The 414,744-nt window shown below is 44.3% G+C and overlaps 2 protein-coding genes across 2 annotated transcripts; both read right to left on the bottom strand.

Moving 5' to 3' along the window:
• Positions 1-41,689: 41,689 nt before the first annotated feature.
• LOC141134383 (NACHT, LRR and PYD domains-containing protein 3-like) lies at positions 41,690-278,844 on the bottom strand. Its single transcript, XM_073623948.1, has 7 exons — positions 278,745-278,844; positions 263,994-264,296; positions 193,257-193,292; positions 190,541-192,305; positions 189,624-189,782; positions 44,055-44,225; positions 41,690-41,867 (listed from the first exon to the last, which is right to left on the bottom strand). The coding sequence occupies exons 1-7, from the start codon at positions 278,842-278,844 to the stop codon at positions 41,690-41,692; spliced, it is 2,712 nt and encodes a 903-aa protein (XP_073480049.1).
• A 61,254-nt stretch (positions 278,845-340,098) lies between these two features.
• Positions 340,099-341,733, bottom strand: LOC141133747 (E3 ubiquitin-protein ligase TRIM11-like). Its single transcript, XM_073623280.1, has one exon. The coding sequence runs from the start codon at positions 341,731-341,733 to the stop codon at positions 340,099-340,101; it is 1,635 nt and encodes a 544-aa protein (XP_073479381.1).
• Positions 341,734-414,744: the final 73,011 nt, after the last annotated feature.

The following is a 414,744-nucleotide window of genomic DNA, read 5'->3' as shown; positions in this document are numbered from 1 at the left end:
CCTTCCATCTGTCTTTCTTTCTCTTTCTTTCCTTCCATCTTTCTTTTTTCTCTTTCTTTTTTTCTCTTTCTTTTTTTCTCTTTCTTTCTTTCTTTCATTCTTTCTTTCCTTCTTTCTTTCCTTCCATCTGTTTTTCTTTCTTTCGTTCTTTCTTTCTTTCCATCTGTCTTTCTTTCTTTCTTTCTTCTTTTCTTTCTTTCTTTCTTTCTTTCTTTCTTTCTTTCTTTCTTTCTTTCTTTCTTTCTTTCTTTCTTTCCTTCCATCTGTCTTTCTTTCTCTTTCTTTCCTGTCCATCTTTCTTTTTTTTTTCTTTCTCTTTCTTTCCCGTCCATCTTTCTTTTTTTTTCTTTCTCTTTCTTTCCTGTCCATCTTTCTTTTTTTTTTCTTTCTCTTTCTTTCCTGTCCATCTTTCTTTCTTTCTTTCTTTCTTTCTTTCTTTCTGTCTGTCTGTCTGTCTGTCTGTCTGTCTTTCTTTCTTTCTCCACCCATCCCCCTTTATTTCTCTCATTGTGACAGCCTACCAGAATAGGTAGGATCTGTGAGAGCAGTTTCCCTGTGCAGCTCTGCTTGAGGAAAATATATCTTTATTATGCCCATTCTTTTTGTCATGTTTTCTTTTTCTCTTTCCTTCTTCTTCCTCCATCCCCTCTCTTTCTTTCTTTCTTTCTTTCTCTTTCTTTCCTTCCATCTGTCTTTCTTTCCTTCCATCTTTCTTTTTTTCTCTTTCTTTCTTTCTTTTTTTCTTTCTTTCCTTCCATCTGTCTTTCTTTCTCTTTCTTTCCTGTCCATCTTTCTTTCTTTCTTTCTTTCTTCTTTCTTTCTTTCTTTCTTTCTTTCTTTCTTTCTTTCTTTCTTTCTTTCTTTCTTTCTTTCTTTCTCCATCCCCCTCTCTTTCTTTCTTTCTTTCTTTCTTTCTTTCTTTCTTTCTTTCTTTCTTTCTTTCTTTCTTTCTTTCTTCCTTTATTTCCATTCTTTTTGTCATTCTTTCTTTTTCTCTTTCCTTCCTTCTTCCTCCATCCCCCTCTCTTTCTTTCTTTCTTTCTTTCTTTCTTTCTTTCTTTCTTTCTTTCTTTCTTTCTTTCTTTCTTTCTTTCTTTCTTTCTTTCTTTCTTTCCTTCCATCTGTCTTTCTTTCTCTTTCTTTCCTGTCCATCTTTCTTTCTCTTTCTTTCCTGTCCATCTTTCTTTCTTTCTTTCTTTCTTTCTTTCTTTCTTTCTTTCTTTCTTTCTTTCTTTCCATTCTTTTTGTCATGCTTTCTTTTTCTCTTTCCTTCCTTCTTCCTCCATCCCCTCTCTTTCTTCTTTCTTTCTTTCTTTCTTTCTTTCTTTCTTTCTCTTTCTTTCCTTCCATCTGTCTTTCTTTCCTTCCATCTTTCTTTTTTTCTCTTTCTTTCTTTCTTTTTTTCTTTCTTTCCTTCCATCTGTCTTTCTTTCTCTTCTTTCCTGTCCATCTTTCTTTCTCTTTCTTTCTTTCTTTCTTTCTTCTTTCTTTCTTTCTTTCTTTCTTTCTTTCTTTCTTTCTTTCTTTCTTTCTTTTTTTCTTTCTTTCTTTCTTTCTTTCTTTCTTTCTTTCTTTCTTTCGTTTCTTTCTTTCTTTCTTTCTTTCTTTCTTTCTTTTCCTTCTTTCTTTCCTTCCATCTGTCTTTCTTTCTTTCCTTCTTTCCTTCCTTCCATCTGTCTTTCTTTCTTTCCTTCTTTCTTTCCTTCCATCTGTCTTTCTTTCTCTTTCCTTCCATTTGTCTTTCTTTCTTTCTTTTTTTTTTTCTTTCTTTCCTTCTTTCTTTCCTTCCATCTGTCTTTCTTTCTTTCCTTCCATCTGTCTTTCTTTCTCTTTCTTTCCTGTCCATCTTTCTTTCTCTTTCTTTCCTTCTTTCTTTCCTTCCATCTGTCTTTCTTTCTTTCCTTCTTTCTTTCCTTCCATCTGTCTTTCTTTCCTTCCATCTGTCTTTTCTTTCTTTCCTTCTTTCTTTCCTTCCATCTGTCTTTCTTTCTTTCCTTCTTTCTTTCCTTCCATCTATCTTTCTTTCCTGTCCATCTGTCTTTCTTTCTCTTTCTTTCCTGTCCATCTTTCTTTTTTTTCTTTCTCTTTCTTTCCTGTCCATCTTTCTTTCTTTCTTTCTTTCTTTCTTTCTTTCTTTCTTTCTTTCTTTCTTTCTTTCTTTCTTTCTTTCTTTCTTTCTTTCTTTCTTTCTTTCTTTCTTTCTTTCTTTCTTTCTTTCTTTCTTTCTTTCTTTCTCTTTTTCTCTTTCTTTCCTTCCATCTGTCTTTCTTTCTCTTTCCTGTCCATCTGTCTTTCTTTCTCTTTCCTGTCCATCTGTCTTTCTTTCTCTTTCTTTCCTGTCCATCTCTTTCCTTCTTCTTCCTCCATCCCCCTCTCTTTCTTTCTCTTTCTTTCTTTCTTTCTTTCTTCTTTCTTCTTTCTTTCTTTCTTTCTTTCTTTCTCTCTTTCTTTCTTTCTTTCTTTCTTTCTTTCTTTCTTTCTTTCTTTCTTTCTTTCTTTCTTTCTTTCTTTCTTTCTTTCTTTCTTTCTCTTTCTTCCTTCCATCTGTCTATCTTTCTCTTTCCTTCCATCTGTCTTTCTTTCTCTTTCTTTCCTTCCATCTTTCTTTTTTTCTCTTTCTTTTTTCTCTTTCTTTCTTTCTTTCCTTCTTTCTTTCCTTCTTTCTTTCCTTCCATCTGTTTTTCTTTCTTTCGTTCTTTCTTTCTTTCCATCTGTCTTTCTTTCTTTCTTTCCTTCCGTCTTTCTTTCTTTCTTCTTTCTTTCTTTCTTTCTTTCTTTCTTTCTTTCTTTCTTTCTTTCTTTCTTTCCTTCCATCTGTCTTTCTTTCTCTTTCTTTCCTGTCCATCTTTCTTTTTTTTTCTTTCTCTTTCTTTCCCGTCCATCTTTCTTTTTTTTTCTTTCTCTTTCTTTCCTGTCCATCTTTCTTTTTTTTTTCTTTCTCTTTCTTTCCTGTCCATCTTTCTTTCTTTCTTTCTTTCTTTCTGTCTGTCTGTCTGTCTGTCTTTCTTTCTTTCTCCACCCATCCCCCTTTATTTCTCTCATTGTGACAGCCTACCAGAATAGGTAGGATCTGTGAGAGCAGTTTCCCTGTGCAGCTCTGCTTGAGGAAAATATATCTTTATTATGCCCACTTACCTACCCCCTGTACTGTCCACTCCCCTATACTGTACCCTCCTAATACAGTTCATAATTAGGGATGAGCTTCGAGTTCGAGTCGAACTCATGTTCGACTCGAACATTGGCTGTTCGCAAGTTCGCCGAACAGCGAACAATTTGGGGTGTTCGCGGCAAATTCGAATGCCGCGGAAAACCCTTTAAAAGTCTATGGGAGAAATCAAAAGTGCTCATTTTAAAGGCTAATATGCATGGTATTGTCATAAAAAGTGTTTGAGGACCCGGGTCCTGCCCCAGGGGACATGTATTATGAATAGGGATGAGCCGAACACCCCCCTGTTCGGTTCGCACCAGAACATGCGAACAGGAAAAAAGTTCGTTCGAACACGGCGAACAGCCGTTAAAGTCTATGGGACACGAACATGAATAATCAAAAGTGCTAATTTTAAAGGCTAATATGCAAGTTATTGTCATAAAAAGTGTTTGGGGACCTGGGTCCTGCCCCAGGGGACATGGATCAATGCAAAAAAAAGTTTTAAAAACGGCCGTTTTTTCAGGAGCAGTGATTTTAATAATGCTTAAAGTCAAACAATAAAAGTGTAATATCCCTTTAAATTTCGTACCTGGGGGGTGTCTATAGTATGCCTGTAAAGGGGCGCATGTTTCCTGTGTTTAGAACAGTCTGACAGCAAAATGACATTTTGAAGGAAAAAACTCATTTAAAACTACCCGCGGCTATTGCATTGCCGACAATACACATAGAAGTTCATTGATAAAAACGGCATGGGAATTCCCCAAAGGGGAACCCCGAACCAAAATTAAAAAAAAAAAATGACGTGGGGAGTCCCCCTAAATTCCATACCAGGCCCTTCAGGTCTGATATGGATATTAAGGGGAACCCCGGCCAAAATTTAAAAAAAAAAATGACGTGGGGTTCCCCCTAAATTCCATACCAGACCCTTCAGGTCTGGTATGGATTTTAAGGGGAACCCCGCGCCAAAAAAAAAAAAAAAAAAAAACGGCGTGGGGTCCCCCCAAAAATCCATACCAGACCCTTATCCGAGCACGCAACCTGGCAGGCCGCAGGAAAAGAGGGGGGACGAAAGTGCGCCCCCCCCCCCTCCTGAACCGTACCAGGCCACATGCCCTCAACATTGGAGGGTGCTTTGGGGTAAGCCCCCCAAAACACCTTGTCCCCATGTTGATGAGGACAAGGGCCTCATCCCCACAACCCTGGCCGGTGGTTTTGGGGGTCTGCGGGCGGGGGGCTTATCGGAATCTGGAAGCCCCCTTTAACAAGGGGACCCCCAGATCCCGCCCCCCCTGTGTGAAATGGTAAGGGGGTACAAAAGTACCCCTACCATTTCACTAAAAAACTGTCAAAAATGTTAAAAATGACAAGAGACAGTTTTTGACAATTCCTTTATTTAAATACTTCTTCTTTCTCTATCTTCCTTCATCTTCTGGTTCTTCTGGTTCTTCTGGCTCTTCTTCCGGTGTTCTCGTCCAGCATCTCCTCCGCGGCGTCTTCTATCTTCTTCTCCTCGGGCCGCTCCGCACCCCATGGCATGGGGGGGAGGCTCCCGCTCTTCTTCTTTTCTTCTCTTCTTCATTTTCTTCTCCGGGCCGCTCCTCACACATGCTAGCATGGAGGGAGGCTCCCGCTGTGTGATGGCGCTCCTCGTCTGACAGTTCTTAAATAACGGGGGGCGGGCCACCCGGTGACCCCGCCCCCCTCTGACGCACGGTGACTTGACGGGACCTCCCTGTGACGTCACGGGGAATGCCACAGGGAAGTCCCGTCATGTCCCGTGCGTCAGAGGGGGGGCGGGGTCACCGGGTGGCCCCGCCCCCGTTATTTAAGAACTGTCAGACGAGGAGCGCCGTCACACAGCGGGAGCCTCCCTCCATGCCAGCATGGATGCGGAGCGGCCCGGAGAAGAAATGAAGAAGAGAAGAAGAAAAGAAGGAAGAAGAGAAGAGGATGAAGAAGAAGAGAAGAGCGGGAGCCTCCCCCCATGCCGTGGGTGCGGAGCGGCCCGAGGAGAAGAAGATAGAAGACGCCGCGGAGGAGATGCTGGACGAGAACGCCGGAGGAAGAACCAGAAGAACCAGAAGATGAAGGAAGATAGAAGAAAGAAGAAGTATTTAAATAAAGGAATTGTCAAAAACTGTCTCTTGTCATTTTTAACATTTTTTGACAGTTTTTTAGTGAAATGGTAGGGGTACCCCTTACCATTTCACACAGGGGGGGGGCGGGATCTGGGGGTCCCCTTGTTAAAGGGGGCTTCCAGATTCCGATAAGCCCCCCGCCCGCAGACCCCCACAACCACCGGCCAGGGTTGTGTGGATGAGGCCCTTGTCCTCATCAACATGGAGGACAAGGTGTTTTTGGGGGGCTACCCCAAAGCACCCTCCCAATGTTGAGGGCATGTGGCCTGGTACGGTTCAGGAGGGAGGGGGGGCCGCACTCTTGTCCCCCCCTCTTTTCCTGCGGCCTGCCAGGTTGCGTGCTCGGATAAGGGTCTGGTATGGATTTTTGGGGGGACCCCACGCCGTTTTTTTTTTTTTTTTTGCGCGGGGTTCCCCTTAGGTCTGGTATGGAATTTAGGGGAACCCCACGTCATTTTTTTTTTTTAAATTTGGCCGGGGTTCCCCTTAATATCCGTACCAGACCTGAAGGGCCTGGTATGGAATTTAGGGGGACTCCCACGTCATTTTTTTTTTAAAATTTTGGTTCGGGGTTCCCCTTTGGGGAATTCCCATGCCGTTTTTATCAATGAACTTCTATGTGTATTGTTGGCAATGCAATAGCCGCGGGTAGTTTTAAATGAGTTTTTTCCTTCAAAATGTCATTTTGCTGTCAGACTGTTCTAAACACAGGAAACATGCGCCCCTTTACAGGCATACTATAGACACCCCCAGGTACGAAATTTAAAGGGATATTACACTTTTATTGTTTGACTTTAAGCATTATTTAAAATCACTGCTCCTGAAAAAAACGGCCGTTTTTAAAACTTTTTTTTGCATTGATCCATGTCCCCTGGGGCAGGACCCAGGTCCCCAAACACTTTTTATGACAATAACTTGCATATTAGCCTTTAAAATTAGCACTTTTGATTATTCATGTTCGTGTCCCATAGACTTTAACGGTGTTCGCTGTGTTCGAACGAACTTTTTTCCTGTTCGCATGTTCTGGTGCGAACCGAACAGGGGGGTGTTCGGCTCATCCCTATTCATAATACAGTGGGGCCTCATGTCTAAGTTTTGCCTAAGGCCTCACAAAGTCTAGAGCCGCCTCTGTCTGGAAGAGTGATCAAACATTCCCATAGGCACACTAAACCTTGTGGACAGCCTTCCAGAAGCTGTTCTAGCTGCAAAGGGTGGGCCAAATCAAATTTTAACCCTACGGACTAATGCCCCGTACACACGGTCGGATTTTCCGATGGAAAATGTCCGATCGGCAGCATGTTGTTGGAAATTCCGACCGTGTGTGGGCCTCCATCGGACATTTTCCATCAGATTTTCCGACACACAAAGTTGGAGAGCAGGAGATAAAATTTTCCAATAACAAAATCCGATCGGCGTCAATTCCGACGTGTGTGGCCTGTTCCGACGCACAAAGTGCCACGCATGCTCAGAAGAAATTCCGACACGGGACAGCTCGTTCTGGTAAACTTAGCGTTTGCAATGGATACAGCACTTTCATCGCGCTGCAATGTTAAAAATGGTTTAATACAGCGCACTCTCTTCTTCTTTATAATGTGACAAGAATTAAGTCGTTTTGCTGCTCATATTCACACACACTTCTCACAAACTTTTATTTGTGTTTTTTTATTGGGATTCCCTCAATATATTGCTATTAGTTGTCACATCTGACCTATTTTTTTTTTTTATTGAAATTTTTTGGGGATTTGAAGCCTTTTTTTTTTTTTTAATGTTTGTATTTTTTCAAAGGCTGATCTTTGTTCAATGTTATTTTTATTTTTAATACAGAATATTTTTGTGTGTGTTTTGTGTGTCAAGTTACCACAACACTATTGATATCTTTTATTATTTAATCTCAAGGAGATTGTTTGTTGTTGGTGTCCCTTGTTAATTTCACATTGTATATTTGAAATGTACCTGAATCCTCACAAACAAACTATCATTTTTGAAGTAAAACACATAGGAGAGTATAATTCAAAACAAAAATCCTTTATTAAGAGCTCAGAACCAAACAAAAGAGGAAGGCAACACTGGATCAACAAGAGAGAAATTAAAAAAGAGAAAAAAAAAAAAAAACAAGAGAAATTAGCGAAGCCTGGGACCCCCACGGCAGACATCAATTCTTCAACATCAAAATTGGTGGCCTGAGGAGTCCATATCTAAGGGAGGGCAGTCTGGTCCAGAATTCTCAGAGATCCGGATAGCAGCAGATGACATGTGTGTCCCCAGGCTGTGGTACCACAAGAGGCTGCATCTTTTGGCTGACCAGACTGGATCCAGGGTCCTCACTTTCTGGTCTTCCTTTCACGCTTCCTTCCCGGCTGTGGCTGTGCAGTTGGAGATGTGGCAGGAGGAGGAGTAGGACCTGGAGGAGGAGGAGGACTGGGAGGACCTGGAGGAGAAGGAGGAGGAGGACCTGCAGGAGGAGGAGGAGGACCATCGCAAAGGTGTGTCTGAGCTGTAATTTGGCCCCTCATACCTTTCTTAAGAGCCTCCGATATGAGCGCCTCACACATGACTTGTTGGCCCTCCTCCATCCTCTGCATTTTATATGCAATGATGGTAGCAATGTCCTCCTCCACGGTCTGTCATGCTCCCAGGACCTCTGTAAGCCCTCCAAAAGAGTCCTCGGTAGCCTCCTCTAGGGCACTCCTCCTACTGCCACTTTCTCTTTCAGGGGGGGTGGAGGGACCTGCAGATCAGCCAGCCGGCTCGGCCCGGCCACCTCCTGGCTGAGACTTCCCTGTGTATGAAAAAGGGACATGGTTTTATGTTTTGCATCATCAATCACAATCCTAAATTAGTACTCCCAACTAACATCTAGTTAACATCATTGATTGGACAAGCAGAAATATTTAGAGGAATGCTATACCTGGCTCAATCTGGGCTTCTCCACATGTGGCCTGGAAGGCCCAGGTTGGGCGTCAGAAGCCTCAGCCAGGGGGGGAAGGAAGCATGGAAGGAAGACTGGAGAGGGATGGCCTGGGTTCAGTCTGGCCTGCCAGAAAGTGCAGCCTGTCGTAGTACAACATCCTGGGGACATAGATGTCATCTGCTGCTCCGGATCTCTGTGAATCCAGGACTTTCTTGCGCTCCCTCAGATATGTACTCCTCAGGCCACCAATTAATATCTTTAAATAGGTGATGTCTGCCGTGGGGATCACCTGCTTCACAATTTCACACAATTGCTCCAGTGCTGCCTTCCTCTTTGCTTGGTTCTTGTAATGGGGGTGTTTAATCTCCCACAGACAGGGCAGCTCCCTTAACATATCTACGAATACTGACATGAAGTCATTATCTTTCAGTAGCATATCCATGTTCACTGCAAGACACAACACAAGACAAAGCCTAATGTCAGACAAAACTCTCCTAATCTTGTTACAATATAGGCCACAATGTAGAAGCAGTATAGGCACAAGTTTGTCTCTTACCTTCGTTCTTACGATCGGCGCGTCCAATGTTCCTTCCTCCGCTCACAGATCGTATGTACTACGCACGCGTGTTACGCTTTATATACACTGCGCATGCGTGTAACTCCGCCCGCCCCTGACGTTCTTTCTATTCTATTCCCCGCCCCTTTTCGTTCAGCGCAGTGGGGGAGAGCACATGGCGGAGTCACAGCAGGTGCGTGCTAATTACAGGAACAAGGAGGAGGAGGAGGAAAGCCCGGATCCGGACACGTCCCGATCCAGAAGGAGACGTTTTAAGGCCACAAATATGTCCTTTGGGGAGATGTTGGAGATGGTCGACATCATGAAGAAGGCTGACTATGACGGGAAGTATGGGCCTTACCCCAACCCCAATATCAGAAAGGCCAAGATCATGTGATCAAAAGTCTTCACAGGAATTTTGGGGTGCGACGATCGAAAGATCAGCTCAGGAAGCGGTGGTAGGACCTGAAATTGAGAGAGCCAGAGCAGTACCGAAAGATCCGGAGAGTGCTGCAAAAAAGTATGTAGTTGTGCTGTGTTCCTATTCTTTCTGTCTTTATTCCGTTCATGCTGCTACATATGCTTTTATTAATTGTACAGTTTAAAAGGGCAACTTTAATGTTCATGGGCCCATTATTCGTTCGTATCAAACATTTTTCTTTCGGCCTCTAAAACACCATTATTTAGGCCATATGCATTTTCCCACATTTTTTTGGGCCTACTTGGATGCCAAATATTTGTTTGTGTAGATGGGTTTGATACTAGAATGAAATGCAAACTGGCGGCCAGGCAGCGCATGTAGCAGGATGCACTTCTCCTTAGCTCCGCCGAAAATCCTGACAATAATCCTGTGGATTACCCATCCAGTCCGCTGACACCCCCAATCAGAACCGCACATTATCTGGGCCTCAGCCGACCCGTCCAGCCGTTCGATTTGCGGCGGAATAATATGCCAAAACGGGGCAAGGATGGTGGCGGCCCGCCCGCGGCTCAGGCCCAAGATGGCGCTTTACCACAGCGATCACAGAAGGAGAAGTATAAGGAGGCTGCCCAGAAGCTCCTGTTTGGCAATAAAACCTCAAAGGAACTACCATCACCCACATCTGACCTCAGTGAAGAGGAAGGAAGCCAGCTGGAGATGGATAACACCATTCCACTGGAGGATGGCACTGGATCCCCTGCTGACTGGGCCGCAGTGAGTACAGTTCCACATTCATATCAGGGCACTCAGACACCAACCCTGCCCCTAGATAATGCTGAACCCACTCTCAGAGACATACTCTCAGCAGTGACTATATGTAACAGATCCATCTCAACCCTGACAGATGAAGTTAAAGGTGTTAAAGCTGAGATATCCTTTGTGAGACAGGACATGCAAAAGCTAAGAGAGCGCACAGCTGCAATAGAGAGCAGGGTCAGTGTGATTGAAGATGATTTAGTACCCATGCAAAGAGACTTAAAGTATAACTGCCATCTCGCAGATCAGCATGCAGCACGCTTGGATGATTTGGAAAATCGCATGCGTCGCAGCGGTGTCTGCGCCTTGGGATTTCCGGAAAGGATAGTGGGTAAAGACCCGGTCACCTTCATCGAACAATGGCTTCTCACTACATTTGGAAAAGAAGCTTTCTCTCCGCTATTTGCGGTGGAAGGGGCGCATAGAGTGCCATCTCGCCCACTACCCCCTGGCAGTCACCCTCGTGCTTTTCTGTTTGGGCTCCTAAACTATAAAGATAGAGATGCCATTCTTGCTAAATCCAGAACCATGGGAGGTAAGCTGGTTGCTAAAAACTCCAAGATATCCCTGTTTCCGGATTTCTCGGCTGAGCTCCGGAAGCAGCGAGCAAAGTTTATGGATGTCGAAGGAAGATTAAGAGACCTTAATCTGCCATATGCGATGTTGTATCCTGCCCACCTCCGTGTGGTCGCACTCGGGGAAACTCGTTTTTTTGGTCACCTGGATATGGCGGCTCAGTGGCTGGATCGTGAGGAGAGGGCCCTTGAAGCTGCCAGACCACAAAGAGATGTCCCTGCTTGAGTGTTAAACCCTGGATATGCAATAGTCTGACGAGCCCCGGCTTGTTTTTTTTCTGGGGTGGATGCATGGGCCGTGGGGGGCCTTATGATTTAAGTTTGCTGATTGATGTGGACAGTTCCTACACTCACATCCGATGTTCAGGCGGCCGAGGAGTACTGTTTGTTCGTTTCACCCTCCCCCTTTTTGCTTTTTTCCCCCCATTTTGATTGCAACCAAGGAAGAAATACGTGCCTGCCATAGCTGTAAAACCCCTATAAGAACTAACCTGCTGGTTAACTGGGAGTTTTCAAGGCTTCCCCCCCCCCCCACACCTGTTGTGTGGGTATAGTTAACACTACAGCCATTGGTGGTTGTGTGAACTTTTGACTCTTAGAGCTATGCCATACAGAGCATTATACATTAAGATAAAAATTTACTGCCTTTTGTACTTATACGCTAACCTGCTAGAATATTTTTCTTTGCCTTGGAATCTGATTTTATGTCTACAGATACCCAAATATTTTCTGAAAGGAGAAATTAAATATAATATAGGGAGAGGGGGTTTTTCTCCTCTTCCAGATGTTATGTTGATGTGCAACCTGGGAAACCTAATGAGAGATATGCTGGCCTGGTCAATGCTTCTAAAACGGGATGGAGATGGCTAAATTGACCATTGTGACTTGGAATGTCAGGGGACTGGGAAATCCAGTGAAACGACTGGCAGTTCTTAGACATCTCAAGTCGCTGAATGCGGGGATAGTCTGCTTACAGGAGACTCATTTCTCTGCAGATCCTCCTCCCAGTCTTAGCCCGCGAATATATATGAACCAGTTTCATGCAACCTACTCCACCTATTCAAGGGGAGCAAGTATACTGATCCAGAGGGATGTTCAATTTAATTGCATTAGAAAACGCATGGACCCGGCTGGCAGATATGTATTTCTTTTATGTACAATTTCAGGCCTAAGATGTATTCTCGCTAGCATTTATATACCCCCACCGTATAACTCGGAGATTATTAGACACCTGGCGAGTTTTATGGCCCAATACCCAGAGGTACCCTTACTGGCAATGGGAGACTATAATAATTTTTTGGACTTCCTCAAGGACAAATTACCTGTACCTGCTGCTAGAGCATGTCAAACGAAAAGTAGCACCCCCTTCGCTAGAATATTGGAAGAAATGGGGCTGATAGATGTGTGGAGGTCTAAGCATCCTGACAACAAAAAAATACTCCTGTCATTCAGCCTCATATAATGGGTTATCTAGAATAGATTTGGGCATTGGGAATGACAAGATGTTCCATCTAATAGAGGACTCAGGATATGCAGATAGACATATATCTGACCATTCTGCCTTCTGGGTGACCATTTCACTACCAAGTAGGATCAGACGCCCATTCAAGGGGAGCAAGTAATCCCTTCTGGCTCTGTTTACTGAACCAGACCCCATACGAGGTGCACTCAAACTGTTTTTACAGGATAATATTGGTACGGCTAGACTGGGGGTGGTCTGGGATGCAGCGAAGGCCTTTTTGAGAGGACAGCTTATCAAAACAATAACACAGATCAAAACTGATACCAAGGCCTGGGAATTATTGGTACGGAATAGGGTCACCGAGACTGAGAACAATTACATTAACGACCCCACAGGAGACACTAAGAGAGCATGGTTGAGTGCACAGACAATGTCCGGGCAGCTGGCATTGCAGCTGGCAGAGAACAAACTTTTTTTCTGCAACAATCACATTTTGAGGAGGGGGAGACGACTGGCCATATGCTTGCTGTAATGGCTAGATCTCAGCAATCATCCTCTCTCATCTCCCCCATCTGCGATGCACAGGGAACTCTGAAATGCTCTACTCCCGATATCCTGACAGTTTTTGGCGATTTTTATGCTGATCTTTATACTTCTAAAGTTACACCCACTGACAGTGCAATAGAAGATTTCTTAGGAAGCTGTGAGCTCCCCAGTCTGCCAATAGAAGATAGGACCATGCTTAATGCCCCTTTAACAGCAGAGGAACTAGACATCGCCTTATCTCAAACTAAAAACAACAAATCACCAGGTGTAGATGGTCTCCCGTCAGAGATATACAAACGCTATGCTGACTCCATGCTTCCTACATTACTGAAAGTTTACAATGAGGCACTAGAAGAGGGCTCATTGCCAAATTCAATGAACGAGGCGATCATTATTGTTATATTAAAACCGGGTAAGGATGAGAAATCCCCTGGATCTTATAGGCCCATTTCACTGCTCACATCCGATATTAAGCTGCTGGCTCGGATGTTAGCAAATAGATTAGCCAAAGTAATTCATAAAATAGTACATAGAGACCAATCCGGGTTCATCCCCACGAGATCCACGGCCCAAAATATAAGACGATTATTCCTGAACCTACAACTCCCAGTGGACAATACGGGCAATAGGGCAATTTTTTCACTTGACGCAGCTAAGGCCTTCGACAGTGTCGAGTGGCCTTATCTGTGGAAAACGTTACAGAACATGGGACTAGGGGACACTTTTATTCGCTGGATACAGCTTCTGTATGCCGCGCCCACTGCCAGGATACGGATTAATGGGGAACTTTCAGAACCTTTTCCATTATTTAGAGGCACCAGGCAGGGGTGCCCATTGTCGCCCCTGCTATTTGCCTTGGCCCTGGAACCCTTAGGAGCAAAAATTAGAGGAGACTCAAGAATAGTAGGCTTCCAAAGGGGTATGAATAAGGATGTAGTGTCCATGTACGCAGATGATACCTTGCTTTATTTAGGGGACACAAAAGATACATTACAAACAGTTATGTCCCTCATTAAGGATTTTGGAGAATTATCGGGCTTTTCCATTAAGTCGGTGTTAATGCCGCTTGATCCTCTGAATTCTCCACTGCCCCTAGGTGCAGAGATGATACAACAAGTAAGCTCGTTTCGCTATCTGGGGATTCAGGTGACCCCTAACCCAGCCACTTATATTGACCAGAACCTAACACCTCTATTAACTAAATTCCGTGAAAAGTGCAGGGCTTGGTGTAAACTCCCCCTATCTGTAGTTGGTAGAATTAATCTTATTAAAATGGTCTGGGCACCACGACTGCTATATATTTTTAATAACTCCCCGGTATGGATACCTAAAAGATGGTTTGATAGGATAGAGACCCAATTTAGAGAGCTAGTGTGGAGGAAAAAAACAGCGAGGATAAAACTATCAACATTACAGCACGGCAAGGAGGAAGGGGGACTTGCAGTCCCTCATCCCAGAATGTACTATTTGGCATCCCAATTGCAACAACTAGGAGGATGGGGCTTGCTGGATCCGAGGGACCCGATTCGTAGACTTATAACACTAGAAGAAAACAATTATTCAGCACTGGCAAACTTGGAGGCGGGATTCTTGCATCTATACCCGGAAGCTCCTACGATTAAATTGTTGATCTTAATTTGGTCCTATGTCAAGAAACTGCTAGGAATTACGGGTTTTTTATCCAGCACGCCTCTCTGGCGAAACAGACAACTTAAAGAAATACAAAAACTAAAAGGCTTTAAGAACTGGGATGACGCAGGCATCAAATATATCTCACAATTATACCAAGATAACACCCTTAAATCATTTCAGCAGATTCAAACAGAGTTTGGGATCCCACATAGTAATTTCTATAAATATCTCCAACTGCGTCATGCCTTACAAACCCAGAATAGAACTGTTAGGATCCAACAGACAGAACACCCGATTGTACAGGATGTTTTTCTGGAGGAAGTTTAAAAGGGTATGATATCTAGATGTTATAACGCTCTTCTTGCACGAATACACGACCCCTTTAGACTACCATGCAGACAGCGTTGGGAGGAGGATATTGGAACGATAGACGGAGACAGTTGGGATGTATGCCTTGTAAACGCCCCTCTGGTATCAATATCTGTGTCCCAGAAACTCTCACACCTCTATTTACTACATAGGGCATACAGAACCCCCCTTCAACTTTATAAGTGGGGAATTAGAGATTCACCCCTGTGCCCAAAATGTGAACGCGACCATGGGGACCTGCTCCACATGGTCTGGAAATGCCCCAAGCTGTTCAGATACTGGAAGAAAGTACTGGATACGATCTTGGAAGTATATATGATACCTCTTGAGAGAACTCCAGTGGTCTGTCTACTGGGGGGAATAGACGAAGAGTTAGCACCCCCACCCACTCGCATAGCGCTTATTCGCTTATTATACACAGCGAGGAGACTAATTGCCCAGTGGTGGATTACTCCGCGAGTGCCCACCAGGAGGCAATGGATAGACAGTGTTAACAGGCTCCTAATAAGAGAAAAAGTTGCTTACCAGCATAGGAAGGTCCCACAAAAGTTCCTATCAATATGGCAGGCGTGGTTAGACGTGCCTAGTTTGGCCCCACACCAATTAATTAAAGATAGGTTATTCTTGGGTTGATGTAGACCATACTATTGTATGGAAATTGAGCACATGCAAAGGAGAGGGAATTATAAGACGAGACATTCCCTGTGGGGTATATGGCAGTATATGTGATATTGTAATGTATGGCAAGTTTTTGCTTTGGTTGCCTCTATTTTTCCTTTTCTCTTTCTCTTTTCCTTTTTTTTTTTTTCTTCTTCTTTCTTTTCTACTTTATCTTCTCCTTTACTGAGGAACATTATACTGAGTTAAATATAACAAACTTAAACAAGGTCGATAAAATCATAATGTAGCGGAGTTGATCTCAATGTTATTGTCAAATGTTTGATGTGTTCTCTATATTTATACCCTAAGGATATCATAGATCACTGGAACTCTCAACATACAAGGGTAACATTATTGTAGTTGGTATTTGCTTATATTACATTTCATTTGGATATATACTCCTTGCGAGCTATATTATATATTAGATCTATTATTAATAAAAGATAACGGTATGCTAGGTGATATTCCTGATAGAATGTAGATAGAACCGTCTTAAAATAACTGTAGGTAACTGATAATTGTATCCATAAAATGATGTGAGAGAACTCCGAGATATGTATACGTTATGTACTTTTACCTGTATGTTATATATATTTGTTTCCTATGCAAAATAAAAACCCTTTTGATTAAAAAAAAAAAGAATGAAATGCGAACTAGATTGTGTGTAAGGAGAGGACACTGAGCAGCTGTTTTCACATCTGGACACTGGAGCACTAGTGTGGGACCCCAGAACACCATTTTTATTAGGGGGGCCACACAGGTGCTCCAGTGTATACTATAGGGGGGTCTCCATCTGTGAAGCTTGTACCAAACAGGTAAAGTATTGCAGCTTGACAAAGGGCAATAAAAAATATACATCTTGGAACTCGGCTAAAATAGACAATTGTACCCCACTTCCAAGCAATGTTTCCTATTTATAGTTCTGCCATCAAATATCTGTGTGCTTAGTATACCATTTTTGTTTTACATAGGGGAGAAAAGACTCGGAGGACACCCCTCATCCGAGGAGACCACAGACCCCCCACCTCTGGAAGAAGGGGAAATAACACCAACCCAAGAAGAGCAGGAGGAAGAAGACGTGGTGGAAATTGGCACCACAACAGGTGAGTGTCTGCGACCACAGGCTCAGGTAAGAGATGGATGCTGGCAGATTTTTGATACCTGTTTTTGTTTTGTTTGTCTCTTTTTAGGTGATCATGATCCAGATCTTTTCACATCAGAAAGTGCCCAAATCCTGATCGGGGAGATCATGGGGTGTAATCTCGAATTGCACAACATACAGCAAAAAATCAATGATGTGATTAAAAAAAATAATAACATCATTGATGTTTTGGGGCGAATTTAAACCCCACAAAATCACTTTTTGGATTGTGGTCCAATCTTTTAAATATTTTTGCAATGTTTTGAAAAGCCAAATTTGGAGGATGCACACAGTGTGCCAACATGTGCTATCTGCCATCATGGGAGATCAATGGACGCGTTTTGGGGGTGCAACCCCTTCCTCAATTATAAAGTAGCGGTGAGGAAGGGCTTGCTCCCCCAAAACACGTCCCTTGATCCCCCGTGATGGCAGGTTGCACATGTTGACATTCGTAAATTGGTGTGCATCTTCCAAATTTGGCTTTTCCAGGGGTGATTTCCCCCCATCTGAACGCAATATCAAACACAGTTCCTAAATACTGATGTCTGATATTGCCTTCAGGTTTTACCTAATGTGAACTTTGTAAGTTCAAGTTTTTTGGCTTTCTTGTTGGTTTTACACAGGCCTGTTTTATCTTAAATGGACATTTCGATTTTTGATAATGCTACTCCTAAAATTGTTATACAACAAACATGTTGGTTTGTTTGAAAAACCTTTGGTAAATGCACATGTGATTGTGCAGGTATAAAAAAGTTGGTTAATCAAGAATGTGTGGATTATTGTCTCAACACTACAATACAACACTTTTGGGGTGATGTAATTGCTGTTTTCTGCAAAAATGGGGGTTATTTCCTAAGGGCAAATCCACTTTGCACTACAAGTGCAGGTTCAGTGCAGTTGCAAGTGCACTTGTAGTGAAATGTGTTTTTGCATTTAGTAAATAACAGCCAACAGTGCTTTGTATAATAATAAGGTTACCCAATCAGGACATTTTAGGGACTCAACACATTTCTGTCAGGGTCAGCTAAAACAAACACAAGCAGTAAATGTCCACAAAGATTTTCTGGCATATTGATGGCCCCCCTACCCGCAAAGAACTCCAGGTAGCGTAACCGTACATCACGGGCACTCAGGGAGGGCAAGCCAGGACGTCCGCTTTCAAGCGCCGTCAGTGTGGTTTGATGTATCATTCCGGCCTCAGGCCCAACTGAGCCAGCATAGTTGGCCGAATGTTTTCTTAAAAAGTTATGGAGAACACAGCACGCAAGTATTATATGGTTCAGTTTATACTCCGCCATATGGATGGGTGTCATAAATAGGCGGAACCGGCTGGCCAGGATTCCAAATGTGTTCTCCACCACTCTTCGGGCTCTGGCCAGCCGGTAATTAAAAACCCTCTGTTCCGGGGTGAGGGTCCTCATCGGGAATGGCCGCGCAAACGCTTCATCAGCAACGAACACAAATGGGAGTCCTTCAACATTGTCCTCTGGAGCTGGCAAGTCCAAGCTGCCATTCTGGAGACGCCTGTAAAACTCCATCTGGGCGATGACTCCACTATTGGACATCCGGCCATTCTTCCCCACGTCCACATACAGGAAGTCGTAATTAGCCGACACCACCGCCAACATCACTATACTATTAAACCCCTTGTAATTATAATAGTACGACCCCGAGTTGGGTGGTGGGACGATGTGGACGTGTTTCCCATCAATTGCCCCGCTGCAGTTAGGAAAGTCCCACCGCTGGGCAAAGTGGGAGGCCACAGTCTGCCATTCCTGTGGCGTGGAAGGAAACTGTTGAGGAAAAAACAATAAACATTACTATTTTTTCACAGAAACATGGCAAGCAGATTAGGCACAAACATTATGTGGCAACATCCAGATAGCATTTAGTAAGCTGAATTTAACAAGGCCAAAGTATAAGGTACACCTATCATATTCCCCCTCCCCCCCTCTCATGGGCCATTTCTAACATTATAGGGGGGGGGATCTTGGACAGGTAACCCTCTTCACTTCATTGAGAGCTGAATGCCTAAATAATGGGTATTACTTGGAACAGCCCCTCCTTAGTTACGCTATTGGCAGACCACTGGACAGGTAAGAAATGTCATAATACAAAGATATAAATACACATTGTACACATTTGAGGACATTTGGACATTCTGCTATTACCTATCAAGATAATAATAGAATACAAAAACTTTAAACAGTACCATTTCAAAGTATACAGGCAGGCTCTTGTACTACATGCTTTGGGGAATTCATCCATAAATCTGACCAGTAAAGAGATGGGTATAGTGTGTATGGGTTTGGCAAAGTCAGCAGATAGATGATTGAGGATAGAGAATTGGGATCAGCTGACTTAGCAGTTGGGGGAGGGAGGGTTACTAAAAATTATTTGGGGACACCACAAAAAAAAGCCTCTGGCACTCTGCCTGAATTTAAATAAAAAATAACATTTCCAAACATTTTAGGGGGTGTTTGGGGTAAAGCACTACTATGGAGCTGATAAAATACATTGTTAAGTGACTACATGAGGTGAATATAGGGCCTGGAGACACCATGCTGGGGAGGTTATTGAAGGGCAAATATGTATGAAGGACCTAAAATAAAAATTACATAAAATTCCAGCATGCATGAGGACAAAGGGGACATTCACAGCATATTACAATTATGGTAATTAGGAAAGAAATACAAGATATTAGCAAACATTCAATACAATAAAATGTGATATAAAAGGATAAAAATCTTACCTTCATATACTCCTTCTGCAGGACCTGGATGATGGCAGAACAGGTCTCTGGGATAATGATCCCCATAGCCTGGGGGGAGATGCCTGTCGAGAACTTCAAGTCCTGCAGGCTTCTCCCTTTGGCCAAATACCGCAGGGTAGCGACCAACCTCTGCTCCGGAGTGATGGCTTGCCTCATGCAGGTATCCTGCCTGCTGATATAGGGGGTCAGCGAAGCCAACAAACGGTGAAACACGGGGTCCGTCATCCTGAGAAAGTTCCTGAAATCATCAGGATTATTCTCACGGATCTCACGGAGCAAAGGCATATGACAGAACTGGTCACGCTGAAGCAACCGATTCTTGGTCCATGAACTCCTCCCCACCCTGTTCATGGACTGGGCTTGTGTCAAGGTCAGGACCCCAACACCAAGCCCCCGCACAGCACGAACTCTACGAGGAGTACGCATACGAAACATGGCTAGAAAACGGTCGGCTGCTCAGAATGAAGTAACAGAACGCACTGAAGAACAGCAAGGCCTGTGAAAAGCGACCTGAAAACCAGTAACGAACGAACAAGAATACAATGACTACTTAAAGTCACGCGGAACTTGCTGCACGCACTGAAGAGCATATACAAACCCACAAGCACAAACTGAACGGCAGAAAATGATCTGAAAGCCACGAGTCTGAAAAAGCGCGAATCGTCTCTCACCAAACTTTTACTAACACGAGATTAGCAAAAAGAGCAGAAAGGGTGCCGCGCTTGGTTCTGAACCGGCCTTTTCTAGTCTCGTCGTACGTGGTGTACGTGACCGCGTGGTTGGCGATCGGAAATTCCGACAACTTTGTGTGACCCTGTGTAGACAAAAAATTTGAGCCAACATCCGTCGGAAAAAATCCTAGAATTTTGTTGTTGGAATGTCCGAACAAAGTCCGACCGTGTGTACGCCCTATAAGACTGGGCTGCCATTAAAGTTCATGTGTGTGTGAAGGCAGGCGTCCCAATACTTTTGGCTATATAATGTATCTGGAAAAGACTTACAATGGTGGTAGAACCCTCCTACACAACTACTACATTTAGACATAGTTAAAGGACCTGGGAGATAGAGACAACTTCTCTACATGAAGTAACATGGTTGGGATTTGAACCCAGACCCTCAAAGATACTAAGCAGAAGTTCTAACCTCTAAGCCACAGAGCTGCCATGTGTGAGACCCTCCTACACATAACTACACATAACTACACATAAATACACATAAATACTGCATTTCTATGGACATACAGGTGATGGAATTACATTATTTAAGAGTTATTCTTCTTGATTTATTCTGTGATATTTGGTGTTTTTTGTGGGTGAGAGTAGAATATTAACCTCACATTTTTGGGAATTACATTTTGATTTCTGATGTTGGTACACATATCACATTTTTTGTGCTCAAATTATGAATATTTGGAAATAATAAAAAGCACAAAAAATTGTGATTCATTTTAAATTTGCATCAGCAATGGTATTGTTTGTGGATTGTAAAGACACCTGTGTGAGTTTGGGGTAAAGATTGTTGTGAGATGAAGAGTAACAAGTGAAAGTGACAGAGAAAAATATATTTTACTAAAACATCAAAACATTCCACATTGTAGCAAAGGAAAATTTATTTCACAGAAAGATACATTTCATCTCAACATTAAAATGTTTTTTTTTTGTGAATGTTAGAATTGTTCCATTAGAATCAATGACTGAAACTTGATTTGGACTAAATTAGAGCAGATTTTAACTTCCAAAAAATGTTCTCTAATTAGCTCTCATTTTGGTATTTACTATAGCTCCAGGTAAAAAAGACACGAGTTAAAATGAGAGTTATTTTCAGGTCTGAGCATGCTCAGTTGTGCTGGCACCTAGTTGTCCAAAACGGGGAATTTTTCACTTTTCAGACTTTTAAAGATATTTCAGTGTAGAAATCACTTTTTCACACAGTTTAAAAGCAGATAATCTTTAAATAATATACCGCATATTTTAGTACCATTTAGGCAATTATATCATGCTCCAAACATTATTTCCATGTGCAATTCTCTAGGTTTTAGCAGAGTAAGGGTTTGGGTGCTATTTAGTTTCAGGGAGCTATAGTAAATTCGATTTTGGGAGTATTTTTTCACCAGCGATACAGTGAATACCGTTTTAGCACGAATTAGCGCTAATTCACGCTAAATTGCCGCCAATTAGCGCTAATTTGCGGCAATTTGCGCGAATTAGCGCCATAGCGCTATAGTAAATGACCCCCAAACAGTTGGCGCTACAAGGCGTATAATCAATATTATTCATCACACCAATCATCAAAAAATGCCTTCTCTGCTTCTAGCTCTGGATGCAGAGAAGGCATTTGATAGAATACACTGGTCATATCTCCAGCAGACTTTACAAAAATTTGGATTCCAAGGTCACATCTTATCCGCTATAATGGCTCTTTACTCCAAACCCTCAGCTCAGGTTTATTGTTCGGCAATGCTCTCCTCCACTTTCCTTATATCAAATGGGACCCGCCAAGGCTGTCCCCTATCCCCGCTGATTTTCAACCTCCTTATGGAACCATTAGCCCACAAGATTCGCTCCCAACCAAACATTGTAGGAATTAAAATAGGCTCTGAACAACATAAAATTAATCTATTTGCAGATGACGTAATTCTTATGTTGTCAAACCCACAATCCTCTCTAGATGCTGTGTACCCAACACTGCAGGAATTTAGCTCCATTTCCTATTATAAGGTCAATGAGTCCAAATCCCACATCCTAGGGCTTAACATCCCCCCAACTACCCAATCGATCCTCTCTGACCGTTTCCCATTTCTCTGGGCGGACAAATCTATAAAATACCTCGGAATACAGATCACAGCCAATCCTAAATCCTTATTCCAAGAAAACTTAATTCCCTACCTCCAATCCCTACAATTCGAATTAGCGCACCTTGCCAAATTCACACTCTCATGGATAGGAAGACTGGCATCTTTCAAGATGCTTAAGCTCCCACAACTATTATACCTCTTCCACAACCTACCTATTCCGATATCCGCATCATATTTCCGTAAGCTACAGACAGTGTTAAACCACTTTATCTGGCAGGTTAAAAAAGCGAGATGCTCACACGCTAAACTCATCAAACATAAAGCAGCTGGAGGCATGGGACTACCCGACCTCAGTGACTATTATCTAGCCACACTATTAGCACAATTAAAGGTATGGTTTACGCCACACACACAGTGTCTTTGGAGGAACTTAGAAACTCTACAAGTTCCAGGTAAGAACCTCCACAGCTGGATAATCAATACACTTCACAAACACAAGAAAGATACACTCCTATCCCCTACCGTATTAGCGTCTATGTCAGCCTTCCAACATCTGATCCTCAAATCTCCACATAGAGGCTCCCTATCCCCAATCCCCATCCCACTAAATACGATCTCTCTTCTAACACCGGGCATCAGTATTTCAACATGGACAATGAAAGGCATCACCCTAGCTTCGGACCTATACACATCTGGGGCACTTAAATCCTTCCCGACACTTCAAAAGGAGCTCAATCTCCCTAACAAAGAGTATTATCAATACCTCAGAATCACCCACTGCCTAATTCATTCATCTGCAATATTCCAAAACGTTCCTAGCCAACTATTGAAATTTTGGCTTGAGGAGAGCCCTCACATTAAAGGTATATCTCTTTTCTACCAAACGTTAAAAAATAAATCATTCTTCACTTAAACTCAACCCCCGAACAAATGGGAAATAGAACTAGGAACACAATTCTCAGAAGAGCAATGGAGAGTGGCCCTAAATGCGCCATATAAAGCAACCAAATCAGCCAATTTATGGGAATTATCATATAAGATTGCCTTCAGATGGTATCGAACCCCACATATCCTACACACAATAGACTCCTCCAGATCTCCATTGTGTTGGAGTGAGTGTGGCTCCCACGGTTCACTCTTACACATTCTGTGGTCTTGCAGATTCCTCACTCAATATTGGTCTGATGTTTTCACACTCATATAAAGTGTCACCCACATCCAGATAAATCCCTCTCCAGAACTTGCCATTTTAAATTTAGGAATTGAGAAATTCCCCTACTCACTCAGATGTATAATTACACACATACTATTAGCGGCTAAATTGATCATCACATGTAACTGGTGCTCTAAACTAAGTCCTTCTTGCTCAGAAGTCATAACCACTACTCAACTACACAGTACTTATGAATGTTTGTTTGCATCAAGCAAAGGCCGTCTACGCTCCACACAAGCAGAGTGGTCTCACTGGTCCATCTGGTACAAAGAAGTGTTTAACAAGCCTAAACAATAAGGTTAATGTATGTTATATAGTTGCTCACGCTGTTCTGATCACTTATTCTGTGCACCTCTGTTACATCAATATAGTGTACATGCTGATATATGTAGACAGCCGACATTGTTACAGGAATGACGGCAACATCTATTACCCCTGTCCTCCGTTCATTGTTGTTCGTGTTAGAATATCACCCACATACGGCAATCTGAACCTTTCCTATTTTTTTTTTTGGTATATATATATATACGAGGGGATATGTCTCTCTCTCCCCCGCCACAGCTTGCACCCACTTGGGGTGGCGAGGGAAGCGGAGGAACACTCCTCATTCCTAGCCATGTTTTGATACTATTCATATACATGATTTAAGACTGTTAACTAACTTAGTACAAGTTGTTAGTATTATGATCACTTTACAATGCCTAATGTATGACACATTTTACATATCTGTTTGCTCTTATGTTCTTTATGAAAACCTCAATAAAAACATTGGAAAAGAAAAAGAATGTGTATGCCTAGCATTAGGTTTGAGGGGTGGTCAGTGGGTGGATCACTCCTATGCTTTGGCATATACTTTTTTTAACTATTATCTGGCAGAGATTTCTTTATCCACATAAATCACTGTGAAGGGAGGAATCTGTTGGTTTTTTTTTTATTTAGCCCACAGGCTGAACGAAAAAACATCATTACCTCTATGCACAACATTAGAAGATTGGGTGGATGTGTGGCTTCTAACGGTGGGCATGCCATACACTTTTTCTGACAGATATTTCTTCATTCACATCAATCAATGTGAGTGCAGGAATCTATTCTTTTTTGATTCAGCCTATGGGTTGTATGAAAAAAAGAAAATTTCACATATGCCTACCATTAGGAGTGTGACAGAAACCCTTAATGCTGCCCATACACGTAATGTTTTAGAGGCCCTAAAATGCTCAGGCAGTTCACCCCTTTCCCCCAAATGATCCCTATTTAAATAGTAGACACCCCAAGGTCTTTGCTGAGAGGCATGGAAGATTTTATTTTTTGCCACAAAAAAATACACAAAGATGTCACTTTAATGAGATATTTCTCACATATCTTTTTTGTTAAATAAAGAAAGACAATTAAAATGTATTTTCTATTTTCAAAACCTTGTGATAAAAATGTAGAACTGCAAAATACTCACCGTGCCTCTTAGCAAATACCTTGGAATGTCTATGTTCCAAAAAGCAGTCATTTTGGGGGTGTTTGTACTATCCTGGCATTTTAGGGCCTCCAAAATTGTGATAGGTAGTCAGGAAATGAAACGTAGGTGTTACGCTGTCAGGAAGTGCATTCCAGCAGGCAAAATGGTTCTTCTTCTAGACGGCTTCCTGTGCCTCATCCAGAATTTGTAGTGTTAACGCGTGGTCACATCCCTTTAGCACCTGATAGATTATATGCATGTACAAACGATTGGGATTTGAGCACAGGTATAACTTGTTTCTGCTGCATTTCAGGTCCGTGACCAGACCTAAACGTAGTAGCTCTCCCTACCTTGTGTCTCTATGCCCCATGTTGGCATGGTGCCCACCGTAACATCTGCAGTGGCAGGGCAGTGTAGGACTGGCCAGAAGAGGGAATACTTTGACACAGTCGGCTGGCTTAAACATGCATTGCAATATACTGTATATGAACTAAATATCCCTGTTTTTCATTGCATAGTTTGGTAGAAATGGTGTACAGCAGTGTGCAGAGGGTCCATCCAGAATTTATAGTGATACGCAATAGTGACACCCTGAGGCTCACAATGCACAAAGATTTTCCAGCTTGTGGGACCACAATCTAAGTGCAAACAGACAGAGTGATTGTCACTGGGTTTAGTTAACTAAGCAATTAACTCTTTACTGCCACCAACTACTTTTTACCGAGAAGTAGTAAACAAAATTAGCAATAGCAATTGAGACTTTACAATGAATGTCTGTACACATGCTGTCACCACAGACCGGTATATCCAGAGGTTTACCATGTAGAAGCGCTCTTCAAAAGACAGGAGTTCATGAAGTATTGCATTAGTTTATTAGATAATGTAAACACTTTTCAAAATAGGGTTTATTAATGAAAATGTAAAATAGGTGCAAATAAAATATTTACAGAAAAAGGATATTACAAAGAGACAACAATGCAGTAGCACAACAAAAGGGTTGAAAAATGAAAATACTTGCAAGTCCTGGTTCAGCAGAGTCCAAATCAACAAACAAGATGGTACAGTGGCACTCCTATGACTTGACAGGTGTTCCCAGGTTTGATGTTAAAACAAGAGCTGTCAACTGCAAGGACAACCCACTTTTCTTGAGAGGGGTGTTAACAGAAATGGTCTGGCCAATTAAGAGCCCAAGGAGTGGCCATGGGATGTCTATGATCATGTCACATATCCAGTTTTCTATAGGTATTAATATCTTTGCATACCTCCAAGCTACAGTCTGTTAACTAGCATATTATTGCCCAACATTGAATTACCTTCGGAATGGATGTAAATTTGACAGGTTTTGGAAGTTTACTTGACCTAGGAGGTGTATTGTGTCCAAGTCGGCTCCCTATATCATCTAATATAGGGGTATTTGGACTTGCTCATTTACAGATATAAGTAAATATGTCTTTGTTCCCTATTAATGTTATTATTCCATGAGTTATGAAATATACTGAAGTTATTGCTTCTACCAGGGAAGAGAGACACCAATCAATGTGTATTGCTAAAGACTCCAGCTAAGGAACTGGTAGAATGCCTGGTTGATTTTCTGACTGCTCATGCCTGCAAGTCTGATGGTTTTACGACGGTCCCTAGACTAAAGTGTGGACAGCCTAAAGCTTGTAGAGCATATGAACTGAAGGAGGAGGGAGGGTAAAGATCACTACAGCTATGTCTTTTCTTATGACAAAATGGTCTGGGGGACTTGGAACCTAAACAACATGACTGCCCCATACAGGTTTTCATGTGCCCCATGCGTGATACCATTACAAGGTTCTGAATATACCACCTTGTGTGTTCTACTCATCAAGTACTGATTGTACCCCTCCAGGTCCTGAAGTGTGTTTTTTATTGGCAGGTTATAAATACTCCTATGTATCCAGAGAAAGGGAAGGGAGAAGACACACAGAAGGCCATGAGGAAAGATGGAAGATACAAAATCCATTATCTCCCTTCATTAGACAGAAGACAACACAAAGCTTCATATCATTACCAAAAATCCAATTTTTATTTTGTAGGAAACAATACATAAGCATTAACAATAAATTGTAAAATGGAGGAATCTGAGGAATGATGAATTTATCACGCACATCTTTCCAGAATAATGTTCAGTACATACCCGTCAGCAGAACTACTCATTGTCTGAAGAAGAGGAAAAAGCTGATAAATAAATTCCATTAACAGGTCAATCTGACAGAACAACATTCTGGACATTCTCTTCATTTCTGGAGGATTCATGTTGACATGAAGAAGCGGAGACAGAATTCTTTACAGAGACCCTCAACAAAGCTTCTTATGTATGTAATTTGAATCTGGTGTCCAGTCCTTCATAAAAAACAAAATTAGATTCTAACTGAATTATTTAGCCTAGGGCAAGACTAACCATATACAACCACCCTGGAATAAATAATTTCAACAAAAACTATATTCTGCACTCCAATTAATGAAACATCATTTTGATGTCTTTTGACATAGCACTTCTCTCCTGTAAGCAGAAGATCCGTGTACCCCCATTAGCCCTCCTCATTCTCCCAACCATATTATGTGGGAGTGTGACGAAGCCACTTATTCCCCTGAGAGAGATATTTATTCTCTTTCACGGGTAAATTGTGATTACTTGCAAAAAATAATTTATACAATGTATCATCTAATCTCATATGTTTTTTGTTTACTCTTTACTCCAGAATTCACTGGTTTCTTTTCTATCTTTTCATCTCTTCAGTCCACACAGGTTGATCTGCGCAGTCAGCTCTGCATAACAAAAAGTAAGTCAAAGCTATTTGATCTGTTGCCATGGCACCACTGAATATACTCTCCCTGAATGTTCAGGGAATAAATGTCCCTCAAAAAAGGACCAAAGCCTTCCGTACTTTCCATAACAAGAAGGCTCACATAGTATGCCTCCAAGAAACACACTTCACCAAAGATTCTACTCCAAAATATATTTCTCCTTTTTATCAACAAATTTACACGGCTTCTGCCTGTACCAAGCAAAGGGGAACTCTAATTGCATTTCACCGATCCACACCATTCACCTTATCATCAGAAATTAAAGACCCAGAAGGTAGATACCTGATACTCATGGGTTATATAATGGATACAGCAATCACGGTGATTTCCTACTACGCTCCTAACAAACAACCTACACCATTCCTCTCACATATATTACAAGTGATTAATACACACAAAATAGGAACAGTGATAATGTGTGGGGATTTGAACCAGGTCCTCCTCCCATTTCTAGATAAATCACCTTTTACACCATCCAAAATAACCTCTAGATTACCTTTTTCTCAACTTCTTTCCAAATACAATCTGGTAGATTCATGGAGAGAAAGTAACCCAATGAAAAAGAAATTCACTTATTTCTCGCACCCTCATCAAACCTTCACCAGAATAGATCATATTTTTCTAACAATAGGAATGATACCAGAAATTATTGCATCAGATATAATTCCGATTCCGTGGTCTGACCATAATGCAGTATACACTACTATAGCCTCAGCCATACCAAAAGCGCATGACCCAACGTGGTACTTACCGGACATAATGCTCAAACACCCACTACATCAGATGGCCATTGAACAAGCTTTAAAGGAATACATATCAATTAATAATACAACAGACATCTCCCCAATAACACTGTGGGAAGCTCATAAGCCTGTCTTGCGTGGTACAATACAAAGACAAATGGCACTATTTAAACGGGAACGCAAAAATCTAGCAAAAAAACTAGAACTCAATTTTAATGCAGCCTACGTATCATTTCAAGATAATCCATCTCAGAGTACAAAATCTCATCTGGAAAAATCTAGATTGGAATACAATCTATTTCTCACTGAGTCAGTTGATAAATCTCTCAAACGCTCCAAACACAATTTCTACATGAATACAAACAAACCAGGTACATATTTGGCTCGGGCATTAAATTCAACTAACAAATCTTTCAAACCAATACGTTTGAAATTATCAAAAAATGTTTACACTTGTAATCCAGTTAAAATAGTCCATAAATTCCACTCACATCTCGCAACTTTATACAAGACAAACAATGAATTTAATCCTACAGAGGCTGAATCCTTCTTCTCAAAAATAACCTTACCTGAGTTATCTCAGAATCAAAAAAGCAGTTTGGATGAGCCTATAACTATAGATGAAGTTGCTAACGCCATAAAAGACCTAAAACTTAACAAAAGACCAGGCCCAGACGGCTATTCGGCTTTATACTATAAAACATTCTCAGAAATACTCTCTCCCATTCTCACTGAAACTTTTAACAAACTTCTAGATGGACATTCTTTTCGGCAAGAAACACTAATGGCAATTGTTTGTATGATCCCAAAACCCCTTTCTGATGATACTTCCTGTGTGAATTATCGGCCTATCTCTCTGTTAAACCTCGATATTAAATTATTAGCAAAAATAATAGCAAAACGCCTCAATAGCATTATAGGAAAATTAATACATGGAGATCAAGTAGGCTTCATGCCAAATAGACAGGCAGGCGATAATATACGCAGGGCAGTGTTATTGGCACATATTGCTAAAAAACGGAAAATCCCTTTATGTTTTCTATCTCTCGATATTAAGAGGGCATTTGACACAGTATCCTGGCAATATATGCAATATTCATTACAAAAATGGGGTTTTGGACCCCACTTTTTAACATGGATCAAAGCATTATATAATAAACCCAAAGCCTATATAAAATATGCTGGATACAAATCTGATGCCTTTAATATCGAAAGAGGTACCCGACAGGGTTGCCCATTATCTCCCTTATTATTTGCCCTTATACTCGAACCCATGGCCCAATACATCAGAACAAACCAAACTATAACTGGCATTGAAGTAGGAGCTATTACACACAAATTATGTATATTTGCAGACGATATATTACTTTTTCTATCATCACCACAGGTCTCTGGTCCTAACTTAATACCAGCTCTTGATGGATTTGCAGCCCTATCCGGTCTTATGATTAATCCCAAGAAATGCCTAGTGCTTAATATTTCACTCACAAACATGGAGTTGATCCCAGCTAGGGCTGCACTCCCATTCACATGGGCAGAAAAATCAATCCCATATCTTGGAATTCATTTAACAGCATCTCATTCTGACTTATTCTCAACCAATTATCCTCCTGTATTAAGACAGATCACAAATCTAATAAAACAATGGTCGCAACTTCCTTTATCCTGGATAGGGAAGATTAATGCAATCAAAATGACTATTCTACCCAAATTGCTTTATCTATTCAGAGTCCTCCCTATTCCAATTCCTTCCTATTTTTTGAGAATAGTACAAAAAAGAGCAACTTTGTTTATATGGGGCTCTTCTAAACCACGTATACCTATACACACACTACATCTTCCCAAAAATAAAGGAGGCCTGGGATACCCTAATTTTACTAACTACTACAGAGCAGCACATTTGGCCAGTCTGTCCAAATACCATGCAAAACAGGAAATCCCATTATGGGTATTTATAGAGGCTTCAGAAAATGACCCTCTATTAATATCAAACTTATTATGGCTTGATCCTAAAGACCGCTTTAAAATTCATAATCCCATAACTAAACACTTCTTATCTCTCTGGGATAAACTAAAAACCAAATATCAGTTACAATCTCCACACAATCCTCTCCTTTCTTTTATCAGAAATCCGGCCTTTTATCCGGCATGGATCTACCCAAATTCTTTTAAAGCTTGGACAACATCAGGCATTCAGACACTAAATGACTTCATAGCATCTAAATCATTCCTTTCATTCCCATCGCTTAGAGAAAAATATGATCTACCAAACTCTGAGATATTTAGATATCTCCAAATCAAAAATTTCTATACACCATTCCTAAAGGGGGACACACCATTATCCCAATTATCCATTTTTGAATCAATCTGTACAAAAGATCCATTTGCTAAAGGTACAATTTCATCACTTTATAATCAATTATATGGAGTACCAAATCTTAATAGACCCTCTTACGTTCAGAGGTGGAAGGAGGACCTGGGACGAACTTTAGAAGACACGGACTGGTCTAACATATGGCTCACATCTAAGTCATCTTCACCCAACATCTTAGCACTGGAGACAAATTATAAAGTCCTAACTCGCTGGTACCTTGTACCCGCTAGAGTGGCAAAATATTCACCTAATACCTCAGCTCTTTGTTTTCGAGGATGCCCAGAAATAGGCACACATTTACACATATGGTGGACGTGCCCAGTAATCCAAACCTTCTGGAAGGAAGTCTTCGTGATTGCATCTAAAATATTTAAAAAAATAATACAACCAGATCCTTATATAACTTTACTTAATCTAAAACCGGAATGGTTAACACTCTCTCAATTCAAACTTATGATCCAACTAACAACGGCTGCAAAACAAACAGTGGCCAAGGCATGGAAATCTCCTACATTGGTACTAGCAGAAACAATTCACAGAATGAATAATACAATGTCCCATGCTAAGATGGTAGCCATCGATCAAAATCAAATTCCAAAATTTGAAAAACTTTGGCATCCTTGGATAAAACAACAGTTCCTGTCAAATTTCAATGACTCTGTCCTGTTGCCATGGTAGCAGATTAAATGACTTACAGAGACACCCATTCTAAGGCTTCAAAGAGAACTAAAAAGAATAATAAACTGACGAGCGGGACAACCTTGTGGACCATACCTCTACCTTTCAACCCTTTTTCTTCTTTCTCTTTCCTTTTCTCCACCTTACGATTAAAGCTCATTATCAGAATTTATTTAACCTATATACACTCTACCTGTAAACAATATGTATAGTAGGTATAAATCATTTAAATACCTACAAAAGTAACTAAGGAAATGATATATATCTTAATTTAGGTTTACGTGAACCCAATGTTTAATATTTGAAATTTCATGATATTTACCTATATAAACCCTACTGTAAAACAATGAGCTTACTTTATAGATCCTTGTAAACTTACTTTATGTATCTTTATAATATTGTATACTTAATAAACTTCTTTTGACAAGGAAAAAAAAAAAAAAACAAAATTAGAAGGAGAGTGTTAGATGAGAAAGTGTGCCTGTGAAGGACTGGAAAAAGGGCAATTCAACAAACAATCGGTGAGTAATCCCTAATTCAAATAAGCCCAAAATGTGCAATACTATAAACATATCGTAAGTGCATGAATAACAAAAACCAAAAGGTTCAAAACCAACTAATATATAATATGTGCAGCTTCTAATTCACACGTGTCCAGTGCACCTCCAACAATCTTACCTTATATAAAGATTTATTGTAGTGAGTACATATACAGTCCCCAATCTCAATCCTTCACTCAAAGGTTAAAGCTTCCATGTGGGACCATATACAATTTGTGAGACACCACTGCACCACTTCACCATCTTTAACTGTGTAGGAAATGTTATATGCTCACTGACATGGAGACCTCTTAATCACAGGTGGTTTTACACAGCATAATATAGGGCCCCTTTTTATGCACTCATAATTGTCCCAGCCGGCTGGCAACTCTCCCAATTGCCCCAGTGCTTTCCCGTTCCTGCAATTCCTCAGCAAGAAATTAAAACAGACACCTAATTTTCTCCATTTTTGTTCTACTTTATTTACCACTTCAGCCCCGGATGAATTGGCTGCCCAATGACTGGGCCATTTTTTGCGATACGGCACTGCGTCACTTTACTGACAATTGCGCGGTCGTGCGACGCTGTACCCAAACAAAATTGACGTCCTTTTTTTTACCACAAATAGAGCTTTCTTTTGGTGGTATTTGATCATCTCTGCGATTTTTATTTTTTGTGCTATAAACAAGAAAAGAGTGACAATTTTGAAAAAAACACAATATCTTTTACTTTTTGCTATAATAAATATCCCCAGTTTTTTTTCCCTCAGTTTAGGCCGATATGTATTCTTCTACATATTTTTGGTAACAAAGATCACAATAAGCGTATATTGATTGGCTTACGCAAAAGTTATAGCGTCTACAAAATAGGGGATAGTTTTATGGCTTTTTTATTATTATTTTTTCTTTACTAGAAATGGCAGCGTTCTGAGATTTTTATCGGGACTGCGACATTATGGCGGACATATTGGACAATTTTGACACCATTTTGGGAGCATTGTCATTTGTACAGCGATCAGTGCTATAAAAATGCACTGATTACTGTGCAAATGACACTGAAAGGAAGGGGTTAAACACTAGAGGACGATCAAGGGGTTAACTGTGTCCTAGGGAGTGATTCCAACTGTGGGGGGGGATGGGCTACCACTGACATGACAGCAATCACTGCTCCCGATGACAGGGAGCAGCAGATCCCTGTCATGTCACTAGGCAGAACAGGGAAATGCCTTGTTTACATCTCCCCGTTCTGCCTCTCCTTACCACAATTGCGGGCTGCTGGCAAACATCGAGTTCGTGGGACAAGGTGAGCAGCGGGCGCACGCGCCCACTAGGCGCCAAATTCAAAGGGACGTATACACACTTCCCTTTGCCTGCCCGTGCCATTCTGCTGATGTACAGTATATATTCGTGCGGCGGTCGGGAAGTGGTTAATAAAAACAGCATATACTCATATCATGTCAGGACAACTACAGCATATAAACATTTAAAAATGTGATTGCTGGTAACCAGTCCTATGCTGCTCAGCCCCTTGCAGCTTGTATCCGACTCGGCACAGCGGCTCAACATGATGATGTCACAAGGATGACACACCTTATGCGTTACGCCCTTAAGGATCAGGACTTTATCAGAGGATCTCATCAGATCATCAGAGTCATCCCTGCGCAGCACATTCAATGATATCACTTATATCTTATGCATATGGAATTTTCTTATATATGTCTTATGTATTTTGTTTTTTATCACTAATTTATTTGTATATTTGATCACTGAGGAATTTTTTTAGAATTTATTCATAAAATACATAGTATGTTTATTTTAGGATAATATTGGTTTATTTGCACTGGATTTGCTTATTTGCACAGCTTCTGGTCCTAATTTATTGTATTTCACGCCAGTATTTTTTCGTTTGCATATGTATTGGAGTTTTTGCATATTCCCATGGCATATGGCAATATTTTATCTTTATTTGTTACTTAATTATACAACATTTATTCTACGTCATTAGCAGCACCACACCCACTCCTAATATTTGCTTTATACTTTTTATTACTGAAATCTTCTTTGGCAGTTGGTTCCAGTGGGGGCAGCAGCTTGTTATTCCCTTAAAGGGGTTGTAAACCCCCATGCTTTTTCACCTTTATGCATCCTATGCATTAAGGTAAAAAAACTTCTGACACTGACCGGCCCCCCAGCCCCCCATTCTACTCACCTGAACCCTTTGTTCCCTCAGCGGAGATGCGCTGTCTCTCTGCCCAGGGTGCTCGGCTCTAGATTGGATAGATTGATAGCTGCGCAGCCATTGGCTCCCGCTACTGTCAATTAAATCCAATGATGTGGGCTCTGGGAGGCGGGGCTGAGTCCGAGTCCGGCATTCTGTGTCTATAGATGCAAATGCTGGACTCGGGAGCGCACCTGCAAGGCAACCCCCCGGGAGAGCGCTTCTCCCAGGGGGTTTACCGATGCGAGGAGGAGCCGCGAGAGCTGCCGAGGGACCCCAAAAAATGATGATCGGGGACCACTCTGTGCAAAACGAACTGCACAGTGGAGGTAAGTATGACATGTTTGTTATTTAAAAAAAAAACAAAAAAATTAGGGTTTACGACATGATTCATGATGGATTAACACTAAATTTTTTTTTCAAATACTTTGTGTGTTTACATTGTATATACAGTACATATAATGTATACTGTATATACTATATATATATATATATATATATATATATATATATACACACACACATACATACATACATACAGGGGCGGACTGACAACTCATGGGGCCCCCGGGCAACAGGAGATCATGGGGCCCCCTGTGTCCCCGCCCACACTCAAGCCACACCCACACAAAGCCCCACCCCCAGCTTGCACTGCGTGGACGCCTCAATTCTGGGTTGAACCTGAGATAAACAGTGCACAGGGGGCAGCAGGGCAGAGCATTGGATGTCAAGCAAGCACAGTACACAGGGGGCAGCAGGGCAGAGCATGGGGGAACCATGGCAAAGTATAGAAGTCAGCAGGTCATAGCACAGGGGGTCAGGAGGGCACAATATGTGTGTGTGTGTGTGTGGAGGGCAGGAGGGCACACTACATGGATAGCAGCAGGGCACATTATGGGGCACACCAGGGAGCATTACAGGTTGGGGGGGGCACAGTAGGGCACATTACATGGGGGGGCAGCAGGGAACATTACATGGGGGGAGGCAGAGGGGCACAGCATGGAACATTACATGGGGCATGAGGGCACATTATGGGGAACAACAGAGCACATTATGGGGCATATTACATGCGACAAGAGGGCACTTAATGGGACACGGCAGGGTATATTACATGAGGGCATGAGGGCACATTAGGGGCACAGCAAAGCACATTAGGAGGGATAAAATCTCATATTATGGGGCACAGCAGGGCACTTTATGAGGCATAGCAGGGCATATTACGTGGGGGCAAGAGGATACATTATGGGGTACAGCAGGGTATATTACATGAAGCAAGAGGGCACATATAAGGCACTGTATGGTGCACACAGAAGAGCACACTATGGGGCACTGAATGATGCATCAAGGGGCACACAGCAGGGCACATCATATGGCACACAGCAGGGTACAGGGCACATCATGGGGCATACAGTAGGGCTCAGGGCACATCACAAGGCCCACAGGAGGGAATTGGGCACACAGCGGAGCACATAGTAGGGAATGGGGCACACAGGACACAACATGGGGCACACAGTAGAGAACATCATGGGGCACACAGTAGGGCATATCACAGGGCACACAGTAGGTCATGGGACACATCACAGGGCACATCATGGGGGCAGGCAGCAGCTCATCGGGGCAGGCAGCAGGGAATGGGGGCAGGCAGCAGGGCATGGGGCACAGAGCAGGGTGTGGGGCAGACATCAGGGCATGGGGGCACAGACCAGGGCATGGAGGCACAGACCAGGACATGGGGGCACACACATCAGTGCATGGGGGCACACACATCAGAGCATGGGGGCACAGAGCAGGGCATGGGGGCACAGAGCAGGGCATGGGGACACAGAGCATGGCATGGGGGCACAGAGCAGGGCATGGGGGCAGGCAGCAGGGCATGGGGGCATGGAGCAGGGCATAGGGTAGACAGCAGGGCATGGGGACACAGGGCAAGGGGGCACAGAGCATGGGCCTATTGAAGGAGCAGTGGCTCCGAGCGCGTAGCCTTCTCTCAACCTCTCTGCTAGCCCTCCTCCCTGGACGATCCCTCCCCTGGATACCGAACCCGGAAGCAGACGGACAACCTGTGACGTCATGCACGCTTCACGTGCGCTCCACACCGGCCCCTAGTCTCTTCCTGATGGCCACAGAAGGAGCTCCCGGCTGGTAATCCACCTTCTGCAGCCCAACATCCCTGCAGCGTCACCACCACAGGATCAGAGGGAACACCGAGGACCACATACCCATACAGATGAGCCTTTTATATGTTTTTATCCTGTAAGTGTGTTTTTACCTGGTGTCATTAAACATCATTTGTTAATACTACACTCAGGTGGCGCTTCCTTCTCTACCCATCTCTCATCCATCACAGAGCCAGCTCTCTGAGGAAACAGCAGCCGCCTAGCCTACCAGCCTACTTTAACCATTACATTACCGGTTACCACTTAACCCTTGAACTTCCAGCCTGTCCCCTATGGACTAAGTTGCTCAGCCCTTTATATCTCCTGTTATATATGGACTTGTGTGTTTGCGCTTACAGTTACCAATACTCTGTTTGGGCACAGAGCATGGCATGGGGTAGACATCAGAGCATGGGGCAGACATCAGGGCATGGGGGCAGACATCAGGGCATGGGGCAGACATCAGGGCATGGGGGCACAGAGCGGGGCATGGGGCACAAAGCAGGGCATGGGGTCAGACAGCGGGGCATGGAGGCAGACAGCAGGGCATGGAGGCACAGAGCAGGGCATAGGGTAGACAACAGGGAAAGGGGGCACAGAGCATGGCATGGGGTAGACATCAGAGCATGGGGCAGACATCAGGGAATGGGGGCACAGAGCAGGGCATGGGGCAGACAGCAGGGCATGGGGCAAAGAGCAAGGCATGGGGGAAGACAGCAGGGCATGGGGGCACAGAGCAGGGCATGGGCAGACATCAGGGCATGGGGCAGATAGCAGGGTATGGGTAGACTATAGGGCAGACATCAGGGCATGGGGGCACAGAGCAGGGCATGGGGACACAGAGTGGGGCATGGGGGCAGACAGCAGGGCATGGGGGCATGGAGCAGGGCAAGGAGGCACAGAGTGGGGCATGGGGGAAGACATCAGGGCATGGGGCAGACATCAGAGAATGGGGTTACAGAGCAGGGCATGGGGCAAAGAGCAAGGCATGGTGGCACAGAGCAGGGCATGGCCAAACATCAGGGCATGGGGCAGATAGCAGGGTATGGGCAGACTATAGGGCATGGGGCAGACATCAGGGCATGGGGGCACAGACCAAGGTATGGGGGCACAGAGCAGAGCATGGGGACAGACAGCGCGGCATGGGGGCACGGAGCAGGGCATAGGGTAGACAGCAGGCCATGGGGGCACAGAGCAGGGCAAGGGGGCAGACATCAGAGCATGGGGCAGACATCAGGGAATGGGGCCACAGAGCAGGGCATGGGCAGACAGCAGGGCATGGGGCAAAGAGCAAGGCATGGGGGCACAGAGCAGGGCATGGGCAGACATCAGGTCATGGGGCAGATAGCACAGTATTGGCAGACTATAGTGTATGGGGCAGACAGCAGGGCATGGGGGCGCAGAGCAGGGCATGGGCAGACATCAGGGCATGGGGCAGATAGCAGGGTAATGGCAGACATCAGGGCATGGGGCAGCATTCAGGGCTTTTGGGCACAGAGCAGGATGCTGGGCGCATAGAGGGACACAGGGCAGCAGCTGCTGCACTTTCCTTCCTAGATGCAGAGTAGCGCAGGAAGCGGCTGTAAACATACCTCTCATGATGCACTCCTCCCCACCGGCTGCTTCTCTCCTCTTGTCCGTCTGAGGTGGTACAAATACAAGCACCTGGGTTGGACGGGAGGGAAGGAGGGGCCGGCAGGGAGGAGCGCATCACAAGATCTGTTTACACTGCAGGCAGCAGGGCATGGGGGCACACATCAGAGCATGGGCATGGGGCAGAGAGCAGGCCATGGGGCACAGAGCAGGGTGTGGGGCAGACATCAGGGCATGGGGGCACAGACCAGGGCATGGGGGCACAGACCCGGACATGGGGGCACACACACATCAGTACATGGGGGCACACACATCAGAGCATGGGGGCACAGAGCAGGGCATGGGGGCACAGAGCATGGCATGGGGGCACAGAGCAGGGCATGGGGGCAGACAGCAGGGCATGGGGGCATGGAGCAGGGCATAGGGTAGACAGCAGGGCATGGGGACACAGGGCAAGGGAGCACAGAGCATGGCATGGGGTAGACATCAGAGCATGGGGCAGACATCAGGGCATGGGGGCACAGAGCAGGGCATGTGGCAAAGAGCAGGGCATGGGGGCACAGAGTGTGGCATGGGGGCACAGAGCGGGCATGGGGGCAGACAGCGGAGCATGGAGGCAGACAGCAGGGCATGGAGGCACAGAGCAGGGCATAGGGTAGACAGCAGGGAAAGGGGGCACAGAGCATGGCATGGGGTAGACATCAGAGCATGGGGCAGACATCAGGGAATGGGGGCACAGAGCAGGGCATGGGGCAGACAGCAGGGCACGGGGCAAAGAGCAAGGCATGGGGGCACAGAGCAGTGCATGGGCAGACATCAGGGCATGGGGCAGATAGCAGGGTATGGGTAGACTATAGGGCATGGGGCAGACATTAGGGCATGGGGGCACAGAGCAGAGCATGGGGACACAGAGTGGGGCATAGGGGCAGACAGCAGGGCATGGGGGCAGACAGAAGGGCATGGGGGCACGGAGCAGGGCAAGGGGGCACAGAGTGGGGCATGGGGGAAGACATCAGGGCATGGGGCAGACATCGGGGAATGGGGTTACAGAGCAGGGCATGGGGCAAAGAGCAAGGCATGGTGGCACAGAGCAGGGCATGGGCAGACATCAGGGCATGGGCAAACATCAGGGCATGGGGCAGATAGCAGGGTATGGGCAGACTATAGGGCATGGGGCAGACATCAGGGCATGGGGGCACAGACCAAGGTATGGGGGCACAGAGCAGGGCGTGGGGGCACAGAGCAGGGCATGGGGACAGACAGCGGGGCATAGGGGCACGGAGCAGGGCATAGGGTAGACAGCAGGGCATGGGGGCACAGAGCAGGGCAAGGGGGCACAGAGCATGGCATGGGATAGACATCAGAGCATGGGGCAGACATCAGGGATTGGGGCCACAGAGCAGGGCATGGGCAGACAGCAGGGCAAGGGGCAAAGAGCATAGCATGGGGGCACAGAGCAGGGCATGGGCAGACATCAGGCCATGGGACAGATAGCATGGTATTGGCAGACTATAGTGTATGGGGCAGACAGCGCGGCGTGGGGCACAGAGCAGGGCATGGGCAGACATCAGGGCATGGGGCAGATAGCAGGGTATGGGCAGACATCAGGGCATGGAGCAGCATTCAGGGCTTTGGGGCACAGAGCAGGATGCTGGGCACATAGAGGGACACAGGGCAGCAGCTGCTGCACTTTCCTTCCTAGATGCAGAGTAGCACAGGAAGCAGCTGTAAACATACCTCTCATGATGCACTCCTCCCCGTCAGCCCCTTCTCTCCTCTTGTCCATCTGAGGTGGTACAAATACAAGCACCTGGGTTGGACGGGAGGGATGGAAGGGCCGGCGGGGAGAAGCGCATCACAAGATCTGTTTATACTGCAGCAGTCTCTTAGCAGGGTGCAGTGATTCGGGACCCGATCTACCCATCAGCTAGCTGTGATTGACGGGTAGAACGAAGTGGAAGCTGTCATGGGGCCCCCTACTGGCCACGGGCCCTCGGTCCATGCCCGAATTGCCCGATGGTCAGTCCGCCCCTGTGTGTATATGTATATATATATATATTTTTTTTTTTTAATGATCACCCCTTACTCCTTTAAGTAAGTGGATGGGGAATTTCTGGTGGCTCCCTCATTCTAAAAGGGCTTCCTGATTCTGATAAGTTCTTAATCCTTCTTCAGGCCCTCACATCCACCAATTCAGGGATGTGGGAAAGAAAGGTCCTTGTCTCTATCTACATGGGGACATGGTGCTTTGCCAGTGGGCCTCCCTCGGCAAGGTACCCTCACCATGTCAAGGGCAGGTGTACTGGAATGAATAGGAGGGAGATCACATGCTTGCTGCCCCTCCCTTTCCTTGCCAGCCAGGCTGTATGCTCAAATAAAGGTCAGGTATAGATTTTTTTCCAAAAGCTGGCAAAAAATAGCAAGATTTGGCTCATGTAGGCTATGTTTGGTTTTCACAATGTTAGGCTCGCACACAAGTTGCACCTAGGCTGATTCACCTATCTATATTTGTCAATTTACAAGATATAGGGGGCCTCAACTACGGCCTCTGTCATCACTGAAGGGCCTCTTATATTGTTCAGTATATGTAATGCTAGAGTGGACTGTCAGAGACTGCATACTTATTCTAATAACTATAGAGTCTCTGACAGTACACTCCTGCATTACATATACTGAACAATCTGTGCAGATATGCCACAGGTGTGCTTGGAAAACTGGAAAACTTCGAAACTGGAGACTAGGAGATAGTTAGAGACTAGAAACACGAGACTGCTAAACATCACTGCTATTATATGACATTTACAAAATGACAACTCCAACTGCTGACTACAACTGCCATATTACAGGCAACAAAGGGCTGGGCTGGAGGGTGGCTAACAGGGGTATGGAATATTTGTCACCACACCCATCAATTTTTCTTTAAGAGTACAGCTCAGGTGCTTGAGGGCCTCCCACAACTTTCCTCTTCCAACCTTTCCTCATCATTCAATAGTATTCTAATGTATGGAAACATTATTTCATATACAGTGGAACCTTGGTTAATGAGTAAAGTGGTTAACGAGCGTTTTGAAAGACAAACAACTTTTTTTTTTTAAATCCTGACTCGGTTTGTGAGTGTTGCCTCGCAAAACGAGAAGGATTCAAGCCAATAGGGTGTGCAGTACAACATTTGGCCAGAGGTGCGTGAGCGCCGGTGACACTCGGAAAGGTTCGGAGCCGTTCAGAAATACTCGGAATCACTCTGGAATACTCTGTTGCTCTTCGGCGCCCCCCCCCACCTCTGGCCACATGCAGTATTGCATGCAATAAAAGTCAATGCAGAACAAATTATCTTTGTTTCCATTAACTTCTATGGGGAAACTCGCTTTGATATGCGAGTGCTTTGGATTACAAGCACTTGGAACGGATTATGCTCGTAATCCAAGGTTCCACTGTGTTATATTTCATATAAGATGCTGTTATGCTAAGGCTAAGTATTGTATGTGCGTTACCATAGGCGTGCACAGCCTATTGCATTAGGGTGTGCACCCCAGAGCTCAAACACACATGCACGTGTATGTATGAATGTATGTATGTATGTGTATATGTATATTACACACACACACACACACTCTTATGGCAGAGCCGATGCAGTGAAAGAGAGGTATGGTAGCACTTTATTAATGGCAGAACTGGTCAGAGGCAGATATTTCCCATAATGCTAATGATAATGCTAATGCGCTTGGGGTGATTAGGGTGTGCCCAGGCACACCTGGCACACCCCCTGCGCACGCCTATGTGCGTTACCCTAAATAAAATAGATACCACTTTGCAAAGAGCAACCCACAAAAAATAAAAAGAAAAAGAGCAGGTATATATGGTATGTATGGCTATTTTTTTTATTCTCATTTGCCTAATTTTACGACATGGTGGCTGCTATACATATCTGCTGTTTGTAACATATAAATATACAAACTTACAAAGAAAGAAAGCAACCCAAATTCCTGAAGACCTCAGACTCCTGCTTAACTTCTGACTCTGACATCTTCTCATCAGCATTGAGTTCTACCTCCAGTCTGGCCAGACTTTGGTTTTTAGTGATAACGGATCGGAGATCATCACAGCACGATAATGTCACTTTACACTGCCAAACTCTGGTGGATAAAAACAGGAAACAGACTTGTGAGCATATTCCAGTGATTGGCAGAAGTAGACACATTCCCATAATTAATCAGTGGACGGGGTCTTAGAGGATTAAATGTTTGGAAATTTGGATGGATTACTTCATGAAATATAGGTTGCACCTTCCTTGTGAAATGTTGGTGAATTATCAGCCATCCGAGAAGACTTTAAAGTGAGCATGTTCTTTGTCCATGTATGGTAAAGCAGGTCAGTGGTTCTCAAACTCGATCCTCAAGCACCCCTAATCCACAAGTACCCCCAACAGGACATGTTTTGAGAATTTCTCTCAAATAAAATAGCTGTCCAAAATACCAAGCCATTGACTCTGATTTAAAGCAACTGTGCAAGATAAGGGAAAACCTGAAAACATGGTCTGTTGGGGGTACTTGATGACCACTGAAATAGGTGGTTCACATTAACTTCCCCCTCACCAGGCACATATCTTTACTTATACTGTTCCCCCCTCCCCCGGGCCCCTCTCTTCAGCTGCCAGAAACAGAAAGCCATGTGTCAGTTGTGAGTCCCTACTCCCTGCAGTCTCTACTTTACACAGGGTCATGGACTCCCTATGGGACAATTCTGATTGGCCCAACTCTGCCACATGATTCTCCTTACCAGAGATGTTTTCTTTGCTTACTGGTGTTAAATAGGAGGTGAATAAAAAAAGCTAAGCATGTTCTGCCCAGGAAGGGTGGGTGATCAAAAAAAGCTCATTCCTTTGCCGTGATTGGGTAAACCATAGGTCTTACTTAACTACCTCAATACCGGGCACTTTCACCCCCTTCCTGCCCAGGCCATTTTTTAGCTTTCAGCACTGTAACACTTTGAATGACAATTTTGTGGTCATGCAACACTGTATCCATATGACATTTTTATAATTTTCTTCACACAAATACAGCTTTCTTTGGGTGATATTTAATCACTGCTGGGTTTTTTATTTTTTACAAGAAAAATAAAAGACTGAAAATTTTGAAAAAAAAAAAAATTTCTTAGTTTGTCAGAAAAATTTGTAAATAAGTAATTTTTCTCTCTCACTGATGAGGTGGTACTTTTGGGCACTGATTATATGGCACTGATGAAGAGGCACTAATATGCTGCACTTATGGGCACTGGTAGGTGGCACTGATATGTGGCACTGATGAGCACTGATAGGTGGCACTGATGGGTGGCACTGGTGGGTACTGATATGTGGCACTGGTGGGCACTGATTAATGGCATGGATAGGCAACACTGATGGGCATAGATGCTTGGCACTGATGGGTGGCACTGAAAGCCAGCACTGACTGGCATCACTAATGGGCACTGATTGCTGGCACTGATAGGCACTGATTGCACTTTATTGTAATTAGTGCCATGGTTACCTGTCCTGATGTCCCCTGCAAGGAGATGCCGCTGATCGGCTCTCCTAACCACACACTCTGTCAGTGTGAGGCAGTGAGAGCCGATTACTGGCACTTCCTGTATTTACATGTGACTGGCTGTGATTGGGCACAGCCGATCACATGGCTAAAGAGCCACGTTGGAGATCGGGGTCGCACCGGGTTGCTAGGACATGACAGCGATGGCTGCGCTGCGAGCCCCCACGGGCGTGGGAGCGGCCATTCAGAAGCGCCGTCACATGACGTCCACGCAGAACGAGAGCCGCACCGTCTCTCCGTCATTAAAGGAGTTATAAAGTCTCAGGGTTTTTCACCTTAATGCATTCTATGCATTAAGGTGAAAAACCCTCTGTGCTAAAGCTGCCCCCCAGAGCCCTCCTTTTTGTTACCTGTCACTTCTAGTCCATAAACATCTGCAATTACAAGCTAAAAATATAAAAAAGAAATTAAATGTAAAATAAAAGGAATGGTAAATGGATACATATGGACCCTGTTTCCCTGCCTCAGTCAGGGAAAAAGTGGTTCAAAATTATGTTCTGAATTCTACAAGAAATTTACCTTCACATTGTGGATATTTATCTTCTCTTTATTATACAAATAATATAATGCTCACCTCTGCTCATGCAGAGTCCCTCATACAGAAGGTTAATTCCAGATTCCTTCAGATTATTCTGTAATTTATAATATAATCCTCACCTCAGCTCCTGCAGAGTCCCTCATACAGAAGGTTAATTCCAGATTCCTTCAGATTATTCTATAATTTTATAATATAATCCTCACCTCAGCTCCTGCAGGGTACAGTGTGGATGTTGAAGCCCCCCGCACAGAAGTTTAAATCCAGAGTCCTGTAAATTGTTTTGTGATAAATCCAGTTTGACGAGGGATCGGTTTGTGATAAGAAGGGAGCAGAGATCATCACAGCAAAAATAAGGCAGATCACAACTACGGAGGCTGCAGGGACAGAATAGACAATCAAATGTAGGCTAAAAGTAAATTACAAAGATTTAAGGAAATATTTATTAAAGATGCAATAGGCAATCCACCCCTCAATCACCAAAAATTCCTATATATGAAGGCAAAATTCACCCAGTGAAAATTACATTCCCTAATATTTTACAAGGTATGCTCTTAAATAAGAAAGACTTTACTGTAACATTCACATTTTTTAAAAAAAGGATGAAGGTAGCCTTCCCAGCCCAGTCACCCAACATTCAGTCAATTTTTTTTTTTTTCCAACATTAAGTTTTTATTAAGTTATGTTGTTATACATGTTGCACATACAGTGAGGGACACAGAGCAACAAGGATATCACTGAACCAAGCAGTCAAGCTTACGATAAATCACATCATTAACAATAACATGAAGAAAGAATAACAATCGGTAAGCACCAACTAATAAGTGCATCAAACAATGATAGGATATGTCATTGAGATCCAAGGACTCCAATATCCGATTAAATTCATGCATAGAACCTGAGAGCTATGCCATTTTCATGGTTATTTATGGGTTAGGCTTATGTGAGCAACTAGCTCGGACATATTGGATGCTTGAGCAGACTTTCAGAGTCTGGTAATGAGCATCTTGGCGGATATGAGAATGATTACTGCAATGTCACGGAGTTGAATAGGAAAGTTGCCAATGTTTAAGTAAAGTAAGGCCAACGCTGGGTCAGGTTTGGTGAGGATCCCAGTGATTCTATATATAAGTTGGAAGACTTTATTCCAATAACTTGTTAAGCCTTTACAATTCCAAAGTATGTGTGGATGGGTACCTGTGTGTCCACAGCAGAGAGACAAATTTTCAGAAGAAAACGCAGTGAGACTTTGGGAATAACAAATAGCCATTTTCCATTGGTCATCAGAGAAATCATGATGAAGGTCAGATTCCCACTTAGCCATAGTGGGGGGGGGGTGTCTTGGAGAAGGTCCCTTTATTCTGGAGAATAGAGTAGAACAATGAGGTACCTTAGTTTTGGGATTGGGATATGTAAGAAACTTCCAGGCTAAAGAATGTATACTTAAGGAAGGCTTGGGGTTAGCTTTAAAAAATGTGAATATGCGTATATAGGAGGTCTTTAGGGGAGATATGGAACATTTTCACTAGGTCTTCCATAGGTTTGATGTGTGGCCCTTGATAGAGATCTTCCACCCATTTAAATACCCGCCTCCTGCCTTTTTTTTGTGGAAAGGTAGGGGATTAGAGATTCCAGGGTAGATAGAGGGATCGGGACTGTGGAATTTTGTGGAACATCAGTGCTATATCAGGTAGGGGTCCACCAATTATCGGAGCGACCGATATTTTAAAATTTTCAAAGAATCGGTATCGGTCAGAAACTTACCGATATTCTCCCCCTGCCACGGTGACCATCTTTTTGGGACCCATATGTCATCGGCCTGGGTAGGTGAAGCCAGGACTCAGAAGGTTTACAGTGTACTGACTGCAGGCCCTGTGCATGGAGGCGTGTGGCACACACAAGCAACGTCATTACGTATAAAGTGTGCTTTAGCGAACATAAATTCAAGATGGCAGAGTGTTTAGGATGGTATTAACGTCTGCTATTGTAGGTGGGTGGGGACATTTCCACTTTCTGGCAACAGCTAAGCGTGCTTAATATTAGTATTTAATGGCTTTATTTGAGAGTAGATGTTTTCAATATTGGTGTCAATTTCATCCAGGCGTTTCTGGTATTCCTCTATTAAAAGACACATCATTTTATTGTTTGTTCTCCCAAGCCATTTTAAAATTAGGGTCAATATTTTCAAAAGAATGAAAAATCTGTACACGAAGCCCCGGTGGATTGAGGCCCTCCCTAATATACTCTTCAAATGTCTTAATATGCCAATACATAAGTGATTTATTTTCCAGCCATTTAGTAAGGCCAGAAAACAAGAAATATAGTTCAGACTCATGGGATTCTTTTTTGGCCATACTCCTTTTGGAAATTGGACACAAAATCATGCCACGCCTGGCCTCAATGCTCTGCGATGCTGGGAAAATCCTACTGTGTATGATCCAATGGGTGGCTGGGGGTGAACTTGGGGGTATCTGTCTGCCTATTTAAACCGGTAATACTCTTAGTTAGCTGCTACACAGCCAGAAGTACATAACTCCTTTGGAAAAGTGATACCCCATGTTATTGGCAGTCTAAAGCAAGTACCTTTACCCATATTCCGCTGACCTGCGCTTTATTGCTCAGATCACTGTTAGAATGCCTTGCTGCACAGGTAACTGACCAGTTAAGAGTATAAGGTTTAGAACTTTGGACTGTATAACTGTAATCCTATATATATATATATATATATATATATATATATATATATATATATATATATATATATATATATATATTTATATATATATATTTCTTGTCAGGTCCGTCCCCATTTACGGTCCTTACTAAAGATAGTCACTCCGTGAGTATTATCAGATCCAAAATGCCTGCCCTATTTTTCTATCATGCTGTCACCTATCGCATTTAAAATATTTATATACTTATGCACACTGTACTTACTTGATCCTTTTGCTGTTGTACCACCAGATATTACAGCTTGTTCTAAATCAGCCCCTGAAGAAGGAATTAAATATCTAAACTTATATTCCAAAACATGTTATGACTTCTGTATACATGCACCTCATTTGGCCTCTCATCATGAGATCAATCATGTGTTTCAGAACCTAGCTGTAATGTATCGATATAGTGTGATCATCTAATTTTTTTTCTAGGATACTTCAATGTTGTGTAAATAAATTAACACCCATATGTTTTCTGTACTTAATAAATTGTGTATATACGTTTTTTACATACGCTTGTTACTCTCATATCTGGTCTTTCCCCTCAGCCCATATAATCCCAGGGGCAACCCCTTTTTGTGTTCATTCTCTGCCTTCAGTCATTATGACAGATAGGGGACTCAAGCTGCAAACTGCAGTGCAAAGCAGCATGCAGTTCACAGCCCAGGGCTGTTGATAATGGTGCTATGGGCTGTTTTGAGATATTTTGGAGGTGCTAAAACATACCCAAGTACCCTCCTGGTACGGCCCCTGCCCCCTGACTAATGCACAATATCTATATTTGAGCCAAGTCTAAATAAGGGTGATGATGTCACTGGGACTCACTTTCACAGCCAAGACACTCCCCGCTGCTCCCACAAATTCTACTCTCATATATTTCTAGCATCTGTCCTTTGAGCTCAAGCAATCCATTTGAGACCCAGAAGATCGCTTCATCATCTTCTTATTGTGCCTTCTCAATTCCAAGCCCTATATCTTGGTGAATGTCTATGCCCCTACTTCCCAACAACTCCGCTTTATCAAGAAACTTTTCAAGAGGATACAGTCTCTACATGTCGGCAGCCTGATTGTTGGCGGGAACTTTAACCTTGTAGTTAATTCTACCTTGGATACCTCATCTACGAGCGTCAATAACCATCATTCGCCACTGGTAAGAATGATCAAGTGGCTGCCGCTATGATTATTCTTACGGTTCACAGAATCGCCAGCAAAAAAATATGATATCTGAATGATGCCTGCAGCTGCACCCATCATTCAGATATCCCCACTGAAAGTCAATGTCATGTGACGTCCTTGGGCTGGAGGTGGTTAAGGAGTGAGTGAAGGGCTGTGGATCTTTTTCTCTGTGGAATTGGAGGAATCCAGGGAGTGGTCAACAATATCATTAAAATCTAGACAAATAATGAGATTGGATTTTTGATATGTTGTTGGTGTGTTGATTATAGCCTTGTAAAACTGTCTTTGATGGAAGTTGGGGGGTGTGTAAATATTGAGAAGGGTCAGAGGCTGGTTGTTAAAGGATGCTGATAGAATAATATATCTTCCGTCAATGTCAGTTTCAACATGCGATAGTTGGAAGGACAGAGAGTCCTTAATGGCAATCATTATGGCAGCATTTTTCTTAGTGGCATTGGCATAGAAATAATGAGAAAAAAATTTTTGTGGGAACATTGAGGGAGTATCAGGAACCATGAATCAGACCGAGACGGTGCAGGCAGGCGTCCGCAGTCAGCATGGAGTCTGTACATATCGTTAGCATGTTGCAAAGCCTCCTAAAATTGTGCCCAAGTGGAACGAAAACCACAGAGATGCTCATCTAACACAGGAATACTCTGTGGAACAAACAAGTCAGGCAACATGGAAGGTTGGAAACCATAATTCACCATAAATGGGAACAATCAGGAAGCAGAATTCAAGGCACTGTTGTGAGCAAACTCTGCCCATGGTAATAGGTCTGACCAGTTTTTATGATGGTCAGAAATATAGAAATGTAAGAATTGCTCCAAGGACTGATTGGCTCGTTCTGCGGCCCCATTAGACTGCGGGTTATACACAGAGGAGAAAGCAAGCTGAATTCCAAACTGTGCACAAACGGCTCGCCAGAACCGAGAGACAAACTGACTACCCTTGTCCGAGACAATCACCTTGCGTAGCCCATGTAAGCTAAAGATCTCCCAAGCAAAAATGGAAGCCAGTTCCTTAGAAGTGGGCAACTTCTTAAGTGGAATACAATGACACATCTTTGAGAACCGGTCAATCACCATAAGGATAACAGTGTTGCCTTGGGAGTTGGGTAACTCCACAATGAAATCCATAGACAGGTGGGTCCAGGGCCTCTCTCCATTGGGTATGGTTGTAGGAGGCCCACTGGAACATGTCGTGGAGTCTTACTCTGAGCACACATGGAACAGGCAGCTACGAAGGCAGTTACATCAGCCCATAGACTAGGCCACCAGAATTGTTGGAAAATGGCCCAAATGAGTTGATTCTTCCCAGGGTGGCCAACTGCCTTGGCAGAATGGTAAATCTGGAGCATGGCACTACGGAGACTCTCTGGGACAAAGCAGCGGTCACAAGGTTTCTCAGGAGGAGCATGGACCTGAGCAGCAAGAATTTTGTCACCCAAAGGAGAAGACAGACTGGTGAGAACCGTAGCCAGAATACGAATAGGAGGACTCACACGACCTGGAACCGACTCCAACTTGGAAGTGGAGGAAAATTGTCGTGACAAGGCGTCAGCCCTTACATTCTTAGTACCGGGTAAGAATGAGACAATGTAATTAAAAAATGTAAATGTAATTAAAACTCGACAAGAAAAGAGCCCTTCTGGGAGAGAGGCGCTTAGCCTCAGACAAGAATGTGAGATTTTTATGGTCAGTAAGAATGAGAACCGGCACAGTGGTACCTTCAAGGAGTTGTCTCCATTCTTTCAGGGCTAAAATGATCTCCAACAGCTCTCTGTCACCAATCTTGTAATTGCACTCTGCAGGTGACAATTTCTTGGAAAAGTAGCCACACGGATGCATAGCGCTCTCAAAGTTAGGACGTTGAGACAGAAGGGCGCCAACTCCAGTCTCAGAAGCATCAACTTCTAGGATAAAAGGCTTATGGTGTCTGTCGAATGTTCTAAGAAGATTCGACGGAACAGCTAAACTGTACGATGCACATTTCCGGTCGAATGTTCTGCCTGCAAGCTATAGTAGAATTCTAATGTTGTATGACACTAGTAATAATTATATTTATTAATTATTATTACTAGTCAACCAACATTAGAATTCTTCTATAGCCTATGGGTGGAGCATTTGACCATAAATGTCCACTCACAGCGACTGCTTCGTTGAATCTTCATGTTGAATCTTTTCTCTCTATGTCGAATAATCTTGGACTAATATAGTTAGGTTAGTCACATTTGACCTTTTTTGCTATTGTCTCTAAAATGTTGAATCTTTTCTCTCTATGTCAAATCTTTTCTCTTTATGTAGAATAGGGATGAGCCGAACACCCCCCTGTTCGGTTCGCACCAGAACATGCGAACAGGAAAAAAGTTCGTTCGAACACGCGAACACCGTTAAAGTCTATGGGACACGAACATGAATAATCAAAAGTGCTAATTTTAAAGGCTAATATGCAAGTTATTGTCATAAAAAGTGTTTGGGGACCTGGGTCCTGCCCCAGGGGACATGGATCAATGCAAAAAAATTTTTTAAAAACGGCCGTTTTTTCAGGAGCAGTGATTTTAATAATGCTTAAAGTCAAACAATAAAAGTGTAATATCCCTTTAAATTTCGTACCTGGGGGGTGTCTATAGTATGCCTGTAAAGGGGCGCATGTTTCCTGTGTTTAGAACAGTCTGACAGCAAAATGACATTTTGAAGGAAAAAACTCATTTAAAACTACCGCGGCTATTGCATTGCCGACAATACACATAGAAGTTCATTGATAAAAACGGCATGGGAATTCCCCAAAGGGGAACCCCGAACCAAAAAAAAAAAAAAGACGTAGGAGTCCCCCTAAATTCCATACCAGGCCCTTCAGGTCTGATATGGATATTAAGGGGAACCCCGGCCAAAATTTAAAAAAAAAATGACGTGGGGTTCCCCCTAAAGACCCTTCAGGTCTGGTATGGATTTTAAGGGGAACCCCGCGCCAAAAAAAAAAAAAAAAAAACGGCGTGGGGTCCCCCCAAAAATCCATACCAGACCCTTATCCGAGCACGCAACCTGGCAGGCCACAGGAAAAGAGGGGGGGACGAGAGTGCGCCCCCCTCCTGAACCGTACCAGGCCACATGCCCTCAACATTGGGAGGGTGCTTTGGGGTAGCCCCCCAAAACACCTTGTCCCCATGTTGATGAGGACAAGGGCCTCATCCCCACAACCCTGGCCGGTGGTTGTGGGGGTCTGCGGGCGGGGGGCTTATCGGAATCTGGAAGCCCCCTTTAACAAGGGGACCCCCAGATCCCGCCCCCCCCCTGTGTGAAATGGTAAGGGGGTACAAAAGTACCCTTACCATTTCACTAAAAAACTGTCAAAAATGTTAAAAATGACAAGAGACAGTTTTTGACAATTCCTTTATTTAAATACTTCTTCTTTCTTCTATCTTCCTTCATCTTCTGGTTCTTCTGGTTCTTCTGGCTCTTCTGGTTCTTCCTCCGGCGCTCTCGTCCAGCATCTCCTCCGCGGCGTCTTCTATCTTCTTCTCCTCGGGCCGCTCCGCACCCATGGCATGGGGGGAGGCTCCCGCTCTTCTCTTCATCTTCTTCATCTTCTTCTCTTCTTCTCTTCTTCTCTTCTTCTCTTCTTCTCTTCTTCTCTTCTTCTCTTCTTCATTTTCTTCTCCGGGCCGCTCCGCACCCATGCTGGCATGGAGGGAGGCTCCCGCTGTGTGACGGCGCTCCTCGTCTGACAGTTCTTAAATAACGGGGGCGGGGCCACCCGGTGACCCTGCCCCCCTCTGACGCACAGGACATGACGGGACTTCCCTGTGGCATTCCCCGTGACGTCACAGGGAAGTCCCGTCAAGTCACCGTGCGTCAGAGGGGGGCGGGGTCACCGGGTGGCCCCGCCCCCCGTTATTTAAGAACTGTCAGACGAGGAGCGCCGTCACACAGCGAGAGCCTCCCTCCATGCCAGCATGGGTGCGGAGCGGCCCGGAGAAGAAAATGAAGAAGAGAAGAAGAGAAGAAGAGAAGAATAGAAGAAGAGAAGAAGATGAAGAAGATGAAGAGAAGAGCGGGAGCCTCCCCCCATGCCATGGGTGCGGAGCGGCCCGAGGAGAAGAAGATAGAAGACGCCGCGGAGGAGATGCTGGACGAGAACGCCGGAGGAAGAACCAGAAGAACCAGAAGAATCAGAAGAACCAGAAGATGAAGGAAGATAGAAGAAAGAAAAAGTATTTAAATAAAGGAATTGTCAAAAACTGTCTCTTGTCATTTTTAACATTTTTGACAGTTTTTTAGTGAAATGGTAGGGGTACTTTTGTACCCCCTTACCATTTCACACAGGGGGGGGCCGGGATCTGGGGGTCCCCTTGTTAAAGGGGGCTTCCAGATTCCGATAAGCCCCCCGCCCGCAGACCCCCACAACCACCGGCCAGGGTTGTGGGGATGAGGCCCTTGTTCTCATCAACATGGGGACAAGGTGTTTTGGGGGGCTACCCCAAAGCACCCTCCCAATGTTGAGGGCATGTGGCCTGGTACGGTTCAGGAGGGGGGGGCGCACTCTCGTCCCCCCCTCTTTTCCTGCGGCCTGCCAGGTTGCGTGCTCGGATAAGGGTCTGGTATGGATTTTTGGGGGGACCCCACGCCGTTTTTTTTTTTTTTTTGGCGCGGGGTTCCCCTTAAAATCCATACCAGACCTGAAGGGTCTGGTATGGAATTTAGGGGGAACCTGACGTCATTTTTTTTTTTAAATTTTGTCCGGGGTTCCCTTTAATATCCATATCAGACCTGAAGGGCCTGGTATGGAATTTAGGGGGACTCCTACGTCTTTTTTTTTTTTTAATTTTGGTTCGGGGTTCCCCTTTGGGGAATTCCCATGCCGTTTTTATCAATGAACTTCTATGTGTATTGTCGGCAATGCAATAGCCGCGGTAGTTTTAAATGAGTTTTTTCCTATAAAATGTCATTTTGCTGTCAGACTGTTCTAAACACAGGAAACATGCGCTCCTTTACAGGCATACTATAGACACCCCCCAGGTACGAAATTTAAAGGGATATTACACTTTTATTGTTTGACTTTAAGCATTATTAAAATCACTGCTCCTGAAAAAACGGCCGTTTTTAAAAAAATTTTTTGCATTTATCCATGTCCCCTGGGGCAGGACCCAGGTCCCCAAACACTTTTTATGACAATAACTTGCATATTAGCCTTTAAAATTAGCACTTTTGATTTCTCCCATAGACTTTTAAAGGGTGTTCCGCCGGCATTCGAATTTGCCGCGAACACCCCAAATTGTTCGCTGTTCGGCGAACTTGCGAACAGCCAATGTTCGAGTCGAACTCATGTTCAACTCGAACTCGAAGCTCATCCCTAATGTAGAATAATCTTGAACTAATAGAGCTAAGGTTAGGCACATTCGACCACAGGTTCGATGGACACAGATCGCTATTGTTAGCGTCATGTCGGATCTCCTATCTATATCGAACTGTTGTCACAACGAAAATGAAAATAAAGCATTTGTTTATGTTGGATCTTTCGGTTTTCAGATTCTGCACGTTCATTATTGTTTGTTAAAACGATAACAAAAATACCCAAAATTTGGACGAAAATGCATTCGGACGAAAATGAATGCACATGTCTAGTTTACAATAGAGATCGTTTTCTCTTAGTTTCTGTAGCACACAACAGACATCTGTGTGGTGGCTCTCCAGGGACTTGGAAAATATGAGGATATCATCGAGATAAACCACCACACATAACTGCAACAAATCTCGGAGGACATCGTTAATAAATTCCTGGAAAACTGCCGGGGCATTACAGAGGCCAAAAGGCATTACGAGGTACTCATAATGGCCTGTTCTGGTATTAAACGCAGTTTTCCAGTCATCGCCCTCCTTAATCCACACAAGATTTATGCCCCTCTTAAATCAAGCTTCGTGAAAACCGTTGCTCCCTTGAGGTGGTCAAATAACTCTGTAATCAACGGGATCGGGTAGGCATTCTTAATCGTGAAACGATTGAGACCCCTATAATCAATACAAGGTCTCAGTTCACCGCTCTTCTTCTTCACAAAGAAGAAACCAGCACCAGCAGGAGACGAGGATTTGCGGATGAAACCTCGAGAAAGTTTGTCTGCAACATACTCCTCCATGGCCTTAACCTCCAAGACTGACAAAGGGTAAACCCGGCCACGAGGGGGTATGGCACCAGGTTGAAGGTCAATTGCGCAATCATAAGGCCAGTGTGGTGGCAAACTACCGGCTTGACCTTTGTCAAAGACATCTCTAAAATCGCAGTACTCCTCCCGCAGGGAGGAGAGTGAAGAGGTGCACAGGACCTTGGCTACCTTCTGGAAGCATTAAAAACTAAAAAAGAGAGCAGATGTGGGACTTTGAGTGAGGCACACGGGAGCAAAAGTCAAACTAGAATAAAGTTTCAATTTTTTAATATAGAGTAATACACAAATTCATAAGTTTACATTTATAGGCACGTAGCTCAATAAATCATTTGTATTCAATCATAAAATACATTCCAACAAGGACTTCTATGTAAACATATGAGGATATGAATAAAAAATACATAACAATAGATATGTGGCACACAGTGTCACTAGAAAAAAGTGGCAAAGATAAAATGCAATAACAATGGAATGTCCATACATAGCAAATAATGGTGTATAAATAACGGTAGTTGTAAGCTCTATGCCGTTTCGGGACCTTATAGCCACTCATCAGGAGCAAAACTGTATTATTCACCTATAAATAGGGGAAATTAGCAATATTTAGAGTAGTTTAAAGGACGAGTGGGCAAATGTAAAACATAAAATTCCACTTTCTTCCACAAAGACCATGAACTTACAATTGCGTCCGTGCAAAGGCGGCGCAGCCCTGAATGCAAAGCCCACCCGCAATGCCAGGGTCCGAAGCTGAGGGAGCGTGTCAAGGCAGCAGACTCGGGAACAAGAAACCCTCAGATTGGGTCAGAGTGTAACGGGGTGACCTCAGTGGAAGGAGGAAAAGAAAAAACCTGAAAAGCAAAAACACGAAGTGAATAGGTAAGAATAGTGTGAAAAAATGAAAGGAGAATGTGAAGCAGTGAAAATGAAAATGAGTTGGAAAAAAACAAGTGAAAAAAGAGAGAGAAGGAGAAAAATAAAAGAAAAAAAGTTTCAAGAAAGAGAATAGAATATGAGAGAAATGACCAAGGTAGTACAGAAAAAGACCAGGGAAGGGGAATGGTACAACAAAGGGGAAAACTGAGTGAAAGAAAAGGGGGGTGAAGAAAGACCATAGCTGTGAGGAAAGAGACCTGAAAAACAAAGACACGAAGTGAATAGGTGAGAATAGTGTGAAAAAAATGGGGAACGGACGTTCCATTGTTATTGCATTTTATCTTTGCCACTTTTTTCTAGTGACACTGTGTGCCACATATCTATTGTTATGTATTTTTTATTCATATCCTCATATGTTTACATAGAAGTCCTTGTTGGAATGTATTTTATGATTGAATACAAATTATTTATTGAGCTATGTGCATATAAATGTAAACTTATGAATTTATGTATTACTCTATATTAAAAAATTGAAACTTTATTCTAGTTTGACTTTTGCTCCCGTGTGCCTCATTCAAAGTCCCACATCTGCTCTCTTTTTTAGTTTTTATTACTGAACCGGGATGGAGGAGGGGTATGAACGGCCCCACTATCCTCATTTAAAGTCCCAATCCTTCTGGAAGCATGTCTCACTGCACTGTGGTGACCAGGAGAGAACCTCAGCATGGAGCCAATCAAAAGAGAGGTTGTGCCTCTGTAACCAAGGATAACCAATAACCAGCGGAAACCTAGGTGAGGAAATAACTTGGATTATCTCATGGTGAAGAGCCCCTACAGCCATAGACAACAGAACCGTCTCATGAGTCACATGGGCAGGCTGTAGAGGTCTCCTGTCAAGAGCCTCAATGGCAAGTGGAGTGTTACGTAGCTGCAGCAGAATCGAGTGCTGCGATACAAAGGCCGCATCAATGAACAGGCCTGCAGCCCCAGAGTCAATTAGTGCCTGTATGTCGATGGACGACTCAGCCCAAGAAAGGGTGCTTATCCTTCTGGATAACTGGGGACAAAACAACGCCACCTAAGGTCTGTCCATGACAGGACCTCAAGGTTCGGGCGTTCCCTGGACGGGTAGGACAAGACTTCAAAAAGTTACCTGCCTGGCCACAATAAAAGCACAATCTCTCCCTCCTCCTAACGGCTCTCTCATCCACAGAGAGACGCGAGAAGCCCAAGTGCATGGGTTTATCTTCACTGACGGCAAAGCTCGGAGGCAAACATACAGGAAGCTTCCACAAGTGCTCCTTAAAAGAGTCTTTCTCTGAGTCTGGATTAAATGAGGATGGCAAACGTGATCAACCTCTCCAGCTCAGTGGGTATATCTCAGGCTGCTATCTCATCCCTGATGGAATCCAAGAGACCATGAGAAAAAGCAGCTAGGAGGGCCTCATTGTTCCAAGCAACCTCTGCTGCCAGAGTCGGCAACAGTTCTCGTACGCTGTTTGATGGACATGAGGCATTTGGCAGCAGAAGCGGAGCGTGCGGGGACATCAAATACCCTTTTAAAGGAGGTCACAAAGTCAGGGTAACTCAAGACAACAGGTTTTTGTGTCTCCCATAGAGGGTTTGTCCAGGCCAAAGATATCACAAAACCTACTTTGCTTCTGTCCATGGGAAACGCCTGGGGCAGCATCTCAAAGTAAATCTCAACCTGGTTGAGAAACCCTCTGCCTTGAACTGGATCGCCCCTAAATCACTGGGGAAGCGGGACAGAACCAGACATACCTCTTATAGAGGTAATACTCAAGGCGGGTGCCTGCACAGAGACTGGCGCAGCAGCAGGGACGGCCTGCAACTCAGGTTGTATCGGAGCGGCCACAGTGGGAGTTTCCAGGCGACTCAGGAGCGTTTGTAACGCTATGGCAAACTCATCCATGTGGTGATCTTGCTCATCCAATCCGGAAAAAATATTACCAACAAGTGGATTGACTGTATCTTCTGAATTCATGGCCTTTGCCTATTATCGAGAACATCATTAATCAGACCAAGACAAAAGTATAGTTAAATCACACTTGTTTAAAAATAATAATAATAAGGTAAACAGAGTAAGCATAGTCAAAAGAAGCCAGAGTTCAGTAACCAGATCGGGTAGTCAGCCAAACAAATGTCAGAGAGGCAGAGATAAACGTAGTAGTACAGCAAGCAGGATCAGGAGCCAGAAGGAACGTCAGCTGAGCAAATCTTGAACAGGAATGCAGGAGAAAGTCTCTGTGATGTTGACAAAGGCGAAGGCAGAGATCACGTGAGCTGGACGGATTTAAGTAGGCAGGACTGACGAGCAGAATCAACAACAGCTGGGTAACTGTGGAGAGAGATGGGAGTTGGCAATTAGCCGACAGCTGAGTGGCCAGCTCAGAGAAGGAAGGGCTGAGCCCAGCCCTGACAAGGGGATTATGAGACGAGAAATGTGTCTCTTGCACACAGAGTATATCTGACTGTTGGGACAGGGACTCCTGCCATAAAAAATTACATTTAAAAGGGGAGTTTAGCCCATTGGCATTGATTGAGGTCATAGTAATTGCCATGGTGGGATTGGAGAAGGGAGCATAGCAATGTGAGTAGAGACCATACCTATTCTACCGACATTTGGTGTGCAATCAACACAGAACATAGCAATACTTTCCAATATCCTATCTGGTGATCAGTAGAAGCTGAGAAGTTTACAGTAACAAAACAAAAATAGCAAAATGGAACCAAAGAGCTAATAGGTGTGCTTAGCACCCTGTGTATCTTGGGAGTGGGAATCATAAAGAAAAACCCCTGCCTACCACAGACATTTTTTTTTTTTAATTGAAAAATTTCATTAAAAACACACAAGCAAGGGCTAACACAGCTATCATCTATACAGTCCTTATATTTATCTCATCTATACATCAATTCAAAACATCTATAAACCATACTATTTCATCAAAGAAGTATAAAAGAATTTTCTCCTTTTTCTTTTTCCCTTTACCCTTTAGTTAAACCCCTCCCCTACTCCCCCTCCCCCCCAGCCCTCCTATTCCACATTCACCCTACACAGCATTTATTCTACGCTCCTCCCAGATCACCCATAACTTCCATATTTTTTCAAATTTCTTATAGTTACTTTTCTTATATACGGTATATACTTCTCTCTACTAATCGTCTCCCTTACTTCTTTCATCCATTCTTCGACCGTTGGGGGTTCTTTTCTCTGCCAGTTCTTAGCGATAATTTTTTTTCCCCTGAAACAGGCACCTAACTATTGCGGTCTGTGTGTCCCTTACGATCTCTTGTTCCTCCATCAGGCATAATAGACAGGTCTTGACTTCCATGCCCGGCGATGTCCCAAATACAGAGTTTATTTTATCCACTATACCTTTCCAATACCTGTACAACTTGGGGCATCGTCAGAACATGTGCATCAGATCTCTTCTCTCTCCTCCACACCTTTGGCACTTCGCATCTGCCCTCTTACCAATCCTAAACAGCTTTAATGGCGTTAATTATGTCCTATATATCAAATATAGATGAGAAACTGTCTGTGATGGAGAGAGGGAAACCCTGGGTCCGGAAGACAAAACATACTCCCATTGCCCATCTGACAATGGCCCAACATCATCCTCCCATTTGACTCTGTTTTTATCTTCCACCCTGCCTTCCTGGCCCGATACTCTCAGGTTTCTATATATATCAGAAATTAAACCTTTCGTAGATTCGGCATTAACCAGTTTTCTCAGAGAGGACATATCACTCCATAGTGGCTCCTTTCCGCTAAATTGCGCATCTAAAGCGTGCCTTATTTGCAGATATCTATAAAATGATCGGTTGGGGATCGCATATTCTTTCACTAGCTCCTGGAATGTTCTCAGTCTCCCTGTCTTATATAGTTGCGGCAAACAATGGATGCCCTGACGGTCCCACTCCTCGATCTTCCCCATTGTTTTAAGTTCATCATGATTATTATTTTCCAATATTGGAGAGAACTCTGAAAAGTCCACATAACCCATTATTTTTTTTACCTTAACCCAACTCTTGACCATCATCCGAGTAGTGGGACATCTAGTGTCAAAGGAATCCGCTTCCAACACTTCCACTATGGTATCGTGATTGGTGTCATTTAATAATAGATTATTCCCTGCTACCCAATTCCCCGGCCTATTACTACCTCCCACATGCTGCATTTGGGATGCCAGGAAATAGCAACCCGGGTCCGGTACTCCCATCCCACCCTTCTCTCCTGGCCGCCGAAGCACCTGCAAACCAATCCTCGCCACCCCGCCCTTCCAAACTAACTCTCTAAATACGCTATCCATTTTATTGAACCAGTGTTTAGGGATCCAAACTGGTGAGTTATGTAAGATGTATAGAATTTGCGGCAGCCAAACCATTTTTATCAAATTGCAGCGCCCGGCGAACGAGAGAGGCAACCATCCCCAAACCCGACATTTCTGTTTAAGTTTTTTCATAAGTGGGACTAGGTTTTCTGTAATATATTGCTCCGGATCCCTTGAACTGTTAATACCCAGATATTTAATTTTACTTACTATCTTAATTTGGGGAATTTGATATGGGAGTGGCTCCTTGAGAGGGTCTATTGGCAATATTGCTGACTTTTCCCAGTTAATTTTTAGCCCAGAAAAATGGCCAAAATCCTCAATTATACCCATAGCCGTCCTCAATGAGTCCTGTGTATCCCCCAGGAATATCGAAATATCGTCCGCATACATTGCTATTTTCTCCTCTCCCCACCTTCTTCTAAAACCCTGTACCCCCTGAGATGTCCTTAGAGCAGCAGCCAACGGCTCCATTGCTAGGGCAAAAAGCAGGGGCGATAAAGGACACCCCTGCCTAGTGCCCCTTCTTAAGTGAAACCACTCTGAGCACTCACCGTTGACTCTGATCTTAGTTCTTGGATTGTCATATAATAGGCTCAGCCAATGGACAAAACTGGGGCCAAATTGATATTCTGCTGATATCTTCCAGATATAATGCCATTCCAGGCAATCAAATGCCTTGACTGCATCTAATGAGAGGAGAACTCTCTTACCACTGTTTACTATGGGTATCTGCATGTTTAAATATGCCCGTCTTATGTTCGTACTTGTCGATTTGTCCGGGATAAACCCGGTTTGGTCTATATAGATTAGTTTAGAGATTATGTTCTTTAGCCTTGTTGCCAAAGACTTTGCCAGAATCTTCACATCCGAACATAACAATGATATAGGCCTATATGATGTCACATCTAACAGGTTTTTCCCCTCCTTCAACAGGATTATTATAATGGCTTCTGTGATAGATGCAGGTAGTCTACTATCCTTCGTAGTTCCATTAAGCACCTCCAGAAGCATGAGAAGTAAAACCTTCCCATATTTTTTAAATATTTCTATAGGTAGGCCATCGGGACCTGGAGCTTTCTGATTTGCCATATCTGCCACAACCCTTTGTAACTCTTTAAGTGTTAATGGAGCCTCTAGCATTTCCCAATCTTCTTTCGAGAGGGGGGTTAACTTCAGCGTCCCAGAAAAGTCCCCCATTTCCCACTCCACATTTCTTTGTGCCGAACTGTATAGGTTTTTTAAGTAGTCTCTAAATTCTTCTAATATTTCCGGGTTAGTTTTTTTTAGTTATTGCCTCTCTCCCTACAATCGCTGGTACAGTGCTTGGGGAGCCATTGGCCTAATAATCAAGGCCAAAGTCCTCCCGACGCACTCCCCCTCACAAAAAAAACTCAGTCTCTGAAATAGTTTTTTCCTTTCCATCTTTTCCAAAATCATTCTACCATACTTATTTTGCCTCTCCACCCACACCTCATATCTAGGTGGGGTTGGTGACTCAACGTACTGTTCTTCCGCTCGTCTTACCCTATCCTTCCATTTGTGATTGTTTCTTAGTGTAGGAAATTTTTTGTATTAAGATTCCCCGAAGAAAGGCCTTCAGGGAATCCCAAACTATCACTAATGGAGCAGTTCCTAGATTTAAATTTATGAATTCTGCCAACCTTTTCATAACGGTACCTGTATCCTCAATAATCTCGAGCCAAAAGGGATTAACTTTCCAGTCACCCCTATTAAAGCACCTCTCTCCCTTTATATCGATTATCACTGGTGAGTGGTCTGAAATCCCCCTTGGCTCATAGACTATTTCCTCCACTGCATTCAAGGCTTCCTCGTTACCCAGCTCTAGATCTATTCTGGACAGGGTGGCATGTGTCCTGGAGTGACATGAATATTTTCTCACCTCAGGATGCCTCCTTCTTCAGATATCCACCAAAACCACCTCATCACAATATTGTGAATGAGGGCTCTTGGGAGCTCCTCTACCGATGTTTTTTGGTGGAAACCTATCTATTCCATTATTCATAGCCATGTTGAAATCACTGACCGCTATTACCGGGACCCCTGAAAAACCCGCCATAAATCCAGTCAACTCATCTAACACCTCCATCCCAAATGGGGGGGGGATGTAGATGTTAGCTATTACAAATTTACTATTTTCAATTAAACAGTAGAGAAAAATATACCGTCCATATATGTCTACCTTACTCTGGCTGCAGGAGAAAGCCAACCCTGAATTTATCAAAATACTCACACCCCTTGAATAAGAGGAGTGGGTAGAGTGATAGTGTATCTGAAATTTCTTATGATCCATTATCTTAATTGTTTCTTTTTCTAAGTGTGTCTCCTGCAGACAAAGTATTTTAACTTTCCATTTATCTGCCATAGAGAGAATAGCCTGCCTTTTAGAGTTATCTTTTACTCCCCGAACATTTCAAGAGCATATTGTAATCTGCTTTTTTAAATTCCGGGGTCTGTTACAGCCACCTCCAACATTCGTCATACTGTAAACCCTGTATCCTTATATCTCTTAACAAAATTAAACCACCTCTTTTTGTGACTCTTGTGACTTAACCTTCCACCTACCACTCGTACCCTTTCCTCAAAACATTCATTCCAACCCCCCACCACCCACCCATCCACCCCACCCCTCCCAATCACCTATACTTTACCCCTTTTGGGCCTACCCCTATGGCTTCTATTGTGACCGGCCCTATTACTTGAGATGAGAGAAAAAAACTACAACCCCCAGACCCAATAAGAGGGGAACTATCCCCATTATCAACATTGTGCATATAAACATTTAAAAATACATATTCCCCCCATCTCCACTCCCCTATTCATTTATATATATGTGCCTATTGCTTAACCCATCATTACAACAAAGGAGAGGGAAAAAAAAAAAAGGGTCCACTGTTGACTGCTGATCTACTCGCTTTTCTACATTTCTTCTCCTCGCTGTACTCTTCCTTCGTTCTTCTCTAACCAGGTTGCAACTTCTGTAGGAATTTCAAATTATTGAGTTTCCCCCAGAGCTTATATGCGCAAGTGTGCGGGATATAATAATGCATAGTTAATTCTTAACTGTTGAAGCTTACGCTTACACTCCATGAATTTTGCTCTCTGTCTCTGAAGCTCAGGGGAAAAGTCAGGGTATATTGAGATCCTTGCGCCCCTATACTGTATATTCTTTAACTCTCTTGCCTTCCGAAGAATGGTGATTTTATACTTAAAACATAGCAGCTTAAAAATCAGGGGTCTTGGGTATCCCCCTGGGGACCGAGTCCTGGAAGCCACTCTATGCGCACGCTCAATGGAGAAAAATTCTGAAAAAGATTCTTTCCCAAATCCCTCCTTTAGCCAACCTTCCATAAATTTTACAGGATTATTTCCTTCACAGCCCTCAGGAAGGCCCAATACCCCTAAATTCTCTCTACGCAGTCTATTTTCCATACTGTCCATTTTTTGCATGCATTCATTTAGTTGCTTTTTCATAACGGAGACTTCTTGTCTTAATGGAAACACATCATCCTCCATCTAACTAATCCTGTCTTCCAGGGCTGCTGTCTAGGTACAGACCACCTGCATTTCATTTTTAACCGCCAGTAATTCATCTCTGATGCTTTTCATTTGTACAGATAGATCAGTGATTGATAATTTACAGCTATTGACTGCTAGGAGAATGTCTTTCAATGATGGCTCCTTCTCAGCTACTGGTGCTAATACGCTATCTCCTGATTCCATACCCGGACCAGATCCCCCTTCCAAGATCCCGCTCGCCTCTGGATCTAGCGGCGGATTTGCAACTGTACCCCCAGTGGGGAGTAAGCTTCTCCTCCCAGGCTGGCCGGCTTGATGCTGCATCCCCCCTACGTGGCTGCTCTTTTTAGATATCAGATTTGCAGTCTGATTTGGTATATGAGCAAAACGTTCTAATTTGGCGGCCACCTGGCTTCCTTTTTCCTTGAGGTTTCGCGGTGTGGGGGCCCCTGTGCCCTCCTGTTCTGATACCTCCTCCTGCCCCTTCTTTCTGGTCATATTGGCCCTATCGCTTCAGCATGTACCACCAGGCAGAAATTCCTCAGCCTCACTCCCCCTAAAACTGCTCTCTCTCTCCTCAGGCTCAGCTGCTGTTGATGTCCTGTCCGTGAGGGGGGGTTCAAGTTGCCATACAGAGTAACTCCAATATACACTATATATCTCCCAGGTGGAGGTCGCTCACCTCTCCAACCCAGGGCTGGTGATTCTCAGGGCTGCACGGCACACACAGCTGTTACTGCCGCTCTCGCTCAATCCCGGGCAAGCGCACCCCCCATCTCTAACATGAGCTGCGTGCAGCTGCCAGTCCACCCGGGAGAGCTTCAAGAGTGAGTACCTTTCTGACGCTGAGACCGGCTCTCCTCCTTCCATGGCGTCGATCACACTGGCTGCATCTGGGTCTGAGTGATCTGGGCATTCGGCGTCTCCCTCTCCGCTCTATCCTACGGTATCCAGCATGGGAGTGGGGATTGAGCAGGGACTGGGTCCGGCTGCGCAGCTCTCCCTCACCTCAACATCCAGTCACGCCCCCCCGCCTACTACAGACATTAAGTTTAAGCACTACAGTATTAACTGTTATTTAACCGGTAGGATTCCTGGGCCAGGAGAAGGGAGAACAGTAGATGTTTTCCAAGTACGTTTATGATTTTCTGTTTGTGGACCAAGGCTCATGGTGACATTGCCGTGCCTCTTGCTGCTTGGGAGGAGGGGGAGGAGTGTTTATAAGGCCCCAATCAAGCAGGCATTTGATGCCATCTTTGGTGAGGTGATAGTGGCTGGTTGGTTTTGGTAGGTAACAATTGACTTGACTGGGAAGCCCCATTTGTAGGGAATGTGGCGTTCCTGCAAGATGGTAGTGACTTGTTGGAATTCTTTGCATCTCCGAGCCATAGCGGCTGAGATGTCAGCAAAAAGTGATACCCTCGTGTATGGTTCAGGGAAGTATGGTGAGGATCTGTATGCTCTAAGGATCTGGTCCTTAATGTGATAAAAATGAATCCGAGCCAACATATCCCTTGGGACATATTGGGGTTTAGGGATCCTGTGCGCTCGGTCTATGGTTAAATCCATAGTGGTAAGGTGAGGCAAAAGCTTAAGGAACAGGTGTTGTAAATAGGTGGTTCGTTCGGCGGGGTTTGATTTATTCTGGTATGCTGCAAAACTTTATAATGTTCCACCTTGACCTATCTTCTAGGTCATTAATCTTAGTGGTCATGTGACAGAGATCCTCCGTTTGGAGTTCAAAGGCATCAAGGAATTCATTATAGGCTTTGGAGTAATCACTCACCTGTCATTCTATAGTACCAGTGTGCTCTTCCCCCTGGTCCACTCTGATAGTAAGGTTGGATATGGAGGAGCGCATTTCTTTCTGAAGTTTCTTTTCTAGGGAGAGCAGCATTCCCTTTAATGTGGCCTCTGATGCTGGATGATCACTAGCAGGGAAGGAAGCTAGCAAAGGTCAGAGTCAGGTACATTTTCCTCAGTGTTATGTAGCCCAGTCTGTGCCCAGCTATACTGCCTCTTGCTCAATGGTGCCCTGTCAGGGGAATGAGCTGGTGAGTGCGCAGTACATTTGGGAGAGGCTGTGGTGAGGAGCTGGGAGCTGGCGCAGAGCTGTCCATAGTGTCAGGTTCAGAGTCGCTGTGCAGATCGCTGGAGCCTTGTGATGGCGGGTCCGCAGCGCTGTCAGCGCCATGTTGACTGGAATGCATGGTGGGGAAGAAATCCGTGAGACAGTGAAGGGCTGAGGAGTTTACCCTTCTCCTGGTTATACCGGGTGTCGCAGGGGTAGTGAGCTCCTCTCTGGTGTCTGAGAGAGGAGCAGGGAGTCGCGGTGAGCCGGTTATTGTCTGTAATAGGACAGAGCTCTGAAATGAAAGGCAAAACATTTTTGTATGGATTATAAATACCTTTTTTTCCCTTTTTTGATAAATGATAAAATTCCCACTTTTCTTAGCTGCATAAGAGATAGGGGGAGGAGAAGCAGCAGCACACTGAGCTTCCTGCTAAATGGCTTTACAGTGGGAGCTGATCATCAGAGAGAAGTAAAATGAGTTCTCAGCATAGCTAGAGAACTCAGCATAGCTAGAGAACTGACCAGGTTGAGTTATCCTGCTTAGTGTGGTCAGTTTTTAATAGGAAAGCAGAGGGACTGGCAGGAAAACCAAGGATTTTAAATAAAGGAAGCGATACAAAGAGAACAGGTAGACTTCATACAAGTACATGGTACAGCAGACACATATCAGAAATATGAAGTGTTGGGGATAACAAATGCTTTGACGTTAGGGTCTAAATTAACCTAACAAGAGGGTTAAAGCCTTCAAGACTTATGTCTCCCTCAAAGTGGATGTGGTCTGCTGGCAGGAAACCTCACTTCTCAACTGCCTCTAATTCAATATATTTTAGTCCCCAATACCTGCAGGTTTATTGTTCTTCAGTCCCTACTAAGCGAAGAGATGTGTTAATTGCCTTTCATCGCAACGTGCCTTTTTCTCCCCTAGTGGAAATCTGAGACCCAGAGGGATGCTATATTCTTCTCAGGGGCTTCCTCCAAGAAGTTAGTGTAATGTCCTACTATGCTCCAAACCCACCAATAGGGATAGACGAATGGATCAACCCGAGCATGAGTTCAGCTGAACATTGGCTGTTCGCCCGTTCAATGAACATCCTAATTATTGGGGCATTTGACCGTTTGTTTGGCCCGCCGAACAACCACAATGCATCGGAAGCCCTGATTGGCTGAAGCAGGGCACGTAGCACTGTCAGAGCCATGATTGGATGCTATCATGATAACTCTATGCAATCATGGCTCATTGATCTTAGTCCCACCCAACACTATAAAGGTATTCTTTCAATAGTGACCATTTGTAGTGTGATAGCGACGTGGATAGAGATAGAACAGGGCTCTGTTCAGTGCAATTAGACAATTAGTGTGCTATAGTGTGCTATTGCGATTCTATTGTCAGTATAATATCAGTTTAGTGTGAATCTAGTGATAGTTCAGTGTGAGTGTAGTGCAACCATTCATCTTTACATTAGTGTGAATGTAGAGATAGTTCAGTTAGTGTGAGCGTAGTGACCGTTCATTTTTACATTTGTGTCAGACTATTTTCTCAGGACAGGTATACTGCAGTATAGTTCAGTACGTTACTGCACATTTAACACCGTATATTTCAGTAATTTAGTGCACGTTTAACGCAGTACATTTCTATGTGTTATTGTACATTTAATGCAGTATTATTCAGTGCGTTACGTGTCATTTAACGCAGTATATTTCAGTGTGATAGTGCACGCTCTTTCCAAAAGGCCTCTGTCATGATCGAACAGGATTTGGCCCCGGTTGATTTACTCGCCCTCCTATGGGGGTACAAGGGGACTTTCTCTTGCTTGACCTCCTCCTCGCCGCTAACTATTGCTGTTCTCACAGTGTGGTACCGAAGAGGGCTGTGATTGATCCTTTCCTCAGACCCCTCTCCCCTATCTTCCCTATTCAACAATCCTGCTTTCCCTCAGGGATCAGGGGTTCCCAAGTTGAGTTAATTTCATCGCTCCTCTTTTCCCCAGGCCCATACATTCATTCGACCCGTTCTTGGGACTTGGGACCCCGATCGTTCCTGAGGATACACATGATTGGCTAACCTCCCTACACCTATCTTCCTTTACAAAACAATTGTTTCTTTCCTCCCACATACACCGTCCTTTCTCTGAACTTGAGCGTTTAAGCTCTCTCCAAGATATGCCCAGACATCTACTCTCCTCCCGTTATGGTTTAGTTCAGGTTCTCACTCATGATAACTTACCCCCCTATACCTCACTATATGATGTGGTCGGCAGATTTGGGAAAGGACCTCTCGAGAGCGGAGTGGCAGACCGCATTCCACTTCACCCATAAGTCCTCTATTTCCTGCTACTCACAGGAAAATAATTTTAAGATCCTATCCCGATGGTACAGGGACCCCTCCACATTACACAACATTTTCCCATCTACTCCTGCCTCCTGTTGGTGCTGTGGAATGTCTTCAGGTACTTACCTCCATGTCTGGTGGGAGTGTGAAAGGATATGACCCTTCTGGACTATTTATGACAAATCTTTACAACCGACCCCGGAGATTGCCCTTCTCTCCATGTTACTGGGCTCTGTGGCCTCACAGAAACAATGCCTTCTCCGTTTTTTTTTTGTCTGCAGCTCGGCAACTTATTCCACTTTATTAAAAGACCACCACTACTCCCCCATTATCATTGTGGGTCTCTACAGTGAATGACATCATGAGAATGGAGGAGATGCTGGCACTTGACAATAACACTTTTGACAAATATAAGGTTTTGTGGTCCATTTGGCTCCGCTTCTTCTCCTCCGATACTCTGGCAGACATGCTCCCTACCCTCTCAATATCTTCCCCGCATTAGCTCCGATCCATAACGTATAAAGACGGTTCCCATACGATCCGTTTCATATACCTCACCTCACATACTCTCCCAGCAGAATCTTTCTTTTAATCCTCTCTTCTTTCTTACTTGTTTCTCCACTTTTCTATCTCTGCTCACCTTTTTCTTTTTAATATTGTTTGGTGCTATTTTTTTTTAGTTTATATTTTCTTTCTCTCCCCCATTTTATGTGACCTGCAGAACACATTTCAGTTCCTGATTTACTATGACACCTCATAATCTTCTGTGTTATTTTACTGTTTACTGGCGCGAGTACGGCTGTACGCTGCCCTTATCTTCCATTTGATGTCTTATTTCTGTATCTGATATGTGCTTCTTAATAAAAACATTTTCAACCCTAAAAAAGAAAACTATATTTTTTACTTTCTGCTGTAAAACACATAAACACATACAATAAAAAAATGTAAAAAAAATAATTTCTCTATCAATTTAGGCCAATATGTATTCTGCTTCATATTTTTAGTTAAAAAGTTATCGCGTCTACAAAATTAACTTTCACTGTATAAATGACACTGGCAGGGAAGGGGTTAACATCAGGGGTGATCAAAGGGTTAAGTGTGCTCCTAGGGAGTGCTTTCTAACTGTGGGAGGGGGGTTTACTTAGAGGAAGAGAAACATTTTTGTTCCTGATTACAGGTACGTTGTTTCACGCAGCCGGGCCACCCTACCGCAGTAAATGTGCGGTGAGCGGTCTGGAAGCAGTTAAAAAATAAAAAAATAGAATCCCTCAATGTAAATCCATTGTCAATCATGACGCCCTTCGACCAAAAAAAATAGAAAAAAAAACAACTCTCCAGCTCCTGGGAGGCCTCCCATCGTCTGCCCACTCTGCGCTTTGACAGTTTTTATATAGGCAAGGTGCGGCGCCACCCGGCTACATCACCCGGTGGCACCGCCCCCTTCTGAAGTCACGTGGCCTGCGGGCGTCGTGATTGCCAATGGATATACATCAAGGGACACTATCTTTTATTTGTTAATAAAGTACTTGTCAAAAACTGTTTCTTGTGGTTATTACTTTTTGACATTTTTTTGGTGAATGGGTAGGGGTACGATGTACCAGATAATAATTCACATGGGGGGTGGGATCTGGGAGTCCGATAAGCCCCCCGCCCGCAGACTCTGACAACCACAGCCCAGGGTTTCTGGGAAGAGGCTCTTGTCCTCATTAACATGGGGACAAGGTGCTTTGGGGTGGGGAGGGGAGATAGCAGAGCCCCCGTGCCCAAAAGCACCCACTCCCCCATGTTGAGGGCATGTGGTCTTGTATGGTTCAGGAGAGGAGGTGGGCGTTTGCTCCCCTTTCCTGACCCACTGGGCTGCATGCTCGGATAAGGGTCTGGTATGGATTTTTGGTGGGCATCACGCCAGGTTTTTTTTTAAATTTTGGCATAGGGTTCCCCTTAAAATCCATACAGACCCAAAGGGCCTGGTTATGGATTGGGGGAGGGGGGACGCCACACCGTTTTGTTCTTTATTTTTTCAAAAGCTGGTTGCCAGTAATTGTAACCGTAAGTCATTTTATATGGGATTTGACTCATGTTTTTTTTCTTTAGAAATGTAATTTTTGCTGTAGCATGCTTTTTGCATGCTACAAATGCACCACTTTACAGGCACATTAGGGGACCCCCCCAGGCACTATATTTGAAAGGAATTTCAGAATAATTAAAATCACTGCTTCTTTAAAAACAATATTTTTTTAAAGTTTTCTTTGCATTGATACATATCCCCCAGGGCAGTACCCAAACCCCCATACCCCTTTTATGGCCAATTTCTTGCGAATAAGCCTTTAAAATGGGCACTTTTGGGTTCGGCTCCCATAGATTGCAATAGGGATTGCCATTCGGGTTACAAAATTTCCCTGTTCGGGAGGGGTGTTCGGCCCATCCCTAACCTCTAGAGAGGGGTGTTCGGCCCATCCCTAAACCTCTAGGGATGGGCTGAAGGCACCATGGACACCCAAAGATGGTACCTGTTTGACAGGTGCATATCATTAAAATTTTTGACAGCAAGGCCAATTCCTGCTTTCATCAAGAGTACCTCTAAAGCAGTGATTCTCAACCTGGGGGTCAAATAATTATTTGCCAGGGGTCACAATCCTGGGCTGTTCCTGAAGCCCGCATCACTTTCCCAGCCTTTTTGTGGCCGCCCAGCAGGGCTGTCCTTGAAGCCCGCGGCCACCCATTTAGCCTCTTAGCAGATGCCCTTGATCAAGAGCACCTAAGCTGGCTGATCAGAACTCCCCCCAGCATTGCCACTCATCCCAACTCTCCGCCAGCACTGCCACTCATCCCATTCCCCCCACCCCCCAACCAAGGAGTAAGATAAAGAAAAAAAAAATAGAGAATACATGGAAGGGAGAGGAACAAAGAAAAAGGGAGAGAAAGAATAAGAGAAAAAACAAGAAAGATGGCTAGAGAGAGGGATGGGTAAAACAAAACAAGAAATTAGGATATAGAGAGATAAAAGGGAAAGAAAGGAGAACAAAGAGAAAGAGTGGTACATCCTAAAATGCACCATAAGGGCTTTTAATACTGTACTAGTGGAAGGGACTCAGAGAGTGCTAAATGTCCATGGGTTAGGAGCGCAAATTACTTGTCTTGCCTTGGGTGCTGACAAACCTCGCTACAAAAATAATTTTACTGTTAGGGGTCCCCACAACTTGGGAAATTTTATTAAGGGGTCACGCCACTAGAAGGGTTGAGAACCACTGCTCTAAAAGGTTACTGTATGAAGGCACCAGTTTTTCCGCACCTGTTACTGCTAAGTCCATGGAAGACACACCAGAATTTATCGAAAAAATCTCTAATCTTGTTCTCAGTGCACTACATTATGGCCTCATCGTACAGACTGGCTCCTCAAGCTGTTGTTTACAAAATAAAGAAAGCCTACAGGGAAAATGTCCTTTTTTTGGCTTTATAAATATACCCTACAGATGTGCCACTTTACAGGCAGAATAAGGGGACCCCCCAGGCACTATATTGAAAGGAATTTTTCCTTTTTTTGTTATTCCTCTTTTTTATTCTTTCACTTTAAGCATCAATAAATCACTACTAATTAAAGAATTACGTTTTTTCAATCTTTTCATTGATATGTGTCCCCCAGGGCAGTACCCGGACCCCCATAATCATTGTATGCCCAATTACTTGCATATAAGCCTTCAAAATTGGCACAGCTTTATAGTTCTGGTCCCATAGACTTCAATGGGGTTTGTTATTTGGTTTCAAACTTTCGCAATGTTCGAAAGTCCTGGTGCAAACCTAACAGGGGGTTGTTCGGCCCATCCCTAACCACCAACCCACCTCCATTTTTTTACTCACCTGCTTTGGGTTGTTGACTCCCATAAAGGTGGCACATTACTGCTCTATGGTGATTTCAACCAGGATCTTTATCCTTTTCTGGACAAATCCCCACCCCTGGCCTCCTCTAGCCTCACTAAGGCTCTGTTCACATATGCTGTGGCCACAGCTCACAACATGGCGTCCGGTGTGTCCCTGTTCACTGATTCAGGTATGAATCTGTTCCGAATTTTTGCCTGAGGCGGGGATGAGGATCGGACGTGTAATGTGAGAGCTAATGCACATCCCCCGGCCATACACAGCTGCGTGCACTCACAGCATCTACAGCTGATTGCAGAGAGACACTTGCTGGTTAGCTGCTGACACCAACGCTGACCTCAGACTCTAGCAGACACTAACAGCGGTGTTCTCAGAGACACTAGCAGCGGAGATGACGAACCACAGGCGGGCAGCACTTCAGCATGAAGGGGGGGAAGTAGGAACTCGGCTGGCGGGCCGAGGGCATACCTGACGCCGCAGAGAGGCGACCGTACTGCGGGGACTGGAGACAGGAGGAAGAGGAGGAGAGGTTTAGGAGTCCGGAAGCAGGTGGAAGCCATCTGAAGAGGGGATGGGGGTTGCCAACCCTTAATCGGGGAGCATCTGCACAAAATAGAGGCCCCTCAGCACATGGATGCGGCCTCCAGTCAGCAGGCAGAGGAATGCTGAGAGCAGGTGGAGCACCCCCGGGCGTGGAACAGAGGGACAGTCCGCAGATTGCCAGAGGTATGGGCAGAATCGGGGGGTGGCAGCTCCAAGGGAGAGAAGGACGACTTACCAATTTTGGGAAATACCCCCACAGAGCATAGCCAGGACCCCTCGAAACCCCTAATGGCCAGAGAAAGCTTGGTGGAATATAATCGCAAATATCAGACTGACAATAAGGAAGGGGAGATGTTGGGAGATGATCAAAACCATGTGAGAAACAGTGAGAGCTCCCCAGAGATGGAATCTACTTCAAAGGTACAGTGTATAAGCACTAATACAATGCCAGCATTAAGAACAACTGTATTGCCCGCAGTATTGCTTACTGTGTTGCCTGTTAAAGGACAATGCATACCTAGCACACCTGGTACATCTGGTACATCTGGTACAGGCGGGACAGAGACAGAGACTGGGGCAATTATTATGGACTGGGACATTAAAGAACATATAAGAGCACTCCCTACAAAAGCAGATATACAGCAATTAATAGCCACAGTAGAGCGGTCATCTAAGCAGGCAGTGGAAGAGCTCAGAGAGGAGCTGGTAGCGGTGGGAAATAGAGTGGAGGCAATTGAAAGTGGCCAGGAGGAGATCACACAGGCTATATTGGATGTTCAAGATACTACCAAATCCCATGAAGAAACCTTGAATACATATAGGTACCAACTGGATGACTATTACAACAGGGACCGTCGTCAGACCATACGTATATGAGGTTTACCTGAGAAATATCATAATACTGATCTCTTAGTAACAATACAAAGGTTATTCTGCCAAATTATGGGGGAATCCACACCAGAGTCTGTGGAAATGGACAGAGTCCACCGCATTACACCTATCTCCTATCAGAACAAGGATAGGCCAAGAGGCGTGATTTGCAAAATGCATAAGTACTCGCTTAAAGAGGCTATTATGTTCGGGACATACCTATGATTGAATTTGAAGGGGCTCAAATTTCCCTATTCCCTGACATATCACACCACACTTTAATGCAGTGACGAGCTGTGAGACCATTGCTGGAGATCTTACGCTGGGTGGATGTTAGATATCACTGGGGGTTCCCCAGAAAGGTAAAACGGCAGTACTCCGAACTAAGGATGACTTAACAATGTTTTTGGAAATTTTAGATCTCCCTCTAACTGACTTTCTGGACTGGAGAACATCCAATGTAAAATTTCCTATACAACAGCCCAGATCCATGGCATAGGGTTCCAGCAAAAAGCACACAAAGGACTTAAGCAGGGAGGGGAGGGGAGAAAGGAAAGAGGGAAGGAAGGGGGAAGGGAAGAGAAAAAGAAATTAGAAAAAAAAAATTGGCTGTTTTGTGAAACAATTAAAGAAAGCAAAATGATGATGAAATTAGGGGGGGGGGGGGGGACAGGGGGAGAGAAAGGGCGGGGAAAAAAAATAGGAGATTATGAAATGAATTGTGTGCGTAGCAGTATAAAGGGAATAAAATATGATATAGTTATGCCCGGGGAATAGTAGACATCAAATTTTTACTTTAGGATCGGTACCTAGGCTACCTCTATCATTATACAATCAGTGGTTCCATGCAGTGTCCCCCATTGCAAGGGCAAAGAGGATAACAATAATCTTTGGGAAGACGTGCCCCCTGATCCCTATGTCAGTGCAGACGGATCCGGAGGGACGGTTTCTCTTCCGCAAGGTGGTGCTGCAGGGACAGTGCTATACGTTAGCTTCTATATATGCACCTAATAGTTGTACAGTTTGTTTTTTAGTTAAGACTTTAAGGCTGTTAGAAAAATTTAGGGAGGGGGTTGTGATTTTGGGAGGAGATTTTAACATCACCTTGGACCCCAAACTAGACACTACAACAGGTAAAACCCCACTATCCTTTAGAGCCCTCAAACATATTGAAAAACTCCTCCGATCTCTCCACCTACTAGATAGTTGGCAGGTACTAAATAAGGAGAAGAAAGATTATAGCTACTACTCAAAAACCCATAAGGTATATTCCCCGTTGGATTTAATTCTAGTGGACCAATATTATTTGGACTGTGTGAGATCCACCACTATTGAACCAATAACGATTTCTGACCTGGCTCCTGCTGTGTTGGTGTTTCTTCCGGTGGCTGCAGGCTGTCAGGAATGGACATGGCATCTAAATGAGTCATTGTTGGACGACTGGCAGATATCGGAGGAGATACGCCACAAATTAGAAGAATACTTTCAAATAAACACAGTTGGGGAAATATCTGATCAAACAGTATGGGAACATAAGAACATAAGGCGGTCATTGGAGGGGAATTAATAGCACATGGCTCTCGAGTCAAAAGAGAAAAGAGGAAGGAGATAGAAGACCTACTGGGAAAAATACATGATCTGGAGATTAAGCAATAAGCATAAGACTAATCTCGATCCAGGGGAAGCCAGACAGCTGGATACACTAAGAACAGTGCTCTTTGGATGCTTGGATATACAGATTCTTTGCACATCAATTTTATGAACAAGAGAATACATGTAGCAGACTATTAGCCAGACAACTAAAAAAGCAACAAGAACTCTGTCATGTTCATAATATATTAGCGAACGATAAAAAGGTAGTAGACACCAAAGCGATAGCCGCTGAATTCCATCGTTTTTATACAGACCTATATGATATTCAACCATCCTCCTTGAGGGTCAAAGACGGGGGGCAGGTGGAAGAGATGGAGAAATATATTAAGGATTCTGCATTACCAGCCCTCTCCCTGACGATTATACAGAAATTAGAAGGACCAATTACCATAGAGGAAATAAGTAAAGCAATAAAAAAGCTGCCAAAAGGTATATCAATACTCTTACAACACCCTTATGCAAATATTTTAATAAGATAAGAGCTAGTAATCCTCTGCCCCCGGAAGCTTTGCTGGCATATGTGACAGTTTTACCAAAACCCACAATTCTGCGCAAATTACAGACCTATCTCACTCCTAAATTCAGACACCAAATTACTAGCAAAGATCTTAGCTACTAGATTACAGGACCATTTAACACAGCTAGTCCACTTTGACCAGACGGGCTTCATGAAGGGCCATGAAACTAAAGATAACACTATCCGAGCCCTTCACGTACTTCACTGGATGCAGAATGGACCTGATAAGAGACCGAGAGTAGTATTATCAATGGACACCGAAAAGGCATTTGATAGAGTGAATTGGGTCTTTATGACAGAAGTATTGAAGGAGATAGGTCTGGGGAAATGGATGATGGGATGGATATTAGCATTATATGCGGGCCCAAGAGCTAGGGTTAAGGTTAATGGTACTTTGTCAGATTACTTTGATATACGGAATGGTACTAGGCAGGGGTGTCCCCAATATTGTTCGCTATGGTTTTAGAACCCTTTCTCTGTAGAGTAAAGGAAAACAAGGGAATAGTTGGGGTTGGTATTGGCTTAGGAGAACATAAAGTCTCAGCATACGCGGATGACTTATTATTTTATCTTTCCAAACCCCAGGAATCCATATCAGCATTGATGTTGGAAGTGCAGAAATATGGAATGCTTTCTAACTTAAAATAAACTTTGAGAAATCTGTAGTGTTACCTAGTCATGTACCATCGACAATGGCCACATCTCTGAAGAATAACTTCCCGTTTGTTTGGAAAGTGGAATCTTTATATTATCTGGAAGTAAATATCACTGCAGATGCAAAAGTCTTGTATGAGCTAATTTATGGCTCTCTAATGATGGCGATAATAAAGGACTTGCAGAGATGGAAAGGCCATTCCCTGACATGGTTTGGAAGGATCAATGCTATTAAAATGAACATAATACCTAGAATAATTTACTTTCTATATACTGTACCTATACTACGTCCACAGATCTTTTTTAAACGGATACGTAAAGCCTTTATATCCTTTATATGGAATGATGGAAATTCTAGAATAGCCTATGAGACTCTCAGTAGAGGTAAACAGGAGGGGGGGATTAGGCTACCAGACATTGCCTTGTATTATAGGGCAATGTCCTTGGTACGCATTCTAAATTGGTGTCATGATTCTTCAACTAAGGTGTGGGCCTCGGTTGAGAAAGGTATGGTGGGGAGAAACCTAGCGGGAGCACCATGGATACCGGCTAAGCTGATGGGATTGTCAAATTGGACATCCCCACTAATCCGGAATACCTTAGCGATATGGGACAGATTAAATAAAGATGGGAAATATGCTCCTCGTACATCTCCAATAGCCCCATTAGGAGGGTATCCATGGTTCCCTCCAGGAGAGGAAAATGGGGCAATGGTCCCACAGGGATCCAATTGGAATACAATGTGTTCAAGATATGCCCACCAAGGAACCTGAATCTCCCTACCAGAATTAGTATCATCCCAAGGGGACATGATTATGGCTAAGTGGAGACATCAAATGACTGATTTTTTTTAATAGGCTAAAACCTCAAATGAGGACATTGAGCTCGCTTACAACATTTGAGAGGGGGAGGAGAGATATTAGTAAAGGGGATACACAATGCACTAATACAACATACAAAGCATAAATACATGATTGGGTTTAATCTGGAGAAGCAATCAAGTCCCCCCAAATATTGCTAAAAATTAGGGATGAGTTTTATGTTCGGGTCGAACATGAGTTCGACTCGAACATCGGGTGTTTGCCCATTCGTCGAAAAACGAACATTATGGGGCGTTTGCGGCAAATTCGAGCACCGCATAACGCCCCATAATGCACTGCGAGATTGCAGTGCATTGCTGTATGATGATTGGCCAAAACATGCACCATGACCTGCATGCTTTGGCCAATCCCAGCGTCCTCAGCTAAGAGAGACATAATTGGCCAAAGGCAGGGTGCCTTTGGCCAATTATGGCTCAGGGGGACTGAGTCCATGGCCCACACTATATGAGGCTGCCTGCACGTCGGACCTGTGTAGTGTGTTGTTGGCATGGATGGAGAGAGAGTGTGATTTAGATTGAGCAGGCAGGCAGGTTATTCAGTTAGCTGCAGTGTATTTTATATATTTTATATATTTTATATATATATATATATATATATATATATATATATATATATATATATATATATTATTATTTATTATATATATATATATATATATATATATATATATATATATATATATTTATTATTAAATATATTATTATATATTTATTATATATATATTTATATATACACATACATATACAGTCAGTCTCATATATATATATATATATATATATATATATATATATATATATATATATAAATGCTTAGCAATCAAGCCCTCCCACAGGCTTCGACATAGAAAAAATCCAAACAAGGGATTACTGCACAAACCGTATTTATTTTGAAATTTTCAAAAGGACATCACCACGACATCCATAAAATTAGGCATCCATATTAAACGTTTTCGGGCTATTGTAGATAACGCCCTTCATCAGAAGGTCATGCCTGATCAGGCATGATCAGGCATGATGCCTGTTACTCTGTCCTGCCCGCATTCCAGGACCACTTGTAAAGTTCGGGGAACCAGCTAGATCGCAGGACACAGGCTTTTCACTCAAAAGGAGGTTTATTGAACTTAAATCGCTTTACAGCAGCAAAAACAAAAGAAAGAGATTTCAGTCCAGAACTGCTATCGCAGTTAAACAGTCCTTGGTTTCTGTTGCAGGTAGCTTCCCCTGCCAGGAGGCTTCCAGGCAGGACACTGCTGTTCACTTTTGTTGCTGCACACAAAAACACCATCCACCATCCACATTCTCCTCTACACTCCTCCACCCTCATCTACAACTTCTTGTCTTGTTTTAAACCCACTTATATATTATATATTTATATATATACTCTGCATCCAGTGTAGCTATATCTGACTGCAGGCCATTCCTGCAAGTTATTTAAGGTGTCGCAATTGCGAACCTCGGTGTACCATCCTCAAACGGATGGCTTGGTGGAACGCTTCAATAAGACATTAAAGAGCATGTTAAAAAAGGTTGTTGACAAGGATGGGAAAAACTGGGACTTCCTGATACCATACTTGATGTTTGCCATCAGGGAGGTTCCCCAGTCCTCCACGGGGTACCATTTGAGTTACTTTATGGGAGACACCCTCTGGGACTCTTAGACATAGCCAAAGAAACTTGGGAGGGGGAGCAGACACCCCATAAAAGTGTCATTGAGCATATCGCTCAAATGCAGGACAGGATTGCAGCAATCATGCCAATGGTAAAAGAACACTTACTGCAGGCACAAGCAGCCCAACAGAGGATATACAACAGGGGGGCCCAACTCCGTGTTTTCTCACCTGGTGACAGGGTCCTGGTGTTAGTTCCCACTGTTGAGAGTAAGTTCCTGGCTAAGTGGCAGGGTCCCTTTGAAGTAATTAAAAGAGTTGGGGAGGTCCATTACAAGGTATATCAACCAGGGAAAAGGAAGCCCGAACAGATTTACCACATAAACCTGTTAAAGCCCTGGAAGGATAGACTGGCGTTAACTGCGAGGTCCCTCCCGGTAACGCCTAAGGGTGCTGAGTCCCTTCTGATCCCCGAGGTCACTATTCCAGACACCCTGTCATATTCCCAAAAGCAGGAAACTAGAGAATTCCTGATAAGAAATAGAGAGAAATTTTCAGAGTTACCTGATACGACTTCAGCAGTTCAGCATGATATTGTTACTGAACCTGGGGTCCGTGTTAGGCTCAAACCATACCGAATTCCTGAAGCGAGGAGAAAGGACATCAGCGAGGTAGTTAAAAGAATGTTGGAGCTAGATGTCATTGAGGAATCCAATAGTGACTGGTCTAGCCCCATCGTGTTAGTCCCAAAACCAGATGGCACTTGGAGGTTCTGTAATGACTTCAGGAAGCTTAATGCAGTGACAAAGTTTGACACGTACCCAATGCCCAGAGTGAACAAACTTATAGACCGACTTGGCAAGGCTCGCTAGCTGACCACTTTGGACTTGACAAAAGGTTATTGGCAAATACCCCTGACTGGTAGCGCCAAAGAGAAGACTGCATTTGTGACCCCGGAGGGTTCCTTTCAATATAAAAAAATGCCTTTTGGGTTGCAAAATGCCCCCGCCACATTTCAGAGGGCCATGGACAGGACTCTAAGACCCCACCGACAATATGCAGCAGCATATCTAGATGACATAGTGGTACATAGCACTGACTGGGAGTCTCACTTGCCCCGTGTCCAGGCTGTCCTTGATTCCCTCTTCAAAGAAGGTTTTACGGCAAATCCAAAAAAATGTGCCATTGGTCTAGAGGAAGCCAAGTATTTGGGCTACACTATTGGGCGTGGTGTCATAAAACCTCAAGTGAATAAAATAGAAGCCATCCAGGAATGGCCACGTCCTGCAAACAAAAAGCAGGTTAGGGCCTTTCTTGGCATTGCGGGCTATTATAGAAGATTTATCCCAAATTTTGCAACTATAGCTGCCCCACTGACAGACCTTATGAAAGGGAAAGACTCTGTAATGGTGAAATGGTCCTCAGTAGGAGGAATCTTTCCAAGTCCTGAAGAAGGCTCTTTGTGCACAGCCAGTACTGTACTCCCCCGATTTCTCCAAAGATTTTTTGGTTCAGACGGATGCGTCTGATGTTGGTATCGGGGCAGTACTATCACAGGTACACAATGGGGAAGAACACCCTGTGGTGTACCTAAGCAGAAAGCTCAATGACTATGAGAAAAGGTATGCAGTCATTGAAAAGGAGTGTTTAACCATAAAGTGGGCCGTGGACGCACTCAGGTACTATTTGTTAGGGCGCCAGTTTGAGTTAATAACTGACCATGCTCCCCTGAAATGGATGGCCCAAAAGGAGACTAATAGACGGGTGAACCGGTGGTTTTTGGCTCTACAGGATTACTCATTCACTGTAAAACACAGGCCAGGTGTTGAGATGGGGAATGTAGATGCCCTGTCCCGTGTTCACTCCTGTTGGGCTACAGGTGTTCCAACCCTGGGGTTGAAACAAGGGGGGAGAATATGTAGCAGAGCATCCCAGAGAGAGCCAGGAAAGGTCCTGTTCGGGGTTTATACATCTCCCAGGCTCCTCTCATACACGTTCAGGGATCTCTGATCCATGGTCCAGTTCAGGTCTTGGTCCTCTCCCCCAGGCTAATTTAAGCTCACCTGAGCAAGACAGCCTTTGCTCTTGGCCTGGGATACTCAGACAACTTCTGTGTAGGAGAGCAAAAAGGTATGTGGAAGCTGACAAGCTGTAGGTTTGCTCAGCCTGGTAGTTAGGATCTGTAAATATTGTTTAGTTAGTGCCGAGACACGGCTAGCTTTTGTTTTGGCTATTTTTGTTCCTATTTGTTTTTTTTGGAACACTGTACAGCACCTATATATAGACTTGTATATATCACAAATAAACACCGCACTGTTTGTCACTATTTCACTGGATTTGGTATCTGTGCCTGAAAGACTGCTCATCCCAGGGAGCTTTGTACCTGCCACCTGTCCCCCAGGTTACAACGCCTATTGTGATTTTTATTACCAAAAATATGTACAATACATATCGGCCTAAACTGAGAAAAAAAACGCTTTAAAAAAAAATAAAAAATTGGGGATATGTATTATAGCAAAAGGTACAAAATATAGTTTTTTTCAAAATTGTCGCTTTTTTTGTTTATAGCGAAAAAAAAAATCGCAGAGGTGATTAAATATTACCAAAATAAAGCTCTATTTGTGGGGAAAAAAGGAGATTCATTTTGTTTGTGTACAACGTCGCACGACCGTGCATAGGTCAGTTAAAGCGATGCAGTGCCGACTCGCAAAAAATGGCCTGGTCATTAAAGTGGGGTTTCGGTTGGGAAAAAAAAATTAAAAGTCAGCAGCTACAAACACTGTAGCTGCTGACTTTTAATAAGCACACTTACCTGTCCTGGGTGCCCGCGATGTCGGCCACCCGAGGCCGACCCGTCCCTCGGCTATCGGGTCCCGGCACCGCCATCCTAAATAAGGGAAACAGGCAGTGGAGCCTTGCGGCTTCACTGCCCGTTTCCTACTGCGCATGCGTGAGTCGCGCAGCGCTTTGTGAATGGGACGCGATGTGTTGTGGGACAAGCACAGTTCCCATAAGGAAGATTGCCTAGCAACAGCCATTTCAGGTGAGTTAAAATTTTTCAATTTGTTAGGAATTTTTTTTATGCATATTTTTTTTTTTTTTAGGGTGGACCTCCACCTTAAGCAACCAAATCTTCTTATTTTTCACTTGTCACTTTATGTAAAATTATAAAATAAAGAATAAGGCGCTATACATGTTCATGTAAAAAACTGGTACAAGGAAAACACTGCATCAAACTTAAATGTGAACATTAATGAGAAAATAAGCAAGCATAAAGTCCATAAGTGAATAAATCCCAACACCAAAACGGAATGCTCTGAGACAAAACTTCTAGATCTTCCACCACGAATGCTCAGTATGAAGATGACCACTCACCAGAGCTGTTTGACCCCTTTTTACAGAATGGTCAAAAAATGCTTTGGGAACACCAGATTGGTTCTGCTAATAGCATTAATCCACTCCAATGGCCACTCAGGAAGGAGCTAGAATGTAAAAAATGACTCCACAGGAGACACGGATAAAAGTCTCATAGTGTAGCAATTTTTAATAAAGTAAAAAACCGTAGCAATGATAGCAGTTACACTCTCACATGTTGTAGTGCCTGGCCTGGCACTAGGTGTAAACAGCGTGTGTCAGCTGATCCCTGGGGGTGGCGTGTGTTCCACATCTCGCTCTGAAGGGCAAAGCCTGGTGTGGGGTATCAAATATGGACCTGGAAATGACGGATCCTCTGCTCTGACATATGTTTCACTGTAATTGGCTCTTCAAATATGGACCTGGAAATGACGGATCCTCTGCTCTGACATATGTTTCACTGTGATTGGCTCTTCAAATATGGACCTGGAAATGACGGATCCTCCGCTCCGACATATGTTTCGCTGTGATTGGTTCTTCAAATATGGACCTGGAAATGACGGATCCTCCGCTCCTACATATGTTTCGCTGTGATTGGCTCTTCAAATATGGACCTGGAAATGACGGATCCTCCCCTCCGACATATGTTTCGCTTTGATTGGCTCTTCAAATATGGACCTGGAAATGACCGATCCTCCGCTCCGACATATGTTTCGCTGTGATTGGCTCTTCAGGAAGATTTTCGTGATTTTAGTAAACTCATCAGATTTGATGTGAGATTAGTATGCAAAAAAAAAAATGGACGATCATTTGTCCGATAATCAGGTCGTGTGTACGGGGCATTAGTAAATCAATCCCACTGTGTCAAATACTCACAGATATATTTTATATTAACATTATTTGCATACTTCCCAACATTTTGAGATGGGAATGAGGGACACCTACTAGCAAACGTATGTAGGCATAGGACACGCCCCCTTTCACACCCTCCCCTAAAGGAGAATTAACCAAAAAAAGGTTAATTAAATACACAAGGGACCACTACTATTCCTTTATGTTGGCTTTTAAAGAGGATGTAAACCTTGATGGGTTTTACTTCCTCTTTGTTTCCCTGCAAAGATAAAGCATAATGAGCTAATATGCATCGCATAGTAGTCCATTTTGTGTCACTTACCTGAAACCGAAGCCTGCGATGTCCCCAATTTCCTCGCCTCCACAAAGCGTCACCCTCTTCCTTCCGGGTATCGTGGCTCCGGCCAATCACAGTGCCGAGCAGGAGCTGCCAGTCACGGCACGATCTCCTTTAGAAACGGCACAATCGCCATTTCTACAGTGCGCCTGCGCCGTTGTCTACGGCGCATGCGCCGTAGACAACAGTGCCTGTCTCTTTTGCAAATATCTCCTAAACCGTGGAGGTTTAGGAGATATTTCGAGCACCTACAGGTAAGCCTTAACCACTTCCCGCCCGGCCTATAGCAGAATGACGGCCGGGCGGTGGTTCAGTTATCCTGACTGGGCGTCATATGACGTCCTTCAAGAAAACAGCTGCCGCGCGCCGGAGGGGGCGCGCATCTCTGTGATCGGTGGAGCAGTGTGTCGGTCTGACACACTGCTACACTGATCTTGGTAAAGAGCCTCCAATGGAGGCTCTTTACCACGTGATCAGCCATGTCCAATCACGGCTGATCACAGTTTAAACAGGAAGAGCCAGTGGTCGGCTTTTCCTTACTCGCGTCTGACAGATGCGAGTAGAGGAGAGCCAATCGGCGGCTCTCCTGACAGGGGGGGTCTGCGCCGTTTATCAGCGCAGCCCCCCTCGGATGCCCACCCAGGACCACCATCATGCCGCCCAGGACCACCAGGGCAGGGGGCAACATGTGGATGGCCAGGTATGTACCCCATGGCCATCCACATATTAAAAAAATATGCACAATAGATGCCAATCAGTGCTCATAAATAGGCACTGACTGGCAACATTATGGTCCAGATAAAACAAGTGATGCCCAGCAATGCCACCCATCAGTGCCGTCCATCAGTGCCCACTTATCAGTGACCATCTGTGCCACCCATAAGTACCCATCAGTGCCGCCTATCAGTGCCCATCATCAGTGCCCATCAGTGCAGGCATATAAGTGCCTGTCATTGAAGAAGAAAACTTACTTATTTACAAAAAAATGTAACAGAAACAAAAACTTTATTTTTTTCGAAATTTTCGGTCTTTTTTTATTTGTTGCGCAAAAAGTAAAAATCGTAGAGGTAATCGAATACCACAAAAAGAAAGCTCTATGTGGGAAAACAAAATGATAAAAAATTTGTTTGGGTACAGTGTAGCATGACCGCACAATTGTCAATGAAATTGCGACAGTGCTGAAAGCTGAAAATTGGCTTGAGTGCGAAAGTGCCTGGTATTGAAGTGGTTAATCTAGGCTTACCTGTAGGTAAAAGTGGTTGTAAAGGGTTTACAACCACTTTAAAATGGACAAATGCGGCAATTTAGAATTTGGATGAAAGGTTTAGCACTGGGAAACACTTTTTGAAAGATAAAAAGTGCATTTTATATACAACTATGAGGATCAGACCAAAATGAGGAACAGAAAGACATTGCTCCAAATCAGGGACAGTCCCTTGAAATCTGGGACAGTTTTTTGTTTAACATATAGTTTATTTAGATTTTCACAAAACAAACATTTATGTCAAGTTACAAAAGCTTACAGACAGTAATCAGTTTTTCTTACATAGCAAATCAGGTAAAACCTTAGCAGCACAGATATCCATCAGTTAACAGGTTCCATACATCAGATAACTCAAAAATATTACATAGTTATAAAAAAAAAAATTCCCTTGAGAGGGGGGGGTCTCGTTAAGTACCCTCCGTACCACATTATTCACCTCTAAAATAAGAAAGTAGGGTTAGGGGACAACCGGTGGAAGGAACTTATGACAGGTACAGTGGGTAATGGTCCACAGATCTTATTCAATAGTTAGATGTTTCACCTTCACCCATGCTGCCCAAATTTTTTGGGACAATTTCTACCCAAGTATGTTAATTTATATAACGGTAATATTATAATAATAGAATGAATTTGCGCTTAAAAATCTATCACCCCAAGATATAATGCATACAATTAAGAAATAAAAGAGAGATTTTTATAGGTGCGACATCATAAAATCTAGAAATCTCTCTTTTATTTCTTAATTGTATGCATTATATCTTGGGGTGATAGATTTTTAAGCGCGAAATCATTCTATTATTATAATATTGCTGAGTGTAAGTGAACACTTTAGATTTTGCTGCAGTCCACAGAGACATCATCACCACCCACATATATTCAACATTATTACCATTTTCTATTATATATATCTCTATCACTCGTTATTTTAGTCAATCACAGAGATATCTACACAACCTATTAACTCAATTTAGCGCGAGGGACCACATCACACAATTATATAACGGTAATGCTGCATTCACTAATAATTGCCAGAGTTGTTTAGTGAGCGCTTGGGGTTGATTCCATTGCATTAGTATTGCTTTTCTAGCATACAGTGTAGTATAAAAGATAAACAATTTCTTCCCCCAGGAGACCTCAAGGAAATCACTAATACCCAGTAGGAGAGGGATTGGGCTGTATGGGATCATCAGATTCCCTACTGAGTTAATCTCGGTTAGAATACTTTTCCAGAACTCCACCACATGAGGACAGGACCAGGCCACATGAAAGAAATCGGCTCCATTCAAGTTACATCTAGGGCAGTTTGCTGTTCTATCAGGGTATATTTTCGCTAAGTGTATTGGAGAGTAGTAAGCGCAATGAATAAACTTCAACTGCATGAATCTATCTCTCGCTGAAATTACCAGGGGTAAATATTGCTTGAATGCCTTCCTCCCAATCGTCATCCGCTAATTCCGGAACGTCCCTCTTCCAGAGCTCATACAGCAGGAAGACATTAGAAGTGTTGCAGGATATCAATATATTGTACACTGTAGATAATGTTCTCCCACTGTCAGGTGACCTGAGCGCACTCTCCACCGAGGACATTTCCAGAACCAGCGGACCAGGGAACTGAGAGCGAAAAGCATGACGCAATTGAAGGAACCTAAAGAACATGTGGTTCGGCAGATCTCTATTTCTTTTTAGAGCGTTAAAGGCGATTAGTTGTCCTTGAAATACTATATCACCCAAGGTTGTGATACCAAGCCTAGCCCATAGGACTGGATCTGGGATGGAGCGGAAATGGGGCAGACGAGGATTGCCCCAAAGGGGAGTTGCTGGGGACCAAACTTTGGGTCCTGTTAGCTTCTTGTTAACCGTATCCCACACTTTAAGGGTTGCACCCATAGGGGAGGTAACCTGTGAGTTAGACCTAGGACCCCTGTGAACCAGATTCCTCAGCTCTGTGTATGAACCAAGGAGTGCTGCCTCTTGGGTGGATGCTGGGTTGGCCGGGTTCTCTGAGAGCCACCACTTAACAGTTACCAGGACCGCTGCCTAGTAGTACTTCAGAAAACAGGGTAAGGCTAGACCTCCTAGTGTAACCGGCAGTTGTAGAGTTGTTTTTGCTATTCTAGGGACCTTCCCCTTCCAAATAAAGGAAGTTACTATACTATCCAGATGTCTGAAGAAGGTAACCGGTATAGAAGGCGGGGTTTGGCAAAATAAATAAGTATAATTGGACAATACCGACATTTTAATTAAATTAACCCTACCCACAGGGGTTAGGGGCAGGGATTATCCATGTGTGGCATTTTTGAGACAATTGATTGACCACTGGATTCAAATTTAGGGCAACATATTGTTTTAAATCTCGGTGGATCTCCACTCCCAAATATTTAAACTGGAGGACCCTTTGAAGTTGCCCATCCATCTGCAATGGGCTGATTCTAGAGTGGAGAGGGAATAGGACTGACTTTCCCCAATTTATGCATATACCAGAGTATTGTCCAAATCTATTAATTACTGAGAGGGCCACCTGCAGCGAAGTTCCATCATCCCTAAGATATAACAAGGTGTCGTCAGCGTATAACAACACCTTTTCTTGGAGGGGTCCCCGTACAATCCCCCGTACCTCAGATGTGGCCCTAAGGGGAGCGGCCACAGGTTCAATCGTCAGGGCAAAAAGCCCTGGCGAGAGGGGGCATCCCTGTCTGGTACCCCTACGCAAGGGAAAGGTTGGAGAGAGTGCCCTTGCGTACTCTAGCCGTTGGGGCCCTGTACACTGCCCTGACCCAGGAGACAAAGACCGGACCAAACCCGAACCTGCGGAGCACCTCCCAGAGATAGCCCCACTCCACTGAATCAAAGGCCTTCTCCGCATCGAGAGAGGCCACTATTTCATCTGCAGCATCCCCATCTCCAGAGGCCAGGACAGCATACAACCTACGAATGTTTATATCTGTTCCCTTGCCCGACATAAAGCCTGATTGGTCCTCATGTATAAGGGTGAGTATTACCTCGTTTAAGCGCCTAGCGAGAATTTTAGTCAGTACTTTTGCATCCGAGTTGAGCAGGGAGATGGGCCGGTAGGAGGAACATAACTGGGGATCCTTCCCTGGTTTGGGAATCACCACTATATCGCCTTCTGCCATAGACAGTGGAAGCTTGCCATCCTGTAGGGTCTTAGTAAACATGACATGCACTTTAGTTGCTACCTCCTCCTATGTATTGTTTATAAAATTCAGGTGGTAGTCCGTCTGTTCCCGGGGACTTTCCCGTTTTCAGGGAGCCCACCGCTAGTTGGACCTCCTCAAGAGTAATCGGGGCATCTAAGCTCTCCCTTGCTGCAGTTGCTAGCATCGGGAGTTGTATCTTGTCCAGGAATTCGCAAAGCTCTTCAGGAGAGTATCGCGCCCTGAAGGAGTAGTCTTCAGCCAAACAGACATTTATGTGCATAGGGTCAGACACTAGGGTCCCATCTCCCTTACAGATACGGGCTATGGTGGAGATCGGAGATTGTTCCTTGGCCAGCCAGGCTAGAAGCCTTCCTGTTTTGTCCCCTTGCTCGAAGATCCTCTGCGTTTGGGCCAATTAGCGTTTATTCACCTTGGTCACCCTAAGGAGCATTACCTCTCGGTATGCTACTTTCATGTCTTGGGCTGTAATAGAGTTAGAAGTAAGGGCGAAGCAGATTTCTAAATCATGAGCTTTAGCCTCTGCCTCCTCCAATGTGCTCCTATCGTTTCTACGTTCCCGAGCTATGGCTGACAAATAGCAGCCTCTAATGTAGGCTTTAAAAGCATCCCAGAAAGCCCCATGGGTAGAGGTGTTGGCATTAATCAACCAGAATTGTTTAATCCCCTTGAGCATTTATACTTCTATAGTTTGGTGTTCTATCCAAAACCTAGATAAACGCCAAAATCTATCAGCCTGTGAGGTGTTAGTTTGCACCGTACACATCAATGGGGAATGATCAGAGATTCCCCGAGGAAGAATCTCAATTCCAATAATTTTAGGGAGCATGGGTAAACTGGCATACTTGAGATCAATACGAGATAGTGTGTTATAGGAAGCAGAGTGGCATGTAAACATTCGATCCAATGGGTGTTTCCAACGCCACACATCCTCCAATCCAAACACCTGAGCCCAGCGGGACAGCGCTGAGTCCGTAGCCAAGTCTGGGGACAATCTATCTAAAGATGGGTTGGGTGGAATATTGAAATCCCCCGTGAGGATTACATTATCTGTGTGGAACTTGGAAATATTAGCTGGGGGCGGCAGATACACACCCACCAATACCATTTCTATTGTGTCTATATTAGCGTGTAGCAGTACATAACGACCCTCCGGGTCTATAACAACATTAAGCGGTTCAAAATTAAGCGATCTGTGAACCAAGATACTAACCCCCCGGGCATACCTGGAGTGTGTGGCATGATAATGGTGGGCCACCCAAGGTCTTTTTAGGCCCATTATTCTACCTCCCACCAAGTGCGTTTCTTGAAGGATGCAAATATGAGGTGTATATTTTCTAAGATAGTCAAAGACCAGAGAGCGACCATTTTGTGGTTGCGTCCTCTGACATTCCAAGACAAGACTCTTATCGGAGCCATAGCTCGGGAAGGCAAATGAATCCACCGGAGAACCTGATATATCTGAGACCCGAAGGGGGCGGTAGCTTAACCCACACATAGCCTGCCGTGATCCCATTCAAGCACCGGCAGGTAAAGAGCAAAGCAGGAATCATCAAGATACAGTCTGGTCTTATGCTGTCTTAACACTGTCTGTAGTATAAGGCACTTAAACATACAATGAGAAAAAAAAACAAAAAAACAGAAAAGGAACACAAAAAAACAACAGAACACCCATCCCATCCCACCCCACACCCCGCAAAATAAACCTTGAGGTGCATAAGTACCCAAACCAAACTTAAACCAACTCATAAGTAGGAAAAAAACCTCCTAGGGGGGCAGTGCGTAACAATTGGCACACCTAGGACGCCGGGTTCCTCTCTGGAGTTCAGGGACTCCAGTATACGTTATACCTGCAGGCAAGTTATACTTACATATTTTGTGAGGGATAACACATCTCATCAGCCTCCAAGTAGAGACTTACACTTAGAATACTCTAAGGGTTTAAAGCTTAATTACCAGAACTTCTAAACACAACCTGTATTAGGAAAGGCAGGGTTAGTAATGTAAATTTCAAACAGTCATGTTCAAACTAAACTGAGGAAGGAGACATTTCACCCCCAACCCCTCTCACGGTCCAAGATCCCCAGAGGTTACACAAGATGTAGGCCTGGTCCTGTTTGTGGTCTTTATAGGAATCCATGACCTTGGCATTATCACAATCCCGACAGCATGGTCGTTATACGGAGCATAGAATGGCCACCACGTCCCCACACCCCACCACCCACCGCCCCCCATCCAAGCAGCCCATACATGAGTCCTGCCTCCCCCCCACGTCAATCCAGGAAAATAATATGAGTCATGAGTTCTACTGATTCCAACACACAGGGGGGAGAAGCGGGGGGGGGGGGAGAGGCAGCAGCAGCAGCCGCCACATCACTCCAGACAACTGAAATGTATTCAGACCCCCGAGCTCCATAACGCAGAGTATCTGGCAAGTTAGTGCCTAGGAACCCACCTCGCCAAAGGCCAGGGCCACATTTCAACAAAATAAAATGCATCACGGGGGGGGCCTGGAGTTGGCCCAGATCATCAGACCTCCCAATCCCATATTTGTGGATAAGATGAAATCCGGGACAGTTAACCAGGAACTATGCATTTGGAGTCAGTTGGTGTATAATATTTGCACAGATACCTATTTTTCACTTGGAATCATTTCACGAGCAGCTATATAGTGCTATTTATTCTCTAGTATTTTAGTATACAATCATGTTTGTTCCTTTGTTATGTACTAAAAAGGATAATAATATAGCAGCAGTAAGGTGGGCTTTCCACATCTCACTTTTATGAAATTTCTGCATGTCGTTTTTTTATTTTTTTGCTTTTTATTTTAGCACAGAGTGTTTTTGATTAATATAATATAATCCTCACCTCAGATTCTGCAGAGTGCAGTCTGGATGTCGAAGTCCCTCACATAGAAGTTTTATTCCAGAACATTGTAGCTTGTTATTTGACAAATCCAGTTTGATGAGGGATTGGTTAGTGATAAGAACAGATTGGAGATCATCGCAGGACAAATGAGTCAGATCACATCCACAGATGCTGCAGAGACAAAACAGACAAGTTAACTAAAAAAAAACTTATGGGGTTATTTGATAAAGATTCAATAGGCATTTTGCCAACATTCCTTGACATTTGCTTACATTTGTTCTTTAACCACCTAAGGACAGGCCTATTTTTCAAACTTGTTGTTTACAAGTTAAAATCATTTTTTTTTCTAGAAAATTACTTAGAACCTCCAAACATTATATATTTGTTTGTGCAGCGGTCTTGCAAGCACACTTTTTTTGTAAAAAAAATTCACTTTTTTGAATTAAAAAATAAGACAACAGTAAAGTTAGCCCAATTTTTTTTATACTGTGAAAGATAATGTTACGCCGAGTAAATTGATACCCAACATGTCACCCTTCAAAGTTGCGCCCCCTCGTGGAATGGCGACAAACTTTTACCCTTAAAGATCTCCATAGGCAATGTTTAAATAATTCTACAGGTTGCATGTTTTGAGTTACAGAGGTGGTCTAGGGCTAGAATTATTGCTCTTACTCTGATTGCGGTGATACCTCACATGTGTGGTTTGAACACAGTTTTCATATGCGGGCACTACTCACGTATGCGTTCGCTTTTGCACACGAACTCGTCGGGACGGGGCACGTTTACAACTTTTTTTTTTTTCTTATTTATTTTACCATTTATTATTAATTTTTACACTGTTCTTTTAGAAAAAAAAAATTGTGCCACTTTTATTCCTATTACAAGGAATGTAAACATCACTTGTAATATAAAAAAAGCATGACAGGACCTCTTAAATATGAGATATGAGGTCAAAAAGATCTCACATATCATATTTACACTAAAATGCAATAAAAAATATTAATAATTAAATGTCATTTGAAAAAAAAAATGGCCCTTTAATAGCTATGGGCGGAAGTGACGTTTTGACGCCGCTTCCACCCTGCCATGGTCTGGAGACGGGTGGCGGCCATCTTTACCTCACTCATCTCCATACCAAGCCAGGGAGAGGACGCGAGCACCTCTGCCACTGCCGGTGGCTCTGGTAAGCGGTGGAGGGCATCAGAGAGTGGCGGGGGGGCCCTCTCCCGCCGCAGTTAAAAGTGATCTCATGGCGAATCTGCTGCAGAGACCTCTTTTATCTGAAAGCAGACCGCCCACTGAAGAAGAAGATACTGGGGTTATGGTAGCTAGCTGCTGCCATAACAACTATATCCCGCTTTAAACAGCCAACGTATAACGACGGAGGGCTGTAGGGAAGTGGTTAAAGTAGAACTATAGGCAAAACTTTTTTTTTTTTTTTTTTTTTTTTGCATTTTGGATAGAGTAAGGGAGGCTTATAACCATTGTAAGGTTTATTTTTCACCATCTGTGTCCCCTTGGGGAGATTTACCTTCACTGCCTGTCTCGTAACCAAACAGGAAGTGAGAGGACATCCCTGCAGTGTACTGCCCTACATACTACTGACCTCCTATACACTGATCCAAATACTACTGACCTCTGTACATTGCCCTACATACTACTGACCTCTGTACACTGCTCTACATCCTACTGACCTCTGTACACTGCCCTACATACTACTGACCTCTGTACACTGCCCTACATACTACTGACCTCTGTACACTGCCCTACATACTACTGACCTCTGTACACTGCCCTACATACTACTGACCTCTGTACACTGCCCTACATACTACTGACCTCTGTACACTGCCCTACATACTACTGACCTCTGTACACTGCCCTACATACTACTGACCTCTGTACACTGCCCTACATACTACTGACCTCTGTACACTGCTCTACATCCTACTGACCTCTGTACACTGCCCTACATACTACTGACCTCTGTACACTGCTCTACATCCTACTGACCTCTGTACACTGCCCTACATACTACTGACCTCTGTACACTGCCCTACATACTACTGACCTCTGTACACTGCCCTACATACTACTGACCTCTGTACACTGCTCTACATACTACTGACCTCTGTACACTGCTCTACATACTACTGACCTCTGTACACTGCTCTACATCCTACTGACCTCTGTACACTGCTCTACATACTACTGACCTCTGTACACTGCCCTACATACTACTGACCTCTGTACACTGCTCTACATCCTACTGACCTCTGTACACTGCCCTACATACTACTGACCTCTGTACACTGCCCTACATACTACTGACCTCTGTACACTGCTCTACATACTACTGACCTCTGTACACTGCTCTACATACTACTGACCTCTGTACACTGCCCTACATACTACTGACCTTTTGTACACTGCTCTACATACTACTGACCTCTGTACACTGCCCTACATACTACTGACCTCTGTACACTGCTCTACATCCTACTGACCTCTGTACACTGCCCTACATACTACTGACCTCTGTACACTGCCCTACATACTACTGACCTCTGTACACTGCTCTACATCCTACTGACCTCTGTACACTGCTCTACATACTACTGACCTCTGTACACTGCCCTACATACAACTCACCTCTGTACACCGCCCTACATACTACTGACCTCTGTACACTGCTCTACATACTACTGACCTCTGTACACTGCCCTACATACTACTGACCTTTTGTACACTGCTCTACATACTACTGACCTCTGTACACTGCTCTACATCCTACTGACCTCTGTACACTGCTCTACATACTACTGACCTCTGTACACTGCCCTACATACAACTCACCTCTGTACACCGCCCTACATACTACTGACCTCTGTACACTGCTCTACATACTACTGACCTCTGTACACTGCTCTACATACTACTGACCTCTGTACACTGCCCTACATACTACTGACCTCTGTACACTGCTCTACATCCTACTGACCTCTGTACACTGCCCTACATACTACTGACCTCTGTACACTGCTCTACATACTACTGACCTCTGTACACTGCTCTACATACTACTGACCTCTGTACACTGCCCTACATACTACTGACCTCGGTACACTGCCCTACATACTACTGACCTCGGTACACTGCCCTACATACTACTGACCTCGGTACACTGCCCTACATACTACTGACCTCTGTACACTGCCCTACATACTACTGACCTCTGTACACTGCCCTACATACTACTGACCTCTGTACACTGCCCTACATACTACTGACCTCTGTACACTGCTCTACTACTACAGCAATAATACCCCATAATAAGATATGAAGCAATGATCATACAGAAGTACAAAGCACTTAGGAATGTACATGGTCTATGATTTCTGCATATAAAATTCTTCTATTAAAAATATCAGCAGTTCATTTGTTTAACAATGGTTTATAATTTGCTTTGCCCAAGCATCAGATATAGAAGTCACACACCGCTACACCGATCTTGGTAAATAGCCTCTGATGGAGGCTCTTTACCATGTGATCAGTCATGTCCAATCACAGCTGATCACAATGTAAACAAGAAGAGTCATTTATCGGCTTTACCTCACTTGTGTCTGACAGACGCGAGTAGAGGAGAGACGATTGGCGGCTCTCTTGACAGGGGGGGGTCTGCTCTGATTGTTTATCAGCACAGACCCCCTCAGAAGCCCGCCCAGGACCACCAGGATGCCATCAGGACTACCAGGGATGGCCACCACACAGGACCACCAGGTATGCCACCCTAGACCACCAGGGATATGCTAATCAGTGCCCAGGCAGCTGCCAATCAGTGCCCATTAAAAATGCCTGCCAGTGCCACCAGTGATGCCTATCGGTGCAATCTATCAGTGCCAGCCATCAGTGCCCATCAGTGCCACCTTTCAGTGCCCAGTAGTGCAGCCTATCAGTGCCACCGATAAGTACACATCAGTGCAGCCTTTCACTTCCCATCAGTGTCATCTATCAGTGCCCACCAGTGCCACCTATGAGTGCCTATCAGTGCCGCCTATCAATGCTCATCAGTGCCACCTAAGTGCCACCTTATCAGTGCCATCTCATTGGTGCCACCTCACCGATGACACCTTATCAGTGCCCATCCATGCAGCTTATCAGTGCCCATCAGTGAAGGAAAAAACTTACTTATTTACAAAATTTTATTACAGAAAATATTTTAATTTTTCAAAATTTTCTGTTTTTTTTTTTATTCGTTTAGCAAAAAATAAAAACCGCAGAGGTGATCAAATACCACTGAAAGAAAGCCCTATTTATAAATTATCAAAATGTAGTTTGTGTACAGTGTAGCACGACTGCGCAATTGTCATTTAAAAAGTGATAGCACTGAAAGCTGAAAATTGGCTTGGACAGAAAGGTGCGAAAGTGCCCAGGATTGAAGTGGTTAATATCACATTTTGAATATTGAAGGGGATAGTGGGCATCATTTTTGGGTCCTGTTGATCATCAGAAACGGTTTGGATAGTAGGCTGCACATGGAATAGAATACAAAGCCATGACAGCAGGTACTATTTTACCAGAAAACAATTAATTTCAACAATACTTGATACATGTACCCCCAATGAACTTGATCAAATGCCTACTATGAATAGAAGCAGAAAAGGCGTATTCGTCTTTTCCGCAAAACTTGCAAGATTTAATAATCACCTAGTGGCATCAGAAGCCTGTCTACCTTTGACAAAGCCATTTTGGTCTTGAATCAAAGATGGGATAATTTCATACAAACATCTAGCAAGGGGTTTGGCAACAATTGTAACATCAGTATTGAGTAGAGATGGGCCAAATGACCCCCTGTTCGGTTCACAACAGAACTTTCAAACATTGGAAAAGTTCCGAACCGAATAATGAACCCCATTGAAGTCTTTGGGACCCAAACTGGAGAAAATCAAAAGTGCCCATTTTGAAGGCTTATATGCAAGTAATTGGGCATACAATGGTTATGGGGGTCCGGGTACTGCCCTGGGGGACATGTGTAAATGAAAAAAAGTTTGTTAAAAAAAACTCATTTTTAAATGGGCTGTGATTTACTGATGCTTAAAGTGATACCATAAAAGTGAGAAATAACAATAAAAATGAAAAATGTATTTAACCACTTCAATACAGGGCACTTATACACCTTCCTGCCCAGACCAATTTTCAGCTTTCAGCGCTGTTGCAGTTTGAATGACAATTGCGTGGTCATGCTACACTGTACCCAAACTAAATTTTTATCATTTTGTTCCCACAAATAGAGTTTTCTTTTGGTGGTATTTGATCACCTCTGCGTTTTTTATTGTTTGCTAAACAAATAAATAAAGAGCAAAAATTTTGAAAAAAATAAAAGTTTTGCTTTTGTTTCTGTTAAAAAAATTGTAAATAAGTAAGTTTTCTCTTTCACTGATGGGCGCTGATAAGGCGGCACTGACAGGCACTGATAAGGCGGCAGGGTGTCTATAGTATGCCTGTAAAGGGGTGCATGTTTCCAGTGTTTAGAACAGTCTGACAGCAAAACATTCCAAAGGAAAAAAGTCATTTAAAACTACTTGCGGCTATTAATGAATTGTCAGTCCGACAATACACATAAAAGTTCATTGATAAAAACGGCATGGGAATTCCCCACAGAGGAACCCCGAACCAAAATTAAAAAAAAAAAGACGTGGGGGTCCGCCTAAATTCTATACCAGGCCCTTCAGGTCTGGTATGGATATTAAGGGGAACCCCGGCCAAAATAAAAAAAAACAGTGTGGGGTCCCCCCAAAAACCCATACCAGACCCTTATCTGAGCACGCAACCTGGCAGGCCACAGGAAAAGAGGGGGGGATGAGAGAGCGCCCCCCCCCCTCCTGAACCGTACCAGGCCACATGCCCTCAAATTGGGAGGGTGCTTTGGGGTAGCCCCCCAAAACACCTTGTCCCCATGTTGATGAGGACAAGGGCCTCATCCCCACAACCCTGGCCGGTGGTTGTGGGGGGTCTGCGGGCGGGGGGCTTATCGGAATCTGGAAGCCCCCTTTAACAAGGGTACCCTCAGATTCCGACCCTCCCCCCTGTGTGAAATGGTAAGGGGGTACTACCATTTCACTAAAAAACTGTCAAAAATGTTAAAAATGAAAAGAGACAGTTTTTGACAATTCCTTTATTTAAATGCTTCTTCTTTCTTCTATCTTCCTTCATCTTCTTCTTCTTCTGGTTCTTCCTCCGGTGTTCTCGTCCAGCATCTCCTCCGCGGCGTCTTCTTCCCTTCTTCTCCTCGGGCCGCTCCGCATCCATGGCATGGAGGGAGGCTCCCGCTCTTCTCCATCTTCTTCTCTTCATCTTCTTCTCTTCATCTTCTTTTCTTTTCGGGCCGCTCCGTATCCATGCATGGAGGGAGGCTCCCGCTGTGTGATGCTTCTCCTCTTCTGACGGTTCTTAAATAACGGGGGGCGGGGTCACCTGGTGACTCCGCCCCCTCTGATGCACGGTGACTTGATGGGACTTCCCTGTGGCATTCCCCGTGACGCCACAGGGAAGTCCCGTCAAGTCACCGTGCGTTAAATGCTGTTGTCTATTTTGCAGACTTTAGATAGAAGTAACGGGTGCAGAAAAATTGGGCTTTGGGTGTTGGTGGCACCTTCACACTGTAACCCCATAGAGGTACTCTTGATTAATCGAGTAAGGGCTGTGCATCGTCAAGTAAGTGGCTGATGCTGTGTTCAAATAACTCCGCTGACTCCTTCATGCCTGATGCTGGAGCTATGGCAGGAACAAGGAGGCAGGTTTTGCCACTCTGGCAGCTGCAAGGGACTGCACACTTGTCTCTGCTTGAGTGACAGAGGATGAGGAGGATGGGGATGGTTTAGTAAGCCAGTCCACCACCTCCTCTGCATGTTGTGGCTGGATAGCATGGGCAACATCACTAAACAGAGGAAATGATGCCCTGACTGAGGACTGACCATGTCCACCTTTGCCTGTGGACACATACACTGCTGGCCCCCTTATAGCGCCATGGGAACATCTGCCTCTCCTTTTTTTTGGGGGGGGGGGCTATAAATAAAATGTATTAAAGATGTGGAAATATGTTATTTACTAAAACTGCAACATGCACAATCTGCATAGAAACAAGCTTCCAAGTTTTATTGTCAAAGCCTAATTGAACAAGCTGAACTTAGAATCTGGCTACCATGCACAGCTACACCAGATTCTGAGTGCTCCAGTTTTAGTATTCCCCCATTTTTTTCTATTTTCTGTGCACATAGTAAATGGGACACCTGGTGTGATGTATACGGTATATGAATTGGTTTCAGAGTGGGTAAGGATGTAGATAATATATTTTGTAGTACATACATACACACAGCTTCAGCACCACGGAGAGCTCCTGCCACCAAAATCTCCTGCAGGCTTAAAGTGGATATAAACCCTCCACATACCAAATGAAGTGAACAGCCTTAATGATACACAGAGATGAAACAAATCTCCCCACATAAGTTTTACGTCTATATGTGCCATCTTCTTCTGTATATATCCTTTAGAAAGTGGAGATTGTGTTAACGGTTTTCTCTTCCTGGTTACCTCTGGGAGTGGATCATTGGCATACAGCCAAGACAGCTGATTGGAGGAAAGGCCAACACCCCCTCTTCTTATAGGAGGAGGCAGAAAGCAATTTGCAGAGCTTTGCTCTTAGACGACAGGCTGACTGCTCATCTATTTATAGCAACCTCCCCCAACACGCACCTCTATCTCCTGTCTCAGAGAAAGTGTAAGAAGTTATCAGGCTGATAACAGAGCTACTGAGCAAGAGACAGCTACCAGACTAAATGCTTTGGAGAGAGATAAGAAAATACTGCAGATATATGTGCCCAGGTCAAATTTCATGAATTGGGTTTACATCCGCTTTTAAGGTTGTATTTTTTTGTTGAGTTTTCAAAGTATAACAAATATTGAAAGTCACTGTTACAGTAGCTAGAGTTTCATAATAAATTGGTAATCAGCAATGCAAATGTTTAAAGACACAACGATGCTCCAAAATATATATTATTATTCATTAGAGCAGACGTTCACTGAGGAAGTAAGGTTTTGTTGTAAAGAAGAAGGCTCCATGCACACTGGAGCTCAAAAACAGCCGTTTTGAACGTCGGATTGCTGGCAGGAAAACGCTGCTTTATTTGATCAGAGTTTTGCATTGCCGTCAATGCACGTTTAGCGGCGCTAGCTTTCAGCCGCGTTTCTCTGGCTCTATTCAAAATCATTGGTTCCCTATGGGAGTCCATTGATTTAAATAGAATTCGCACCGCAAATCGGATCATCATGATCCGACTTGTGGTGCGACTTGTATGCTGAAGATGAAGGGGAACCCCGCCAAAAAATGAAAAAAAAAAATGGCGGTGGGGTTCCCCCTCAGACGATACCAGGCCCTTCGGTCTGGTATGGATTATAAGGGGAACCCCCTACACTGAAAAAAACGGTGTGGGGGGCCCCCCAAAATTCATCCCAGACCCTTATCCGAGCACGCAGCCCAGTCGATCAGATAAGGGGGTGGGGATGAGGGGCGTGTCCGGCCGGTGGAGAAGATGGCCACATAGCTGAGAGCTCCTGCTACCTCACGCTTCAGCAACAGCACAGCGACGACTAGGAGAGGTTCTCCGAGCTCTGACACCACTCAACGATCCGGCAGTTACCCCGAGTAGCTATGTCTAAAAGGAGCAAAGCCAACAAACTCCCCCAGCGCCTCACGGACTTCTATCCCACGGTAGCACCGCATGATAGACAAGATGGCGCCGGCACCTGCTCCAGCACTGCGACCCGCTCTCATCCCGGCAGGCAGAATGTGGTTAGTCATGTCTCCTCTTCTCAGGCGGACCTGGGAGAGCGGTCACCCCCCTCTACCCCCACTATGCGCAGCCCAGCTAAAACCAGGCAGCGTAGGGAGGGAGAAGAGTTCTCCTCTGGGCTGCAGCATGTCACCTCACAGATTTCCACACAGAGCACACACTCGGAGCCCTTGATTGATGGATTCCCAGCCACAGATCAAGCAATATCAGAGAACACTATGAAAAATATGCTGTTATCCCCCAGGAACACCCTGTTTCATTACTTCTCAGATATGCTTGCATCGTTAAACGACACAGTTCACAATCACACTACGACTCCAGCACCTAGAATCTAAAATGGCCAATCTCTATACTGCTCACAATGACCTAGTTGACGCATATGCTGATCAGGAATCCGAGATGCAATGCCTTCAAAATAAAATGGCGGATTTAGATGACCGTTCGAGGCAGAACAATATTAAGTTCAGAGGGATTCCTGAATCTGTTCCACCGAATGAACTTACTAAATTAATTCAACGCCTCATGAAAGCCCTCATACCGTCTCTGAACGATATTGAATTATGCGTTGACAGAGCTCACCGCATACCCAAACCAAAATTTTTACCTGACACAGCACCTAGAGATACCCTGGCACGTATTCACTATTATCATGTGAAAGAGCGAGTCATGGCGGCGGCCAAACAAAACTCGGCAGTCCCAGGCGACTTTACTGGTATTTCTTTATACACGGATATCTCACAACAAACCGCATTGAACAGAAAGAAGCTTGCCCCACTCACAAAGATTCTACGCAACAATAGCATTGTGTACCGTTGGGGATTTCCCACAAAGCTACTCGTCACTTGGGAACGGCAAATTATTCCCTATATACAGTGTGGAAAAAGGCATTCTACTGTTCAAACAATGGCAGCTGCTCCCTCCAGATGCACAACCTCCTGCTCAACTCGTCCCGGAACATCTGGACACAGAGTGGACCTAAACTGTGCTCCGTACACAATAATGAACCTCTGCCTATCACTACTACTCCTTTGTAGTGTGAGGCATGGAGACTAACGTTTGGTTTGTCCTATACCAGTACCTAGTGCATTGCACTATTGGTCTGCATACTCTCCAAGTTACTACAGCAGCTTGAGCTGCCCATTGTACCTGTGTTTCACAGGTGTTTTTTTTTTCTCCAGCCACAAATGGTCATGGATTATTGACTGTACTACCTACGTGGATCTCGGACATCAAGAACTTGCCACCCATCAAGATGAATATGAACTACTCCAATACTGTTTCCATAAACAGAACTACTTTCTGGATTCCCAAGCTCTCATTGCACAGGTACTCTGTTCCTTGCCTTCAGGGTTATAATATACTCATGCATTGCATCACCCCAGCATATTACCAACCTTTACCATGCCTCTGAGGTTTCTGTCTATAAACTCTAAGGGCCTCAATAGCCCCTTTAAGCGTGCTGCGCTGTTAAAGGAAGCCCGCTCTTTTAAAACGGATGTCATTTTTGCCCAGGAAACTCATTTTGCTGCCCACAAATGCCCTCGATTGAACTTCCAATGCTACTCCCATCTTTACATGGCTAACAGCCCTAAAAAAGCATGTGGAGTCTTCATTGCTATTAAGGACTCAGTCATGTTTCGCCACATTTGCACTATTCCAGACCCCCAAGGCAGGTATATAATTCTTATCTGTGAACTGAATCATGCAACCTTTACTCTTGTCAACCTGTACGCTCCTAACACTAAACAAAGGAAATTCCTTGCCCCCTTGTTTACCAAAGTCTCGGAAGTAGTACAGGGCACCCTCATTCTGGGTGGAGACTTCAACATTATCTTAGATCCCTCTATGGATTCCACTACACAGACCAGGAGGCCCATACATTCTATTGTCCCCCTGCTTGAGAAGTACGAACTGTACGATGTGTGGAGGTGTTTCCACGGCTCCGAAAAGGACTATACGTTACTGTCAGCTGTACATTCTTGTTCCCGCATTGATTTTTTCTTTATTGGGAAAAGATCCCTCCAAAATGTTCTGAACTCGGAGATTGGCACAATATCTTGGTCAGACCACGCTCCGATTACTCTAGAATTTGATGACAAACTCAGTAAATCACCCCCTCCAATCTGTAGATTAAACACCTCCTTCTTGGAGGACAAGCTACTGTGCCAAATGATCGCACAAGAACATAAAAACTTCTTTAATTACAATGATACTCCTGAAATTAATAGATTTACGTTGTGGAATACTTATAAGGTCTATATGAGAGGGGTACTGATCAAAATGGCTTCATGTGTCAAAAAACGGAGGACGAAGCAGATTTCAGACTTGCTTAATTCCATAAATTTAAATGAAGAAAACAACAAAATTAAACCAGACCCCCAGCTTACACAAAATATTCTCTAGGAAAGACAGCAGTTGAGATCTCTACTTCTTTATAAGCATGAAAACCACCTTTTAAATTCCTCAAAGCCAATTATTATGGTTTACACAACAAGGCGGAAGCCTGGTTGGCTAGGAAAGTAAAAGCAAAACAGATCAAACAAAAAAATAGCTACCCTCACCCGCCCACTGAATGATAATACCTTTTTAAACTCTAAAGACATAGCGAATACATTTGCGAATTACTATCAGTCCCTCTATGACCTCCGCAATGACGTATCTACCCCTCAACCATCACCAGCACTTATTAATGCATTTTTAAATAAAGTACAACTCCCTAACCTTACTAGAGATCAACTCAACTCTATCTCCCAACCATTTACAACCCAAGAAATTTGCTTAGCTGTTAACAAACTACCCATCCGTAAATCTCCGGGTGATGACGGTTTCTCCAATGAGTACTATGAACACCTTTCCAAGGAAATTGCCCCATATCTCCAATCAGTCTTTCCACCTGAAATGCTGAGAGCAGTAATAGTGATGATACCGAAACCTAACAAAGACCCTACTAGTCCTGCAAACTATAGACCCATATCCCTTCTCAACACAGATGTAAAATTATTTGCTAAACTTCTAGCTCTTAGACTACAGACGATTTTACCTCACCTCATACACCCGGACCAAGTGGGATTTGTACCCAGACGCCAAGCCTCTGATGGCACTAGACGCCTTATTAACCTGATTTCACAGATCGGACCTTCTCGAACGCCTTCTCTGCTTCTCTCCTTGGATGCGGAGAAGGCGCTCAATAGGGTCCACTGGGGATATCTTAAGACAGTACTTAATACCTTTGGAATTACGGGATGGATACAGAAAGCCATTTTATCCCTCTACTCCACTCCCTCGGCTATTGTACTTACTTCAGGGATTACCTCCAAACCGATACACATAACCAATGGGACCAGGCAAGGATGTCCCTTTATCACCACTAATTTTTACACTTCTCATGGAACCGTTAGCAGAGCGTATCAGATCCCACCATGATATCACAGACATCTCCATAGCTGATACAGAACATAAAATAAGCCTGTTCGCTGACGATGTCATGCTCATACTATCTAATCCCAAGACTTCCCTGACAGAGACACAGAAACTATTACATGAATTTAGTGCCGTATCATACTATAAACTGAATGCCACCAAATCCCAAATACTAGGTATCAACATCCATACCCCCATGTGCACCTATTTAACCAGAGAATTCCCCTTTATTTGGTCTCCCCACTCTCTGCCCTTTTAGGGAACTCAACTGACCCAATACACTTCACAACTTTACAGATACAATTTTAAGCCCTTCATGGAAAGTTTCCCCCAACAACTGTCCCACTTAAACACCCAAGATATGTCCACAGTAGGGATGAGCCGAACACCCCCCTGTTCGGTTCGCACCAGAACATGCGAACAGGAAAAAAGTTAGTTCGAACATGCGAACACCGTTAAAGTCTATGGGACACGAACATGAATAATCAAAAGTGCTAATTTTAAAGGCTTATATGCAAGTTATTGTCATAAAAAGTGTTTGGGGACCTGGGTCCTGCCCCAGGGGACATGGATCAATGCAAAAAAAAGTTTTAAAAACGGCCGTTTTTTCAGGAGCAGTGATTTTAATAATGCTTAAAGTCAAACAATAAAAGTGTAATATCCCTTTAAATTTCGTACCTGGGGGGTGTCTATAGTATGCCTGTAAAGGGGCGCATGTTTCCTGTGTTTAGAACAGTCTGACAGCAAAATTACATTTTGAAGGAAAAAACTCATTTAAAACTACCCGCGGCTATTGCATTGCCGACAATACACATAGAAGTTCATTGATAAAAACGGCATGGGAATTCCCCAAAGGGGAACCCCGAACCAAAATTAAAAAAAAAAAATGACGTGGGAGTCCTCCTAAATTCCATACCAGGCCCTTCAGGTCTGGTATGGATATTAAGGGGAACCCCGCGCCAAAAAAAAAAAAAAAAACAGCGTGGGGTCCCCCAAAATATCCATACCAGACCCTTATCCGAGCACGCAACCTGGCAGGCCGCAGGAAAAGAGGGGGGGACGAGAGTGCGGCCCCCCCTCCCTCCTGAACCGTACCAGGCCACATGCCCTCAACATTGGGAGGGTGCTTTGGGGTAGCCCCCCAAAACACCTTGTCCCCATGTTGATGAGGACAAGGGCCTCATCCCCACAACCCTGGCCGGTGGTTGTGGGGGTCTGCGGGTGGGGGGCTTATCGGAATCTGGAAGCCCCCTTTAACAAGGTGACCCCCAGATCCCGCCCCCCCCTGTGTGAAATGGTAAGGGGGTACATAAGTACCCCTACCATTTCACGAAAAAAGTGTCAAAAATGTTAAAAATGACAAGAGACAGTTTTTGACAATTCCTTTATTTAAATGCTTCTTCTTTCTTCTATCTTCCTTCATCTTCTGGTTCTTCTGGCTCTTCTGGTTCTTCTGGTTCTTCCTCCGGCGTTCTCGTCCAGCATCTCCTCCGCGGCGTCTTCTGTCTTCTTCTCCTCGGGCCGCTCCGCACCCATGGCATGGGGGGGAGGCTCCCGCTCTTCTCTTCTTCTCTTCTTCTCTTCTTCTCTTCTTCTCTTCTTCATTTTCTTCTCCGGGCCGCTCCGCAATCCATGCTGGCATGGAGGGAGGCTCCCGCTGTGTGACGGCGCTCCTCGTCTGACAGTTCTTAAATAACGGGGGGGCGGGGCCACCCGGTGACCCCGCCCCCCTCTGACGCACGGTGACTTGACGGGACTTCCCTGTGGCATTCCCCGTGACGTCACAGAGAAGTCCCGTCAAGTCACCGTGCGTCAGAGGGGGGCAGGGTCACCGGGTGGCCCCGCCCCCCCGTTATTTAGGAACTGTCAGACGAGGAGCGCCGTCACACAGCGGGAGCCTCCCTCCATGCCAGCATGGATTGCGGAGCGGCCCGGAGAAGTAAATGAAGAAGAAGAGAAGAAAAGAAGAAAAGAAGAAAAGAAGAAGAGAAGAGCGGGAGCCTCCCCCCCATGCCATGGGTGCGGAGCGGCCCGAGGAGAAGAAGATAGAAGACGCCGCGGAGGAGATGCTGGACGAGAACGCCGGAGGAAGAACCAGAAGAGCCAGAAGAGCCAGAAGAACCAGAAGATGAAGGAAGATAGAAGAAGCATTTAAATAAAGGAATTGTCAAAAACTGTCTCTTGTCATTTTTAACATTTTTGACACTTTTTTCGTGAAATGGTAGGGGTACTTATGTACCCCCTTACCATTTCACACAGGGGGGGGGCCGGGATCTGGGGGTCACCTTGTTAAAGGGGGCTTCCAGATTCCGATAAGCCCCCCACCCGCAGACCCCCACAACCACCGGCCAGGGTTGTGGGGATGAGGCCCTTGTCCTCATCAACATGGGGACAAGGTGTTTTGGGGGGCTACCCCAAAGCACCCTCCCAATGTTGAGGGCATGTGGCCTGGTACGGTTCAGGAGGGAGGGGGGGCCGCACTCTCGTCCCCCCCTCTTTTCCTGCGGCCTGCCAGGTTGCGTGCTCGGATAAGGGTCTGGTATGGATTTTTGGGGGGACCCCACGCCGTTTTTTTTTTATTTTTTTGGCGCGGGGTTCCCCTTAAAATCCATACCAGACCTGAAGGGTCTGGTATGGAATTTAGGGGGAACCCCACGTCATTTTTTTTTTTTTAATTTTGGCCGGGGTTCCCCTTAATATCCATACCAGACCTGAAGGGCCTGGTATGGAATTTAGGGGGACCCCCACGTCATTTTTTTTTTTTTAATTTTGGTTCGGGGTTCCCCTTTGGGGAATTCCCATGCCGTTTTTATCAATGAACTTCTATGTGTAGTTTTAAATGAGTTTTTTCCTTCAAAATGTCATTTTGCTGTCAGACTGTTCTAAACACAGGAAACATGCGCCCCTTTACAGGCACACTATAGACACCCCCCAGGTACGAAATTTAAAGGGATATTACACTTTTATTGATTGACTTTAAGCATTATTAAAATCACTGCTCCTGAAAAAACGGCCGTTTTTAAAACTTTTTTTTGCATTGATCCATGTCCCCTGGGGCAGGACCCAGGTCCCCAAACACTTTTTATGACAATAACTTGCATATTAGCCTTTAAAATTAGCACTTTTGATTTCTCCCATAGACTTTTAAAGGGTGTTCCGCGGCATTCGAATTTGCCGCGAACACCCCAAATTGTTCGCTGTTCGGTGAACTTGCAAACAGCCAATGTTCGAGTCGAACATGAGTTCGACTCAAACTCGAAGCTCATCCCTAGTCCACAGCAGGGAAAATAGCGGCTTTAAAAATGCTGATCCTCCACAAGCTCCTCTATTTATTCCGAACAATAATAATCCCCCTACCACGCACCTTCCTTTCCTCGGTCCAAAAAATTTTCAACCAGTACATATGGAACCGCAAACCGCCCAGATGCTCTCTCTTTATTATGTTAAAACATAGAAAACATGGCGGCATGGGAGTCCCCAATGTTACAGCATATTACAAAGCCTGTGTCATGGACCAGCTTAAATATTGGTGGACCCCCTCCGCACACAAATCCTGGACACCCATGGAGGCTAGTAGTACTCTACACAAAGACCTCAAAACGACCCTTATCGTCATCAAATTAGGAGCCTCTATCCCAATTTCTTCTATCCCAACAGTACAGATATCCAAAAAACTGTGGTCAGAACTCCCTGCTTTCTCTTCAACTCATGGATCATTCTGTAAAGTTTCTACCCCAATCTCGGTGCTCGAACACTTCATACCTTGCCTGGACTTGAAAATCTTGAGATCAAATGGCCTTAACCTTCTAAAAGATCTATATCTAAATTCATCCCTCCAGGATTTTGATTGTTTGGTCTCTCGATTTAACCTCCCCCCATGCACTTTCCCTATTTACAAATTCGAACCTTTCTAAAGAAACACCCCCTACCTCTCCACTTGGAATTACCAGCCTCAATATACAAGTTCTTTCAAGACCTTACCATTCCGATCAAAGGAATTTCCCTATTTTACCACATCTATAAGGCCCAAGAATCTTTTTCCAAAACTACCACTATGATTAAATGGGGAAAAAACCCTGGGTAAGACCTTTCCAGATAACTACTGGAAAATAGCATTCTCCACCACATACTCTTCTTCCAGATGTGTTAACCACTGGGAATATTTTCAAAAAGTAGTACACTCCTGGTACCTTACCCCCTACAAACTCTTTAAGTACTACCCTGACCACACAGACCTGTGCTGGAGGAACTGCGGAGAATTAGGCACATTGTACCATATCCTATGGTCATGCAAATCTGTACGATCCTTCTGGAACAAGACCTTCTCAATACTATCTGACATATGTGACCGACACATAGATCCCAATCCTGAACTTGCCTTACTACATCTAACGATACACAAATTCTCACCCATCTTAAGAGTAGTGGTTACACAACTTTTGTTAGCAGCAAAACTAACTATCACAATGCTGTGGAACACAGCCAAATCCCCATCTCCCACTGATGCTATATTTACTCTAAACCACCAATGCGAGATGGAGAAACTGCTAGCAATCAACGACCTCAAGAGCAAATCATTTAGAGCTACATGGGATTGCTGGCTATCCAACCCAAGATGTACTGTCAAAAGGATGATAAATCGTCCATCAAGACCTATTAACCCAGTCCATACTTTATATATACCTTGATCCCTTATATATAACGTCTAACGTAAGGTGACTACTCTTTCACACTTCCTCCCCCCTCCTCTCACCTTCCAGCTGAACCGTAACAGGCCGCATGCCCCCCTGCGCCCCCCTGCCCCAAAGCACCTTGTCCCCATGTTGATGAGGACAAGGGCCTCTTCCCAACAACCCTGGTCATTGTTTGTCGGGGTCTGCAGGCAGGGGGCTTATCGGAATCTGGGAGCCCCCTTTTATAAGGGGGCCCCCAGATCCCGGCCCCCACCCTATGTAAATGAGTATGGGGTACATCTTACCCCTACTTATTCAACTGGGGGAAAAGTGTCAATAAAAAACACACTAGACAGGTTTTTATAGCAATTTATTAGGTAGCTTTGGGGGTCTCTTCCAACTTCTCCCGGTCTCCAGTTCTTCTGCCAAGCTCCTCCGCTATCTTCTGCTCTTTTGCCCGCTCTTTTGCTAGCGGTTGCCCGGTCTTCTCCGTCGTCTTCCTCCCTCCGGTCTTCTTCCGATGTTGACTCAGCGCTCTCTCCCGCTGTAATGCAGTGTGTACGGTGTGCAACGACTTATATAGGCATGGGACGTGGTCACTGGGTGATGTCATCCGGTGATCCCGTCCCCTTGGGGCATGACGGGGTGGTGACGTCATGTGCCCCATACTCATTCATATAGGGTGGGGGGTCGGGATCTGCGGGCCTCCTTATTAAAGGGGGCTCCCAGATTCTGATAAGAAAAAAATTGGCATGGGGTTCCCCCTCGGACGATACCAGACGCTTCGGTCTGGTATGGATTTTAAGGGAAACCCCATGCCAAAAAAACGGCGTGGGGGTCCCCCCAAAATCCATACCAGAGCCTTATCCGAGCACGCATCCCCAGGAAGGGGCCTTTGTCCTCATCATCATGGGGACAAGGTGCTTTGGGGTAGGGGGGCGCAGGGCCCACCTGCCCCAAAGCACCTACCCCCATGTTGAGGGCATGCGCCTGGTACAGTTCAGGAGGGGGGCGCTCGCTCATCCCCATGCCCTTTCCTGACCGACCAGGCTGCGTGCTCGGATAAGGGACTGGTATGGATTTTGGGGGGACCATTTTTTTGGCGTAGGGGGTTTCCCTTAAAATCCATACCAGACCGAAGGGTCTGGTATCGTCCGAGGGGGAACCCCATGCCAATTTTTTTTTGGCGGGGTACCCCTTCATCCTCAGCACACAATATACACCGCAAGTCGGATCATGATGATCCGACTTGCGGTGCGACTTCTATTCAAATCAATGGGCTCCCATAGGAAACCATTGATTTTGAATAGAATCAGAGAAACGCCTAACGGGGCTTAACGCTCTTTTTACAGCGTTAACCCTCATTTAACACCTTTTACCAGCATCTGGCGTTTCCAGGACTGCTCTTGAACGCAATTTTATGGCTTTCAGAAAACAGCCCATAAACTCCACTGCTGATAAACATCCAAAAACATCCATGTGTGCATGGACACATAGGATAACATAGAGTGGAGTTTATGGGCTTTTAAAAAAAACCGCCGAAACTCAAAAAAACGGCAGTTTTTGAGCTCCAGTGTGCATGGAGCCGAAAAGAAGAATGAATAAATGTATCTGGAGGTGGCAGTGTATATGTGATCACGCTCTTAGTTTTGTTAAATTTGTAGCCACGGTTCCCATGAGAGGTTACATTTCTTAAGTGAGTTGGATTGAATGACTACGTTATGTTCATATTCCTTAATCATGTTGAGATGTGCTTTTACATCAGTTATGTTTGGAATAATGGATTGCCTCCATTTTCTCATGATCATTAGCCTGGCAGCGAAAAGAATGTGTAGAACTATGCAGCTGAGCTGGGATGGGAATGAGGTGATGCCTAGGCTGAGGATCACCAGTGGTAAAGATGATTTAGTTAGTATACCTGTAATCTCAGATATGCATATAAATATATTCTCATTTTGGAAAAAAGTATGTGGACATTCCCATAAAATGTGTGTTAACAAACCTTTTTGCAAACAGCCTTGCCAGCATTTATTGTCGTCCAGATTCGCAAATTTGTGCATTTGGACAGGGGTTAGATACCATCTAAGTCTGAGTTTTTGAGATAACTCCCAGTAGTTAACGCTTTTGGAGGCTGTTTTGTTATGATGGATGGCTTGTTGCCATTTTGTCTCAGAGAAGGATTCTTTAATGTTTCTGAGTCTTTAACAAATGTATCATCATGAAAAAAAGAGGAAAGAAATAAAACTAGGCTCACTTATCTCCTTCCAACACAGCGCAATGAGTTTCCAAACAGATTAAAACATGCTGGCACTGTGATTAATCACAATAAGAGAGAAATATATAATCTGGCTGCCACTTAAACTAAAAAATGAATGAATATGAGATACAACAGTCTGTCACATTAAACAAACAAATGTGAAAAGACACATAATATCAAAGCGGCGCTCCTGTCAAATTGCTGAGAATTGATGTGTGCTGTCCAAGTTGTGTATGTAAAAAAAGCCTTGCTGTTTCACATAACTGCCATCAATATCCTCTCATCCAGTGACTTAGTGTCAGGTTTCCAAGCTGACAGTGTTCAGCCAAAGGAACAGAAATGGATCGGAAATGCCAAAAAGCCATGCAGGAGACACTGTGAAACAGTGAGCCGCTCAGTACAAATCCTTCCCAAAGACTATGCTGGACATTAGAGCGCAGTATATGTAGATCTATTCAATACGCCATGAGATCGTTCCCTGATCAATTTCGTCTTTCCGACTTTATCAAAGGGGTTTGACCTCATGGCATGACGTGTCAGAATAAATAGTGTTGTGTGAAGGCAATTAGTGTTAACTCCTTGCATCCCTCTCAGTTGACATGTTAAACAGGTGCACTCCACAACCTGAGAGTTCCAAAGGAAACAAGGAGGTCAAATAGATTACTAATTTGAACCGGCATTAAGTCAGAGGATCACAGAATCTACAAAAATCATGTACATCATTATTAACACCTCTCTCACACAGCACTCTATACACATAAAACAAATTCATTAAAATGCATTAAAATAGGTGGTACGCTTTACTCTTAATATTCCTAGACTAAAATATAGTATATATTCACAAGGATCATTCACAGTGCAACTTATATAAAAAATAGAAAATAAAAACCTCCTCGTTATTTCTGAATAACTGAAACAGAGGATTTACTCAGAATATAAATTACAGTGTCCAAAGCATTAAACAAAGCCAGCCCCGTGTCAAGAAAAAAGGAATAAATAAAAAATTAAAGTCTAAAAAAATTAATAATCACTAATAAAACAGTTCAAATCGAGATCCACATTTAACCCTCTAGGAGCAAGGCTATCTGTTAAATAGATCCACTCCGTCTCCTTTTTGGATAATTCTCTCACCAAATTGGTACCCCTCCAAGAGGGTTTAATGTGGTCTATACCCCAAAATTTAAGACCAGCAGGGTTCTGATTATGGTAGATTTTAAAATATATAAAGATGACTTATGATCTTTACAACCAATGCGTATATTGTGAATGTGCTCTGCTACACATATTCTCAAAAGGCGTTTGGTTCTTCAAATATATAATAAGCCACAAGGGCAACTTAGGGCATACACAACATGTGTCGTATTGCATGTCATAAACTGTTTAATCATGAACTCTTTGTTATTGGAAGGGGAAACAAAGGTCTTGACCCCTCAAAGTGGTCTGCTAACTTCCCTGCAGGCTTTACATCTCCTGCAGGCAAAGAACCCCTCCTGGTCCCAAAAAGTGGGAAAATGGCTGGCGGGGTCAAGGACCTTTTTTACTACAGCATCTCCATAACTACGACCTCTATGGTATACAAACTTTGGTTTATCTGGAAGGACCGTAGCCAGAGATCTGTCCAAGAACAAGACATGCCAGTGTGTATTAAAAATATTTTCAACTTCTCTAAACTGAGAGTGAAACGAAATGATAAACGCCCATTCATGTTCCATATTTTTAAGAGTTGAGGTATCTTCCTTCAAACACTCATCCCTAGGGATCAGCCCAATTTCTTCTACCACTGCTTCTAAATGTTGTTTTGTGTATCCTTTCTCCAGAAATCTATTTTTTATCACTGTAGACTGCGTTAGATAATCTTCAGATGTTGAGCAGTTCCTCCTCTCCCTCATCATCTGGCCCTTAGGAATATTCCTGAGCCATAGGGGGTGATGCCCACTGTGTGTGGGGAGGAAACTGTTCCTGTCAGTGGGTTTGAAAAAAACTCTAGTTTGTAATTTATCCCTGGCACGGTAAATGGTCACATCGAGGAAGTTAATTTCTTCCTTACTCCACTGGCTCGTAAGTTTTATATTGTTTACATTCTTGTTCAGATAATCCAAAAACGCACATAATGAAGGTTCAGGGCCAGACCATATCAGTAGGAGGTCATCGATATACCGTCTGTAGAAAAGGAGTTCACTCCTTCTATTATGAAAGACGGTTTTGTGCTCCCATTCCCTCATAAAGAGGTTGGCAAGACTGGGCGCAAATTTTGCGCCCATAGCCACACCTCTTTCCTGGGTATAAAACTTACTATCGAACCAAAAATAGTTGTGACTTTAACAAAAGTCCAACGCATTTCTCAAAAAAAACTTTTTGGGAGTGTGGAAGATCGTCCCTCTTACTAAGGGCCCAATTCAGAGCCAAGAGGGCATCCTCGTGTTGGATAATTGTGTACAGACTTGTCACGTCAGCTGTTACTAAATACACTTCCTCCTGTCCTGTTAGTGTTATCTCCTGTAATGACTGGGGCATATTTTTTGTATCCTTAAGATAAGCCCTAGTCTCCACCACGCTTTTCTGTAAGAATATATCTAAATATTCACCCAACCTCGAAGTAACAGACCCTATCCCACTCACAATGGGTCTGGGGGGGGGATTTTGGGGGTCTTTATGAATTTTGGGAAGGGTATAGATGTGTGTTAACAAACATTTTTGCAAACAGCCTTGCCAGCATTTATTGTTGTCCAGATTCGCAAATTTGTGCATTTGGATAGGGGTTAGATACGATCTAAGTCTGAGTTTTTGAGATAACTCCAAGTAGTTAACGCTTTTGGAGGCTTTTTTGTTATGATGGATGGCTTGTTGCCATTCTGTCTCAGAGAAGGATTCTTTAATGTTTCTTTCCTTTCTGAGTGTTGCTGAGTCTTTAACAAATGTATCGTCATGTAGGTAGCTATAGATTAATGATATACCTTCTAGTTTTAGCAAGTCAAAGGATTAGAATGCCCACACTTTCCCCGGTAGATGAATGATCGGGGTGGGTTTTTCTCCAGGTATGAGGCCAGTTGCCTATAAGTAAAGAGGCTTTGTGGGGGTAAATTATGGCCGGTTTGCATCAATTGGTAAGGAATAAGCTTACCAGCTGCAAGCACAGTAGATATTGGTTTGTGTTTGAGGGAGGACCAGTGGTTCAGTGAAGTTTCCAGGAGAAGAAATTGAAAATTTTCCAGTTTCATAGGGATACATGTGTCTAAGGTTGTGACATTAATATTTGAGACAAAGAACGTCCATGCCCTGAGGGTTGCTGTTATTGTTGGGTGTTTTGTTTGATTTTTGACCTGGGCAAACCCACTTGCTAGAAGTAATGAGCCTAGATCCCCTTTGGGTATGAACATTTTTTCTATACGTCTCCATTGTTTACCCATTGTGGGTGGTGAGACAGTGTCTAGATTGGCCAAGCAGTACCGCTATATAGTAGTCTTTTATGTCTGGAAGACCCATTCCGCCCGCTTTCTTTAGTCTTATAGTAACAGAACATGGGCATCGTGTACCAAATATATGTTCTTAGTATTTGTTGTATGGAGTTAAAAAAAGTGTCAGGGATGTCTATCGGCAGTGCTCTATATAGGTACAGCAGTTTCGGGAGAGTGAACATCTTGAATGCTGCTAGCCTACCTGCCCATGATAGGTGTTGTTTGCTTATCTGTTGGAGATCTTGTTTACAAATTTTCAGAAAGGGAGTCAAATTGTGTGAGAATAATGTGTTAGACGGTGTGGTTAGTGATATTTCCAGATATTTCATTGATGATGTTACCTACGTGAATGGAATTTGGGATTATAGAGCCTTTTTTACAGATTTGGTCACCCCCACATTCAATATATTCAATCTTGAGTCATTGACTTTGTAGAAATAGCATGCATTAAATCTATCAAGTACTTCACAAACTGCTGGTAGGGAAGAAGCCGGTTCAGTTAACACGAGTATGATATCATCTGCAAAAAGGGTGATTTTGTAGTTCTGATATGCTATTTGTATACCAGGAATCACTGTGTTGTTACGGATCATTTGCGCAACGGGTTCCATCATTTAAAGTAAATATTAGCAGGGATAGAGGGCACCCCTGTCTCATACCATTCGAGATGTTAAAGAGCTCGGAAAGGATTCATCAATGAATACTCGGGTTCAGGGTTTCGAATATAAGGCTAATATGGCTGACAAAATATTACCCTGAAAGACAAATCAGTGCCATCTGTCATCAGTGTCATGAGTGCCACGTATCAGTGCCATCAGTCATCAGTGCCACGTATTAGTGCCATCAGTCATCAGTGCCATGTATTAGTGCCATCTGTCATCAGTGCCACGTATTAGTGCCACCTTTCATCAGTGCCACATATTAGTGCCATCTGTCATCAGTGCCATTTGTCATCATCGCCACGTGTCATCAGTGCCACATATTAGTGCCGTCTGTCATCAGTGTCACGTATTAGTGCCATCTGTCAGTGCCATGTATTAGTGCCATCTGTCATCAGTGCTATGTATTAGTGCCATCTGTCATAAGTGCCACGTATTAGTGCCGTCTGTCATCAGTGCCATGTATTAGTGCCATCTGTCATCAGTGCCATGTATTAGTGCCATCTGTCATCAGTGCCACATCAGTGTCAGTGGCACGTATCAGTGCCATCTGTCATCAGTGCCACGTATCAGTGCCATTTGTCATCAGTGCCACGTCAGTGTCACATGTCATTGTCCTGGTGCTCCAGGGCCTTCAAAAGTGTAATAGGTAGTCAACAAATTAGATGTGTAATTTTTGCTCCTAGAACACGTGATGGCGCTCCATGCATGTTGGGCCTCTCTATGTGGCCAGGCTGTGAAAAAGTCCCACACATGTGGTATCGTAATACTCAGGAGGAGTAGCAGAATGTATTTTGGGGTGTCATTTGTGGTATATACATGCCATGTGAGAGAAATAACTATTACAATGACAATTTTGCGGGGGGGAAAAAAAAAAAAAAAAAATCTTCATTTTGCAAAGAATTGTGGGAAAAAATGACAACATCAAAAACCTCACCATGCATCTTACTAAATACCTTGGAATGTCTACTTTCAAAAAAGGGGTCATTTGGGGGGTATTTGTACTTTTCTGACTTGTTCGGGTCACAAGAAATGAGATAGGCCACCAGTACATCAGGTGTGATCAATTTTTTATGATTTGCACCATAACTTGTAGACTCTCTAACTTTCACAAAGACCAAATAATATCCACTAATTTGGGTTATTTTTACCAAAGATATGTAGCAGTATAAATTGTGGCCAAAATTTATGAAGAAAAATTACTAATTTGCAAAATTTTATCACAAAAACAAAGAAAAATGCGTTTTTTTTCAAAATTTTCGGTCTTTTTTCATTTATAGCGCAAAAAATAAAAAACCCAGAGGTGATCAAATACCACCAAAAGAAATCTCTATTTGTATGAAAAAAAGGACAAAAAATTCATTTGGGTACAGTATTACATGACTGAGTAATTGTCATTCAAAGTGTGAGAGCGCTGAAAGCTGAAAATTGGTCTGGTCACGAGGGGGGTTTAAGTGCCCAGTTGTCAAGTGGTTAATAAGGAATTTTTTTAAGTAGCCCCAGTGTATCCTATCGAATGCCTTTTCGGCTACAAAGTTTGCTGGGTTGGTTTTGGACTCTGCGTGGTGTAGGTTTATAATTTTTTTGTGTAGTGTCGGGTGCCTGTCTGCCCAGGGTAAAGCCTACTTGGTTGTGTGGATCTCTGACTCAAGGACATCTTGGAGTAGTTGTTTATCTCCTAGGAATAGGTCAATTCTTGTATATCTATGGTGCGGTTTTGAAAAAAAAGTTGAAACCCCTCTCCGTGGAATGCTGGCATCTCCAAATTTTGTAAAGGTCATTTGTATGAGAGAAGGGAAGGGGCGTCAATGGTCAGGGTTTTTTCGGGATAGGGCCTTTCACATGAATGGAGGGGTCCAGGGCAAGATTAAAGTCACCACAGAAAACTACCTGGCCTTGTTTTAATTTTAGACAATTTTTTCCACAGTTTCTTCAGAAATGATAGTTGGGGGTGTATAGAGTTATTAGGTTTATATATGTTATTGTTTATGTAACAAACCAGTATTATCTATCTTCCCTGAGCGTCTGTGTTGATAGTTAAAATTTTGAAGGCCACTGTGCTTTTAATTGCTATCAGCACTTCTTTGGATTTATTGGAAGCATTTGCTGTGAATATATGTGGAAAGTTCTTGGGCGACATTGTAGGCGCTTGAGTATGACTGAAGTGTGTCTCTTGGAGACATAGGACATCGCACTTGAGGTTGCGAATTTCGGCCCATAGTGAGTATGTTTTCCCCCGGTGATTCATGTCATCTGGAGGTTCCAGGTCTTCCCAGTTAACGTTGCGATTGTGATGTTGTCGGTAGGGATGGGCTTTATGTTCGTGTCGAACATGAGTTTGACTCGAACATTGGCTGTTTGGCGAATTGGCGAATTGGCTGTTCGCCGAACAGCGAACAATTTGGGGTGTTCGCGGCAAATTCAAAAGCCACGGAACACCCTTTAAAAGTCTATGGGAGAAATCAAAAGTGCCAATTTTAAAGGCTCAAATGCATGGTATTGTCATAAAAAGTGTTTGGGGACCTGGGCCCTGCCCCAGGGGACATGTATTAATGCAAAAAAAAAAGTTTTAAAAACATCATTTTTTTCGGGAGCAGTGATTTTAATAAAGTTTAAAGTGAAACAATAAAAGTGTAATATTCCTTTAAATTTCGTACCTGGGGGGTGTCTATAGTATGCCTGTAAAGGAACGCATGTTTCCCGTGTTTAGAACAGTCTGACAGCAAAATTACATTTCAAAGGAAAAAAGTCATTTAAAACTACTTGCGGCTATTAATGAATTGTCAGTCCGACAATACACATAAAAGTTCATTGATAAAAACAGCATGAGATTTCCCCACAAGGGAACCCCGAACCAAAATAAAAAAAAAAAATGGTCCCCCTAAATTCCATACCAGGCCCTTCAAGTCTGGTATAGATATTAAGGGGAACCCCGTGCCAATTTAAAAAAAAAATATATGGCGTGGGGGTCCCCCTCAAAATCCATACCAGACCCTTCAGGTCTGGTATGGATTTTTAGAGGAACCCCGCACCAAAATTTAAACAAAAATGCCATGAGGTCCCCCCCAAAAATACATACCAGACCCTTATCCGAGCACGCAACCTGGCAGGCCGCAGGAAAAGAGGGGGGGACAAGAGCGCGTCCCCCTCCTGAACTGTACCAGGCCACATGCCCTCAACATTGGGAGGGTGCTTTGAGGTAGCCCCCCAAAGCACCTTGTCCCCATGTTGATGGGGAGAAGGGCCCCATCCCCACAACCCTTGGCCGGTGGTTGTGGGGGTCTGCGGGCGGGGGGCTTATCGGAATCTGGAAGCCCCCTTTAACAAGAGGACCCCCAGATCCTGCCCCCCTGTGTGAATTGGTCATGGGGTACAAATTTACCCCTACCATTTCACAAAAAAAGTGTCAAAAGGGTTAAAAAACACGAGACGGTTTTTGACAAGTCCTTTGTTAATTTTTTTTCTTCTTTCATCTTCTTTCTTCTGGTCTTCCTTCGGTGTTCTTCTTCTTCCTCCATCTTCTTCCTCCATCATCTTCTTCATCTTCTTCTTCTCCATCTTCTTCTTCCTCCGCTCTTTTCGTCCCACATCTTCCTCCAGGCTTCTTCTCCACTCCGTCCGCACGATCCGCCTCAGTGGGAGTCTTCCACCGTGTGACGCTTTGGTTATTCTGACATTTTTTATATAACGGAGGGTGGGGCCACCCGAGTGACCCTGCCCTCCTCTGACGCACGGGGAACTTCCCTGTGGCTTTCCCCGTGTTGTCAGAGGGGATGGGGTCACTCATTTACGTACCCCTGTGCTCATCAACATAAAGATAAGGTGCTTTGGGGTGGGGGGCACAGAGCCCCCCTGCTCCAAAGCATCCAACCCCCCATGTTGAGGGCATGTGGCCTGGTATGGTTCAGGAGAGGGGCACTTGCTTTTCCCCCCACACCTTTTTCTGACCTGCCAGGCTGCATGCCTGGATAAGGGTCTGATATAGATTCTGAGGGGGACCCCACGCTGTTTTTATTTTTTTTATTTTGGCATGGGGTTTTTTCTTTATTTTTTAATAGCAATCATAACCGCAAGTCATTTTAAATGGGATTTTTTTCTTTTGAAATTTCAGTTTTGCTGTAGCATGTTCTGTACATGCTACAAATGTGCCACTTTACAGGCACATTAAGGGGATCCCCCAGGCACAATATTTAAAGGAATTTTTCATTTTCCTTGTTGCACTTTAAGCATCATTAAAATCACTGTATCTGGAAAAAAACTATTGTTTAAAAAAAAAATATATTGATACATGTCCCCCAGGGCAGTACCTAGACCCCCATACCCATTTTATACACAATTGTTTGCATATAATGCCATTTTTTCTTAATTATTTTTACCTACAGTATTGACAGCTGACGGCTCATTGGTTGTTAAAGACGTGGTGGCAGGCTTCCCGGCTCCGTTCCTTAACAACCAGCTTACACGGCACCCTAATTGGGCAAAGATATGCCCAATCAGAGCACAGAATGCACTGTGCGGGGCTCAGTGCATTGCAGGGAGTTCGTCGGGGCGAACACCCTGCAAATTCGGGAGTTCAGCGAATGGCCGAACAGGCAAATGTTCGGCCTGAACTCATGCTCGGGCTGAAGCATTCGCCCATCCCTAGTTGCTGGTACTCTTTTGCCACCAGTTCATCTGACCTATACCAGACCTTGTGTAATACTCACCTAGTACCTTTGGATCTCACTTTCTCCAACACTAAATATGGGACTTAATATTCAATGCCTTAACACTATTATACTTAACCATCCAGCCAAGCAGAGATCTATGTGGAAGGAAGCCTTAACCCACTTGCTATTCAAGAAACGCATTTCCAAAAGGATAAGCCCCCACTTTGCCACCATCAGAACTTCCCACATATCTTTTTCTCTGATGCCCCCGTCAAAAAGAGAGAGGTCCTAATAGTGATTAGAGACACGGTTTTCTTTACTCTACATGACGCAATTATTAATTTGGAGGGCAGATTTATTATTCTGATCTGTACTATTGATGCTAAGTTATTTACACTTGTATCCATTTACATATTCACGCTTGTATCCATTTACGCTTCCAATTCACATCAACTGAGGTTCCAACGTAAGCTCTTTAAGCAAATCTCTAGGGTGCAAAAAGGCAGCATATTAATCTGTGGTGATTTTATCATTGTGCAAGACCCTTCTGTTGATTCTTCCTCATTGGGTAGGGGCCGAGCACAATCTCTGAATGGCTTACTGAACAGTGAAGAACTATATGATGTATGGTGTTGCCTGCATGCCAATGAAAGAGTTTACCTTTTTTTTCCTCCAGACATAACTCCTTTTCCAGGATAGATCTGTTTGTAGTGGATAAGTGGTTACTTCAACAGACATCTGTCTCTGCCATTCATGACATCACTTGGTCTGATCACTCAGCAATAGGGATGAGCCGAACACCCCCCGGTTCGGTTCGCACCAGAACCCGCGAACGGACCGAAAGTTCGCACGAACGTTAGAACCCCATTGACGTCTATGGGACTCGAACGTTCGAAATCAAAAGTGCTCATTTTAAAGGCTAATTTGCATGGTATTGTCCTAAAAAGGGTTTGGGGACCCGGGTCCTACCCCAGGGGACATGTATCAATGCAAAAAAAACTTTTAAAAACGGCCGTTTTTTCGGGAGCAGTGATTTTAATGATGCTTAAAGTAAAAAAAAAAAGTGAAATATTCCTTTAAATATCGTACCTGGGGGGTGTCTATAGTATGCCTGTAAAGTGACGCGTGTTTCCCATGTTTAGAACAGTCCCTGCACCAAATGTCATTTTTAAAGGAAAAAATCTCATTTAAAACTGCTTGCGGGTTTAATGTCATGTCGGGTCATGGCAATATGGATGAAAATCAGTGAGACAAACGGCATGGGTACCCCCCAGTCCATTACCAGGCCCTTTGGGTCTTGTATGGATATTAAGGGGAACCCCGCACCCAAATTAAAATAAGGAAAGGTGTGGGGCCACCAGGCCCTATATACTCTGAACAGCAGTGCAAACAAGACAGGGACTGTAGGTTTGTTGTTAAGTAGAATCTGTTTGTAATTTTGAACATTTTTAACGTGTTTAGCTCCAGTCAAAAAATCTTTTCTAAGCTTTTTGGAAAACATAGGGAAGGGTTATCACCCCTGTGACATTTGTTTTGCTGTCTTTCCTCCTCTTCAGAAGATTTCACCTCACTTTTTTGTCCCAATGAAAAATGTTTTTTGAAAATTTGGGTTTTTTTGTGGAACAAGGATTGGAAAGCATCAGTGGAAAGGAGAAATTGTTTTCCCATATTAACTCTTACAGGAGAGAATTTCCCTTCCTAGGGGTAGATTTCATCTCACTTCCTGTTGTCTCCTTCCGTTTGCAAGTAGGAGTCATTTGTAAGTTAGATGTTTGAAAGTAGGGTCCTGCCCTATATACTCAGCAGAAATTTGGGCCTTAGGTATTGCTGTGGCCACAACACTGTAAGCCCTCACAGGGCCCTGCTGTGAAATATTAGATCAAGAATTGTAATTACATGCCCCTGTTGAACAGGAGCTGAAAAATTAGGCCTTAGGCACTGGTGCTGGTGCCACAACACTGCAACCCCTCACAGACACTCTAGTTGGAACGCAGGAATGAGCCCTGCTGCAAAGTATTGCTTCAAAAATTGTAATTACACGCCCCTGTTAGACAGGGGCAGAAAAATTGGGCCTTAGGCACTGGTGCTGGTGCCACAACACTGCAACCCCTCACAGACACTCTAGTTGGAACGCAGGAACGAGCCCTGCTGCAAAGTATTGCTTCAAAAATTGTAATTACACGCCCCTGTTAGACAGGGGCAGAAAAATTGGGCCTTAGGCACTGGTGCTGGTGCCACAACACTGCAACCCCTCACAGACACTCTAGTTGGAACGCAGGAACGAGCCCTGCTGCAAAGTATTGCATCAAAAATTGTAATTACACGCCCCTGTTAGACAGGGGCAGAAAAATTGGGCCTTAGGCACTGGTGCTGGTGCCACAACACTGCAACCCCTCACAGACACTCTAGTTGGAATGCAGGAACGAGCCCTGCTGCAAAGTATTACATCAAAAATTGTAATTACACGCCCCTGTTAAACAGGGGCTGAAAAATTGGGCCTTAGGCACTGGTGGTGGCGCCCAGAACCAAAAATGTTCTTACAAGCTATCAGCGTGATGATTGAGGAGGAAGAGGATAATTACTCAGGGATAGTCACTCAGCATCAGCATAGGCAGTCTTTGAAGGGATCTGAGATTTCAAAAAAAATTATTCGGTTACATCAGCATCAGGTGCTTGGTAGCTGGTGGTGATCCAAGACTCATTCATTTTTATGAAGGTCAGCCGATCGACCGAGTCGGTGGACAGACGCACCCTGTGATCGGTTACCACGCCTCCAGCAGCACTGAATGTGCGTTCCGAAAGAACGCTGGATGCAGGACAGGCCAGTAGCTCAATTGCATACTGTGCAAGCTCTGGCCAGTGATCCATCCTCAAGACCCAGTAACCCAGAGGATTTTCGGTGGGAAAGGTGTCCAAGACTGATCTTGCCCCTAGGTATTCCTGCACCATATAAAACAGACGCTGGCGATGGTTGCTGGAACCGATCATACCTTGGGGCTGCGGACCAAAAAATTGTCTGAACGCATCGGTCAGACGGCCACCTTCTCCACCGCTCCTTCTTTGACTGACCGAAGCCTCAGCAACACGTTGTCCAGAAACAGGAGTTTGTAACCTCCCAGTCTCTGGGAACGCGTTGCACAGACCTTTCTGCAAGGCCTCCCGAAGATGTTTCATCCTCTGCTCCCTCTGCGATGGCAAGATAAGGTCCGCAACCTTACCCTTGTAACGTGGATCAAGGAGGGTTGCCAGCCAGTATTGGTCCTTCTCCTTGATACCACGAATACGAGGATCCTTACGCAGGCTTTGCAGGATCAGGGAGGCCATGCAGCGTAGGTTTGCTGAGGCATTCGGTCCGGAGTCCTCTGGGTCACTAAGAACGACATGGTCCGCAGCCACCTCCTCCCAGCCACGTACAAGTCCATGTGTTTCTTGGGACTGATCCCTTAAAGACTGCTGCTGATGCTGAGTGCCAGGCTCCACCTCCATACTGACACAATCTTCCTCCTCTTCCTCCTCGTCCTCTTCCTGTGTGATCGGCGGGCACGCAGGAACACTGTCTGGATAAAGGGGGCCTTGAGAGCTAAGGAAGTCCTCCTCTTCCTGCCTCTGTTCTGCCTCAAGTGCCCTGTCCATTATTCCACGCAGCGTGTGCTCCAACAGGTGGACAAGGGGGACAGTGTCACTGATGCATGCACTGTCACTGCTCACCATCCTCGTGGCCTCCTCGAATGGTGACAGGACAGTGCATGCATCCCTGATCATGGCCCACTGGCGTGGGGAAAAAAAAACAAGCTCCCCTGACCCTGTCCTGGTGCCATAGTCGCACAGGTACTCATTGATGGCCCTCTGCTGCGTGTGCAGCCGCTGCAGCATGGCCAACGTTGAGTTCCACCTGGTGGGCATGTCACAGATTAGGCGGTTCTTGGGCAGGTTAAACTCCTTTTGGAGGTCCGTCAGCCGAGCACTGGCATTATATGACCGGCGGAAATGCACACAGACTTTCCTGGCCTGCCTCAGGACATCCTGTAAGCCCGGGTACCTGCCCAAGAACCGCTGCACCACCAAGTTAAGGACGTGAGCCAAACAGGGCACATGGGTCATTTGTCCCTGTCGGAGGGCAGAGAGGAGGTTGGTGCCATTGTCGCAAACCACCATTCCTGCCTTAAGTTGGCGTGGCGTCAACCACCTCTGAACCTGCCCCTGCAGAGCTGACAAAACCTCTGCCCCAGTGTGGCTCCTGTCCCCCAAGCACACCAGCTCAAGCACCGCATGGCATCTTTTGGCCTGCGTACTTGCGTAGCCCCTTGAACGCCTACGGAGCACCGCTGGTTCCGAGGAAGAGGCCATAGAGGAAGAAGAAGAGGAGGGGGTGGAGGAGAGAGGTGTGTCACAATCAGCATTTTGGAGGCGTGGTGGCGGAACAACCTCCAACACTACTGCACCTTGTCCTGCATCCTTCCCAGCTGCCAGCAGAGTCACCCAATGCGCCGTGAAACTTAGGTAACGTCCCTGTCCATGCCTGCTGGACCATGAGTCAGCGGTAATATGCACCTTACCGCTGACCGCCCTGTCCAGCGAGGCATGGACATTGCCTTCCACATGCCGGTAGAGAGCCGGAATCGCCTTCCGTGAGAAAAAGTGGCGTTTGGGTACCTGCCACTGAGGAACCGCACATTCCACAAACTCACGGAAGGGGGCAGAGTCTACCAACTGAAAAGGCAGCAGTTGAAGTGCTAGCAATTTTGCCAAGCTAGCATTCAACCGCTGGGCATGTGGATGGCTGGGAGCAAACTTCTTTCGGCGGTGCAGCAGCTGGGGCAAGGAAATTTGCCTGGTACAATCTGACGTCGGTGTACCAAAAGCAGATTGCCCACAAGTACTTGGCTGTGACACACCTAATTCTACACCTTCATTCCTCTCACTGCAGGTCTCAGAGAGGACTGAAGGTCTAGTGGGGTTGGAAATCTCAGCTGATGAGGAGCAAGGAGAGATCCTCTTTGTTCTTTGGTGTGGGTCTTTTAGATACGCTTGCCAACGAACTGCATGGCAGGTCAACATATGTCTGGTCAAGCATGTGGTACCCAAGCGGGAGATGTTTTGGCCACGCGAGATACGCTTGAGACATATGTTGCAAATAGCAGCGGTGCGATCTGATGCACTCGTCTCAAAAAAGGCCCACACCAAAGAACTTTTTGAATAACGCGCAGAGACTGCAGCGCCCTGCACATGTGGAGCTTTGGGGTGTGATGCAGTCAATGTGCTGCCCTTAGGCTGGCCCCTGGAGGGCATCCTGCCTCGTTGGTGATGTGCCGCCGCCTCCTCCTCCTCCTCCTCCTCCTCCTCCTCCTCCTCCTCCTCTCTCCTATCAGGCACCCACGTTGAGTCAGTGACCTCATCATCCCCTCCCTCCTCATCACTGGAGCAAACCTGGCAGTATGCTGCAGCAGGGGGAGCATGACTGCCAGATTGCTGTCCTTCTTGGGCACCCCCTCTGTCCGTGCTCATGTTACTGCCTTCATCGAGCTCAGTATCGTCATCAGAGCCTTCCAAACGCTGGGCATCCTCCTGGAGCATGTACCCAACACTGTGGTCAAACAGTTCGAGGGAATCCTCATGAGGACATGGTGGAGCTAGGGAAGGAGTCACTGATGACATTGAGCTGAGGGAAGAGGCCGCTGCTTTGCCAGACAAAGCACCCTGGGCATGGGTGAGAGAGGATGAGGAGGATGAGGACGGCTTGGTCATCCACTCGACCAAGTCTTCCGCATGTTGCGGCTCAACACGGCCAGCTGCCGAAAAAAAGGCCAAGCGTGTCCCATGGCCACGTGCTGATGAGGATGCACCGTCTCCACGACCAGCACTAGACACAGAGCCTGCTTGCCCTCTCTTATTGGCTTGTGACTGTCTGCCTCTCCTTCTTGGCCTTCCAGACATACTAATGGCCTGTAGCTGCACTAAGCTGGGATAGAACACCTGTAATTTTCTTCAAGTAGCTTTATATACTGTAACCAGACAAGCCTGCCTGTCAGTAGGAAGATAACAGGAACGGATCTAGCTGTACACTGTGAGCAGGACGCACTGTACTAAATGTAAATAGTCTAGCTGCCTGACCGTGGTACTAATAGGATCAAATAGAACACCTGTAATTTTCTTCAGGTAGCTTTATATACTGTAACCAGACAAGCCTGCCTGTCAGTAGGAAGATAACAGGAACGGATCTAGCTGAACACTGTGAGCAGGACGCACTGTACTAAATGTAAATAGTCTAGCTGCCTGACCGTGGTACTAATAGGATCAAATAGAACACCTGTAATTTTCTTCAGGTAGCTTTATATACTGTAACCAGACAAGCCTGCCTGTCAGTAGGAAGATAACAGGAACGGATCTAGCTGAACACTGTGAGCAGGACGCACTGCACTAAATGTAAATAGTCTAGAAGATAACAGGAACGGATCTAGCTGAACACTGTGAGCAGGACGCACTGCACTAAATGTAAATAGCAGGAACGGATCTAGCTGAACACTGTGAGCAGGACGCACTGCACTAAATGTAAATAGCAGGAACGGATCTAGCTGAACACTGTGAGCAGGACGCACTGCACTAAATGTAAATAGCAGGAACGGATCTAGCTGAACACTGTGAGCAGGACGCACTGCACTAAATGTAAATAACAGGAACGGATCTAGCTGAACACTGTGAGCAGGACGCACTGCACTAAATGTAAATAGCAGGAACGGATCTAGCTGAACACTGTGAGCAGGACGCACTGCACTAAATGTAAATAGCAGGAACGGATCTAGCTGAACACTGTGAGCAGGACGCACTGCACTAAATGTAAATTGCAGGAACGGATCTAGCTGAACACTGTGAGCAGGACGCACTGCACTAAATGTAAATAGTCTAGAAGATAACAGGAACGGATCTAGCTGAACACTGTGAGCAGGACGCACTGCACTAAATGTAAATAGCAGGAACGGATCTAGCTGAACACTGTGAGCAGGACGCACTGCATTAAATGTAAATAGTCTAGATAGAAGATAACAGGAACGGATCTAGCTAAACTGAATACAGTGTATATATATATATGCAACACCTGGGATGCATATATATACACAATACACTGTAAGTGCAGCTAACTGACTGACTGTTCTGCCTAATCTATCTAACTCAAATCAAATGACACTGTCTCTCTCTCTCTCTATCTCTCAGCACACCGGAACACACACTACACAGGGCCGCCGTGCAGGCGGCCTTATATAGTGTGGGGTGTGTACTAAATCCCCTGAGCCATAATTGGCCAAAGCCACCCTGGCTTTGGCCAATTACAGCTCTCTCTACTGACGGCGCTGTGATTGGCCAAGCATGCGGGTCATAGTGCATGCTTGGCCAATCATCAGCCAGCAATGCACTGCGATGCCGCAGTGAATTATGGGCCGTGACGCGCCACACGAATTTAGCGCGAACGGCCCATAACGTTCGCAATTCGGCGAACGATCAAACAGCCGATGTTCGAGTCGAACATGGGTTCGACTCGAACACAAAGCTCATCCCTACTCAGCAATCACCATTACCTTGAAATTGGACAACTTTTCACCTAGGGCCTCTACTTGGTGCTGCAATAATTCTGTAGTGCATTCTTCCACCAATATGAGCCTACTGACTCAACATCTACAGACCTTCTTTTCGAATAATGACACCCCAAATGTCTCTGCCACTACACTATGGAATGCCCAGAAAGCCTACATGAGGGGTATATTAATGCAACTGGGAGCTAAAACTAGAAAAACTGTATCAGGCTTCCCTTACTAAAATCCTGCAAGAAATTAATCTTCTAGAAACCAAAAATAAAGCCTACCCTACGCCCCAAATATCTGACGCACGTCTTAAACGACGCACAGAGTTATAGACTCCTATAGTCCATGACCATGAGAAGTATATGCGATCCCTTAAACTGAAATATTACTCGTAACATAATAAAGTAGGAAAATGTCTAACGGCCAGACTGAAAGTCAATAAGAACAAATCTAAAATCCCACATATTACTCATCCCTTTTCCAAAACTAGACTCCTCAATCCTCAGGACATTGCAGATGCCTTTGCAGATTATTATGGGTCGTTGTACAATTTAAAAGATTACTCTGCCACCCCATAACCCACTGACCAAGACATTAGCTTTTTTCTAGACAAGATAATCCTGCCCACCTTATCAGCTTTGCAACTATCATTCCTCAACTTTCCGTTTACATTTCAGTCTAAATCATCAAAACAATAGATTCTCTACTAAATCACCTGGCCCAGATGGGTTTACTAACGAGTATTTTAAAACATTCAAGTCTATTTTGTCCCCCTTTCTCCTGAGACTGTTCCAGGAATCATCCTCCTCTGCATCCCTCCCAACAGATATGCTACGGGCGCACATAATCACCCTCCCTAAGCCTGGAAAATCGCCTGATATATATACCGATATGGAAAAGAGAAAAAACTGCGCTAATCAACTTTATCAGTAGGGTGGACAAATCCCCAAGCTGCAATTAAGTGGGATAAGCACAAAAATAAACAAACAAGAAAAAATCGCTCTATTTAAAGTCCAAAAAATAAATAAACACATGTGCAGGTGAAACTTCAGATGCTTCAGCAATCAAGATGAATTATGTGGTCTTCACAGAAGAATAATGAAAAGTGCATGCTTACCAAACAGTAAGCCAAAGTAGACAGTTGGCTAATACCCCAGCCTGGGTTGATGGTCAGTACTGTATGAAGTGTAGACCTTGCCGCCTCCTCAGCATGGGTTAGCAAAAATATCCATTGAGTGTAAAAAACAAACAAAAACATACATAGCGTGATACCGTCAGGGTTAAAAATAAAAATAAACCAAGAATAGTGACATTCACTATAGAAACAGCCAAGGTGAAAAAAAGTGAAATTAAACACCCAGTGGAAATGATGAAACTAAATTCCCCATCACCAGACAAAGGGTCTCCTTACCAGATTTGGGCAAAAAATCATTGGAGTAGTAAGAAACAAAAATCCACCCAGTGGGAAAACGATTCAAGTTGGGCCGTCACCATACAGAGAGCCTCCTTACCAGATATCGGGTTAGACTATGCAAGTAACAACACCAACAGGATGCCAGGTCACGATAGAAGACTTGTATGAGATGCAAATCAATCACTCAGCAGATAGGGGAAGGATCCCACGGAGCCATAGTTAACATCAGATGGTATCCGAAAAAAGATATATGTAGACCAATAGTGTAATACCATCAACACTGATTTATTAGGTTAAAAAGAGTTACACTTGCATACAAACGATAAAAACTCGCATGAAATTTAGAAGCCGGCCAGCATAAGCAAACACGTCCCGTCCTCCTCAACAGGACAGCGTGGTGACATCAGCACGTACCTCCCTCAGACGCGTTTCGTCACAGCTAACATTGTCAATGGTAAAGGCACAACATCTCTCAATTTTACTTATGGCTGACTGTTGAAAACCACTTCAATTGAAAAATTTACCAGTTACAACTCAAACCTCTATTAAGGCATGGAGGGCCCTATTAGCCTTTGCAGGGGATTCCTCTAAGGCTCAGCAGTTGCGTATGCTTTTTAAGGCGTTAGAAGTCCTCATCCCCCACATGTCTGTACAAAAGTGGTGTGATCATAATATCCAGTGGGTTGATGATATCCTTGACAATGATTTACCTAAGCCCTTTGTTGAATTGAAAATCCTATGTAGCGGGCACCTACTTTTATGTAGGTGACCTTTTTGTTAGCTTACAATTTCAGGTAAATTTAGGCAGGCTTGTACCATCTAGCAGGCCTATTTGTTTATTTGGGATCTGAGTGACAGGTAGTTTGTATGTGAGTTCTGGCAGGAGGCGGGACTCTCATATAAAAGCCGGGTCACATGGTGAGTCAGGAGTTCGAGTTGGAGAGGAGCCCAGCTTGGTTCCCGGAGGGAAGAGGTTCCCCCTCCGGGGAGCCAACGGAGCCCCCCCTTGCGAGGAGGGTGGGGAACCGGCACCCGTAGAGGAGTATATGACACTGTACAGCATGTAGTCGCTGGTGTCGTTGGCCTCCCCTGCGAGGAAGGGAGCATGCCATAAAGGAGGAAAGGGATGAGAGAATCATTGCGGAAGAAGTAGCAACTAAGCAGAAGGAAACTGGGCGATCGATCGTTTGAGTGGCACATGGACTATTGATCGCGTGAGTGACAGTCCAAGGGAAGGGTACTGCCAGAGGCTGAGGGATGTTGGTACGCAAGTCAGTGAGACAGGTGGTGATGGCCTGTGACTTTGGGTTCAACAATGCCCCGGGATTCCAATCAGTCAAGCGGGAGGAGTTATTCAGAGTGACTTTTCTTTAGCTCAACTTGGAAGTACCATGCAGATGGGAAGTAGTGGTAAAGAGGTGGCGGTAAAGCTACTAGTACACATATAGAGATACAGACTGTTCTTGAAAAGTTCTGCAGATGAAGAAGTTATTCAGAGTGACTCTTTATCAATTATTCTCTATCAAATCTACTTCCATCTTTCCTGATGAAGAAATCACATAGTGTGATTTTCCTATTACCCGCAATGATTCTAGGTCTTTGCGTGCAAGGCAAAGAAAAGATTACAAAGCTATAAACGAGCATCTCAAAAGAACCCTTCTCCTATCCCAGTTCAAGTTACTTAAATAAAAGCAAGAGAAAATGCAATATGGACTGTTATGCCGCGTACACACGGTCGGACTTTTCGTCTACAAAAGTCCAACGGACGCTGACGGACTAAAGCTGGCTGGTAATCCGATCGTGTGTGGGCTTCTCCGGACTTTCAACGGACTTTTTTAGCCTCAAATCCGACGGACTTTAGATTTGAAACATGCTTCAAATCTTTAAGTCGTAACTACGACGGACCCCGAAGTCCGCTCGTCTGTATGCTAGTCCGACGGACAAAAAAACGACGCATGCTCATAAGCAAAAACTAAACGGAAGCACTCGGTCTAGTAAAACTAGTGTTCGTATTGTAGGTAGCACATTCCTCACGCTGCAAAATCTGTGATCGTTGAATGCAGCGCATTTAATGTCTTCTTTACGAATGCTATAAAGAACGAAGATGTTTTGCTGTTCATATTCAAACAGAGTTCTCCCAAACAGATTTCTGGATTCTTTTTCTCTTTGATCTCATGAATGACATGGTATGCTTTTTCAAAACAATGTTTCCATACTAATAATACTTTTTAAACTTTTTTTTTTTTTGGTGGAGTCATCTTTTCTTGTAATTTTTATCCAGATATTTATTTTATGATTGTTGTGGAACTTTTTTTCTGTTTATCTCTAAATTTTTTTGTAAAGTTACCACAGGGAACCCATTTTTATATATATTTTTTAAATTTTTTTTAATGTTTGTAAAGTTACCACAAAGAACCCTTTATAATTTTTGTTTTTATAGTGATTTGTTATTTTTTTTATATAAAGTTAACCCAAAGAACCGTTTTTGGTTATGTATCTTTTTTTTTTTAAATACTTACCACTCGAACATTATTAACATTATTTTAATCTATTTTTGTTGTGTTTTTGCAAAATCAATGAGATTGTTGTCCCTTGTTAATTTAAAACATTGTGTCTAAAATCTATGATTTAAAATAAAAAAACCTAAACTCAAAAAATATCCATTTATTTATGGTCTAAATAAAATAAAGAGGAAGTCAACGCTGGAAAAAGTATGTGTACAAGAAAATGGGGATCTTGAGGAGTCCATATAAGAGGGAGCACAATCTGGTCCAAGAATCCCAGAGATCAACAGCACCAGCAGATGATATAGATGTCCCCAGACTGTGGTACTACAACAGCCTGCGTCTTCTGTCAGACCAGACTGAACCCAAGTCATCACTTTCTTCTCTTCCCTGCAGCCTTTCCTCCACGCTGCCCTGCAGCCTTCCCTGCAGCCTTCCCTGTAGCCTTCTTTGGAGGCTGTGGCTCTGGTGTTTCAGTTGTGGCAGGAGGAGGAGGAGGGGGGGCTGCCTCATGTAGTTGGGTGTTTCGTGTTAGCGTGCCCTGCAGCCCCTTCTGGATTGTTTCCCCAAATAGTCGCTCACAAATGAGGCGCTGCTCCCAATCCATTTGAAGAAGCCTGCTGGCTAAGTAGCAGCCATAGGACTCTTCCGCTTCGGGGGGGCTCTTCAAAAAACGGGTGGCCTCTTGCATGAGGCGCAGGGATGCCTCCTGTGTGACCGTCCCCTTCCTGGCCCTTTTTTTGGGAAGGTGGAGGGGAAGCACTTGTGATTGGGTCATGCTCCTACTGGGCCCAGCCACCTCACTTGGCCCAGCCACCTCACTTGGCCCAGCCACCTCACTGGGACCAGCCACCTCACTGAGAGCAGCCACCTCCTGCCTGACACTGGGCCCAGCCTCCTCCAGGATGATGGAGAATCCACCCTCCTCCAGGCTGTCCATGGGCCCGGTCTCCTCCTGCCTGCCACTTTCCACACATTCCTCCTGGATGGACTCATCCTGTGTATAAAAAAAGGACATAGTTTTATTTATTTATTTGGGGTTCATCAATGCCACACAATTTGCTTCTCATGACTAGAAAATTCAATGTGAATACATATCTTTAATAAAAGAGTCTAATCAGACACCCTAATTTTTTATAGCAGGTGCCAAACATATTTAGCCACTCCTGTCAATTGATATGTATACACAATTTTGAGGCCAAAATTATTTTAGACAATTATAACATCCAGTTAACATCATTAATATTAGTACAGTAAATATTTGTTAATATAATTTACCTGACTCCAGATGGTCATATCCGCTTCATCCAGGATGGAAGACCCAGCTTGCTCCTCATCAGCCTCTGCTGGGGTGGAGGGAAGGGTGGAGGGAAGGGTGGAGGGAAGGGTTGAAAGTGATGCCCTAGCTTCATTCTGGTCATCAAGAAAACGGAGTTGATTGTAGTACCACAGCCTGGGTACATAAACATCATCTGCTGATGCTCCTGATCTCATTGATTCCTGGATCTTCTTATGCTCCCTCTTATACATATTCCTCAAGACCCCAATTTTCTTGAGCAATGTCTCCATTGTTGCTTCCGGGATGGTCGCCTGGACAAAGGACAGAAGTCTCTCCAGCGTTGACTTCCTCACATGCTTTGCATAATACTGAGGGTGTTTCACCTCCCACAAATTCCTCATCTCTCGATATTTAGCTATGAAAGCTGTAAGGAACTCTGGATCCTTAAATAGGGGATTCATTATATCTGGAAAAGATAAAGTCACAAGACAAAAAACACTTATTATTAGGTTTCTGCTAACCCCTCATCATCTTCTCCCTATGTAGGCCTCATCAATCTATCAAGCCATATAGGCCGCTTGCTACAAAGTCATGACCTAAAACCAAAAAAAAAAAATTATTTAAAATTACCTTCGTTTTGTAACGTCCTGGTCCACTATCACCTACGCACAGAACGTACGTACGACACGTGCGCAAGGGCCCTCTTTATACACTACGCATGTGTGAAACTCCGCCTGCGTCGCCCGCCCCTGACGTTCAAAATTAACTCATGTTCTCCGCCCCCTAATTCGACGCACAGAACATACGTACGACACGTGCGCAAGGCCCCTCTTTATACACTACGCATGTGTGAAACTCCGCCTGCGTCGCCCGCCCCTGACGTTCGAAATTAACTCATGTTCTCCGCCCCCTAATTCGACGCACAGAACGTACGTACGACACGTGCGCAAGGCCCCTCTTTATACACTACGCATGTGTGAAACTCCGCCTGCGTCGCCCGCCCCTGACGTTCGATTTTAACTCATGTTCTCCGCCCATTTTTAGTTACGGCGCGTAGTGGGGTAAATAATGGCGGAGACACCTGACATGTTATCTACCTCAGGTAGCGAAAAAAGCCCGGAGGCTGGAACGTCAACCAGATCTGTGAGGCCTAGATTTAAGGCCTCCAATATGAGTTTTGAAGAGATGGTGGAGATGGTGGCCATTCTTCAAAAAAAGGACTATGATGGGAAGTATGGGCCGTACGCATGGCCAAATTTGCGCAAGGCCAAAATAATGGCGAAGGTGGTGGACACTTTGCAGGCTTCTTTTGGGGTCCAGCGCTCCAAGGATCAACTTCGCAAAAGATGGTCTGACCTCAAGCTCAGGGAGCCGGATCAATACAGATGGATCCTTAAAGTGCTGAAAAAAAGTAAGTACTTGTCGTGTTTTTCTCTTGTGTTTATTACCTTGTATACTGCTCCATGTGCTTTTCCTTCCTATACGATTTTTTTGCTCATCAAACGATCTTTTAATAAACCTCGTTACATATCTATAGATATATCTATATATATATGTGTGTGTGTGTGTATGTGTATATATATATATATATATATATATATATCTCTATCGATATCTAGATAGATAGATAGATATAGATATATATAGAGATAGGTAGATAGATATAGAAATGTAAAACATTCTTTTGTAATATTTTAAGTTATCTTTTTTTTTTTCTTTACATTTAGTTATATATTTAGATTTTGTTCCAGATATAGAGAGAGAGAGAGAGAGAGAGAGAGAGAGAGAGAGAGAGAGATCAAAAGATTATTAACTATATTTTGAGATATTGATATCTATCTATCCGATATGTCTTTATAATTTTTAATATTGAGGTAAAATAGGAACTCTACACAAACCACTTCACTCCAAATGTTTGAAAATTACTATGTACTAAAATATCTGTGTGCTAAGTAGATTACTAATTTTTTGTTTCACATAGGGGAAAAATCACTCAGCCAACAAGAAGACAGTCCACCCCAAGCCAAACAACATGATTGGGAAATCAGCCCAAGTCCCACTGAGGATGTGGAGGAAGGAGAGGTGGGCGACATGGGCACCCCACCAGGTGAGTGTCTGACACACCAGCTTACGGTAATCTATGCATGGCTGTCTTTTCTTTAATGTAATTTTTCTACTCTATTTTAGGGGATCTGGTTGTGCTTGATTCAAGCAACAGTGCCACCCCCGAGGATGTGGAGGAATTATGCTACATGGGCACCCCACCAGGTCAGTGTCTGAGACAACAGCTTTATTATGGTAAGGTAAACTATGTATGTGTGCATATTTCTAAACACATTTTTTGGTTTCATTCCACTTTAGGTACAAGAAGTGACTATTTCACCTCAGACAGTGCCCAACGGCTAATTGGTCAAATAATGGCCTGGAACAGGGAGATCGATGAAATGCGTAATCGGCTGGATCGTATGCAGCAGGAAATGAAGGACATGATTGATGTTTTGGGTAGAATCTAAATGCCCTTTTTGAAAGCCCAAAACATCGATCATGTCCTTCATTTCCTGTTTTGCTGACCCCATTCTGGGCCTTCTCTTTTTTTTTTTGGCTGAACATATATGGCTGTTTAACATAATTTAAAAAAGGAGGGCTGTTTCTAGAAAATACATACAAAATCCACAAAAAAATAAAACTTGATTTTAAAAAAACCAAAAAAAAGATAAAACTTGATTTTAAAAAAAACCAAAAAAAAGATAAAACTTGATTTTAAAAAAAACCAAAAAAAAGATAAAACTTGATTTTAAAAAAAAAAAAAAAAAAAAAAAAAATTGATTTTAAAAAAACCAAAAAAAAGATAAAACTTGATTTAAAAAAAAAAAAAAAAAAGATAAAACTTGATTTTAAAAAAACCAAAAAAAAAAAAACTTGATTTTAAAAAAAATAAAAAAATGAAAAAAAGCCTGTTTGCGAAAATCAAAAAGGCAAAAAATTTTTTTTGTGGATTATGTAGAAATATTTAAATATAATAATATTTTTGCTAATTATTAAGATATCAATATATTTTTGTCTATGAACATTTTCTACTAAATGCATAACTGAATGCATAACAACGATTAATAAAAACATCTCCTTATAGGAATTAAATAAATGTGTGGTTTGTTATTTCAATGCTCAGTATCAGTTTGGTTATAATTGTAAAAAAGTTGTTTACAGTGGCAATGGAGCTTATTTAGACATTTAAAAGGAAAATACAGTTGGCACTACAACTGCTCGACCATAACCTAGGAGAAAGCCCAAAAGAAAGGCAAGCAATAAATATAATTCCAGATTTCATCAATTTTTTTTTATTTTATAAAATTAAATATCCTGGCCCATTGCAATGGCCCCCCTACCCATAAAATAATTAACATATTGCTGTCTAACTTGACGGGCACTTTAGGGGGCCAAGCCAGTACGGACAGTATCCAGGCCCGTAAGGTTGTCATCTATAAGTCCGGCCTCAGGCCCAACTGTTCCTATATAATTTACAGAATGTTTGTGTAAAAAGTTGTGCAGAATGCAGCACGATAAAATGATAAAATTAAGTTTGTATTCCGCCAAATTAATGGATGTTTGAAACAGGCGGAACCGGCTGGCCAGAATTCCAAACGCATTCTCAACCACTCTTCTAGCTCTGGCCAGCCGGAAATTAAAAACCCTCCTCTCCGGGGTGAGGGTTCTTTGGGGGAATGGCCTCATGAGGTGCTTGCTCAGAGCGAAGGCTTCATCGGCAATGAAGACAAAGGGGAGTCCTTCCACGTTATCCGCATCAGGTGGCAATCCCAGGCCACCACTCTGGAGACGCTGGCAGAACTCCGTCTGGGCAAATACTCCTCCATCCGACATCCGGCCATTCTTCCCCACGTCCACATTTAAAAATTCATAGTGTGCCGACACCACCGCCATTAAAACAATACTGTGGAACCCCTTATAATTAAAATAGTATGACCCCGAATGGGGTGGTGGCACGATGTGGACATGTTTCCCATCTATAGCCCCTCCACAATTGGGAAAGTCCCAACGGCTGGCAAAATGGGATGCCACAGTCTGCCATTCCTGTGGCGTTGAAGGAAACTGGGGAATCAAACAAAAAAACCAAAATCATTAATTTTGAAGCTAACATTGCAAGAAAATTATACAATTAAAAACATTATTCCCCAGCATCAGTATAACATTAAATAATTTAATTCTTCTGGAATAACTAATATGGAAAGGCACACTTATCAGATTGCTCACCCCCTCTGATGGAACATTGATTACATTTTAGGGGGTTGTGAAATCCCTAAAAAAGATTACTTTTAGGACACGCAGGAATTTAGGGACTAAAAAGGCTACAAGACTGCAGTTGTCGCACTCTGCAGGTGCAGTTGCTAACCAGCTTACAGTAAATGAGGTAAGGTAAAAAGGCATTCATGTTGCAAGGAGTACACAATCACATGCAAGGGCAATTAATGAAAACACTTTGTGGCTTGCATATGATTTGATGATGGAAATCAGCAGAGCTTCTGCTCATTTACTAAAGCACTGGAACAAATGCACTTGTAGAGTGCACATGCATTTTGCAAAGTGCAACATATATTTGCTTTAGACAAATCAACACCACAGAACATTCAAGCAAATTTTTACGAGGGTGGGGGGGTTGGGAAATCAAGCTAATTGCTAATTATCAGCACACTATTTGGAGTGAGTTTAGGGGGGGGGGGGGGGGGGGTTGGTAAATCTAGCTAATTGCTAATTATAAGCACACTAAATACACTCAAACAAAATACATTCAAAATGAGTAGACTAAGTGGATATGTTCCCATCATTGCATGCTGGGGAGGTTATTGAAGGAAAATATACATGCATGACAAAAAATAACAGGAAAAAAATCCAGCATGTGTGAGGATAAAAAGGGGACATTCACACTATATTGCAATGATGGTAAGTAGTGTTTGAAGCAAGAAATACATTACATTATCAAAGATTACATAAAAGAACATGTGATGCTAATAAAAGAAAAATATCTTACCTTAATATAGTCCTTCTGCAGGACCTGGATGATGGCAGAACAGGTCTCTGGGATAATGATCCCCAGAGCCTGGGGGGAGATGCCTGTTGAGAACTTGAGGTCCTGCAGGCTTCTCCCTGTCGCCAAGTACCGCAACGTGGCAACTAGCCTCTGCTCCGGAGTGATGGCTTGCCTCATGCAGGTATCCTGCCTGCTGATATAGGGGGTCAGCAAAGCCAACAAACGGTCAAAAACGGGGTCCGTCATCCGGAGAAAGTTCCTGAAATTCTCACGGAGCAATGGCATGTGACAGAACTGGTCACGCTGGAGCAACCAATTCTTGGTCCATGAACTCCTCCTCGCCCTGTTCATGGACTGGTCTTGGTCTGAAGAATAAACTACAGCACCAAGCACATACAATGCACGAGCTCGACGACGAGTATGTACAGGTAACATGGCTTCAAAACGGTCGGCTGGTCAGAACGCACTTAACAGAACGCACTGAAGAACAGCAAGGCCTGTGAAGAACGACCTGAAAATCAGGAACGAGCGGACAATAAAACAAAGATTTCTCAATGCCAACTGACCAAACGCACTGAAAAGCAGATACAAACCTCACAAGCACAGACTGAACAACAGTTAAAACGAACTGAAAAATACGAGTCTCACAAGCGCGAATCGTCTCTCACCAAACTTCTACTAACACGAGATAAACACGAGATTAGCAGAAGGAGCCCAAAGGGTGTCGTACGGGCTATTGAACTTCCGTTTTATAGTCTCGTCGGACTTGGTGTACGTCACCGCGTACTAGGCTGTCGTACTTTTGTGTGGTCGTGTGTAGGCAAGTCCGTTCGTTAGAAAGTCTGCCGCAAGTCCGCCGAAGGTACGCCGGAAGTATGTCGGACAGGCTGTCGGACTTTTGTAGCTGAAAAGACCGACCGTGTGTACGCGGCATTACTGATTTTATGGGCTGCGATGGGTCGAGTGGTAAACGTGAATTATGGATATAATAATTAATCAGCCACTCCTTCGAGGGTAAGCGCTACAGCTATATAATATCCCGTCTTTCAAATTGTACTCTTATCGCCATTATCAAGTTTCTGAGGAATAATCTTATTCCAACAATAAAACGTCCTCATTGATAATCTGCTATTATGAGTACCCGCTACCTGGCCCCAGAGGCACATCTCTCTTTTATAATGCCCTACACTGCAAAAACAACATTATGTAAATGTAGCCCTATCCTATCCTATGATGGGCAGTACATACCAAAAGCCTACACACCAGAACAATGGGTACAGTCATTCAAATTTACGTATGGTATTTCAAGATGTACTAACCATTGGGAACTCTCTCAGTGGTGCCTTACACCCTATAGAGTGGCACAATTTTATCCCTTCCATTCACCTCTATGTTGGCATAATTGTGGCCAAGTAGGCAACCTGTATCATATCCTCTAGTCATGCAAGAGCCTTAAGAGTTTCTGGAACCAGGTATTTGGTCTAATCTCTTCTAGAACAAGCATTCTGACCCCACTTAATCCTGCTCTGGCCCTACTAAATCTAGAGATTTAGAATTTTCCACCCCCATTTTGCTTAGTAGTAGCTCACATACTGCTAGCATCTAGAATGGTGACCAGGTATTGGAAATCAGATAAAGCTCCAAACTGAGCTGAAGTAGTTATGTCTGTAAACCTAACTTATGAGTATGAAACAATGCTAGCAGTGCGTGGCGGTACATTGGGCAAATTTGAGAAAGCATGGCAACTGTGGTTACCCTGGGCTAAGACCTAAATTGTATTGTAAATTCTGATATTGTATATCCTTAAGCTTCCTATGATTGAGATATTTATATATATATATATATATATATATATATATATATATATATATATATATAAATATATATATATACACTTTCTTTTTGATCTGTTACCATTTATGATGTATTATGTGCATTGCTTATACAGATGTTGTCACATCTGGTTTGTGCTTCTGAATTTACGTCAGTACTATATTTGTATTTAAGTATAACCCAATAAAAATCCATTTAATAGAAGAAATAAACAAGCAAGCAACTATCTAAAAACTAGCTTGAAATAAAAAAAAAAAAAAAAGAAGAAAGGGGAATGATATTTTTTTAGAACTGAATAAAAATAAAACTTGATACTTCTGAAACATTTCAGAAAACACATGATTATGACCCAAATTAGCATATTATCTAAAACAGTCATAATGTTATTGTATGCTTGTTTATTGGTAGTGTGTTGGATTTTTATCATTATTATTAGAAATATTGTATGTGTATAAGTAGTTGGAATGCAAATTATAGTTATTTTCTTTCCTCTATGTGTATAACTAATATTAATCTTTGTATATAAAACTACACCACTTTATAGTTAAGGTGTTATATTTAAAATATCGCTACACCAGAAAGGTGTACATGGGTGTCATATATTGACAGTTACCACACCTCCTAAACATTCTATATATTTGAAATAACATCACATGGTCACAGTTGTTGTGTTATAGTGTGAAATTAATCAATCCTATAACAGATTATTTTATATGTTTCATTTAGAATAGTAATTCCTTATCTGCGAGTGACAACCAGTGTCCAAAGGAGATAATCCATAAGCAAATACAAATTTGATGGCCAAACAAATTCAATCAGAAGAGCGTCCCACCTTCTGGGCTAGGCTTCGTAAAATTTGTATATTGTTTGCAACTGAATATATGGCAAGTCAGGTAGACAGAGAGGATACATTTTCACAAACATCATCTAAACATCATCTGAACAGATTGATAAGCCAACTACTATAATTCTTTTAGCAACGCCATAGAGGTGTACCATTATGAGTAGTTTGATGCTTGTTTCTTCTGCAGGGGAATAACAGTTGAATTCCGTAAAACAGACTATAGTCTGATAATTCATTATCAGTGGTTATTTTGTCTATGGGAAGAAATTAGTTATTGAATTTACTCTATTCTAAATATATATATGTGTGTGTATATATTCTATTGTTACAGACAATTTTGGAATATTAATGCAACATTGTATTATCTGTGTCTGTCTATTAATTCAACTATTTATGGTGTATATGTGACTTATTGAATAAATATGAATTTATTGTCAATATCCTATTCCATATTCACATTGATCTCATTGTGTTCTTAAATTAATTAATCGTTCAGGCATTCCCTGACACAACCCATTACAAAATGTAGCTCCTAGATAGGTGCTAGGTTAGGTAAATTTAGTTTTCGGCTCAGTGAAATCAGTTAAGCTGCACGTAATTAGTTTGGTCTGTCCTGTATTCCCCTCACTGCAGGGTTGACTGCTTCCCCCTGTCTGTCTGAAAAAGTTCTAGAAGACATGTGCACAACAGAAAAATTAGTTTAGTTTTGTTTTGTTTCTGTTCATTTCCGTTGATTGGTAACTATTAGTACTTTCGTAAGACGTGGGTTTTCGTATTTGGATTTGTTTGTATTTTCGTAAGAGTTATTTTTTTCGTTGATTTGAAATGATTCGTATTTCCGTTGATTCGAAATTCGGATTTTCATTATATTTCATATTCGGATGCGTTTGTACTTTCGTAAGAGCTATATTTTCATTGATTTGAAATGATTTGTATTTCCATGAGTCTAATTTCCGTTGATTAGAAAATCATACTTTTGTAGATTTAATTACATTCATACTTTTGTGAGATTGACTGCCTCATTTATTTGTACTTTCGTAACATTGTTTTCGTAGATTCGTAATCGGAGCATAATTCGTTATTTTACGTAATGTGTATGCTATTATATGTTTAAGAATTTTTCTCTCTCACAAGTCACAACTTAACTCACAAATCCACCAAAACCGTGCCACCGACCCAACCACACCCTATCTGGACTCTGGATGAAATGCACTGCAGTCTAACACAGAAAAACACACAAGGGAATAAGAAACAAGCTCATTGGGGGAATGGACAACCTCTTTAGGGGAAGGGACAAGCTTCTTGGCCAACGTCCATAAATATTTCAGAACTAACTAATTTGTTCTTTCGAATTCTCGATCAGCAGAATTTTCGTTATTTCGAATTTTCGTTGTTTTGATTTTTCGTTCATTTTGATTTTTGTTTTTTTGAATCTTTGTTCGGTATTTTCGTTGTTTCTACGTTTTAGTTTTTATGGATTTTCGTTCTTTCGTATTTTCGCTGTTTATAATTTAATTATTTCGTATTTTCGTTGTATTCCATATTCGTTCTATTTGATAATTGGTTGTTCGTTCGAATTTTTAGTAAAACATTAGTTCATTCGTATGTTTACGAATTAACGAATATAATGAATTTTGACGAATAACAAATTCAAAACTAAACTAATTGCACATGTCTATAGAAGATAGTAGACTAGGAGAGTCAAAAAGATGGGCACCAGTTGCTGCATTTGTTTGGTGCATGTTCATCCTATTATTAGTGGGAATGCTTTAGCAGTCCCACTATTGTTATTCGATTTTATTTATTTTTAAACTTAATTTTAATTTTGGGGCGTGGCCTGGACATGGCGGAGTGAGGACGCTTAGTGCTTGAGCTCCTGACTCCAGACCCACTACAACGGCAGTTATGCTATCATTTCAACACCGTATTTTTCGGCCATGAGCTTTCGGAAGAAAGGCAAGCACAGGGGATCTTCCAGAACAAATCCGGCTTCACAGATAGACCGTTTTCTCAGAGAAAAGCTTAAAGAAAGCCCGGAGGCCTACACGGTTTCAACGCGTGGCAGGACCCGTCCATCTTCCTCCACAGGCGGAATGGCTTCCCCTCAGCAGGCAAGCTCGCAGCCCCTGACAGGGATCCCAGCCTTATTAAACCCGTCCATGGGCAGTCAGATGGGAACCAGCCCCTCTGCACGGAGCTCCGGGGATGACTCGGACATTCGAGCCCTGCTGAAGGCACTCCCGACCAAAGCAGACATGGAGGCCCTCCCCACCAAGGCGGACATGGAGGCGCTGGTGATGAGAATGGAGGAGCAGCACCGCAGAGATCTACAGGAGATCCGTACGGAGGTACAAGTGATTGATGACAGACTGACAAGAGAAGAGGCTTCGGTGGGCTCACTAGAACTACGTGTGACACAGCTGGAGAAAGCCCAGCAGAGACACCAAGAACAACTGGCAGAAGTACAATTGCACGCCGAAGACTTGGAAAACCGTAGCCGCAGGCAGAATCTAAGGTTCCGAGGGATCCCAGAAGCCACCGGTCAGGAGGACCTGTTAGCAACCGTGAGAGCCATCATACACACCATACTTGATGGAGATTTACCAGCGTCCCTGGAATTCGATAGAGTTCACAGGGCGCTCGGTCCTAGACTGGCAGATGCAGACAGACCACGCGACGTGTTGTGCCGCCTACATCGTTATAGCCACAAGGAGCAGATTATGCGGGCGGCACGCCTCAAAGGAACGGTGGACTTTGATGGAGCGCAAATAGCTATTTTCCCTGATATCTCCAGAGCCACACTGTGGAGAAGATCTATGCTCAAACCCCTGCTGGAGAGACTAAACAGAGCGGAGCTAACATATCGGTGGGGTTTCCCGGTGCAACTGACCATCCGAAAAGGCGCAGATTATTTCACCCTCCGGCGCCATTCAGAGCTTCCCGAGCTCTTTACTTTCCTCAATATGGAGCCGATCCCGCTGAGGAATTGGAATCTGCAAGACGTCGTCAGAGGGAACCCACTCCCCTGGGAAGGGGGGACCTGGAACCCTGAGACCCCTTACTATTCTCAAGTAAGTTACAGGTCGACCCTCTTAAACGGCTGCATGGAACTGAGTCTTTATTAATATGCCTGAAGTGTATGGTTTCGTTCGATGAGCCGTCTCTCCCGCTCCCCCCCCTCTTTTTTTTTTTACTATATTTTTATACTTTTGTTTTTTTTTCTCTCATTGCTGAGATCTGTTTGATGCTCTCCGAGTGATTCCCTCTACCGGTTTGCTATGACCTCTTGGCCCCCCTCCCAGCGGCATGCCCATGTTTTGCAGACTGTGTGTATGGCTTCTCGCCTCCCGGAACGTTTGAGGCTGGAGACTATGCGAGACTTAGCGAGAAGTCATGCAGGTGAAAACACTGCCAGACATGGTGAAAACGAGGCCAGAGAAGATCAACCTGACGCCTGCTAAGATATGAGTTACTTTGACCGAATGCATACAGAGAAATAATTAGTCATTAACATTGCACACTGCAGGTATACCTTCCAGGACCTTTATTTAATTAAGCACAACCCCTCTGTGTTTTACTTCAGGCGCAAAGGTTTTCTTTTCGCCCAGGTATTTGTGTAGACGCAGCTCGGTATATGTTACAGGATATAGGTTGCAATGCATGATTAGATTTAAAGCGAGTTGTGGGTGGTGGCAGGGAGGGGGTGGGAGGGAGTCATGGAGGAGGCTGACCAGCTATGGGGGAGCGGCAATAAGGGACCCGAAGGACGATGGTCTATCTCGGCTTATTGCCTCCTGGGCAACAGGGGAGGGTCACGTGGAGCCCAAAACTGACTGGGTCGGGATCGTGACCCCCACTGACGCACAGGGAGAGAACACTCCTCCTTCGGAGCAGGGGTCTCGGTCCTTGCGGGTTAAGCGGGCTTTGTTGGTTAGGATTCTGAGCCCCTGAGGTTAAATTATACTTTGAGCTAAGCCAATTGTTTAAATGTATGTTCTAACATGAGTAGTTATATGTAAATAAGGCGTATGATGTTACACATGCGCCCTCAAGATAGCTACTAGGGTCGTTTTTAGAGAACAACAGGGTGCTATATATCCGTGCAGTGGAGGGGAGGAGGGTCGGAAGTGGTGGATCCTGTCAGGAGCGGGCTCTTCTTGGACACAGTTAGCCCTGTTATATAAGTTAGATTGTTCACTGTATTTGCTGCCTTAATGCTTGTTTGATATTTTTTAGTGTGTTCTTACAATATGATATCTTGGTGGTGGGTCTGGAGAGGGAGCTCTCGGTCCCGTCTAGTGCAGCCACAACCCCACATAGGTTGACACCCCTCTGGAGCCCTGTTAGGTAGTTCCACGGGTGTATTTGAGACTTAGTCTCTTCTGCGCTCAGAGCGCATTAGTCACCCAAGTTCACTGACAATTAAGTAACTCGTCCATTTTTCTTTCTGCTTTTTCTTCCTTCATCTTCCACTAACACTTTCTCTTCTTCCCTACTTTTTCCTCCCCTGTCTATTCCGCCTGCCCCTACCCCCCCCCCTCCCCCCCTTTTTTTTTTTTTTTTCTCTCCCTCCCTGCTTGCCCTTCCGGCCCGCCCTGGTCCTCGCCCTGACCTAGACGGTTGAATAAGTATAATGGAGTCCATTAAGTTGATGTCCATAAACACAAAGGGGCTTAACACCCCCGAGAAAAGATCCGTGGTGTTATCTAACATACGTCATGCGAAAGCCCACATATGCTTCCTCCAAGAAACTCATTTTCGTGCCAATAGTATCCCGAAATTAAATGACCGTTATTTCCCGATTGTCTATCACGGGTGTTCCGTTGACTCCAAGTCCAGGGGAGTCAGCATGTTGATACGTTCCACAGTGCCGTGGACGTTCCACGATGCTTGGAATGATGAGGAGGGCCGGGCTCTGTTTGTGAAGGGGGTTTTGGGTGGCTCCCTGGTAACCCTGGTGAACCTGTATCTCCCCAACACGGGCCAGGTAGAATTCCTGGAACCCGTTTTGACCAAACTATTTGACTTCGCTGAAGGTGAGGTGATCTTGGGGGGCGACCTTAATTTTGCCATGGACCCTTTGTTAGACACCTCTAGGCAATCTTCCCAACTCTCATACGCAGCACTCAAACGCCTGAAAAAGAACTTCTATGCTTTTCATCTGGTAGATGTCTGGAGGATATTGCATCCGACCCAGAAGGACTTTACCTTTTACTCAAATCCCCACGATTCATATACCAGAATCGATATTTTCCTGTTACCCCAATCTCTCCTATCCAAAGTACGATCCGCATCCATAGGTTCAATCACCTTTTCGGATCACGCCCCGGTGTTTGTAGACATAGATTTACTACCCCTTAGACCCAAGCAATGGCAGTGGAAGCTCAATGACTCACTGATCCAGTCACCGGAGGTGATAGAGGAAGTGGCAAGAGAAATGAGGAATTTTTTCTCAACAAATGCAGAAGGGGATTGCGCCCCCTTGCTGGTGTGGGAAGCCCACAAATGCACCATTAGAGGGATCCTGATAAAAATAGGTACCCGTCTCAAAAAGGCGAGAGCTCAGCAAACTCTAGACCTATTGGGGAAAATCAGGAGTCTGGAATCTACCCACAAACAATCACAAGCTACGCAGACGTTACGGGAGCTTACGTCCCTTAGGGGTCAATTGAGATCCCTGGCATTAGATAGGGCTAAGGCAGTCTTAGCAAAGTGTAAACGCACTTTTTATGAACACAGTAACAAGTGTGGCAGGCTGTTAGCGAGGGCCCTGAAAACCCAGCGGGCACAAGCTTTCATCCCAGAACTGAAGGCAGATGATGGATCCAAAGTACACACCACAGAGGGAATACTGGAACAGTTTCGTAACTACTATACCGCATTATACAATATTGCACGCCCCTCCTCGGGACTCGAGAAATCCCGTGAACGGGAAGCAATAAGGGCTTATATTCAGAAATCCGGCCTGTCTCGGTTACCTGACGAGGTCTTACAGACCTTGGAGGAGCCGTTGACGGGAGAAGAGGTATTGAAAGCCATAGCACGTATGCAATCGGGTAAGGCCCCAGGCCCTGATGGATACACGCTAACGTATTTTAAGACTTTTAGCAACATTCTGACACCACACTTTCTAGCGGCTTACAATGACGCCGGGGAGGGGGCACTTCCCCCGGAGGATACCCTACGGGCCTTCATCTCAGTAATCCCCAAGGAGGGCAAGGACCCTTTTATTATGTCAAAACTATAGACCAATTTCACTCCTTAACATCGATCTAAAGATATTCACTAAAGTACTCTCCATGAGGATGTCAGACTTAATCCCCTCGCTGGTCCATTTGGACCAGGTAGGTTTCGTACCCTCTAGAGAGGCGAGGGACAACACCACAAAGGCGATCAATCTGATTCACGCAGCCAGAATACGGAAAATCCCGTTGATACTTCTCTCTACCGACGCCGAAAAGGCGTTCGATAGAGTGAATTGGCCCTTCATATTTGAGACACTACGCCAGATAGGTTTGGGGACACGGATGATGAATTGGATACACGCCATCTACTCCAAGCCCACAGCAAAAGTGAAAGTCAATGGCCAGCTTTCCGCCCCCTTTGCTATCTCCAATGGGACAAGACAGGGGTGCCCCCTGTCCCCACTAATTTTTATATTATCCCTAGAACCCTTCCTCCGTACAGTTAGAGATAATCCTAATATATCGGGAGTTCGTCTAAGTGAATCCCTAGCCCCTAAATCGGCAGCCTTTGCCGATGACTTACTTTTTTTCATAACGAACCCCTTGGTCTCTATTCCTAACTTAATGTCAGAGTTAAAGACCTATGGCACATTATCAGCTTTCAAAGTTAACATCCAAAAGTCGGAAGCATTAAATATTTCCTTGTCAGACTCCTTGTTTAACCTTCTAAAACTAGACTTCCCCTTTAAGTGGGCGAGGTCATACATTACATATTTAGGCATCCGCCTACCGTGTAAGGTGGAGGACACGTTCGCAATTAATTTTCCCCCACTACTATCAGACATTAAAAAGGATCTTCTGAAATGGCAATCAGGCATGTTCTCCTGGTTTGGTAGGTGTAGCATAATAAAAATGAACATCATGCCACGTTTATTATATCACCTCCAGACCCTTCCCGTCAAGGTTCCAAATGCCTTCTTACGTACTGTAAACAGTACTATAGGTAGGTTCATCTGGGCCCAGAAACGTCCAAGGTTGGCACAGGCAATTCTAAGACTACCTAAAACATCAGGTGGCATTGGCCTACCGGATGTGAGATTGTACCACGCCGCGTGCCACTGGTCGAGAATTCTGGATTGGTGCAAACACGAAAAACTTAAACAATGGATTCAAATAGAGCAAATTCTCTCAGGGTTAGAGTTAAAGGGGTTACCCTGGTGTCAGAAAAGCATACCAGCTCAAGTAGCTAACCATCCTACGGTAGGAGAGACTTGGCGTATTACTCAGAAGACTAATCGAGAATACCGGATTGCACCGGCCCCTTCCCCACTTACCCCGGTAATAGGGAACCCGGACTTTAGGCCGGGGTGTCAAGACGACAGTTTTCAGGAGCTGAAAGGCAGTGACAGGAGCCAACTCCGACACTTCATACTGAATGGACAGTGGTTGACCAGGAAAGCTATTATGGAAGACCCGCTTTTAGCCTGCCTTTCCTTCTGGCAAAAAATACAATTAGCTCACTTTATTAAAGCACAAATCCCACCGCCACCGTATCTGAGACCCCTGACACCTTTCGAGCAGATAAGTCTAGACCAAGAACCAATGCGACACACCATCTCGCTCACATACCAACTCTTGATCGCTACTCCCACAGGCTATAAGCCCCCTTACATAATCAGATGGGAACGGGATCTGGGCATACAGCTTACCGAGAAGCAAGTGGAGAGAATGCTTTTTTTCACTTTTAAAACCTCAATTTGCTTGAACCAGCAAGAAGCGGGATTTAAAATACTGTCCCAATGGTATCACACACCAGTTAGGCTACACCGGATGTTCCCCCAGAGCTCGGATCTCTGCTGGAGGTGCGGAGAGGAGGTGGGCACCCTTCTCCACATCTTCTGGTCCTGCAAACACTTATCATCCTTTTGGTCCGAGGTACATAGAATTGTTCAAAAGTTCACGGACAGGGAGCTACCCAGGAGCCCAGAATTCTTTTTACTGCATCACCATGACATCCCGAGCAAAGCTTACAGGAAGTCGATTTTGCCCCTGTTGAGCACTGCAGCAAAAAGTTGTATCCCATTGCTCTGGAAGCAAACGGAACCCCCGACAGTCGCGATGTGGCTAAAGAAAATTGCCGACATTTACGAAATGGAAGACCTGATAGCAACAGACAAAGGAAACAGTGAAAAATTTCTTAAGAAATGGTACTATTGGCGTGAATTTTTCTACTCGGAGGAGCACACGGGGCTGTTAGTGTAAACACAGGAAAACAATTGACGAAACAGGACGAGGAGGCACAGTCAGGTAACAGTGGTGCCTGGTGGTTGACCGGGGGGGGCCGGGGGGTGAGGAGAGGAGACCGGGTCGACCCCCCCGGGTCGCCCCTCACCCTTCCCTTTCCCCTTCCTACTCTTTCCCTTCCCCCCCCCCTTCTTAATTTTACTTTAATTTATTTATGTTTTGTTTTCGCCCCCTCTCTTTCCACTTCACTTTCATCTATTGTTTTTTCTTTACCCCTTTTTAGCATTCTCAGGACCACTAAGGTCATATTATTAATAATAGAAACTAATGACCCCGTGGTCATACCTTGTAAGTTACTGGTTTCATACTTATAAGAGATTAAGCACACAGGGGACTCAGCGGGCTCCCATACCTTGAGATAGCTTACCGAGCAAAGTTGGTTTAGTCCTTTTTTCCAAGAAGGCGTTCAAGGTGGGAGGGATGCGACCAGAATAACAGAGATTCATCGGTTTTGAACTAATATAAAGCTGTAACCTCTGTGTTATTACATTTGATTGACTATATTTGTATGATTTGCAATATAACGTGTATTTCACAAATAAAGAATTTAAAAAAAAAAATGTAAATTAATTTTAATTTTAATTTTATTCCGTACGTTTTTTGGTTCTGCGTAACTTCTGCATACTTTCAGCTATTAAAACCATTCAACTATCAAAATGTTCGTCTCTTTTAGCTGAGGTGTGCTCTTTTTCAACTTTTTATCTACCATTTATACTTTTTAAAATATTAAGCTTTTTAACACTTTTTTTTAACATTGAAGTCAATGGGAGCATGCTTGAAATCCTTAAATTTTTCTTCCGCTCCCAAAAGTTTCAGCTCCTTCATACTTTCACCTAGAGACACCAAACAAACTTTAAAATGTTCACAAAATATTCAGCTATCTGGCTATATCTTTTCAGTTTGATATCTTTTACAGTTTTTGAGAAAAAGCTTTTTGTTTAGAGGTCATTTCAGGAAATTTTAGCCATTAATCAGAGTGTCCTGTGTTTGTTTTGTTGCCATGGTTACCAAAGCTTCTGTTATACACAGGGGGGGAGGTGGCTGGAGCATCTCAGCTCTGATTACAGAGCCCGGGGGAGGGGACAGACACACCATGTACTGATTTATAATAGAGGAATATGATGGGGCAGTTTTGATGGGGACAATTTTTATGGAGCAGTTTTAAAGGGGACAATTTTGATGGGGCAGTTTTGATGGGGGCAGTTTTGATGGCAGTATGATGGGGCAAAAAAAAATATATTTTTGAAAAAAAAAAATTATTTTTGAAAAAAAAAATTTTTTTGAAAAAAAAGAATTATTTTTGAAAAAAAAGAATTATTTTTGAAAAAAAAGAATTATTTTTGAAAAAAAAAAATAATTTTTGAAAAAAAAAAATTACTTTTGAAAAAAAAAAATTACTTTTAGTTTTGATGGGGCAATTCTGATGGGGCAGTTTTGATGGGGACAATTTTGATGGGGCAATTCTAATGGGGCAGTTTTGATGGCAATATGATGGGGGCAGTTTTGATGGTGGCAATATGATGGGGCAGTTTTAATGGTGGTAATATGATGGGGCAATTCTGATGGGGCAGTTTTGATGGTGGCAATATGATGGGGCAGTTTTGATGGGGCAATTCTGATGGTGGCAATATGATGGGACAATTTTGATGGAGCAATTCTGATGGGGCAGTTTTGATGGTGGCAATATGATGGGGCAGTTTTGATGGGGACAATTTTGATGGGGCAATTCTGATGGGGCAGTTTTGATGGCGGCCGTTTTAGCAATTTAGCTATTCAGCATTCCCACGCATTTTCCCCAGGAAATGCATTTTCTAGTTTGTAAATAGACCCCATAATTTTCTTTACAAGCAAATCAGTACAAATTATATCTCAGGTTCAGCTTGAATTTCTGAGGCCATCAAACAGAAGTTTTATTAAAGGGTCCTGAAGATTATTATATCACTGATAGTAAAATCCTCACCTTAGCTCCTGCAGGGCACAGCGGGGATCACGGAGTCCCTCACACAGACGTTTTATTCCGGAGTCCTTCAGATAATTATAGGATACATCCAGTGTGGTGAGGGATGGCTTTGTGATAAGAGAATGAAGATCATCACAGCACAAAGGAGACAGATTACAATTACTGAGGCTGCAGGAACAAGAAAACAACTTTAAAAGATAATTACAAAGGTGTAATGCCATTCATTACACAAAAGAGAATATCATTCTCACTGTAACTCCTGCAAGGTATAGCCTGGTTCTCCGAGTGCCTCACACAGACGTTTCAGTCCAGAGTCTTGCAGGTTATTATGTAGTAACCTCAGTCTGGTGAGGGACCGGTTTGTGATAAGGATGGTATGGAGATCCTCACAGCAGGATGAAGTCAAACCACATTCAACCAGCCTGTAGAGACAAAATACAGACACATGATATTTTACCTCAAGATGAACATAAGGACTTTCTATATTTTGCCATAAAGTCTTATTAGAATGTTTTCTATCTACGAGATGTTACAAGAAATCACATAGCAAATACTGAACCAGAACCCCAATCCATGGACAGCACTGCTTCAGTTTAACGGGTCTGAAAATATAAAGTTAAAATGAAAAAAGATGTATGAATGGAGGGGGCAGACCTTTCATTCATCTGCTCATCCTCCATTCATAGATTGTGTTTCAATTATAGAAGCTATAGTGCAGGTTCTATGAATAGAGGAGAGGGGCCCCTAGTGTTAACCCCTTGCCTGCCAGTGACATTAATGACTAATCGCTGTATAAATGCCAATGGTCCCAAAAATGCATCAAAATTGTCTGACGTGTCCGCCATAATATTGCAGTGCCAATAAAAAAATTGCAGATCGCCGACATTACTAAAAAAAAAAAATAAAAAAATGTTTTTTTTTAAGATGGTCGCTCTTTTTTTTGTTTTATAGCGCAAAAAATAAAAACCGCAGAGGTGATCAAATATCACCAAAAGAAAGCTCTATTTGTGGGGAAAAAAGGATGTCAATTTTGTTTGGGTACAACATTGCACGACCGCGCAATTGTCAGTTAAAGCAACGCAGTGCCGTATCGCAAATAATGACCTGTTCATTGGGCAGCCAAATCTTCCGGGGGTTAAGGTGGTTAAGTAATGTACCTTGTGCTGATTTTTTTTAAGTAAACTTAGGCTTTAATATAACATCATTTTGAAAGAAGTCCTTGTGCTAATACAAAATGTGGCCTATCTGGAAGGCTTTGGTATTATATTGCATGCAAAACCTAACAGCATTACCACCTGACTGTTAAGGTTTGGCAGAAAAAAAAATACATTTCATTATGCCTCCAACAATTCCTAAGAAGTCCACAACACTGACTATAGGAAATATTAATGATGAAAAAAGATCAATGTATGGAGGAGGTGGACTTTCTATTTATATGCCCCTCCTCCATTCATAGATCTGGTTTCATTGTACATTTTATATATCAACCTAATCATTAATCATTTGTGAATTTATTGGTGTTATGGCCTAATGGGTTGTGATTGCATAAAATTGTCTTGATGCACATTTATTAGTTACCGGTATTTATTGTTGTTGTTTGTCTCTGACCATGAAAGTAGATAAACCCACTCCCTTTCTTATTATAATTTTTTTTATATTATTATCTTTATTAAGTTTTACAATATGGACAGTAAAGAATTAAACGAGATAAAGAAGACATTATGAGAAAACAGTACATCTGTCTAAAAAACAGAAAAGACGTGGTACTTTTCTCAAGTGCCAGTCCAGGGATCAAGTTGGGTTGCCAACCACCAGTAAATTTACTGACAGTTTGTAAAAATCAGTGCTTTTTTTTTACAACTGACAGTAAATATTAGAGGCTGATAATTTCATACTGTGTTGACTTTTTAAGTGTAAATCAAGCAAATTTCTTTGTTATAGGTATTGTCAGTGTTTCCATATCATGTTTATACTCTTCAAATATTCACTGTGTTAGTTTGCAATAGGAATTCTGTAATTTCTCGGGTTGCCAGTAAAAAATGTGCCCTGCCAGTAAATTGTCCATGTTTTGTCAGTAAAAAATGCTGCAGGAGGTTGGCAATCCTGGTCAGGAGAAGCTCACTTGAGAGAACCAGGAGGAAGTTGGTGAAAAAGAGCCCAGTTGTCTTACGATGGATTGAGTCGGCATTTCCCTCACTGGGAAAAATCTGGTGGATATCGGCAGGAGGCAACCAATGATCCTGTGGTGTGAGTATATGACCCCAGTGATAACATGTGAGTAGTGACTGTGTTTACCTTTTAACCACTTTTAACCACTTCAGCTCCAGAAGGTTCTACCCCTTAAATACCAGACCATTTTTTGCAATATGGCACTGCAATACTTTAACTGACAATTGTACTGCGTGCGATGTTGTACCCAAATAAAATGGATTTTTTTTTTCTCCACAAATAGAGGTTTCTTTTGGTGGTATTTGATCAGCTCTGCGGTTTTCATTTTTAGCGCTATAAACAAAAAAAGTCCGACAATTTTGAAAAATAAATAAATATTATTTTTTACTTTCTGTTATAAAACATTCAATTAAAAAAAAATGTAAAAAATCTAATTTCTTCATCAATTTCGACCAATATATATTCTTCTACATATTTTTGGTAAAAAAAATCTCAATAAGTGTATATTGATTGGTTTGCGTAAAAGTTATAGCATCTACAAACTATGGGATAGATTTATGTCATTATTATTATTATTTTTTTTTTTTTTTTACTAGTAATGGCGGCGATCAGCAAGTTTTTAGTGGGACTGGGACATTGCAGCGGACAAATCAGACACTAAGTGAAACTTTTGACTGTTTTTTGGGAACCAGTGACATTATTACAGTGATCACACTGGCAGGGAGGGGATTAACATCAGGGGTGGTCAAAGGGTTAGGTGTGTTCCTAGGGTGTGCTTGCTAACTGTGTGGGGGATTGTCTAATTGGATGAAGACAGAGATCTGTGTGCCTGCTTAGTAGGCACACAAGATCTCTATGTTCTCCCCTGTTAGAAGGGCGATCTGCCTTGTTTACCCGCTGTTTGGCTCCCCCTCTGTCCAATCAGCACACGTGTGTGCGTCCGGTGGTACGTGCATGCGTACGGTGGCATGTGCGCCCCCCCAAAGTGTCTATTGCACACAATTACATAAGGTTCTTTGTTTCGCGCAGTAGAGCTGACCTGCCGCAGTACATCTGTGGTAGGTGGTCAGGAAGAGGTAACTCTGGAAGGAGTACAGGTCACCATCAGCATAGAGATCCAGTTGGACATTCATTTTTGTGCAGCGCAGGCAGAAGTTGTGTACAGAGCAGACAGAAGTTGAGGAGTCCTCAAGTTTTTCAGTTTAACAGTTTATTGGGGTATCCCATGCTCCCTATCCCTATCCAGGTTCATTGTTTACAATAAAAACCCAAAGAGAAACCCCAAGACTGTTCTTTGAAGCCAGTGGAAGAGTGCCAAAAACGATGTGTGCCTGGCTGTGTGTGTGCTCCAAGGGGGAAGTAGAACTAAATTCAACAGCGGCTCTTTAGGGGGTGTACTACATAAGTATGAGAATGTCAGGTAGGGATTCACTCTCCTGTGTTATGATTGGAAGGGCAAAGCCCCAAAATGGAACCAGTGTGTTGCCAGCAAAAGCCTCCATTCAATAAAAAGGTGCTTCCAAGTGGACTCTTTATGAAGGTCAGAACTTATAGATAATATAAACAGGTTGAGACACCATCAATGCCTTTTTTGGCTCTTTAGTGGCCACTTCATCAGGAAAAGGTCTATAGTACACCTTATTGGATGGGATCTGTGTGCATTCCCTTAGCCCAGAGTAAAGCCTCATACACACGATACGATTGTTGGCAGGGGATTGCCTGATGACAGACTGTTGTCCTAAAATCTTACTGTTAGTACGCTCCTTTTGACAATTGTTGTCCAACTTTCGGCCGACAAATATTGGATGACAGGCTAGTAAATTTTTGGCGGACAACGGCTCCACGTCTGATTTTCGTATGGTCAGTACACAGATATGTCACACAAAAGTCGAAAGTATAAACACGCATGCTCGGAATCAATGCTCACCAAACACAAAATTAGCAGAAGGGCCCAAAGGGTGGCGCTCAAGAGCTGAAATTCCTCGTAGTACGTCACTACGTTCGTGTTTGTGGCACGACAATTGTGTAACATTGGTATGCAAGACAAGATCCTGGCACACGACCTTTTGACAAAAATCAGACGCTCTGTTGGCCAACAATCACACCGTTTGTATGAGGCTTTAGAATAAATTCCGACCTGCTTGAAAAATCCACTTTTTATTTAATGGGCACCTCTGCTGGCCACACACAGGTAAAATTTTGGTGCCTTATCTTCTCTACCATTGTTCACCTAATCCTATTGCAACCAAGAATTTCCTCATTTCCAGTGTCATATTCTCTACATTTGCTAAAACAGGTTGCTTGCCACTAAGACAGATATCCAGCAACCTTATGAATGGTTATGTTTACTTCATATTTTGCCATAGTTTTCCCATATGTACAACTGAATATTATCCTTAGAAGGATCTCTCTCATGGCTTTTTATTCCTCTTTTTCTCCTTGTCTCTGCTAATCTGGTACACCACCGACTCATCTCCTGTGTCATGTGCATGCATTGTGGCACTCTACAGTTTATTGACATATTAAATTGGGTTCTGGTCCCATCATGAAAAAGGACTATCGCTACTCTGAGGGAGAGGAATATCTCCCTCAGAGAGGAGTCAGACAAGCCAGTATTGAAAAAAAAAAAAAAGAGGACATTTTGATGACACCAGACATCTCAAGAGACATTGCCATGCTCTTCAAGGACGGTGGCGTTAAACAAAATATCACAATAAATTTCAATCCTTCACTCTAACCGTAAAGCTTCAAAACGTGTATATTTTCTCCTTGTATCCTGCCAGGGCTGGGCCAGTGATGTCATTGCATGGTGGGATGTCAGGACACATTAGTAGTGAGATCAAGGGTTCGTGCTCCTTAAGGGGCTAGTGTTTGTTTGCTGGCTATTACATCTAAGTGGACTAGACATTATGCAAATGTACACGTGAGTGCTTTTAAATACATTTATCTTAAAAATACATTTAACGTTTTATATGTTGTACGAAGATGGTTCCTTTTAATGTTCTTTTGAGTACTCAATCTCCTATGTCAGAGGAGTGAAGGTATGGAGAGTCATGAGCTTTGAGGTGTAATCTTTAAGAGTCTATCTACATTACAACCTGCGGCCATTCCATATGTTGGTTCCAACATAAAAAAGGGAAAAGCACTAATGACCTATGAGTTATATAGGTCTGTGAATGAAGGTGAGCTGCTAGAGTTACTGGTGGAGGAGTCACTAAGGTGTCTGCACCTAATTTATTTGTTTGCACCTTAAAAGAAGATTGCACAGTTGGGGACAGTCATAACATTTGCATGCACCAGGATACAAGGAGAAAATAATAGGATTTTTATAACAGCTTACCTGTAAAATCCTTTTCTTGGAGTACATCATGGAACACAGAGCCCTAAATAATTAATGGGTTATGGGCCACCTTCAGGTGTTGACACTGGTATACCCAATACAGGAAGTTGACTCCCCTATATAACCTCTCATCCTTCCAGGAGTACCTCAGTTTTCGTAGCCAAGCAATATACTTAAACCCCATAAAAGAGGGGTGAGACCTCTGCGTCCCATGATGTACTCCAAGAAAAGGATTTTACAGGTAAGCTGTTATAAAAATCCTAATTTTCTTTATCGTACATCATGGGACACAGAGCCCTAAGTAATTACCTAATAGGACGTCCCATAGCAATACTACTTGAGGGGAGGGAGACACAACCCGTAGGGCACCCCCAGACCTTAAGAATTATACCGTTGCCTGAAGCACACTGCACCTGAAGGCGATATCCTCATTGATAACATTTTCTGAATGTATGCACTGAAGACCAAGTTGCGGTCTTGCAGATCTGAACCATGGAGGCCTGGTGACACACTGCCGAAGAAGCACTAAGCGCCCTGCTAGAGCCCTAACTTGAAAAGTGGGGAATCTTACCCCTTAAATCATCAGTTTGAATTATAACTTGCTGAATCCACTTAGCGACAGTGGATTTCAAGGCTGCCTGTCCTTTCTTAAGACCCTCTGGCAGAATAAATAAGACACCAGTCTTACAAATCTGAGCAGTTGCCTTTAAATAGATTTTCACTGCTCTCACCACAATGCAGTGACTTTTTTTCCTGGAACATGGTTTTGGAAAAAACGATGGCAGGACAATATCTTGATTCAGGTGGAAACCTGAGACCACTTTTGGTAAAAAACCTGGACGAGGGCACAACACCACCCTGTCCTCATGAATAATCAAGAATGGCTCTTTACAAGAAAGAGCAGCCAATTCCAAAACCCTCCTTGCCGAGGATATAGCAACCAAAAATACCAGCTTCCTTGTCAAAAGGACTAAGGGAATATGCTGTATCGGTTCTAATGGCTGTTTTTGTAACACTGACAAAACTAAATTCAAGTCCCAAGGGCTCAAGGGTGATTTAACTGGCAGATTAATCCACATCACCCCTTGCATAAAACCCTGGACTAAAGAATGTGAAGCAAGCGGTCTTTGAAATAAAATCCATAAGGCTGAGACTTGGCCCTAAATAGTACTCAGGGCCAACTTCATCTCTATGCCTAATTGTAGAAAGGCAAGAATTCTGCCTATGATATATTTCTGAGGGTAGCAACCCTTGGATTCACACCAGGAAACGTAAGCCTTCCCAACTCTATAATATATAGTTCTGGAAGCTGGTTTCCTTGTATTAATCAAAGTAGAGATAACTGATCTGGAAAGCCCACGTTTCTTCAGAATGTGGGTCTCAATACCCAGGCCGTTAAATTTAACGTTCGTAAAGTAGGATGGGATATCGGCCCCTGTGAGAGCAGGTCTGGCCTTAGTGGGAGGTGCCATGGACCCTCCACTGCCATCTTTACAATTTCTGTGTGCCATGACCTTCCAGGCCATGCTGGTGCTACCAGAATTACCAGCTTTCTTTCCAGCTTGATCCTGGAAAGAAGTCTTGGCAGCAACTGAATAGGGGGGATGCAAAGATCAGTGAGAACTGATCCCACAGGGTCACCAACGCATCTGTTCCACATGAGGGTGGATCCCTTGTCCTGGACACAAAGTTGACTAACTTCATGTTGAATCTGGATGCTAGAAGATCTACGTCTGGAATTCCCCATCTTTGGCAAACAGCCAGAACAACGTCGGGGTGAAGAGACCATTCCCCCGGGAATAACTGCTGGCGACTTCAGTAGTCTGCCTGCCAATTCTCTACTCCCAGAACGAAGACTGCCAACAGGCACGGAACATTTTTTTCTGCCCAAGTTAGAATATGGTTCACCTCTCTCTGAGCTGAGAGACTCTTGGTGCCCCCTTGGTGATTGATATAAGCCAGAGCCGTGGCATTGTCGGATTGGATCCTGACAGGACAATTCTTTAACCTGAAAGTCCAGGTTTCAAGAGTCAGATGCACTGCCTGAATCTCTAGGATGTTGATGGGCAAGGCTCCTTCGGTTCTTGACCCCTGTCCCTGAACAGTCGGCTTCTCTAGTACTGCTCCCCAGCCTGAAAGGCTGGTATCTGTCGTTACTACTTTCCAGATAATTGGTCTGAAGGACTTACCTTTCAGCATATTCTGGGTTAGTTACCACCAACTGAGGCTTTGGTACACTCTTGGGGACAGCCGCATTGGTAAGTCCAAAGCTTGGATCATTTTGTTCCAAGCAGACAGGTTACTGTTACCATCTTTCATAACAACCTCATGCAAAGGCGAATTAAGGGATTTCTCTTTTGACCTAACCATCCGCACCAGCTCTTGTATGGAGCTGATCTTTGCTGGAGGCTGGGCTGTGTCTATGATCAGGCCCAAATACTCCAGCCTTCTTAGCGGTTTTAAGGAGGACTTCTCTAGGTTGAAAATCCAACCCAGACTTTCCAGGTAACTGGTTGTAATGCATACACTTTGCTCCAAGCGAGCCACTGACTGGTCTATTAACAATAGATCGTCTAGGTATGCCAAGACTGTTATGCCCTGTGCCCTTAACCTGGCTAGAGGTGGGGCCAGTACTTTTGTGAACACCCGGGGTGCAGTGTCTAGCCCGAAGTGCAAGGCTACAAACTGAAAGTGCTGTTGTTCTACTTCGCACCGCAGAAACCTCTGGTGAGCAGGAACAGGGACATGCAGATATGCATCTCTGATGTTGATGGATGCCAGAAGTTCTCCTCCTTGTAGGATGGAGACTACTGACTTGATAGACTCCATGTGAAAGGAGCGGATCTTCAGGAACTGATTTAGATTCCTTAGATCCATTTGGCTTTGGTACTGTACACAGGTTTGAATAAAACCCCAAACCTTGCTCTTCTGTGGGGATCTGTATGATCACCCCCGGAGCCAATAATCGGTCTAATGCTTGAAACAGGGATTGCCTTTACCCTGGATCCTTGGGAACATTTGATCTTAGAAAACGAGACGGTGGAAACTCCCAAAATTCTAGTTTGTATCCTAGAGACATCGTGGAGGGAACCGATCTGTCCTGAATTTTCCTTTGCCAGTAGGGATGAGCCGAACACCCCCCTGTTCGGTTCGCACCAGAACATGCGAACAGGAAAAAAGTTTGTTCGAACACCGTTAAAGTCTATGGGACACGAACATGAATAATCAAAAGTGCTAATTTTAAAGGCTTATATGAAAGTTATTGTCATAAAAAGTGTTTGGGGACCCTGGTCCTGCCCCAGGGGACATGGATCAATGCAAAAAAATTTTTTAAAAATGGCCGTTTTTTCAGGAGCAGTGATTTTAATAATGCTTAAAGTCAAACAATAAAAGTGTAATATCCCTTTAAATTTCGTACCTGGGGGGTCTATAGTATGCCTGTAAAGGGGCGCATGTTTCCTGTGTTTAGAACAGTCTGACAGCAAAATGACATTTCGAAGGAAAAAACCCATTTAAAACTACTCGCGGCTATTGCATTGCCGCTCCGACAATAAACATAGAAGTTCATTGATAAAAACAGCATGGGAATTCCCCAAAGCCGAACCCCGAACCAAAATTTAAAAAAATGACGTGGGGGTCCCCTTAAATTCCATACCAGGCCCTTCAGGTCTGGTACGGATTTTAAGGGGAACCCCGCGCCAAAAAAAAACAAAAAACGGTGTGTTGTCCTCCCAAAAATCCATACCAGACCCTTATCCGAGCACGCAACCTGGCAGGCTGCAGGAAAAGAGGGGGGGACAAGAGCGCTCCCCCCTCCTGAACTGTACCAGGCCACATGCCCTCAACATTGGGAGGGTGCTTTGGGGTAGCCCCCCAAAATACCTTGTCCCCATGTTGATGAGGACAAGGGCCTCATCCCCACAACCCTGGCCGGTGGTTGTGGGGGTCTGCGGGCCGGGGGGCTTATCGGAATCTGGAAGCCCCCTTTAACAAGGGGACCCCCAGATCCCGGCCCTCCCCCCTGTGTGAAATGGTAAGGGGGTACTTACCCCTACCATTTCACTAAAAAAACTATCAAAAATGTCAGAAAGAAAAAGAAGATATCCCCCCGTGGGGTTTTAAAGCAGCAAAAAATTATGAAAATAATAAGTTGTTACTTGAAAGGGTTTTTTAATTAGTGAGACTTAACCGTGATGGTTAAAATAAGAGCTGTGTTACAGGAGATAACACAAATGAAGCTGGCACAAGTTTATACAATGATCAAGCGCTATAATAGGGTGATAATCCTGATGCGTTTCGACCCCGTTGGGTCATCTTCAGAGGATTGAGGCGCTGTGACAAAATTTGCGTATTAGAGTTCATGGATGTGACCATAAAAATATAATATAATATAAAATATATATATATATATATATATATATATATATATATGTATATGTATATGTATGTGTTTAACAGTATAATTACCAATCACATTGTGTTTGAGCAGTTTCTCCTGAGCTTATAATTCTCCGACGTCTCCCCCACCGGGTCCCGACAGGGGTCCCCGGCCCTTCCACTCACATGCATCACTCCACCTGCACTATCCTCACACTTCACCAATCTGTCTCCTTTTTTCCCCTGGATCTTTTCCTCTTAAGCTTTTTTCCTTCACTCCCTAATCTTTTTTCCCATTCTCCCCTTAACCATCCCCCCCTCCTTCCCGTTCTTTCTTTCCCATCCCCTTCCTTTCCCCTGTTTGTTTTTTTTTTTTGTTTTTTTCCCCTTCCCTTTTATCCCTACTAGTCTGCCCGTCCCCTTCTTTCCTCACATGTTCTCCCCACACTCGCCTTTTTCTTCACATTCCTATATCCTCACCCTACTTTTTTGATTTCAAAGTATTTTATTATTTTGTAAGAAATTACAAAGTACAATTCAAGACATTGTACGTCGTGCAACGACGTTTTTCTTAAGTAAAAGACAGAAAAACAACTTAATTGATCCAAATGTGATTAAATGTAAGTAAATGTAATAGACAGTAGCCTGACATTGGGCCTCGTGTATTCAGATGAGCCTAGGTAGAGAAACAAACTGTACACTGGCTATGAGTTTATAACAATATATATGTATATCTAGGTACCCTCTCCCATCGCAGCACCCCAAATGGGATCTCTTTGTGCCGCGAGGGGAGAACGCCCCCCAGGATTAGCAGGTGTGTACAGTCCACGTCATTTCTATTGAGGTGTGGAACCTCTGGTGAGGTCGGATTGTAAGTATAGGGGCACATATATGATGCACAGGTTGCTCGGTCAAGAAGGTTTAAGGTCGTCATTGATTTTCTGGGTATGGACTGCAGCATTGGTCCAGTTTATCCAGGGTAACCATTGTTTTTTGGCTTTGGATGGACGACCATTACTGGAAGCCATCATTGTTTCATAGCTGAAGTGGAGTGAGACCAGGTCTTTTGTTTGTAATATGGAAGGTGGAATGTCTGATTTCCAATTCCTTGTTATGTTGAGTCTGGAAGCTAATAAGATGTGGGACGTTGTGTGTCTGAGTGGGCCTGGTATAGCCTCTATGTTTAGGTTTAGAAGTGCCATTTCGGGCGAAGGTGGGATTGTAGTTTTGTTGATGTTGGTAAGCAGATTAAACGTGTCTACCCAGTATTTTCGGATGGAGGGGCATGACCAAAAGATGTGGAACATGTCTCCTTTAGATGATTTGCAACGCCAGCAAATGTTGGGGGCGTTAGTGTTGAATTTGGCTAGTTTATCTGGGGTTAAGTACCAACGGAGTGAGATTTTCTGTGTAAGCTCCCAAAGTGCTGAACATTGGGTTGCATTGTATATGGACTTTAGAGCTAGTTGCCATTGTGTGTCAGTGAATGTTTTTGTGAGATCTTTTTCCCATTGATAGTGGGGGGTCATCTTGGTGAAGGATCTTTTACCCTGTAGGAGGTTATAGAAGTAGGATATGCCTTTGGGCCTTGGTGTGGGGTTTATGAGGAAGTCCCATGACTTCTGGGGGATGTTGTAGAGAGGAAGAGGTATTTTATTGAAACAGTGTTGGATGCGGAGGTATGTGAAGCTTTCAGAGGCGGGGAGAGCAAATTCCCTCTGTAGTTGGGAAAAGGGTTTAATTTGATTACCTCGTAAAAGTTGTTGTAGTGCATGAATTCCACTATGGGACCATTTGGAAAGTCCTAGGTCAGGTGTTAAGTGATGAAGCGTCTCTAGGGGTATGTTGTGGAGCGTGTTGGGGGGATTGTATTCTGAGGGGGATATCAATTGCTTCCAGGCGTAGACTGAAGCTTTCATGGTCGGGGAGATGGAGGGGGATATATAAGATCCCAGAGGAATGCTCATCAGCCATATTTTTAGGTTTGGGCGTAGCAACGATGAATTTTCTATCTGTGCCCAAAGAGATTGAGTGGTGGATTGGAACCACTGAGGGAGTTGTGCAAGTATTGCTGCGAGGTAGTAATCTCTAAAATCTATGGAGCCTGTGCCTCCCGCTAGTCTGTGTTTAATTAATTTTGTGTGTGCACATCTGGGTTTTTTCCCATTCCAAAGGCACTTGTTGAAGATTGATTGGAGGGTTTTGAAAAAGGAGGCTGGGACTGGGATTGGGAGTGTGCGAAAGAAGTATAATATTTGGGGAAGACATGTCATTTTGAAGGCTGCCAATCTCCCCGACCAGGAGAGCTCGTGTTTAACTATATGTTGTGTATCAGATTTGATTTTTTGTAGGAGTGGGAGGAAGTTAGAGGAATAGATATGTCTAGTGGTTTTTGGGAGTTGTATTCCCAGGTATGTGATTTCCTTGTCTGCCCAGTCAAAGGAATATTGTGTCTGGAGTAAATTCTTGGTGGTGGAATCGATATTAATAGCTAGAATTGAAGATTTGGTTGTGTTTAGTTTGTAATATGATATCTTACTGAACCAATTTAGAGTTTCTTGTGCTGCTGCCAGGGAAGATGGAGGGTTGGTGAGTATTAGAATGACGTCGTCCGCGAAAAGGCTAATTTTGTGGCAGACGTTACCAATTTGGATTCCGGATATTGTAGTATTGGTTCTGATATGTTGTGCTAGTGGTTCCATTAGTAGGTTAAAGATAAGTGGGGACAGGGGACACCCTTGACGCGTGCCATTGGTAATGGGGAATGGTTTGGAGATCATACCCTGTGTAAAGACCTGGGCTGAAGGGGTAGTGTACATAGCCAAGATGGCTTTAAGGATGTGGTCCCTGAACCCGAATCTCTGTAGGACCATTTTGAGGTAGGTCCAATGAACCCTGTCGAACGCCTTCTCTGCGTCCAATGAGAGGAGCAGAGAAGGCGTTCCGGTGGATTCCGCATGATGTAACAAGTTGAGCATTCTTCTAGTGGCATCTGGTGCCTGTCGTCCCTTAGTGAATCCCGTCTGGTCTCTGTGTATGAGGGTAGGTATAATGTCTAATAGGCGTGAGGCGATGGTTTTAGCATAGATTTTCAGATCAAGGTTGAGTAGGGAGATTGGTCTAAAATTTTTGGGGGAGTTTGGTTCTTTCCCTGGCTTTGGTATCGTAACTATTAGTGCATTTAAATAATCATTCGGAAGTTTAGAGGAGGAGGCAGCGTTGTTGTATAGTTCAGTAAGTTGTGGGACGATTTGGGGGGAGTATTGTTTGTAGTATTCAGCTGTTAGGCCGTCTGGACCTGGAGCTTTGCCATTAGGTAGGGAGTTTATTGAGGAGAGAATTTCCTGTTCTGTAAAGGGCTTATTGAGTTTCTCTAGCTGGTTCTCATTCAGGGTAGGTAGCTGGATGGATTGGAGGAAGAGGTTAATCTCTTCTGGAGAGGGCTGTGGAGTATTAGTGTCGTGTTTCAGGTTGTAAAGGTCGCTATAGTAATCGCTGAATGCGTTGGCTATGTCTTGAGGGTTGGTCTGGGGAATGTTAGTATGGGGGTGAATGATCTGGGCGATTTTAGTTTTAAGTCTTATACCCCTAAGTTTCGTTGCCAGAGATTTTCCTGCTTTATTGGAGGTGGCATAAGAGGTGGCTTTAATTCTACGTTGGAGGTATTCAAATGATTGAAGGAGTAAGGTTTTCAGTTCTTGTCTTAGGTTGAATAGTTGGTGGGTTATTGGATTTTGGGGTTTAGACTTATGTTGTTGTTCTAGGGAGGCAATTTGAGTGGTTAACTCATCTATACGCTGCGTCCTCCTCTTTTTGTGAAGGGAACTTAGTTTGATTAACAGACCTCTAATATAGGCCTTATGGGCGTTCCACACCACCCCATGGTCAGACGCTGTGCCTTTGTTTATAGAGAAAAATTCTGAGAGATGGTGGGAGATTTCTGTTGTGTATTTTTCATTTTGTAGTATGTAGTTGTTTGCGCGCCACAGGAATGTGTTGCATTGTGGAGTGAAATCTGAGATAGAGATCGATATTGGGGCGTGGTCTGACCATGTTGTGGTGTGGATTTCAGACTTGCAAATTTTCTGGAGTAGCCATTTATCTGTAGCAAAAAGATCAATTCGTGAATATGAATTGTGCATGGGAGAATAAAAGGTAAAGTCCTTTTCAGAACCGTGGTGGCAGCGCCACACATCGAATAAGTCCTGTGTAGATAAAAATTTCTTCAATGGCGGCGATCGCCTCTTCGCAGGAGCTGTTGTGTCCATGGTAGCGTCCGGAACACTGTTGAAGTCCCCGCATAGAATTACATGGCCTTTTTTTATCTGTTTGATTAACCTCTGTACTTTATGCATGAACTTCATCTGTTGGGTGTTTGGTGCATAGATGTTGGTTAAAGTGTAGCATATTTTGTTGATGGTACACACTAAAATTAAGTAGCGACCGTCGGGGTCGATTAGTAGATTGGATAGGTGGAAGTCCACCGAGTCCTTGATTGCTATCATGACTCCTTTGGATTTGGTAGAATGGCAAGCATGAAAAATGTGTGGGAACTGGCGGTTGTTGCATAATGATAAGTCTGAGTTTATCAGATGTGTCTCTTGGATACAGAGAATGTCGCTCTGGAGAGCTCTGGCGGTTTTCCATAAAGAGTGGCGTTTAGCCGGGTGGTTCAATCCTTTGGCATTAAGTGAGAGGACGTTTAGTGGCATTGTGGTGTGGGATGGAAGTAGATCTGAGTGAGAGTCACTTACAGTTAGTTGTCCTGGTCAAGGATATGGAGGATCCTGCGATCTGTGGCTGATGACAGAAGGAGTTCGGTCCCCTGGGAGGGAGATGGTTGACTAAAGGAGCTGCGGATAGAGCAAAATGTTAATCACACTTTATATTAGTAGCCCAATGGTCAATCTGCCGATAAAGCAACAGTGCTTAGTTGAAAGGAGCAACGTAGAGGAGGTGTAAACACCGCTTCAGCCTCTATTTGGGGGTTAAACAGTTTGTAACGAAGGGAGCTGAACAAACAGTGGAAGGTTGCGTGGTCTCCAGGGGAGGAGTGAAGTAGTAGTTAGGCCTACTATGGCAATATCTGTGGGGTCACTTCAGCTGGGGTGGTGATCCCTGCGGTTGCGGGCATTAGAGGGGCCACTGCGGGTTGGTGGGGTCTTGGGAGATTCTGTGATTATTCCCCAGTTGTGGAGGAGGTGCAGGCCTTTGTTTAGGTCATGTATGGTGTGAGACTGACCATTCCTAGTGACCAGAATGGTCGCAGGGTGGCGCCATTTGTAAGGAATTTTGTTGTTTTGCAGCCCCTTTGTGATCGGGTTCAGGTTTCTTCTTAGCTGGAGCGTGTATTTAGAGAGATCCGGAAAAAACTGGATTCCCGTGTACGGAGCTGGTAGTGGAGATTTGTTTTTGACCCCTAGCAGGAGTTTCTCCTTAATGTGAAAGAAGTGGACTCTCATTAAAACATCTCTGGGAACAGAAGCAGCGAGGTGGGATGGCTTGGCTATCCTGTGTATTCTGTCTATGATTATGTCCCTGGGAGATGCTTCTGGAACAATGACGTGCATTAGTTCCTTCGCGTATCTTGGTAGATCAGCAGGCATTATGGATTCGGGGACTCCACGCAGTTTGACATTGTTCCTGCGTGATCTGTCCTCTAAATCGGCCAGCTTGGCGCGGATCCATGTTTGTTCCTCCCTCACATCTTCACACACATCTATGACTTCATTAACTGTGGTTGTGCAGTCACTCATATTTTTTTCAATGCATGTCACTCTCTCATCTATAGTGTGTATGTCTGAAGAGATTTTAGCAAATAATGAGGAGAGATCTGTCATGAGGGAGGTCTGCAGGGACAGTAGCATGTCCTTTAAGGTGGTGTCCATCACAGGCTGCCCCGATGTGGGGAATGATGCCATAGATGAATGCAGGGCCTGGTTGCTGAGAAGGGGATTGAAAGCCTGGGCCTCAATTTGTGAAGAGGGCGGGCGCTGCGGCGGCGCATCGAGCCTCATCTTAGCTTTCGCTGGGCTATTTAGGAGGTGGTCGCCTTCCAGGGGGTGTGTGGGTAAAGCTGGGGGGTCAGATGAAGCGGATTCTACCGGGAATTCATCCGGTAGGTCCGTGTAGGATTCGTTCGGCGCGGCCTGGCCGGCGCCATCTTGGCTTTCACTGACCTGCTCCGCCGGCTTGTAGGAGAACTCTGTGAGTTTCTTGGGCTTGTATTCCGGGTTTCTCTTTCTGGATACGCTGGCCATGATCCCAAGTGTCTCAGGAGCAAGGATGGCGCTGGATTTTGTTAGCTGTGCGGCCTGAGTAGCTATAGTATCTCCCCTGTGAGACGAGCTGAGGATTCAGGCGTCCATCTTCAGCTCCGGTCGGCCACGCCCCATCCTCACCCTACTTTGTCACTTATTTCACGGCCAACACATAGATATCACCATTTACTTATTACATTACATTACATACTCTGACATACTGATATCTACATGCAGTCATATCTACCCTTGTTAACCCCCCCCCCCCGTTTTGTTACTATCACCACTATGGGAATATCCATACATCGCTGACCCCAATAAGTACAGACAACATCAAACAAATATTAAATAAATTATAAACAGAGTTATCCTTTTTTTTCAAAAAGTGACACATGATACATATATCTCTATCCGTGCTAAACTGAACGCACTGATGGTACAGTTGTCTGTTATTTGATGCTTTGGCTGCAGGTCTCGCTCGCTTGCCCCCACGCTCCTCCCCAGTTTTGGGAAATATCCACTTGGTGTGACTCCTTGTAAGACAGGCATGGACGAGTAACCCCCCTTTTTCCCCTGCTGACGTGGTGGACGGCCGGGGACCCCTGTCGGGACCCGGTGGGGGAGACGTCGGAGAATTATAAGCTCAGGAGAAACTGCTCAAACACAATGTGATTGGTAATTATACTGTTAAACATATATATATATTATATTATATTTTTATGGTCACATCCATGAACTCTAATACGCAAATTTTGTCACAGCGCCTCAATCCTCTGAAGATGACCCAACGGGGTCGAAACGCGTCAGGATTATCACCCTATTATAGCGCTTGATCATTGTATAAACTTGTGCCAGCTTCATTTGTGTTATCTCCTGTAGCACAGCTCTTATTTTAACCATCACGGTTAAGTCCCGCTAATTAAAAAAACCCTTTCAAGTAACAACGTATTATTTTCATAATTTTTTGCTGCTTTAAAACCCCACGGGGGATATCTTCTTTTTCTTTTTGACATTAATCGGGGTGTGCAGCACTCTATATCTTCTCAGTATGTGTCTCTCCCCTTTTCTCGAATATTGGGTGGTTAAACACCCCTCCCCCTACTTTTTGACACTCGAGTTAAGATATGAGCTGTGGGATGATTCTGGTTGAATTGTGCATTTCTTGTAATACTCTTATTGTGACTGTCTCTACTGAATAAGTATTGTGTTACATTGTTTACAGGATGAGCCTATGTATAGGTGATGATTGGACTATCCCCATGTAATTACACGCTAATATTTTAGAACAGGCGAGATCGGATAAAATTATCTGTCATTCTCCCCTGTTTTCACTAATCTATCATAATACTGGACACTTTAGTGTGCCCCCTCAGGCGCACTTAACATGTTTATAATACATTGGCTAGTATTTTCATTCTGCTGTAATGACAACCCCTACCATCTGGAGCATCACATGTACGTTTTTTGTTAAATCCAATGGAGGTAGCCCATGGCTGCCTTGAATGCATTCCAACCACCCACAGCTTTCTAGATCTTTGTACACTAGAATGCAATTTATAGGTTTCTTATAATCCCTTTACATATTGTCTGCATTGTGTTGTTCCCCCGCCTCTCCCCCTTCCGGAGCCCGATGTGGGTTCCATGGACCGTGGACCCGTCCTGGGGATGGGGGCTTCGTCGTTGCGTCTCTTCCTGGCAGGAAAAGAGGGGGGGCACAATTAAAGGGTCTGTGCCTCCTTTCTGCACCCTCGGGTGTATCATTTCCTGCCAGCGGTGTTCCGGATCACATCTGGACGCCTTGGCGTTGCGGGCACGCGATGCTGCGTGCGTGCGCGTGACATCACGACATCACGCTATTACGGCGGATGTGACGGCTGTGCCGGGATATCCATCTTCCTGAACGCCGGGGGGAGCCACATGTGGAGTGCTTATCCCTGCTGGAGGAGGAGGTGGGGTGGGGACAGCCTGCATGCACCTGCAGCCCAATTAGGCATCCAATCAGCGGCCAGCACTCTATTTATAATGACCAAGCAGATTGGGGGATCTGCATTTAGTTCCTACTGTTTCATCAGACTGACCAACTGACCTATACTCTGGAGACAGGTAATCACCAGTATCTGAACACATTGATGAGTTGGACCTGACGTGACATACCCTGTATTGTGGGTCTCTTTCACGTCATTCCTTCCCACTGTGACTAGTTACACCATTTTGTACAATTTACATCTGATTCTACCCACCTTCAATACACGTTCACCTTTATGGCACTTCACTTTGTGTGTTTCTTTGTCTCACCTCTGTCCCATTTTCTTCCTATCTTGACACCTCATCACCCCTTTTCCAGCACCTATGCATTTTTCAGTACACTATCACACACACCCATCTCTCACATATACACGGTTGGATTGTGTTCTTTGCTGATGTTTTTGCTTTCACTGCTTTTTGATTGTTTTATTTGGCCCCTTGCACTGCACCTTCCCATTTCCCCACCTTCATGCTTCCCCTCCACTCACATGCATCACTCCACCTGCACTATCCTCACACTTCACCAATCTGTCTCCTTTTTTCCCCTGGTTCTTCTCCTCTTAAGCTTTTTTCCTTCACTTCCTAATCTTTTTTCCCATTCTCCCCTTAACCATCCCCCCCTCCTTCCCGTTCTTTCTTTCCCATCCAGTTCCTTTTCCCCTGTTTTTTTTTTTTTTTTTCCCCTTCCCTTTTAATCCCTACTAGTCTGCCCGTCCCCTTCTTTCCTCACATGTTCTCCCCACACTCGCCTTTTTCTTCACATTCCTATATCCTCACCCTACTTTGTCACTTATTTCACGGCCAACACATAGATATCACCATTTACTTATTACATTACATTACATACTCTGACATACTGATATCTACATGCAGTCATATCTACCCTTGTTAACCCCCCCCCTTTTGTTACTATCACCACTATGGGAATATCCATACATCGCTGACCCCAATAAGTACAGACAACATCAAACAAATATTAAATAAATTATAAACAGAGTTATCCTTTTTTTCAAAAAGTGACACATGATACATATATATGATGGTACAGTTGTCTGTTATTTGATGCTTTGGCTGCAGGTCTCGCTCGCTTGCCCCCACGCTCCTGCCAAGTTTTGGGAAATATCCACTTGGTGTGACTCCTTGTAAGACACGCATGGACGAGTAACCCCCCTTTTTCCCCTGCTGACGTGGTGGATGGCCGGGGACCCCTGTCGGGACCCGGTGGGGGAGACGTCGGAGAATTATAAGCTCAGGAGAAACTGCTCAAACACAATGTGATTGGTAATTATACTGTTAAACATATATATATTATATTATATTATATTTTTATGGTCACATCCATGAACTCTAATATGCAAATTTTGTCACAGCGCCTCAATCCTCTGAAGATGACCCAACGGGGTCGAAACGCGTCAGTATTATCACCCTATTATAGCGCTTGATCATTGTATAAACTTGTGCCAGCTTCATTTGTGTTATCTCCTGTAGCACAGCTCATATTTTAACCATCACGGTTAAGTCCCACTAATTAAAAAACCCTTTCAAGTAACAACTTATTATTTTCATAATTTTTTGCTGCTTTAAAACCCCACGGGGGATATCTTTTTTTTCTTTTTGACATTAATCGGGGTGTACAGCACTCTATATCTTCTCAGTATGTGTCTCTCCCCTTTTCTCAACTATCAAAAATGTTAAAAATGACGAGACAGTTTTTGACAATTCCTTTATTTAAATGCTTCTTCTTTCTTCTATCTTCCTTCATCTTCTTCTTCTGGCTCTTCCTCCGGCGTTCTCGTCCAGCATCTCCTCCGCAGCGTCTTCTATCTTCTTCTCGGGCTGCTCCGCACCCATCGCATGGGGGGAGGCTCCCGTTCTTCTCTTCTTCTCCGGGCCGCTCCGCATCCATGCTGGCATGGAGGGAGGCTCCCGCTGTGTGACAGCGTCTCCTTATCTGACGGTTCTTAAATAATGGGGGGCGGGGCCACCCGGTGACCCCGCCCCCCTCTGACACACGGTGATTTGACGGGACTTCCCTGTGACATCATGGGGAATGCCACAGGGAAGTCCCGTCATGTCCCGTGCATCAGAGGGGGCGGGGTCACCGGGTGGCCCCGCCCCCCCGTTATTTAAGAGCTGTCAGACGAGGAGACGCTGTCACACAGCGGGAGCCTCCCTCCATGCCAGCATGGATGTGGAGTGGCCCGGAAAACAAGAGGAAGAAGATGAAGAAGATGAAGAGAAGAGCGAGAGCCTCCCCCCATGCCATGGGTGCGGAGCGGCCCAAGGAGAAGAAGATAGAAGAAGACGCCGCGGAGGAGATGCTGGATGAGAATGCCGGAGGAAGAACCAGAAGATGAAGATGAAGGAAGATAGAAGAAAGAAGAAGCATTTAAATAAAGGAATTGTCAAAAACTGTCTCTTGTCATTTTTAACATTTTTGACAGTTTTTTAGTGAAATGGTAGGGGTAAGTACCCCCTTACCATTTCACACAGGGGGGTCCAGATTCCGATAAGCCCCCCGCCCACAGACCCCCACAACCACCAGCCAGGGTTGTGGGGATGAGGCCCTTGTCCTCATCAACATGGGGACAAGGTGTTTTGGGGGGCTACCCCAAAGCACCCTCCCAATGTTGAGGGCATGTGGCCTGGTACGGTTCAGGAGGGGGGGCCGCACTCTCGTCCCCCCCTCTTTTCCTGCGGCCTGCCAGTTTGCGTGCTCGGATAAGGGTCTGGTATGGATTTTTTGGGGGACCCCACGCCGTTTTTTTTTTTTTTTTAATTTTGGCCGGGGTTCCCCTTAATATCCATACCAGACCTGATTGGCCTGGTATGGAATTTAGGGGGACCCCCACGCCGTTTTTTTTTTTTTCATTTTGGCCGGGGTTCCCCTTAATATCCATACCAGACCTGATTGGCCTGGTATGGAATTTAGGGGGACCCCCACGTCTTTTTTTTTTTTTTTTTTTTTTTTAATTTTGGCTCGGGGTTCCCCTGTGGGGAATTCCCATGCTGTTTTTATCAATTAACTTCTATGTGTATTGTCGGAGCGGCAATGCAATAGCCGCAAGTAGTTTTAAATGGGTTTTTTCCTTCGAAATGTCATTTTGCGGTCAGACTGTTCTAAACACAGGAAACATGCGCCCCTTTACAGGCATACTATAGACACCCCCCAGCTACGAAATTTTAAAGGGATATTACACTTTTATTGTTTCACTTTAAGCATTATTAAAATCACTGCTCCTGAAAAAACGGCCGTTTTTAAAACTTTTTTTTGCATTGATCCATGTCCCCTGGTCCCCAAACACTTTTTATGACAATAACTTGCATATAAGCCTTTAAAATTAGCACTTTTGATTTCTCCCATAGACTTTTAAAGGGTGTTCCGCGGCATTCGAATTTGTCGCGAACACCCCAAATTGTTCGCTGTTCGGCAAACTTGCGAACAGCCAATGTTCGACTCGAACTCGAAGCTCATCCCTATTTGCCAGACTTCTAAGTATTTCAAAAGTCTTCCCCCCACTCTGGTGAGGGGGGACGCCTCTTCATGATGAGGCTTTAGTATTCTGCTTTGCAGATTTGCGGCCCCAGGTCTTCTTTTGTGCCTGGGTCTGACCCTGAGGTTTTCCTCTGAAGTCTGATGGCGGAGGCTGTCGCCATTGCCTAGAGGCGGATGCCCCTGGCGCAGTAGAAAAAGTCAGTTTAAACGAAGAACGTTTATACTTTCTTTTGACTGGAAAAAAGAGTACTCTTCCCACTAGAAATCGCCTGGATGTATTTATCCAAATCATCACCAAATAGTCGCTCCCCATGAAAAGGGAAACTAGTCAGAAGCTTTTTGCAAGGTGCTTCGGCAGACCAATTTTTTAACCAAAGGGTTCTATGCATGTGTATTAGCACAAGCACAAGGCGGGACACCTGGTGAATAGAATCTTTCATAGCATCTATAGCAAAACATAATGCCTTTGGTAGTTCAGCCAACTCACAGGCCTGTTGTGCAGGGATCTCTTTAAGAGCCTCTGTGAACTGGTCCTTTAAGGACTGACAGATGCCTATTGCAGCGACTGCAGGTTGAGTAACGATCCCTGCCAAGGAAAAAGATGATTTTAACAAGAATTCCAACTTTTTATCTGTTGGATCTTTAAGCATTTGCACATTGTCTACTGGACAAGTTAAACTTTTTTATTCACACTGGAAATCGCAGCGTCAACTGCTGGAACCTTCCTTTTTTTGGTGAATTTTTCCTCCGTGGGATAGAGAACTGAGAATCTCTTTGGAGGGAGAAAATACTTATCTGGATGATCCCATTCAGCATAAATAAGCCTTTCAAGTAATTCATGGACAGGAAATGCATGCAAAGGCTGTGAAGGTTTCAAGGAACCCAAGAAAGAAACCAGACTTTCAGCTAACTGTGAAAGGGGAAGCATGAAAGTGGAGCGATACATTTCCATAAGGATTTGTACCTCAGATTGTAAAGCTGAATCATCCTCTGCGGAGGAAACAGTTGAATAATCGGCTTGTTTTTCCTCTTGATCGTCTGAGGGTAATACCTCATCCTGTCCCCACTGTTCCCTTGGCAAAGGGTTTGGAGTGGGAGAGAGGGCTCTAGCATGCTTCCTATCCCCTTGGATGGAGGATGCAATTAAAGCCACTAATCTTCCTTCTAAGCCCCGCAGGGCAGAGGAAAATGCATCGTCAGTCACGTATACAGGGGCTGAAGTGTAAAAAGCAGTTGCACCACTAATCGGTTCCAAAGACTCACCCTGGCTTGCCATATCTGGTATCTCTGGAGAGGAAGACAGTGTGGAGGCATGACTGGAGTTCCGAGCACCTGGGGGTGGAACTTTTGGTGCCTTAGTAGTAACCCTGGAAGCCATAGTGCTAAGCACAAAAGCAGAGGCACTCTAAGAAATGTTCTATTTGCTGAGCAATAGTAAGAAAACAATGGCAGCATAGATTAATCTGATGCTAAACAAAAATGTCTTTTCCTGTACTGGAAATGCCTGTATACACCCCTCACGTGCTCCAGCGCTCCTGTGTCCTGTGGCAGCTCTTGCTTCAGCTGATCTGGTGGACACATTTAGTTATAAGAGCATCAGCTTTTAAGTCCTCTCAGGTGTAACCTGATTGCCTGTGCGCCGTGTGCTTTCACAAGGACGCTGAGTCAGCACACGGCGCCGACCGCTTTAGCCACGCCCCCTATATCGACCCGCCCTCCTCCTCTTTTCAAGTAAAAACTTCTGGCCACGCGCACGGATGGCACAGCATTCGGTTCTGAGACACAGACCAAAAGGAGGAGAGGAGTCTGCAGCCGCCATGTGGCGTTTCTGTCTTCCCTTTTGAGAGAGGCTGGTTTCTTTACATAGGCAAGTAAACATAAAAATGTTTATCTAAGAAAGCGGCACTTAACAGTTTGTGAATCCGCCTTTAGTGCTTGTCACACTGCAATGGCAGTATCGATTTCCCAAAACTGCTTACATTAAGTAATGTACTGTACCCCCAGCCACTCAGTTTCCCCAATTGGGGGGATAGAAAATAAGAACCCCCTCCAGCTGCTAGGACATACGCTGTTGTAGCACAGATTGAAAGGGTATATGTATTCTTACTCCCTCTAGAGGAGACTTTAAAGGCATTACAATGTTACATAAGGAAGAAAAGGCATAGGTGGACTTTGCAGTTCCTAAGCTTTGCTCTTACCTTTTCCTCGCTGCAGGATACTGCTGAAAACAGACAGATCCAAACTTCACCCATCACGGCAGGCAGCGTTAGTTAAACCTTCAAAGACCGGGTCCCTTAATAGGGGTTCCACTCCTTTTGGACCTGTATAACACCCCTCAGGACAACTTTAGGTAATGTAGCAAGACCAAAAAGAGTCCTGGTTCCTAGGGTCCAGCCCTCAAAGAGAAGCATTTACAGGCAAAACCTTGTTCTTCTATGCGAGGCCCGGGTACCATCCTGTGGCCGCAGTGGCGTGGATGGATCCGGTTGTGGAGGTTTTTTAAATCCAGCATGGATCCCTCCTGGAGCTCCTCAGAGCACATCTTCACTCGTGACCAACACCTTAGACACTGGTGAAAAAACAGAGGTACTCCTGGAAGGAAGAGGGGTTATATAGGGGAGTCAACTTCCTGTATTGGGTATACCAGTGTCAACACCTGAAGGTGGCCCATAACCAATTAAGTAATTACTTAGGGCTCTGTGTCCCATGATGTACAAAAAAGAAATGCATGTTTTAAGCTTTATATGGACTGAAGGATTTCAATTTACTGTGATGTCGGTTTAATATATACACATTACGTGTACATGGAGGTTGCACCATCCCTGTATATTGCATATATATTATTATGTTATCTTGAGTATATTGCATCACTTGAATATAATAGGAGGTTCTACACCCCAATAGGAAATTATGCAACAAGTGTAAATATAGTATAACCCCCACTGAATTTTGAGGCAGAAAATGGTATGAAGGTAAGTTTCTTTAACCGCTTGCCGACCGGCTTATGCCAATATGCGTCGGCAGAAGGGCACGTACAGGCATATTAACGTCGCAGGTTCCGTAAGTGTGATTGCGCGTCCTGTGGACTCGATACCCGCGATCCTCTCACGGAGAGGAAGAACGGGGAAATGCTGATGTAAACAAGCATTTCTGTGTTCTGCCTAGTGACACTGTCACTGATCATAGCTCCCTTTAATCAGGAGCGGTGATCAGTGTTGTGTCACACATAGCCCCCCCCCCACAGTTAGAATCACTCCCTAGGACACACTTAACCCCTTTCTCCCCCCTAGTGGTTAACCCCCTTCCCTGCCAGTGTCATTTACACAGTAATTTTTATAGCACTGATCGCTGTATAAATGTGAATGGTCCCAAAATAGTGTCAAAAGTGTCCGATGTGTCCACCATAATGTCGCAGTCGTGATAAAAATAGCAGATCGCCGCCATTACTAGCAAAAAAATATATATTAATAAAAATGCCATAAAACTATCCCCTATTTTGTAGACGCTATAACTTTTGCGCAAACCAATCAATAAACACTTATTGTGATTTTTTTAACCAAAAATATGTAAAAAAATACATATTGGCTTAAACTGAGGAAAAAAAAAGTTTTTTTATATATTTTTTGGGGATATTTATTATAGCAAAAAAGTAAAAAATGTGTTTTTTTTCAAAATTGTTGCTCTTTTTTGTTTATAGCGCAAAAAATAAAAACCACAGAGGTGATAAAATACCACCAAAAGAAAGCTCTGTTTGTGGGGAAAAAAGGACATCAATTTTGTTTGGGAGCCACATCGCACGACCGCGCAATTGTCAGTTAAAGAGACACAGTGCCAAATCGCAAAAAGTGCTCTGGTCTTTTGCCAGCCAAATGGTCCAGGGCTGAAGTGGTTAAAAAGGCAATAACGCCACTTTTATTAAAACAGTCATAAAAAATCCAAGTTTAATTCCTCAATAAAACAACAAAAACAAAGCTGATGGACTCATTGTCATTGTCTGGAGAGTAACTGGAAATGAATACCAGGCTGAGAAGGGTGATGACTACACTCAGCGACCCCACGTAGGCACCGCTACATTTGGAGGCCCCACCAAGATCCACCTAGTTACAGGTAGCCTGCTAGTCGTTGCCCCTGGAAATGGAAAGACGGGGACTCTGCTATGTTCTGCTATCATTGAGGATTCAACCTGGGGGAAGGACTTGTGTGCTGGCCTAAATTTAGTGCTTAACAAGGGCTGTTGTCCATAGCAACCAACAGGGCCATTGTGGGGAGCCACTCACCCGGCTGGGACCCGTCCAGCAGGAGCAGTGGTATTTCAGCATGAATCTGCTTTCAGGAATGTGTGTACCGCAGCTGCAGAAAAGACCCGAAAGGCAGGAGAGGGCCAAAGATCACCCCCTAAGACATCAGGGATGTTGCAGCCTGGCGACTCCTCTGCAAACACCGAGGAGATAGGAACAGAGGAAGTGACTGGTATGGCCCTTGGCCTAGTCGAGGACTCAGCAACTGTAAGTACTATTGTGCAGGATCTAGAGGTCCCTGAAATGCCGGCCCCCATTGTGTCATTAGCTATCCCGGTCCAGAAGGAGCCAGTTCTGGTGAGGTGTGCTGCCCCAGGTGAGCTGTAGGAGGAATGCGAGGACAGGGCTATAGATTGGGGCTCCCCCAGACTATTGGCGGAGCTCGGTTCCATAAAGAAGCTTGTGAAGGTATCATCCCTTGATGAGAGTTCAGATGAGGTTAAATGGGAAACAGGAGATTCTCGTCACTTGGAGACTCAATCTTAGAGTGGGGAGGGATCAGTGCCAGTGTCTGAGCCAAAAGAGGCCACAGGAACCCTCAACCAAAGTAGTCAGCTTTTTTTAAACAAGCCAACCACCACCCAGACCAGGGCTCTCACCTATCGCCAGTGGGTCATGGGGTGTCCAGATACCCATGTCCTGCCAGGGGAAGGAAAATTTAAAGAGTTACCCAGGTTTTCCCGCTTCCAGCCATCACAGGAATAGCTACATTGACTGCAGGGAAGTTGCAGAGTTGTGTGTTCTTTTTCCCTGACTCAGCAGGAACAAACTAAGCCTGCCGCCCTGTGTGCCTGACAGAGGAACTGTCTGTTACATGGACACTTTGGGGGAAATTGTTTCTGCCTACCCCCTTTGGAGCCTGTTTGTTTGGGGAGGGGCCCCTCCCATAAGGAGCAAAAGAGGACTGTTCACCGTATGGTGTATGTTTTTAGGTATAACCCCCTACTGACCGAACAGGATAAGGAAAATGTGTGTGCTTTGATATTTCTGTTTAGCAGGATGCTAACCCCCTCCTGACATAAACTATGTACAGTGTAAAGATAGATTTGAATAGTAGGATGCTGAGTTATGTTCTGTTCTTTTTCAGGAATCCATGGGATGGGACAGCTGGAGTCAAGTCTCCTTGTTCTCTTCCACGAGCAGAGCATCTTTTCCAAGGAAGAGATGCTCTGGCCAAAAATGTGTATATGTTCTTAGCTGCAGGGACCTGTAGTTAGGAGTGTCTTAGTCATTCTGTATAGATGTAAATACTCATCGAAAATGTATACAGCCATTTTTGTACGTAATTTATTTGTACAGTTCCCCCTTCCAACTTAATTTATGGGATGCCCTTGCTCCTGGAGTCATTTTTTTAAAAATTTCCTCAGCTGATTTGTGTGTGTGTGTGTGTGTGTGTGTGTGTGTGTGTGTGGGGGGGGGGGGGGGTGAGTGTAGCACCCTCTACCTTAGGTCGGTGCTAGAGTTATGCTGGCCATACACTATACAGAAAATCGTCCCAACCCATTTTCGAAAAACGAACGTTCGACCGTGACCGCAAACGATCGTGCCATCATATAATGACCGATAAATTGTTCAGTGGACATGAATAAATAATTTTTTGTTAGTTTTTTTACATATACCTAGTGCAGACAGTTCGGACGGGAAACACATTAACCTTGCAATTTATCGTACGTTCGGCAGAAATTTTCCAAACTTCCCGTTCGTTTTTTTTCCCACAAAAACGTCACAAACGATTATCGATTTGTGCCCATTAACTTGCCGAAAAATGAACGAAGTGTCTATACGAACGATTTTTCGGCCGATTTTTCGTATAGTGTATGGCCAGCATTAGATTGTTGGCCAGTGCAGGTACATTTAGTCAGGCTGTTTGTTTTGATTTGTGGGGCTGGGAGTGGTTTAGTGTAGGCTGGTGACTCACAGGCAGTGTCACTTCTTGATTACCTCCCTCTGACTCTCAGAAGATTCTGGAAGCAGAGGAAGGGAAGAGAGGTGGAGCTGTCTGGGGTGTGATAAGGAGCCCTGACCAATCCCCAACTAGGATTGGCAGGGGGCAGGCCTCCTTAAATACCTTGGGTATTTAAATTTTAATGTGATTGGAAAAGATTAGAATAGAAAATAAGAGAATAGATCAGAAAATAATACAATAGAAAATAATACAATAAAATAGAAAGAATATAACATATAACCATCTTCTGAAATTCAAATTTCGAATACAACAAATTAGAATTTGAATAGAAAACATTAAAATAGAAAATATTAGAATATAATAGAAAAGAATAGAAAAGAATAAAGCAGAAATGAAGAGAATATAATAGAAAATAATACATTAGAAAATAATAGAATACATTAGAAAGAATAAAATATATAACCATCTTCTGAAATTCAAAATTTGAATTTTAATAGAAGAGATTAGAATAGAATAGAAAAACAATAGAAAAGAATAGAAAAGAACAGAATAAAATAGAAAGAATAATAAATATAACCTTCTTCTGAAATTTGAATTTCAAATTAAATGAATTAAAATTTGAATAGAAAAGATGAGAATAGAATAGAAAATGAGAATAGAATAGAAAATGAGAATAGAATAGAAAATAAGTGAATAGAATAGAAAATAAGTGAATAGAATAGAAAATAAGTGAATAGAATAGAAAATAATACAATAGAAAAACAATAGTGAAGAATATAATAAAATAGAAAGAATATAGTATATAACCATCTTCCCAAAATTCAAATAGAATGAATTTGAATAAAAAAGATTAGAAAAGAAAATATTAGAATATAATAGAAAAGAATAGAATAAAAAAAATAGAAAAAATATTAAAAAGAACAGAATAAAATAGAAATTTTGAGTAGAATCAATTTTAATAGAAAAGATTATAATAGAAAAGATAAGAGTAGAGTAAAAAATAATAGAATAGAAAATAGTAGATTAAAATAGAAAAAATATAATATATATTCATCTTCCAAAATTCAAATTTCTAATAGAACAATTTAGAATATGAATAGAAAAGAATAGAATAGAATAGAAAATAATAGAATAATTAATAAGAGAATAGAATAGAAAAACAATAGAAAAGAACAGAATAATATAGAAAGAATATTAAATATAACCATCTTCCGAAATTCAATTTTTGAATTGAATGAATTCAAATTTGAATAGGAAAGATTAGAATAGAATAGAATAGAAAAGAATAGAGTAGAAAATAAAAGAATAGAAAAACAATAGAAAAGAATAGCATAAAATAAGCAGAATATAATATCTAACCATCTTCAGGTATTCCAATGTTGAATAGAATGAATTAGAATAAAAAAGAATAGAATAGAAAATAATAGAATAGAATAGAAAAACATTAGAAAAAAATAGAAAAAAACAGAATAAAATATTAAATATAACTATCTTCCAAAATTCTAATTTTGAATAGAATGAATTCAAATTTGAATAGAAAAGATTAGAATAGGAATAGAATAGAAAATAATTGAATAGGAATAGAATAGAAAATAATTGAATAGAAAATAATATAATGGAAAATAATAGAAATAATATAAAACCATCTTCTGAAATTCAAATTTTGAATATAATGAATTAGAATAGAAAATATTAGAGTAGAAAAGATTGAAACAGAATAGAAAAACAATAGAAAAAAATTGAAAAAAGACAGAATAGATTATTTAAATATAACTATCTTTCAAAATTCAAATTTTGAATAGAATGAATTTGAATAGAAAAGATTAGAATAGAATAGAAAAGAATAGAATCGAAAATAATATAATGGAAAAACAACTAAAACAATTTAAAAAATGGAATAAAATAGAAAGAATATAACATATAACCATCTGTGCCCCATCAACATCTATCACAGTGTACCATTGTCCCATCAACATCTGTCACAGGATACCACCAGTGCCCCATGCACATCTGTCACAGTGCAGAATAGAATCCAAAACAATGGAATTCAAAATGATAAAAAAAAGGATAGAATAGAAAATAAGAGAATAAGATAGAAAATAATAGAATAGAAAAATAGAATAGAAAGGATATAACCATCTTCAGAAATTCTAATTTTGAATAGAATGAATTTAAATAGAAAAGATTAGACTATAATAGAAAATAATAGAACATAATAGAATAGAAAATAATAGAATAGAAAAACCATATCGAATAGAATACAACCATTATATTCTTTCTATTTTATTTTATTCTTTTGTATTGTTTTTCTATTCTATTCTCTCATTTTCTATTTTCTGTTATTTTCTATTCTAATCTTTTCTAATCTTTTCTATTCACATTCATTCTATCTGAAATTCAGATTTTGAAAGATGGTTATATTTTATATTCTTTCTATTGTAATCTATTTTTTTCTTTTCTATTCTATTATACTTTTTTCTATTCTAATCTTTTCTATTCAAATTCCTTCTATTTGAAATTCAAATTTCGGAAGATGGTAATATGGTATATTCTTTTTATTTTCATCTATTCTTTTCTTTTTTTTTTTCTACTGTATTCTTTTCCATTCTATTCTCTTATTTTCTATTCTATTATTTTCTATCATATTCTAATCTTTTCAATTCTAATATTTTCTGTTCGAATTTGTTTTATTTGAAATTTGAATTTTGGAAGATGGCTATATATTCTATTCATTCCATTTTAATTCTTTTCTTTTCTATTGTTTTTCTATTGTATTCTTTTCTATTGTATTCTCTTCTATTCCATGTACTTTGTTTCTATTTTTTTTTCTTTTATATTCTAATATTATCTAATATAATCCTTTCTATTCAAATTCATTCTATTCAAAATTCAAATTTCGGAGGATGGTTATATTCTTTCTATTGTATTCTATGTTTTTCTATTGAATTATTTTCTATTCTCATATTTTCTATTCTATTATTTTCTACTCTATTGTAATCTTTTCTATTCAAATTCATTCTATTTGAATTTCGAATTTTGGAAGATGTTTCTATATTATATTCTTTTTATTTTAATCGATTATTTTCTATTGTATTATTTGCTTATCTATTCTATTTTAATCTTTTCTTTTCTATTTTAATCCTGTCCTATTTTAATCCTGTTCTATTTTAATCTGTTCTATTTTAATCTGTTCTATTTTAATCTGTTCTATTTTAATCTGTTCTATTCAAAATTAGAAATTTGGACGATGGTTATTTAATATATTCTTTTTATTTTAATCTATTCTTTTTCATTGTTTTTCTGTTGTATTTTTTTCTTCTCTATTCTGTTCTATTTTTTTATAACCTAACCCTGCTTTAAACTTCTCCACAACTTTATCCCTGACCTGTCTGGTGTGTTCCTTGGCCTTCATGATGCTGTTTGTTCACTAAGGTTCTCTAACAAACCTGAGGGCTTCACAGAACAGCTGTATTTATACTGAGATTAAATAACACACAGGTGGACTCTATTTATGAATTTGGTGACTTCCGAAGGAAATTGGTTCAACTTTTAGATTTTAGTTAGGGGTATCAGAGTAAAGGGGGCTGAATACAAATGCACGCCACACTTTTCACATATTTATTTGTATCATTTTCCTTCCACTTCACAATTATGTGCCACTTTGTGTTGGTCTATCAGATAAAATCCCAATAAAATACATTTAAGTCTTTGGTTGTAACATGACAAAATGTGGGAAATTTCAAGGGGTATGAATACATTTTCAAGGCACTGTATATGCACTCACTTATGCTGGCCATACACTATACGAAAAATCGGCCGAAAAATCGTATAGACACTTCGTTCGTTTTTCGGCAAGTTAATGGGCACAAATCGATAATCGTTTGTGACGTTTTTGTGGGAAAAAAACGAACGGGAAGTTTGGAAAATTTCTGCCGAACGTACGATAAATTGCAAGGTTAATGTGTTTCCCGTCCAAACTGTCTGCACTAGGTATATGTAAAAAAACGAACAAAAAATTATTTATTCATGTCCACTGAACAATTTATCGGTCATTATATGATGGCACGATCGTTTGCGGTCACGGTCGAACGTTCGTTTTTCGAAAATGGGTTCGGACGATTTTCTGTATAGTGTATGGCCAGCATTAGACTTAAATACTACTCACAACATAACAAAGCAGGGAAAATTTTAGCGGCCAGATTGAAAGCCCGCAAAGCCAAATCCAGAATTCCCTACGTTTTCCACCCCTTTTACTAAACAGAGACTCCGTCACCCCCAAGACATTGCAGACGCTTTTTCGGACTATTATTTGGCTCTGTACAACTTACAGGGTGACACCTAGACTCCACACTCCTCTGAACAAGACATAGGCTTATTCTTAAGCAAAATATGCCTTCCAAACCTCTCAGACTCACAATTGACGTTCCTCAACTCCCTGTTTACTATGGATGAAATCACTAAAACCATAGGCACTTTGCCTGTTGATAAATCACCTGGCCCAGATGGCTTTACTAATAAGCATTTTAAAACATTCAAAACTAGAGGTCATTTTTGATAATTCAGCATCGGCCGATTATTATCCAAATTAGGCCTATATCAAACACCGTGCCCACAAGTGTTCCTCTCTTCTCCACACTCCGTTGGCAGAGCAGTGCGGCACTTGATGCTTGCCAGAGCCGATGAGCGTTTGAAACTGACACCTAACTGAATGCAGAGAGAGAAAGAGAGAAGAGCAGTCAAAATTGAGCGTTGATGTTGGGGTGGGCGTGACCCTGCAGCTATCAAGCACCAGCAAATGGAATGGGAGCTGGGCGGGCTGCACGTGTATGTGGTCCCGCTCCCTTTCTTAAGCAGCCCAATCATTGACAGGTGTTTGATAGCTGCTGGGTCCCACCCACCCCAACATCACTGCTGAATTTTGACAGCTCCTCTCTCTGCATTCAGTTAAATGTCAGTTTCACACAGTTATGCCCCGTACACACGGTCGGACTTTGTTTGGACATTCCGACAACAAAATCCTAGGATTTTTTCCGACGGATGTTGGCTCAAACTTGTCTTGCATACACACGGTCACACAAAGTTGTCGGAAAATCCGATCGTTCTAAACACGGTGACGTAAAACACGTACGTCGGGACTATAAACGGGGCAGTGGCCAATAGCTTTCATCTCTTTATTTATTCTGAGCATGCGTGGCACTTAGTCCGTCGGATTTGTGTACACACGATCGGAATTTCCGACAACGGATTTTGTTGTCAGAAAATTTTATATCCTGCTCTCAAACTTTGTGTGTCGGAAAATGTCCGATGGAGCCCACACACGGTCAGAATTTCCGACAACACGCTCCGATCGGGGCATTACACTATTGGCTCAGTGTGAAACCTGCCAGTGTTAACCAGTGCCATCTGCCAGTGCCAACCAGTGTAATCTGCCAGTGTCAATCAGTGCCACCTGCCAGTGCCATCTGCCAGTGTCACCTGCCAGTGCCAATCAGTGCCTGCCAGTGCCACCTGCCAGTGCCAATCAGTGCCTGCCAGTGCCACCTGCCAGTGCCAATCAGTGCCAACCACTGCCACCTGCCAATGCCAATCAGTGCCACTTGCCAGTGCCACCGCCAATCAGTGCTATCTGCCAGTGTCAATCAGTGCCACATGCAAGTGCCATCTGTACTGAGGACATCAAGTGAGTGGTAGAGTGACAGGAGCAAGAAGGGGGGGAGTGGAGTGGAAGAGTTTAAAAAAAATGGCCAAAAAGCGGCATCATATCTCGGCCATTGGCGGCCCCGATTTCTAAATATCGGCATCTGCCAGGGAAAAAAACCTTATCAGTCAACCTCTATTCAACTATCTTAACCCCCTACTTCCTGAGAATGTTTTAAGATGCTTTATCCTCTGCATCCCTACCAACAGAAATGCTATGGGCACACATAGCTACCCTCCCTAAACTGGGCAAATCACCTGACTCCCCGGTAATTTTCGCTCAATCTCCTTAAGCCATACATGGGTAGAATTTCTAAAGAATTCTCTTTCGAAAATCTTATCCAAGAATTTTTGTTCGTATTTCGCACCATTATTTGGCTGCATCAACAGCCGATTTTCGTGCGGCCATCGAATTTGAGTAATCGGACATGTTGGAAATTTTTAGAAAAATTAACGATTTTCTAATCAATGATGGGAGAATCATGCGAGAAATGTAATCAAAAAAGAAAAGCGCATGTGCAAGAAAATAAATTTCCTGGAAAGAAAAGAAGATTCTCAGCTATGAAAATTCTTTTCTGTATCAACAGGAGGTGAAATTGAAGGCTTGGTTGGTCGGTCAATCAATGGTGGTATCATTGGATCACAAAATGCATGAAATTTCAGATTTTCAAAAGAAAATTCTTTCGAAATTCGACAATGTATAGCCAGCCTTACTCAATGCCGACATCGAAATATATGCTAAATTGCTTGCTAGATGCTTATCTAATTACTGTATAAATGCCATCCTTGATCAAGCCTGACCAAACCGGACTCATGAGCAGCAGACAGGCATCAGACTCCACCAGAAGGATTTTTAATTCGATTCACTATGCTTCTCTCTAGTGTTGCAGAGAAGGTGTTTGACAGAGTACATTGGCGTTACATGTCGATAGTCCTAGAGAAATTTGGACTCCGAGGGTCCATCTTATCAGCAATTTTAGTGCTGTACTCCAACCCGTCAGCCCAAGTGTTCACTTCCGGTCTGTTTTCTGAACCAGTGGAACTTTCAGGGTCCAAGCAGTCACACTTGCAACTGGGCTTTTCTGTTCTGCCATTGTGGGGGGGGGGGCAAGACTGGGCATCTCCCCCTGCACCTCTGGCTTTCAGTTTAATATGCAGTGGGAGGTGGCGATCGGCAGCTCTATGCTGCCCGTGGGATCTCCCAGGGCTTGTAGTTCTCTTCCCGAGTGTATACAGAAGAGAGGGGAGGGGAGCCTCTGACCCAGACATGTATCAGTTTCACTCTTCAGCGTACAAGTGAGTCGCTCAGCTTGTACACTGCTGATAGCTACCCAGGTCAGAGGCCCCTCCCCTCTCCACTGTATACACTTGGGAGGAGAACCACAAGCCCCAGGAAGATTGTGTGGTCCACAGGCACCATAGAGCTGCCGATCGTCCCCTCCCAACTCCCCCTGTGCTGGGGGTTGGAGGTACACAGACAGCGGAGACCAGCCAGATACACAGGGAACCTCTGGAAGGGGGGGCTGTCTAAGGACCCTAATGTAAGGGGGGCCCTCTGGGGACTCTGATGTAAGAGGGTCTCTCTGGGGACTCTGATGTAATGAGGGGGCTCTCTGGGAACCCTGATGTAAGGGGGGCTCTCGGGGACCCTGATGTAAGGGGTGGGCTCTCCGGGGACCCTATTGTAAGGGGAGGCTTACAACACATATACATACTACACACACACACACACACACACACACACACACACACACACACACGTATATTGTATACATGTGTATGCCCGCCCAAGCGTATGACTTTCTTAACTTGCTACACTGCTATGGGCTCTAGCCCAAGATCTTTTGTAGACCTAGCAATGCCCCTGGTGGGGGCCCTTCATAGTTTCTTGTAATGGGGCCCTGAAGATTCTAGTTACGCCTCTGTTCTAAACTCTTCTCTATCACTAGCTGTGATGCCCCCTACAGTATCTCCCTCTATCTTTAACCTTGTGATAGAGCCTCTGGCAGAAGCTATCCACATATCTCAGGCTTCCGGCTTCAGGGTACATCCCATACGGTGAGCTTTTTTGCAGGATGATGTTATTCTATCCCTAAGAAATCCATTCATATGACTTCCCTTTGTTCACCAGGTACTGACCACGTTTAGCAGTTTGTCCTATTACAAAGTACATTTTACAAAATGTATAAGAGAATACCATCCAAGCTTAAGGAAATGCACTCACATTTATTCAGTTAAACACAAGCAATATGACAAAACAGAGTAACAGGGTATCATACCATCCAGATCGAGTAATGATACACGCCGCCTGGCTCCCCCTTTACGCGTGGTCATTAACCACTTCAGCCCCGGAAGGATTTACCCGCTTCCTGACTAGGCGATTTTTTGCGATGTGGCACTGCGTCGCTTTAACTGACAATTGCGCGGTTGTGCGACGTTGTACCCAAACAAAATTTATGTCCTTTTTTTCCCACAAATAGAGCTTTCTTTTAGTGATATTTTATCACCTCTGCATTTTTAATTTTTTTGCACTATAAACAAAAAAAAGCGACAATTTTGAAAAAAAAAACACAATAGTTTTTACTTTTTGCTATATTAAATATCCCAAAAATAAAATGAAAAATGTCTTCATCAGTTTAGGCCAATTTGTATTATTCTACATATTTTTGGTAAAAAAAAAATTGCAATAAGCGTATATTGATTGGTTTGCGCAACAGTTATAGCACCTACAAAATAGGGGATAGATTTATGGCATTTTTTTTTTCTACTAGTAATGGAGGTGATCAGCAATTTTTAGCAGGACTGCGACATTGCGGTGGACAGATCTGACACTTTTTTGGGACCTTTAACATTTATACAGCGATCAGAGCTAAAAATGGTATAAGAAAAAAGGTTTTGGATTATGGACTTTTTAGGCATAACACATTCTTTATAAGAAATTGGTATTTATTACAAATTTAAAATCAAGACAGTTACATAGCCACAGCTGTCTTTGCTATCTGTGTGGTGCGGTTGCCAAGAGGAAACTCTGCCAGAACGTAGTGCTTAAGGGACCAGTGTTTATGGGACAATAGGCATGGATACAATGGGAGGATTCCTTACATTGAACAAGCCAGCATTTTAATAGCAGTCCTGTCTACCTTCTTTTACCTTAAAGACCACTCTCTAATTGCTGACAGTGGCATAGAATTACCCTATTAAACCTATACAGTTCCTGAAGTGTTACCCGCCTCTGATTTGTTGTGAATTTCTACCATCATTGAGGATATTACTCTCTTCTTTTTCTCTTTTTTACCTATGATTAAATAATTTGCCATAGTTCCTGAAGAAGCGTTTCCTTACGCGTAACATGTAGAGCAGAGTTGAGCATTGTGTGACACGCTACCTCATCAAGCCCCATCATTCCAAGAGTGATCAGTCCGGCCCTTTGGGGGTCTGACCCTATTGTTTATAGGTGGTGTGCTTTTCATGCTCATAGGCTATTTTAAGTGAATTAAATATATGAAAAATCTATGTAACTATCTTGATTTTAAATTTTGTAATAAATACCAATTTCTTATAAAGAATGTGTTATGCCTAAAAAGTCCATCATCCAAAACCTTTTTTCTTATACTCTAAATATCGGGACGTAGCAAAATAATTTTAACTTAGTACCGTATCCACAATACCACTCTGTGGAGATGCGGTGAGGAAAATAATATTTTTTTAACAGAGCTAAAAATAGCCACTGATTACTGTATAAATGTCACTGGCAGGAAAGGGGTTAACACTAGGGGGCAATCAAGGGGTTAACTGTGTTCCCTTGGAGGTGTTTCTAACTGTGGGAGGAGTGTACTGGCTGGGAGTACAAAGAGATCGATGTTCCTGATCACTAGAAACAGCAGATCTCTCTATACTCCCCTGTCAGAACGGGGAGCTGTTTGTTTACATACACAGATCCCCATTCTGGCTCTATATGGAGTGATTGCGGGTGGCCCCTATACCTCTTAAAGCGTCTGATGTTCACCTACGTGTCAGGCCCTGTGCGCCACTTTGAACTTCAGGTGGCCAGACCATTTTTTTTACTGCTTGCATTGCACTGTTTTGCAATTCCCCCAACCAATCATTTTCTGTAAGCACCGGACTGGTAGAATAAAAAGAAGGTTCTACTAATTTTGTAGGTCACATGACAGTTGCGCAAATGTTTATCAAACTGATATCGACTACAGATATACAGAAATATGTCTCTTGCAGCACTGGGGTGCCAGACTTACTGCAAGTAATAGCAACTGGTCTCTTGTAGCCCTGGGGTTCTGGACTCACTTTGAGTAACAGTAACTGGTTTCTTTTAGCAGTGGGATTTTGTATATATTTTAAGTGGGACTCCATACACAAAAGAGAGACTTTTCCCTAAAAATCTATACCACGTCCTGTATCAGAGCATGGCCAGAAAAGGGGGATCCCCCCAGAAAAGCATCTGTCCCCATGTTGATTAGGACAAGGGCCTCTTCCTCACAACCCTGGACAGTGTTTGCCCCCTTTAATAATAAGGAACCCCTAGATACTACTCCACCATGTGAATGAATATGGGGTATATAGTACCTTTACTTATTCACAAAAAAAGATGTCACCTAGAAATAAAGACATCCAAATGTTTGACAAGTCCTTTAAAAAAAATAATCCTCCAAAAAGATACCCCATTGTAAATCACATTGCCCTCCACCCACCGACTCACCAAAAAAAAAAAAAGACCCCTGCACATCACCAATCTCAACATTACACATAGCCAAATGGTAGCTCAGAACTTGTAGATCACTAGTATAGAGATGGTGAAACCCCCTAAGTGATTACTAATATGGATATTCACTATAAGGTCTTTTGTCTGTATTATACAGTGGGGGTCCTCCCTTTGTTTTATATGTAGAACTTAATAAAAGTTGTACATTTTATACAAACATTGGGATCCTTGGGGTGCCTATAAAGTTCATGAATTTTTGTTTCTAGTTGATATTTTAGTTAAAGTGATATGGCACCTTTACCCCTATTTTCTATGACATTGGATCTGTATGGTGCCACCCAGTAGGGATCCACTCTTAAGTTTCACTGATGGCAGATTACAATAACACAGAGGGGAGAACTCCTGCATCCACCTTGATTGTGCGGATGGGAAAATCTGTTCAATTTTTTCAATCAGTCCGCTGACTGATCAAAAAATACACTGATCCATATATGGCCAATAGGGATGAGCTTCGAGTTTGAGTCGCACTCATGTTCGACTCGAACATCGGCTGTTCTCCAGTTCGCCGAACAGTAAACAATTTGGGGTGTTCGCGGCAAATTCGAAAGCCGCGGAACACCCTTTAAAAGTCTATGGGAGAAATCAAAAGTGCTAATTTTAAAGGGTTATATGCATGGTATTGTCATAAAAAGTGTTTGGGGACCTGGGTCCTGCCCCAGGGGACATGGATGCAAAAAAAAGTTTTAAAAATGGCCGTTTTTCCGAGACCAGTGATTTTAATAATGACATTTCAAAGGAAAAAAGTAATTTAAAACTACTCGCGGCTATTAATGAATTGCCGGTCCGACAATACACATAACAGCTCATTGATAAAAACGGCATGGGAATTCCCCACAGGGGAACCCCGAACCAAAAAAAAAAAGACGTGGGGGGTCCCCCTAAATTCCATACCAGGCCCTTCAGGTCTGGTATGGATATTAAGGGGAACCCCGGCCAAAATTAAAAAAAAAAAAAAAAATGGCGTGGGGTCCCCCTCAAAATCTATACCGGACCCTAATCCGAGCATGCAACCTGGCAGGCCGCAGGAAAAGAGGGGGGACAAGAGAGCACCCCCCCTGAACCATACTAGGCCACATGCCCTCAACATTGGGAGGGTGCTTTGGGGTAGCCCCCCAAAACACCCTGTCCCCATGTTGATGGGGACAAGGGCCTCATCCCCACATCCCTTGCCCGGTGGTTGTTGGGGTCTGCGGGCTTATCGGAATCTGGAAGCCCCCTTTAACAAGGGGACCCCCAGATACCGGCCCTCCCCCCTGTGTGAAATGGTAAAGGAGTACCCCTACCATTTCACAAAAAAACTCAAAAATGTTAAAAATGACAAGAGACAGTTTTTGACAATTCCTTTATTTAAATGCTTCTTCTTTCTTCTATCTTTTGTCTTCTTTCTTCTATCTTCCTTTGGTTTCTTCCTCCATCTTCTTCTTCTGGTTCGTCAGGTTCGTCAGAGGGGGGCGGGGTCACCGGGTGGCCCCGCCCTTCATTATTTAAGAACCGTCAGAAGAGGAGAAGCGTCACACAGCGGGAGCCTCCCACCCAATCATGGATCCGGAGCGGCCCAAGAAAAGAAGATGAAGAGAAGAAGGCGCCGCTGAGGAAGATGCCTGATGAGAACACCGGAGGAAGAACCAGAACAACCAGAAGAACTAGAAGAAGAAGAAGATGGAGGAAGAAACCAAAGGAAGATAGAAGATAGAAGAAAGAAGATAGAAGAAGCATTTAAATAAATGAATTGTCAAAAACTGTCTCTTGTCATTTTTAACATTTTTGACAGTTTTTTTGTGAAATGGTAGGGGTACTTTTGTACCCCCTTACCATTTCACACAGGGGAGAGGGCCAGGATCTGGGGGTCCCCTTGTTAAAGGGGGCTTCCAGATTCCGATAAGCCCCCCACCCGCAGACCCTCACAACCACCGGGCAAGGGTTGTGGGGATGAGGCCCTTGTCCCCATCAACATGGGGACAAGGTGTTTTGGCGGGCTACCCCAAAACATCCTCCCAATGTTGAGGGCATGTGGCCTGGTACGGCTCAGGAGGGGGGGGCGCTCTCTCAAACCCCCCCTCTTTTCCTGCGGCCTGCCAGGTTGCGTGCTCGGATAAGGGTCTGGTATGGATTTTTGGGGGTACCCCACGCCATTTTTTAAAAAAAATTGGCGCGGGGTTCCCCTTAATATCCATACCAGACCTGAAGGGCCTTAATTTAGGGGGACCCCCACATTTTTTTTTTTTTTTTTATTTTGGTTCTGGGTTCCCATGTGGGGAATTCCCATGCCGTTTTTATCAATTAACTGTTATGTGTATTGTCGGACCGGCAATTCATTAATAGCCGCAAGTATTTTTAAATGACTTTTTTTCCTTTGAAATGTCATTTTGCTGTCAGACTGTTCTAAACATGGGAAACATGCACCCCTTTACAGGAATACTATAGACACCCCCCAAATACAAAATTTAAAGGAATATTACACTTTTATTGTTTCACTTTAAGCATTATTAAAATCACTGCTCCCGAAAAAACAGCCGTTTTTAAAACTTTTTTTGCATTGATCCATGTCCCCTGGGGCAGGACCCAGGTCCCCAAACCCTTTTTAGGACAATACCATGCAAATTAGCCTTTAAAATGAGCACTTTTGATTTCGAACATTCGAGTCCCATAGACTTCAATGGGGTTCAACGTTCGTGTGTTCGGCTCATCCCTAATGGCCAGCCTTGGAGAGGGGGAAACACATGAAAAGAGGACAGATGATGGAAGATTTTACTGGATAGAAGATACTCAGAGCTACAAGGAAGGGTGAGGGACGGGAACAATCAAAGACATCACATTTCCCCATCACTGCAGGATCACAAAGAATCTCTTACCCTAAACTCTTAATTTTACTCTTTGGATTAATCAACCAGGAAAGATTAGCAGGCTCCGTTTTATCCTTTGAAGAGGAGGACTCCTTGATTTCATCTCTCGCTTTACTTTTTCTTAGATGGAATTTACCATAACATCTCTGAAATGTGCATTTTTCAAACCTACAAGAAAATAATGACATAACAATTACCACCAAGAATATACAGTATTACCTCTGACAAAAGGAAGAACAATGTAACAATCAACATTTTAGGTGGATGTGAGATTCAACATATCATGTTATATACCATCACGGCCACACAGGGCAGCCTGACACCAGTCTCCCTTGCACAGACTCCAGGCTCATCTTGCTCCCCACCACAGCCGGCTTTCTTCTCCATTAAGGACAACCACCCAGCTCCCAGCTTGATACAGTCCACTGCAGACTGTTATCCTCTCTCTCCCCCCTCACCCACTTGTGAGTTCCATTTTCTTTTGGGGTACTTTACTTAATAAATTGTGATACACTATGCCGGTTTGGTGTTTTCTTCCCTTCCCTTCCTATTTTACAGATTGTGGATTTCCAGCCCACATATGAAAGCAGCCTATACCTCCAGGAATAAGTATCTTTCAATACTTCTTTTTAACCTGGTATATGACATTTTATCACTATAGGATGGGCACAGTGTCAGTGCTATAGTGTTTTTTGATCGTGTCTCATTTTTTCTACCTTACCCAAAGTACAGGATATGGGTGAGTAACCACAATTTAGGGCTGAGAAAGGCACAAGCTTTCAGGGCTCTGACAAGTTTGGTACATGTAGAACATTTCTAAATATCAGTTACACTGCATGCAGGTTCCTGCTTATTACAGCCTATGAGGTTCTGAATCATTGGTGATTTTTTCTGAATTCAGTTAGGAAATAATCAGGAAGACTTACTGAACTGTCTGACACCGGTGTAGTAAAGGAGATACATTTCTCTGGCACTCGGGATCCACTGTGAGATGCTGAAAACATAGATTCTGAAAACTTTCACTCTTCAAAGTCTTCAAGCAATAGCTCAGCTGCTTAGAACAATTACTTTCTCCCCACAAGAAATATGACAGAGAGCCCTCCACTACTAAATCTGAATGCTGAGACAATCTTAATCTTATGAAGTCCTCATCCTGGGTCTCATACAGACAGAGAATAGCATGAATAGGGAAACTCCCATCATATACCTTCATGGCCCATTCTTTTATTTCGGATTTCACTGGGAGGGAAATGTTTATGCCTGTGCTCTCTGAGAATGTCTTTACCTCCTTTTCATTTAGGAGACCAAACAGGAATTGCACAGCTAGTGCTAAATGAGGGTATTTTGAATTTATAACTGTGAGCGATTCCTCTGTACAGATCCGTGGGAGGTATTTTACTTCTTTCACTCCAGAAGTCCTTTCCTCTTTTCCAGGAATGTCATGCAGCCCATAACACAGAGCAGCAAGGAACTCCTGTACACTCAGGTGGATGAAGCTGTAGCAGGTCTGGGTGCGGACGTCCCAATGAAAGATGTTCTCATTCATAAATACAGACTCCACCTCAGACAGAGAAAGTCCATGTCTATCTAGATCTTTTTTCTCAAATAAGATTTGTTGGTCCAAAACTCCCTGATTGGCCAGAGCACACAGCTTCTTCAGACAGGTGTGTAAGTCCACATCCACAGGTGGGTATTTTTTTGTATGATGGTTTAATAAAACTTCCAGGTAGAGAAGGTATATTGAAGTCAGTGTTTTACATCGAATTAAACCCAAATCTTTTTTTATTTCTTGTTTCATTACAGTGCAAACAATCCAGCATGTGACGGGGACGGCACACATGGTGTACAGAACTTCATTGGCTTTTATTATACTGAGAACCTTGTCTGCATCTTCTTTATTTCCAAAGAATTTATGGACATATTCCTCTCGATCGTCACTTGTAAATCCCTGGATTTCCACATTGCGAGAATCATCGATGAATGTGTTAAGTTTCTTTAGGGCCATTGACCTTGTGGTGATGATCAGAGAAGATTGTTTGAGAACCTGTTTCCTGAACAATCTTTGGAGAATTATTTCCTTGTGGTTTTTATTTAAAAGGTCCCGACAAACCTCAGATTTCTCTTCCTGAGTCCACCTTAATTCATCAAACCCATCAACTATAAAGAGAAGTTTTCCATGACTTGAAGGATCCTCCAGAACAGACAACAGGTCATCTGAACTCTCTATTCTGCAGGCTCTGGATAAAAGTTCCACAAGACTTATGTTTTCAGTGATGGTGTTGATTTCTCTACAGCTCAGATAAAACACAAAGTCAAACTTGTCTTGGTAGAGATCCCCAGAGGCCCAGTCCAGCATGATCATCTTGGAGGTCATTGTTTTTCCAATCCCAGCAGGTCCTTCTAACACCACAATCTTTGGAATGAAACCATCTTTCTCAGGGTCAAAGAGGGCCTGGATTGTGGTTGGGGAGTGTTCATCATTAGAAGCTGTTTTCCCCATGATCTGTACATGTCTTCTGCCCGAACTCCTTATTTCTTGTTCTTTGTCCTTTTTATTCTGGAGTCCCCCCTTTCTCATTAATGTTTTGGTGAATCTTTTCTTTAGATTAATTGCCTCCCCCATACGGGAATTATAGTCTTTAATCCTCAGGAACATCTCTTTCGCAGACTCTTTGCATATTTTTCTGAAGTCTTAATTAGAAAAAGAAAACTATTTTATTCTTCTTGCACCCATAAAAAAATAATTTAAACAGTATTGAAATATTGGGTGTACTCAGAAACTGGTGCAGCTGTGCATGGTAGCCAATCAGTTTCTAACTGCAGCATGTTCATTTAGTCTTTGACAATTGTAGCTGAGTGACTGTCTCCTGGAATCCCCCTTCCCTGCTCAACTCCCCCCATTGACAGTACCAGAGTTGCTCTACAATCTGCAGCGCTGGCTTAGTGTGTGCCTGCCCAACCTGCACTTTCTTGCTCCTGCTTTCCCCCTCCCTTCTGCAACCACTGCTAGGACTAATTGGCAGCAGGGGAGGATACCAGAACATCCAAAAATGCACACTGTGACATTTAGTTTGCCTGGGGGGAACTGCTGCACTGTGTGAGACATTAAAAAGATTACACTTCCCACTGGACTAGGGGATTCAGGAGGAGTGGAGAAGAGGTTTTTACTTTTTTGCCCAGGAAAGTTTGGGGCTTTTGCACCCAGGTCTAGAATAAAAAGGAGGACCTCTGCACGTATGCTTAGTACCCATGGGGGAAAGTGGTCTGGACAGAGGTGTACTAGATCCTGTGATGGAGAGTGAGAACATCTGTTACAATGCACAGTGCCAGCCACATCAGCAGCACCTGCACCATTGTCACAGAGTAGCTGGAGCTTTCATTCACTATTTGCTTACACTACTGTACAGCGGCTCCTTCATGAGTAGTACTACACAATAAAACCTGGAATCAGATACAGAGTCACACCTGATTTTACACCATGCTGTTTTAGTAAATCAGCCACAGTGCAATGTAGCTATAAGCACTCCAAGAAATACAGGAATATTGTGGAAGACATTTTCACACAGAAGACTCACTAAAACAGACCTAAATATTTAGCCAAAGAACACAAAATTTTATTTCAAATGTGGATGACCCACTAACCTGATGATCTGTTGTCATGTGTAATCTTCTGTTTAGCTAAAAAAATAGAAAAAACATTTAATTACTGCAGGTTATGTGTAGAAAAATATATTGCTTAGAAAATCTGATAATATTTAGTCCTAACAATCCTCTGAAGTTTCTGGTATTCCAGTCAACCCTTTGGAGATTGGAGCCTCTCTGTCTCCTATTTCTGACTACAAGTGATAGGTAGCGTTTCCGGCTGTCCGGTGACATCTCATATTGCAATAACATGTCAACATGTTGGGGGGGACCAGAACTTCCACAATTTTCCTTGCTGGCTTTTAACATGTATTCTGGGCATAGTCTAAGATCCGGAGACTTCTTTATTAAAGAGGTTTATGTGTATTCACAGAACACAAGGCTCAGAACATTGAACAACACTCATGAGGGTCTCCTATAAATACAGCCATAGATGAGGAGGCTCTGTGAGATTGTGTCAGGAAGGTCTTGCCAGTATGCAGAATGGCATATCAGGACTAGGGATGAGCTTCGCCGAACAGCGAACAATTTGGGGTGTTCGCGGCAAATTTGAAAGCCGCGGAACACCCTTAAAAGTCTATGGGAGAAATCAAAAGTGCTCATTTTAAAGGCTTATATGCATGGTATTGTCATAAAAAATGTTTGAGGACCTGGGTCCTGCCCCTGGGGACATGGATCAATGCAAAAAAAGTTTTAAAAACCGCTGTTTTTTCGGGAGCAGTGATTTTAATAATGCTTAAAGTGAAACAATAAAAGTGTAATATTCCTTTAAATTTTGTACCTGGGGGGTGTCTATAGTATGCCTGTAAAGGGGCGCATGTTTCCCATGTTTAGAACAGTCTGACAGCAAAATGACATTTCAAAGGAAAAAAAGTAATTTAAAACTACTCGCGGCTATTAATGAATTGCCGGTCTGACAATACACATAAAAGTTCATTGATAAAAACGGCATGGGAATTCCCCACAGGGGAACCCCAAACCAAAGTTAAAAAAAAAAATGACGTGGGGGTCCCCCTAAATTCCATACCAGGCCCTTCAGGTCTGGTATGGATATTAAGGGGAACCCCGTCCAAAATAAAAAAAATGGCGTGGGGTCACCCTCAAAATCTATACCAGACCCTTATTCGAGCGCGCAACCTGGCAGGCCGCAGGAAAAGAGGGGGGATGAGAGAGCGCCCCCCCTCCTGAACCGTACCAGGCCACATGCCCTCAACATTAGGAGGGTGCTTTGGGTAGCCCCCCAAAACACCTTGTCCCCATGTTGATGGGGACAAGGGCCTCATCCCCACAACCCTTGCCCGGTGGTTGTGGGGGTCTGCGGGTGGGGGGCTTATCAGAATCTGGAAGCCCCCTTTAACAAGGGGACCCCCAGATCCCGGCCCTCCCCCCTGTGTGAAATGGTACCCCTACCATTTCACAAAAAAACTGTCAAAAATGTTAAAAATGACAAGAGACAGTTTGACAATTTATTTATTTAAATGCTTCTTTCTTCTTTCGTCTATCTTCTATCTTCCTTCGGTTTCTTACTCTATCTTCTTCTTCTTCTGGCATCTTCCTCCACGGTGCCTTCTTCTCTTCATCTTCTTTTCGGGCCGCTGAGCATCCATGGGAGGCTACCGCTGTGTGACGCTTCTCGTCTTCTGACGGTTCTTAAATAACGGAGGACGGGGCCACCCGGTGACCCCGCCCCCTCTGACGCACAGGGACTTGACGGGGACTTCCCTGTGGCATTCCCTGTGATGTCAGAGAGGGCGGGGTCACCCGTTATGTAACGGGTGACTTGGCTACAATCATGGAGAATAGTTACACTGCTTTCCTGATTCCCTGTTCCTGAAGTCTGTAACCTTTCCTTGACCCACAAATTTGTTACCAACTTTATTTTGTTCTGAAAACAACCTCCGTAAAGATTGCCTTAGGCCAGGGTTTTCCAGCTTAACCACTTCAGCCCTGGAGGATTTGGCTGCCCAATGACCAGGCCATTTTTTGTGTTGCTTTAACTGACAATTGCGTGGTCATGCAACGTGGCTCCTAAACAAAATTGACGTCCTTTTTTTCCCACAAATAGAGCTTTCTTTTGGTGGTATTTGATCACCTCTGCGGTTTTTATTTTTTGCGCTATAAACAAAAAAAGAGCGACAATTTTGAAGAAAAAGCAATATTTTTTACTTTTTGCTATAATAAATATCCCCAAAAAATATATAAAAAAAACAAATTTCTTTCTCAGTTTAGGCTGATATGTATTCTTCTACATATTTTTGTTAAAAAAAAAAAAAAAATTGCAATAAGCGTATATTGATTGGTTTGTGCAAAAGTTATAGTGTCTACAAAATAGGGAATAGATTTATGAAATTTTTATTAATTTTTTTTTTTTTACTAATAATGGCCGTGATCTGCGATTTTTATCATGACTGCGACATTATGGCGGACACATTGGACACTTTTGACACTATTTTGGGACCATTCACATTTATACAGTGATCAGTGCTATAAAAATGCACTAATTACTGTGTAAATGACACTGGCAGGGAAGGGGTTAACCACTGGGTGGGGGGGGGGGGGTAAGTGTGTCCTAGGGAGTGATTCTAACTGTGGGGGGGCTGGGTTACCAGTGACATGACATTGATCACTGCTCCCGATGACAGGGAGCAGTAGATCAGTGTCTTGTCACTAGGCAAAACAGGGAAATGCCTTGTTTACACAGGCATCTCCCTGTTCTGCAGCTCCGTGACACGATCACAGGACACTGGTGGACATCGAGTCCGCGAGTCTCACAGTCACAGAGCTCACGGCAGGGGCACCCGCGCACCCACATGGTGGCAAATTCAAAGGGTCGTACAGGTATGTCCCTTTGCGCAGCCGTGACATTCTGCCAACGTAAATAGTCGTGCGGCGGTCGGCAAGTGGTTATTGTCTGTGACAGACCCAACCGGGACTGTGGCTTTTGGGTAGCCTCTTGCCTACTGACTATGGGCCTTAGCATTTGAGGGAGCTATAAGCATTTAGTAATATGTTCTGTTATATAATGCAAGATGATTTTACTACATTTAACAGTCAAGAAAGCCATGATGGTCTCTGCTGAAGAAAAGACAAAAAGTGTCCTGAAGCTCTGCAAAAAAATTAAGAGTCATGTGAGATTGAATATAACTGTAATATGTAACAATCTGTGGCTGATAAAGGATCGAGCTCAGTGCAGCTGACACAACACTGGAACAATGTGAAACAAACACGGAAACTATGTGCAGCTCTCTATGAGTAGGATCCAAGCTGTAATAGTTATGAAAACAAGCAGTTCTAACCATTTGATGATGATGAAAAATGTTTATTCCATCATGGATATGATAAGCTTAAAATAAAGTTTAAAATGTAAGTTAAAATATGAAGCAGTAATGGAAACAATATAGCCAATGATATATGCAGATAATATCGGTGAATTAACGTTACCATAGGTGACCTCAGAATGGGAAGAGGGGTTAACAGACTTCCGGAGGGCTTGCTGGTGTTGCATGGGGGGTGCCAGTAGCCATGCTAGAAAGGATGGAGATCCGATCCCAAGGAAAGGAGCCCATAGACTACTTGCTGGTGGTGGTAATGCAGCCGGGTCCAAGGTGGATGGTGCAGCTGCGGGCAGGAGAGGAGGCCTTCAGTGTCTGGACCAGAGAGGGTGTGATAATGCCAGGATTTGGCCAGAAGCTTGGGCTCAGTGGATGGAGCCACCGGAAAGTAACACGTAATAATGGTCTCTGCTAACTTGAAACTCAGTGAGAAGATGGATGTGAAAAGAAAGCTGGTTAATGAGATTCGGACAGCCTCTTCTTCAATATTGGTGCAGAACTGTCAGGGTGAGCACTGACACCTAGGCTTGTCTAGGTGACTAGTTGTTAATCTACTGTTTAATTAGCTTACTGTTTATGTTTATGTTAGTTGTTCATTAGGTGTACCGACATTACTGTTTACAGTTTGCATTATTTAGGATAATGTGATCAAGCTCTTACCTGATTTTGTGTGGTATATGTTCTGTGTGAGTTTACAATAAACTGAGTTCCAGTTTGCACTTAAGCTAGTGTCGTCTAGTTCTTAGATGTAATTCTCAGCTATAATACTTCCAGAGTGGAGGAAGCTGTATTTTGATGGAAGCACCCAAGCTGGGTGCCAGGTGGTCTATCGTACTGTCCTTCAGACTTTGGGGGGCCAGACTGTGGCCTGTGTGGGTAGAAATTGTCCTGGAATCAGTGTTTGATACCAGAGGTAAGAAGAGTGCCAGATTTTTGGTATCAGTGGTAGGAATTATGTTGATGTCAGTGAGAGGAGAGGGACACGAATGTGAAAAATCAAAAGTGCTAATTTTAAAGGCTAATATGCAAGTTATTGCCATAAAAAGTGTTTGGGAACCCAGGTCCTGCCCCAGGGGACATGTATCAATGCAAAAAAAGTTTTAAAAACGGCCGTTTTTTCGGGAGCAGTGATTTTAACAATGCTTAAAGTGAAACAATAAAAATGAAATATTCCTTTAAATATCATGCCGGGGGTTGTCTATGGTATGCCTGTAAAGTGGCACATTTTTCCCATGTTTAGAACAGTCCCGCAGCAAAATGACATTTACAAAGGAAAAAAAGTCATTCAAAACTGCTAGCGTACCCAACTTCTCAATTGAAAAAACCACTTGCGCCCTTACCCCGTATCCGTTTTAACTCCTGACTTTACACACATGTAGATGGAAACGAGACCATAACACATAAAAGAAAACTTAATATTATGAAACGTTATCACACCTGGATTCCAAGACCTAAGAACTTCCCATTAGACGCTATCCAGATTGCCCACTATTAGGCTAGGAAATAGAAGATCTCATACCCTCAGGGCCGGTGCTACCACTAGGCAAACTAGGCAGCCGCCTAGGGCGCACTGCTGCCTAGGGCGCCCGGCCACTGGTGTTCCTTCTCTCTGGGCACTGGTAGGCTGTATTGATGAGCACTGGTAGGCTGCATTTGATGGGCGCTGGTGAGGCTGGATTTGATAGGTGCTGGTGAGGCTGCATTTGATGGGCGCATGATTAAAAAGGGGTATACATGGGCAGGGCAAAGGAGGTGGGGTCAGGGGTGAAGCCAAGGGGGGGCGGCAAAATTAGGTTTCGCCTAGGGTGTCAAAAATCCTTCCACCAGCCCTGCATACCCTACCTTTCTACACACTTATAAATGCTAAAATCCTCGACTCCTTAATGACCATATGCAATGAGATATGGAAAACTTTTCTAAGTAATATTGAATTAACACAAAATATATCATTAGGATACATGTATCAGATAATCTTAAAAATTTTGACTCTAATACATGGGTCCATATCCGACAATAAAGGGAAAACTTAACCTCCCATGTTTTCCAACCCTATTATATGTAAAAAAATTCTTACCGTACTATAACCATTCTAGGAATATTAATGGTTAGACTCGACACACAAGTGGAGAACCACACTTTCAATATAATTTGCTATGTATCCACAAAAATTGCTTTTTTTTTTATATACAGTCAGGTCCATAAATATTGGGACATCGACACAATTCTAATCTTTTTGGCGCTATACACCACCACAATGGATTTGAAATGAAACAAACAAGATGTGCTTTAACTGCAGAATTTCAGCTTTAATTTGAGGGTATTTACATCTAAATCAGGTGAACGGTGTAGGAATTACAACAGTTTATATATGTGCCTCCCACTTTTTAAGGGACCAAAAGTAATGGGACAATTGGCTGCTCAGCTGTTCCATGGCCAGGTGTGTGTTATTCCCTCATTACCCCATTTACAAGGAGCAGATAAAAGGTCTAGAGTTCATTTCAAGTGTGCTATTTGCATTTGGAATCTGTTGTTGTCAACTCTCAATATGAGATCCAAAGAGCTGTCACTATCAGTGAAGCAATTCATCATTAGGCTGGAAAAACAAAAAACAAACCCATCAGAGAGATAGAAAAAACATTAGGTGTGGCCAAATCAACTGTTTGGACCATCCTTTAAAAGAAAGAACGCATCGGTGAGCTCAGTAACACCAAAAGACCCGGAAGACCATGGAAAACAACTGTGGTGGATGACTGAAGAATTCTTTCCCTGGTGAAGAAAACACCCTTCACAACAGTTGGCCAGATCAAGAACACTCTCCAGGAGGTAGGTGTATGTGTGTCAAAGTCAACAATCCAGAGAAGACTTCCCCAGAGTGAATACAGAGGGTTCACCACAAGATGTAAATCATTGGTGAGCCTCAAAAACAGGAAGGCCAGATTAGAGTTTGCCAAACGACATCTAAAAAAGCCTTTACAGTTCTGGAACAACATCCTATGGACAGATGAAACCAAGATCAACTTGTACCAGAGTGATGGGAAGAGAAGAGTATGGAGAAGGAAAGGAACTGCTCATGATCCAAAGCATACCACCTCATCAGTGAAGCATGGTTGTGTTAGTGTCATGGCGTGGGCATGTATGGCTGCCAATGGAACTGGTTCTCTTGTATTTATTGATTATGTGACTGCTGACAAAAGCAGCAGGATGAATTTTGAAGTGTTTCGGGCAATATTATCTGCTCATATTCAGCAAAATGCTTCAGAACTCATTGGACGGCGCTTCACAGTGCAGCTGGACAATGACCCAAAGCATACTGTGAAAGCAACCAAAGAGTTTTTTAAGGAAAAGAAGTGGAATGTTATGCAATGGCCAAGTCAATCACCTGACCTGAATCCGATTGAGCATGCATTTCACTTGCTGAAGACAAATCTGAAGGGAAAATGCCCCAAGAACAAGCAGGAACTGAAGACAGTTGCAGTAGAGGCCTGGCAGAGCATCACCAGGGATGAAACCCAGCGTCTGGTGATGTCTATGCGTTCCAGACTTCAGGCTGTAAATGACTGCAAAGGATTTGCAACCAAATATTAAAAAGTGAAAGTTTGATGGATGATTGTTAATCTGTCCCATTACTTTTGGTCCCTTAAAAAGTGGGAGGCACATATACAAACTGTTGTAATTCCTACACCGTTCACTTGATTTGGATGTAAATACCCTCAAATTAAAGCTGCAAGTCTGCAGTTAAAGCACATCTTGTTTGTTTCATTTCAAATCCATTGTGGTGGTGTATAGAGCCAAAAAGATTAGAATTGTGTTGATGTCCCAATATTTATGGACCTGACTGTATCTCATCTAGTTTTGATTGTACCAAACATTTTATTTATGACATTATTTGCTGATTATTACTTATTGTAATTGCTGATTATACACTGTAACTTATGCCGCGTACACACGAGCAGACTTTACGGCAGACTTGGTCTGGCGGACTGGAGTCTGTCGGATAATTTGACCGTGTGTGGGCTCCAGCTGACTTTTTTCCCCAAAAGTTTAACGGACCTAGAAAGGAAACATGTTTCAAATCTGTCTGACGGACTCGAGTCCGGTCGAATAGTCCTCTCGTCTGTATGCTAGTCCGACGGACAAAAAACGACGCTAGGGCAGCTATTGGCTACTAACTTCCTTGTTTTAGTCCGGTTGAACGTCATCATGTACGAATCCGTCGGACTTTGGTTGATCGTGTGTAGGCAAGTCCGTTCATTCGGAAAGTCCATCAGAAAGTCCGTCAAAAAGTCCGCCCGTGTGTACGCGGCATTACTTGCATTGGTGATATAAATGTATTCCTGCGTATAATCTTAATAAACTTTACCTTGAAGAAAATAAATAAATAAATAAATAAAACTGCTTGCGGCTGTAATGTATTGTCAGGTCCTGGCAATATAGATGAAAATCATTGAGAAAAACGGCATGGGTTCCCCCCTCCCCAGTCCATTATCAGGCTCTTTGGGTCTGGTATGGATATTAAGGGGAACCCCACACCCAAATGAAAAAAAAAGGCGTGTTGGTCCCCCAGGCCCCATATACTCTGAACAGCAGTACATATATGATACGGCCTGCCCTATATATTCTGCAGAAAATTGGGCCTTAGATGTTGGTGGTACCAGAACACTGTAAGTCCTCACAGTTACTCTTGTTGGGCACAGGAATGGGCCCTGCTGTGAAATATTAGATCAAAAATTGTAATTACATGCCCCTGTTAAACAGGGGCAGAAAAATTGGGCCTTAGGCAGTGGTGGTGGTGCCCTAAACCAAACATATTCTTAAAAGCTAGCATCATCAAGATTGAGGAGGAATAGGATAGTCACTCAACATAATAGGATAGCCACTCAGCATAGGCAGTCTTCAAGGGATCCCACATCCATAGGAAATTCCATGGGTTACATCAGCATCAGGAGCTTGATAGCTGCTGATCCAAGACTGATTCATTTTTATAATTGTGAGCCTATCATTGAAGTCTGTGGACAGGTGCACTCTATGATCCATTACAAACTCTCCAGCAGCACTGAACGTGCGTTCAGAATGAACGCTGGATGCAGGACAGACCAGTAGCTCAATTGCATATTGAGCAAGCTCTGGCCAGTGGTCAATCCTCAAGACCCAGTAACCCAGTGGATGCTCTGTTGGAAAGATCTCCAGTTCTGCCCCTAGATATTCCTGCACCATGTAATGCAGATGCTGGCGATGGTTGCTTGAACCGATTAGACCTTGGCGCTGAGGACTGAAAAACTGTCTGAAAGCATCGGTCAGCCGGCCACCTTCTCCACCACTCTTTCTCACCTCAGCAACACGTTGTCCAGCACCAGGAAATTGTAACCTCCCAGGGGCTGGAAAAGCATTGCACAAACCTTTCTTCAAGGCCTCCTGAAGATGTTTCATCCTCTGCTCCCTCTGCGAAGGCAGGATGAGTTCTGCAACCTTACCCTTGTAGCATGGAGCAAGAAGGGTTGCCAGCTAGTAATGATCCCTCTCCTTGATACCATGAATCCTAGGGTCCTTTCGCAGGCTTTGCAGAATCAGGGAGGTCATGCAGCATAAGTTTGCAGAGGCATTCGATTCTGAGTCCTCTGGGTCACTAAGGATCACATGATCCGCAACTACCTCCTCCCACCTACGTACAACTTCTTGGGTTTCTGGGGACTGAAAACGATCCCTTGAAGACTGCTGCTAAGTGTTATCCTCCACATCCATGCTGACACAATCCTCCTCCTCCCCCTCTTCTTCCTCTGTGTTTAGTGGGCCCGCAGGAATACTATCTGGATAAAGGGGGCCTTGAGAGGTAAGGAAGTCCTCCTCTTCCTCCCACTGTTCTGCCTCAAGTGCCCTGTCCATTATTCCACAAAGCGTGTGCTCCAACAGGAAGACAAGAGGGACAGTATCACTGATGAATGCATTGTCGCTGCTCACCATCCTTGTGGCCTCCTCAAATGGTGACAGGACAGTGCATGCATCCTTGATCAGTAGCCACTGGCATGGCATAAAAAAAGCCAAGCTCCCCTGACCATGTCCTGGTGCCATACTCACACAGGTATTCATTGATGGCCCTCTGCTGTGTGTGCAGCCGCTGCAGCATTGCCAACGTTGAGTTCCAACTGGTGGGCATGTCCCAAATTAGGCGGTTGGTGCGCGGGTTGCATTCCCTTTAAATGTCAGCCAGCCTAGCATTAGCATTATATGACCAGCGTAAATGATTATAGACTTTTCTGGCCTGCCTCAGGAGATCCTGTAAGCCTGGGTACCTGCTCAAGAATCAATGCACCACCAAATTCAGGACATGAGCCAAACATGGAACATGGGTCAAGTGTCCCTGTCGGAGGGCGGAGAGGAGGTTTGTGCCATTGTCACATGCAAGCATTCCTGGCTGAAGCTGGTGTGGCATCAATCACCTCTGAGCCTGCCCCTGCAGAGCTGACAGAATCTCTGCCCCAGTGTGGCTCCTGTCCCCTAAACAGACCAACTCAAGCACCACATGGCATCTTTTTGCTGAGTGCTTGCGTAGGCCCTTGAACGCCTATGGAGCACCGCTGGTTCAGAGGACAAATTTGCAGAGGAAGAGGCCATAGAGGTGGAAAAAGAGGAGGGGGTGGAGGAGAGAGCTGTTGCAGAATCACCACTAGCATTTTGGAGGCGTGGTGGCGGAACAAGCTCCAACAATACTGAACCCTGTCCTGCATCCTTCCCAGCTGCCAGCAGAGTTACTTAGTGCACCGTGAATGAAAGGTAATGTCCCTGTCCATGCCCGCTGGACCATGGGTCAGCAGTAATATGCACCCTCCTGCTGACCACTGACTGAGTCTTTGAGAAGACTGGAGGTATAGTGGGGTTGGAGATCCCAGGTGAGGAGCAAGGAGAAGTCCATCTTGTTATTTGATGTGGGTTTTTCAAGTGCTGTTGCCAACGGACTGCATGGGAGGTCGTCATATGTCTGGTCAAGCATGTGGTGCCCAAGCGGCTGCTCTTTTGGCCACGCTTGATCCGCTTCAGACATAGGTTGCAAACAGCAATGTTGTGATCTGCTGCACACGTGTCAAAAAAGGCCAACACCAAAAAACTTTTAAAAATCAGCAGGGAGTCAGCAGCGCCCTGCACCTGCGGAGCTCTGCGGTGTGATGCAATAGGGTGGCTGCCCTTAAGCTGCCCCCTAGAGGGCATCTTGACTCATTGGAGATGTGCCTCCTCCTCCTTCTCCTCTCTTCTATCAGGCACCCAAGTAGAGTCAGTGACCTCATCATCCCCTCCCTGGTCATCACTGGAGCAAACTTGGCAGTATGCTGCAGCTGGGGGAACATGACTGCCGCTTTTTTGTCCTTCTGCACCCCCTCTCTCTAAACAGACAGTATAGGGTGCATCAATAGTGCAATATAATTAAATGTGAACTTGTTGATTCTATCATATATTGAAGTGCTCCAGTGCATATACAATAAATAATCCTATATTACCAATAAAGTGAATATAGTGCAACAAAATCAAATGTCCTCAAATAATTATGAAACAAAACACAATCTTCTTAGTAGATCCAATCACCACGTGATAATAAAGTGCACATGCTTTCTTGTTCGTGCTTCACCCGAAGTGGTATATCAAAGCGCTCACCAGACAGTAGTGGCCACAGAGTGACCCTCAGGCATGGAAAAAATTGGATAATATATATCATCAAAGGTAACTTTCCGGATATCCTGGCAGAAAGACTCCAATCACCGGTCAGCAGGAGTGTATTATTTATAACTTCTTATACCTGAGCTTCGGTGCATCAATGCATCAACCAAATCTGCAAAGAGAGGCTCCCCATGAAAGCCACAAAAGCTTGGATAGTGTAAAAACGTCTTTATTACAGATTAAAACTGTGCAGCCAAACAAATGTGCAAGGTACAGGATGAAAAGCAGACTGGGCTACAGCTGAGGAGAAGCAGAGACCGAGCAGTACCTTATATTCTGTGGGTACTCGATAGCGTCTCACCATGCGTTCCAACTGATCCAGGAACGGAGGACTCGTTAGTGTGTGTCGAGCCTCCCTTTCAATATATCTCACGCGGTGCGCGTCTTCAGGAAATGGGCTCGGCGCCATTTTACTGGAGCCTAAATAGTATTGCCTTTAATGTGATTGGTCAGAAAAACAAAACAACAACAGCCTAAGAGGAAAAACGTTTCTGTAGAACAACGTACATAGTTAACAGAGGAAACCTCCTTAGCTGCAACCTTACAATACATCATATTAATTCATAAAGATGAATAGTTATAAATATGAACTAATAAAAAGGACATATATACAAGTAGGGATGAGCTTCGTGTTCGAGTCAAACCCATGTTCGACTTGAACATCGGCTGTTCAATCGTTTGTCGAATTGCGAACGATATGGGCCGTTCGCGCTAAATTTGTGTGGCGTGTCACGGCCCATAACTCACTGCGGCATCGCAGTGCATTGCTGACTGATGATTGGCCAAGCATGCACTATGACCCGCATGCTTGGCCAATCACAGCGTCGTCGGTAGAGAGAGCTGTAATTTGCCAAAGCCAGGGTGGATTTGGCCAATTATGGCTCAGGGGGTTTAGAAAACGCCCCACACTATATAAGGCCGCCTGCACGGCGGCCCTGTGTAGTGTGTTCTGGCGTGCTTAGAGAGAGAGAGAGAGACAGTGTCATTTCATTTGAGTTAGCTAGATTAGGCAGGACAGTCAGTGAGTTAGCTGCACTTAAAGTGTATTGTGTATATATATGCATCCCGGGTGTTGTGTATATATATATATACACTGTATTCAGTTTAGATAGATCCATTCCTGTTATCTTCCTACTGACAGGCAGGCTTGTCTTGTTACAGTATTTACAGCTACCTGAAGAAATATGCTGGTGTTCTTTTGATCCTATTAGTACCACAGTCAGGCAGCTAGACTATTTACAGTTATGCCCCGTACACACGGTCGGACTTTGTTCGGACATTCCGACAACAAAATCCTAGGATTTTTTCCGACGGATGTTGGCTCAAACTTGTCTTGCATACACACGGTCACACAAAGTTGTCGGAAAATCCGATCGTTTTAAACGCGGTGACGTAAAACATGTACGTCGGGACTATAAACGGGGCAGTGGCCAATAGCTTTCATCTCTTTATTTATTCTGAGCATGCGTGGCACTTTGTCCGTCGGATTTGTGTACACACGATCGGAATTTCCGACAACGGATTTTGTTGTCGGAAAATGTTATCTCCTGCTCTCCAACTTTGTGTGTCGGAAAATCCGATGGAAAATGTCCGATGGAGCCCACACACGGTCGGAATTTCCGACAACACGCTCCGATCGGACATTTTACATCGGAAAATCCGACCGTGTGTACGGGGCATTAGTGTAGTGCGTCCTCCTCACAGTGTTCAGTTAAAGCTACAAGTTAGTTTAGTGTGACCTCTGCACAGTGTTCAGCTAAAACTACAAGTTAGAGTAGTGAGACCTCTGCACAGTGTTCAGCTAAAGCTACAAGTTAGTGTAGTGCGTCCTCCTCACAGTGTTCAGCTAAAGCTACAAGTTGGGGTAGTGCGTCCTCCTCACAGTGTTCAGCTAAAACTACAAGTTAGTGTAGTGTGACCTCTGCACAGTGTTCAGCTAAAGCTACAAGTTAGGGTAGTGCACCCTTCTCACAGTGTTCAGCTAAAGCTACAAGTTGGTGTAGTGTGTCCTCCTCACAGTGTTCAGCTAAAACTACAAGTTAGTGTAGTGTGACCTCTGCACAGTGTTCAGCTAAAGCTACAAGTTAGGGTAGTGCATCCTTCTCACAGTGTTCAGCTAAAGCTACAAGTGAGTGTAGTGCGTCCTCCTCACAGTGTTCAGCTAAAACTACAAGTTAGTGTAGTGTGACCTCTGCACAGTGTTCAGCTAAAGCTACAAGTTAGGGTAGTGCATCCTTCTCACAGTGTTCAGCTAAAGCTACAAGTTGGTGTAGTGTGTCCTCCTCACAGTGTTCAGCGAAAACTACAAGTTAGTGTAGTGCGACCTCTGCACAGTGGTCAGCTAAAGCTACAAGTTAGTGTAGTGTGTCCTCCTCACAGTGTTCAGTTAAAACTACAAGTTAGTAAAGTGCGACCTCTGCACAGTGTTCAGCTAAAGCTACAAGTTAGTGTAGTGCGTCCTCCTCACAGTCTTTAGCTAAAGCTACAAGTTAGTTTAGTGTGACCTCTGCACAGTGTTCAGCTAAAGCTACAAGTTAGGGTAGTGCGTCCTCCTCACAGTGTTCAGCTAAAGCTACAAGTTGGTGTAGTGTGTCCTCCTCACAGTGTTCAGCGAAAACTAGAAGTTAGTGTAGTGCGTCCTCCTCACAGTGTTCAGCTAAAACTACAAGTTAGTATAGTGCGACCTCTGCACAGTGTTCAGCCAAAGCTACAAGTTAGTGTAGTGCGTCCTCCTCACAGTGTTTTGCTAAACATACAAGTTAATTTTTTGTGAGCTCTGCACAGTGTTCAGCTAAAGCTACCTGTAGAAGGTTGGTGGTGTTTTCCTGATCCTATCACTACCGCAGGCAGCTAAATAAGCTACAAGTTAGTGTAGTGCGAGCTCTGCACAGTGTTTACCTAAAGCTACAAGTTAGTGTAGTGCGTCCTCCTCACAGTGTTCAGCTAAAACTACAAGTTAGTGTAGTGAGACCTCTGCACAGTGTTCAGCTAAAGCTACAAGTTAGTGTAGTGCGTCCTCCTCACAGTGTTTAGCTAAAACTACAAGTTAGTGTAGTGCGACCTCTGCACAGTGTTCAGCTAAAGCTACAAGTTAGTTTAGTGTGACCTCTGCACAGTGTTCAGCTAAAGCTACAAGTTAGGGTAGTGCATCCTTCTCACAGTGTTCAGCTAAAGCTACAAGTTGGTGTAGTGTGTCCTCCTCACAGTGTTCAGCGAAAACTACAAGTTAGTGTAGTGCGACCTCTGCACAGTGGTCAGCTAAAGCTACAAGTTAGTGTAGTGCGTCCTCCTCACAGTGTTCAGCTAAAACTACAAGTTAGTATAGTGCGACCTCTGCACAGTGTTCAGCTAAAGCTACAAGTTAGTGTAGTGCGTCCTCCTCACAGTCTTTAGCTAAAGCTACAAGTTAGTTTAGTGTGACCTCTGCACAGTGTTCATCTAAAGCTACAAGTTAGGGTAGTGCGTCCTCCTCACAGTTTTCAGCTAAAGCTACAAGTTGGTGTAGTGCGTCCTCCTCACAGTGTTCAGCGAAAACTACAAGTTAGTGTAGTGCGACCTCTGCACAGTGTTCAGCTAAAGCTACAAGTTAGTGTAGTGTGTCCTCCTCACAGTGTTCAGCTAAAACTACAAGTTAGTGTAGTGCGACCTCTGCACAGTGTTCAGCTAAAGCTACAAGTTAGTGTAGTGCGTCCTCCTCACAGTGTTTCGTTAAACATACAAGTTAATTTTTTGCGAGCTCTGCACAGTGTTCAGCTAAAGCTACCTGTAGAAGGTTGGTGGTGTTTTCCTGATCCTATCACTACCGCAGGCAGCTAAATAAGCTACAAATTATTTTTTTTGCGAGCTATGCACAGTGTTCAGCTAAAGCTACCTGTAGAAGGTTGGTGGTGTTCTCATACTACAGGCAGGCAGTTGATTTTGCTAGCTGCAGTATCAGTATATATATATATATATATATCCCAGCTTAGTGCAGCTACAGGCCATTAGTATGTCTGGAAGGCCAACAAGGACAGGCAGACAGTCACAAGCCAATAAAAGAGGGCAAGCAGGCTCTGTGTCTAGAGGTAACAGTGCTGGTCGTGGAGACGGTGCATCCTCATCAGCATGTGGCCTTTTTTTCAGCAGCTGGCCGTGTTGAGCCGCAACATGCGGAAGACTTGGTCGAGTGGATGACCAGTGTTTGGAAGGCTCTGATGATGATATTGAGCTAGATGAAGGCAGTAACGTGAGCACGGACAGAGGGGGTGCCCAAGAAGGACAGCAATCTGGCAGTCATGCTCCCCCTGCTGCAGCATACTGCCAGGTTTGCTCCAGTGATGAGGAGGGAGGGGATGATGAGGTCACTGACTCAACGTGGGTGCCTGATAGGAGAGAGGAGGAGGAGGAGGCACATCACCAATGAGGCAGGATGCCCTCCAGGGGCCAGCCTAAGGGCAGCACACTGAATGCATCACACCCCAAAGCTCCGCATGTGCAGGGCACTGCAGTCTCTGTGCATTATTTAAAAAGTTCTTTGGTGTGAGCCTTTTTTGAGACGAGTGCATCAGATCGCACCGCTGCTATTTGCAACATATGTCTCAAGCGTATCTTGCGTGGCCAAAACATCTCCCACTTGGGCACCACATGCTTGACCAGACATATGTTGACCTGCCATGCAGTTAGTTGGCAAGCGTATCTAAAAGACCCACACCAAAGAACAAAGAGGACCTCTCCTTGCTCCTCATCAGCTGAGATCTCCAACCCCACTATACCTTCAGTCCTCTCTGAGACCTGCACTGAGAGGAATGAAGGTGTAGAACAGTGGTTCTCAACTCCGGTCCTCAGGACTCACTAACAGGCCAGAATTTAAGTGTTACCTTGGGGAGATGCAGACTAGAATACTGCAATCACTGAGCAGCAAATGATATCACCTGTGATGTATTTCAGTTATCCTGCAAACCTGGCCTATTAGTGGGTCCCGAGGACAGGAGTTGAGAACCACTGGTGTAGAATTAGGTGTGTCACAGCCAAGTACTTGTGGGCAATCTGCTTTCAGTACACCGACGTCAGATTGTACCAGGTAAATTTCCCTGCCCCAGCTGCTGCACCACCGAAAGAAGTTCGCTCCCAGCCATCCACATGCCCAGCGGTTGAATGCTAGCTTGGCAAAATTGCTAGCACTTCAACTGCTGCCTTTTCAGTTGGTAGACTCTGCCCCCTTCCGTGAGTTTGTGGAATGTGCGGTTCCTCAGTGGCAGGTACCCAAATGCCACTTTTTCTCACGGAAGGCAATTCCAGCTCTCTACCGGCATGTGGAAGGCAATGTCCATGCCTCGCTGGACAGGGCGGTCAGCGGTAAGGTGCATATTACCGCTGACTCATGGTCCAGCAGGCATGGACAGGGATGTGACCTAAGTTTCACGAAGCATTGGGTGACTCTGCTGGCAGCTGGGAAGGATGCAGGACAAGGTGCAGTAGTGTTAGAGGTTGTTCCGCCACCATGCCTACAAAATGCCACTACTAAGATTGTGACACACCTCTCTCCTCCACCCCCTCCTCTTCTTCTTCCTCCATGGCCTCTTCCTGTGCTTTGTCCTCAGAACCAGTGGTGCTCCGTAGGCGTTCAAGGGGCTACGCAAGTACGCAGGCCAAAAGATGCCATGCAGTGCTTGAGCTGGTGTGCTTGGGGGACAGGAGCCACACTGGGGCAGAGGTTCTGTCAGCTCTGCAGGGGCAGGTTCAGAGGTGGTTGACACCACGCCAACTTAAGGCAGGAATGGTGGTTTGTGACAGTGGCACCAACCTCCTCTCTGCCCTCCGACAGGAACAAATGACCCATGTGCCCTGTTTGGCTCACGTCCTTAACTTGGTGGTGCAGCGGTTCTTGGGCAGGTACCCGGGCTTACAGGATGTCCTGAGGCAGGCCAGGAAAGTCTGTGTGCATTTCTGCCGGTCATATAATGCCAGTGCTCGGCTGGCGGACCTCCAAAAGGAGTTTAACCTGCCCAAGAACCGCCTAATCTGTGACATGCCCACCAGGTGGAACTCAACATTGGCCATGATGCAGCAGCTGCACACGCAGCAGAGGGCCATCAATGAATACCTGTGCGACTATGGCACCAGGACAGTGTCAGGGGAGCTTTTTTTTTTCCCCACGCCAGTGGGCCATGATCAGGGATGCATGCACTGTCCTGTCACCATTTGAGGAGGCCACGAGGATGGTGAGCAGTGACAGTGCATGCATCAGTGACACTGTCCCCCTTGTCCACCTGTTGGAGCACACGCTGTGAGGAATAATGGACAGGGCACTTGAGGCAGAACAGAGGCAGGAAGAAGAGGACTTCCTTAGCTCTCAAGGCCCCCTTTATCCAGACAGTGTTCCTGCATGCCCGCCGATCACACAGGAAGAGGACGAGGAGGAGGAGGAGGATTGTGTCAGTATGGAAGTGGAGCCTGGCACTCAGCATCAGCAGTAGTCTTTAAGGGATCAGTCCCAAGAAACACATGGACTTGTACGTGGCTGGGAGGAGGTGGCTGCGAACCATGTCATCCTTAGTGACCCAGAGGACTCCGGGCCGAATGCCTCAGCAAACCTACGCTGCATCGCCTCCCTGATCCTGCAAAACCTGCGTAAGGATCCTCGTATTCGTGGTATCAAGGAGAAGGACCAATACTGGCTGGCAACACTCCTTGATCCACGTTACAAAGGTAAGGTTGCGGACCTTATCTTGCCACCGCAGAGGGAGCAGAGGATGAAACATCTTCGGGAGGCCTTGCAGAAAGGTCTGTGCAACGCGTTCCCAGAGACTGGGAGGTTACAAACTCCTGTTTCTGGACAATGTGTTGCTGAGGCTTCGGTCAGTCAAAGAAGGAGCGGTGGAGAAGGTGGCCGTCTGACCGATGCGTTCAGACAATTTTTTAGTCCGCAACACCAAGGTATGATCGGTTCCAGCAACCATCGCCAGCGTCTGTTTTACATGGTGCAGGAATACCTAGGGGCAAGATCTGACTTGGACACCTTTTCCACCGAAAATCCTCTGGGTTACTGGGTCTTGAGGATGGATCACTGGCCAGAGCTTGCACAGTATGCAATTGAGCTACTGGCCTGTCCTGCATCCAGCGTTCTTTCGGAACGCACATTTAGTGCTGCTGGAGGCTTTGTAACCGATCACAAGCTGCGTCTGTCCACCGACTTGGTCGATCGACTGACCTTCATAAAAATGAATCAGTCTTGGATTACCACCAGCTACCAAGCACCTGATGCTGATGTAACCGAATAATTTTTTTTGAAATCTCAGATCCCTTCAAAGACTGCCTATGCTGATGGTGAGTGACTATCCTGAGTAATTATCCTCTTCCTCCTCCATGATCAAGCTGATAGCTTGTAAGAACATTTTTGGTTCTTGGCGCCGCCACCAGTGCCTAAGGCCCAATTTTTCAGCCCCTGTTTAACAGGGGCGTGTAATTACAATTTTTGATGCAATACTTTGCAGCAGGGCTCGTTCCTGCGTTCCAACTAGAGTTTCTGTGAGAAGTTGCAGTGTTGTGGCACCAGCACCAGTGCCTAAGGCCCAATTTTTCAGCCCCTGTTTAACAGGAGCGTGTAATTACAATTTTTGATCCAATATTTCACAGCAGGGTCTGTTTCTGCACCCACCAAGAGCGAGTGAGGACTTACAGTGTGGTGGCACCAGCACCACCACCAAAGGCCCAATTTTTCTGCCCCTGTTCAACAGGGGCATGTAATTTCAATTCTTGATCTAATATTTCACAGCAGGGCCCTGTGAGGGCTTACAGTGTTGTGGCCACAACAACACCTAAGGCCCAAATTTCTGCTGAGTATATAGGGCAGGCCCCTACTTTCAAACATCCAACTTACAAACGACTCCTACTTGCAAACGAAAGGAGACAACAGGAAGTGAGATGAAATCTACCCCTAGGAAGGGAAATTCTCTCCTGTAAGAGTTAATATGGGAAAAACATTTCTCCTTTCCACTGATGCTTTATCACCAATCCTTGTTTCACAAAAAACCCCAAATTTTCAAAAAACATTTGTCATTGGGACAAAAAGTGAGGTGAAATCTTCTGAAGAGGAGCACAGACAGCAAAACAAATGTCATAGGGGTGATAACCCTTCCCTATGTTTTCCAAAAAGCTTAAAAAAGATTTTTTGGCTGGAGCTAAACATGTTAAAAATGTACCCGTTCAAAATTACAAACAGATTCTACTTAACAACAAACCTACAGTCCCTGTCTTGTTTGCACCGCCTGTATACTTCTGTTCAGAGTATATAGGGCCTGGTGGCCCCACACCTTTCCTTTTTTTAATTTGGTTGCGGGGTTCCCCTTAATATCCATACCAGACCCAAAGGGACTGGGGGGGGGAGCCATGCCGTTTGTCTCACTGATTTTCATCCATATTGCCAGGACCCGACATTACATTAAAGCCGCAAGCAGTTTTACAGTAAATGACTTTTTTTCCTTTAAAAATTACATTTTGTGCAGGGACTGTTCTAAGCACGGGAAACACACGCCACTTTACAGGCATACTATAGACACCCCCCAGGTACGATATTTAAAGGAATATTTCACTTTACATGTCCCCTGGGGCAGGACCCCAAACCCTTTTTAGGATAATACCATGCAAATTAGCCTTTAAAATTAGCACTTTTGATTTCAAACGTTCGAGTCCCATAGACATCAATGGGGTTCTAACGCTCGTGCGAATTTTCGGTCCGTTTGCAGGTTCTGGTGCGAACCGAACCGGGGGGTGTTCGGCTCATCCCTATATACAAGCATTTCCATATAGCTGGTGTTCGATATCAGTGGATAATTAACTGTATATGCCCCTACATTTTTCCTGCTAAATTGCATAACATAAAAACTAATATCCATATGCATAAAATGTACTATGAAAAATACAAAACGGTTACCATATCTTATATATATAATATATCACAGTACACCACACACACATAGGACATTAATAGACTTATATATATAAAAAATACTATTTAATAAATCCCCAAGAATATATATATACAAAAATAAATAAATATGTATACTAAAATAAAAAATATAAAATATATAAAATTAGCACCCCCTACAGTGAGAAAATGGTAGTACCTCCCCACTGTAACAGACAAAGGATTCTTAAACTAAAAAACACATGCACAAAATGTATATACATATATGTACATGAATGACATCTTTCCAATAAACAAGGGGGAAAAACCTAATAGTTAGCTTTCTAGACATGACTATCTGCCTCATTACAGGACAGACAATGATATCCAAAAAAGTGGGTAAAAACACGAAACCCTCAAAATAAGGAAGGGGGGCAACTTCAGACTAATAGGTCAGATCCATTGGATAAATTAAACAAAAAAAAAAACACAAAAAGGGGATGAAAACGCATTTAATAATTGGTCACAAAACAATTCAGGTCTATATTGATGTTCATACCAGCAGGCATGAGACATCCCAGCTCAAAGATCCACCAGGTTTCTGCCTGTGAAACCCTAGTGATCATATCACTCCCTCTCCAGTGTGGTACAACCTTGTCTATACCATAAAATTTTAAAAAAGCTGGATTTTGTCGGTGATGGGTTCTAAAATGGTTGGAAACACTGTTTTTTATAACCATTTTTGATGTTGGTTACATGTTCATTTATCCTCTTATACAGACACCTTGTGGTTCTACCCACTTATAATAACCCACAAGGGCACGTGAGGAGATACACAACATATGTGGAATTGCAGGATATGAATTTGTCAATTTTATATTCTTTGGCATTAGCACTCACAAACATCTCAGTTTTTCTTTTTTTTGTCTGCAGTCTCACGTTACTCCCTTCCTCAACCTGGGTACCAACATCGGAGCCTTTGAATCGTTGCACATCCTCCTGCAGCATGTACCCAACACTGTGGTTGAATAGTTCGGGGGACTCCTTGTGCATGATGGTGGGGCTACAGAAGGAGTGACTGAACAAGGAGCCAGTGGAATAGGCCGCTTTGGCAACTGCATTGGAAGGCAAACTACTCTGAGCCTGGGTGACAGAGGATGAGGAGGATGAGGACGGCTTTTTTATCTACTCCACCAACTCTTGTGCATGTTGTGGCTCAATAACACAGCCAGCAGCAGAAAAAAGGGACAAGCGTGCCCCACGGCCACGTGCAGAGGATGCACCATGTCCATGACCAGCACTGTTGACTGTAGAGACAGAGCCTGCTTGCCCTCTTTTAGTGGCCTGTGAGTGTCTGCCTCTCCTTGGTGGCCTTCCGGACATAATGTATATTTTGTTTTGCAACACGACACTACACTGTACACTGTATTAGATACTGTGTACACCACCAGAAAAGTAGTAGCAAGTGCACTACGGCTGCACTGTATTGTGTACACCACTAGAAAAGTAGTAGTAGCAAGTGCACTATGGCTGCACTGTATTGTGTACTGTGTACACCACCAGAAAAGTAGTAGCAACTGCTCTACGGCTGCACTGTATTGTGTACTGTGTACACTACCAGAAAAGTAGTAGCAAAAAAAATCATGGAAAAAAAACAGCGTGGGTTCCCCCCAGGTCCATACCAGGTCCTTGGGTCTAGTATGGATTCAGAGGGGACCCCCCATGCCAAAATTTAAAAAAAAATGGCTTGGGGGTCCCCCAAAATCCGTACCAGACTGAAGGGTCTGGTATGGATTTTAAGGGGAACCCTGCGCCAAAATTGAAAAAAAAATGGCATAGGGGTTCCCCTAAAAATCCATACCAGATCCTTATCTGAGCACGCAACCTGGCAGGCCGCAGGAAAAGAGGGGGGGATGAGAGAGCGCCCCCCCTGAACCGTACCAGGCCACATGCCCTCAACATGGGAGGATGGGTGCTTTGGGGCAGGGGGGCTTGGCACCCCCCCACCGCAAAGCACCTTGTCCCCATGTTGATGGGGACAAGGGCCTCATCCCCACAACCCTTGCCTGTTGGTTGTGGGGGTCTGCGGGCAGGGGGCTTATCAGAATCTAAAATCCCCCTTAACAAGGGGGCCCCCAGATTCCAGCCCCCCTATGTGAATGAGTATGGGGTACATTGTACCCCTACCCATTCACCAAAAAAAGTAGTGTAGTGTTAAAAAATACAGTAGACAGTTTGTGACAAGTCTTTTATTAAAAATACCTTCTTCTTCCTCCTCCTCCGGTCTTCCTCCATTTCCTCCCACATCTTCATCATCCGGTCTTCTCCTTCTCCCCCTGCTTCTTCTTCCACTGTTAAAGAAGAGAGAGACCTCCACCATGTTAAATATAGAGTGTGGTGGTCCCATCCCTGGTGTAATAGAACAGAGAAAAATGCCCCCATCAATGGGACTTTAATAGACCACAAACTCTTATGATAAAAAATAGGTTTTTAATGATATACAATAAAAAGACATAAAAGCGTCTACATAATACAAAAATACATTCCATAAAGAAACAGAACAAAAGGTATACAAATATAAATCATCATATCATATCTACTCTCCTAATAGTGATGTACCCTGATACCCGACGCGTTTCCAGTATTCTGATACCTTCATCATATGTACTCTCCTAAGGGTGATGTACCCTGATACCCGACGCGTTTCCAGTATTCTGATACCTTCATCAGTTTTTCTGATACCTTTAGTGCTGACACACAGAAGGCACCCACACTTTGGACTTGGACATCCATAGGACACATCTACTTTGGGACGTTTGAATTTTTATCCACCCGTTATGCAGCCCATATTAAAAAAGCTCTAATGATTACCTGTCCCAAGTAGCCTCGCCTAATACACACTGATGCTGGAAACACAGTACATTTACAGCTTTTCCACTATTTTGGTCTGGCGTCCATGGAATACTGTACTTAATCCTGCCGCTTTTAGTGCTGCTTGAACATAGAATCATTCCATTGGAATTTATACATTTGGAAAACATCCTCAACTCTCAAATCCCTGATGAAGGTATCAGAATACTGGAAACGCGTCGGGTATCAGGGTACATCACCCTTAGGAGAGTACATATGATATGATGATTTATATTTGTATACCTTTTGTTCTGTTTCTTTATGGAATGTATTTTTGTATTATGTAGACACTTTTACGTCTTTTTATTATATATCATTAAAAACATATTTTTTATCATAAGAGTTGGTGGTCTATTAAAGTCCCATTGAGGGGGGGGCATTTTTCTCTGTTCTTCTTCCGCTGTTCTTCTTTCTTCTATCTTCTTTGTCCAGTGTACTTCTTCCTCTGCTGCCACTCCCACTGATGACCCTCCTTCGATGCTGCGTCCCACTGATCTGGCCGCGCCAATGGCAAGCATTGCTTAAATAATGATGGGGACGTGGCAATCGGATTACGTCATCCTTCGGCCATGCCCCTTGTGCAGTATTGGAGTCGTCAGCGGGAGCGGTGGCAGAGGAAGAAGAACACCGGACAAAGAAGACAGAAGAAAGAAGAACCGCGGAAGAAGAAGCAGGGGAAGAAGGAGAAAGACCGGAGGATGATGATTTGGGAGAAGATGGAGGAAGACCGGAGGAAGAAGAAGGTATTTTTAATAAAAGATTTGTCAAAAACTGTCTACTGTATTTTTTAACACTACACTACTTTTTTTGGTGAATGAGTAGGGGTACAATGTACCCCTACTCATTCACATAGGGGGGCCAGGATCTGGGGGCCCCCTTGTTAAAGGGGGTTTCCAGATTCCGATAAGCCCCCCATCCGCAGACCCCCACAACCACTGGGCAAAGGTTGTGGGGATGAGGCCCTTGTCTCCATCAACATGGGGACATGGTGCTGTGGGAGGTGCAGAGCCCCCCTGCCCCGAAGCAGAGCCCCCCTGCCCCATGTAGAGGGCATGTGGCCTGGTACAGTTCAGGAGCGGGGGCGCTCTCTCATCCCCCTCTTTTCCTGCGGCCTGCCAGGTTGCGTGCTCGGATAAGGGTCTGGTATGGATTATTGGGGGGACACCTACGCCATTTTTAAAAAATTTTGGCACAGGGTTCCCCTTAAAATCCATACCAGACCTGAAGGGTCCCAAGGGCCTGGTATGAACCCGGGGTGGGACCCCACACTGTTTTTTTTCACAATTTTTTTTTTTTAGCCGGCAATTCTTTCTTTTTACATTCAGCGGGAAGCCCGTTGACAGCTGATAACTCATCAGTTGTTAAGGACGCAGCGGCTGGATTCCCGTCCCCCTCCTTAGCAACCAGCTATATACAGTGTTAAAAAAGACGCAAAATGCAAATCTCAGCAAAATCGCTGTAAAAATGCATGTCCAAAAACATGACAAGCACCGCAAAAAGCACTGAAGAAACGCTCAAAAGCAACATGCATAGATGTGAATCAAGCCTTAGTCCCCCTGAGCAGAGGGTGCTGGGATTGGCCAAAGCATGCAGGTCACGGTGCATGCTTTAGCCAATCATCATACAGCAATGCACTGCGATCTCGCAGTGCATTATGGGGTGTTCCATGGCGTTAAAATTTGCCGCAAACGCCCCATAATGTTCATTTTTCGACGAACGGGTGAACACCCGATGTTTGGGTTGAACTTATGTCCGACCTGAACATCGAACCCAGTGCTGGCTTTCCCTGGGGATATACTAAAACATTTAATGTGAAAATGGCTTAATGTAGCTTAACGTGTAATAAAGTGCCTAAATCTCAATCAATTGCCCTGAAACTTTGCACACCCTAAGATCTCAACTTCCCAAACCTATCCTATAAGTTTCATGTGATTCGGTATTCCACAAGGCAGACTAGGGACATTAACCGTTTCAGCCCCGGAAGATTCTACCCCCTTCCTGACCAGAGCACTTTTTGTGATTTGGCACTGCTTCACTTTAACTGACAATTGCGCGGTCATGTGACGTTGTACCCAAACAAAATTGACGTCCTTTTTTTAGCGCTTTCTTTTGGTGGCATTTGATCACCTCTGCAGTTTTTATTTTTTGCGCTATAAACAAAAAAAGAGCATCAATTTTACAAAAGAAAACACATTATTTTTTACTTTTTGCTATCATAAATATCCCCCAAAAATATATATAAAAAAAACTATTTTTTTCCTCAGTTTAGGCCAAAATGTATTCTTCTACATATTTTTGGTAAGAAAAAAAAAATCGCAATAAGCGTTTATTGATTGGTTTGCGCAAAAGTTACAGCGTCTACAAAATAGGGGATAGATTTATAGCATTTTTATTATTATTATTATTATTTTTTTACTAGTAATGGCGGCAATCTGCAATTTTTATCATGACTTCGACATTATGGTGGACACGTCGGACAATTTTGAAACATTTTTGGGACCATTGGCATTTATACAGCGATCAGTGCAATTAAAAATGCACTGATTACTGTAAAAACGTCACTGGCAGTTAAGGGGTTAACACTAGGGGGCAGTGAAGGGGTTAAGCATGTCCTAGTTTGTGTTCTAACTGAAGGGGGATGGGGGCTGTGCAGGGAAGCTAACAGATCGCTGTTCATACTCTGTATGAACAGGCGATCTGTCAGTTCTCCCCTCAGAGAACCGGAAACTGTATTTACACACACAGTCCCAGGTTCTCTGTCTTTCAGCGGCTATCTCGGGAGCCCGGCGGTGATCGAGAATGCCAGGCACTCGCATCAGCTCAGGGGTTGAGCGGGGGGTGCGCGCGTGCCCCCTAGTGGACACAGGGCAAAGCGACGTTACATAATGTCTTTTCGCCCAGCCGTGCCATTCTGCCGCAGTACAATTGCGGCGGCTGGTCGGCATGTGGTTAAGCTTGTTTTTTGGGGAGCTTAATGTGGCTTAACATACAAAAAAGACCTTAAATGTTAACCAATTTCCCCTAAACTTCCCACAATAGAAGACTCTATCCATGCCAACATATTCTAAAAATTTCAGCTCATTTGATTAATCACACCAAAAGTTATTCACTTTAAAGCGTAGCTCCCCTGATTTTTTTTTTTTTAAAGTCAGCAGCTACAAATACTGCAGCTGCTGACTTTTAAAATATGGACACTTACCTGTCCAGCATGCCTGCGATGTCCTTCATCCAAAGCCGATCTGTCCCTTGGCTCTCGGGTGCTGCCGCTGCCATCTTCGGTAAGGGAATCTGGAAGTGAAGCCTTGCTGCTTCACTTCCTGGTTCCTTACTGCGCATGCGTGACTCGCGCTGTGTATTGCCACTGGTCCTTGCTGTCTTCTGGGACCTGTGTGTCTCCCAGAAGACAGCAGGGAGGGGACAGAAAAGGCACCGAAAGTGGTGTAGATACCCGCAGGTGGCTCGGGTATCTATGCCTGGAAGTGGAAGGAAAGTTCCTGTAATATACAGTTATCTGCTCCCCTTCCCCCCTGAAAGGTGCCAAATGTGACACCGGAAGGGAGAGGGTTCCAAAAAGCAGAAGTTCCATTATTGGGTGGAACTCTGCTTTAACCACTTCAGCCCCGGAGGATTTGGCTGCCAAATGACCGGGCCACTTTTTGCGATTCGGCACTATGTCGCTTTAACTGACATATGTGCGGTCGCGCGACGCTGAACCCAAACAAAATTTATGTCCATTTTTCCCACAAATAGAGATTTCTTTTGGTGGTATTTGATCCCCTCTGCGGTTTTTATTTTTTACGCTATAAACAAAAAAAGAGCGTCAATTATGAAAAAAAAAACCAATATTTTTTACTTTTTGCTATAATAAAAATCCCCAAAAAAACAATTTTTTTCCTCAATTCAGGCCGATACGTATTTTTACATATTTTTGGTAAAAAAAAAAAAAAATAAAAAAAAATCACAATAATAGGGCGTACACACAGTCGGACTTTGTTCGGACATTCCGACAACAAAATCCTAGGATTTTTTCCGACGGATGTTGGCTCAAACTTGTTTTGTCTACACACGGTCGCACAAAGTTGTCGGAAAATCCGATCATTCTGAACGCGGTGACGTAAAACACGTCGGGACTATAAACGGGGCAGTGGCCAATAGCTTTCATCTCTTTATTTATTCTGAGCATGCGTGGCATTTTGTCCGTCGGATTTGTGTACACACGATCGGAATTTCCGACAACGGATTTTGTTGTCGGAAAATTTTATCTCCTGCTCTCAAACTTTGTGTGTCGGAAAATCCGATGGAAAATCTCCGATGGAGCCCACACACGGTCGGAATTTCCGACAACATGCTCTGATCGGACATTTTCCATCGGAAAATCCGACCGTGTGTACGGGGCATAAGCGTTTATTGATTGGTTTGCGCAAAAGTTATAGTCTCTACAAAACGGGATAGTTTTATGGCATTTTTATTAATTTTTTTTTACTAGTAATGGCGGCAATTTTTATTGTGACTGCGACGTTATGGCGGACACATCGGACACTTTTGACGCTATTTTGAGACCATTGTCATTTATATAGTGAACAGTGCTATAAAAATGCACTGATTACTGTGTAAATGAAACTGGCAGGGAAGGGGTTAACCACTAGGGGGGAGGAAGGGGTTAAAGCGGAGGTTCACATTTGGCACCTTTCAGGGGGGAGGGGGTGTAGATACCTGTCTAAGACAGGTATTTGCACCCACTTCCAAGCATAGACTCCCACGGGAGTCTACGCCTCTTCCCGTCCCCCCCGCGCTGTGACACTGGAGGAGGGGAGGGTTCCGAAAAGTGGAAGTTCCATTTTTGGGTGGAACTCCTCTTTAAGTTATATTTTACAATGCTAAAATATTTAATGTAAAGAGCTTAACGCACCATATTGTGCCTTAACCTCAATCAATTGTCTTAAAACTTTGCACAGCCTAAGATCTCAACTTCCCAAACCTATCCTATAAGTTTCATGCGATTTTGTGTTCCACAAGGCAGACTAGGGACATTAAGCTTGTTTTTTGGGGAGCTTAATGTGGCTTAACATACAAAAAAGACCTTAAATTTTAACCAATTTCCCCCAAGCTTCACACAATAGAAGACTCTATCCATGCCAACATATTCTGAAAAATTCAGCACTCATTGGAGCGATGAGCAGTGGATGGGTGGGAAGCGGCCATCTCAGCGGCTTGCTGAGACTGACATCAATCAGGGCAGCTGGTGGATCCAGATTTGGAAGTCGGGATGACGCTCTGCCCCAACTGATGGCATTGATGTCAGCGGAGAGTGGACTTCAGACTGCTCTCCGCTGAAAACGGATCACAGGAGTGCAAAACGAATTGCACTCCTGTGACCCAGAGGAGAAATCCAACCTAAAAAGCTCAGGCTGGACTTCTCCTTTAATGTAAAAATGGCTTAATTTAGCTTAACATGTAATAAAGTGACTAAACCTCAATCAATTGCCATGAAACTTTGCACAGCCCAATATCTCAACTTTCCAAACCTATCCTTTAAGTTTCATGTGATTCGGTGTTCTACAAGGCAAACTAGGAACATTAAGCTTGTTTTTTTGTGGAGCTTAATGTGGCTTAACGTACAAAAAAGACCTTAAATGATAACCAATTTCCCCCAATCTTCACACAATAGAAGACTCTATCTATGCCAACAAATTCAGAAAATTTCAGCTCATTTGCTAAATCACACCAAAAGTTATTCACATTAAGCTATATTTTACAATCCCAAAACATGTGGCTTAGTGTAAAAAGAGCCTAATGTACCATAATGTTCCTAAACTTTCATAAATTGTCTTGAAACTTTGTATAACCTAAGTTTTCAACTTCCCAAACCTATACTAGAAGAGTCATGCATTTTGATCCCCCACAAAAGAAAAGGAAGGTGTTAAGATTGTTTTTTTGGGGAGCTTAATGGGGCTTAACTTACAATAATATGCCTAAACCTTAATCAATTGCCTTGAAACTTTGCACAACCCAAGCTTTAAGCTTCCCCAAACCTATCCTAGATGTTTCATGGATTTTTGTTTTCCACAAAACAAGTGAGTGACAATAAGCTTGTGAAGCCCCTACCACCTTTTGTGTAGTGGCTGTAGTGTGGGACAGCCAATGGGGGAATATTATGCATGTGTGTGTGTGTGGCTCACCAGCCATTCACTAGGGGTTTCTTGGCCAGTGGTGCATGCTGGGGAAGTGCATATATACTTAGGAGAATTGCCATTTGCTCAGTTTTTATACAGTCTACATCCAGGCTTGTCCTGGAGATAGGAATGCTCAAGTGTGGGAAAGGTTTGACTGGGACTCAAGCCTAGAAGAGGTCTCACATGTTGATTGAGGAGGAGAACCAGAGATGCTGGATGGCTACTGGCAGAGGCGGCTCTCTAATTAGGCAAAATAGGCGGTGGCCTCAGGCCTCGCAGTCATAGGGGCCTCGCACAGCTGACTAGTTTACCTAATTAGAGAGCCGCCCCTTCCAGCAGCAGAGATCTCCGACTCCGCCATCACACAGTCCTGTATCCCCTCACTTTGCTACAGGGAGAGATACAGGCTGCGAGTGAGACGTGTGATCGGTGCTCCGGATCACAGACAGGGAGAGCCGCTCAGTAGAGCTCTGACAAATCTCCCCCCTCCCCCTGCTGCCCGCACAGCCAGACAGAAGAGGAGAGAGAGCTTCTGCTCCTCCTCCTCCCGCCCTCTCCTCCTGTGTCTGCCCCGCCCACTCTCCTAGGCAGTGTTCTCTGTTCTGCCTCACAGAAGGGGATGTGTGGGCGGGAAGATTCAAGCTGAAGCCCAGCAAACAGAAAAGGACAAGGGGAGTCTGATCCATCCATCCATCCATCCCTCCTGCCTCCCAGTGAGTACACTGATGTAGGGGATGCTCTTCCTTCCCTTCCGTCTCCACCCCCTTCTCTCTCTTTCCTTCCTTCCTTTCCTTTTCTCTCTTTCCTTCCTTCCTTTCCTTTTCTCTCTTTCCTTCCTTCCTTTCCTTTTCTCTCTTTCCTTCCTTCCTTTCCTTTTCTCTCTTTCCTTCCTTCCTTTCCTTTTCTTTCCTTCCTTCCTTCCTTTCCTTTTCTCTCTTTCCTTCCTTCCTTTCCTTTTCTTTCCTTCCTTCCTTCCTTTCCTTTTCTTTCCTTCCTTCCTTCCTTTCCTCTCTCTCCTTCCTTCCTTCCTTTCCTCTCTCTCCTTCCTTCCTTCCTTTCCTCTCTCTCCTTCCTTCCTTCCTTTCCTCTCTCTCCTTCCTTCCTTCCTTTCCTCTCTCTCCTTCCTTCCTTCCTTTCCTCTCTCTCCTTCCTTCCTTCCTTTCCTCTCTCTCCTTCCTTCCTTCCTTTCCTCTCTCTCCTTCCTTCCTTCCTTTCCTCTCTCTCCTTCCTTCCTTCCTTTCCTCTCTCTCCTTCCTTCCTTCCTTTCCTCTCTCTCCTTCCTTCCTTCCTTTCCTCTCTCTCCTTCCTTCCTTCCTTTCCTCTCTCTCCTTCCTTCCTTCCTTTCCTCTCTCTCCTTCCTTCCTTCCTTTCCTCTCTCTCCTTCCTTCCTTCCTTTCCTCTCTCTCCTTCCTTCCTTCCTTTCCTCTCTCTCCTTCCTTCCTTCCTTTCCTCTCTCTCCTTCCTTCCTTCCTTTCCTCTCTCTCCTTCCTTCCTTCCTTTCCTCTCTCTCCTTCCTTCCTTCCTTTCCTCTCTCTCCTTCCTTCCTTCCTTTCCTCTCTCTCCTTCCTTCCTTCCTTTCCTCTCTCTCCTTCCTTCCTTCCTTTCTTCCTTTCCTCTCTCTCCTTCCTTCCTTCCTTTCCTCTCTCTCCTTCCTTCCTTCCTTTCCTCTCTCTCCTTCCTTCCTTCCTTTCCTCTCTCTCCTTCCTTCCTTCCTTTCCTCTCTCTCCTTCCTTCCTTCCTTTCCTCTCTCTCCTTCCTTCCTTCCTTCCTTCCTTCCTTCCTTCCTTCCTTCCTTCCTTCCTTCCTTCCTTCCTTCCTTCCTTCCTTCCTTCCTTCCTTCCTTCCTTCCTTTCCCTTTCCTTCCTTCCTTTCCCTTTCCTTCCTTCCTTCCTTCCTTCCTTCCTTCCTTCCTTCCTTCCTTCCTTCCTTCCTTCCTTTTCTCCTTCCTTCCTTCCTTTTCTCCTTCCTTCCTTCCTTCCTTCCTTCCTTCCTTCCTTTTCTCCTTCCTTCCTTTTCTCCTTCCTTCCTTTTCTCCTTCCTTCCTTCCTTCCTTCCTTCCTTCCTTCCTTCCTTCCTTCCTTCCTTCCTTCCTTCCTTCCTTCCTTCCTTCCTTCCTTCCTTCCTTTTCTCTCTTTGTGACAGCCTACCAGAATAGGTAGGATCTGTGAGAGCAGTTTCCCTGTGCAGCTCTGCTTGAGGAAAATATATCTTTATTATGCCCACTTACCTACCCCCTGTACTGTCCACTCCCCTATACTGTACCCTCCTATTACAGTTCAATTTCATCCCTTTAATTTTTTTTTCCCATTATGGGAGTGAGTGGGGCCTCGTGTCTAAGTTTTGCCTAAGGCCTCACAAAGTCTAGAGCCGCCTCTGGCTACTGGAGGTATCTGTTACTGGAAAGGACCTAAGGAGCAAGTCTGGTGTACCTCCTACTGAAGATCTTATGTCTATTCCCTATACAGCTGTTTCTCTAACACCCAGTGCCAGCCTGTGCTCCTATTGATTCTTCACTGTGGAATACTGAAAGGGACTGGTGAGTCTGGAATTATGTTCTAATCTAGTTTTGCCACGGATGTTCTAAGCCCTATACCTTTTTGTCAGTTATTGAGTTCTCCAATAAAGCATTTAAAAATGTACTTAAAATGACTGGCGCCAAACCTTTCTTTGATTGCACAGCCCTTCACTGGCCTAGGATCTGCCTGAGATCAAAATGTCAGCCTTCCCTGCCTTTGGGTGTCCATGCTATGCCTCTGGGGGTCAGGGGGTGCTGTACTTGTTTTTTTGGGAATTTAAAAGAGAAGTATGGGTTTTGTTTTTGTTTTTTGATATTCATACTTACCTCGCTGGATGAAGCATCATCTGTCTCTCGGTGTCTCTGCACTGAGAACCGAGCCACCGAACACCGCCGATGGCTCGGTTCTCACTTCTCCCCGAGCAGAACCATGCTGACTGTCAGTCAGCATGGCTTCTGCTCTACTTATTAGCGCTCATTGGAGTGCTGAGCCGTGGAGGGGTGGGAAGAGGCTGTCTCAGCGGCTTGCTGAGACGCTGAGAGACTGCCATCAATCAGGGCAGCTGGTGGATCCAGACTTGGAAGTCGTGATGACACGCTACCCCGACTGATGGCAATGGCATCAGCGGAGAGTGGACTTCAGATCGCTCTCCGCTCAAAACGGGTCACAGGAGTGCAAAACTAATTGCACTCTTGTGACCCTTAGGAGAAGCCCAGCCTAAAAAGCCCAGGCTGGACTTCTCCTTTAATGTGGCTTAATGTATAAAAAAAAATCTTGGATGTTATCAATTTCCCCAAAATTCACACAATAGAAGACTGTATCTATGTCAGCATATTCTAAAAATCTCAGAACAGACCAAAGGTTATTCACTTTTAACAATTTTATTATAGTCCTGAAACATTTAATTGGAATAGCTTAAAGAGTAAGTTCATCTTTACAGAAAATCTGTAAGGTGAACTTACAATGGACCCCTTCCCCATCCCCTTCGACTGCACGAGTTCTCCTGAGGGAGAGCGGCTCTCCAATGGGTCACTCGAGACGAGAAGGAGCCAGGAGCACCACTGAGGGAGCCCAGAAGAGGAGGATCAGTGCTACTCTGTGCAAAACCAACTGCACAGAGGAGGTAAGTATAAAATGTTTGTTTAAAAAAAAAAAGAACCTTTACATATCCTTTAACCACTTGACGACCGCCTCACGCCGATGTATGTCGGCAAGGTGGCACGGACAGGCAAAATCACGTACATGTACGTGATTTGCCTTCCGCGGGTGGGGGGTCCGATCGGACCCCCCCCCGGTGCCCGAGGCGGTCGTCTTTTGTTCCCCGGTGATCGGAGGTGAGGGGGAGGCCATCCGTTCGTGGCCCCCCCTCGCGATCGCCGCCGGCCAATAGGAACATTCCTTTGCTGCTGTATCCTAAACCCAAGTGCAGTATCGATCGATCACTGTCACTTACAAAACACTAAACGCATAACTGCAGCGTTTGCAGAGTCAGGCCTGATCCCTGCGATCACTAACAGTTTTTTTGGTAGCATTTTGGTGAACTGGCAAGCACCAGCCCCAGGCAGCGTCAGGTTAGCGCCAGTAGCGCTAACACCCACGCACGCACCGTACACCTCCCTTAGTGGTATAGTATCTGATTAGATCAATATCTGATCCGATCAGATCTATACTAGCGTCCCCAGCAGTTTAGGGTTCCCAAAAACGCAGTGTTAGCGGGATCAGCCCAGATACCTGCTAGCACCTGCGTTTTGCCCCTCCGCCCGGCCCAGCCCAGCCCAGCCCACCCAAGTGCAGTATCGATCGATCACTGACACTTACAAAACACTAAATGCATAACTGCAGCGTTCGCAGAGTCAGGATGATCCCTGCGATCGCTAACAGTTTTTTTGGTAGTATTTTGGTGAACTGGCAAGCACCAGCCCCCAGCAGCGTCAGGTTAGCACTAGTACCGCTAACACCCACGCATGCATCGTACACCTCCCTTAGTGGTATAGTATCTGAACGGATCAATATCTGATCCGATCAGATCTATACTAGCGTCCCCAGCAGTTTAGGGTTCCCAAAAACGCAGTGTTAGCGGGATCAGCCCAGATACCTGCTAGCACCTGCGTTTTGCCCCTCCGCCCGGCCCAGCTCAGCCCACCCAAGTGCAGTATCGATCGATCACTGTCACTTACAAAACACTAAGCGCATAACTGCAGCGTTCGCAGAGTCAGGCCTGATCCCTGCGATCGCTAACAGTTTTTTTGGTAGCTTTTTATTGAACTGGCAAGCGCCAGCGGCCTAGTACACCCCGGTCGTAGTCAAACCAGCACTGCAGTAACACTTGGTGACGTGACGAGTCCCATAAGTGCAGTTCAAGCTGGTGAGGTGGCAAGCACAAGTAGTGTCCTGCTGCACCAAGAAGAAGACAAACACAGGCCCGTCGTGCCCATAGTGCCCTTCCTGCTGCATTCGCCAATCCTAATTGGGAACCCACCGCTTCTGCAGCGCCCGTACTTCCCCTATTCACATCCCCAACCAAATGCAGTCGGCTGCATGAGAGGCATTTTCTTTATGTCCTCCCGAGTACCCCTACCCAACGAACCCCCAAAAAAAGATGTTGTGTCTGCAGCAAGCGCGGATATAGGCGTGACACCCGCTATTATTGTCCCTCCTGTCCTGACAATCCTGGTCTTTGCATTGGTGAATGTTTTGAACGCTACCATTCACTAGTTGAGTATTAGCGTAGGGTACAGCATTGCACAGACTAGGCACACTTTCACAGGGTCTCCCAAGATGCCATCGCATTTTGAGAGACCCCAACCTGGAACCGGTTACAGTTATAAAAGTTACAGTTACAAAAAAAGTGTAAAAAAAAAATATATATATACAATTAAAAAAAATAGTTGTCGTTTCATTGTTCTCTCTCTCTCTATTCTCTCTATTGTTCTGCTCTTTTTTACTGTATTCTATTCTGCAATGTTTTATTGTTATTATATTTTATCATGTTTGTTTTTCAGGTATGCAATTTTTTATACTTTACCGATTACTGTGCTTTATTGTTAACCATTTTTTTGTCTTCAGGTAAGCCATTCACGACTTTGAGTGGTTATACCAGAATGATGCCTGCAGGTTTAGGTATCATCTTGGTATCATTCTTTTCAGCCAGCGGTCAGCTTTCATGTAAAAGCAATCCTAGCGGCTAATTAGCCTCTAGACTGCTTTTACAAGCCATGGGAGGGAATGCCCCCCCCCCACCATCTTCCGTGTTTTTCTCTGGCTCTCCTGTCTCAACAGGGAACCTGAGAATGCAGCCGGTGATTCAGCCAGCTGACCATAGAGCTGATCAGAGACCAGAGTGGCTCCAATCATCTCTATGGCCTAAGAAACCGGAAGCTACGAGCATTTTATGACTTAGATTTCGCCGAGTGTAAATAGCGCCATTGGGAAATTGGGGAAGCATTTTATCACACCGATCTTGGTGTGGTCAGATGCTTTGAGGGCAGAGGAGAGATCTAGGGTCTAATAGACCCCAATTTTTTCAAAAAAGAGTACCTGTCACTACCTATTGCTATCATAGGAGATATTTACATTCCCCGAGATAACAATAAAAATGATTAAAAAAAAAAAAAAAATGAAAGGAACAGTTTAAAAATAAGATAAAAAACCAAAAAAATAATAAAGAAAAAAAAAAAAAAAGCACCCCTGTCGCCCCCTGCTCTCGCGCTAAGGCGAACGCAAGCGGCGGTCTGTCGTCAAACGTAAACAGCAATTGCACCATGCATGTGAGGTATCGCCGCGAAGGTCAGATCGAGGGCAGTAATTTTTGCAGTAGACCTCCTCTGTAAATCTAAAGTGGGAACCTGTAAAGGCTTTTAAATGCTTTTAAAAAATGTATTTAATTTGTTGCCACTGCACGTTTGTGCGCAATTTTAAAGCATGTCATGTTTGGTATCCATGTACTTGGCCTAAGATCATCTTTTTTATTTCATCAAATATTTGGGCAATATAGTGTGTTTTAGTGCATTAAAATTTAAAAAAGTGTGTTTTTTCCCCAAAAAATGCGTTTGAAAAATCGCTGCGCAAATACTGTGTGAAAAAAAAAAATTAAACACCCACCATTTTAATCTGTAGGGCATTTGCTTTAAAAAGATATATAATGTTTGGGGGTTCAAAGTAATTTTTTTGCAAAAAAAAAAAAACTTTTTCATGTAAACAATAAGTGTCAGAAAGGGCTTTGTCTTCAAGTGGTTAGAAGAGTGGGTGATGTGTGACATAAGCTTCTAAATGTTGTGCATAAAATGCCAGGACAGTTCAAACCCCCCCCAAATGACCCCATTTTGGAAAGTAGACACCCCAAGCTATTTGCTGAGAGGCATGTCGAGTCCATGGAATATTTTATATTGCGACACAAGTTGCGGGAAAGAGACAAATTTTTTTTTTTTTTTTTTTGCACAAAGTTGTCACTAAATGATATATTGCTCAAACATGCCATGGGAATATGTGAAATTACACCCCAAAATACATTCTGCTGCTTCTCCTGAGTACGGGGATACCACATGTGTGGGACTTTTTGGGAGCCTAGCCGCGTACGGGACCCCGAAAACCAAGCACCACCTTCAGGCTTTCTAAGGGCGTGAATTTTTGATTTCACTCTTCACTGCCTATCACAGTTTCGGAGGCCATGGAAAGCCCAGGTGGCACAAAACCCCCCCAAATTACCCCATTTTGGAAAGTAGACACCCAAAGCTATTTGCTGAGCGGTATAGTGAGTATTTTGCAGACCTCACTTTTTGTCACAAAGTTTTGAAAATTGAAAAAAGAAAAAAAAAATGTTTTTTCTTGTCTTTCTTCATTTTCAAAAACAAATGAGAGCTGCAAAATACTCACCATGCCTCTCAGCAAATAGCTTGGGGTGTCTACTTTCCAAAATGGGGTCATTTGGGGGGGTTTTGTGCCACCTGGGCATTCCATTGCCTCCGAAACTGTGATAGGCAGTGAAGAGTGAAATCAAAAATTTACACCCTTAGAAATCCTGAAGGCGGTGATTGGTTTTCGGGGCCCCGTACGCGGCTAGGCTCCCAAAAAGTCCCACACATGTGGTATCACCATACTCAGGAGAAGCAGCTGAATGTATTTTGGGGTGCAATTCCACATGGCCTATGTGAGCAATATATCATTTAGTGACAACTTTTTGTAAATATTTTTTTTTTTTTTTTGTCATTATTCAATCACTTGGGACAAAAAAAATAAATATTCAATGGGTTCAACATGCCTCTCAGCAATTTCCTTGGGGTGTCTACTTTCCAAAATGGGGTCATTTGGGGGGGTTTTATACTGCCCTGCCATTTTAGCACCTCAAGAAATGACATAGGCAGTCATAAACTAAAAGCTGTGTAAATTACAGAAAATGTACCCTAGTTTGTAGACGCTATAACTTTTGCGCAAACCAATAAATATACGCTTATTGACATTTTTTTTACCAAAGACATGTGGCCGAATACATTTTGGCCTAAATGTATGACTAAAATTTAGTTTATTGGATTTTTTTTATAACAAAAAGTAGAAAATATCTTTTTTTTTCAAAATTTTCGGTCTTTTTCCGTTTATAGCGCAAAAAATAAAAACTGCAGAGGTGATCAAATACCATCAAAAGAAAGCTCTATTTGTAGGAAGAAAAGGACGCAAATTTCGTTTGGGTACATGACCGCGCAATTAGCAGTTAAAGCGACGCAGTGCCAAATTGGAAAAAGACCTCTGGTCCTTAGGCAGCATAATGGTCCGGGGCTCAAGTGGTTAAGCTAAATGTCACTCATTTGCCTTGTGGGAAACCAAATTCCATAAAAAACTTTCAGGATAGGCTTGGGAAGATAAAAAACTTTGGTTGTGCAAAGTTTCAAGGCTATTAATTAACCACTTCAGCCCCAGAAGGATGTGCCCCCTTATGCTGGATTCACATCTATGGCAGTTGTAGTGCTTTTTGCATTTTGCAGATTTGCACTACAATCCATTTAACATGGTTTCCTATGGAAGACGTTCTGTAGTGCAAATCTGCAAAATGCAAAAAGCACTGAAAATGCCATAGATGTGAATACAGCCTTAATGACCAGACCATTTTTTGTGATACTGGACTGTGTCGTTTAAACTGACAATTGCACTTGTCATGCGACGTTGTACTCAAACAAAATTGATGTCCTTTGTTCCCACAAATAGAGCTTTCTTTTGGTGGTATTTGCTCATCGCTACGGTTCTTATTTTTTGCAACATAAACAAAAAAAGAGCGACAATTTTGAAAAAAAACTATTTTTTTACTTTTTGCTATAATAAATATCCCAGAAAAATGTAAAAAAAAAATAATTTCTTCATCAGTTTATGCCAATATGTATTCTTCTACCTATTTTTGGTAAAAAGATAGCAATAAGCATATATTGATTGGTTTGGACAAAAGTTACAGCGTCTACAAAATAGGGAATAGATTTTTGGTATTTTTATGGAATTTTTATTATTTATTTATTTGTTACTAGTAATGGCGGCGATCTGCAATTTTTAGCGGGACTGCAACATTGTGGCGGACACATCAGACACTTTTGACACTTTTTTGGGACCATTGACATTTATACAGCAATCAGTGCTAGAAAAATGCACTAATTACTGTGTAAATGTCACTGGCAGGGAAGCAGTTAACACTGGGGGGCGATCAAGGGGTTAATGTTGTTCCCTAGGTCTCTTTCTAACTGAGGGGATCGGAATGACTAGAGGAGGAGCCAGATCTCTGTTCCTACATAGTAGGAACAGACAATCTTTCTCTCCTGCCCTGTCAGAACAGAGATTGTTTACACACTCAAATCCCCATTCTGGCTCTCGTGCACGCGCATTGGGTCCCCCACCGTGCAGCGGCATGTTCCTGCTTTGGTTACTAAAAGATATTTCCTCAGTGTTGTCACATGAAGATATAATACAATATTTACAAAAATGTGAGGGTGTACTCACTTTTGTGAGATACTGTACCTTCTATGTGCAATGGTTTTTCACAGAGCAGCCCTGATCCTCCTCTTCGCAGTTCCCTCCCTGGTGCTCCTGGCCGCTCCCTCCTGCCAAGTGCCCCCACAGCAAGCCGCTTGCTATGGGGCACTCGAGCCGAGCCGCAGCTTTGTGTGTCCATTAGGACACGGAGCCATGGTTGGCCCCACCCCCTCTCTCTCCTGATTGGCCACCTGACTTTGATTGACAGCAGTGGGAGTCAATGATGCCACTGCTGTGTCTCAGCCAATCAGGAGGTAGAGTTCCAGATGTCCGAGGCACTCATGCACATCGCTGGATAGAGAGGGGGCTCAGGTAAGTATTAGGGGAGCTGAGGGAAGTTGGTGCACACAGGTTTTTTTATATTTTTATCCTAATGCATAGAATGCACCTTCTGCCTTTACAATCACTTTAAACCACATTAAGCTCCCCAAAAAACAAGCTTAACCACTTCAACCCCGGAAGATTCTACCCCCTTCCTGACCAGAGCACTTTTTGCGATTCGGCACTCAGTCGCTTTAACTGACAATTGCACGGTCGTGCAAGGTTGCACCCAAACAAAATTAACATCCTTTTTTTACCACAAATAGAGCTTTCTTTTAGTGGTATTTGATCACCTCTGCGATTTTTATTTTTTGCGCTATAAACAAAAAAAGAGCGACCATTTTGAAAAAAAAGCAATATTTTTTTTACTTTTTGCTATAATAAATATCCCCAAAAAATATACAAAAAAACAAATTTCTTTCTCAGTTTAGGCCAATATGTATTCTTCTACATATTTTTGGTAAGAAAAATTAAAAATCGCAATAAGCGTATATTGATTGGTTTGCGCAAAAGTTATAGAGTCTACAAAATAGGGGATAGTTTTATGGCATTTTTATTATTAAATTTTTTTTATTAATAATGGCAGCGATCAGCGATTTTTAGAATCCCATAAATAAGTCAGTTGCGACTAAACATGTTGGGGCGTGGCTATACGGCAAGCATCTGAAGCGTGACTCAAGACGTTGTGACGTGACACGCTGCATCGAATGGTGGAGGCTTGAGACTAGGAGTGGGTGAGACTGCACAGCTGACACACTATTCTAGGTCCGCCGTGACCACTATAGATCGCTTTACCAGTGCATGGAGTTTATGTTACGATTTTCTTTGGAGTGTTTTTTTGGCCTGCTTTGGTTTTCACACATGTGAGTGCAATGGTGTGCGATGGTTTGAATTTTTAATAAATTTGCTGTACTTTAGCACACTATTTGGAGCATTTTTTCATTTTCATGTGGAGCAATCACTTCTTCAGTTAAAGGATTTGTTGCATTTACGCTCGCTATTTGGAGATCACGTTTGGAATCTGGAGATCACATTTTAACCCCCAATAAGTGTGGGTTGAGGCGAGGTATGCCAAACATGAGAGTGGGAGGCAATTGTAGCTGGTGAGTGCAAATCTTTAAAGTGGGATTCCGGCCAGGAAAAAAAAAATTAAGAGTCAGCAGCTACAAACACTGTAGCTGCTGACTTTAAATAAGCACACTTACCTGTCCTGGGTGCCTGCAATGTCAGCCACCTGAGGCCGACCCGTCCCTCGGCTCTTGGGTCCCGGCACCGCCATCCTAACTAAGGGAAACAGGCAGTGGAGCCTTGCGGCTTCGCTGCCCATTTCCCACTGCGCAGAGCTTTGTGAATGGGACGCGATGTGTTGTGGGACACACACAGTTCCCATAACACACTGCGCCCCATTCCCCAGAAGACAACGTGGGGAGGAGAAGACACAACATCACCGCGGTGTAGGAAGAGGCAGATTAGGAAGACTGCCTAGCAAAAGCCATTTCAGGTTAGTTAATTTTTTTTTTTTCCTCCAATTTTTTAGGTATTTTTTGGTCCAATTTTTTTTTTTTTTAGGTGGACCTCCACTTTAAGTGGGAGTGGAAGCACAAACACTGAGGTGTGGTGGAAGATCACAAAGAACAACCAAGAGTTTTCATTAATAGATTTTTTCAGACCATTAATCGGAATATTCATGATTTATGAACTTTATGTCAACACTTTATTCATTATTTTCACATCTGTCACAGGGTGTGTTGTTTTGATTATTATGTGATATGATGTGTTTTCTCACAGTGTTCACCAATAACTTTTTTTGTCAGATCACATTCATATTGTGACTGATTTTCAATGAGGGTATTATTGTCAATATTCACACATATATACTTTTACTGCTCATTTAGATTGATCATTGCTTTCATTAGCACATTTTTATTTTTATTTTTCATTTTTATTTTTATTTTTTCATTTTTTATTTATTTGAGCGCTACTATTTATTCCACTTATCTCTAGAGGTTTAAATTCAGTCACGATTTTTATTGTGAGTGCGACACATCAGAAACTTTTCACTAGGGATGAGCCCAATGTTCGAGTCAAACATAAGTTCGACTCGAACATCGGGTGTTCGCCTGTTCGCCGAATAGCGAACAATTTGGGGTGTTTGTGGCAAACTCGAAAGCCGCGGAACACCCTTTAAAAGTCTATGGGAGAAATCAAAAGTGCTAATTTTAAAGGCTTATATGCAAGTTATTGTCATAAAAAGTGTTTGGGGACCTGGGTCCTGCCCCAGGGGACATGGATCAATGCAAAAAAAGTTTTAAAAACAGCAGTTTTTTTGGGAACAGTGATTTTAATAATGCTTAAAGTGAAACATCAAAAGTGAAATATTCCTTTAAATTTCATACCTGGGGAGTGTCTATAGTATGCCTGTAAAGTGGTGCATTTTTCCCGTGTTTAGAACAGTCCCTGCACAAAATGACATTTCTAAAGGAAAAAAAGTCATTTAAAACTACTCGCGGCTATAATGAATTGTCAGTCCCGGCAATACAGATAAAAGAAGTCATTGAAAATAAATGGCATGTGATCCCCCAGTCCATTACCAGTCCCTTTGGGTCTGGTATGAATATTAAGGGGAACCCCGAACCAAAATTTAAAAAAAAAATTGCGTGGGGGTCCCCCCCAAATTCCATACCAGGCCCCTCAGGTCTAGTATGGATATTAAGGGGAACCCCGTGCCAAAATTAAAAAAAAATGGTGTGGGGGTCCCCCTTAAAAAATCCATACCAGACCCTTCAGGTCTAGTATGGGTTTTAAGGGGAACCCCGCACCAGAATTAAAAAAAATGGCTTGGGTGTCCCCCAAAAAATCCATACCAGACCCTTATCTGAGCACGCAACCAGGCAGGCTGCAGGAAAAGAGGGGGGTGAGAGAGCGCTCCCCCTCCTGAACCATACCAGGACACATGCCCTCAACATGGGGAGGGTGCTTTGGCATTGCCCCCCAAAGCACCTTGTCCCCATGTTGATGAGGACAAGGGCCTCATCCCCACAACCCTGGCCAGTAGTTGTGGGGGTCTGCGGGGAGGGGGCTTTTTTAAAATCTGGAAGCCCCCTTTAACAAGGAGACCCCCAGATCCCGCCCCCCCCTGTGTGAAATGGTAACGGGGTACAAATGTACCCCTACCATTTCACAAACAAAAGTGTCAAAATGGTACAAATGACAAGACACGGCTTGGGACAAGTCCTTTATTAAAAAATTAAAAAATAAAAATGTCCCATGAAGTCCATTCATCTTCTCTCGCTCTGCCGACAGACCGAAAAAGAAAAAAGAAAGCCATGACCGACCCATCACCATGGGAGGCACCCGCCGTGTGACGCATTTTCGCTTTGACAGTTCTTTTATAACTGAGGGCGGGGCCACACGGTGATGTTTCCGGGTGACCCCACCCTCCTCTGATGCACGGGGACTTCCCTATGGCTTTCCTGGGGTGTCAAAGGGGGCGGGGCCACCCGGTTACGTAAACGGGTGCCCCCCCTCTGACACCCCGGGTATCAGGTACGTTGCTTTGCACAGCCGTGCCATTCTGCCGACGTATATCGGCATTAGGCATTCGGCATTCGGCAAGCGGTTAAAGGGATAGTAAAGTCAGATGGTTTATTTATCTTAATGCATTCTATGCATTAAGATAAAAAGCCTTCTGTGTGCAGCAGCCCCCTAACACTACCCTAAGTCCCATCTAGATCCAGTGATGACATTGCAAGACCCTGACAATCACAGGCATGACTCCTATGGCATGATGGGATTTGTAGTTTTACCACAGCTGGAGTACTGAGCATGCCTAACCCTGACTTAAGATAAAAACATAATACATGTATTTTTTTTTCAGGACAAACAAGGCTTTCTTTTTGTGAATAGTGTCCTGCAACAATAATTTTTTTTTGCAATCCTTAGACAATTAAATGTAATAAAACTAAACAAAAGGCATTTTTTTTCTTTCTTTTAGTGTATGTATATGTAAAAAGGTGTAAAAAATATTAATAAGCAAAGCAAACAAAAATAGAAAAAAAGTTTAAATATTAGGCTGCTTTCACACTGGGGTGCGGGCAGCGTCGGTGGTAAAGCGGCGCTATTTTTAGCGGTGCTTTACCGTTGTTTTTGCGGAGATATTCGGCCGCTAGCAGAGCACTTTTAACCCCCGCTAGTGGCCGAAAAAAGGTTAATACCACCCGCAAAGTGTCGCTGCAGCTCTGATGCAGCGGGCGGTTTTGGCAACGCTGCCTATTAATTTCAATGGGCAAGAGCGGTGGAGGAGCAGTTTACATACCGCTCCTTCACCGCTCCAAAGATGCTGCTTGCAGGAGTTTAACGTTCTGCCAACACATCGCCTCAGTGTGAAAGCCCTCAGGCTTTCACACTGACACTGCATTGAAGCCGTTTTTCAGGCGCTTTACAGGCACAATTTTTAGCCTAAAAGCACCTGAAAAACACCCCAGTGTGAAAGGGGTCTTAGTTAATAAAATAGAAAAGAAAAAAATCACCAGGAAAATTACAATTGAATAGAGAAGGAGAATATAGAGTTAATCAGTGCTGATTAGAGAAAACTAAAAGGTTAAAGTGGATGTAAACCCAATGTCATCCTTTCTAAACTACTGCCATAGGGGTTATCTATAAGGATATACATGCCTCCTGCATGTATCTTTACCTGTCAAATGTCTCCCCTCTGTCTGTTATGAGAGCTGAAAAACTGCAGATTCTGTGGGCGGGGTCTGTTGTCTGGAGCTCGGTGGGTGGAGTCGTGATGTCAGTAGACTCCCCGCCCACCTCTACACTCCCCTTGTCAATATGCATTTCTCCTGTGTATTTCTTACCCTGAACTTCTGCTATGATCTCTAACATCCAGTGAAAAGACAGGAAAGTAACCACATGACTTAGGCATGCCCAATCATACTGAGGTGTGGAATAGCCAATCCTTGAGGAGCTGCTGAAGAAAGGAGTGGGGGAGGGAATTAAAAAATAATGCATGTGTCTTAGGCTGTCACTCACAGCAAGGGGGAGGATTTGACAAAGTTTTTCTCAGTTTGTCAAGATTTCTCTCACTGAACAATAAAAGAGGATTGCTCAGAGATGGATTAACTCTGTGTGGCAAGACTGGGCTCAAATGATAGGAAATTTTATAATCTACAGTATGATATAAAAAAAAATTCAGGTTTACATCAACAGAGGAACATTTAATTAGAAACATTTATATTTTTTACTTGTCAAGGTTGCTTTAACTCTTCACTTGCAAATTAAAATTCATCCCTTTGATCTGTAATTGCAAAACACAGAAAGTTACAATTGATACAATGTTTCAATGTAACTTTCTGTGATGTGGTTGTTGATAAACACTGCCGGCCTGCTTTTTTTTTTTACAGCTCCTGCTGAATTGTTGGGTACTGAGACAAGGAAGCGTCCCGGCAGCAGAGCAGAAGGACTAGATGTACTAGACATGATCTGTGTACACTCATGACATGTTTTTGGGCAGTACGCCCAAAGTCTGCAACTGGTTAAGGATTGTAAAAAAAATGGTTAAATGTGAATAACTTTTGGGGTGATTTACCAAACGATCTGGAATTCTTGGATAGGTTTGGGAAGTTGAGATCTTAGGTTGTGCAAAGTTTCAAAACAATTGATTGTGGTTAAAGTGGAGGGCCACCCTAAAATAAAAAATAGCATGAAACATCTTAAAAAGATAAAAAAAAACATTTGAAAAAAAAAAAAATTTAAACTTACATGAACCCTTGTTGCTAGGCAGTCCTCCTAATCTACCTCTTCCTATTCCGCGGCATGTCCTGCTCCTCGGTGAGCAACCCCGTTGCCTTCTGGGAACTGTGTGTGTTCCCAGAACACCACGGGGCCATTCACAGAGCGCCACGCCGCTCGCGCGTGCGCAGTAGGAAACTGGCAGTGAAGCCGCAAGGCTCCACTGCCTGTTTCCCTTACTCAGGATGGCAGTGGCGGTTCCCGAGAGTCGAGGGAAGGGTCAGCCTCGGGCGGACGACCAGGGCAGGTAAGTGTACTTATTTAAAGTCAGCAGCTACAGTGTTTGTAGCTGCTGACTTTAAAAAAAAAATTCTCGCCGGAATCCCGCTTTAAGGAACATTATGGTACGTTAAGCTCTTTACATTAAATGTTTTAGCATTGTAAAATGTAGCTTAATGTGAATAACTTTTGGTGTGATTAACCAAATGAGCTGAAATTTTCAGAATATGTTGGTATGGATAGAATCTTCTGTTGTAGGAAGTTTAGGGCAAATTGGTTAACATTTAAATGGAAAATTGTATACTTACCTGATGATAATTTTCCTTTCCTGATGCAAAGCATGACAGCATATACGAATGGGATAGACTCCGCCTCTCGCCCAATCAGGACTGTTTATACTATATTTAAATAAGTCGCCTCCCCCTAGGCGGCATTCTCGTAGCTATACTCAATTGCGAAACCCACAAGGGAGGGACCTGTATGCTGTCATGCTTTGCATCAGGAAAGGAAAATTACCGTCACGTAAGTATACAATTTTCCGTTTTCCTGACACAAAGCATGACAGCATACACGAATGGGATGTAGCAAACCCACAAAACCTAAACGGGAGGGCCATGCTGAAGTGTTTGAATCAACATATCATTAGATTCGTTTAGAACTGAAGTCAGTTCCCCTGCTTCCAATGTTGCCTGATTGACTTTGCAATAGGCAAAAAACAGTTTGTAGTATATGAACCTGGTTGGTATCTTGTAAAATTCTGGACCTCTGAATTTTGCCCATGAGCATACCACCCATCTGATAAATTCATCAATCTAGTGCAGAGCTCACTTTATCTTCCTTCTATAAGCCCCTTAGACTACTCTGACCTGAGATAATGCTATTGTCTTAGTGGACAGTGAAATGTCTTCTTCTGATACTGCCAGGCCTGAAGAGGCCACTGTCTGACCTTCTAGAGAAGCACCACTTCTATGTATTTCTTCCATGTAGAGTCCATTACTCCAGCTTGTGGTGACGCTGACATTTTAGTTTGGACATGCCAGAAGGGTGATGTCTTGACCCAGAAGCAAAGATGCAGACCCTCATCTTGTGCTGGTGAAGAAGAAACCAGAGCCATTTTGTTTGATTATGGTAGCAATAAGGTAGTTTACTGCTTGACGCTTGGATCTCTGAAATAATTTTCAAAGACGTGATATCCTTAAGAAATACTACTTTAGTGTCACTGAACCTATTGAGGTAGTCTTGTTCAGAAGAATGACCCTAGTTGCACTGCAAGTTCTAAGGGAAGAATCTGTACCGGTCTTTCGGAATTGGCTCCCCCAGATATGCAGCGGTCGCTGGATCTCAGGAAGCTGACTAAGGACCTGACCAAGACTTGACTACCGCTCAGCCCTATCTTGGATTACTTGCAGACATCTTAATCTTTGCAGAGGATTCATCCTGAAATCCTACGAGATTTTCCATGTTCTAATATACCTGGAGTTTGCCGCAGGTCCCCCCGACTTCCACAAGGTTTCAAATAATGAAGGTGAGATCCCACAATGAGCCTTCCTAACTTGGTCTCCCAGTTGCTAGATGTAACGTGGCTGAATTTGGATACACTTGGCTCTGCTGTGCAAGGTCTGAGATCTCAGGAAGAATAGATGAGGAGGTTCTTGGGCCAAAGACTGTACTTTGAGGACACCATGGCCTGTAAGGCCACCGGATCATTATTGCCCTTATCCCAGCTGTATGACTACGGATCCTGGTTGAACTAGATGGACTTGTGTCTTTTTTCAACCTGCCTAACTATGTACTATGACCATGATGAGCATAGGTGTGCACAGCCTATTGCATACTGTGTGTATATATATATATATATATATATTATATATATATATATATATATATATATACAGTGTCACATAGTTACATAGTAGGTGAGGTTGAAAAAGTACAACCTATGTGTGTAATTATGTGTCAGTATTACATTATATATCCCTGTATGTTGCGGTCATTCAGGTGATTATCTAATAGTTTCTTGAAGCTATCAATGCTCCCTGCTGAGTCCACCGCTTGTGGAAGGGAATTCCACATCCTTGCCGCTCTTACAGTAAAGAACCCTCTACGTAGTTTAAGGTTAAACCTCTTTTCTTCTAATTGTAATGAGTGGCCACGAGTCTTATTAAACTCTCTTCTGCGAAACAGTTTTATCCCTATTGTGGGGTCACCAGTACAGTATTTGTAAATTGAATTCATATCCCCTCTCAAGCGTCTCTTCTACAGAGAGAATAAGTTCAGTGCTTGCAACCTTTCCTCATAACTAAGATCCTCCAGACCCTTTATTAGCTTTGTTGCCCTTCTTTGTACTCGCTCCATTTCCAGTACATCCTTCCTGAGTACTGGTGCCCAGAACTGGACAGCATACTCCAGGTGCGGCCGGACCAGAGCCTTGTAGAGTGGGAGAATTATTGTTTTATCTCTTGCATTGATCCCCCTTTTAATGCATGCCAAAATTCTGTTTGCTTTATTAGCAGCAGCTTGGCATTGCATGCCATTGCTGAGCCTATCATCTACTAGGACCCCCAGGTCCTTTTCCATCCTAGATTCCCCCAGAGGTTCTCCCCCCAGTGTATAGATTGCATTCATATTTTTGCCACCCAAATGCATTATTTTACATTTTTCTACATTGAACCTCATTTGCCATGTAGTCGCCCACCCCATTCATTTGTTCAGGTCTTTTTGCAAGGTTTCCACATCCTGCGGAGAAGTTATTGCCCTGCTTAGCTTAGTATAGTCTGCAAATACAGAGATTGAACTGTTTATCCCATCCTCCAGGTCGTTTATAAACAAATTAAATAGGATTGGTCCCAGCACAGAACCCTGGGGAACCCCACTACCCACCCCTGACCATTCTGAGTACTCCCCATTTATCACCACCCTCTGAACTCGCCCTTGTAGCCAGTGTCAGTAGAGCAGTGGTTTGCTGGATGATGATTGGCCTAGCATGTACTATGACCCGCATGCTTTGGCCAATCACAGCGCCGTAAGCAAACAGAGCCATAATTGGCCAAAGGCAGGGTGCCCTTGGCCAATTATGGCTCAGGGGATTAAGTACATCCCCCACACTATATAAGGCCGCCTGCACGTTGGCTGTGTGTAGTGTGTTCCGACGTTCAGAGAGAGAGAGAGAGAGAGAGAGAGAGAGTCATTTAATTTCATTTAGATAGATTAAGTAGACAGTTGATTCAGTTAGCTCCAGTATATTTACTATATACATTATATATATATATATATATATATATATATATATATATATATATATATATATATATTGTGGTGGTGTGATACCCCACCAGTATTTGGACCAGGATTCTCAACCAGGCAGGTTGAGGGGCTCCAGTTTATTTGCTTATTTGGGAGGAAATTGGCTTTTCAGTTTCCTCATTGTTTACTAAAGTCCACTTTGGGACCTGGAGCCCGGGGATTTTGTAGCGATCCGGGTGGGATGAAATCCCCAGTCCTGGGTCCAGGTTTTGAGATCCACCAGCATACTGACTGGTCAGGTGTGTGTTGGGCTATTTGTAGACACCTGACAATAGTTCTGGGCTCCACCCTCCCGATGAGTCCAGGCAAGCAAGGTAGAAGTGTGCATGTCTGCACAGGTCTGTCTGTCAGAGTAAACAGAGGGTCCAAGGCTGTGGGCTGGAAAAGGAAGCTGAAAAAGAGTGCTGAGGTACTGGGTGTACAGGAACTCTGTTATAGAGCCGAGAGGGCTGAAGCATAAGTCTGAGCAGCAGTGCTGCTAAAGAGAGCCAGGTGGCTTGGTATTTTTGATTGAACTTACATTGTTGCTGTGGAAAGCTGAAACCCCTGTGTGGGCAACTCTTCTGTTATCGGACATTTTCTTTCTTTAATAAAAGTGGGCCTACAAGCCCTTAAAACTGCATATCTGGCGTGGACTCAGCTCACTGGTAAGCTCTACCTTTAAGCTAAACCAACCCCCGATGTTACAGTATATATAATGTTAACAAGACTCGTGGCCACTCATTAAAATTAGAAGAAAAGAGGTTTAACCTTAAACTACGTAGAGGGTTTTTTACTGTAAGAGCGGCAAGGATGTGGAATTCCCTTCCACAGGCAGTGGTCTCAGCGGGGAGCATTGATAGCTTCAAGAAACTATTAGATAAGCACCTGAATGACCACAACATACAGGGATATATAATGTAATACTGACACATAATCACACACATAGGTTGGACTTGATGGACTTGCGTCTTTTTTCAACCTCACCTACTATGTACTATGTAACTATGTAACTATGCTAGCTTGGCTAAATTGCTAGCACTCCAACTGCTGCCTTTTCAGCTGGTAGACTCTGCCCCCTTTCGTGAATTTGTGGAATGTGCGGTACCTCAGTGGCAGCTTCCCAAACACCACTTTTTTTCATGGAAGGCGATTCCGGCTCTCTACCGGCATGTGGAAGGGAATGTCTTAGCCTCACTGAACAGGGCGGTCAGTGGTAAGGTGCATATTACCACTGACTCATGGTCCAGCAGGCATGGACAGGGACTGTCAGGAAAGAGTCCGTCCACTGGTAAGATCTATCATTTGGTGTTTAGTACTAAGGCCCACCAGCAGGTGTCTCCTGGCAGTTTGGAACTGTCGGCAGAGTCTTTCCCTGCTGGTGTTATGACATCATTGGGCCGCAGTACTGACGTTCACCAGCAGATGGATCCTGGCAGTATGGAGCAGTCAACACTCCCTGCGCTCAAGTGTTACATGAGGACAATCACTGGCAGTCCCATAAATACCCGGCAAGCCCTCACATGCTTGCCTTGGTATCTTTCTTCCTTGTGCCCTGACCTGTACCTGCAACCTGTATCCTGAACCCTGTAACCTGTATCTGTATCTGAACCTGAGCCTGCGGCTGAGCCTGTACCCGATCCCATCCTGATCCTGTCCCTCCTGTGTTCCAGTTACCTTGTAAGCCTGATCCCATCCATTATCTCCCTCTCCTATCCTGCCCTTGTTCAGTTGCTGATCCCCTGTGTATGACCCTGGCCTGGCTAACGTGTTTGATTTCGGTACTTCCCTTTGGCTGTATATATTATCTGTTGTCTGTGGGTTTCTGTTGGTTGGTTGAGCACTATTTGTATTTGGGGTGTTTACTTATTTATATCACATATCTTAAATAAACATTATTCTTATTCACTTTAGGCGCCTTTCACACGGACGGCTATTCTGCCGCAGTTAAAAGCATGTTTTTTTCCTGTGAAATTCAAGAATCCAGGCACTGTGATCAGCTGCATTTGCACAGTGCGATTAGCTGCGGTTGCCAGTGCGATTAGCTGCGGTTGCATTTAGCTGCGGTTTGCCATTTCCATGGCAACCCGACAGGGTACCAACTCGCACTGCTTGGTATGAATCTTGAGGGGGAACTCCACCCTAATTTTAAATAAAAAAATGGCGTGGGTTCCCCCCCAGGGGCATACCATGGATGTTAAGGAGAACCCCCTACGCCGAAAAAAACGGCGTGGGGTCCCCCCAAAATCCATAACAAACCCCGATCCGAGCATGCAGCCCGGCCGGTCAGGAAAGGGGGTGGGGACGAGCGAGCCCCCCCCCCTCCTGAACCGTACCAGGCCGCATGCCCTCAACATGGGGGGTGGGTGCTTTGGGGGAGGGGGCGCCCTGCGGGGCCCCCTCACCACAAAGCACCTTGTCCCCATGTTGATGAGGACAAGGGCCTCTTCCCGACAACCCTGGCCATTGGTTGTCAGGGTCTGCGGGCAGGGGGCTTATCGGAATCCGGGAGCCCCCTTTAATCAGAGGGCCCCTGGATCCCGGCCCCCCACCCTATGTGAATGAGTATGGGGTACATGGTACCCCTACCCATTTACTTGGGGAAAAAGTGTCAATAATAAAACACACTACACAGGTTTTTAAAGTAATTTATTTGACAGCTGGGGGGGTCTTCTTCCGGCTTCGGGGGTCTTCTTCCGACTTCAGGGGTCCCTCCGGTTCCTCTTCTCCCAGCGTCCGGTTGGTTCTTCTCCGCTGACTCTGGCCTCTTCTCCCGGTGTTCCAGTTCTGCTGCCGGCTCCTCCGCTATCTTCATGCCGCTCTTTTGCTAGTGGAGGTCTGGACTTCTGGCTTCTTGGCTTCTTCCCTCTTCTCTTCTTCCGATGTTGACACGACGGTCTCTCCGGCTGGACTGCTCTCTGTGCACCGGGTGATGTTGACCACGCCCCCTAAAACGTCACAGTCCCAGCATGCCCAGGGACTGTTACGGCATAAGGGGGCGGGGTCTCCGCCTATATAAGTCAGAGCGGAGCGCACAGAGAGCATTGCAGCCGGAGAGACCATCGTGTCAACATCGGAAAAAGAGAAGAGGGAAGAAGGCAGAAGGCAGCAGACCGGGCTCCTCCGCTAGGAAAAAGAGCGGCAAAAGAGCAGAAGAGAGCGGAGGAGCCCGGCAGAAGACCCGGAAAGAGCGGAGAAGAAACGGAGAGACCCCCGAAGCTGGAAGAAGACCCCCGGAGCTGTCTAATAAATTACTTTAAAAACCTGTGTAGTGTTTTTTTTATTGACACTACCCCATAATCATCCACATAGGGTGGGGGGGCGGGATCTGGGGGCCCCCTTTTTAAAGGGGGCTCCCAGATTCCGATAAGCCCTCGGCCCGCAGACCCCGACAACCAACGGCCAGGGTTGTCGGGAAGAGGCCCTTGTCCTCATCAACATGGGGACAAGGTGCTTTGTGGTGGGGGGGCTGCAGGGTGCCCCCTCCCCCAAAGCACCAACCCCCCATGTTGAGGGTATGCGGCCTGGTACGGCTCAGGGGGGGCGCTTGCCCATCCCCACCCCCTTTCCTGACTGACCGGGCTGGTATGGATTTTGGGGGGGACCCCACGCCGTTTATTCGGCGTAGGGGGTTCCCCTTAACATCCGTACCAGACCGAAGGGCCTGGTATGCCTCTGGGGGGGAACCCATGCCCAAATTTCCCGATGAGCAGCTCGGCGCTGTTATCCGCAGCTGACACAGTGCACTGCGAATACCTGCGGTTATGTGTGGATAGCTGCGCTAAATCGCTCCTGGACGCAGTCAATTCTATTTTTTCTATCCGCACAGAACCGCATGTATCGAATTCACAGCTAAACGCAGTGTGTGAATGGGGCCATAGGAAAGCATTGTGTGCTTTTAGCTGCGGTAGAAAATTTGAAAATCCGCAGCTAAAAGCACCATTCTATCCATCGGTGTGAAAGGGGCCTTACATGTGTTTAGGTTTCCTCTTTGCAGTCCACACAATCTGGTCACACCTGTTTATGACAGGGAAGTTATCTATCTTTCACGGCACACTAGGTGACCTTGCTGACAGCTGGGAAGGATGCAGGACAGGGTGCAGTATTGTTGGAGCTTGTTCCACCACCACCCCTCCAAAATGCTACTAGTGGTGATTCTGACACACCTCTCTCCTCCACCCCCTCCTCTTCTTCTTCCTCCTCCATGGCCTCTTCTTCTATAGATTTGTCCTCGGAACCAGCGGTGCTCCGTAGGCTTTCAAGGGGCTATGCAAGCACCCAGGCAAGAAGATGCCATGCGGTGCTTAAGCTGGTGTGCTTATGGGACAGGAGCCACACTGGGGCAGAGATTCTGTCAGCTCTGAAGGAGCAGGCTCAGAGTTGGATGACGCCACGCCAGCTTCAGGCAGGAATGGTGGTTTGGGACAATGGCACCAACCTCCTCTCTGCCCTCCGACAGGGACACTTCACCCATGTTCCCTGTTTGGCTCACGTCCTTAATTTGGTGGTGCAGCGGTTCTTGTGCAGGCTTACAAGATCTCCTGAGGCAGGCCAGGAAAGTCTGTCTGAATTTCCACCGGTCATACAATGCCACTGGCTGACCTCCAAAAGGAATACAACCTGCCCAAGAACCGCCTAATCTGCGACATGCCCACCAGATGGAACTCAACGTTGGCCATGCTGCAGCAGCTGCACAAGCAGCAGAGGGCCATTAATGAGTACCTGTGCAACTATGGCACCAGGACAGGGTCAAGGGAGCTTGGTTTTCTTTTGCCACGCCAGTGGCTCATGATCAAGGATGCATGCACTGTCCTGTCACCATTTGAGGAGGCCACGAGGATGGTGAGCAGTGACAGTGCATGCATCAGTGATACTGTGCCTCTTGTCTACCAGTTGGAGCACACACTGCATGGAATAATGGACAGGGCACTTGAAGCAGAACAGAGGGAGGAAGAGGAGGACTTCCTTACCTCTCAAGGCCCCCTTTATCCAGACAGTGTTCCTGCCGATCACACAGGAAGAGGAGGAGGAGGATTGTGTCAGCATTAAGGTGGAGCCTAGCACTCAGCATCAGCAGCAGTCTTCAAGGGATCGTTTACAGTCCCTAGAAACCCATGGACTTGTACGTGGCTGGGAGGAGGTGGCTGTGGATCAGGTCATCCTTAGTGACCCAATGACCGAATGCCTTAGCAAACCTACGCTGCATGGCTTCCCTGATCCTGCAAAGCCTGTGAAAGGACCCTCGGATTAGTGGTATCAAGTTGAGGGATCAGTACTGGCTGGCAACCCACCTTGATCCACGTTACAAGGTTAAGGTTGCAGAACTTATCCAGCCGTCGCAGAGGGAGCAGAGGATGAAACATCTTCGGGAGGCCTTGCAGAAAGGTTTGTGCAATGCGTTTCCAGAGCCTGGGAGGTTACAAATTCCTGGTCCTCCTGGACAACGTGTTGCTGAGGCTTCGGTCAGTCAAAGAAGGAGAGGTGAAGGTGGTCGTCTGACAGATGCGTTCAGACAATATTTTAGTCCGCAGCCCCAAGGTATGATCGGTTCAAGCAACCATCGCCAGCATCTGATTTACATGGTGCAGGAATACCTAAGGGCAAGATCAGACTTGGAGACATTTCCAACCGAAAATCCTCTGGGTTACTGGGTCTTGAGGATGGATCACTGGCCAGAGCTTGCACAGTATGCAAGTGAGCTACTGGCCTGTCCTGCATCCAGCGTTCTTTCGGAATGCACATTTAGTGCTCCTGGAGGCTTTGTAACCGATCACAGAGTGCGCCTGTCCACCGACTCGGTTGATTGGCTCACCTTCATAAAAATGAATCAGTCTTGGATCACCAGCTACTAAGCACCTGATGCTGATGTAACCGACTAATTTTTTTATGAATGTGAGATCCCTTGAAGACTGCCTATGCTGATGCTGAGTGACTATCCTGGTATGCTGAATGACTATCCTATTCCTCCTCAATGTTCATGATGATAGCTTGTAAGATTATTTTTGGTTCTGGGCACCACCACCAGTGGCTAAGGCCCAATTTTTCTGCCCCTGTTCAACAGGGGCGTGTAATTACAATTTTTGATCTAATATTTCACAGCAGGGCCTGTCCCTGCGTCCACCAAGAGTAACTGTGAGGGCTTAGAGTGTTGTGGCAACACCACCACACCACCACCAAAGGACCAATTTTTCTGACCCTGTTCAACAGGGGCATGTAATTACAATTCTTGATATAATATTTCACAGCAGGGCCCGTTTCAGCGCCCACCAAGAGTAACTGTGAGGGCTTACAGTGTTCTGGTACCACCAACACCTAAGGCCCAAATTTCTGCAGAGTATATAGGTCAGGCCCCTACTTTCAAACACACGACTTACAAACGACTCCTACTTACAAACGGAGGGAGACAACAAAAAGTGAGAGGAAATCTACCCCTAGGAAGGGAAATTCTCTCCTGTAAGTGTTAATATGGGAAAAAGGTGTCTCCTCCACTGATGCTTTATCACCAATCCTTGTTTCCCTAAAAACCCCAAATTTTCAAAATCCAATTGGCATTGGGACAGAAAGTGAGGTGAAATCATCTGAACAGGGGCACAGGCAGCAAAACAAATGTCCCAGGGGTGATAACCCTTCCCTATGTTTTCCAAAAAGCTTAAAAATAGATTTTTTGGCTGGAGCTACACTTACAAAATGTACCTGTTCCAAATTACAAACAGATTCAACTTAAGAACAATCCTACAGTCCCTGCCTATCTTGGGACCGCCTGTATACTTGTGTTCAGAGTATATATTGCTTGGGGGTCCCACGCCTTTTCTTTTTTTAATTTGGGTGCAGGGTTCCCCTTAATATCCATACAAGACCCAAAGGGCCTGGTAATGGGCGGGCGGGGGGGGGGTACCCATGCCGTTTTTCTCAATAATTTTCATCCATATTTCCCGGACCCGACATTACATTACAGCCACAAGCAGTTTTAAATTACTTTTATTCCTTTAGAAATGTCATTTTGTGCAGGGACTGTTCTAAGCACGGGAAACACGCGCCACTTTACAGGCATACTATAGACACCCCTCAGGTACGATATTTAAAGGAATATTTCACTTTTATTTTTTCACTTGAAGCATCATTAAAATCACTGCTCCCGAAAAAACTGCAGTTTTTAAGACTTTTTTTTGCATTGATACATGTCCCCGGGTCCCCAAACCCTTTTTAGGACAATAACTTGCATATTAGCCTTCAAAATTTGCACTTTAGATTTCTCATGTTTGAGTCCCATAGACTTTAACGGTGTTCAAAAGTTTGCGCAAACTTTCGGTCCGTTCGTGCAAACTTTCGGTCCATTCACGTGTTCTGGATGCGAACTGAACTGGTGGGTGTTCAGCTCATCCCTACTCAAGATATGAGCTGCAGGTTTGTGGTCATAATAAATACCTGGAAGTACTGGCTAGAACATAGCCTTAACACAATATCAGTGGCCATCCACACATCCATTTGCAGATTTCTTTACGCTTGCATTCTGACATATTAGGTTAATGCATAGCAATCATTAAACACATTGCACTCAAATGCATACCTTACAACGCATAGCAGCAACTCAATGCATAGTGGTGGCATCCATACTGAAGCATCATTTTGTCATAAGCAGCACAATGAAGGGTTAATATACCTGGCAGGATCACGTACACTAGGCAACTGCCCTGTAAAGGTTAAAAACAGCAAATCCAAGCATTAGAGCATTGACACAGTGATCCCAAACCTGCAAAGCCAGGCATTGCTGAGTTAATAGGAAAGACTCAAATTTGCAGCATACACCTGATATTAAGGATGAGCTCCGGCGTGTTCGCACAGCCCACGTGCAGAGCCTGCCAGGAAGTCGGCACTGCGCTTCGCTAATCACAGGCATTGAGACATTTCTCGATCTCTGCAGCCGCGCATCGGGAAATGTCTCACTGCCTGTGATTAGCGCAGCGCAGTGCCCATTTCCTGGTGGGCTCTGCACGTGGGCTGTGCGAACACACCGGAGCTCATCCTTACCTGATATATCAGTTCATGCATTAGTAGTCCTACAGACAAACAAAACCTGTGAAGCAAATGAAACAGACAGAACATTACTTCCGGTTCCGGCGCCGCATGGAGTAGCTGTCTCTCCTCACAGCTCCCGCAAACAGGACAAAAACCAGCATAAAAAACCGGCCCAGAAGCCTGCATCCACCCTCAAGCACCCCGGGCTCCAGCACCCAATACATGGACCGCTTTGTAGAAGTCCGCGGTCCTCGTACCAACACGGCCCAGACGGCGCCGCCGGCCCAGCCGCAAATCGAGGCCCCGGCTTCGGCCTACACGGACCTGCACACAAGCGCCCAGCCAGCAGACATGGAAGTAAGTGGCAGTGCAGCCCCACACACATCTCCTCAGGCCTCCCAAGCTCAACCACAGCCACAATCCGCCTCTCCTCAGGCCCCTCTCCCTCAGGCCTTTCAACTACCAGCCCTCCCCCCACAGCTCGCAGGGGACCATGCTACAGAGCGCATAGCACAGGCAGTGGCAGCTCTCCTGTCCCCCATGATTTCAACATCTGTGGAAAACGCTGTAAATGCGGGGATGAAGCAAATTAAGGCCCAGCTAGGAGAACATAACACCAGGCTCCATGAACTAGAACATCGCCTTTCAAGTATGGAAGAAGAGATGTACCAAGCCCAAGCCACAGAACAAGCGCAGGACAAAACAAATCAATACATAATACAAAAACTTGATGATTTGGAAAATAGATCCAGAAGGAGCAACCTGCGATTCGTGGGGATACCCGAATCGCTACAATCATCTGCTTTATCAGACTTTTGCTCCCGACGTATCCCTGAGGCGCTAGGCATAACGGGCCCCTGCACGGTAGAACGCGCCCACAGAATGGGACCATATAATGAAGAGCACAAAAACCCTCGCCCCATCATTGCTAAATATCTAAACTACTCCGACAAAGCTCTCATACTCCAAAAATTTAGACAAACTCGCACACTCCAAATTGATGGTGTGAGGGTTCTGATCTTCGCTGACTACTCCATCGAGGTCTCCAAAAAACGCAAAGCCTTCCAACAGATATGCACAGAACTCTTCAAGCAACAATTAAAATTCACCCTAGCATTCCCAGCCACCCTACGCCTCAGGACACCCAGTGGTGAACAGCTATCCTTCCAGGACCCAACAGAAGCGGAAGCATACATGCGATTGCTACTCTCCAACACTCAACAGCAAACCCCCTCCAAGGGCACCTCACTCAACCGCTCCCTGGATCAACGGAGTCCACGCAAAGACTCCCCCAAACGCTTCAGATCCTCACACCCGGACCAGCATCGCTTCACTCCTCGCTGAAATGAAAAATTGCAACCGCCATCGCGGGCTACCCAATCTAATCTAATCTACGGACAGTATCCCAATCTGTCCCGCCCCAGGTCTTCTACCTTCCCCTTTACGGCATCACGTAATGTATGATGTTATTTGTTTTGACGGTTCTCAGTTCTCAAAATTGAAACAACACTTGTTTGAACACAGTTTTTTTTTTCTCTATACGGTTATGTTCCCCTGGTTACACTGTGTATGGCAACATTCACCCCCCCCCCCCCTAACTTCCAGGTATAAGCGCATTTACAAATACCTGTCACCCCTCCACGGGCCAATTGGACCCCAAACCATAACTCCATAACTGTCCTGTTATGGGAGTTGACCTACACAGTGATTCCATGCGGAAAAAAGTGAAGTTCTCAGAATTGTTATTTATGTTACTTTCTATGTTGTCTCCCCTTTATGACATACCCCCCCCTTCTTTTTCCCCCCTTTACAGGGCCCAATACATCTCCCCCACACATCAAATTTCCCCCTCGATCACTACAAAAATGGCATACATCTTACCATAGCTGGTACTACAATCCACCATCCACAAAACGATAAATTGTTATCATCTGCCCATACCCCTCACAAGCCTCCCCCAACATGAAAATAATCTCATGGAACGTGAAGGGCCTCAGATCCCCTCAAAAAAGAATGAAAATCCTTAGGCACCTTAAACGGCTCAAAACCGATATAGCCCTACTCCAGGAGACACACCTTTCAGCTCCAGATTTTCATCGCATGAAGAAACTCTGGGTAGGCACTGTTCTAGGCTCTGAGGCAGCAGGACGCAAAGCTGGCGTCCTCCTACTCATACATAAAAATCTCCCTTGCTCAATCATGTCGACAAAAACCGACAATCAGGGCCGTCTGCTCACCATACATGTCAAATTAGGCTCTAAAGAACTCATAATCACGAACGTATATGCCCCCAACAACCCAAGCAAGCAATTTTATTCAGAGCTCTCCGGTTGGCTCCTAGAAAACACTCACCTCCCACACCTAATCGGAGGGGACTTTAATGACACCCTCCATCAGATAGATGACAGATCCTCACCAAAAAATTCAAATCTACGCGTTAACCCTCCCGCCCCCTCCCTCTTCGCAAACACCATGGACTCTATTCACCTACAGGACCTTTGGCGCCTTTCCCACCCAACAGACAGGGAATTCACATTCTTCTCCAGCCCACACAAACTATTCACAAGAATAGATTACTTCTTTGGCTCTGACAACCTAATCCCTTTTCTCCAGAACACCGCAATACACGACATAATCATCTCCGACCACGCACCCATAGAGGTAACTCTCGATAATCTAAACTTACCCCCACATCCCAACATCTGGCGATTCCCTTCCTTCCTCCACAATAACACTGACTTCCAACAATATATGTCAGATGCATGGACGGAATACTCTCTGAACAATGCCCCCCACATTCAAGACCCCAACCTATTCTGGGACGCCGGCAAAGCTTTCCTAAGAGGCCGTATTATCTCTTATACAACCTCTTTTAAACGCAACACCCTGTCCAAATACAAAGCAGCCAGCTCACGCCTACACCAGGCACAACGAGCATTATACACCGCTGACTCTCCAGCCAATCGATTGGAATGGCAGGCAGCAAAAAGGGACTTCGATACATGGGTAAACACCCTTGAACACACCAAACAGGCTCACTTAGAAGCCACCTTTCACAAATTTGGAAACAAAGCGGGTAAACTCCTATCCCGACTATGCAAAGGCCCGTTCCGCCCTACCCACATTACATCACTTCGCGATAGTACAGGCACCCTTCACTCCACTCCACAAACAATCAACAAAGTCATGCAACAATTTTACTCTACACTCTACGCCCCAGACCCCATAAACACACAAAAAGCACGCGCTTTCCTAGAAAAAATAAACATGCCCAAGATTTCCACACTACAACTGGAAACCCTTAACGCTCCTATAACACCTACTGAAATATCAACAACCATTCGCCACCTGACCCTATCCAAGGCCCCAGGCCCAGACGGCTTCACTAGTGAATTTTACAAGACCCTACAACCCCTTCTGGAACCCACCCTCCTCCAAGTATACCGGAATATCTGGTCAGGGGGAACTTACATACAGTCGGGGAACCAGGCTCTTGTAAAATTACTATCCAAAAAGGGCAAAGACCCCCAAGAACCAGGCTCATACAGGCCCATATCACTTCTCAACCTAGATGTGAAAATCCTCTCAAAAATTATTGCCACCAGGCTGGCAGATATTATCCCTTCTTTAATTCACCCCGCTCAATCAGGTTTCGTAAAAGGCAGAACCGCCACCCTCAATATTAGAAAAGTCATGATGGCCCTAGAACATGCACTTCATCACCCAAACACCGACCACGCCATTATCACATTAGACGCAGAAAAGGCCTTCGACAACGTTAGTTTCGAATGGCTATCTATGACAATGTCAGAGATGGGATTTACTGGCCCCTTCCACCACCTCATCTCTGCTATGTACAAAGCCCCAACAGCAAAATTAGTGGTAGCAGGCCTCATGTCAGAAGAATTTCATCTTCATAAAGGCACTCGCCAAGGATGTCCCCTATCCCCGCTCCTTTTTAATATCGCCCTAGAACCCCTATCCAGATATCTAACATTAGCAGCCCCTTTACATGGCATAAAAATAGGCACACATGACATGCGCACATCCCTATTCGCTGACGATGTTCTCATATTTTCGGTTAACCCCCTCTCAGATATGCTAACTATTAAAAGGGTCTTTGATGAATTCCGCTTGTGCTCTGGCCTTCGCATCAATTACAGCAAAAGCGAAATTCTTCCCATTGGCACTCACTCTGTACCACAATGGACCCAACAATCTATCTTCCCGGTCGCGAAATCCCATATCACCTATCTAGGGATAAAAATAGGCAAACTTCCTTCATCACTGTACCACCTAAACTACCCTCCTTTACTGTCAAAAATTGCTCAAGAATTAAATGCCTGGATGGACCTGCCCCTTTCGCTCTTGGGAAGATGCCACCTAGTAAAAATGGTCAGTTTCGCAAGACTACTATACCCAATGCAAACTATTCCGCTACTGCTACTTCATAAAGACGTGTCTTTGCTCAACACCTCTTTAGCAAAATTCCTTTGGCGAAACAAAAGACCACGTATTGCTCTAAAAAAACTACATCTTCCCAGGCACGAAGGGGGCATCAGTTTACCTCACATCAGACTGTATAATGTAGCTTGCCTGCTAAGAACCAGCATAGACTGGATAACGCAATCCTCCCGCTACTCAAATTTCTCCCTGGAATCCGAAATGGCTCACCCTTACTCACTAGTGGGCCTCCTTCACTGCAGATGGAAGTCAGTTCCCCCCTCCCACCAACACAATCTATTATTAAGAGACACAGTGGTGGCTTGGAGAGAAGCAAGAAAAATACTTAAAATATCTCCTTTCATGTCATCCCATCTCCCAATCCAAGGTAATCCGGCCTTCCCTCAAGGACTAGACCACGAACCTTTCAAAATTTGGGAACAAAAAGGCCTAACAAAATTCTCTTCCCTTTGCAACACCCAAACGGGTCGACCACTGCCATTTACCAACATTGCGGATACCTTCGCTCTTCCTACTACTCATACCTTCTATTATGGGCAATGCATCAGCTTCCTAAAAGACACATGCAAACAAGCAGATAAAAGATTTCCAACAAACATCATAGACCAAATGATATCGAACAACTCATACAAAATCTCGGACATATACAAACCCCTCCTACTTAAATCATCCTCACCTCTTTCAGCTTCATCAATAAAAAACTGGAATAAAGATTTCCCAGACTCCAACTTAGTGGAAAAAATCCTGCAAGGCCTCAACTCCATACAAAAGCTAACACCCAATGAAATATGGAGAGAAACACAATTGAAAATAGCTCACAGAGCTTATATGCCCTTCTCATCGTCAAAATCAGACATAAGCAAAGCCATCTGCCCATTGTGCCACTCCCGGAAACCTTCCCTGGCCCACCGCTTCTGGGACTGCTCCTACATTTCAACCTTTTGGGACCAAGTTCTGGCCTACATATTCGAAGTGACTCTATTAAAATTACCCAAGGACCCGCTACTCCTCATCTTCGGCTATTGGGACCCAATACTTCTACCCTGGTCAAAATACACCGCCAGCGCCACAACCCCCTCAGGAAATTTAAAAACAAACGCCTCACACAAAGGGTGGTCCCTAACCTGTCTTCTAATCGCAAGAAGAATCATCCTGAAAAACTGGATCTCGCCATCGCACCCCAACATCACCCAAGTCAAACGAGAGCTCTTACACCTACTTACCAAAGACCGCATCAACACGGACTTCAAAAAGAAATCCTCCTCAGACTGCTTTCACTCTAAATGGCACACCTTCATGCTCTCAACTCTCTCCCAAGAGGAAATAGCAAATGTGAGCCAATCTACCTTCTCATACCACGATTCCTACCAGCCGATGCAAAACAAGAAAACATCCCCACAAGAGGCTTCCTCCTAAACTATCCTACAATCATCCCGGACTCGGCATACGCCTCTGAACTCACCAATCCAAGATCGCCAACAGTTTCTACATATATTCACATACTGCTAATTTTTCCTATTCCCAAAACTTTACTTACATTGGTAAAATGTCTTCGATTGATCAGTTACCATTTCCCCACCAACCGTCCCTCCCTCATACTCCATATGGCCCTCTCCCCCCCTTTTATTTTTTTCCCCACCAGTTTTGAGTTCTCCCCTCACCCACAGGTCTTCCTATTGTTCTAAACCAATCTAGTATTCACAGAGAATGTCTAATCGGATCCATCCAGGCATTTACCATATTAGTCAACTATCTACTCTGCTAGGATCTGTCAAATCTTTTCTTTCCTATCCAATCAACCTTCCCTTATAGACATATACTCCTGAAAATTTATGTTCTCCTTTCTTTAGACTTGAGATATCACCGAAATGTTTATCCTATCCGTGAATGTACAAACTATCAAAATATCTGTATACATCACTATATGTTATACCTTTTACTGTATGCTTAAAAACGAAATAAAAACTTTTTGAAAAAAAAAAAAAAAAAGAAACAGACAGAACTAAACACAGCAGTTTAACCTACTTTGGCAGCTTGTATATTAACAGCATAATGATTCAGACACACCATGGCAGCCCATGGAAAGATTACCTGCTCTGTGCAGGACCCTTCCCTGAATGGCTCTAAGGGGGGATGGGAGAGGCTCCATACCTGACAGGTGGCCACCAATCCATTCCCAGGCAGCCGCCTGGAGCTCCCGGCCACTGCTACAGTGGGCCAGAATTTACCCCAACATCATCTCACTGCTCCCTGCCGACTGAAAGCCACGTCCAGCCACAGGAAGCAGACAAGGAGCCATTTTGGAAGGCGACAGCCCTGACAAAAAAAAAAACTTCCAGCATCTTTGCAAGGGAAACCAACATACCCAAAGCCAAATTAATAAAACATGTGTGTGTGGGGCCACAACTCACCAGGGAGGAGAGACTGGCTCAGTCTCAACTAACCACAAGACAGAACTGTTTTACCTGCATCCAGAGACCAGTATCCCAGCCCCCCAGTATCTGAACCTGGGGAGGGTCTCCCTTGTATGGAAGTTTTACTACCGAACAGAGGGGCTTCGTCACAGGAAAGAGGCTGAACCTGTACGGGTGGCCAGATGAATCCGGCAAGGTGAGGGAAAAATAAAAATCCCCATTGATAGGGACGTGTCCTAGCCGCTGAGAGAGATGGCTGACTGAACTGACTGCTCTGCACTATCGAGGGTGATAACAGCAGCCAGGAGCATAAAATACTGCCAAAATCACCTCCATCTAGGAGGGGGAGACAGTGGGCACCTCACAGGCTATGTCCTGCAAGAAAAACAGAAATACAGCGCCGCGCCGTCTCACACATTACTACGCTATGCAGGCAGGGGAAGGAGGGAAAGATGGCGCTGAGGAGAACGGCACACACACCAGAGGATCACACAGAGCGGGAGCTCCCAGACGCGATGGAGGACACAGCACAGGATGCAGCTACCATCACCTCTGCTGACAGAAGTAAGAGAATGGCTCTGTCACTAGCTCATTCGCCTCATAAGCCTCCTCAGACCAAGAAATATCACTGGGCAGCCTCCTCACAATCACAAGCTGATACTGCAGCAGTACATACTACACCATTAGCTGCATTTCCTGCCTCTGATGCTCCAGCCTCAGAAACCTCACTGAAAGCAATGCTATTATCCTTGAAAATCAGCTTGCAACAAGAAATGCTCAATTCTATCTCTCACCTAACCAATCGCATTGACTCTATTGAAGATCGCACCAATACCTTAGACACGCAGATGTTCTGGTCAGAGTACACTTCTACCATATTAAAGAACGTCTGCTATGTGCAGCCAGATGAAACCATTTGCTACCTCCCCCCTATGCCAACATAGCGCTCTACCAGGATATCTCTCCAGCAACATCTCAAAGGAGGAAAGAATTTGCACCCATAACTGCAATCTTAAGGGAGCGTGAAATTCCTTATCGCTGGGGTTTTCCAACAAAACTTCTGGTAACCTACCAATCTCAACCATTGGTCATTACTGTAAGGAAAATGGCTGCACTTTGGTTCACCATATACTTTAGATAAGGGGCCTGAACTTTTGAACTTTTAATACAAGCTATATGAAATGCTATTGCAAGGCTTTTATAATGTCAAAATGGAAATTTACTAGCAAGGAAAATAGGGAAGTTAACCTTTTAATAGATATAAGGGAACTAGCCAGTAGCTAGCTAGCTCACCGCTCATCTGGCCTAAAGCCAATGGTACATGACCCGAGACTATCTTAAAAGCGTATTCCCATATTATTCATTTTCTCGGAATTCAAGCTAAAAAGGTATATTTAGACAAAGGACATTTTGGGTACTTTTAGGCGCGTCATTGAGCAGAATATTATGCAAATACACATATGTCATAAAATATAACTTGTGATAACTTGTGATATGTAACTTGTGATACCTGTACTCTTGTGATTGGATAAACTAAGGGACCGCCCCTTGATTTGCCCCTACTGATAATGATTGTTGCCCTATATAACATGTAAAATGGTATAATACATTTTTATTTCTGGATATCCAACTGTGTATGGTGTCTTGATTTACCCAATCGATTGAAAGATCTTCTTGATGTCCAAGTTCAGCTCGAGCAAGGAAAAGGTTTGAGGGTGCACTTGACCAGTTGACCCTTACCCTTACAATTACCTCCCCCAAAGATGGCCTCAAACAACTGCAAAATTGGGGTATGAATACCCAAACCCCCCAACAGGGGGCAGGAGACAACCGTACTCACAGTGGCGCTAAACACTCCCGCTCATTGGTGTTCGGTAACTATTTACTGCTGTAATTAATAATTTTCTTTTCTTCTTCCATGTTTATTGGCAGCAGGCCCTATAGGTGCCTAAGCAATATGTTATATATCACCCCCGGGGTGCAGTTATTATATTGTATTACCGCGCATTTGTACCTGTTCACACATACCCCGATACGTTATGTGCTGCGCACACCTTACTCTCTTTTACGTATATTTTATTCTATTTCTTTTCCCTCAAATAGTTTGTTTCAAGCGTTTCTGAACCTTAACATAAGGCTGTACAACTGATTTGTTAGTTTAGATTTAAACTCATTTGACCCGCACCTTCTGACCATTGGGGTCATAACTTTTCTTTTTTATCACAATGACGCTTCGTATAACCTCCATGAATGCGAGGGGGCTTAATAGCCCGTTTAAGAGATCAAGCCTATGGAAGGAAGCCCTGTCGCTGAAACAGATCTTTTATGTGTGCAGAAGATGCATTTTGCACAAGGGAAAGCCCCCTCCTGTACTCATCCCACATTTCCAACATTTTTTGCTAATAATACTAAGAAAACGAGAGGGATTATTATTGCTGTACGAGGATCCATAGCCTTTCAGCTCCAGCACACATAAAGTGACCCTATGGGCCGATATCTCATTCTATCCGCCCTCTTTGAAAATGTGCAATATGTGATAGTTAATCTATATGCTCCTAACACACATCAGAAATGGTTTTACCGTATGATCCAAAACAAATTATCTCACTACCCCAAAGATAGAATAGTGCTCTGTGGTGACTTAAATGATATAGTAGACCCGACTCTAGATTCCTCCTCCGCCAGCAGAAAGACACCAACAGCTCTTCACTCTTTCATGCTCCTAGAAGACTTCTATGATCGATGGCAGTGCTTTCACGGCACGGAAAGAGATTACTAGTTATTTTCTACTGCCCAGGGGTCCTATTCTAGAATTGATCTGTTTCTGTTTGCATAAAACCACTCTCCAGACAGTATCTCAAGCCAATATAGGTCTAATCACCTGATCGGATCACACGCCAGTATCCTTAACAATTTCTACTAACCCAACAACTCAGAGAGGCACAACCTGGCTTATGAACACCTCTCTACTCTCACACCCATTGTATCAGAGACAGATCAATACAGAACTGGAGTCTTTTTTTGCCTGATCAACGGATCTGTAACCAATGCCCCACTACTATGGAATGCCCACAAGGCGATTGTTAGAGGGGTTTTCATAAAGCTGGGCGCCCATAAGAGAAAACAAGCAGAGAGGCTTACTTCCCTTACTGACCAAATTCACAAGGCTGAACAGAGTAATAAAACCTGACCTAATACAACTGATGCGGCCCTTTTCCGCACCCTTAGAGAGGACCTCCATAACTACATGCACTCATCTTTTGATTACCACATAAAGAAATTACGGCTAAATTGGTATGCTTATGGCAAAAAACCTGGAGCCCTACTGGCCAAACAGGTTAAAAAGAAGGCAGCCCTTTATAAAATTCCCTACTTACACACCCCACAGGGTCACAGAATAGGCCATACCAAAGATATTGCGGACTGTTTTAGCGACTTCTACTCAAAATTATACAATCTGCTCACATCTAGCTCAGAGCCCAAACCAGAACCAGCCCAAATAGACACATTTTTGAAATCTTTACAACTCCCTGCTCTTACTCCAGATCAACTACAAACTATCAATCAACCAATCTCTGAATTTTAAAAGCCATTCAATCGCTTCCACTACATAAAGCACCTGGACCCGATGGGTTCTGCAGTGAATACTTTAAGACTTATGCTTCCATTCTGACCCCGTACCTGCGTCAAACCTTTGACCATTTTATTTTATCTGGAGAAATACCTGCAGAATCCCTGGAAGCGCTGATTGTCACTATCCCTTAATCAGGCAAGCCATCAGATAACCCGGCAAATTACATACCTATTTCGTTACTAAACACAGACATTAAACCATATGCCAAAATTCTAGCTTCCCGCATATTTCCCTATATCCCCACATTAATACATCCAGATCAAGTCGGATTCATCCCGCACAGACAAGCATCTGATGGAACCAGAAGGTTCATTGATATTATTCAGTGGGCCGAACATCATCACACGCCTTCTCTGCTCCTCTCTTTGGATGCAGAGAAGGCATTTGATAGGGTGCATTGGACCTATCTAAAAGCAGATTTGCAAAAATTTGGTCTTACAGGTCACATATCCGCGGCTATTCTAGCCCTATACTCATCTCCGTCTGCCAGAGTCCTGACCTCCAGTATGGTCTCTAAACCCTTTTACATTTCCAATGGTATGAGGCAGGGCTGCCCTTTATCGCCTCTTATCTTTGCTCTAATAATGGAACCATTGGCCGAAGCAATCAGAAGCAACCCACAGATTAAAGGCTTACAGATAGGTGAAACGGCCCACAAAATAGGGCTTTATGCAGACAATGTAATAGTCGTCATGACTAATCCAGAAAAATCCCCCCCTATTCTTCACGACCTACTTCTTCTGTTTGGACAACTTTCACTATATAAAATTAACTGTACCAAATCTACTATGCTTGGTGCAGGCCTTAGCAGCTCTCTGAAACAATCTCTATCATGCTCGTCCCCCTTCCCATGGCCCCCAGCTGCATCTATTACTTACTTAGGTGTTAAATTAACAGATCCATCCACAGGTACGCTACACCTTCATTTTGAGTGTTTACTTCAGAAATTAAACACCCTGTGCTCTGACCTATGCAAGCTGAGATCGTCCTGGGCTGGTAAGATCACCCTTACCAAGATGTTTTTGATGCCACACATATTATATCTTTTTCGGACACTTCCACTCGCCTTCCTCTCATCGCAACTTACCTCAATACAACAAATTCTCAACAACTTCATCTGGGGCAATAAACATCCTAGAGTACGGGCCTCCACTCTCTGCACAGCTAAAACACAGGCGGGTCTAGGAGCACCAGATGTCCGAACTTACTATAAAGCTATACTCCTCAACCAAGCCAAACAATGGTGGACATCCTTGTCTACAGCATCATGGGTGCAAATTGAAGACACAGCCCTTCAGGCTAAAGGCTCACAACTTCTTGCTGCACTTATTTTACATCACATGTATGTGGTATAACTGCGCTAACCTAATAAAATAAAATAAACAAGCAGCTACACAAGAATGTGACTAGAATTCGAATAGGGTAATGTGAAAAATGCAGTGCTAAAACTGTATATGTATATAAAACACATATATGTGAACAAACAGGATTCAGTGATAAATGGGTATTAACCCAGTGCAATATATATGTGAAAAAAATAATCAAGTCCAAACAATAAAATAAGTGACCAATCCAATGGAAGTAAGGAAATCTTCTGACATGCAATTCTTCTGATAATAACTCTTGAAGTGAGAAAGGTGTAAACACTCTTACCGGAACTGATGGATTTGAATGCCAGTGACACCGAATCAAACAAGCTTAGAAATGGTTCTCCCAGGTGATGGTATGAGCCCCAGATCTCCAAAGATATCTCCTCTAGACTGGAACGGTTGTACTGATATCCATTGGACTGAGAAAACGACACATCCAATAGGAACATCAAGATCTCCCGTGGGACCAAGAGGTATGGGAAAGAAAATATAGAATGCTGCGTGTTTCCTATATTTCCTATTTCCTATTTATTTTACATCACAGACCACAACGCTCTTTCCTCAACACAGTCAATGCAACTATTAAAGTATGGGAATCCACAATACAACAAACCAAGGGCCTGCCTCATAAAGCTTTAAGCCACATCCCAATCTCAGCCCTTGAATTTGTCTGCCCAAATCTTATCCTCTCAACCTGGCTCTCAGTAGGACTATGCAAAATAGGAGACCTTTATAAAGAGAAAACCCTGCAATCCTTTCAAGAACTGATTACTAAATACTCTATCCGGCAGCAGGACTTTTACAAATATTTACAAATACGCCACGCACTTCAAGAGGTACGGTGGTCGGAATCCATCCAGATTGTAGGGATACTACAATTTTATGAACAACCTAATCCCTCTCATAAGGGGATCTATATAAACTCCTAAACTCCCCTCCGACCATGCAAAAACTCCCAGGGATGTATAAATGGGAAAGAGCTTTCAACTTCTCAGCTCCTTCTAAAATATGGCAGCATGCAGCCTGCGCCACCCTATGGTTTTCCAGATGCCTTTCCCATTGGGAAACAACTCAGAAATTGCTATATTTCTGGTACTACACTCCGGAAAAATTATGTAAAATTTTCCCGTCTTCCCCCTCCACCTGCTGGAGAGCTTGGGGAAACCCAGGATCTTCTGCGCACATCTGGTGGACTTGTCCTGCAATCTCAGGATTCTGGAAGGACGTACAAACGTTGCTTGGATCAATCACTGGAGTAACTTGCAGGTTCACACCACAACTGGCCCTGTTGGGAGTAGGACTCGAGGACTGGCCACATCAACTCCACTCAATTGTCACTCACATTCTTATTGCGGCCCGGCTTTCCATTGCCCGAAAGTGGAAATCTGCCATCCCTCAGACCATAACCCAACTGATCACAATACTAAACCAGCACTTCCATCTGAAATACATGTTTGCCAAGGCACATCTCACCATCTCCAAGTTCCTCCATCAATGGGCGACCTGGATAGCCGATACAAGAAGCACCCCACTCATTTAAAGAAAAGTTATATCCTTCTCCACTGACATATGCAATTACAGTACTACATGTTGCTCCCCCAAACCCCAGCACTGACAAATTCAAGAGCATTACTCGACAGCCTACCTAATTATCTGTTACTTGTTCTGCATAGCCTATGGTCATTTAGCCACGACCACCTGTTGCAAATATCTTGCATCTTTCTGCATTTACTAACTCTAACGCACTGTATTTACATCTTGATTACAATCCTTGTAACCTTTCTGTTACCAATGTATACTTCTGAAACTGTTGTTTCTATACTTGTAAACTGGAAACCTGTAATAACTTAATAAACATTTTAAGTAAAAAAAAAAAAAAAATCTCCATTGATTCACAGTTATAACCAGTTAAGCATTTGAGGAAAAAAAAAGAATGCCGCCTAGGGGGAGACGACTTATTTAAATATAGTATAACCAGTCCTGATTGGGCGAGAGGTGGAGCCTATCCCATTCGTGTATGCTGTCATGCTTTGTGTCAGAAAGGTCTTTTTTGTACGTTAAGCCACATTAAGCTCCCCCAAAAAACAAGCTTAATGTCCCTAGTTTGCCTTGTGGAACACTGAATAACAAAAAACTTCTTGGATAGGTTTGGGAAGTTGAGATCTTATGCTGTGCGAAATTTCAGTGCAATGCAATGAGGTTTAGGCACTTTATTAAACGTTAAGCTTCATTAAGCCACATTAAGCCATTTTCACATTAAATGTTTTAGCATTGTAAAATATAGCTTAATGTGAATAACTTTTGGTGTGATTTACAAAATGAGCTGAAATTTTCAGAATATGTTGGCATGGATAGATTCTTCTATTGTGGGAAGTTTGGGGGAAATTGGTTAAAATTGAAGGTCTTATTTGTACATTAAGCCACATTAAGCTCCCCAAAAAACAAGCTTAATGTCCCTAGTTTGCCTTGTGAAACACCGAATCGCATGAAACTTCTTGGATAGGGTTGGGAAGTTGAGATCTTAGTCTCAGGGCAATTGATGGAGGTTCATGCACTTTATTACACGTTAAGCTACATTAAGCCATTTTCACATTAAATGTTTTAGTATATCCCATTTCCCTAGATGACATTCCTAGTTCTTCCTCACACAGATATTGATCAGGAATTGGCAGGAAATTGTCATTATAGACGGGAACTCACCATTTTGTGCTCTTCTCTCCTGGAGGTCATTTGCGGGTCCCATCAGACCAATCAGTGCAAAGACTTTAATCATAATATCCAGAGCCCCTTCTTCTCCATATTTGTTTATCAGGAGCTCCTTAGTGGTGATCCAGTCTGCATTTTCTAGTCTTCCTCGGGGGATGGGACATATATCTTCACAGGAGAAATCAGACAATTTGTTCTTAAATTTCTTAAAATCACATCCTTTCAGATCCTCCAGAGAATATATGATAAGATCCCCGGGGGTTTGTTTCCACTTTCCAAGAACACCAGGAGCCGACCCTGCAGAGAGGACAATAGGCAGCCATAAACATTAAACCTGATCAGATCGTTTCTAACATGTGACAGTAGACAGTTTCTAACATGCGTATTGGCAGCTGGTGGTCTTATAAGATCATATATAAGGGAAAGGAAAATATCTTATATTGGCCTATAGAGAGATTGGCTTCCCTGTGATAATCTACATGACTGTCTTCATGATGGTAACTTTCCTCTCAGGAGGACCTCTCATACAAGTATTCAACAGGTGAAAACAACTAGAAGTATATTTAAAAAACATTTATAGAAATAATGTCAAAAACATATGTTCATGCTGCAACAATTCTCCCCATATTTTCTCTCCTATGACTTCCTATGGTCGTCAGCTCCATCTAGTGGCCAAAATGTGGTAAATTTTTCTGAAACACCTCAATCAGAAAACATACTACGTTTTTACCACTGGACAGAGATGACGATCAGAGGAAATCATAGCATTTTATAAAATATAGTGGAAATCCGTGCAACCTGGACAAATTCTTGTGACATTTGTCCAACAAATGGTAGACCCCTAGTTTAGGGGTGACCATTTTCAAACATCATGATTACTGATTGTTTCCTAGGAAACATAAAGAAACTTTAACAGCTTTATGACCGCCTCATAGAAGGTTTACTGTTACAGGGTGGCCGCTCTTTGCAGAATCATGTGTGTGTGTATATATATATATATATATATATATATATATATATATATATATATATATATTCAGGTCCATAAATATTGGGACATTGACACAATTATAATCTTTCTGGCTCTATACACCACCACAATGGATTTGAAATGAAACAAACAAGATGTGCTTTAACTGCAGACTTTCAGCTTTAATTTGAGGGTATTTACATCCAAATCAGGTGAATGGTGTAGGAATTACAACAGTTTGTATATGTGCCTCCCACTTTTTAAGGGACCAAAAGTAATGGGACAATTGGCTGCTCAGCTGTTCCATGGCCAGGTGTGTGTTATTCCCTCATTATCCCATTTACAAGGAGCAGATAAAAGGTCCAGAGTTCATTTCAAGTGTGCTATTTGCATTTGGAATCTGTTGCTGTCAACTCTCAATATGAGATCCAAAGAGCTGTCACTATCAGTGAAGCAAGCCATCATTAGGCTGAAAAAACAAAACAAACCCATCAGAGAGATAGCAAAAACATTAGGTGTGGCCAAATCAACTGTTTGGAACATCCTTAAAAAGAAAGAATGCACCGGTGAGCTCAGCAACACCAAAAGACCGAGAAGGCCACGGAAAATAACTGTGGTGGATGACCGAAGAATTCTTTCCCTGGTGAAGAAAACACCCTTCACAACAGTTGGCCAGATCAAGAACACTCTCCAGGAGGTAGGTGTATGTGTGTCAAAGTCCACAATCAAGAGAAGACTTCACCAGAGTGAATACAGAGGGTTCACCACAAGATGTAAACCATTGGTGAGCCTCAGAAACAGGAAGGCCAGATTAGAGTTTGCCAAACAACATCTAACAAAGCCTTCACAGTTCTGGAACAACATCCTATGGACAGATGAGACCAAGATCAACTTGTACCAGAGTGATGAGAAGAGAAGAGTATGGAGAAGGAAAGGAACTGCTCATGATCCAAAGCATACCATCTCATCAGTGAAGCATGGTGGTGGTAGTGTCATGGCGTAGGCATGTATGGCTGCCAGTGGAACTGGTTCTCTTGTATTTATTGATGATGTGACTGCTGACAAAAGCAGCAGGATGAATTCTGAAGTGTTTCGGGCAATATTATCTGCTCATATTCAGCAAAATGCTTCAGAACTCATTGGACGGCGCTTCACAGTGCAGATGGACAATGACCCGAAGCATACTGCGAAAGCAACCAAAGAGTTTTTTAAGGGAAAGAAGTGGAATGTTATGCAATGGCCAAGTCAATCACCTGACCTGAATCCGATTGAGCATGCATTTCACTTGCTGAAGACAAAACTGAAGGGAAAATGCCCCAAGAACAAACAGGAACTGAAGACAGTTGCAGTAGAGGCCTGGCAGAGCATCACCAGGGATGTAACCCAGCGTCTGGTGATGTCTATGTGTTCCAGACTTCAGGCTGTAATTGACTGCAAAGGATTTGCAACCAAGTATTAAAAAGTGAAAGTTTGATGGAAGACTGTTAATCTTTCCCATTATTTTTGGTCCCTTAAAAAGTGGGAGGCACATATACAAAAGTATGTATGTAATTCCTACACCGTTCACCTGATTTGGATGTAAATATCCTCAAATTAAAGCCGAACGTCTGTAGTTAAAGCACATCTTGTTCGTTTCATTTCAAATCCATTGTATAGAGCCAAAAATATTAGAATTGTGTCGATGTCCCAATATTTATGGACCTGACTGCATATATATATATATATATATATATATATATATATATATATATATATATATATATATATATATATATACACACATGATTTGGCACTTCCAGTTATGGGCGCGAGTGCATGCTATCCCGGCTCGCTCCCACTGTAATTTTGCACAGCGGGAGCTGATTGTCATGTCCCACTGACCCAATGTCCACCGGGACCCGCTGATTGTTTATTACACTGACAGAATGCCAGTCTGTCTATGTAAACAAGGCAGATTATTATTCTGTTAGTACAGAAGACATGGATCCTCTGTTCCTGTGAAGCAGGAACACCGATCCATGTCTTCAAATAGTAAAAGCACCTTCCCCACAGTTAGTAAGCACTTCTTAGACACACATTTAACTCTTTGATTGCCCCTGATGTTAACCCCTTCCCAGCCAGTGTCATTAGTACAGTGACAGTGCATATTATTTAGCACTGATCACTGTATTCGTGTCCCTGGTCCAGAAAAAATATGTCAAGAGTGTTAAAAGTGTCATTTAGTATAAGATTTGTCCACCACAATATTGCAGTCCTGCTATAAGTCGCTGATCACCGTCATTACTAGTAAAAAATAAAAATAAATAAATATAAATATCCCATAGTTTGTAGACACGATAACTTTTACGCAAAACATTCAATTTACACGTATTGGGATTTTGTTTTACCAAAAACATGTAGTAGAATGAAGATTGGCCTAAACTGATAAAGCAATTACATTTTTAATTTTTTTTATTGGATATGTTTTAGAGCAAAAAGTAAAAAATATTGTTTTTTTTTCAAATTTGTCTGTTCTTTGTTCTTAGCGCAAAAAATAAAAACCGCAGAGGTCATCAAATACCATCAAAAGAAAGCTGTATTTGTGGGGGGAAAAAAAAAGGACATCAATTTTATTTGTGTACAGCGTTGCACGACCATGCAATTGTCAGGTAAAGCAACGCAGCGCGGTATCACAAAAAATGGCCTGTTCATGAAGGGAGGGTAAATCTTTCGGGGCTGAATGAAGTGGTTAGTGAACAATTACAGGTATGGATATTTTATACATAGTTACATTGGTCCATCTTGGATTAATGTAACTCTGCATATACCATGCGTGTGGGATCACCCCGAAAGCTGTAAATCACTGTAGTATACACCTTTATTACACCGCTAATGATCTCCACTAAGGTCCTGTGGCAAGCGGTTGCCATACTGTATTATGAGCACAGAAGGTCAGCCACTCTGCAAAAGCTCCATTCAGACACTTATTTGAATTTCTGAGTGAATGCAAAGCATTCTCTGATTGGACAAGGTGGAGAGCATGACATTAATGCCCCACCTCTCCACCCAGTCCAATCAGAGAACACTTTGCATTTATTCGGAAAATGTAAAGAATTATCTGGGTGGAGCTGGTGCAGAGCAGGCAACCTGTTCAGAATGCAGCAGGGCAGCTGCTCAGTATGGGACCCAGAGACTAGTGGAGATCACTGGAGTAGTGGTGTAGTAGCGGTGCCTACACAGTGATTTCCAGGGATATCACAGGTATGATATATTTCATTGTTACATGAAATCACTAAAAAAACACTCTGAAATCAGTTGAGGCCCGTGCATTGTGGGCGCACGGGCACCGCCCCCTCATCCCTGCTGCCGCTGCCCCCTATCAGGGTGCCATGTGCATAAATTCCTATGGGATGTTTTTTTTTTTTGTTAATGCACCTGATTAGAGCCAGAGGCTCTAATAGGCTTTAAAAGGGTGCAAAGATTACTCCACAATCCCACCCAATTGTGTGACCATAGCAAATTAATGTTCACTATTTTAACACTACAGTGCTTCCCTGCCAATCAGGAGGCAGGTCAGTGAGACCTTTTTCCCAATTGGCCAAAGCGCCAGGCGATCCTATTGGATGCCCAGTGCTTTGGCGGAAGAGGAGACACAGAAAGCGGAGGAAGCATAAGGAGTGGACACCTCTGCCGCTGCCTGCACTGGAGGAGACACAGGAGGAGAGTACACCACATCCCGGTAAGTGCTGGACCTCCGGGGGAGTGCTGTTAATGCCACGAGCCCCACGCTGGGGGTGTGTGTGTGTGTGTGTGTGGTGTCAGTTTTATGTACCGTATCTATAATGCTGACCTATATACCCTATCTGTAATGCTGGGCTATATACCATATTTGTCTGTCTATATACCAGTGATGGGAGTAAGTCACACATGTGCAAGTCACAAGCAAGTCGCAAGTTACTGTGGCGAAAAGCAAGCAAGTCAAGTCGAGTCCCTGTAAGAAGTCAAGCAAGTCAAGTCAAGTCATTTATTTTGGTCAAGTCACAAATTAAGTCAAAATACTGATCTACCCCGAAGCCGGGACTTGGGGGGAGCTTTCTTTTGTGGGGGGGGGGGGGGGGGGGGCGGCTTTTGCCTAGGCCAAGACACAGCACTGGTGGTGCCAAGTCATTGCAAGTCAAATAGCCCAAGTCAAAGTCAAGTCGCAAGTCATTAGTGACAAGTCAAAGTCAAGTCGAGTAATTTATTTAATTTTGTCAAGCAGGTTGCAAGTCCTCAAACAGGTGACTCGGGTCTGACTCGAGTCAAGTCATGTGACTCGAGTCCCCACCTCTGCTATATACCCTATCTGTAATGCTGACCTATATGCCTTATCTGTAATTCTGGGCTATATACCATATTTGTCTGTCTATATACCGTATCTGTAATGCTGACCTATATACTCTATCTGTAAAACTCACCTATATAGCCTAATCTGTGATGCTGGGGCTGTATACACTGTCCTGTGATGCTGGGGCTGTATACTCTGTCCTGTGATGCTGGGGCTGTATACTCTGTCCTGTGATGCTGGGGCTGTATACTCTGTCCTGTGATGCTGGGGCTGTATACTCTGTCCTGTGATGCTGGGGCTGTATACTCTGTCCTGTGATGCTGGGGCTGTATACTCTGTCCTGTGATGCTGGGGCTGTATACTCTGTCCTGTGATGCTGGGGCTGTATACTCTGTCCTGTGATGCTGGGGCTGTATACTCTGTCCTGTGATGCTGGGGCTGTATACTCTGTCCTGTGATGCTGGGGCTCCGTACTCTGTCCTGTGATTCTGGGGCTCCGTACTCTGTCCTGTGATTCTGGGGCTCCGTACTCTGTCCTGTGATTCTGGGGCTCCGTACTCTGTCCTGTGATTCTGGGGCTCCGTACTCTGTCCTGTGATTCTGGGGCTCCGTACTCTGTCCTGTGATTCTGGGGCTCCGTACTCTGTCCTGTGATTCTGGGGCTCCGTACTCTGTCCTGTGATTCTGGGGCTCCGTACTCTGTCCTGTGATTCTGGGGCTCCGTACTCTGTCCTGTGATTCTGGGGCTCCGTACTCTGTCCTGTGATTCTGGGGCTCCGTACTCTGTCCTGTGATTCTGGGGCTCCGTACTCTGTCCTGTGATTCTGGGGCTCCGTACTCTGTCCTGTGATTCTGGGGCTCCGTACTCTGTCCTGTGATTCTGGGGCTCCGTACTCTGTCCTGTGATTCTGGGGCTCTGTACTCTGTCCTGACGGGGGTTATGATTATAGACAAATGGATACCTTGGCCACTACATAAATAACCATACATTTTATTTACTTATGCATCACATAAAGTGGAGTTCCACCCAAAAATGGAACTTCCGCTTTTCCGGTTCCTCCCCCCCTCCGGTGTCACATTTGGCACATTTCAGGAGGAGGGGGGATCAGATACCTGTCTAATCCAGGTATTTGCTCCCACTTCCAGCGATAGATCGCCGCAGATTCCGTGGCGATCTGCTCCATGTCCAGCCCCTCCTCTGTCCCCCCGCTGTCTTCTGGGAGACATACAGGTCCCAGAAGACGCAGGGACCAGTGAGGATGCGCAGCGTGACTCGCACATGCTCAGTAGGGAACCAGGCTGATATTATTCCCTTACTAAAGATGCCAGCGCCTCCACCCGGAGCCAAGGGACAGATCGGCTTCAGATGAGGACATTGCGGGCACCCTGGACAGGTAAGTGTCCTAATATTAAAAGTCAGCAGCTGCAGTATTTGTTGCTGCTGACTTTTAATTTTTTTTTTTTTGGTGGAACTCCGCTTTAACCGTTTCTGAAGATTTTTTACATCAATGATAAATAAAATATGAAGATAGGGGAACGTGATTGTGAAATTGATGAAAGCTCTTGAACCCTTCTAATGGGTAGACTGACCAGATGTGTACAGGTAATGTCCAGGTTATAGATTTGCAAGACATGCTAGAAATACTAATTCCAGTCAATGGAGGAATGAAATGGAGGAAAACACTGGAAAGGATTGTCGGTATAAACAATCATACCTTGTAAGGAGGAGGATAAGGAGAAAGAAGTCGCCATGACATCAGGAGATGACTCGAGATCACATCACCTAGAAAGAGCACAAGCAAGAATAAACTTATTTGCAGTGTGATGAAGAGGATCAATAAGTAGGATTTTGTTCCCATACGTGGATAATGATTGGCTGCCTGGTTGTAAAATCAGATTGAATGAGAATGGGATGGACTCTATCATTTACACCCTATAACTATGAGGGTAGACCACTACCTTCATCTGGGTATTCACCTAAATTGTATATAGGGGGTCACAATGAATTTTTGCCTTGTTTAGGGCCACAATTTAAACAAACATGTGCTTGTAGGTGCCACCTTCAGAAATCTGTGCCATTCATAGCCAAGACTGGTACTGATCATCAATAATGTATCAGCCCATTAATGGTCTACAAAGATAAGTCAGGTAATACCTCAAGTTTGGGGTTACCAAGGGGTAAGGGTAGTTATGAATTAGGGAACAGATTATCATAGGGGGTTTTTATAAGAATTAGATTGGAAATAAATGTTAGAGGAAGGGACAGGATTAGTATTTGGCAGATAATAAGAGGCCCTGGACAATAACATGGAAAACATAAGGTCTGAATTCTGGTGCCTTAAAATTCCATATTGTAATTTAATGTGATGTTTCTATCATTTTGTGGATCTACTGAGGTTGTTGGATGTGTAAGGACAGCAGCAGAGCATTGTACCGTGTTAGTCATTAACCAAATCCATCAGTTTTGTTGTTAATAATAGAAAAATAATAGAAAATCTGTGTAGAGGATTTCCAGGAGAAGGTGCTCTTTGTATTCTATGTTGGTCCTGCATGCCTGGGATTGGTACAATCAGTGGTATACATGTATGCGAAGGTTACACACCTTTTCTGCTTCCATTAGGATGTGCTATTTTGCTTGAGCTATATCTAGTGAGCTTCTCATCAGTGGTGGCACGTCCATTAGGGGCACAGGGCCACCACCCCCCCAAATCCATGCGCCCGACTCTTAATATACATGCAGAGTGCAATTAGGCTCTAATTGTCTTCAAAAAGGGGTGGGCTCGGGGCGCAGAGCACTGCTCCCTGAGCCTACCCAGTTGTGTGACTTTAGAAAATTAGAAAAATAAATTAATATTCACTATTGTCTTCCTGATTCTCCTCCCGGCCAATCGGGTCTCAGGACCCACTTCCTGTTTGGCCAGGAGGAAAAGCAACAGCCCCAGCCGGGAAGAAAAGTCCCAGCTCTTCCCTCGGCTGGAGCAAGGAGCAGCAGCCCTACCCCTCGTCCTTGATCCTCGTCATCTCCTAAGGTAAGGATAAGGCTGCCTTGCCATCTGTCTCTCTGTCTCCCCCAGGGGGTGGGGCTGGGGGGTGCTGGCAGCAGTGAGAGTGATGGGGGAGGTTTGTTTGCCACCCCCCTCCAAAATATTAAGCACCAGCCACCACTGCTTTTCATAATAAGTTGTTTTAAGTTTGGTGGATCTCAGTATGCTAGGAGAGGGAGCTTGGGAAACATTTCTCATAGTCTATGAAGTTAGGGCTGTTCTTCCTTTGTTACTGGGCCTTTCTGTATTTCTGAAGTTTGGTTCTGGGGATACTGACTGCTCTTCTTATCTGTATTTCTGTAAGCAGGTGCTTACAGGGTGCCGGTGAATATTTTAGCCCTGTCTGCACTGTGTGGTAATCACAATGTAATTTTTATGTTGTAAGTTGCAAGCTGCCCAGAGCTAGGAAGGGGATTCTCTTCCTTCTCCTGGATATTCATGGTCCTGCCCATTGCTGTGGGTCCATAAATACAAGGCGAGGGGTCTAGGCCTAGCAATGTTCCACATGGGATTACAAGGGAAGGACTGCTAAATCAAAAGTGCTCATTTTAAAGGCTCATATGCAAGTTATTGTCATAAAAAGTGTTTGGGGACCCGGGTCCTGTCCCAGGGGACATGTATCAATGCAATTTTTTTTTTTTTAAAACGCACGTTTTTTTCGGGAGCAGTGATTTTAATAATGCTTAAAGTGAAACAATAAAAGTGAAATATTCCTTTAAATATCGTGCCTGGGGGGTGACTATAGTATGCCTGTAAAGTGGCACATTTTTCCCGTGTTTAGAGCAGTCCCTGAACAAAATGACATTTCTTAAGGAAAAGTCATTTAAAACTGCTTGCGGTTGTAATGTAATGTTGGGTCCCAGCAATATAGATCAAAATCATTGAGAAAAACGGCATGGGTACCCCCCGCAGCCCATTACCAGGCCTTTTGGGTCTTGTATGGATATTAAGGGGAACCCCGCCCTATATATTCTGAACAGCAGTATACAGGTGGTCCCAGGGTGGCAAACAGCAGCACTGAATGTGCGTTCAGAAAGAATGCTGGATGCAGGACATGCCAGTAGCTCAATTGCATATTGAGCAAGCTCTGGTCAGTGGTCCATCCTCAAGACCCAGTAACCCAGTGGATGTTCTGTTGGAAAGGTCTCCAAGTCTGATCTTGCCCTAGATATTCCTGCACCATGTAATTCAGACACTGGCGATGGTTGCTGGAACCAATCAGACCTTGGCGCTGAGGACTGAAGAATTGTCTGAAGGCATCAGTCAGCCGGCCACCTTCTCCACTGCTCTTTCTGTGACTGAACGAACCCTCAGCAACACGTTGTCCAGCACCAGGAAATTGTAACCTCCCAGCATCTGGAAACGCATTGCACAAACCTTTCTGCAAGGCCTCCCGAAGATGTTTCATCCTCTGCTCCCTCTGTGAAGGCTGGATAAGTTCCGCAACCTTGCCCTTGTAACTTGGATCAAGAAGGGTTGCCAGCCAGTAATGATCCCTCTCCTTGATACCACGAATCCTAGGGTCCTTTCGCAGGCTTTGCAGGATCAGGGAGGCCATACAGCATAAGTTTGCAGAGGCATTCGATCCTGAGTCCTCTCAGTCACAAAGGATCACATGATCTCGCAACCACCTCCTCCCAGCCACGTACAACTCCATGGGTTTCTAGGGACTGAAAATGATCCCTTGAAGACTACTGCTGATGCTGAGTGTTATCCTCCACCTCCATGCTGACACAATCCTCCTCCTCCTCCTCTTCTTCTTTCTGTGTGATTGGCAGGCCCACAGGAATACTCCCTGGATAAAGGGGGCCTTGATAGTTAAGGAAGTCCTCCTCTTCCTCCCGCTGTTCTGCCTTAAGTGCCCTGTCCATTATTCCACAAAGCGTGTGCTCCAACAGGAAGACAAGAGGGACAGTATCACTGATGCATGCACTATCACCTTTCACCATCCTAGTGGCCTCCTCAAATTGTGACAGGACAGTGCATGCATCCATGATCAGTAGACACTGGCGTGGTGAAAAAAAGCCAAGCTCCCCTGACCCTGTCCTTGTGCCATACTCACACAGGTACTCATTGATGGCCCTCTGCTGCATGTCCAGCCGCTGCAGCATTGCCAACATTGAGTTCCACCTGGTGGGCAAGTCACAAATGGGGCGGTTCTTGGGCAGGTTGCATTCCCTTTGAAGGTCAGCCAGCCGAGCACTGGCATTATATTACCGGTGGAAATTACCAAAGACTTTCCTGGCCTGCCTCAGGAGATCCTGTAAGCCCAGGTACCTACTCAAGAACTGCTGCACCACTAAATTCAGGATGTGAGCCAAACAGGGAACATGGGTCAAGTGTCCCTGTTGGAGGGCGGAGAGGAGGTTGGTGCAATTGTCACATACAACCACCATTCCTGGCTGAAGCTGGCATGGCATCAACCACCTCTGAGCCTGTCCCTGCAGAGCTGACAGAATTTCTGCCCCACTGTGGCTCCTGTCCCCTAAGCAGACCAACTCAAGCACCACATGGCATCTTTTTACCTGCGTGCTTGCGTAGCCCCTTGAATGCCTATGGAGCACCACTGGTTCAGAGGACAAATCTGCAGAGGAAGAGGCCATAGAGGATGACGAAGAGGGGATGGAGGAGAGAGCTATGGCAGAATCACCACTAGCATTTTGGAGGCATGGTGGCGGAACAAGCTCCAACAATACTGAACCCTGTCCTGCATCCTTCCCAGCTGCCAACAGAGTTACCCAGTGCACCATGAAAGAAAGGTAACGTCCCTGTCCATGCCTGCTGGACCATGAGTCAGCGTTAATATGGGGACCTGCCACTGAGGTACCGCACATTCCACAAATTCACAAAAGGGGGCAGAGTCTACCAGCTGAAAAGGAAGCAGATGCAGTGCTAGCAATTTGGCCAAGCTAGCATTCAGACGCTGAGCATGTGGATGGCTGGGACAGAATTTCTTTTGACGGTTTAGCAACTGGGGTTGGGAAATTTGCCTGCTAAAATTGGATGTTGGTGTACCGCTAGCAGGCCACAAGTACTTGGGACACCTATTTCTATACCTTCTTTCTTCTCAGGGCAGGTTTCTGAGAGGACTGGAGGTATACAGACAGTCCCCTGGTTACAAACAAGATAGGAACTGTAGGTTTGTTCTTAGGTTGAATCTGTTTGTAAGTTGGAACAGGTCCATTTTTTAAGTGTAGCTCCAGCCAAAAAATCTATTTTTAAGCTTTTTGGATAGCGTAGGGAAGGGTTATCACCCCTGTAACATTTGTTTTGCTGTCTGTGCCCCTGTTCAGAAGATTTCACCTCACTTTCTGTCCCAATGACAATTGGATTTTGAAAATTTTGGGCTGTTAGGGAAACATGGACTGGTGATAAAGCATCAGAGGAGACACCTGGAGTGAATTTCCCTTCCTAGGGGTAGATTTTCTCTCACTTCCTGTTGTCTCCCTCCGTTTGTAAGTAGGAGTCGTTTGTAAGTCGGATGTTTGTAAGTAGGGAACTGCCTGTAGTGGGGTTGGAGATCCCAGCTGATGAGGAGCAAGGAGAGATCCGCCTTGTTCTTTGATGTGGGTCTTTTATGTGCTGTTGCCAATGGACTGCATGGGAGGTTGTCATATGTCTGGTCAAGCACGTGGTGCCCAAGCGGCTGCAGTTTTGGCCACGCTTGATATGCTTCAGACATACAGTAGGTTGCAAACAGCAATGGTGCAATCTGCTGCACACGTGTCAAAAAAGGCCAACACCAAAGAACTTTTCAAAATATGCGGGGAGTCATCAGCGTCCTGCACCTGCTTATCTCTGAGGTGTGATGCAATAGGGTGGCTGCCCATAAGCTGCCCCCTGGAGGGCATCCTGCCTCTTTGGAGATGTGCCTCCTCCTCCTCCTCTCTTCTATCAGGTACCCAAGTAGAGTCAATGACCTCATCATCCCCTCCCTCCTCGTCACTGGAGCAAACTTGGCAGTATGTTACAGCTGGGGGAACATGACTGCCAGTTTCTTGTCCTTCTTGGGCACCCCCTCTCTCTTGGCTCACGGTACTCCCTTCCTCAACCTGGGTACCATCATCGGAGCCTTCAAATCGCTGCACATCCTCTTGCAGCATGTACCCGACACTGTGGTCAAATAGTTTGGGGGACTTCTCCGTGCATGATGGTGGGGCTAGGGAAGGAGTGACTGTTGACATGGAGCCGATGGACAAGGCTGCTTTGGCAGCTGCATTGGCAGGCAAACTACTCTGACCCTTGGTGACAGAGGATGAGGAGGATGAGGAAGGCTTTGTTATCCATTCCACCAACTCTTCTGCATGTTGTGGCTCAATAACACGACCAGCTGCAGAAAAAATGTACAAGCGTGCCCCACAGCCACCTGCTGAGGAGGCACCATGTCCACGACCAGCACTGTTGACTGTAGACACAGAGCCTGCTTGCCCTCTTTTAGTGGCCTGTGAGTGTCTGCCTCTCCTTGGTGGCCTTCCAGACATGCTGTAAATTTTGTTTAGCAAAACCACACTACACTGTATTGTGTACTGTGTACACCACCAGAAAAGTAGTAGCAACTGCATTAGGGGTGCACGGTATTGTGTACACCAACATAAGTGTAATAACAACTATGGATGCACTGTATGTATGTATATATATACATTCAAGACTGACTGTATATATATATTAAATACACTGCAGCTAACTGAATAACCTGCCTGCCTGAAGTATATTAGAAAAAGTACACCAGGAATGGCCTGCATTCAGATATAGCTATACTGGATGCAGTATATATATATATATATATATATATATATATATATATATATATATATATATATATATATATATATATATATATATATATATATATATTAAATACACTGCAGCTAACTGAATAACCTGCCTGCCTGCCTGCTTTAATTCACACTCTCTCTCCGTCCACACCAACAACACACTACACAGGGCCAACGTGCAGGCAGCCCTATATAGTGTGGGGCGTGGACTTAGTTCCCCTGAGCCATGATTGGCCAAAGGCACCAAACCTTTGGCCAATTATGGCTCTCTTAGCTGAGGGCTCTGGGATTGGCCAAAGCATGCACCATGACTTGCATGCTTTGGCCAATCATCATACAGTAATGCACTGCGCTGTCACAGTGCATTATGGGGACGTTACTCAAATTTGGTGCAAACTACCTATAATGTTTGTTTTTCGACGAACGGGCGAACACCCGATGTTCGAGTCAAACTCATGTTTGACCGGAACATAAAGCTCATCCCTAATGGTGATTATATCCCCCTTATGTATTTATACATGGAGATCATATCCCCCCTTATGTATTTATACATGGTGATCATATCCCCCTTATGTGCGCTTTGTGCATGCGCAGTAGGAAACTGGCTGTGAAGCCCTTAGCCAAGATGGTGGCACCAGAACCCGAGAGCTGACTTATGAATCAGCTTGGGTGAGGACACCGCTGGATGCCTGGACAGGTAAGCGCCCGAATAGTAATAGTCAGCAGCTACAGTATTTGTAGCTGACGACTTTAAAAAAATAATTTTTTTTGGGGGGGGGGGGGGCGGAACGGGGATTCCAATCAGGAATTCACTGGTCCCAGACAATTTAAAGAACTGTATTGTGTCGTCATCAATCACGTGGTGCTTGGCTGGATATAACATGGCATGGCATAGGAAACATGCAGAGCACAAAGTGGTCACTTGATATCCACATATTTCACTGTCTACTTTTGGACCTCCGCAGAGAAGGTCAGGAAGAAGGAGATTTTGGTGCCATTATATTCTTTGTTTCCTTTCTGGCAAGCCTTGGTCAGAATAAGACAGGCACCTCTGAAATTAAGCATTTTAAAGATTAAAGGCCTGGGCGGGTGCCTTGGTGGCCTGGTTGGTGTTCTGTGCACTAGTTCAATAGGAAATATGCTGTTTTTTGCTTTCAGCATGCTCAAGCAGGCCCAGGATACGGATATGGTTTCTTCCCCAGCCTACAATTCTGATTGATTACCTGAGCACAGGTATTCTGAAGGTTGCTCTTTATTGTGGGATGGTCATCCTCCATTGGAACTGAGTTGCCCCTCCAGAGCAGACTTTCTTTCATGAATGTTTTGCATATTTTGATGTACTAGGTCCCCTTTAATACCAATAATTTTCCTTTTAAAGAGAAAGAAGGGAGGCATTACTGGATTGCACAGCTCGGAAAGGGTATAGGCTCAGCACAGGATAAGGGTACCGGCTCTGGTGTGGTTTAATCAGAGAAATTGGCTGCCTTGTCTGTGAATTGTAAATTCCTGCCATTTGGCATCTCACAATGTGCTCATATAGCAGAGGAATCTAGTGTAACAGGCTGAGTCTCCACATCCCCTTGTGAGCTGACAGTGGTGGGAGGAGTGCTTCAGTGTGCGGGCATACCTCTCCAACCTACTGCTATATACCTTGAGCAGTCTCTGGAGAGGCACTGAGGTAGAGGGCAGCTGGGAATCCATCTTGAACGTCCCCCTCCGATCCTAGGTTTTCATCTCTATTCTGCTCCATAGCGGGAGTAGTGCTGATGCCAGTGGGTGGGTTTATGAATCTGTCCTCTGCCCACTTCCCCGCTGGATGGTGTGTGAGGGAGCCCTAGATCCCAAGGTTCCCCACTGTTGAGGAGAGGAAGAGCAAGAGCACTCTGGAGCATATCAAGCTACAACTGAGTCCTAACTACGCCTCTCAAAAATCGACTTTAAAAAAAGAATAGCCAAAGCTATATTAGCTGTATTTCTGTTTTCATTGCCAGCTTCTGTTTTAAAAAAGGGTCTGCTGTGTGTTCTGGGGCACCTTTGGAGGGGTCTGAATGCCAGTTCACAGCAATTTAAACTGTATGATTTGTCTTCGTAAATATCACTTTTTCTGCAGCACATCCTACAAGAATTGAAAAAAAAAATGCGTAGACCCCCTCCAAAATGCACACCAGACCCTTTGAGTCTGGTATGAGGGTAACTCATGCATTTTTTCTCTTTTGTGCGTGGTCACCTAGGGTCCCCCAGAAAATCCATACCAGACCCTTAATTTCGGCTGTGGATTTTAAGAGGAATTAAAATCCATACTCTATCCATACAGTCCATCCAGACCCTTAATCATACCATGCCACATGACCTCGACATGTCTTCAAAGCATCTTGTCCTCATGTTGATGTGGGAGAAAGACTTATTAAAAACCCTATCTGCCACTCTGTAGCAACCCAGCCAGGTAATTTCCACTCAGTTATATAAATTGCAAACAATTAGAACAAAGTGAGGCTTTGACTCCCAGACTAGAGAGTAGTTATAGTGGAGCTGTTTTTGCAGCTTCAAATAGCATCTGATGCCCACTGCCATCTGGAGCCACTGTAGAATATTTGTGGCTCTTCTAACTCACAAAATGCACTCTAATTTCTATTTTGAGATAAAACCTGCCTTGTCTCTCCCCTTTTATTGTGGGCTAACAAATCAGCTTACATACTGTCCAGCCACTTTATAATGTTTGTGGCTGTTGTCTCTAAAATAATACGCTCCAATTTCAAGATAAAATCTGCCTCATCTCTCCCTGTTATATTGAGGCCTAACCAAGCGACTTAAATACTGTCCATCTACTGTACAATATTTGTGACTTTATTTTACAAGGCCTTAATTTTCAGAAAATATTAGAGGTTTTGGTGGCTTCAAGAAATTCTATAGCCAAAAAAGCAGATTTTAATGTGAGAAAAACATGAAATCATTTTTCTAGAGGGGAACTTGTTAAACTGTTTTCCCAGTGGTCAATTACTACAATGTTAAGAGCTTTAGCTTTCATTATTTTTAAGAGTAAACTTTCCTATAACTTTTAGATCTGCTGTGGCTGTTCCACCATTCAATTTAGGCCCATTGCCACTGGGTAAAAAAAGGAGGTTTTCCAGCCAAAACTACCAAAAGAGCCCTTTTTTAAGTCAAAATAAAACAGAATTGGGGTACTGATGCTGTATATATGCTGAGAGAAATGTAAATGTTAAGAAATCTATTTACGTATCCAAAATATGTGATTCAATGGATAATGCTGTCTGTGAAAATCAAGCAGTTCTGTAATGTCCATGTAGTGCTCACTCATGCAGGAGCCCACAGTTTAAGGTCCCTGGGTTCTTTCCCCACGGTTGCCTTGCAGCGGCGGCCCGTCCATATTGGGCACAAGGGCGCTGCCCCCCCCCCCCAATCCATGCCCCCATCCTCTAATTTACATGCAAAGCGCCAGGTGCATGGATTTGAATCGGGTTTTAAAAAAAAAAATGTGATTAGAGCCTAAGGCTCTAATTGGCCTTTAAAAAAGGGTGGGCTCGGGGCGCAGAGCACTGCGCCCTGAGCCCACCAAGTTGTATGACAATAGCAAATTAATATTCGCTATTGTCTTCCTGCTTCTCCAATCCCAGCTCAGGAAACAGGTCCTGAGAGCTGACTGGCTGAGAGCAGAAGCAATCCTATTGGCCGCAGCGGAGGAGGAGGGAGGAGACGCATGGGTCACGCTGCCATGAAGCAAAGGATGGAGGAGACACAGAGGCCCGCTGCGCAGAGGAAGTCTGCGATCTAGATGGGGTAAGTGCAGGGACCAATCGATGGACGGGGGGTGTGGGAGACCCGACCGCCGGAAGGGGGGGTTGGTGGCAGATAGATTGTGCCCCCCCCAAATATATACCACCAGCCACTGTTGTTGCCCTGCAACCAAGCACACGGTCACAGTCAGTAAGACACCTTTGGGTGCCCCAAGTAGATTAGTATTGCAGCGCATGTAGCGTCCCATGACGAACAGTGGGTGTGGCCAAAATGGGAGAAGCTTAAGGAGCGTAGTTAAATCAAACAAGGTCAGTCTGTCTCCCAGCACAATCTACCCAGGTCAGTCTGTACCCCAGTACACCCCCCAGGTCAGTCTGTACCCCAGTACACCCCCCAGGTCAGTCTGTACCCCAGTACACCACCCCAGGTCAGTCTGTACCCCAGTACACCCCCCAGGTCAGTCTGTACCCCAGTACACCCCCCAGGTCAGTCTGTACCCCAGTACACCACCCCAGGTCAGTCTGTACCCCAGTACACCCCCCCAGGTCATTCTGTACCCCAGTACACCCCCCCAGGTCAGTCTGTACCCCAGTACACCACCCCAGGTCAGTCTGTACCCCAGTACACCACCCCAGGTCAGTCTGTACCCCAGTACACCCCCCCAGGTCAGTCTGTACCCCAGTACACCCCCCAGGTCAGTCTGTACCCCAGTACACCCCCCAGGTCAGTCTGTCCTCCAGTATAATCCCTCCTTTGTCAGTCTGTCTTCAGTACACCCTCCAGGTCAGTCTGTACCCCAGTACACCACCCCAGGTCAGTCTGTACCCCAGTACACCACCCCAGGTCAGTCTGTACCCCAGTACACCACCCCAGGTCAGTCTGTACCCCAGTACACCCCCCAGGTCAGTCTGTACCCCAGTACATCCCCCAGGTCAGTCTGTACCCCAGTACATCCCCCAGGTCAGTCTGTACCCCAGTACACCCCCCCAGGTCAGTCTGTCCTCCAGTATAATCCCTCCTTTGTCAGTCTATCTTCAGTACACCCCCCAGGTCAGTCTGTCCCCCAGTATAATTCCCCCAGGTCAGTCTGCCTCTCAATATAATTCTCCCAGGTCAGTCTGCCCCTCAGTATAATCCCTCAAGGTCAGTCTGTCCCCCCATACAATCCCCCCAGGTCAGTCTGTGCCCCAGTACATCCTCCCTAGGTCAGTCTGCCCTCCAGTATAATCCCCCAGGTCAGTATGTCCCCTAGTACAGTCCCCCCAGGTGCATCTGTCCCCAATATAATCCCCCCAGGTCAGTCTGTCCCCCTGTATAATCCCCCAGGTCAGTCTGTGCCCCTGTATGATCCCCCCAGGTCAGTCTGTCCCCCAGTATAATCTGGGACTTGTAGTACTCGTATGACTGGACACACAGGTGATATTAGTGAAGGGGATGCTGGGACTTGTAGTTCTCCTATGACTGGACACACAGGTGATATTAGTGAAGGGGATGTTGGGACTTGTAGTTCTCCTATGACTGGACACACAGGTGATATTAGTGAAGGGGATGCTGGGACTTGTAGTTCTCCTATGACTGGACACACAGGTGATATTAGTGAAGGGGATGCTGGGACTTGTAGTTCTTCTATGACTGGACACACAGGTGATATTAGTGAAGGGGATGCTGGGACTTGTAGTTCTCCTATGACTGGACACACAGGTGATATTAGTGAAGGGGATGCTGGGACTTGTAGTTCTCCTAAGACTGGACACACAGGTGATATTAGTGAAGGGGATGCAGGGACTTGTAGTTCTCCTAAGACTGGACACACAGGTGATATTAGTGAAGGGGATGCAGGGACTTGTAGTTCCCCATGACTGGACACACAGGTGATATTAGTGAAGGGGGTGCTGGGACTTGTAGTTCCCCCATGACTGGACACACAGGTGATATTAGTGAAGGGGGTGCTGGGACTTGTAGTTCCCCCATGACTGGACACACAGGTGATATTAGTGAAGGGGATGCTGGGACTTGTAGTTCCCCCCATGACTGGACACACAGGTGATATTAGTGAAGGGGATGCTGGGACTTGTAGTTCCCCCCATGACTGGACACACAGGTGATATTAGTGAAGGGGATGCTGGGACTTGTAGTTCCCCCCATGACTGGACACACAGGTGATATTAGTGAAGGGGATGCTGGGACTTGTAGTTCTCCTATGACTGGACACACAGGTGATATTAGTGAAGGGGATGCTGGGACTTGTAGTTCTCCTATGACTGGACACACAGGTGATATTAGTGAATGAGAATGCTGGGACTTGTAGTTCTCCTATGACTGGACACAGTTAATATTAGTGAAGGGGATGCTGGGACTTGTAGTTCTCCTATGACTGGACACACAGGTGATATTAGTGAAGGGAAGTTGTACACAGGGATATATAGAATGATACAGACTCTCCTCCTCTCTATATAGTAGACATCATCCATGTATACACTATATACATGGAGAGTACACAATATACAGACTTTGGATCTATGTGGAATTAGAGTGCAGTGAGTGCAGTTCCCTTTTTCTGCTCTCAGAATATGGGACTCGGCTCCATTTACAGCAATCAGAAGAATGATTAGTTAGAGGGTCTCACCTCGTTAGATCTTCCCATCCGTCCTCCATTCAGATTTTTTTTTTCTACTTTCCGACAATGACGAGAGCTGAAAATATTTATAGAAAAGTGAATCGTCCAATCACAGAAGACTTCCGGAAGAAAAGTGCGGGACTGAGAGTTTTCAAATGCAACTTCCAATACGAGGAACAAACTTTTTTCCCGCCTTCTGTCCGATAATATTCTCTTAGATTCCAAGAAGAGGAAGCGGAGGGGTGGGGGGGGGGGGGGGGGCGTATTTCCTCCTGGAGAGACTGTTTGGTTATCAGTCGCCTTTCACAGCAAACATGGTGGGTGTGTCCACATTCCGCCTCCTGTATAATGTATAACATGCTGTACAGGTTTAAAGCTCTTTGTGTGCAGAAAGAAAGCTGTAATAATATCTAACCACGAGGGAGGATTTCCTTCACAATGATCATCCTAGAATTAAAGTTGTTGCAAAGCTTTGACTTTTCTTTTTTGTTATAAATAACAAACATGTCATACTTACCTCCACTGTGCAGTACGTTTTGCACAGAGTGGCCCCGATCCTCCTCTTCTGGGGTCTGGGGCGCTGGTAGCTTCTCCCCACATCGTATAACCCCCTAGGAGAAGCGCTCTCCCGGGGGGTTACCTTGCGAGTCCAGCATTTGCATACATAGACGAAGAATGCCGGACACAGCCCCTGGATTTGATTGACAGCCAATGGCTGCGCTGCTATCAATCTATCCAATGAAGACCTGAGGCAGAGAGGAAGAGCGCGTCTCCGGCATGTGAATTGCAGGACTCAGGTGAGTAAAACTAGGGGGGGCTAGGGGGGCCGGTCACTAGAAGAAGTTTTTTTACCTTAATGCAAAGGATGCATTAAGGTAAAAAAACAAGAGGGTTTACAACCCCTTTAGTGTCAGATTGCAGCTTCTATAGACCGGGGGGGGGCGCACCATTCCCCACCACACACATTTCTCTTCGCCGTGCAGCACACACTAGAGTCAGGTCATGTCTTTATCTCCATGGACAAAGTGAGTAATACAGCTCCTGAATGTACAGGAGGTACGTGATCAGGGCTACTGAATGTACAGGAGGTAGATGATCAGGGCTACTGAATGTACAGGAGGTAGGTGATCAAGGCTACTGAATATACAGGAGGTAGGTGATCAGGGCTGCTGAATGTACAGGAGGTAGGTGATCAGGGCTGCTGAATGTACAGGAGCTAGGTGATCAGGGCTACTGAATGTACAGGAGGTAGGTGATCAGGGCTGCTGAATGTACAGGAGGTAGGTGATCAGGGCTACTGAATGTACAGGAGGTAGGTGATCAAGGCTACTGAATATACAGGAGGTAGGTGATCAGGGCTGCTGAATGTACAGGAGGTAGGTGATCAGGGCTGCTGAATGTACAGGAGCTAGGTGATCAGGGCTACTGAATGTACAGGAGGTAGGTGATCAGGGCTGCTGAATGTACAGGAGGTAGGTGATCAGGGCTACTGAATGTACAGGAGGTACGTGATCAGGGCTGCTGAATGTACAGGAGGTAGGTGATCAGAGCTGCTGAATGTACAGGAGGTAGGTGATCAGGGCTGCTGAATGTACAGGAGGTAGGCGATCAGGGATACTGAATGTACAGGAGGTAGGTGATCAGGGCTGCTGAATGTACAGGAGCTAGGTGATCAGGGCTACTGAATGTACAGGAGGTAGGTGATCAGGGCTGCTGAATGTACAGGAGGTAGGTGATCAGGGCTACTGAATGTACAGGAGGTAGGTGATCAAGGCTACTGAATATACAGGAGGTAGGTGATCAGGGCTGCTGAATGTACAGGAGGTAGGTGATCAGGGCTGCTGAATGTACAGGAGCTAGGTGATCAGGGCTACTGAATGTACAGGAGGTAGGTGATCAGGGCTGCTGAATGTACAGGAGGTAGGTGATCAGGGCTACTGAATGTACAGGAGGTACGTGATCAGGGCTGCTGAATGTACAGGAGGTAGGTGATCAGAGCTGCTGAATGTACAGGAGGTAGGTGATCAGGGCTGCTGAATGTACAGGAGGTAGGTGATCAGGGCTGCTGAATGTACAGGAGGTAGGTGATCAGAGCTGCTGAATGTAAAGGAGGTAGGTGATCAGGGCTGCTGAATGTACAGGAGGTAGGTGATCAGGGCTGCTGAATGTACAGGAGCTAGGTGATCAGGGCTGCTGAATGTACAGGAGGTAGGTGATCAGAGCTGCTGAATGTACAGGAGGTAGGTGATCAGGGCTGCTGAATGTACAGGAGGTAGGTGATCAGGGCTGCTGAATGTACAGGAGGTAGGTGATCAGGGCTGCTGAATGTACAGGAGGTAGGTGATCAGGGCTGCTGAATGTACAGGAGGTAGGTGATCAGAGCTGCTGAATGTACAGGAGGTAGGTGATCAAGGCTACTGAATGTACAGGAGGTAGGTGATCAGGGCTACTGAATGTACAGGAGGTAGGTGATCAGGGATACTGAATGTACAGGAGGTAGGTGATCAGGGCTGCTGAATGTACAGGAGGTAGGTGATCAGGGATACTGAATGTACAGTAGGTAGGTGATCAGGGCTGCTGAATGTACAGGAGGTAGGTGATCAGGGCTGCTGAATGTACAGGAGGTAGGTGATCAGAGCTGCTGAATGTACAGGAGGTAGGTGATCAGGGCTGCTGAATGTACAGGAGGTAGGCGATCAGGGATACTGAATGTACAGGAGGTAGGTGATCAGGGCTGCTGAATGTACAGGAGGTAGGCGATCAGGGATACTGAATGTACAGGAGGTAGGTGATCAGGGCTGCTGAATGTACAGGCGGTAGGTGATCAGGGATACTGAATGTACAGGAGGTAGGTCATCAGGGCTGCTGAATCTACAGGAAGTAGGCGATCAGGGCTGCTGAATGTACAGGAGGTAGATGATCAGGGCTGCTGAATGAACAGGAGGTAGGTGCAGGGTCGATCCTAGGGTCACAGACGCCTGGGTGCAGAAATATTTCTGGCGCCCCACATGGGCGTGGTCATCTTACCAACTCCTCCCCTTTACACATGTTTCTATGGCGACGACTCAAACGCAGAGGTGCTCCCCTTAGAAGTTTTTGTTACCTTGGGATCCTCCCACGATCTCCTAACAATAAAGAAAATACAGGAAGAGAGTACACTAATGAGACCTGGAGGGGAGTCTCTCTGATGCACACACAGAGGGCTTCTGTTAGAAAGAGCCCCCAGACATAATACGGTCTGCAGACATGATACAAGAGATGGTCAGAGACTGCAGACATGATACAAGAGATGGTCAGAGACTGCAGACATAATACAGGAGATGATCAGAGACTGCAGACATAATACAGGAGATGATCAGAGACTGCAGACATAATACAGGAGATGATCAGAGACTGCAGACATAGTACAGGAAATGGTCAGAGACTGCAGACATGTACAGGAGATGGTCAGAGACTGCAGACATAATACAGGAGATGGTCAGAGACTGCAGACATATTACAGGAAATGGTCAGGGACTGCAGACATGGTACAGGAGATGGTCAGAGACTGCAGACATGATACAAGAGACGATCAGAGACTGCAATCATAATACAGGAGATGGTCAGAGACTGCAGACATGATACAAGAGATGGTCGGAGACTGCAGACATGATACAAGAGATGGTCAGAGACTGCAGACATGATACAAGAGATGGTCAGAGACTGCAGACATGATACAAGAGATGGTCAGAGACTGCAGACATGATACAAGAGATGGTCAGAGACTGCAGACATGATACAAGAGATGGTCAGAGACTGCAGACATGATACAAAGGATGGTCAGAGACTGCAGACATTATACAAGAGATGGTCAGAGACTGCAGATATAATACAGGAGATGGTCAGAGACTGCAGTTCCTATGGACATTAGTAGATAATGGCCGATCGGCCCTCTCACCTGACCCAGCGATACAGCAATGGTTCCTCTGATCAGGAGTCAGCTCACTCTGAATTGCCCGTGGCAACTCCACTGTGTAGCACCCAGATCTGTATTCCTGCAATGACTCCACTCCTTTCTCCGCCAGGGATGGCGCTAGGCTGTGTGTCTTTCCCTCTGGTGGCGCAGGGCAGCAGGGTTCTCTCTCTGATGGTGTTCTCTCAGCACTGCCCTCTACCTCTGGAGTCCTGGGTGTACTTTCCTGGGTGTAGACCCCCCAAGACAAACCACCCCCCCACCATTAGTACAGACCCCCACCAGGACAAACCCCCCTCTATTAGTACAGACCCCCCAGGACAAACCCCCCCTCCGTTAGTACAGACCACCCCAGGACAAACCCCCCTCCATTAGTACAGACCCCCCAAGACAAACCCCCCTCCATTAGTACTGACCCCCCAGGACAAACCCCCCTCCATTAGTACAGACCCCCCATGACAACCCCCCCTCCATTAGTACAGACCCCCCAGGACAAACCCCCCCTCTCCATTAGTCCAGACCCCCCCAGGACAAACCCCCCTCCATTAGTACAGACCCCCCAGGACAAACACCCCCTCTCTATTAGTACAGCCCCCCCAGGACAAACCCCCCCTTTATTAGTACAGACCCCCCCAGGACAACCCCCCTCCATTAGTACAGACCCCCCCAGGACAACCCCCCCTCCATTAGTACAGACCCCCAGGACAAACCCCCCTCTCCATTAGTACAGACCCCCCCAGAACAAACCCCCCTCCATTAGTACAGACCCCCCAGGACAAATCCTCCTCTCCATTAGTACAGACCCCCCCAGGACAAACCCCCCTCCATTAGTACAGACCCCCTTAGGACAGACCCCCCTCTATTAGTAGAGACCCCCCTCAATTAGTGTACATAAAAACACCCGGGTGGCAGCTAGTGAGGAGAGGACAGTGTGCAGCTGCGCCGCCCGGGTGAAGAGCAGATGGAGACAGGCTTGGGCGGGAGTGAGAGACAGAGGAGGAGAACACGTCAGGCACGGACCGCCCCCCCCAGCGATGTCACTGCACGGCTGGTCTCTCTCCACACAGAGACCAGCCGCTCCGATCTCCGGTGGCTACTCACCTTCTCTGATAGGAGGAGGGAGGGGGCGGGCTTGAGCCTCAAAAAATACAGTGGTGGCGGTGACCTGCGGAGGAAGCCGCCTCTGGACACAGAGAGGAGGAGGAGGGAGGGGAGCACTCTGGCGCTTCAGCGCCCCCACCTCTCTGGCACCCGGGTGCACTGCACCCCATGCACCCCGCCTGGGATCAGCCCTGGGTAGGTGATGAGGGCACCCCTGCCGGGTTAGCCCCCCCATATCAAATTTTTTGAAAAAATCTTATGCAGTTTGTTAGATCTTTGTTAGATCAGGTTAGATCAACCGTTGTTTGCGTTAGATCTCACACAGAAGAAGCGATATTAACAGTTATTTGCTGGGAGGGCTAACCCATCATCAGCCCCCCCTTATCAAAAAATTGACCAAACAGTTAGCTATTTTGGAAGCAATTTGTTAGATCCGGTATGATCAAGTGTTTTTAACGTTAGATCTCACATAATTAGAGACTTATTAAGTGATTAATGAGGGGGGGCTGGCCCCCCCTTATCAAATTTTCGGCCCAAAAATCATTCAGGTTAATAGATATTCGTTAGATCCGGTAAGATCAAGTGGTTTTAACGTTAGATCTCACATCATTTCAGAGATATTGCACATCAAAATAGAGATATTAGGTGGTACATATGGACGGGTTAGCCCCCCCTTATCAAATTTTCGGCCCAAAAATCATTCAGGCTAATAGATATTCGTTAGATCCGGTAAGATCAAGTGGTTTTAACGTTAGATCTCACATCATTTCAGAGATATTGCACATCAAAATAGAGATATTAGGTGGTACATATGGACGGGTTAGCCCCCCCTTATCAAATTTTCGGCCCAAAAATCATTCAGACTAATAGATATTCGTCAGATCCGGTAAGATCAAGTGGTTTTAACGTTAGATCTCACATCATTTCAGAGATATTCCACATCAAAATAGAGATATTAGGTGGTACATATGGACGGGTTAGCCCCCCCTTATCAAATTTTCGGCCCAAAAATCATTCAGACTAATAGATATTCGTTAGATCCGGTAAGATCAAGTGGTATTAATGTTAGATCTCACATCATTTCAGAGATATTCCACATCAAAATAGAGATATTAGGTGGTACATATGGACGGGTTAGCCCCCCCTTATCAAATTTTCGGCCCAAAAATCATTCAGACTAATAGATATTCGTTAGATCCGGTAAGATCAAGTGGTTTTAACGTTAGATCTCACATCATTTCAGAGATATTCCACATCAAAATAGAGATATTAGGTGGTACATACTGTATGGACGGGTTGGCTCCCCCCTTATATTCAGCGCAATGAAAATCACACCCAACTTTTGCTGCGGTGCAAAAACTTTTCCTCAGCTGCGGGGGCCCAACTTATGATCCTGCACACAGGCCCACTGCTTTCAGAAAATGCCCCTGACCTGAGCTCATCATTGCACATCCATTCCAGATGCTCGTATGTGACATCACATACATCCCATACATCACATACATCCCATACATCACATACATGAACTTGGGTTGGATGCGAGAGGTGAATCAGCAGGATGAGTGTGCCAGGACAAGTAGATGTATCTCATCTCTACTTCTATTTACCACTCTGCATATCACACATATCATAGATGAGAAGAGGGTACATTGGTGGGAAAAATGAGCAGGAGGGGTTTAGATGTGGGACAGAAGAACTGGAGGGTACAGCCGTGGGGCAGATGTGCAGGGGGGGGTTCAGTTTTGGTGCAGATGAGAAGGAGGTTCAGTGGTGGGACAGAAAAGCAGGGGGGGGTAGAACAGTGGGGCAAATGTGAAAGGAGGTGTATTGGTGGGACAGATGAGCAGGAGGTTACAGTGGTGGGGCAGGAGAACAGGGGGAACATAGGTGGGCCAGAAGAGCAGGGGGTACAGAGGTGAAACAGATGTGCAGGAGGTACATTAGTAAGGCAGATGAAAAAGCGGGTTACAGTGGTAGGGCAGATGAGAAGGTGATTCAGTAGTAGACAGAAGAGCATGGGAATATGGCAGTGGAGCAAATGTGCAGAGAGGTTCAGTGGTGGGGCAGATGAGAAAAATGGTACATTGAAAGGGTAGATGAGCAGGGGGGTTACAGTGGTGGGGCAAAAGAGCAAGGGGGTACAGTGGTGGTGCAGATGTGCAGAAGGTGCAGTGGTGGGAGGGATGCGAAGGGGGTTCAGCAGTGGGACAGAAAAGCAGGGGGGTACAGTGATGGGGCAGATGAGCGGGGGGTGGGTTTAGTGTTGGGCCAGATGAGAAGGGGGTTACAGTGGTGGGAAAATGAGCAGGAGGGGTTCAGTGTTGGGGCAGATGAGAAGGGGGTTTAGCAGGGGGACAGAAGAGCAGGGGGGTACAGCGGTGGGGCAGATGTGAAAGGAGGTGCATTGGTGGACAGATGAGCAGGGGGTTACAGTGGTTGGGCAGAATAGCAGGGGGAACAGAGGTGGGGCAGATGTACAGGGGGTACAGTGGCGGGGCAGAGGAGAAAGGAGGTACATTAGTGGTACAGATGAGCAGGGGGTTACAGCGGTGGGGCAGAAGAGCAGGGGGAACAGAGGTGAGACAGATGTGCAGGAGGTACAGTGATGAGGCAGAAGAGAAAGGGGGTTACAGTGGTGGGGCAGATGAGAAAGGGGGTTACAGAGGTGGGGCAGATGAGAAAGGGGGTTACAGTGGTGGGGCAGATGAGAAAGGGGGTTACAGAGGTGGGGAAGATGAGCAGGGGGAACAGAGGTGGGACAGATGTGCGGGAGGTACAGTGGTGGGGCAGATGAGAAAGGGGTTTACAGTGGTGGGGCAGATGAGAAAGGGGGTTAGAGAGGTGGGACAGATGAGAAAGGGGGTTACAGTGGTGGGGCAGATGAGCAGATAAGTTCAGTGTTAGGACAGATGAGAAGATGGTTCAGCAGTGAGACAGAAAAGCATGGGGGTACGGTGGTGGGGCAGATGTGCAGGGGGTTACAGTGGCGGGGCAGTTGAGCAGGGGGTTACAGTGGTGGGGCAGATTTGCAGGTGATACAGTGATCTGAGGTGTGAAGGTGTATGAATTGGGGTTGATCTGAGGCGTGAGAGTGCAGGATGTTAATTTCTCACTACTAAAGTAGTTTACAGCATTTACTTTATAAAAAATCCTTTTCGTGATTGAGATTGTGAAGTTGACTTTTTTTGTTATAAAATCGGCATGCTCAATTTCTTTGAAAACATTTTTCGGCACACTGCTCAAAAGGCTGCTTACCTCCTGGCCTATCAGTTTTTATTAAAGATGGAAAATGGGCTGTGGAGCAAGACCCGCTTTCGCCCAAAACTATTTTCTCATTTTCAATAATCAAAGAAGGTAAGGAAAAAAGGATGGAAAAGGTAAAAGGAGAGAAGGGGGGGAGGTAAGGCTGGGGGGGGGGTGTGAAATGGCGTTGGTTCAGGATAACTATGGTGAACGGGCTCCGGAACTTATCTGTGACATTAAGTCCCAAGAAGGGCAGTACCCTCTGCGGAAACGACAAACTGGTTCCATAGTCCCCAAGTTTTAGAGTATTTTTCTTGTTGGTGTTGTGCAGTGAGTACTAGACCTTCCATCTCATTTGGAATGGAGTTTTTATAGAGTTTGGCTCAGATGGAGGAGACATGTAGCAGGAAAAAGCTGGATCACCAGGAACCTTGTATTCCGTAAATTTTTGCGTGGTTTATCTGTCTCCCAGAAGTGGATAAATTTAGGGCACGACCAAAATATGTGAAGTAGTGTTCCTCCATCCCCCTGGCATCTCCAACATTGGTCAGTAGTTGCAGGGTGAGGTACCACCTTGTTAACAGTTTATAGTTGGTCTCTTTAATTTTCGTACAAACCAATGATTTCAACGAAAATCTGAGGACATGTTGTATCTGAGCAGATGTAAATGTACGCCCCAGCTTACTTTCCCATTTTGTTCAAGAACGGTAAGTGTGGTTGTTCAGCCGGACAGTTCAAGAGGGCGTATGTTTTGGATAGAGCCTGTGGAAGGGAACCCTCGTTGGAACAGTATGCTTCAAAGGACGTCAGGGGACGATTAAATCCCTGTGGATTAGGCAAAGTATTAAGAAAGTGTTGTAATTGTAGCGCTGTCCACAAGGAAAGTTTGAAGGGCTCATTAGCACTACTGTGGAAGGCCATTGGCCTCCCGTTAGGAAGTGGGATGCCTGGACCTTACCTGTTTGGCTTAGGGTCCGAAACATTTGGGGTTCCAGACCAGGGAGGAACCACGGTTTTTCTATGATAGGGAGCAATGGGGAATCAGGGAAGAAAGCCGGTTCTGTGTGCTGACCTGGGAGTATATGCGGAGTGTCGTACCCATTATGGGGTGTGACTTCAGCACAGGCGGTAGTTGGTCATAGCACCACAGAGCCCCTGGCAGCAGAATGTCAGTCTGGGCCTGTTCCAGTTGTGCCCACAATTTAGAGCAGCCATGCCAAAATTTATTAATTTTAAGCTACTGCCACAGGGGCCTAACTTCTCATATAAAATAACGAACTGTTATGTATTTATCATAGATTAAATAAAACATCTCACTGATCAAACTGCAACAAGCTTTTATCCCTACTTACATTGCGATTATTACTGATTTCTGCCATGTGCATGCTAGGTTTAATGCAATAATAACTTCATCTAACAATTATCTACTAACTTGGATGTTGTTATTGGCAAAGAATATGAAATCTCTGAAATGATGTGAGATCCAACGTTAAAACCTCTTGATCTTACCGGATCTAACGAATATCTATTAGCCTGAATGATTTTTGACCAGAAAATTTGATAAGGGGGGGCCAGCCCGTCCATATGTACCACCTTACATCTCTATTTTGATGTGGAATATCTCTGAAATGATGTGAGATCTAACGTTAAAACCACTTGATCTTCCTGGATCTAACGAATATCTATTAGCCTGAATGATTTTTGGGCCAAAAATTTGATAAGGGGGGGCCAGCCCCCCCTCATTAATCACTTAATAAGTCTCTAATTATGTGAGATCTAACGTTAAAACCACTTGATCTTACCGGATCTAACGAATATCTATTAGCCTGAATGATTTTTGGGCCGAAAATTTGATAAGGGGGGGCTTACCCGTCCATATGTACCACCTGATATCTCTATTTTTATGTGGAATATCTCTGAAATGATGTGAGATCTAACGTTAAAACCACTTGATCTTACCGGATCTAACGAATATCTATTAGCCTGAATGATTTTTGGGCCGAAAATTTGATAAGGGGGGGGCTAACCCGTCCATATGTACCACCTAATATCTCTATTTTGATGTGGAATATCTCTGAAATGATGTGAGATCTAACGTTAAAACCACTTGATCTTACCGGATCTAATGAATATCTATTAGCCTGAATGATTTGGGGCCGAAAATTTGATAAGGGGGGGCCAGCCCCCCCTCATTAATCACTTAATAAGTCTCTAATTATGTGAGATCTAACGTTAAAAACACTTGATCATACCGGATCTAACAAATTGCTTCCAAAATAGCTAACTGTTTGGTCAATTTTTTGATAAGGGGGGGCTGATGACGGGTTAGCCCCCCCAGCAAATAACTGTTAATATCGCTTCTTCTGTGCGAGATCTAACGCAAACAACGGTTGATCTAACCTGATCTAACAAAGATCTAACAAACTGCATAAGATTTTTTCAAAAATTTTGATATGGGGGGGCTAACCCGGCAGGATGATGAGGGCTGCTGAATGTACAGGAGGTAGGTGATCAGAGCTGCTGAATGTACAGGAGGTAGGTGATCAGAGCTGCTGAATGTACAGGAGGTAGGTGATCAGGGCTGCTGAATGTACAGGAGGTAGGTGATAAGGGCTGCGGAATCTACAGGAGGTAGGTGATCAGGGCTGCCAAATGTACAGGAGGTAGGTGATCAGGGCTGCTGAATGTACAGGAGGTAGGTGATCAGAGCTGCTGAATGTACAGGAGGTAGGTGATCAGGACTGCTTTTAGAAATCATGGGTCCCATACAGCCTACCTGACAGGTCCACTCCCCCTGGGGTGACAACATTTCCAAACTGCCATTCAGGAACACCCCCCTCCCTCCTTCCCAAAAAAAGATGAGGGGAGGGTTGGGGAATGTAGTCTCAGGGTTGACTGGGAATTCGGTGGTGAGGTGATTTGTCGGGCGAATAGCTGGTGTTGTACTTCGTTGTAATATATAATGAAACAGTTCAACTCAACTCACCATGATGCAGAATCAGTGGGAACCCTGAGCTTGTCGCCTGCCCCCAAATGCAGCTTCTTACTTGCCACCATTGAATGCCGCCATATGCAGCTTGTCACTTGCCACCATTGCTTGAAGCCAGATGCAGCATGTCGCTTGCCATCATTGCCTGCCGCCAGATGTAGCACACCGCTTGCCACTGTTGCTTGTCGCCAGATGCAGTGTGTCACTTGCCACCATCTTCTGCCGCCAGATGCAGTGTGTCACTTGCCACCGTTGCCTGCCGCAAGATGCAACCCCTGATATCTAAGGATGTTACCCCCCCCAAAAAAAAAATATTTTTTTGAAGGACTACAAGACCCAGCATGAATCCCCGAGAATTAAGGATGTGACACCATAAATTTAATGAGCTCATGCTGGGACCTGTAGTTCTTCACTAATTTGGGGGGCATCACATCTTCAGCTCTAAGGGGTTCATGCTGGGACCTGTAGTCCTTCACTTTTGGGGGTCACATCCTCCAAAAGTGAAGGACCACAAGTCCCCTGTCCTGATATCTAAGAATGTGTCTTCCTTCCATCCCTCTGAGGGTATCGACTTATCTGTCAGTGACCTCTCCTCTTCTGCCAGCATACTTATTTGCTGGCCTTCCTCTCTGCACACTGCTCTTGATAGGCTTGCTAGCTCCAGGCTGACCCACTGAGCTGCTGTGAAGTGCTGACATTTCAGCACAGAACAGTGGCTTTTGGGGAGACCTGACTGATGATTTTAACCCCAATCTCTAATCTGTTGATGAGTGCTTTGGATTTACTTGCCTTTCTACCAAAACTTATCTCTCCCTTTGTGCACTGCAGCAATCAGTGTCTCCAATGTTTCTTCTGCATGCCTGGACTAGAGAAGATGCAGGGAGGAGGAGGGGGAGCTAAGTAGTAGGCACGGAGGAGGAAGTTAATTCCTCCTCCGCTCTGAATGCTGGGGCTTCTCTCCTCCTCATGATGTCACTGGTTGCTAGATGCAAGGCAGGCAGTGGCTAGCATCCAGTTTGGGCAGTGAGCCAGCAGCCATGGTGAACAACCTAAAAGTGGTCTCTGCCTGCCAGGGGTCTACCGAAGTGAGTGACAGGGCTATGCAAGGGCTATTTTAGGGGGCATCAGAATGACCCAAGGCCAAGGGGCAATTCTGGGACACTGTATTGTCCCGGAATGAAGGTGTCTGGGACCCAGGACAGAGCTGCCAATTGTGGGACTGTAACGGGCAATCTGGGACATGTGGTCTCCATTCCCACCCCCCCCCCAAATATCAAAATTATATTTGTGCTAAAAATACAGTAAAATCAATTTTAGCAGACACACATGTAGCACCCTCTACCTTTAGGTAGGTGCTAAAATAGGATTTTTCTGGGTTTAAGATATTAGTGTAGGCAAATTTAGACAGGCCTGTACTTTAGGTTAGGCCTGTTTGTTTTGATTTGAGGCTGGGAGTGTTTAGTATAGTAGTGGGTGTGATCACCTGTTCTCTGACTCAGAGGTGCCTCCCATGCTTTCAGGAAGTTGTTCTGGAACAGGGGTTGGACCTGAATTTTGAGTGGCAGGCAGCTCATGTGAGGAGCTCTGACAAATTCCCATTCGATATTAGCAGGGGGCAGGCCTCCCATATGAGCTGGGGTCACATGCTGCTAAGGGATTCTGACGGTGCAGGAAAAGGGAGAATGGAGTTTTAGGCAGTGTTTGCAGGGCATCCCGACGTTAGGGGCTTGCCGAGCATGGAGGAGGGATGGAAGAGCTGCTAGGATGTATTCCTGGATAAAGATCTTCACCATGGAGTAAGTGTCAAGCGGCTGTGCCCGGGGAACACAGGACTTGCACTTTGGAGAAGGTCAGTGAGGAGGAAGCAAAAGGAGGACTGTTGAGAGTAGAACAGTGCTGTGACCGGGGAACATAAGACTCGCACTTTGGAGAAGGTCAGTGAGGAAGAAGCAAAAGGAAAAGTGATGCGATTAGTCAAGAATATTGTGGCCAGGGAACGCAGCATTTGCAGTTATGGACTGGCTGGGAGCAGTAGTCCGCTTAGTACCGTGTGCTAGGCCATCGGGGAGAGGTACCGAGTATCTCTAGCCTGGTAAAGTACTCTGGCAATACCATCTAAAAGACTGTGTAGCTGCCAAATTCACTGAGCCGCCGGGGAGAGGTATTTTATGCCTCTGGCTTATTGATTTGCTGAAGCAACACCATTCAAGAGACTTTTTTACAGTAACAAAGTACAGCCAGCAAACTAGGGTTATTAAGAGTGATCCTTTTTGTCTTACTAGAAGTGATGAGACAGGAGTCTAATGCCGCGTACACACGGTTGGACTTTTCGTCTACAAAAGTCCGACAGCCTGTCCGACATACTTCCGACGTACCTTCGGCGGACTTGCGGCAGACTTTCTTACGAACGGACTTGCCTACACACGACCACACAAAAGTACGACAGCCTAGTACGCGGTGACGTACACCAAGTCCGACGAGACTATAAAACGGAAGTTCAATAGCCCGTACGACACCCTTTGGGCTCCTTCTGCTAATCTCGTGTTTATCTCGTGTTAGTAGAAGTTTGGTGAGAGACGATTCCCGCTTGTGAGACTCGTATTTTTCAGTTCGTTTTAACTGTTGTTCAGTCTGTGCTTGTGAGGTTTGTATCTGCTTTTCAGTGCGTTTGGTCAGTTGGCATTGAGAAATCTTTGTTTTATTGGCCGCTCGTTCCTGATTTTCAGGTCGCTCTTCACAGGCCTTGCTGTTCTTCAGTGCGTTCTGTTTAGTGCGTTCTGACCAGCCGACCGTTTTGAAACCATGTTACCTGTACGTACTCGTCGTAGAGCTCGTGCATTGTATGCGCTTGGTGCTGTAGTTTATTCTTCAGCCCAAGACCAGTCCATGAACAGGGCGAGGAGGAGTTCATGGACCAAGAATTGGTTGCTTCAGCGTGACCAGTTCTGTCACATGCCTTTGCTCCGTGAGATCCGTGAGAATAATCCTGAGGATTTCAGGAACTTTCTCCGGATGACGGACCCCGTTTTTGACCGTTTGTTGGCTTTGCTGACCCCCTATATCAGCAGGCAGGATACCTGCATGAGGCAAGCCATCACTCCGGAGCAGAGGCTGGTCGCTACCTTGCGGTATTTGGCCACAGGGAGAAGCCTGCAGGACCTTAAGTTCTCGACAGGCATCTCCCCCCAGGCTCTGGGGATCATTATCCCAGAGACCTGTTCTGCCATCATCCAGGTCCTGCAGAAGGACTATATTAAGGTAAGATATTTTTCTTTTATTAGCATCACATGTTCTTTTATGTAATCTTTGATAATGTAATGTATTTCTTGCTTCAAACACTACTTACCATCATTGCAATATAGTGTGAATGTCCCCTTTTTATCCTCACACATGCTGGATTTTTTTCCTGTTATTTTTTGTCATGCATGTATATTTTCCTTCAATAACCTCCCCAGCATGAAGTGATGGGAACATATCCACCTAGTCTACTCATTTTGAATGTATTTTGTTTGAGTGTATTTAGTGTGCTTATAATTAGCAATTAGCTAGATTTCCCACCCCCCCCCCCCCCCACACCTAAACTCACTCCAAATAGTGTGCTGCTAATTAGCAATTATCTAGATTTCACAACCCCCCCCCCCACCCTCGTAAAAATTAGCTTGAATGTTCTGTGGTGTTGATTTGTCTAAAGCAAATATATGTTGCAGTTTGCAAAATGCATGTGCACTCTACAAGTGCATTTGTTCCAGTGCTTTAGTAAATGAGCAGAAGCTCTGCTGATTTCCATCATCAAATCATATGCAAGCCTCAAAGTGTTTTCATTAATTGCCCTTGCATGTGATTGTGTACTCCTTGCAACATGAATGCCTTTTTACATTACCTCATTTACTGTAAGCTGGTTAGCAACTGCACCTGCAGAGTGCGACAACTGCAGTCTTGTAGCCTTTTTAGTCCCTAAATTCCTGCGTGTCCTAAAAGTAATCTTTTTTAGGGATTTCACAACCCCCTAAAATGTAATCAATGTTCCATCAGAGGGGGTGAGCAATCAGATAAGTGTGCCTTTCCATATTAGTTATTCCAGAAGAATTAAATTATTGAATGTTATACTGATGCTGGGGAATAATGTTTTTAATTGTCTAATTTTCTTGCAATGTTAGCTTCCAAATTAATTGATTTTGGTTTTCTTGTTTGATTCCCCAGTTTCCTTCAACGCCACAGGAATGGCAGACTGTGGCATCCCATTTTGCCAGCCGTTGGGAGTTTCCCAATTGTGGAGGGGCTATAGATGGGAAACATGTCCACATTGTGCCACCACCCCATTCGGGGTCATACTATTTCAATTATAAAGGGTTCCACAGTATTGTTTTAATGGCGGTGGTGTCGGCACACTATGATTTTTTATATGTGGACGTGGGGAAGAATGGCCGGATGTCGGATGGAGGAGTATTTGCCCAGACGGAGTTCTGCCAGCGTCTCCAGAGTGGTGGCCTGGGATTGCCACCTGATGCGGATAATGTGGAAGGACTCCCCTTTGTCTTCATTGCCGATGAAGCCTTCGCTCTCAGCAAGCACCTCATGAGGCCATTCCCCCAAAGAACCCTCACCCCGGAGAGGAGGGTTTTTAATTTCCGGCTGGCCAGAGCTAGAAGAGTGGTTGAGAATGCGTTTGGAATTCTGGCCAGCCGGTTCCGCCTGTTTCAAAGAGCCATTAATTTGGCGGAATACAAACTTAATTTTATAATTTTATCGTGCTGCATTCTGCACAACTTTTTAAACAAACATTCTCAGAATTATATAGGCACAGTTGGGCCTGAGGCCGGACTTATTATAGATGCCAACCTTACGGGCCTGGATACTGTCCGTACTGGCTTGGCCCCCCAAAGTGCCCGTCAAGTTAGACAGCAATATGTTAATTATTTTATGGGTAGGGGGGCCATTGCAATGGGCCAGGATATTTAATTTTTTACAATAAAAAAAATATTGATGAAATCTTGAATTATATTTATTGCTTGCCTTACTTTTGGGCTTTCTCCTAGGTTATGGTCGAGCAGTTGTAGTGCCAACTGTATTTGAATTTTAAATGTCTAAATAAGCTCCATTGCCACTGTAAACAACTTTTTGACAATTATAACCAAACTGATACTGAGCATTGAAATAACAAACCACACATTTATTTAATTCCTATAAGGAGATGTTTTTATTAATGGTTGTTATGCATTCAGTTCTGCATTTAGTATAAAATGTTCATAGACAAAAATATAATGATATCTTAATAATGTAGAAAAATATAATTATATTTAAATATTTCTACCTAATCCACAAAAAAATATTTTTGGCTTTTTGATTTTCGCAAACAGGCTTTTTTTTTTTTTTTTTGGTTTTTTGGTTTTTTAAAATCAAGTTTTTTACTTGTTTTGTTTTTTTGAAAATCAAGTTTTTTTATTTTTTTGGTTTTTTGAAAATCAAGTTTTTTATTTTTTTTGGTTTTTTGAAAATCAAGTTTTTTATTTTTTTTGGTTTTTTGAAAATCAAGTTTTATTTTTTTTTTTTGGTTTTTTTGAAAATCAAGTTTTATTTTATTTTTTTGGTTTTTTGAAAATCAAGTTTTGTTTTTTTTTTGGTTTTTTTAAAATCAAGTTTTGTTTTTTTTTGGTTTTTTAAAATCAAGTTTTGTTTTTTTTTTGTTTTTTTAAAATCAAGTTTTATTTTTTTTTTGGGTTTTTTTAAAATCAAGTTTTGTTTTTTTTTTGGTTTTTTGAAAATCAAGTTTTTTATTTTTTTTGGTTTTTTGGTTATTTAAAATCAAGTTTTTTTATTTTTTTTGTTTTTTTTTAAATCAAGTTTTGTTTTTTTTTTTTGGTTTTTTAAAATCAATTTTTATTTTTTTTTTTTGGGTTTTTGAGAAAATCAAGTTTTATTTTTTTGTGGATTTTTTATGTATTTTCGAGAAACAGCCCTCCTTTTTTAAATTAGGTTAAACAGCCATTTATGTTCAGCCAAAAAAATAAAGAGAAGGCCCAGAATGGGGTCAGCAAAACAGGAAATGAAGGACATGATTGATGTTTTGGGGTTTCAAAAAGGGCATTTAGATTCGACCCAAAACATCAATCATGTCCTTCATTTCCTGCTGCATACGATCCAGCCGATTACGCATTTCATCCATGTCCTTATTCCAGGCCATTATTTGACCAATTAGCCGTTGGGCACTTTCTGAGGTGAAATAGTCACTTCTTGTACCTAAAATGGAATGAAACCAAAAAATGTCTTTAGAAATATGCACACATACATAGTTTACCTTACCATAATAAAGCTGTTGTCTCAGACACTGACCTGGTGGGGTGCCCATGTAGCATAATTCCTCCACATCCTCGGGGGTGGCGCTGTTGCTTGAATCAAGCACAACAAGATCCCCTAAAATAGAGTAGAAAAATTACATTAAACAAAAGGCAGCCATGCATAGATTACCGTAAGCTGGTGTGTCAGACACTCACCTGGTGGGGTGCCCATGTCGCCCACCTCTCCTTCCTCCACATCCTCAGTGGGACTTGGGCTGATTTCCCAATCATGTTTGGCTTGGGGTGGACTGTCTTCTTTTTGGCTGAGTGATTTTTCCCCTATGTGAAACAAAAAATTATTAATCTACTTAGCACACAGATATTTTAGTACATAGTAATTTTCAAACATTTGTAGTGAAGTGGTTTGTGTAGAGTTCCTATTTTACCTCAATATTTAAAATTATAAAGACATAGCGGATAGATAGATATCTAGATATCAATATCTCAAAATATAGTTAATAATCTTTTGATCTCTCTCTTTCTCTCTCTCTCTCTCTCTCTCTCTCTCTCTATATCTGGAACAAAATCTATAAATATCTAACTAAATGTAAAGAAAAAAAAAAGATAACTTAAAATATTCAAAAAGAATGTTTTACATTTCTATATCTATCTATCTACCTATCTCTATATTTCTCTCTCTCTATATATTTCTCTCTCTCTCTCTCTCTCTCTCTCTCTCTCTCTCTCTATATCTATATATATATCTATATATATATCTATATATATCTATATATATATCTATATCTATATATCTATATCTATATCTATATATCAATATATCTATATCTATATATATATATATCTATATATCTATATCTATATATATATAATATATATATATATATATATCTTTATATATATAGATAGATAGATCTATCTATAGATATGTAACGAGGTTTATTAAAAGATCGTTTAAAACGATGAACAAAAAATCGTATAGGAAGGAAAAGCACATGGAGCAGTATACAAGGTAATAAACACAAGAGAAAAACACGACAAGTACTTACTTTTTTTAAGAACTTTCCGGATACGTCTGTATTGATCCGGCTCCCTGAGTTTCAGGTCAGACCATCTTTTTCGAAGTTGATCTCTGGAGCGCTGGACCCCAAAAGATGCCTGCAAAGTGTCCACGACCTTCGCCATTATTTTGGCCTTGCGCAAATTTGGCCGTGCGTACGGCCCATACTTCCCATCATAGTCGTCTTTGTGAAGAATGGCCACCATCTCCACCATCTCTTTAAAACTCATATTAGAGGCCTTAAATCTAGGCCTCACAGATTTTGTTGACGTTCCAGCCTCCGGGCTGTCTCCACTACCTGAGGTCGTCAACATGTCAGGTGTCTCCGCCATTATTTACTCCACTACGCGCCGTAACAAAAAATGGGCGGAGAACATGAGTTAAAATCGAACGTCAGGGGCGGGGGACGCAGGCGGAGTTTCACACATGCGTAGTGTGTAAAGAGGGGCCTTGCGCACGTGTCGTACGTACGTTCTGTGCGTCGAATTAGGGGGCGGAGAACATGAGTTAATTTCGAACGTCAGGGGCGGGCGACGCAGGCGGAGTTTCACACATGCGTAGTGTGTAAAGAGGGCCCTTGCGCACGTGTCGTACGTACGTTCTGTGGTAGGTGATAGTGGACCAGGACGTTACAAAACGAAGGTAATTTTAGATATATTTTTTTTGGGTTTTATGGTCATGACTTTGTAGCAAGTGGCCTATATGGCTTGATAGATTGATGAGGCCTACATAGGGAGAAGATGATGAGGGGTTAGCAGAAACCTATAATAAAAGTGTTTTTTGTCTTGTGACTTCATCTTTTCCAGATATAATGAATCCCCTATTTAAGGATCCAGAGTTCCTTACAGCTTTTATTTCTAAATATCGAGAGATGAGGAATTTGTGGGAGGTGAAACACCCTCAGTATTATGCAAAGCATGTGAGGAAGTCAACGCTGGAGAGACTTCTGGCCTTTGTCCAGGCGACCATCCCGGAAGCAACAATGGAGACATTGCTCAAGAAAATTGGGGGCTTGAGGAACATGTATAAGAGGGAGCATAAGAAGATCCAGGAATCAAGGAGATCAGGAGCATCAGCAGATGATGTTTATGTACCCAGGCTGTGGTACTACAATCAACTCCGTTTTCTTGATGACCAGAATGAAGCCAGGCCATCACTTTCAACCCTTCCCTCCACCCTTCCCTCCACCCTTCCCTCCACCCCAGCAGAGGCTGATGAGGAGCAAGCTGGGTCTTCCATCCTGGATGAACCAGATATGACCATCTGGAGTCAGGTAAATTATTTTAACAAATATTTACTGTACTAATATTAATGATGTTAACTGGATGTTATAATTGTCTAAAATAATTTTGCACTCAAAATTGTGTATACATATCAATTGACAGTAGTGGCTAAATATGTTTGGCACCTGCTTGAAATAATTAGGGTGTCTGATTAGACTCTTTTATTAAAGAGATGTATTCACATTGAATTTGCTATTCATGAGAAGCAAACTGTGTGTCATTGATGAACCCAAAAAAATATACTCAAACTATTGTCCTTTTTTTATACACAGGATGAGTCCATCCAGGAGGAATGTGGGGAAAGTGGCAGGCAGGAGGAGACCGGGCCCATGGACAGCCTGGAGGAGGCCGGATTCACCATCATCCTGGAGGAGGCTGGGCCCAGTGTCAGGCAGGAGGTGGCTGCTCCCAGTGAGGTGGCTGCTCCCAGTGAGGTGGCTGCTCCCAGTGAGGTGGCTGGGCCAAGTGAGGTGGCTGGGCCCAGTAGGAGCCTGACCGAATCCCAAGTGCCTCCCCTCCACCTTCCCAAAAAAAGGGCCAGGAAGGGGATGGTCACACAGGACGCATCCCTGCGCCTCATGCAAGAGGCCACCCGTTTTTTAAGGAGCCCCCCCGAAGCGGAAGAATCCTATGGCTGCTACTTAGCCAGCAGGCTTCTTCAGATGGATTGGGAGCAGCGCCTCATTTGTGAGCGCCTATTTGGGGAAACAATCCATAAGGGGCTGCAGGGCACGCTAACACAAAACACCCAACTACATGAGGCAGCCCCCCCTCCTCCTCCTCCTCCTCCTCCTGCCACAACTGAAACACCAGAGCCACAGCCTCAAAAGAAGGCTACAGGGAAGGCTGCAGGGCAGCGTGGAGGAAAGGCTGCAGGGAAGAGAAGAAAGTGATGACCTGGGTTCAGTCTGGTCTGACAGAAGACGCAGGCTGTTGTAGGACCACAGTCTGGGGACATCTATATCATCTGCTGGTGCTGTTGATCTCTGGGATTCTTGGACCAGATTGTGCTCCCTCTTATATGGACTCCGCAAGATCCCAATTTTCTTGTACACTGACTTTTTCCAGCGTTGACTTCCTCTTTATTTTATTTTGACCATGAATAAATGGATCTTTTTTGAGTTTAGCAAAAGACTTTATGTGTTTTCTTTTAAATCATTGATTTTACACACAATGTTAAATTAACAAGGGACAACAATCTCATTGAGTTTGGAAAAAACACACCAAAAATACATTACTAATGTTAATAATGTTCAAGTGGTAAGTCTTGAAAATAAAAAAATTTACATAACCAAAAACGGTGCTTTGGGTTAACTTTATCTAAAAACTAAAAAATAATCACTATAAAAAAAAAATAGAATAATGGGTTCTTTGTGGTAACTTTACAAACCTAAAAAAAATAAAAAAAGGGGAAAAAGTATTATTAGTATGGAAACATTGTTTTTAAAATGCATACTATATCATTCATGAGATCAAAGAGAAAAAGAATCCAGAAATCAGTTTGGGAGAACTCTGATTATGAACAGCAAAACACCTTCGTTCTTTAGAGCATTCGTAAAGAAGAAATAAAATGTGCTGCATTCAACGATCACAGATTTTGCAGCGTGATGAATGTGCTACCTACAATACGAACACTAGTTTTACTAGACCGAGTGCTTCCGTTTAGTTTTTGCTTATGAGCATGCGTCGTTTTTTTTGTCCGTCGGACTAGCATACAGACGAGCGGACTTCGGGGTCCGTCGTAGTTACGACGTAAAGATTTGAAGCATGTTTCAAATCTAAAGTCCGTCGGATTTGAGGCTAAAAAAGTCAGTTGAAAGTCCGGAGAAGCCCACACACGATCGGATTACCAGCCAGCTTTAGTCCGTCAGCGTCCGTTGGACTTTTGTAGACGAAAAGTCCGACCGTGTGTACGCGGCATAACAGTTTTGCAGCAAAAGATTTGTGCAAGAGGAGATCGAGGTAGTGATACTCTGGAGGAGTCAGTGCAGAGGAGGAAGAGGAGCAATAGAGCCACAAGGGGGTGTCGCTGACGGGGTCTGCACGGTCAGTCCCTTACGGTAGGACATTGCAATGGAGAGACTTTCCTGTGTTAACGGTGACCGCTGCAAAGTTTGCCTGCCATCAGTTCCAGTGCTGTGACGCAGTTTCCAAAACTTTTAAACTTGGACAGAGCCTGCCACCAGGTGTCACTCTGGCACACACTGAAAATGCATGCTTACAGTTCCTCGCACACTGAACCAACAAGTGAGTTGTGCCCCAGCGGAGAGCTAAAAGTATTCAGCGTGCAGGAAGATAGCAGAAAGTGGTCGGAAAACGCCCGATATGCAGTGGTCGCCTGATTTGCAGGATTGGATGCTGGTCGACACGGGCATCCATCTGGAAATTACTGGAGGACTTGCCCTAGGGGTGGTCAGAGGAGTGGAGCGGTTGTGCATGTTATGTCCCAGGTGCCACATACCTATGGCTGGAGTCAGCGCCTGGGCCCGGTGTGGACACTGTGGGGATTCAATGACCCACTTAGGGCCAGTGCAGCAAGAGACTAAGTATTATTCTACAAGCCTGCATGCCCCAACTGCAGGTGACCCGGAGGGCCGGAGATGGCCCAGCAGTGAAGGAACTTTCACCAGGCTCGTCCATCCCTGAGTTCTGGGACATAAAAGGGGAAGAGGATGTCAAGAAGACCTGTGGCCTGGCCAGGGGCCTGGAGGTTGCAAGTGCTAGTGTGCAGCCTCCGGTTGATCTCCCTGAAGAGCCGGCTCCAAGTAAGACCCTTGCTGTGCCCATCTGGAAGGAGCCCATGCTGCAGGAGGGGATCCCTCAGGTGAGCTGGATGAGGTGAGCGAGGGCTGGGTCATAGACTGGGGATCGCCTAGAGTGCTGGACGAATTTGGTTCTGTGGAGAAGTTGTTTGCTTGGTTCTCCCCGGAGAAGGTTTCTTCCAGTGATGAGGAGCCATTGTTTACAGAGGACTCTCCATCCACTGGAACCCCAGCTGAAGTAGTGGAGGAACCAAGACGCCCAGCACAACCCACGGATCAATCCCACAGACCCTTCAAAAGTCCGCCCTCTACTACTCAAACCAGAGCACCCACCTACTGTCAATAGGTCAGTAAGGCCTCTGATTCTTGTGTCCTGCCTGGCCAGGGGATGCCTAAGGAGCTGCACAGGTTTTCCCGGTTTCAGCGAGAGGTACAAAGGAGGGTTGCTTTGGAGTGGGGTCTGGACTACCCATATGTCTCATCCCAGATCATGGACATTGTTGAGGACTCCCGGGAGCAGTGGGAGAATGACCTGGTCTGGGACTATCTGCATGTACCCAAGCCAAAGGGGGTGCCCGAAAGTGAAGTTTGCGCCTGTTTCAAGGACATTCATCGGGAGTGGAAGCTTGGGCGTGCTATACACAGAGACAAGGTCCTAGTGGTTACAGAGGGTCAGCACACTAGGAGCTACTCTGTGTCAGAGGGGAGGGGGGTAGCCGGAGGAGGTTTCCGGACCCACATTACTACCTGTAGTTGGACTACTGTGCTGTGTAGCCTCAGGTAGGAGCACCCGCCAGGACTGCCGGATTGCAGCAGGGTTTGGGTGGGTTTCCCCAATGACAACAACTATTACAGGGTACAGCCAATGTCTGCCACCCAGGGTGCCTGATAAGAAGGACAATATCATGGACACTAGGGTATGCTGTCTCTGCAAAAAGCCCTTTGCTACTTACTTTTCAAGAAGGACTCCTTTGTTCAGGAGCCAAACAGAAAGTTTATCTGCCCAGGGGTATATGTGTTTGATTGTGCTTACCAAGAGGCACCTTTAAATCTCTTCGGCTGGAGTAAACAAGAGAAAATATGTCACTTTTGAAAATTCTGAAAAATGTGTTTTGTTCTGTCACCAGATAGAGGATTGTAACCCCCTTTACCTGATGAAGTGTTATGTACAGTTAGTGTGTACAGATAGTTTGTGTGTTTGTTTGTGTCTTCTTTTAAGAAACCTTGGGATGTGACGACTGGTCATCTTCACCATTGGAACAGATGAAGACCTGTGGTAGGCAGAGTATTCCTCCCAAGAGAGCAGTGCTCTGGTTCCACTTGTATTAACATTAGCTGCAGGGACCTGTAGTTAGGATGTATAAAGTGTGCAAATGTATGTATATGGTCACAGTGTACATGTTCCATTTGGTACTTTTATACAATGTTTCCCCATCCAAGTTTGTTTTTTTCCCCTTCCCCTTCCCCATCCAACTAATTGATATGGGATGCCTTTCCTCCTGGGTTCAGGAGGTATTTTGCAAATTTATTTCTCCACAGCTGAGGACAGTGGGGGGGGGGGGGGGGGGGGGGGAGTGAATGTAGCACCCTTTACCTTTTAGGTAGGTGCTAGAATAGGATTTTTATATCAGTGTAGGCAAATTTAGACAGGTGTGTGCTTTAGGTTGGGCCTGTTTGTTTTGATTTGAGGCTGGGAGTGTTTAGTGTAGTAGTGGGTGTATTCACCTGTGCTCTGACTCAGAGGCGCCTCCCCTGCTTTCAGGATGATTGTTCTGGAACAGAGGCTGGACCTGAAGTTTGAGTAGCAGGCAGCATATGTGAGGAGCTCTGACCAATTCCCATTCAGTATTGGCAGGGAGCAGGACTCCCATATAAGCTGGGGTCACATGCTGCTAGGGGGGAGTCTGACGGTGCAGGAAAAAGGAGAATGGTGTTTTAGGCAGCTGCTGCAGGGCGTCCCCACGTGGGAGGGGGGGCGCCAAGCACAGAGAGGGGCTGGAGGAGCTGCTAGGATGTATTCCTGGATAAAGATCTTCACCATGGAGTTAGTGTCAAGCTCCTGTGACCGGGGAACGCAGGACTTGCACTTTGGAGAAGGTCAGTGTGGAAGAAGCTAAAGGAGGATTGTTGAGAGTAGTGCAGAATGCTGTTGCCGGGGAATGCAGCGTTTGCAGTTATGGACTGGCTGGGAACAGTAGTCCGCTTATTGCCATGTGCTAGGCCACCGGGGAGAGGTACCCTGTATCTCTGGCCTGGTAAAGCACTCTGGTAATATCATCCAAGAGACTGTGTAGCTACCAAACTCACTGAGCCGCCGGGGAGAGGTATTGTAGGCCTCTGGCTTATTAATTTGCTGAAGAGACACCATTCAAGAGACTTTATTACAGTAACAAAGTACAGCCAGCAAACTGGGGTTATTCAGAGTGATCCCTTTTTGTCTTACTGGAAGTGATGAGACAGGAGTCTACAGTTTTGCAGCAAAGGATTTGTACAAGAGGAGTTCAAGGTAGTGATGCTCTGCAGGAGTCAGTGCAGAGGAGCGGGAGTAATAGTCTGCAGTGGCGATATGCAGGATAAGAGACTGTAAATGTTAGAAGGCCATCATTTTCAGGGCTACATCTACTAACTAATGTTCTACAAATGTGATGGAAATTCAATACCTGCTATGGGCATCCCATACCCTCCTTTACCCTAACATAATTGTATCCCGCAATAAACGCAACAAAACTATGCAAATGACTGCTCATTGTCTCAGAGGTGATATATGGGGGTCTGGCAGCAGGGTGATTTGGTGGATGTTTGAATTTCATAGCAACCTACAGCTACAAGTGCAAATAACAATGTATAAAAACCTTTAGCACTGAAAACAAAACAATATGACTGGTCTGAATACTGGTCTGGGGTTACTAGACATTACACTTACTACAACTTATACCATTAGTACAGAGGTGTATTTAGGTTTTGTGCTGCCCTAGGCTTGACTAAACTCGTGCACCCTCTAATTTAAATATGATCCACTCTTTCCTGTCAAGGCCACACCCCTTCTTGTTTAAGACCTGTCCTGAAATTTTCCAGTGGGAACACTATCTCTGAGGGCCTGGAGGGGGAGGGGCAATGGATTCCCTTAATTTTTAGATATTTCTTCTCACTCCCCGTTTGGCTATGGGGCAGGAAATTAATGTAAATCTCTGTAATGGGACAGGGATGGCAAAAACAGTACATTAACAGGGGCTATAACCCTCCCTTGCTCTATCTAAATGAAAAAAAAAGTGTTGCCTATAGTTCTACTTTAAGCAGAAATGTCTGCTAAATTTATGGTGAGGACTAAGAGGATATAATCATGCCAGTGGTTTAGCTGAATACATATAGCACAATTATGAAGGTATGTGGTCCAGGCATTGAGCAAAGAAAGGACTGTAGGATTTGTTAAAGGCAGACAAGCCCCTGACGGCACTAGAAGAATGGTGAATCTAATCAACCATATTGAAAATAACAAAACACCCGCTCTTCTGTTGCTGAAAAAGCATTCGATAGAATGCATTGGCAATATATCTCCAAAACATTAGAAAAATTTGTCATGAAAGGATTCATACACGCAGCTATTATGTCATTATATTCCCAACCCTCAGCAAAACTCTCCTCAGGATTAATCTCCAAAAGCTTCAATGTATCCAATGGCACTAGACAAGTATGCCCACTTTCCCCAATAATATTTTCCCTAGCAATAGAGCCATTAACTGAATATATACACGCTAATCCAGACATCAGTGGCATAAAAATAGGACAATATGATCACAAACTGGGCCTTTTTGAAGATGACATCATCTTAACCTTGACAAACCCCGACATATCTCTTTATAATGTTCAGAAATTATTAGACCAATATAGTAATGTGTCCTATTATAAAATTAATCAAAATACATGTTATATCCTACCCATGAACCTACACAAAGCCCAAACGGAAAAACTTTGTGAGAAATACAGATATAATTGGGACGAGACAACTATAACATATCTAGGTATAAAACTTACATATCCTTCTTCCAAACTATATGATCTAAATTTTCCAAAACTCCTAAAACAAACTAATAATGATCTGCACCAAATCCAAAAAACTCAACTTTCATGGGTCAGGAAAATAACAGCATTTAACCACTTGCCGACCGCCTCACGCATATATACGTGAGCAGAGCGGCACGGGCAGGCAAAATCACGTACCTGGTACGTGATTGCCTTCCCGCGGGCGGGGGGTCCGATCGGACCCCCCCCCGGTGCCATCGGCGGTCGGCGTTTGGCTGGGAGAGTTGAGAGACGAGGGGGAGACCATCCGATCGTGGCCCCCCCCTCGCGATCGCTCCCAGCCAATGAGAAACATCCCCTGCCTCTGTATAGTACACAGAGGCAGAGGATGTGATGTCATCTCTCCTCGGCTGGCCAGTTTCCGTTCCAGCACCGAGGAGAGAAGACATGTAAGTGCACCAACACACACACACACACAGTAGAACATGCCAGGCACACTAAACACCCCCGATCCCCCCCCGATCGCCCCCCGATCCCCCCCCAATCACCCCCCCCCCCTGTCACAAACTGACACCAAGCAGGTTTTTTTGTTTTGTTTTGTTTTTTTCCTGATTACTGCATAGTGTCAGTTTGTGACAGTTAGCAGTGGTAGGACAGTTAGTATTAGCCCCCTGTAGGTCTAGGGTACCCCCCTAACCCCCCCTAATAAAGTTTTAACCCCTTGATCACCCCCTGTCACCAGTGTCGCTAAGCGATCATTTTTCTGATCGCTGTATTAGTGTCGCTGGTGACGCTAGTTAGGAACGTAAATATTTAGGTTCGCTGTCAGCGTTTTATAGCGACAGGGACCCCCATATACTACCTAATAAATGTTTTAACCCCTTGATTGCCCCCTAGTTAACCCTTTCACCACTGATCACCGTATAACTGTTACGGGTGACGCTGGTTAGTTCGTTTATTTTTTTTAGTGTCAGGGCACCCGCCGTTTATTACCGAATAAAGGTTTAGCCCCCTGATCGCACGGCGGTGATATGCGTCGCCCCAGGCAGCGTCAGATTAGCGCCAGTACCGCGAACACCCACGCACGCACCGTACACGCACCGTACACCTCCCTTAGTGATATCGTATCTGAACACATCAATATCTGATCCGATCAGATCTATACTAGCGTCCCCAGCAGTTTAGGGTTCCCAAAAACGCAGTGTTAGCGGGATCAGCCCAGATACCTGCTAGCACCTGCGTTTTGCCCCTCCGCCCAGCCCACCCAAGTGCAGTATCGATCGATCACTGTCACTTACAAAACACTAAACGCATAACTGCAGCGTTCGCAGAGTCAGGCCTGATCCCTGCGATCGCTAACAGTTTTTTTGGTAGCATTTTGGTGAACTGGCAAGCACCAGCCCCAAGCAGCGTCAGATTAGCGCCAGTACCACTAACACCCACGCACGCACCGTACACCTCCCTTAGTGGTATAGTATCTGATCGGATCAATATCTGATCCGATCAGATCTATACTAGCGTCCCCAGCAGTTTAGGGTTCCCAAAAACGCAGTGTTAGTGGGATCGGCCCAGATACCTGCTAGCACCTGCGTTTTGCCCCTCCGCCCAGCCCACCCAAGTGCAGTATCGATCGATCACTGTCACTTACAAAACACTAAACGCATAACTGCAGCGTTCGCAGAGTCAGGCCTGATCCCTGCGATCGCTAACAGTTTTTTTGGTAGCATTTTGGTGAACTGGCAAGCACCAGCCCCAAGCAGCGTCAGATTAGCGCCAGTACCACTAACACCCACGCACGCACCGTACACCTCCCTTAGTGGTATAGTATCTGATCGGATCAATATCTGATCCGATCAGATCTATACTAGCGTCCCCAGCAGTTTAGGGTTCCCAAAAACGCAGTGTTAGTGGGATAAGCCCAGATACCTGCTAGCACCTGTGTTTTGCCCCTCCGCCCGGCCCAGCCCACCCAAGTGCAGTATCGATTGATCACTGTCACTTTTTTTTGTACCGGTCGTAGTCATACCAGCACTGCAGTAACACTTGGTGACGTGGCGAGTCCCATAAGTGCAGTTCAAGCTGGTGAGGTGGCAAGCACAAGTAGTGTCCCGCTGCCACCAAAAAGACAAACACAGGCCCGTCGTGCCCATAGTGCCCTTCCTGCTGCATTCGCCAATCCTAATTGGGAACCCACCACTTCTGCAGCGCCCGTATTTCCCCCATTCACATCCCCAACCAAATGCAGTCGGCTGCATGAGAGGCATTTATATGTCCTCCCGAGTACCCCTACCCAACGAACCCCCCCAAAAAAGATGTGTCTGCAGCAAGCGCGTATATAGACGTGACACCCGTTATTATTGTCCCTCCTGTCCTGATAATCCTGGTCTTTGCATTGGTGAATGTTTTGAACGCTACCATTCACTAGTTGAGTATTAGCGTAGGGTACAGCATTGCACAGACTAGGCACACTTTCACAGGGTCTCCCAAGATGCCATCACATTTTGAGAGACCCGAACCTGGAACCGGTTACAGTTATAAAAGTTACAGTTACAAAAAAAAAGTGTAAAAAAAAAAAAACACACAAACAAAAATAAAAAAAAATAGTTGTCGTTTTATTGTTCTCTCTCTCTCTATTCTCTCTCTGGTGTTCTGCTCTTTTTTACTGTATTCTATTCTGCAATGTTTTATTGTTATTATGTTTTATCATGTTTGCTTTTCAGGTATGCAATTTTTTATACTTTACCGTTTACTGTGCTTTATTGTTAACCATTTTTTTGTCTTCAGGTACGCCATTCACGACTTTGAGTGGTTATACCAGAATGATGCCTGCAGGTTTAGGTATCATCTTGGTATCATTCTTTTCAGCCAGCGGTCGGCTTTCATGTAAAAGCAATCCTAGTGGCTAATTAGCCTCTAGACTGCTTTTACAAGCAGTGGGAGGGAATGCCCCCCCCCCCCACTGTCTTCCGTGTTTTTCTCTGGCTCTCCTGTCTCAACAGGGAACCTGAGAATGCAGCCGGTGATTCAGCCAGCTGACCATAGAGCTGATCAGAGACCAGAGTGGCTCCAAACATCTCTATGGCCTAAGAAACCGGAAGCTACAAGCATTTTAGGACTTAGATTTCGCCGGATGTAAACAGCGCCATTGGGAAATTGGGAAAGCATTTTATCACGCCGATCTTGGTGTGGTCAGATGCTTTGAGGGCAGAGGAGAAATCTAGGGTCTAATAGACCCCAATTTTTTCAAAAAAGAGTACCTGTCACTACCTATTGCTATCATAGGGGATATTTACATTCCCTGAGATAACAATAAAAATGATTTAAAAAAAAATACGAAAGGAACAGTTTAAAAATAAGATAAAAAAGCAAAAAAATAATAAAGAAAAAAAAAAAAAAAAAAAAAAAAGCACCCCTGTCCCCCCTGCTCTCGCGCTAAGGCGAACGCAAGCGTCGGTCTGGCGTCAAATGTAAACAGCAATTGCACCATGCATGTGAGGTATCACCGCGAAGGTCAGATCGAGGGCAGTAATTTTAGCAGTAGACCTCCTCTGTAAATCTAAAGTGGTAACCTGTAAAGGCTTTTAAAGGCTTTTAAAAATGTATTAATTTTGTTGCCACTGCACGTTTGTGCGCAATTGTAAAGCATGTCATGTTTGGTATCCATGTACTCGGCCTAAGATCATCTTTTTTATTTCATCAAACATTTGGGCAATATAGTGTGTTTTAGTGCATTAAAATTTAAAAAAGTGTGTTTTTTCCACAAAAAATGCGTTTGAAAAATCGCTGCGCAATTACTGTGTGAAAAAAAAAATGAAACACCCACCATTTTAATCTGTAGGGCATTTGCTTTAAAATAATATATAATGTTTGGGGGTTCAAAGTAATTTTCTTGCAAAAAAAAATAATTTTTTCATGTAATCAAAAAGTGTCAGAAAGGGCTTTGTCTTCAAGTGGTTAGAAGAGTGGGTGATGTGTGACATAAGCTTCTAAATGTTGTGCATAAAATGCCAGGACAGTTCAAACCCCCCCAAATGACCCCATTTTGGAAAGTAGACACCCCAAGCTATTTGCTGAGAGGCATGTCGAGTCCATGGAATATTTTATATTGTGACACAAGTTGCGGGAAAGAGACAAATTTTTTTTTTTTTTTTTTTTTTTTGCACAAAGTTGTCACTAAATGTTATATTGCTCAAACATGCCATGGGGATTTGTGAAATTACACCCCAAAATAAATTCTGTTGCTTCTCCTGAGTACGGGGATACCACATGTGTGGGACTTTTTGGGAGCCTAGCCGCGTACGGGACCCCGAAAACCAAGAACCGCCTTCAGGCTTTCTAAGGCCGTAAATTTTTGATTTCACTCTTCACTGCCTATCACAGTTTCGGAGGCCATGGAAAGCCCAGGTGGCACAAAACACCCCCAAATGACCCAATTTTGGAAAGTAGACACCCCAAGCTATTTGCTGAGAGGTATAGTGAGTATTTTGCAGACCTCACTTTTTGTCACAAGGTTTTGAAAATTGAAAAAAGAAAAAAAAAAATTTTTTTTTCTGGTCTTTCTTCATTTTCAAAAACAAATGAGAGCTGCAAAATACTCACCATGCCTCTCAGCAAATAGCTTGGGGTGTCTACTTTCCAAAATGGGGTCATTTGGGGGGGGGTTGTGCCATCTTGGCATTTTATGGCCTTCAAAACTGTGATAGGTAGTGAGGAGTGAAATCAAAAATGTATGCCCTTAGAAATCCTGAAGGTGGTGCTGGGTTTTCGGGGCCCCGTACGCGGCTAGGCTCCCAAAAAGTGCCACACATGTGGTATCCCCGTACTCAGGAGAAGCAGCTGAATGTATTTTGGGGTGCAATTCCACATATGCCCATGGCCTATGTGAGCAATATATCATTTAGTGACAACTTTTTGTAAATTTTTTTTTTTTTTTTGTCATTATTCAATCACTTGGGACAAAAAAAATAAATATTCAATGGGCTCAACATGCCTCTCAGCAATTTCCTTGGGGTGTCTACTTTCCAAAATGGGGTCATTTGGGGGGGGTTTGTACTGCCCTGCCATTTTAGCACCTCAAGAAATGACATAGGCAGTCATAAACTAAAAGCTGTGTAAATTCCAGAAAATGTACCCTAGTTTGTAGACGCTATAACTTTTGCGCAAACCAATAAATATACGCTTATTGACATTTTTTTTACCAAAGACATGTGGCCGAATACATTTTGGCCTAAATGTATGACTAAAATTTAGTTTATTGGATTTTTTTTATAACAAAAAGTAGAAAATATCATTTTTTTTCAAAATTTTCAGTCTTTTTCCGTTTATAGCGCAAAAAATAAAAACGGCAGAGGTGATCAAATACCATCAAAAGAAAGCTCTATTTGTGGGAAGAAAAGGACGCAAATTTCGTTTGGGTAGAGCATTGCATGACCGCGCAATTAGCAGTTAAAGCGACGCAGTGCCGAATTGTAAAAAGTGCTCTGGTCAGGAAGGGGGTAAATCCTTCCGGGGCTGAAGTGGTTAAGATGAAAATATTACCCAAAATACTATATTATTTCCGCACTCTTAAAATTCCGTTACCCTCCAAATTCTTTAAACAAATGAACACTAAATTTAAAAAAATACATATGGAATGGAAAAAAACAAAGAGTAGCATTCTCAATACTAACTGCCAACAAAGACCTAGGAGGAATGGGACTGCCAGACATTAGAAACTATCATTATGCTTCTTTACTAGACCAAATTAAATATTGGTTTACCTCTTCTAATGATAAACTATGGTTTAATATCGAAAAAGAAATTACTTTAGGTCATGACCTATTTGCCCTTTCTATGGTGAAGTACATACAGTAATAACCCAAAAAATAATTGTTTCAAACCTCCTTTCTATTAAATCAACTTTAATAGCTTGGAGACATTCTATCTGAAACTAAAAAGAGAAACTTGTTCGCTAAAATAGCATTGCCCACAAGAATAATAGACTACTGTAAAATACGTCACTCAACAAAAGAATGGACCAAACAAGGCTCCCAAACTTATAGTTGGCTACCAACACACTTCAAGAACATAGTGGAAGGGAAATTCAGCAAATGTGCATATCTGAAAAATATAATCCTTTCTGACAAAATTGATATCCGAACAGAAATATGGCAATATTTCACACAACACAGATTTCAAAAAGCAAGAAGAATTATGCCCATACACACGTTCGGACTTTCCGGCATACTTGGTCCGGCGGACCAGAGTGTGCCGGACAATCCGCCCGTGTGTAGGCTCCGGCGGACTTTTACGGCGGACTTTTTCCCAAAAGCCCGCCGGACCTAGATTTGAAACAAGTTTTAAATCTTTCTGTCGGACTCAGTTTTGGGCGGAAAGTCCGCTCGTCTGTGTGCTGGTCCGACGGAAAGCCCGCTCGTGTGTATGCTGGTCCAACGGACCAGATACGACGCGAGGGCAGGGTATTGCATGTCGCGCTCGCTGCAATAGGAAAAATAAATTTTCCTATTGCGGCGAGCGCGGGGCATACCAGGCCCTTAGGCCTGGTATGGATTATAAAGGGAACCCCCTACGCCGAAAAAACGGCGTGGGGTCCCCCCTAAAATCCATACCAGACCCCGATCCGAGCACGCAGCCTAGCCGGTCAGGAAAGGGGGTGGGGACGAGCGAGCGCCCCCCCCCTCCTGAACCGTACCAGAACGCATGCCTTCAACATGGGGGGTGGGTGCTTTGGGGAGGGGGGTCGCCCTGCGGGCCCCCCCCACCCCAAAGCACCTTGTCCCCATGTTGATGAGGACAAGGGCCTCTTCCCGACAACCCTGGCCGTTGGTTGTCGGGGTCTGCGGGCGGGGGGCTTATCGGAATCCGGGAGCCCCCTTTAATAAGGGGGCCCCCAGATCCCGGCCCCCCACCCTATGTGAATGAGTATGGGGTACATGGTACCCCTACCCATTCACCTAGGGAAAAAGTGTAACTAATAAAACACTACACAGGCTTTTAAAATATTTTATTAAACAGCTCGGGGGGGGGGATCTTCCTCCGGCTTCGGGGGACTTCTTCCGGCTTCGGGGGGTCCCTCCGGTTCATCTTCTCCCGACATCCGGTTGGCTCTCTTCTTCTGGTGTTCCAGTTCTTCGGCCGGCTCCTCCGCTGTCTTCAGGTAGCTCTCTTGCCAGCAGAGGTCCTGGACTTCTGGGCTTCTTCTCTTCTCTTCTCTTCTCTTCTCTTCTCTTCTCTTCTCTTCTCCAGATGTTGACACGACGCTCTCTCCGGCTGGACTGCTCTCTGAGGGCTGCGTTGTGACTTATATAGGCGGAGACCCCGCCCCCTTTTGATGTCACAGTCCCTGGGCATGCTGGGACTGTGACGTTTTAGGGGGCGTGGTCACTGGGTGATGTTAACTACGCCCCCTAAAACGTCACAGTCCCAGCATGCCCAGGGACTGTGACATCAAAAGGGGGCGGGGTCTCTGCCTATATAAGTCACAACGCAGCCCTCAGAGAGCAGTCCAGCCGGAGAGAGCGTCGTGTCAACATCTGGAGAAGAGAAGAGAAGACAAGAAGCCCAGAAGCCCAGAAGACAAGAAGCCCAGAAGCCCAGAAGCACAGAAGTCCGGACCTCTGCTGGCAAGAGAGCTACCTGAAGACAGCGGAGGAGCCGGCCGAAGAACTGGAACACCGGGAGAAGAGAGCGGAGAAGAACAAACCGGACGCCAGGAGAAGATGAACCGGAGGGACCCCCCGAAGCCGGAAGAAGACCCCCGAAGCCGGAGGAAGATCCCCCCCCCAGCTGTTTAATAAAATACTTTAAAAGCCTGTGTAGTGTTTTATTATTTACACTTTTTCCCTAGGTGAATGGGTAGGGGTACCATGTACCCCATACTCATTCACATAGGGTGGGGGGCCAGGATCTGGGGGCCCCCTTATTAAACGGCCAGGGTTGTCGGGAAGAGGCCCTTGTCCTCATCAACATGGGGACAAGGTGCTTTGGGGTGGGGGGGCCCGCAGGGCGCCCCCCTCCCCCAAAGCACCCACCCCCCATGCTGAGGGCATGTGGCCTGGTACAGTTCAGGAGGGGGGGCACTCGCTCGTCCCCACCCCCTTTCCTGACCGTCCAGGCTGCGTGCTCGGATCGGGGTCTGGTATAGATTTTAGGGGGGCCCCAACGGCATTTTTTTCGGTGTAGGGGGTTCCCTTTATAATTCATACTAGACCTAAGGGCCTGGTATGACCCACGACGGGGCTCGCAAGGTGTCAATCTCGCCAATAAAAGCGGCAAGATTGACATCCTTTTCGTCGCACCTGAGTCACGTTCAAAATGAACGGACTTGTCCGTGTGTGGGCAAGTCCGTTCATTCTGAAAGTCCGCCGTAACTCCGGCGAAAGTCCGTCGGAAAGACGGGCCGACTTAGCCCGCCGCAATAGTCCGGGCGTGTGTGGGCAAGTCCGTCCGTTTTAAAGTCTGACGCACCTGGTGGACAAAGTCCGTCAAAAAGTGTGCCGGACCAAGTAGGACAGAAAGTCCGACCGTGTGTACGGGGCATTAGGCTTTTCTACAACCTTCTCTCCCCTTCTTCCCCAGAAGAAAAATATCCTAACATGTTCAAATGGGGAAAAGGACCTTTCACAAACCTTTACATGGGAACAATGGCACTAGTACAACATCCTCATGTATAGAACATTGGGATAATTCACAAAAAATTCTTAACAGATGGTACCTGACACCTTATAGATTATCCAAAATATTCCCTTCCACCTCTCCCATCTGCTGGAGGTGTGAGGAATTAGTAGCAAACCTATACCATATTCTTTGGTCATGCAAGAATCTTTCAAGTTTTTGGAACTCAGTTTCCTCCTTTATTGCAGAACTTACAGGTAATTTGACAGAACAGACACCGGCAACAGTATTAATAGGATTAAATCTAGATATATCCACATTGCTATGGAACAATAGTATAACATATCCTGATAGCAGCGAGACTTACCATTGCCAATATGTGGAAATCCACAGAAGCTCCTAACTTGTCAAATGTCATTATAAGACTAAACACTCAGGCCCAATATGAATTGATGTTAGCATTCAAAAATTTCTCTATCACTATCTTCAAAAAAATAAATGGCAAGTTTGGATAAACAACCCGAGAGCCTCCAATTACTTATAGAATAGCGATATATGATACACCAATATATTGAATTTCTTATAGACTCCTGTTCTTCTTTTCATTCCTAAAAATTTGAATATTTGGTGACCAGCTCCTGCCTACAGTATGAACCCACTCGGGGTGGGTGGTAGCGGGATATCAAACTTCAGATATTGTACCTTAAAGTTATTATTACTTCTTGTTATTCATTCCCCAATTTTTGTTATTATCTGTTCTATGCAATATGATAAGCAATGCCATAATTGTATTAATTTATATTGGAATGTATTTTGTCAAAAATAATAAAAAATTAAAGTTTAAAAAATAAAAATAATTCTCCCAACAGCAGGCGAAATACCACCTCCAAAATAAAAAATTGTTATCAAATACTTACCATAATTTTCCTTTCCTGGCCTATCCTCACGTCAGCACACAATGGGTTAACACCTTCTCTGGAGCCCCACAGGATCACCTCTTAGTAGCTATATAAAAGACAACCCCTCCCCCAACATAAGTGTTCAATAACCTAGCCTGCGACAGGCCACTAGGGAGGGAGTCCTGTGCTGATGTGGGGATGGCCCACCTCACGTCAGCACACACGTCAGCACACAACAATAGCTGAATACATGGGTGGGAGAGAACAAATGAAAAGAGACACTGACAATCAAAGAAAAGCTGCTAAAGCCAAAAATAATCTCTCTTGTCCCAAACTTGCTGACCACACATTTAGTTTGTAAGGCCATGCAAGACCTTCAAGCTAGCCATTTTACATATATTTTCCAAGCAATCCTGGCATAACCGCCAACAGTGGATGGCTCTTGAGGACCTGATGGCTAAATGAAAATATTTTCCACTTTCCTCTTTTGACCAAGTACACTGTTAGTAACTTGACCATGTGTAAGGAACTGAAGTCTTCCTGCTGTGCACTCAGTGACTCTTGTGTGAAAACTCGGAGGGACTACTACTAAGCTGGATACCTCTTAGCCACTTGCCGACCGCCTCATGTACATATACGTCGGCAGAATGGCACAGCTGGGCAAATGGGCGTACAGGTACGTCCCTTTGAATTTGCCGCCATGTGGTCACGTGCGCGACCCTGCCAGGAGCTCCATGAGTCGAATCGCGGGTCCCGCAGATTCGATCGCTGCGGGGATACCCGCGATCGTCTCACGGAGCTAAAGAATGGGGAGATGCTAATGTAAACAAGCATCTCCCCGTTCTGCCTAGTGACACTGTCACTGATCATAGCTCCCTGTGATCGGAAGCTATGATCAGTGAAGTGCCATTCGTAGCCCATCTCCCTAACCGTTAGAAACACTCCCCAGGACACACTTAACCCCTCCCTAGCCCCCTAGTGGTTAACCCCTTCACTGCCAGTGTGATAAGTAATCAAAGCAATTTTATAGCACTGATCGCTGTGAAAATGACAATGGTCCCAAAAATGTGTCAAAAGTGTCCGATGTGTCCGCCATAATATCGCAGTCATGATAAAAATCGCTGATCGCCGCCATTACTAGTAAAAAAAAAAATTATTAATTAAAATGCCATAAAATAACCCCTATTTTGTAGATGCTATAACTTTTGTGCAAACCAATCAATAAACGCTTATTGCGATTTTTTTTTTACCAAAAATATGTAGAAGAATACATATCGGCCTAAACTGAGGAAAGAATTTGTTTTTTTATATATTTTTGGGGGATATTTATTATAGCAAAAAGTAAAAAAAAAAAGTGCTTTTTTCAAAATTGTCGCTCTATTTTTGTTTATAGCGCAAAAAATAAAAACCGCAGAGGTGATCAAATACCACAAGAAAGCTCTATTTGTGGGAAAAAAAGGACGTTAATTTTGTTTGGGAGCTGTCAGTTTCAAACGACGCAGTGCCGAATCGCAAAAAGTGCTCTGGTCTTTGGCCAGCAAAATGGTCCGGGGCTTAAGTGGTTAAAAATTACATTTTGGAAATAGACATAGTATCACAATTTCTGGGAAAAAAAAAAAAGAAAAGACACCAAAGGGCCATTGCGGGAAAGTGTTGCAATCTTCAACCTCCTTCTGTCTGAAGCAGTTGCTGTCAGAAGAACTAGTTTTACTGTGAGGTAATTCAATGGAAATAAAAACATTGGAGCAAAAGGTTCTTTCAGATCCAAGCCTAATGGGGCATACACACGGTCGGACTTTTCGTCTACAAAAGTCCGACAGCCTGTCCGACAGACTTCCGGCGGACTTTCGGCGGACTTGCGGCGGACTTGTGGCAGACTTTCTAACGAACGGACTTGCCTACACACGACCACACAAAAGTCCGACGGATTCGTACGTGATGACGTACACCAGACTAAAATAAGGAAGTTCATAGCCAGTAGCCAATAGCTGCCCTAGCGTGGGTTTTTGTCCGTCGGACTAGCACACAGACGAGCGGATTTCGGGGTCCGTCATAGTTACGACGTAAAGATTTGAAGCATGTTTCAAATCTAAAGTCCGTTGGATTTGAGGCTGAAAAAGTCAGCTGAAAGTCCGGGGAAGCCCACACACGATCGGATTACCAGCCAGCTTTAGTCCGTCGGCGTCCGTTGGACTTTTGTAGACGAAAAGTCTGACCGTGTGTATGCCCCATAAGTCCCTCCGAGGGAACAAGGATTTCCTTCAAGGTCATCTATAGATTGTCGCCTCCAAGAAGCATCTGGTCTGGCTTTTCCACCCATCTGCAGCCTGTGAAAGATAAGATAATAAGATAACATCATTACTTTATTGTGATTGAAACAAAGCACAATGAAATGTCTTCATATAAAACACTCACATTATATATAAGGTAGAGATCTGTACCTTAAATGGAGTTGTACGTCAGACCAATCTCTACCTTTGACTGTAAAATGTCCAGGATATTGGCTAGAGCACATAAGACAGCAGAGAAAGCTTTTGCTGAGCAAACTAAACAAACTTCTTTCATATCAGCTCATATGTAGCGTTCATGGATGATCTTCTGGTCACCAAGGTCTGAACAAACGCAGATTAGAATTCCTGTATCTCTAGTTTAGCCTGTTTCATAGCCAGGCTATTAAAAGTAGTCTCATTGGATTGTGGTGCAGTCACTGACCTTGCCATAAAATATTTAATTTGACCAGAAACGTGTTTGGTGGTGCTGATGACATCTGGGGGAGCAGTGAAAGCCAAGGCCTTCTTAGTAGGTGGGAAGGACTTGTATGGCATTGACTTGCTCTGTCCATATTTTCATAAGCACCTTTATATTCAAGGACACCGGAGAGAGAGACGGAGATCAAACAAAAAATTCCATGACACTGTGAACCTATCTTGTATGACGGAGTCTTTGCATTGGTATCCTGTTGCAAATATCAGAAGTAGGGATGAGCTTCGAGTTCGAGTCAAACTCATATTCGACTCGAACATCGGCTGTTCGCAAGTTCGCCGAACAGCGAACAATTTGGGGTGTTCGCGGCAAATTCGAATGCCGCGGAACACCCTTTAAAAGTCTATGGGAGAAATCAAAAGTTCTAATTTTAAAGGCTTATATTCATGGTATTGTCATAAAAAGTGTTTGGGGACCTGGATCCTGCCCCAGGGGACATGGATCAATGCAAAAAAGTTTTAAAAACAGCCGTTTTTTCATGAGCAGTGATTTTAATAATGCTTAAAGTCAAACAATAAAAGTGTAATATCCCTTTAAATTTCGTACCTGGGGGGTCTCTATAGTATGCCTGTAAAGGGGCGCATGTTTCCCATGTTTAGAACAGTCTGACAGCAAAATGAGTCAAAAAAGTCATTTAAAAACTACTCGCGGCTATTAATGCATTGCCGGTCCGACAATACACATAGAAGTTCATTGATAAAAACAGCATGGGAATTCCCCACAGGGGAACCCCAAACCAAAATTAAAAAAATTAAAAAAAAAATGACGTGGGGGGTTCCCCTAAATTCCATACCAGGCCCTTCAGGTCTGGTATGGATTTTAAGGGGAACCCCGGCCAAATTAATAAAAAAAACGGCATGGGGTCCCCCTAAAAGTCCATACCAGACCCTTATCCGAGCACGCAACCTGGCAGGCCGCAGAAAAAGAGGGGGGGACGAGAGAGTGCCCCCCTTCCTGGACCATACCAGGCCACATGCCCTCAACATTGGGAGGGTGCTTTGGGGTAGCCCCCCAAAACACCTTGTCCCCATGTTGATGAACACAAGGGCCTCATCCTCACAACCCTGGCCGGTGGTTGTGGGGGTCTGCGGGCGGGGGGCTTATCGGAATCTGGAAGCCCCCTTTAACAAGGGGACCCCCAGATCCCGGCCCTCCCCCCTGTGTGAAATGGTAAGGGGTTTTGTACCCCTACCATTTCACTAAAAAACTGTCAAAAATTTTAAAAATGACAAGTAACAGTTTTTGACAATTCTTTTATTTAAATGCTTCTTCTTTCTTCTTTCTTCTATCTTCCTTTGGTTTCTTCCTCCATCTTCTTCTTCTTCTGGTTCTTCTGGTTCTTCTGGTTCTTCCTCCGGTGTTCTCGTCCGGCATCTCCTCCGCGGCATCTTCCCTTCTCTTCGGGCCGCTGCGCATCCATGATGGCATGGAGGGAGGTTCCCGCTCTTCTCTTTATCTTCTTCTCTTCATCTTCTTTTCGGGCCACTCCGCATCCATGCATGGAGGGAGGCTCCCGCTGTGAGACGATTCTCCTCTTCTGACGGTTCTTAAATAACGGGGGGGGGGGCCACCCAGTGACCCAAGCCCCCCTCTGACGCACGGTGACTTGACGGGACTTCCCTGTGGCATTCCCCGTGACGCCACAGGGAAGTCCCATCAAGTCACCATGCGTCAGAGGGGGGCGGGGTCACCGGGTGGCCTTGCCCCCGTTATTTAACCACTTCAGCCCCGGAAGGATTTACCCCCTTCCTGACCAGAGCACTTTTTACAATTTGGCACTGCGTCGCTTTAACTGCTAATTGCGCGGTCATGCAATGCTGTAACCAAACGAAATTTGCGTCCTTTTCTTCCCACAAATAGAGCTTTCTTTTGATGGTATTTGATCACCTCTGCCGTTTTTATTTTTTGCGCTATACACGGAAAAAGACCGAAAATTTTGAAAAAAAATGATATTTTCTACTTTTTGTTCTAAAAAAAATCCAATAAACTCAATTTTAGTCATACATTTAGGCCAAAATGTATTTGGCCACATGTCTTTGGTAAAAAAAATGTCAATAAGTGTATATTTATTGGTTTGCGCAAAAGTTATAGCGCCTACAATCTAGGGTACATTTTCTGGAATTTACACAGCCTTTAATTTATGACTGCCTATGTCGTTTCTTGAGGTGCTAAAATGGCAGGGCAGTACAAAACCCCCACAAATGACCCCATTTTGGAAAGTAGACACCCCAAGGAAATTGCTGAGAGGCATGTTGAGCCCATTGAATATTCATTTTTTTTGTCCCAAGTGATTGAATAATGACAAAAAAAAAAAAAAATTACAAAAAGTTGTCACTAAATGATATATTGCTCACACAGGCCATGGGCATATGTGGAATTGCACCCCAAAATACATTTAGCTGCTTCTCCTGAGTATGGGGATACCACATGTGTGGGACTTTTTGGGAGCCTAGCCGCATACGGGGCCCCGAAAACCAATCACTGCCTTCAGGATTTCTAAGGGCGTACATTTTTGATTTTACTCCTCACTACCTATCACAGTTTTAAAGGCCATAAAATGCCCAGATGGCATAAACCCCCCCAAATGACCCCATTTTGGAAAGTAGACACCCCAAGCTATTTGCTGAGAGGCATGTTGAGTCCATGGAATATTTTATATTTTGACACAAGTTGCGGGAAAGTGACAATTTATTATTTATTTATTATTTTTTTTTGCACAAAGTTGTCACTAAATGATATATTGCTCACACAGGTCATGGGCATATGTGGAATTGCACCCCAAAATACATTCTGCTGCTTCTCTTGAGTACGGGGATACCACATGTGTGGGACTTTTTAGGAGCCTAGCCGCGTACGGGACCCCGAAAACCAATCACCGCCTTCAGGATTTCTAAGGGTGTACATTTTTGATTTCACTCTTCACTGCCTATCACAGTTTCGGAGGTCATGGAATGCCCAGGTGGCACAAACCCCCCCCAAATGACCCCATTTTGGAAAGTAGACACCCCAAGCTATTTGCTGAGAGGCATGGTGAGTATTTTGCAGCTCTCATTTGTTTTTGAAAATGAAGAAAGACAAAAAAAAAAATTTTTTTTTTCTTTTTTTAATTTTCAAAACTTTGTGACAAAAAGTGAGGTCTGCAAAATACTCACTATACCGCTCAGCAAATAGCTTTGGGTGTCTACTTTCCAAAATGGGGTTATTTGGGGGGGTTTTGTGCCACCTGGGCATTCCATGGCCTCAGAGACTGTGATAGGCAGTGAAGAGTGAAATCAAAAATTTACGCCCTTAGAAAGCCTGAAGGCGGTGCTTGGTTTTCGGGGTCCCATACGCGGCTAGGCTCCCAAAAAGTCTCACACATGTGGTATCCCCGTACTCAGGAGAAGCAACAGAATGTATTTTGGGGTGTAATTTCACATATTCCCATGGCATGTTTGAGCAATATATAATTTAGTGACAACTTTGTGCAAAAAAAAAAAAAAAAAAAAAAAAAAAATTTGTCTCTTTCCCGCAACTTGTGTCACAATATAAAATATTCCATGGACTCGACATGCCTCTCAGCAAATAGCTTGGGGTGTCTACTTTCCAAAATGGGGTCATTTGGGGGGGTTTGAACTGTCCTGGCATTTTATGCACAACATTTAGAAGCTTATGTCACACATCACCCACTCTTCTAACCACTTGAAGACAAAGCCCTTTCTGACACTTTTTGATTACATGAAAAAATTATTTTTTTTTGCAAGAAAATTACTTTGAACCCCCACACATTATATATTTTTTTAAAGCAAATGCCCTACAGATTAAAATGGTGGGTGTTTAATTTTTTTTTTTCACACAGTATTTGCGCAGCGATTTTTCAAACACATTTTTTGGGGAAAAAACACACTTTTTTACATTTTAATGCACTAAAACACACTATATTGCCCAAATGTTTGATGAAATAAAAAAGATGATCTTAGGCCGAGTACATGGATACCAAACATGACATGCTTTACAATTGCGCACAAACGTGCAGTGGCAACAAAATAAATACATTTTTAAAAGCCTTTAAAAGCCTTTACAGGTTACCACTTTAGATTTACAGAGGAGGTCTACTGCTAAAATTACTGCCCTCGATCTGACCTTCGCGGTGATACCTCACATGCATGGTGCAATTGCTGTTTACATTTGACGCCAGACCGACGCTTGCGTTCGCCTTAGCGCGAGAGCAGGGGGGACAGGGGTGCTTTTTTTTTTTTTTTTTTTTTTTTTTTTTTCTTTATTATTTTTTTGCTTTTTTATCTTATTTTAAAACTGTTCCTTTCATTTTTTTTTTTAAATCATTTTTACTGTTATCTCAGGGAATGTAAATATCCCCTATGATAGCAATAGGTAGTGACAGGTACTCTTTTTTGAAAAAATTGGGGTCTATTAGACCCTAGATTTCTCCTCTGCCCTCAAAGCATCTGACCACACCAAGATCGGTGTGATAAAATGCTTCCCCAATTTCCCAATGGCGCTGTTTACATCCGGCGAAATCTAAGTCATAAAATGCTTGTAGCTTCCGGTTTCTTAGGCCATAGAGATGTTTGGAGCCACTCTGGTCTCTGATCAGCTCTATGGTCAGCTGGCTGAATTACCGGCTGCATTCTCAGGTTCCCTGTTGAGACAGGAGAGCCAGAGAAAAACACGGAAGACGATGGGGGGGGGGGGGCATTCTCTCCCACTGCTTGTAAAAGCAGTCTAGAGGCTAATTAGCCGCTAGGATTGCTTTTACATGAAAGCCGACCGCTGGCTGAAAAGAATGATACCAAGATGATACCTAAACCTGCAGGCATCATTCTGGTATAACCATTCAAAGTCGTGAATGGCGTACCTGAAGACAAAAAAAATGGTTAACAATAAAGCACAGTAAACGGTAAAGTATAAAAAATTGCATACCTGAAAAGCAAACATGATAAAACATAATAACAATAAAACATTGCAGAATAGAATACAGTAAAAAAGAGCAGAACAATAGAGAGAATAGAGAGAGAGAGAATAGAGAGAGAACAATAAAACGACAACTATTATTTTTTATTTTATATTTTTGTTTGTGTTTTTTTTTTTTTTTTTTTACACTTTTTTTGTAACTGTAACTTTTATAACTGTAACCGGTTCCAGGTTCGGGTCTCTCAAAATGCGATGGCATCTTGGGAGACCCTGTGAAAGTGTGTCCTAGTCTGGGCAATGCTGTACCCTACGCTAATACTCAGCTAGTGAATGGTAGCGTTCAAAACATTCCCCAATGCAAAGACCAGGATTGTCAGGACAGGAGGGACAATAATAGCGGGTGTCACGCCTATATCCGCGCTTGCTGCAGACACAACATCTTTTTTGGGGGGGGTTCGTTGGGTAGGGGTACTCGGGAGGACATAAAAATGCCTCTCATGCAGCCGACTGCATTTGGTTGGGGATGTGAATGGGGGAAGTACGGGCGCTGCAGAAGTGGTGGGTTCCCAATTAGGATTGGTGAATGCAGCAGGAAGGGCATTATGGGCACGACGGGCCTGTGTTTGTCTTCTTGGTGGCAGCGGGACACTACTTGTGCTTGCCACCTCACCAGCTTGAACTGCACTTATGGGACTCGCCACGTCACCAAGTGTTACTGCAGTGCTGGTTTGACTACGACCGGGGTGTACTAGGCCGCTGGCGCTTGCCAGTTCACCAAAACGCTACCAAAAAAACTGTTAACGATCGCAGGGATCAGGCCTGACTCTGCGAACGCTGCAGTTATGCGTTTAGTGTTTTGTAAGTGACAGTGATCGATCGATACTGCACTTGGGTGGGCTGGGCTGGGCTGGGCCGGGCGGAGGGGCAAAACGCAGGTGCTAGCAGGTATCTGGGCTGATCCCACTAACACTGCGTTTTTGGGAACCCTAAACTGCTGGGGACGCCAGTATAGATCTGATCAGATCAGATCAGATATTGATCAGTTCAGATACTATACCACTAAGGGAGGTGTACGGTGCGTGCGTGGGTGTTAGCGCTACTGGCACTAACCTGACGCTGCCTGGGGCTGGTGCTTGCCAGTTCACCAAAACGCTACCAAAAAAACTGTTAGCGATCGCAGGGATCAGGCCTGACTCTGCGAACGCTGCAGTTATGCGTTTAGTGTTTTGTAAGTGACAGTGATCGATCGATACTGCACTTGGGTGGGCTGGGCTGGGCCGGGCGGAGGGGCAAAACGCAGGTGCTAGCAGGTATCTGGGCTGATCCCACTAACACTGCGTTTTTGGGAATCCTAAACTGCTGGGGACGCTAGTATAGATCTGATCGGATCAGATATTGATGCGTTCAGATACTATACCACTAAGGGAGGTGTACGGTGCGTGTGTGGGTGTTAGCGGTACTGGCACTAACCTGACGCTGCCTGGGGCTGGTGCTTGCCATTTCACCAAAACGCTACCAAAAAAACTGTTAGCGATCGCAGGGATCAGGCCTGACTCTGCGAACGCTGCAGTTATGCGTTTAGTGTTTTGTAAGTGACAGTGATCGATCGATACTGCACTTGGGTGGGCTGGGCCGAGCCGGGCGGAGGGGCAAAACGCAGGTGCTAGCAGGTATCTGGGCTGATCCCGCTAACACTGTGTTTTTGGGAACCCTAAACTGCTGGGGACGCTAGTATAGATCTGATCGGATCAGATATTGATCCGTACAGATACTATACCACTAAGGGAGGCGTATGCTGCGTGCGTGGGTGTTAGCAGTACTGGCGCTAATCTGACGCTGCCTGGGGCGACGCATATCACCGCCGGGCGATCAGGGGGCTAAATCTTTATTCGGTAATAAACGGCGGGTGCCCTGACACTATAAAAAATAAACGAACTAACCAGCGTCACCCGTAACGGTTATACAGTGATCAGTGGTGAAAGGGTTAACTAGGGGGCAATCAAGGGGTTAAAACATTTATTAGGTAGTATATGGGGGTCCCTGATGCTATAAAACGCTGACGGCGAACCTAAATATTTACCTCACTAACTAGCGTCACCAGCGACACTAATACAGCGATCAGAAAAATGATCGCTTAGAGACACTGGTGACGGGGGGTGATCAAGGGGTTAAAACTTTATTAGGGGGGGTTAGGGGGGTATCCTAGACCTAAAGGGGGCCTAACACTCACTGCCCTAACACTGTAACTGTCACAAACTGACACCAATACAGTAATCAGAAAAAAAAAAAAAAAACCTGCTTGGTGTCAGTTTGTGACGGGGGGGGTGATTGGGGGGGGGGATCGGGGGCGATTGGGGGGGGGGATCGGGGTGTTTTGTGTGCCTGGCATGTTCTACTGTGTGTGTTGTGCACTCACATTGCAGTCTTCTCTCCTCGGCCCGGAACGGAAAATACCGAGCCGAGGAGAGATTACATCATTTCCTCTGCCTCTGTGTACAATACAGAGGCAGGGAAATGATCCCATTGGCTGGGAGCGATCGCGAGGGGGGGGCCACGAATGGATGGCCTCCCCCTCACCACCGATCGCCGGGGGAGATTTGCCGACCGCCGCAGGCACGGGGGGGGTCCGATCGGACCCCCCACCCGCGGGCAGGCAAGGACGTACCTGTAAGTCCTTTTGCCTGCCCGTGCCGCTCTGTCGACATATATAGTCGTGCGGCGGTCGGCAAGTGGTTAAGAACCGTCAGAAGAGAAGAAGTGTCACACAGCTGGAGCCTCCCTCCATGCCATCATGGATGCGGAGCGGCCTGAAGAGAAGGGAAGAAGACGCCGCGGAGGAGATGCCGGACGAGAACACCGGAGGAAGAACCAGAAAAGCCAGAAGAACCAGAAAAAGAAGAAGATGGAGGAAGAAACCGAAGGAAGATAGAAGATAGAAGAAAGCAGAAAGAAGAAGCATTTAAATAAAAGAATTGTCAAGAACTGTCTCTTGTCATTTTTAACATTCTTGACAGTTTTTTAGTGAAATGGTAGGGGTACTTTTGTAGTTTCTTTGCAAGATGTAACAGGAAATGACTTTTGGTGTCCCCTTGGCAGGCAATGTAGGCTACTACTGTCTTGTTGTCAATCAACTGAGGCCTCCTTGAAGAAGATCATGAAAGGCTTGCAATGCTAGAAAAGGCTTCCTTCTATTCAAGATGATTGAGGGGTCTGCATTCCACCATGCTCCAATGGCCTTGCACCTGATTCTTCAGCCTGTGGGCTCCCCAGCCCCAGAGACTGGCATGTGGCTTTGGAATCATCCTATCTCCTGGGTTGAGAGGGATGCCCCAAAAAAGTACAGTGGTGATGCCCAAAATTCCAATTTTTGCTGAATTTGTATAGTCAGAAAGATTTTCTGATCCATAGACAGCCCAGCTCATAGACTAAAGAATGCAAATTGAAACACCCTCATGTGCCATCTGGACCAAGGTACCACCACTGCCAACAAGATCTTCAAAAGATTCCTGGGGCTGTGCCAATTCTATAAAAGCCAGATACCTGAAATGGAAGTGACTTCTGGCCACCGTAAATTTGTAATCCACAGTAGGATGTCCAGTAAAAGCAGAACACTGAACGTATTTCTAATACATAGGCGCGGTTACCCGGCTTGGTTGCCACTGATGACAGCATCTAGTGAACAGTTCCTGAATTGCAGGATTGGTACAAGTGTCCGTCCCAGCACCGGTTGGGGTAACTGGGTAAGCAGAAGCAATAAGTGACAGCAGCTCTCGCTGGTTGCTATGGACAATGACAATTGTTATAGCAGGCAGAGCACAAGTCCTTCCCCTGAGTTCAATTCTCAGTGGTGATGGAACAAAGCACAGTTCCCCAGCTCGGTCAATCTTGTTTGCTAGGGGCAACGACTGGCAGGTTACCCGTTAATAGGGATGAGCCGAACACCCCCCTGTTCGGTTCGCACCAGAACATGCGAACAGGCAAAAAATTTGTTCGATCAAGGGAACACCGTTAAAGTCTATGGGACACGAACATGAATAATCAAAAGTGCTAATTTTAAAGGCTTATATGCAAGTTATTGTCATAAAAAGTGTTTGGGGACCTGGGTCCTGCCCCAGGGGACATAGATCAATGCAAAAAAAGTTTTAAAAACGGACGTTTTTTCAGTAGCAGTGATTTTAATAATGCTTAAAGTGAAACTATAAAAGTGTAATATTCCTTTAAATTTCGTACCTGGGGGGTGTCTATAGTATGCATGTAAAGGGGCGCATGTTTTCCGTGTTTAGAACAGTCTGACAGCAAAATGACATTTCAAAGGAAAAAAGTCATTTAAAACTACTCGCGGCTATTAATGAATTGCCGGTCCGACAATACACATAAAAGTTCATTGATAAAAACGGCATGGGAATTCCCCACAGGGGAACTCCGAACCAAAATTTTTAAAAAAAATGGCATGGGGTCCCCCCAAAAATCCATACCAGACCCTTATCCGAGCACGCAACCTGGCAGGCCGCAGGAAAAGAGGGGGGGGGGCGAGAGAGCGCCCCCCCCTGAACCGTACCAGGCCACATGCCCTCAACATTGGGAGGGTGCTTTGGGGTAGCCCCCCAAAACACCTTTGTCCCCATGTTGATGGGGACAAGGGCCTCATCCCCACAACCCTTGCCCGGTGGTTGTGGGGGTCTGCGGGCGGGGGGCTTATCGGAATCTTCTGACGGTTCTCAAATAAAGGAGGGCGGGGTCACTCGGTGACCCCGCCCCCCTCTGACGCACGGGGACTTGATGAGGACTTCCCTGTGGCATTCCCCATGACGTCAGAGGGGGGCAGGGTCACCCGTTATGTACCCCGGTGACCCCGCCCTCCGTTATTTAAGAACCGTCAGAAGAGGAGAAGCGTCACACAGCGGGAGCCTCCCATCATGCCATCATGGATGCGGAGCGGCCCGAGGAGCAGAAGGGAAGAAGACGCCGCGGAGGAAGATGCTGGATGAGAACACCGGAGGAAGAACCAGAAGAACCAGAAGAACCAGAAGAAGAAGAAGAAGATGGAGGAAGAAACCGAAGGAAGATAGAGGATAGAAGAAAGTAGAAGCATTTAAATAAAGGAATTGTCAAAAACTGTCTCTTGTCATTTTTAACATTTTTGACAGTTTTTTTGTGAAATGGTAGGGGTACTTTTGTACCCCCTTACCATTTCACACAGGGGGGAGGGCCCAGGATCTGGGGGTCACCTTGCTAAAGGGGGCTTTCAGATTCCAATAAGCCCCCCACCCGCAGACCCCCACAACCACCGGGCAAGGGTCGTGGGGATGAGGCCCTTGTCCCCATCAACATGGGGACAAGGTGTTTTGGGGGGCTACCCCAAAGCACCCTCCCAATGTTGAGGGCATTTGGCCTGGTACGGTTCAGGAGGGGGGGCGCTCTCTCGTCCCCCCTCTTTTCCTGCGGCCTGCCAGGTTACCTGCTCGGATAAGGGTCTGGTATGGATTTTTGGGGGGACCCCATGCCATTTTTTTTATTTTGGCACGGGTTCCCCTTAAAATCCATACCAGACCTGAAGGGTCTGGTATAGATTTTGAGGGGGACCCCACGCCATTTTTAAAAAAAAAATTTGTCCGGGGTTCCCCTTAATATCCATACCAGACCTGAAGGGCCTGGTATGGAATTTAGGGGGACCCCCCACGTCATTTTTTTTTAAATTTTGGTTTGGGGTTCCCCTGTGGGGAATTCCCATGCCGTTTTTATCAATTAACTTGTATGTCTATTGTCGGACCGGCAATTCATTAATAGCCGCGAGTACAGTAGTTTTAAATGACTTTTTTTCCTTTGAAATGTCATTTTGCTGTCAGACTGTTCTAAACACGGGAAACATGCGCCCCTTTACAGGCATACTATAGACACCCCCCAGGTACGAAATTTAAAGGAATATTACACTTTTATTGTTTCACTTTAAGCATCATTAAAATCACTGCTCCCGAAAAAAACGACAGTTTTTAAAACTTTTTTTTGCATTGATCCATGTCCCCTGGGGCAGGACCCAGGTCCCCAAACACTTTTTATGACAATACCATGCATATAAGCCTTTAAAATTAGCACTTTTTATTTCTCCCATAGACTTTTAAAGGGTGTTCCGTGGCTTTCGAATTTGCCAAGAAACCCCAAATTGTTCGCTGTTCGGCGAACTGGCGAACAGGCAAACAGCCACTGTTCGAGTCGAACATGAGTTCGATTTGAATTCGAAGCTCATCCCTACCTGTAAATAGGTGGTACCAGAACAAGCCCCCAAATGTAGCAGTACCCCCATAGGGGCTTCTAAGTGATGTGGCCCACCTGTCAATCTGCCCAACCCGGCATTCACTTCCAGACACTCCAAGACAATGAAAAGTCTGTTAGCTTTGTTTCTGTGTTTTTATTGAGGGATTAGAATTTGAATTGGGTTAAGGAATTTATGGGATGCCCAGAAAGATAGGTTTAACTTGAGACAACTTAGACACACTTCTCCTGCACAACTCTTGCTGCAGACTTTGCCTCCTTCTCTCTCCAGCTCAATGCTTCTGGTGCAGCTAGCACATGGTTAGGCCTGACATTGGCTTCAGCCAGGCCTCCGTAGAAATCCCTTATTACAGGCAGGGACCGGGGGCCCCTATAGTGTAGCAATTGAAAGTTCTGGTGCTAGCTGCCCTCTTTGGTGGACTACTGCTCCCAGTCAGTCCTTTTCAGGCCCTGCCAACTCTCCTGGCTGCAGCTGCCCGACTTCACCGCCCATGACACCACAGTCCTCACTGGCTCTACACTAACCTCAGATTGTATCCTCCCAATCTACTCCGGTGTGCCTCCCCAGCGTTCCTGGCTGTGTGTCACTCACGGACTTCAGGTGGATCCCTCCTGGAGATTTGCCCAGCAATATTCTTCACTGTCCTCTCCTGCTCCTGTTCAGGACACCCCTTTGGTTTGTTTGGGGTTCCTGTTCAGCCCCGAGCCCCAGGCCCAAGGTCACCTCCCCTCCCCTGGACTGAGGAGCTCCCTCCAAGGCCCTGGCAGCCTAATACTCCATCTCCCAGTTCTTCCATCCAACAACTCCTCCCCAGCTGGGCAGACCTTAGGTATTTCAAGGAGGCCTGCCCCCTGCCAATCTTAGTTGGGGATTGGTCAGAGCTCCCTGAATCACCCCAAACAGCTCCACCTTTCTTCCCCTCCTCTGCTTCTAGAATCCTTTAGAAGCCAGAGGGAGATATCCAAGAAGTGATGCTGTCTGTGAGTCACCAGCCTACTCTGGGCCACTCCCAGCCCCACAGATCAAAACAAACAGGCCTAGCTTTTAGCTAGGCCTGGTAAAATTTACCTGCTCTCAAAAAAAATCTCACTTTAGCACCTACACTAAGTAGAGGGTGCTACATATACCTCCTCCCTGGGTCATTTGATTGCCTCTCATAGCTTCCAATACCATTTCTATACTGATGACACCCAAATCTGTCTCTCTACCCCTCAGCTCACAACATCAGTCTCCTTATGTATCACTAATTTACTGAGCAACATATCAGTCAGAATGTCACACCACTTCCTCAAACTTAAAGCATATGTTAACCCAAAGAAAATAAATGGATCCTGCTCCTTTAAAGCATTTTATATGACACAGTGCTTGTCCTGTGTCATTTGGACCCCTGTAACACCTAAAAAAACCTGGCTGATCCTGCCAGTTTCTCCCCTCCCCTCTGAAAATTGACCACGGTAATCATGGCTGCTGAACCCTGACACCATGGTCAGTTTGCATGCCTCAGTCATCTGCAGCCCTGCTGTCTTTCCTCTCTGCTCTTGTGTCCTCCTCCCCCCTCCCCCTCCCTGCATGTTGGCTACTGGGTTAGGGTCCAGATCGCCCCCTTACCCCCCTGCTACTGCTGTAATAATTTCATGTACTTTATATAATCTGCTGTGCCTTATAATGATATGTCCCCCTGTGTGTGTGTTGTACAAAAAAAGCCATATATACCTTATTTGTGAGCGCTAATCAGCGGTCACGTGACACCCCGTCTCTCTCCGGCTCTCTCCTCCTCCCCTCCAGACTGACATCAATGGGGGAATCTTGGCCCCTGCATTTGTCAGATGGGGAGAGGAGAGATGCGGCACGTCACGTGACTGATGATCAGCGCTCACAGATAAAGTACATACATATATATGTTCCAATCTTCACAATCAGTATTGTATATACTTTTGATTGATTTGTTTATGAGCTTGATTATTTATATGTTTGTTCTTTGTAGACATTGGTGCATATAATGACACTGGAAATATACTCCTGAAGAAGCGGTCATACCGCGAAACATGTCGAGTCCGAACTGATCTGGACGACATTACGATTTCTTTCTGGATGGATGCACGTCCTACTCCTCAGTTCCTATTCAGAGAACCAATTTATATGCATTATATTCCCTGTCTTTTTAGGACCTTTTTAATCATGTCTTTTTTTCAATAAATTTCTATTTTTCTATATAAATATGTATGTAAGTCCTTACCTTACAATCAAAGTCCACAGTTGCCTCAGATCTTCTTCTTTTTTGTTTTTTCTAAATCTATAGGACAACGGTACATTTTTCTAGTTTTACTATTAGTAGCTCTAATAAAAGGTATATACAGCTTTTTTTATACAACACACAGGGGGACATATCATTATAAGGCAGAGCGGATTATATAAAGTACATGATGTGGGTTAACAAACCCTTTAACTTGTCCAAAACAAAGCTCATAATTTCTCCTCCCCCACGTGCCTCTTCCCCTGACTTTTCCGTCAAAATCAATGGCTCAACTATCAACCCGTCCCCATATGCCAAGGTTCTAGGTGTAGTTCTGGACTCTGAGCTCTCCTTTCGGCCCCACATCCAATCACTGTCCAAATCTTGCCGCCTTAACCTCCTCAACATCTCCAAAAAATGCCCCTTTCCCTTTCTAACCAATGACACCACAAAGCTTCTAATCCACTCCCTAGTCATCTATCGCCTCAACTACTGCAACTCCCTCCTCATTGGCTTACCTTTACATAAGATATCCCCCTTCAATCCATCATGAATGCTGCTTCCAGGCTCATCCACCTTAAATTCAAAATACTAACAACAACTTACAAAGCCATACACAACTCTGCCCCCAGCTACATCACTAACCTAGTATCAAAATACCAACCAAACCGCACTCTTCGTTCCTCCCAAGACCTCCTGCTCTCTAGTTCCCTTGTCACCTCCTCCCATGCTCACCTCCAGGACTTCTTCCGAGCCTCTCCCATCCTCTGGAACACCCTGCCCCAATCTGTCCGACTATCTCCTACTCTGTCCACTTTCAGACGATCCCTGAAAACTCAGAGAAGCCTATCCTGCCCCCACCTAACAACTGTACAATTATTTTCTCCATCAGCCCATCCCCCACAGTTATTACCTTTTGTATCTCTTGACCCTATCTTCTAGATTGTAAGCTCTAATGATCAGGACCTTCTGATTCCTCCTGTATTACACTGTAATTGTAATGTCTGCCTTCATGTTGTAAAGCGCTGTGTAAACTGTTGGCTCTATATAAACCCCATATAATAATAATAATGATTTCATAAAGAATCTTTATTTCACAATAACATTTAATTTGCTAATTCTCCCCCCCCCCCCATCACCAGGACACATCTAGTGATTATAATACACCATCACATGATACATTATATTAGGATCTATTATAAAAGTGATCCCACAGAATTCTATTGGTGATCCATTCTTTGGGGACACATTATATTGGGGACACATTCCAGTTCTAGTAATCAAACATTATTATAGTGATATCATTATATTAATATAAATCCCATTAATTCTTTCATTAGTAAATCTCGGGATCATTTCTTCATATATTTCCTCTGAGATTTTCATCTCTTTCTATTTGTAGATCTATTATTCATTTCTATATCTTCACAAAATAATTAAATAATCAATAGAATAATCTCATTGTAAATGTATTAATAATAAGGAATGAGACCATCTACGATAGATAGATAGATAGATAGATAGATAGATAGATAGATAGATAGATAGATAGATAGATAGATAGATAGATAGATAGATAGATAGATAGATAGATAGATAGATAGATAGATAGATTTGTTCTTAAAGGGCCAGTACACCTCTATCTGCACGTTCCACATTGGGTCCCTTGGCAGCCATTTCCCCACTATGACATCACAGCTTGGACACAGACAATAAGTCATATTACACTCTGCACTCTGTCTCAGCTCCGGCACTCTATACAATTCTTCACTGTTCCATCTCACTATACACAGTGCTCATGTACTGGGAGGAGCCATTAGAATGAATGCCCGCCCCCTTCTGTAGGTGACCCAAGAGCCATACACACCCACTTATACATTCCTTTATTGTTCCTCCATCAAAGTCCTCACTGAGTCCCCAGTTTCCCAGGCATGAGGGATCATGTGACCTTCTCCCAGCATGCAGTGTTCAGGCCTGAGTGGCCACTCACAGGACTTACATACTGTCACATGATGGAGGGGTGACATCATCAATCCTGTGTAAGCTCCGACATAACCCACCATGTATCTTACATGGGTGAGGACTCAAGGCTCTGACATGGACTGATAAGGAAGCTATGAAAGTGGATAGTGGTCAGCAAATGACAAAGATTTTTAAGGGCATTTGAAACCCAAAAATAGTGTGACACGTAAAGGGTTCCTTAATAATGGGAAATACTTGGGGACCCAGGCAGTGATAGGACAAGAAAAAAAGGCCAACATGTGCCCCCCATGAACTGTGAACTACTTCAGCAGCATAGATTGCAGGTCCCGCCCATTTCTGTGCCCCCCTCCTGATGAAGCCCCCAAGGTGGCCGTCTCTTTTAGAAAACTGTTAGTTTGGCCCTGTCCCCCAGACCTTTCAAAATATTTGGGGCCCCCAGACAATGTTATATTACCCAGTATTTCTGACAATGTGACCTATTTGTGGGCCCCAGACAATGTCACCTACTATGGGGCCCCAGGCCATGTGACATATGTGGCCCCCGGCATTCCTCAGATACTTTCAGAAAGATAAAGTGACAGATGAACCCCGTGTTCTCCTCTCTCCCTTCCCCCCTCATACATCTAATCTTATTCAGTGCAGAGTGTGAGACCCGGAGCAACCAATCAGAGGGTGTGACTGCAGGCAGCACTGTGATGTATATCACTGATCAGCATGTTCCCCGCTCTCACCCTCTTCCCCTTCCCATCTATTCTACATATTACCAGACTAATTGGTGGCGGCAGGTGCTCCATCGGTCAGGGGGGTGGCAGACAGACCTGGCCACAGATATCCCCTCCATTATTCCAGCCCGCCACCCCACACTAACCCCCCCTGTCACTCCAGCCCGCCACTGCTCACCATAACTACACCCTCCACCTCCCCCCCAGTCACCGGCTTGCTCACTCGCCCTCACCCGCCAGGCCCCAATGGTCAACCTTGCACTTACCCCATGGAGGTCATGGCTGTGGCTGCTTCCCCCCTCTGTCTCCCCCGTGTCCCGGCCATCATTTTCCTCCCAGCCAATTGGGTCTCAAGATCTGCTCCCTGATTGGCCGGGAGAATTGGGAAGTAGCAAATATTCATTCGCTAATGTCACACAACTGGGTGGGCTAAAGGTGCAATGCTCTATCCCCCAGGCCCACCCTTTTTTGAAGCCAATTAGAGCCTCTAATCACTTGCATCTAAAAAAAAAAATCCTTAGGCTGGGATGAGACTTGTGGGATGCGGGAACCAGTGCGATTCCTGTGCGGCTTCCCTCATCACACCTCAATCACCGGACGTTCACACTGACATCTGAGAACCGCTGCAGGGGGTCAATGGAAAGTTAATGACACCCCCAGATCACTTCACAGATCGCAGTGCAAACGCTGAAATGGTGCAGGAATCGGATTGTATAGATGTGACACCCAATGTGATCCGATTCCAGTGAGGACCAAAAAAAGGGTCCGGCACCATTTTGGTGTGAATGTGATTTCAGTCACACAGTTTGTACGGCTGAATTCACATCACACAGACATGACATGTGATCTACACAGCAATGTGATCCCAGCCTTAGAGAGATTTCCTCTCACTTCCTGTCCTGGTAACAACAATACAAGGAGTGAGAGAAATCTGTACAGGGACACAGACATATAAAGATCTGACAGGGGCTCTAAACCTTCCCCTTCCTTATTATACTAAACATATCATTCTTATTTCAGTCTGTGTTCCTGTTGGAGAGTTCCCTCATTTCCTGTCTAGATAAATGTTGTCACCGGGACAGGAAGTGAGAGGAAATCTCTGTAATGGAGCCCCGGATAGAAGAAAAAACCTGACAGGGGATCTAATCCTGACCCACTCTGCCTAAAAACAGTCTGGGCTCTCTGATCACATTTTTTTCTTTCAGTAATAAATCTCTAGATGACGTCTTCATAGATTTCCTCTCAGATTGTTCCATTTATTTCCATCTTTTTGTAGTATAGATTGTATGGAGGAGGAGGGGTAGATAGATAGATAGATAGATAGATAGATAGATAGATAGATAGATAGATAGATAGATAGATAGATAGATAGATAGATAGATAGATAGATAGATAGATAGATAGATTTTATTATTATTATTATTATTTATAGTAGAAAAACTTGCAGGAAGCCACACCCACTGCTATATACTATTTGGTGAATATTAAATGAATTCCCCTCATTCATCTGATATCACCAGACTGTGGGCGGAGTTCTCACATGTCCCGCTTCCCCCCACATATCTTTATACAACCTCCCCATACACCTAACACAGCATGGAGGGGCTCAGTGAAGGTGGTGGTGAAGGTGTGGAGATGTCGGATCGGGTCACACAGATCATAAAAGGAGATCCGCCCGGCCTCATAATCCAGATCTATCCCGACTCTGTTACTGGAGAGATTGGTGGGTAAGAGGATCCATTTACTGTTATGTATCACCCAATAATGATCACCAGTCCTGTCCAATCCCCAGGACTTCTTATTATTTCCTATCAATCCTCCCCTCTCTATACTGGGGTAACACATCCCGACTCTCCATCCATCTGATCCCCCGACATCCACTTCCCAGTAATGTCTCCCTGAGGAGAAACTCTGACTGCTCATCACCTGAAGATAACACTGAAATCTCTCTGGTGTTTCTGGACGATTCTGGTCTATATCTGACCTGGATACAGTTTTCCTGTCATCTGAGATCTGTAGATATTTACCAGCTGTGTTTCCATCCAGTAATATGTCTGCAGCTCCCTGAATATAGAACACATTTACCTCTGTTATTATATCAGATAAACCGGTGTGTAAGACCCCCACCACATCCAGACCCCCTCCATCATGGAGGAGTTCCTCATGTCTCTCTCTGTCCTCATTATCTCCATCCTCAGTATCACACAAGTCACCTGTGTCTGATTCCTGTAAGACAGTCAGTGGATCCGTCATGTTACACAGCTCCTCAATGTGACACAACTTCCTGGACAGCTCCTCCTTCTTTATTTGCAGATCCCGGATGGAGATGGAGATCCTCTCTGCTCTTCCGGAGATGTCCCTCAGGACTCTCTTCTCCAGGTCTTCCAGACGTCTCCTGAGATCTCTAAACAGGACAGTGACTCTCTCTGTGTCACCAGCTGCTTCTTCTTCTACTTTCCTCCTGTGTTCCTGCAGACTCTGGACTCTTTCCTCCGTCTCCTCTCTCTTTGTAAGAAGTTTCTGCAGAACATTCCTCAGTGTCTCCTTCTTCTTCTCAGAAGCCTCATCCAGTGATTTCATCTTATGTCCTTTATGTTCTCCAATCACATAACAAGACATGCAGGCACAGCTACCATCGTTAGTGCAGAAATACTTCAAAACCTCCTTATGGACAGAGCATTTCCTGCTCTCCATGGGCAAGGTGGGGTCACATAAGATGTGTTCTGGGGACTTTTTGTGGACTCTCAGGTGTTTATCACACAGAGAAACCTCACAGTGCAGACAGGATCTAACAGCAGGTACAGGAGAATCCACACAGTAAGTACAGAAGACCCCGGACTCCTCCTGATCTGGATGAGCAGACAGGAAAGTCTCTGCTATGTTACGTAGTGTTATGTTCCTGTGCAGTGCAGGACGATCTGGAAACTTCTCTCTGCATTCAGGACAGGAATATCCTCCATACCCCCCCTGTGTACCCAGCACACGATCAATACAGACCCGGCAGAAGTTGTGTCCACATTTCAGGGTTACAGGATTGGTATAAATGTTCAGACAGACGGCACATTTCAGCTCAGCTCTCAAATCAGCAGACGCCATCGCTGACAGCAGAAGAGAAACTAAACTGAAAGTCTCTGACACCGGAGAGGAATGTGGATGGGGGAGGGGTGACATCCTCCTACACAGGGTGAGGCTGGATGAATATTATAGGACACGGAGATCAGAGTACAGAAGGGAGATTTTTGCAGTAGTAATGATAGTAGTAGTAGTAATGATAATTATACCTCCCAACATTAGAAGAGAGAGAAGGGCTTCTGGTTCCGGTGCAGTATGGAGTAGCTGCATTTCCTCCACTGCTCCCGCAGCTCGACCCCTTAATCTGCCTGCAAAGCCAGCCCAAACCTCCCTACACTGCCCGCAGCCTCATCGGGAGCCCCCAGTGCCTCCATGGACCGTTTTGTGGAGAAAAACCTGCCGCGATTGCATACGGCCTACTCGGTGCCGCTGGCCCAGCCGCAAATCGAGGCCCAGGCCTCGGCCTGGTAGGATCCTGCGGCAGACATGACATGCATGGATGTGAACGGCTCCACAGCGCCTCACTCCACACATCCTTCCCCACATCCTGCCTCTCCCCCTTCACACCATGGGGACTCAAGTACAAATACCAACACTGAGCTCATTGCCCAGGCCGTGGCTGCACTATTATCCCCCATGATAGCTGCATCAGTAGAAAAAGCAGTCAATGTGGGGATGCAAAAAACAAAAAACAACTGGGGGAACATAACACCAGATTAAATGAAGTTGAAAGCCACCTATCCAACGTGGAAGAGGAACTATAGTAAGCGCAAGCTAGGGAACAAGCCCAGGACAAAACAAACCAATATGTGCTCCAAAAATTGGACGACTTGGAGAACAGATGCAGAAGGAGTATCACGGAGTCCCTCCAAGCATCAGCCATCTCAAAATTCTGTGCCAGGCTCTAGGCCTTCTTGACCCATGCACAGTTGAACGGCCCACCGCATGGGAACTTACAACACGAAGTGCAAAAATCCCCACCCGATCATCGCAAAATACCTGAACTACTCAGATAAAGCTGCCATCCTACAAAAATTGAGGCTTTCCAGATCCCTTCAAATAGACGGAATAAAGGTCCTAGTCTTTGCGGACTATTCCAGCGAAGTCTCCAAGAAAAGGAAGGCCTTCCAACAGATCTGCTCGGAACTCCACCAGCGACAAGTGAAATTCACCCTGGCTTTTCCTGCTATCCTCCGCCTCCAGGCCCCCAATGGGGATCAACTCTCCTTCCAGGGCCCCTCTGAAGCAGAAGTCTTCCTGCGCAGGCAATACGCTGGCCTCCACTCCAACTCCTCATCCAGGGCGGCCCTGAATAATCGCTCTCTGGAACAAAGAAGCCCTAGGAAGGACTCCCCAAAGCGCTTCAGGCCTTCGGGACACAACCAACGCTCTGCTCCTCATTGAATCGGTATCCACTCACACCAGTTCAGAATACAATTGGGTGTACATAAGTTTCCCTGCTAGGTTACCCGAGTTTGGGCCCCACCTTCTCTAAGGTCACCCTTGAGTATGGCCTCTATGAACGTGAGCGGGGCTTACTACTGTGTTTAATCTGTTTATACTCAGGTTACCCCCCCCATTCACTTTATGCCTCCGGTATATTTGTTATGTCTTCCATGGTCCTACCGCTTTCAGTTAACTCCCTTCCCCATGCATACCCAAAGTTGGCTGCATAAAAATAGTTCTACTCCGGGGGCAGGAGGCGGAGCCTAGCAGAGCAGACATGCATTGTTAGAGCTCCACACCACTGAGGAGAGAAGAGAAGGACAAAGCGGAGCCTGCAGGCTCAAAAGGTATCCATTTGAACCTTTTTGCCCCAGGGAAAAAACTGTGAAAGTTTGGGCAGGAAATATGGTACTGGGAGGAAACCGTGGCAGAAATAAAAATCACCTCACAAAGAGCTCACAGGCACTCACTGCAGCTGAAGCAGCTCCAGTCACCTCACAAGATACAGCATCAGGGCGCTCTCACAGACAGAAAATGTCACAGCAAGACTCTCCATTTGAGTCAGATACAGAACAAATCCTCTCACAAACTTCTCCACAAGCCTCCTCAGTATCCCCAGTAATATTATTACAATTTGAAAAGATGCTTCATAAGGCTTTAAAACAAACCTCAGACCAAATAACAAAAAGCCTAACCAAAGAAATAAGACAGCTGGGAAACCGCACCGCAGCCTTAGAAATAAAAATGGATGAAATTGAAATTACAACCCAAGAAAATATAACAGAATTGGAACAATTAAAAAAAGAGAATTTAATACTTCAAACTAAGCTCGAAGATTACGAAAATAGAGCCAGACGTTCAAACTTGCGCATAAGGGGAATACCTGAAACTGTGACAGACCTGCAATCTACTATTACTGCTCTATTACAAGAACTAAAGCCAGATATCCCTATGGAACGTTTAGAACTGGACCGAGTACACAGAGCCCTCACAGCCAAAAAGAAAGATGGACCCCCACGTGATATAATCACAAAATTTCATTATTACAGAACGAAAGAACAAATACTAATTGCTGCAAGAGAAAAAAAGGAACTTAATTTTCAAGGACACAATTATCAAATTTTTGCTGACCTATCCCAACTTACTATTACTAAAAGACGATCCATGAAACCCCAACTAATGGAACTGCAACGCCACAACATTATGTATCAATGGGGATTCCCCTTTTCAGTCATATTTAACTACCAAGGTACAATTTACAGAAGCAGATCAGCAGATGAACTACAACAAACCCTTTTAAAATTAAATCTGACAGAACCCACAAGCAGCAACTCTCCCACACGCAGAAGAATAGCGTCATCTTCACCTTCAGGCAGCACCCAGAAAATTTCAGAACAAAATGGGAATCATCATTCTCACAAAAGAGGCCGTTATGCCACATCATCCATGGACCAAGAAGAGATGGTTCTCTATAAAAAACCTATATTTATAACTGAATGTAACTGCATTCTGATAGTCACACACTGTGTGGGATCATGTTACATTCCAGTTATATTTCTAATTACTTCTGATTCATATAGCCTTAGAATATATTAGTGAAATAAGGAAATTCTTGTTCAGTTATATATTATCAGGTAATAACAATAGATTTATTACTTTTTAGGACAAATATGTTCAATAATCCAGAAGTAATGGAAGCTTTTTCTTTCTTTTCTTAAAACAAATATATTATTACCTAACTAGTTCCTAGAATTATGTTTTTGTTTATTCTAATCTGAAGCAATACAACCTCAATTTTATGAGTTAACATATCTAAACAGTTACATATGAATAAAATACGTAATTGTTTACTCTAAAAGGGTTAAAATCCCAAAATAATTCAAACTATCTTCATCAATACCAAAGTTATTAACAGTACCTTTCTAACTGAATTATTTAGCCTAGGGCAAGACTAGCCATATACAACCACCCTGGAATAAATAATTTCAACAAAAACTATATTCTGCACTCCAATTAATGAAACATCATTTTGATGTCTTTTGACATAGCACTTCTCTCCTGTAAGCGGAAGATCCGTGTACCCCCATTAGCCCTCCTCATTCTCCCAACCATATTATGTGGGAGTGTGATGAAGGCACTTATTCCCCTGAGAGAGATATTTATTCTCTTTCACGGAAAAATTGTGATTACTTGCAAAAAATAATTTATACAATGTATCATCTAATCTCATATGTTTTTTGTTTACTCTTTACTCCAGAATTCACTGGTTTCTTTTCTATCTATTCATCTCTTCAGTCCACACAGGTTGATCTGCGCAGTCAGCTCTGCATAACAAAAAGTAAGTCAAAACTATTTGATCTATTGCCATGGCACCACTGAATATACTTTCCCTGAATGTTCAGGGAATAAATGTCCCTCAAAAAAGGACCAAAGCCTTCCGTACTTTCCATAACAAGAAGGCTTACATAGTATGCCTCCAAGAAACACACTTCACCAAAGATTCTACTCCAAAATATATTTCTCCTTTTTATCAACAAATTTACATGGCTTCTGCCTGTACCAAGCAAAGGGGAACTCTAATTGCATTTCACCGATCCACACCATTCACCTTATCATCAGAAATTAAAGACCCAGAAGGTAGATACCTGATACTCATGGGTTATATAATGGATACAGCAATCACGGTGATTTCCTACTACGCTCCTAACAAACAACCTACACCATTCCTCTCACATATATTACAAGTGATTAATACACACAAAATAGGAACAGTGATAATGTGTGGGGATTCGAACCAGGTCCTCCTCCCATTTCTAGATAAATCACCTTTTACACCATCCAAAATAACCTCTAGATTACCTTTTTCTCAACTTCTTTCCAAATACAATTTGGTAGATTCATGGAGAGAAAGTAACCCAATGAAAAAGAAATTCACTTATTTCTCGCACCCTCATCAAACCTTCACCAGAATAGATCATATTTTTCTAACAATAGGAATGATACCAGAAATTATTGCATCAGATATAATTCCGATTCCGTGGTCTGACCATAATGCAGTATACACTACTATAGCCTCAGCCATACCAAAAGCGCATGACCCAACGTGGTACTTACCAGACATAATGCTCAAACACCCACTACATCAGATGGCCATTGAACAAGCTTTAAAGGAATACATATCAATTAATAATACAACAGACATCTCCCCAATAACACTGTGGGAAGCTCATAAGCCTGTCTTGCGTGGTACAATACAAAGACAAATGGCACTATTTAAACGGGAACGCAAAAATCTAGCAAAAAAACTAGAACTCAATTTTAATGCAGCCTACATATCATTTCAAGATAATCCATCTCAGAGTACAAAATCTCATCTGGAAAAATCTAGATTGGAATACGATCTATTTCTCACTGAGTCAGTTGATAAATCCCTCAAACGCTCCAAACACAATTTCTACATGAATACAAACAAACCAGGTACATATTTGGCTCGGGCATTAAATTCAACTAACAAATCTTTCAAACCAATACGTTTGAAATTATCAAAAAATGTTTACACTTGTAATCCAGTTAAAATAGTCCATAAATTTCACTCACATCTCGCAACTTTATACAAGACAAACAATGAATTTAATCCTACAGAAGCTGAATCCTTCTTCTCAAAAATAACCTTACCTGAGTTATCTCAGAATCAAAAAAGCAGTTTGGATGAGCCTATAACTATAGATGAAGTTGCTAACGCCATAAAAGACCTAAAACTTAACAAAAGACCAGGCCCAGACGGCTACTCGGCTTTATACTATAAAACATTCTCAGAAATACTCTCTCCCATTCTCACTGAAACTTTTAACAAACTTCTAGATGGACATTCTTTTCGGCAAGAAACACTAATGGCAATTGTTTGTATGATCCCAAAACCCCTCTCTGATGATACTTCCTGTGTGAATTATCGGCCTATCTCTCTGTTAAACCTTGATATTAAATTATTAGCAAAAATAATAGCAAAACGCCTCAATAGCATTATAGGAAAATTAATACATAGAGATCAAGTAGGCTTCATGCCAAATAGACAGGCAGGCGATAATATACGCAGGGCAGTGTTATTGGCACATATTGCTAAAAAACGGAAAATCCCTTTATGTTTTCTATCTCTCGATATTAAGAGGGCATTTGACACAGTATCCTGGCAATATATGCAATATTCATTACAAAAGTGGGGTTTTGGACCCCACTTTTTAACATGGATCAAGGCATTATATAATAAACCCAAAGCCTATATAAAATATGCTGGATACAAATCTGAAGCCTTTAATATCGAAAGAGGTACCCGACAGGGTTGCCCATTATCTCCCTTATTATTTGCCCTTATACTCGAACCCATGGCCCAATACATCAGAACAAACCAAACTATAACTGGCATTGAAGTAGGAGGTATTACACACAAATTATGTATATTTGCAGACGATATATTACTTTTTCTATCATCACCACAGGTCTCTGGTCCTAACTTAATACCAGCTCTTGATGGATTTGCAGCCCTATCCGGCCTTATGATTAATCCTAAGAAATGCCTAGTGCTTAATATTTCACTCACAAACATGGAATTGATCCCGGCTAGGGCTGCACTCCCATTCACATGGGCAGAAAAATCAATCCCATATCTTGGAATTCATTTAACAGCATCTCATTCTGACTTATTCTCAACCAATTATCCTCCTGTATTAAGACAGATCACAAATCTAATAAAACAATGGTCGCAACTTCCTTTATCCTGGATAGGGAAGATTAATGCAATCAAAATGACTATTCTACCCAAATTGCTTTATCTATTCAGAGTCCTCCCTATTCAAATTCCTTCCTATTTTTTGAGAATAGTACAAAAAAAAGCAACTTCTTTTATATGGGGATCTTCTAAACCACGTATACCTATACACACACTACATCTTCCCAAAAATAAAGGAGGCCTGGGATACCCTAATTTTACTAACTACTACAGAGCAGCACATTTGCCCAGTCTGTCCAAATACCATGCAAAACAGGAAATCCCATTATGGGTATTTATAGAGGCTTCAGAAAATGACCCTCTATTAATATCAAATTTATTATGGCTTGATCCTAAAGACCGCTTTAAAATTCATAATCCCATAACTAAACACTTCTTATCTCTCTGGGATAAACTAAAAACCAAATATCAGTTACAATCTCCACACAATCCTCTCCTTTCTTTTATCAGAAATCCGGCCTTTTATCCGGCATGGATCTACCCAAATTCTTTTAAAGCTTGGACAACATCAGGCATTCAGACACTAAATGACTTCATAGCATCTAAATCATTCCTTTCATTCCCATCGCTTAGAGAAAAATATGATCTACCAAACTCTGAGATATTTAGATATCTCCAAATCAAAAATTTCTATACACCATTCCTAAAGGGGGATACACCATTATCCCAATTATCCATTTTTGAATCAATCTGTACAAAAGATCCATTTGCTAAAGGTACAATTTCATCACTTTATAATCAATTATATGGAGTAGCAAATCTTAATAGACCCTCTTACGTTCAGAGGTGGGAGGAGGACCTGGGACGAACTTTAGAAGACACGGACTGGTCTAATATATGGCTCACATCTAAGTCATCTTCACCCAACATCTTGGCACTGGAGACAAATTATAAAGTCCTAACTCGCTGGTACCTTGTACCCGCTAGAGTGGCAAAATATTCACCTAATACCTCAGCTCTTTGTTTTCGAGGATGCCCAGAAATAGGCACATATTTACACATATGGTGGACGTGCCCAGTAATCCAAACCTTCTGGAAGGAAGTCTTCGTGATTGCATCTAAAATATTTAAAAAAATAATACAACCAGATCCATATTTAACTTTACTTAATCTAAAACCGGAATGGTTAACACTCTCTCAATTCAAACTTATGATCCAACTAATAACGGCTGCAAAACAAACAGTGGCCAAGGCATGGAAATCTCCTACATTGGTACTAGCAGAAACAATTCACAGAATGAATAATACAATGTCCCATGCTAAGATGGTAGCCATCGGTCAAAATCAAATTCCAAAATTTGAAAAACTCTGGCATCCTTGGATAAAACAACAGTTCCTGTCAAATTTCAATGACTCTGTCCTGTTGCCATGGTAGCAGATTAAATGACTTACAGAGACACCCATTCTAAGGCTTCAAAGAGAACTAAAAAGAATAATAAACTGATGAGCGGGACAACCTTGTGGACCATACCTCTACCTTTCAACCCTTTTTCTTCTTTCTCTTTCCTTTTCTCCACCTTATGATTAAAGCTCATTATCAGAATTTATTTGACCTATATACACTCTACTTGTAAACAATATGTATAGTAGGTATAAATCATTTAAATACCTACAAAAGTAACTAAGGAAATGATATATATCTTTAATTTAGGTTTACGTGAACCCAATGTTTAATATTTGAAATTTCATGATATTTACCTATATAAACCCTACTGTAGAACAATGAGCTTACTTTATAGATCCTTGTAAACTTACTTTATGTATCTTTATGTATCTTTATAACATTGTATACTCAATAAACTTCTTTTGACAAGGAAAAAATAGTTCTACTCCTTAAGGGCAAATCTATGATGCACCTTTCGGGTCAGCACAGCATGGGAGCTGACCTATGCAGTATCTCCATGTGGAAAAAAGAGAAGTTCACTCAATGTTTAGTGTATTGTTTATTCTGTTTTTCCACCCCCCCTAACACTCCCCCTCATCTTCCGCCCTTATCGCACATAAATCACCTGTTACCAGATTCTCATACACCACCTGTCTTCTATATGAAAATCGCAATATCACACGTTAAGACACCAGTTCCCGCCCGCAGACCAAAATCTAATAAGTCCCAGTCACTGGCGCAAATCCCTCAATTCAATCCCCCCACTATGAAAGTCATCTCATGGAACGTAAAAGAGCTTAGATCCCCTAATAAGAGACTAAAAATCCTTTGCCATCTGATGAGGCTGCGAACGGACATTGCCCTCCTCCAAGAGACACACCTATCCTCCTCTGATTTCCACCGCATGAGAAAACTCTGGGTAGGCACAGTTCTAGGATCCAACGCAGTTGGACGCAAAGCCGGAGTCCTTATCTTAATCCACAAAAACCTTCCCCGTGAAGTAATTTTCACTGACCATGGTGACCACGGCAGCTTCCTCACAGTACACATCCGTGTAGCAAATAGAGACCTAGCAATATCCAATATTTATGCCCCCAATAGCCCTAGCAACCAATATTTCAGCAAGATCTCCACTAGACTGCTCAACAACCCACAGATCCCACATGTAGTCGGGGGAGATTTTTAACACCATAATGCACCCCACGGATAATAGATCTACACCTAAAAGCCCCTGTGCAATTCACTCAACCCCCACCTTAACGCACCTTGCAAGCACAATGGACTCTCTCCATCTCCATGACATTCGGCGGCTCCTCCACCCAGTAGACAGGGACTTCACCTTCTACTCTAAACCTCATAATGTCTTCACCAGAATCGATTATCTTTTTTGCACCGACAACATGGTTCCAATGATCTCTGGAGCAGACATCCACGACATACCCATTTCTGACCTTGCCCCTATTTTGACTATCCTTGACAACCCCGAACTGCACCCCAACCCCAGAATTTGGCGTTTTCCCTCCTATCTGCACATCAATACTGACTTCCGAAAGCACATGGAGATAGCATGGGATGAATATTCCACGAACAACTCATCTCACATTGACAACCCAAACCTTTTTTGGGAAGCTGGCACAGCTTTCCTTCGGGGTGAATCATCTCCTACGCCGCTTCCTACAAAAAATACACCCTAAGTTCCAAATGGATAGTTCTAGACTCCGTCTAGCGCAACAATCTCTATATGCCCTAGACTCCCCCGAAAATAGATCTGATTGGCAAGCTGCAAAAAGAGCCTTTGACACCTGGGCAGACACTCTCAAAATTACAAAAAGAGCCCACTTAGGTGCTACACTCCACAAATTTGGCACTAAAGCTGGTAAATTGCTGGCAAGACTGTGAAAAGGCCCACACCACCTCACACACCTCCCTTAGGGATGCCACAGGCTCCATCAAAAACGCACACCAGGAGATTAACAAAGCTATGCTACAATATTATACATCATTATACGCCCCCGACCCCATTGACAATAAAGTCGCAGAATCCTTTCTCGACAAAGTAACCCTACCAACAATCAACCCCATCCAACTGGAATCTCTGAATGCTCCCATTTCCCTATCCAAAATGTCCACTACCATCCGCAACCTAGCGCCATCTAAAGCACCAGGCCCGGATGGGTTCTCAGGGGAATTTTATAAAACCCTACATAAAATAACAGAGCCCTCGCTACTCAACGTCTATAACAGCATTTGGACAGGCGGCCCCTACTTACTTTCGGGAAACCAGGCCATCATCAAACTACTCTCCAAGAAAGGAAAAGACCCCCTCAATCGGGCTCCTACAGACCAATTTCGTTACTAAATCTTGACGTCAAAATTATCTCTAAAATCGTTGCCACTAGACTATCATTCCCTCCTTGATACGCCCCGCACAGGCAGGTTTTATGAAAGGGAGAACTGCCACTCTAAACATACGTAAAGTTATGATGGTCCTAGAACATGCTAAATGCAACCCAGGAGGGGACTTTGCCATCATCACTCTAGATGCCAAAAAAGCCTTTGACAACGTTAGTTTTGAATGGCTCTCTATGACCCTGTCCAAAATGGGCTTCTACAGCCCCTTCAATCACCTTGTCACCACCATGTACACTTCTCCTGCGGCCAGACTCGTGGCAGCCAGTCTTCTTTCCGAAGACTTCCGTCTCTACAAAGGCACGAGACAAGGCTGCCCCCTTTCTCCATTGCTATTCAACCTTGCACTAGAACCCCTCTTCGCACATCCCTTTTTGCCGATGATGTTCTTATGTTTTCAGTCAGCCCCCAATCCAACATGTCCACTATTAAAGCTATATTTGACGAATTCAAACTATGCTCTGGTCTCCGCTTCAATTACGGTAAAAGTGAAATTCTCCCTTAGGCTCTCTCCCAAACCCTCCCTGGACCTCCCAATCCCCCTTCAAGGTCGCAAATCACACATAATTTATCTGGGAATAAAAATAGGGAAGTTACCTTCCTCTATATACAACCTAAACTACCCCCCCGATTACTAAAATATCCCAAGAGTTAGGAAACTGGATGGAACTACCACTTTCTCTCCTGGGAAGATGCCATCTCATAAAAATGGTCAGTTTTGCACACCTATTGTATCCACTCCAAGCGATTCCACTACTCCTGAAACACAAAGACATAAAAATTTTGAACAAAGCCATCACTAACTTCCTCTGGCAGAATAATCGACCACGCATTGCTCTCTGGAAGTTATATCTTCCCAGGCGCGAAGGGGGCACCAATCTCCCAAATGTCAGGACTTATAATTTAGCATGTCTTCTCCAAATAGGCCTTGATTGGCTTTCCCAATCCTCCTGATACTCTAACTACATTTTGGAAACAATGGCTCACCCTTACTCACTGGCCACCCTTCTCCACTGTAAGTGGAAATCTACCCCCTCAACCCCACAGCACAATCTCCTCCTATGGGACACGGCCATAGCATGGCGGGAAGTAAGAGCCTGAAGCTCTCACCTTTCATGTCCAGACACCTTCCAATACAGAACAACCCCAACTTCCCAGCGAGGTGGGAACAAAGACCTTTTCTCATTTGGAAGCAAAAAGGCCTCATTAAATTGCGATCTGGAAACCGGGCGACCTCACCCCTTCTCAGTCGTTGCCAAAACTTTCGACCTTCCACAATCCCATGCCTTTCACTTCAGGCAATGTGTCAATTTTATCTGCAATACCTGTAGAGAGGAAAACAAAAGATTCAAAATGGCTGTCACAGACCAAAAGCTCCAAGATGGCTTCTACACCATCTCTGACATCTATAAATACCTCCTGCTAAACACCACTCCTCCACTAACATCCTCATCAGCTGCTAATTGGGGCAAAGACTTCCAGGACACAGACATAGTGGACAAACTCCTCAAAGGATATAACAAAATCCTACAATTGATACCCAACGAATCCTGGAGAGAAACTCAACTAAAAATCCTTCATCGAGCCTATATCCCTTTCTCTCTGTCAAAAACAGCCAAGGCCCCGCCATCTGCCCCCAGTGCCATCAAGCCAAACCTCCTCTATCCCATCGTTTTTGGTCATGCTTTTTCATCTCCATCTACTGGGATCAAGTCATTTCTTTTATATAAGGAATAACCCTGCTGAAAATACCAAAATACCCCTTATTCCTCATCTTTGGCTATTGGGACGATCACTTGCTTACCTGGTCATCCAACACCTACCTATCATAAAAAAACTGGATTCTGATATGCCTTCTAATTGCTGGGAGGGCCATTCTTAAGAACTGGACTTCCCCATGCCCTCCTAAGGTCTCACAGGTCAAAAAGGGAACTTTTGCTTCTATTACATAAAGATAAATTAAACACGACTTTAACCACGCAAAAGCCAGCAAACGTCTCTACTCCAGATACCCTATCTCAAAAGGAATTCAACAATTTCAAAACTTCTTTTTCATATTTCGGGACTTCCCACTCGATTTTGGGGCAAAAGGATGTATCCGACAATTGACTCATAATTTGACGAACTCGGACCAATACAATGTCCCCATCCTCCACCCACATCCATTAGTAATCCAATCTCAATCTCAAGTCCCTCCATAGTTTTCTTTTCTTTTGTTTCACTTGTGTTGTATATTGTTTTATTACCAGTGTCATAGCCATACAACCCACCTAGGCACATTATGCACAGGCTACATGGCTTTGTTTATGACAAACTTTGCATGAAAATTGTATATCTTCCTTTACGCTGTATCTTGTAATGTCATATCCATTCAATAAAATCTTTGGAAAAAAAAAAAGAAGAGAGAGAGAAAGAGGGAAAGACGAATGTGGAGAAGACATGCGGAGCACTAAGTGCAATGACATGAAAAGTGGAGATGACTACATCATGATGAAAAGGAAATTAGTTATATAACCACTTGACCTGCAGAAGATTTACCCCCCTTCATGACCAGGTAACACACTGCGTTACTTTAACTGACAATTGCACGGTAATGCAACACTGTACATAAATTCAATATATATAATTTTTCCCACAATTAGAGCTTTCTTCTGGTGGTATTTGATCACCGCTGCATTTTTTGAGCTATAAAAAAAAACAACAACAAAAAAAATAACAATTTTGGAAAAAATATTTTTTTTAGTTTTTGTTATAAAACATATGCAATAAAAACATTTATGGAATAGATCAGGGGTAGGGAACCCCCGGCACTGGTGTCGGCAAGCGGCACTCAAAGCCTCTTTTGCCAGCACTCGACTCCCTCCCCATCAGCAGAGCAGCACAGGGAAGTGTCGGTGAGACATTAATGCATTCCAATTTCAGAATTCCCCACAACGCACCTGCACTGAGGGGGAGGTGCTGTGCCCCCACACAGATGGGAAACATTGATTGGTTCTCTAACTTTGCTGTAGCGATCGTCAAGAAGAGATTTGGTGCAGTTCTGGTGGGGGGGTCCCTGTTTCCAGGAAGAGGAGGACTGTCATTGGCCACTGCTAAAGCCACTGCTAAAGCCAATCACAATCCTGCTAGCCCCACACCGACCATCTGGAGGAAGATGGCTCAATTGGTTGCCACTACCAACCTCAAAAATAAGGGATTTCACTGTGATTGAGAAAACCACAATCAGGTGACAGTTTGTGGAATTACTGTTGAGCTTCTGAGAACCTCTGTGTCACTTACTACTGCGGTTACAGCTGTGGGACAGATGAGCAGGGGGTTCAGTGTTGAGACAGAAAAGCGGGGAGGTTAGAGCAGTGGGGCAGATGTGAAAGGAGGATACAGTGGTGAGACAGAAGAGCAGGAGGTTACAAAGGTAGGTCAGAAGAGCAAGAGGTTACAGAGGTGGGGCAAATGAGAAAGCGGGTTACAGTGGTGGGGCAGAGGAGCAGATGGGTTCAGTGTTAGGACAGATGAGAAGATGGTTCAGCAGTGAGACAGAAGAACATGGGGATACAGCGGTGGAGCAGATGTGCAGGGAGGTACAATTACAAAGTTACATAGTTACATAGTTACATAGTAGGTGAGGTTGAAAAAATACACAAGTCCATCAAGTCCAACCTATGTGTGTGATTATATGTCAGTATTACATTGTATATCCCAGGAAGTTGCGTTCGTATCTAATAGTTTCTTGAAACTACTGATGCTCCCACTGAGACCACCGCCTGTGGAAGGGAATTCCACATCCTTGCCGCTCTTACAGTAAAGAACCCTCTATATAGTTTGAGGTTAAACCTCTTTTCTTCTCATTTTAATGAGTGGCCATGAGTCTTGTTAAACTCCCTTCCGTGAAAAAGTTTTATCCCTATTGTGGGGTCACCAGTACGGTATTTGTATATTGAAATCATATCCTCTCTCAAGCGTCTCTTCTCCAGAGAGAATAAGTTCAGTGATCGCAACCTTTCCTCATAACTAAGATCCTCCAGACCCTTTATTAGCTTTGTTGCCCTTCTTTGTACTCGCTCCGTTTCCAGTACATCCTTCCTGAGGACTGGTGCTCAGAACTGGACAGCATACTCCAGGTGCGGCCGGACTAGAGCCTTGTAGAGTGGGAGAATTATTGTTTTATCTCTGGAATTTTCTACATTGAACCTCATTTGCCATGTAGTTGCCCACCCCATTAATTTGTTCAGATCTTTTTGCAAGGTTTCCACATCCTGCGGAGAAGTTATTGTCCTGCTTAGCTTAGTATTGTCCACAAATACATTGATTGAGATTGAGCTGTTTACCCCATCCTCCAGGTCCTTAATGAACAAAATAAACAGGTTTGGTCCCAGCCCAGAACCCTGGGGGGACCCCACTACCCACGCTGACCATTCTGAGTACTCCCCATTTATCACTACCCTCTGAACTCACCCTTGTGGCCAGTTTTCAATCCATGTACTCACCCTATGGTCCATGCCAACGGACCTTATTTTGTACAGTAAATGTCCTTTATCTAGATGGCAACTCACCTCCTCATAGAAGGTTAATAGATTGGTTTGGCAAGAACGATTCTTCATGAATCCATGCTGATTACTGCTAATGATTAGGGATGAGCCGAACACCCCCCCCCCCCGGTTCGGTTCGCACCAGAACCTGCGAACGGACCGAAAATTCGCACGAACATTAGAACCCCATTGACGTCTATGGGACTCGAACATTCAAAAGTGCTCATTTTAAAGGCTAATTTGCATGGTATTATCCTAAAAAGGGTTTGGGGACCTGGGTCCTGCCCCAGGGGACATGTATCAATGCAAAAAAAGTTTTTAAAACGTCCGATTTTGCGGGAGAAGTGATTTTAATGATGCTTAAAGTAAAAAAAAAAAAAGTGAAATATTCCTTTAAATATCATACCTTGGGGGTGTCTATAGTATGCCTATAAAGTGGCGCGTGTTTCCCGTGCTTAGAACAGTCCCTGCATAAAATGACATTTTTAAAGGAAAAAAAGTCATTTAAAACTGCTTGCGGCTTTAATGTAATGTCGGGTCCTGGCAATATGGATGAAAATCAGTAAGACAAATGGCATGGGTAACCCCAAGTCCATTACCAGGCCCTTTGGGTCTTGTATGGATATTAAGGGGAACCCCACACCCAAATTAAAAAAGGAAACAGCAGTATACAGGCTCTGTACTCTGAATAGCAGTATACAGGAGGTGCAAACAAGACAGGGACTGTAGGTTTGTTGTTAAGTAGAATCTGTTTGTAATTTTGAACTGGTACATTTTTAACGTGTTTAGCCAAAAAATCTATTTTAAGCTTTTTGGAAAACATAGGGAAGGGTTATCACACCTGTGACATTTGTTTTGCTGTCTGTGCTCCTCTTCAGAAGATTTCACCTCACTTTTTGTCCCAATGACAAATGTTTTTTGAAAATTTTGAGTTTTTTGTGAAACAAGGATTGGTGATAAAGCATCAGTGGAAAGGAGAAATGTTTTTCCCATATTAACTCTTACAGGAGAGAATTTCCCTTCCTATGGGGTAGATTTCATCTCACTTCCTGTTGTCACCTTCTGTTTGCAAGTAGGAATCGTTTGTAAGTTGGATGTTTGAAAGTAGGGGCCTGCCCTATATACTCTGCAGAAATTTGGGCCTTAGGTGTTGTTGTGGCCTCAACACTGTAAACCCTCACAGGGCCCTGCTGTGAAATATTAGATCAAGAATTGTAATTACATACCCCTGTTGAACAGGGGCAGAAAAATTGGGCCTTTGGTGGTGGTGCTGGTGCCACAACACTGTAAGTCCTCACTCGCTCTTGGTGGGTGCAGAAACGGGCCCTGCTGTGAAATATTAGATCAAGAATTGTAATTACATGCCCCTGTTGAACAGGGGCTGAAAAATTGGGCCTTAGACACTGGTGCTGGTGCCACATCACTGCAACCCCTCACAGATACTCTAGTTGGAACGCAGAAACGAGCCCTGCTGCAAAGTATTGCATCAAAAATTGTAATTACACGCCCCTGTTAAACAGGGGCTGAAAAATTAGGCCTTAGGCACTGGTGCTGGTGCCATAACACTGCAACCCCTCACAGATACTCTAGTTGGAATGCAGCAACGAGCCCTGCTGCAAAGTATTGCATCAAAAATTGTAATTACATACCCCTGTTAAACAGGGGCTGAAAAATTGGGCCTTAGGCACTGGTGGCGGCGCCCAAAACCAAAAATGTTCTTACAAGCTATCAGCGTGATCATTGAGGAGGAAGAGGATAATTACTCAGGATAGTCACTCAGCATCAGCATAGGCAGTCTTTGAAGGGATCTGAGATTTAAAAAAAAATTATTCGGTTACATCAGCATCATGTGCTTGGTAGCTGGTGGTGATCCAAGACTGATTCATTTTTATGAAGGTCAGTCGATCGACCGAGTCGGTGGACATACGCACCCTGTGATCGGTTACAAAGCCTCCAGCAGCACTGAATGTGCGTTCTGAAAGAACGCTGGATGCAGGACAGGCCAGTAGCTCAATTGCATACTGTGCAAGCTCTGGCCAGTGATCCATCCTCAAGACCCAGTAACCCAGAGGATTTTCAGCGGGAAAGGTGTCCAAGTCAGATCTTGCCCCTAGGTATTCCTGCACCATGTAAAACAGACGCTGGCGATGGTTGCTGGAACCAATCATACCTTGGGGCTGCGGACTAAAAAAGTGTCTGAACGCATCGATCAGACGGCTACCTTCTCCACCGCTCCTTCTTTGACTGACCGAAGCCTCAGCAACACGTTGTCCAGAAACAGGAGTTTGTAACCTCCCAGTCTCTGGGAACACGTTGCACAAACCTTTCTGCAAGGCCTCCCGAAGATATTTCATCCTCTGCTCCCTCTGCGACGGCAAGATAAGGTCCGCAACCTTACCCTTGTAACGTGGATCAAGGAGGGTTGCCAGCCATTATTGGTCCTTCTCCTTGATACCACGAATACGAGGATCCTTACGCAGGCTTTGCAGGATCAGGAAGGCCATGCAGCGTAGGTTTTCTGAGGCATTCGGTCCGGAGTCCTCTGGGTCACTAAGGATGACATGGTCCGCAGCCACCTCCTTCCAGCCACGTACAAGTCCATGTGTTTCTTGGGACTGATCTCTTAAAGACTGCTGCTGATGCTGAGTGCCAGGCTCTACCTCCATACTGACACAATCCTCCTCCTCCTCCTCATCCTCGTCCTCTTCCTGTGTGATCGGCGGGCATGCAGGAACACTGTCTGGATAAAGGGGGCCTTGAGAGCTAAGGAAGTCCTCCTCTTCCTGCCTCTGTTCTGCCTCAAGTGCCCTGTCCATTATTCCACGCAGCGTGTGCTCCAACAGGTGGACAAGGGGGACAGTGTCACTGATGCATGCACTGTCACTGCTCACCATCCTCGTGGCCTCCTCAAATGGTGATAGGACAGTACATGCATCCCTGATCATGGCTCACTGGCGTGGGGAAAAAAAAAGCTCCCCTGACCCTGTCCTGGTGCCATAGTCACACAGGTACTCATTGATGGCCCTCTGCTGCGTTGTGCAGCTGCTGCAGCATGGCCAAAGTTGAGTTCCACCTGGTGGGCATGTCACAGATTAGGCGGTTCTTGGGCAGGTTAAACTCCTTTTGGAGGTCAGCCAGCCGAGCACTGGCATAATATGACCGGTGGAAATGCACACAGACTTTCCTGGCCTGCCTCAGGACATCCTGTAAGCCCGGGTACCTGCCCAAGAACCGCTGCACCACCAAGTTAAGGACACAGAGCCTGCTTGCCCTATTTTATTGGCTTGTGACTGTCTGCCTCTCCTTGTTGGCCTTCCAGACTAATGGCCTGTAGCTGCACTAAGCTGGGATATATATATATATATATATATATATATATATATATATATATATATATATATATATATACATATACTGATACTGCAGCTAGCAAAATCAACTGCCTGCCTGTAGTATGAGAACACCACCAACCTTCTACAGGTAGCTTTAGGTGAACACTGTGCAGAGCTCGCAAAAAATAACTTGTAGCTTATTTAGCTGCCTGCGGTAGTGATAGGATCAGGAAAACACCACCAACCTTCGACAGGTAGCTTTAGGTGAACACTGTGCAGAGCTCGCAAAAAAGTAACTTGTAGATTATTTAGTGGCCTGCGGTAGTGATAGGATCAGGAAAACACCACCAACCTTCTACAGGTAGCTATAGGTGAACACTGTGCAGAGCTCGCAAAAAACTAACTTGTAGCTTATTTCGCTGCCTGCGGTAGTGATAGGATCAGGAAAACACCACCAACCTTCGACAGGTAGCTTTAGGTGAACACTGTGCAGAGCTCGCAAAAAAATAACTTGTAGCTTATTTAGCTGCCTGCGGTAGTGATAGGATCAGGAAAACACCACCAACCTTCGACAGGTAGCTTTAGGTGAACACTGTGCAGAGCTCGCAAAAAAATAACTTGTAGCTTATTTAGCTGCCTGCGGTAGTGATAGGATCAGGAAAACACCACCAACCTTCTACAGGTAGCTTTAGCTGAACATTGTGCAGAGCTCGCAAAAAACTAATTGTAGTTTTAGCTGAACACTGTGAGGATGCACTACATTAACTTGTAGCTTTAGCTGAACACTGTGCAGAGGTCGCACTACACTAACTTGTAGTTTTAGCTGAACACTGTTCAGAGGTCGCACTACATTAACTTGTAGTTTTAGCTGAACACTGTGAGCAGGACGCACTACACTAACTTGTAGCTTTAGCTGAACACTGTGCAGAGGTCGCACTACACTAACTTGTAGTTTTAGCTGAACACTGTTCAGAGGACACACTACACTAACTTGTAGCTTTAGATGAACACTGTGCAGAGGTCGCACTACACTAACTTGTAGTTTTAGCTGAACACTGTGAGGAGGATGCACTACACCAACTTGTAGCTTTAGCTGAACACTGTGCAGAGGTCACACTAAACTAACTTGTAGCTTTAGCTGAACACTGTGAGGAGGACGCACTACACTAACTTGTAGTTTTAGCTGAACACTGTGCAGAGGTCACACTAAACTAACTTGTAGCTTTAACTGAACACTGTGAGGAGTACGCACTACACTAACTGTAAATAGTCTAGATGCCTGATACTGGTACTAATAGGATCAAAAGAACACCAGCAATTTTCTTCAGGTAGCTGTAAATACTGTAACAAGACAAGCCTGCCTGTCAGTAGGAAGATAACAGGAACGGATCTAGCTAAACTGAATACAGTGTATATATATATATATATATATATATATATATATATATATATATATACAACACCTGGGATGCATATATATACACAATACACTGTAAGTGCAGCTAACTCACTGACTGTCCTGCCTAATCTAGCTAACTCAAATGAAATGACACTGTCTCTCTCTCTCTCTCTAAGCACGCCGGAACACACTACACAGGGCCGCCGTGCAGGCAGCCTTATATAGTGTGGGGCGTGTTCTAAACCCCCTGAGCCATAATTGGCCAAAGCCACCCTGGCTTTGGCCAATTACAGCTCTCTCTACTGACGGCGCTGTGATTGGCCAAGCATGTGGGTCATAGTGCATGCTTGGCCAATCATCAGCCAGCAATGCACTGCAATGCCGCAGTGAATTATGGGCCGTGACATGCCACATGAATTTGGCGCGAATGGCCCATATCGTTCTCAATTCGACGAACAGTCGAACAGACGATGTTCGAGTCGAACATGGGTTCGACTCGAACACAAAGCTCATCCCTACTAATGATACCGTTCTCATTACTAAAATCTTGTATGTAGTCCCTTATTATCCCGTCCAAGAGTTTACATACTATTGATATTAGGCTGACTGGTCTGTAATTCCCAGGGATGTATTTCAGGCCCTTTTTAAATATTGGTGCTACATTGGCTTTTCTCCAATCAGCTGGTAACATTCCAGTCAGTAGACTGTTAGTAAAAAATTAGGAACAATGGTCTGGCAATTAGTGCATCCTGTGATGTGTCAAGAGGATTAACACTGCAGTTTTGTGGACTGAAGCCCCCGATTCGCTCGTGTAGACTGAGGAGAAGAATAAATTCAATACCTTCGCCATATCCTCATCCTTTGCAACCAGATGTCCTTCCTCATTCTTTATGGGGCCAATATGGTCTGTCCTCCTTTTTTACTGTTTACATACTTAACCAGTTGCCAACTGCTGCACGCCGATGTACGTCAGCACAATAGCACAGGCAGGTATAAGGGCTTACCTGTACGTCCCTGCCTGCCCGCGGGCGGGGGGTCCGATAGGACTCCCCCCGGTGCCTTCGGCGGTCGGATTCTAGTCAGGGGCGATCAGAGGTGAGGGGGAGGTCACTCATTCGTTGCCACCACCTCGCGATCACTCCTGGCGAATGAAGTGATGTCATCTCTCCTCGAGCCGGTCTTTTCGTTCCGGCGCCGAGGAGAGAAGACATCAATGTGACTTGCACCAACACTACACTTCCAGTAGAACATGCAGGCACATTTTTCACCCCCCCATCACCCGCCAGTCACCACCCGATCACCCCCCTGTACCCCCTGTCACAGTGACACCAAAAGCAGGTTTTTTTTCCTGATTATTGCATTGGTGTCAGTTTGTGACAGTTATAAGTGGTAGGGCAGTTAGTGGTAGGCCCCCTTTAGGTCTAGGGTACCCCCTAACCCCCCTAATAAAGTTTTAACCCTGTGATTACCCCCGTCACCAGTGTCACCAAGCGATCGTTTTTCTGATCGCTGTATTAGTGTCACAGGTGACGTTAGTTAGGGAGGTAAGTATATAGGTTCACCGTCAGCGTTTTATAGCATCAGGGACCCCTATATACTACCTAATTTAACCCCCTGATTGCCCCCTAGTTAACCCTTTCACCAGTGATCACCGTATAAGTGTTACGGGTGATGCTGGTTAGTTAGTTTGTTTTTTATAGTGTCAGGGCACCCACCGTTTATTACCTAATAAAGGTTTAACCCCCAATTGCCCAGCGGTGATATAAGTTAAGTTTTTAGGGTCTGCGTTGCCCCAGGCAGAGTCAGGTTAGTTCCAGTACCGCTAACACCCACGCACGCAGCATATACCTCCCTTAGTGGTATAGTATCTGAATGGATCAATATCTGATCCGATCAGATCTATACTAGCGTCCCCAGCAGTTTAGGTCCCCAAAAACGCAGTGTTAGCGGAATCAGCCCAGATACCTGCTAGCACCTGCGTTTTGCCCCTCGGCCCAGCCCTGCCCAGCCCACCCAAGTGCAGTATCGATTGATCACTGACACTTACAAAACACTAAACACATAACTGCAGCATTTGCAAAGTCAGGCCTGATCCCTGCAATCGCTAACAGTTTTTTGGTAGCGTTTTGAATCATTCGCTAACAGTCAGGAGCTTTTTTACCTGTGAGTCTCACTAGTGTACCACTAAATTTAGAGCCCAAAATGGCAAATCGAAGGTACGCTAGTGAAGAGGCCTACACGTTTCTGAGCATGACAGATAGTGAAGAGGAAGTTACTCATCTGTCAGATTCAGGCTCAGAATACGAACCTGTAGACAGCAGTGGCTCCATGACAGATAGCTCTGATGACGGAGTTGTGGTTCCTACCAAGGTCATGCGTACCAGACACCGGACTTCTTCTTCTGCTGTTGAGGTGCAAGAACCACAGGTCTCTTGTATGGAGCAGAGAAGTACTAGCGCTGCTATTCCTTCTGGTGAACTGGAAAGCACCAGCGGCCTAGTACACCCTGGTCGTACATCCAGCACTGCAGTACACGTGGTGACGTGACAAGTCCCATAAGTGCAGTTCAAGCTGGCGAGGTGGCAAGCACAAGTAGTGTCCCGCTGCCACCAAGAAGACGAACACAGGCCCGTCGTGACCATAGTGCCCTCCTGCTGCATTCAGCAATCCGAATTTGGGAACCCACCACTTCTGCAGCACCCGTACTTCCCCCATTCACTGGCCAACCCAGAATTCAGGTGGAAACAGTTGATTTTACGTCACTGGATTTTTATTCGCTGTTTTTCAAAGATCTCTATAGATCTATTGTGGACCAAAGCAATTTGTACGCTGGTCAACACATCGCCACTATTCCCCAGTTCTCCCTTGCCAGAGATTGGAAACCAATTACGGTTTCCGAATTTAAGATCTTTCTGGGCCTTTCCCTCCTCATGGGCATAACCAAAAAGAGTGAGTTGCGGTCATATTGGTCCACTGACCCAATTCACCATATGTCCTTATTCTCTGCCTCCATGACCAGGGCACGATACGAGCAGATTTTGCCGTTCATGCACTTCAACAACAATGAACTCTGTCGTCCTCCTGGAGGCCCTGGATACGATCGGCTCTGGATACGATCGGCTCTACAAAATTCGGCCCCTCATAAACCACTTCAACCAATGTTTTGCAGACTTGTTTACCCCCCATCAAGTTGTCTGCGTTGATGAGTCCCTGGTTAAATTTTCTGGCCGCTTGTCATTCAAACAGTACCTTCCCAGCAAGCGTGCCAGATACGGGGTCAAGATGTATAAGCTCTGTGACAGGGCCACAGGCTATACATGTAGTTTTATGGTTTACGAGAAGAGATAGTCATGTAGAGCCGACAAACTGCCCTGACTACATAGGAAGCGCTGGCAAGATTGTGTGGGACTTGGTGTCATCCTTTATACGGAAAGGGGTACCACTTATATGTGGACAATTATTACACGGGCGTGCCACTTTTTCTTGTCAAAAGAAGTTTATTGAGTATACAATGTTATAAAGATACATAAAGTAAGTTTACAAGGATCTATAAAGTAAGCTCATTGTTTTACAGTAGGGTTTATATAGGTAAATATCATGAAATTTCAAATATTAAACATTGGGTTCACGTAAACCTAAATTAAAGATATATATCATTTACTTAGTTACTTTTGTAGGTATTTAAATGATTTATACCTACTATACATATTGTTTACAAGTAGAGTGTATATAGGTCAAATAAATTCTGATAATGAGCTTTAATCGTAAGGTGGAGAAAAGGAAAGAGAAAGAAGAAAAAGGGTTGAAAGGTAGAGGTATGGTCCACAAGGTTGTCCCGCTCGTCAGTTTATTATTCTTTTTAGTTCTCTTTGAAGCCTTAGAATGGGTGTCTCTGTAAGTCATTTAATCTGTTACCATGGCAACAGGACAGAGTCATTGAAGTTTGACAGGAACTGTTGTTTTATCCAAGGATGCCAAAGTTTTTCAAATTTTGGAATTTGATTTTGACCGATGGCTACCATCTTAGCATGGGACATTGTATTATTCATTCTGTGAATTGTTTCTGCTAGTACCAATGTAGGAGATTTCCATGCCTTGGCCACTGTTTGTTTTGCAGCCGTTATTAGTTGGATCATAAGTTTGAATTGAGAGAGTGTTAACCATTCCGGTTTTAGATTAAGTAAAGTTAAATATGGATCTGGTTGTATTATTTTTTTAAATATTTTAGATGCAATCACGAAGACTTCCTTCCAGAAGGTTTGGATTACTGGGCACGTCCACCATATGTGTAAATATGTGCCTATTTCTGGGCATCCTCGAAAACAAAGAGTTGAGGTATTAGGTGAATATTTTGCCACTCTAGCGGGTACAAGGTACCAGCGAGTTAGGACTTTATAATTTGTCTCCAGTGCTAAGATGTTGGGTGAAGATGACTTAGATGTGAGCCATATGTTAGACCAGTCCGTGTCTTCTAAAGTTCGTCCCAGGTCCTCCTCCCACCTCTGAACGTAAGAGGGTCTATTAAGATTTGCTACTCCATATAATTGATTATAAAGTGATGAAATTGTACCTTTAGCAAATGGATCTTTTGTACAGATTGATTCAAAAATGGATAATTGGGATAATGGTGTATCCCCCTTTAGGAATGGTGTATAGAAATTTTTGATTTGGAGATATCTAAATATCTCAGAGTTTGGTAGATCATATTTTTCTCTAAGTGATGGGAATGAAAGGAATGATTTAGATGCTATGAAGTCATTTAGTGTCTGAATGCCTGATGTTGTCCAAGCTTTAAAAGAATTTGGGTAGATCCATGCCGGATAAAAGGCCGGATTTCTGATAAAAGAAAGGAGGGGATTGTGTGGAGATTGTAACTGATATTTGGTTTTTAGTTTATCCCAGAGAGATAAGAAGTGTTTAGTTATGGGATTATGAATTTTAAAGCGGTCTTTAGGATCAAGCCATAATAAATTTGATATTAATAGAGGGTCATTTTCTGAAGCCTCTATAAATACCCATAATGGGATTTCCTTTTTTGCATGGTATTTGGACAGACTGGCCAAATGTGCTGCTCTGTAGTAGTTAGTAAAATTAGGGTATCCCAGGCCTCCTTTATTTTTGGGAAGATGTAGTGTGTGTATAGGTATACGTGGTTTAGAAGAGCCCCATATAAACAAAGTTGCTCTTTTTTGTACTATTCTCAAAAAATAGGAAGGAATTGGAATAGGGAGGACTCTGAATAGATAAAGCAATTTGGGTAGAATAGTCATTTTGATTGCATTAATCTTCCCTATCCAGGATAAAGGAAGTTGCGACCATTGTTTTATTAGATTTGTGATCTGTCTTAATACAGGAGGATAATTGGTTGAGAATAAGTCAGAATGAGATGCTGTTAAATGAATTCCAAGATATGGGATTGATTTTTCTGCCCATGTGAATGGGAGTGCAGCCCTAGCCGGGATCAATTCCATGTTTGTGAGTGAAATATTAAGCACTAGGCATTTCTTAGGATTAATCATAAGGCCGGATAGGGCTGCAAATCCATCAAGAGCTGGTATTAAGTTAGGACCAGAGACCTGTGGTGATGATAGAAAAAGTAATATATCGTCTGCAAATATACATAGTTTGTGTGTAATACCTCCTACTTCAATGCCAGTTATAGTTTGGTTTGTTCTGATGTATTGGGCCATGGGTTCGAGTATAAGGGCAAATAATAAGGGAGATAATGGGCAACCCTGTCGGGTACCTCTTTCGATATTAAAGGCTTCAGATTTGTATCCAGCATATTTTATATAGGCTTTGGGTTTATTATATAATGCTTTGATCCATGTTAAAAAGTGGGGTCCAAAACCCCATTTTTGTAATGAATATTGCATATATTGCCAGGATACTGTGTCAAATGCCCTCTTAATATCGAGAGATAGAAAACATAAAGGGATTTTCCGTTTTTTAGCAATATGTGCCAATAACACTGCCCTGCGTATATTATCGCCTGCTTGTCTATTTGGCATGAAGCCTACTTGATCTCTATGTATTAATTTTCCTATAATGTTATTGAGGCGTTTTGCTATTATTTTTGCTAATAATTTAATATCGAGGTTTAACAGAGAGATAGGCCGATAATTCACACAGGAAGTATCATCAGAAAGGGGTTTTGGGATCATACAAACAATTGCCATTAGTGTTTCTTGCCGAAAAGAATGTCCATCTAGAAGTTTGTTAAAAGTTTCAGTGAGAATGGGAGAGAGTATTTCTGAGAATGTTTTATAGTATAAAGCCGAGTAGCCATCTGGGCCTGGTCTTTTGTTAAGTTTTAGGTCTTTTATGGCGTTAGCAACTTCATCTATAGTTATAGGCTCATCCAAACTGCTTTTTTGATTCTGAGATAACTCAGGTAAGGTTATTTTTGAGAAGAAGGATTCAGCTTCTGTAGGATTAAATTCATTGTTTGTCTTGTATAAAGTTGCGAGATGTGAGTGAAATTTATGGACTATTTTAACTGGATTACAAGTGTAAATATTTTTTGATAATTTCAAACGTATTGGTTTGAAAGATTTGTTAGTTGAATTTAATGCCCGAGCCAAATATGTACCTGGTTTGTTTGTATTCATGTAGAAATTGTGTTTGGAGCGTTTGAGGGATTTATCAACTGACTCAGTGAGAAATAGATCGTATTCCAATCTAGATTTTTCCAGATGAGATTTTGTACTCTGAGATGGATTATCTTGAAATGATATGTAGGCTGCATTAAAATTGAGTTCTAGTTTTTTTGCTAGATTTTTGCGTTCCCGTTTAAATAGTGCCATTTGTCTTTGTATTGTACCACGCAAGACAGGCTTATGAGCTTCCCACAGTGTTATTGGGGAGATGTCTGTTGTATTATTAATTGATATGTATTCCTTTAAAGCTTGTTCAATGGCCATCTGATGTAGTGGGTGTTTGAGCATTATGTCCGGTAAGTACCACGTTGGGTCATGCGCTTTTGGTATGGCTGAGGCTATAGTAGTGTATACTGCATTATGGTCAGACCACGGAATCGGAATTATATCTGATGCAATAATTTCTGGTATCATTCCTATTGTTAGAAAAATATGATCTATTCTGGTGAAGGTTTGATGAGGGTGCGAGAAATAAGTGAATTTCTTTTTCATTGGGTTACTTTCTCTCCATGAATCTACCAGATTGTATGTGGAAAGAAGTTGAGGAAAAGGTAATCTAGAGGTTATTTTGGATGGTGTAAAAGGTGATTTATCTAGAAATGGGAGGAGGACCTGGTTCGAATCCCCACACATTATCACTGTTCCTATTTTGTGTGTATTAATCACTTGTAATATATGTGAGAGGAATGGTGTAGGTTGTTTGTTAGGAGCGTAGTAGGAAATCACCGTGATTGCTGTATCCATTATATAACCCATGAGTATCAGGTATCTACCTTCTGGGTCTTTAATTTCTGATGATAAGGTGAATGGTGTGGATCGGTGAAATGCAATTAGAGTTCCCCTTTGCTTGGTACAGGCAGAAGCCGTGTAAATTTGTTGATAAAAAGGAGAAATATATTTTGGAGTAGAATCTTTGGTGAAGTGTGTTTCTTGGAGGCATACTATGTGAGCCTTCTTGTTATGGAAAGTACGGAAGGCTTTGGTCCTTTTTTGAGGGACATTTATTCCCTGAACATTCAGGGAAAGTATATTCAGTGGTGCCATGGCAATAGATCAAATAGTTTTGACTTACTTTTTGTTATGCAGAGCTGACTGCGCAGATCAACCTGTGTGGACTGAAGAGATGAATAGATAGAAAAGAAACCAGTGAATTCTGGAGTAAAGAGTAAACAAAAAACATATGAGATTAGATGATACATTGTATAAATTATTTTTTGCAAGTAATCACAATTTACCCGTGAAAGAGAATAAATATCTCTCTCAGGGGAATAAGTGCCTTCGTCACACTCCCACATAATATGGTTGGGAGAATGAGGAGGGCTAATGGGGGTACACGGATCTTCCGCTTACAGGAGAGAAGTGCTATGTCAAAAGACATCAAAATGATGTTTCATTAATTGGAGTGCAGAATATAGTTTTTGTTGAAATTATTTATTCCAGGGTGGTTGTATATGGTTAGTCTTGCCCTAGGCTAAATAATTCAGTTAGAAAGGCACTGTTAATAACTTTGGTATTGATGAAGATAGTTTGAATTATTTTGGGATTTTAACCCTTTTAGAGTAAACAATTACATATTTTATTCATATGTAACTGTTTAGATATGTTAACTCATAAAATTGAGGTTGTATTGCTTCAGATTAGAATAAACAAAAACATAATTCTAGGAACTAGTTAGGTAATAATATATTTGTTTTAAGAAAAGAAAGAAAAAAGCTTCCATTACTTCTGGATTATTGAACATATTTGTCCTAAAAAGTAATAAATCTATTGTTATTACCTGATAATATATAACTGAACAAGAATTTCCTTATTTCACTTATATATTCTAAGGCTATATGAATAGAAGTAATAAGAAATATAACTGGAATGTAACATGATCCCACACAGTGTGTGACTATCAGAATGCAGTTACATTCAGTTATAAATATAGGTTTTTTATAGAGAACCATCTCTTAGTATAATAAATGAAGAGATATCAGGAATTAGGATGTCAGTCCATTGAATCTTCTTGGTCCATGGATGATGTGGCATAACGGCCTCTTTTGTGAGAATGATGATTCCCATTTTGTTCTGAAATTTTCTGGGTGCTGCCTGAAGGTGAAGATGATGCCATTCTTCTGCGTGTGGGAGTGTTGCTGCTTGTGGGTTCTGTCAGATTTAATTTTAAAAGGGTTTGTTGTAGTTCATCTGCTGATCTGCTTCTGTAAATTGTACCTTGGTAGTTAAATCTGACTGAAAAGGGGAAGCCCCATTGATACATAATGTTGTGGCGTTGCAGTTCCATTAGTTGGGGTTTCATGGATCGTCTTTTAGTAATAGTAAGTTGGGATAGGTCAGCAAAAATTTGATAATTGTGTCCTTGAAAATTAAGTTCCTTTTTTTCTCTTGCAGCAATTAGTATTTGTTCTTTCGTTCTGTAATAATGAAATTTTGTGATTATATCACGTGGGGGTCCATCTTTCTTTTTGGCTGTGAGGGCTCTGTGTACTCTGTCCAGTTCTAAACGTTCAATAGGGATATCTGGCTTTAGTTCTTGTAATAGAGCAGTAATAGCAGATTGCAGGTCTGTCACAGTTTCAGGTATTCCCCTTATGCGCAAGTTTGAACGTCTGGCTCTATTTTCGTAATCTTCGAGCTTAGTTTGAAGTATTAAATTCTCTTTTTTTAATTGTTCCAATTCTGTTATATTTTCTTGGGTTGTAATTTCAATTTCATCCATTTTTATTTCTAAGGCTGCGGTGCGGTTTCCCAGCTCTCTTATTTCTTTGGTTAGGTTTTTTGTTATTTGGTCTGAGGTTTGTTTTAAAGCCTTATGAAGCATCTTTTCAAATTGTAATAATATTACTGGGGATACTGAGGAGGCTTGTGGAGAAGTTTGTGAGAGGATTTGTTCTGTATCTGACTCAAATGGAGAGTCTTGCTGTGACATTTTCTGTCTGTGAGAGCGCCCTGATGCTGTATCTTGTGAGGTGACTGGAGCTGCTTCAGCTGCAGTGAGTGCCTGTGAGCTCTTTGTGAGGTGATTTTTATTTCTGCCACGGTTTCCTCCCAGTACAATATTTCCTGCCCAAACTTTCACAGTTTGTTCCCTGGGGCAAAAAGGTTCAAATGGATACCTTTTGAGCCTGCAGGCTCCGCTTTGTCCTTCTCTTCTCTCCGGTGTGGAGCTCTAACAATGCATGTCTGCTCCGCTAGGCTCCGCCTCCTGCCCCCCGGCGTGCCACTTTTTAGTCACCTTTTTGATCATCAGATTGGAGCATGTGGCACCATGTGACCTAATCGCCGGGGCTTTCCCCAGCGGCTTGTAGATTCCCGTCTTAGGCTGGGGGAGAGAGCCTGCTTGCGGTGTAATAATTTGCTCGCTATGAAGTAGAGGGATAATAAGAATGTTTTCGTTCTTACCTCCCTTCATGCAGACACGACAGTCCAAATTACTACGGCGACTGGTGTTGTGGAGAAACCCCTCTGTGTCCAGGAATATAACCTCAATATGGGAGGGGTGGACCTCAACAACCAGTTGTTGGCACTGTACCTAGTTGCCCGTAAGGCCAGACGCTGGTATAAAAAAGTGTCTGAGCTTCAGGACAGACTGGATCCTTCCTTAATATCCAGGAAGAGATCGTCAGAGCCCTTCTGTTTCCAGACGGTGCTCCACCTCACCTTCCCAATCCAAATGCAGTAAGCCAGCTGCATGAGAGGCATTTTCCTTATGTCCTCCCACGTACCCCTACCCAACAAACCCCCCTAAGAAAATGTCATGCCTGCAGAATGTGCGGATATAGGCATGACACCCGCTATTATTGTCCCTCCTGTTCTGACAATCCTGGTCTTTGCATTGGTGAATGTTTTAAAATCTACCATACACTAGTTGAGTATTAGCGTAGGTTACAGCACTGCACAGACTAGGACACACTTTCACAGGGTCTCCCAAGATGCCATTGCATTTTGAGAGACCCGAACCTGGTACCAGGTACAAAAGTTAAAGTTACAAAAAAAGTGTAAAAAAAAAAAAAAAAAACACAAAAAAATATAAAATATAAAAACCAAAAATAGTTGTCGTTTTATTGTTCTCTCTCTCTCTCTATTGTTCTGCTCTTTTTCTATTCTGCAATGTTTTATTGTTATTATGTTTTATCATGTTTGCTTTTCAGATATGCAATTTTTTTTATACTTTACTGTTTACTGTGTTTTATTGTTAACCATTTTTTTTGTTTTCAGGTACGCAATTCAGCTGCAGCGCGGATTTATTTATCTTGACAGCAACAGCGTTTGCTCCCACAATATATAAAGCCGTGACTCCAGCACTGTCGGAGGTGATTTCACCACCACAGTTACATATTTCAGCAAATATGCTGAAGCATTGGGGCAGCTGAGGGCGGAGGAGCAATTTGCTCCTACCTTTTGCGGGAGGATGCCCCCATGCTTCGGCATATATATATTATAGGTAAAGGTTTCGTTAAAAAATGTTTTATTTTATACTATTTTTTTTGTATTTGCTTTGCAGGTATGGTAAGTCTTACTGTTATACTGTAATGTTGCTTTGTTTTATTGTTAACCATCATTTGCTTAGCAGGTACGCCATTCAGTTGCGGCGTGGATTTATTTATCTTGACAGCAACAGCGTTTGCTCCCACGATACATAAAGCTGTGACTCCAGCGCTGTCGGAGGTGATTTCACCACCACAGTTACATACTTCAGCATATATGCCGAAGCGTGGGGGCAGCAGTGGGTGGAGGAGCGATTTGCTCCTAACTTTTGGGGCGGATGCCCCCATGCTTCGGCATATATAAATGGTGCATGTATGCCCATCATTAAAAGTGGGTGGATGAAGGGAGGTATTCTAATGGTGGGCATACCCACCGATCAATCTTTTTTTTTCGTTCAGCCCACAAGCTGCATGAAAAAAAAGATTACAATATATGCACAACAAGGACCAGCAATGTACTGATATGTTGCTGGACTTTGAGTGGATATACCAGAATGATGCCTGCAGGTTTAGGTATCATCTTGGTATCATTCTTTTCAGCCAGCGGTCGGCTTTCATGTAAAAGCAATCCTAGCAGCTGATTAGCCTCTAGACTGCTTTTACAAGCAGTGGGAGGGAATGTCCCCCCACCTCCCACCGTCTTCCATGGTTTTCTTTGGCTCTCCTGTCCCAACACGGAACCCGAGAATGCAGTCGGTGATTCAGCCAGCTGACCATAGCGCTGATCAGAGACCAGAGTGGCTCCAATCATCTCTATGGCCTAAGAAACCGGAAGCTACGAGCATTTCAGGACTTAAATTTCACCGGATGTAAACAGCACCATTGGGAAATTGGGAAAACATATTATCACACCAATCTTGGTGTGGTCAGATGCTCCGAGGGCAGAGGAGAGATCTAGGGTCTAACAGACCCCAATTTTTTCAAAAAAGAGTACCTGTCACTACCTATTGCTATCATAGGGGATATTTACATTCCCTGAGATAACAATAAAAATGGTTTAAAAAAAAATCAAAGGAACAGTTTAAAAATAAGATAAAAAAGCAAAAAAAAATAATGAAGAAGAAAAAAAAAAAAGCACCCCTGTTCCCCCCTGCTCTCACGCAAAGGCAAACGCAAACGTCGGTCTGGCGTCAAATGTAAACAGCAATTGCACCATGCATGTGAGGTATCACCGCGAAGGTCAGATCGAGGGAAGTAGTTTTAGCAGTAGACCTCCTCTGTAAACCTAAAGTGGTAACCTGTAAAGGCTTTTAAAGGCTTTTAATAATGTATGTAGTTTGTCGCCACTGCACGTTTGTGCGCAATTTTAAAGCATGTCGTGTTTGGTATCCATGTACTCGGCCTAAGATCATCTTTTTTATTTCATCAAACATTTGGGCAATATAGTGTGTTTTAGTGCATTAAAATTAAAAAAAGTGTGTTTTTTCCCCAAAAAAATGCGTTTGAAAAATCGCTGCGCAAATACTGTGTGAAAAAAAAATGAAACACCCACCATTTTAATCTGTAGGGCCTTTGCTTTAAAACATATATAATGTTTGGGGGTTCAAAGTAATTTTCTTGCAAAAAAAAAAAATGTTTTTTCATGTAAACAAAAAGTGTCAGAAAGGGCTTTGTCTTCAAGTGGTTAGAAGAGTGGGTGATGTGTGACATAAGCTTCTAAATGTTGTACATAAAATGCCAGGACAGTTCAAAACCCCCCCAAATGACCCCATTTTGGAAAGTAGACACCCCAAGCTATTTCCTGCGAGGCATGTCGAGTCCATGGAATATTTTATATTGTGACACAAGTTGCGGGAAAAAGACAATTTTTTTTTTTTTTTGAACAAAGTTGTCACTAAATGATATATTGCTCAAACATGCCATGGGAATATGTGAAATTACACCCCAAAATACATTCTGTTGCTTCTCCTGAGTACGGGGATACCACATGTGTGAGACTTTTTGGGAGCCTAGCCGCGTACAGGACCCCGAAATCCAAGCACCGCCTTCAGGCTTTCTAAGGGCGTAAATTTTTTATTTCACTCCTCACTGCCTATCACAGTTTCGGAGGCCATGGAATGCCCAGGTGGCAAACCCCCCCCCCCCAAATGACCCCATTTTGGAAAGTAGACACCCCAAAGTATTTGCTGAGAGGTATAATGAGTATTTTGCAGACCTCACTTTTTGTCACAATGTTTTGAAAATTGGAAAAAGAGAAAAAAAATTCTTGTCTTTCTTCATTTTCAAAAACAAATGAGAGCTGCAAAATAGCTTGGGGTGTCTACTTTCCAAAATGGGGTCATTTGGGCGGGTTTTGTGCCACCTGGGCATTCCATGGCCTCCGAAACTGTGATAGGCGGTGAAGAGTGAAATCAAAAATTTACGCCCTTAGAAAGCCTGAAGGCGGTGATTGGTTTTCACTCAGCGGCTAGGCTCCCAAAAAGTCTCACACATGTGGTATCCCCGTACTCAGGAGAAGCATCAGAATGTATTTTGGGGTGTAATTCCACATATGCCCATGGCATGTTTGAGCAATATATCATTTAGTGACAACTTTGTGCAAAAAAATAAAATAAATAAAAAGTGTCACTTTCCCGCAACTTGTGTCAAAATATAAAATATTCAATGGACTCAACATGCCTCTCAGCAAATAGCTTTGGGCGTCTACTTTCCAAAATGGGGTCATTTGGGGGGTTTTTGTGCCATCTTGGTATTTTATGGCCTTCAAAACTGTGATAGGTAGCGGGGAGTGAAATCAAAAATTTACGCCCTTAGAAATCCTGAAGGCGGTGCTTGGTTTTCGGGGCCCCGTACGCGGCTAGGCTCCCAAAAAGTCCCACACATGTGGTATCCCCATGCTCAGGAGAAGCAGCTAAATGTATTTTCAGGTGCAATTTCACATATAACCATGGCATGTGTGAGCAATATATCATTTAGTGACAACTTTTAGTAATTTTTTTTTTTATCATTATTCAATCACTTGGGACAAAAAAATTTATATTTTATGGGCTTAACATGCCTCTCAGCATTTTCCTTGGGGTGTCTACTTTCCAAAATGGGGTTGTGCTGCCCTGCTATTTTAGCACCTCAAGAAATGACATAGGCAGTCATAAACTAAAAGCTGTGTACATTCCAGAAAATGTACCCTAGTTTGCAGATGCTATAACTTTTGCGCAAACCAATAAATATACGCTTATTGACATTTTTTTTTACCAAAGACATGTGGCCGAATACATTTTGGCCTAAATGTATGACTAAAATTGAGTTTATTGTTTTTTTATAACAAACAGTAGAAAATATCATTTTTTTCAAAATTTTCTGTCTTTTTTTTGCGCTTATAGCGCAAAAAATAAAAACCGCAGAGGTAATCAAATACCATCAAAAGAAAGCTCTATTTGTGGGAAGAAAAGGACCCAAATTTCGTTTGGGTACAGCATTGCATAACCGCGCAATTAGCAGTTAAAGCGACGCAGTGCCAAATTGTAAAAAGTGCTCTGGTCAGGAAGGGGGTAAATCCTTCCGGGGCTGAAGTGGTTAAATAATTTCTTGGGATTTTTTTTGCTCTCCTCCGCTATGTGTCTTTCATGTTTTATCTTAGCTGTCCTTATTGCACCCTTCATAGGTGTGCGCAGCCTATTGCATTAGGGTGTGCACCCCAAATGTATTAAAACATGGACAGTGTTAGTAGAGCAGTAGACTTGTCAGTAGGGCAGAGGTTGGTTTCAGTAGGGCAGTGGATGGTGTCAGTAGGTTTTTCTTTTAATTTTTTTATTATTTAAAAAATAAAATTTTAGGAGGGGCTTTGGGGAATCTGCGCCACACGGGGTGATTAGGGCGTGCCCAGGCACACCCGACACACCCCCTGCGCACGCCTATGGCACCCTTACATTTCTTGTTGCATTCTTTATAAAGTCTGAATGCTGATAATGATTCCTCAACCTTGTACTTTTTGAAGGCCTTCTCCTTTGCTTTTATATGCATTTTTACATTGGAGTTAAACCATCCAGGACTTTTGCTCGCTCTTTTAAATTTATTACCCAATGGGATACATTGGCTAATGTCCTTATTTAATATGCTCTTAAAGCAAACCCATCTCTCCTCTTTGTTGTTTGTTCCCAAGATTTTATCCCAAATTAATGCCTTCTAGCAAGGTTTGTAGTTTAGGGAAGTTGGCTCTTTTGAAATTCAGTATCTTTGTATTCCCCTTATGTTTCCCATTTGTGTGATTTATACTGAAGCCAATTGATCTGTGATTTCTGTTACCTAAATTGCCCCGTATTTCCACATCTGTGATCAGATCTGTACTGTTGGTAATGAGTAGATCCCGTAACGCTTTATTTCTAGTTGGTGCGTCTACCATCTGACCCATTAAATTGTCCTGCGAGACATTTAGGAACTGGCGAGACTTAGATGAATGCATGGTTCCCTCCGCCCCAGTCTATGTCTGGATAATTAAAATCCCCCATTATGATAACACCTCCCATCCTTGCCGCTAATCCAAATTGTGATAGGAGATCCATCTCCCCTCCTCCCTCAGGTTAGGGGGCCTATAGCATACTCCCAGTATTATTTTCCCCTTAGCTTCATCCCTTTGGAGCTCTACCCATAAGGATTCCACCTCCTCCCTAGATCCCTTAGTGATGTCATCTCTCACATTCACTTGTACATTGTTCTTGATATATAGGCATACCCCTCCCCCTTTTTTACCCTCTCTATCCTTGCGATAAAGGGTATACCCTTGAATGTTTGCCAGCCAATAATGAGAGCTGTTGAACCAGGTCTCTGGAATTTCCACAAAATCCAAATCCTCCCGTAAAACAGTATCTCTAGTTCACCCAGTGAAAAACTAGTGAACTACAGTGTTGGGGCAGATGAGAAAAGGAGGGTTACAGTGGTGGGGCAGATGAGCAGGGGAATTAAAGTGGTGGGGCAGATGTGCAGGGGATTACAGTGGTGGGGCAGATGAGCAGGGGGGTTACAGTGGTGGGGCAGATATGCAGTAGGTATGGTGGTGGGAGGGGTGAGAAGGGGGTTCAGCAGTGGGACAGAAAAACAGTGGTGGGACAGAAGAGCAGGGGGTACAGCAGTGGGACAGATGTGAAAGGAGGGGAATTGGTGGGACAGATGAGCAGGGGGTTACAGTGGTTGGGCAAAAGAGCAGGGGGAACAGTGGTGGGGCAGATGTGCAGGGGGGTACAGTGATCTGAGGTGTGGAGTTGCAGGATGTTCATTTCTCACTACTAAAGTAGTTTATAGCATTTACTTTATAAAAGATCCTTTTTACGATTGATTGAGAGTGTGAAGTTGACATTTTTTGTTATAAAATTGGCATGCTAAATTTCTTTGAAAACATTTTTTGGCACACTGCGCTCAAAATGTTGCCTATCCCTGGGATAGATACTGGAATTTTTTTTTTTTATATATATTATTAATGGTGGCAATCAGCGGCTTATAGCAGGACTGCGATATGAGCAAATCTGACACTAACTGACACTTTGTGGGAACCAGTGACACTAATACAGTGATCAGTGCTATACTTTCTGGGACACTTTCTGGGAAGGGTTAAACATCTAGGGCAATCAAAGGGTTAAATGTGTGCCTAGCCAGTGTTTTTGTGTGTACAGTGCAGTGCTTTAACTAAGGAATGTGCTTTGCAGGGAAACAAAAAACAGCACATCCCCCGCTGACAGGACAAAGCTCTGCATTATTTACATAGACAGAGCTCTGTCCTGTCTTCCTCCTAGCTGATCAGCGGGTGCCGGGTGGTGATAAATCACAACACAAGCGGTGCGGGCACCCCCCCATGCGCACATGCCCATTACCCAGAAGAGCAAAATAACATACTCTCCTGTATCACCCCACTTTGTAGTATATTGTGAGGTAGATCTTTGACCTCCTTGCACAGGGTTGGGGAAATGAGGCAGCACCACTCCTAAATGGGTGGAGCACACCCGTGGATCAGGCAGTCAGTGGCTTTGGTGAACCCATAATGTTCCGGACCATTCCCAAATACTAGTGGATGTTTGTACTAGGTTGATGAAGTAGTCTCTGTTGTGGTAGAGAAAAGTTGTGGAAGGGTATGTCCAGCTGTGTATTGGGACTTGTCTAACAAAGCCATGGCTGCCTGTAGAGGGGCACATACTGTTTCTACCCCTGGTTAGGTCTCTGAGATACAGTGACAAGGCACCACTGGGGTTATCCCCTGTTATCCCCAGGTTGATGAGCTGCACCAGAACTTTTCCCTTGTGGATCTTGGATAAGGTGCGGGCAACTAGTCACTTCACTGGCACCATTGAGTGCTGGGGTTTAACCATGATTGTGGCCCCCTGAACGTTCTTATGGAACTCAATGGGTAGTAGAAGTGCTGACAACCCCCACCTGCTCAGGTTATTTCCCAGCTGCCCTCTGTTGAGCCTCATATGCCCTAATCATGTTGAGCCTTACCATGCAGGCCACAGCTCCATGTCCAACAGCTGGGATATTCGAACCCTGGCTAGAAAGCTGGGCAAGTTCAAGTCTTTCAGTACATTCATGCCCAGAACAACAGCAGACAACTTTGAGGAAGTGAATTGCCATCTGGATAGGGGGAGGCCTCTGGATGTGGTGTATCTGGAGTTTGCAAAAGCATTTGATACAGTCCCCCTTAAATCCCCCTTAAATGCCAAATCCACAAGCTGAGGTCTGCAGGCGTGGACCATAAGGTTTGTTCTTGGATAGAAAACTGGTTACAGGGACATGTCCAAAGGGTAGTGATTAATAACGTGTACTCAGACTGGTTTGGAGTGGTAAGTGTGGTACCCCAAAGCTCTGTCTTGGGACCAATTCTGTTTAATTTATTCATAAATGATATAGAGGATGGGATAAATAGCTCAATCTCTGTTTTTGCGGACGACACAAAAATAAGCAGGGCAATAGCCTCACAGCAGGATATAAAAATTTAAAACATTTTAAAAATTTAAAAATTGAATTTTTAAAAATTATAAAAATTTTACAGGAAGACCTGAACAAAATAATGGGGATTGGCAAATACATGGCAAATGACATTTAATGTGGAGAAATAAACGCAAACTACTCACTAGGTCGAGAACCTCTGGGGGACTCAAAGATGGAGAAAGATCTAGGGGTTCTAGTAGAAGACAGTCTGAACAATAGCATGCAATGTCAAGCTGCAGCTACCAAAGCTGGCAAAATATTAGCATGCATAAAAAAAGGCATATACTCCAGAGATACAGTAAAACGATAATTCTGCCACTTTATAAAACTCTGGTCCGGCCACATCCAGAGCATTCCATCCAGTTCTGGTCACCGGTCCTCAGAAGGGATGTACTGGAATTGCAGAGAATCCAAAGAAAAGCAACAAAATTAACAAGAGGATTGGAGGACCTCAATTACGAGGAACGACTAGAAACACTACATTTATTCTTGCTGGAGAAGAGGGGACATGGTATCGATTTACAGATACCTCAATGGGGATCCCAGCATAGGAAAAAACTATTCAGTCTCAAAGAGTATAAGAGAACATGGGGACACTCAATGAGATTGGAGGAGAATCACTTTAACCTTAAGCTGCACAGGGTTTTTTTTTTGTTCCATTCATTTTTATTGGAGAAACAATTATGATATCACATATTACAACAAAGAGTGAGTATATAGTATCCCAAGGGGGTGATCACAACATCAAAGTTTAGGGAACTGGAAATTGGCTCCTGCATACTTACAGTTGTGTGAAAAAGTGTTAGCCCCCTTCCTGATTTTTCATTGTTTTGCACATTTGTCACACTTTAATGTTTCAGATCATCAAACAAATTTAAATATTAGTCAAAGATAACACAAGTAAACACAACATGCAGTTTTTAAAGGAAGATTTTTATTATTAAGGGGAAACAAAATCCAAACCCACATGGCCCTGTGTGAAAAAGTGTTTGCCCCCCTGTTAAAACATAACTTAACTCTGGTTTATCACACCTGAGTTCAATTTCTCTAGCCACACCCAGGTCTGATTACTGCCACACCTGTTCACAATCAAGAAATCACTTAAATAAGACCTGACTGACAAAGTGAAGTAGACCAAACAATCCTCAAAAGGTACACAACATGCCAAGATCCAAAGAAATTTAGGAAAAAATGAGAAAGAAAGTAATTGAGATCTATCAGTCTTGAAAAGGTTATAAAGCCATTTCTAACGCTTTGGGACTCCAGTGAACCACAGTGAGAGCCATTATCCACAAATGGTGAACACAAGGAACAGTGGTGAACCTTCCCAGGATTGGGTGGCCAACCAAAATTACCCCAAGAGTGCAGCGTTGACTCATCCAAGAGGTCACAAAAGACCCCACAACATCCAAAGAACTACAGGCCTCACTTGCCTCAGTTTAGGTCAGTGTTCATGACTCCACCATAAGAAAGAGACTAGAAAAAAATGCACATAACAAAAAACTAAATTGCCCATGGGACTTTTAAAGAGTACACCTCAAACGTGCCAAGTAAAATTTATAAACGATTTATTAACAAACATTTAAAAACAACATGTAATACAGAAAAAAGAAAATATATTAAGCATCAACATATTAGTAAATTTTACATTCATATAATAAACCTTTCCGTAAGACCTGAATCTGTCATGAAAATGACTGCCAACAGTCTAGGACCGCTGTGCTGAGTCTGGGCGCGTTTTGCAAGAGGAGTCTCGCTTCTTCGGGAGAAGCACAGATAGATGCCTGGAGATCAAAAACACAAATAAATAAATGAACCACTACAAAAAAAGGGGGTGGGGGATGCCAAACATTTACATATAATATCCAGTAATTTCCACTTACAATTGATGAAAAAAATCCTGGTCTGCTGGCGCCGTATAGATGACTGGCCTTATAAAAGGGACAGGAGATTGATGTATTCAGGTGGGTATACCACCCTAAATTTTAAAAACTTCAAAACAAAACATTGGTAAAAATAGATAAATGCATAGAATGCCACCTATATCACCAATCTTTCCCCAGGAGCTGTGTGAGAGCAGGGAGATGGAAACCAATGAGAAGCAACAACAGCCAGAGCCTTTTGTGTTGGAAAGAGGATTTGAGGAGAGGATTTGTACTGGGAAGAGTCATTTGGTTAGTGGACAAAGATTTACACAGAGAGAAGGGATTTTAAGGGGGGAAATATTTGTGCTGAGAGTTGGGACTTTGAGGGGTAGTGTCACGTACCTGATGGTTTTGAGCCCAAACTTGCAGGTAAGGTAACAGAAGGCACAGGAGTAAGGAGTGGCACGGGTGCCTGGCAGGATAAACAGACTGGACCAGCTCAGCAGACAGGAACAGCTCAGCAGACTGGATCAGCTCAGCAGACAGGAACAGCTCAGCAGTTTGGATCAGCTCAGTAGACAGGAACAGCTCAGCAGACTGGAACAGCTCAGCAGTCTGGATCAGCTCAGCAGACTGGATCAGCTCAGCAGACTGGATCAGCTCAGCAGACTGGAACAGCTCAGCAGACTGGATCAGCTCAGCAGACTGGATCAGCTCAGCAGTCTGGATCAGCTCAGCAGACTGGAACAGCTCAGCAGACTGGAACAGCTCAGCAGTCTGAATCAGCTCAGCAGACTGGATCAGTTCAGCAGACTGGATCAGCTCAGCAGACTGTATCAGCTCAGCAGTCTGAATCAGCTCAGCAGACTGGATCGGCTCAGCATACTGGAACAGCTCAGCAGCAGTGGCAGCTGGTGCTCAATTTTTTGGGGGGAGCGCAAAGCCCTAACCAACCCCCCTGTCGGTCACTCGCCCACAATAGGACCTACAGATAGTTAGATAAATATATAGACAGATAAATGGACACATAGATAGATAGACACTGAGTGGGAGGGATGGATGGATAGACACTGGGTGGGAAGGATGGATAGATAAACACTGGGTGGGATGGATGGATAGATAGACACTGGGTGGGAGGGAGGGATAGATAGACACTGGGTGGTATGGATGGATAGATAGACACTGGGTTGGAGGGAGGGATAGATAGACACTGGGTGGGAGGGAGGGATAGATAGACACTTGGTGGGATGGATGGATAGATAGACACTGGGTGGGATGGATGGATAGATAGACACTGGGTGGGTGGGAGAGATAGACACTGGGTGGGAGAGATAGACACTAGGTGGGTGGGTGGTCGGTAGGGAGAGATAGACACTGGGTGGGTTAGAGATAGACATTGGGTGGGTGGGAGAGATAGACACTGGGAGGGAGAGATAGACACTGGGTGGGTGGGAGAGATGTACACTGGGTGGGTGGGAGAGATAGACACTGGGTGGGTGAGAGAGATAGACACTGGGTGGGTGGGAGAGATAGACACTGGGTGGGAGAGATAGACACTGGGTGGGAGAAATAGACACTGGGTGGGTGGGAGAGAGGGAGAGATAGACACTGGGTGGGTGGGAGGGAGATATAAACACTGGGTGGGAGAGATAGACACTGGGTGGATGGGAGAGATAGACACTGGGTGGATGGGAGAGATAGACACTGGGTGGGTGGGAGGGAGAGATAGACACTGGGTGGGAGAGATAGACACTGGGTGGGTGGGTGCTAGGGTGAGATAGACACGGGTGGGAGAGATAGACACCGGGTGGGTGGGTGGGAGGGAGAGATAGACACTGGGTGGGTGCTAGGGAGAGATAGACACTGGGTGGGAGAGATAGACACTGGGTGGGTCAGTGGGTGGGAGGGAGAGATAGAGACTGGGTGTTGGGAGGAAGAGATAGACACTGGGTGGGTGGGTGGGAGAGATAGACACTGGGTTTGGGAGAGATAGACACTGGGTGGGAGAGATAGACACCTTGGGAGGTGCTACCCCTCGGGTTTATACCCAAAAGGTTCCCGGGGTATACCTTGTATTTTATGTATTTATTGGGTATTTATTGATTTTCATTATTTTTCTCCTTCTGACAATCTCCTTTTACATTTTCTCTTTTTCTTTTCCGGCCAAGCCTTCACTCCACTCTTTCTCCCCATGTGTGCATTCCTGCCTGCAGCTCCTGACATCCAACCCACTGCTCGGTCTGCCCTGCCCCTCCTCTCCACTCTTCATGGCCGTCCCACTCCGGCGCACATCGCCAGGCTTTTCCCCACTCGGCGCGGGGGGGGCGCTTGATGCAACTATGTTGCTGCGGGTGGCGTACTTGTAACCAGGAGATTCTGGATCGTAACTCAGTCCAGCTTCTCCCGCGCCGCGGGCCTTCCATGCGGTTCTCGGTCCCACCCCTTGCGGCGTACATCATCACGCCGGGGGGTACACATCACCGCACCCGGAGGTTCACACACACCCCGGTGGCGGTGTCCAATGGGGCCGATGCACGCGCCCCAGTCTCGGGGGGGCGTCTACCTCCCCACCCATTGGCCGCGCCCGTGACCAATCGCGGGCGCGACCTCACTATATGAATAGGCAGTGATCCCTTCACAATTCCACGGCGTCCTCTGTCCATAGAACGCTGATCTCCATTACACCCATCCTGTACCTGGGACCCCATCAGGTAAGACAGCCACGCTTTTGGTTTCACGCCACTCCAAGGATATACCTAGCTTGCTGCTCCCATTTCACCTCCTCCCCAACTGTTTTTACAGACTGGACTCTGCAAGCCTCCCCCGGCCTGGCACCCTGGTCAAACATCTTACCTCTTCAGTGCCCTGAACAATCCTCCTGCCAGCACCATATCACCCCCCTGCCTGCAGCACCAGGGACCCCCTGATCTCGGGGGTCACTCAGCTGGGGTACTACACCCGGCCACACAGAACCCATGCCCAGACGTCCTCTGTCTATACCTCTCCTGTACACCCCACAGCTTATCGCCAGTACACTACTGACGGGCTGACTCAGGTATTTTACCTATCTTTGATCTTATTTTATCGGGTTGCTACACCTCTGGGGTCCTATTAATGTACACTATATATATACCCCAACTTGCCTTTCCATTACCCTACCCTCTCTTCCACCTCTTGCTCCCTGCAGACTGGAGCCCAACTAGGATCATCCCTCTCACTGGTGGCTTTTTTGACGCCCTCTGTTGGGGAATTCCCCCCTGGTGATCGTGCCGTGGGTGTGCATACAAGCCTTGCGGGTTGTGGACCAGGAACAGACCATACCTCTACGTTCAGTGGTGTTACGTCCCCCCCATACCCCCATCTCTCTTTTAATATGGATGCAGCATTAGACACATGCCCTTCAAGCAATACTATATGGTCAGTACTTACTGTTTTTCTCCATATATATATTGTATACTTGTACCTTAACAATCACCTCTCTTTATACATCTATGTTTATATATTTGATCACAATATCCTTACAATTGGTTTATAATTGTTTTCTTAATTTATAGACATACCCTTTGTTTGCTGATTCCAATCTGATACCCCTGAGGAAGAGTATATCTCGAAACGCGTCGGGTACTCCCCGCATATGTGTTCCATGTGTATTGGAGTTCTATGATTGTGAATTTTTTGCATTTTGTATTGCTATCTTTTTGTATGTATCACGTATGCTGCATATTTACCCCACAGATCTATTTGAAGATCTATACTATTAATAAACACCTAATCATTTCACTACAATCTTAGGGGCCACCAGTGGTCAGCAGTCTGTACAAGCTCAGCAGACTGGATCAGCTCAACAGACAGGGACAGCTCAGGAGACTGTAACAGCTCAGCAGACTGGATCAGCTCAGCAGACTGGATCAGCTCAGCAAGACCGCATCAGCTCAGCAAGACTGGATCAGCTCAGCAAGACTGGATCAGCTCAGCAAGACTGGATCAGCTCAGCAGTCTGGATCAGCTCAGCAAGACTGGATCAGCTCAGCAGACTGGATCAGCTCAGCAGACTGGATCAGCTCAGCAAGACTGGATCAGCTCAGCAGTCTGAATCAGCTCAGCAGACTGGATCAGCTCAGCAGGCTGGAACAGCTCAGCAGTCTGAATCAGCTCAGCAGACTGGATCAGCTCAGCAAGACTGGATCAGCTCAGCAGACTGGATTAGCTCAGCAGTCTGAATCAGCTCAGCAGACTGGATTAACTCAGCAGACTGGAACAGTTCAGCAGTCTGAATCAGCTCAGCAGACTGGAACAGCTCAGCAAGACTGCATCAGCTCAGCAAGACTGGATCAGCTCAGCAGACTGGATCAGCTCAGCAGACTGGATCAGCTCAGCAGTCTGAATCAGCTCAGCAGACTGGATCAGCTCAGCAGACTGGAACAGCTCAGCAGTCTGAATCAGCTCAGCAGACTGGATCAGCTCAGCAGACTGGAACAGCTCAGCAGTCTGGATCAGCTCAGCAAGACTGGATCAGATCAGCAGACTGGATCAGCTCAGCAAGACTGGATCAGCTCAGCAGACTGGATCAGCTCAGCAGACTGGATCAGCTCAGCAAGACTGGATCAGCTCAGCAGTCTGGATCAGCTCAGCAAGACTGGATCAGCTCAGCAGACTGGATCAGCTCAGCAGACTGGATCAGCTCAGCAGTCTGAATCAGCTCAGCAGACTGGATCAGCTCAGCAGACTGGAACAGCTCAGCAGTCTGGATCAGCTCAGCAAGACTGGATCAGCTCAGCAGACTGGATCAGCTCAGCAAGACTGGATCAGCTCAGCAGTCTGGATCAGCTCAGCAAGCCTGGATCAGCTCAGCAAGCCTGGATCAGCTCAGCAGACTGGATCAGCTCAGCAGACTGGATCAGCTCAGCAGACTGGATCAGCTCAGCATTCTGGATCAGCTCAGCAGACTGGATCAGCTCAGCAGTCTGGATCAGCTCAGCAGTCTGGATCAGCTCAGCAGACTGGATCAGCTCAGCAGACTGGATCAGCTCAGCAGTCTGAATCAGCTCAGCAGACTGGATCAGCTCATCAGACTGGATCAGCTCAGCAAGACTGGATCAGATCAGCAGACTGGAACAGCTCAGCAGTCTGGATCAGCTCAGCAAGACTGGATCAGATCAGCAGACTGGATCAGATCAGCAGACTGGATCAGCTCAGCAAGACTGGATCAGCTCAGCAGTCTGGATCAGCTCAGCAGTCTGAATCAGCTCAGCAGACTGGATCAGCTCAGCAGTCTGGATCAGCTCAGCATTCTGGATCAGCTCAGCAGACTGGATCAGCTCAGCAGACTGGATCAGCTCAGCAGTCTGAATCAGCTCAGCAGACTGAATCAGCTCAGCAGACTGGATCAGCTCAGCAGACTGGAACAGCTCAGCAGACTGGATCAGCTCAGCAGACTGGAACAGCTCAGCAGTCTGGATCAGCTCAGCAAGACTGGATCAGATCAGCAGAGTGGATCAGCTCAGCAAGACTGGATCAGCTCAGCAGACTGGATCAGCTCAGCAGACTGGATCAGCTCAGCAAGACTGGATCAGCTCAGCAGTCTGGATCAGCTCAGCAAGACTGGATCAGCTCAGCAGACTGGATCAGCTCAGCAGACTGGATCAGCTCAGCAGTCTGAATCAGCTCAGCAGACTGGATCAGCTCAGCAGACTGGAACAGCTCAGCAGTCTGGATCAGCTCAGCAAGACTGGATCAGCTCAGCAGACTGGATCAGCTCAGCAAGACTGGATCAGCTCAGCAGACTGGATCAGCTCAGCAGACTGGATCAGCTCAGCAAGACTGGATCAGCTCAGCAGTCTGGATCAGCTCAGCAAGACTGGATCAGCTCAGCAAGCCTGGATTAGCTCAGCAGTCTGGATCAGCTCAGCAGACTGGATCAGCTCAGCAGACTGGATCAGCTCAGCAGACTGGATCAGCTCAGCATTCTGGATCAGCTCAGCAGACTGGATCAGCTCAGCAGTCTGGATCAGCTCAGCAGACTGGATCAGCTCAGCAGACTGGATCAGCTCAGCAAGACTGGATCAGCTCAGCAGACTGGATCAGCTCAGCAGACTGGATCAGCTCAGCAAGACTGGATCAGCTCAGCAGTCTGGATCAGCTCAGCAAGACTGGATCAGCTCAGCAAGCCTGGATTAGCTCAGCAGTCTGGATCAGCTCAGCAGACTGGATCAGCTCAGCAGACTGGATCAGCTCAGCAGACTGGATCAGCTCAGCATTCTGGATCAGCTCAGCAGACTGGATCAGCTCAGCAGTCTGGATCAGCTCAGCAGACTGGATCAGCTCAGCAGACTGGATCAGCTCAGCAGTCTGGATCAGCTCAGCAAGACTGGATCAGATCAGCAGACTGGATCAGATCAGCAGACTGGATCAGCTCAGCAAGACTGGATCAGCTCAGCAAGACTGGATCAGCTCAGCAAGCCTGGATCAGCTCAGCAGTCTGGATCAGCTCAGCAGTCTGAATCAGCTCAGCAGACTGGATCAGCTCAGCAGTCTGGATCAGCTCAGCATTCTGGATCAGCTCAGCAGACTGGATCAGCTCAGCAGACTGGATCAGCTCAGCAGTCTGAATCAGCTCAGCAGACTGAATCAGCTCAGCAGACTGGATCAGCTCAGCAGACTGGATCAGCTCAGCAGACTGGAACAGCTCAGCAGACTGGATCAGCTCAGCAGACTGGAACAGCTCAGCAGTCTGGATCAGCTCAGCAAGACTGGATCAGATCAGCAGACTGGATCAGCTCAGCAAGACTGGATCAGCTCAGCAGACTGGAACAGCTCAGCAAGCCTGGATCAGCTCAGCAGTCTGGATCAGCTCAGCAGTCTGAATCAGCTCAGCAGACTGGATCAGCTCAGCAGTCTGAATCAGCTTAGCAGACTGGATCAGCTCAGCAGTCTGGATCAGCTCAGCATTCTGGATCAGCTCAGCAGACTGGATCAGCTCAGCAGACTGGATCAGCTCAGCAGTCTGAATTAGCTCAGCAGACTGGATCAGCTCAGCAGACTGGAACAGCTCAGCAGACTGGAACAGCTCAGCAGACTGGATCAGCTCAGCAGACTGGAACAGCTCAGCAGTCTGGATCAGCTCAGCAGACTGGAACAGCTCAGCAGTCTGGATCAGCTCAGCAAGACTGGATCAGATCAGCAGACTGGATCAGCTCAGCAAGACTGGATCAGCTCAGCAAGACTGGATCAGCTCAGCGGACTGGATCAGCTCAGCAGACTGGATCAGCTCAGCAAGACTGGATCAGCTCAGCAGTCTGGATCAGCTCAGCAGACTGGATCAGCTCAGCAGTCTGGATCAGCTCAGGGATGGTCAGGCAGGCCGGGTCGGATGTCAGACAGGCAGCAAAGGTACAGGAGGGCAGGCAGAAGAATAGTCACAACCAGGCCGAGGTCGGATGTCAGGCGGGCAGCAAAGGTACAGGAAGGCAGGCAGAAGAATAGTCACAAACAGGCTGAGGTCAGATGTCAGGCGGGCAGCAAAGGTACAGGAAGGCAGGCAGAAGAATAGTCACAACCAGGCCGAGGTCAGATGCAGGCAGATAACTGGATGGTCACAGGTAAGCCGGGTCTTTCACAGGTAAACAGTCACAGATCAGGTTTTCATGCACACAACGCTGTAGAGCAGACAGCGGGGACCGTGTGCAACAGGCACGTGCAACGGCACCCACGATTGCGAACCACGGGAACTGGAGCACCTGATATTGGCAGGATCTTCATGACAGGTAGATTATTTGTACTGAGATTAGAGATTTGGATGTGGGACAAAGATTTGTGCTGGGATGGGGAATTTTGGACAGCAGGATTAGTGCTTGAAGGGAGGAGAGGATTTGTGCTGAAGAAGGGATTTGGGAGATTGATGCTGGGAGGGGGGATTTGGGTGGAGGATAAAGATTTGTGCTGGGAAGGAATATGGACAGAGGGTGAGGATGTTTTCTTGGGGGGGATTTGGGTGAGGAGAGGATTTGTGCTGCAGGGAGGAGTTTTGAAAATATTATTTTGTGATGGGAGGAGAGATTTATGAGGAGAGGATTTGTGCTGGGAGGGGCGATTTGGAGGAGAGAGGAGATTTGTGTTGGGAGATGGGATTGAGTGAAGGAAGAAGGGTTTTTATAGGTTGTGGGATTTGGGATGATATGTTTGCTGAGAGTTGAGCTTTTGGGGTGCCAGGGGTTTCTGCTGGATTGTGGGTTAGGGAGGAGGATTTTTGCTGGAATTGGGGTTTGGGGGAAGGAAATTTGTGCTGGGGGGGTGGACTTGCAGGGAGATGATCTGTGCTGAAAGGGGGGGTAAAAGATTTGTGCTGATAAGCAAGATTTGGGAGAGGAGAGGTTTTATGCTTGGAGGAGGGATTTTTCAGAGGAAGAGTATGTGTGTTAGGATGGGGGATTGGTGGGAAAAGGATCTGAGCTGAGAGGCAGGATTGGCAAGAAGGATTTGTGCTGGGAGGAGAATTTAGAGGGAGGATTTGTGTTTAAAGGGAGGATTTGAGCAGAGGATAAAGATCTGTGCAAGGAGAGGGAATTTGGGGGGGGACTTGTGATGGAACAGGGATTTGGGGTGAAGTTGATTTGATGGGGGGGTTATGCTGGAGCATTTGTGCAATGAGGGAAGATTGTCCTGGGAAGGAGGACTTGGGTGGAGAAGGGATTTTTTTGGGGGGTTGATTTGTGCTGGTAGTGGGGATTTTGAGGGGTAAAGGATTTGTGCTGAAAAGAGAGAATTGAGTGGGGGACACAGATCTGTGTTGGGAGGAGAGATTTGGAAGGGGGAGAGTATTTGTGTTGTGGGGGAGCTGGGGAATATTATATGTGCTGGGAAGGGTTATTTGAATAGGAGAAGGGGGTTTTGTGTGGCAAGGGGGAATTTGATAGGGTAATAATTTGTCTTGTGCGGAGAGATTTTGGTGGATGATTAAAAAAATTAGCTGGGAGAAGAAATTTAGGAGGAGGGGATTTGTGCTGGGAATAGAGATTTGTGGTGGAATTTGGGTGGGGGACACATTTTGTGTTAAGGCAGCAGATTTTGGGGAGATGATTTGTGCTTGGAGGGTTTTTGGGGGTTAAGGGATTTGTGCTGGGAGGAGAGATTTGGGATTGGGAAAAGGTTTGTGAGGGATTTCATGAAGGAGAGGATTTGTGCTGTCAGGGGAATTAGTTTGAGGAAGAGGATTTGAGCTAGGAGGGTGGATTTGGTGAACAAAACTCAAAGCGATTCCCACACCTGCAACCGTGATGCACTCCCCGCACTTGTGTGAACAGAGCCTGAGGGGGGATTTGGATGGGGGAAAGATTTATGCTAGGTGGGGGGATTTGGTTGGGGGAGAAGATTTCTGCTGGAAGGTACTATTTGGTCAGAGGAAATAATTTGTGATTGGAGGGGGAATTTAGAAAAGAGGGGATTGATGTTTTAAGGAGGGATTTTGATGGGGAAGAAGATTTGTGCTGAGAGGGGAATATTAGATAGAAAATATTGATGATGGTGAGTATTCATGTCTGTCAGACTCTTGCTGATGGCACAGCAATTAATTTATAACTTATGAGTACCAGGAGACTTGGGTTTTATTTATGTACCTGTATTCTCTCCCGTTGGTTTGTCTACAACCATTCGTCACTGTGTCACATTTTTACCCCCTCCAGGTTTTCTACATTCCTAATAAAACCCCTGGATCCAGAGCATGCAATGAGACAAATGTAAGGAGCCCACAATTCTCCTGTGTCACCTGCTGGGGGCGCTCTGCTCAGGGCTTGTTACCATTCACTCTTCACCAGAGGGAGTCTCACTGAATCTCCAACTCCCCTCATTCTCCCCCTGCATTGCTTGCTTGCTTTGTATTGATTTGTCGCATTCCTCTCAGTATCTCCTTCATCTTTCAGGGTGTTTCTGTCCTGTATGACCGGTTCTCCATCCCCTGAAGGGTTCTCACTGACACCGAGAGACACGGAGGGGGGAAATTCCTGTAATAAATCTCACAATTACATCATAAAGTCATTCTTTTTCTGCAGGCCCTTTTCTAAGTTTCTATGGAACAGGCAGCAGTGTGCTCTCCTCTAAGGCAGGCCACAGATTATACAATTTGCTTTCCTTCAACCACAGGTTAGAAGAAAATCACCGGATTCCCCAAAAGCACAGTCTGTGTTATTGGTGGAATCCTTTCTGCTGCGCTAATGTATCATCACAGTGTACAAAAATACCCAACAGGATGAGTGTACTGAAGTCGATCGATAGACTTTGTTACACTACAAGTATACCGGCATGGCGGTGATCAGAACACTTATGAAGGAGTACACTGGTTTATTAACACCACACTGGTGTGGCAGTAATCAGGAACACTGTTGATGACTACACTAGTCTGGTGACACTGGGAATGGTGTGGTGGTGATCAGAGACACTGTTACTGACTTTCACTGGTCTGGTGACACTGGGACTGGTTTGGTGGTGATTGGGAACACTGTTGATGGCTACACTAGTCTGGTGATTAGGGATAAGCAGAACACCGCCCGGTTCGGTTCGCAGCAGAACATGCGAACATGCAAAAAGTTTGTTCGAACACTGTTAAAGTCTAGGGGACATGAACGTGAAAAATAAAAAGTGCTAATTTTAAAGGCTTATATGCAAATTATTGCCATGAAAAGTGTTTGGGGACTTGGGTCCTGCCCCAGGGGACATGGATCAATGCAAAAAAAAGTTTTAAAAACGTCCGTTTTTTCAGAAGCAGTGATTTTAACCACTTCAATACCCGGCCATAGTCAAATGACGTCCACAGATGGGATCTCCCATCCTGGGTGGACGTCATATGACGGCCTCGGCTTTCCGCCGCTACTGCGGGCGCAGAGCGGCGATTGGGGTACCGTTGTGTCCCTCAGGACACTGCCGTTCCCTGATGGGGGTATTGAAGCGGCGGGCGACGGCGGGCGGCGGCGGGCAGCGGTAACGGCAGATCTGTCAATGCAGAGCGGCATTGGGAAGCGGCGTGTATTCTAGCGGTTCCGGTGAATGCAGAGCGGTGATCGGGTCTGAGGCTTTTCCCCTGGATACAGCTCAGCCCCGATCACTGTAGCCAATGACATAGCTCTTCATCACATGACCGGCTGTGTCCAATCACAGCCGGTCACTAATGTAAACAGCACAAACACTGTCAGTAACTGTTGTTGCTGGGCTCTTCTCCTCACACACCGATCCAGTGTGAGGAGAAGAGATCAGCTAACAGTGAGTTACCTAATATATGTACTACTGTGCCCAGATTGCCCCTCCTAAATAAAGAGTACCTGTCACCTCAGAGTACCTGTCATCTCAGAGTACCTGTCATCTCAGAGTACCTGTCACCTCAGAGTACCTGTCACCTCGGAGTACCTGTCACCTCAGAGTACCTGTCACCTCGGAGTACCTGTCACCTCAGAGTACCTGTCACCTCGGAGTACCTGTCACCTCAGAGTACCTGTCATCTCAGAGTACCTGTCACCTCAAAGTACCTGTCATCTCAGAGTACCTGTCATCTCAAAGTACCTGTCATCTCAGAGTATCTGTCATCTCAAAGTACCTGTCATCTCAGAGTACCTGTCATCTCAGAGTACCTGTCATCTCAAAGTACCTGTCATCTCAGAGTACCTGTCCATCAGGAGTACCCGCCACCTCATCACCTGCCACCAGAGTACCCGCCACCTCATCACCTGGCACCAGAGTACCCGCCACCTCATCACCTGCCACCAGAGTACCCGCCACCTCATCACCTGCCACCAGAGTACCTGCCACCTCACCACCTACCACCAGAGTACCTGCCACCTCACCACCTGCCACCAGAGTACATACAGCCAGTCAGCCACTATGTCCAGAAAGGTGTACACCCCAGAAGAGGCATACCAAATACTGAGTCTGACCGATGAGAGCAACGGGGAGCTCTCACCACTCAGTTCAGATTCTGATTCGGAATATGAGCCTCCCGAAGGCAGCACATCAGGATCCAAATCAGAGGAGGAAGTAGTCCGTCCAAAAAGACGACGGTCTGAACACCAGGCAGCTACCAGCAGTGCCAGCGGCGGTAGACCCCAGGAGGAAAGGCCCAGCACAAGTGGACGCCAAAGAAGTAGGGCCCAAACCCATCTTCCATATTCCTTGGCAAACCCATTGTGGCTGCCTTCTACCACAGGGTCAGCCACGATCCCCCCTTTTACAGCACAGCCGGGTGTGCAGGTCAACACTGCAGGATTTTCACAAATGGATTTTTTAAATTTATTTTTCCCTAACGAATTGATTCAAGGCATCGTGGACCAAACTAATCTCTTTGCCCAACAATTCATTGCAACCAACCCCAGCTCCAGCTATGCCCGCCCTTTTGAATGGAGACCCCTAACAGTAGTGGAGCTAAAATTGTTTTTAGGCCTAACCCTCAACATGGGGCTTACAAAAAAAAATGAAATTCATAAGTATTGGTCAACCAAACCCATCCACCATATGCCAGTTTTTCATCAGCCATGTCCAGGTCCCGATATGAAATCATAATGCGCTTCTTGCATTTCAGTGACAACTCACAGTGCCCCCCCCCCCCCGAAATCACCCAAACTTTGACAAACTATATAAAGTTCGCCCCCTAATTAATTTTTTTCCCAGAAGTTTGCCGAAGTTTATGTCCCTGAAAAAAACATATCTATGGACGAATCCCTGGTGCATTTCACAGGTCGGCTGGGAATCAAGCAATATATCCCCAGTAAGAGGGCGAGGTACGGCTTGAAGCTTAACAAGCTTTGTGAAAGCGCCACCAGTTATGTGCACTCATTCCGCATGTACGAAGGCAAAGATTCCCAGCTCCAGCCCCCTGAGTGTCCCTCGTACATGGGAATAAGTGGGAAAATAGTTTGGGAGTTGGCATTCCCACTCCTCCAAAAGGGGTACCATATTTATATGGACAATTATTATACTAGTTTGCCCCTTCTCCACCAGCTCAAACAAACTTTGGCCTGTGGTACAACAAGAAAAAACCGAAAGGGCTTGCCACAGCGTCTTGTCACCACAAACATTCAAAGGGGGGAATCGACAAGCTTGAGGAACAAAAAAGTGTTGGCTGTGAAGTGGAGGGATAGAAAAGATGTGTACATCATGTCCACCATCCACGATGACACCTCGGTGGAACTTCACAGAAGACGTGGTACCGTTCGCAAGCCTACCTGTATCACTGAGTACAATAAATACATCGGGGGGGGTGGATTTAAACGATCAGTTGTTGCAGCCCTATCTTTCAACAAGAAAATCCTTATTCTGGTACAAAAAAGTCGCAATTTACTTTTTTCATTTGGCCCTTTTAAATTCTTTCATAATCTACCAAAAATCAACAGACACACCCACCACCTTCATAAAGTTTATTGAAGACATTGTCACTGCCCTGATTTATCAGCAAGTATCCCCCCCAGAAAGCATTCGCTCCGATTCTGTCAGCAGACTACATGAGCGCCATATTCCACCAACAGGATCCGGAAGACGACGCCAAAAAAAAGTCGGGCGTGTGCACCAAAAAAGGAATTAGGAGAGATACCAGCTTCCATTGTACCGACTGTCCCTCCCAACCTGGCCTTTGCATCGGAGAATGCTTCAGGCGATATCACACTCTGGAAAATTATTAGTCCATATTTCTAATACTGCCATTTCCCCGTTTTTAATTTCTGTCCTGAATATTTCCCTTCCTCAACCAACCATATCATTGCCTTCCATGTGAACCGACCCTGGCCTGTTTCTTGACTATGCCTCTGCCTACCGTCTGCATTGTTTTTCCGCCATGTTTTTGCCTTTCACGTGAACTGACCCTGGACTGTATCGACTATGCCTCTGCCTACTGTCTATTTCTGCCTTTTACCTGCACTGACCTCGGCCTGTTGACCATGTTTTTGCCTGCCCCTTGGATTGATCTTTCACCCTGCTACACAGGGGTCTCACATATGTGACGGGCTCCAGAATAGTGTTTGGAGTTCAGAAAACCAGTTTTTGGTTTTCTGTGTTCCCATAACAGGGTCTGGTTGCCCGGAGGCTTCAAAGCGATTTGGGTGGGAGAAGCCTCTACCCCTGTCCCCATTCTTTCCTGACCAATGCCCTAAGCTTGATGATACTGCCTGCTCCCTGGACAAATACTCTGGCTGTGCTGACCATACCTCTGCCTGCTGCATGTACTAACTATGGACAGTATTCCTGCCTGCTGCATGGACGATCCTTTGATCCTTTTGCTGCTGCTGACCACGTCCCTGCCTGCTATCTGGACTAATGCTTTGGCTGTGCTGACATCTCTACCTGTACTGACTATTCCTGCCTGCTGCCTGTTTTGCTGTCGCTGTCCATGTTCCTGCCTGCTGCCTGGACCGATGCTCTTCTCTGTGGACCACTGCACTACTAAAACTGCAGGTAATCTTTTCTTTACTCTTTTCTCAGCAGAATGTATTTTGGTTTGTAATTGGTATGTACAGTACATGCTATGTGTTAGAAATATGAAGGGCCTTCAAGAATGTGATAGGTTGGCAGGTGTTTGTGTGTAATGTATGCTCCTAGAACAACTGACAGTGCTACTTGGATGTTGGGCCTCTTTATGTAGCCAGGCTGTGTAAAAGTCTGACACATTTGGTATCGCCCTACTCAGGAGGAGTAGCAGAATGTATTTTGGGGTGTCATTTTTGCTATGTTCATGCTATGTGTTATAAATATTTTATGAATGGACAACTTTGTGTAAAAAAAAATGCGTTTTCATTTTTTTTCCACAGTTTCCAAAAACTTCAGAAAAAAAATGAACCATTCAAAAGACTAATTATGCCTCATAGATTGTATGTTGGGGTGTTAGCTTTGCAAAATGGGGTCATTTTGTGGGCGTTTCCATTGTCCTGGTGCTCCAGGGCCTTCAAAATTGTAATAGGTGGTTGAGAAATGAGATGTGTAATTAATGCTTCTAGAATGCCTGAAGCTGCTTCTTCAATGTTGGGCCTCTGTATGTGGCCAGGCTGTCTAAAAGTCTCACACATTTGGTATCGCCATACTATGTACATGCTATGTGTTGGAAATATCTTATGAATGGACAACTTTGTGTAAAAAAAAATGCGTTTTCATTTTTTTGCCACAGTTTCCAAAAACTTTGGGAAAAAAATGAATCATTCAAAAGACTAATTATGCCTCAGAGATTATACGTTGGGGTGTTAGATTTCCAAATGGGGTAATTTTGTGGGCGTTTCCTGGTGCTCCAGGGCCTTCAAAAGTGTGACAGGTTGTCATCAAATGAGATGTGCAATTTATGCTCGTAAAACGCCTGACAGTGCTAGTTGGATGTTAGACCTCTGTATGTGGCCAGGCTGTGTAAAAGTCTCACACATGTGGTATCACTATACTCAGGAGGAGTAGCAGAATGTATTTTGGGGTGTCATTGCAAGTATGCATGTGCTGTGTGAGAGAAATAACTTGTTATTATGACAATTTTGTGCAAAAAAAAAAAAAATTTCCAAGAATTGTGGGAAAAAATTACAACTTCAAAATACTCACCATGCCTCTTACTAAATACCTTGGAATGTCTGCTTTCCAAAAAGGGGTAATTTGGGGGGTATTTGTACTTTCCTGGCTTGTTAGGGCCTCAAGAAATGAGATAGGCCTTCAGTACATCAGGTGTGATCAGATGTGATCATTTTTCAATGATTTGCACCATAGCTTGTAGACTCTATAACTTTCACAGAGACCAAATAATATACACTAATTTGGGTTATTTTTACTAAAGATATGTAGCAGTTTACATTTTGGCCCAAATTTATGAAGAAAAATTACTTATTTGCAAAATTTTACAATAGAAACTAAAAAAAGTGTTTTTTTTCAAAAATTTCTCTTTTTTCGCTTATATTGCAAAAAATGAAAGAACCAGCAGTGATTAAATACCACCAAAAGAAAGCTATGTTTGTGAGAAAAAAATGATAAAAATTTGGTTTGGGTACAGTGTAGCATGACTGAGTAATTGTCATTCAAAGTGTGAGAGCGCTGAAAGGTAAAAATTGGTCTGGGAAGGAAGGGTGTATAAAAGCCCTGCATTGAAGTGGTTAATAATGCTTAAAGTGAAACAATAAAAATGAAATATTCCTTTAAATATCATGCCTGGGGGGTTTCCTTAGTATTCCTGTAAAGGTTTCCTTAGATCCTGTAAAGGATCGTATTGTTCCCGTGCTTAGAATAGTACCACTGCAAAATGACATTTCTAAAGGAAAAAAAGTAATTTAACACTGCTTGCGGCTGTAATGTATTGTCGGGTCCCGGCAATATAGATGAAGATCATTGAGAATAGGGATGAGCCCGATGTTTGAGTCGAACGTAAGTTTGACTCGAACATCGGTTGTTCGCCAAATAGCGAACAATTTGGGGTGTTCGCGGCAAATTCGAAAGCCACGGAACACCCTTTTTAAAGTCTATGGCAGAAATCAAAAGTGCTAATTTTAAAGGCTTATATGCATGGTATTGTCATAAAAAGTGTTTGGGGACCCGGGTCCTGCCCCAGGGCACATGAATCAATGCAAAAAAAGATTTAAAAACGTCAGTTTTTTCAGGAGCAGTGATTTTAATAATGCTTAAAGTTAAACAATAAAAGTGAAATATTCCTTTAAATTTCGTACCCGGGGGGTGTCTATAGTATGCCTGTAAAATGGCGCATGTTTCCCATGTTTAGAACAGTCTGAGAGCAAAATGACATTTCTAAAGGAAAAAAGTCATTTAAAAGTACACGTGGCTATAATGAATTGTTGGTCCCGGCAATACAGATAAAAGTCATAGAAAAAAACAGCATGGGATTCCCCCACAATCAATTTCCAGACCCTTTGGGTCTAGTATGAATATTAAGGGGAACCCCGAACCAAAATTAAAAAAAAAATTGCGTGGGGGTCCCCCCAAATTCCATACCAGACCCTTATCTAAGCACGCAACCTGTCAGGCTGCAGGAACCGTACCAGGCCACATGCCCTCAACACGGGGAGGGTGCTTTGGGGTACCCAACCAAAACACCTTTTCCCCATGTTGATGGGGACAAGGGCATCATCCCCACAACCCTTGCCCGGTGGTTGTGAAGGTCTGCAGGCGGGGGGCTTATCGGAATCTGGAAGCCCCATGGAAGCCCCCTTTAACAAGGGGACCCCCACATCCCGGCCTCACCCCCTGTGTGAAATGGTAATGGGGTACAAATGTGCAAAGACCTTCTGAAGATGTTTAATCCCCTGCTCCATCTGCGAAGGCAGGATGAGTTCTGCAACCTTTCCCTTATAACGTGAATCAAGAAGGGTTGCCAGCCAGTAATGATCCCTCTCCTTGATACCACGAATCCTAGGGTCCTTATGCAGGCTTTGCAGAATCAGGGAGGCCATGCAGCGTAAGTTTTGCAGAGGCATTCGATTCTGAGTCCTCTGGGTTACTAAGGATCACATGATAACAACCACCTCCCAGCCACGTACAACTAATTGGGTTTCTCTGGACTGAAAACCATCCCTTGAAGACTGCTGCTGAGTGTTATCCTCCATGTCCATGCTAACACAATCCTCCTCCTCCTCCTCTTCTTCCTGTGTGTTTGGCGAGCCCACAGGGATACTATCTGGATAAAGGGGGCCTTGAGAGGTAAGGAAGTCCTCCTCTTCCTCCCGCTGTTCTGCCTCAAGTGTCCTGTCCATTATTCCATGAAGCGTGTGCTCCAACAGGAAGACAAGAGGGACAGTATCACTGAAGCATGCATTGTCACTGCTCACCATCCTCGTGGCCTCCTCAAATTGTGACAGGACAGTGCATGAATCCTTGATCAGTAGCCACTGGTGTGGCGAAAAGAAGCCAATCTCCCCTGACCTGTCCTGGAACCCCTCAGTTCGGTTCGCAGCAGAACATGCAAACATGCAAAAAGTTTGTTCGAACACCGTTGAAGTCTATGGGACATGAACGTGAAAAATAAAAAGTGCTAATTTTAAAGGCTTATATGCAAGTTATTGCCATGAAAAATGTTTGGGGACCTGGGTCCTTCCCCAGGGGATATGTATCAATGCAAAAAAGTTTTAAAAACTGACGTTTTTTCGGAAGCAGTGATTTTAATAATGCTTAAAGTGAAACAATAAAAATGAAATATTCCTTTAAATATCATGCCTGGGGGGTGTCTATAGTATGTCTGTAAAGGATCGTATTGTTCCCGTGTTTAGAATAGTACCACTGAAAAATGACATTTCTAAAGGAAAAAAGTTAATTCAACACTGCTTACCGCTGTAATGTGTTGTCGGGTGCCGGAAATATAGATGAAAATCGTTGAGAATAGGGATGGGCCCGATGTTCGAGTCGAACATAAGTTTGACTCAAACATAGGGTGTTCGCCTGTTCGCTGAATACCGAACAATTTGGAGTGTTCGCGGCAAATTCGAAAGCCGCGGAACACCCTTTAAAAGTCTATGGGAGAAATCAAAAGTGCTAATTTTAAAGGCTTATATGCATGGAATTGTCATAAAAAGTGTTTGGGGACCCGGGTCCTGCCCCAGGGGACATGTATCAATGCAAAAAAAAGTTTTAAAAACAGACGTTTTTTCGCGAGCAGTGACTTTAATAATGCTTGAGGTGAAACAATAAAAGTGAAATATTCCTTTAAATTTCGTACCTGGGGGGGTGTCTATAGTATGCCTGTAAAGGGGCGCATGTTTTCCATGTTTAGAACAGTCTGACAGCAAAATTACATTTTTTTTTTTTTTTTAAAGTTGTTTTTTTTTTAATATCAAGGTAAATACAAAAACAAAACAGAGCCTATTGGGCATACCCAAGCACGGTCATAAGAACTACACACTAATACAAAAACAAAAACAAAGAAATAAAAACATATATATAGAGAAATATATATTCTAACTAAATCACTGTACGCTCAACCACTTGTACAGAATATTCAAAGTAGTCCTCTAATTCCATGTATATCCTGTAATGCCCACTTTAGTCATTCATGAAATGAGATGTACATTACAATAACATATTCATATTCATATTCCCCCCCTCCCCATAAACTATCGATTGAGCAGCCCAGTGACGTTCATGAGATCAGGGATGTCACTTGAGCCATTCCCAGGACTAATGGAGTGAACTAATCATCAATCGTATCTGCGTTAGTGGACAGGGATTCCGTCCAAATATCCCATATTTTGTGGAATTTTTTGCCACAGCCACATGACAGGTAAGTAGCTTTGTACAATTGTAGAGCCGCATTCACTAACTTCTTCCAGAAATTGAATGAAGGTGCAGATGAGGCCTTCCATTTGAGTAGTATAGATTTATGGGCGTAGTAAAGTAATAATCCTAGCAGGGTTCTGATTGCCCGGCATGGGGCCAGTGGTTCAACCAGTCCCAGTGGACATACCTCTATAGACAATGGCACGGGGACGGTGGTGACAGTCAAAATAAATTTGGTTTCCTCAACCCAAAAAAATTCAATATGAGGACAGTTCCAAAAAATATGAGTGAAATCCGCTGAGTTGCATCTCCAGCAAGAGGCAGAGATATATGGATAGATTCTATGTAAGCGCACGGGTGTGTAATATACCTTATGTACTTTTTCAAATTGCACCAATTTATCTCTAGCTGATACTAGTTGTGAAAAGGGGTATTCCCACATTTCTTTCCAATCTTCTGTGTCTAGTGTAGGGAAATCTACCTCCCACTGTGCCCTAAGGTCTTCTAGCCCCGCGTGGATGTTAGGGAGTAGTACTTTAAATATGGTAGATAAGGGCTTAGATAGAGCTTCATCTCTGAGCAGAGTCTCCAGATTCCAGGTGTAAAAGGCCACAGGAGCATTTTCAAGTGAGTGTTGAAGGCATGCCTAAGCTGCAGGAATCTAAACAGGTGTGAGTTAGGTAAATTATACTGTTGCTTCAACCTGTCAAAGGTTTGTATTCTGCCCTCAAGACAAATTTGATTTATATATTTGATGCCCTTGCATGCCCATACCACAGGGTCGGGAATGGACCTGAATTCTGGCAATTTCGGGTTAAACCAAAGAGGGCTATAGGGGGAACTTGTCCCGAAGGTATGGGGCGTAGTGAATTTGCCACTGACCATGCCCGCATGACCACCCTCATTGCCAATGTAAGAGGGAAGGGAGCTCTAGGGCCCCGGTAAAGTAAGTTCCGTAGTGCCTCATAAGACCCCAAATGTGCTGCTTCCAGGACCACCGCTGCGTTGGACTCATCAGAGACCAGCCAGTTGTGGGCATGGGATAACATAGCCGCCACAAAGTAGGAGTGAAGGTCAGGGCAAGCCAAGCCTCCCTCTCCCCAAGGTCTCTGCAGCACCGTCAGCTTAAATCTCGGCAGACCGGACCCCCAGAGAAAAGATAATAAAATGGTGTTTATCAGGCGAAAAACCTTTTTGGGGATCCAGACAGGTGCATGTCTGAGAGCATAGAGAAAGGCAGGTAGAAGCTTCATCTTAAATAAATTGATCCTCCCGATTAAAGAGAGGGGGAGATGTGCCCACGCCTTCAGTCTTTTTCTCATCCTTTGTATCAGGGGTTCCAAGTTAAGGGTATGATAGTCGGAGGTAGATGTGGAGATGTGAATACCTAGATATTTAATTTTGTCTGTCTGTAGTAAGGGTAAGTTGGGATCTGCTACATCCTTTGCGGTCTTATCTATGGGCAAAATTTGGGATTTATCCCAGTTTATCTTGGGTCCCGAACAGCTAGTGAAATTAGAAAGAATGTCTCTCGAAGAGATTGGGCAGGGTCACTCAAGAAAAGGATAAGATCATCCGCGTACAAAGCACCTTTCTCATGTATGGATCCCACCTGTATGCCCCTAACCCCGTCTGCCTGTCTGAGGGCCGAAGCAAATGGCTCCATCACCAAGGCAAAGAGAGCCGGCGACAGTGGACAACCTTGCCTCGTACCTCTTCCAACAGCGAAGGGTGCTGACACAGCACCACCAAGCTTGATCTGCGCCGTCGGGTCCTTATATAAAATATCAATCCATCTGCGGAATATTTCTCCAAAACCCATAACCTCTAGTACCGAGGACATAAAAGGCCATGCCACCGAATCGAACACCTTTTCAATGTCCAGGGTCACCATTACCCTCGTGGAGGACTCAGTGGGAGGTAGCTGAAGATGGGTAAACACTCTACGTAAATATATATCTGTTGATTTCCCTGGCATGAAACCAGTTTGGTCTATATTAATCAGGGATGGTAAAATCGTCCGCAGTCTGGTCGCTAATATTTTTGTCAAGATCTTGATGTCATAGTTTAACAGGGAGATAGGCCTATAAGAAGTACAAAGGGATACGTCTTTGCCAGGCTTAGGGATGAGGACTATGTGTGCCTGATACATTGAAGGGGTAAGGACATCTGTTTTTTACTTTCAGAGAAGATTTTTAACAATTTTGGTGTGATTAATGATGCATACATTCTATACCATTCACCAGGTAGGCCATCAGGTCCCGGTGTTTTACCACTAGGAATTGAGCAAATAGCCTCTTCTATCTCCTTAGTGGTAAAATCTTTGTCTAAGAATTCAAGATCCTCCTACGAAAGAGTGGGTAGATGCAGGGAATGTAAAAATTCCCTACGCCGATCTTCAGGCCAGCCAAGGACCGCCTTGTATAAGTTTTCATAGAAGGATCTGAATTTATCTAGAATTAGTTCGGGGGTAGAGATCATCTGACCATCTAAACCACAGATTTCTGACACCACCGTCTGCATTTTAGAGTCAGCAACTAAATTCACTAGGAGTTTGCTATTTTTGTCTCCGGATTCAAAGATCTTCCCCGCCAGGAAATTTAAATCTAAATGTGTGGCCGAGGCAAGACGTAGAGACGATGCTCTTTTCGCATCAGCTAGCTGGTTAAAGTGATCCAAAGTCGGGGAGCCAGAAAAAGCCTCCGCCGCCCTAGCCTTTTCTTCCTCAAGTGCCTGGACCTGACAGAACATCTCAGAACCGACCGCTTTAATAGCTGAAATGTATTCTCCTCTGGTGTTGGCCTTAAAGGCTTCCCAGACTACCTGCGCTGAGGTTGAATCCTCATTGATCTCCCAGTATTGTTGTAATTTGGGAGAGACCTCCTCCCCCACCCTCGAGTCCTGCAACCATTTGGGTGCTAAACGCCAACAGTCTCGACTCCTGATGTCCGACAACTCCAAGGTGACCTCCAGGGGTGCATGATCAAAGAGGCCCGCAGGTAAGTACGAGGCCCCCCTCACCGCTGCCAGGCACAGGGGTTGCCAAAGACCAGATCAATCCTTGAACCTGATTTATGAGTGGTGGAGTGAAAGGAGTAAGCCCTTGTGATTTGATGCTTCCATCTACAGATCTCGGTATAATTAAATGCTTGTGCCCATTGAAGCAGGTCTGGCGAAAACACCCTATTTGGATTGGACAAGTCCAAGGATGGATCCAAAATAGAATTAAAGTCTCCAGCTATGTATAGTCTGGAGAATTGTAATGTAGCTAAAAGCTCATATAACTTGTAGAGGACCTGTTGGTTAAAGGGAGGGGTACATATATATTCACGAAAGCGTAGACCACTGCTCTGATCTCCAGTAATAGGATTATGAAAAGGCCCCCCTGATCAGTTTGTAGATGCAGGACCTTATAAGCAAGGGATTTTTTCAATAAAAAAGCCACTCCCCTTGCATAACTGGAGTACGTAGCATGAAATGGATCCGGAAGGAAGATGAAAACTGTGTGCTAACTTTCAGATAGCGACTTGTAGTGAGGAATAACATCATGTGTTTACCGTAGGTTGTTCAGCCAGTCATCGGCATCAGCCGGAGAGTCGAAGAATCTGACCGAGCCATTATGAGGGACCCGGAGATGGCTGGGATACAGCATGCTGTATTTTATGTCCTTTTCCCGTAGGCGTGTCACGTACCTGGTAGGTGGAGCCCGGAATGCAGAGAATGGCCTCTCGTATGCCTCCGACTTAAGAACCCCTGAAGGTGTGAACAGGGACTCGAAAGTACAGAGGGGCACAAGTGCCTGACTGGAACACTGAAGTAGAAGGCAGGATCCTGTAGTCAGGAGGGAGGTGCACTGTAGTCCTGTAGCAGGTTGCAGACAGCAGGGAGGTGCACTATAGTACTGTAGCAGGGTGCAGGTAACAGGGAGGTGCACTGTAGTCCCGTAGCCGGATGAAGACAGCAGGGAGGTGCACTGTAGTCCTGTAGCAGGTTGAAGACAGCAGGGAGGTGTACTGTAGTACTGTAGCAGGATGCAGATAGCAGGGAGGTGCACTGTAGTCCTGTAGCAGGTTGCAGACAGCAGGGAGGTGCACTGTAGTACTGTAGCAGGATGCAGATAGCAGGGAGGTGCACTGTAGTACTGTAGCAGGATGCAGATAGCAGGGAGGTGCACCGTAGTCCTGTAGCAGGTTGCAGACAGCAGGGAGGTGCAGACAAGCCGGGTCAAGGTACTGGCAGGCAGATCAGGTACAGAAGGGCAAACCAAGAGAATAGTCAGAGTCCAAGCCAAGATCGGGGCGGGCAGCAAGCAGGTAAGTCAGGAACAAGCCAAGTAAGTACTGGATACAGGAAAACTGGTAACAAGGTAGCAGGGGTCTCAGGAAACGCTGTAGACCGGACAGCAAGGCAGCATTGGAACAGTCTTCTTTAAATAGCCTATCTTTGGCGCCAAGTGGAGCTATTGCGTTTGTTAGCGCCATTAGAGCTATTGGCGATATTGCGCACGAGCGCCGGATGGCGCTTCTATGCACAGGCATTCATTTAACCCTCAATCTGCTGGGATAACTGCAAGAGGGCTTTTCCTGACAAGGCACTTACGGACATCATTAAAGGACTTCCTCTTGCGTTGCAGGTCGGCCGAGAAATCCGGAAACAGAAGGATTGAGGAGTTGCCGTATGGAAGCGAGGATTGTTTGCGGGCTGCGGAAAGGATCCTGTCACGGTCCCTAAAGTTGAGGAAGCGTACCAAGAAGGGTCTGGGATTTGCACCGGGAATACTGCATCCCTTGGGTACACGGTGGGCACGCTCAACAACATAGGTCGGAGAGGTATCCGTGAGGCCCAACAGTTTTTGAAGAATTCTTCCGCGAACTCCGCCAGTCGAACACCCTCCTCCTCCTCCGGGAGACCCAAGACACAGACGTTGTTGCGTCTCGCTCTATTTTCTGTGTCATCGGATTTAACGACTAGCAGTTGTACTGTGCGTTGTAAGTCCGCTATGGTGTTGGTGTGGGTAGCTGTAAGATCTTCAGTGGCAGAAATTCTAGATTCTGATTCAGCAGTCTACCCCTGATCTTATCCAGGTCATTTCTGATGAGATTGCATTCCTCTGCGAGGCGGTCTATTCTCACCAGCATGGAGGTTTTACTTTGTTCAGTGGTGGCCAGGATCACTGCAGTGCTGTCCTGGGATGGTGGGGCAGAGAGAGGGGCACTCGGAGAAGCTGCAGGCTCCATGGCTAATTCTGTCAACAGGGTCTGTAGTCTCCCTATGAGAGAAGGATCTGGTTGTGCAGCTGGTGCAGGGGCCAGGCGGCCTGGCGTGGACGAGTTCTTGGGCTGACCCTTAGGGCCCATGAAGGAAAGGTGGGCAATAAACGTCAGCAATCCTCCGCTGACCTGCAGGCAGTAGCTGTCTAGTGAGGAGGGCCGGCCAGGGGGACCATGTAGGAAAGGCCCAGGGAGCCGGATGGATATAGGAGGGTGAGGAGGATGCTGGACCCCAGGACTCCTCAGTCTGCCCTCACAGTTTGTTCACCCTGGATGGCTTAGCAGTGTGAAGCAAAAGGTGTAGGGCTGGCAGGGCGACTGTGAGCAGCAGTGTCCACGCTCCCGAGTTGAGGCCAGGCCGGCCGTGGTGATCCCCCACCGGCCGGTGGCGTAGGAAAGTGCGGTGGGCAGCAGGCTGCACTAGGCCGCACTAGGCCGGATTAGGCTGCGACCGCGCCGGGCGGTATCAAAGGCCCCACGGACAACTGGACCCCACCAGGAACACAGTAGGGCAAGATGGAGGGTGAAAGGAGCCCCTTACCTCACCAATCAGTCCAGGGAAGGCTTTCTCCAGCAGGACAGAGGCCGGAAAGATGCCGGCGGCCACAGGTGTGGAGGATTAGTTGTTTCCCGGCTGATCACGGGCCGGACCTCCACAATATCCTCACAGGCTGCAGCGGGCAGTATATAGAAGTCGTCAGGCAGGTATTTGGGCTTTTTGATCTGATAAAAAGTGTGGATGGCTCAGGATTAAGTCACGGATGCTCAGAGCTCCTCTCTAGCACATCTGCCTGCACTCACATCCGGACACGCCCCCCGCAAAATGACATTTTTAAAAGGAAAAAATCTGGTGTGGATTTTAAGGGAAACCCCACGCCAAAATTAAAAAAAAATGGCGTGGGGGTCCCCCCAAAAATCCATACCAGACCCTTATCTGAGCACGCAACCTGGCAGGCTACAGGAAAAGAGGGGGGGACGAGAGAGCGCCCCCCCTCCTGAATCGTACCAGGCCACATGCCCTCAACATGGGGAGGGAGCTTTGGGGTACCCCCCAAAACATTCTCACAACCCTTGCTCGGTGGTTGTGAGGGTTTGAAAGCGGGGGGCTTATCGGAATCTGGAAGCCCCCTGGAAGCCCCTGAATCCCCCCAAATCCTGGCCTCTCCCCCTGTGTGAAATGGTAATGGGGTACAAATGTGCAAAGGCCTCCTGAAGATGTTTCATCCTCTGCGAAGGCAGGATGAGTTCTGCAACCTTTCCCTTGTAACGTGGATCAAGAAGGGTTACCAGGCAGTAATGATCCCTCTCCTTGATACCACGAATCCTAGGGTCCTTTCACAGGCTTTGCAGAATCAGGGAGGCCATGCAGCGTAAGTTTGCAGAGGCATTCGATTCTGAACCCTCTGGGTTACTAAGGATGACATGATAACAACCTCCTCCCAGCCACGTACAACTCATTGGGTTTCTGGGGACTGAAAACCATCCCTTGAAGACTGATGCTGAGTGTTATCCTCCATGTCCATGCTAACACAATCCTCCTCCTCTTCTTCCTGTGTGTTTGGCGAGCCCGCAGGGATACTATCTGGACAAAGGGGGCCTTGAGAGGTAAGGAAAGCCTCCTCTTCCTCCCGCTGTTCTGTCTCAAGTGTCCTGTCCATTATTCCACGAAGCGTGTGCTCCAACAGGAAGACAAGAGGGACAGTATCACTGATGCATGCATTGTCACTGCTCACCATCCTCGTGGCCTCCTCAAATGGTGACAGAACAGTGCATGCATCCTTGATCAGTAGCCATTGGTGTGGCGAAAAGAAGCCAAGCTCCCCTGACCCTGTCCTGGTGCCATACTCACACAGGTACTCATTGATGGCCCTCTGCTGTGTGTGCAGCTGCTGCAGCATTGCCAACATTGAGTTCCACCAGGTGGGCCTGTCACAAATGAGGCGGTTGGTGGGCAGGTTGCATTCCCATTGAATGTCAGCCAGCCGAGCACTGGCATTGTATGAATGGCGGAAATGACCACAGACTTTTCTGGCCTGCCTCACGAGATCCTGTAAGCTTGGGTACCTGCTCAAGAACCGCTGCACCACCAAATTCAGGATGTGTGCCAAACATGGAACATGGGTCAAGTGTCCGTGTCAGAGGGCGGAGAGAAGGTTGTGCCATTGTCGCATACAACCATTCCTGGCTGAAGCTGGCATGGTGTCAACTACCTCTGAGCCTGCCCCTGCAGAGCTGACAGAATCTCTGCCCCAGTGTGGCTCCTGTCCCCTAAATAGACCAACTCAAGCACTGCATGGCATCTTTTTGCCTTAGTGCTTGCTAAGCCCCTTGAATGCCTATGGCGCACCGCTGGTTCAGGGGACAAATCTGCAGAAGAGGCCATAGAGGAAGAAGAAGAGGAGGGGGTGGAGGAGAGAGCTGTGGCAGAATCACCACCAGCATTTTGGAGGTGTGGAGGCGGAACAAGCTCCAACAATACTGAACCTTGTCCTGCATCCTTTCCAGCTGCCAGCAGAGTTACCCAGTGCACCATGAAGTTAAGGTAACATCCCTGCCCATGCCCGCTAGACCATGAGTCAGTGGTAATATGCACCTTACTGCTGACCGTCCTGTCCAACGAGGCCAAAACATTGCCTTCCACATGCAGGTAGAGAGCTGTAATGGCCTTCCGTGAAAAGAAATGGCGTTTTGGAACCTGCCACTGAGGTACAGCACATTCCACAAATTCACAAAAGGGGCAGAGTCTACCAGCTGAAAAGACAGCAGTTGCAGTGCTAGCAATTTGGCCAAGCTAGCATTCAGACGCTGAGCATGTGGATGGCTGGGACCGAATTTATTTTTACGGTTTAGCAACTGGAGTAGGGAAATGTGCCTGCTAAAATCAGATGGTGGTGTACTGATAGCAGATTGGCTTCAAGTACTTGGGACGCCTATTGCTATACCTTCATTCCTCTCAGTGCAAGTTTTTGAGAGGACTGGAGGTAAAGTGGGGTTGGCGATCCCAGATGAGGAGCAAGGAGAAGTCTGCCTTTTTCTTTGATGTGGGTCTTTCAAGTGCTGTTGCCAACGGACTGCATGGGAGGTTGTCATATGTCTGGTCAAGCATGTGGTGCTCAAGCAGCTGCTGTTCTGGCCACGCTTGATCCACTTCAGACATAAGTTGCAAACAGCAACGGTGCAATCTGCTGCACATGTGTCAAAAAAGGTCCACACCAAGGAACTTTTCAAAATCAGCGGGGAGTCAGCAGCACCCTGCATCTGCAGAGCTCTGCGGTGTGATGCAGTAGGGTGGGTGCCCTTAAGCTGCCCCCTAGAAGAAATCCTGCCTCGGAGTTGTGTCGCCTCCTCCTCCTCCTCTCTTCTATCAGACACCCAAGTAGAGTCAGTGACCTCATCATCCCCTCCCTCCTCGTCACTGGAGCAATCTTGGCAGTATGTTGCAGCTGGGGGAACATGACTGCTAGTTTCTTGTCCTTCTTGGGCAGCCCCTCTCTCTAGACTCACATTACTCCTTTCCTCAACCTGTGAACCAACATCAGAGCCTTAAAAACATCCTCCAGCAGCATGTAACCGACACTGTGGTCGAATAGTTCAGGGGACTCCTCTGTGCATGATGGTGAGACTACGGAAGGAGAGACTGTGGACAAGGAGCCGTTGGAATAGGTCACTTTGGCAGCTGCATAGGAAGGCAAACTACTCTGAGCCTGTGTGACAGAGGATAAAGAGGATGAGGACAGCTTTGTTATCCACTCCACCAACTCTTCTGCATGTTCTGGCTCAATAACGGCCAGCAGCAGAAAAAAAGCACAAGCGTGCCCCATGGCCATCTGCAGAGGATGCACCATGTCCATGACCAGCACTGTTGACTGTAGACACAGAGGCTGCTTGCCCTCTTTTAGTGGCCTGTGAGCGTCTGCCTCACCTTGGTGGCCTTCCGGACATGCTGTATATTTTGTTTTGCAACACCACACTACACTGTATTGTGTACTGTCTACACCACCAGAAGTGATACTAAGCTAAGCAGGGCAATAACTTCTCCGCAGGATGTGGAAAACTTGCAAAAAGATCTGAACAAATTAATGGGGTGGGCAAATGCATGGCAAATGAGGTTTAATGTAGAAAAATGTAAAATAATGCATTTGGGTGGCAAAAATATGAATGCAATCTATACACTGGGGGGAGAACCTCTGGGGGAATCAAGGATGGAAAAGGACCTGGGGGTCCTAGTAGATGATAGGCTCAGCAATGGCATGCAATGCCAAGCTGCTGCTAACAAAGCAAACAGAATATTGGCATGCATTCATTTCAGAGATAAAACAATAATTCTCCCACTCTACAAGACTCTGGTCCAGCCGCAACTAGAGTATGCTGTCCAGTTCTGGGCACCAGTCCTCAGGAAGGATGTACTGGAAATGGAGCGAGTACAAAGAAGGGCAACAATGCTAATAAAGGGTCTGAAGGATATTAGTTATGAGGAAAGGTTGTGAGCACTGAACTTATTCTCTCTGGAGAAGAGACGCTTGAGAGGGGATATGATTTCAATATACAATTACCATACTGGTGACCCCACAATAGGGATAAAACTTTTTCGCAGAAGGGAGTTTAACAAGACTCGTGGCCAGTCATTAAAATTAGAAAAGGTTTAACCTTAAATTACGTAGAGGGTTCTTTACTGTAAGAGCGGCAAGGATGTGGAATTCCCTTCCACAGGCGGTGGTCTCAGCGGGGGGCATCAATTAGTTTCAAGAAACTATTAGATAAGCACCTGAATGACTGCAGCATACAGGGCTATACAATGGAATACTGACATATAAACACACACATAGGTACGACTTGATGGACTCATGCCTTTTATCAACCTCACCTACTATGTAACTAAGGATGAGCTTGATGTTAGGGTCGAACATGAGGGTGTTCGCTCATTCCCCGAATATCGAACAATATGGGCGTTCGCAGGAAATTCGAGCGCCCGCAAAACGCCCCATAATGCACTGCGAGATCGCAGTGCATTGCTGTATGATGATTGGCCAAAGCATGCACTTGACATGCATGCTTTGGCCAATCCCAGCGCCCTCTGCTAGGAGAGTCATAATTGGCTCAGGGGGACTAAGTCAGCCTTGTGTAGTGTTGTTGGCATGGATGGAGACATAGCTTGATTTAGATTTCAGCAGGCAGGTTATTCTGTTATGCCGCGTACACACGGTCGGACTTTTCACCTACAAAAGTCCGACAGCCTGTCCGACATACTTCCGACGTACCTTCGGCGGACTTGCGGCAGACTTTCTAACGAACGGACTTGCCTACACACGACCACACAAAAGTACGACAGCCTAGTACGCGGTGACGTACACCAAGTCCGACGAGACTATAAAACGGAAGTTCAATAGCCCGTACGACACCCTTTGGGCTCCTTCTGCTAATCTCGTGTTTATCTCGTGTTAGTAGAAGTTTGGTGAGAGACGATTCGCGCTTGTGAGACTCGTATTTTTCAGTTCGTTTTAACTGTTGTTCAGTCTGTGCTTGTGAGGTTTGTATCTGCTTTTCAGTGCGTTTGGTCAGTTGGCATTGAGAAATCTTTGTTTTTATTGGCCGCTCATTCCTGATTTTCAGGTCGTTCTTCACAGGCCTTGCTGTTCTTCAGTGCGTTCTGTTTAGTGCGTTCTGACCAGCCGACCGTTTTGAAGCCATGTTACCTGTACGTACTCGTCGTCGAGCTCGTGCATTGTATGTGCTTGGTGCTGTAGTTTATTCTTCAGCCCAAGACCAGTCCATGAACAGGGCGAGGAGGAGTTCATGGACCAAGAATTGGTTGCTTCAGCGTGACCAGTTCTGTCACATGCCTTTGCTCCGTGAGATCCGTGAGAATAATCCTGAGGATTTCAGGAACTTTCTCCGGATGACGGACCCCGTTTTTGACCGTTTGTTGGCTTTGCTGACCCCCTATATCAGCAGGCAGGATACCTGCATGAGGCAAGCCATCACTCCGGAGCAGAGGCTGGTCGCTACCTTGCGGTATTTGGCCACAGGGAGAAGCCTGCAGGACCTTAAGTTCTCGACAGGCATCTCCCCCCAGGCTCTGGGGATCATTATCCCAGAGACCTGTTCTGCCATCATACAGGTCCTGCAGAAGGACTATATTAAGGTAAGATATTTTTCTTTTATTAGCATCACATGTTCTTTTATGTAATCTTTGATAATGTAATGTATTTCTTGCTTCAAACACTACTTACCATCATTGCAATATAGTGTGAATGTCCCCTTTTTATCCTCACACATGCTGGAATTTTTTCCTGTTATTTTTTGTCATGCATGTATATTTTCCTTCAATAACCTTCCCAGCATGAAGTGATGGGAATATATCCACCTAGTCTACACATTTTGAATGTATTTTGTTTGAGTGTATTTAGTGTGCTTATAATTAGCAATTATCTAGATTTCACAACTCCCCCACCTAAACTCACTCCAAATAGTGTGCTGCTAATGAGCAATTATCTAGATTTCACAACCCCCCCACCCCCCCCCCACCTAAACTCACTCCAAATAGTGTGCTGCTAATGAGCAATTATCTAGATTTCACAACCCCCCCACCCCCCCCACCTAAACTCACTCCAAATAGTGTGCTGCTAATGAGCAATTATCTAGATTTCACAACCCCCCCACCCCCACCTTCGTTAAAATTTGCTTGAATGTTCTGTGGTGTTGATTTGTCTAAAGCAAATATATGTTGCAGTTTGCAAAATGCATGTGCACTCTACAAGTGCATTTGTTCCAGTGCTTTAGTAAATGAGCAGAAGCTCTGCTGATTTCCATCATCAAATCATATTCAAGCCTCAAAGTGTTTTCATTAATTGCCCTTGCCTGTGATTGTGTACTCCTTGCAACATGAATGCCTTTTTACATTACCTCATTTACTGTAAGCTGGTTAGCAACTGCACCTGCAGAGTGCGACAACTGCAGTCTTGTAGCCTTTTTAGTCCCTAAATTCCTGCGTGTCCTAAAAGTAATTTTTTTTAGGGATTTCACAACCCCCTAAAATGTAATCAAGGTTCCATCAGAGGGGGTGAGCAATCTGATAAGTGTGCCTTTCCATATTAGTTATTCCAGAAGAATGAAATTATTGAATGTTATACTGATGCTGGGGAATAATGTTTTTAATTGTCTAATTTTCTTGCAATGTTAGCTTCCAAATTAATTGATTTTGGTTTTCTTGTTTGATTCCCCAGTTTCCTTCAACGCCACAGGAATGGCAGACTGTGGCATCCCATTTTGCCAGCCGTTGGGACTTTCCCAATTGTGGAGGGGCTATAGATGGGAAACATGTCCACATTGTGCCACCACCCCATTCGGGGTCATATTATTTTAATTATAAGGGGTTCCACAGTATTGTTTTAATGGCGGTGGTGTCGGCACACTATGATTTTTTATATGTGGACGTGGGGAAGAATGGCCGGATGTCGGATGGAGGAGTATTTGCCCAGACGGAGTTCTGCCAGCGTCTCCAGAGTGGTGGCCTGGGATTGCCACCTGATGAGGATAACGTGGAAGGACTCCCCTTTGTCTTCATTGCCGATGAAGCCTTCGCTCTCAGCAAGCACCTCATGAGGCCATTCCCCCAAAGAACCCTCACCCCGGAGAGGAGGGTTTTTAATTACCGGCTGGCCAGAGCTAGAAGAGTGGTTGAGAATGCGTTTGGAATTCTGGCCAGCCGGTTCCGCCTGTTTCAAACAGCCATTAATTTGGCGGAATACAAACTTAATTTTATCATTTTATCGTGCTGCATTCTGCACAACTTTTTAAACAAGCATTCTACCAATTATATAGGCACAGTTGGGCCTGAGGCCGGACAAATAGAAGCCAACCTTACTGGCCTGGATACTGTCCGTACTGGCTTGGCCCCCCAAAGTGCCCGTCAAGTTAGACAGCAATATGTTAATTATTTTATGGGTAGGGGGGCCATTGCAATGGGCCAGGATATATAATTTTTTACAATAAAAAAAATATTGCGGAAATCTGGCATTATATTTATTGCTTGCCTTTCTTTTGGGCTGTCTCCTAGGTTATGGTCGAGCAGTTGTAGTGCCAACTGTATTTGAATTTTAAAAATGTCTAAATAAGCTCCATTGCCACTGTAAACAACTTTTTTACAATTATAACCAAACTGATACTGAGCCTTGAAATAACAAACCACACATTTTTTTAAATCCTATAAGGAGATGTTTTTATTCATGGTTGTTATGCATTCAGTTCTGCATTTAGTATAAAATGTTCATAGACAAAAATATAATGATATCTTAATAATGTAGCAAAATATAATTATATTTAAATATTTCTACCTAATCCACAAAAAAATATTTTTGGCTTTCTGATTTTCGCAAACAGGCTTTTTTTTTTTTCTTTTTTGGAAAATCAAGTTTTGTTTTTTTTTTATTTTTTAAAAGCAATTTTTTTTTTTTATTTTTTTTTTTGGTTTTTGCAAATCAAGTTTTTTTTATTTTTTTTTGGTTTTTTAATCAAGTTTTTTATTTTTTTGGTTTTTTAAAATTATTTTTTTTTTTTTTGGGGGTTTTTTAAAATCAAATTTTTTTTTTTTTGGGTTTTTTAAAATCAATTTTTTTTTTTTTTGGGTTTTTTAAAATCAATTTTTTTTTTTTTTTTTGGGTTTTTTAAAATCATTTTTTTTTTTGGGTTTTTTAAAATCAATTTTTTTTTTTTTGGGTTTTTTAAAATCAAATTTTTTTTTTTTGGGTTTTTTAAAATCAATTTTTTTATTTTTTTTGGGTTTTTTAAAATCAATTTTTTTTTTTTTGGGGGTTTTTTAAAATCAATTTTTTTTTTTTTTGGGGTTTTTTTAGAAAATCAAGTTTTATTTTTTTGTGGATTTTTGAGGTATATACGAGAAACAGCCCTCCTTTTTGACATTAGGTTAAACAGCCATTTATGTTCTGCCAAAAAAAGAAAGAGAAGGCCCAGAATGGGGTCAGCAAAACAGGAAATGAAGGACATGATTGATGTTTTGGGGTTTAAAAAAGGGCATTTAGATTCGACCCAAAACATCAATCATGTCCTTCATTTCCTGCTGCATACGATCCAGCCGATTACGCATTTCATCGATGTCTTTATTCCAGGCCATTATTTGACCAATTAGCCGTTGGGCACTTTCAGAGGTGAAATAGTCACTTCTTGTTGTACCTAAAGTGGAATGAAACCAAAAAATGTCTTTAGAAATATGCACACATACATAGTTTACCTTACCATAAATAAAGCTGTTGTCTCAGACACTGACCTGGTGGGGTGCCCATGTAGCATAATTCCTCCACATCCTCGGGGGTGGCGCTGTTGCTTGAATGAAGCACAACCAGATCCCCTAAAATAGAGTAGACAAATTACATTAAACAAAAGGCAGCCATGCATAGATTACCGTAAGCTGGTGTG

Source organism: Aquarana catesbeiana, linkage group LG03 (assembly GCF_042186555.1).
Source record: "Aquarana catesbeiana isolate 2022-GZ linkage group LG03, ASM4218655v1, whole genome shotgun sequence".
NCBI classification, from domain to species: Eukaryota; Metazoa; Chordata; class Amphibia; order Anura; family Ranidae; genus Aquarana; species Aquarana catesbeiana.
Note: the sequence above shows the minus strand (reverse complement) of the source record. Positions and strands in the feature narration are given on the sequence as shown.

Bases quoted from the DNA above. Each gene is read 5' to 3' on its own strand.
- LOC141134383 (XM_073623948.1), bottom strand. From the start codon at position 278,844: ATGGAGCAGAATAGAGATGAAAACCTAGGATCGGAGGGGGACGTTCAA. The intron at 264,297-278,744 runs GTATATAGCAGT...TCCTCTCTGCAG, and splicing joins CTCTCCAGAGACTGCTCAAG to GGTCGGCTCCTGGTGTTCTT. The intron at 44,226-189,623 runs GTAAGAGATTCT...CTGTCCCTGCAG, and splicing joins AGTAAAATTAAGAGTTTAGG to CCTCCGTAGTTGTGATCTGC.
- LOC141133747 (XM_073623280.1), bottom strand. From the start codon at position 341,733: ATGTCACCCCTCCCCCATCCACATTCCTCTCCGGTGTCAGAGACTTTC.